This window comes from Eretmochelys imbricata, chromosome 2 (genome assembly GCF_965152235.1).
Source record: "Eretmochelys imbricata isolate rEreImb1 chromosome 2, rEreImb1.hap1, whole genome shotgun sequence".
In the NCBI taxonomy this organism is placed as follows: Eukaryota; Metazoa; Chordata; order Testudines; family Cheloniidae; genus Eretmochelys; species Eretmochelys imbricata.
Genome location: NC_135573.1, coordinates 190,923,292 through 191,417,556, shown reverse-complemented (window position 1 = coordinate 191,417,556; position 494,265 = coordinate 190,923,292). Strand labels below are relative to the sequence as shown.

The following is a 494,265-nucleotide window of genomic DNA, read 5'->3' as shown; positions in this document are numbered from 1 at the left end:
TGCATTAACAGTCCTGCTAATGCACTTTGGTCTAGGCCTGTTTCAAAGAGAGCTAGATCAAAACACTGTACTATGTATCAGCAGGGTGCCCCTGGCAGGCTAGTGAGGGTAGATTCACTCCCAGCTTGCTGCGGTCTAATTGTTTGTGTAGACAAGACCTGAGACACCAATTGAAACCCAGGCTGCTACTGACATCATAAGGATTTCCTCTTCCCAGATACAGGGGGAGCTATAGCAACCCCACAGCATTTCTGACTCTGTGGGACAAAATTGCTTGATTGTCATGCTCCATTATAGAGAGAGCACAGGTCTAAGCTTGAAAGGCATAAAAAAGACCACGGGTCAAAGTGTGGCTGGCCATTCATGGGTGAGGGAGAAGTAAAGGGGTCTGCTAGTGTACCTAGGCAAGAGAGAGCCATTATTTGGAGGGGGTTGAACAGCCTGAAGCTCTAGCAGCCCCAAGAGGTGTTTTTGGGTTAAGCAAAGGTGGCTCCATGGTCTCTCCTCTTCTGCACATTGGACACTGTCAGGGGGGTGCTGGCTATATTTTATTTAAGATGCATCAGAAGCTGCAGCCCTGCACCTTCCTCCATGCCCCAGAAGGTATTATGCCTTGCTTTGTCATAACAACCTCTTCACAGCAGTCAGGCAGCCTTCCTCTTACCCATCACCCTGAGCAGCGCTGTTTCTTGACCATTTCTAAAAGGGCTGGAACTAGTCTTATTCTGACCCCGGCTCTTTCAGCTACACTCCTAAAATCACTGGGGAGCTCACAACGCCCCTGTGCAGTAGGTAAATGGTGAATACTGCGGAAATCCCTTCACCTACAACAGCAGAAGTCTGATGTTGTAAGCACAACACTGAAACCTCAGTACACGATCAAGCCAAAGGAGGAACTTGGTTGTCAGAAGGATCTTGTTCCTATAAATAAATACAAGGAAAGTGAACGAAACAGAAAACGAGTCTAAGTAGATTTCTTTTTGTTGAATAGTTTCTCTGTCCCAGTTTTTTCCCATGTGAAAGACCTTTTTGTGTAATACAATGGTTGGATGACAATTATTGTAAACTGTAAATCTGCTTATCCCTCTGAACTGAGTTGTCTCAATGTGCATATAATAATATAATTTATCTTTAATACAGCAATACCGTGTGACAAAGGGGAATTATCTTCCATTTTCTGATTGCCCTTGAATATTGTCCTGAATCTGCAGCACTACTGATGAGATAAAGGTGAATAAGGTTGAGTGTCTGTGCATTGATTTGTAGGTTCTGGGACTGTCACCAGCGTGGCTCCAGTCATGCCCCAGGGATCGAGAGCAATCAACAACACCATGGCTGAAACCAAGCTGAAACGCATGAGGGAGTAAGTAGCTCATATCTTCTATGAAAGCAATACTTGGACCAAGTTGAAATGCATGAGGGAGTAAGTAGCATATATATCTATGAAAGCAATACTTAGACCAAGTTGACAGTTTTGAACGACGACAGGATATGGGGGGGGGGGAGAAGAGATTAGAAAAGAGAGATTGTGAAATGGATCCCAGAATGTTCATTACAACGGAACGCTCGTCTGCACCAGTTGAGGGAAGGCTTAACCGTTGCTTCTGAACGGTTCCCCTGTAATCGGCACAATCCCCGTCAGCCTTTCCAGGAGCATACTGTGTCTTCATAGCTTTCTGTGTTGTTCTGAACTTCCCCTTTTTTATCATCTCAACACAAACCCCATAAATCAGCGGCAGACGTTCACGTTGTTGTGTTCTTTCCCTTACCTGCCCTTTGGCCTTTATTCCGTCATTCCTGCAAAGGATTTTTTCCGATGGTCTTGTACCGGTTAAATAAGGATAGTAGTGCTGTAAACTGGGATTTTCAAAGAAGACTAAGGAAGATAGGCATCAAACTCCCATTGAAACTCCATTAGGCTCCTTTGAAAATGGCTCCTTTGAAAATCTCAGCTGTAATAAATAATTATTTCACTTCCTTAATAGAACAGAGATCTGTAGCTTCCCTTCTAATTATATATATTAATACAGCTCATGCCTATTACAGTAATTAGAGTATTATTATAGTAACTATGTCAGGTTTACTGTACTTCTAGCTAGATAGTGACCTATTAGTTATGATGCTCTATCAGAACTGAAGTACAGTGTTACAACATTTCCGCTGATCTTAAATTGTGAGTCCTTCCAGACAAGGACACTGTTTTCCTGTGTGTGCGGACAGTGCCTAGCACATTCTGGGTGTTACCAAAATACAAACAATAAACACAAATTATTAGCAATAGTAATTTAATTGAAACCTCTACAGAAGAAAACCCAACATTATAGCACTGATGCACTACTCAAAACACTCTGCTACACTAAAATGCCCAGTAGAGATGGGCCCAAGAGAAGTAGCTACCAAATATCTGTCTTACTGATGGTCACCCTGAACCAGCTGAGGCTATTCCGTTTTACAGAAGTCCTAAATGTACCATCTCCCTAGGATTTTACTTCCTGGATTGGCCATAGCACTGAGGTCACGCAGCGTTGGCCAATCTGATTCTTGTCAGTACCACTTTCATGGAGAGCACTTTTGAAAGAGACACTGTGTGTCATGTGCCCAGTGGTTCAGAGGTGAGTTTGGTTACACAAAATACCCAATAACCTTGCAGCTTTCACCCTGCAGGCAAATGGAGTTACAGGATAAATCTGCACCATTCAAGACATCTTTATATGTCTTTAGACGTCTTTCATTTCCAGCTGAAAAAAATAGAGCTCTGCCAAATTACTCTCTGTGCAGGACACCAGACAAAACTTACAGCTTGTAGACCAGGTTTTCATCATCTGTGCTGCTTTCTGGGGTCAGCTTTTGGACCATGGTCTTGCTAAGCTATTTAAAAATAAAGTTGCATTTTCCAACAAACAATGTTTGTCAGTTTCCATGGGCTGCTGAGCCAGACCATGTGTAATGTAAATTATTTCTTGGCACCCAGAAACTTGTAGGATGGGCTCCTTATGTAAGTTAAAAATCGTGACAAATGTTAAGAGAGTGCTAGGCTATACTAGCTTGAAAACATGTCCCAGAAATATTTTAATAAACGCACACATTTTGGTGAAAACCCTGGTTTAACATGTTGAGAATGATGGTTTGGTTTTTTTTACACTGTGGTCCCTTTATGCTTTTTTAATTTTTTGTAAACTAAAATCAGAACCTATTTTTGTAAGTCAAAGTAACCACTTAATTATGTAAGCATGCACAGAATTTATCTGTGGTTAGAGCGCTCTAGGGCCCTTTGTCCATCGTATGCTGTGCACCATGCCACGGTCCGAACATGCAAAGGTGAGACAGTATGTTAATTGCAAGAAAATGGGGCTGGAAGTTGAGGTGGAAGAAAAAGGCTGATAAGCAGCACATATGCAAACACACACCCCCGGGGATCACAGCAACCTCCCGTGTGTGAACAATGCATGCTTAGAGTACTGTCGTGGGGGCATACAAAGCAGGGTGGGTGAATAGGGGTGTGTGTCTGGCCAGAAGGGGACCATCAAGTATCAGCTGTTCTGTGCTCCCCTAAAAAAACCCAGCATATAATGCATTGCAAATCTGTGCAAGTCAATGCTGCTTAGAGCAAGATTAATATAATTCAGAGTTGTGTTGTTCAGTTTCAGTCAGAAAATTGCAACTCTACAAACCTTACTGTAGGGCCTTCCAGTTGACAGGCTCCAATAAAAGAGAGAGATCGTATATTTTGCTATCATAAAATCTCAGTCGCTCAAGAGTCCTCTTTGGGACATAGAAGGTAAGATCAATAAGGATGGAATGGAAGTGCGGTGGAATCCTTGTAACTGGTACATTTTTATGGAACCAGAAGCATGCCAATTAATGATTGTTCCCATTATCTACTTTGTGCCGAGATACTCTTTTATTTTATGACGTGCTTTAAAGGTAAGCATTGTACACGACAAACACTACAAATTACATTAATGAAAGAAACGCATTTAGTCAACAGAGGGTGAAACAGCAAAAAGCGTGTGGTAGCAAATGTTAATTGACATCTGTAAATAATGTGAATGGGGTTGCAGACAACAGCAGGCAGGACAGTCAGTCAAATAGATTTCATGTATTCATTGTTTGGAGTCATTACTAAGTATTTCTGTGACTCCGTTCCCTGGCAGTGCATAGATATGCAGTTTATCAGGGTACTAATATAAGCAGATTCAGCTCTATCGGTGCACAGGGATTTTTGTAGTGTATTCATAATTAGAGGATGTCAGGAGATGGTGCTAAAAGAACATCTTACAGGAATGTAGAATGAGGTCATTGAGCTTTTTGAATATAATAACTCAGATACCCAGCTGCAGTTTGCCATATTTAGGGAAACTAATTTCCTTCTCTGAGTGATTGGCTACATGGATTCAACTCATGGTGCGCATGCATCCCAGACACTTAAGATTAGGATCTTTTGGTCAGCAGTGTCTGAGGCCACACCTGCACCCTCAATGGTCTTGCATCACCCCTCGAAAGGACTCGAAGGACAGAGTGGAGCTAACTGTTCCTTAGTACATTCTTACCGCCATGGTAATGAGACAGAACAGAGAGAGCCGTGTCACTGTATCTTGCACTTGTGCTCATTAAAATGAATTTGTTGGTATATAGTCACCCTAGCAGTGTTGTTCGTAGTTAGTTAGGATAATAGTTTTATTAGGTTTTACTTTAAGTGAACTTTTTTCCTGATGTTTGTTTACCTGGAAGCGGGTGGGCAGCTTCATGGTTCAATGAAAATCTCCTGGGTCTCAGTGTTGTTCATCTTGTAAGGCAGCTGTACCCCTCACTGATGGACACTCAAAATGTTTGTTTGGTATCAGTGAGGGGCATATTGCTGAGAAAGGTTCTGTTCGTCATTCATTCTTCAAACAAACTTTATTAGTGAAGGATTCTTTTTTAAAAATTATTTATTTATTTTTGGACAAATCAATGAGACCTGCTTCAGATCCAGGCTAACAAACCCCTTCTGGCTCTGAGTAATCCGCCACTGAAAATGCCCCAGCAGGCACCTGCTCTGGGCTAACCTCCAGGGCTTCTGCTTCCTCACTAAAGCATTCCTCAGATGCTCCTCCTATCAAGTCTTTGGGCTTATCTTCACTACCGGGGTAAATCAACCTAAGTTACGCTACTCCAGCTACATGAATAACGTAGCTGAAGTCGACGTAGCTTATGGCGATTTACCCCGGTGTCTTCACTGCGCTGCAGTGACGGGAGATGCCCTCTGGTCGACTTACCTTACTCCTCTCAGAGAGATGGAGTACCGGGGTCGACCAGAAAGTGCTCTGCCATCAGTTTAGTGGGTCTTCACTAGACCTGCTAAATCGACATCTGCTGCATCGATTGTAACAGTCCCACGTAGTGAAGATAAGCCCTTCCTCTGCAGCCGAAAGTAATAGGAGGCAGCACTGTTCCTCTAAGGAGCACAGGTAGAGCTGTCCCTAGGGTACAGCAAATCAGGGTGACCTCCCCAGGCCCCACGCTTTTGGGGGCCCCGTGCTTCGTGAGGAGGCAGGCAGGGAGGTGAGGCGGGGGGCGGGCAGGCAGGGGGGCAATTGAAATGCCATCACCCCCCTCCCCCCAGTGCCTGCTGGTGGGCCCTGCCAATCAGCGCCTCCTCCTCCCTCCCAGCACGTTTTGCTGCAATTGGAGGTGCTGGGTGGGGGGAGAGGAGCGAGGGCACAGCATGCTCAGGGGAAGGGGCAGAACTGGGCGGGGAAGAGGCGGGGTGGGGGCAGGAAGAGGCGGGGTGGGGGCAGGAAGAGGCGGGGTGGGGGCAGAGCAGGGGTGGGGAGAGGTGGAGTGGGGGCGGGTCCTGGGCAGAGCTGGCGGGGAGCACTCCCTGGCAGATAGAAACTTGGCGCCTATGTCCTGGGCCCTGAGCACAGGTGCAGGTCTCCATCCCAGGGATCTAGCTAAAAAAGAGAGGAAAACATCTCCTCTTCCCACTTTAAATTAAGGTAACTCAAGGCCTGACTTAGGCCCCTCTGGCACCCATAGTGATGCCAATCCCATGCTTCAGTACCATCTAAACATCAGTCACAAGCTGCCTTTGGTACAGAGTCTGGACTGCCCCCGTGTTCTCAGTGCTGGCAGTGGGATGCCAATTCCTTTGGTATTGACCATGTCGGCACCTTTTCCAATTTGTTACTCTTGATACTCAGAAGTTTATAGCACTGGGCGGTTTAACTGTTTCAGCCCTGCTGGAGTCCCCTTTATTGTTTTTCACAGTGAAGATATCTTCAGTGGGGGTGGAGGTGAAGGGGGAGCAATCAACGAAGTCTTTTGTCGTGTGATGTTCCACAATAGTTCATCTGGTGTTGAGACGTGCAAGAGAATTCCTCCCAACAGCTGAATTTGCAACTCAAAGCAGAAGAGGGAAGAACAAAAAGTCCTAGAAAGGAGGAACTGTATCTTTTATGCTGGTTGGACTCTGAGGGGGCAAGGATTACTAAGCATAAGCAAAAGATCCCCAGTGCTTGCCAGGGTTAGCCCTAAAGGACACCTAGAACTTGCTTACTATAGAAGCTTCTATTAGTTTTGGAAAATTAAAACTCATTTGTGTGTATGTCTTTACTTGCTTTAACCTTGTAAATGGCTCTTATTTCCTTTTCCTAGCTAATACATCTTTAGATAGTTTACTATAGGATTGGCTACAAGTGTTGTCCTTCGCATGAGATCTAAGGTGCAATTGACCTGGGATAAGTGACTGGTCCTTTGGGACTGGGAATAACTTGAATATTATTGTGATTTTTGATGTAAGGGACCATCTGTCACATAGGCAAGCTTACCTGAGTGGCAACACAAACTGGAGTACCCAAGAGGACTGTCTGTGACTCCATGTTAAGGCTGTTATAGTGCTTGAGGAGTTTACACTTGATACTTAGTTGCTGAAATCTAAGTATAGAACACACAATCCATTTGGATTTTGTGCCCCGCTTCTTAACAGTCTGCCCTGAGGTTGGTACCCATGCTCTTGAACTACTACAGGACAGCTTGACAATCAGCCATGCCAAAGACCCTCCAAACTGCCTAGAGACAAACAGAAGTTCATTGGAGAAGGCCGCCTTCTTCTTCTACTGCGACTTCAATGAGACAGACACCAGCTTCAAAACAGTTTGGTGGTTGTGCTGAGAGTTGTTGGGAATGCCATTAGGAGATCAGTCAATTTATTTTGAGGGAGGTTGGAACAGCATTACCACTGACCAGAGGGTCCTTGAGAACACTGAAACAGGCTATTCAATTCAGTTTCAAGCAATTCCTACTCACCACCTACATTTCCCATCCGTTTTCAGGGACTATCTTCTTGAGAGACTGTTGCAACAAAAGGTGGAATCCCTCCACACTCTTCGAGCAATAGAAGAAGTTCCTCATCTGGTCAGTGGGAAGGGGTTTTATTTCCTTTACTTTCCAAAGAGAATAGGATGCTGGTGCCCTGTTCTGGACAGCAGAGAATTCAACACCATTGTTCACAGTTCAAGTTCGGAATGGTGAGCCTGGCATCAGTAATCCCTATTTTAGATCCTGAAGACTGGCTTGCAGCTCTCCACCTCCAGGATGCATATTTCAATGTATCAATCCATCCTACTCACAGAAGATACTTAAGATGTGCAGAGGGGACTTCACACACCCTGTCCAGAGTACTGTCAACAGCCCCAAGAGTTTTCACAAAAGGTCTGGTTGTCATAGCAGCACATTTTAGGAAACAAGGCATTCTAGTTTGTCTCTTGATGACTGGCTGATTTGGGGACGCTCTCCTCAGCAAGTCACAGGCAGCATACATTGACACTCCAGCTCTTCACCACTCCAGGGCTCCCAATCAACAAAGAGAAATCATCACTCCTGCTGATGCAAAAGATAGACTTTGTAGGAGCACTTCCGGACTCTACAATGGCGAGGAGCATATTTACCTTGAAGCAGGTTTGCCCCATTGTCAGACCTCATAAATCAGTTAGCCAAATCCATTGACAATGGTCAGGACTTGTCTAGGAATGTTAGGCTGCATGACCTTGTGCCTGTGTGGGGCTCAGTAGGTTAGACTTCACCATAATTGTTGTTTGTTTTTGTTTTTGGTTTTTTTTTGTTTTTTTTTTTTTTGAAAGGGTGGTTGAAGTCCACTCACCACTCAAGCAGACATGACATAGACATGGCAGTTCAAATACCTCAAGAAGTCCTATTATTATTAAATTGGTGAAATTTGCAAGGTTGTTCTATTTTCTCCACCTCTACCAACAAAGATTTTGCCCAAAGTCCTCTCAGAGTTTCATCTGAACCAAAGGATATATTTACCATTTCTCCTCCTAAGCAATATTCTACCCAAGTGTGTGTGGGAGGGGGGAGTCTAGGCGTCACACTTTAGATGTCCCTAGAATCCTGTCTTTTTATCTGAACAGAACTAAACCCTTTAGGGTCTCACTAAACTTATTTCTTGTTTTTGCTGAAAGAATGAAGGGACAAGCTACATCATCTCAAAGACTGTCCAAATGGATTTCAGATTGGTACCTGTGTAGCTAGACTAGAATCCTCTGCCCAGGCGAGAGCCCACTCTGTCAGAGCACAAGCAGCTTCTGCAGCATTGTTCCCATTGTTGAAATTTGTAAAGCAGCGACCTGAGGTTCAGTACATACGTTTACTAAATTATTTTCTTTGGTCCTGGCATCTAGATCTGAAGCCCGCTTTGGCAGACGCCGAGCGCCAGCCCCTTACATGAGGGCACCTCTTGTGAGTCGCCAAGAGTGGAATACATAAGGACAATCATTCACAGAAGGATCAGTAACTTTACAGTAACTATTGTTCTCTGAGATGTGTTCTCTCTCTGTGTTCCACAGCCCGCCCTCCTTCCCCACTACTGCTGAGTCTGATAGCACCTGCTTTCTCTGTTGGCAAAGGATCTGAGGGCCAGTTGGTCCTGCTCTGCTCTCTGCTGGGTGGCTGTAAGGGCACTCAGGGCATAGGCATGGCCCCACTGGACACCGCTGGCCAAAAGATTCTGATCTGGAGTGCATGAGCTGTATGTGCACCAAGAGTGGAACCCATTTGGGCAACACATCTCGAAGAACCGCAGTTAGCATAAAGTGCGTAACTGTTCTTTGTTTCGTTTTGAAAAAGATAGGTGATGTGTGCAACCATGTATCTGGAAGGTTTCTGGGGATATTCTTAAGTGCTTCCCAAGATGTGGTGCAATTATATAACCAACAGAAAGTTAAGAGGGTTATTCAAGACCAGGATAGGAGGTGACTGGATCACTTTCTATATATGCATCCACAGAGAAGATTTTTTTGATAGGAAAGGTCTCTCTTATGTATCAGACAAAGTGGCTAGAAGCTGAAGCTAGACAAATTCAGACATACTCTTAATAGTGGTGGTAACTAACCATTGGAATGACCTACCTAGGGATGTGGTGGAGTCTCTGTTATGGTGTCTTTGCATCAAGACTGGGTATCTATCTAAAAGATATGCTCTAGGTCAACCAGAAGTTATGGGCTTGATGCAGGAGTTACCAGGGTTCTAAAGCGGGGGCAGGCAAACTTTTTGGCCTGAGGGCCACATTGGGTTTCCAAAATTGTATGGAGGGCGGGTTAGGGGAGGCTGTGCCTCCCCAAACAGGCAGGCATGGCCTGACCCCCGACCCCTATCAGACCCTCCCCTGCTTCTCGCCCCCTGACAGCCCCTCCCCGGACTCCTACCCCATCCAACCCCCTTGTTCCTTGTCCCCTAACAGCCGCCTCGCATCCACCACGCCCTGCTCCCTGACCGCCCCCGGACCTCCCACCCCGGGCTGCTTCCTGATTGGCCCCGGGACCTCTGCCCCCATTCAACCTCTCTGTTTCCCGCCCTCTGACTGCCCTGACCCCTATCCACACCCCTTTCCCCTGACCACCACCCCGGACTTCCCTGCTCTCTATCCAACCCCGCCGCTCCCTGCCCCCTTACCGCGCTGCCTGGAGCACCGGTGGCTGGCAGCGCTATGGCCGCGCAGCACAGAGCACCGGGTCAGGCCGGGCTCTGCAGCTGGGCTGCCCCAGGAGCTCATAGCCCGGCCACCCAGAGCATTGTGCCGGCGGCGCAGTGAGCTGAGGCTGCGGGGGAGGAGGAACAGCAGGGGAGGGGCCGGGGACTAGCCTCCGGGGCCAGGAGCTCAGGGGCCAGGCAGGAGAGTCCCGCAGGCCAGATGTGGCCTGCGGGCCATAGTTTGCCCACCTCTGGTCTAAAGCCTGCATAATACAAGTCAGTCTGGATGATCAAAATTGTTTTTTTCTAGCCTTAAAAGCTATGAACATCCCATCTTTCTAAGCGGAGGGTAAAGTCTTTAAATCCTAATCTTGTACTTGACTAATCTGGAGCATTAAGGCCAAAAGCAATTTTAAAGCTATGGTGCTGGTGCCTAATGGGGGACAAAGCAGTGGAGATCCCATGCAGAAGAATTGTAACCCCCACTGCGCCACGAAGAAGATCTCCATACAAGGGTTCATGTCTCATTGTGGAAGGGAGTAATGTAGGTGGACAAGGAACAAGACAGCCATTGGCATCAAAGGCCTTTTGTGGAGAGGTGAGGTGAAATTGGTCACATTCACTATTCCAACTCTTAAAGTGTTGTAGCATTTGGAGCCCATCTCTGCCAAAGAGCAAGGATTTTGTTCCCCGCAAGCCTTCCCAGTATTATATGCAGGACTCTCTTCCTTGGACTTTGCTTGCAGGATTGGGATTTGGGCCTTATTGAATATGGCTGGTTTTAGAATAACAGAATATATACAAAATAGAATGCATATCTTTTTCTTTGATCCTGAAAATATCAAAAGGAATAAAAACATTAAAAGGGAGAAAGGGCTATCAATGCAAAGTGTTTCATGCTCCTTTACAAAGGTATCCATGAATGCATACAGTGAGTCCGTTGAATAGAAGTGCAGGTGAGAATTCAATAAAATGTATATGGCTAAAAAGAGAGGGCTCTTATCCCCCAAATTTTAAGTAAATTAAGATCCTAGAGCACAGCAGTAAATGCCTCTTATTCAGTTCCCAAAGTCTTGCACACAGCAGCATACCAGGATCAGGCAAAAGACTTCATTATCACCTGCTGAGTGTAAGTAAAATTGCCTTTCAGGCACTGCAGAGAAAGGCACTTGGTGATATTTTTGTTCTGGGCTTGTGATTGCTCCTAGCACTGTTGGTTTAGATTCATGAATAGTAAGTGTATGTGCTGTTTGTGCTTGTGATGTTGGCATTGAATGTGTTTGTTTCTCTTGAAAATTCAGAAAGAAAGGTCAAGTGACGTCATCGAATGAGCTCCACGTGGTCTTTAAGATTAGCATCTCAGATTATGCCTATGCTAAGGCACAGGTTTTCTAAATTATTTGGGCATGTTTCCAAAGGATTGGGGTAAGGAGTCTAGTAGGTTTGTTGGATGGATTTTCAAAAGTGCTTGTCGCTGTCCTAATGGTGCTGCCATTGGTATTGACGCTAAGGGGTCACTCCCAAGAGACTGGTTACAAGCTGAGTCATACACCAGACCTGGTGACAAGCCCCTATACAAGAAATACATCAAAATGCTTGATTAACTCCAGTTTTCTCTAGAAGGAAATGCATTACCAGTGACTGCCCCATTTCCGTTGAATACATGCAGAGCCACACACAGAGCGACGGAAACAGAATTAACACACCTCAGGATTCACATTTCCAGTATAATTTTTATCCTCCTGCTGAACAGGAAAAGCAGTCTGTATTTTGAGTTTGAAATTGTCATCTTTGAAAATGTGAAGACTATACCTTCTGTGCACCCAAATAATGCAGAGGGATGCCTTTCATTTAGCTTGTTTTTCAGCTTTATGGCATCTGCCATTGTTATAAATAAGAACCTATAAATAATACCAGACATTTAGTCTGTGATTTTTTTATTTATTTAGCAGGAAGCATCGGCAAATACTGGAAAAACTGAATGAGTTTAATAAGGGTTGGAACTGATCTGCAGTTTTAATTATTATACTGTGTTCAAAGTAACAGTAGTTCGAGGTGTTCTCATGTAAATGCACTTAATGAGCTACCCTTTCTGTCCACAAGCAGGCCAAGTTTCTGTCTTTTTTGTTTATGTGAATATGTTGTTCCCAGATGGTTCCATACTGATAATTTTGGAATATGAAATCACACCTCCGTACGAAATACAAATCTGCTCCAGAGCCCAGTGCAATCAGTGGAAATACTCCCATCGAGTGGAGTTTTGGTCAGGCACATATGTGCTGTAGTACTTAAAGCATTCCTGAACTATTCTCCCAATATATATCACTCAGCTCTATAGCCTAAGTGACTTGGTCATCCTTTTGCTAGTCCTCCGTACAAAGGATACCAGCACAATGGGTACTAATTAGCCCCCTTGATTGCTCTCTCAGGAGAGGTGCCAAAGAATAAACCCAAGTTCAGCAAAGCATTTAAGAATGTGCATAGCTTGATGCACAGGAGTAGTCCCCTTGTCTTGAGTCAGACTAGTCATGCTTAAAGTTACAGATATGCTTAAGTCCTTTGCTGAACCAGCCACTAAATGTGCACAGCGATCGAACTTGCACTCTCACTTGTAGGGACCGTTCTCGCAGGTCAGCCTTCTATCTGTAGACTGTCCTCAGGGCAATGCAGGGAAGCTTACATTGCTCCTCCTTTCTGAGCTATACCTGTGGATAAAGCGAGAACGTCACTTTATAGGGCTGTCACCAGAAGTGAAAGTGAGCCGGTAAGAGCTGGTGTGCCGTACTGGGACCGGCTTTCCCAGACAGCAGTTTAAATCCCTGGGGTAGCGGCAGTAGGGCTGCGGCGGGGATTTAAAGGGCCCTGGAGCTCCAGCAGCTGCTACCGCCCCCGTCCTTTAAATCCCTGCCTGAGCCCTGCTGCCTGAGCCCTGGGGTAGAGGCGGCGGTGCTCTGAAGGGGATTTAAATGGCCCCGGAGCTCCAGCCGCCACTACTGCCCCGGGCCTTTAAATCCCCTCCGGAGCTCTGCTGCCAAAGCCCTGGGATAGCGGCGGCGGGGCTCCGGAGGGAATTTAAAGGGCCAGGGCGGTAGCAGCAGCTGGAGCCCCGGGGCCCTTTAAATGCCTGACGGAGCCCGGCCACCGCTACCCCAGGGCTCAGGCAGCAGGGCTCAGGCGGGGATTTAAAGGGCTCGGGGCTCCGGCAGCCACTACCACAGCAAAGCCCCAGGCCCTTTAAAACTCTGCCAGAGCCCCAGGGTAGCGGTGGCAGTCAGGAGCCCCCAGGGCTCCTCAGTGATTTAAATGGCCCAGGGCTCTGCTGTGGTAGTAGCAACTGGAGCCCTGGGCCCTTTAAATCGCCCCCGAGCCCCGGGGCTTCCAGCCACCTCTGCAGCTGATAGCTCGGGGGTGATTTAAAGGGCCCCGGGCTCCCAGCCGCCATGACCGCAGCTGGAGCCCTGGGCCCTTTAAATCAAGATTTAAAGGGCCGGGGGATTTAAGACCCTGCCTCTTCTGGTTAAGGCCACGCCTCTTCCGGTTGAGGCCATGCTCCCTGCTCAGGACTCCAGCGTACCGGTAAGTCCTCTAACTTACTTTCACCCCGGCTATCACTTCCACACTTTTTGCCAGCACTAAATTCATGATGAGTAAATTTAAAATAAGTGAAGATGGCAGTCAGAGTAGGCAGAGGAGCACAAGATCTAGAGATCCTAGTGCAAAAAACCACTATTAAGCCTTGGTACGTTTTCTTGGGAAAATAAAATGAGCTAAATGAGTCCTGGGACTCTTAACAAGAAACACATTCTAACCTCTAAAAGAAGGCAATACGCTTTAGTGTGTGTGTGTGTGTGTGTGTATATATATATATATATATATATATATATATATATATATATATATAAAGAAACCTTGTTCAGATCTTTTAAATTTCTTAATTGAGCTAAGAGTTGTAGCCCCATGGTATATTTCACTATCTCTTGCTGCCGTGAATTGTTTGTTGTGACATTTATTGTTTATAGAGGAAGGTGAGCTTGAACCTGCTTTAAATACCCAAGATCATCTGTATTCAGTCTGATAATGAATTACATTCCACTACCGTACATAGCACAAATTAATACAAATATGCATTTTAAAGGCTCATTTTAAAGAAATGTCAAGTAGCCCATAACGTTTACAACATTAAGGAAATTGTATGCCTGTTACATCTTATTTTGTATGAAAAGCACGGATTTTTTCCTCGTTTTTCTAATGCTGTGCATGCACAATAAAACACAGATTGAGCTATTCAGATTTCAAGCTTGAAAAGGCTTAATAAGACAGTTGATTGTTGATTTTTGTCAATATTTTGCAAATGTGAGAATGTTTTCGCACATCATTAACGATAGTCTATTTCAATATTTAACATATCATTACAATGTTTAGTAAACCCAACATTCTGACCCTGCAGGATTTACAGATATGCAAGAAAATAATTTAGCTAGCTAAAATGTAAATATTGTTCATTTGTTCACCAGGGCCTAGGTGGGACTACAAATGCATTCCTATTTGCTCCATCATTTTTGTCTTGCACAGATATGTTCACTAAGTTATCTAATACTACAGTGTTTTCTGAAAAGAAAATCAGTGTTTCTTTTTCTCGTACATTTCTCGCACAATATATTTTAATTGTCATACTGTGCTATATTTGTTGCACATCGTGCAGCATATGTAAGCCATTAAGGTGTAAATCTGGCCCTCTCCTGACACACACAAGATATGGAAGGCCCTGAATACAGCAGGACTGGTATACAGTAGTTCCATCATGCCTGGTGGGGGCTGGAGGGTGGGGTCCTGTGCAGGATGTCTGAATACCTTCATGAAGAATATTTGGGGAAGGAACTAGCGTATGCGGAACGATGGATGGGCATCTCCAGAACCCTCTGTAGTATTGCACAGCAGCCAAAAGGACTACTGCAGTCCTGAGCGTGCAGTAACGTCTGAGGAGTGACCACTGCTGCTTTGCAGCTTGTGGGAAACTGTACTGCCTTTCCACTCCCTTCATAGACCTCTCCCGAGCTCAGCCCATTTTGTCAGGTTGTCACTTGGATGCAAGCTTTGGGAGCAAGTCCTCAACACGTAAATTGTGCTCTATTGACAAACGATAACATTGGACATGGACAAGGTGTATGTTAAAAACAGCGGGCATTCGTTAGAAGTGAGGTAATTCATTAAACAAACACGTCTGCTGATTGTTACCAGAAGGAGACACTTGATACTAAAAAGAGAAGCTTTACCAATAGGAATATTGCAAACATTGTCTCGGGCTTTTTTATTACTATATTGATTTCTGTGTGTACAGTGTTGAAGATGCAAATATTGAATAGTGAGGCATTCCTCAGCTATAAATGCAAGTACACGTCAACTCAAGGGCAATTATTTTGAAGTCAGACGTGGTTCAGGGAGGATTTTAAATTTGCAACATACTACCTGATACTAATTAAAGTAAATATTGGATTTTGCTATTTATATTCAATAAATGTAAAAAAATCTTTGTTAAGTTGTTAATGAAAATATTTTTAGGCAGTGAAGCTATGTTCAATTTTTAGGAAAAATTTCAGCTGGTAACATTATAGATTTGGTTAATATAATTCATTCATTTGTATGCCATTTCTCCATTTTTCATATGGCTGTATTGTTTTACAGGATCTAGTGAGAAGTTTCCTTAGCACATTGCTCTCCTGCAATATGCTTGCTATTACTCATGACAAGCCAAGTCCAACTTTTTGTTAGCTGACTCCATTAATCACTCTTTTGACATGACTTCAAGTATTTACAGCTTTGACAGAGTTGGCTCGTTTGTGACTAAAAAATAGGTCGTTGTACATCCAGTATTAACTTCTGGTGCACGATACCAAAAGATGATTTTTCCATTGTTCAAATAATTGTCTAGATTGATGGCACTGTCTTGTTAGTTAATTAAATGGATAAGTGTGTTCATCCCTTTTTCTGATATTCAAATTCTAGTTTTTTATGCTTATATGTGAATTTAATTTAAAAAGAAATGTTACTTTTTGTTTCTGGTAAAGGATATATACAGAAATTTCACCTGCTTCTGAGAATATAATATGTCAGCTTTCAAACTAGCTTTTTATGGGTAGGTCCCTGGGCCACAGAGAGACCCACAGAAATCAAGTCACCGTTTAAAATAAATAATAATAAGCTTTTACCCTCAATGACCAAAAAGTGGTATATACAATACTGCAGTTATTACCCTATTTTAAGTAAATCTTGTGTGATGACTGTGGGTAATTGTTGACTTTTAATGGCAGTAATTGTGTGGTGTATGGAAGGAAGCTACTATTCAGACATACCTGCATCTGGTCTAGTATAATAAATACAACAGACATTAATAGGCAAAGTAAATTGGGTCAAAAATCTATCTGTCTAATGTGTTGAGAATTTTTGCTTCATCTGGCTCAGAGATGGATGCTGTTGGACTGACAACTTATAGGAAGTCTTTGTACCTGTGACTGTGCTAAATGCCAGAATATTTACTAAATTAATTTTACCCAGGCCTCAGAATGTCAGCAGGTTTAGAAACAGTTTGCAATCTGGGGACTGTTGTCTGATCTTTTTTTTTAAGGCTCTGGACTGTGTCAGTTGTTACTAAGGACCTGGATACTAACAATTGTTTCAACTAAATCTAGAAAATAGATAAATACTGCCTGATTGAAATGGCCCCATGAGTGAAATTCCTGGGTCCATTAAATTATATATAATATTCTTTCTTGCTCAGCAAATGGGCAGTCCCTTAAAATGACCCATATGAAGAAACAAGGTGGGTGAGGTCATATCTTTTCAAATCTTTATTGACAAAGTAACATTCTAACGAGTTACCCAGGGTCTTCTGTGCTACAGCTATGCTGCCTATTGTATATGGTACAGTTTAGTAGTCTTACTGCAGCTTTCTTCAGCACTAGAACAGAGACAGATAATTGCTTTCAGCACTTTCATATCTAAGCATTGCAATATAATGGATTATGTTAATCAGTTATTGACCATTTTCTTTACTGATTTTTTAAAATTACTTTGTTAATATTGATCATTGCTATTCAGACCGAGATTTTGTGGTAGGTGTGTAAAACTCATTCAGGGAGTAGAAACAGTGTCTCATTGAACTATGAGCCCATCAGCAGAAATGTCCTATTATCCATCATTAAGGTTACGTTTTAGTCATGGGTATTTTTAGTAAAAGTCATGGACAGGTCATAGGCAGTAAACAAAAATTCACAGCCCGTGACCTGTCCATGACTTTTACTATATACCCCTGACTAAAACTTGGGCCAGGGGGCTACGGGTGCTCTGAGGGGGTGGGCCAGGGGCGCTGTGGGTGCTGGGGAGTGGCTCAGGACCCCTGATGGTGCTGGGGGAGAGACGGGCAGTAGCATGCGGCCCAGGACCCATGGTATGGGAGGGGGCGAGTGGCAGTGGCCCACAACCTGGGCACCCCACTGGTGCTGGGGATGTGGTGGGGAATGGGTGGCAGCGCACAGCCCGGGAACCTCGGGCAGCCCCTGAGCCAGCACTGGCCTCTGCAGAAGTCATAGAGGTCATGGAAAGTCACAGAATCCGTGACCTCTGTGACGGACATGCAGCCTGATCCATCATTATTAAATCTCACTCTGGAGCTTTTCCACCACACTTGTACATGAGGACATGTGCGCGCTCTCTCTCTCTCTCTCTGCTATGTATTTGCTTATGTCTGTACTTTGCTGAGTCTTATAAGATTTACCAAAACAGACCTTGAAAGTACATGGCAGCACAAAGCAGCTAAAATGTATTGGAGTATCTGGCTTTTAGCTACTACTAGTACTTTTCTGAAGGGGAAGAGCTAAGGGGAGAACAGATCCCTAAATGACAAGCCTGTGACAGGAGGTGATGAGACGAAATCAGCGGTATGTGATCTGGATTCCAGCGCATGGCCTAAATCAAATGGCAGGACATGTTAAATGATTTTTTTGTCCTCAGCACTGGATGTGGAGCATGCAGGACAAAATAAAGATCTATTGTGTCTTTTCAATGAGTGTTTTATAATCTCAGAATTCAGGACTCTGCCAATAGAAGGTGCAGTACCACAGTTAGCTTTCAATTCACACTCCTTTCAAGAGCAGGTGTCAGCTTCAATTACTGTTCTACAAATTCATTTTAGTCAGTTAATGAAATCCTCTGGAGAATCATATTGATATTATTCTCCAGCTGTCTGTTGAAAGCCTTATATAACATGTTCCTTCTCATCCCATGGGAAAATTTGTTCCAAATATGCTTTAGACTTCACAGGTTGTTCAAGCAGGGCATCAGAGAGTTGTGTGTTATCAAGTTATGGTGCCATAATGCAGGAATTATGAAGTTATTAAGGATGTATTATTAAAATTATCATTGCATCTTCATGCGAAGAAATTTTCACTCGACAAAACAATGAAAGTCAAAATCCACTGGGCGCTGAAGGTGAAGGTAGATGCTAATCTTCCACAATTAAGGTTTTGTTCTTTTTGCTATTAAATAGTATCTTCTTGTCATTCCCACACAACCTTTTGTTCCCGAATGCTTGTCCTTGTGTATATTCCACGCTAGGTGGGTAAGCACCCCACTCACCTGATATTGGAGATTTTATTGTTAGTAGTGTCCATTTGGTCTGCATGCATACCCTGACTAGCCTCATGCCTCATTCCAAGGGTATAAACTTTGGGGTGCGGCAGGACCAACCACCATTTGAGTTTCTTCTTACTGCCCTTGGCCTTGGTGTCCGCACTCCTTCAGCTTAGCTCATAGCCTTTTGTAACTAGTATTTTAGATTGCTTTCAGTACAGTTTTTTATATATATAGTACAAGGTGGTGGAATATTGCCCTTTGGAACTGACACTTTAACAGTCCTATATAGTTTGAGGGAGTTTTCACTTCCATCATGACTCCCCTCTCTTTTTGTTGTTAGCTCTAGGCCAGTTTTCCTTGTAATACCCAAATCCCCCAGCTTTCAGTTTTGTGCATCTTATGAGGGAACCTTTCCCTGTAATGATGGTCATACATCCAGCCTTTTTTGTTTGGGGTTAGAGCCTGTTTTATAGTCAGTACTGGAGAGGCAATCGTTACCGGTGAAAGTCTCATATGCCGCACCACTAGATGGGACTCAAGTTCATTAGAGACTTGTCGGTCCTCTGGTACCATACACCTAATTTATACTAGTGCAGGTGAAGGATGTTAGGGATGTTCTATGGGATGAAGTGCTTGGTATTGGCTTCCATGGCACCGATAGTTTGCTTGGTGGCTTAAAAAACCTATGACTCTCTGAGCCTTAACTGATTTAGCGCGGGCCCCTATTTTAAAATGTTTGATACATTTTAATATTTGATCCCAAGCTGCATTCTAACATTGCAGCTACAGAACTAAACATCAGCTGAGTGCTTTTGTTTTCTATGCCAAGAAGGCAGTTTAATGCTTACATGGAATTTGACATGAACAGTTTGCATTTTACAATAACTGAATTTCCTACAACTTATTCAGAAGCAGTGCTGAATGCTCACTAGTATGGTATAGATGACATATTATTTTTGATGTCTATCAAATATATAACCACTTTCATCCCCATTTCATTATTCTGGTATCTCATATTGTTACTTCAGTCCAATATATAGACTAGTAACCCAAAGTACAGTTCCTTAAAGGGATTGGTGAAAACGACTTTGTTTTTAGAAGCAAACAATGCTGCTCATTCTTCTGGTGGAGGAAGAAAGGAGAATGCGGTTCAGTGGTTGCTATGATGCTAAATGAAATTTGGAAGCAAGAAGCTGAAAAACCCCTTAGCTGCAGATGTCTGCCATAGTTGCCTCACACAGGGTCAAGCTGTTGAGCAATACTAGCCCAGCTGTCAACACCCACAGAGGAGTGCTGACGCTAAGCATTAATCTTACTTTGCGGCTTTTGTCAGTGATACATAGTGATAGATATATTGTAATTGATCTCCAGACCAGCAGGAAAATGTTAATGGACAGGTAGTAATGCAGTCTTTTTCTATAGCCAAGACACAGATTCACAGGCTGACTAGTGGCAACTTCCACATTAGCCACTAGGAGAAGGTTTGTAAACATCACAGATTGCTGAGATTACACCATTCATATATTGTAGAATACTGGTGAATCACATTAATGCCAGAGAGAGATCCACTGCAAACCATCACATGGCACATTAGAAAAAAGTAAAGGCCTGGCATCATAAATTTTATTTTATACATTTGTTTTCACAGATGTGGCCTTGTTTTAATTTGATAAGTATACTGGTAAACATACCATTGGGCCAGATCCTCAGCTGCTGTAAATTGGCTTAATTCCATTGACTTCCATGGAGCAAAACCAATTTATGCCAGGTGGAGAGCTGGCCCAGTATATTTTGTTAAAGTAACAAAAGCCTATTAATATAAGACCTCATTAATAGCACTGGGTTATTAATGCTTTGTCATCTCTTGGGGCAGGAAATGTTTTTGGTTCTGCATTTGTACAGCATAGCACATGACTAGTGTTCCTGAGTGCTATGCTAATACAAATAACAATAATGATACTTGGCTGAAAAATAAAGTGATGACACCATTACGGGGGAGAACTATTGGGTTTGCAAATGAGTGAAATAATAAATAATGCAACAACAGTGGATGCCAGATTATCAGAAAACAAGATCCACAGTTGTGTGCAAAACATATGTATGTGCACATACCCCTTTGCCTTTGTGACAATTAACAGAAGTTTCCAGATCACAGGCCCTGGTTCTCATGGGGGACTTCAATCACCCTGACATCTGCTGGGAGACCAATACAGCCGTGCACAGTGGGGGACATGATATATCTTGACTTTAGCAAAGCTTTTGATACGATCTCCCACAGTATTCTTGCCAGCAAGTTAAAAAAAGTATGGATTGGATGAATGAACTATAAGGTGGATAGAAAGCTGGCTAGATAGTCAGGCTCAATGGGTAGTGATCAATGGCTCGATGTCTAGTTGGCAGCCGGTATCAAGCAGAGTGCCCCAGGGGTCTGTCCTGGGGCCGGTTTTGGTCAGCATCTTCATTAATGATCTGAATGATGGGATGGATTGCACCCTCAGCAATTTTGCGGATGACACTAAGCTGGGGGGAGAGGTAGATACACTGGAGAGTAGGGAATGGGTCGAGAGTGACCTAGACAAATTGGAGGATTGGGCCAAAAGAAATCTGATGAGGTTCAACAAGGACAAGGGCAGAGTCCTGTACTTAGGACAGAAGAATCCCACGCACTGCTATAGAAGAGTGAGGGGGGATTTGATAGCAGCATTCAAATGCCTGAAGGGGGGTACCAAAGAGGCTGGAGCTAGGCTGTTCTCAGTGGTGGCAGATGACAGAATGAGGAACAATGGTCTTAAGTTGCAGTGTGGGAGGTCGAAGTTTGATATTGGGAAAAACTATTTCACTAGGAGGGTGGTGAAGCACTGGAATGGGATACCTAGGGAGGTGGTGGAATCTACATCCTTCGACGTTTTTAAGGCGCAGCTTGACAAAGCCCTGGCTGGGTTGATTTAGTTGGGGATTGGTCCTGCTTTGAGCTGGGGGTTGGACTAGATGACCTCCTGAGGTCTCTTCCAACCCTAATCGTCTATGAGCGTGACTGCCACAGTGCACGCACAAATTGCGCATTTAACTTTAGACACTCAAGTGCCTTATCTGAATGCAGAATTACAATAACTGCCTGCACAAATGTAGTGCAGACTCCCATGCATGTGCCTCCATGGGACTTGACATGCGTGCCAAAACTAACATTAGCACGCTTTGATACAGGATCAGAGCTATACTGAGGACATTATTGACAGCAGCTCCCAGTGATCTTGATTCGGGTGTCAGACTGGTTTTTACACCAGTGTAAATCTTTTGATTTCAGAGGCATTACCCTGATTTTTGAAGTTGGCTAGTAAACTACATTTGAAATTTTCTGTCCTAGATTCCTCTCCCACCCCCCCCTCCAACACCCCTAGGAAATATACTTTATGGCAACTGCCTTTTCCTAGGATCTCAAGGCCAAATGACACCTAATGATTTCTCTCGAAGAAGCAGATGTTAACATTTTTGACACATGCTCCTTTGTTGTCAGCCTTTCAACATTTGTTGCCTAATCCCATTGGTATGAATTTTATACAGATTAGCTTTCCTAGATGCTAATTTGTGTGCTCTCTCAACCTAAACAGAAAGGATATAGTCCACAGGTCACATTTATTAGCAGCAGCATGGCTCCTGAGGTGCCCATTTACTTCATTTCACATCTCTAAATCGATGGGAGGGGCAAAGAATTAACCATGTTCCTTTTGAGAGGAAGAGAGCAGTCAATGAAAGGATTGATGCAGAAGGAATTACTTCAAAATATTTTCTCATTAATTTATATTAACCCCTAGAAGTAAGTGCTGTAATACTGCTGCAGAAGATGGGTTAAAGTTATTTTCAAAAGGAAACCCTATTTAACTCTTTGAAATCAGCGATACCCCAGATAGCCATCATCTGAGCACTAGCTAATTTCCAAGGTTTTAATTTCTCCATTAATGAGTGACAGTGGCGGGGAGGAGTGAGGCTTTCTCCTGGAGACAGGGATGAGGCAAATCTCATACTGTGGGGCCACCAGACTGGCCCCATACCTATCTATACTGTTTCCCATCTCCACCTGCTGGCAGTTCCTAACCCATCCCTTGTGTCAGGAATCAGCCAGGGAAGACAACAGAGCTGAAGAGCAGGTCAGAAGTGGGGATGAACAACATGGAAGGAACAAGGTGATAGCAGGAGTGAAGTAGGGAGGAGGTGTTCGGTTCCTGTTGTGTGCGAGATCAAAACAGTAATACGTTCTTCAGTTAAGGAACCTTTGGCATGAGCTGGGGGCTGATGCCATCTGTAAGGCCTACAGTGCATAATTCTATAATTTTTGGGGACTCCTTTATATTCTACTGAGGCTACTTAGTGTTTCCAGTTACATTCAGGAAAAAATAAATTGCAAACAAAACCTTTTTTCATAATTTTAACAGCCATTACTGCTTTCCAAGGACAACCAGAATTCACATTAAGAGTCGTTTAGAATCATGTCCCTTCTGGGCTCTTAGTACTCAATGCTAATATAACAGGGTGTTGGGTGATGTTGATTGTCCTCTGGACACGCACTGAACAGTCCTATGATATTGTGCACAAAGTTGTTTTCTCTGTTTATGTGCTGTGCCCTTCCCCGACTCTCTCCTTTCATTATAGTGCTGACAGTATGAGGTTGTTCTTGCCCCTTCAGCTAGTTGTGCTGTCAAGTTAGGCTTAACAGCAACACCAGGGGGGCTACCAGCATGGCTTAGCACTGAAGCTGTTCATGTATAGAAGAGGGGAGTTTGATGCCCATTTCTGAACATTTAAACAAATATTCGTAAGGAAAACAGCTGCACCTTCAGTGGAGCTTGAACGCCCCACATGTATGCGAAGTGGTGCAGCTTGAAACCCTCATGCCAGCACCATGGTGCTACTTAGAGTTGCCAGGTGTCCAGCTTTTGACCAGAATGCCCGGTTCAAAAGAGACCCTGGTGGCTCCAGTCAGCACCACTGACCGGGCTGTTAAAAGTCCAGTCAGTGGTGCAGCAGAGCTAAGGCAGGCTCCCTGCAACTCCTGGAAGCAGCGGCATGCCCCCCCCCCCGTCACCAGCTCCTACACGCAGGGGCAGCCAGGGGGCTTCATGCGCTGCCCTCGCCCCAAGCACCGATTCCACAGCCCCCATGGGAGCTACGAGGGCAGCGCCTGTGGACGAGGCAGCGCACAGAGACGTATGGCTGCGCCTCCGCGTTGGAGCCGGAGGCGGGACATGCCACTGCTTCCAGGAGCTGCTTGATGTAAGTGCCACCTGGAGCCTGCACCCCGACCCCTTCTCGTGCCTCAGCCCTGATCCCCCTCCCACCTTCTGAACCCCTCGGTCCCAGCCCGGAGCTCCCTCCCACACCCTGAAGCCCTCATTTCTGGCCCCACCCCGGAACCCACAGCTCCAGCCCAGAGCCCACACTCCCCTCCCCTGCCTCAGCCCAGAGCCCCTCCCACACTCTGAAGCCCTTGGCTCCACCCCCCCAGCCTGGAGCACCCTCCTATACCCCAAACCCCTCATCCCCATCCCAGAGTCTGCACCCCCAGCTGGAGCCCTCACCCCCCCACACACACCCCCTAACCCCCTGCCCCAGCCCGGAACCCCCTCCTGCCCCACAAATCCCTCATCCCTGGCCCTACCCCAAAGCCTGCACCCCCAGACCGAGCCCTCACCCCCTCCCACACCCCAACCCCCCTGAGCCAGCCCGGTGAAAATGAGCAAGTGAGTGAGGGTGTGGAGAGTGAGTGACAGAGGGAGTGGGGGGATGGACTGAGTGGTGGGTGGGGGCCTCAGCAAAGGGGCGGGACATGGGCAGGGCTTCAGAGGAGGGGCGGGGCAAGGGTGTTCGGTTTTGTCTGAGTAGATACTTGGCAACCCTATGGCTACTGTGATTCCTCCCTCTGTGAGACAGCAAACATAGAAGGGCATGCTCAGCCCTGTAATGGCAGAGGGCAGCTCCTGCCTACCACTGAAGGGATAGATTAGATATTCCCAATGCCATGAGGGTGCTGATTCCCAAGGTGCAAGTGTCAGATGCAATATGTGACAAAGGCCCAATAGGAGGGACACCAAAAGATTTCTTCTTGCTAGAACCTTTAAATGGTTTCTGAGTCATTTCTTTAGTATATGGGACTTTTTATTAGCTTGATGATAGTTTCTCTCCATTGTAAAGAATTTTTAACACTAAAAGGTACAGGCCATCAAATGTGCGGAATGTGGGTATCTTGGGGAGTAAAATGAATGACAGCCCTCCAGAGGAGGGACACTTGAGACTGAGAGGTATGTTGAGAGCACTAGTACAGTGGCCCCAGGAGAATAGATACTACCAATTTATGTAAATATATTACAAATAAATTACCATGTCAGATAAAGTCCTCAAGATATATAAAGAAACCTTATTCAAGAACGCCTGGTTGCCAGAATAAATTTCTCGGGCAAATCCTCTAGAACAGTAGCATCTGTTCATTACTGAAATACTGACAAAGATACACAAATGCCCTTGGGAGGACAGGCTGCACTATAAAACTGCTGCTAACCGTAATCAGTTAGGGTTATATTAGCAAATTTCTGGAATTTCTGCAAGGGAATCCCATTTGGCCTGCTGCTATTTTGGCCAACTGCAGAAAATCATTGCTTCTAATGGGGGAAACCATGCAACTCTGATAGTAAAACAAACAAAATAAACTCAGAGAAGATTAAGTTTGCATGCTTCAATGTTCAAAAGAAAAGAAATGACAAATATAGGGTTGCACATGCAGCCACAACTCGTATAACTCTGTCCCGCTGTGCGGAAGTATTATGATGCAGTCTCATACAATCACATACTCTTGCTCAAATGATACACTATCAGTTATTTACTTTAAAAAAGAACTTGATTGCACCTGGAGCAGTGGTTTCCAGGGCCCCTTATGAGCCCCCTCTCTTAAAATTATTCAGGCTGGATGCTATGCTGTATGTTTCAGCATACTTTTCAGGAACAAAGTATAAATATTTCTATCACAATGACTTTTAATGCTGTATTAGGCCCCCAATCCTGCAATGAGCTCTGCATGACTTCTAAAGTTCGACAGTTTTAAATCAGCAGGTCAGCATAACTTATATCAAAAAGTTTTAAGGGAGCTCGGTGGACCAATAATATTGATTTTCAGTAAGTCTTGGAACAACAGGGACGTTCCCGAAGACTGGAAGAACGCAAATGTTGTGCAAATATTTAAAAATGGCAAATGGAATGAGCCAGGCTTATGTCTTATGCCAGGCTTATAGGCTTGTGTCTCAGGGTGCTCACTCCCCTTGGACAGTGCCTCCTCCTGGCTGCTCTGGAAAGAGTTCTCTTCTAGGTCCGACACCTCCCCTTGCAGTCTCTCCACCTGTCCTCTCTTTCACTCCGTGGCCCCTTTCTCACATCGAGAGCTGCAGGTTTCCTTTTTGTGAGGGCCCTCTGCCCAGGTCACCGTTTGGTTCCCCCCTCTGGACCTGCTGCCCTGGTACTACCACTTCATCAGTAGGGGAACCTGGACCTGCCCACTACTCCAGGTTCTAGCCCAGGGACCCTGTGACATGCAGTCAAGGGCTGCTCAGGCCCCAGCCTCAGTGTTCGTTTCCTGGGCTGCTTCCTGTCTACCTCCCAAAGGCTTTCTTCTCACCCCTTCTCTCTGAGTATGCCCTTCCCTCAGAGTCAGTGTGCGTCTCTTTCCCTGGGTTCCCTCCTTCCCTCTCTTATGCGCAGAGGGTGGCTGCAGACTTCCTCACTGCCACCATTTCTCTTTCCAGCTTCCTGGCTTTATATTAACCCAGCTACTCCTGCTCAGCTGAGCTCCACCTTCCACTCAGGGGTTGCTTGTCCAGCCTAAGCCCCTCACATGTGGCCTGTCTCTCTAATTGGCCCTTTCTCAGCTATGGTGTGAGGTGAACATCCCATCACAGTCTGCCAGTCTGACATCAATCCCAGACAAGATAATGGAGCAGTTGATATGGGACTCGGTTAATAAAGAATTAAAGGAGGGTACTATAATTAATGCCATTCAACATGGATCTATGAAAATAGATTCTGTCAAACTAACTTGATAGCTTTTTGATGCGATAATAAGTTTGATAACAGTAATAGTGTTGATGTAATATACTTAGCCTTCTTCAAGGCATTTAACTTGGTACTGCCTGACATTTTGATTAAAAAAACTAGAAAGATATAAAATTAACATGGCACACATTAAATGGATGGCTAACTGAGGTCTCAAAATGTAACTAAACAGTCATTGAACAGGTGTGTTTTTAGTGGGGATCCTTCGGGGATTGGTTCTTGGCTGTATGCTATTCAACATTTTATTAATGACCTGGAAGAAAACATAAAATCATCACTGATAAAGTTTGCAGATGAACAAAAATTGGGGGTGTGGTTAATAATGAAGAGGATGGGTCACTGGTTCAAAATGATCTGGATTGCTTACTAAGCAATATGCATTTCAATATGGCTAAATGTAAATGTATACATCTTGAAACAAGGAATGTAGGATACTTACAGTAGGAGGGACTCTATCCTGGGAAGCAGTGATTCTAAAAAGATCTGGGGGTCATGGATAATCAGCTGAACATGAGCTCCCAGCATGATGCTGTGCCCAAAAGGGCTAACGCAATGCTTGGCTGCATAAATGGGAATCTCAAGTGAGACTAGAGAGGTTATTTTACAGCCGTATTTAGCACTGGTGTGACTGCTGCTAGAATACTGTGTCCAGTTCTGGTGTCCACAATTCAAGAAGGATTTTGATAAATTGGGAAGAGTTCAGAGAAGAGCTATGAGAACGATTAACATGCTGTGTAGTGATAGACTCAAGGAGCTCAATCTATGTAGCATCATAAAGAGAAAGTTAAGAGGAGGCTGATTACAGTCTGTAAGTACCTACATGGAGAACACGTATTTAACAATAGGCTCTTCAATCTAACAGACAAAAGTATAACACAATCCAGTGGCAGGAAGTTGAAGCTAGATGAAGTCAGACTGGAAATAAGGTGTTAACTTTTAACAGTGAGGGTAAGTAACCACTGGGATATCTTACCAAGGGTCGTGGTGGAGTCTCCAATTTTTAAAATAAGATTGGATGTTTTTCTAAAAGATCTGCTCTAGGAATTATTTTGGGGAAGTTCCAAATCTGTGTTACATTAGATGATGACAATGGTCCCTTCTGCCTGGGAACCTATGAAATCTATAAATGAATCCACATGGAGCTTATTGAAGGCTCTAGGACTAAGTTTGTTTTCCAAGTGGTGCTACCTCCCTTCTTGGTCATCTTTATGAGAAAGCTGTTTTGTTCAAAAGGTAAAATGAATAGAGTCCCCTCTGCAAACACATGCACCCCGGCACATGGGTTTATGACAGCCTAAAGAGGAAAGTTACTACAAGATCCTCTTGTTATAATATTGGTAGCATGACACCGACCATAGCCCTGTCTGTTACTTGTGGATTTTTACATGTATCATTATTTTTTTTTTAATCAATGAGTAATCTTACAATGGTCAACTGGAATCTTTGTGTAAGTCAGTATTAGGTAACCATGAGTGTATTTTTCATCGCTGAAGTACAGAGAGCCCATCTGATTAAAAAGGGAGGGTTTTGTTATAGTAGAAGAAGAATGTGTGTTCAGTTCTCATTGCATCTTGTACAACAGTTTTTTGATAAAAGTTTAAGGGATGATTTATGAATAGTGAATGTTCACAATATAGCCACTGGCAAATTGTTTAATGTATTTTTTTATAAAATCCAGAGGCTGTAAATGTGTCTGTATGAACTGGAATCACTGTAGAATGTGTTATAAAGTAGTTTATCAAATTAGACATTAAGAGTGAAATCCTGGCTTCATTGACAATGATGACAAAAGTCTCACTGACTTCAGTAGTGCCAGGATTTCATCTCAGGACTTTTGTTCATATTAAAAATGTCGATAGGGAAATTCCATAATAAGCTTTGTTCTATGCAAATTATGTACATAGTTACACTTTGATCTTAAGCTGAAAGCCGTTTTGTTTTAGCGCTACAGTAATTTACCAAATGAATGTCTCTTGCTATATGTTTCAATATGTAAAATGGATTAACTTGTGAGTAACTTCTATGTAACATTTTTCTGTAGATCAGCAATTCAGAAGTTGGGAGCAGAAGTATTTGAAAAGGTTTACAGCTATCTCAAGAAAGCAAGACAGCAGAATGCAAGTGAAGACGAGATCCGGGAATGTCTGGAGAAAGTGGTTTCTAGAGCAAGTGACTGTTTTGAAGTGGATCAGCTTCTCTACTTTGAGGATCAGCTGCTTGCCTTAGCTCCAGTGTAAAATGTACATCAGAAATGGACAACACTGGAGATATGTGAAAATGCTGAGCTACACCCTTACGGGCCAGCAAACAAGTACTGTATTATTGGGGGTCAGAAAGGTGTCCATCATGGTGACAATCTTTTTTCCCCATTTGTTTTATTGCATCAAGAAGTGTATTTCCTTAGGTCCAGATTTTTCACCCACGGGTTGTTCCCATTGACTTTAATGGTGCACGATCAGGGTCCCAGTGAGGTCAATGGAAGTTTTGCCATTGATTTCTATAGTAGCAAGAGTGGTCTTTGATCCAGCAAGACATTAAGCACATACTTAAATGCTTTGCTGGATTTTGCCTTGGACAGCAGTATGTATATATGAGTGTGTTTGTGTGTTTATATACACATACGTGTGTATATATGGTTACTCAATTATCAGAAATCACACATTAGTTATTGCTCTGTTGAAGGCCTGTATTTCACCTGAGTGCCCTTTGAAAGAGCAAAGAGAGAGAGAGAGAGAGAGAGAGACATGAAGCCCGACCTGAAGGCTGCTGAAATCCATGAAAATATTTCCATGAACTTCTGTGGGTTTTGGATCAGGCCCATAGTGTACAACTAGAAAAATAAATCCATTTTAGCTTGTTCACAGATCTTGTTAACTTTTTATCTCCATATTTATGTTGCCTGTTCTAAAAGCACAACACTTGTAGTTATATCAAATACCCCTCACCACGCTCATCATAACACCTTACCTTCTCTTCCTAACATTTTTCCTTTTCGTTCTGCATGCTGATCACCTTTACTGCTACTTGTTAAACTCTAAACATGGAATAAATGCCACACTGTATAACAGGTTCTCATATGAGCCTTGGGCCAAATTCACTTTAGACTCCCAGCCCCCATCGGACTCCTCACATTGCCTGTTCATGTGCAGCACACTGCAATCCTTTAAATGTACTCAGGCAGGGAGTGGGCAACAGTGGCCTTCAAAATCATTGCAATTTGATCTTAGGCAGGCCATTATGGCTGGGAGCTGCAGCTACTTAGCACTTCTGGAAAGAAGGTCACCCACTAACTTCTCTATGCCTCAATTTGCCAATCTGTAAAATGGGAATAATGATACTTCTTCTGGTGTGTGGCTTCTGATGGCATAAACAATGAATTAGGTGTTGGTATCTATCTCAGTGATTGTAATAACTGGTGTGGTAACACACTTTTTCCGTGCCAAGCAAAGTATTGTGTATGATCATAGTCCAGCATATATCAGAGGCAGTTGATAGCACTCTCAGAAAAGAGCAAACTGGTTTTCGGAAAGGGCGTGGATGCAGAGAGCAGATCTTCACTCTACGAAATGTAATAGAACGGTGCTTAGAATGGCAATGGCAACTCTACATAAATTTCATAGACTTTGAGAAGGCTTTTGATAGCATTCACAGGAGCAGCCTATGGCGCATTCTGTGGGCATGTGGAATTCCTTTTGGTATAATCAACGTCATCAAACGCTTCTATTTCAACTTTACATGTAGTGTTGATTACAGTGAGCTCAGTTTTGAAGTCAAAACAGGAGTACGTCAGGGGTGTGTCATGTTTGCAATCCTCTTCAACATTGCCATCGACTGGGTAATGCAGCTTACAACAGAAGACATGTCAAGAGGCATTAAATGGACACTCTTCTCATCACTTGGAGACCTGGGCTTCACAGATGATCTCGCTCTCCTATCACATACCCAACAACATATACAAGAAAAAACAACACAACTCAACGCATTCAGCCAGCAAATTCAACTGAAAATCAACTGAAATAAGACAGATATCATGACCTTTAATATTGCCTCACCATCACCAGTACAGATAGAGGATTATGTTCTCACCAATGTAGAAACATTCACATACTTGGGCAGCACCATTAGTTAAGTCGGTGGAACAAGCCAGGACATCCAGAAAAAAAACAATAAAGCCAGGAACACCTTCAGGAGCTTAAATACAGTCTGGAAATCATCAAAATACACCACCAAAACCAAATTCAAGATTTATCAGAGCTGTGTACTTTCAATACTACTTTATAGTGCAGAATGCTAGGAAATGAGAAAGTATGGCATGTCCAAACTGTCTTCATTCCATACAACCTGCCTTAGAAAAATCTCCATATCTTTTGGCCCAGAACAATCTCAAGCCAAGATCTATTGACACAGCGCAGCCAAGAGGATCTGAGCACCATCATTGCCAGGAGGCATTGGAGATGGATCAGTGCTTTGGATGAAAACTGATTCCATCACCAGAATAGCAGTAAGATGGACACCTGAAGGCAAGGAAAAAGGAGGCCACTTGAAAACAACATGGTGAAGAGCTGTGGAAGCCGAGCTGAAAAACCTGGGGCACAGCTGGGGAACCACTAAAAGACTTGCCAGAAACAGACGGGAGTGGAGGAGCTTCGTCACTACCCTAAACACCAGAGGTGTAATAGGAACATGATGATGATCTATCTCTATCATGGCAGCATCATCCAGAGACATCAAAAGCATCCGTCCACCATCAAGAGGATCAAGTGGGCAGTCCATAAGCAGATGGCACGCTGTTTTCTCTTGAGATCCCCAGGGGCAGGATGGGGAGCTCAAGAAGCTCCAGTGGTAAGATGCAAGTTAAATGGCCTGTGAGCACAACATATCTTGTAACGAGGAAGGCTCTTTTGGCTCATATGGTTGTTCTGAGGGGCATGTGAGTGCTCATCCAGAGAGACTATGGGACACAGATCTGAGTTGTCTATCTGCTAAGAAATGCGCCAGCAATCCAAAATATATTCCCTCACCACCTGTTGCTGTTCCTTAGAAAGGTTGCGTCTGATGTATTGTCTGAGAGGCTCAACTATTTTAGAGAAGGGGGATCTTGACTTTGGCTAGCATGTATGATGTGACTTTGAGATGAAATTGTGAAGTAAGCTGTCTAGATAGTTGGCTGTGTGCAGTAATATGACCAGGGTCCTGCCCTCACACCTAATCACGGCAGGAGCAATGTCAGACGAGACAGGAATGTTGGACACTGGAGTCGTCCGGGTTGCACCAGTGATGATGCAAAGGGCAGAGTGGATCATTGAGTCCAACTTTCCACGATGACTTCTGGACCTCATGCTGCCACACACTATTAAACAGCTGCAATAACTAGAGCTTTGGTAGATGTCCACAAGGTTGCAATGTCAGCACCTCGCAAATTGCCACCAAGCCTGCAGAGAAGTGCAACGCTTGATTTTAGCACATCTTCTTGATGTGCTGTCAGAAGGACAGAGAGTAGTCATGCTTTATAATGATAGTGGCCCGCCTTTGTAAAGTGCTTTGAGATCCTTGGAAGGAAGGTGCTGTAGAAGTGAAGTATTATTAGTCCACTTTAGTATTAAAACAAACTGCAGAAACAAAGAATTTGCCCACATAGCGAAACAAGGTAAGGCTTTATGATCCCTCCAGAGCAAGCCAATTAGAGTTTTTATTAAGAACACAGATCAGGGTGGAGGCTGACCTCCAGTGTGAACTTTCAAAGTAGGGGTCCAAAGTCCTGTTTCTCACTTGTGGTGATTAGTGACCATACACTGAAGTTGTGGCTCTAGGTCAGGATGGCTTGAAGGTCCTTTTACATTATCTAGCATGGTACATATGGCCCCCCTCGCCACAGTGGCTGGGCACCTGTTTCTGTTCCTGCACATCATTTCTATTAAACCTGTTAAAAGCTGAAGTAGCCAAAGCACAGGCAGCAACTTTCCCCAGGATATGGGAGAAATGCCTGGGGCCTGAAAGAGCCAACTAGCTAGAAAAGCAACCAGTAAATAATTTATATATCGCAATATTGCTGGGGGGCATTCTGCACCAAAAAATTAAAAATTCTGCACCAAAAAATTAAAAATTCTGCTCCCAATATTTTAAAATTCTGCCGATTTTATTTGTCAAAATCACACAACATAACCACACCAGTTTCAATTATTTTGGTAATTTGTTTCAAAATATCTGTCATCAAGCATGTCTGTAACAATACAAAAATTCCCCCAGGAGTAGAGAGTTAAAGAAACCCCTATGACAACCCAGTTCCTGTTTCTCTGCTCCTTTCCCCTCCCCAGAGCCCAGCTGGGGGGCCCCTGCAGCCAATATACCCAAATGCTCTCCTCCCCAGAGCCCAGCCATGGGGCCCCACTAGCCCAGATATCTGCACTCCCTCCCCTGCAGAGCCCAGCCATGGGTCCCCCAGCCCAGACACCCACCCCCTCTCCCCCAGGAGCCCAGGGATCCAGAGGGAGAAACAGCCTGATGCTTGGTCCCAGGCTTATGTGGAGTTTCCTGCATGCTGCTGTCTCTTTCCCTCAGAGCATGCTGGGAACTGCAGGTGCCAGGAACCCTCTAGCTCCCTTCGCCCAGCAGTGTCTTCTATGTGCAAGCTGGACTCTGCCAGGTCCAGCAGCCCCTAGCGGTAGCTAGCAGCACTGCAGTCCATGGCTGTCGGGGAAAGGAAATTCTGCGTGCACAACATTAATTTCCGCAAAATTCTGCATTGCGCAGGGGCGCAGAATTCTTCCAGGAGTAATAGCAAGAAGGAAGCCCAAGGAAGACAACCTTGCCTGCTGTACATATCTCCAACTGGCTGTGGTCCAAAGTAAGTTACTCCAGCACCTTGAAAACAGACTCTGTAAGTAATAGATGGCTTTTATGAATGCTGAATATTGGAGTCATCAACCCTTTTAGAAAACAGGTTTTTCCAAGAGCAAGTGAAAAAGAACTGCATGTGGGTGTACCATGCCCTCTGGAGCAGTCAAGCACTTAGAAAATCATTAAGGGTCTAATCTTTGAAGTTTGGAAATCATGTTTTGTCCAGACCGCCAGTCCTCAGGCAAACAATCCCGCTCTGATGTGACGAATTCTTGCTTGACGTACATTTAAAAGAGATCCAAATGGCTTTTAAAGCTGTTTTGGTCATTTTCTTATCCCTGTGGGGGAAGTGTGTTCCAAGTCGCAGTTTGAGCTCTGAGGATCTCTTCACCTTCTCCTCCATCACAACCAACTCCCACCCTCACAGGCCCACGTCCATTATCATTCTTCCAATGGTGAATGGTAGGATACCCTATCTGAAAATCATGTTTTCTGCTAGTTTAGGACTAATAGGGATACAAGCAGTCCCATCCCTATGGGCTTCATGAGTTTCCTTCTCTTCTTGCCAAACACGCACCAGACAGTTACTAAGATAACATTAACTGCATAGGTAACACAAATAGAAGGAAAACTCATGAGCAAAGTCCTCTGAAATTAGTGGTGGAAAAAGGTGACTTGAATGTGAGTTCTGCTTCTGCACTCCTGTTTCCACTAAATTTATGGTATCTACAGCCAAGTCTAACAGTCTTAAATAAAGGAACAAAGAGAAATTTTTACCTACAAAACCTACTGTACTGTCATAGTTCTGTATGCACAGAGGAATCCGCTCCAGTTCCTTTATGGCTAAGGGCAGAGAGGAGAGCTGAATAAAACTGAGGTTCTCCAAAATGTAGTTTATTGAAGAGCCGAACCCACCCACCCTTTCCTTAGAACCTCTTTTTTGCTTAAGCAAACGTGCCTTGGCAGTAGACTGAGTAAGAGTGAGAGTGCTCATAAAAGAGATGGCTAGAGGCTGTTGGCTTCTTAGCCTTCACCCACCACATAAGGATTTTAAATAGAGATGGAGGGTGGGAAATATCTTTAGGGACCCACATCCGCACTTTGGAATTTTATCAGATTTTTCTTTAATTTCCTCCTTGACTTATTGAATGTGTAGTTCTTGTGTTATTATCCAGACAAGGAGTCCTCTTTTTCCTCACAACTAGACATCGGCTTTGCTCTTTGATCTGTCCCAGCCCCACAGAAGTATCACTTGGAAGAATACCTCCTGGCAGGCAGTTCATGGGCAGCTCCCTTTCTCCAGGACTCAGTGGGATTAACAGCTCCAAGCTAGCTCCGCCCAATCAGGGAAACCGACCCCAAAAGTAAGAATCAGCAGATATGCTGGTTGGAGTGAAAGTCACAAATCAGAGGTATCTTTGGAATGTTTCACCTATCTGTTGTAACTTGTCACTAACAAGAAATGTAAGCTCCTTAGGGCAGGGACTGTCTCATCAATACATGGTTCTACACTAGGCCTAGCACCATAGGTCCCTAGGTGCTGCTATAATATAAATAATATCATATGCATACAAAATATTGCACATATAAAATTGCACGAAGAAATCTGAAGGCTAAGTTGAGGCCCCCTTTGAAAATTAGGCTCATAATATTTGTTCTACTTCTCTTGAATATCCAAAGTGCCTAGCCTGAAGATTTAGACACTTTCACAACACTAACAAAACTATTCTTATTAAATACAAGCTAAACCCTACATCCAGCAGTAAATCCCACCCCACATAAATAAACCAATCAGCCAACAACAAAAATATACCCTCCCCCTCCACAACCCTCCCTACCCTCTGCAGATCTTATTGATACCCAGAATCTGAGCAACTAAAGGGCTTTGCAGTGCATCCTGAAGTTGAACAAATTCAGGCTGTTTCAGACCAAAGAGGTGAATGGTGATTTTAGGAGCTGCATTATATATAAACATATACCAGGAGGATTGACACTTAACATCCTAGAGTAGACGGACAGATGTCATATAATGTCAGGTAGAACTACCTTTGTCAAGTTTGGCTGATGAAGTGGTCTCCTGGTGCATTTGTTTCAAAGACACTGGTCTCAAATACAATGGTGTTAATTAAAACACAATGCTGGTGTCATAAATATAAAGGGAAGGGTAAACCCCTTTAAAATCCCTCCTGGCCAGGGAAAAGCTCTCACCTGTAAAGGGTTAAGAAGCTAAAGGTAACCTCACTGGCACCTGACCAAAATGACCAATGAGGAGACAAGATACTTTCAAAAGCTGGGAGGAGGGAGAGAAACAAAGGGTCTGTGTGTCTGTCTATATGTTGTTTCTGCCGGGGATAGATGAGGAATGGAGTCTTAGAACTTTTAGTAAGTAATCTAGCTAGGTATGTGTTAGATTGTGATTTCTTTAAATGGCTGAGAAAAGAATTGTGCTGAATAGAATAACTATTTCTGTCTGTGTATCTTTTTTGTAACTTAAGGTTTTGCCTAGAGGGGTTCTCTATGTTTTGAATCTAATTACCCTGTAAGGTATCTACCATCCTGATTTTACAGGGGGGATTTCTTTATTTCTATTTACTTCTATTTCTATTAAAAGTCTTCTTGTAAGAAAACTGAATGCTTTTTCATTGTTCTCAGATCCAAGGGTTTGGGTCTGTGGTCACCTATGCAAATTGGTGAGGCTTTTTATCCAACATTTCTCTGGAAAGGGGGGGTGCAAGTGTTGGGAGGATTGTTCATTGTTCTTAAGATCCAAGGGTCTGGGTCTGTAGTCACCTAGGCAAATTGGTGAGGCTTTTTACCAAACCTTGTCCAGAAAGTGGGGTGCAAGGTTTTGGGAAGTATTTTGTGGGGAAAGACGTTTCCAAACAGCTCTTCCCCAGTAACCAGTATTAGTTTGGTGGTGGTAGCGGCCAATCCAAGGACAACGGGTGGAATATTTTGTACCTTGGGGAAGTTTTGACCTAAGCTGGTAAAGATAAGCTTAGGAGGTTTTTCATGTAGGTCCCCACATCTGTACCCTAGAGTTCAGAGTGGGGGAGGAAACTTGACAGCTGGTAAACTCTGTAGGCAGGTTATCAGTTCTGTCATTCTTCCATAATTGAATCTAGTACAAAAGAGAAGTGGTCAGTTTTGAATGAACAAAAGATTTACTGAAAAATGGTCTTAGAGAAGTTTAGGGCCTCAGAAGTGCAAGAGAGAGAGAGAGAGAGAGAGAGAGAGAGAATGCACTATGCACAGTACTACAAACTGCATTGGGAAATGTACCAGCCTAGGTAGGCATTTAACTGGCTTCCACTCTCTACCATAAACAGGTCAATACATAATGGGGCATAATGCAGAGTTCTCTGCTATCCTAATAACATATTTATGGAACTAAAGAAATAGATCAAACCCATCACATCATCATCCTGAAAGCTATAAGACAACACTCAACAGGTCACTTTTTAAAAGTCTCTTCTCACAGTATCATGCCCTGTAAAAGACACGTGCTTAAATTTGCAACTTAGGTTTTAAACTAAGAAAGGATTATGTCCTTATCTCTTTTTAGCTGAAATCGATTGTTCTATTAAACACGTACACAGTCTCATTTCCAGCAAGATCCTCTTATGGATATTCATTAGTAGAAATCTGACAAGGATGGGGAAAAACTAGTAATACTGGTGCTACTTGGTAAAGAACAGACTAGCGGCTTTAAATGAATTGTGGAGACATTACAGGCTAGATCCATAAAGGGATTTAGGTGCCTAAGTGCCACTTTAGGCACCTAACGCCAAAAATTTAGAGGCCCCAAGCACCTGCTCAGCTGCTGCTTAAATCTCTTGGTGCCTAAAGTCCCTTGGTGCATAAGTTTCCACCAGTAAAGTCCTCAAAATTTCTGCTGGTGGGCATACACAAAACCCCCTAAATCGTGATGCAGCCTAACTGCTCAGTACCTCCCTCACACATAAGCTCTGGCAGGATCCTCAAACTAGGCATTTCCCCCACCTATCTTGCCTGCAGGGCCTGAACTGGTAGGCTACTCAGAGACCACCTATCAGATCAGGCACCACATAAAACAATGACTGTGGTGCCCCCTCCCATTATACCCTACATCCAAGTGGTTAGAGCACTCACCTAGGATCCCGCCTCCCAGGTGAGTGCTTTAATCACTAGGAGGTATAGGGATTCTGGGATGAGTCTCTCAATCTCTTTGAAAACAACAAGGAGTCCGGTGGCACCTTAAAGACTAACCGATTAATTTGGGCATAAGCTTTCGTGGGTAAAACACCACTTCTTCAGATGCATGGAGTGAAAATTACAGATGCAGGCATTATATAATGACACATGAAGGAAAGGGAGTTACCTCACAAGTGGAGAAGCAATGTGGACAGGGCCAATTCAATCAGGGTGGATGTAGTCCACTCCCAATAATAGATGAGGAGGTGTCAATTCCAGGAGAGGCAAAGCTGCTTTTGTAATGAGCTAGCCACCCCCAGTCCCTATTCAAGCCCAAATTAATGGTGTGAAATTTGCAAATGAATTTTAGTTCTGCTGTTTCTCTTTGAAGTCTGTTTCTGAAGTTTTTTTTTTCAAGTACAGCTACTTTTACATCTGTTATAGAATGTCCAGGAAGATTGAAGTGTTCTCCTACTGGCTTTTGTATGTTACCATTCCTGATGTCTGATTTGTGTCCATTTATTTTTTTACGTAATCTCTTCGGTTGCTGTTCCACTCTTTATAAAATATTTAAATATTCATGGGGCCAGCAAGAGATTGAGTCTATAGCTTAGTGCTTAGGGCACTCACCTGGGATATGGAAAACCCAAGTTCAAGCCATCTGCTCAATGAATATTTATACAACATGGAACAGCTTCAATGGGAAAGACCACACCAGGTTATGCTGTAGGCCAGTGGTTAGGGCACATACCTGGGAGGTGGAAGAGTCTTCTCTACATCAGGCAGAGTGGAGACTTGAAACCAGGTTTCCTACCTCCTGGGTAAGTATTCTAACCACTGGGTTAGAAGGTGGGCCTCCTTCTCAGCTTTTTGTGCTGACCTGGCTTAGGAGCCTTACTCCAGGTGAGGGTTCACAACTGAGAAAGCAAGTGGAACCCAGAGTTATTTAAGTATGTCTACACTGCAATTAAAAAAACACAGCTGGCCCCATGCCGGCTGACTCAGACTAAAGGACTGTTTAATTGCAGTATAGATATTTGGGATTGGGCTGGAGCCTTGGCCCTAGGATCCTGCAAGGTGGGAGAGTCCCAGAGCTCAGGATGCAGCCTGAGGCCGAACATCTACACTGCAATTAAACTTCCCCTTATGCCAAGCCCCTTAGCCCATGTCAGCTGGCATGGGTCAACTGTGGGTTTTTAATTGCAGTGTAGACATACCTAAGAGGCATTACTTCTTTGAGTGCTTGCTCATGTCCATTCCAAGGTAGGAGTGTGCTTTCCCCGAGCACCACTGGCGGAAGGTTCAGTGGTATCCGTCGGCTTGGCTCTGGTGCCCCCTGAAGTCACGTGCCCATAGTGTTGGTATAATGGGTCCTACCAGCCTGCAGTCCCCTCAGTTCCGTCTGACTGCCTGTAACGGTTGCTGGAATGACCTCATCCTTGTGTTTGCTAGTACTCCTTCAGTCAACTTTTCTCTGCTTGTTGTATATAGTTACCTTTATTCATAATTGTTAAGTTTTGGTTGTTAGATAGGTTAGCAAACCCCGCTCAATGGAGTTCATTCCTGCCCACTACTGGGGCATGCCTTGGTCTCTGGGGTTTAAACCTTGTGCTTCTTGCCACAAGGCTATGCCCATGTGTCACAAGCTGCCTTCAGTGTCTGGGGGAAGCTCACGCGCGGGATCTGCAAAGACTTCAGGCCCCGCAGCAAAAAGATAGAAACACTATGCGCAGAATTATCCCCATGGAGGCAGCACTTCAACCTCCCTCAGTGCGAAGTCACTTGGACTTGGCACCGAATACTTCAGCCTCTGTTAGGAGCAGCCCAGCTACTCTTATGGAGACTCAGCGCCATTCCTCATCTCCAGCACAGAGAAAGGATGCTCTGTCTGCCTCTCATGAACCTCAGCACCGCGAAGAAGATCACTCCATCGAGGGGCTCTCGGCACTGCTCTCCATCAGTGCTGAGAAAGCAGCAGAAAAATATGGACAGACTTCAATCCTCAACCTCGAGTCAACAGGGCAGAGAGATGCTAGTAGAGTGTGACCCGCACCGGGCCACTCTGAGGCTCTAACAACCCGTGTGGTGCCGTTGACTCCGGCCATGGAACGGGTACCACTGAGTCCAGCACCGATGGACTCTCCACCGCAAGAGAGCCAGCGAACCTCCACTGCCCTGGTGGTAGCATCAACACCAGAGGCATTTATGGCAGCAAGAGATCTACCCTCTCTTCTGGTACCGCCATTCCCGGCCTTATGGGAGATGTCAGTGGTGGCATCCCTGGGAAGAATTTCCATGGCACCGTGGCCTCAGTTGCCTTCAAAAGGGAAACTGGCCATGATGGTTCAGTCCCAGTCTCCTCCCTTCCAGCACAGCTTGCTGGCACAAGTCAGCACCACTCCAACTTGGTCTCTGGGAAGGGAATCTTCAGACGGACTCCAAGACAGAGTCTTACATCTCCCACTGCAGTTAAACAGCCCGTTAGCACGAGTCCCGTGAGCCTGAGTTAGCTGGCATGGGCCAGCTGCAGGTTTTTAATTGCACTGTAGACATACCCTGATAGACATTTCCTACTGGCTAGCTTATGCAGCTTCTCACTCAGCATACTGGCTTTTGTGATCTGATTCTTTGGCACCTAGCTCTCCCTGTCCATTATATAGGGCAGTGGTTTTCAACCTGTGGTCCACGGACCTCTGGGGGTCCACAGACTGTGTCTAAGATTTCCAAAGGGGTCCGCATCTCCATTCCAAATTTGGTAGGGGTCCACAAATGAAAAAAGATTGAAAACCACTGATATAGGGAAACTGAGGGTCTAACATAGGGATGTGCATTCCACTAGGTGGCAGGGTGCCTAAATGTTAGGCAGTGTGATCCCGATTCTAAGTCCCCCTTCTGGATCTAGGCTTAAAGTGTCCCCTGGATCCCACATATTTGTACAAAATACATATTTCGCAAACGCCAGTTGACCTTGTTCCTTTCTATTCACATTCCTAAAAATGACACAAGCAGTATTATTCGATGAAGAGATATGGCACGCAAAGGAATTGATGGGAGTTAATTATTGAACATCTTTGGGCCCTTGGACTATTAAGGGAAAAAGAACATATGACCATTTTGATAAGAAGTATAGCTGTCAACATCTTGTCTGCAGCTGGATTAGAAGGCAGACCAATTATAGCTGTAACAGCACACAAGAAGTAAGTCCTTTCTCAGAGGTGACTGGACTGCCAATAAATCCTACAGAAGGAAACAGAGCCACCTGTCTATCAGACAAATTTACAGAGAGTCATGGGGCCTGAAAATTGCACTTGCAGGCAGGGAGTGTCATTTTTTGCAGGAACTCAGTGTGACTTGATGGAATTCACTGTGCAGGGCAGGCAATCTCCAGCAGGACAGGTGAATTGCATGGCATCTGGAGTGTATAGGTATGCAAATATATTTATGGTTTTATAGGGTTTGTTTTTAATCTGTAGTCACTGTACAAGTTTAAGAACACACATTGACTTGCTGAAAGGTGACTCTAGGGAGCATGACAAAAAATAATTAAGGAGGGCAAGTTACAACATAGCTCAGGTCCCATCTCTCTTCCCCCCAGTTGATTTTTGGTTGATGTGCAGACAAAGCTACTTAAGAAGGTAAATCCTAAAGCTGAGGTATGCTACGGTAAATTAGAGTAGTCTGGGAGCTGCTCTAAATTATGTCAGACACCAGGGTAAATAAGTATTTTTGTCACCTTTCTACAGATGTGGAAACTGAGACAGAAAAAGATTTACCAAAAGCCATTGAGACATTCAGTATCAGGGCTGGGACCAATACTCAGGCATTCCTGGCCCTGTGCTCATAGCACAAGATAACAATCAATGGCTCTCTGTGTTTCTACCACTATGAGTCCAATTCTCCTTTTGGTGTATTGTAAATTACTCCTGATTTGTAGAAATAGGTTTGTTATTTGTAAGCTATTCATCACATAATTTACGCAACCAGGTTTCAAACAATGTTCACTTCAAATCTTTGCTGTGCATGGAGTGTGCAGTTGCTCACATGACATTGTTTCTGCACCCTGATTGAAACAAACTTTGTAGAAGGAAGAATTATAAATAGAATAGAGAACACGCCACATAGAACTTGCTTTCAAAACACGCTATCAAATGAATAATTATTCACAATATTTTTAGGATTCATGATTATATTTACAAAGAAACTGGTGGCTGTCCAAATATTCATACACAATGATTATATAAGACCCTCATGAATAATAAAAAGGGTTTGTTTTTTTGTTATTATCTGGCCAGCTCTAATCCAAAGGCAACAATAGCTCAAAGAAAAAAACACGTAATGGTAGTGTAGAAGATTAATCACCTGCCTGCTAGCTAAATGCTCTGTGCAGTTAACCCAGGGTAGGGCAAACTATGGCTCGCGCCCCCCTGCCCTGGCCCCACACAGCTCCTGGAAGCTGCCGGCACCATGTCCCTGTGGCTCCTGTGAGGCAGGGGAGCAGAGGGCTCCGTGTGCTGCCCTCGCCTGCAGGCACCGCCCACCGCAGCTCCCATTGGCCAGGAACGGGGAATCACAGCCAATGGGAGCTTCTGGTGTGGTACCCACAGGCGAAGACAGTGCATCGTGCAGCCGCTTGCCGCACCCCACCCCCAGGAGCCACTGCCACATATGCTGGACACTTCTGGGAGCAGTGCGGGGCCAGGGCAGGCAGGGAGCCTGCCAGAGCCCCACTGCGCACTGCTGCCACCCTGAACCCTTCCTGCACCCCGCACCCCAAACCCCTGCCCTGAGCCCCCTCCCACACCGCGCACTCCCTCCCCGCCCCAGCCGTACATTCATGGCCCTGCATACAATTTCCCCACCCAGATGTGGGCCTCAGAGAACACGCCACATAGAACTTGCTTTCAAAACACGCTATCAAATGAATAATTATTCACAATATTTTTAGGATTCATGATTATATTTACAAAGAAACTGGTGGCTGTCCAAATACTCATACACAATGATTATATAAGACCCTCATGAATAATAAAAAGGGTTTGTTTTTTTGTTATTATCTGGCCAGCTCTAATGAAGGTTCTGATGTTGGTAACCACTCAACTATGGGAAAAAGAACGAGGAGTACTTGTGGCACCTTAGAGACCAACACATTTATTTGGGCATAAGCTTTCATGGGCTAAATGCTTATGCCCAAATAAATATGTTAGTCTCTAAGGTGCCACGAGTACTCCTCATTCTTTTTGCTGATACAGACTAACACAGCTACCACTCTGAAACCTGTCAACTATGATAGTAATCAGCTACTCTTATCTTGATAATTGGCTCCTCAGTGGCTGCTCTGGCAATGAAGTTCATTCCACAGTAAGAAAGCTATGACACTGTTTGACAACCTAGGTCTCCAGCTCAACAGAGAAAAATCCACTTTGACACCAATTCAGTCAATATGGTTTGTAGGTGCCACAGCAGATGTCACAACTTCCAGAGCTTACCTACTGACAGGCAGATTTATAACAATAATGAATCTGATTTTGCAGGTTCAAATGAGTCCACAGACAATAGCCAGGACTTGTCTGCAGCTCCTAGGTCACATGGCAGCCTATTCCTTTGCCACACTTCATGCCAGGTTGCACTTTTAATGCTTCTGAGGATGGTTAAGAACTGTTTACACCCCTAACAAATCGTCTGAACAAATTAGTGTCAACCCCTTATCAGATTCTGGAGTCATGTAGTGGAAAGACCTGGAAATGGTCTGTGCCCCCTCACTCCACCTCACACCACCATAGCATCAGATGGATCTCTTATAAGGTGGGATGCTCATCCTTGAATGCAAACCAGTCAAGCCAAAGGACCACCCAAAAGTCCATTCTCCATATCAATTTCCAGAGCAGTCAGAACTCAGAGCAGTCAGATTTTCCTGCAAACACTGCCTTCCCATGATCAAGGGCCAATCCATCAAGATCATGACAGATGACAGAGCCAGCATGTACTGTATAAATGAACAAGGAGGAGCAAAATCCCTCTTCTTTTGTGCAGAAGCAATAAAACTATCGAACTATTGCACATCCCATTGGATTTTCATCTTGGGCTCAGATTTGCTAGCTCTTCAGAAAACCATAACTGATGGTTTGAGCAGACACTTCTGCCAGAACCACACATGGGAAATCAACAACCTGATTCTTAAGCATATATTCCTTACCAGGGGTTCTCTCTTGGCCATCACCATCAACACAAAGACCCAAAAGTACTGCTCGAGTACTGCTAGCCTTTTGTCTGAGAAACTGGTTTGTTGCTGCTTCCCCAGATTTAGAATATCTCTTGGTGATATCATACAGTAGAATCTTATAACTTTGCATATAATGTTGCCACGCATATTTTACCAGGACAGTAATGATCCACAAATCATGAGTTTTCAAATGATACCTGTCAAGGTTCCCTCCCCACTCTGAACTCTAGGGTACAGATGTGGGGACCTGCATGAAAACCCCCCTACGCTTATTTTTACCAGCTTAGGTTAAAACTTCCCCAAGGTACAAACTATTTTATCTTTTGCCCCTGGACTTTATTGCTGCCACCACCAAGCGTCAAACAACTATATAACAGGGAAAGAGCCCACTTGGAAACGTCTTTCCCCCCAAAATCCCCCCAAGCCCTACACCCCCTTTCCTGGGGAAGGCGTGATAAAAATCCTCACCAATTTGCATAGGTGAACACAGACCCAAACCCTTGGATCTTAAGAACAATGAAAAAGCAATCAGGTTCTTAAAAGAAGAATTTTAATTAAAGAAAAAGTAAAAGAATCACCTCTGTAAGATCAGGATGGTAAATACCTTACAGGGTAATCAGATTCAAAACACAGAGAATCCCTCTAGGCAAAACCTTAAGTTACAAAAAGACACAAAAACAGGAATATCCATTCCACTCAGCACAACTTATTTTATCAGCCACTTAAACAAAACAGAATCTAACGCATATCTAACTAGATTGCTTATTAACCCTTCACAGGAGTTCTGACCTGCATTCCTGCTCTGGTCCCTGCAAAAACAACACACAGACAGAGAGAACGCTTTGTTTCCCCCCCTCCAGCTTTGAAAGTATCTTGTCTCCTCATTGGCCCTTTTGGTCAGGTGCCAGCAAGGTTGTCTTAGCTTCTTAACCCTTTACAGGCGAAAGGGTTTTTTCCTCTGGCCAGGAGGAATTTAAAGGTGTTTACCCTTCCCTTTATATTTATGACAATACCTTACAAGGCATAGTTTATGATAAATATTGTACAGTTTTGAAGAAGGGGTGGAAAGAGAGATACAGATTGTCACACCTTGTTGGCCAGTGTGGGGTTGGTACACCCCATCACAAAAAGTTTCCAGTGTTTGCTTACCCCAACACTTACAGATTCACCAGAAGATTAGTAAAATTTTTTCCACATTCAGGGAACCCACTCCTATGTGGATCTTGAATTTGGACCTCATCTTTCCAATGCAGCTTCTTTTGAGCCACTAGCTAAGTGTTCTCTTCTACACTTGTCTGTGAAGACTGCATTTTTAGTAGCGAGGAGAATTGGTGAGCTGAGGGCCTTAATGTCTAATTCCCCACTACATGTTTTCTATAAAGAGAAGCTCTCTCTCTCTGGCCACATCCCTGATTTGTACCCAGGGTACCCTCAGACTTTCATATCAAACAGGTCATTCAGTAACCAATTTTTCACCCTCAATCTTATCTGACTAGGAAGAAAGCTCCCTTCAGATATAATGTGTCAGGAGGGTGTTGGCTTTTTATTTGGACAGGGCTAAACCCCGCAGGGTCTCTCCCAGGCTTATTATCTCTGTGGCAGACAGTATTAAAGGGGCCCCAGTTTTGACCCAAAGGCTCCTAAGTGAGTTTCAGGTTGTGTCCTCTTCTGCTACAAGGCAGCTAATGTCCAGCCTCCTCCCAGGGTTATAGCCCATTCCACCAGATCTCAGTTTACTGCCATTGCCCTGCTGAAGAATGTACCCACTGTGGAAATACGCAAAACTGCCACATGGGCTTCAGTCCACACCTTCTCTAAACACTGTGCCTTAGTACACACCTCTAGAGCATAAGCTGCCTTAGGGTCTGCAATTCTGCAAACGGTCTTAACCCAAAGAACCCACTTCCTTTTGGAGATACTGCTCAGGAGTCACCTGAAGTGAAGTACTCATAGGGACATTACTGGAAGAAAAAGGAGTTGTTACTTACCCTGCACAGTAACTGAAGTTCTTTGAGATATTTGTCTGGATGGGTCTTCCACTATCTGCCCTCCTGACTCTCTGCTTCAGAGGCCTGTCTTGGTGGAACTTTGCAAGTGAAGGCATTCATCTGACACCGCCCTATAGACCCTCAGTATGGGGCATGAGGCTAACTAGGGCACCTGTGCGGACCAAACAGGCACGCTATCACATCACTGATTATAGGCACGTATGCATCTGAAGTGGGGCACATCTCGAAGAACACCAGTTACTGTACAGGATAAGAAACATCTCCTTATTGTCTTCTGCATCTAGAGGCAATCTTTATTATTTGAAAGTTATTGCTTTGTCTCTCACTTTGTAACTTTCATTTTCTAGGATGAGAGTTTTATTTTATTTTATTGATGGGTTTATACTTTAAGATCAATTTCATGCTGCTTCCATAACTTTCCTGTTGGTGTTTTTTTCCCTTCGGAAATTGAGTTTACTTGTTTCTATCTTACTTCTGATAGAAGCTCTAGGCCTATAAGGGGTGTCTGTCCCTATCTGCCTTATGGCCAGATTCTGCCACTCTTACTCATGTTGAGTAGTACCTCACTCTGCAAGTAGTCCCATTGAAATCAGTGGGAATATTTGTGGAGTAAGTTACCACTCAGTGAGCTTGCTTGTAACCCTGAGCCTGAGCAAGGGGAAGTGCATAGTTATGCTGTCCCAGGAGAAGGGTAGGAATCAGATTGTGACTCAGAGTCAGAATCTGGTTCCTGCTCCCCCCTTGCATCAACACGCAGGCTGACATGCCATGGCCCACTCCCCAGCTCTGCCTGCCCACTCGTTTGGAAGGGGGAGTGGCAGCCCAAGGATGGCGGTTCTCCTCTCCTCTTAGGCAGGCTCCAGCGATGTGGGTAGTTCATGTAGTAGCACAATCGCTCCACCCATTATTCCTCTGTGCAGGAGCACTTCAGGACCCACGACTGAGCCCAGTGGTGTCAGGAGTAGGCCGCAAGAAGTTAATGGAAGCTGAGGCCGCTCGATATCTGGTAGGAGACGCTCAGCACCTTGTGGCTTTGGGCTGTGATAGTCATCAGGTCTGGTTGGTAAAAGTGGAGATCAAAATTCACATCACATTTTTCATTTTGTATTAAAACTGCTCTGAGGATATCCACCAGGAGAGCAAGAGCCCTAACCCTCACAGAGGTGATATGTCTCTTCGCTGTCTAATGACTCCTTAATGAGTGTATAAGCACTACACCATTATTGAATTTTAATTGACTTCTTTGTGGCTTTGTGCTATAATAAAAAAGACAGAAAACACCAAATGTAGTGAGCTAGGCATAATTAAAATAATAATACCTAAGAGACACAGAGGCCTTTGCAGAAAAGACAGCAAATGTAATGCAATGTGAGAGAGAAAGCAAATCATCTGTAAGTACAATAGCTCTTTGTAGAATAGCAGGACATTTTTACAACCATTAAACATTCAAAGTATTTGGTGACTTATCTTAAAAGGGGACATGCACTGACAGGAAGGAAATGTCTCACTTTCTGGAATGCCATAGTGGAATTTGCCTGTAGTTGTGGGAAATATTCATTTTCACCACCTTCCCTAACCTACTTCCACACACGAAATGTCTGCCCCAATTATCTGGTTATTTGAGGGGAGAGATTTTCAAAGGCACCAGCGGCAGTTTGGTTTCCCTTTGGGAATCAGCTGCCACTGGTGCCTTTGAAAATCGTCCCTATGACCTGTACCTCCCTCCTCTTCCTCTCCTCATACTCCAGCATTTGTTATGATCAATCACACTATGTCTAACGTTGGCTCTGCAAGCTGCACAAATGCACCCTCATAGAGCCCCATTAGCTTTAGCAGGGCTCCGTACAACCACAGGGGTCAGCCTGTGTGGATCAGATTACAGGACTGGAGCCAAAGATTGTGAGCTCTTCGGGGCTTTTTCATCTGTCTGTAAAGAGCCATAGACACTATTGGGACCATAAAAATATTCAGTAGTGTAACAGTAATAATAACGGGTGATTATATGCACTTCCTTCAATTACTATGTATATTTACCAGACCCAACGATTTTAACATTTTCCCTGGTGATACATACTACAGGTGCGGCCAGGCAGGAAAGATGATCTTGTGATCAATGCACTGGCCTAGGATTCAAAAGACCTGAGTTCAAGTCCTAGCTTTGCTACAGGTTCCTTGTGTGACTGTGGGCAAGTCCCTTAGTCTCTCTGTCCCTCAATTCCCCATCAGCAAAATGGGGATAACAGTGCTTCCCTGCTTGGCTGCAGCATTGTGAGGATAAATATATTAAAAATTGTGGGGTACTCAGATACTGTGGTGGTGGGAGCCATAAAACATCTAGCTAGACAACCAGCTCTGAGCTAACAGGACCTTTTATGTTAATGAGCATTCAGATAGGCCCATCTCTCTCATTCTGGGATGTTACCTAATTGGAGTTTGTCTGGGCAGCTTAGCTATAGGTTTAGATGCTTTAACAGCTCCAGTTTGAAAATGCAAAATTAAAATCGTAACCACTTTAGAGGTTAGTCAGGAAAGTTTTGCCCCCCAGAGCACACACAAAAAGGCAAATCAGCTGGCCTGCTCTGCACAGAGCGGAATAATTGTCATTAGTGCATCTCTGCGTCAGCTCATTCCAGAACCCGGTAATAAGTGGCCAGGACGGTGCTGGGAAGAATCTGGAAAGTAAATCTGCTGTGTTTCCCCACGGCCATTACATTCATCAGCTGCAAAGATTTTTCTTTCTTGCTTTTCTTTTTTAAAAACATCAGAAACATGTGCACCCTTAGAAACACTTGAATCAATCCATTAAAGCCTAGCAAAGGAACACGGAGGAGATGTCTCAGGGCAAAGTAGGTCAAACATAAAATCACTGCAAAGGAGATTGTCAAGATCTGGGAAAGGAGCCAACACAGAGCATCTGGATGTTTGGGGGGTGAAATAACAAAGAAAGAAAATCCAGGTTACTTTGCACTTCCGTTTTCAATAACCTCTTTGCTCACCGGTCTGCGGTGCACCTAGAGTACGTTTACCAATTTCCAGCAACAATGTGAAGAGCCAAAAGGCAGGTGGTATATGAAGGAGGGTTTTTAATGTTTGAGGTCACCTAGACAGTGCAAGGTAAGCACTTTAAAAGTCTTCAGCATGACAATTAGAGGCTTCTGCAGGAGCCCCAGACACCAGTGGAGAATTCAAGCAACACATGAAAGTTGAGAAAATTTCTCTCCAGTATCAGCACTGCCACACGCTGCCTGATTCGCCACTCACTTACCCTGGTGTAAATCAGGAGCAACTCTACTGAAGTAAATGAACCAGATTCTGGTCCCTATTTCACCCTGCTCCAGTGCTGTACAGGGACTCTAAATGGCCTCTGGAGGAATTTACCCACTGAAATGGCCCAGGATAGCATGGGGAAGTAATGATGGCAAAAAGCAATTTTTATTTCCCATGGTGGTGCCTGCACTGAGAACAGCTCAGCTATACCCAAAGATTGAACCCAAAGTTCTCAAGAACCTTTAAACTGGTTTTGTGTCTTGGTGCCACCAAACCTCAAGTTCAGTACAAGCGAAAACAATGCCAGTGTTCACAAAGAAAATCAAACTGACTTGCTTATTTTCCCTCATCCATGCCATGTGGTCTATCAGTTTAAGTGATCTTTCCATGTCTGTTATCTCATTTGAGTCACCAATTGTGGGAGAACAACTGATCAATTTAAATGCAATTTAAATGTTGGACAAGGTTTTAATGATTGGTAGGCTAATTTACTATACCTGGAAACTCAAATCGCCCATGTTCTTTAAGAAAAGATTACTTTTGATTTCAAGAATAATTAATTATGAATTAACTTTTACACTCATTCCTTGTAACATATATATATATATATATATATACACACACACACACACCCCCTAATCCTGGACATCAGCACAGAGTCCTCAAGCTCCATTGTCAGCACTGAACTACCAACTGGATGGCCATTATATGGCTGCCTCACATGGCTGATTTACATTTCATTCCTAGCTGAAGGATTTTTTCCCTCACCTTACTGACCACAGGGAAAAGAGGGGAGCACAGCTACCACGGATCCCACAAGTCTAGCTTGGCAGCTTTGGATGAGTGAAGGAAGTTGACATGTCCGTAATGAATTCCCTCTTGAAGCAGAAAATGTCCTAGATCAGCATTTACTATGAACCCAAAGAAATCTACATAGGGGAAGCAGTTAAAACTGAGTACCAAGCAATCCCAGTCCTTTCAGCAAGTACCCACCACAAAACTGTCTGCCTCTGCAGGCCTTGCTTTCTCTGTCTGGAGGGAATCCATGTCGTCAGTGTGGCCAGGCAGAGACAGGTCATGCCTGGAAAAATGATGTCCACTCACGGTAGGTGGGATTTTTTTACTATTCTCTGTCCTACAGAATGAATACAAAGTGAGCTGGAGCCTGCTCCTTACTGCACATCAATGACAGGACTCACCTAAATTCCAATCCGTTGTACCAGTGCAAACCCACTAGAGGTGTGAGGCCTGCATGGATGTTATCGAGGACATAACCTGAGGACAATGGGATTGCTCACATGTCACTGATGTCCCAGTTTGAGCTACAGAATTTCTGTTTCTGGTGATGATGCATGAAGAGCAAAGAACACAGCTTGACTTTACAGAGCTGGCAGTCTCTTGTCAATTGAGCACATCTGGCATGAGCAGCCTTGAGAGGCAATAAACACAGTTCTACTCTTAGAGAGTCACTTTCAGAGCACAACTACATTGGAAGAACCAGTTAGCTCCTTCGCATACCTTAGGCTTGAGCTCAAACTCTGCATTTGTTACTGGTTCCAGCAGACTGTCGGACAATGGAGGGCCAGATGGATAGCAGGGGTGGCCTAGTCTTGATTTTTGTGGTTAGGTCAGAGTTGTTTTTCAGTCAAGCTTCTTTGCGATATCACAAGTCTGGTCATCAAAGGTACTACCAGGCTGGCTGGGGTCTCAGGCCCAGTTTGCCTCGCAGGTATTTGCTTCTTTGCTTGGTGTCTCAGCCTGCCTTATCAAGTGTTCCTGGCTCTCTGAGTCTTCATGAACTCTCATGAAAAAGCCCTTCTCCCTCTCTCTTGCTCTGTGGGTATCTTATACATTTGCTTGTCTCTGGAGAGCTTCTTCTTGGGAAAGTTTAGGATACTCTTTTTTTTCTTTGAATTGTTATAGCTATTTCCAGGCTCCCTTTGGCACCACAGAAAAGTGTCTCAGGCCAGATTTTCAGAAAGCTGTGCGTGCAGCTGCATGTACAGCCATGGTGATTTCACATGCACATGATTAGTCAGACATGTGGCCAGGCAGACATGCAGTCTCTGTTGGTCCACGTGCAGATCAATGGCACAGTGACCCATCCAGTTTGCCTCATTCTGTATAAAGTACAGTGATTGTCATCTCAGTTTATGGCCAAGTTTAAGTTAAGGCTTAAATTGGGAAGGGAACAGTTATGTGCAGTTTATGCATTCTAGTGCTACTCACTTTGCCTTTTGAATGATGCCAAGGCCATAGCATTGGTGATATTCATCCTCTCCTCATGCTTTCCTGACATATTTCTCTGCTTTACATTTGAACCTTTCCACACAGCTCAGATTCTTCAACTGTTGCTTTTTTGTTGTTGTTGTTGTTCTTTTTTTTAAAAAAAAAATCTTTGAAATAATTATAAATAAGAATTCTTTCAAAGGATGATAGGCAGACAAGCAGTACTTCACGTACAAGATTCTCTCTATAAAAAATATCAATTCTCACTAAAGAAAGTCCACAAAGGAAAACATCACAAAGAGAAGTTAAAGAAGGACAAGATTTTTTTTAAGCTAACATTTGTCAACAGAAGCATGATTCAAGATTTCTTGGCATGTAACAAAATACCCAATAAGAAAAAGACAAAGCATAATAAGAAACTTTTGATATTTAGGAAGCAATGATGTTTAGTAAGATCAGCATCTGAATCTAGTTCGTCTTTAAAAAAAAGGGTTATTTTTATTATTAATTACTATTATCGTTGTTAAGATGAGACAACAGAAGGACACAGCAGTATTATATTCAAAGAAGCTATACAACTTTTCATTTTTTATTTCTCTAAAGTTGGGCAGGAGAAAACACTGAGCCCTGAAAAACCCAGAGAGGTGAACTTGGAAGATGAGGTTAACACTTTGCTACAAGAATGATGGGCTCTTTGAGAAATACCAGAGAAATTTGAAATTTTCAGTTTTACAAAACTACAAGTTGCCTCACTCATTCATTCTGGAATACCTGATGTTACAAAATTGACGTACAGATGGGGGCCTTTTTTTAATCCAAATGTGATTCATTGCATACTTCCACTCTATTCAGTTGCAATCAAGGAGGACAGACAAATCTTCCACAGCAGTAGATCCAGGGATGCCCAAAATCTGAGTGTTTGTTGATTTAATAAAGTTTTCCAGAAGTTGTAATTTATGGGGCACTAACACTTGGGGGGATTCTTCTCTTTACTCCTGCAGTAGAGAGGCTGTAAAAGCCCCACGGTGGCTGGGAGAAAATTATCCTAGTGTAGTCACTGTGAAAGACAGCCAGTGGCTGCCCTACACAGGCCCCCTCACAGAAGAGAAACTCAGCTATGATCATAGGCTACAGCCATTTTGCACATAAACATCCTCCATCTTACCACCTGCCTCACTATTCCTTTTATGAATGTATAGGTCATTGTTTAATTTGACCCAGATGAGTCCAATTTAGTTTAAGGTTCTTCTTTTAGGAAAAAAGGTATATCCAATGAGACATTATAAACCTACTGTTCCCAGGTTGCTAGCCAACCTACTTCTAAAACAGCTGAGGAGAGTGGGGGAGAACAAAACAAGCCTATTGCTTGCCACCTTGTTTAACGTCTCAATGAGGTCTTGTGGTAGGACAGATATCTAAGACTACTCCCTCTTTTCCTTTCTGCCTTCTCTTGGGTGATAGGCTGAAGGAAAGAGGGCAATGAAACAAGTCCCCCTTAAAGGCAAGAAATCTTTCGGCGATAATAAAAAACAGTATAGTCCTTATTATTCTCCAGGGTGGTACCTCACCGCAAAAGGTAAGTGGAGGCCAAACAAAAGACAAAAAAATAATATCAAAAGTATCTATGTTTCAGTAGATATGACAGGTCTTCACATCAGGTGGGCAGAGTTTTGGGTTAGCAGCCCCTAGCTGGCCCTGACAGCAGCAGGGAAGTATATGGGGCTTTTAAACCTCCCCCCACCTCACATGAACAGGTCTGCTGGTAGTAGCCCCCACAGCTGGCTCCTTAGCGGTATCATTTCCCAGTGCCCGGGGCCCTGAGGGAAAATAGCAGCAATAGTGGCCAAGTGCTGAAAACACAGCCCAAACCAGGGGAGCTCTTGGACAGCTCACCCCACCGACACCACTTCTTGGAGACTGGATGGATCTGCTGCTGTTGCCATAGTCCAAGAGCAAAGCAGCTGCCTGTGACTGTAGAGACCTAATGAGGGTGGGGCAGGGCGGGGGCAGGGAAGAGAGGTTATCCCACATCTGCCTGCTGTGGGGTTCTCAAATCTTTCTCAAGCATTTGGTACTGGACACTGTCTGAGACAGGTTTCAGAGTAGCAGCCGTGTTAGTCTGTATCCGCAAAAAGAAAAGGAGTGACTTGTGGCACCTTAGAGACTACCAATTTATTTGAGCATAAGTTTTCGTGAGCTACAGCTCACTTCATCGGATGAATTCAGTGGAAAATACAGTGGGGAGATTTATATACACAGAGAACATGAAACAATGGTGTTACCATACAAACTGTAACGAGAGTGCTCAGGTGAGGAGAGCTATTACCAGCAGGAGAGTGGGGGGGAAAAGACCTTTTGTAGTGATAATCAAGGTGGGCCATTTCCAGCAGTTGACAAGAACGGCCATCATGTACCAGCAATGCCCCTCTGCCATGTACATTGGCCAAACTGGACAGTCTCTACGTAAAAGAATAAATAGACACAAGTCAGACATCAAGAATTATAACATTCAAAAACCAGTCAGAGAACACTTCAATCTCTTTGGTCACTCGATTACAGAACTAAAAGTGGCAATTCTTCAACAAAAAAACTTCATAAACAGACTCCAACGAGAGACTGCTGCATTGGAATTAATTTGCAAACTGGATACAATTAACTTAGGCTTGAATAAAGACTGGGAGTGGATGGGTCATTACACAAAGTAAAACTATTTCCCCATGTTTATCCGCCCTCCCCACCCCCCACCCCCCCGCTGTTCCTCAGATGTTCTTGTCAACTGCTGGAAATGGCCCACCTTGATTATCACTACAAAAGGTTTCTCCCCCCGCTCTCCTGCTGGTAATAGCTCACCTTGCCTGATCACTCTCATTACAGTGTGTATGGTAACACCCACTGCTTCATGTTCTCTCTGTATATAAATCTCCCCCCTGTATTTTCCACTGAATGCATCCAATGAAGTGAGCTGTAGTTCACGAAAGCTTATGCTCAAATAAATTTGTTAGTCTCTCAGGTGCCACAAGTCCTCCTTTTCTTTTTGTCTGAGACAGGTAACAGGGCTAAATGAACCACAGGTCTGATACAGTCAAGCTGCTTAAAATCTAAGCATCCTTCCTACGCCTATAACAGACTCTTAGGTTGCTGGTAAGTGGTGCCTAAGTTAATTAACCTGGTTGGTAATTCAACTAGAGCAAAGTGGACTCTCATAAAAAGTCACTATTGAAGTGTCAAATATTATTATTATTATTGTTTCATCCTAATGGCTTTCTACATATTATTTATGTTTATCTCTATTCCGTGTGCGTCTCTTTGTAATACTCTTCTAAATGTATTAGGAGTAGTGGGATGTTGATGCTGAAGAGAGGAAGCAATTACCCAGTCCTACTACCCACGCATAAGTTACTAATTATAGTCTAGGTCGGAGCAGAAGGAAGGAGCCAGTTACATTATGAATTTATTTTTATTAATGAGGAAGTGGATAGACATCGGGGTTCCAATTATACCAAGCTGCATTTTGAATGGGTTTGCTTATAGCCTAGCCTTGTTGCAGCTAATCACTGCAGCAGCCCTGTGGAGTAGAACTGTATCCCCTACATGGCCCTGTTCTGAACTGGCTGAGAACTGGTTGGCTTGAAGTGCAATGGATTTACGTAGTCCTAAAGGGGATGTGTGTATTTCTTAAAGACATATACAGTGATTCCAGGATTTGTCCTTAAGAGATACATATCCAGTGCAGGAACAGGACACAAAGCCATTTGGCGGTGTGGTGGCAGGAGCTAAGACCTCATGTAAATGAGGCCTTCACTCTCCCAGGAGCCCTCCATGAGTTTCAGGGGTCGCTACAGTCCTAGGACATCAATAACCCTGACACATAGGAGAGATGGGATCAAGGATGTGAAAGCCTTTTTTTTTCAATTACTCTTTGAAAAAAGAGGAAAGATGTGCGCGTGTGTGTGGAGGGGGGAGAGGGATCATCCTTGTGGGGGGGTGGCAGGAGCTGTACATTTACCCTCTGTCACCCTCATAGTGGTGTGGTGTGGTGCAGTTCTTCAGCCCTGACTGTTCCCTTCCTAGCTGAGAGGCCACTAGCACCTTCAGAGCTGTCAGCAAGGAAAACTCACTTTTTGCTGTGCAATAGTCTATTTAAGGTACCCCATGACTACATGACAGTCAGTCAGGGGAACCCATCCCCATTGCCAAAGCCTTTGAGAGGATCTGTATGTGCAGGTCCCTCCATGACATCAGGGCCAAGTGTCTGGGAGGAGTAGAGCAATGTCATGGACTCAGCCCTTGGGAAGTGTTGAGCAGCCATATACAGACTATGAGAAGTGCCTACAATATTTGGGATCTGTGGAAAGCTGTGTGGCTGAAGAGTCCCTCTTCAGAGGCTGGTAGGGTCAGGATTTGTCCATAATTTTTAAACAGAAAGACAAGCGTCAGCTTGGATTGTGGAAGGCAGTGCTCCTCATCTGATTCAATAAAAAATAAATGAATAGGCAATTCCACCGTGTGTCCTTTAATATCTAAGTATTTCTAAATAAGTGGAGCCTTTGACTATGATTGAGTCGCCCACTAGCGCTCCTCAAAGCTGAAATTGAGAAACAGTGGCCTGCGAACTTTGTGGCTATTAAGGTACATGCTTTTAAAAGGTTTCCTAGCCTATGCACATTTAGACAGCAGGATCAAAGGACTGATTTATTTAAAGTAGAAGCCCCTTTATTGGAATGACTGTATTAATGCCCCCAGTTCCCCAGCTCAATGCAATCTAGATTGTATTGAGAAGTCCCATTTTGTAGAGGGGAGATTAGTGTTTCCAAGTTTAAAAAAAATGTTCGTGGGGGATGTGATAGAAAGAAGGTTGAGAACCTCTGCTGTAGCCAAACACAGGTGTAACTGCATAAAATTTAATGTCCTGAGGTGAGACTAGATGATCTAGTGGTCCCTTCTGGCCATAAATTCTATGAATTTACGAAGCACTGCAGCTATATGTTGTATGTAGCACTGTACACATTAAGCAGCAGCTACTTTGTGACCAGGGCCCTTAATAAAATACCAGATTTAAAGGGTTTGGAAGAAAGAGCAGAGCTCATTTTAAAAAACCAGCCAGGAGCGTCTAGCATTCATATTATTCTTTTCTGAGCGGAAAGAGAAAAAATGCACAGAATTTCTGGCTTTCAGTAGATAGTCTTTCTTAGCTGATCAGATAACAAAGGTTCTGAGGCATACTTACTTCCAATTGCAAAGGTAAAATGCAGACTTCTGTTTTTACATGCGGCACATACTATTCTGTGAAGACTAGATCCAGCCATTCAATCTTATTAAAAGTGCTCCAGTCTATGAATAGCTGCTATTATTGAGTTAGAAATGAGCTGCTGCTACTGCTGCTAACTAATCTATTAATTCTTCTTGGGTTAGACTGATGTAACTTGGATGAGGGCTATCTTTGAAAGAGGATATATCCGAGTAGGCTTGCCACATTCTGGTTTAATTGGCTTAAACCCCAGGCGCCAAGCATTCGGAGCACTGAAGTGACACTCCTGCACAAAAGGGTTCTCTCTGTCTGTTTTATGTTGGCTTCTTTGGTATCTGCCATGAATTCACTCTCACTGTAGATCACACAAGTGTACCTGCTATAAGACACTGAGCTTTGATGGGGGCTGTGTCTGCATTCTAAAGGCAGGTTTTACATGGCATGTCAACGAGGTAGACTGCATCGCAGATCCAGGGTTAGGTAACAACGTGAATATGGTTCTAGGTAGATACAAACTAGATACAAACTCTGAGGAGGAGAGACTCCTCCCTGCCTGGTGATCTGTAAGAAACCACCTGTAAACTCACAGAATCAGAGGGAGGCAAACAGGAAAGTCACAGAGGGGTCAGGCTCTTAAAGAGATAGACGCTCCAAAAAGTACATGCAGATCGACTATCACTATGTTATAGATTGAATAGATATCTGCAGGTGTTTTAAGGTAGCACTCCTTATCAGGCACAATATTTAATTTAAATATTAAACATTTAATATTAATATGGAATCTGCGCCCAACAGAAGTAAAAACACTGCAGACAGCATAGAAATAGATTGCTTCTTTTTAAAGATTGGAAACAGCATATCATTCACTGCTTGCCTATTTCACTCTCACTGGCCAGAGAGAAAAGGGTGTACCAAGTGAATTTTCCAAATGTAGTGTCTATACAGAACTCTGAAGATGTAAGTGCTAAAAGTGATAAGTTGTTATTACTACCATTCTTATCATTTATTTGTTTTCATATAGGCAGACACTACAGTAGTTATTAGCAACTTTCTGAATGGTAAGGTCTAATGGTTATTGGTCTAATCGGCTGACACTACAAATTAAATATTCATTGAAAGCTGTCTGCTACCAGAAAGCATTCAAACATTGGAACTCTGTCAGGAGTACCTGTAATGTTTGACACTAGGCAAAGTTTTTATCTTGCTTACATGGGTATGCTGTAGGCAACAGCTCTTTTCCTAAGAATTGATTCAATTAGAGAGACTCAGGCATAGAGAAAACCTTACTGGTGACATGCTCAGCTTCTAAAAAAACTAGACCACAAGTCAGAATACAGCATTTCTTCCAGAATGTAACTACCTATACATTCAGTTACACAGAACTTGTAAAACTCTCCTTAACACCATCTGGTGACTCTCAATAATGTTATAATATCCATTTCATAAGAACAAAGAGGTACTTCTAATTCCCACAATTGCTATTCCTCCGATGTTCCTGTAGAAGACACTGAGATAAGGATCCTGTTCTGTTTAAATTGCTAGCTATTACTTTCTATGGTTCAGTAAGAACTACTCAACATTAGCTGAGATTATTGACTCCAGCCCAGTGTTTGGCTCCGTGCTACGTTACTCAAGAGAAAATAGAGCCTTGTTTCACGCCTAGATTCCATAAATTTTCTGGATACAGATGGTTTTCTGGGAATATAAATTGCTACCCCTGAGCCTTTAAATACACGGTGCAAGTAAAGCTGTTGCAGAATTGGAAACATGAAAATGTTGCTCTATTATTTCTAGTCCTTCTGTTTTGGGGAAGAGAGAAAGTCCCTGCTGCTGACCTACTCAGACCTTCCAAATCCCCGTAGAAGGTGGATCTTCAAACCAAGCAAAATCTATACTAGGACTCTAGTCCTACAAAACATGCTTCACTTTAAGCCTGTGAGTAATCTCATTACTTCAACGATATTACTCATGTGCTTAATTAAGGTACATACATAACTGTTGGCAGGATCAGGTCCTAAGATTGCTGAAAAGGATGGAGCAACTTACCCATTATCACTGCTGCCTTTGCCTGATGGACTAAGAGCACATGATGTACAAGAGCTGATGAACACACCAGCATTAGGATAAAGACAACTGAGGTCAGAGAGGCTACTTTCCTGTGGACGGCCTGAAGAGATGAGGATAGAAAACTGGATGACAATTCATAGCCAAGGAATTGGTCTCATTTTAAAACTTTGCTTCTCAAACATTTTCTTTGTGCTATCTATGAGGCTACAATAGCTATAGTGATGGGGGAACCTGGAAAGGGGTTGGAGTTCAGATTCAGTCTGGGTAATCAGGCAGAATGAAGACTTCGCTTTCAACTCATATTCAGATTGCGAACTCTTTGGAGCAGGGACCATCTCTTTTTATGTGATTGTACAAGGCCTCGCACAATCTGATCCCTTATTGGGCCCTTAGGTGCTATGACAAGAAATAAAAACCACAATAATATGGATGCTTGTTCAAATTACCGTGCTTACAAAACAGGGCTGAAAGCATCACAAGAACAGGTTTGCACATGGAACTTCTGGCTGGTAGTATCATGACTAAGGCTAAGATTCTGTCATGGTTATTTTTAGTAAAAGTCATGGACAGGTCACGGGCAATAAACAAAAATTAATGGAACCTGTGACCTGTCTGTGACTTTTGGTGCTGCGGCACCATGGTTTCCCCTACCACTGTGGTGGCTGGTTTCCCCTCTGCTGCCGGAGGGGCCCTCTTGACCCACAGCAGATGGGAGCTGCAGGATGACCATATTTCCCAAAGAAAAAACGGGACGCCTCCCTGCCGCTCACCCGAGGCGTCCCCCTCCCCCCATGCGAGGCTGTCGCCCGTCACTGGCCCCCTCAGGAGTCTGTCATCGGTCCCTGGAACCTTGCAGAGGGCCCCCTGTCGCCTGTCACTGGAAGCCTGCCAGGGCCCCGCTGGCTGCCAGCTCCAGGATCCCACAGCCCCAGGGGCTGAAGTGGAGAATGTCACTGAGGTATCTGGAAGTCAGGGAATCTGTGTCTGCCATGACCTCACGTAGCCTTAATCATGAGAAAGTCTGGTCTCACAGTATCATGAGTGGAAGGATGGTCCAGTGGTTTGGGCAATTGGAAGGCCTGGTTTCAATGCCCCGCTCCAAGAATATCAGAGATGGAACCACATAAATAAAATGGAGGGAACCAAGAGTGAAAATACACAAGATGTGCAACTGCCCTGAGGGAGATATTAACAAGAAATGTTGGGGAATATGTTCACGCATGCACCCAGCTGTTGACTATTTCTACTCCCCTGTGGTTTAAAAGAGAGAGAAAACTATCTGAGGCACAAAAACAGACAGCTTGTCATAAACATAGCTAAGGGTAAGCCTAGAATTACCCATAGCTAAGCTAAGGGTAGCCTAGAATTCCTCCTTACCTGTAAGGGGTTAAGAAGCTCAGATAACCAGGTTACCACCTGACCACCAGGACTAATGGGGAAAGAAGATACTTTCAAATCTTGGGGGAAAAGGTTTTTTTGTGTGCTCTTTGTGTGTGTGGGTGTTCTCTCTTGGGGCTGAGAGGGGCCAGACAGAAATCCATCTTCTCCAACCCATCCTAATCCAAGTCTCCAATATTGCAACCAGTATAGGTAAGCCAGGCAAGGCAGATTAGTTTATCTTTTGTTTTGCTTCTGAATTTTCCCTGTGCTAAGAGGGAGGTTTATTCCTGTTTTCTGTAACTTAAATTTTCCCTTTGCTAGAGGAAAGCTTATCCTTGTTTTGTTGTAACTTTGAAACTAAGGCTAGAGTGGGTTCCTCTGTGCTCTTTGAATTTTCTGCTACTCTGTAAGGTTAACTACCAACTTAAGTTTACAGAGGTGATTCTTTTACTTTTTTCTCTTTAAATAAAATCCTTCTTTTAAAGAACCTGACTGATTTTTCCATTGTTCTAAGACCCAGGGGTTTGGGTCTGTAGTCCCTTTGTAACCAATTGGTGAGGATATATGCTCAGACCTTCCCCAGGAAAGGGGGTGTAGGCTTGGGGGAATAGGACTCCAAGTGGTCCTTTCCCTGATTGTTTGTTAAATCACTTGGTGATGGCAGTGATCCCAAGGCAAGAAAGGAATCTGTGCCTTAGGGAAGTTTTAACTTAAACTGGTAAGAATAAGCTTAGGGGTCTTTCACGCGGATCCCCACATCTGTACCCCAGAGTTCAGAGTGGGGAAGGAACCCTGACACAGTTCTACCACCAATTTCCACTCTTGATCACTTTAGATAAGCTATTACCAACAGGAGAGTGGGGTGGGGAGCGGGGGAGAAAACCTGGATTTGTGCTGGAAATGGCCCACCTTGATTATCATACACATTGTAAGGAGAGTGATCACTTTAGATAAGCTATTACCAGCAGGAGAGTGAGGTGGGGGGAGAGAAAACCTTTTGTAGTGATAAACACCCATTTTTTCATGGTCTGTGTGTATAAAAACATCTTCTGTATTTTCCACAGTATGCATCTGATGAAGTGAGCTGTAGCTCACGAAAGCTTATGCTCAAATAAATTGGTTAGTCTCTAAGGTGCCACAAGTACTCCTTTTCCTTTTGCAAATACAGACTAACACAGCTGTTACTCTGAAACCTGAAAGTACATAGTTCTCCAACACTTCCACACCAAGAGTGGGTTTATTGAATAAAAAAAAAAAAAAAAAGCTAGGGAAACAGAAAAGTCAGAATGATTAATGAGTGCCATTCCAAAATACTGCACAGTATACAGAGATGGATGTTAAAACGACCTGTGATATGTATGGTATTAGCTAGTTATCAGCCACTTCCATAGATGGAGCTTTCTGAAAATTCTGACTTTTTTCATTCTTAGAAAGCTTGCTGATCTTCAGAGGCTGGAGCCTTACCCGGTGTAAATCAGCATAGCTCCACTGGTTTCAATAAAGCTAAACTGCTTTATATCAGCTGAGGATCTGGCTCCATGAGCTTTCTGAGTTTGTTCAAGAATTTGACCAGCTTATTTCATGAATCTGCTGCTACAGGCCTGTTGATTCTTAGAGATGATCCTGAAACAAAACATCAGATCGCAAATGAGCCCAAATGATTGTGAAAATTTGGATCCACCTCCAAACTTTGTGGCTTAATTGTAGTTTACGGCTACCCCTACAGCTCAGCAGCACTGGAGCTGACAAAGAGCCTTGATACAGTGATATCAGAGGTCAGAAAGAGACACATGAAAGAGGTGCCCACACAACAGAGCAGATAGGAAAATATATAGAAAGAGCCTAAGAGAGTAAAAGTAAAAAACCGATGCATGTTGAAAAAAAGCATTTCCAATACATTTGGTGCTCACGGTCATTGAAGAGGTCAGGAGAGCCTCAGAAGGATAAGATTTTAGTGACAGGAATGATAGGCATTTTGAGAAATGTAAATTAATTCTTCTCTCACTGTTCCTGGGGGATAATGAGGGCAGAGGCCAGAGACAGAAACACACTTTTGAGGGGGAGTTAAAGAAATAATGAAGGAACACAGGGTCATGCCAGAACAGGTGAAAAAGGAATTCCACTTAGTGTAGAGCGTTAAAGCATGAGAACAAGATAACAATTCCATCCCAGAATACCAGTCATGTGATATGAAACGAGGGGAGAACTTGTAGCAGAGAAGGACAATGAAATGCTCCATGGAAACTAGGGACAAAGCACAGTTCTGCAATAAATGCGTGTTATCCCCATATTTGACAATGATCCTGGAAATTCTACAGACCATGGGATTGATTCACCATGGTGTTCCTTCTGTTTTATGCTAGGGTCATTCAATGGACCAGGCAGTGATGAAATAAGGCCCCTTGACCACTGTTCCCTCTAAGCTGTGTGCGTAGGTGGCTCACACGGCGAAACACCGCGTGCACAGAAATTTGCACAGAAGATATTTTTTGCGCAAACGGCCTGTCAAAAATTAGAGGGAACATTGCCCTTGACCTCAGAAGTTTGGAGGCTACAATCTAATAAGACTGGATGGAAGCCAACCAGAGAAATGCAGTTAGATTCAAAATAAGCTGCATGGATTTACAAAAGAAAATCATGCCTAACACATGAAGAGGGCAATTTGAAGAGCTGACCGGTGGTTGCTGTGGGTGTAATTTACCTGACCTTCAATATGGCATGAATGAATACATTATATTTGCATTTATATAGTTACTTTTCATCCACACGCTTAGCAAAGCACTTCGCAAACACTGCACGAACCACACAAAAGCTGCATCCATGACAGGTGAACAAATAGATTGTTAGGGATAAGCTGTTTGAATAGAATACTAGTTTGGAGACAAGAGACTGGTGTTTCTAAAGGCAGCAGCATGGTCTAGTGAATAGGGCAAAGAACTGTATATTAACATAGCATTCAAAAGCCTCAATTAGAGCTGGTCAAAAAATGTTAGTTGGAGACCTTTTTCATTGACAAATAGACTGTTTTCAGCTAGATTTTTTTTAAGGAAGAAAAATTGTTGGACAACTTTCAGGCTCAGGCTGGAGCACAAGCACTTGGATCCACCCCCAAGCCGGAAAGTCTACACTGCTATTTTAGAACGCTGTACCCCCAAGCCCTGTGAGTCCGAATCACCTGCCACAGGTGAAAGGGGTGTTTAATTGCCATGTAGACGTACCCTAAGAGGCTATTTTCAGTTCTCTGGCTACTGTGATTTTCCGAATATGTTGTTTACTACAAAAAGGTACACTGCAAAAATCTTTCCTTTCAAGTTAATTTAAAGGATGCTTACTAATTATGTGAGGGGAGACATCATAAAAATTGCATTAGGGCTAGGGTGACCATATTTCCTTGTGCTGAATATGGGGCACCTGGTAAAATTATTCATATTCAAACAAGTTCAACAGCAATCAATCAGAATTATGCAGTACAAACATTCAAATTAACATCAAGTTTATTGAGCCCCCAGTAAAAAGAAATACCGTGTAGTTGGATTCTTTTTATTTACCTTATCTTTAAGGCTTTAGGGTTTACACAGGGAGGGGGGTGTGTCACCCCTCCCCACATGGGGAGAGGTCACACACACTCTTGTACACCTCTCTAACATGGGTGTGGGGGGGAGCAGACCGACCAACCTGCCCCTCCCTGCCCCGCGCTCTCCACCCTGCATGCCTGGCTGGGCCCCCAGGGATGGACCCAACTCTCCTGGTACCTGGCACTGTGTCTTCCTGAGGCAACACGTGGGGTGGGGACACGCAGGGTCACATGTCCCGTTCCCCACCCCCAGATTCTTTCCAGGATTCACACCAGAACGTGGCCAGCAGCAGCCTTTTGACACTGTGCAGGAGGGAAGGGACAGGAGCTGCTTCCAGCCGCAGGGGAGGAGGTGGGGGGAAGGGATGACCTGGCCTATGTCTTTGCAGAGCTCATCTCTTCTCCTCTCCTTTCCCCTCTCCTCCCCCCGCCCCCCTGTAGCTGGAAGCAGCTTGCCTCTTCTTCCCCATGAAAGGCAACTAACACCTCCAGGCTGCTGCTGGCCACCGACATAACCCAGCCGCCGCCTGTCCCCCAGCTACAGCACGGGTAGGAAGGAGTTAAGCCCTAAGGCTGTATTGTGCACCAGGGCCCAGGGAACCTGACTGCAGGGGCTTCAGCGAACTGGGACAGAGACATGGCTTAGCAGGGGAGGGGCAGGCCCTTGATCCCTAGGGGCAGGACCCGGGGGCGGGGGTGAAGAGGGTGCTAAGCCCCTGCCCAAGGGGCTGCTGTGGAGCCTGCAGGTTTGGGGCATGAACAGGATGGAAATAGCTTCCCCCCCCCAAATTTTAGAGCTTAGATGAGGGGCAGAGAGGCTTCCCCATGCCAGCACTGTGTGGGACTTTGGCACATGCAGGGTTTGGCGCCTCCTGGCCAGTGCCCCAGGCCAGAGGCTCTTGGGCTTTCCTGGGGCACCGGTCCAGCCAGAGGTAGTGGGGGAAGGAAGGAGCCTGCTGGCCGTTGGTGAGCTGAACGCGCCGAGCAGGATCTGGTTCTCCGCACCGCACTGAGAGTGGGGCACGTGCCACCGGGGGAGATATGGAAGAGCAGTGGGGGTGAAGGGGCAAAACAGGGGGAGGTCAGAGAGGGAGCGTGTAAAGGGCCAATGGGTGGGCAGCAGAGGCGATTCATAAGCAGCCATTGCCTGGCACCTGCCTGCACTTACCAACCACTGCGGCTCAGTGCGCAGGCAATGCCCCCTGGAAACGGGACGGGGGGCAGGGCCCTGCTGGCCGAGAGCCAGCATACAGCGGGGGCTGCGCTGACAGACCAGCACGGGGAGTGGCCAGCCTCACACGCTGCATCTTGGCCCTGCCACTTGCCTTGCACACCCACCCCACCATTGGCCACTGGACCCCCCTCCCCCAACTCCTGGTGGGCAGGAGGCTGGCGAGCAGGGATCCGGCCAGCAGGAGGACCCACCAGTACTGGTGCGTGGGGGAGGGGAGAGACAAAAAATACGGGACAATTTGCCCGTTTTTAAGAAAAAGTTAGGATACTTGCCAGAGGGCTTAAATACGGGACTGTCCCTTTAAAAATGGGACGTCTGGTCACCCTAATGCACCACATTTGCTGAAAGAATAGACAACTATGTAACTGAAAGAGACTGTTAAACTTTTCAGAAGGGCCCTCAAAACAAATGTAGGCTGAAATGTGCGGCTTCTATTGAAGAAGTTGGTGATATTGAGCTGCCCATTAAATGAATATTTATCAGTCACTTACATGATTTTCCAAAGACATTGGTGAGAGTTTTGTGTTTGTTCGATTTCATCTTTCCCCTGGGTTCTTCATAACTTGTGTCCATTAGTTTAGATTTAAGTCAGTGCTGGATATAAAGACTCTCAGAAGCTTTGCTACTGGGAATAATAATTTTTAAAAAATCAACTTCAGACTGGCGTCTTCTTCAAACAGCGTCTGTATTATTTCCAAACAGATTTACTACATGAAATGGCTGTGAGACATGCTACTACGGGCCCGATTCTGATCTCATAGTGGTGTAAATCCATTGCAGACAGTGGCGTTACATCATAGGAAGTGAGACCAGACCCAGACCCTAATGTGCTCCAGTGCACCTTCTCTAGCAGTTCTCTTCTTCAGGCAATTTGACCACGAGAAATAATACCATCACTTGAAGACATGTAGGTCTAGCTTCTGCTCTCAATTAGCTGGTTTTCATTAGAGGACACCAAGGCATCCTAGCTGATGGCAAGCTAGAGAATTGGTCTACAGTTAGTCCACATCAATCTTAAATATATATCTCCTGCAAGACTTATCTCATCTTATCCAATTTTAGAAACAACTTAATAAAGCACATTTATCACCTCTTCTCAATATAGGAGGTAGGCCAGCTCTGTCTTTATTTGGCTCTTAAATACAGCTTAACCTTGATACTCTCCCCCTAAATAGCCATGTCTCCATCAATCTTCTTATAAAGGGCATGCCACTTTCTCCTTTTTCATTTCTTGAGGATAGCTCTCTGGCCTGGTATTCATGTCTGTATCTCAAAATGGTAGTCTTTAGGAGTTTAGATTGTAACTAACCTGATACTATTCATACTTAATAATGGCTGCAAAAGGGATCCTCTTCCTTCCATGTGTCTGCATTATGCATAGTGATTCAATGAATGGGTTACCAGATTTATGTAATGGCATTTACTCACCAGCAGGCCAAAGAATATTGTTGCTCCTTTGGCTCGAGCAGTTAGCTAGCTATTCAAGGCCTTGCAGGTTGTTTCCATTAGGAGGAGAATACGATGATATGATTCAGGCATATTCTTTGGTACAATCTTGTTTAATTATGAAAATTGCATAATAAAGCCTGTTTTCCCTGATTGCAGTAGAAATAAACAACAGCAGACAATATCCTTGGTCAGAAATCCCAGAACTGCCACTCTAGCAAGGTCCGTGCCCAAAGCAGCCCTGCCTCTCTGTTGCACACTCAACTTTTTCTCTGGCTGTCTCTGCCTCCAACGCACACAGCCTGTGAACCACTACACTAGCTCCTGCATTTGCCATGAGGGAAATCCCTCGCTCTGCACAGAAGAGCTCTGACCTGTCACGCAACCTAGTGCTGGTCCCTACATTGTTTCCCACTGACTTTACTACATGAAGGGACTCAGTTGGTCTTTCTTTGAGTCTGAAGTATGGTGCTTGGCACACAGACTTTTTCATAGAATCATAGAAGATTAGGGTTGGAAGAGACCGCGAGAGGTCATCTAGCTCAAAGCAGGACCAACCCCAACTAAATCATCCCAGCCAGTGCTTTGCCAAGCCGGGCCTTGAAAACCTCTAAGGATGGAGATTCCACCACCTCCCTAGGTAACCCATTCCAGTGCTTCACCATCCTCCTAGTGAAATAGTTTTTCATAATATCCAACCTAGACCTCCCCTGCTGCAACTTGAGACCATTGCTCCTTGTTCTGTCATCTGCCACCACTGAGAACAGCCTAGCTCCATCCTCTTTGGGAACCCCCCCTTCATGTAGTTGAAGGCCGCTATCAAATCCCCCCCTCACTCTTCTCTTCTGCAGACTAAATAACTCCAGTTCCCTCAGCCTCTCCTCATAAGTCATGTGCCCCGCTCCCCTAATCATTTTCGTTACCCTCCGCTGGATTCTCTCCAATTTGTCCACATCCTTTCTGTAGTGGGGGACCCAAAACTGGATAGAATACGCCAGATGTGGCCTCACCCATGCTGAATAAAGGGGAATAAACACTTCCCTCGATCTGCTGGCAATGCTCCTACTAATGCAGCCCAATATGCCGTTAGCCTTCTTGGCAACAAGGGCACACTGTTGACTCACATCCAGCTTCTTGTCCACTGTAATCCCCAGGTCCTTTTCTGCAGAACTGCTGCTTAGCCAGTCAGTCCCCAGCCTGTAACCGTGCATGGGATTCTTCTGTCTTAAGTGCAGGACTCTGCACTTGTCCTTGTTGAACCTCATCAGATCTCTTTTGGCCCAATCCTCCAATTTGTCTAGGTCACTCTGGACCCCATCCCTACCCTCCAGCATATCTACCTCTCCCCCCACCTTAGTGTCATCTGTGAACTTGCTGAGGGTACAATCCATCCCATCATCCAGATCATTAATGAAGATGTTGAACAAAACCAGCCCCAGGACAGACACCTGGGGCACTCTGCTTGATACCGCTTCCAACTAGACATCGAGCCGAACTCCTGGGAATGCACTGAGTCCCTCAGGAGCAGCGGGGAAGTGGGGCTCTGGCACGTAGAGAGAAAATGCTGCATTCCCTAGGGAGAGCTGGGGAGAATTCTGCTTCCCAGAGATCTTCTGGGATGGTGCAGGTTCACATTGTCCATCTGCCCCTTTCATGCAGATGAAACAAACAAGATCTTCACATCAGCAAAGTGTTCTATGTAACTAGGATGCTTGGTCTGGGGGGGGGGGGGAATCGATTTAACTGGAAGACTCAGACCAATCAATTGTTCTGGTGTGAGGATCAAAATGACTATTAAAAATTCATCATGCTATATGCTTATATTCCATATAGACAAGGAACAATTTTCCTTATAATCACTGTTCTTATTTTTAACTGCAACAGGCTGACACTTCAAAGTAACAGCCTTTTAAAATATGTCATTTTGTTTTAGCTTCCCCTCACCTTCTTCATCAGAATTTTTAAAACCTACACTTGGGTTAAATCTTTCAGTCAGGAATTCAGATGATGAAGGCAGTTCAAAGACAGCTCTTGGAGATTTATATGGGCATGAACTCTTCCCCTGCCACACTTTTTTGTGTGGAATATTGGTATAAATTTTGGGGTGCAAAGCATGTTTGCATTAAGCACAGCAGTAGGCCCACTGAGTCAATAGATGGTACAGTATCGCCAGCCGTGAGTGTTCAAAAGCCATAATTCAGGCCACCCCATATCACGAGATTTTTTAAAAATAATCAATGTCTGAGGTCTTCTTATTTTTGAGCCTTAAGGGTTCTGATTGCTAGTTTTTCTGCACAACCAGGACTATTTTAAATGCAAACTGACTCTCATGAACTAACAGGGTTGCAGGAGCAAAAGCTTTAATAGAAAACACCTAACATTGCAAGACTTGCAATAAAACTGTGAGAGGCGGCAACAATCCTGGCCTCATGGTCACTCTGGCTGGTGCAATAATCCTCAGTAGACTATGTACTTTTGATGATGATTGATGTACCCATGGAATGCCTGGGTACATCAGCAATAACACCGTTCCATATGGACAGCACTACTAAGCCAGGCAGTAGTGTTCGTATGTATTCAGATCTGAGTCAGGCTACCTTTTTATTGCCCATATCTCTGGTTTACCTCCACTGTTATCAGTTGCTCTCTCTTGGGACTCTGGACTAGATTCCCATTCTCCATACATTTGCCACACTAGTATTGCCTGTCTACTTACTACATTGGTGCGATCAGCTGCTACCACCTCAGTCATGGCTAACAGAGCACATTCATGTCTACGTTGGTTGCTATGTTTCGAGGCAGTCTCCCATGTCTGCGTCTCCAAAGGCCACAAAGTAAGGTGCTTGTGTAGCTTTAGGGTAAATATTACCTCTTTCTTTCTCTGTCCCATTCACCCTCAAAATTCCCAGGTCTCTGCTCACATTACAGTTTTGTGTGGATTTGATGGCATAACCATGCACCCTATGCTTTTTCCCGTTAAAAGACATTTTGGAGTGTCTTGTTCACTTGCAGGTTTGTTTACTCCAAAGGGCTTGTCTTCTTTTAACCAAGCAACGAGGAACTTTCACTGGGCTGCCCACTTGTGATATTGGAAAGATGGAACAAGCACCAGGCCTCTTATCACAGGTGGGAAGTGGAGGTGAGAGTAGGGGAGGGAAAGGAATGCCCATTAGAAGACTGTGTGGCTCATACACAGGAGCAGGGAGCAAAGACAGACCTAATTTAACCAATTGAATGAAAGGATAGTAGACAAATCAAAGACTTGTCCCCTCCCTTTAAAGATGACTTGGCAGTGTCCCTTCCAGCAGAGATGAGAATGATATTGTCTTCTGCATTCCAGTGGGAGCTATAATTCATTCATGCATTGTTCTCATGACAAAGACGGAATGAGGGTGAGAAATGGCACAACATGAATCTAATCCTATGACGAACACAGTAGTAATAATGGATTGGGTTATAGAGGCAACTCGACGTCGTTACAATTCCCATGCAGCACTGTTCAGTGCTATACTCTCAGGATCTCCCTTGGAAGCTAGTTTTCAGTGAGAGAATGGAAGCTATCAAAGTGTTTTGCAGAGAATGTACAAGCTTCTGCTTCCTGATTATATGCCACACACACACACACACAAAACAAAACAAACTAAAAACAAAAGCCACCTATTTTAGTCAGTCAGATGCTACATAGCTACAGGGATCCTTAACCATCCTCATTCTTCCTCTCAAGTGGGTCAACGGCGTGTATTTGCAAAACGCTGTCATATTTTGTTTCTTTGGAAGAAAAAGAAAGACACCATTTATTACTAATTAAAGATCTAAAACACTGGCACTTCTGCTTGGTTAAGCAGCATGCTGGATAAACAGAAAAAGTAGAGCTTGGAGAAAATGCACAGAATTCACCACATATAATAGCATAAGTGGCACTCTGGGTCACAGAAATGATAAATGCACATTAGCATGATGCTGCTTGACAGAGAGGGCCAGATCCTCAACTGGTGAAAATGGGTATAGCTCCTCTGAAGTCAATAGAGCCACACTGATTTACACCAATGGGGCTATATTGGTTTACACCAGGTAAGGATCTGGCCCAAAAAGAATAACCCAGATTCTTCGGGTTCTGGCTTTTGAGTGCAACTACGCATGAATTCCTAACATCACTGTCTTCCCAATGTACCACTGTCCTGAAACATCTGTGCATCAACAAATCATAGGCACCCAAGTATTTTTCCACATAATTTACCATATCTCCCTGCAGAAAGATGGAAATAGGTAAGTCTTTAGTGAATCATGCTTCCTGATAACCAGAGCTACATAAACCACAAAGCTTATTTTCTACTAACTGCAAGAAATTATGTTACTGCGACACTGAAGTTTCTCAGCTGGGGTTCAACTGTGGCCTACTCCGTGTAGATGGGCAAAGCTGGAGGAGGGCACAAGTCTCCTCCCTCCACTGCCTTTTACCTGTGTGCATGGGCAGAAGACAGTCACAGTCCAAACTCTCACCTAAGGGTGAGCATCATGTGAGGAGCCACTGTTGACCACTCTAGGGGTGCCAGGAAGAGTCTGAGCTATAATCCTGCCCCCACTCCTAAAGCTGGAGATTGCTGCATAGCATTGTGCATACTGAGCTGTAGCATCTCCTCGTGTTCCCATGTGGCACAGGGCATATAAGACACAATCCAGCTCTTAAAAGCAAAGGACCCAGAAGACCCTCCCTAATTTAGATTGCCCGGGCCAGGCCTGGGACAAAGATTTGTGTATAACCTTGAATTCTAGCTAGAGGGGAAATGCCTTGCAGAAACACTGAAAGCCCTACTATTGATCTACAATGAAGCCTGACTCATTCACACTGGTTTGCACTCCAGCCCCGCAGCACCCACGGAGTCACTGCCTATGAATAAGTGTGTCCTAAATGCACCCAAAGGTGGCCAGACATGGGCTCAGACAAACTGTCTGAAGACATGAGACTTGAGAGCCTTCCTCTGAAAACACCCCATGACCAACCCACCTCGTCTTCACACCTTTGCTCCTGGGCCCTTTGCAGCAGGTAAAATCTATGTGATCCATTAGCATATAGGGTCTGTAAAGTGTAAGTGGCCCCTGGAAGAAGAAGGGCAGTAGATAGGGTTGCTACCTTTCTAATGGCTGGTAACTGGGCCCCCCCCCACCTGAGGCCCTGCCCCCGCCCTGCCTCTTCCCCCAAGCGCCCACCCCGGCTCCACCTCTTCAAGGCCCATCCCCTTCTTTGCCTCTTTCCCCAGGCCCCAATCCTTTCTCTGCCTCTTTCCCCCACAAAGCCCTGCCCCAGCACTCCACGAGTTGCCATGAGCCGCACGAACAGCCAGGCCCTGGAGGTGGCGGTGGCTGCTGCTGTGCTGCCTCCTTCCTTCCACTTCGGGTTGCCACAGGTAAAAAGACAGAGGCATCAGGGCTTGTCAAACGGCACCCAGACACGCAAGCTGAAACTGGGACTGTCCGGGTGAAAGCCAGATGGGTGGCCACTCCAGCAGTAAAGCTTGGTGTACACAGACCAACTCTGCCTCACCTCACTGCCTCAGTGGGGCTGGCTAGAGGAGGAATGGAGTTGGCAGGGGCTTCTCTAACTTATGCTGGGAGCCACACCCGGACCTAGGAGGTGCAAACGTTGGTTTAAACTACCCCTGGGCCTACATGCAGTCACACACCCCCCCAGGCTGCATCTTCTGTGCTGTACTTCTCCGAATGTGCCACAATGCAGCAGCACTCCTTTGTTCCTCAAGCCCAGCGGTTCCCAAACTTGTTCTGCCGCTTGTGTAGGGAAAGCCCCTGGGCCGGGCCGGGCCGGGCCGGTTTGTTTACCTGCTGCGTCTGCAGGTTCGGCCGATCGCAGATTCCAGCGGCCGCGGTTCGCTGCTCCAGGCCAATGGGGGCTGCAGGAAGCGGCGCAGGCCAACGGAACCACCGCTCTAGTTAATAACGTGCAAGAACAGCTTCCTGGCAGAGCACACATTAATCACTAGAATACCCAGAGCATGGGATAGGATAGCCCAATTATTCCCAAATACTTGGCAGGAAGGAGCAACAGAATATCAAAGAGTCATTCCAAGGTCACACAGTAGCAGTGGTATTTCTGTAAGTCCGCACTGTACGCTCAGCGAACATAATAGTTTATATTGCACCAAAGTATTTTCAAAATTAATAGTCACCAAAGAAGAAACACCCCAACATATTTGTTGTATGTGCAACAAATACATAGCCCTCTTACCTCACACTGGGATATTATTTGCCGCTGCAGACACTGGGAATGGAGATTCCTAGTTCTTTCCCCTTCCCGCCCCACCCCCTCCCCACCCGTATTTGCCTAGTCCCTGCTACATTTTACCTCACAGAAGTTGCATAGCTTTCTTATGGAAGTTGGCTATAAAGCATCAAATTTCCAGCCTCCCTCTAAATTACGTTGTATTTTTTCCATAGTCACTTCTTTCTTAGCTGCTCCAATCACTCATTGAGAGACAAGGTGGGTGAGGTAATCTCTTTTATTGGACCAACGTCTGTTGGTGAGGGAGAGAGAAGATTTTGAGCTTACACAGGGACCTGAAGAAGAGCTCTGTGTAAGCTTGAAAGCTTCTCTCTCTCACCAACAGACGTTGGTCCAATAAAAGAGATTACCTCACCCACCCTGTTTCTCTAATATCCTGGGCCCAACACAGCTACAACAACACTGCATATATCAATCACTCACTGACAACTGTTGTAAATGAGTAGTAGCAAATTCAAGAAGCAAGCATTTCTCCTTCATTTGCAATATGCTTCTTTGTTACTGAATCACTGATTAAAAATAATATAAAGCAAGGCAAGTATTTCTTAGGTTTTGTACATGTCTGAAAGTGAAAACTGAGAACAATTTTTTTTTTAAGATACAAATTCTTTTATATTGTTTGGAATATGAACCAAGTGTGGGGATTTTCAAAGACACAAATGGTAGTAAAATGTCTAGGGTAAAATTTTCAAAAGCACCTAATTTTCATTTTCAAAACAGACCTTACTAAGAATAATGGGTATTCAGTATTTATCAGAATCAGACTGTGTACACGTGTGCATACGTAATCCACATAGAAAGATGAGTGAGATTCCTGCACCACTTCAACACTGGAGTAGAATTTTCAAAAACATCTAAGCAACTTAGAAGCCTACGTCTTATTTTCAAAAGTGGTTTAGGCATGTAGAACCTGATTTTAAAGGTATTTAGGCACCTAAAGATGCAGATAGTTGCCTAGTGGGATTTTTCAAAAGCTCCTAGGTGCCTATTTCCCATTTGGGCATTAGGCACTTTTGAAAATCCCACTAGACACCTATCTGCATCTTTTGGTGCCTAAATTCCTTTAAAAAAATCTAGCCCTTAATATTCTAAGTCTTACTGAAAGTCAATAGGATTTAGATTTCTAAGTACCGAAAAAAGAAAAGGAGTACTTGTGGCACCTTAGAGACTAACCAATTTATCTGAGCATAAGCTTTCGTGAGCTACAGCTCACTTCATCAGATGCATTCAGTGGAAAATACAGTGAGGAAATTTATATACACAGAGAACATGAAACAATGGGGATTACCATAAACACTGTAACCATAGTGATCAGGTAAGGTGAGCTATCACCAGCAGGAGAGCAGGGTGGGGGGAGAGAAAACCCCCTGAAGTGATAAACACCCACCCCCTCATGGTCTGCGTGTACAAAAACCTCCTCACTGCATCTTCCACTCTATGCATCCGATGAAGTGAGCTGCAGCCCACGAAAGCCCACGCTCAAACAAATTTGCTAGTCTCCAAGTTGCCACAAGAAGTCACTTTTGAAAATGGGACTTGGGCAGTGGTAGTGTGATTTAAAAAAAAAAGACAAAAAGTAGTGGGTAAAACTAACCTAAACTAAACTCCATATTTCCTCAAACTAGAAGTGGGTTAACTCCATTTACCAGCGTTTATCCTTTACTACATTCCTGGACTTAGGCTCTTAAGTAACTTATGTGCTTTTGAAAATGTTAACCCTAACTCTCCCTGGGACTTTCAATGGGAGTCAGACAGCTAAGCTACTTGCCATTTGTGCCTTTGTCAAATCTTCCCTCGGGTCATCTGTGGTAGACTTTCCAGTGACTATGCTAACTTTAGATTGGCCTGTAATAAATTATGCGGCTACTGTATATATCACTGAAGTTCAACAAGTATTATTCAACCATTCTCTATATTTGCATGCTGAGGTTGTAACTCTGATAAGGTTAGTTTTCCTGCCGAAAGCTGGCATTTCATTCAACTAATATGCAACTATTATCATTGAAAGCATATCTTTGACAAGAATCTCAACACGAAAATACCCCTCTACATTGCTTTAGGTAAGGTTGGTGATGCCCATTTCTAGTGAATGCAACCCCCCAAAATAAAAATTGAAAAATAAAAAAAATGGAGAGAGAAGGTTCTTTCCCAAATTTGAAAAATGACTCTCCTTTTCATAAACATTTCAGTCAATAAATTCATATATTAATAAGAAATCAAAAGTCACATAGCAACCTTAGCTTTGATTACAACAAATATGAATTTAACTTCTAGGTATGTTTAATTAAATATATTTTTATATTTGCAACATGTTTAGACCATTAATGAAGACCCCTGCATTCTTAATTATATTCTTATATCTCATTTGTTTACAAACATGCATGTGCTTCTTAAAATAGAATTGCACCAAAGTAACAGATATATCAGAAAACATTATCATGATATGTGTATATTACCACACAAAATAATTACTGAAAATGCAAAAATATATAAATAATTTCAGAATGTCTTTGATAAACATAACATCCTGCCCCCCAATACTATAGAAAGATCTGAAAAAAATTTATACATATGTTTCATGAACTTTAAAATATAAATTACATTAATATTCTGATATTATGCCTATCACTGTGATTTAGGCCAGTTTCTACAGAAATATATCCTCAGAGTCATCTTTATTTGCAGCCACAACATTTTTTGTCCAGAAATTTAACCATAGATTTCAATTAATATGAAGTAGACTGCGCTGTTGTGAAATTGAGTTCTAGCTTAGAGGCAACATTCCATACTCTTTTTAGTGTAATAACTGAACATAGTGAGAACATATGTACTCTTGGTTAGGAAGTTAAAGTTTGCAAAGCAAGCCTGTTCCGTAGTGATACTGCCCCATCCTGGGAAGAGTATACCTATCTCTTTTGGAGACCTGAAAATGCTGCCTATCTAGCACCTTGGCAATGCCTGCATAGCATGTCATGCCAATAAAGCATAATTAAACTGAATTTAAATAAATTGAATTGATTGTAGAAGCCTGTTTCTCTGCAGGCCATTATTGGATAGGTGTGGGGTCTGCCAGATACAGGCAACTTTAACTTGTGGCCAGAGCTACGTGTGTGTGTGTGTGTAGGTAACAGGTTTGGGGGAGGCAATATACTAATATCAAATATAGTATTTGGTTCCCCTTCCTGCACTTATCTTGCCTTCCAGCTGTGTGCAGCACAGACAGAGTTTAGTCTTTTTAAAATGTTGATCTTTATATCTATATATTATACAAGTTAAATCTCTGCTAGCTGGAGAGTGACACAAAATCTCTACAGGCAAATTAATACTAAATCTATCTATCTATCTAAATACAGTACATGACAGCTTAGTAATAGCCCTTGAAGCAATTGTGAATATAGTCAGTAACAACTCATTTAAAGATGCTTTCTAATGTAAAATATAACTATGCACAACACATACATACAGTCTGCTAGGGCTTTCCCCTGGGAGGCTTTACCTTTCTCTGTCTCTGTGAAAGGGTGTTCAAACTCTCTGTATGGCACACTAGCTCTTTAAAGTCTGGGAAACAAATGATAGTCCCACAGTCTCCTGCAAACACCCCTTGAGGCTCTGCAATGACAGCCTGCATTCTGCTGAGCCTGCACCAATTCTAGTCGTCCTCTTCTCAGGGGGGTGAAGGAACCTCCAGGCTAAATCCAACAAACTGCCAAAGTCCCTGGACAACAGATCTTGCAGCAGACCTTTCTGGTTCTTGCACCACTGAATCTTTTAGTATGAAAGTCTCCCATGCCTTCTTTTTATAAACCCATCCATTTCCCCTTGATTTCTGTTTGGTGACACTGGGTGTGTCCTGCCCAGGCTGCTTGCCAACAATGGAAATCACACAAATAACTTCAAACAGGTAATGAACATTCCTAGTGCCTGCCATACTCAATTTCTAGATGATTCTGGCCCATCAAGAAGAGTCACCTGACCCAGCAAGTCTGCACAAAAAGTACCCCAAAACAAAGACAAGAACTGTGTATCCTGTCTGTGGTTTCCTCCCGTATTTTCACAAATAAATACTGCAATGCAAGCATCTGGGTTACATACACCCTCTTCCTCCCCCAACCCCCCCATCCCAAGATGATCAGTTTGGAAATATTAGATTATGGAGCACAAAATGTAATGCCCACCACACAGTTAGACAGGCCTCAGCCCACAGACACCATGATTCCATTTCTAGCCCCGCAGGTTTTATTAGTGTATTTAAGAATTGATAAATTAAAAAAATTCAAATATTCACTTTTTTTTTAGTTAGAGAAAAGGGTAGTGATTTTTAATCGGCTTGCAATAAAGAATCCACTTTGCATCCAATTCCAAAAAGCCAATAGCAGAAGGCAAGTGGTTAAAAAGCAGGATAAAGTAGAGATTAATGAGACATATCACATATTTCCAATTCAAACTTGATTTTCATATTCATCGAGAAAAGGAGGAAAGGAAACTATCACTATACTCCTCCAGCATGAGGCTCCAGCAGTCCTTTCTAGGCCTTAGGTTGTGTGAATGAAGCTGAAGGCGCTCAGTTAAACAGGCAACTATGATTCATGCTCCTTTAAAGCAGCACTCCTACACTACTGGGACTTAGTGCAATAAATTGCAGATGTGGGTTTTGACTCACTTCCTATCCTACAAATAAAACTAATTAGTTATTATGTAGGAGCTTAGTAGGTTATAGCTGGGTTTCAGCCTCAGCATCTGTACATTCAACTTCACCGTCTACTTATTGTCCAGTTTGTCTCCAAATTGCAAAAGGTTAGGCTAGTCTCTTGGATTATGAGGTTGAATCAAAGCACATTTCACTTGTGACCATTAAATAATAATCTCTATATGTCCTTGAAGAAACACCCCAAAAGTCTGACTATAAGGACAGAGGGATAAATTTAGAGATATGTCTGGTAAGAAATGTAAGTAGCCACAAACTCCAACAGCTTGCCTGTTACAAAGCATGAAGGATACTTGTCCCAGAATTCCCATGTCAGTTTGCCTATAGAGTTCATATTGAACAGTAAAACCTATGTGCATGTTATTATGCAGTTGCTTCATGTAAAATCTAGTATCAGAGGGGTAGCCGTGTTAGTCTGTGTCCACAAAAACAATGAGGAGTCCAGTGGCACTTAAAGACTAACAGATTTATTTGGACATAAGCTTTCGTGGGTAAAAAACCCACTTCTTCAGATGCATGGAGTGAAAATTACAGATTCAGACATTATTATACATGAAAAGAAGGGAGTTACCTTATCAGAGGAGAACAAGTGTTGACAGGGGCAATTCAATCAGGGTGAATGTGGTCCACTCCCAATAGTTGATGAGGAGGTGTCAATACCAAGAGAGGAAAAGTTGCTTTTATAGTGAGCCAGCCGCTCCCAGTCTCTATTCAAGCCCAAATTAATGGTGTTAAATGTACAAATGAATTTTAGTTCTGCAGTTTCTCTTTGAAGTCTGTTTTTGAAGTTTTTTGGTTGAAGAATGGCTACTTTAAATCTGTTATAGAAAATTGGAGATTGAAGTGTTCTCCTATTGGCTTTGGTATGTTACTATTCCTGATGTCTGATTTGTGTCCATTTGTCCTTTTGCGTAGAGACTGTCCGGTTTGGCCCCCGTACATGGCAGAGGGGAAGTGCTGGCACATGATGGCATATATCACATTATGGCTGGGAGTGGCTGGCTCACTCCAAAAGCAACTTTCCCTCTCTTGGTATTGACACCTCCTCATCAATTACTGGGAGTGGACTACAGCCACCCTGATTGAATTGGCCCTGTCAACACTGGTTCTCCACTTATAAGGTAACTCCCTTCTCTTCATGTATAATAATGCCTGCATCTGTAATTTTCACTCCATGCATCTGAAGAAGTGGATTTTTTACCCACGAAAGTTTATGCCCAAATAAATTGGTTAGTCTTGAAGGTGCCACCGGATCTGTTTCCCACTCAGATTTTCTACACATGGTTCGACAAGAGTGTTACCTGTGAAGTATTTGGAACTTAGAACTCTGCCAGTGTAGCTAACTGTGGTTACTTATGCCCGGACACAGCAGCTCATATCAAAAACATGGGTCTTTAATCACTGGATCTAAACCTGTAGGAGGTGAGGCAGCCCTCAAGAGGGTGTCATGATCACATAGATGAGGCCACTGTAGTACATACTTCCAACAGTAGATAAACTCATCGTATCTGCGGTCTCACAGAGCTTTCTGTCCCGCAGTGCATGCAGATTTATAATAAATTATGACCAGATACAAGGGATTAGACCAAGACCCCAAAACACTAAGGAAACCTCCTTTACGGATAAGCTACTGGTAAGCTGTATAGTCACTAGGAAAGGCCACTAGGGGGAGCCAAGATCACATGAACCAAGCCAGTATACTACATGAGCATTTTAGGAGTGTTTTAGTTGCTACCATATTCTTCCTTAGATTTTAAATTATGGCTCAGGGAATCCCATCCTTTTGACTTAGAGTTAGCTGTTACATACCGGCATTTTCAGATATGGTTCCCCAAACAGAACCCCCCCCCCCCAGGTGTCCATTGTGTATCCTCCATCATAACATCACTGAATCAAATCCAATAGCTATTCTAGCCCTACCCCCACAGGATTTACAGCAATATTACAACTCCAAAAAAAAAGATTAAGAGACTGAATTAGCTCCTGGTCTTCCAATCCATGGGACGGAACACATAGTAAGGATTACTCATGGAGTAAGGGTTGCAAAATGGAACCCTTAGTGCTTTCTTTTGGAGCATCCAAGATTGCTTGCAACTTCTTTTGATTCTTATATTTGTTATTATTATTTTATCTAACATGTAAATTATGGTGGAGCTTATAAGCCAAGCAGCGTGGAGATCCACTGTGCTAGGATTTGTAGGCACACATATAGTAAATGACAATCACTTTCCCAGGTTTCAGAGTAACAGCCGTGTTAGTCTGTATTCGCAAAAAGAAAAGGAGTACTTGTGGCACCTTAGAGACTAACCAATTTATTTGAGCATGAGCTTTCGTGAGCTACAGCTCACTTCATCGGATGCATACCATGGAAACTGCAGCAGACTTTATATACACACAGAGATCATGAAACAATACCTCCTCCCACCCCACTGTCCTGCTGGTAATAGCTTATCTAAAGTGATCATCAAGTTGGGCCATTTCCAGCACAAATCCAGGTTTTCTCACCCTCGCCCCCCCCACACACACAAACTCACTCTCCTGCTGGTAATAGCCCATCCAAAGTGACAACTCTCTACACAATGTGCATGATAATCAAGGTGGGCCATTTCCTGCACAAATCCAGGTTCTCTCACCCCCTCACCCCCCTCCAAAAAACACACACACAAACTCACTATCCTGCTGGTAATAGCTCATCCAAAGTGACCACTCTCCCTACAATGTGCATGGTAATCAAGGTGGGCCATGTCCAGCACAAATCCAGGCTTTCTCACCCCCCCCCCTTTTCCCGGGGACACACACACACACACACACAAAAACTCACTCTCCTGCTGGCAATAGCTCATCCAAACTGACCACTCTCCAAGTTTAAATCCAAGTTTAACCAGAACGTCGGGGGGGGGGGGGTAGGAAAAAACAAGGGGAAATAGGCTACCTTGCATAATGACTTAGCCACTCCCAGTCTCTATTTAAGCCTAAATTAATAGTATCCAATTTGCAAATGAATTCCAATTCAGCAGTTTCTTGCTGGAGTCTGGATTTGAAGTTTTTTTGTTTTAAGATAGCGACCTTCATGTCTGTGATTGCGTGACCAGAGAGATTGAAGTGTTCTCCGACTGGTTTATGAATGTTATAATTCTTGACATCTGATTTGTGTCCATTTATTCTTTTACGTAGAGACTGTCCAGTTTGACCAATGTAAATGGCAGAGGGGCATTGCTGGCACATGATGGCATATATCACATTGGTGGATGTGCAGGTGAACGAGCCTCTGATAGTGTGGCTGATGTTATTAGGCCCTGTGATGGTGTCCCCTGAATAGATATGTGGGCACAGTTGGCAACGGGCTTTGTTGCAAGGATAAGTTCCTGGGTTAGTGGTTCTGTTGTGTGGTATGTGGTTGTTGGTGAGTATTTGCTTCAGGTTGCGGGGCTGTCTGTAGGCAAGGACTGGCCTGTCTCCCAAGATTTGTGAGAGTGTTGGGTCATCCTTTAGGATAGGTTGTAGATCCTTAATAATGCGTTGGAGGTGTTTTAGTTGGGGGCTGAAGGTGACGGCTAGTGGTGTTTTGTTATATATCTCTGTGTGTATATAAAGTCTGCTGCAGTTTCCACGGTATGCATCCGATGAAGTGAGCTGTAGCTCACGAAAGCTCATGCTCAAATAAATTGGTTAGTCTCTAAGGTGCTACAAGTACTCCTTTTCTTTTTGAGAATCACTTTCCCAGATATCTTTTAGATTGTAAGTTAAGACATAAAAATGGATGAGACAAACAAGTAGGTTGAGAAAGGAGGCAGAGAAGCTGGAATAACCAAAATAACAGGTTGCATGCAATTTTTAGTCACTTAGGAGCAGTGATCACAACTTGCCACCTGCCTAACCATTATCAGATTGCAGTTATTGGTGGATATCTCAGAAGAGCTAAGTTTTGCAGAAGGCCTTGGAGGAAAATAGTACAAACATTCCTTTAAAAACTCTGTAGAAGTTTGAGATATGATAGTTATAAAGCCTGTAGAAAGTGGCATCATCACATCCTTGGTTTTACTTACAATTATTTTCTGTACTCACTAGATAATGTATTGGCCTTTTGGCAGTGGTATTGAATTATGAGATCTCATTTGTTTTCCTGTTTTGGCTCACACAGATTTATCTCTTGTCGACATCAAAATGCTGTTCCATCAGTCAGTTCCATGGTATGCAAATGAGGCTTTATCAAAATTCATGTTAAACACTGGGCCTTGAAAACCCAGAGTCAGCAGAGGCTTTCAGAGAGCAAATAGAAACAGGTGTCTGAATGAAAGTTTTCAAATGAGTAGGTACTGCACCGAGTAGATATTAACAAAAAATAATATTGACAGAGTGGACATAATTGCTACTTCAAGGAAAAGGAACATGACAGAGGAAAAAGAAGGTCACAATAACATAGGAAGTAAAAGAATAACCCTGAAAATCTTGCCAAATGGCTTTAGGGCTAAGATATGACAGAATATAAATATTAAGTAACATAGATGCTCTTGCTCAGAATAAATGAAGAGTCTCGATTCACAAGCACTAGATTCACAGTAAACCCTAAAAAAAACCAAAAAAAACCAAAAAAACAAAAAAACTGATTTTGTTCTGCATAAAAAATTTTCCAGCAGGAAAGCATGAAAAGTGGAATGATATCTTGCAAAATACAGCATAAGAGGTCTATAAATAAGACTTTATGTTCTAAAGTCTTGTCTTGTCTCATTCATTATAACTTATGTTTAAGTCCTAATTATATGTCACAGAACCTTACAAATAAGGAGTAGAACCAAGCAGCAATGCCATTCCCCTTGTGTTCCCTTGTACCTCCCCTCAGGAAAAATAGACCTGTGTGCTTGAGAAAGTAGAATTTATGCTGAAGCAATTTTCAGGCTCCTTTTACTTTATTTGTGGTATCTCTTTTCATGCAAGGGGATGGGGCCACAATAAGGAAATCAGCATTCCTGACATGTTGTTGGTGAGAGGAAGAGGCGATTATCAAAAAGCATAAGGACTAAGAGCTTTGAATTCTGTCGTAATGCTGCAGTTCCATAAGAGCCTGTAATTCCTTTGGCTCTTATTCACAGCACTGAGTATATAAAACAATAATCATGACTGCATTATTTATTCACTTATTAAGGCTTTCATAAAAGGAAATGAATAACTTTCAAAAATACTCTTTATAAGGCCAACGCCATCATTACCTTAAACGGCATTATATATTAAAGAACAAGTTTCCCCTGTAAGCCCAAGGAAATGCAGTGTCAAAGCTGAAGAAAAGTAATAAACTTACTCCAAGACCATGACGTGAGTCATGAGCTATCCCTTTCGTTATTTGGATATATCTGAAAAAATGCTGGAGGTTGTAAGTGTCATGGCTAACTTGGGATGGAACCTTAGTGAAAGGGATTTGAAGAAAGAAACAAAGAATACTTCACCCGTTGGACCCATAACAGGCTATGTCACAATACTGTGAGCTTGTCGTAGCACGGCGCACAAGCTAGGTTTCTGAAGGGCATACGTCTCCCCTCAGGGTCAGCCATTCCTCAGAACGTTGCCATTAGGTCTGTGCAAACCCGACAGGGTTTAGCTCACATAAGTTATACAAACTGAACTGCAAAGGATTTGATTCACAGGGACTATCAATTAACCAACTGTTGTAGCTTCACATAGATGTTCAGGTTTATGTACAACCCAAACCTCCACAATATCCCCCAGACGCTGAGCTTCCCCCTTCCCAGACAGCCTCCTTTTTACCATTAGATATGTCTGAGGGACCTGTGGTATGCTCACTTGCTTGCTGGAGCTCGGTGCTCTGGGATCTTCAAAGGCTACGGTGTGCATTACCCTCAGCAAGTCTTTAGGAATTCCATTCAGGGTCTCATATTGTGCCCATCACCGTGGTATCAGAACACTGAATGACCATTGGCTCCCTCACATCCTGCGAAGCTCTTCTAGAGGGACAGAAAAACCCTGATCACAAGGCAGTAACAGCTAGGAAAGAGACCCTGCCCTGCTGCAGTCACTTAGGAACTCAGCACAATCACACTGCCCCCATAACCCTTAGCTTTGGGTTACTAGGGAACCCCTGGGTGTCAGATCTAATAGCCACACCACGCTGTATGTTAGCAATGGGCCTGAGCCACAATGTTCAAGTCCTGATTTAAACTTCTGCAAAGTACGGTAGTGTCTGGAGCTGGGTTTTTGGTGTGGGCCCATCTCCTCTAATCACAAACAAGTCAAAAATGTACACAAAACAATGAGTCTCTATCAGGATTGATTGTGAACTCTGCATTTTTAAGCTGAATTTGTACCCCAGGTTTTACTTGTTCTGTCTTGAAGTGAGTTAACATTTTGGTTTGGAAAAGGATGAAGAAAGGGGTTTGTGTTCAGGATGTAGTATTACCTAATGGGAGGTTTCCTCAGTAGTGGATCGTCACCCACAGGAAAATGTGGGTGGGTAAACCTCTCCTGTACAGGCTTTTGAGTGAATACAAGAACTCTACTTGCCCATACAGCAGAGACATAGACAGTGCCAGCTAGCTGCTCAGTAGGGAGGGAGGAAGGGTTGGAACTTGGCTCCCCAACATGGCTAGACCAAACCAGTGTCAACTCTTAACACATGCCAAGCCTCTCCCAATTCATGCAGCAAAGGTTAGATATAGAGCCCCCTATTAGGAAGAGGGGCTGTGGGATGGGACACAAGAATTCTTAGGGGTAGGTAGACAAACTCTTTTGGAGGGGGAGAGTGAGCTAAGGAGACAGGGGCTCCTGGGAAAAAGATAGAAGTGGAGTACATGCCACAGTCTAGCCCCCTCATCAAACAGGTTCCCACTCCACAGCAGCATCAGCCCACTTTCCAACTCACAAAATGCATAATGCCCAAAATACTGCCCCATGACCAAATCCCAAAATCCTTTGCAAAGGATGGTAGGATATATGGGTCATGGGAAGATTGGGGGGAGGCATTTTTTTGGGTCACAGCCCAAAGTAAAGTTTGAGAATATACTTTGCTTAGTAGCAAGCTGGAGAGCAGTGGGGGTATTCTCGTTCTTGGCTCTCTGCTGCATTTGGCTTTGTTTTTTTATTTATTAGGCTGTGCTGTCTTTTATTTTATGATTTGTGCTAGTTCCATTTTGTCAGGTGCCCAAAACTGTGGTGTAGGACACACTAGAAATAAAATGAATGACCCTTGTTTTAAAAATAAATCTGACAAAAAGAACAATTTTAGTTTGATTCCAACAGGTTATTTTTAATCAGTATGCAGTTAAAAAAAGTAGAAAAATAACCTTGTTTTTTTCATACTAAATGCAAAATTATGTTATTTTTTTTGGTTGGAAAAGGGCACATCATCTGAAGTAGTAATTATATGCAGCTGTTATGTAATTGTTCCTAATATTTCGATAAAGGACAGCAGCAATTGGAGGTGTTTCTTGTACATTATTATGTGGCATGTACCTTTTTGGCAAGAACAGCAGTAGCTATTCATCTGGAGGCAAAAGTATCCCATGGGGATTTTTGAGCACCAATCACTGAACTGGGGAAGATGCAGTTTCAAGTTTTCAATCTATTTGCTGTGGAAGAAGGCACTGCAATGCGTGTAGACATAAACTTGTGTCAGCTCCATTTGTCTTGTAAGATCTGCACTGAGAGATTCAGATTTAAAAACCCACAATCATATACACCCCCACCCCTCCAAAAGTTCAGGAGCTAAACCCTGAGAGAAGTTGAGCTACAAGTCCCACAGAAGTCAGCAACTCAGGTGATTTTTGATGGACGAGAGCAGAGCAGGCCTTTAGCTGAGGGTGGAGGACATTTGGGCAGTTTACATACAGGCTTACAGGGCTTGCAATGTTGTGCTTACTGAACAAAGGGGCAAATTCAGCCCTCTCCCCCATGGCTTTGAAAAACCCCTGTGCAGTGGAAATGATGAGGTTCTAGTGCTCAGGGAAGTTAGAGGATGAGAGCTGTGCAGGTGGAGAGCATCCTCTGTGCACCACGGAACACCCTGCTCATGGTAGGTGGGGCACGAGTGGGCCCAGGCCAAGGGACTACCACTGATTCAGCCTCCATGGAATGGCTGTACAGCTGATCCACTACTTGGTTGGATCTCCACCCATCTCCACAACTCAAGCCAGCCCTGCAATCCAGATTTGTACCAAAGTATGGGAAGGAGGAGAGCTGTGATCCTGGGACCGTGTCCCTAGCCTCTGTTTGCCAGAAGCTGTGAATGGGTGACAGGGGATGGGTCACTTGATGATTACCTGTTCTGTCCATTCCCTCTGGGGCACTTGGCATTGGCCATTGTCGTAAGACAGGGTACTGGGCTAGATGGACCATTGGTCTGACCCAGTATGGCCGTTCTTATGTTCTTGCTCCCAAAGCTCAGGAGCCTGCCCTTGAGCTTAAAAAGAATCTCCATTAGCTAGTAGCAATATAAACATACATTGGGACTGGAGCAATGTGGATTGACCTCAAGAGCACCACAGGCTGATTGCTACTAGGAGGTGATGGGAAGCGCAACCTCCTCAAAGGGGAGAGCGTGAGCCTGCGTGTGTGATATGACTGGAGAGAGAGAGAGAGAGACAGACAGAGAGAGGGGCCCATATCCTTAAAGATACTTAGGCATCTGTCTGCCTCTTCAGGCACCTAAATCCACCATTTAGGCACCACTGGCCTTTTCAAAGCTGCTGCTCAGCTGTTGCCTCTCCCCCTAGGTGCTCAAGTTTCCATCAATCAGCATTTGAAAGCCACCTAAGTAAAAAAAACACTGTCCCACGGCTAACGAGCTGCTCACAATCTTAGCTCAAGCTGAAGCAGGATTCTCAAACTAGGCAGGGGACCGTCTAGCTTGCTAGTGGGGTCCAATCCCATAGGCATGCTCACAGCAGACCTAACACCTGGTACTTGCCAGTCCCCGCATCAGGAGGGCTGGAGGCAGGTGCAGGGGGCAGCAGAACACCCTCACAAAACACTGGGGTCACAGGGAAATGTAGGGCGATTGCAAGAGAGTTAGCGAGTGTGAGCAGGAGAAACAGAGAGAGAGAGAGAGAGTACCAGCTGCTAGAACATGGGCTACTTAAGCAGCTGACCTTGCTTATATGCGCAACTCTTGGAGAGAGTTTGCAGCTGAGGATCCTGAGCTGAGGGTGGTGCCTGTCTCTTGCCTGTCAGCCAGGTGCACCAGGTCAGCCACTTAGGCGCTTAAGCTCCTCACCTCTCCCTGTGCCTCTCCATGGCATTTCACTAGGCAGATCCCTGCTTAACTGGCTGGCTTCTGAAAATCCCTTCATTAGGTGCCTAATTCTCCCCAAGCATTGTATGGGCAGCCCAGGTACCTAGGTTGGAGCTGAAAACTCCACTGGGCAGCAGGCCCCCTAGGGGTTAGGCATTGCAATTCTAAATAACGTAAAGGTCTCCAGATTGACGAGTATTGTAAAACAACATAGAAGTACAAAGTAAACAGTAAGATACTATCAAGAAAGCCCAAACGGGTTGGGATATGTCTCCAAAAGTCTGAAGGCTTCTCCAAACCACTGACATCTGGAGGCATACAACAGCCCCTCATCTCCCCACATTTTTTATTTATTATTATTTGCATCATGGTGGCATCTAGAGATGCACTCAAGGTCAAGGCCCCCCCATTATGCTAGGCATGTACAAACACATCGTAAGAATCAGTCCCTGTCCTGAAGATCTTACAACCTACATAGACAAGATAGAGAAACTGTGGAAGAAAGGAAGTGTTGTCATCCCATTTTACAGATGAGAAACTGAGGCACAGAAAGATTAAGTGACTTGCCCAAGGTCACACAGGAAGTTAATGCCAAGAACTGAACCCTAATCTTCTGCACCTCACATTTTCCTTTCCACACTCCCTTTAGTGTCCTTCTTGTAGCTCACATTCCCACCCCCTTACTTTCCTGTCAAGTTTCCAACCATACAGCATAGAGGCAGAGCTCCTGTCTCTTTCCCCTGTGCCAGCTCTTAGCATCCTCTGCACGGTGCTTCTTTTTTTTTTTTTTTTTTTTTGTTCACTGTGTATCCTGGGGCCCTTTATTGGCTAGTAATGATCTGTGACCTTTCCCCTCTAAGTATATTTGTGGCCCAGTCCTTCCCCTCCAGATTCTGCTGCAGGGGAGAGTAGAGGTTCCCCAGTGATGGACCAACTTCATGTCAGTATTTTACTATATAATTTAGGTTTAAATATTGGCTTAAAGTAGAGCCATATTTTAAAACATAATGTTTAACTATTTCAATTTTCCAGGAAAGTTTGCAATGAAGTTACGTGGTTTTCCTTAGCTGACTGAAATGGGCTTCATTAATATCCATTGCGCAAAGGCTAGAGAGAACAGTACAACTGGTAGATACAGGAGCCCACAGAAAAAATAAATGCCAATACAAAGGGGTTCCAGACACTGGGATTTCATATAGTGCTAGCCATGACTATGGAGTTAAATGCAGCAGCCAGCTTTTACAATTCATGTGCAAAGCCTGCTCATTTTAATTAACCTTTTGGGAAATAACATTTCACGTGTACAGTACCTTTGATTTTTCTGCAGCACTAGCAAAAAAAATTCCCTAAGAGATTCCTAGCAAATTTCCCTATTTTTACTAGTATTCTGCATAATTACTCTTATTGAAATTCTCAACTTTATCAGACAATGTTATCATGGGATAAAGTCTGTCCCCACTACACAGAGTTTGAGCAGCAGACATCCTTGCAATCTCCATCACAGAACTATTGCATTGGTTCACTCAGTGCAGGTGTCATAGGAGGGCTACTTCTTTAGATACCCCTGGCAGGGAAGCAGTTGCTTTACAGTCTCCATCAGTACATGGCTCACAGTCCCACAAAGCTGGAATTGCCCAGGATGCTCCATTGAAAATAATGACCTCTTTCTCAGGCCTGGGAGCCACAACAAGAAACCTGGTGTCTCACTTGTTTCACTCCCTCCTCGGCACTGTTTCCCCTCACATGTTCATAACTGTGTCTGTCATTTTCAAGCATCTTCTTCTAATCAGCAGCCATACTCTTTGCTTCTCCCAGGTAATATTTCTGTTCTGTCTCTATGGAATCACAGTGCTACCCGCATTGGAATGGGAGAGATGGCTGAACCCTTCACAGGAGACATGGGGCTGGGGGAGATCAGAAACACTATTTACCATTAGGGCAATTTGGTGCATTCCAAAGGCAACACAACAGTTTCTTCAGAAACACTTGTGTGAGCCAAATGTTCAAGTCTTGGACAGGCTGTAAGTAGCACCAGACTCTCAATGGCCTGGCCACCACAGAACACAAGTAGCCTTTAAGAGGTAATAGAATAGTTTACCTTTTGACATCTAATTTAAGTGGCCTAACCTTCCCCAGTTGATTTCTAACTGTAGGGTGCACAAAAACCAAAGATCCCTGGTAGTCTCGTTGCTGAGATTACTCTAGAAGAAACTGATGGAATTCCTCTGAGAAGCCTATGTCAGCTCAAAGGAATTTTATGAGCCACATTGCTAGGTAAAGGGAATCTGGGTCTAAATGTAGTATATTCCCTTGTATCTGAGACAATAGGTCTGGACACTGCTAAAGAGAAAGAGGTGCAACCAAGCTGCATTCTACTCTAGATGTAGTTTCTGAGCGCTCTTCAAGCCACCCATGTAGAAACATTGTACTAAGCCATCTGGATGAGACCATGACACAATAACCAAAGGGAGCTCCCCATCCAAATGGAAAAGCCACAGTCTCTTGGCTCAATGGAGCTCAAATGTGTTTCTAGAGGGGACCACATCCTAATACAGAGATTGTCTCACTGATACCTCCTCTCCTATTCGCGATTGCACATGTAAGCAGTGTCAGGATGAGCTCCACCCTGACATCTGGTGGTGAGGTGTGGCAAGTTCAATATCTAGGGGATCCATTCCAATAACACACTGCAAACCGGCTCGAGCCCCCACCCAGTGACCTGGGACAAATATATACCACCCCCGCTGGGCGCCTCCAAGAGGCAATACTTCCCCTCTCACAAGCACATAGTCTGAGTGTAGCAAAAGCCTTTTAATAACAGAGAGAAACAATGTGGCATTATGTTGGGGAAACACCACCAACAGGATTCATAACACAACCCACGAGCAAAAAAAACCCACCCCAGGCAAATTGGGGCATGCCCTTTTCCCTTTGGTTCTTGAGTCCAGCAACCCCAAATCACCCAAAGTCCCAAAAGTCCAATGCCCCAAAAGTCTCTGTCCCTGGTCAGGGCAGCCCCAGAGTTCGAAAGTTTATCTGCGGAGCTTTACCTCCCAACCTGGGTGGAAATGGGACGGGGGTAAGAGGCACCTTACATGATCTGAAGCTGACCGCCCCATAGCTCCATAGCGGCGCTCCGCTCCGCCAGCCGCCCCACGAACTCCTTCGCTCCGCTGCGCTCCGCTCCGCCAGCCGCCCCACGAACTCCTGCGCTCCGCTCCGCCAGCCGCCCCACGAACTCCTTCGCTCAGCTGCGCTCCGCTCCGCCAGCCGCCCCACGAACTCCTTCGCTCAGCTGCGCTCCGCTCCGCCAGCCGCCCCACGAACTCCTTCGCTCAGCTGCGCTCCGCTCCGCCAGCCGCCCCACGAACTCCTTCGCTCAGCTGCGCTCCGCTCCGCCAGCCGCCCCACGAACTCCTTCGCTCAGCTGCGCTCCGCTCCGCCAGCCGCCCCACGAACTCCTTCGCTCAGCAGCGCTCCGCTCCGCCAGCCGCCCCACGAACTCCTTCGCTCAGCAGCGCTCCGCTCCGCCAGCTGCCCCACGAACTCCTTCGCTCCGCTGCGCTCCGCTCCGCCAGCCGCCCCACGAACTCCTGCGCTCTGCTCCGCCAGCCGCCCCACGAACTCCTTCGCTCAGCTGCGCTCCGCTCCGCCAGCCGCCCCACGAACTCCTTCGCTCAGCTGCGCTCCGCTCCGCCAGCCGCCCCACGAACTCCTTCGCTCAGCTGCGCTCCGCTCCGCCAGCCGCCCCACGAACTCCTTCGCTCAGCTGCGCTCCGCTCCGCCAGCCGCCCCACGAACTCCTTCGCTCAGCAGCGCTCCGCTCCGCCAGCTGCCCCACGAACTCCTTCGCTCAGCTGCGCTCCGCTCCGCCAGCTGCCCCACGAACTCCTTCGCTCAGCTGCGCTCCGCTCCGCCAGCTGCCCCACGAACTCCTTCGCTCAGCTCCACGACCCACAAGCAGCTCCTGCCATCCACACACTGCTCCGCGTCGAACTGCTTCACCAGCCGTCCCGCAAACTGCTCCACAATATATCTTCAGGCTCCCCCACTACTTAACACAACACTCAGTGATTTCAGCTCTTAGGTGAATTCAGCTTGTAGTAGGGGAGCCCCAGTGCTGGTGCACTGTCAGCCCAAAGTGAGCTCAGCAGCCTATAACTAGACTTCTAACGAAATCAAAATTAGCTCTGATATTCCACAGTGGAGAGAGGAGGAAGTGCAATTAGCATGTAAGGCCCTCACCAAGGGGCCCATGCCACCAAGTATTAATACTTGTCCCCAGCCTCTCTCCATTCACACAGTTTTGGAACCCATGACCCTTGCCTAGCGAGTGCTACTTAGTTGATGGTGAATCCCTCCATCATAACAAAAGGCCACGTACAGTTTCAAGCACAGTTCCCATAATCAGGGTAATAATTTATTCTTCCTGCCCCAATAACAGAGACACTGGGGATCCCACAGCAGCCAAAGTGACCATTTGGGCAGCTATGGTCTCATTCTAGGCGGGGTGGGTGTGCCTATGCAAATGAGATCGGCCCCTGAAGTTCTTTTCCACAACTTGCCACACCTCACCACCAGATGTCAGGGTGGAGCTCATCCTGACACTGCTTACATCCTCCCCCCAGCCGAGACTTTGTCGTCCCGACAAATCACACTCCCTTTATACCAACTCATTGGTTTCCTCCAAAGGGCCTCAGGAAGCCCACTTTAGCTTCCACAAGCCTGTGTGCTAAATGTATTGGCTCCTCACTAGTCACCCCAGGTGCATCATAAGTTAACCGTTTCACTGGTCTTATCACCCTGTCTCGTCTATTGAGAATCTCTGTTGCCGAGGTAGGGGGAACATCCTCTTGAGTGACGGATGGAGAGGCTTCCCTGGAGGGTCCCTCGGCTACTTGCGTAGGCCCCTGCACTCCTAGTTCTAACGCTGGAGGGTCCAAGGTGCCCAGGACATCCTCTACCTGTCTGTCCCCATTGTCCAATAACCTGTGTGTGTCATCACAGGGGGGTCTCATCAGCAGCACCGGGGTATCAGAAAGGGGCCTAAATAGTTCCGCCATTGGGTTTAGGGCGGAAGAGGGAAAACTCTCGTTTGGTTCAGCTGATCGAGACTGAAATCTTGTCTCCATCCCAGGATACACCAGGGTTGTGTCTTCCTCCTCAGACTCACTCTCAGATGTGCAGAATAGGGGTAAGTTAGCTGCAGGGGGCCCACTGTCTGTGTTGGATGGCGGCTTTGGTCTAGCACCTCTGTTCTGCCCGGCGGCCCTGCCGTGGCCCATCTCATAAGGGGTGCTTACCAATTCCCCCACAGGGAGCAAAAGGTTTCTATGCACCGTCTTTATTTGCCCTGGACCGTCTTCAGGTTTGATCTTGTAGACCGGCAGATCTCCCAGCTTTTCCATCACCAGGTAAGGTATTGCCTTCCATCTGTCAGCTATCTTGTGTTTGCCAGCAATACCCAAATTTCGCAGCAGGACTCTGTCCCCCGGCTGGAGCTCCTGCGAACGCACTCTAGCATCATATCGATGTTTGTTGCGGTCTGCGTTCTTCCGAGCCGCAGCGGTAGCTAAGCGATAAGCATCCCGCAGCTTTTCTCTTAGTCGGGATACATATTGCTGATGAGTTTCATAGCTATCTCCATCCTCTGATACACCAAAGCACAAATCTATGGGTAATCTTGGTTCTCGCCCAAACATCAAGAGATATGGGGTGACTCCCGTAGCATCGTTCTTTGTGGCATTGTAGGCATGCACCAGAAATGCGACATGCTGGCTCCAGGTTGCCTTCTGCTCTGGTCGCAAAGTTCCCAACATATCTAATAGGGTTCGATTGAACCTCTCTGGCTGAGGATCACCTTGGGGGTGATAAGGCGTTGTCCTAGACTTTTTAATTCCTGCTATCTTCAGCACCTCCTTCAGAAGGTGACTCTCAAAATCCCGCCCCTCATCAGAGTGTATCCGAGCCGGGAATCCATAGACTGAGAAATATTTGTCCCACAATACTCGAGCAACGGTGGTGGCCCTCTGATCACGTGTGGGATATGCTTGTGCATACCGTGTAAAATGGTCAGTCACTACTAGAATGTTTCCAACATTCCTCTTGTCTACCTCTACAGACAAGAAATCAATGCATACCAACTCCAAAGGTTTGTTGCTGGTGATGTTCTTGAGATATGCAGCCCTCGTGGGCAGAGTTTTCCTTTGAACACATCGAGCGCAAGTCTCACATTTCCTGCGAACATCTTCAGCCATTCGGGGCCAATAGAACCTACTACGAATAAGTTCCAGGGTCCTCTCCATCCCTAAATGCCCAAAGTCATCATGCAGGGCCCTCATGGCCAGGGCTCTGTACTTTTTTGGCAGTACTAGTTGTGCTCGTTGTTTTTGTAAAGGGTCAGTGGTCATTCGGTGTAGCACTCCCTGAATCAGTTTTAGTTTGGTCCATTCTCTCAATAGTAGTTTACCCTCCGGGTTAGGTGGGACAACCGCGGCTGGGCTTCGCCCCTCCCTTTTGGCAAGTAGTGGATCACGAATGTCAATATCTTGCCGCTGGGCTTCTTGCCAGTCAGCCGCATTGAGCATGGGCAAAGGAGATTGTTCTAATGCAATATAGTTCACTGAAGCAGAAGGCATGCATTCAGGGGGCAAGCCCAAAGCTTCTGCAACACATCCCTGAAAGCCCTCACGGGCCTCTGGCTCTCGGCGACTCACACTGCAAATGGCTCTCACTCCATCTGTGGGTATCACAGCAACTTCTGGAACCTGCGGACGCCTGGACAATGCATCTGCATCTACATTGCTTCTCCCTGATCGGTACTGAATGCTGAACTCATAGCTAGCCAAGGCGGCCACCCATCTCTGCCCTGTAGCATCCAGCTTAGCACTTGTTAACACATAAGTCAGTGGATTGTTGTCTGTCCACACCTGGAACTGAGCACCATACAAGTAGTCTCGAAATTTCTCAGTGATGGCCCATTTCAAGGCCAAAAATTCCAGCTTGTGGGTGGGATAGCGAGTTTCACTATCAGACAATCCTCGGCTGGCAAAGGCTACAGGTTTACATTTGCCTTCCACTTCCTGGTACAGGACTGCTCCCAGACCCTCCAAACTGGCATCAGTATGCAGGATAAATGGTTTGCTTGGGTCAGCAAAAACTAGGACTGGAGCATGAGTTAGGCAAGTAATGATTTCTCGAAAAGCCCTTTCACATCTCTCATCCCACCGTGGCCCAAATGGTGCAAAGGGGCCATTGTGTCTCTGCACAGGAGGCTTTGGGGACCTCCCCTTATTCTTGGACTTAGATTTGTTCTTGCTGGACTGATGTCCCCTGGTAAGATCATTCAGAGGCTTTACAATCGTAGCATAGTTTTTCACAAATCTGCGGTAGTAGCCACTAAATCCAAGAAAGGTCTTGAGTTCTCTGTAGTTACTTGGACGTGGCCATGTAGTGAGTGCTTCTATTTTATCAGGATCAGTACTCACACCTTCTTGGGACACAATGTGACCCACATACTTCACTGAGGTTCTGCAGAACTGGCATTTGTCAATTGAAAGCTTCAGACCATAATCCTCCAACCTATCAAGCACTTTAAGAAGTCTTTCTTCATGCTCCTCTAAGGTTCTTCCAAACACAATCAGGTCATCCAAATAAACTAACACTTGCAGTAAATTCATGTCTCCCACAACTTTCTCCATGAGACGTTGAAAGGTGGCAGGTGCTCCAGAAATCCCTTGGGGCATGCGTTCGAACTGATAAAACCCTAATGGGCAGATGAAGGCTGTCTTCTCCTTATCTTCTTCTCCCAGAGGGATCTGGTAGTATCCACTTCGAAGATCCAACACAGAGAACCACTGGCTTCCCAGCAAACAGTCTAAGGCATCTTTCACTCGAGGCATAGTGTACTGGTCGACCACAGTACGGCTGTTTAGGGTGCGGTAGTCAATACACATCCGGATTTTCCCATTCTTTTTGCGGACTACCACAATGGGTGAGGCGTATGGGCTGCGGGACTCTGTAATGATGCCATTCGCAGCCAGCTCCTGAAGATGATGTCGCACATCTTCCATCTCAGAGAGAGCAATCTTCCTAGATCTCTCCCTGAAAGGTCGAGAGTCATGTAGTCTGATATTGTGCTCTACTCCTTTTGCACATCCCACATCCCACTCATGCAGTGAGAACACCTTGGATCTTTCACAAAGTTTCTTCCTCAGGCGATCTTTCCAGTCCTCGGACACTGGTGAATCTCCAAAGTCAAACTTTGCTGGGTCTATTGTCGGAACTTGAGTTTCACACTGGGGTTTTACAATCGACTCAGGCTCAAAGAGGTCTGCTATCTTTTGTCCTTGCTTCACAAAAATATCACGACTCGTTTCATTAGCAATCAGTATAGTCACCCTTTCCTGGGCTTCAGCAGGTAGGGTTATGACTCCACTGGGGACCAGCACTCCTTCAGGGAGCTCTCCTCCCATCGGCTGCTCTATCATTGCTAACGTCCCTTTACTGCCTTTCAGACAGGTACTCATGACAAGCACTTCTTGCTCCGTCCTTGCAGGCACTACTAAGGGGGTTGTGCCCGCGTACTTCAGTGCCCCAAGCGGTACCTCAGATGTGTCCCTTTTAGCGCTCTCAATTTTCCTATAGGCTTCAGCACAAAGCGTATGGATCATCAGGGTATTCAGGTATTGGTCCCCAGCCCGCCTTCTGCAGTAATCCGCGAGTACCTTGAAGAGACTGGAGTTGGTCCCTATCAGCACAGACACATCAGAAGTCCCTTTAGGGTCAGGGCATATTAAGGCAGCTGTGTCTACCTCTTCTCTTACCCCAGCAACCTCCTCTGGGAATTCCAGGTGCACTATGACATACCCTTGGTAGGGGTATTCATCCATGCTGAGGCCACACAGGCCAAGGCCAGTCAGTGGCTGTATAGGCAGGTGCCTAAGCATCTGTTGGTAGAATGACTGAAATATAATAGTCACTTGAGATCCAGTGTCAAGCACTGCTTTACACTCCACCCCTTCAATCCTCACCGTGACCTCTGCTCGAGGCCCTATCAGTCCTGCAGGGATCCCAGCTGGACAGTCTTTTCTGGGGGAATCTTCAAATCCTGCAGACCTGGGGGGTCCCCGTCCCCAGACCCTCTGGCAGCTACCGGATCTCTCCCAACTGATCCTCAGCTTTCCATACACTAAGGAGGGGTTTTCTTCATTACGGCACTTGGCAGCACTGTGTCCATCCTGACCACATCGGTAGCAGAAGAATTGACCTTTTCCCCTTCGCCTGGGGGGGATGGTGGCTCTAAGTGCGGGCTTCTCAATCGCCACAGTTTGAGGCTTCTTATTCCTGGAAGTCTTAACTCGGTCAACGGTACTTTGCAGCTCAGCTATCCGTTCCGTCAGGACCTGCATTTGTTGGGCAAGTTCCTCTCTGGTGCTCACCATCAGTACTCTGGCCGTTTGCAGTGGTGTTGTGCTGCCTGGCTCCGATGTTTGGGCTTCCCAAAACTCACTGGCAGCCTGCCTTTCTTCCTCCTCTCGGACCTCTTTTATCAGCTGGGAGTAACTTGGGGGATGTTCCCGTCGTTCTCTTAGCTGGAGATGAAGTAGAATCGGGTTCTGATACTGAGTTCCTCTTACAATTTGAGCCAGTCTGGTCTGATCCATCTGCTCAGCAGTCACTGCTCCCCTCATGACAGCTCTCTGAAGCAGTCTCTCCAGTCTCCGTATGTAGGCTGAAGCCTTCTCGCCCTTTTGTTGTCGGGAATTAAGGAACTTACAGTAGCTGTCTTCAGGGCCCTCTACGCTCCCAAAGTTGTGTTCAAGGGCCTCTAGGCAGTCCTTCACACTGACCCCAGGGTCAATGAGCTTCAGGGGGCGAATCACATCTAATGCTGGGCCGCCAAGGCTCTCTATAAGGCATCTTCGCTTTTCTGCATCTGGTACGGCCCACTCTTGCAGCATTTCAGTGGTATGCTCTAGCCAGGGTTCAAACTCTTCCTCCCCAGCAAATAATCTTAACTTACGACAAGAGTCTGACTCAGCATGGGGCAGCACAACCTTTTCCAATATTTGCCCCAGAGCTTTTGTCCAATCATCAGCCGAGGCTGCAGCCTCTGAGCTAGAAGCTGCTGAGCCAGGGCCCAACAAACCTGACATATTAGCCATTATACAAACAGTAATTTCCTCAAAATATAAGCACAAACAAAAAAATATATATAAATTGTTTCCCAATGTAGTGGATCACTCAACAGGTGCTTGCGAGGGGTACTGACCCAGGCGTATCCCGGACGAGCCCCCAAAAATGTAACCCTTCTGCCCGTCAGAGTTGGCAGCAACAAGGGCCGGGTTCAATATCTAGGGGATCCATTCCAATAACACACTGCAAACCGGCTCGAGCCCCCACCCAGTGACCTGGGACAAATATATACCACCCCCGCTGGGCGCCTCCAAGAGGCAATACTTCCCCTCTCACAAGCACATAGTCTGAGTGTAGCAAAAGCCTTTTAATAACAGAGAGAAACAATGTGGCATTATGTTGGGGAAACACCACCAACAGGATTCATAACACAACCCACGAGCAAAAAAAACCTACCCCAGGCAAATTGGGGCATGCCCTTTTCCCTTTGGTTCTTGAGTCCAGCAACCCCAAATCACCCAAAGTCCCAAAAGTCCAATGCCCCAAAAGTCTCTGTCCCTGGTCAGGGCAGCCCCAGAGTTCGAAAGTTTATCTGCGGAGCTTTACCTCCCAACCTGGGTGGAAATGGGACGGGGGTAAGAGGCACCTTACATGATCTGAAGCTGACCGCCCCATAGCTCCATAGTGGCGCTCCGCTCCGCCAGCCGCCCCACGAACTCCTTCGCTCCGCTGCACTCCGCTCCGCCAGCTGCCCCAAGAACTCCTTCGCTCCGCTGCACTCCGCTCCGCCAGCCGCCCCACGACCTCCTTCGCTCAGCTGCGCTCCGCTCCGCCAGCCGCCCCACGACCTCCTTCGCTCAGCTGCGCTCCACTCCGCTCCGCCAGCTGCCCCACGAACTCCTTCGCTCAGCTCCATGACCCACAACACTGCTCCGCATCGAACTGCTTCACCAGCCGTCCCGCAAACTGCTCCACAATATATCTTCAGGCTCCCCCACTACTTAACACAACACTCAGTGATTTCAGCTCTTAGGTGAATTCAGCTTGTAGTAGGGGAGCCCCAGTGCTGGTGCACTGTCAGCCCAAAGTGAGCTCAGCAGCCTATAACTAGACTTCTAATGAAATCAAAATTAGCTCTGATATTCCACAGTGGAGAGAGGAGGAAGTGCAATTAGCATGTAAGGCCCTCACCAAAGGGCCCATGCCACCAAGTATTAATATTTGTCCCCAGCCTCTCTCCATTCACACAGTTTTGGAACCCATGACCCTTGCCTAGCGAGTGCTACTTAGTTGATGGTGAATCCCTCCACCATAACAAAAGGCCACGTACAGTTCCAAGCACAGTTCCCATAATCAGGGTAATAATTTATTCTTCCTGCCCCAATAACAGAGACACTGGGGATCCCACAGCAGCCAAAGTGACCATTTGGGCAGCTATGGTCTCATTCTAGGCGGGGTGGGTGTGCCTATGCAAATGAGATCGGCCCCTGAAGTTCTTTTCCACAACTTGCCACACCTCACCACCAGATGTCAGGGTGGAGCTCATCCTGACACTGCTTACACACATACCAACTCCCCCCAATCTGTGACCATACCAACCACCTCCCCTTCCATTCAGAACCACATAAAATCCTGGAGGCAACTGCTTCTATGGAAAAGTAATATTAAGAAACTATTTAATGCCGTTATAGCCAATTGAGATTTGGCAGCTGGAAACAAGGTATAGAGGCAGCATTACCAGGCTAAAAGCCAGCTCTCAATGGTTGGTCAGCAAGTGCTGCACAAACTAAAGTATTGGAACTACTATCCTGGCAATACAGAGCCGGAAAAGCACTCTTAGCTACTTGTGCTATTTGACCCTCTTAAATCATCTGGGGACCCATTCAACAGTGATTTGAGGGAGCAGATATCAACTCCAGCATCTTCTCCAGATGTTATCCCCAGCCAGCAAGATAACATCACCTCTGTCTTCTTGGAATGAACCTCAGCCACCTAGCCACCAAAGCCTCAGTCAGACATCAGGAGAGCTGAGAAGCTGCATCATCAGGAATGGATGAGAGAGAGATGTAGGGCTAGATCACCAGGCTGGCTGAGCAATATGCTCTCAGTCACCTTTCCAACCCCCATCCCCAGTCTTGGGGTTGGTCAAAGGCCAGTTTGCGCCAATATAACGTAGAGCAGGTGCTCTAAGTTACACTAGCAGAAGTGGTCCCCTAGGGCCGACTATGCCAGCTTCAGACCATCTAGTGATTCTGCTACGTCAGGGGAATCTCCAACCACTCCTTTTGGGCAGCTCTCTGGCTGTTCTCCAATTTAGAGCCAAGTGTCTGGTATTCTACTCCACTATACAACACTGATCAGTGGTTACTCTCCTTTCTGCTAATGTGCCATGAACTAAACAAAACAGTTAAGGTGACCATCTTAGTTTGTCAGCAGTTAATCCATTCTCAAGAGCTGTTACTCCTGCCATCTGCAGCAGATTGACCTTAACTTCCTGCCATTATTTTTGCTGTCTTTTGATAACTCTGAAAATCAAAGTGGCTTTATCAAACAATGGTGAGTTGGGTTCTGAGTGGAACAGCAAAGGAGCACATCAAAGCCATATTTGATCCAGAGGACTGAGACAACATTTGATCTTCATTTGTTGTCTTTCAATGGCCTGTGCCTGCATTGGAAGCAAAGTACTTTTATCTTTATCTGGTTTTGATGATTTCACTGGAATCTTCAGTAAAAATTAATGAAACCTGTTCTCACCAATAGTTTTCCCTCTAGGATGTATTATGTCATGTAGCAAGACAAACAGGAAAAGCTGGCAAATAGATGTTTTCCATGGTCATAAAAAGTAATACAAAAAACCCAAAGATTAAAAATTTTTCTGTCAAGCAACAATCTGCCTGCCATTTAGGACATAAATAAGTAACACAAAGGAAGAATGTAAAAGATGGATCTAGGTCATTTGGAAAGGAAAAGCAAATACCTTCAGCCATTTTCCTAGCAATTTAGCAGTCACTTCAGAAGACAACATAAAATTTACACCATTAGCAGAAGAAAAAAGTAAGGTAATCTTCTGCCAAAGGAGTCATCTTCTGCATGTTGCCTGATTGTGGGTTTTTTCTTTCTTTTATTCCATCTCCAGGTGTACCAATCTTGCTGTGAAATGAAATAATTAACTGCTGGATTGCAAAGGAAGGTGATAATTTGCAGCACATTCTCTGCTCATTTTCTTTAGAAAATTTAGTGGAAAAAACTCAGTTCTTCTCAAATGCAATTTCTAATTTTGCTTAATGGCTTCTACTTTCATCTCAGGAATAACTGATTTCTTTCCATTTTGTTTAAAAATAAATTGATCTGTCCTTTGTACATTTCAATCCCTTGGAGAGTACTTTTCCAGTAAATGGTTTAACAGATTTCAAACCAGTTTGTAGTATTTACTGAAAAATTACTAGTAAATGCTCAGCTTGTCTACTGTTATCCTGGACTCACAGATGATTACAGGGGTTACAGTGGACAAGAAGCTGGATATGAGTCAACAGTGTGCCCTTGTTGCGAATAAGGCGAACAGCATTTTGGGCTGTATAAGTAGGAGCATTGCCATCAGATCAAGGGACATGATCATTCCCCTCTATTCGGCATTGGTGAGGCCTCATCTGGAGTACTGTGTCCAGTTTTGGGCCCCACACTACAAGAAGGATGTGGGAAAATTGGAAGAGTCCAGCAGAGGGCAACAAAAATGATTAGGGGGCTGGAGCACGTGACTTATGAGGAGAGGCTGAGGGAACTGGGATTATTTAGTCTTCTGAAGAGAAGAATGAGGGGGGATTTGATAGCTGCTTTCAACTACTTGAAAGGGGGTTCCAAAGAGGATAGATCTAGACTGTTTTCAGTGGTAGCAGATGACAGAACAAGGAGTAATGGTCTCAAGTTGTAGTGGGGGAGGTTTAGGTTGGATATTAGGAAAAACTTTTTCACTAGGAAGGTGGTGAAGCACTGGAATGGATTACCTAGGGAGGTGGTGGGATCTCCTTCCATAGAGGTTTTTAAGGTCAGGCTTGACAAAGCCCTGGCTGAGATGATTTAGTTGGGGATTGGTCCTGCTTTGAGCAGGGGGTTGGACTAGATGACCTCCTGAGGTCCCTTCCAACCCTGATATTCTATGATGGGTTTGGAAAGGACCTCTTGGGTCATCTACTCCAGCCCCTTTACATAAATATATCTAATCTCAACTCAAAAATGGTTAGTGAATTTGCTATAATTACTTTGTTAGGCAAAACTGTTTTATCATCAGATTGTCCTTACCAGTAAATATGATGGCCTGATTCTACACTTCAATACACTATTTTTACATTGGCTCCTTTGAGGTCAGAAGAGTTACACTGGAACACAACTAGTTTAATGGAGTGGAGAATCAAACTATTTTATTTCTTTATTCCTGGTACCAAATGAGTGCCTTTGTTAAGAGTCCATTAACTCTAAGTCCATACTCATGTTGTTTCCTCTTCATTCCCTTCATTGGGATAGGGATGTGTAGGAAAAAAGACAGGTTTGCACCTCAGCAAAAGGCAGGTCACTCATATTCCAAATCCTCTGGATCTCCTGGGATCCACATGGATCTCAGCATGCCCCATAGGCATGGAACTATCCAGATAGAGGCCTCAGGCCAGATGTACAGAAGTATTTAGGCTCCTAAAGCTGTGGAGAAGCACCGAGTGGGATTTACAACAGCAGCTAAGTGAGTTAGATGCATAATTCCCATTGACTTTGAATGGGAGTTAGGTGCCTAACTGGCTTCCGACCTTTTGTGTATCTCACTAGGTGCCTATTTGCATCTTTAGGCACCAAATACCTTTTTAAGTCTGGGCTCTTGTGACTCCACAATCACTCTCACTTCACTGAATGTCTCCAGCCTCTTGGCAGGAGCCAAGCTTGCAGGGGATCCTCTGAATTTCAGCCCAGTAAGAGACTTACCTCATAACTTTCCATTCTGTGTTCACGCAGATCATCTCTGATATTTTGAAGCACTGTTTATTTATGGATGTTTTAAATGTATTTTATGTTATCCTCTAGTTATAAAACACCAGACAGCATCTGAAAGTGATGGCAATTCTGAACATGATGGATGAGGCTCCTCCCACCCCCAGCTCCCATCAGTTTGCTAATGAGGAGTCATTTGTTAATTTCCTCAGATAAAACTGACAGACAATTACCATTCATTTCATCCCAGGCAAATGGATTCCTTTCAGAGCTTTCTGGCTCTCTTTTGATAGCAGGGATTATTTAAAAAAACCCTGCCTGCTACAACACTATCTCTCTTCCAGAGCTTTAATAATTTATCTTCTGTTGCTTTGAATTGTTTTTTGTCTTTTTTTTTCCCCTCCCAAGGGTCTGCTCATTTATATATATTTGCACCTTTGCTGCTCAGAATACTAGGTCTATATTTGCTTCTTGGTGACGCATTTAAAAAGAGGGAAATTTTTGTACATAATTTTTCTAGAAATACTTGCTAAATTGGTGAACATTTATTTTTAAAGAAGTCTGTGTTACAGAACTTAGTGAACCTCTATTTACTTCTCATTTTTTAAACTAGAGACGAGGAGGATTATTTCAAGTGCATTTGGTGTATGTGATACAGTACTTCAACTAACACAAGCCCACCCTGGGCCAGATGCTTAGCTGTGCTAGGATAGGTTTGCACTGCTCCCCTGGCACAGAACAAGCCAGTTTGCTAAAGTTCTGGAGGATTTCCCTTGGATAAAGAGGTGCTAGGGAGATGCAGAACGCTTATGGCTGATTCTATGCAACTCACCGCCTACAGCTGGTGCAAGGGGCATGACTGTGATCCTTATGCCCCGTGACAGTCAGCTGTCATAACAACCCCTTAGGGTCACAGGCAGATGGTACAACTTAGAACAGCCTGAAGGCTGCACTGTGTTGTTCCAAGGAATTGGCCCAGTGCAGATCAATTTAGGATTGAAGGAATGCAAATGTAGCTTTAAGACCATTTTGCATATCTCTACACCCACACGCTTCCTAGAGCTTTGCCAAGTGCTCCTTGGCCACAGTTCAGAATCTGGTCCATTTGTCCTTCTGGGACTGAACACTGCCAGCCGCTGTAATAATAAACATTATTAAGGACTCCCTCCCCACTCTATTGACAAAAAGAAGTTAATTGTAGAGCTCATGAAAGGTGCCAGATAGACTGGTCTGGAAAGTGAATGATTCACTTTATCCACAGAACAGCTACAATATGCAACAACTTGTGGCCGCAAACAACAGATGTCATAGTCAAAAGCTCAGCTGCACACAGGACTTGATCCTATGCATTGAAATCAATTGCAAAGCTTCCACTGACTTCAATGGTGCAGGAATGGGGTCAAAGGTGGTACTGGGTATACAATCTCTACCTCCAAAAATGCAAGCCCTTGAGCCAAAGGACAATGTCTATTAGCAATGGAACTAATAGGGATTAAAGCCACTCTGGCCAGCCACTAGTGACAGTTTTGGGGCAAGTCTGATATTCCTTTCAGTAAGATGCAGTGACACACACAACTGGGCCTTTGTACATCAGTGAATGCCGCTTAGTGGACCCTTGAGCTGATGCAAATCTCCTTGAAGGATCAAGACCTTAGCTCCTACATTAGGAGCAGCGGTATTAAAAGTTTTCTCTCACGCATTGCCTTTCTTTCACATATTGTATTGCCATGCAAATCTCCATGCGTCTTTACTGTTTGGCATCTGTCTTATGGATTCCTGTATGTTTTGGGCTGGCCTGGGCTCACTTCACATAGACCATCAAGTAACTGTTAGATAGTAACGTGCTTCAGATATTCCCAACTGGGCCATATTTGAACAAGGGTCCTAGACATAAACTGAGACCTAGATGTAAACAGAGACAATCCCTATGTGTGTACAACACCTGGCACAATGGGACCTGACTGGTGTTTCTGAGGGCTACCATAGTACAAATAAACAAAACCAAATAAATAAATCATGCCAATAAATAAAAAGAACAATAAGTCACGTGGAAGATTACATATTTGATTAGAAACCACTTCCAGGACCCAGCCTTTATATTTCTGAGACTATATAATGCTGCTAAATCTGTATTTGGAGTTTTTGTTAAAACGAAGCGATCCCCTATCCAATGTGTAATTTCCATTGTTTTCTTCTGCTATTTGAACAAATCAAATTGCACTTTGTTTTTTTAAACACACCTTTTTGTTCTTCTTCACCTTGCAAACCTTGCAGCGGGTGACCCAGTTTCAGAAAGGTGGGGCAGTCTGAAGCATTAAGGGAAAATGTATCCCTTTGTAAGAGAAATGGTGGCTACCTATGAAGTAAATCAAAACCAGAAAGACCCCAAATGTCAGAGGATTTTGCTCATTGTTAGCACACTGGGAATTCATTTTTTCTTTTAGCTGAGTGATTCCCCCCCCCTTTCCTGCCCAAAGCCATCCACCTCTCATACATATCCAAGTTGTAGGCAAATGCAAAACACCAAACATTGATGGAGTCAGCAGAAACAAGGGTGCTCATATATACTTGCTCCACAGTAAAACATGCATAAGCTGCACACATACGATGTAAAGGGGTGCAAAAATTATCCAGGGTCAGATTTAATTTAGGAATAAAAATGTGAACTCAATTAATCTGTGTTAGAATACACCATCCCCTCCTCCCCGCCCCAGCTGGATCTTGACAAATCATGAGGAGATTAAACATTAAACAGTTTCCTTAATCTTTGTTCTTTAAAGAATAATTAGCCATCACTTCCAAAGAAACCTGTTCCTTTTTGCAATGCACATATATTTGTGTGCTGTTTCATAGTGAAACTGTTTTAAATGAAGCTTAGTACTATGCAGACCAGAGGAGCCAGGAGAGAGGTTCATATCTGACATGTCTTGTGCCTGGAGACTATTTCTTGCACAGGCTATGAGGTGGTGAATCATTGAGTAAGTGTTCCCGATTTCTAACTTCTGTGAATTTAAAACTGGAGTGGTCACTTAAACCAAATGTCAGATGATTAATTCCTTTCTCTCTCTCTGTAATTCCTAAGTGGCATTTGGTAATCACACATGGCTCCATCTCATAAAGTATTGATGTCACAAGCATTTATTGCTACAGTAATCAGAGGAGGGAAAGGTTACTGTCTATGTATGTGCACATTCATATGTATGACTTCTGCCTATTCTTTGTGTCTCTCCCTTTGATTCTTCAACACATTAAAAAGAATATGTAGAATCTAGCTGAGCACCAGCCTACAGGGAGGGGAAGGCAGTCCAGGTTAGCTTTCAGCCTTACCACAATGGCCTAGCGAGGGCAGGGGGTACTTCCAGCTGAGCTCTCTGAAAAAAGGCTGCCTAAAAATGATTGTTTAAATTTCAGCTGTCCCTAGGAGAATGTCGAGCACTTCTTTTATGTGACTATTTTTGTTAATGTGCTGCCTCAGACTGGTGAGAGCTACATATGCTCTATTATTTTGTTCAGGTTCAATTCTTCCCCCAGTCCCACTGAGCACAGGGGAGGGGGAACAATCAGGGACCTGGTAATGTCTCCCTGATTCTGTGTCAGCCTAGCCATGGCATGATTTAAAGCAGCCTGAGTGCTGCTCTAACTTACAGCACTTGCATAAGATCCCTAAGGACCTAGATCAGTGAAGGATTGGCAAAAGTGCAGTGGATTTATGTCCACCCAGATATGTCTTCTCCCTCTCCTTGCATTCCCACTATACTTTGGGGAGAGAGTTGGGCTTTGGAACTAGCTCCACTGATTTTACACCAGATGGGAGATAAATCTTCTGTGTACCACTGATGATCAGCCTCTGTCCCCTTTGTGCCTCTTGAGGAGCACAAAGAATCCTGACCATGATGGATCTGCCCGTGTACTTTTATTGTAATACATACTGTAGATTGGATACACACTCATCTATTTATACCTACAGCCAAGGTCTCTTTGCACATCACAAGGCTGTCTGAGCAGTCTGGTCAGTTCCACAAAGCTTGGTGATGATCCTGCCAGACTTGACGTGGGAGTGTGACCACACTGTCGAGAGAGTGGAAATAAACTTTGTTAGAAGCATGAGATAAATATGGAATCAGAAAGAAGCAACTGTGAATTTGTGGACTGCCGCTAATGTACAAGTAAGCTGATAATTCTGGGGCTAGCATCCTAGCGGTGAAAGATTAAACTCCAGCTAGTTCATTACTGCGAGTTACCCAAAGGGGAAAATACTTTTAAAACAAAACCACGTATGTGAAGGCCTGATCCAAAACCCATTTAAGTCAATGTTCAGTTTCCCATTAGTCAATACATTTTAAAAAAAAGTTATCTACGCTCAGTCTACCCAAAACTCAACATTTATTGCCAAGCAATGCATTATGAGTAAGGACCCACAGCATGTATAGGAGCCAACCTTTCAGAAAATGATGAGAAAGCAGAGCCGTGTGAACAACTGATTTTTCAGTTGGTTGACAACACCAAAAAAGTCGGAAAACAATTGTTTCAAGTCAACCCGGAAACAAAGTTTTTCAAAAGCATTGGTGAATCAAAAAGTAAAAAGTTGTGAGTCAAACAAAATATTTTGCTCAGCTTAATTAGTTTCATTTTGATTCTAAGCTTTTTCAACATTGGTTTAAAAAAGTAAATAAAAATGGAAGGACATTTCTAAAGGAAAAAGTCATTTCAAATAGAAAAAAAACCCCAAACATTTCATTTTAAAAATGTCATTACAAATTCCCAAAATGTTTTGCTCTGCCTGAATCTGCAGTTATTGCTGAAAAAAATATTTCAGCTGAAAAAAATTCACCCAGCTGAACTGACCAGACTGCTCAAACAACCTTGTGATATGCAAAGAGACCTTGGCTGCAGGTATAAATTTTACCCACGAAGAGGGTAAAACACCAGCAGTGATTACAACACTGATGATGATGTAGGGCTAGACAGTTCGAAAAGAGCATGTATCACCTGTGTTGAGAGGTATGTTGGTACCTCACTGGTAGCTCCATGGGGGGAAGAAAGGATATTTCTGCACAATGCAAAATTAGACTCTGAAACTTCCACTTCCCACTTGTAAAAGGATGGCAGTGGTAGGGATGTAACCAATCAAAGAAAATGGGAGGCAAAGATGAGTGAACCCAGTGTTGCCATCCCTCCTACACTTCTTCTGGAGTGGGCGGGCATATGCAGTACATGCATCTTCACACCAGGTCCCACTACTGAACCTCAGTCCTCAATTGGATCCTCATGGGCACACCCTGGCAGCTGTATGGAGTTCCACGGTTTTCAGAGCTGAGCCTGCACAGATCTGATTGTAAGACTGGAACCCTGGTGACCAGTGTCTGCTTATTTCCTAATGCAAAATTTGGGTTTGGACAAAAGTATTTGCTCTAAGTCAGAGTTAGCTCATCCGTTTCTTTAAAACAGACTTGGGTAAACTACAGCCCGTGGGCCACATCTGGCCCATGGGACCGTCCTGCCCAGCCCCTTCCCCACAGGGACTCCACCCCGCTGCGCCGCCAGTGCTCTGGCCCGCAGCTCCTGCCAGGCAGCGCAGGCGGCGGGGCTGGCTCTGGTCAGGCGGTGGGGCTGGCTCTGGTCAGGCGGTGGGGCTGGCTCTGGTCAGGTGGTGGGGCTGCAAGCTCCTGCCGCTCTGAGTGGCATGGGGAGGGGGCGGGCAGCGGGGGGGGGAGGCTCCAGGTACTATTTCACATCAACAATCACACTCACATAGGTATGGTAATACTAAGATTTATCAGCACTGTTACAGTAATTTCACCAAATTCTACCTTGCAGCATACTCCACAAGCTCAAATATCCGCACAGCGTTGGATCTTCTTGCCTAATTATACGCTTTATTTTTATTTATCTTTATTTTTTCACCTGCAGAGCAGTTTGACCTCATAATAGCTACATACATGGCCTTCCTTCGTTGTTTCTCTGCTTTTTTCCCCCTTGTTATTTTGATTAATCACCTGCTTCTTTTGCATCATTTAATTCCATCACTTCTAGTGATGTGTTTATGTTTCTCTCTAACGGCTGAGTTCTGGCCCCCTAATTCACAGTGGTCCGCTACTTCACACTATTGAAATCAGGAGGATTCTGTGAGGGGAAAGGTGCTACTGGGCCTGAGTCAGGATGACAGATTCAGGCTCCTCGTTCCTATTTTGACACAAAGAGTCTCTCACGTCCTAACTGTACCATTCTCATGTGATACTCCAGCAGCGGAGTTCTTATCAGGGTGAGTGTAAATGAAAAACAAGAAAATTTGCTTGACAGAGTCTTCACTGGGAATCTTCCTTGCAGCTTAACAGGCTGCTTGGAGAGCAGATGCTTGAGTATGTGTCATTTATTGACCTTGCCACTTTGACCATACAGCAACAGCAGCGGTATACATCAGATGGCCCAGGCACACCTGTCACATCCGCTCTCCCGGGGAATTGACAGATTAACTTTAACATTCAGCTTGGCTTAACGATGATGTATCCAACACCACCTGAAGTGAAACAGAAAAGAGGCCACGGTTACCCAGACTCTCGACTGAACAACAATAACAATAGATTTTTTTATTTCACTGCATTATTGAAGGCTAACAAATGCCATTTTATCCACAGCTGCTGCCCCTCAAGATTTCTTCTACATATGTGCTTTGTGTTTGCCTTACTGGTTTTGTAAAAAGCTGTGCACACAGTGCTAAATAAGCAATTCATACTAATACTTACAAACAACAACATGGAAATCTAGGCTTCCCTGGAGCCCAGAATATTTCTATATTACTCCGATGCCTGAATTTAACTACATGGGCCATATCCAAGTCCGCATGTGGAAGATAGTCATTAAGGGCCAGATTCTGTTTTCAGTTACTACATACACTGGTGTAAGGCCTTGAATCCAAGTTAAACACTGAGTCGGATAAAGCCTGTGAAGTTACTCCAGATTTATCCCAGTGTAAATGACAGCTGAACCGGGCCCTTAGGGCATAAATACAAGTTGGGATTCAGTTGTGTGGAATGAGCCAAATAAGACAGGTGTGGGTCCCAAGCGCAGTAGGTGGGCAGGCTGGAACAACGTGATTGGCAGGCTGCGAGAGTTGTACTACCTGGTGTGCAGAGGCCAAGCAAAAAGCTGTTCACGGACACAGTAGAAAGCACATTTGACAGGCAGGAATAAACCCAGAAGAATGATGCCAAAGACAGAAAAAACAAACACTACAGCTGCCCAGGCTACCCACGGAGAAGATAGTTCAGGACCAACCAGGGCCCTAAAGACCCCTTTCCGTTAAATAATACATTGAAAATATGGCCAATATTCAAAATCTATTTCAAATATCATAACACTGGAGCCTTTTTAGACTATGTAAAATATATAGACTATATTGCATATACATCATATATTTATAGCCAGTTTGTTTTCACACTGTGTCAGTAAGAAGCAAAAATGGAGCAGTGAAACAGGTATAGTCAATATATTAAAGATATTTAACAAAAATCAATCAGGAAAATATAAACGTAATGGGACAGCTCCTGACCTGCGTAATGGCCCCTTTGCAACACTTGGAGCAGGTGTGGTCACCCCAGTTCAGAACGTGAACTTTTCACAAATCCATATAGAAGCAGTGCGTCATTTGTGCCAGGGCTGAGCCCCGGCACTTCTAGGCCTGGCAGTTCATAGCCCCGGCACCTCTGGGCTTGTCGCATCAGTTGTGAAAGTAAAAAATTGTTTGAGCCCTGGCATCTCTTTCATTACAAATAAGCACTATAAATAAGCATGTGTGGATCTCACCCAGCTCCAGACCAAATGCACTACATCCCCCCGCCCCCTCTCATATTGTAGTCCCAGCTTACCTTCTTCCTGGAGTTTACCTTGTCTGGTACTAAAATAATAAAACAAACCTCGGGTCAAACTTTCTTCCCAAACTTGGCTACAGCATCCTACAGCATCCGCTGCAAGATCTCTCTCTCCTGCAGACCCTTGTTCTCTCTGCCCACCAGGATACTACAACCCTTCTTCTATCTTGGCTGAAGCTAACAAGGATCCACCTGCTAGGAGTATAATTTGGTAGTAATTGCACATCCTACCTTTATGCAGGATTCAAGCACTTAGTGTCAGAGTGACTCGGAAGAGGCCAGCATTCAAGGTCCAGGAATCTGCCATCCCGTTACGCCAAATGACAGAAATTTAATTCTTGGATACATATAGACCGTTTCTGACGAGTTGCCCTGCATGCTGCTACACTGGTCTCAGGAACAATAACCGAATTCCTTAAACCTACCTTTCACAGTTTGATCCCTCTGCTGCTCCTCCCCATGGAATCTATGCTCCTCCCGCATTACTGCAGTGGTCATGGCACAGTGCTTAGGCCTTGCTATACTACTAGGAAGAAGCAGATCAGGACAGAGTAGGCTGTGCTCTGCATGACCCCAGAAAACATAAAAACGCCTGCGCATCCAGACTGCCTTCTCCGCTCCACAATCTGCTGTAAGGAACAGCACCGTTAAATGTTAATCATCAGGTCCATCTCAACTTCATTTTTCTGAACCTACTCACATACTATCAGTCTATTGGCCAAGCTCTAGTGCTGGGCATGGCACATCTGAAATGCCCATCAAAAATGCAACACAGGGCCATATTCTACCGGGCCCAATCCTGCCTCTCTCAAGCCACGATGAAACTGAAATTTAGACTTGGTCCACACACTTCGGAAGGAGCTTAAGCCTTCTCCACTAAGCGGTAGTTAGAGAGCTAAACCTTGCCTGACATCTTTTCACCACATCCCACCCTCTTGCAGCCTCAGCTAGTTTTTAGGCAAGCTTCCATTTACCCAGGTCTGCTATTCAGGAAGTTAAGATCCCTTCTGTATTCCGAAGCAAGACTTTGGGGAAATTTCAGCATTATTCATTATTCTTATAAATCTACCAACCAAATTGCACCAGGTGCTTTAGTAGGACCCAAGAACAAAAAGTGCCTGCCTAAAGAGCTGATCTTCTAAATAAGCAGCGAAAGTTCTTAAAAGTGTAGCCCAGGTTTTACATGGGAACCAACACACAGTAGAACAGGATATTTTGTGGGTTTAACTTAGCTTCAGGGCAACGAATAGCCAGGCCAGCCATATTTAATAAACCTACATGTAGTTTATCTTAACATAAAATGTACGAATTAAATATTTTCCAGTAGCCTCATCTGCCATGCTCAGTATTTTAAATGCTCCTGACCTTTGGCCATTATAGACAAGCAGGGAAGAAGGTCTCATCATTGCCAGGTGTTAAGTACTGGCCCCCCTCCAGAAGGGGCTTTTATGGACAGCACAGAAATCACTTTCTCTAGCAGCATGGCACAGCACCTATTCTCATTTGTCTTTTTGCATCTCAGATTCTAAAGCCTAAATTGTATCCGGTTTCCTCTCCTCCAGCTCTTCCGTCCTCCTGAAGAGGAAACCTAGCAATCATTTGAACAATGGCTCGTTCTATTTTTGATGAGCCCATGGAGAAAGTTAAACTGCAGAGCTAATAAAAACCCAACAGCCAGACAGAACAGCTTCTTTGCCTTTTTTTTTAAATATTCACCATATTCTGATTAACGCAACTCTCTCCATCCCCTGAGCCACACAGGGGTGCTGAACGACACTGTTCAACTCAACAGACAGCAGTTGTCTTCCTGTTATTTACACCTCTTTAAAGCCTCCCGCTGCCTTGACCTCAATACTCGTTAGAATGCGACTTAATTCACAACATTTTTAAAAATGGACTTAGAGTGATGCTATAAATGGATGGTTCCCAATTTATTTGGGCTAAGGACCTATTTGTAAACCTTGATGGCAACCCAGAACACTCCCCAAGACCCACCAGACCCAATGACCCCACACAGGAGTGGGGATCATATATAAGGTTCCAGACACTTTGGCCAGATGTGAAAGGCTGTGGAATCCCTGCACTGGTAACTGGGGGATGGGTGGCAAGTTGAGACACCCCCCCCACCAAAAAAACCACACAGCCCTCCCATAGGAAGCAGAGACTAAGGGGTGGGGGGATTTGGGGTCGGGGGGTGAAATGGGGAAATTAGGGGGGCTGGGGGGTGTAATGAGGAAGAAGTTGGGAGGGGCCGGGGAAGGAACTGGGGGGGGCTATGAGTGTGGGGGTGCAGTAGGGACCTGGGGGTAGGACATAGAGAAAGAGGGGTCCAGGTGAGGGGGAGGGGGCTGATAGCTCTCCCAAAAACACATGACCAACCCCCCCCCCCCCCAGCACATGAGAATAGACGGTAAAGAGGTGGGGGATAGGGGCTCCTGGGGATGAAGTGGGGAGGAGCAGGGGAGCAAAAGGGGCTGGGGATGCAGTGAGGGAAGATCTGGGGATATTGGGGGTCAGGGTGGGTGCTATGGAGGGGGGTTTCCCAGCTGTAGGGAGATGTACATTGTGCAGCCTATTTGGGAAGGGCTGGGAGGGAAGGACGGACCGTATAGAAGACAAAGTGTCACCCGACTGTGGGGAGGGGATACGTCAGGGGTGTGTGTGCAATACTTACGTATAAGCATAATCTGGAGAACCAAAGAAGGGGCCACTTTTCCCCACCCCTGTGGAAAGAAGGGGCAGGTTAGGAGGAGCGGTCAGGACCCCCAGAATCCTTGCCCCCCTTCCCGCTATCCCTTTTGCCATCTACCAGGACTGCGTGCCACATACAATGCAAACAGTCACCGACTGCCTCCTCCTGGCTCCTGTCCCATGGGACTGGGTGGGCTCAACTCCCCGCTCTGGGTATTGTGACGTCCAGGGTCACAGCATGGCTCTGATGGATGGCCAGCAGGACCAAATTTGTATGGGTGGCACTGAGTTCTGGCACATGGAGTTGCAACACCGCCCACTCAAATTGGGCCCAACCAGGCCCCCAGCATCACGATGGAAGGGCAACTCGACCAAACCTGAGTGGTGCTATGTGAGCTTGTACACCAGGTCACAATGCCTGGAGCAGGGAGCTGAGCCCAGCCAGCCCTGTGACCCTTTGTTATGTTCTGGTGACCCAATTTTGGATTGTGATCCACAGGTTGAGAAACCCTGCTATAAATAATTCACAGCTATTTGTATCCATCATAGGTGGAATCAGAGTGTCCTGGAAGGGCATGGGGGGAAAATAAAACCCATTCATTCTTCACCAAACTAGCAGAAGCAAGATATCCAAGCACTGGAAAAGATATAGAGGCAGAGTCTCAGCTGGTGTACATTGTTCTAGCTCCATTGACATCAATTTAACACTGAGTTGCACCTTCCTCAACAAGTGGTTCCACTGATTTCAGTGGGACCCCTTATGGAGGACAGTGCTATTCCGCAGGAGTAAGGGTATCAGACCCTTAAGAGGCTAATCCAGCTACTCCTCAGTGGAGGTTGTTCAAGCAGAGGACCTGACCCAGTTTCTCTGCTCAGGGTGGTGGAGGGCCTGGAGTTTCAAGTTCCCTGCCTGGTGTGGAGCTTAGCAACTTGTAGGCTACTGAATTAGGAATGGGACCACAGAACTCCTCCTTTTACATGGAGTCCTACAGAATTTCATAGAAAATTCTAACCTTTCTCTAAATTTTTGGATCTCATAGAATTTCAAGGAGACCCCTATCCCTGAGATAGGATTTTTGAATAATCCTATATTCAGAAAAGAACTGAATACCTATGACACTTTATAGGAACAGTCTACAAAGAAATTAGAGCCATTTCCACAGAGCTCTGTTAAATCTCTTTAGAACTCTATTGGTTTAATCCCTATTAAAATCTACAGGAATTGTCCATATACTTCACCCCAACCTCGGCAAATCTACTGATTGCCCAGCCCAGATACTCCTGAGGGGTGCAGAGTATTTGCCCCATGGTCTTGTTCACAGTCGGGCCTGTAAGAGGTCTGATGAGGCAAAGCCTTCTCAGGATGGCAATCCATGCTCTCACACACAGTCTCATTGAATCAGATAATGAATTCAACGGGAGCTTGTCTGAGCAAGGCCAAAGCAAAAACTGAGTAAGGACCTGAGGATATGGCCCGCTGACATGAATAGGGCTACTGATGTGGTTAAAGATTATTGGCATGAATGACAGGATTGGCCTTGAGTTTGAAAACACAATTACAGTCAATGATTACATTAAACAGGGTTACATTCCAACTCTGTTCAGAAAATGTGGTAGAACCCCGCTAGGGATATGAAGTGGATAGCAAGGATTTTGACAGCACATTTTCTTTCTTAAAAAGCCCCTGTCCACTCTGAACACACAAACAGTGCTAAAAACTATGCTAGCTTCAACCATGCTCACCCACAGCTATCAACACGGTCCATGGACAGAGGCTGCTTTACCTCCACTGGAAGAAAAACTGCGGACATAATATAGAGGACTGAGGAGTAGCATGCAAAAATTATATCCCAGAATAGCAGGCCAGGATTTTTAAAAATAAGGCCCAGAGGCTCATAGGTATTCAGGGGCCTGAATATCTTTGAGGAGCTGGGCCTAAGAACCTAAAGTTAACCTCCTAAATCCAAATATGAAGCACTTAAATATGTGGCTTGATTTTCAAAAGTGACAAGTACCCAGCAGATGCCATCAAATCAGTGGAAAGTGTCAAGTGCTCCCACTTTAAAAAAAAAAATTCAGCTACTTATTTAGGATCTTAAATTTAGGCTCCTGTTTCAGAAAACCTTGGCTGCAGTGAGCACAACATAAAGTGCAATCAGGTCCTCAGATGAACCCTTCTCTTTTCTTCTTTCCTTTTCTCCTCTTTTTCCCCTTGCTTTCAGTTTTGATTTCTGTGAACTTTCTGTTACATGTTGCTCAATCTTTGCATCATGTTTATTTGTTCAAATGATACTGAAACTTAGAATCATAGAAGGGACCTTGCTTGGTCATCCAGTCCGGTCCCCTGATTTAACTCAGACTTTCTAGAGCTCTGCTCCTGCTGCAGGAAAATACACTCACCTCAATTCCTGTGAGCAGCTTCTAAGCCAAAAATAAAATAAATAAATAAAAAATAGTGACTGGGCTTCTCAAATCTGGCTCCACGCCCAGTATTTAATTATGAAAACAGGAGCTTGAGTGGAAATGCTGATATCCCAGGCAGATCTTCTATCTTATCTCCAGCACACTGTCCAAAGGGAATTCATTAACTGCTTCCCTGTCTTACCGTAATTGGTAATAATAATTTTTTTAAATCCCCACCTTTTGGAACTTGCTGTTGTTAAGATTCCCCCCTTCCTCCTTCTCTCCCATCCCCAGTACTGCATGTTTTTACAATACTCATGCTTTTTGAGAGCTATCAATAGGACCACTTGCAGAGTGATGTGCCCTGACAACAGGAATGAGGGTGGCAGAATATGAGTTAGAAGGTGACCTGGTGGATGCGGGCACTAAACTAATAGATGACCTAATTAACTTTGCGCACTTCACCTCTCTGTGCGTGTGTTTCCCCTTCCACTTTGTCAGTCTTGTTTATATAGATAGTTCTTTAAGGCAGAAACTGTCTCAAATGTATAGTGCCTAGAAAAATGAGGCCCTGATTTCATCTGGGCTCTCCAAGAGCTATTGTTGTTATTAATTATTATTATCAATAATAAATAATAATAATCAGATCCTGAATAATAATTTCAAGATATGATCCTTTGACAAAGGGCAGATCACTGTTATCACCTATTCTGCAATACAGTCCATTGAGCCATTACAGGGAATGATATCCATGGAAAAATACGACCTACAACCAAAACAATGAAAGACTTGAAAGCATGGAGGAACCTTTTCAGACCTTGTGATGCAGACTAAGCACAATACAACACCAACACTTGTGGGACTATAAGAAGAAATGTAGTTGGCCCAAAAAGGGTTGGGCTGAGTTAATTAGATTGCCGTGCTAGCAAAACAAATAGAGCCCCTCTCTTGCTAACTTGTTTTCTTGCCCTGGCCAGTTATGGGAAGGAGGTGCCAGGCAAGCAGTATGCTTTGAGTCTCTTGATCTGGACGGCAGATGGATGACTGTCTCCTGTAGGAAGGAGTCCCCGACCACCACCACCCGTCTCCTCCCCTTGGGAGTTATAGTTGTGGAACCCCCATCCGTAGGACAGTGCATCCCATGCCTTCCAGTCAATGGGGGTCTCCTTCTGATCCCTTCCCTCAGATAGCTCTTCCAAACCATTCTCCACTGTAGTACCTGTGCAGAGAGCCTGAAAACGGTTTCTTACCTCTATCTGCATTGGAGATACATGGGTTTTCCTCTTTCTTCTTCTGGAGGTCACATGCTGCCAATTTTCTTCCCCGTCCTGCACTGCCCTTTCTGATTCTTCAGCTTGCTGTGCCTGCAGTACCAAACGCTGACTTCTATCCAGAAAGTCGTCTTTTTCTCTGATGCAATACAGGGTTGATACTTGGGTCTCTAGTCCTTTAACCTTCTCTTCCAATATGGAGACCAGCTTGCACTTCGTGTCTATCGTCTGAGAGAAAAACAAACATGGTACATCCTGTGCAGGTCACAACAGCGGATCACTCACAATCCATAATGTCGTCCTTCTAAGAGCGTCCTCAGATGTTGTATTTACTGCTCACAGAAGCCTGAAAGGCAAAAAACTCTGTGGGAACTCCCCCATACAGAGCCAAACTTCATAACTTACATATGACGATAGCACATACAATCCAATGAGATATTAATGTCTAGCAGATCAAGACTTTTAGAGTGGCACCTCACAAGGCATACTTGGCACAAAACATATCCTAATTATATGACAGTGGTGAATATTGAGGTGCCAGGGTGTCACAGCGGGGTCCCTCAAGGACCTCTATTGGGACCAATGCCATTCAATATATTCATAATGATCTGAAAAAAGGGGTAAACAATGAGGTGACAAAGTTTTCAAATGATACAAAACTAGTCAAGATAGTTATGTTCACAGCAGACTGTGAAAAGTTACAAAGGGATCTCACAAAACTGAGTGACTGGGCAACAAAGACGCAGATGAAATTCAATGTTAATATATGCAGAGCAATGCATATTGAAAACATAATCCCAACGATATGTAAAAAAATTAAGGTGTCTAAATTAGCAGTTACCACTCAAGAAAGAGATCTTGGTGTCATTGTGAATAGTTCTTGGAAGACATCTGGTCAATGTGCAGCGGCAGGCAAAAAAGCTAACAGAACGTTAGGAACCATTAGCAAAGGGATAGATAAGAAGACAGAAAATATCATAATGCCTCTATACACATTGATGGTATGCCCACGCCTTGAATACTGCATGCAGTTCTAGATGCCCCAACTCAAAATAGATAGAATTGGAAAAAGTACAGAGAAGGGCAACAAAAATTATTTGGGGTATGGAACAGCTTCCGTATGAAGAGAGATTAAAATGACTGGAACTGTTCATCTTAGAAAAGAGACAACTAAGGGGGGATATGACACAAGTCTATAAAATAATGAATGGTGTGTAGAAAGTGAACACCACAAGAACCAGGGGTCACCCAATGAAATAGGCAGCAGGCTTAAAACAAACAAAAGGAAGTACTTCTTCACACAATGCACAGTCAACCTGTGGCACTCATTGCCAGGGAGCATTGTGAAGGTTAAAAGCATAACTGGGTTCAGAAAAGAATTAGATAGGTTCATGGAGGGTAAGTCCATCAATTGCTATTAGCCAAGATGGTCAGGGACAGAATCCCATGCTCTGGGTGTCCCTAAACCTCTGACTGCTAGAAGGTGGGACTGGATGATAGGGGATGAATCACTTTGATAAATGGCCCTGTTCTGTTCATTCACTCTGAAGCATCTGGCTCTGAACATTGTCAGAAGACAGGATACTGGGCTAGATGGCCCATTGGTCTGACCCAGTATGGCTGTTCTTATAGTCTTTATATCAGCTAGAAAATGTGTCTCTTTCTGTTTTATAACATGAGGGCAGTTTGTTGCTGTATGACCTTATTGAAATGTCAAGTACCTGCACCCGCAGTTGAATTTAATATTGCACTGTCAGTGTGTCACTGTTCATATAGAAACTTAATGAAAAGATTTATTAAAGAAAGCTAGAAAAGTATAGATTTTCTTTTTAGCATTGTAGTTTGCGTATTTTTTCTGAACACAAAAAAACTTCACAGACCTGTCTTTAACTGGGCTTCTCTTGTGCACTTTGCAATTTTGCAGGCCCAGTTCATGTCACTTAGGGATAGGATTCCAGAAGTGCTCAGCATTGGCCAAGTTTTACTATTAACTTCAAAGTGAGCAAAAATAGGACAATCCTGAGTACTTTTAAAAATTTCACCCTAAATGTCCACCTATCTGATTGCACCTGCAAAACAGGTACTTAAGCACCTAAGTGACCCAAGTAAGCCTACAAATTGAGAGTTACAAAAAAGGAGCCAGATTTAAAAGTCTGGCCACACAGGGTTACAGTTCTTTCCCATGGCATGTGCCTTAATCTTGCAAGACCCTGGGTGATGCACAGCAGAGAATGCAAGTGCTTTACCATTTAACTTTAATTAAGCCTCACAACACCCCAGTGAACAAATTGTGGACTTTTAGTTTTCCTCAGGTGTGCTCCACCTCTGGTCCACCCTGAGACCCCACTCCCACTCCACACCTTCCCCCAAGGCCTCGCCCTCACTACACCTCTTCCTGCCCCTGCCCCTGCTCCTGCTCTGCCCCCCTCCCTGAGGCCATGCCAACCCACCAGTCGCTGCTCTCTGCCCTCTCCCAAGCTCCTCCCTGAGCCACCAGACAGGTGTTTGGTGGCGGCGCTGAACAACCATGGCTAGTGGGTGCTAGGCACTATTTTTTAACACGGAGTCGGTGCCTATGGGAACAGCAGCCATATTTTACAGCTGTGGAAAATAAGGCATGGAGATCCTATGACTCAGATCCAGGATGGCATTTTGGCACCGAACACCCATTATTTCAGTGGAAGTTTGGAGCCCAAATACCTTCAAGGATGTGGGCCTGTGTGGCTTGTCCAAGGTATCACAGAGAGTCAGTGGCAGTTCTTGGAGTAAACCCCAAAAGTCTTGATCATCAAGTGCCTGCTGTAGCTACTAACCCCCATTGCGACTCCCTGTGAAACTGGGCCTGTTGCTTTAAGCACTGGAGTTTATCTTGGAGGAGATAATCAGAGACCAGTGGAGGGTTCATGACACCTCTCCATCTGGAAGTAGCTTTTCAAGCCCGTTCATGCCAACTGTGAATGAGTTCCTCTTTGCATTCCATTCCCTCGCAACATAATGCGCGTTAGGAATCTGTTTTTGCTCATGGAGTTACGGGCACACCAGTTGGAAGCCAACAGCCTTTCACACTTCACTGGGAGTGAGACCAAATAGAGATTAAGTTATTGGAAATATTAGAAGCAATAGTATCTGTGGCTGCTGGAAAACAAAATGAAAATGTGTTAGCTGTTACCCGATAGAATACACAACATGCTAGTTACTGTCAGTTATGACAAGACTGTAAAGCAAGTTCTGCCAGGCTAGGATAGCATAAAAATGCATTTACAAGTGTTGTTTTGTGAGTTGATCCATTTACCTCAATGAAATAATTGCAGGCTGTGTAGTTCTATGGTTATCTATATACCACTTCACTAACCCTGTTTTGGTGCGTGGATAAGATGCATGCAGTGTGCAGAGTGGAGAAATACCATTATCTAGCAAGTGACAACAGGTCTATTCCATTGGTACCATTGCTGAAGTGCTGCCTTTTAATGTCACTCTAATGCAAAGCTTTTCAGGCTGATGGAAAAGTCCCTTTGCTGGCTCTGCTTACTATTTATTACCAAAGCCACAGAAATTCATTTGGGATGCCATTTATCAGGCTGAACTGACCTGACAAGCTCGCATAGAATGAAGACTGAAATGTTAAGCACACCCTCGGAGTCCTGATTCTGATTTCAGTCTGCACTGTACATTGGGAGACATTCTAATGACATCAAAGGAATTATCTCAGATTTACCCCAGGGCGAATGAGATAAGAACCCAACCTATAGTGTGTACCTTTAACTCCTTGAAGATAGGGTGAAGGAAGGGATGGGTCTGCCAATGAACCAGCTGAGCAGCGGGGAACAGCAGAGCAGCACACAGCAGGAGTTTGCCTGGGATTGGTGAGTATCCGAGTGCGTGTTTGCTGAGTGAGTATCCGAGTGTGTGTTTGCTGGGAGGGCAGTTTGATAGCCTGAGCAGGTGCCTGATTGGGTGGTAGCCTGAAGGGGGCCAGGATTGGGGGTGTCTGTTTGTTTCAGGGAAGCCTGGCTGTTTAAAAATAGCCAGAGCTCCGCGAACCAGCTGAGCAGCGGGGAACCAGCTGAGCAGCACACAGCAGGAGTTTGACCGGGAGTTCGCCTGGGGTGAGCCCAGTGAGGCTTACATCTTGCCAGCTTCTCTGAGGAAGCTCATAGTAGGAAGGTGATATGGGGGGGGAGGTTCAGCTATTGTGACCTGCACTGGATGTGCCACATTTGTCTTTCTTCCACAGGACAGAAGCGACTTTGTCTGTACAAAGTGCAAGCTAGTATCCATATTGGAAGAGAAGATCGAAGGTCCGGAGCAGCAGATACCGACCCTGCGTTGCAAACGAGAATCTGAGGATTTTCTGGACAAAAGTCAGGATATGCTTCTACGGGCACAAAGCTCTAAAGATTTAGAGCAGGTTGCACAGCGGAGCCAAGAGGCCAGTGTAGAAGCTTGGCAACATGTGACCTCCAGAAGAAGAAGGGGGAATGTCCAGGTACCAGCAACACGGACACAGGTAACTAACCGTTTTCACGTTCTCTCCACAGGTACCATTGCGGAGAGTGGACCAGATGATACATCTGGGGGGAGAAAGCAGAAGGAGACTCCGCTGGTTGGAAGGCATGAGATGCACTGTCCTGAGGTTGGGGGTTCCACGACCACCACTCCCAAGAGAAGGAGGTGGGTGGTGGTGGTTGGGGACTCTCTCCTCAGGGGGACTGAGTCATCTATCTGCCGCCCTGACCGGGAAAACAGAGAAGTCTACTGCTTGCCAGGGGCTAAGTTTCGCGATGTGACGGAGAGACTGCCGAGACTCATCAAGCCCTCAGATCGCTACCCCTTCCTGCTTCTCCACGTGGGCACCAATGATACTGCCAAGAATGACCTTGAGCGGATCACTGCGGACTATGTGGCTCTCGGAAGAAGGATAAAGGAGTTTGAGGTGCAAGTGGTGTTCTTGTCCATCCTCCCCATGGAAGGAAAAGGCCTGGGTAGGGACCGTCGAATCGTGGAAGCCAACGAATAACTACGCAGGTGGTGTCGGAGAGAAGGCTTTGGATTCTTTGACCATGGGATGGTGTTCCATGAAGAAGGAGTGCTGGGCAGAGACGGGCTCCACCTAACAAAGAGAGGGAAGAGCATCTTTGCTAGCAGGCTGGCTAATCTAGTGGGGAGGGCTTTAAACTAGGTTCACCGGGGGAAGGAGACCAAAGCCCTGAAGTAAGTGGGCAAGCTGGATACCGGGAGGAAGCACAGGCAGGAACGTCTGTTAGGGGAGGGCTCCTACCTCATACTGAGAATGAGGGGCGATCAGCAGGTTATCTCAAGTGCCTATATACAAATGCACAAAGCCTTGGAAAGAAGCAGGGTGAACTGGAGGTCCTGGTGATGTCAAGGAATTATGACGTGATTGGAATAACAGAGACTTGGTGGGATAATTCACATGACTGGAGTACTGTCATGGATGGTTATAAACTGTTCAGGAAGGACAGGCAGGGCAGAAAAGGTGGGGGAGTAGCACTGTATGTAAGGGAGCAGCATGACTGCTCAGAGCTCTGGTATGAAACTGCAGAAAAACCTGAGTGTCTCTGGATTAAGTTTAGAAGTGTGAGCAACAAGAGTGATGTAGTGGTGGGAGTCTGCTATAGACCACCGGACCAGGGGGATGAGGTGGATGAGGCTTTCTTCCGGCAACTCACAGAAGCTACTAGATCGCATGCCCTGGTTCTCATGGGCGACTTTAATACAGCGGTGCATAGACAATCCAGGAAGTTTTTGGAAAGCGTAGGGGACAATTTCCTGGTGCAAGTGCTGGAGGAACCAACTGGGGGGGTGAGCTTTTCTTAACCTGCTGCTCACAAACCGGGAAGAATTAGTAGGGGAAGCAAAAGTGGATGGGAATCTGGGAGGCAGTGACCATGAGTTGGTCGAGTTCAGGATCCTGACACAGGGAAGAAAGGTAAGTAGCAGAATACGGACCCTGGACTTCAGGAAAGCAGACTTCGACTCCCTCAGGGAACTGATGAGTAGGATCCCCTGGGGGAATAACATGAGGGGGAAAGGAGTCCAGGAGAGCTGGCTGTATGTCAAGGATTCCCTATTGAGGTTACAGGGACAAACCATCCCGATGTGTCAAAAGAATAGTAAATATGGCAGGAGACCAGCTTGGCTTAACAATGAAATCCTTGAGGATCTTAAACATAAAAAAGAAGCTTACAAGAAGTGGAAGATTGGACAGCTGACCAGGGAAGAGTATAAAAATATTGCTCGGGCATGTAGGAATGATATGTGCCCGAGTGGTTATGCACTGGAATAAATTGCTTGGGGAGGTTGTGGAATCTTCATCATTGGAGATTTTTAAGAGCAGGTTGGACAAACACCTGTCAGGGATGGTCTAGATAATACTTAGTCCTGCCTTGAGTGCAGGGGACTGGACTAGAAGATCCTTTGAGGTTCCTTCCAGTCCAACAATTCTAGGATTGTCTCTCCAGCATCTAGTCCAAAGTATTACAAACTATTCCCCTAATCTCATACAGACATAATTTGGTATATTGTTAAATGATTAGGAGTCACTGCCAAAGACAGACCAATAGAAACAAATGAGAATGGACAGAGGGTCTGAGGAAGGTTGACGTACTAACTGTAGGTTGTTCTCTGAAGAGTAGCTTTCAGAAGGCCCCTCAGTGTGTGCACTCAAGTTTGTATCCCAGTCTGTAAAGGGGTTAGCCACTTTTCTAACCTTTTTTTAAAAAGTTCTAACATTAGCAAAACTATTTAGTTTTGCTATAACCATGTTCTCAGAAATGGCTGAAAGTTGAAACTTTAAATATAATAATACAAAAAAATTAAAACTCATTACCACAGTACCTGAGCGCCTCACAGGCTTAATGCATTTATTCTCACAACACCTCTGTGACGTAGGTATTCTATAGCATTTTACAGATGGGCACCGGTGCACAGACAGGCTAAGTGACTTGCCCAAGTTCACACAGGAAGTCTGCAGTACAGCAGCAAATTGGCTCTAGGTCTCCTGTGTCTCAGTACAGCACTGTAACCACTGGACCATCCTTCATCTCATTTTAGTACCTTCAGAATTAAATATCAATAAATGTGCACACAATTAACTGGTCCATTTAACTCTGGTAATTGAAAATAAAATAAGTAAACATCATGTTGTGGTTCATCTTATGATTATTATTGAATAGCTTTGTTTTCTATTCTCATCTCTACCCCAAATGTCCTTTAGATATTTCATGTGTTTCCTTGTCTAAGGTACCATGTGTGCTATTGATCTAAACCTCTTTCTCAGGTGATCTTTCTAGGACAGGACTATGGTTACTGACAAAAGAGCATGGTAAAGTTCACTCATCCTCCAACTAAAATGCATAACTTCCATGGACAGAGTGCCGGGTCCAGATTGCCATAAACAAGTACTATTTATCCACCCCACAATTCAAATGAACTCATCTGTCTATGTTTAAAAATACTGATATTGCATCAGAAACTAATTATTTGAAACACCTACCTGTTGTAATTACCAAGCTGTAGCAGGTGACTGGGATAATAATGATGAGCACTTGTACAGCACTATATATTATCAATGCTGTATAGGTACTAATGAATTCATCATCATAATGCCGCTGTGGAGGTAAATATAGTCCATCAGTTCATACTGTATTTATCTCCATCAATATTATTCCCAGTTTACAGATAGGTAAAACAGACACATAGATTAAGTGAAAAAAACCACAGTCAGCACTTGGGACTTCCTGGCTCCCAGCCCCATGCTCAATCCACTATCCCATGCTGCCTCTCACATGTATGGATCAAGCAGTGACTATAAACTCATTCATTATAGTGCTGCATAGTTAATACTCAGCAAACGTGTTGTTAGTACGATGGTATTTAACATGTCTCATGTTTCCTCGATCTCCTTTCCTATTTGCATGGCAAACTCGATTAGACTTTCTGGCTATAATTTCTGACCCTTCTCAATTCTTTTTCCCTCATATCTAAATTTTCCACTAAATTCTATCAGTTTGCTTGCTTTAATATAACACACATCTGCTTTTTCATCATTGTCCTTACTGCTACAATCCTTGATTCCTCTCTAAAGCTGGTCTCTGGCCTCACCGGCTCTTGCATTGTTCCCTGTGTCCCAAAGCCATCTTCCTCTCCTGCCAGGCACATCAAACCCCCTCCTTAAATCCTTCCACTGGTTACTTCTTACCACACCAGATTCAGTCTCCTCATCCTAACCTGAGAGAGAGTGTTCTTGCGTGTGGGCAAGACAAGCAAGGCAAAGTTTAAAAACCCCTCATTTACAGGGTCTTGAGGCAATCAATTCCTCTGAATCAGCAGTGTTCATCTTGAGACCACCTCCAGGGAGCCCAACATGAAAAGAGCAACCATCCAGCATCCTCCACAGCATCAAAAGAGGCATGATGGGCTGTCCTGGATGCCCCAGGCATGGTTGGTCTTGATGCAATGAACCATGCCACACCTGAAGCTGTTCAGCTGGCTCTAGAGGCAGTGTGGGAGCCCAACACCAGGTAGCCAGTCATCCGGCCTAATGCTGATGTGGGAGTTCTTGGTAGTGGCAGAGGCTGTCTTCCATTCTGTTGGCGATAGTGAGCTGATGATGTTATCAGCTGGATGGAAAGTGTGCAGCATAGGATTTCTGCTATGCAGTTCATGGCAGGGTACATCCCATATATCCCTGAAAAGCAGCAAGCACCTTGCTGTACCTTGGTGATCAGTTTGTTGGCTGCATTCCAACACTGGACATTAGGTGGAGAAATATTGTCTGGCACTGTAAACCACACATATTTGGTTGGCTTCAGTGTGCCTGTGATAATTCTCATGGTATGATTAAACTGTACATCTACTAGTCTAGTGTGGGCAGAGTTTAACTCAACCGGAGCACAGTATTTGCCAACTGAGTAGCAGAGAGCAAGCCCCAAACTACTCAGTGTTTGCACATTGGTTCCCCAGGTAACCCCTACTGCTTAGTTCAGGAGACAGTTTCTGCTCTTGCTCTTTTGAGCTCTTTTAGTGAGATGGTATTTGTATGTGAGTGTGCCATCTCCGGTGACCCCTAGGTACACTGGCTTTGAATAATTTGCTGATCATTCAAAAAGATGTAAAGCTAAAGTTGACTCTCAGGCCTGGTCTACAGTATGCGGTTATTTTGGAATTAGCTGAGTTACCTCAGAATAAAACTGGTTCCATCCACACAATTAAATCAGTTTTTTCAATTTAAAGGGCTCTTTACGCCGATTTCTGTACTCCACCTCGGCAAGTGGAGTAGCGCTAACATCGAGATCGCAGTTCCAGGTTACGGGTACTGTGGATGCAATTCGATGATATTGGCCTCTGGGAGCTATCCCAGAATGCTCCCTTGTGACTGCTCTGGACAACATTGAACTCTGATGCATTAGCCAGGCAGGCAGTAAAAGCCCCGGGAACTTTTGAATTTCCTGTTTGGTCTCCATCAGCACGGGTGACCATCAGCACAGTACACCATCACAGGCGACCATGCAGAGTCTACCATCTCAAGAGGCAGTCCTGGATTCACAGACGAGCTCCATCATGGTCCAAATGGGAGTTACTGGATCTCATTGCATGTTGGGGAGATGAATCTGTTATGGCAGAGCTACGTTCCAAAAAAAAAAAAAGGAATGCAAATACGTATGCTAAAGTCTCCAGGGCCATGACGGAAAGAGGCTACTCCATGGACACAGAACAGTGTCGTACAAAAATCAAGGAGCTCAGGCAAACATACCAAAAATCCAGGGAGGTGAACGGGCGCTCTGGGTCACAGCCCCATACATGCCGCTTCTACCATGAGCTGCATGCAATTATGGGGAGTGACGACACCACTACCCCACCACTGTCCATGGACACCTGCAAGGGAGGAGTAGTACGGAGCGAGGAGGATGATTTTTTGGAGGATGAAGAGGAGGAGGAGGACAGTGCACAGGCGGCAAGTGGGGAATCTGTTTTCCCCCCTAGCCAGGAACTATTCTTAACTCTGGAGCCAATAGCCTCCCCCTACTCCCAAAGCATGCTCCCAGACCATGCCCTTGGAGAAGGCATTTCTGGTGAGTGAGAGCTTGATCGGAGCCACGCGGTGGTGGGTGGGGGGAAACCCAGCCGTGCTGGGGTGTTCGTGTTTAGTTTAAAGGGCTCATCCCTGCTCAGAGCCTCATCGGAGTCCTGCGGTGTGGGGGTGTGTGTGTGTGTGTGTGTGGGTGGGCGGGGAGGGTGTTGTGTGAAGCGATCATCCCAGAGAGCCCACAAGCTGCCTGCAAGCTGAATTTTGTTGCCTGGCTGCTGCCTGCAAGGTGAATTCTGTTGCCTGGCTGCATGTGATGGCTTACTCACACCAAAGTGGCAGGCACTTCAGTATAGGAGGCAAAATGAGACCTTGTACAGAAAGAACATGTGCTGTGTACTATGAATTGCCTGTTTCACTGAGAAACAGTGTCCCCTTTGTTCTCTAAAATGTATCTTTTAAAATACTACCCTCCCTTTTTCTCCTCTTGCAGGAGGTGCAAATGTTTCAATGTGGCCCCTATCTACTCCATCCCAGAGGCTGGTCCAGATTAGAAAGTGGAAAAAACGAATTCAGGATGACATGTTTGCTGAGCTCATGCAGTCCTCCTGCACTGATAGGGCCCAGTTGAACGTGTGGAGGCAAACAATTGCAGAGTCGCGTAAAGCGTTACATGAATACGAAGAGAGAAGGGACGTACGCGATGAGAGTAGGCAGGATGCTATGGCCAAGCTCATGGGGGAGCAAATTGACATGCTCTGCTGTATGGTGGATCTAATGCAGGAAAGGCAGAAAGACCACAGACTGCCGCTGCAGCCCCTGAATAACAACCCTCCCTCCTCCCCAAGTTCCATAGCCTCCTCACCCAGATGCCCAAGAATGGGGACCCACACAGTCAACCCCAGAGGACTGCACAGGCAGCAGAAAGCTGGCATATCCTAAATTTTGATTTGGTTTCTGGACTTGTCCTTCCCTCCTCCTCCACCCCCTTAACCCAATACCCCCTTCCCCCATCTAGCTTCTGATTTCTCTCAATGTTTTGTGCAACAAATAATAAAAAACATTTTTTAAATAATTGTGACTTTATTTCCTTTAATATATATATATAGGGGTGGGTAACTAAGAGAAACAAACAACTTTCACACCGTACCCTGGCCAGTCATGAAACTGGCTTTCAAAGCTTCTCTAATGTGCAGCGCATCCTGCTGCGTTCTTCTAATCTCCCTGTTGTCTGGCTATGCAAAACTGGCCACCAGGCAAGTTGCCTCAACCTCCCACCCAGCCATAAACATCTTCCCCTTACTCTCACAGATATTGTGGAGCACACAACAAGCAGCAATTACAACTGGAATATTGGTTGTGCTGAGATCTAACCAGCGTGCCAGCGTGCTTTCAAATATCCAAACGCACATTCTACCACCATTCTGCACTTGCTCAGCCTATAGTTGAACTGCTCCTTACTACTGTCCAGGGTGCCTGTGTATGGCTTCATGAGCCATGGCATTAAGGGGTAGGCTGGGTCCCCGACGATAACTATGGGCATTTCAACATCCCCGACAGTAATTTTCTGGTCTGGGAAGTAAGTTCCTTCCTGAAGCTGTTCAAACAGACCGGAGTTCCTGAAGATGCAAGCGTCATGTACCTTTCCCGGCCACCCCACGTTGATATAGGTGAAACGTCCCTTCTGATCCACCAGTGCTTGCAGCACCATGGAAAAGTACCCCTTGCGGTTTATGTACTGGCCGCCCCAATGTTCCGGGGCCAAGATAGGGATATGCGTTCCGTCTATCGCCCCGCCGCAGTTAGGGAACCCCAGCGCATTAAAGCCATCCACAATGGTCTGCACATTTCCCAGGGTCACTACCCTTGATATCAGCAGATCTTTGATGGCGTTGGCTACTTGCATCACAGCGGCCCCCACAGTAGAGTTGCCCACTCCAAATTGATTCCTGAGTGACCGGTAGCTGTCAGGCGTTGCAAGCTTCCACAGGGCTATGACCACTCGCTTCTCAACTGTGAGGGCTGCTCTCATTTTGGTGTCTTTGCGCTTCAGGGCAGGGGACAGCAAGTCACAAAGTTCCATGAAAGTGGCCCTACGCATATGAAAGTTTCTCAGCCACTGGGAATCATCCCATACCTGCAACACTATGCGGTCCCACCAGTCTGTGCTTGTTTCCTGGGCCCAGAATCAGCGTTCCACAGCATGAACCTGGCCCAACAGCACCATGATCTCCCAATCGCCACAAGCCGTGCTTCTAGGAATGTCTGTGTCCATGTCCTCATCAGTAAAGTAATTACGCTGTCGTCGTTTCCTCCCCCAGTTTTGCAGGTACTGCACATACTGCTGGATAATGCGCGAGGTATTTACAATAGTCAAAACTGCAGCAGAGATCTGATCGGGCTCTGTCAAGATTCCTTCCCCACTCTGAACTCTAGGTTATAGATGTGGGGACCTGCATGAAAACCTCCTAAACTTACTTTTACTAGCTTAGGTTAAAACTTCCCCAAGGTACAAACTATTTTACCTTTTGCCCTTGGACTTCCGCTGCCACCACCAAACATCTAACTGGGTTTATTATTGGGAAAGAGCCCTTTGGAAACGTCTTTCCCCCAAAAATCCTCACCAAAACCTTGCACCCCACTTCCTGGGGAAGGTTTGGTAAAAATCCTCACCAATTTGCATAGGTGACCACAGACCCAAACCCTTGGATCTTAAGAACAATGAAAAAGCATTCAGTTTCTGAAAAGAAGAATTTTAATAGAAGTAAAAAGAATCACCTCTGTAAAATCAGGATGGTAAATACCTTACAGGGTAATTAGATTCAAAACAGAGAATCCCTCTAGGCAAAACCTTAAGTTACAAAAAGACATAAAGACAGGAATATCTATTCCTTTCAGCACAGCTTATTTCCTCAGCCATTTAAAGAAATCATAATCTAACACATATCTAGCTAGATTACTTAGTAAATTCTAAGACTCCACTCCTGTTCTGTCCCCGGCAAAAGCCTCACCCAGACAGACCCAGACCCCTTGTTCCCCCCCCGCCCCAGCTTTGAAGGTATCTTGTCTCCTCATTGGTCATTGTGGTCAGGTGCCAGCGAGGTTATTCTAGCTTCTTATCTAGAATAAGGAGAGATTTTAAAGGTGTTTACCCTTCCCTTTATATTTATGACAGGCTCCATGGCTATGGCTATGGCGCCTGCATGGGTAATCCTGGAAAAAGGGCGCGAAATGTAGGAGAGCAGAGTGGCAGTGGAAGCTGTGCTGTTCGGCTCACGGTAGCTATCATAAATATAAAGGGAAGGGGAAATCCCTCCTGGACAGGGGAAAGCTCCTCTCACCTGTAAAGGGTTAAGAAGCTAAGATAACCTCGCTGGCATCTGACCAAAATGACCAATGAGGAGACAAGATACTTTCAAAAGCTGGGAGGAGGGAGAGAAACAAAGGGTCTGTGTGTCTGTCTTATACTGGTCTCTGCCGGGGATAGACCAGGAATGGAGTCTTAGAACTTTTAGTAAGTAATCTAGCTAGGTATGCGTTAGATTATGATTTCCTTAAATGGCTGAGAAAAGAACTGTGCTGAATAGAATAACTATTTCTGTCTGTGTATCTTTTTTGTAACTTAAGGTTTTGCCTAGAGGGGTTCTCTATGTTTTGAATCTAATTACCCTGTAAGGTATCTATCATCCTGATTTTACAGGGGGGATTTCTTTATTTCTATTTACTTCTATTTCTATTAAAAGTCTTCTTGTAAGAAAACTGAATGCTTTTTTCATTGTTCTCAGATCCAAGGGTTTGGGTCTGTGGTCACCTATGCAAATTGGTGAGGCTTTTTATCCAACATTTCCCTGGAAAGGGGGGTGCAAGTGTTGGGAGGATTGTTCATTGTTCTTAAGATCCAAGGGTCTGGGTCTGTAGTCACCTAGGCAAATTGGTGAGGCTTTTTACCAAACCTTGTCCAGGAAGTGGGGTGCAAGGTTTTGGGAAGTATTTTGGGGGGAAAGATGCATCCAAACAGCTCTTCCCCAGTAACCAGTATCTGTTTGGTGGTGGTAGCGGCCAATCCAAGGACAAAGGGTGGAATATTTTGTACCTTGGGGAAGTTTTGACCCAAGCTGGTAGAGATAAGCTTAGGAGGTTTTTCATGCAGGTCCCCACATCTGTACCCTAGAGTTCAGAGTGGGGGAGGAACCTTGACAGTAGCCGAACAACGGCTGAAAATGGTTGTCTTCTGTGGCTTTCACGGAGGTGGGAGCCCAGGACAGACAACATGGCGAAGCTCGGAAGCGTGGCAATAGCGGGAGAGCAGAGTTGGCAGTGGAAGCTGTGCTGCTTGGTTCACGATGGCTGAGCACAGTTGGAGAGATGGATTCATAGTAGCAGGAGAGCAGCGGTGCGCCATCTGCTGAAAGCAGTATGGTGTCTGCATGACAAAAAGGCATGAAACAATTGTCTGCCGTAGCTTTCCGACGACACACACCCAGAAACACCTGTGAGAATGTTTTTGCCACATCATGCACTGGGAGCTTAACCCAGAATTCCAATGGGCGGCAGGGACTGCAGGAACTGTGGGATAGCTACCCATAGTGCACCGCTCCGACATTCAGTGCTAGCCTTGGTACTGTGGACGCAATCTGCCGAATTCATGCACTTTAGTGGGGACACAGAAGACCGAATGTATTAAATAGCTTCTGAAAATTCGAATAGAATAATTTCAAAATAATTTCGCACTGTAGATGTACCCTGAGTGTAGCGGAAGTAGAAGCATGTTGACACGATCTTTGATGTACTTGGTTTCTGACTCTATTTTTTGCAATAGTCACCAAAGGCAGCCAGATCACTGTTCAAGTTTTCTTCAATCTTTTGGAAGTCATGGTCCCTTGAAGTCAAGTGGATATCATTGGTGTACATGAACCCCCTTGGAGATGACATTCAATGGAATACATTAAATAAAGTTGGTGCAGCACCAAACCCTGTGAGAGTCCATTCTTCTGCAATTTCCAGGTGCTGGTTTTGTGGCCCAGAGCCAATGGAAAATGTTTTCTCAGAGCATCAGCTCAGTTGTCATGACAACCCATCTCAGAAAAACACTTGAATCTTATACAGCAGACCAACTTGTGACAAATAGGCACAGCTGTAAAATCAAAAAAGAGCTCCAGTTTTCTTCTTCTCTTGAAATCCATCCTGGAATGTATGTAGTAAGTGCTAACAATTGGCCACAGGTGCTTCAATCTGGTTGGAAGCCTGCCTGATTATCACTCAAAAATTGTTCTGTCATGGGCATAATTTTCAGTAGGATCATCTGCTCCAGGAATTTGTAGATACAACTCAGGAGTGATACTGGATGATTGCTGGGCTGCTAAAGAGTGGTCTTTACTTAAGTTTGGTAAAGCTGTCACCTTAATTTTCCATCATATCTTGGGTATCATGATCTCCTTTATGATGTGGGACATGAAGTTAGGCAACTGGTGTTGGCTTTTCTTCCCAAGATGTTTTGGTAGTTTTGATGAGGCAATGTCAAAGCCTCAGGCTTTCCTGGTTTTCAGTGACTTTTCTTTTTCTTCCCTAGAGAATGAGTGGGAATTTTCATCTTGGTCAAGCTGTGGAGATTGTTTGTATTGACCCTGCTCTTTTGTGATTGACACGAGGGAAATTTTAGCTTTCTCTGCTTTAGCAGTGTTGATCAGGTATGTGGTACCATTGTTTGGAGAGACCTATTGCCATGTATCTGGTGGGCTTTGTGTTGCACCAGACTTCCTGATGACTGTCCATGCTCTCCTGCTAGATCTTGACATGTCCATTTCTGATATTGCTTTTTTCCAGCATGTTCTTTGGACTAGATTCAGACTCTAGGAGATAATTAGCTATTTCTGACTCACTGGGTTTTTATGCTATTTAAGGAGCTCTGCACATTCTTTGTCCAGACATGGTATATAGGGGTTTGGTTTTTTGCCAGCCATGTGGGATGGACTTGGAGGCGACCTTAAAGATTGCTTTCGTAAATCTTGAATATGCTTGATCTATTGAGATGTTACTTGGGACACACACAGTATATTGGTCAATGGGCTTAGTGTAATTGTCCCAGTCTGCTTTTCTGTAGATCCAATCTAGCCTTGGCCTAGAGGTCACGATAGGCATGGTAACCCCTATTTGGAGGAGGATGAGGTGTTGCTGACTTTGGGGGAAATTTCCAAGGACTCTACAGATGGCTGGCAGAGGGTGGCCTCCAGCAGAAGTGACGCAACTGAGGTAGGGAAGGTAGCCCTGTTTCTAATGGGCAGTGTGAAGAGTTGCTGGTTGCTTCAGGTCAATGTAGTTCCTTGAGAGAGGCCCAGTTTGCAATGTCTATCCCACTTTGATCTGATTCTTTATAACCCCAGGTGGTATGGTGGCTATTGAATTTTCCATCATAGATGGGAGGATGCGGGAATGATTGTAGTTGATTCAAGGGCTTGCAGAAATTTACCACTTTAAATTGACTGATCCTTATGATGTCACAGTAGTCACATGTAGATGGTAGACTCTCCACATCGGTTAAGTTACATGAGTGTCTCAGCCATATTTTTCATGCAAAACCAGAGATTATGAACCACCTGGCAATAAGGGAATTAACATGGATTACCTGAAGGCAGATGACATCAGAATTGTGATGTCAGGTGATGTTTTCAGGACCAGAGAGCTTTGTGCCCAACAGGGCCTTGACATTCAGTTGTAGAACCTTGAGGGAAATGTCGTGTCTGTGTTCCCAGTAACCGGGATCCAGTAGCTTTGGTTCGCTGCTTTGGTTCCCCTGAAGGTAATTAAAAAGTACATTACAAGAATATAGCTGCATTGTGCCCACCTTCACCTACGAAAGTCTCTATATTTCCCATACCTACATTTTTGCTCCAACATCCATCTACCTACCCTTCTGTTGTGTGAGCTCAGCTCTACCCCATCACCTTAGCCCATCCTTTGTTTCTGTCTCACAGTCTTGCCATCATGCTTTTGACCATGCCATGGTCCATGCCTGGAGCACTCTGCCCCATCCTCAGCTCCCGAGCTTTCACTTCAAACCCTCTTCTTCAAGCACTCCCGTCATCCCTCGCATTGTTAACAATCCTCACACCTTCCTATTGTACTGTGTCTGGTCTCATTTCGATTTTTTAGCATCTTTGGTGTGGGGAATGTGTATATATGTATATTTGGCTCAGCTTCTGCAAAACACTTACATCACATCACAGCCAGTGGACTAGTCATGTGCTTTAAGCCAAACATGTGTAAGTAAGTGTTTGGCATATCCGCGCCTGTGATTGTGAAGTGCATTGTAAATTAACAGCAATATATACACAGATAATCTTATTTTATTAGGTTTCCTCCTGTATTAGGATTAATAAATTAGCTATTATACAATTTTTGAAATATCAGTTATTTTAACACTGATGTTTAATAACTGCATGGTGGTTTTATTAAAACCTCACTATGCTTCTAAATAAGCAATTATTTTTTACTAGTGTACAAGTTTCACTACACGGGAACTACTAGTTAAAGCATTAGCTTCCAGGGACTTGATGACAGCACCTGATTACATGTCTGATACATGACTACATTTCAGACAGGAGCATGTTTCTTGTTCGACCAATGCAAACATTTTGGACATCAATAAAGTATGATAGATTTGACTGTGGGGGGATGAGTAATAAGGAAGAAGGCCAGTGCTTTTCACTTACATGCCTAAGTTAAAGTTTCAGGATTTGATTTGTTTGTTTTTTTAGAAGAGTGAAGAGAACAGACAGCTTTGCCTACTGGAACAATTTCACTGAACTGTAAACAGGAGATGCTTGAAATCTCGTCACGCAATCTCCCAGTCAGTAATGAACAAACTGCAAACCCCCAGCTCCGGAGGGCAGACAGGCACACACTGAGTAGGTAAAGTTAAAATGTTGTTCCTGTCACTCATTTACTAATTGATGGGCTGGTAAAATGATCCTTCAACAGCCACATTATAATTGTACGTGAGCATATAACTTCTTCACAATTAAAAGCATGGGGGGGATTGCCAGACATTTTCCTGAGTAGGTGCTAGCCAATGTACTAAACACATTCACAATGCATAACAAAAGACTGCTTTGTATTTCTATATCATGAAGACAGATTCCCTGAAATCCCTTTCATTTTGTGTGCATGACTAGGGCAACAGCTTTTACCTCTTCATCTAATAGTCAGGTTTCGGCAACAGCTTTTACCTCTTCATCTAATAGTCAGATTTCAGATGCAATGCAGTACAATAGTAGCATATCCTGACATAAAAGGCTAAAAATTGTGTGTCTGGTGTCTGACACCTCTCCATGCTGATAGCCTTTTGGCTCAGAACCATGATCTTATGTATTCAAGACCTGTTGAGAAACCACACGGGAGCATTTCAGTGCATCTTTTCTTGAGGGGTAAAATATCAGAAAGATGAATATTTTAGAAATCAAACAGCAATGTCATAGAAGATTATTTACTCTTTCTTAAGCGGCATACAGGGAAAGAATTATGTTGTCTTGGTGTGATACAATGGGGTACAGGGGGGGAGAAATCAAATCTGTTATGTGTCATTGTTATGTTTCTCCATAAACAAGAAGCAACCCTAAACTTTCAATCTCAGTGACTTATTTTAGCCTAAGGACAATCAAGAAAGATCAAAAGCAAAGTCTCCATAGAGACCATAGTGTTTGTGTGTCTCTTCTGTAGCAAGCTCTAGTAACTCTGAGAACAAAATGTCTGTATGATATTTCCTGTAGACAAAGGTCGAGCTCCTGGAGATTTAAAGTTGCAGTACACAGAAAAAGGAACAACATTTTCAATCCACAGCCACCGCGTGTGAACCAACTGTAATGCTCATTCTTCCAATGTCTCCCATACACATTCTGCATGATTCTTAGTGGGATGGAATGCATCTGCCAACAGACTAAGTAACCAAAACCATAATTCATGCTGTGATTTTTTTTTCTGCACTGATCAGCAGCACATGTTGCATGACACAGGAGATGCCACGTATTTTGCAGAATATATCAGACGGTTATCACGGTGGTAAAATCCATGGAATACTGCTTTAGCGGATGCCACATACAAAAAGCCTTAGTTCTATTCAGTGTCTGTACCTTGCCTAGGAGAGATGAATCACATTGTTCTTCAATAAAACAGCATGTCGCAGTGGGACCTTCTTCAAGGGTATTGCTGTGAGCACCTGCAATAAAAAAAAAATCTGAAAAAAATTAAAAAAAAAAAAAATCACACTGCCCCCCCTTCTCAATCTCCCACTAAAAAGGATGAGGTGGGGGGACAGGAGGGTCAGAGAGATGAACTTTACGCAGCTGCTTATAAGAGTGTGTTAGAAATATGAAGCACATCAGATAGTGCAACCTGAATGATAGGAAATTAGGTTAACAGAAATTCTGTTACACACAAGTCCAAAGTTCTACTTCAACGTATAATTTTTTGCCAGAGGACTTTACACACTGAAATCTTTTTATACTGAAATAAATGCCACAGAAGAGTAGCTATCTACTCTCACCAGGCGATCTGGATTAGAGTGGGGCAAATACTTCAAACCACTTCCGTGTTCACATTGGAAATTGCATTCACTTTGATTGTCTGTCTTATGCCTCTTCCAGGTTCCATTAATTAACACGCTAGCTCTGAAGATTACTGGCAGGGACATGCACACTAATTTTAATCTGACTATTCCATTAGTCACACACTGTGATTTTTGAAATCATACTGGGGAATATACACCCAGATATCCTAATTCGAAGAGTTACTGCATGCTAATCCAAATCAGGGAACAGAAACATATTATGGCCCTTGTGCATTCAGCTAGAAACTGCTTGGATTTAGAATATCAAACACACGCAAGCAGGTGGCATTCCATCCTGTAGCAGGAAGTGGAAGAAACACACACACACAGAATGGTTAGTTCTTATGTTACCAAACTCAGATTTTGTGGTGTTATTGGAAATCAGATCTTCCCATACCCTGCACTTGTCAGTATTTGAATTACAGAGCTGCAAACCCCACTGTCCTTTCTAAAAAACAATGTATAAATTCATCTATAGTTCTGTCTCAACAGTTTTTGACTTCTGGTTTCTAGACTTACACTAAAAGCCTGCATTAATACATCGTCAATCATAGCTATTTTGTCTCACTGCTGAGATGTAGACTCAATCAGCCTAATGAGTGTTAAACTTCTATGCAATAATAGGAACAGTTAGTTTCTTCTTTAACAGGTAGTACTTCAGGACCTAATCTAAAGTGCATTGAAGCCAATGGGAATCTTTTTACTAATTTGGGTTTTGGATTATCTGTCTATGGCTACTTATGTAGCTACCTATGGCTCCAACACCATAGAATCTGAATGTCTCATAATCTTTAATGTATTTATCCTCATAGCACTTTAATGAGGTAGGGAAGTACTATTAGCCCATTTTATAGATGGGAAACTGAGTCACAAAGCAACTAAGTGTCGTGCCCACAGGAAGTCTGCAGTAGATCAGGAAAATGTCCTGAGACCCACCACCTTGACAATTGGACCATACTTTCTCATATGTTTGTTTACTGCGAAAAGGGATTCTAGTCTATTTGAGAGGGGTTTGCTCAAACTGAGAATTTGAAACATACCACAGGTTATAAGTAACTCTGCTGCTGTTAACACAGCCTTGGGGTTTGATTTCTGGAATGCATGGGTAAATGGAAAAGACTGTCTCCTGGGATTATAGGATTGTCCTCATCCATTATACTTCGCACGAAACGCATCCCTTTCAGATGTCTTTTCATTATGGGGCTTAGCCGGCTGCATAAGTAAGTTGGGGACTTACTTAATGGGTCATTGGGGTTTAACATGCTGTCACGGAGTGTGGGGGAGTCTGGGCCCTGCACCCCTCTTCCTGGGATTCACCATGACTCTCCGGCAGCCAGTAAAACAGAAGGTTTATTGGACAATAGGAACACAGTCTAAAACAGAGCTTGTGGGTACAACCAGAACCCCTCAGTCAAGTCCTTCTGGGGGGCAGGGAGCTTAGACCCCAGCCTTGGGGTTCCCTGTGTTCCACCACCCAGCACAAAACTGAAACCAAAACCCCTCCTGCAGGTTCTCTCCTGCAGCCTTTGTCCAGTTTCCCGGGCAGAGGTGCTACCTTCCCCCTCCCCCTCCTGGCTCAGGTTACAGGCTCTCAGGTATCCCATCCCCAGTGAAACTCCCCTGCCACATTCCCAGGTCAACACTCCCCCCTCCCTACTGCGTCACACATGCCCACTTCACTTTCTGACATTGCATCTTTCTACGGTAAATTCTATAGTGAACAATGAACAAATTGCCTGGTTTGGGGTTTTTCTTTTGTACTCCCCATCTCCACTAGAGACATAGCAGGGCTCTACAAATTAAAATTGCAATGGTCTTATTGATGTATTTTATTTATAGCACAAAGTATACATGTAATTGATTTAAATTGTTACATCAGGTACTGCATACTTGCTACAAAACAATGCAAGTCCTTCAGAGAGGGACAGCATTTCCTGTGTAATTTTACAGCTGTAAAGTGCCATGTGAAGTGGTATACAAATAAACACCACTACAGGAGTTTACACAGCACTGCAGCTGTACAGGACAATTTACTACAAGGCAGAGATACTAAGCAAATGCAATCGACAAACTGTATCCCTGTACATAGACTCAAGTCATTAACTGATACACAGTACAGATAACACCCAGAGTTGCAACTGGATGTGATTGCTTCATGAAACAGGTGTATTCCCAAGTTAGATTTCAAGGAAGTCTGGGAGGGTACATAGGATGCCATAGATCAGGGGAATATTCCAGTATAGGGAGAGACATGGCAGAAAGCTGTACATGTATCAACCAGTCTATTTAAAAATGAATAGCCCACAGCAATAGTCATAGTCCCCATTTTCGCTTAGCTGCCTGTTCACAATTAAATCTGCTGCTCTTCTTAAAAGTGACTGTCCCAGTAGCTTATTTTAAAAACAGCAAAGTTTGTTTCATACAGGAATTGTGCAAGACACAGCGGTAGAGATACGAGTATGGGGAAGATATTCATTGATATGCTCAGCTACCTTGCCCGATGCTGGCGACAAAAGGCAGCATAAACCTAGTCTAACTGGTTAGTTATATCAAGTTTACTGCTGCTTTGCTTTGGCAGTGATGTAAAGCAGCAGGCTCATATGGGTCAATCTGGCCGGTGGCTTGCACTGTAATGTAGGTCTACAGAAGCTTCTTTCCGCCAAGGCTTGAGTCAGAGGATTACATTTCAGAACCCAGCACAATGAGGCCGCAGCCTGATTAAATGTAAATAGTACAGATAACAATAACCTGGACCTATTTTGTCTGTTTTCCCCCCTTTCTTATCTGAAGAGCTTTGGCAATTGATTTAAAAAATATGGTCTTAAAACAGAAGAAGCCATCATAATAGTGGTAAAACAGTAATGAGTAGAAGGTGGCAGGTGTACATTATGGGGTCTCAGCTGAGCAACTCTTTTAAAATCAACAGATTTTACAAAGGCAAAATCCTATCCAATTTTGTCACTTGATGCTCTTGTTTCATAAGGATCATTTAGTATAGGTACTTTCATATACATTTTCTACTTTATTTTGTTGCATTTTACTTGTGCTATTTAATCATATGTAGAATTATGTTAGAATAAGAACTAAGTTTTTAAATACAGTAGGAAGAAAATGAGCACTGTTGAAAGAAAAGCCAGTGGCCACTCCTCTCCAGAGTATAATAGTATCAAGGTAGGCAAAATTATGGATATAAACTATACAACAACCTTTCACTTTACTATATAATTATTTACATGCCAGCAAAACACACTGCATTGTATGAGGCCGAATGGAAATATCAAAAGGAATTGATAAAATGTCTGTTACTCCTAAATAGGGTTAGAGAAATGCTGCAGCACCAATTTAAGTATTGTTTCAAAGGAAATAAATCCTTGTTTATTGCCAATAACCAAAATTTGTGGTAACAAGTGTTGGAAGGATATTTGACTTCCTCCTGATACCATTTTACCACATAATGTACACCTGACACCACCTACGCATTCATTTACCACTTCTATGCTGGCTCATTCTGTTTTAAGACCATATTTTTTAAATACATTGCCAGCGTCCTAATGATCTTCAATAAAGAAAGGAAAAAATCAAACAAATTCAGCCCAGATAATTGCTAGCTGCACTATTTACAGTTAATCAGGATGGGGTCTTATTGTGCTAGGCTCTATACAAGCTTAGAGGGAAAATAGCCCTTTTCCCCAGAGAGTTTATAATCTCAGATAGTGTTGTCAATTAATCACAGTTAACTCACATGATTAACTCAAAATAATTAATTGTGATTAAAAAATTAATCATGATTAAATCACACGGTTAAACATTAGAATACCAATTGAAATTTATTAAATATTTTGGATGTTTTTCTACATTTTCAAATATGATTGATTTCAATTACAACACAGAATACAAAGTGTACAGTGCTCACTTTGTATTTTTTTTTATCATTTTCACAGTGCAAATATTTGTAAACAAAAGAAATAGTATTTTTCAATTCATCTCATACAAGGACTGTAGTGCAATCTCTTTATCGTGAAAGTGCAACTTACAAATGTAGGGTTTTTTGGTCACATAACTGCACTCAAAAACAAAACAATGTAAAACTTTACAGTCAACAAGTCCACTCAGTCCTACTTCTTGTTCAGCCAATTGCTAAGATAAATAAGTTTGTTTACATTTATGGGAAATAATGTTGCCCAATTCTTAATTAAAATGCACTGAAAGTGAGAACAGGCATTTGCCTGGCACTGTTGTAGCTGGTGTCACAAGATATTTATGTGCTAGATGCACTAAAGATTCATATGCCTCTTCATGCTTCAGCCATCATTCCAGAGAACATGCTTCCACGCTGACGACGATTGTTAAAAAAATAACGCGTTAATTAAATTTTGTGACCTAACTCCTTGGGGGAGAATTGTATGTCTCCTGCTGTGTTTTACCCACATCCTGCCATGTATTTCATGTTATAGCAATCTCAGATGATGACCCAGCATGTTGTTCATTTTAAGAACACTTTCACTGCAAAATTTGACAAAATGCAAAGATACCAATGTGAAATTTCTAAAGATCACTACAGCACTCGACCCAAGATTTAAGAATCTGAAGTGCCTTCCAAAATCTGAGAGGGATGAGGTGTGGAGCATGCTTTCAGAAGTCTTAAAAGAGCAACACTCTGATGCAGAAACTACAGAACACAAACCACCAAAAAAGAAAATCAACCTTCTGCTGGTGGAATCTGACTCAGACGATAAAAATGAACATGTGTTGGTTTGCACTGCTTTGCATTATCATCGAGCAGAACCCATCATCAGCCTGGACGCATGTCCTCTGGAATGGTGGTTGAAGTAATAAGGGACATATGAATCTTTAGTGCATCTGGCATGTAAATATCTTGTGACGCCGGCTACAACAGTGCAATGCAAATGCCCGTTCTCACTTTCAGATGACATTATAAACAAGAAGCAGGCAGCATTATCTTCTGGAAATGTAAACAAACATGTTAGTCTGAGCGATTGGCTGAACAAGAAATAGGACTGATTGGACTTGTGGGCTCTAAAGTTTTACATTGTTTTATTTTTGGATGAAGTATGTTACATTTTCATGATAAAGAGATTGCACTATACTACTTGTATTAGGTGAATCGAAAAATACTATTTCTTTTGTTTTTTACAGTGCAAATAGTTGCAATCAAAAATAAATATAAAGTGGGAACTGTACACTTTGTATTCTGTGTTGTAACTGAAATCAATGTATTTGAAAATGTAGAAAACACTGAAAAATGTTTAAATAAATGGTATTCTATTGTCGTTTAATAGCGCGATTAATCACGATTAATTTTTTTAATCGTTTGACAGCCCTAATCTCAGGCTCTGATTCTGCAAGCACTTGCTCAGTGGCTTCCCTGGGATGGTTCACACGAGTAACGTTATGCTCACATATCTTTGCAGGAGCAGGACCTAACTTCTATTTATATTACAGCCCTGCCTCAAATCAGGGGCACCAAGTCTCAATTTTTTGTGAGCTTCTGCAATTTCACATAATTAGTATTAGCTGCTGTCACACCCAGAAATTCCTGGGAAAAGCACAGGACAATATTAGTTGGAGCGCAGCACAGGGAGGGGGCAGCCTAGAGAGGGGAGCAGAGAATGGAGCTGGGGAGAAATGCCCAATGCAACACTTGTGGGACTGCTAAATGAAGGGAACTGGGGAGCGTCTCTATCATCAGTGAAGAGAATAAAGGGCTGGATTCTGCAGTTTTACATGTATGCGTTTTTTGGTAGGATTTTGACCCACACACTCAAAGAGAGGCAGGCTGGGGGGTAATAAGTTTTCCTGCCAAGTTTTTCAAAGTCAAGAAAGATATATTTTAAATCAGGATTTTAAACCGTTCATAATTTTTCAGGGGGTCTGTCATGACTTTTGAGCTTGACAATGCTGCAAAATGTGCTAGATACTTGTCAAATACAGAGGAAAACACAATCCCTGGGGTTGACTAATGACAAGGGGAGCCACCACCTTCAACCTCAAAGCACAAAGAACAAATATCCAGCACCTCTCCTTTGCAGTTTTGCACTGCACCTCTGGTGATGTCTAAAAATACCGCAGTAAACATCTTTGGCCTTTTCCAAGTACAGGCTAGCAGCTGGGTTTAAATAATTTTGTATCATTACACTTGCGAAGGATTTCACTCCTCAAGATTAATTCACCCTGTCCTTCTCTTGTGCAAGGCTCTTCATTAATCAGAAGAGGAGGAAGGTGGGGGAAAATTAATGACATGAAATAGTGCAAGTTTTCTGAAGCCAGATGGGGGAACAGGCTAAATAAATAAATGTTGAAGCTCTCAACTAGGTCAGAGCAACTATATGCATCCTCTAGTCTCCAATATGTCTTTGAGATAAACAAGGCAGCATCAGCTCTAAATTGTCTTGGGAGAGGGAGAACATTTAAATTGTTAATCTCTTTCGGGCAGGGACTGGCTTTTTCATTATAAGTGTATATATAACAAACCATTCAGCATGTGTTACCCATCCCCCTCAGCGTCCAATCCACTGTGAAAGCGCATCTATAACAGCTCCCAGCCACAGGATTTATTCTTTTAGCATGTTCTCAGATCTTGAGGTCCCTACTTCAATCCCAGGTCATGACCAAGATGGAACTCCTGACATTACAGGGCCTAGGAAACCAGGGCCTGGATGCTTAATTGGGATGTCTAGGCACTACCTACATTCGAATAAATCATATTGTTTACTTGTATCATGCATTTGAAAAGCACATGAGTCACCTGAACAAGAGCTATCCTTTCCCAGCCAATGGTCCAGGTAATGAATTACTGGAATCTGCTGGCTCCTGAATAGGCCACGATATGTAACTGTGCCTTGGGGGCCATAACTGAGAATGCCAAATTCAGGACAAACTGCTGAGAAATAGGGCAAACACAACCCAAAACTGGTGGTTATTCTTTTATAAGATATACTAAACCAGCCACAAAAGTAAACTCCTGTTTCACCACACTGGCTAACAAGAAAACATAAAGGCAGTTTCCTCAGGCATTCCAGTCCTTATATCACCCCCAGAAACACTGGATTCAGAGATGAGTGGTTCTTTACAACCGGTCTCATCAAATAATAGGTTCTTCAGATCCCAAAGGACCAGCTACACACCCAGGTCAATATATAACTTAAATCTTACCCAAAAATCACACTGGTGCCAACCCTTCAGTATTTAAGATCTAAAGGTTCATTCATAAAAAAAAAAAAAAAAAGAAAGAAAGATGAAAGTTAAAATAGGTTAAAGGAATGGTTAAAGGAATCAATTACATACAGCAATGGCAAAGTTTTTGGTTCACACTTGTAGCAGTGATGGAATAACCTGCTGGCTTAAGTCAAGTCTCTGGAGTACATCCACAGCTTGGATGGGTCATTCAGTCCATTGTTCAGAGCTTCAGTTTGCAGCAAAGTTCCTCCAGAGGTAAGAAGCAAGATTGAAGACCAAATGGAGAAGATGCAGCTGCCTTTAATAGTCCTTTTTCCATGTGGAGGGTATCCCATTGTTCTTATTGTGGAAAATTACAGCAACAAGATAGAGTTTGGAGTCACAGGGGCAAGCATGCATTTTCCCTAGTCACAGCAGGACATTCCATTCAGAGTAGATGGGCGTCTCCCATGGTCCATTATCAGTTAAACTGCTCTTTCAATGGGCCACTCAATTAGAACAGGCCCTCCAAGATGTGCTGGCTAATTACTTTGTGGGCATTCCACCAGGGGCTAACATTTGAAATCCAAGTATAGAGCCAATACTTATAACTTCACATACAAAAATGATACATGCATACAGACAGCATAATCATAACCAGCAAATCAATCTTTTTGTAGACCCCTCATTTGACAACCTTTGTACAATATTTGCTGCAAATATATAAAACAGTGGTTGCAACAATGATCTACATGGTCATATTTTAATCAGATAGCCATCATTTCATGGAGCATGTTTGGGACCCAATTTCATACTGAAAAGGAGAAACTAACATCAAAAAGGAGACTTTCTAAATAAATCTTATGAACCATTAGTTTTCTATAGCAATTAGCATATGCAGCTACATAAGCTTTAAAGTAAAAGCAGAAAGAGCATGTCTTCTTCACCACTGGCTCCACCTCCCCGAGGACTGATGTGATAAGCACTCTTCTCCCTCCTTAGCTGCAGCAGACATACATTCTCTAACTCAGTCAGCAGGATGAAGCCTTGTGATGAGATGTGCAGGACAGCCAAATGAGCTAACTCCACCCGGAACTGCTTGGGAATAATATGGGTTCATAGATTCCAAGGCCAGAGGGGACCATTTATGATCATCTAGTCTGACCCCCTGTAGAACATTGGCCATAAGATTTCCCTGAATTGATTCCTGTTTGAATTAGAGAAGATCTTTTAGAAAAGTATCCAGTCTTGATTTACAAATTGCCAGTAGTGAAGAATGTGACGGGTTGCCCCCTATTCTGGTGCCACCTGATATACTGGGGTACCACTGAGCCTGCCTGTTCCACCAGCATGGGCTCCCTCTCTCTGTCCTGCTGATCCAGGCCCTCTAGCCTCTTTAGCATACACACATACAATCACTTCTGCTGTGCCTCCTTCTCCAGATGGATCTGCCAGTACCCTCTAGTTAAATCCAAAGTACTGAGGTATTTGGCTTGGCTCAGCACATCCAGCATATCACTAATTCTTGGCATGGGATATGCATCTGAGTCTTTAATGAGTAACAGCATTAAGTTTTCTATAGTCCACACAAAAGCTTACAGCGCCATCCCTTTTGGGGACCAAGACCACAGGGAATATTCACAAGCTGTCAGATTCCTTAATTACTCCCTGGTTCCAACATGTTCTGTATCTCCGTACAAATTTGTTCTTTCACCTTGCCAGTGGCCCTGTCAGGCCTGGAAGGGGGAGGGGGATTGTATCCCTTTTGTGAAGATTTTATGGGACAGCAAATGCGTTCTCCCTGGCTTGTTGGAAAACACCTCCCTGTGTCTTGCAGCGCTGACAACAGCTCCCCCCTTTTGACTGATGTTAACTCTTTACAGATTTCAATGCTTTCCAGTGTTGATCCATCTTGCCATTCAGCCATCAAATCAGTGGGGGGTGGAGGAGCCTCAGTTTCCCCTTCCACACAACAGATCATGTTTGCTCCAGCCTCCCTACTGTGATAGGCTTTGAGCCAGTTCATTTGTACCAGCTGGGGAACAGTATCATGATGGGGCTTTTTGACTTGACACGTGTCCTCATTTGCCAGTTTTACTTCCTTGAAGGGCCCCTCCCAGGAGTTTTGCATTTTGAACTTTTTTGCAGGGCTGAGTACCATCACCAAATCTCCTATGTCAAAAGTGTGTTTACAAGTATCATACCATGCCTTTTGTTTGGCCTGAATGTCTTGGAGGTTGTTTTGGACAACTTTCATTATGTCCTTTAGCTCCCTTCTGAACATACTTAGTTACTGTTCTTCCCTTACCTCATTGCACCCTTTCCATGAGTCTTTAATGAGATCCAGGGGTCCCCTTACTTTTCTCTCATATAAAAGGTCAAATGGATAAAACCCCATAGACTCTTGGGGTAACTTCCTGTAAGCATACAACAGAAATGGCAATAACTCATCCCAACTTTGGCCCCTTTTCTTGGCATACATTTCCAGCATAGATTTTAGGGTCCCATTAAACCTTTCTACCAACCCATTGGCCTGGGGGTGATAAGGGGTAGCCTTAAGTTGTTTCACGCCACACACCTTTCATAGCTCGTTGAATATCTGCAATAAAGTTTGCGCCCCGATCAGACAAAATCTCCTTAGGGAAGCCCACTCTGCTGAATATAGTGAGAAGGGCTCTTGCTGCTGTCTCAGCTTCTATATTAGACAGAACAGCCACCTCAGGGTATCTAGTGGAAAAATCCACCATCACTAAAATATACTTGTTCCCCCTCCCAGTGGGGTGTGACATAGGACCCACAATGTCCATTGCCATTCTCAGGAATGCCTCCTGTATGACAGGTAAGGGATGCTGGAGAGCTTTCTGGGGTTCTACAGGTTCCCCCCCCCCCCTTGACACACCACACAAGACCTGCAATAATCTCTCACATTATTCTGTATTCCTGGCCAGTAGAAATCCCTCCTTAGCCTGTCATAAGTCCCCTGTACCCCCAACTGACCAGCAAAGGGACCATCATGCGCTACCAGCATTAATTCCCCTTGGTGCTGGCTTGGTACAACCAGCTGCTTATAGGGTTGCCTGGAGGCTCTGTTCTTTCCCACAGGATCCTCTCTATATAGTTTTCCAGCCTTTTCAAAAAACTTCTTCCCACGCCCCACCCCATCCCTTCCTGGAGTTCCCTCTAGGACACACTTCCTTATACTCTCTAGAGAGGCATCTGCCTTTTGCTTTGCTGCAAATTCCTGACAGCTAATACTTGGCATAACTCCCTCAGACATTGATACTCTGCACCTGGCCCTGGGGACTTGTTGCTTTCAGTTGGGCAGAGGCCTGACTCCACCTCTCCCACACTTGGAAGCATGCTGCCACCCTGCACTGCAGTGCCAAGGGAACGGTCACCCACCTCCTCTGTGGATTCTAAGGTTCCAACACCCTTCTCTGGACTCCTCCCTGAGATACACACCTCCATGCTCTCTAGATCAGGATCTATCCCTTGTTTAGCTATGTCAGACTTGCAGCCACCCGCTGGAACAGGCAATACAATGACAGGCAATACACTCTCCTCCCCCTTTGAGGATCCTGCACAATACTCCTCCTTCCTGTGAATTACCACACCAACAGTCTTGGCTTTGTGGAAAAAATCGTTCCTTATCAACATGTCCACCAGGATGTCCTCTAGCATCCCCACCAGTAAACCGCCTTCCAAACCTTCCCATTCCACACAAATTTTCGCTAGTGGCATGGGAAACCTGTCCGGCCCCATCCTCTTAATGCTGGCCATTGGGCCTGGTAAAATACTAGCCTCTGGGACCAACTTGGTTGAACCAGAGAGGGCTGGGCCCCAGTATCCCTCCATCCCAGGCACACTGTGCCATCAATCTTGATAACCTTAATGTGTTCCCTGTCTGGTTCACCAGGCCCTGTATCCACCAAGCTGGTATGGTAAGTCGTGGGCATACCCTCCGGGGCCTCGGACAACCGAGCCAATATGGGTCAAGGGAGGTTTATTTTTCGTCAATTTGGGGCAGTTATGTATCAGGTGCTCTGTAGAATTACAGTGGAAGGACCTTCTAGGGTCTCCTGATTTTAAGGGTGGTTCGGGATGGGTATAGGAGGTAGGAGTGCCCCACCTCCTAGTCACCCTCCCTTTTCCCAGAAGCGGTGACCTTGCTTCCCACCAAACTTAAACCCCTCTGCCTGTGATTTATTTCTAATAGCTGCTTGGGACTGTTCAAATTCATCCACAAAAGTAGCAAGTTTGACAGTTTTTACCCTCTTATCCCATAAACACTGTTTTACATCATCACGACACATATTCAGGAAATGCTCCTGAGCAACAAGATCACACATTTCTTCAAAGCTTGAAATATATCTTTCCCCCTTACTCACTTATCCATCAAATCTCTCATTTAGTTTACATATGACACATTACTCATTCCAGCCTCTCTCTTAAGGCTTCTAAATTTCACTCTACAAGTTTCAAGGTTAATCTGAAACTGCTTTAAAACCGTTTCCTTGAATTTACCATAATTTGAAGAATCACCCATTGGCGTCTTATTGAATATATCCAGAGTTCTCCCAGACAATTTTGCAACCAAAGTGGTCATCTTTTGATCATCAGGAATCTCATGGAGCACACACAGCCTCTCAAAGGTGATGGAATAGTCAGCAATGTCCCCTGTCTCACTGTATGCAGGACACAACCATTCCCATTTGTGGATTTTTGGATAGGTAGGGCCCCTGGGGTGTGGGGTTCTGTTTCTGACACTCCATCAAGGCAAGTTCATACTTTCTCCCTTTTTCCCTCTTCTCCATTTCCTTATCTCTCAGTTCCAGGGCAGCTTTTTGCCTGGCTGCTTTTGCCTCCATTTCTTTGGCTTGTAGTCCCATGGTCTGCTTCTGGGCTTCCATGCCTTCTGGTGTGCTGCTTCTTGTCTGACATTTTCTGCTTATCTGGCATTCTCTGCTTCCAGCAATTCCATACATCTCTTGTATTCTTTTTTGTTTTCTGCTGTCTGCAATCTGCAGAGCTCCAATTTTGCAACCGTTTCACTCATCTTGCTGTTTTCTGTTCCTACTTCCTTGAACCAAAATAAGCAAACAGAAAATAACAAACCGATAAACACTTTGTCTGTTCTCTAGCCAACACACTTAAAATCACCACCAGTGTCTCAGAGCAACAAGCTGTGCATATGACCCTGCTCGCTGTGCCACTGTGATAGGTTGCCTTCCATTCTGGGGTACCACTGAGCCTGCCTGTTCCACCAGCCTAGGCTCCCTCACCCTGTCCTGCTCAACCTCCTCTAGCACACATACAGGGATACACCCAGCTGCAGAAAGACCTGGACACTGAAATCAGCTCTGCATGGGAAGACTCAACTAGGGGATTGCTCAGCACTCAAGTGCACTCCCCCTCTGGGGTGCAAACTCAAAATTGTATGGTTTTGCACTGCACAGAAAAACTGCACAGCATAAGTTCATGAAATTTGGTCCCTCCCTCAATGTGGAGGAAGATATGCACAGCTCCCCCACACCCAACCCCCCGTAATGAATTTCACAAACTGGTTTTGTGGAAAAAAAAACAAAACAAGAGGAACAAAAACAAGTTTATTAACTACAAATGATAGATTTTAAGTGATTATAACAGATAGCAAACAGATCAAAGTAGATTACCTTAGTAAATAAACAAAACCCGCAAACTGATCTTAACACACTAGATAGGTAGGATATAAATTAGCAAATTCTCACCCTAAGCGATAAACAGGCTGGCAGATTCTTAAAGCACAAGCTGCCTTAGCTTTCCCAGGTTTTCATACACAGGCTAAAAGATTCTTCTAACCTGGGACCATCACTTCCCACAGTTCAGTCTTTGCCCCTAAGGTGTTTCCAGGTGTTGTTGATGCAGGGAGAGTGAGGTACCCCAATGATGTCATTGTTCCCCTTTTATATCTTCTTCCCACTTGCTGGAAAGCTCTTTCACTGTGACCTGGGTCAAACAGTTCCCATTGTGTAGTGCTAGCTCTGAGAGGTTTCTATTGTACACAATTCCTGGGGTAATCCTCGTGCTTGTGTGAATTCCCTCAATAAGCCCTTAACATTGTTTGGCCTTTTTACTGTTGTACCTGAAAGGCAGCTTGTGGGTTCTCTCAACCACTCAACATGTTTCAGTAGTACAGACATAGTCCAACTTCACATATGACGATAGCACATGCAATCCAACGAGATATTAAGGTCTAGCAGTTCAAGACTTTTAGAATGATACCTCACAAGACATACTTTGTACAAAACTTATTCTAATTACATGACAGTGGTGAATACTGGGCTGTCAGGGTGACACAGCTCCCCCCTTAGATTACTGACGGAGGGTTAGTCACAGACTAATGCGAAGGCAGTGGGCCCAATTTCCTCTTTCCTAGACAGGGCATCTGCTACCATGTTCTCCCTTCCCTTTTGTGTGCACAATCTCCATGTCAAATTCTTGCAGGATTAGGCTCCAGCATCCACCTTTGGACGCAACATTTCTGGTTTTGTAGGAGTGGAAAATGCCTCTTCCTCATTTATAATAGGAAGCATCTTAAGTGGAGATAGCCTTTTAGGACTTTAAAAGTCCTAGAATTTAGGACCTCCCAATGTGAGAGTTGGTATCATTGCTCATTATAGCAATTTAGCTTACTGAAGTTATACACTGATTTAAGTGTACCCACACAAGGGTACACTTTCGTATGTACATGAAGCTTTTGTATGTACATCAGGTAAATCACAGTACATGAGTCACACCACAGCGCGCATACAGAATGCCTGTTCCATTTTCAATTCACATCCTGTGAACACATGGCAGTAGTTTGCTGCAAGCTGAGCACATAGCATGTTCTGGGGGTAGCCCCTGGCCCTTTGCTTCAACTCTGAGCAGCTTGCATCCTGGGATTGGTTTTGCCGAGAATTGTGGCAAGCCAGGTGAGTTTAAATTAAATTTAAAAATCCCATGATTCCCCCACGTCTTCTTTCTGGGCTGGCTCGTGCTATTTTTGGATTGCTGTTGACCAGGATGAGTGGGAGGCTGAAGTGCGGAGACTTGTTCAGAGGCTTGAGCAGCCAGCAAGGCATCCCATAGAGAACACAAACGTGGGGGAAAGCTGTAAGGGATGTCAATTATTTGTATGTTGAGTCCCATTGCTGAACCTGTTAGCCAGTAGGGGTTGTGTGGGGGTGGTTGAAGTTCAGCATTCCCTATGTGCTTTTGCAAAACCCATGCATTATTTTCTTTGTTTCAAGGATTTTATATATTCACTGCAATGTAAACAGTTTCTTTTATGAAACAAAAAAAAAGTTGTAATGAAACCAACGGAAAAAATCATCTCTCTGAATTTGGATATACATTAAATTAACCAAGCTACAATATGAACAATGCACAAATCTTTAATGAATGCAACAGTGCAAACAGAATTGAAAATGCAACAGTAAAAATATTTCAAATACAACAATTTTGGGAGGGGGCTAAAGTTACGGGTGAATATAAACCTTGTCCTCACAGGTTTTGGGGCTGAGTGCCGCAGATCAAAAATCTCAGGGGCATTGCAGGCCTTAAAACAGCTGGATTCCCAGAGGCAAGTATTCTTAGTGCCAAGCTTGGATCTGGGAGATGAACGGGAGCTGCTGGGAGTACTGCTGCGGGGATGTGATGGTTAGGAGTTCCTGCTGGTCCCAGTAGCCAGCACTGTCCAGGGGATGAAGGACATGGCTGGATCCCAAATTATGGGACTGCAGGGCCTATTGGCCTAGCAAGGATTTCTTTTGCAGGAGGGCATTCTGGCTCAGCATAATGTCCATGAGTTGCCTCTACATCTCTCAGTCTTTTTCCATGCTCTCCTGTGTCATGGCGATGCTGTCCTTAGCCACAGTCAGTTTTCCTGGCTACTATGACACAGTCCTTGGCCATTGCCATGATCTCCTGGGACAGTTACATTTCTTTCTCTCTCTTGGTCATCAGGTACAGCTGCCACCTGTCAGCCAGCCTGGCTTTCCTCCATGACTCAGGCATGAGTTCTGTAAACTTGTCCTCCTAAGTCTTCCTTTTCCGCCACCCTCACCCTCAGGTTGACCGGCCTGTCAGCAATAAATAGAGGCCCTGTCTTTGATGGTATGGCTGTTGCAAGTGCTGGGGCTATGGGACTAGGGGGGAAAAAAGGATCAGTCACTTATTGCTCATATTCCACATAAATCATAGGCATTTTTTTAAGTATGTATGCATATGTACTTTACCTCCCTGAGACTCTTCCCATTCTTTGGGGGAAGCTCAGAGATGGTAAGTGGTCTGCATATATGAAGGATGCTGGGTGCATTTGGATTCCAGTGTATTGTATCTGCTTTCACGTTGCTAAGGGTGGTTGGGGTGGTCAGACCTATGTTCCAGATTTGCTTTATCAGTTTGATCTGCAAAGCACTGTGGTATAGCCATTGGAGGCATGCAGAAATTGGTGAGCAGCTACTCTGTGCATATGAACAAAATATCAAACTAATACAATTCAAAAGAAACCTTCTTCACTTTGTAAGAGGACCCCAGAGTTCCTGATAAATGAGGAGTTAATGCACAGGTATGGGATGTGTCACATGTACACAAATGTTTTCAAATGGGATTAACTCAATTTGATCCAGTTTAAAATTCCCATGTACACAAGCCCATAGTGTTTATGGAAAGGAGGAAGGAACGCTGTGCCCAAGTAACACAAGCTGTAACTCTTTTGCTGATCCATTGCAGTGGGAACATTGAGGTCTTTCAAACTTATTTTGGATTGTGTTCCTGTGCTAGTCAGACCCTTCTATTATGGTTATAAAACGAATCCTTAATACCTACTCCCCCCGGAGAAGAATCCGTTATTTAAATATAAATTGATAAGCCACTTACACGTCAACTGAATATACAGGAAGGTGGATAAAACATTCTGCCCCCCAGATTATCACAGTTGCACATGGAGCGATGCAGCACGAGGCAAATCCTCTCTTCATTCTGCAACAGCTAAGCAAGCCAGAGATACCTCTTTTGAAAGTAAGTGCAGAGAAGTTGCAGAGGGTTGGAGGGCAATGTTGATGCAAAGAGAGACTCAGGCAGCCAGGACTCCTTGCCTTGCTCTATGGGAGGGAGAGGGGTCAAGCACTTGCAACGAGGACTCCTGCGTTGTTTCAAGCACTGTGAGGAAGGGTTGTAGACAGCATTCCTGAGTTATCAGCCCAGTTAGCGTACAGAGGGGGAGCAGGAAGGAAAGTGCCTTTACAGCATAGAGACCGTTAGGATTCCTTGATTCTATCCTTCCTCAACACACAGACTAACCGTCTGCTGCTTTCTCCTTACCCCTGCAAGATGTGGTGCACCCTTAGGCTGCTGTATTTTGATATTCCCTATTGTATGTATCATAAGCATGAGACAGGGAAGTGTTTGACTCACTCCCCCTGCCCCCCGCCCATTCCAGAAAGAAAGCGAAACCAGCTTGTTTGTCACAAAACAGAGCAATTTAAACGTATTTCTGCACTTCTGGAGAAAAACAGAGCAGGCGCTTTTGTTTGTTCAACTCATCAATTTGGTGAACTGGTAATTTTTTGGTGATAGCAATATTTTTAGATCTAGGATTGGATTTTATAGGAAACTGCCTTCCACACCTCGTCACCTATTTATTTATGAGCTGTTAATTTTTTTAAGCATCTGTATTAATTCATGGAGACAGTAGTCACAGATAAAGATGCGGTCATTCCTTTTACAATCCTATATTTTTTGTTAAATTATATTAAAACTCACATCCAGCAGATATGTTCTCCCAGGTAACATGGGGGAAGAGATTATAGGAACCCCTTTCCCCTCTTCATCCATAATAGGATATCTCGGGTAAAAAACACATTGGTTAATTCATTTTAATTAGCAAGCTACCTATATTTCACTTGCTATTGTTGGAGTCAGGTTGCTTAGCTAGAGTATGGTACATTTTGGTTGGGTTAGTCTTGAAAACACTTATTTCACCTTGACATTTCCATTTATAAACCTAGGTGCTTTTGAAAATCCTACCCTATGCGTTAGACACCTAACTTGCTTGGACCCTTTTGATAACTCCACCCTAAATATTTATCCTGGTATTTACTGGCACTGGCATCTTTGACATCATTGGTCACTAATCATATTTATTATTTAAAAACAAAAATCATCATCATCATGACAAACTTTTGTGGTTTCAACCTATCAACAAAACCTCTTCAAACTGACTTTTCACCGTCAAGGGGTGTCTTAAATGCTTTAAATACTCTTAATTCTCCATATAGTTTCTCAGACTTAATCCTTTCCTTTCTACAAACCCAGTTTCTAATCAGGAAAATTTGAGATATTATGGAATTAATTAGTAGGTATTGTACCAACGATGACAACATTAAACCATCATTCTATAGATCACTACACATAAGATCTGGAAAAAAAAGGAAGTTCCTCCCTTACAAACACAACAGGAGTTTAGTGGGTTCTCAAACTAAAATCTCATTTCCTAGAGTGTATGGATGAGTGGCCTATCATCCATTTATATAATAATGAATTCTGCAGAGGATGTAGATTTTGAACTTCTATTTGTTCTCATAATGCAAAAAGTAGGGGACATTCAATAAAATGAAAGAAGTGGCAAATAAATAGATTTTTTCAAACAATGAACAATTAATCTGTGGGACTCAGTTGCATAAGACTTCACTGAGGCCAGGGGCCTTTCAGGATTCAAACACAGGACAAGATAAATTAATAAGAATATCCACTGTTAGAAAAGTAAATATTAAAAAAAAAATCCAAACAAACCAAGAGCTTTGGAAGGGACATAAACCTTTATGTTTTGGGATATAAGCCAATCTCTAAATATTTGGGGTTTGGAGAAAATTTTCCCTGGGTGAAGCATATCCCATAATTATCTACTGAAAGGTTTTTTTAAAACCTTGAAGCAGCTGGTGTTGGCCACTGTCAGACAGGATACTGGACTAGATGAAACATGGCAGGTCAGATCAGGTATGACAATTACTATGTTCCTGGTCTAATTAATTGCACAGATGTCACCATCACACTTTCTACTGATCTACTTTTTTTAAAAAAACCTTTTTACTTGTACCTGCTTTGACTTGATTCTCAAAGTCTTCAGCACCTCTCGCAGCATCCATCAGAAAATATTTCCATACTTGACTCAGCTTATGGGACAGGACCTCATGGTCCATGTCCTTTTAGGTGAGAACCCCAGGTGGAGTTTCTCTGAATATTTCCCAGAATAGTCCAAGACAAGATTTATTGAGAACAGAAAGAAAATCATTCAAACAAAAGTAGTGGTTTTGTATGACATAGCTTGTCTTACACTCTGAAAAGTTAAGCCAGCTAGGCACACAAAAATGGTTCAGTGATAAATGGCACCACCTTCTATTTTATCACAGAGCTTTTTCCTCTCAACCTGTCATTTTCTCAGACAACAGCTCACACACACTTTCTTGTTGCTTTGTTCCATGGTCCTCATGGCCCTTCTTCAATTTCTTGGTCATTTGCACCTTTCACATTCCTTTGATATCCCAGAGCTGCTATAATACTGAGACACAGTTCACAGAACTGTTTCCCCAGATGTCCTGGATGTGGACCTCAGCACCACCTCATATGCAAAATTCATTGTATATTTTGAAGTTTTCTTATGCTTATTGGCCCAGTTAAACCATTTTTGGGGAGTGGATTTCCCCATTTTCTTACTTTTCAAATGATTCACAGAAGGCGTACGCACACCATAGGTCGACTTTCAGTCCACAATTGCCTCTGTCCTCCCCTGTCCCTCACCCTGATTGCCTTAACTAAACTTGCTAACTTTGAAACCAAGTCACTCTCTTGAAGAGGTAGGTTGTATTTTCCCCCCTACTACGAATGCCTCTTCTAAAAACTTGTACTTCTAGAACTTTTAATTCAGGAAAGTCCCTACAGTCTGCTTTATACAGGAGGGCAGACTAGTTGATCACACTTGTCCCTTCTGACCTTGCAATCTATGAATCTAGACTTTATGAAATGTAGATAGACATATCAAATCTCCCATTCCACTTACATATCATTTTACACTTGAAAGATTAGATGACAAATTCCCCTTCTTTATTATGAAAAGTTTATTAATGTTAAGCTACATTTGATTGGTTTCTTTACTTTCATTCTATATGTGCAGCTGCACAGTATTAACCACTGCAAATATAGTTGCACAAAAAGACATGAATGGCTGTCTTTCAGATACGCCTTTAATTTACATTATATTCACAGAGCAATAAAAATAAAAATAAAATTAAGATGTTATAAAAACTTGGAGGTTCATCAGGTCAAACACTGAAGGGTTTATCCTCAGGAAACAATATCATTGTTGCCAGCAGGAGGCTAAACTGCAAGTATTAGTAGGACCATTCAGTGCATCAGATTACGACATTCCACTTTCTCATGGACACTTAAAAAAACCAATTGGAATACGTGACTTATGGAAAGGGCTAGTGCTAACTTCTTAGCAATGTACTTCTAAGGTTTATGATATATGAGCATTGGTGACTGACCTGATCTTTATTTTTGAAGGGGTAAAGGGAGAGAGTTATGCAGTATCCCTATTTACTTATACTTAGAGATACTTGCTGAGATTAAACCAAGCTATGTGGTAACAACATAGATATTACCAGTTCACAGTTCTGTATTGTGTGCACTAAGTATATCAACATTATCCTTCCCAAACTACTATGTCCCCTGTGAATATCTAATGTGTGTAAAAGGTATACTGTATCCAAGAGATTAGAACAACAATTTCAAACTACCTTCAGTAAATTTCAGGGATAAACTAAGATAACTAACTCCATGAATATTGCTTTTAAATAGGATGGGACCTCACCTCTGGAATGGGCATACATATTTGTTCTCAAGGTTTCGGTAAATCGTTTAGTAAAATATAAAATACATTTTAAAGTACATCAACTTTTGTCATGAAGCTGCACAAAATTAATGGATGGATTTCCTGACAAGCATTACATGAACTGTAGACATAAAACGGGACTTTACCTAGGGATGCACTCCTCCCCAACATTACATGTGAATGAAAATCTTATACCATGCAAAGTACGTGGTAGGCAATTAGGTGCTAATTCAGCAAACAGATAGGCACATACTTAATTTTACGCTTGTGATTAGTCCTATGGACTTCAAAGGAAACGTTCATGCAAGTAAAGTAATGGTTAAAAGAATCAGGCCTTTAAACAGTAAATAACTTACGGAAGGTAGAGAAAGCCAAAGGGAGAGTACTTGCACTTTGACCATTATAAAAGAATACTTGGGTAGAAGATAGGAGTGATAGGGAGAAATTAATTGTACAACAGACCCCTCACACTCGGCTCATTTTTGTTAAATGACAAAGATGACTAGGGTAGGTCTTCCATAACCATATAAAATCTCAGATATGAAGACAATTGAAGGGGACATATCTCTCCAGAGACAGTATGCGAGGGACATTTTCGTGAAGTTATCAGAACAAGCTACCACTGAAGGGGACAAATAGGCAGCAACTGTAGTCCTTGTGTCCACATTACTGAAAATGTCTAGCCTTTCTAGCCAGCCAGCACTGCCACAACTCTTACCAGACAGACACTGCTAGTCTCATTCTTTCCTCTAGGAAACTTTTATTGTATAACTGTTGCTCTGAACGCATAGCATTAAAATAAAGAGGAAAGGCACTTTGATGAAGAAAGGGAAATGAAAGGTGGAAAAGATTACAGCTCCAGAGGCACTTCGGGGCAATTGCCTCTGGTGTTAGGCCTGAAGAGAGAGTTAGAATTCTTCCCCCCTCTCCTGACCCGTTCTACTCAACATTTTCAAGTCCATTCTTTGTAAAGTCCTAAACAGTCCATTTATGTCCCCAGATGGCTAAATGGGATATTTAATAAATTTTATTTTCTGTTTAGTCAAAGTTAATCAGTACATATCCCTCAGGGGAAAAAATAACTATACATTTTGTTCTGTTAATAGTCTCAACTTCATCAATCATGTAACTGATGCACATAATTCCAAGACAATGGATTTAAAGTAATATAAATCTTGGCAGTCTGTGAAAGGGAAAAAGTTACAAGAGGCAATTTTGTAATGTAAAAAGGTAAGTCAGCAATATATCCATTACTTTGCAACCCTTCCCTCAGACACACCAACTTACCACCACCCACTGTTTTAATATGGTTTTGGAACAAGTAAATCTTGCTACCTGAAAAAAAAAAACAAACCCAACAATGTTTGATGCGTTCAGGTCATTCAGCTAGAGTGCAGTTTCTGGGTTTGTAATTGTTCAGCATTGCAAAGTTCACAGAAATAATGTGCACATTCTTAAAGATGTCAATACCACTAAACATATGTGACAGAGGGATCCGTGAACTGGAAAACTTCCTGATCGTACAAGTCTTCTGGTAGCTCTTCTTCTCCATCAGCAAAAAATGTGGGGAATGGAGGATTTTTATTGCAGTCTCGGTAAGTCGGTAAATTTGTATCTCTGACCTAGAATGAAAAAAGGTTTAATAAATCAAACAGATGATTCACAGATAGGAATATATTTAAACCCCAGGAAATCACTCTTTTTCTATGCATGAGGAAAACAGCATTCAATTACACTTATTTTTCTAAAGAATTCCATGTCTGGACATTAGTTAAATTAATGACCATATCAGCTCATGAATCTAATATTTTGTGCTTGAGTCATTAGACTTTAAAAACTTAATAATTCAACCTTTGTACCGTGCTATGGGATGAATCAAAGTCAACCACTAAGAAATCAGAGTAAAAAATGACACCTATCATACAACACTTTTAAGTCGATAGTCTGCATATTTTTAACTACTATTAATGTAAGTAAAATCTAAGATTAATCTAACAAAGATTAGAGAACTAGGTCTGTTCACTTCTGAACCTGGTAGCATTTTATGTACAAGAGTTTCATGTTTTGTTTCAGTTAGAAAATTTCCCTACTGCACCTGTGAATTTTTTGACTGAGCAACAAAGAATTTTTTTTTTTTTAAAATGGGAAGATGTAATTATAAAAGTACAAAAGGATGAGAGAGAGATGAAACTACTCCATTCATTTTTTTTTTAAAACTGACCAGATTTTAAGTTGACTGTGTCCCTAGAAGTGAAGTACGACTGTACTTACAATTTCAGAAACTCAAGCGCTAGACATGGAGTTTAACATTTTCCTACTTATCTAAACATATTTCTTTATAAAAATAATAGAAAGTCACATGAATTTTAGGAATTGGGTTTAATATGGGTCACCAGTTTGCATTCCTCATTAACCTTTGTACAACCAAAATACTAGTCTGAAACTGTATTTACCAAAAGCTGATTAAATTGTAATATCATTTAGATTTTTATATTGGATACACAAAATGCTTGCTATAAGAAGATATTAAAACTTAATTAAAAGCTATCACCATCAATTCTTCCTGACTTAGAAAAAACTTAATGTCTGTTGTATTTAAAATACAGTAGTTTAGTAACAAAGAAAGTACAAACAGATTGCTATTTCATATAAGAATTTATGGTAAATACCTATATAATCAAAAGAACACAAGAAGCTATGTCTTTTCGACTGTTGCTCTTCAGTATCTAAGAAGTATTTGGTTACTTTATATCTCCTCACACTCTCTCTCACACACACACAATTTTGGCAACTCATATGAATTGTATGCTCATATGCAAATGACCAGCTACACACAACTCCCTATTTGCATGTGCAAATCTGGTCATTATGCATGAATTCACAATACTTCTCTGCGCAAACTAGGAAGACACTTGCACACAGAATCATAGAAATGTAGGACTGGAAGGGACCTGAGAGGTCATCTAGTTCAATCCCCTGCATTCATGGTAGGACTAAGTATTATCTCTAGACCAGGGGTCCTCAACCTTTTTCTTGCTGAGGCCCCTCTCAACATGCTCTAAAACTCCAGGGCCTAGCGGGTGTGTGGGGGAACTCTGGGCTCCAGGCTGGGGGGGACGACCCTTGGGGATAAGTGTAGTTAGACTTCCTTTTTTGGGGGGGGGGGGGAGGGGAAGAGGGGGCTCAGCCAGCTCCACACAGCGGGGTCCAGGGAGGGAATGCTACCTCCACCCCCTGACTCACCTCAGCAGGCCACCCACTTGCCTGAGTTGTGGAGGGATGCAACCAAAAAATATAACAAAGCAGGGACTCAGCTCAAAAAGTTTGAAAACCACTCAGGGTATAGGCAGAGGGTAACTAGGGGCTATGTGCGGGCAGGGGGTAGCTAGGGAATGCATGGGGGAGGGGTGGTAGGTCAGGATGCCAGCAGGGGGTACCTAGGGACTGTGTGCGGGGAGGGGAGAACAATTTTTCCTTCCTCCTAACAATCTTTTATATACTCTTGAAAACTGTTACGTCAACTCACCTCCTGAGTAAACACACACAATTTTTTCAATCTTCTCTCAGCAAATGGGGGGCGGGGGGGAGGAGGGACAGCTCAGCGGTTTGAGCATTGGCCTGCTAAACCCAAAGTAGTGAGTTCAATCCTTGAGGGGGCCATTTGGGATCTGGGGCAAAAATTGGGGATTGGTCCTGCTTTGAGCAGGGGGTTGGACTAGATGACCTCCTGAGGTCCCTTCCAACCCTGATATTCTATAAGCATGCTTTCTAGACCTTTAATCATTTTTGTTGCTCTCCTCTGGATTTTCTCCAGTTTGTCCACCTCTTTCCTGAAACGTGGTGCCCAGAACTGGACACAATACTCCAGCTGTGGCCTAATCAGCACGGAGTAGATTTTTTGAATATGTGCAGTTGAAAAAATAAATAAATAAATAAAATGCTCTTTATGTTTCAGAGCAACAAGAATTCATTTATAAAATGGATCTAATCATACAGCATTCTGGAAGTTCCTGACAAGAGACTATCCTCTAACTCAAGTGTCACTTATATTCAGGACTCTTAAAAAATTATGCACTTTTGCAAATTGTGCTTTTCATTCCTTCATGTGTTTGATTTAATTACTTTTATGCCCCACCCATCTTTCTTAGATGAGACACAAGTCAGATTATTTATGACATCTTGTGACAATATCTGCAATCCGACGTGAATCTGGTGAAAACTAAACGTGGGCCATGATACTGCTAAGGCTTACAAATGAGTTTAATTTTATGCAGTGAAAGCAATCCCATTGTCTTCAATGGAGCTACCTGACGTGTGTGAAGTAAAGCACAAACATAAGTCCTTGCAGAAGCAGGACCCAGGTTTGTAGAACATAAAACTTTAAGAAACAGTAAATTTTCAAGAAATCTATTGCTACAGTGAAAGTAGCATACTGACCTTTTTCTACTGACCTTTTTACATGTGAAAAAATTTTAAATTTAGCCTTGCAAATCCAATCTTTGAGGAAAATAAGTAGGTAGAATTATCAGTAGAAAAATATTTTCCTCATGCCCATAGGTTGTATGAGGTAGATGATAAAGGCCTGGTATCTCTGCAGAAAAAGGAACGACCCACTGAAGGGCAATGAAATCTCATTTAAAACTAACCTCACCATTTCTATATTACTATATATAGAGTTCTTTCTGAAAGCTATAATAATCCCCTTCATCTACTGAATTTAACTATATTCAGAAGTAACATATTACAACAGAGATAAATATGCTCTGCAGAGACAGGAAACTTGTTTTTTTATTACCCACTTTTATAACAGATCATGCAGTAAGTTTAGTAACTGAAAGACTGGTCTCACTTGACTGGAAAACACATACAATGGAACCAGTTGTTTATGGCAGCAATGGAACAGAACAAAAGACAGGCCTGAACAATCCGATACCAGCTGACAATTCAGTTCTGATAGGAAGACAGTACTTTACTCAGAATACTTGATAGTACTTTAGCCTCCCCACAGAGTCCTGCAGAGATATCAGGGTGGATAAAAACAGATTTAAAAAGTATAGTAAATAAAAAAATATTAAGCAGTTCATATTTGCTGCCAATATTTTAAGAAAGTCATTCCACTAAATTTATGGAATTCATTGGTTAAGCATGTGGAACCAGAGTTTCTGAAGTGCTAAAGAACAGCAGTAGCTTCTTCTGAAAGTACAGAGAGAATATTTTCATTTTAGTTTATTCAACTAGTTCAGTTCAACTACTAGTTCACTCAAGTTGAGAAACACATTGAGAGGTGAAAAAGCAGAAAAACCAGTTTTCCACTTCTAATCTAATCTAATCTAATCAGGAAAACTACGTGTGAAAGAATGAGATCTACTAGTTCTAAAATCTTGAAGGACAAGGTAACCAGAAAGTTAAATTCACCAACTACAGATATTTCCTTTGTTTAGTAAGTTGGTTTTAAATGAAAAACATGTTTTGATAAACTTTTCTTTAATGTAACCAGCACACTTAAGGTCGTTTTAGTTAACAATTTTAAAATGATGTTTTTGTGCATTTAATTGAATTCCAATTTCCAAAGGCACCCTGACACAAATCACAAGTAAAAAAAAATATATAGTAAATAAGAAATGCATCTTTTGCCATTTTCTAAAATGAAAAAAATGTAAAAATTAAGAATCTGAATAAATGCATATTAAGCTATATAATTGCTTAAATGTGTAAGAATATAACAGTTTATCCTCCTGATCAGCAAAATGTAATGCCAAATGGCACCAACCAATTTAGGAAAATAACTAAAAAGTACAAATGCCAAGTTAAGATTACAATAGATAATTTAAATCAAGGCTTCCTATTTGCTAATTTAAATTACGATTTAAATCAATCCACCCTTACAGATATACATTTTGGGACCACACCATTGCTAAAGGCTTGTCTACATAGCAAATGATTTGCTGGTATAGCTACACCAGCAGGGTCCCCTAGTGTAGGTGCACCATTAGCAGACAGGAGGAGTTTGATAGCACAGTAACACCATCTCCATGAACTACATTACCTATGTTGACAGAAGTGCTGCTCTCTCAGCACAGTTGGATTTAAACTGGGTTTTTTTCTAGCACAGCTAAGTCCGCTGGGAGGGGAGAAAGTAGGTGTGATTTCTCCCCACCCACCCTTCCACCCACTCCTAGCTTACCTAAGTATGATGGCAAAACTTGATAGTGTGAACTAAACCTTAGATTTAACATCCTAGCTTCCTATGACAGAAACTGCAGGTTGGCATTTCAGCTGCGAAGTCTCAATAGCTTCCTAAATTAAACGAGTTTCCAAGCTTAAAACACAATTTTGCTTGCTAGAGTTAGAGGAGGAATTGGTTTCACATGTCAAAGTGGCTCTCAAATCCTTGAGACTATTTTAGGTGGTCTTGGAATTATGTGCTGGTTATGATACATGATGTTTTTGCACAATCTATTGCTCCAGGATGCCATATTTCTCTTCTGCCATATACTTATTAACGCTGTTCTCCAGTCATGCACAATCTCCACCATGTATCTACGATGACAGCTGCAGTGTGAGTGGACAATCATTTGCATTTTACGTCTTATGTCAAACAAATCTTTTATGTGGATTGAGGTTAAAATTGGAACGTCATGACTGCCAAGGTTCTAGCTCACAAGAACGAGGTAACCTAAACAGTAAAGTTTAGTGCCATCTTCATTGTAAAAAAGAAAATGAGTTACTGAGTAACTGTTTCAGAGTTAGTCTCTTCATGTTAGTCTGTATCAGCAAAATCAACAAGGAGTCCTTGTGGCACCGTAGAGACTAACACATTTATAAGCTTTCGTGGGCTAAAACCCACTTCATCAGATGAATGGAGTGAAAAATACAGTAAAAAGAATATATATTACAGTACATGAAAAGATGGGAGTTGCATTACCAAGTGGGTGCTAACGAGCCAATTCAATTAAGGTGCAAGTGGCCTATTCTCAAAAGTTGACAAGAAGGGGTGAATACCAAGGGAGGGAAAATGACTTTTGTAGTGCAAACGGGGCCAATGCAATCAAGGTGGCCCATTTCCAGCAGTTGACAAGAAGGTGTGAGTATCAGCAGAGGGAAAATTACTTTTTGTAGAGACCATCCACTCCCAGTCTTTATTCAGGCCTAATCTGATGGTGTACAGTGTGCAAATGAATTCCAGTTCTGCAGTGTCTCGTTGGAGTCTGTTTTTGAAGTTTTTTCGTTGAAGAATTGCCAATTTTAAGTCTGTTTTTGAGTGTCCAGGGAGATTGAAGTGCTCTCCTACTGGTTTTTGAATGTTACAATTCCTGGTGTCAGATTTGTGTCCATTTATTCTTTTGCATAGAGACTGTCTGGTTTGGCCAATGTACATGGCAAGGAGGCATTGCTGGCACATGAAAGCATATATCACATTGATAGATGTGCAGGTGAACGAGCCCCTGATGGTGTGACTGATGTGGTTAGGTCCTATGATGGTGTCCCTTGAATAGATATGCAGAAAGAGTTGGCACCGGGATTTGTTGCAGGGATTGGTTCCTGGGTTGTGTGGTGTGTAGTTGCTGGTGTGTATTTGCTTCAGGTTGGGGGGCTGTCTGTAAGCAAGGACTGGCCTGTCTCCCAAGGTCTGTGAGAGTGAGGGATCGTCCTTCAGGATAGGTTGTAGTTCCTTCATATTATCAGGATATTAGGGCTGGAAGGGACCCCAGGAGATCATCTAGTCCAACCCCCTGCTCAAAGCAGGGCCAATCCCCAACTAATGCGCTGCTGCTGATGATGCGCTGGAGAGGTTTTAGTTGGGGGCTGAAGGTGACGGCTAGTGGCGTTCTGTTATTTTCTTTGTTGGGCCTGTCCTGTGGTAGGTGACTTCTGGGTACCCTTCTGGCTCTGTCAATCTGTTTCTCCACTTCAGCAGGTGTGTATTGTAGTTGTGAGAATGCTTGATAGAGCTCCTGTAGGTGTTTGTTTGAGGGACTGTAGCAAATGCGGTTGTATCTTAGAGCTTGGCTGTAGATAACAGATCGTGTGATGTGGTCTGGGTGAAAGCTGGAGGCATGTAGGTAAGTATAGCGGTCAGTAGGTTTCTGGTATAGGGTGGTGTTTATGTGACCATTGCTTATTTGCACTGCAGTGTCCAAGAAGTGGATGTCTTGTGTGGACTGGTCAAGGCTGAGGTTGATGGTGGGATGGAAATTGTTGACATCCTGGTGGAGTTCCTCAAGAGCCTCCTTCCCGTGGGTCCAGTCACTGTGCAATCCTATTAGCGCTGCCCTTGTCCTTCTCTTCCACTGGCCTACCTTCTTGTCCATTTTTGAGCTTTATTTGCCTCATCGCTTAGGAGTATGCACTTTGGGGCAGAAGCCAGGTTTTTACGTGATGGCCTTTTAGTTCATTCCATTGATAGCTTACTCAGTTGGTTAGGTTTTTGTTTGTACATTTTTGGCGATTTTGAATCGTTCTCATTATGAAATGACATACTGTGCTTACCCATTATGGACTGTTTTGAATTCCCTGTCAGTAAAAGGAATTAAGAAGTTGATCAACCACTTGTTTCTGCACATGAATATTCAGTTTTATTTTCCATTGAGAAGTTTTAAAACACCCTTTTATTCTAGGATTTAGGAATAAAGTATCTGTTCTTAACTGTTGATATTTATAACCTTCTCAAACTTCTGTCCAATGCCAGTTCACTTGTGTTCGTCCAATAGCCCCGTTTGGTCTTAACATTACATTCTGCACATTAATTCTAAAGTAGCATTTTGCAAAGCGTTTTTTTTTTTGTGCGTTCAGGTGGGTTCTTATGTATTGCAGTATACTTCAAAGAGACCCTCTGTCCTTTTCAGCAGAATACAGCAATACCATTTTAGTTTACAACACTCTTTGGAGGTTTCACACGTTCCAGGAACACAAGGCACATTTGATGTAACAACTGTTTTCTTTTGATTTGCTAGTGTAACCGAAACTAGCACTTTTTGTGTTCTCTTCCAGCGTTTTACATCCAACTCTTTCACCAGTTGTGGGTTGACTGCGTAAGCTTTGCTGTTGATGTCACAGCAAACACAGGTGCATTTATGCCAAACTGAAAAAAGGTCTCGTTTCCTTTTGTCTTTAGAAGGTTGCTTAGAGGGCTGCTGTTGCAGGTGTATGCAACCAAGGAAGGAATTTAAAATTTTCACTTTAAAAATGTGCTTCATTGTTAAAAGGCAATGTAATGGTTCTCTCTTTTTAAGACGGCTACTAAACGGTTTCTTTTATGTTTATAAGGACAGTACACTGAAGACTTTAAATACTGTGTTACTACAGTAAGCCGTGGACCAAAAACAAAACAGAAGAATTAGTTGCATACTACAGCAGTTACACGCTACTGTGATTCAAGTATAAGTGCTAGTAAAGTGCTCATAACCCAGATACTAAGGGACAAGAACAGCCTGAGGATATCCTGACCTAGTAAAAGTGTCAAAAAAGAAGAGCCCCCTATGAGCATTTTTGTTCTTCAGTGTCCTCTGAAGTAGCAATGCAAGAATTCAGCAATAGTATATTTCAGAGCAGAGACTGATGTATCTTGGAAGATATAAATATCCAGGGAGAAAGTCAGTGGTTGAAATGACCACAGCCCAAATCTCCCTCCCTGCAGCATCCTGGAGCCATGTGCTTCTCTGCAGAAGGCACCCTGCTGGCTGGGAAGCCTATGGATTGCACATCACTTCCATAGGGGGCGCAGCACACTCCCTCAGGATTCTATGAACTCAGTAGCATGCAAAGCTCAGTTGGTTGCAGGATCAAGCCTTTAATTATTGTATTCTTTCTATGTATTAATAGCAACAGAAGCATCAATCTGATTATAGGGAGAGATCTTGAGGGGGAAGGGGGGAGGAATAGTATACAATCATGTAACGAAGACTACATCATAATAAATACACACAAAGGGACTGCTGAGGTTGCTTGATCCCACACAATGCGTTGTGTGGGTGCAAGGTCTGCCTGCATGGAGCAGCTTGCAGGATTTGGGCCTGTTTTCCATGATGCTCTCCTAATGAACCTTTAAGAGCCATTATCTTTATGGATTATAAAGCCAAAAAAAGCCATTATGACGACCTAGTCTGACCTTCTGTACCACAGAATTTCACCCAGTCATACCTGCATCAAGCCCATATCTTGGGGGTCAGCTACAGCATATTTTCTTAAAGACACCCACATTGATTTAAAGATGCCAAGTTATGGAGAAGCCACCACGTCCCTTACTGACCCAGTTACAATGGTCAATTGCCCCTTTTTTAAAAAAAGTAAAAAAACAGCACCATCTCTCTAGTAGCAGTCTAGCTTCATATTCAAACTCAGGACTGCAGAGGAGCATGGAAAGGAACATACATGCAAAACACACACTCTACCATTAGCGCTACAGTCAACATCTTGAGCACACCGGTATCTAGTTTATATATTGTTAGAGTTGGTACTGTAATACTTTTACACATATTAAAAGCACTCTTTGTAGGTAAGGTACTGTTCTCCAAGAACTGAATTTTATTGGCCATCCTAGGGACAGAAAAAGGTCTGAAGCTTTAATCCACTATGTTCTCCACCTGAGATTTAAGAACTGATCCACAGAAGGTAACATTACCAAACACTAGTATCCTGTTAGCTTTGAGTATCCAGTAATATTTAGGGGGTATAACTAAATTTAGTAGTGGTATTATGTATTTTGTTTTGCTTATCTACAATATTATATTCCCTTTTATATCTGTTTGTAATTTTTTATTGAAGAGTGAATAAAATAGTTTAAACAAACGAAAGGTTTTTTACATGCAGAAAGTTAAAACTGGTTTGGTCACGTTTTTGTCATTAACTCTATAAAACAAAGGCAATGGACTTTGCAGATACTTAATAAGCTGTGGATATACATTATTCATGTACTGTCAAGCATAATTGGCAGTATAAACAGAAATACAATTCAATTTCAGAAATCCATCAGCATAAAATACTTAAGCATCAAGTTTGATGCCCATTTAGGAACCGATTAAGTCATATTCACATTTGCAGTTTAATAGGGCTGCAGGCTATGTCAGTGTTAGCAACTACAGCAGCAAAATGCAGACTGCTTGTGAAGCAGAAAACTTGTTGAAGTGTACAAACTAAGTCTAATATTTTTGCTTCTGTCCTAATTTTTCTGATGTGAAAAGGCTAGAAAGTTGTGGCTACAGAACGCATACTGAACTACCATACCTCTTCTAGCCCTATAGCATCCTTAAAAGACTAGACAGAACATTTAAGTTGAAGAATTGTATCTTTACTTCATACTTTTCCTCAAAGGAAAATTGCAGATATGCCATAGTTTTCCTTCAACTGAAATAGAAGTCTCATGTACCAGGACAGGGCAAATGCAAAGGACACACTGAGAAAGCGGGAGGATCGGCGAATTATCTCAAGTGCCTATACACAAATGCAAGAAGCCTGGGAAACAAGCAGGGAGAACTGGAAGTCCTGGCACAGTCAAGGAATTATGATGTGACTGGAATATCAGAGACTTGGTGGGATAACTCACATGACTGGAGTACTGTCATGGATGGATATAAACTGTTCAGGAAGGACAGGCAGGGCAGAAAAGGTGGGGGAGTTGCACTGTATGTAAGAGAGCAGTATGACTGTTCAGAGCTCCGGAATGAAACTGCAGAAGAACCTGAGAGTCTCTGGATTAAGTTTAGAAGCGTGAGCAACATGGGTGATGTCGTGATGGGAGTCTCCTATAGACCACCGGCTCAGGGGGATGAGGTGGACGACGCTTTCTTCCGGCAACTAATGGAAGTTACTAGATCGCAGGCCTGGTTCTCATGGGAGACTTCAATCACCCTGATACCGGCTGGGAGAGCAATACAGCGGTGCACAGACAATCCAGGAAGTGTAGGGGACAATTTCCTGGTGCAGGTGCTGGAGGAACCAATTAGGGGAAGAGCTCGTGACCTGCTGCTCACAAACTGGGAAGAATTAGTAGGGGAAGCTAAAGTGGATGGGAACCTGGGAGGCAGTGACCATGAGATGGTTGAGTTCAGGATCCTGACACAGGGAAGAAAGGAGAGCAGCAGAATACAGACCCTGGACTTCAGAAAAGCAGACTTTGCCTCCCTCAGGGAACTGATGGGCAGGATCCCCTGGCAGAATAACATGAGGGGGAAAGGAGTCCAGGAGAGCTGGCTGTATTTTAAAGAATCCTTATTGAGGTTACAGGGACAAACCATCCCGACGTATAGATAGAATAGTAAATATGGCAGGCGACCAGCTTGGCTTAATAGTGAAATCCTTGCTGATCTTAAAACACAAAAAAGAAGCTTACAAGAAGTGGAAGATTGGACAAATGACCACGGAAGAGTATAAAAATATTGCTCAGGCATGCAGGAGTGAAATCAGGAAGGCCAAAAACACACCTGGAGTTGCAGCTAGCAAGAGATGATAAGAGTAACAAGAAGGGTTTCTTCAGGTATGTTAGCAACAAGAAGAAAGTCAAGGAAAGTGTGGGCCCCTCACTGAAAGAGGGAGGCAACCTAGTGACAGAGGATGTGGAAAAAGCTAATGTACTCAATGCTTTTTTTGCCTCTGTCTTCACGAACAAGGTCAGCTCCCAGACTGCTGCACTGGGCAGCACAGCATGGGGAGGAGGCGACCAGCCCTCTGTGGAGAAAGAAGTGGTTCGGGATGATTTAGATCAGCTGGACGAACACAAGTCCATGGGGCCGGATGCGCTGCATCCGAGAGTGCTAAAGGAGTTGGTGGATGTGATTGCAGAGCCATTGGCCATTATCTTTGAAAACTCATGGTGATCGGGGGAGGTCCCAGACGACTGGAAAAAGGCTAATGTAGTGCCCATCTTTAAAAAAGGGAAGAAGGAGGATCCTGGGAACTACAGGCCAGTCAGCCTCACCTCAGACCCTGGAAAAATCATGGAGCAGGTCCTCAAGGAATCAATTCTGAAGCACTTAGAGGAGAGGAAAGTGATCAGGAACAGTCAGCATGGATTCACCAAGAGCAAGTGATGCCTGACTAATCTAATTGCCTTCTATGACGAGATAACTGGCTCTGTGGATGAGGCGAAAGCAGTGGACGTGTTGTTCCTTGACGTTCGGAAAGCTTTTGACACGGTCTCCCACAATATTCTTGACAGCAAGTTAAAGACGTATGGGCTGGATGAATGGACTATAAGGTGGATAGAAAGCTGGCTAGATTGTCGGGCTCAACGGGTAGTGATCAATGGCTCCATGTCTAGTTGGCAGCCGGTATCAAGTGGAGTGCCCCAAGGGTCGGTCCTCGTGCCGGTTTTGTACGATAACTTCATTACTGATCTGGAGGATGGTGTGGATTGCACCCTCAGCAAGTTTGCAGATGACACTAAACTGGGAGGAGAGGTAGATACGCTGGAGGGTAGGGATAGGATACAGAGGGACCTAGACAAATTAGAGGATTGGGCCAAAAGAAATCTGATGAGGTTCAACAAGGACAAATGCAGAGTCCTGCACTTAAGACGGAAGAATCGCATGCACTGCTATAGACTAGGGACCAAATGGCTAGGCACCAGTTCTGCAGAAAAGGACCTAGGGGTTACAGTGGACGAGAAGCTGAGCACATGACTTATGAGGAGAGGCTGGGGGAACTGGGATTATTTAGTCTGCTGAAAAGAAGAATGAGGGGGGATTTGATAGCTGCTTTCAACTACCTGAAAGGGGGTTCCAAAGAGGATGGATCTAGACTGTTCTCAGTGGTAGCAGATGACAGAACGAGGAGTAATGGTCTCAAGTTGCAGTGGGGGAGGTTTAGGTTGGATATTAGGAAAAACTTTTTCACTAGGAGGGTGGTGAAACACTGGAATGCGTTACCTAGGGAGGTGGTGGAATCTCCTTCCTTAGAAGTTTTTAAAGTAGATATCCCCTACAAAAAACTACACTGATTGGGTTAAAGTTGAGAGTACTCATCAGTAATTTAAGTGTAAAAAAATATTACAGAGATGTTGTAATTATCCCCAAACCCAAGCATTGTAAACCCAGGAAATTCAGAATTAAGGTTACCCATAAAAGATATCTACTAAAGTTTCTATTAACTTTGTCTAATCCTCTAACAATGGTTAGAGTTTACTAGTTTTTAAACAGCAAAAAGGTAGATGGATTCCTCCTTCTTAAACTTATAATGTGTGAGTAGGGTTGCTTAGTGTTTGTAAGAATCCATGCTTTCACTATATGTGATATATATCAGTACAGTAAGTCCAAACGCAACTGTGTGCCTCAACAAAAGATGAAAAAAAAATCCTAAATTGTGATACCCCCTCAGGTATTACAAAACCCATTTAATAAGGAAATAGTCTTGTGCTTTCCCTTTAAGAATATAACAGATTAACTTGTGTATAGGGCAAGGGAGATAACTCCAGAATCGTGAGCTCCTAACAGAGGAGATTCTGCCTCTTTTCTTCTCGATTACATCTGTGGAACAGCCAGTAGTTCCAGTCCCTCTATCTCAGTAAAAGGAATAGAAAGAAGGACATAAGTATTACCTGAAGTAGGTTGCTTCAGTAATCAAAAATCCCAGTTTGTAAGTGTTCAAACTCATATTGGTATCAGAAAAGTTCTTCCATTCTTGCTCAAAGTAGTTTTTTTTTTTAATTATATTCTTAGATCTAAGTGACAAAGCAAGCTTTTCTAGCTGATTAGAAATATTACTTTGTCAAAGTTATTTACCTGCGTGGTTCAGTGCAAAGTATAAAAGGCAAGCCCCTTCTAATTAAACCAGGGATTCACCAGCATTCAGTTCTGAAACGTCACTCTTTCACTGCTGAAAACAAGGCCTGAAAATTCATGTGATTAGTCACATTCTGGACCTATTGTGGATACACGTATTCCTAAATATACATACACACAGACACACACACACACAGTATATCCGCAGGGTGCACTAAAAGGTGGTTTAGTGGTTGCCAAGCAACAGATAGGGGCTCTAGTGCACTGTCCCTTTCCTCTTTTCTTACGAAAAAATATTGCTACTATGTTCCTGCCTATTCTGGGCTCAGAGGAAGAGGGGTTTCCAGCCACCAAGTGCTTTAGTCTCATTCAATAGGACTGTTACAGGCAGCTTGTACCGGAATCCAAAGCAACCTATGAAAGGTGGTGTCCCAGGGCAGCTACCCCTGCCATAAGACCAAACTACTCTCAATCTGGAGTAGAGAGAAAAAGTATGTGTAAATGTAGACAAAGAATCCTGGAAGGAAGTTAGGAGGTGTGGGCTCCAAACAAGGGAAAAAAAAGTGTAGAGAGGTTAGTTGAAAAGGGAGAGAAAAGGAGAGAAAATCCATGCAAGAGGTATTCCACCAAATGAGTTTAACAGAGAGATTTCCAAAAAAATGGGCTTATCCTAGCCCGTCCTTAGGATGCTTATTCAGATGGCGGTAAAGGAGGTGTCTGAAGCAATGAGTTGGATTTATGACTACAATAAACCTCAGAATGAGCGTGGGGACTCAAGCACTAGGTAATATCTAAGGAATTAGTTTTGATTAGGTATCTGATATCTGTAGTATGCCACACTATGCTGTTTTTGGAAAATTCTTCCTAAGGTAGAACCCGCAGACCTAGGAGCTCTCATCTACTGAGTGGCTACAGACATGCTTCAGGGCTATGTGGCAGACAATGTATTTGGCAGCCTCTCTTCATTTGGCATGAAGGGCTTAATTCTCAGGCACAGCACTCTACTGGACTTGTTTATTGCTAATTTAACTGAAGTTAGTTCCCTATTTTATCAGACGGTCTGCCCCATTCCTTCACTCATTGATTTGATATTCCCCCTTCCCAATTACTGAATGTGTTTGTGCAGGTGATTTTTATATTTTTTGTAATAACTGTATACTGTACTAACTAAAGAATGCTCTAATGTCAAAGTAATCAGCTATTTATTGCCAAAAAACAAGGGTTTAAAAATATTAAGTTTGTAGCATTTATGGTTGTAATGGTGTTAGTCTGAAACCGTTCTGAAATGTGAATTGACCCTATTCTTCTCAATCAAGTGTTGACCCTGAAGTCTAATGATTTCAAATGATTGCAAGTGCAACGTGTACTTATTTGCCTGTTCCGAAATGTCTACTTGTAGACATCTGAAATTTGTCGGAAGCTAAGGTTACTCCTCTGTGACTTAGCATATTTTCAAACACAAGTGTGCCGTTGCATGTAATTTGCACATGATTAACACAGTCTGTACACAAAACGTGGATACTTCCACATGTAAATTGCCAAAAAAAAAAAGAAAAAAAAAGGAGAAATATCAAAGCAGTCCTAAAAGTACCTTGCATCGTATTTTCCCAAAATAAAGCCCAGTAACATTACTAACTATAAAGAAGACATTTTGCCTTTGATCTTTGTGCAAGCTTCCAACGCATGTCAGTAGGTGTCATCCATGGCGGACTGACAGTGTAAAGTATAAAAGGAAAACCCCTTTCTAATTAAATCAGGGACTATATTAAAAATTTTAATTCAGTGTTCCACTGACTGAATTTGTCGTCACTGAAACAGGTAATGTAACAAATACCTATCCACTTAAGTGGCACAGCAAGAGACTGCCATCACAATTGAAATTTGTTATCCTGTTCACTTATAGATTTCCATGCATTTGTTTTACTAGGTTGGCTAGTGTGGTTTGGCTCAGCAGTTTTCAGCTTCCTGTTAACAGTTTTGCTGACTAGAGAAGCAGTGCTGTCTCAAGGACTTTTTAACATCTTTTTGGTCTGCTTTCAAGAGCAGGGCTGCTTTTAAAGCAAAAAGAAAGCAACAAGTCTAAATGCAAGTGGGAATACGGTATAATCGAACTGAATGTGACAGCTCAGTAAAGAAGGAAATAGACAACGGAAAAGATCCAACCCTGAGACACAGCATGTTGCACTTACAGTACACTTTTTTCAAAGAGAATAGTAAATTGTTCCCTGCTGTAGCCCTTTGTTTGCAAGTCTAACAGTGCTGGGTTTTAATAAGACTTATCAGATGTAAATAAAATGCGATTCAAAAGTTTATACTGCAAAAGGAGAAAAAAGATTTTTTTCTTTAAATGCACCTTCATATGGCAGGTGATTTTTCTTTAAGCAACTTAAAGCCACTGCTCAGAAAATGAATCTGTAGGATCCACTTAGAGTGAAATCTGACCTTAAAGTCTAGGAAAGCTGTAGGCTGGCAGAAAATAGAATACAATATTCTGAGTCTCAATGACCTCATAAAACAAGGATTAAAGAAGAACCAGTCTTACTCTATTTTTACTGCCACCAGTCGTTTATTGAAGATACCCTGTTGTTATTAAAACAAGACAAGGCAATGGCACCCCAGGCGAAAGCAGCTTCATCTATGAAACCAGAGCTGAAACCTGGTTAGTTCATATGGGCTATGTGAAATGGCCTCAATATTTACTATTTTGATCTAATAAAAGTTCTCTGGAATTGTGTGCACAGCAATAAGGGTTATACTATCAAAATAACTATCCAAGGAATGCTGATTATCTAATAAATGTCCTCCCCCCCGCAATATAACTATTTACTTTTTGTGTGTGCTTTTTTTGTTTACAAAAAGCTGAATGTTCTTGATTGAATCTATCACAGGCCCAGATTAATCCATTCAGCACACCAGATCTGACCTGCACGTTGGAGTCCAACACTCCATGGCTTGAAGAGTATTAATTATCATAAGCATTCTTTTGGTTGACAGTATTGTGTAAATTGCCTTTAGGATTATTTATATACAATCATTTTCAGCCACCTATCATTTTTTGAAGACCTCTTTTCAGAAGAGCTTGCAAAATATAATCCCCCCCTTTAGCTGCCAGGCTCATACAGAACCTTTCAAGGCAAGTGACCATCTAGACTATTTTCTTCTAGCAGAATCTTTCTTGGCAAGTACTGGACTAAGGAGAAGAAGAAAACAGAGCCTTTTGCGGTGACAGGACTGTGTTTCTTAAAATTAATTTTAAAATAGTTTTCAATATCAAAAAACTATACTATTGAACCCATTCTAGCACAGCAATAATCCACTGCTATGTTGTGCATTTGTAGGCAATTGGTGCATACCTCTGGTATCTTGAGAGCCTATCTATGAGCCTTCAACTGCCTAAGGAATATCCTGCTAATGCACACTGTGATACAGTTAATCGCTATGTGAAAACAGAGTCTTGTAAGTTTTTTTAAAAATTGAAAACCAACTAATATACTACAACAGAGTTTTTAGTAAAACGCTAAGAGAAAATAGAAAACATTGTAACATTTTCACTCAACTACTTTGATGAGTGTATTATTCACTTTCCTGACCCTCACCCTATGTTTTCTCCCAACCGCATGCCCAAGAAACTAGCTGGCCTTTTACAAACTGTCTGTAGCCCAAATACCAGTAACTCTCCTGTAAGGAAAAACATTAAAGCTACTTAATCCCTCCCAATTTAAGAACTATAGAGAGTAGGAGAGCTGCACCAAGCTCAAAAGTGGAATATCAGGTGAAATTTTCAGAAGTGCCTGGAGTGACTTACGAACACATACCCATAGAAAGTCAAGAGGACATGTGCTCCTAAATCAAATGGGTACTTCTGAAAATTCCACCCACAGACCTCATTTAGTAACTAAGCTCTAGAGGGTTACTACTGTAGAGGGGGTCAAAAAAGCAGCAACAGGGACAAACACTACAACTTACAGGAAATCTGTCTTTAGTTTACAGACAAATAGTTGTATTCTCCTAGTGAGAATAACCTTGCTCTGCAGTATCTGAGATTTTAATGGTCAGAAAGGCTTGTTACAATTTGCTGAACTGTAATTCTCATTCTTTGCTATGATAACTAAGCAAAAGTCTTATAATTCAGAAAGATAGAAGTACCTACTTGACTCAAATAAGGGCTGAATCCTTCTTGGGAGATACTGAGCACCTCTTGTGAGGTAGAGTAGATATGGGCAAAATTGTTTGAAAAAAACAATTTATATTCACCTAAACATGCAGTTCAGTTAATCTGAAACTCTTTGCAAATTTGACACTAATTCACCCAATAGTTTCGGCCAGCTTTTTTTTTTTTTCAGGCTAAATTCACAAAATGGCAGGAAGAGGTGGTAATGGTACTATCTACCCATTTTATAATTTTTAGCCCAACCATTAAAGCACTCACCTGGGCTGTGGGAGATCTGGGTTTCAATCCCCGCTCAAGAGCATGGATTTGAACCCTAACCTCAAGGCTGAACAGTCATTTCTTCTGTGTCTCTCTGGCCTAATGACTACCCAGCTATTTCATACAAAGTTGAACTGCTTCACCAGGAGAGAGAGAGAGACAGACGTCTCGGAATACCCCATAGTATGGTAGTTAGGAGACCTGAGTTCAAACCCCTGCTTTGAAATGGGGATTTAAACCCAGGTCTCCCACATACGAGGTCAGTGCCCTAACTTGGCTAACTGTTATAATACCAGCATTACAACCTGCCCCTCCCTTCCCCCCCGCCCCACATTTTGTGAATCCAACCCTTTAAAAATCACCAAGACAGGCTTTTTTAATTTGGTTTCAGCCAAACAGAATCCCCCCCCACACCCCCAATTCTCAAAACTGACAGCAAACCAAATAAATAATAAATAAATTTGCCCAGCCCCACTACTGAGTAATTTAGTGTATGTCCCCTTCTTGCATATTTCATTATTATTCATAATATTTTAATGAAAGAAAATTTTAAAAGTTTAAAGATTCCTGGGGGAAAAGGTCAAAGTATTTTTATAGCTTCTTTCAGTTTATCCAATGAATATCTTTAAAAAACAAAAGCCTTCGTACAGTATATGTTTATACTTAATTCTATAAGAAATGCATTCTCTCCCTGCTTCTCTCCCCCCCCTCCCCCCCATGGGGAGTAGGGAGATAGAGAATGCGGGGCAAGAGAACGTACAAAAAAACTCCAGTTTTTCATGTAGAATTCACTAGAACATTAACCCAGATAGTATGATTCCATTTTAAAAATCTGTTCCATTGTTTCATACCAATATATCTGTAAACTATTTTGCAACCCAATATCATGCTAAACTAGACCTCTGTCACATTAATACCATTTATGACTCTTTCACTTACAGTTCTTTATGGTTCAAGGCCCTTGTTAATAGCAATGTAGAAGAAAATGCAGTGCTAAGTACATTATAAGTATAGAATCGTAGAATATCAGGGTTGGAAGGGACCTCAGGAGGTCATCTAGTCCAACCCCCGCTCAAAGCAGGACCAATCCCCAATTAAATCATCCCAGCCAGGGCTTTGTCAAGCCTGACCTTAAAAACTTCTAAGGAAGGAGATTCTACCACCTCCCTAGGTAACGCATTCCAGTGTTTCACCACCCTCCTAGTGAAAAAGTTTTTCCTAATATTCAACCTAAACCTCCCCCACTGCAACTTGAGACCATTACTCCTTGTCCTGTCCTCTTTTACCACTGAGAATAGTCTAGAATCATCCTCTCTGGAACCACCTCTCAGGTAGTTGAAAGCAGCTATTAAATCCCCCCTCATTCTTCTCTTCTGCAGACTAAACAATCCCAGTTCCCTCAGCCTCTCCTCATAAGTCATGTGTTCCAGACCCCTAATCATTTTTGTTGCCCTTCGCTGGACTCTCTCCAATTTATCCACATCCTTCTTGTAGTGTGGGGCCCAAAACTGGGCACAGTACTCCAGATGAGGCCTCACCAATGTCAAATAGAGGGGGACGATCACGTCCCTCGATCTGCTCGCTATGCCCCTACTTATACATCCCAAAATGCCATTGGCCTTCTTGGCAACAAGGGCACACTGTTGACTCATATCCAGCTTCTCGTCCACTGTCACCCCTAGGTCCTTTTCCACAGAACTGCTGCCTAGCCATTCGGTCCCTAGTCTGTAGCGGTGCATTGGGTTCTTTTGTCCTAAGTGCAGAACTCTGCACTTATCCTTATTGAACCTCATCAGATTTCTTTTGGCCCAATCCTCCAATTTGTCTAGGTCCCTCTGTATCCTATCCCTGCCCTCCAGCGTATCTATCACTCCTCCTAGTTTAGTATCATCCGCAAATTTGCTGAGAGTGCAATCCACACCATCCTCCAGATCATTTATGAAGATATTGAACAAAACCGGCCCCAGGACCGACCCCTGGGGCACTCCACTTGACACCGGCTGCCAACTAGACATGGAGCCATTGATCACTACCCATTGAGCCCGACAATCTAGCCAACTTTCTACCCACCTTATAGTGCATTCATCCAGCCCATACTTCTTTTACTTGATGACAAGAGTACTGTGGGAGACCGTGTCAAAAGCTTTGCTAAAGTCAAGAAACGATACATCCACTGCTTTCCCTTCATCCACAGAACCAGTAATCTCATCATAGAAGGCGATTAGATTAGTCAGGCATGACCTTCCCTTGGTGAATCCATGCTGACTGTTCCTGATCACTTTCCTCTCATGTAAGTGCTTCAGGATTGATTCTTTGAGAACCTGCTCTATGATTTTTCCAGGGACTGAGGTGAGGCTGACTGGCCTGTAGTTCCCAGGATCCTCCTCCATCCCTTTTTTAAAGATTGGCACTACATTAGCCTTTTTCCAGTCATCTGGGACTTCCCCCGTTCGCCACAAGTTTTCAAAGATAATGGCCAATGGCTCTGCAATCACAGCTGCCAATTCCTTTAGCACTCTGATGCAACGCGTCCGGCCCCATGGACTTGTGCGCGTCCAGCTTTTCTAAATAGTCCCAACCACCTCTTTCTCCACAGAGGGCTGGCCATCTACTCCCCATGCTGTGATGCCCAGCGCAGCAGTCTGGGAGCTGACCTTGTTAGTGAAGACAGAGGCAAAAAAAGCATTGAGTACATTAGCTTTTTCCACATCCTCTGTCACTAGGTTGCCTCCCTCATTCAGTAAGGGGCCCACGCTTTCCTTGGCTTTCTTCTTGTTGCCAACATACCTGAAGAAACCCTTCTTGTTACTCTTGACATCTCTTGCTAGCTGCAGCTCCAGGTGCGATTTGGCCCTCCCGATTTCATTCCTACATGCCCGAGCAATATTTTTATACTCTTCCCTGGTCATATGTCCAACCTTCCACTTCTTGTAAGCTTCTTTTTTATGTTTAAGATCCGCTAGGATTTCACCGTTAAGCCAAGCTGGTCGCCTGCCATATTTACTATTCTTTTGACACATCGGGATGGTTTGTCCCTGTAACCTCAATAGGGATTCCTTGAAATACAGCCAGCTCTCCTGGACTCCTTTCCCCTTCATGTTAGTCCCCCAGGGGATCCTACCCATCCGTTCCCTGAGGGAGTCGAAGTCTGCTTTCCTGAAGTCCAGGGTCCATATCTTGCTGCTTACCTTTCTTCCCTGTGTCAGGATCCTGAACTCAACCAACTCATGGTCACTGGCTCCCAAATTCCCATCCACTTTTGCTTCCCCCACTAATTCTTCCCGGTTTGTGAGCAGCAGGTCAAGAAAAGCTCCCCCCATAGTTGGCTCCTCTAGCACTTGCACCAGGAAATTGTCCCCTACATTTTCCAAAAACTTCCTCGATTGTCTATGCACCGCTGTATTGCTCTCCCAGAAGATATCAGGAGAATTAAAGTCACCCATTGGAACCAGGTCATGCGATCTAGTAGCTTCTGCGAGTTGCCGGAAGAAAGCCTCATTCACCTCATCCCCCTGGTCCGGTGGTCTATAGCAGACTCCCACCACTACATCACTCTTGTTGCTCACACTTCTAAACTTAATCCAGAGACACTCAGGTTTTTCTGCAGTTTCGTACCGGAGCTCTGAGCAGTCATACTGCTCCCTAAAGTCTAATCTTTAATGTCATTTAGTTTAAATAAAAAAATGTGAGCAAGATCTCACAAGGTATTCAGATTCTGCGGCCATCTATGTATTTACCAATTTTAAATATTTGTCTCCGACACAAAGATGTGACCTAAATGCAAGATCTTTTGCAAAAATATATTTTAGTACAAAAGAGACAATTTATAGTTCTCATGTAGTGATATCATTAAATAGGAGCATAAAGACATGGTATGCTATTCATCCATCAGTTACAGACAAGGTCTCACAAATTAAGACTTAAAAATAATGGCCTACAACAAAATTATACTTAGACTCATAGACTTTAAGCCCAGAATGGACCATTGTGATCATCTAGTCTGACCTCCTGCACACCACAGGCCAAAGAACCTCACCCATCCACTCCTGTAATAGACCCAGATTCTCTGGCTGAATTACTGAAGTCCTCAACTCATGATTTAAAGACTTCAAGTTCAAGAGAATCCACCATTTACTCTAGTTTAAATCAGCAAGTGACCTTTGCCTTGTGCTGCAGAGAGAAAAAAGGGTTATATATAGTTTTAAAATGAAGAATTATTTGTACCACAGGCCAAAATCACCTCTTCTCCCACTCTTATTTCATTGAACCTCAAACCCATTAACCATAACTACATCAACCTCAGTTGTGTGTCTCAGGATTGACAAGAACCTCTGAATGCAGCTAGAGAAAAGACTGGTTTTTCATCTGTTTAAATTAATGAATAATCACCCACGGTTACAGTCCCAAGTACTGCTGTCATGTCCACTACTTTTGGAGAGAAGTCTGATTTATCTGCCAAAAACATCTTTCTGGACATCTGTATAATCCTCCTTTCCTCCCTCACTAAAAAAAAAAAAAAAGACTGATTTGCGTAATCCACCTCCTAAACTAGGAAATGAGGTCATATCCAAAGCAGGGTTCAAAGTTGCCTCTCAACTCTGAAATGATTTTGAGACCAAAGTCAGAAAAAAAGAAAAATTGATGCATTCGCAAAGTAGGAAAAAGTGTGATGTGCTGTTATTCCCCCCCCACAGAAAATGAAACATTTCCCTTCTAAAGTGAGGGGCTTTGTTTGTTTTATTAAAGCAAGCAAAAAAGTCTGTAATGCTGGTCCACAAATGGTGCAGTACATATCACAAACTCAGTGTCTATAATAGAACATATACCAGAAACATGAACTTCTTAATCACAATATTCAAACCTTCTGAACTATTAACTTAGAGATTTTCAAGAGGTGGATAATTTAATTTCCCCTGTCCTGATGCATTGTAAGTATATATTGTGCAACTAACACCTGGCAATCTGTCCAATTGTTATTGCTGTCTCTCTGGTCACTGATCTTAAAGGATATGTCTACACAGAAATAAAACACCTGCAGCTGGCCCAGGTCAGATGACTTGGGTTTGCACGGCTCAGGCTCTGGGGCTGAAAAAAAAAAGTCATTGTATAGACATTTGGTCTTGGGCCGAATCTTAAGCTCTGGGACCCTTTTGGGGTGGAGGGCTTCAGAGCTCAGGCTCCAGCGAAAGCCTGAATGTCTACACACTGATTTTTTAGCCCTGCAGCTAGAGCACTGTGATCCTGAGTCAGCCGACCCAGGACAGCTGTGTGTGTTTTACCCCTATATAGGCATAACAAGGTATTGAGAGTCTTTGGGTATCTACTCCAACTCAGAGGAACTGGCTTAACTTCCTGCAGGTAGTAGATACCTGCAAGTACCTATTTACAATATGCTTAGGCAACGTTGGAAAGAAAGGCAGTAAGACAAGTCTATTTTGAAAGAGTCCTTAGAGCCAGTTGGTTTCTGACTTGCCCATGCCTTGTCTTTTATTTCACTATTATGGTTTCTAGAATTATGTATGCATACTTGGAATACACATGTTCCAACTATTACGGGAGGTCAGACTAGATGATCACAATGGTCCCGTCTGGCCTTGGAACCTATGAATCCCAAGAAGATTTCATGGGATTTTGAGATCATTTCCTTAAATGCTGCAGAAAATGGCAGTATTCTGTGGATGTTAACAGAAGAAAAACATCCCATGACGACTAGCTGCCCCATTTTCACCTTTAGTGTTTTTCAGAAAGCAGTGTTGGAGAAAGACAAAAAGGTATCATTCCAACTCTTGCCATGTATGGTCAAGACACCAGATTGCTCTTAACCAGATGTCAACCGCACTTCTGTTCATTCATGATCAGTACAGCTCTCAGAGCAGGTACTTTGAAAAGATCACCAACAAATCCAGTGGCTCAGTTTAACAGTGATAAACAGAAATGCACGAGACTGAAGCTACCTATTACAGAATCATATTCAAGGTGTGTTAATGTACCGAAGGCTAAACATCGATAGGCATTTCCATTACAAAGCAAAAACAAATCTGAATAAGGGACTCATCATTATCTCTACTGATTATTCCCCATCCCAGTCCTAATCTTGCTCCCATTGGATTCAAAGGTGCAAGATCAGATCCTAAACAAATAAAGAGCAAAAACAACTATTTTCCACTACAAATCAACTTTCAAACAGGAGAAAATGTAGACCACAAAAAATACTGTCAAGATTATGAATAGTTATTTGATAAATGAAAGAACTTGAAAAACAAACGTACCTTTACCAAACAATTTTTGTGACCTGGGACAGAACCATTTACATAAATAATGTTGTTCTTTGTGTTGATCCTCCACACCTGCAGGATTAAAAAAAATGGAAACCTATGCATTTTATTATGGTTTCAGGATTTATTCAATTTACTATTTATAGCCAGTTAAAAGTTGGTAAATGTGAGCAATTGTGGAGTAAAATATAGCTCCGCAATTGGGATGCTTATGCAATGTAGGAATATATTTTATAATATATTGTGTATGCATACAAAAGGCATAAGTATGCCCATGTTGAATGGCAAAATGAAGCACAAATGTGTTAGCAGAAGTTGGGACTCTGGGGAGAAGAGGTGTGACTGAGCCTTTTATGTTATTTGTCCTAAATTTGCCCCAACATTTGAATCAAACTCAACTTTGAGCTGGCACCTCTCAAATACATTTGAGGCTTGAACCATAAGTCAATAGGAGCCTGTCTGCCGACTTCAATAAGCCCTTGAAGCTCAGATCTTAATCTAGCAATCACAATTTTACTTCAGTCTCTCTTCCCATTATAGTGAGAGCTATAGCAAAACCTTGTGGGACAAATTAGCAGGATAAGCAAGTGTCACAGAAATGTTGTAGAGGAGCAGCCATGTTAGACTGCATTCGCAAAAAGAAAAGGAGTACTTGTGGCACCCTAGAGACTAACCAATTTATTTGAGCATAAGCTTTCGTGAGCTACGATGAAGTGAGCTGTAGCTCACGAAAGCTTATGCTCAAATAAATTGGTTAGTCTCTAAGGTGCCACAAGTACTCCTTTTCTTTTTGTCATGGAAATGTTACTGCAAACAGCTGCTAATTTTTTAAGTACTTGTGAAAGTGCTGAATTGAACACCCTGAAAACATAAGTTCTCTACTTATCCACCAACCAGATAGCAGCAGCACAAACTTCCTCCCACCACAGCACTAAAACGTTTCTTGTACTGTCTAAAGAGGTCACCTGTATGGGTAAGCGTGTCTTCATTCCCATTTAGCGCTGTGAACATGTGTGCATCAGGAACTGGACTGGGATGATAACCTCATCTGATACAGGGCAGTGAACGGGGCAGCCACCAGACTGTAAGAACTTATTGCACTGCTGACCTGGCCTGGATCCGAACTAGAGCTCGCACAGGCTCTAAGAAGTCAGCTGGTAACCTTCCAAAAAGTACTTTTCCTGCCCGCCTCGCAGAAAGACAGTGAGGCATATACCATGTGTGCTAAAGCCTCATCTATAACTCCCATCCCACCTCCAAAACCCAAGCCCTTAGGATGCGTGCACATGGGGGAGCAGAGCAGATGCCTTCTTTTTAAGTTACAAGATGAGGATGGACACATGCTGTTTGGGCCTTTTTGGCTCTCTCTTTCATGGTCCAGTTATGCTGGCCTAGTTTGGGTTCTGAGTGAAATGTGATATTGCACTGTGGAGCGTTCCCCCTTTTCAACCCAAGCAGCTAGTCAAAGACTGGGACCCCAGGGATGTTCCAGGTGGGAGTAGAAATTGGTGATAGTGAGGTATTTCTTTGATGAAGTTTTATTTATAAAGAATGCACAAAATCCTGTGTCACTGAATGCAGAAAGAATCAAATAGCAGGAAACAGCTTCTTTTGTTCACAGCACCAACACCCAAAAACCTCTCCTCACATTTCTTCCAGGGTTAGACGCTGTGTTTTCAGCTACTCTGCCTCTCCATTTAGGGTGTTCTCAGTTACTAGGTGTTCTGCCTCCCTTTTCCCCTCACCTCTCTGCAAAAAAACGATACTCAGCAAAAACATCTGGATGGGTTCACATTCTTTTTTGGCTTAGGCCATGCCTACAGTAGAGAGCTTACAGCGGCACATCTGTACCAATGCAGCTGTGCCACTTTAAGATCTCTCATGTAGCTGCTCTATGCCGACGGCAGAGAGCTCTCTGGTTGACATAATTAAACCATCCCCAACGAGCAGCGGTAGCTATGTTGGTGAGAGAAGCTCTCCCGCCAACACAGCACTGTCCACACCGGCGCTTCTGTTGGTGAAACTTATGTCGCTCAGGGTGTGTTTTTTACACCCTTTAGCGACATAAGTCATACAGACAAGAGTGGTAGTATAGATATAGACTTTGATGGGGGCTTCTGATTAACTCATCCTGACAGTTATGGCAATTAAAGGAGGCGTTCACACCCAATCTGAAAGAGGTTTGTGCTCCAAGCAGTCACTAGTACCTGTCAGCATAACATGGTGTTCTAGCAGCTGCCAAGCCTCATTATCTGACTGAAATAGAGTGAACTCTCTCCACACGTGACTACTATATTCAGAACTCACCTTTAATCCAAAAGCGGTCCTGTAGACATTACCCATTTTCCCAGGCATTTTCGTTCCACGGAAAACTTTGCCAGCATTCTGTATCAAAATAGGGCCAAAAGTTACATAGTTACAAAAGGTACTATTGCAAACTGAAAGGGGTTGCAATTATAAAGCTTCCTGGCAAAGTTCATGGAGATAAGCAAGGTAGATTACAAATTCAAACAGAGAAAGCTACATTTGTTAACGTAGACTGTTTCACATATTGGACAAATTGACACCAAGAGGAATCTCAAAGATGGTATTTGCAGTGCTGAAGATCCCCATTACTGATTCGCATTTCTAAATGCTTCCTACTGGTGCGCAAAGTTTGTGTGTCATCGGAAACAGTGTAGACTCACTGTATCATGGCAAGCTGAGACTTCCTGTGCAACGTACAAATACACTGTCAAGTTACACTGAAACAATTCAGGGTGTTCCAGCCTTGACAAAGCTGTTTACAGATCTGAGGTAACATCCTCACTCCTGCACCTTTACATCAGGTAAAGTGGTCAAAAAGGGGTAAGAGCTCTAAAAGCCCTCTGAAAAAAAGAGGATTCCCCTGCCACAAGCCTTTATCCAAGGCCCCTTTGATAAATCCTGGAGCAGGGGGTGTGCCAGAGGAGGGCTGCGGCATGCAGCACTGCCTCCCATAGCACAGCTCAGGGAGGTTGCTGTAGACTGCTTTTCAAGGCTCTCTAAATTACCTTGTGGCCCATTCCAAGACCCTTCAGCAGCCTAGGATCAGGAGGGTGCAAAAATGGCTTAAAGTCACTTTAGCCCACTTCACCCTGGTCCGAATTCTGGTCTTCGTCTTCTAGATGTGCAGCAGAGAATCTCACCCTTAGTTTCTTTTCCTTTTAATAGGAAGGTATGTTTTCAAAATGAAGGTTGTCTCTACTTCCATACCATCATCTAGGATTCTCTGCTGCTTCCTTCCCATGTGCATTTGTAGTGTTTCTTTTTCTTTAACTTGTGTCAAAGCCATGAGCCCAGAGAATCAACTGCAGTAAGGCTAATGGGGGATGTTCCCGTACTCAACACTGAAATGAAACCCACAGTAAAAACGGTCCATATGGATATGATCCAACATCACGGACATTATTTTGCCCTGGTCATCTTATCTTCCCTCTTTACTTCTTAGTTTCCTAGTCTAGTTCTATTTGTTTCATGAAATTACAAATGGCACAAACCCAGATGAAATTCAGAATACCTACACAAGAATTACTTCAGGTTTCTTAATGATTAGTACCAGCTGCTAAACAAAGTGTTATATGGCCAAAAAAATCAAATTTTCCAGCATTATACGAAAAAAAATGCCAGAAGTAGAGCTTAGCAGCCCAATTTGCAGCTGGAATAGAGATCAGTACTAGTTGTTCCTATAGTCTTATGCGGCCTGTCTTGTGCAGCACAGTACCATTTTGTTCCTGAAGTTTTCTCAAGTGTCATTAATCATTTCATCCATTCTTTTGGACGTTTTTTTAAAAATCACTCCAGGAAATTTTTAAAAAAGACGACATAATCAGGTCTCAGTACAATGGCTTTGTTGGTCCCAGCTCTGGTTCCCTGGCATTCAGATAATACAACTGTTTATATAACACCTAGTTTAGTCCCAATAATGTGCAAACTTCACAGGTCCAAAGTTTCTATACTAGATAAATATAAGTTTTACAGTAATTTTAATTAGAAGTGTCTAACTGTAAAGTCCAGACCACCTATCTAGGGAATGGACTTCTTAATAATAAGGAAGCATGTAAATAAATCAAAGCACACTTTATTTTAGCATTGAATGCTATAGTTTGAAAGAGTTGTTAAATAAGGACTATACAAGCTAGTTAAGTTCAAGAAGCTAGATAAAATTCCACTGTAAACCCTTCAAGTCAACAAAATACCAGCTGGATCTTTGGCAGATAAAGCAAAATGCCCAAACCCTTCCAATCTAACATCAGAATGTTTGGCTTGTGACAATGGTTACATAAATGAAATTATAAAGAGATTTCAGATCCCTCTTAGCATTGATTTAAGAGTGGATTTTATTTCTCCCTACTTTATTATGAAACATAATGTTTAGTAATATCTATTAGCCAAATTAAAAAAATTATAAAATATAATCTTCATGTACCAAAATATAAACAAAACATTACTACCTCAGGTTAGGAAGAAACTTCTATGGACATGTTATTCCATATATTGTCTATGTATCTGTTTGTACCTTTCTCTGAAGCATCTGGTACTGTCAGACAGGACACTAGACTAGAAGGATAACTGGTCTGTTTTCGCATGTCTAAATACTGTAAAATGGTTTGTTTTAAAACACACAGCTCTCTCCCCTGCACTAAGTTTTGCTCCAAAGAATGGTGGTGAAGAGTATCTAAAATGAGAGAAATGAAGTTCAACTACTTACAGTATTGGATATTGCCCCAGGTCTTCTGTGTGTTTTAGTCTGGCCATGGCTGGCCGGTTGGCCTTTAAATCCCCATCTTTTCATGACTCCTTGAAATCCTTTACCAATTCTGAAAATAAACAAAGCCAAATTAAATTTGCTTTCAAATAGATTACCAAACAAATAAAGATTCTGGCACAGTAACTAGAGGTCCAGTTAGGCTCCCAATCTTTCACCTTAAGTAAAGCTCATCAACCAAAACATATTCTAAAGTCTTCATTGATTATATTATATTACTTGTGCTGCTTTTGGGAGAAAGAGGCAGTGGAGGAGAGTCAGCTAGGCAAAAGATTAATTTCATCAACATACACTAAGGTTTCTTGCTGTACTGGTCCTCATCTCAAAATACTGTAAATTAAGTGTCACCAACCAATTGAGTTTAGAAGCAGAAAGGAAGAAAAATCTAAACTCAATTCAAAAACTACACTTTGCAACTCAAGCAAGAGACTGGAGAGGCTCAAGTGTTGCTATGATGAGCCTTGCAGTGAACAAAACAACATTTTGCTTCCCAAACTACAAAACACTTATCACATAAAAATCAAGTTTTGAAAATGTAGGTCTAAGCAACAATGAAAATACTTCAAAAATGTCTAAATGATCAGATCTGGACTGATTCAAGAAATATGGTCTAGAAATTAAATATTCCTTGTGGTTCTTTCCTTAATCTTCTCTAACCTGAATGATAATTTTACACACCTTGAAGTCCGCATTTACACAGAGCTCAAAGATCATGTGGTCAGATTTCAAATGAAGTATCAATGGTTTTTACCAATGAGGAAACTAGAAGAATAGTAAAATAATTGTTTAACCTGTAATATTTTACCATCCAGAAGCTTTTGGACCAAAAGGGTGCACCATTTTAGCCTGAAAATATACACACTACCTTTTCTTCAATCAATAAAGAGAGATCTCAATACAACCTTTAAGTGAGGAGGAGAACTGTGAATGCTGCCTTCCCCCTTTACAAACACTGACAACTTTTTACATTTTCCTCTCATGCTGGGGAATCCAGAGTTAAGACTGAATTCTGTGTTAATGATAAAATTTGTGAATGTTGTGCAGATTTACCATCTACTGTATGGCCAGATGCAGCAATTTAGCTACAGTCGGAATATAATGCACTTTAGTCTTAAGTATAAAAATGTTCTAACATCTGACTTCTGCATTAAACAGGCAGTTCTCTGAAAAGAAAATCATATGCACTAAGTGTATTTACTCCTCAATGTATTCCAATGATCATTTATATGACCTGCGGATGTCTGCAAGACATAAAGAGGATAAAATTTCAATTATATTAACTTGAAAAAAAACATTAAGAGATGTGCTCATTTAAATGTAGTCATTACAAGTACAGGCATGCACTATTCAGAGCCTTCAGGGGGAAAAATATCCAGCAGCTCACAATATTGCTTGGCAACAATCTACATAGTAACAGATTTTTTATTATTGGTATAAGGAGTTGCAAAAGTTCACTGTCGAAACATAACTTAAGCAGACAACATAAAGTCATACTTGGCCCTGGTGGATGAAGGTGTTTAAGCACACGCCTATCTTTCAGCATAAGAGTTGTTCCACTGAAGTCAATGGACTACTTATGTGCCTAAATTTAGGCACATGCTCCACCAAAGTGGGCCTTAAAAAGAGTGATTTTAACCATCTCACCAACCCTCTCTTTCCCAACACATACAAAGCAGCTTCTCTCACAGAGTTAAAATAATTTGGCTCAATTTAACAATACATGATAACATGAAGCAGTACCCCTATTGGTAGTAATTATCAGTAGAGTAGCTATAAATTTCTTCTCAGACTAATACTAGTATATGTCATGCTGTTATAGTTTGTACAGTAGAAACATTTTCAATAAGCATTGAAAGATGGAAGTGAAATCACATGGGAAATTTCCAGTTTAATTCAGGCAACTAAAAGAAGAATACTTGCTGACTTAGGGGTTTTACAGGTACAGGTTGAACCTCTCTAATCCAGCACTCTCTGGTCCAGAAACATCCGTGGTCCAGCATAGGTGCTGGCTCCGTGGCTGCTCCGGGACTGGCGCACTCATAGGGAAATGTTAGTGGGTGCGGAGCATCCAAGGGCGCCAAGCTACCCCCTCTGTCCTCCTCCCCCCACGCCTCTCGCGAGCCAGCAGCCCCACACTTACCAACTCCTCCTCCTCCCTCCTAGCGCTTCTGGAGTGCCGCAAACAGCTGGTTCCTGGCATTCAAGCTCCAGAAGGAAGGGGGAGAACCTGGGGCTGGGACCCCGGGTGGCAGCAGAGCCCCTGGGCGGGGGGCCATGCTGGGCGCAAAGCCTGAGAGTGCTGCAGCACCTCCCACACCCCTACTTCCTGCACGTATGGAGACCCACGGGCACTCTACATTGACCTCCCGTGGTTCGGCAAATTCTCTGGTTCGGCACCAGTCAGGTCCCGAAGGTGCTGAACTAGAGAGGTTCAACCTGTATTTAAAAAAAAACAGAGCCCACTTTACAAACAAAAACAAAAGCCTTTAATACAGTTTTAGTTAAAATAAGAAATGAATCTGGTCAGTGACATGAGGTGGAGTCAACTGTTAAGCGATTTGATGTACAAGCCACTTGTATGATATACAATCATTTAGCACACACAACTATCTATTGGTAAAAATTGGTGTTATTTTAAGACATTTCATATATAGCACTAAGAGTGACATGTATTAAGACAAAGGGCTCATATGCCAGACCTACACTTGTTAACATTTGTCTTAAAGTTCACATTAAGTTGCTGCACACATAGGAACAGCCATCCAATCTGAATTTGCTGATATATGGGGAGCAATGTTTGCAAATCAGAAATAGATTTTTAATATACATTTTATAGATTCTACAAACACCGTGCAATAAAATGATAATGAAATTCAAAGATGGCTAAGTTTAATTTAAATAAGTGTTCTAAACCAAGCAGCTTTCAGTTAAAAGGTAGCTTGCACAAACCAATGTTTCCCTTTGCCTTTTCTGCTGTATAGAGAAGCCCTGAAAGTGTTGTGTACATGTGTACACGGAGGTGCTGGTGGTATTGGATTAATATTTTTCCTGATATTTTTTTATTTTACAAATATCAGGACAATCAAGTTTTATTCTCCCTGTTTTTGCTGGAAGACTAAGACTACAAGAGAACCGGAGGGCCCTCTTATCATTTAGTTGAACAGGTAGAGTGTTGAAGCTTCCACAAAGAGGTCCTTTCTCCCAACATTTTGCCAGGAGTGGGTTATTTGTTTAGAGCCAATTGTATGCTCAGCACTGTAAAGTACACTCAAAAGAGCAGTTCTTGCCTGTAATGGTTTCTAATATAAAAGATTTACATCTATTCGAAAACAAGTTGTTAATAAAATACAGACAAGAAAATTTAACAGTCTGATTAAAAATCCCTTTCCCAACTCGTTTGTTCAATTTTCTCTCATTAGTTACCTGTGATGTCATAATCCTACTAGTTCAATTGTTCAGAGGCTTCTAAGAGAAAATGCGTAGATAAAAAACTTTAAGGTCTTGTATTTGTATGAGTATTTTTACACACATGGTTTGGATGAGGGGAACTTCTGTTTACATTCTTGCTTATAAAAAATCATAGCATTAAAACTAGTCAGAAAACTACTTACTCTGCAAACATTCATAGTTCACATTATTATACAAATTAATTTGACATCAATTTCAAAATCGTAAAACTACAACAAAACTAGTCAAACATGGAACATGTCTTCAAAATCACAAAGCTTACATCAGATACCATATATCTGAGAAATTTTTAAAGCTTATCACAGCAAGTTTCCACCTTAATTTATTATTGCAAGCAGAACTAACTTCAGTATATAATTCTTAAATTTTTATTAGTTTTAATATCTCAGAGTTTATTTTTGCTCTGCAGCAATGTCAGAAAAATATCTGTGAATTTGTAACTTACAAGAATCAGAAGTGGGAATACTTGAAGTCTCACATGTATGTTCTGTAGAAATTCTATTCTTCTCTTTAAAATACGTTATCTATTATTGCAGTGTAAGTAGGCCACTTCTGGCATCTCTAGCAGGAAGATGGACCTAGTAAATAACCAAACTCCAAAGCAACTAGGTCTCATGATAAGTGAACAGTGACCACACAGAAATTGGGACATAGTTCTTCAGCAGCAGAAAGGCATTAATAAAAACCAAAATTCAACATCTGAAGAAACCAGTATCAAATAAAATGGTCCTGTCAACTTTAATCAAGCAGCATAATCCCATGTGTCATGAAACTGAACATCCACCTCAAATAGTTCATCCAGAAAGCCAATTGTTTAGACACAAACTATCTACTCTGCTGTAAACTGTCAAAAAGTAAAAATCAAAAAGCAATTTCACCAAGTGTATATATTTAAGGGGCAGCACTCCAGGAATAATTGTTTACTCCAGTATGTACTAGAAGACTTGTTTTCAGCAAGTGCTGCTTGTACTATGGGATAACGTTTCCCATTTTTAATAATTTATGCAATGCAGTAGCATACCGCACTCACCTACTTTCTGCTCTCAGTTGTAATCCAATTGTTTCCTTATGCATATATATCACTTTGAACAAACGCTAAAATTTTGCAGGATTGGGGCCCTAAATGAATTTACAGGAAACATGGACAGACTAAAGAATAGTGTTCTGATTAATCTTAAATTTCCAGTGTGTTGAACTGGAATATGAAAGTATTCTTTATTCATGGAGGTCTGAAAAATCCTTCTCTTACACTGGCTAATGTAAAGGAAATTCTTCTAGTTTCACAATGGAGGCAATATATGTGTTTAGTGCTTTGAGGTCTACCATGGCTCTTCCATCAGATCTTTTTGCACTGTGAAGAATGGAATGGAGACCTTTGAATTGCTTTACCAGAGCAACTTGCCCTATAGCCTTTCTGGACATAATATTTTGATTTGCACATTGCCTGTAATACTTTTTATACAGAAGAAAAAGTTGCCTTTCATCTTGAAGTAAGTTTAAGCACTTATAATGTACAATCATTTATTCTGCCAATTTACATTGCAGGAAAAGAACATTACACGGAGCAATGTATATTTTTTCCCCAGTCACATTCACTTTCTTATGCTACGTTTGTTTTAGAGGTTTAACTGTCCATTTCCCTTTTTAAAATACAGAACAATTCAGATTTAGTATTATTTAAAGTAAGGGACTATTACAAATGGTTTAAGTCAAACTTAGTGCAAAGGATCTGTATAGGTACATCCATGCTCGTGGGGCCAATCCACTGTGATCCTTGCTAGCAACATGAGACTGTTCTAATCTGAACCCTTCTTGAACAGAGATGGCAATCTATACAAACCTGTGTGCTTCTCTGCTATGCACAAAATGGATTTTTCATGAAACCTCTACATTTATTTTTGCCACTTAAGAAGGATTTTAACCTATGGGCTGACCTTACAAGGTGCAGAGTGATTTGAAACTAATGTGAGCTGAGGGTACTCAGCACCTCACAAAATCAGGTCCCATACTAGTAACTCAAGGAAAAGAAAAAAAATACTACAGCAATTAGAGAATTAGTAGGCTTTTAAGACACCTTTTTACTGGTACTTTTAAGTAGGTTAGTTACCCGGTTTTACCTGTACTATATTCTAGTGAATGGAAGGGTCCTACAACCTAGAGTTTTATTTTAAACAAAAACCACGTGTGTGTGCATTGCCAATCTGAACGAGTATGTGATCCTAAACAATACAGCATAACTAATGAGTCACGTCAAATAATAAGGCAAAGAACTTAATAAAATTTACTAGGTCATTCTCCTACACAAAATACTACTGAACACCAGAGTTGAATTCTATATAATTTAAGCCTCCCTGTCTCTAAATTGTTTTGAAATCTGTCAGTGCCTCAATCAGTATTTACATTAATCTTGCTGACTTTTTAAAGCATATTTAATGGACAAGGTCTTAATTTCAAATACATTTGTTTTGAAATGGCCTATCATCATAAGTGAATTTGTACAGCTAGTAACAACATATATGAACACAACAATATATATTATTGAGGTTAAACCTAAATAAACATTTTATAACAGTTAATGAAACAGGAATAAATCCCCAAAGCAATGTGAATCTATTAGCTGGGTCACCACTTCCTCAAAAGGTGCTCCATTTCATGTGCCACTCTTCAACACACATTTTGAAATTGAACTTTGAGTGAGCAAGATGAATCAGATGATTGAAATATTTCAGAGTTAGAGCTGTACCACACTTCAGTATAAATCTTTCTTCTAGAATGTGATCAGTTGACATTCTCATCCTGTTCTTAAGGCATACATGACAAAATAATGGCCAAACCTCCCCTTTTTTAGGCGTTTTGCTTCATTATTAATTGGAGTTACCACTTGATTTATGGTTGACTCAAAGAACTCCTGCAAGGTCTCATATCCTGACTTCCCGTTTCTGTATCTACTGAACAAGACCTAACCTCTCCAAACACTGTGCACAATTTTAAACTGAATACAATTATAGTTTAATACAAACTCAAATCAGGCATAAGAAAAGTATGATCCTGTAAGCTTGTACTCATGGATATAATCCCATTAATTTTAAGGAAGGGTTTGCCAGATTGGGCCTTTAATTTGCACTTTCATACACAAATTAGAAAAGGAGTACTTATGGCACCTTAGAGACTAACAAATTTATTTGAGCATAAGCTTTCGTGAGCTATAGCTCACTCCATCGGATGCATTCAGTAGCTCACGAAAGCTTATGCTCAAATGTATTTGTTAGTCTCTAAGGTGCCACAAGTCCTCCTTTTCTTTTTGCGAATACAGACTAACGCGGCTGCTACTCTGAAATCATACACAACTAAGTTATGCAAAATTAGTATATCCACCCCACTTTGACCGAATCAAGTTAAATTTATCATATCTGACATGATATATTTAGAAAATACATATTAGAAAGTAAACTCACTAGTGTGAAAAATAGCCAAATAGTATTTTACGAAGATTCTGATATGTTAAAGACAAAATATCTAGGATATAAAGCATCTCCTAAGGTATTTCCCATCGCTAGCACAAACTATAACCAGTAAGTGCTTCCCATTCTGAAGAATATGGTATTGGCTATCATTTCATACAGTACTAGTATAAATGAAGTTGCTAGAGAACACTCCTTTTATAAAATCCAATATACATCACTTCACTCCTTTTCTATGGAATGAATTGACAACAACATAACCTTTCCACACCAAAAGCTACTATTTGAAAACATGCTTACCCAAATCCCATAAAATAGTCCTGGACAGCAAGAAGCATTTATTGGAGTTCAAAGCAAGAACTAACGTGCAGGTTAAATGAAATGAAAATAATGATAAGCAGAATTTAAAATAGAGTGTATATAGACAGTCTTCCTGGTGTTACCTGAGGGAAAACAGCTGTTCAAGTCAACCATATAATACTGTGTAATACCTCATTTTTCAGTTTTAATGTAAGCAAAATGTCAACATATAATGAGATGACTTATTTAAAATAAAGAATCCTATTTAAAACTACCACTTAGCTTGTGGCAAATATGTCATACCTAACAGATCTGAAATAATGCTTACTGTGGCATTTTGGGGATAAAAATTATTTTAATGTTGTAAAGGAACAAAATCTCAGTTGCTTAGTCAAATATTTTAGAAACGCACAATGTATTTTTCGGCTTGAGTAACACAACTTAAGAAAACTGAAACATGGCGTTAAAGTATACCAGTGAGTCTAGACTCTTATTTTGCTACCAAGTATTTAAAAAAAACAACCAAGAAGGCTGGTTTTTGTTTTGTTTTTTGGTAAGTGCCAAAATCCCTGATATGTCAATGGTCATACCTTTCCAAATACTCATTAAATGGAAGTAGCAGAAAAGTATAATAGAGCACAGCATGTGTCCAAATGGCAATAAGAGAGCACCTTTCCTGGACCGTCTGCTTCAAAGCATGTTGGGATTAAACAATACCATGCGTCAGGTCAGAAATATTCTGCAGGTTACAGCTGACATAAAAAAGTTATCATTAATAAAATCTTTACACTTTTCTTGCATGTAAAAAGAGGTTCAAAACTGAAATGTGATGCTCAAAACTGAAGTTATATTTTGCCCTCAACTAAGTGTGTGTTCTCTCTTTCCAAGGCACGTTCATAAGTGCTACTAAATTCTGGTTCCCAGTTCCACTGAAGTCTATTATAAAAAAGAATTTTTAAACTATACCATAAACTTTATGCTGGATTAAACACACATATGATCACTTTCCAAAATGCAAGCGACTACCAGTTGACAATAATCACTGATTTTGTAAACCAGAGCATTTTACCACATTAAACAACAAACAAGACAAACAACGAAAAGGGAAAACACACACATATAAAAACACCTGAGCATTTGACTTTACATCATGAGCAAGACACGTAACAAAAAGTGTCACTACAGAAAGATCACCTATCAACTTCAACTCCTATTTTAATCTCCAAAATGCCCTTCTATGATAATGTGCCTTTACTAGGCCTACCTCTGCTTTCATTTAGCAATATAAATGTCCAGTGTTAAATCATATTTAAAAATCAAAAAAGCATTCTTTGAAAAACATTAGAAAGCAAAAAAACCAAAACAAAAACACCACAATCACGAATTATTCTGTTTTTCTTGCCTTCTGAAGCAATGTATGCCTAAATTTTACATGTCTTGGTCATTTAAACCTATCTAATTGAAATGCAAGAAGCTAATGAAATGTAAGATTCACTTTTTTAGCCATTTCCTCAAAAAAGCAACAACTCTTTCTGCTGTCAAAGTTAAGAGAAAAAAAATGAATGATGGCAAATTTGTTTTTCTTTAAAAACGAACCTCTGTAAAACTAACATTTTTAAAACATGTAACCACCTCATCTCATACCTGATGAATTTGGAATTAGGTTTTTGAAGGAAAACAATTGTCTATTCACTGAAGTAACTAGCAAACTTTTAAGAGCATTTCCAGCAGTTTTGAAAGTTACAAATGAGTTCAGACTATATATTACTTCATGGATCAGATCTCTGTGAAATAGTGCAGAGCCAACTGCAAAGCTTTTTGATTGTTTTTTTATTATTTTTCTTCTTGACTAAGATGGAAAGTAAGATTGCACCCTTGCAATAAGTGCTTTTCAGGTTAACTCCAAAACAAAGCTTTTTAGGAAAGGAAAAATAAGGCTTTTTGAGAACTGTTAGACCTCAGAGTGCACTGAACTAGGAATTTTAACATACTGAATTTTTAGTATTTTCCCACAAGGGCTTATTTTTGAGTTTAACTTTGTCAGGGATGAGTGTGTGTAAGATTCAGTGTAATATTGCATATAACTCATTCTGTTTGTGACATTACATTTAAAGAATTATATTCCACAATGTTCTTTAAACATCTAGGTGAAAGGAACCCATTTCTCTAAAAGAAATCCATAACATTACACATAGTAGCAGCACTATGGTTACACACCTGATTCAGAGACCCTGAATTTTGGTACATCAATTATGGTGTATTTTGCTGTAATCTAGAAGAATGCATTACTATAAGAATGCTAATAGCTCTCCACCAGCTACCAAATACACTTGTATCTGCCAGAACTGCACTTTACTTAGGGAATTTTTCTTTAATATTGGATTTAAGACTCTAGAGCTCTAAAAAGTTTTGTGCATGAAGCTCTCAGTGATCATAAAATTAATTTTTAAAACAAGTTTACACGAACCATTTATTGGCAAAGCTAGTGAATTAATGGCATTAGCTGGATGAGAGTCAAATGCTGCAAAAATATCCAAGGACAACTGCCACTGTCATTTTTCCTCACTTTCAACTCACAAACTATCAAAATACTCAAAATTTATTTAACTACCTTGTGTGCCTCTGAACTTTGGTAATGTAGGAACAACCTCTGAGAAGGACTAAGGATCTAAAACCTATGGGTTTTCTTAAGTTATGCAAGAAGAGTGAAAAATACAGTGTAGAAAAGAAGTCATGATAAGGAACAAGGTGGATGGAATATATACAGAGTGTGTGTGGCAGGTGGGAGCTGAGCATGAGAACAGACTGGAACAGAAGTCCCAGTCACAGGAATAATAGCAAACTACAGAGTTCAACAGCCAAGGTTGGTTCCTCAAAAAGCAGAGTTGACACAGCAACCCCATTCATTGTTTGTTACTGAGAAGGGAAGTATGCCATTCCATCCCCTTACACCGATACTTGAGTTCTTGAAAAATCTGTCACATCAGTGAACCGCAGCAGTGACACACTATGGCCTACATGCTGAAAGAGTAATATTTTTTATAGTGGTGTATAGCAGCATTATGTGGGAGACAGAGAATGGGAGAGAGAGTTTAATCAATAGGTCTTCCACAGTCAGGAGAGAATCACTGCCGTTCCAAACCCTGTGATTGTTGCAGGCATATTTTTAATGACAACTATATAAAACAGTTGTAAATTACTATAAAGTAGAACTTTCTGTATTCCCAGACAGCATTTCCAATCACAACCCCAACATGGACTATCTCATACTGAAAGCATGGGCCAGGAAGCATTACAACTCATTAGTAACCAGCATCTCCAAAACTCTTTCAATGATCACTATCATTATTTGTATTAGTGTGGTGCTAGGAGCCCAGGATCTCATTATGCTAGGTGTTGTACAAACACAGAGCAAAAAGACAGTCTCTGCCCCAAAGGGTTTACAGTAAGTATAAGACAAGAGATAACAGACGGATACAGACCAATGAGGAAGTACAAATAAACAATGAGAAAATGTTGGTCAACATGACAGAGAGTGATCGCTGCTCACTAACAGATGGTGTTGTATTGTTAAAGCTAATCCACACAAAATTGGAAGTTGGCGTAGCCATTTCACAGTTATAAATCCTACAGAACCAGGTTTGATGTAACTGGGTTCTGACAGACATCTGACCTAGTTAAAGCAAACTAAAGTTTTCAATTAGTTAAAGTTAATAGTTCTTCCCATGACAAACCCTTTGCCTACCCACCACTATATCGCTCAAGTGTATTTGTATCAATGCATTCTGTCTAAACAGCTAGCGGCAGCCTAAAACATTGTGGGCATTTTTCAAAGAATTTCCTTGCCCTCAACAGCTCAAAGGTTTCTGCGATATTTTTATGCTATTGCTCACTGAGCATTGCACTTATGAATAGCTGTTCAGGCAGCTGCATCCATTAAAAAAAGCTTAGAATGAAACCAAAAAGATGGGAACATAAGTGTTTTGGAGGCAATGTTGGATGAAACTGAATGGAAGCAAGTAGAAGTAAAGGGCACAAAGGGGAAACCATATATTCAAAGACAATTTAATGTTTGCCAAGGGGTCATGAGGCAATCTAAATATAGAGTTACAGAAAAGAAGCCAATGTAGATGAGCACAAAACACACACAAAAAAGGAGAGGCAAAAAGAGGTACAGAAAGAAATTTATAACACATCAGATACAGAGGAGCACTGGAAAAATTACAGAATCATACTGAGAGCAGGAGTACTTGTGGCACCTCAGAGACCTACCATACTTTTCCACAGTATGCATCCGAAGAAGTGAGCTGTAGCTCACGAAAGCTTATGCTCAAATAAATTGGTTAGTCTCTAAGGTGCCACAGGTACTCCTTTTCTTTTTGCGAATACAGACTAACACGGCTGTTACTCTGAAACCTCTCATACTGAGAGCAAAACATCATAAGAAAACCTAAAGTTAATAATAAGAGTTAAGAATTTAAGAGTAATTTCTATATTAAGAGCTGCATATATAGGTTATATGGAACAGACTACCAAAAGCAGCATTAGGAATAACTAATTTAGATACCTTTTAAAAATTATCAGGCAAATAACTAGAGGGAAAAGATATTCTAGATTACAACTCGTAACTCAAAAGATGGGGTGGATCTGTCATACAGACTGAAAGAGGCCAGGAAACCAGTTCTATATTTAGTTTCCCAGTAATTCTAAATAGCATCTAGCAAGATATATTGGTAAATTATATATGAGCTTTAACCCGCTCTCACCTCCACAAGGAAACTTTTCCTACATCTTGATTTAAAAAAAAAAATACTGCTGACATCTATTTCAAAAAACTCATTAATTATTAGATAGCACCTTTGTTATTCCTGGAAATGTACAGACATAGTTCCTGCCCTGGAAGCCTTGCTATCTAGAATTTAGGATGGCCCTTTAGCTTCTGAGAAATTATTTTTAATTTATTAAAAAAGCAAAGCACTCTGGGGCTTTTTTTGAAGTGTTCTAAAAACAATCACCTAATGTACTAATGATACAGTGCTTTGCTTTGCAAACAAGCTGCTTTGTTAATAGGACTAGTCTTCCAAGACAGATAGAAAGGTGATTTTAGTATGCTGCCACGTCCCACAAACATAATAGAAGCAAGGATTTACTTCCCTATTTCTACCAAACAATTCATTCTGATTGATACGTCACCTACTCCGGTCTGAAAGATTGGACATTCTAAGAGATTTTCCTTCATATATTGTATTGATATAGTTTCTAGATGTTATAGGTATTGAACTTAAAAAAACAACAACAAAAAAACCACATATCAAAGACCTTAGTTTACAAAACTGGTATCTACCCCCACATACAACCAGTCCATTCCAGAACATTACACTTTTCTGAGGGGGGTTTCTAACAAACAAAAATAAAGGCTTGTTTATACAGGGAAATTGACTGGCATAGCTATAATGGAATAAGATATTCTGGTATAGCTATGCAAGAAAAATTCCCCATGAGGGCATTAGTCCCAAATGAAGTTACTTATTTCAGAGTAACTGCACAAGGAGTTATTGTAATATAGCTATTGTTTATTCCACTACAGCTATCCCAGTCCATTTCCCCATGTAGACATCCCATAATGCTTTGTATTTTCAAAGCACTGAATATTAGCCAATTAAATCTCTCAACACTCCTATGGAAGCAGTTAGGGATTTTCAGTTCACAAAAGGGGAAACAGGAGTAGAGACTGGGCCTGCTTCACAGTACATCATGACACAAATATACTTTATTGAAATAAGAAGATTTGTGATTCCTATTGTCTAGATCAGTGGATATTACGCATGTCTCGGAAAGGATAAAACTGATTTTTGGTGGCAGGATGCACCCTCTATCATTTGAGCCATAAACTGGTATTCACAGTGGTGTGAGCAGAAAGCATTCCTCCCACCCTACAAGGAAAGGTATAGCGATGCTTGTTAGCAGAGAAGAAAGGCTGGAATGTGGAAAAACATATAACAGACCACATACTGTAGGTGTCTGGCAACCCTGTTGCTCCCACGCACCGCACGTCTATTCAAAATGCTGCTGCTGAGGTCATCTTCCTGACCTGCCATTCTGACCACATTAACCCCCTCTCTTTGCATCCCTCCACTGGCTCTCCCTCCTCCACCAAATCAATCACAAGTTTTTGTATTTGCATTAAAGGACCTTGACTCTTTATCCACATCCTCTATATCAGATATATTAAGTTACTGAACACTATCTTCACTCTGCTAATGATGGCAGCCTTGATTGCCCGCTTATGGGCTTCTTTCTCCAGTACCTCTGAATTTTCTCCCATCCGTTTCACATGCATGCGGAAAACTTCCCATCAATTACTGTAAACCTCCACCTTATCCTCTACAAAAACTACCTCTCTGCCCTGATGCTGACAAATTATTCTGGTCTGACATTGGCTAGGAAAGTGCCAAGCGATGATTGCAGTTTTTCCACTAAACATCCTTCTAGCCCACCCTTCAGCCAGTGTGTGCGTTATAACCCATCTGTCACATCAATTGTGAGCACTCTCAGGCAGAAACTGTTGTCTTTGTTACATATCTGTTTTGTGTCTACCACAAAAGGCTCCCACTCCATAACTGAGGTTCCTAGGAAATAATGTAGTACAAATAATATATCTTCCTAAATAAGGCTCCACCTTCCCCTCATATAATATGGTAATATCAGAGCACCTATGATGAACAGTATGCTTTGGCACACACTTTAGCAGCATGGTGATATGGAAGAAAAGTGCTAAATCAACAAAAATAAGTTTTAAAAAATAGTCATTTGTTCCAACTAAAATAGCCCTCCTTCATGTTTAGGTATGAAGAAACGACATCTACATTTATTTAATAAAAATAGAATGGTGAAATCAGTAAATATCAATTGTGATTAACAATGCAATTCACCTGTTTATATTTCATTAACTAGAAAATGGCCATTAAAAGCCCAATTTTCACCACTTTTTTTTTTTTTTTTTTTTTTAACTTCACCAACTCCTTGAAGTTTCTCGCGAATGCTTCGCTGCCAAAAATTTGACACTGGACTTTTTGGGTTTTTTTTAAATATAGGGAAGTCTGGCAAGAAGTTTGTGAGAAACTTGGGGTGTGGGGTGAGGAGGGGAAAATCAGACAGATTGTAATTATTTGAAACATATCTCAAAAAAATAGGTGAAATAAACCCACCAAATTTAGCTTAGTTTACTTGTTTTTTCTGAACAAGGAGTGGTTCCTTTGCATATTTTTTGGAAATCCTGGATTTGGGACTCTGGTTCTACGGACCAATTCATGCCAAATTTTACTAACCTATAATTGCTATGGAGGAGAGTATTAAGAACGTCTGCAACTGAACCATGACACAAGAAATGGTACCACCTTGTACAGCTTGTCTACACTACCTGCCAAATCAGCGGGCAGCAATCGATCCAGCGGGCGTCAATTTATTGCGTCTAGTATAGACGTGATAAATCGACCGCTGAGCTCTCTCCCATCGACTCCGGTACTCCACCAGAAGAAGAAGAGCAAGTGGAGTCAATGGGAGAACGTCAGCTGTCAACTTACTGCAGTGAAGACACCGTGGTAAATAGATCTAAGTACGTCAACTTCAGCTACGCTATTCACATAGCTGAAGTTGCGTATCTTAGATTGACCCCAAGCGGTAGTGTAGACAAGCCCATATATAAGATTTACATTGGTATTTATATCATGCATATCCATTCTTTTTTGTCCCTCCTCTCTCTTGCAATGTTTTTGTAAGACTCCTCTTCTGCCTTTTCCAACTTGAAACAATTTCCTACCTAAAGTGTTTTTCCCACGGAAACTTTCATTCACATCTTTTTCCTTATCAAGTTACTCCTCAGAAGATAACAGCAGCCTTTAGTCATACAATAAGATCCTCTGCCCTCACTTTATACTGCTGTTGACCTTAAGAATTAGAAAACCTACATGGGAATTTGGCAAGCATTGTGAAACACTGCAAATTCAGCCTAACTCATACCCACAACTATCCTTGACCCAAACTCAGGAAAGAACCTTACACAGGACTGCCAACCATCTTTAACACTAACAGTGAGACACACTCATTACACTGTACCATATTAATGAATGCATCCCCCACACAACCCCTGATTACTCTACAATTTGTGTGTTTTTTTCAAATCTACCTTTGCCAACAATTCATGTTAGGTGAAAAGAGAAAAGAAAAATAAATGACAAAATATCTGAAAGGTAAATACAATATATTAAAAAAAGTTAGGAACCTACGTTTTGGCAGTGACATCCACAAACTGCCCTGGACGAAAGTGAGCTGCATACAGAGGCGTACCTTAAAAAGGAGGGAAAATATATCATTCAATTAAGTGCTGAAACTGTCAGCATCCACAGTTGTTAAAAATAATTTTTAAGAGAAAATATTCATTTAAATCCTGATTCTTTAAAAAATTGATTTTTTTAAACAGAATGTATGTATAATTACTTCTTTATTTTCATCCCATTTTATAGTCTTAAATTCCTAAATTGGTTGTTTTGTACTTGTTTGTTCAGTCTCCCAATTATTAATATAATTTCAGATTTTACCTAGAGATTTGTACAACTAAAAAATTTCACGTTTAAGATGCTCATCTATGATGAAAAAGGCAAATCAAGGGTCCTTAACATCTTTATTGAGAGAATAAAATAAGCTCAAACATAAAATGGACTTGCAAATACCCTGTGCCATGTTTGTAGCGGTTACATTTTCAGATCGCTTTTGAGCCTGATTTTTTGCTCCTATTTTTGAAAATTTTGCGCTGTGTGTATAAAAAAAGTTCTAAATAACTCTGTTAATGCATTATACAACTAAATAATTTTTCAGTGTTAACAATGAAGCAATTTATTTTGATGTGACCAAGACTATGAGACACTAAGAAAAAAGTTTTTAACGAAAGTACAATTTTAGCCCCTGGTTCTGCAAACACAATGCATGTGCTCAAAATTAAATTCATGAGTAGTCCTATTAAAGCAAATGGGACTATTCATACAAGTAAAACTACTTATCTGCTTAAGTGCTTGCAGTATCAGGGCATTAGTTTTCAATATATATATATATATATATTTTTTGCTTATAGCAGTCCTGTAAAATTCAAAAACATACCCTAATACTGGCATTTAAAAAAATGCTTTGACAATTTAGTTCATTATAAATTTTAATCTAAATTTGCAATTCTCAGATTAGTTTTACAAAGCCTCAACTTGATTTAAATCAATTTAAAAACAAAATCAAGTAATTTAAATCACTCCACTCTATCAATGTCAGATTTGTCAGTGAATGCAGACAGTGATGAGGTGACCCTCTACTAAATCACCAAGCAGAAAAATATCGACATCTAGTATAAATAAATAATGAAGTGTATATAACTGTACGAGCCCAAAGAAAGAGAGACAGACAGACAGCCAAGGGCAAACAATTGAGATGAGAGAGGAAAGATGGAAGATGCTGCAGTAATGTTTGTAGTACATATTTAGAACTTTAAATGCACCGAACTTTCAGCCTTTGCTTCAATTATCAGACCACACTTTCTCCATATGCCTTACTGGATAGTATTAATGAGTAGCTGCAATAAAGTCTAAGATCTGTTTGTAGACTCTCTCCACTGGCTACAAAAGAAGTCATAATATTTTAAATAGACCATTAGGACCCTGTTTTAATAAAACTAATTATTAATAAATTAATAAAATGCCCGGAGCAAAATTATATTGGCAAAAGCATGTAATATAAACAACCCAAATTCACATACTAAATATATCCTAAAAAATTTTAAAAACAATTTTTATGAAGGTTAAATGTCCAAATCTTCTGGTTAAAAGACAAAATTCTCAATGGAAATCAATGCTCCATTTTGCTTAATCCTTTCTGCCTCAAATAGTCTGAAACAATGGGATTTCAAGAGGTACCTAATTCGTCTCAACCAGGGAAGCACAGAGAAGATTGAAACCTCTTAAACAACAACTTTTCCAACCTCCTGCAAAACATCACTTATGGTGTCCTTATAAGAGTGCCAAAGTCCTTTGGGAAGTGTATTCACATTCATTTCTAATACTGATTTGCATTTTAGCCAGTTTGCATTAAACAACTTTTCCAAGAGATGGAACTGATTTGCTACAAAAAGGAGAAATGGCGGAAGACGACGACAATTCCTTTCTCCACCCACAGAAAGTAAAGGCCATTTTCTATTTTCCTCTTTTTCAAAAATTTGATTTGGTCCCAGTGATAGGGGAAAAAATGTTTTAAATTCACTTTCATACCTAAAAAAAAAAAAAAAAAAAAAAATCAATCACACCTTAATGTCCTCTGTTTACGTAAATCTAAACCAAGAGTAAATAATACATGTAATGTATTCCAGCTCAAAAAGATTACCTGGCTTAATTATAGCATTATCTGACACCTTAAATATTGTAGTTTTCTGCTTTGGTGGTACTCCTGCTTCTCTGAAAACCTCCAGTGCAGACTCTGGTTTCTGGAAGAAAGAGCACGCATAAAACAAATGAACTTAAATTATAAATTCATTACAAATTCAGTGACCATCAGAAAACTGTTTACAACTGTCAACACTATTTAAAAAACAAATGCCACATTGTATTTTTACTTTCAAGAAAGACTTAACTTTATATTAAATTACTGTAGCATAATTTCTTCCTGAACTTCCTGAACTTCAATCAAGGCCATTGTTGGATCTCATCTGATCCATCGATCTCATCAGATGATCACTGCACACTTAGACTGTGTCACTAACACCAAGGGATCTGTAAAAACTTCCAAAGCTAGGAGGGAGAAGCCAACCGCCACTTTTTTTCATGTACACAAATATTTTTATTTAGAATACATTTTCACTAACCGTAGAGTAATTTAAAGTGTAATCTTTATTTCAGATGTCATTATAAATGCACATTTGTACTAATGATACTGCTTTACAGTGCCACAATGTGTATGTAGTTTTATAGACTGTAAACCCTTCAGGGCAGGAACATAATCTAAGGCCCTGATCTTGCAGAGACTTCTTGAAATACTTAACTTTAGAGAAGTCAATAGTTCCACTGAAGGAAATGGGGCTTCACACAGAACAAGGATCCACTGCATAGTCAGAGTCTGAACAGCAGAAGACCCCAAGAACAAAGTTTTTATGTATTTATTTTTATTTAAAATATACCTAATTCATTTCAATGACAAATCATCTTTGGTTACAAATGAGAGCTTTTTATTTTATCAGACACATCAGCAGCTGCCTTTTAGAAACATTACAGTACTGACAGAGTACCAGCCAAATGGAAACCAAGTATATGAAAACTGAAGTTGTATACAGTGGCTCAGCTGAGATTTTTCTTCAAATGAAACCTCCTAGAAAGCAATTTAAACAACTGACAGCAGTGTCACACTTGGATAATCCCGTCAGTGAGGGGGTCACTTTTAAAAAGTTCTCTGAAATTATCCTTTTCCCAATAAAAACACTTCTCTGAACTTTCAGACAAATTTATCCGGACACCTCTTAAGGCTGTTTAGCTTCATTTGAAAAATCAGCATATTGTCCATGATTTTATTAATAACTATATGTAAATACATTTTATAAGAACAGCAAAAACCATATTATGCTTGGTTAGAAACCAATTGATAAAATTCCTCTGATTTCTAATTGATTAGAGGCCAAAACACCTTTATGAAAATGTCGCTCCTCCACTCAAGTAAGAATGCTGATATAGGGTTCAGCAGTTCACTATTTTTTTAAAATGATTTGCTGACTTGCATTCATATAGTAAAACATTTTAAACAAAAGATTTTTAAAATAATCATGATTATTCTATTTATATGTTTTCCAAAGCTGGTTGTATTATTGGTCTGATGACTGATCACATGTATACAGTACTATAGTGCATGCAGAAGTGAAAAATAAAATAGGTATCTCCTTTATCAGATGTATTTAAGTAAGTCTTGATTTAGATTGCAAAGTAAAATTACATTTGTTTAATTGACCAGAAACTGAATGCTTAACAGTATATTCAAAATGGGCTTGTGAGGAGGGCTAGAATGACTGTACACACACATACTGAAGTCATCAAGGGATAAGAAAGCTTTTTTCCATTTTTCACCAAAACATCTGACTATAGCTTTCTATTGCCTGACTTCAGCAAATGAAACAAAATTTCATCAAGTACTCTAATGGACAAAGACAAAGGTAGGTATTTTTATGTACACAAAACATCACTTAGCCTCCTTGCAAAGATGGGAAAAAACAGATTTTTAAATGGCAACATTACAGAGGATATTGAATATGTTCTCAAGTGAATATAATTTTAAAAGGTCTATTGAAAACATACTGAGCAGTATAGTATGGACTGTTGCAAATCAGACTACATCTGCAAAATGATTAATAGACCTCAAAACCAGAGTTTGCTTATTTTTTAAAAGACATTGATAAAAACAGTCACAGTACCATGCATTTTGGGAAGGAGACCAATTAACTGTGCATTAAAAAAAATAATTTAGAAAGTTTATCCACTTGAAACACAGTGGCATCTGTCAAGCTAAAAAAACCAACACATTCCTAAAAAATGTATTTAAAAAAAAATTAAAATAATTTGACATTTACAAGAAATACATAAAACCTTCATTGTTAGTGAAATTACTAAGGGATTCATCAGACGATTTACTAAAGTGAGTCACTGTCAAAATCTGGGGAGGACAGATGTTACTATGGGGAACTAATGAAACAAATTAATTATGCTGTCACACAGAACTAGTTTTCCACAGTTTAGCTTTTCAAACTCACATTTGGAAGAAAATAATGAAGTGATAAATATAAAAAGAGGATGAAGCTTCAAGTTTCAATGTAAACCAGAAAAAGGTACCATTATTATATTTGCAGAGTTCATAACAAGTGTAAACTGTACAGAAATAAAATAACCTGTGTCAAATTCTTTTAAGCTATCTAACATTATGGGACAAATTTACTCCAGATTCAGCCTCAGAAGTTACCAGTCAAGGTACAGATCTAGATAATTTTTTTTTAATGGATATAGTTGAACAAGTTTAACATAATTAATAGAATTATCTAGAAAAAAGCAACAATTTCCTATTAAGGAACAGATAATTTAATAAACAATAGTCAATCTGATATTTTAGATCATTGTGCATCAAAGAAAGCTATACAGATCACAATAAGAGCAGTTTAAATTGGACATGCGATTGCATGAATCCTACGTTTTCCTATATTATCCTATATTTTCCACGGACTGAATGCACTTTGTTACTCAGCCAAGCAAGAGGACAATGTTGAGCGTCAGGACTATCACGCATGCATTTCTTCACAGTTGTGCTTCCCTGGTGCACCACCAGCAGTTTCAAAATGACTAGATACATATGATTTTTGTCAGTGTTGAGCTAACACAGCCAGGAGCACCGGTGTAATTTCACCAAGTGAAAAAAATGTTCCTTTAGTAGAGGATATGCACCAGAGAGACAAGGCATGTGGAAACCAAAGTAAACATTGGTGAGATGTGCACCAGCAAGCAAATAAAACTAAGATCACACAGAATATACACCCTTTTCCCATGAAAACTTCACTGACTTTCAGTTGGGGTTTGGGGTAGATTCCCTACTAGAAAAACTGAGGTACAAGCCCTCAAGAAAAAACAAACAAACAGATCTCCAAATAAGCCACGTAAAGCCTTTTTGTATCTGTTTAGGTCAAACAGAGATGACCGCAAGAACAATGCAAAGAGAAGTGTGACAGTTTTATAAACATAATGAATCTCAAAAAATGTGCTCTTTTGAGGGAAGGCTAGGTTACCATTATGATTCAATCTTTCCCCCTGGGATTGACAAAACGGCTAAATTGCTTCAGCCATTGAAGACTGGCTTGGACTTCTGCATCAGATATCTAGAGCTGTTAAACAAATCAGTGGTTTGTGACACCATCATCAATAAGCTATGTTCACAACTGTGCATATTTTAAGTTTAAAGTTTAATTCTTCTTTCAGGAATATTATACGCAAATGAGCAAATAAAACAATGGTAAAATTAAAGCAGAAATGAATAAATCAGAATACATCAGCCAACTACATTATGAGAATATCCAAAGGATTATCAGAATCGAAAGAGGCCCACAGTAACTCCTCTACTCCAGTGGTTATTAACTTTGTGGGCCAAGATTCCAAATTAGGTCCAATGCAAGTTTGTAGACCTAAGTACCTGCTCCCCCTTCCACTGCTACTACATGTTCCCATTTCCTGCAGTTCCCTCCATTACCAATACCATGCTTCAAAGAAGCTTTCAAAAATACAGCCTTCTACCATTTCCAAGAAGGAAAAAATGCTAATGTAGTTGTCCTCACTTCCCAGATTTTTCTAACAGATTTTGGAAAAGGTTGGGGTGAAGAGAAGGAAGGGAGAATGGTGCACTCCTCCTCCCGATGTCACCCCCACCCAAACCACCCCATGGCACACGAGTGCGTGAAGGTGAGAGACAAAGATGAGCCTCTGAAACATGTATGGCTGCAGACTCATCTTTTACTAAACACCTTTTAATATATCACTGTTTTGTCTGAAAGCATTTATAATTAGTGATCCTTATTGAAATAACAATTCTAACCAAAAAAAGGAAGTAGTACACTTACATAAAAAGGAGATGAATGTTTCCCTCCAACGATTAGAGTGGCTGTTTTTCCATTATACTCTTCCTTCGGTGTGTACTTTAAAACATGGCAGTCTTTCACCTTAACAAATAAATCACAGTAAACAGGGTCTCAAAACAGACATCTGCTCATATTCTAATTTAAATTAACAATAGATATTAAACAATGTGAGCAAAGTCACAGTGTCGACTCGATTTCATTTGTCTAATAGATGACACAAAGTTCAAAGAGAAAATTTTAACCATTTATAATGAAGCATCTTTCTTTCAAGTAACTGTTCACCAGAAAGCCTACTAGAACAGACATGTGTAACAGAGAGTATTCTTATATAAATCCTAAAAGTAAAATCAGGTTTTTAGAACGATGAAGTTAGGTTATATTATCACAACTTTAGCTTTAATGAACGATTTTATATCCTAAAAGTAATGTTAAAATGATCTAATACACAGGTTAAAGAAAGAGTTTCTATACATCTGGGTATAATAATGTTTAAATTATCCAAAAGTACAAAGCTTGGTTTAAAAGTAATAAAATACATATATTCGTGATCTGCTGCTGGAGCATGCAAAGGGACTGAAAAGCTGGCTTCAACAACCGGTTGGGGGATTCCAGGAGTGGCATAAAGCTGACAAAACTGGCTCTACACCAGTGGTTCTGAACCAGGGGCCCGGGATCAGGTTTCAGGGGATCTGTCAAGCAGGGCTGGCATTAGACTTAATGGTGCCCAGCGCAGAAAGCCAAAGCCCCACCCCATGGGGCTGAAACTGGGGGACCTGAGCCCTGCCACCTGAGGCAGGAGACGAAGCCTGAGCAACTCAGCTTTGTGGGGCCCTGTAGCGTGGGGCCATGGACAACTGCCCTGCTTATTATCCCCTAATGCCGGTCTTGACGTTTACATGCAGAAAAACAGTTGTTGTGGCATGGGTGGGCCATGGAGTTTTTATAGCATATGAGGGGGGTCCTCAGAAATAAGAAGGTTGAGAGCCCCTGCTCTACACCACTTGTCCCTACTTTAGCCTTGTTGGGGTTGTTACTGCTCGTGTAAGTTAGAGCAGCCCTGAGATTACTTCAACTTGACTAAGGACTAACCCAATTCCCAGTTGCCTCTAGGACTGGGAAAACAGAAAGGGGATAAAATGCCACCTATGCTGTCCCCCTCCTCAAGTGCACCACACACGATCCAGGGCACCTGACAGCCCCTGCCCTGAAGAGTTTACAATCTAAAACACAGAAGAAAGGATGCACTGTGCAACCCTTAAGAAGTGGGTAACTTTGGTGGGTTTTCCCCCTTAAAAGCCCTTCCCCCCACTATAGAGTTTAATTTCTTGCTTAGTCTAGAATTTTTTATTAAAAATCTAAACACAATATTTAAGCCTAAATTCAAAGTATCTCTCTTACCTGAAGTAATGTGACAGCATGTCTTTCACCATTCTTGGTCCACAATGGAATCATTCCCAACTTTATTGCAACAAGGCCAACTCTGCGGGAACCTTTAGATCAAAACAAACCATGCCCATAACTTTAGACTAAATATCTGACAGAATCGGAGTCTGTTGATCGTTGGGGTATGCTACCAGATCATTTTTCCTCTATGGGAGAGATTGAGGGAGGAGAGAATAAGTTCTTAACTTTGTGGGCAGGTTGGGAATAGCAGGGTTTCTTTAATATACTACTTATGTTTGTGCAGAGCAATACATGGGCTCAATATTAATTACAATATATAAATTTCTTGTTGAGAAGTCACTTCTGAAAAATACTAACATGACTTCCATTTTTGGCAAACCAGATGAATATCTAAAACAAAAATTAAGTGTTACGTGAGAAACATTATTTCACTAGGTTCCCCCCCCAATATTTAAGTTTTTATTTTATTCTCAGCCACTGTATAACAAATCTATCCCATTAAAGGTTTAGATGCTTAGGTCTTTAGCTTGGAACACAGAATCCACAAGAGGAATATTTAAGAAATAAATATTTCAAATGTGTGGGGGAAAAAAAGCATTTCCAAATGTGTTATACAATATTTACATATTGCATCAGTCACTTAGTGGCCATTCTAAGTATATGAAGTCATCATCTGCAATGCCAGAGGCTATATTTTTCCAGAGGCATCTCTAAAGTCTTGGTCAGCGTCACTGCTGCAACAATAAGCTAATTAACTAAACCATCAAAAAAAAAATCTAGAAAATAAAATGCGTTCGTTTAAGACTGGACGTCAGAGGGTTCCTGTGGACACTGTGGGACTTTAAACACACAAGCTATGCTACCTAGTATGCTCTCTTCTGTGCAGTGACTGGGAGTCAATCTGTAGTCCCTTACGGATCAGGAATGCTACTGAGCCAAAGTCCCTGATTTTGGAATGAAGTCGTTCACATCAGTCAATGACAGCTAATTACGTGGTACCCTTTGATGTGTTCATGACAGTCATATTCCAAGAGTATGGAAGCAAGACAGGTTTTGAGGGGGCGATGGCTGGAAAGGGACGATAAATGTGTTGAAATTGAAGTAGAAGATCCTCAGAAATAAGAGAGGAACTTGAAGACTGCTTTGGTCCTTGTAGAGGTAAAGAAACTGACTAAGGTAACAAAGAAGAAACTTTATATGACACCAGTCCGATATCATTTGTATACTGTAACAACCCAATGACAACTACAGCCAGAGCTGCATCTATTCATATACTAACCTGGTTCCCATGAGTGCAGTGGCCAGGGTTCATCTTTCAGTGGACACAGTTTGCTGGCTGTTTGAGCTCTGTATTCTTCTGCTGTTACCTGCTTAAGGAACTGGGTGTTCTCTTCAGAAAGATGTTCATCCCACCAGGTGGTGCTATTAATATGCCTGACTATAGAGCACCAGGGTCCCCTACCAAGTTAAAAAAAAAAAGGGGGCGGGGGGGGGAAGTTGTTGTTGCTTATTAATATAGATAATGCCTTTTACTACTGCATCTCATCACAAAGATTACAAAAGAATTAAATATCATTAATAAATCATGCTCAAGTGATGGCACTCAAACTGTCCCACCCTGATCATCATCCTTCAGATTAACTTACATTTAATTTACTAAACACAAATAAAAGTCAAAAATAGAATCAATAGGAGCAATCAACCACATGCTAAAACAAATAAATGGGTCTTTTATCCTACACACTAGAGCTCACCAATCTCAGGAACTAGTGGATAACCAAAGAAGCAAATTTCAAAATGGAAAATTTCGAGCTGAGAAAGCCACTGCTAGATTTCATTATCAGCCTCAAGAGAGGTTTTTAAACCCAGGAACTCTCAACCAGCACATCAGCCCCTCTCAACTGCCTTGACAGAGAATAAAGCAAGGGACTGCTTCTCAGGTAACCAGGGACCACACCATTTGGGGCTCTGAAGGACATCAACTCTACCTTACTTGCATCCAGAACCAAACAGGAGCTCAGAACAAAGACTGAGTCACAATTACTATGTGCTCACAGAAGATACCACAGACTCAGGAAGCAGGCAACTGTGCTTTGTACCAGATTAAAGACTTCAAGGTGGCCTTCATAGAGAGGATATTACACTGCTTCAGCCCACTTCTTTATATTCTTCCCCATGTCAAGCATTGCTTCCATTTTAACAAGATTAAGTCACAGCCTGTTTGCTTTAGGGATATTCAGGTTCCTATAAAGGCCAAGCACTGGGAAAAATAATGAAATTGTAGAATCTGATTTTCATGGAAGAGTGATGTCAGGATGACATACAATGGTGGAGGAGACCATGTAGATAGATAATCATGGGCATACAGATAGCAATGAAAGCAACAACCTCTCATACTCGTCAAGTTGCATTTACCCTGATTCACTGCCAAAAGAAACCAATCACTGATACGCCAGTCTTGGTTCCATATCCTACTTTAAAGCCAAACTGATGAATTCCTTAGGCCTCCTGTGAAATTCGAGGGTTGCTCCATCAGTACTTCTTCATATTACAAACAAAATAGGGATATTCTTAAAAACCAGTGATGTCCTTGAGTGGATGGTAACTGAGAAGATTGTTACCTGTGTGTTACTATAGTATGAAAATCAGGGTAATTACCTCATACTGCCTCAGCATGGAAGGATGCACACAAAGGGTACATCTACACTGCAATAAAACACCCACAGCAGGCCAGAGTCAGCTGACTCAGGCTATAAAATTACAGTGTAGAGATTTGGGGTTGGGAAAAGAGACAGGGAGGGCTCTGGGACTCTGCAAGGGGACAGGGTCCCAGAGCACAGGTTCCAGCCTGAACCCAAACCAGGTTGGATAAAAATCAATGATTTTTTTTTTTTTTAAAGATTTTTTTGATAAAATGCTTTCTGAGGAAAAAAACTATTTAAAGATAATTGTAATTAAGACACATTATAGCTCAAAGATATCTCATCATGGAATAGGGATTATACATTCTAATTCTATAGTTTGAGAATATATTCATGTAATGTTTAAGAATGTAAATGAGTTCCAACAGTTCATGGATTAGGGACCCAATCTTATGGGGTTCCGGGGGCTTCTGTATAAACTTAAGTTAATCTTTCTATCTACCCAACAGTACTCAGCGCTTAGTCTAGAAGATACCTTCAGAGATGCTTAGTTTTGCAGTTCTCAAACTGTGGCTCCAGAGATAACATGCTTGTTAACAGCAAAAATGTTTTAAAATAAATAAATAAAAATATATAGAGGTGAGAAATAACAGACCTCAACCCTATTGTCCCTCTCTCTAATACTTACCCCTCTCTAAAAGTGCAAAGTTTCAACAAGTTCAATGAATAGAAGATTGTTGGGAGCAGAATAGATCTGGACAAGGAGAAGAAGTCTGGAGATAAATGTGAGAAGGGAGGGACGGGCAGTAGAAACAAAAGTAAAACTGTTTGGGCAGCATATTCCAGACATCTTGAGGTCTTTCTAGGTGTAGCGTTCATTGATTGGAGATCTACCATACCGTTCTCTCAGTAGAAGGGAAAACCTATAATGGCAGCAGGCCGTAAAAGAGACCCAATTTGGGAATATTTGAATGAAGTTCCTCTACCTGTGGGTAAGACAGGCAAACGTGGAAAATGCCAACAGTGCAACAAAGAAATGCAATGCCTGGCTGCCCGAATGAAACATCATGAGAAGTGATCCTTCTCAGGAGGAAGCTGCAAATGATGAAAGAAACATGTCTGAACATGCAAGATCGTCAGATTGGTAAACTTTTTTATTTCATACTTCTTTCTTAAGGGCTGTCTGTCTTCCTTCTGGACTATTTTTGAATTCTCATGTTTGACCAAAAAAATAGTTGTTACTCTATGGTACTATCATTTTAGATGAAGTTGTGATAAAAAATAAATAGCTGAAATAGGCAGATCATCCTTTTACAATTTCACCTTTAAAGTAGTACTGAGTGTCAGTGAATGCAATGAGTAATACTAAATGAGCAGTATGGTAATAATAATTAAATAACTGCACTGACTTATTTTGTTTAGGAGAATCCATCCTCAACATACAGGATTCTGAAGACTCTCCGCCTTCAAGATCACCATTATTTTCTATAGTTTCAGAGTTATCTGCCAATGACAGTGTTTCAGTCACATCATGTATGTCACATAGCCACAGTATATCACCTGTAGCAAAAAGAAAAAAAAAAGTCTCCATCATGCAGAAACAACCATAGATAAATTTGTGATAAGAACCAGATTACAAAAAGAGGTAACTGATGAAAAAAATGACCTGTCTGTTTATGCAACAAACTCTTCTTTCCGTATGATTGAGAACCCACACTTCATTAACATGGTTCAGTCAGGATACAGTCCACTCAACAGAGCAGATGTCGCAGGCAAATTGCTGGATAAAGTGTATGAAAGAGAAATTGAGCAGTGTGCAAAAGGTCTAGAGGATGAAATTGTTAACCTGAGTCTTGATGGGTGGAGCAATGTCCACAATGATCCTGCTGTATGGGCTTGTGTGACAACAGAAGAAGGGAATGTCTTCCTTACAGAAACAATTGATACATCCGGAAATGCACACACAGCAGAATACTTACAAGAAGTAGCAGTAAAAGCTATAACAAACTGTGGGGGAAAAAATTCAAATGTCTAGTATGCAGCTTGGTCACAGACAATTCTGCAAATGTATCCAAGATAAGAAAAAATTATTCAGAAGAGAGTCCCAAGCTAACATACGTTTGCAGTGCTCATTTGATGCACCTCCTAGCCAAAGACTTCAGTGTTCCAGAAATAAAGGCTAATGTTGTTGAAATTGCAAAATACTTCTGTAGCAACCACTTTGCAGCAGCAGCTCTGAAAAAAAGTGGGAGGAACCACACTAATTCTCCCACAAGACATGTGATGGAACTCAGTAGTGGACTGTTTTGAGTACTACATCAAGAATTGGCCTAATCTGATGAGTTTGTGAACAAAATCGTGAAAAAATAGATGCCACAGTCACAGCCAAAGTTCTCAACATTGGGCTTAAGAGAAATGGTGAACACATGCTGAGTACCCTGAAGCCTATTTCTGTAGCCTTGAACAAAATGCAGGGAAATAGCTGTTTTATTGCTGATGTTGTTGAAAATATGGAAGGAACTAAGTGAGATCTTAAAGAGAAATATGCATGACAGAGTTAAATTACAAGCATTAAAAAAACAAATGGGGGAAGCACTATCTCCAGCTCATTTTCTTAGAAATATTCTCAATACTCGGTAGCAGGGTCAAACCTTAACTGCTGAAGAAGAGGAGTTGGCTATGACATGGACATCCAGCAATCATCCCTCCATAATGCCAACTATAATAAACTTCAGAGCTAAGGGTGAACCATTCAAGAAATCTATGTTTGCTGCTGATGTTTTAAAGAAAGTCACACCAGTGAACTGGTGGAAGTCACTTAAGCACTTGGATTCAGAGACTGTTGAAGTGATCATCTCACTTTTAACAGCCATAGCTTCTTCTGCCAGTGTAGAAAGAATATTTTCTTCCTTTGGACTAATTCATTCCAAGTTGAGAAACCATTTGGGTCCTGAAAAAGCAGGAAAGCCTTGTTTTTCATTTCCAGATTATGAACAAACTGGAAAACGAAGGTGAAGACGACTGAGTTAGCTGCAGAAGCCAATATTTTAAGTTTCTCATGTTGACTTGGCTGACATAGTTGATTTAATTTTGGGGTTTTTTTTTAAATGTTTCATTTAACTATTTTAATTAAAAACAATTTTAACAAAAACAAACCAGATTTTAAAAAAATTGAATGTTTAACTAAATTCAAAAATTCATATGCTTGTTTGGTTAAAATATTATGTTTGCTGTTGAAGAAAAAAATCCAGAATATATAATGTTGTTGTTTTAATTAAATAAAACAATTTAAATGTCTGTCTGGTGATGTTCTCCTAATACAGCATGGCAAGAAAATCTTCCAAATATTAATGATTAACATGTTGAATTGAAGATAGTTCACCTCCCAGTGACTTCATAAATATCTGCTTCAATTAGCTTTGGTAAATGAAATAACCAAACAATCATTCATTTTCTGATATAGCTGTAAAACTAACCTGAAAAGTTTTCAAAATAAATCACTTTAAAAATGTAAAGTGTGTACCTTCTAAAAACGAAACCTACATCTATCTCAGAGTTGTGAAAAATCTGTATTAAGGTTATACCAACCAACAAGAACACACTTTTATGTAGAAATCCATGATTAAATTGAGTCTTCCCGACTAGTGATTTAAATCAAATCCACCCTGATCCAAACACCTACTGTGCAATTTTATACCTCTGCAGCTTGAGTCCAAGTCAGCTGACAAGGGCCAAGCACAAGGATTTTACTGCAGTGTAGACATACCCAGAGTGGCCACAGTAGCAGGGAGGGAACACATTCTGGAGAGCCTAAGAAAGGACTGTGCAAACCCATTCCCACAGACGTGGTAAGAGGATACCGTCCATGCTACGAAACAGCATCATGTCCAACCAGTTACAGCCAAGCAAGGAAAGCATGTGCCAGAACAGTGACTTGTTCTGACCGAGTATTAACCATGGGGTGTGTGGACACACATCATTCCTCGCTATTGGTACTGCGCTAGCTTGTAGGAACCCCAGCCACCCCACTGTTACTGGGGCAGGCAAGGGAGAGGTACAAACATGTAACAAGCCAGTCCTTAGCAGACATGCCAAAGCTGCGAGAAAAAAAAACCCACAGAAATTGGGCTTGTTTTTGGGTTAACTAGCTTGTGAGTTCCTTGTTAGCTAGTTTTTGGCTTGTAGCTTGTACCTTGTTGTTTTTGATCAGCTCCAGGCAAGCAGGGGCAAGGAGGCGGCAAGCGGGTGAAGAGCGTTGGGGTGAACAGCAGTCCCACCACAGTCCCAGACTGCACGCGGGTGGTTGGGAGATCTAGTCACACACAGTGTTGGGGGTCCTAAAGATTGGCTGGTTTTGAAATGGGATTAGGTTGATTTTTGGCTTATTGTGAAAGTCGGGGTGCTTATTTACTGCGTGAAAGTTGGCAACTGTGGTGGCTAGTCACAACCACGGGGGAAGGCTGCAGCAGAGGAAGGGCCTTAAAGAAGGCGCGACCGGCACCCACAGACGATGAGGCCAAGCCCCGGGGCGCTGCCAACACCCCCTGCCCCGGCGCACCCCCGCAGCCTCTGGGGAACGCGGCGGGCCGGCTGCGCGGGCCCCGAGGGACGGACACGCGCACTCCTCGGGCACAGGCCGCAGCGCGGGCACCAGAGCCCAGGTCACCCGAGCCCCCGCCCCGCTCAGGCTGGGGGCGGCGGGGGCGGGGCTCTGCGCGCGCCAGTCCACGTGCGCACGGAACCAGGCAACAAATCCCCCGCCCCGGAGTGAGCGCGGGCCGCACCCCCCCCCCCCCGGGCCGTGGGGCTCTGCTGCGTCCCCTCCCCATAGCTCCGCACCCACCTGTTCCCGGTAGCGGCCACGGCCGCCGCCGCTCCCGCTCCCTGCACTGGGCCGCCCGGAACTCCCGCCAGCAGGCGCCCCCCCGCCCGGCACAGTAGCTGCCCCCAGCCCGGCATAACTCCCGCTCCCGGCACAGACTGGTCTGGCCCGTGCGCCAAAACCTTCCGCCCGCCCCGCCGCCCGCGAACAAAGTTCCGGACACTGGCTGCGAACGCCCCGCAGGGGAAGAATTCCGAGGGCACCGCGCCAGGGCGGGGCCTTGTCAAGCACCAATCTCCGCCCCCAAGGCAGGGGAGACCGAAGCTCTCCTTGTTCCATTCACGCGCAGGCCGCTGCTTAGATGGCTGTGGGGGGCATTCTGAGAGAGCCATAGAGTAAAAGGGAGTGGAGGGAGCGGCCACAGGTCCCTGCAGCTGGAAAGAGGGGGAGAACTTCCCCCTGGTGGTGGGAGTTGGTTACTGCAGGTCAACAAAGTGCTGAGGGAAAGGAGTACTTGTGGCACCTTAGAGACTAACCAATTTATTTGAGCATGAGCTTTCGTGAGCTACAGCTCACTTAATCGGATGCATACTGTGGAAACTGCAGAAGACATTATATACACAGAGACCATGAAACAATACCTCCTCCCACCCTACTCTCCTGGTGGTAATAGCTTATCTAAAGTGATCACTTTCCTTACAATGTGTATGATAATCAAGTTGGGCCATTTCCAGCACAAATCCAGGTTTTCTCACCCCACCCCCACCCCCCCCAAACTCACTCTCCTGCTGGTAATAGCCCATCCAAAGTGACCACTCTCTTTACAATGTGTATGATAATCAAGGTGGGCCATTTCCAGCACAAATCCAGGTTTTCTCCACACCCCTCCCCGCTTTTTTCCAAAAACCACACACACAAAAAGAAAAGGAGTACTCCTTTTCTTTTTGCGAATACAGATTAACACGGCTGTTACTCTGAAACCACACACACAAACTCACTCTCCTGCTGGTAATAGCTTATCCAAAGTGACCACTCTCCTTACAATGTATATGAAAATCAAGGTGGGCCATTTCCAGCACCCCATACACACACAAGTTTGTGAGTTTGAGAGTGAGTTTGTGTGTGTATGGGGGTGGGGGGTGAGAAAACCTGGATTTGTGCTGGAAATGGTCCACCTTGATTTTCATACACATTGTGAGGAGAGTGGTCACTTTGGATAAGGTATTACCAGCAGGAGAGTGAGTTTGTGTGTGTGGTTTTTGGAAAGGGGGGGGGGTGAGAAAAACTGGATTTGTGCTGGAAATGGCCCACCTTGATTATCATACACATTGTAAAGAGAGTGCTCACTTTGGATGGGCTATTACCAGCAGGAGAGTGAGTTTGTGTGTGGGGAGGCGGAGGGTGAGAAAACGTGGAAATGGCCCAACTTAATTATCATACACATTGTAAGGAAAGTGATCACTTTAGATAAGCTATTACCAGCAGGACAGTGGGGTGGGAGGAGGTATTGTTTCATGGTCTCTGTGTATATAATGTCTTCTGCAGTTTGCACAGTATGCATCCGATGAAGTGAGCTGTAGCTCACGAAAGCTTATGCTCAAATAAATTGGTTAGTCTCTAAGGTGCCACAAGTACTCCTTTTTTTTTTGCGAATACAGACTAACACGGCTGTTACTCTGAAAAGTGCTGAGGAGCACCACAGTGCAGCCGGTTGGCTAGGCCACATGGGTTCCCTGGACATTGCTGGGCGGGGCTCCAAGCTCTTTGCTTAGCATCTTGGTGTCACTTCTCCTCAGACCATGCAGACAGCGTGTCCATGCCTGCCCAAAGTGTAGCTCGCCTTGCCGGGGTTGGGCTTTGTCTTTGCATGAGTCTAGACGCCTCCCCAGGGCAGTAAATGCCATGGTGTGAGGTTCACCCCAGCACCAGCTGCCCCATCCCCGCTTTTCACCTAGGATGGGCTGCAGGTGCAGAACTCCACGCAGTTACGATAGGTCTTTCTTCACTACTGCTGTCCTTGTGATAAAGGCGGGTTCCAAGAGCTGTTTCACATCTCAGTCAACTTCCATCAGGACGGTCCCAATAGTGCAATGGGAAGTCATCCTCATGAGTCCAGGACTGGTTTGAAAGGAGGGCAAACCAATTTGGATTCCAACTGGAACAGTTTAACACACAGGGCGTGGATCAGGCTGGTTTACTGTTAAGAGCTCTTGCCACATGGCAGAGGAGAGAGTTTTACATAGATCTCAGATGCTTGAACACACACTCAAATTGAAGCCTCATGCTACAGTGTTTCCAAAATACTAGATCCTATGTAGAATAATAATTTAGAAAAACAGATCATAATTATACCAAGCTCACAATAGCGCTGGTCATCTGTAGATCTAAAAGCACTTTACAAAGGTGAAGTGGGATGTGGCTGAAGTGGAAAACACACACTCATCAGTTATGTGGAGTGTTTGGGAACCTCATTGTTCGAATGGTCACTAGGCTACACACAGGAGAGGAATTCAACCTGCAAAACAACTAAAACTAGTCACTTGTCATGGGGTCCACTCACCAAAGTGGCTCCTCCTGCTGGCCATCCTGGGGATTAGCTCTGCCAGTTGGTGTGCCCTCTTCAGGTGGTGCCTCTTCCATTGTCTTCTCAGCCTGCAGACCCACCTCACTCTAGGAACCGTAGCATCCTCTTCATGACTTGGCCCTCTTGGCCGGGTCACCAGCCATGTTTCCCCCTTCCAGGGGTACCCCAAAGTTTTTCTTGGCAAACAGTCCCAGGCAGTCTTCTCCCTTCTTCACCATCATGCTGCCCTGATGATGCCACTTCCCCAGTGGCCAGTAGAGGAACCTGGGCCCACCCTCTATTCTGGGTTCCAGTCCAGGGACCCTCAGCTCAGCAGTTATGGGCTCTTTCCTCCACTGCTCCTTCCCTGGACTTTTCCTGCTCCCCTGCTCCTTCTGTGGAGTGCCAACTCCTTCTTCCCATGGAGTGACTGCTGCTTGCCTTCCTGTAGCCTTTCCCAGCAGCCTTATCTGTTCTCAGCTCCTGGGCTTTTTGGCCCCACCTATTCCTGCCCCACTGAGCCTCCTTCATCAACTCCCTGCTCCCTGGCTACTCCTCCAGGTGCAGCCTGGGCAGTTAATTGGCCTACCTGGCAACCTTAACCCCTTCTAATCCTGCGTGGGGTGAACACCCAATCACATGCCTCCTCACATGAGTTACTTGGGAAGCACTCTGCTCCAGTGGATTTGGCGTGCATTTTTCAGTCTTGGTTTTAATCGTGGTTCTGATTCTGATTTATTGTGTAATTACCTTTGCCAGTCACATAGCCAGCACTTTCAAAAGTCTGTGTGGCCAAAAGTGGCAAGTGGGGTAGCTAAATAGGGTTTTTCTTGGCCCTTGAAAGGCCTTGGTGAAGTAGGCTGCCGGAAAGGACGTGTGGGAATCAGCTCTACCAGCCCTATATTTTTCAGGGATCCATTGTGCCATGCTGGGTGATCTTCAGCTGGGGGGTGGGAGGGGGGTACAGTCTGTGTTACTGCGCAAGAATCTGAAAGTAAAACTGACTAGAAATACGTGACCTGACTAGTCTAGTTTTTCACTCCAAGCTGAACAAAATTTAGATAACAAATAAACAGCAGCACAGAAGGTGATCAACACAATGGGTTTGTTCATAATCAAAAGGATTATTAGTAAGGTAGTGGTGAGAACTTGTTGTGTTTTTTTAATATATGAATTTTCCCTGAAGAGTATGAACTATACTGTTGTAGGCTAAGGCCAAATTCTGCCCTGGGTTGAGGTGTGTACGAAGCCACCTCCCTCCACAATACACCCAAAAAGGGCAAGATTCCCACCTAAGATACAGGTTGTCCCCTCCCACAGGTTACGGTAGGAAAACGTTGTGAAGTTCTCCTTGATCAGTTTACTCCAAATTCTTGGTTGGGGGAGGAGGGATATTCCATCCCCCCAGTCCCATCCTCTTCTCCATGGATCCAGAACCATAGAGAGACCCCTCCTGCACAGAGGAGATTCCAGTTCTGAGGCTAGAAGATAGACGGTGCCATGAAGATGGCTGTATCCACACTTTCTGTGCAGATGGGGACAGTTCACTCACAAAGGGCCTCTGCCACACATGGTACAGGTCAAACAACTGGGCTCTAATATTAAAGGAGTACAACAAGGGAGCCCTGCTACCATGCCCTGTGGCACATCATTGCCCCGAGGATGCGTTAATGACTGAAGGCAAGCCCCACAGTGGGCAAGTGTTCATGGTGTGTTCAGCAGTACAAAACAATCAAAGATGTATGCTGCTTCTTTTCAGAGAATGGTGCACCTAATAGCATATCCTCCTTAACCCCCACCCCACCCCTGGTCTAACCTGAACCATCCTAGTGTGAAATAAGAGATGTCGCTTGAACCAGGTACATGGGTAGTGCTGCTCCACTCTGCCCTTCCACCCCTTTTTGCATCTTTGGCCTGTAAAGGGATAAGATTTCATCTTAATTCTGTGTTATCATATTTAGTAAAACGATGTATCTCAGCCTTCTTAAGGGCCAGTCAAGGTCCTCTTTCTTTATATCTTTGAGTTCTTCTGTTCTAAACATTGGCTTCATCCTTCAGGAAAAGTACTTTAATATATGACAGTCAGATGGGAAATATTGAAATTATGTCTCACATTTTTTTTCAGATGACATATTACTGTGCTAGTCAGAATCTCCGTGTGTCCCACCAAAAGCTCTGGAAGCAGTTAATTAATCTGGAGATGTTTCAGGCCTGAAGATAAACTTAGGTTACTAAGTGAGGTTCTGAAGCTAGATGAATTAAAAACAAAGATTAAAAAAAAAGGATGATATGGAATGAGATCCAGTGAGGTTATTAAATATGTGGGCATATATATTGTACATGTTAAATGTAAGGGAAGATATATGTGAATTAAAACTTAAGTCACTCTTCCGGGGATTTTGCTTGATCAAAAACACTGGCCTCAGATACCCTTATATGATTAGCTCAGTATTCCAAACATGGGTGCAATAGAAGTATTAGTATGGCAGGAGAAATATGATTAGCATTATCCCTCTTGCCAGAATAACAATAACAACACAACACGATCAATCATTAATGGCTAATGAATAATTACCAGTTTTAAGGGGCATACTGAGTGCTTGATTTCTGCGTGTAACTCACACTGCCATCAGTGGGTGTTACATAGGACTAAGGGCCCAAATTCCTCCAAATGTTTCTGTAGAGCTAATCTCAGGCCTGCCTGTATAGTATGCCTTCATGGAACATTCCTCTTGTGAAATGAGTTGTTGGTCCAGATCGCCATAGACAAGTGTCTGTAACACTGAAAGCATCACTGCAATTGATGTTAACGGGCACCCTCACTGAGAGCTTCACTAGAGAGAGACCAATGACTAAATGGGCATGTAATCTGAACTAGTTTCTTGCTCCTAGAGGTATGGGGCTGGGTAATCCTAAGGGAGAAACCCCAGGAGCAGCCAAACAGAGGGGAAAATTTTAGCTAAGGCTATGTCTACACTAGCACATTTGTCAGTAAAATTTTGTCAGTCAGGGATGTGAAAAAAACCCAACCCCGACTGACATACGTTTCACCGGCAAAAGCGCCGGTGTGAACAGTGCTATGTCCACAGGAGAGGCTCTCCTGCCGATATAGCTAATGCTGCTCGTTGGGGGTGGCTTAATTATGCTGATGGGAGAGCTCTAACCCGCTGGCATAGAGCAGCTACATGGGAGATAGTGTGGACATAGTCCATAGTGTAGACATAGCCTGTGTTGTTATTTTATTGTTGATTTCTTGATTAACAAAGCTAAACCCCAGGGAAGGGGTGGACTTTGATGTTACATAGTTGTGCACTGAGTTTTTAAAGTAGATTGGGAAAGAGGCCTGCTTACATCTCGATTGAACATCTGTGACCTGTTTGGTAGTTTGGAGCTGAACCTCAAAGTTGAATGTATAAGGGGCCAAACCAAAACCCTAAACCCCTCTGAATTTTGGATGAATTCAGCTCCAGAGCTGAACACTGTGTCTTGGACCAATCTCTTTGTCTCATATACTGGACAGGAGCAGTAGGAGTTTATACGTAACAGGAAATGTATGTAGAATGGTTAATATTTCTCTCATGTTGGAAATATTATTAGTTGCAGTAATAGTATCTCTTGTTTTGAACTATTGATTTTTTCCTTCCGTGTATGATTATAACTGTGTTAAAATCAATTAATAAATACATTTAGCTAGAAAAACTGAGGGAAATTCATCCTGGCTGCAGAGCTTTGACTGAGTACATAACAGAGGTGCAGTATGTCACTGAGCTCATACATTTGGGAGGAAGTAAATTGGAAAGGCTCAATTTACCCCCAGTATTAGTAGGTGCTGCTGTTCCCAGAGATATCCAACCTCCCCCTCGCCCCTGGGTGGGCAGGCAGGCAGGCAGTGCCTGAAGTGTCACCTTCGGCCTCCCTCCCTCCTCCTTCCAGCAGGGGAAAGCAGCTGAACTTGCAGCTGTGGTTCCATAGAATTGTCACTGCCGGCGGCTGCTTAGGGGTATACTGATGCTCAAAGACTTGATTGCTTAAATGTTCACCGACAGCAAACTCCAAAGGGGCGAGAGTTTGTCAGAAGCGAATTCATTATTAAAGGCAAGCTAAAATCTTTGCAGTGATTGTTTCACAGTATTTTTCTCAGCTTTTATGAGGCTAATAAAGAAGAATAAAAGTGTTTTTTTTTATTGTTTTCAAATGCAAAATGGGAGAAAAGACCAGTAGAATATAAATCACGGTGTAGTTACAACAGGCAATTATACAGAAAGACACATATGTAGCATACTGAGATAAAGATAATACCACAGGCATAACAAATAAACACAGCAAATTCTGCTGATTTAGCAGTAGAAAAGTATTGAAAACAAGTAATTGACATGTAAATACAGCATATGGGCCAAATCCTGGTCTCATTTGCATGGCAGAGGCTTTCATTGATGTCAGTAATATTCTCCCTACTCTTCACAGTGACAGCTAACACTTCAATACAGCAGGAGGATTTAGAGTCCAAGCCTGCAGCTGTACTATGACTGTGCCTGTTGGGGTTAGTCCCAACTACAATGGCACTGTTCAAATCAGGGAACCCAGGCTTGGTATTAAGCATGAGATCATTAGAACACCAGGGTTGGAAGGGACCTCAGGAGGTCATCTAGTCCAACCCCCTGCTCAAAGCAGGACCAATCCCCAATTTTTGCCCCAGATCCTAAATGGCCCCCTCTAGGATTGAACTTACAACCCTGGGTTTAAGCAGGCCAATGCTCAAACCACTGAGCTATCCCTCCCCCCAGATTTCCAACTGTGTTCAGTATGAACCTCTCTTTGCTTCATTTGAAGTCCGTGGTAACGTTTACATTGAGTTCAATAGGCGAGAGTTAGGGCAGTGTGGTGTATTTTTGAACATCCCACTCCTGACAAGGGTGAAATTCTGGCCCAGTGAAGTCAGTGGGGAGCTTTGCCATTGACATCAGGGTTTTGTGTCTTATCAGAATTGAATGCTTGATTATAAGTGGTTTGCAGTGTTGTTGTAGCCATGTCTTCACCAACAGAAGCTGGTCCAATAAAAGCGATTACCTCACCTATCTTGTCTCCTTAATCATAAGTGGTGGTGTTAGCATGGTTACTTGTCCATAAGATTTCAGTGGAAGCTAAGCATGAGACGAGAGGACAGAATTTGAACCTAAGCATCCTCTTTCGTTTTCTAATATAAATGGCATATTGAAATAAAAATGAAATAACCTATCAAAACAATTGGTTGGCGGTCTTTATGTTGCTGTTTCTCTTCCACTTGAGCTGTACATTCATTATCTTTTTCCATTTTGATGGACAGGGACCTTCTGCATTCAGGGATAACAGGTTTAAGAGTAACAGCCGTGTTAGTCTGTATTCTCAAAAAGAAAAGGAGGACTTGTGGCACCTTAGAGACTAACCAATTTATTTGAGCATAAGCTTTCGTGAGCTACAGCTCACTTCATCGGATGCATACTGTGGAAAATACAGAAGATGTTTGTTTTTATAGACACAAACCATGAAAAAATGGGTGTTTATCACTACAAAAGGTTTTCTCTCCCCCAACCCCACTCTCCTGCTGGTAATAGCTTATGTAAAGTGATCACTCTCCTTACAATATCATATACATTGTATGCACATTGAACATGCAAATGCATAAGTGAAGGATGTACCTAAGACCTGGTCTCTACACACAAAGTTGCACCAGTTTAAAGGTGTGATTTTCAACCAATTTAATTAAATTGCTGCAATTTTGTGTGTGGCTACTCTTAAATTGACATAAACCTAGATAATGTCAGTTTTGCTTGGCCCTGTAAATTTAGTTTCCAGTGCCATTCACAGGGACAAGCTAAACTAATTTAATTAGTTTTAAACTGATCTGTTTACACAGGCATTTACACAGGTTGCGCTAAACTGGTGCAAATGTGTGTGTGACACGTCCTTAGGCTTTGCAGGGTCAGTGCCTAAAACACACATGTAAGACATCATGAGATGGAGCGGGTGAACAGAGAAGATGAGGCTTGAGACAACAAAGGAGCAGGAGAAATGAATCGGGGAGAGCATATTTTCTTCCTTTTCCATAAGCAATGAGTTTCTTTCATTGAGTTGTCTTGCTTCATAATTTTAAAACATCCTGTGTATCTGGATAATGGCTGTTGGTCAAGCACAGGAGGACAGCCATGCCAAAGGGGCGGTGAGTTGAACACAATGGTTGAGTTTTAAATGTGAGCTGCACTAAAATACCCTAACATATCTTTCAACAACATGAAGATTATCTTGTGAGAGCAATGTTTTGCACTTACCTTGTTTTGTTCTGTTTCTGCAATGTATAGCATTTAATCATCTCTTTTTTCCTTTTTCCTGTTGATTTATAAATACTGGAGCACAATGGCTAATGGGTCCAAACCTTCTGTCATTTTAGCAGTCTTTTCTAATGTTCACAGTCCCACTGATATCAGTGCGCCAAATTCAATTATTGTCCATCGTAGGTATTTCTAAGGTTGTTGTGGCTTTGCTCTCTATGCAACATTAAGAATATGAGGAAACCACACAGGCACAGATGGGTTCCAACTAACAACATGGCTTAGTTACATACACTACAGAAGCTCTTCCAGGATTCTGGTGCAACAGAAGGTTTTCTGCACAGAAGACAGGGAAGCCCACTAGAGGGCTCCCAAACTATTTAAAGGGATATTACCAAATTCCGATATATTACAATAGCCTTCACAATCTTTAATGTATTTATCTTCCCAATGCCTTTGTGAGGTAGGAAAGTGTTATTACCCCCATTTTACAGATGAGGAACTGAGGTCTGATTAAATGACTTGCCCAAAGTCAGGCTGGAAGTCTGTGGTGGAGCAGGCATCCTAACCCCAGCTAGTACGCTAACTATGGGACCATCCTTCATCTCATTTATGTTACTGTGAATCTGAAGTGATTCCCTGGACATCAGGGGTGTAATCACATGGGTTTGTAAAATGTGATGCACGCTTATGTAAGTGGAAATAACAACCCTGATGTTAGTACAAGTCATATAAATACATGCTTGCAGGAGTTGTTCCTTTGGTTTTTTTAACCGCAGAACTAAAGTTTCTCCCTCCCTTTTTTTTTTTTTTTTGATTTGCAGTCAACATGCTGATGCAACATCAGATCTTTCTTGCAGATTTTTATAAAGCTAAAGACGCAATCTCTTTTTGGCTGGATGACTGCAGCTCCTCAGCGTGTAATCAGATTATGAATTGGCTGCTATGTAATCAGTCAGAAGTGTATCCCATGCTCAGTGAGAACAGAATTGAAGGCTTCCTGCAAAGCAGCGAAATGACTAAACTTTTTTCTGGGGGGGAGGCACGCAAACAATGTTACTTAATTAAATTATTTTCCATTCAAATACATTGACATGTATATTTTTCAGAACCTAAGGACTGAGAAAATGAAGATTCATTCTGCACCTTTACAGGAGAGAAGTCATGTTGTGTTGATTGATTTGGTTCTGAGACCTTCAAGACTATTCTACAAAATCAGGACAACAAGAGGGGGCAGGGAAGAAGGGTTTTGAGTGCTGTAGCAGAAGAGCAATTCATATTAAAGTTAAGTGACGAGGTGGTTAGACTGCAATAATTTAGACTGCTACTAATTCTTCTTGGGTGAAACTCCACCCCAGTGGTGATGGTCCACATAAAGTCCTCTGGATTATTTAAACCCGGAGTTAAGGATTTAGAAGGGCTTTGGTGGTGTAGAGGGCCTCATGCAGGCCATCTGTGCTGTGACAAATTTCACCCCCTCAGAAAAGGGAGAGAATAAACACTGTGAATGGAGGCAACTGTTTTCTTATCCTAGGAGCCATTCAACTGACTTTAGAACTCCTTCCAGGCCCAAATGTGTGAATGAATTTAATTACCTGTGTGTAATATGGGGCTGAATCTTCTCTTAAAGCCACTTTAAAGCATAGGGACTTGCTCCCTATGAACACAGAACACAGTAAGGTCATTCCCTTCTGAAACCTCACTTTAGTCAGTGCAAAGAATGCATTTGGCACCTCGCCCACCACACAAAACTCAATAGAAAGAGGGGACACCTTTGCGAAGTAAAAGCCTGTAGGCAGAAGCAAGCAGATGGCGGCTGAGTCCAGTGGGTTGGTGGGAGGACGAGTGTGATTAGGAGGTTCCAAATCCAATCTTCCTGCACAGGCAGCAATGCGCTGGTAGAGCTGCTTAATGAGGCAAGGTGGGTGAGGTAATATCTGATGCAATCTTTACATTAGAGTCAGGTGCAGAAGGCAATTGGCATGGGCGCAACTTCTGCCAGCTTTATACCAGCTGAGAGTTCCCACACACCAGGGGAATTTTTAGCTGGCCAGAGCTCAGCCATTTGAGTTGTGCAAACTGACTGAAATAGGAGAGAATTCGGCCTTCTGTGCATGGAGGCCAACTTCTGTTGGTCCAGTAAAAGGTATTACCTCACGCACCTTGTCTGGCTAGCATCCGGAGACCGACATGGCTACAATTACGCCTCATGCTTAGTGACTGTTTATCATGTTCAGTGACTTCAGGAGCGGTGAGGTAGATGCGTTACAGTTTGCCTATCCCTGGTCGTTTTAAACTGGAATAGAGATGCCAGGGTAATGACATTATTTTTGCTTCGTTTTGTGAAAGTACTACCTAAAAATAAGACATCAAATATACATAAAGTATATAATACTACAGTCATTCCTGTTCAACATGCCAGGGGCAAATGTCAACACTTGCCTCCACTGTTTGCCCCAACTATGGGTAAATTGCTGTCGAGCGCCTGACACTTCAAAGAACATCACTGCATTTGACTGCTGTTCCATGGCTGCAGTGTAGGAGGGCAGCAAAGCAGTTGAGGCTAAATGAGGGCTAAAATGGCAGGTAGTAAGGTAAGGTAGTAAAATTACCACATAGACTAGAATTTAGAATTTGGTGCCTTTCACACCCATTCCAGCATGTTAGTATGTGATAAAGTGATCTGAACTCCCTCTCTGTTGTGGGCTGAACCAAAATCCCCGATCCAAAATCCCAGAACTTGAAGAGGTTGATACTCATTTACCCCCAGGCCGCTGGACATCCAGGCCCAGAAAGGTGCTATCATCATCTGCAGTTGCAGGGTAGGCCTCTCGCTCTAGCAGCGTTCAGAAAAGGAGTCAGAAATGCCAGTGCATTAATCCTCACACGCAGCAGGACTTTGACTTCCTTCATTTTGCATTTCCACCCTTCCCCCACTGGAGGCGCTAAACTTCGGGAATATGTAGCTAATGATTATCTTAATTATCTTCCATCCCTCACCTTATGGCATAATAAGGAGTACTAAACAGATAATCAATTAATACAGCCCCTTTACACTGTTTGCAAATTATCTGCAAACAGACTCTAATTTTTGCAAATGTGGTTTTCTAGTCAAAATTATTCAGCAGATGTTTTATGCAAACAGAATTCAGCTTATCTGTCATGAACTATTCACTGTGACTTTGGATACACTCTAACCACAATTTACTATTTACACTGTGTAACGGTCACCTTGGTCATGGGATATTGATTCTGCTCTTTGACTGGATCACTGAAACTTTCATAAACAAGGGGAGAGGTTGAATAAGTTACTTGTGACACGAACATTGATGTGAACACGTTAGCAAAAGTAATCATGACACTTTCTGTTTTCATGAATGTTCTTGCAAAGGGAAAAAAAAATCATGTATATGAATGTGTTTTTGAAAAGCAAAGAGGTTGCAAATATTCAATTGTATTTCAACTAATGCTCCTGAAAACTATTTTTCTCTAGTACTTGCTCAGCTCTGGAAAGGACCATGATGTAACTTATTTAAGATAGAATGTGCTACAGATTCTAAATGGAAAATAATAAAGCCCATCTTTGATAACAAGCTAGTTTCTTTCCCTCTAGAATAAAAGTTTTCAGTGTTAGTGCAATTGAAGAGACAAGCTCAAAGAGGCAGCTTTATTAACTAGCAACCCTTGAGCTGTAATATGATGGGGGGGAACTCAGTGAGCCAAATTCTGTTCCGTTTAAGACCCAGTCCTGTAACTAGGTCTGTATGGGCAGACCCACTGAAGTCAATGGGGGTCTGCACATTTTCAGTAGTCCATCACACAAATCTGCATGCAGACCTTTACATCTGTGCAGTCATCCCCCAGGGAGCCACATGTATAACTGAAAGCAAAATTTGGTGCAGTAAGTTTTTCCCCCATTATGTTTTGGCTGAAAGTCTGCTAACGAATAAAGTCATCACTTTCAATTTTCCTCTCCAGTTGCATTACCAAGAGAACCTTTGATCTTTGGAGAGAAAAATAAAAAAAAGAACATGTTTTCCCAGGGTCTTAAAAATTATTTCTTCATTGTTTCCATTTGAAACCTGTAACACCTTTTTCTAAGAGGACATTACATTATGTTGCTTATCATGGTGCAACATTGTGATGATAGATAATTATTTCAATTGTAAGGTAATAATAATTGACAGGATTACTATGGCTTTCCCCCTAGTATATGAGGTTTCGCTCAGGTAACTGGGAGGAGAATTTGGCCCATGATCTGATTTATGAATTATGGATTTTAATGTGTGCATTAAACCAATTGTGATTATAAATATCTTTGAATATTCTGAACAGACCAATGGACAGAATTTTGAGACAGAAAACAGGGACTCAGGAAAAAGAAAAAGAAGAGATTTTAGATCACTGATTGCCCCACAAGGACAGGATGCAGTCCCTGATAGAGGACCCATCAGACATTAAAATGATACATTTATGAATTAAGGACTGTGGAGGAGACTTGTCAGAGTTTGCTCAAAGGATCTACAGAGAACTCTGACCTGTCCAACCTTAAGACAGAACGGTCACCCTGAAATCCTAACTGAATTAAAGGAAATGTGAGAAATACTAATTTGTGAGCTGTATTTGTACATTTAATGATATTACTCATCACAAAGCCTTTAGTATCTGTTGAACTGGGCCTTTCTGAGTAATAAATTATTTCTCAAAGCCATATTAAAACTCTTTTGCCATATGGCTAATTATGCTTTCAGCACACCATCTCACATCAACTCATGTATTACTTAGATTTGGTTATGTGACCTGATGGGGATTTCTAGCTGACTTTTCAGTAGTGTGCATGTGCCTTTTCAAGTACTTATGTGTAACATGGGAAGCCTTTACTATGCACTGAAGCAGAAGAGTTTGCTGTTTGAAACCTGCAGTGCAAACTCTTTTTCATTCAATCACTGGCGATGGCTATTTATTTTTCAGAACTCAAAATTTTATTCTGTTCAACCAATAGAAAGCTCTGCAGGTTCTGTAACTTTCTCATGAAACTTTCATATACAGTCTCCGATATATGTGAAAATGATAGACAATTTATACACTACAGTATATGGTATCTGTTTCAACAGCCAATATCTCAAAGCTGGTATTTAGGTAATCATATATTGTGGAACCTAAACATAACACTGTGACACTGCACCACATATTCTTCATAGTGATATTATTATGCTATGCTTAGGGTATAATAATGATGCATGTTGTACAAGACGGGTCATGTGAGGTGTCATTGGAAAAGTTACAATTTGCTGAATATGGTTATCCTATTTTTATGCACATATCATTTTTGTATCTGAAGTTATGAATATTGACTATGTATCTCTTATTTCAAATGTACTTACACCTGGGTGACGCCCACTAGGCAAGATGCTTTCAGTCTAGATAACTGGTTGGGAAGGGACTATTCAGGGTAATGAGCCATTAGAGAAAACAATAGGCCTTAAGAAAAGCTTATCTACCACCTGGTGAGCCTTCCTGAGAATACTCCGGACAGCCTGTAAGGAATGGATGCTATGACTCTGCAAGAACATGTGACCAGGCCACATGATTCTGGACTCCATCTTAGGATGTCAGTGTTTTTCCACAAACTAAGTTTGGGACAAAGGGTTCCCACCATATGCTAAAGCTATATAAGGCAGGGAGTGACATCATCTGTTGTTCTTCGCTCCTCACACAAGAAGACTCCTGGAAATACCTGAAAAACAAAGACTGAACTGGGGGAAGTGTTGGACTCAGGCTAAAGGGATTTCTACTCTGTGTATGAAAGACCTGAGTATTCCAAGCTGTAAAGCAAGTGCAGCGTATCCCTTAAGAATCTGCAAACTGCTTGTATCATCAGCCAGGGTGAGAATTCACTAATTCATATCCTATCTTTCTAGTGTCTTGGACTTAGTTTGCATTTTTGTTTGTTTGCTAGGTAATCTGCTTTGATCTGTATGCTATCACTTACTATCACTTAAAATCTATCTTTTGTAGTTAATAAACTTGTTTTTGCTTTATGTAAACCAGTGAGTTGGAGTGAAGTGCATGGGAAATCATAGCTCAAGGGGAAAAGGCTGTTGCATATTCCTCTCCACAGTGAGTGCGGGAGGGGTGGTGAACTCTATGAGTTTATGCTGTACAGTTCCCTGTGAAGCACAAGACAGTATAATTTTGGGTTTATGCTCCAGAGGGAGCGTGTGCCTGGGGAGCTGAGAGTTACCTTGGCTTTAGCCTTTCTACTGTTGGTTCATCCAATGGCTAGTCAGAGAGCCTGCCTGTAACTGCAGCTGGGTGTGACCCTACCTGTGCGAATGTTGATGGAAGCGTAGGGCCGGGAGCAGGTCTGCAGCTTGTCACAGTAGCACAGTGAGAGAGGAAGCCCAGGCAGTTGGGTCATAGGGCTCAGTGGTACCCCAGTTCCAGGTGGCATCCCGGGGGGAACCCGTCACAAACACCTCCAGTAAGTGACCTCCTGACCAAATGTAAGTAACCACTTTTGGGTAACCACAAAATCTCCACTACAATTTGGTTCAGTCAAAGACTACCTTTACGAGGAAATCAATTTTTTTGCTGATCTGTCAAGACAAGGTTCACTGTGTTTGTCTGTGAAAAGAAAGAATGACTAATTGAAATCTGGAGCCTTGCGCACCAAGACAGACAGTATCTTATAAAGAAAGGAGATGCTATTTGATTTCTGTCTCCACCGTACAAACCAACGTGCAGAGCACAGAAGAGGACTTCTAGAATGGCTCTAGCTGTCTGACATTCACTACGCTTCATCTTTCTCACTCACTTCTAACAACTGAAAAATAGGTCTCTTCAGGAAAAATCAAAAAGTAAAAATGTAAATGTGTAGATAAGTGGTTCCCAACCCTTTCCATCCTTGGACCTTGAGTGACCACAAAAGAAAGGGTCACGATTCCCCTTCCCATCTCTACATGAAGAAAGGGAGGAGAGTTGTGACCCCTACCTCCCATTCCCCAACCCAGGCTCACCACCCCATAAGCTGAGAAACCATGGTGTAGACCAACTCCCCTCCCCACCAAAAAACAAACAAACTGTGAGCAATGCCCCACCGACCAAGCATTACTAACTGAACCTGGACTTCCCCAAAACCTAAGGAGGCTGAGATATGCAAAGCAGCGCTCTATTATGTCATTTTTGACATGGAATACCAAGGTGGCTATGGTAAATGTGCAGTAGGTGAGTTAGGTGATCTTAATGACAAGTTTCAGAGTAGCAGCCGTGTTAGTCTGTATCCGCAAAAAGAAAAGGAGGACTTGTGGCACCTTAAGTCCTCCTTTTCTTTTTGTGATCTTAATGGTTTCTTCTAGCTTTAGAATCTATGAATCTAAACATTGACTCTGTTGAAGAGAAAATAGGTGGTGAGCCTGGGTTGGGGAATAGGAGGCAGGGGTCACAACTCTCCTCCCTTTCTTCATGTACAGATGGGAAAGGGAATCGTGACCCTTTCTTTTGTGGTCACTCAAGGTCCAAGGATGGAAAGCGATGGGAACCACTTATCTACACATTTACATTTTTACTTTTTGATTTTTCCTGAAGAGACCTATTTTTCAGTTGTTAGAAGTGAGTGAGAAAGATGAAGCGTAGTGAATGTCAGACATCTAGAGCTATTCTAGCAGTCCTCTTCTGTGCTCTGCACATTGGTTTGTGCGGAGGAGACAGAAATCAAATAGCATCTCCTTTCTTTATAAGATACAACCTGCAATACCAATAGATAGGAACATAGGAACTGCTAGACTGGATCAGACCAGCAGTCCATCTAGGCCAGTATCCTGTTTCCAACTATGGCCAGAACCAGCTGCTTTAGGATATGTCTACACAACAGCTAGGCAGTGCAATTTCCAATGTGAGTAGACATACACATGCTAGCTCTGCTTGACCTATTACCTACAAATAGCAGTCTGGGTGCAGCCACCCGGGTGGCAACTTGGGCTAACTGCAATCCCGCCCAATCCCTGGGATACAGACACGGATGGCTAGCCTGAGCCACAGCCTACACTGCTGCAGCCACCCTGCTATTTTTAGGCAGTAGCTCGAGCAGAGCTAGCACATACAATTTTACCCTTGCTGAGAATCACCCTGCTCAATTGCTGTGTAGAAATACTGAGAGGAAGGTGTAAGATCCCCGCAGTAGATCAATGTGCCCTTCACATAGGTCCCATCCTGATCGCTAATAGAGATTGCTTTAAGCCCTGATGCACTTGGTTTACATCTCTTCCAAATTTTGTGTATTTGTGTCTTTCTGATAGAGTTAGTTAGGAAACAAAGTACTACATCAATGATCATTATTTAGAGAAGCTTTAGCACTTGATACTACTAACTCCCCTCCTTTAAAAAAAGTGAATTTATTCTCTTGGTCCTCACTCATTGTCCCTCTACCACCTCACCCTTTTAGTTAAGCAGAAGTCATTGCTATATTCAGTCAATGTGCACTGATATAGTTTCTTCTCTATTAATTATAAGTTGATGAAAGACCCTGACAAGAAAAAGAAATTGGCTATTAAATTTGTAGGTCATGAAAAAAAATTTTTTTTAACTGAGTATAGCACCTTGCCATTCAGGATCTCAAAGCATCTTCCAAAAATTAATGAATTAAGTCACACAACACTCTTTTGCAGTTCAACTTGTTAAAAGTTATCATTCCACTTTGCAGATAAGGAGGACTTGTGGCACCTTAGAGACTAACCAATTTATTTGAGCATAAGCTTTCGTGAGCTACAGCTCACTTCATCGGATGCACATATGCTCAAATAAATTGGTTAGTCTCTAAGGTGCCACAAGTACTCCTTTTCTTTTTGCGAATACAGACTAACAGGGCTGCTAGTCTGAAACTTTGCAGATAAAGACACTGAAGCACAAAGAAATTAAACCACTTGCCCTAAATCAAAGAATAAGTCAGTGACAAAGCTAGAAACACAGAATGACTGAATTCCAGTTCTGTGCTTGAACCACTCAGCTGACAAGGCTTCCTTTGGGAGTAGAAAAAAAGACCAAAAATAAGAGGAAAATCAGGACTGGGAAAGCAAGGGTGTTATAGGTCAGTAATGAGGTGCGTTTGCAGATCTGGGTATTCTATGATAGGAGAAATCATTGTATTTTCTTGGAAAAATACATCCCTAGAGGGAGAGATCTGCTGCACACTGGTGTTAGCTGATATCAGCTGACACAGACCCTAAGTGCACAGTCAACCATTAAATGAAAAAGTGGATTTGAGATCTATCGCCTGGGACATCTATAGACAATTTACACCTATGACCAAGTAAAATTGGCCAACACATATCTCTGCTGTTCAACATCAAATCACCTGAAGGAATACTTATTAGGCAGTTAGAGAAATTACTCTGCAAGGACACAGATGGAATAGAAGTGAAATGTGCTGGACAGGTAGCCACACACTTTACGGATATACATTATCTTCATTGAACGGTACCAAACCATCTATCAAAACTGATTCTTTGGAAAGTACTTTTAAATGAAAACAAGAAAACTAAAACTATATATTACGCAGAAATCCATGCTTTTAAACAAACTACAGGATAAGGGTGGAATTTTCCAACGCACTCACCATTAGCCTGATTCTGTTGGAGTCAATGGGTAAAACTCTCATTGACTCCGATGGAAGCAGAGTTAGGCCAATACTGAGGGCTTTGGAAAAACATCTCACCCTAAATAGCTATTTTTGGCCAAAATTTCACCATCAGCTTTTAACAGGTTGTGTGTTCAGCTGCTGTGTATTTTGCAAAACCGAGTGTTAGACCTCAGACACTAGAAATCATACCCTGATTTTTTTTAAATGGAGAGATTCTAAATCTAAACACGACTTGTTATTTTCCTCCCTCACCCCATTAAAAAAGTAGGTCTAATAGTCTTCTCGTATAAAACAGCTTTTTCACTGTGTACAGGCAAACTCTGTACCAATGAAGCCTTTGAGCTATTTTCCTTGTCAAAATTAGGCCATGCAATATCTGTCTTGGATAGTGCGCCACGCAAAAATTTGGTATTGTGAGTGAAATGAAAAATACAAACAAAACAACTCGAAAATAGGTGGGATTATAAATCAAAGGTGGCCAAAATGTTGCCCATATACCAGCCAGTCAAGCGGGGATGCGTGGATCAGATGGAACATGGCACTTAAGCACATGTAGTCCTTGAGGACCATACCTCCATATTAAAGATAAATGCAGCTATAGTCTGCGCATGTTACACTAATCAGATATGCCCTTGGGCACTACACAAGTTGCCAGTGAAGCTATAGGCTGGCTCGGCTTGTTTGGGCATCCCTGTTATAAGCTGCTGTCATTAGAACTGTCCATGCTTTGGGCTGTAGTCTTTCAGAAGTGTCTAAGAATGCTTTGGTCATTCTTTCCTTGAAGGACAGTGTGCTGAGTAGAAGGTTTAGAGCAGGCAACTTTGTGGCAAGAGAGAAATAAAGACAACAACTGCAAAACTGTGTTGTTTTTATTTTAAACATGCAAAATACAGTTCATGCATCTGCCATTTTGAAAAATCTTTCGTTTTGCAGCAGATAAAACCAAAGATATTTTGGCTATCCACTCTCAAATGTTTCAAAATGCTTTACAGTGGAAAGATAATAAGAAATTTAGCAAAATTTCAACAAACCTGTATAAAAATCAGATACAGATAACTTTTTATTTCAAGGCGACATGCTGTAAAGAGTTCGTTTCCTTCTTCTCATAAAAAGTTTTCAACAATAACAACTGCTTAACAGATTCAAGCCTTTAGGCTACACATGCAAAAAAAAAATGATTTTAGTTAAAAATCACCAAAACGTGCTATTTTGTTGTTTGTTTTAAAGTACTGTAGTTGTAGTAGTAGCAGTTTTGAGCTCTGTAAAAGTGTGCGGGGCAGTTCATGGCGCTAGTGTCCTGGAAGACTCGTACTCTGACATACATTTTGGTTTAATCCCTTTGCCATTGTAATAGTCCACCACTTGATTTGGAACTTCAGCCAAAACGCTTTTTGCTAGTGCAGCTGGGGATGCCTGCAGGAAATGGTAGAAAACACAGTGTTAACCTGTCGCTATGCAAAAGGTGCCGACTGGTCTTATAACCAGAGGCGCTGGGAGTTCATGGTCATAAGCATGGAATAAAAGCAGACCAATAGCAATCGAAGTACATGACACTACCTCAGGGCCTAATACTGCAAGTGATTCTGTGTCAGCAGACTCCGGCACCTCACTAAAGTCATCAGGGCTTTGCTCAGCCTGCCCCCTGCTCAGTTCTGAGTGTGGGATGAGGACGTTACACTGCAATTGCTGTACCACTGTATATTTTTGCTTGACTGCTGTCCATGAGAGTGCCAAGTCATAACTAAAGGGATTGCCTGGTGAAAATTCTCTTGTCTGTGTTAACTATAACACTGTCAAATTGAAGAGGATTTAAAAGAATGTGAAAAGACTACTTTACTTTTCACCATCCCTGACGTTTGCTTACCCTTCGCTCCTAAGCGGTCTAGATAATAAAACTCAACGAGTTCAGGTCACTTTAGTTTTTAGGCTCCAATCCTGCAAAGACTTATGCATGAGCTTAACCTTAAACATGTGAGCAACTCCACTGAGTTCAAAGTCAACCATGTGAAAGGGAAGCCTTTGTTTAAGTTCTGGGGGAAGTTTTAAATTCAAATAAAAATGTTTTTATTGAAATCGAAACAAATATGAAAAACGTTTCACTGATAGGCTTCTTGAAGCCTTAAAACAACCCAAATTTGAATTACGGGTCGAACCTAGTGGCCGTGTCTCTGCAGGTGCTACATATTTTCACTCAACGATCCTTAAATGCAGAGAGATTCCATAGCTGTGACCCTCTGCACGTGCACAGGCCACACATTGTCATTAGAGATTGCTACCCTGAGAAAAGGCTGGCATACATGATCGCAATTCTTTATTGTAAATACAGTAGGATTTTGCCAAGGACATCTTGAAACATCCTGGCTGACAGCAGAGGAAATATCCGTGCATATTGTGGGGTTGTTATTAAGTTGACAAACCAAGGCCCGATCCTGACATTAGAGCCGGAGGGCAGACCCTTGTGCCCAAACAGAGTCCCGCTGGTCTACCCACGCATTAAGGGGCCAACCCTACCCTGCTTTTCAATATGCCTATTTCCAGTCCTCCTCTAGTTTTGACAAGGAATGCTAATTAAGGGGCCTGATCCAACTCTCATTAATGTCATCATAAAGGCTCCCATGGACTTGAACAGAACTGGAGTGGGCTCTAAATCAGGTACAAGCATTACTGAACTGACAGCAATAGCAAAGCACAGGTGCCTGACTCTCTCTTCTTAAGCAAGGCAACTCTTGCAAGGGAATATTCAAAGGCTGTAGTCCTTGGATATTTAACTTATTTTCTCTGGCTAATAGATTTTCCCCTCGTCACTCTTTCTAGGTAATATTTTAGGTTCACGGTATAAGCTGCACTGTCGGAAATGAACAAATTACCGCCCCTGATTTATTCTCCTCCTCTCTGTCATTGGTTCAAATGCTTATCCCACCAGATATTTAGAATTTGATTCATATAGGAAGTATACTGTGCATTTACTTATATTTATAAACATGCCAATCCAAAGGTACAGAAAAAATGCAGTTAATTTAGATTAATTTAATAGTAACAAAGTATATAAATAATGAGGAAATACAGGCATAAATTTTTAGAGGAAGCAAAATTAATATCTGCATTTTGAGTTCTTGTACTTTACTGGTAATGTACCAAAAATTAAAACAGTAAACACATAAAAGGGAAATAGCTTCACATTATGACATTTGAACTGAAATCTGCAGAGACAGTCAAGTGTTCAAATGCACGAGACACTTCTGCGTAAACAAACAGAGAAGGCAAAACAAACCCTTCTGGTGACAGCACACGTACATATATTTTTTCCAGGTATAAAAAGTTACAAAGCCCTTCAGTATTAATCCCTTTTGAAGGACAAATGTGGAATTTTCACACTGTTCAGCAATGGCCTAACTCTGCTCCCACTGAAATCAATAGAAAACACCTATTGACTTTAGTGGAAGAGCAGCAAATTTAGGCCAGGGCTGAGAATTTTGGAAAATGCCACCCCAAATACGCAAGAGCTGTTACTACACTGACCGCCACGTCCAGGCTAAATTAACACAAATAGACTCATACAAAGAACAGAAAGGTAAAAGAATGAACAAAACATATACAATGCAAAACCAAGAATCCACAGGACTTTGCATGGCTCAGTTTTCAAAGCAGCCCTTATTGACTTCAGCGTGGGGTGGGGACTGGCATTCGATACTTCTGAAAATCATTAAATACCAATACTCCTGCCCCACCACATCATCACCTCTTCTCTCTGCTAGTGTCAGATCCAGTTTTATTTAACGAAAGAATCAGTTCTGTAAATGGACCCTATGTCATAAATATAAAAGGAAGGGTAACCACCTTTCTGTATACAGAACTATAAAATCCCTCCTGGCCAGAGGCAAAACCCTTTCACCTGTAAAGGGTTAAGAAGCTAGGATAACCTCGCTGGCACCTGACCAAAATGACCAATGAGGAGACAAGTTACTTTCAAAGCTGGAGGTGGGGGGGGGGGGTGGTGGAAAACAAAGGGTCTGTCTGTCTGTGTGATGCTTTTGCTGGGACCAGGTCAGGAATGCCCTTCAGAACTTCTGTTAAGTTAGTAAGTAATCGAGCTAAAAATGCGTTAGATTTTCTTTTGTTTAATGGCTGAGAAAATAAGCTGTGCTGAATGGAATGTATATTCCTGTTTTTGTGTCTTTTTGTAATTTAAGGTTTTGCCTTGAGGGATTCTCTATGTTTTGAATCTGATTACCCTGTAAGGTATTTACCATCCTGATTTTACAGAGGTGATTCTTTTACTTTTTCTTTCATTAAAATTCTTCTTTTAAGAACCTGATTGCTTTTTCATTGTGCTTAAGATCCAAGGGTTTGGGTCTGTGTTCACCTGTACAAATTGGTGAGGATTTTTATCAAGCCTTCCCCAGGAAAGGGGGTGTAGGGCTTGGGGGGATATTTTGGGGGGGAAGACATCTCCAAGTGGGCTCTTTCCCTGTTCTTTATTTAACACGCTTGGTGGTGGCAGCATAGGGTTCAAGGACAAGGCAAAGTTTGTACCTTGAGGAAGTTTTTAACCTAAGCTGGTAAGAATAAGCTTAGGGGGTCTTTCATGCAGGTCCCCACATCTGTACCCTAGAGTTCAGAGTGGGGAAGGAACCTTGACACCCTATATTGTGGGTTCACATTACAGAGCCCCATTCACTTCAGTGGGGCAAGCCTGGAAGCAGGAGTCCATTCTAGTGGATCTCATTCCAGAATTGGGGCGTTAGCTGGTAAGTTTCTCAGTGTATGGATCATGATTCTCCTTGCTCTGGCAACGTGCACCCACTTTAAGGCCAAAGTGGTGTAAAGAGGCATTTGTGTAAATGAGAATAACACCTTATTTATGTCTTTGGTCTGTAAAGCACATGCACTCCAATGGCACTGCATCAACAATAACAAATAAGAGTTATTCTTCATAGGAGTTTAACACAGATGAGAAATTAATTTTCCCTATAACATTTTTCCTGCATTTAATGATATGCTTGAACAGCATTGTAGCAACAAACAACTCAAGATGAATACTTCTCAACTGATGGTTAATACACAACAATCAATTCAGCCAGCAGTGGGAAAATACTTCCCCCTGATGATAATTGGTATATATTACAAATTACTTTGATTCAGTTCTAGAGGCTCACCATGCCTAATCTTTAATTACAAAGCATAGTACAAAACATTGCTCCTTGCAGAGGTAGGGGCTTGGCTTTGCACACTCTTCCGTGATATGTGTTATTAAGTCACAGTTGTTAGGCTTTATGATTAAACACAATGGAAAATGGAAAATGATCCACAGGCTGCATCAGATTTGTGCATGGTGCATCTATCATGAGTCCAAAAGGCTGAAAAATTCAATGCTTAAAATCTCCGTAGCAGAATGCCATTCATTACGAGATTTTCATATTCTTATACATTTTGGCAATTGTTCATGGGCATCACTGTTCTGCTTTTGTTAGATAATGACACACAAATATTTGGATGATGATAATTTTGGAGGACAGAAATTCAGTTCAGTCCAGAAAACATTTTTTCTCTCTATTTTCATGTTACCCCGTAGCAGTCAGGCTAAATGTGGAATCTAGTAAAGATGCACAATACTTGTGGACAATTGTTTTTAACTGTAGTGAGTACCTGGCTGTTATCAAAGCCCCATGATTCTAGGATTTGCTAAGAACCACCCCTATTATAATTCTTTCTACAGCATCAAAGGTATGCATTACCCTTGAGAGACTAGTCTAGAAGGCAAGGTCCCTGCGCTGAAGAATTTATAAATATAAAAATCTTATCCTTGAAGGTGCTAAGTGACAACATGCAGGAATAGCTTAGCACCTCATAACACTCGGCCTTCATAATGAAATTATATTGTTGGTATTAAAATGACTGTGAACACTAGCAAAGGACAATACTCACTTCCTTGAGAAATCCTGATCCAGCAAAGCACTTAAGCACATGCTTAACTTTAAGCTTGTGAGTAATCCCAATCACTTAAATGAGACTATTTATGTGCTGAAAGTTATGAATATGCTTAAGTGCATTTCTGAATCAAGACCTCCCCGAGGGATTGATTTTATACGCTCATTTTTACTGACTCTCCCTTCCAGACTTCACCTCTTTCTCCTGTAATTATAGTGATCCAACAAGTTATTCTAATATTAGACTCATGAGGTAGATTTTCAGTTAGGCTAGTATTGTCCAAATGTAGGCAGGTAAGGAACCTCACCTTGCTAATAGAAACATTATCTTGGGTACTTCCTGTAATAAAGAGATTCATCAAGAGGTGGTTATCATCACAAGCATTTATTTTGCACCTATTACATTGGCATCTGTGCACCTTAAAGTGTTAAGTTGAGACACTCAAGATCTCAATAAAAAGAGACTGAATACCATGCTTTATAAGTTACATGGGTACTTCTGATATGGAGAGAATATTGTGTATATCTAGAGAGAAAGAGAGAGAGACCAAGTTTCTCTTCTTTTAATGAGTGAAATAACTTTCCAAGATTGCTACCCTTTCAAATTTCTGAAAGTTAACCTAAAACTACTAAAGACAATAGATACTTGTAATTTCCCACAATTAGCAATTAAGATCACAGACTCGCTCACAAGTTAGCAGCAGCACGATCTATTCAGTGTCCAGAAAGAACTGCAATGGTCAGCATCAATCAAGGATGATTTCAGCTCTGTCCTAAAGTTACAATATGGCACTAAAAACAGAAAAAGAAGCTGGCTTTGCGAGTTCCTCATGGAAACATATTTTCAGCTAACTAAAAGCAGGTCTAGTACCAACTCCAATAACTCACCTTTCAATGCTTTCACAATACACTGCACCTCATGTGAAAAGCTGCACACTGTGATTAGCGTAGAGGGGAATTTTTAATTGGGAGCAGGTCACGATCGCACCTTGTTAAAGCTTCTGTTTCACTGCTGGGGTAGTAGCACTGCTGACAAGTAATGGATACAACTACACCTTCAGGGGAAGATCATCAGCTGACGACTTCAGTGGAACTATGACAGTTTACACTGGCTGAGGATCCGCCTCCCAGAGTCTAAATTTACCCCAAACTAAAGCTGGAGAGGCGAGAGAAACCAGGTTATTCGGTGAGATTGGGGTGAACGTCACAATGGGACCTTATGGATGTAGGAGGGAGGTGTGTTTCTCATTAAAATGTGGCAGAATGAGATTTGGGAGAGGAGAAGATGAATTGAGAATCTCCTTGTGGTAATAAAAAAAGCAGAGGGCAACAAAATGTAAGCAAGAGACACGTATTTGAAGACACAGAACAACCCACAGATGTAATAGGCCCTCAACAATCCTAAAATCAACATAACCTTTGGTGGAGATAAATCTAGAACTGTGGTTCACTAGTACATAGGAGCTGCATGGAAAGGTCTATTCCACAAAGAAAAAGAAATTCAGTTAATAGGATACAGTAGAGTGGAAAGAACTAGTCAGAATTAAATAGTGAAAATATGGTTCCAAGGCTCCTTGCTGCTAAAAGACAGGAAACAGTTTTCTAAAGTAGGAAGGAAAAAGGGGAGAGACAGAGAAAGAAGAGGAGGACTTGTGGCACCTTAGAGACTAACCAACTTATTTGAGCATAAGCTTTCATGAGCTACAGCTCACTTCTCAGACGTTCTTGTTAAACCTTGGATTTGTGCTGGAAATGGCCCACCTTGATTATCATACTCATTGTAAGGAGAGTGGTCACTTTAGATAAGCTATTACCAGCAGGAGAGTGGGTTTGTGTGTGTGTGGGGCGGGGGTAGGGGGGTGAGAAAACCTGGATTTGTGCTGGAAATGGCCCAACTTGATTATCATACACATTGTAAGGAAAGTGATCACTTTAGATAAGCTATTACCAGCAGGAGAGTGGGGTGGGAGGAGGTATTTTTTCATGCTTTGTGTGTATATAAAAAGATCTTCTACACTTTCCACAGTATGCATCCGATGAAGTGAGCTGTAGCTCACGAAAGCTTCTGCTCAAATAAATTGGTTAGTCTCTAAGGTGCCACAAGTCCTCCTTTTCTTTTTGCAAATACAGACTAACACGGCTGTTACTCTGAAACCTGTCAGAAAGAAGAGGGAAAGGGAGAGAAATGAGGCAGGAGAAAGAACAGAAGAGGGAAAGGGGAGAGATAGTTGAAGACAGATAAGAGAAAGTTGGCTCACGCGCACACACACACACAAAATATACCCTCCGTTCTCACAAGGAAGAAAATGGGATCCTGTGAAGCCTCATTGTATGTGGGAGAGTTGCTTCTGTGACATGGTGCCTGAGTTTCCCTGACCCAGAAGAAAGTCAGGGCTGATGCCGAGAGTTTCAGGTGCTACCATGTAGGAGATGGTGACTGGAGATGGGAGTGTGCGGGGCCAGGGCATGGCTGACTCCATTGCCATGTTCCCCCTTCAGTTTTAGCAGGTAAGTTAAAGCTGGTCCACTTTACCCTTTTCATAATGTATCTCCTCCCACCCACTGCATCCCCTAAGGGTGCATTCTGGGGAATAGTGGCTGGCAGTGGATTCAAGGTGCCATGCTTACACAGAGTTTGGGGAGACGGAGTGCGGGTTGGGGGGGGAGGCAACAAGGAATCACTGGCCCTCCCCACGGATGGTCCTGCGTCTGCTGGTTTAGGAGGCTGAATTCTGACAAGGAAACAATCTGGTGTAAACCGGGTGAGCTCAAATTCACAGTGATTCCAGTCTCTATGTGGAAATGACCCATCTGGGGGATACTATAGGGCTCAGGGACAAGAGCCAAACAGAGAAGGAAGAAAAACGGAAGTTTAAAATAAATCAGGACATATACAAATGAGAGGAGAAAAACTGAGAAATACAGAACTGAGGGCTCAAATTGTAACCAAACAGGAGACACCTCAATGTCCCATTGAAATATAGTTATTCTCCTCTCTCTTTTTTTCCTTCTCTCTCCCGCATCTTAGCTTTATTCTATTTCATTTTCAAAATAAAACGCTGCCATTTTGCTGGGACTGGCGCACTTGAGTTCTTGTTTCAACCTAAGGTAAGAGCAGCCTCTGAAACACAGCCTCATAACTGAACAGACTGAAAATCCGTCTTACGTGTTTGAAGTTCCTAAATGGCACAAACTGGACGATGTCTCGAAGAACAGGCTCGCCTTTGGGGGACCTCAAAATCCCATCGTCGCCATCTAGCATCTGCATGTCGCTGAAATCAGCGTTACCAACCCCAACGATGATGACTGACATAGGCAGGTGGGAAGCATGAACGATGGCCTCCCGGGTGTCAGCCATGTCTGTGATCACGCCGTCTGTCAGAATCAGCAAGATGAAATATTGCTGCAGGTTGCGAATGGAGAGAAGAGCAGGGGAAAATGTCATTGGTTATATAAACCTTTATCTTAAGCTTCCTCCCTTTTTCTAATGCACATTTATGGCAACCATAAACCATGGCTTTGGACAAAGTCTGTTTTTAAAAAAGAAATGTTCTCAGAGGTAGACTGCATCCCATAGGAATCAACTTCCATTGGGGTGATCCCTAGATTATCTTGGTGTTTTTTAACTGGGGGTTGGCTAATTTCCAGGGGAAAGCCAAGAGGAATACTATGTTGAGGAGAATGGTGGATTCCTGGCTGCTAGGAGCATGGCAGGTGTCAGGACTTTAGCTTGGAGTCTTGACTGGTCTGGCTCCCCCCTTGGGTTGTGATCCCTACATGACTCACTTTCCTCTGCTGATAGTTTCTGACTACACTCTTTTGCTGAGAACCAATGGAAAGAGAAGAGAGACGGAGATAGGTGCTGCATTCCAGCATCGGAAGCTGGGGAAGAACTGTAATGGAGATCACAATAGCTCTGTTTAGGGAGCCAACATTGCTGTCAGGCAGAAAGGGAGAGTGCAGCTTTCTGCCCAGTGGAGGCTGGCTTACCATCTCTTGGCACTCAGGGAAGGAATAATGCATGGGGAGGGTTCCTAGTTTGTCCAGGAGCATGACAGGGGCTCCTCCAGGAGAGGAAATATGACTTGGGAGTGGAGAGAGAATGAGGAACTTTTCCAAATCCACTGTCAAACCTGGAGGAGAGGTTTAGTCATTCTCAGGTTTCTAAAAGAGACTAAGCATTTTGGTGCATTTCAGTTCCTTTCCCTACTCTGAGTTACACTGAACTGGATGAAATGGGATACGAGACATTCATTTGATAAATGAGGAAGAATGACTCTCACTTGGGCCTTTCTGGACAGCGAGGCAGCTGGAGTGCACTTTATACATTTACTTTACAAGGAAACTGATTCCTGTACAGGGAGTAGTAGAACTGAGTCACGGTGTGCGGGGGAACAAAGCAGAGAAACACTATACAGTTAAAATTGAGCTGTAATATTATCCATATATAAAATATATACACACACACACACACATTCACTGCCTCTCGTGTGTGAAAACCAAAATACACAGAGATTTTTTTTTTCCTGAAGAGTCATGCTGCAAAGTAAAATAAACGTGTTTTTTCTTTCCTTGCCCAATGTGCGAAATACAGCCCACAGTGTTCTATATTTTGGTCAGCAGCCATCCTCCCAACCTGGACATCTCAACTATGGAGCAGTGATTATAGTTACATTTTAAATGAAAATAGAATAAAATATAATTATAATACTATTTATTACACATCTATTTATTATGCTATTTATTTTTTCATCCAGAGCCCCTTAACAAAAGGTGGTTAAGGGTTAATATCCTCATTTTGTAGATGAGGACACCGAAGTACAGAGAGGTGAAGTAACTTGCTTAATGTAACACTCTAATTCAGTGAGAGAACTGAGAAGAAAACCCAGGTCTTCAGACTCCCAGCGTAATGTCCTGGGACTAGATGGACTCTGTCCGGCGGATTTAGGGTGACCAGATGTCCCAATAATATCGAGATTGTCCTGATATTAGAGACTGTGTCTTATGTATGCAACTATATCGCCCCCTCCCCTTCGAGAAAAAAAAAAGTGTCCCAATTTTTCACACTTGCTATCTGGTCACCCTAAGTGGATTCTTTTAAGAAGTCTAGCCCCTAAGGACTATACTATGCCATAATTCATTCATCTTCCTCTGCATTAAACCACTCTATTTAAAACAGTGTTGCGCGGAGAACACCACTGCAGCGATATACCAGACAGAAGAAGAAAACTCTGGGAAAGCCCTAGCTGTGGTGATGACAATGATGCCATTGTACAGATCTGTTCTGGTATGATATACAGTGCAGTCCTCTTCCCCTCAGAGACAGGCAAGAATTTCTTTGATCTCTGACTCCAATATCAATGCTATTCCTGCACATTTTTCAGAGCCAATTGTAGATGAGGCTTCACAGTGCTAACACATTTTCCCTCCCTCATTTTCAGTCCTGCTGGGCAGAGGGAGAATAAGTACAATGCATTTCAATCACATTTAAAATAAATTCTGTACTTAGGTCTTTCAGCTGAAAGAAACTGTCATGGGTCTTCTCATAAATGGAGAGGTGCAGACCTTTCTTACTACTGTTAAAAGCAACAGAACACTTCATGATGGGAAAAGCAAACAAAATTCTACAGCCATAGTTGAATATGATTCCAGGGAAACAAAGGAGCTTCCAGTATGGGCTCTGTGATGTGGCCATCTTTTTAACGCTTTGTCTCCTAAGATCAATGTATTTAGGGCCAACCCCTAATGCTTCATTCCAAAATGGCTCTTTTGTTCTTACAAATCAGTACGTTCTAAATAAAGTCTGTGCCTCCTAATCATTTGTAGAGCCCATCACTCTAGTATCTAAGCATCTCATGCAATCGCATCAATGATCTACTGGCTATCAAGTGGTTTGGCAGAAATCATGCTGTAATATGGTGAAGACGGAATGTGAAAACAGAAAAAAATGGCAGGTAATATGAAGAAAATGCCCCACACTGTATAAAAATGACAGACAATTAGTAGGAACGGTGGGCAAGCAGGGATTTACATTTGAGTGCTCCATCAATGAATGGAGCTCTGTGTCTTTTCTGTGGGATGTTTGTCATGAAAGTCTGGACAAAGCTCACAAGGATCATTGTGTCAGGGTCTGGCACAGTTATCACTACCAACTCGCTGTGGGCCTTGAGCATATCATTTGGCCTCTCCTGTGTGATTATTTATCCATGTTTAAAACAGCGATAACAACATTGTGCATGTCTATAGCACCTCCCATCTAAGCATCTCACACAGTTATGTGAGCTAGTCACAGAAAGGGTTTGAGACTCCTGGGTCCGATCCCTGCTGATGTAAATGGACATAGCTCCAATGGTAGCCATTTGACCTCCGGGGATCTACACCAGCTTACCCCTGCTGAGGATCAGGTCCAATCTTTCCTGATATGACATCAAGCCACAATTTATATTATATTGGATTGGGAAAAAAACAGGTTTTAGAACGAGCTTGGGAATATTTATCAGAGAAAATGTCAAGTACAGGGCCCTGTATTTGTCTTATGTGAAGACATTTATGGAGGCTGCTAAGATATAGCAGCATTGAGAAATTATTCATATATATCAAAATGACCCAGATCATGACTGCCTAGCAAAGATCCAATATATAGTAAGACAAATAGGTCCTAGCATAGCTTGCAGTTTGCTGCTATTCTTACCGATGCCTCCTTGGTGTTAGTCTCCTCCGAGGCTGACTTAGCCACCTTCTGGATGATGGGAGCAATGTTTGTCGGCCCATAAAGCTGTAGCTTAGGAAGGCAGCTCTGATACGCTTCAACGACTCCTTGTATCCCTTATATAAAAATGAGCAAGCAGAGGAAGTTAAGAAGGAAAGTAACAAGGAGCACATATCTGGTACCATGTTTAAGTTGCAAGTTAAAGACTCTAGATCAATTTTTAAATGATTTGTGAAATTCTAGCACATGAGGAATAAACTGCCTCAGTCAATTTATTCTGTACAGTTGTGAATTTGCACAATTGTTTCAAAGAAGCTGTGTCCAGTTGCCCTGACCTCCTGTAGCTGTTTTGTAATATATAATTCATTACCCTGCTCTTCTCCTTACTAACAGCACTTAGTATACATTTTGCAGGGATTAGCTGTAGTTTGTTAAAGTTAACATGCACAATTTGCAAATGCATTAGACTCATCATCTTCAGCATAGATGCTAAGTGAACACTTGGGCACCAGTGAATGTTCATACTTAAGGAATATAGACTTTAGTGATGAAAAGATGATACCCCTTTGACAGTTCTCTCTCTTATTAGAGAAAGCTTTACTTCTGCTTCATCAAAGCAGCTATCAGCAGGCTCCCTCTTTGTTAATACATTTGCCAAGAAACCTGAACATTTCCCTGGTGTTATGAAAAATATTTTTTTCAGGGTTAATTTGACTAATGGTTCTCACAATTTAAATCTCAATCTGAGCAAAAAGTGTACAAGCTAAAAAGAAACAGAAAAGCACTTTGCTGTCTACAGCAAAATGTACTTCAGTCACCAGGTCTTGATGAAGGAGGAGCCATTTTTGGACATTGTGTCACTCTTCTTTCATCTCTGGGAAGTGGGAACTTAGGCAGGTCAAGGTAAATTGTATTTGCAGACACTGTGTAAAGATTGGAGCTCAGCTATTGGTATTTTCAGCTCCTTTTCCTTGAGAACAGGAATTTCCTGGTGTGTTAGTGCAAAGTGAAGTAATTTCAAAATTTAGAACTCCCACTGCACAAGGCTAGAGGGTTAGTAAGAAAGTGAAGGATCGAAGAACTTTGAAGAAGGAGGCTGAACAGTGTCATTATTTCACTAAGATCCTAAACTGATCTTGTTCTGAAGAGGAACTCTCAATGGAACTTGTGGAAAGTGACCCAATAAACAACCCTAACAAATCAAAGGAGGCTGGAATTACATTATACAAATACTATGGAGATTAGAACATCTTGATCTTTAGACAGTTATGTACCTACCGAGCTTATTTTCCCTGCCACTTACAACACTACAAGTTAAAAGAATGCTCTTTAACTCTAGCTGTGATTACTGGTTAGATTGTAAGCCTACTATTATATGTTACAAACTTTTCACCAGTAACTCCAGAGAGATTAAATTAGATAGGACATCACATAGCAGGGCAGAAGTCCTTTGTCTGGGGGGTCCCTTTCCTTAACACTCAGTTTTAAACTCGATGAGAATCTGGTCCTGATATACCTATTGTCTCTTCCACTAAGGCCTGCAAACTTTATTAAGATAAAAACACAAAACAAAGTTTACGCATATATTATATTTATTAATAAAAAGATATTAAAATACACAAAAATAAATCCTATCCCATGTAGTCTGGTATATTTCAAAGGGTTTCTCTGAACCAGGAAAGGGGAACATATTATATACCAAACATACCTTTTTTTTGCATATATCCTCAAGCAATACCCATCAGAAAATATTTACTCTCCTGTCATATTATAATAAAATGCCTCTTTTAGCTTAAAGTTTATTACCTCTTGGATTGTTTGTCATCCTTGGACATCCCTTTGTTTTCCAGACTGCCCTATTAGCTTACATACAACTTACTTCACAGTGTAATTCATAAAGGTTTGTTATACACTTTGAGTTCCTTGGACAAAGTATGCTATTAAAATGCAAAGAGCGTGTGTGTGTATCTACACACAAAGAAAGCAAAGATTATTGCTCAGATTGCAGGCTCTGCAATCTATCAGTTATCTTTCTTTCTCAAACAATAAATAGTATGTGAGCATGCACAAAAATCATTGAATTTAAATACCTAGAGTATTGAAAGCTTGTTTCTCCTCTAAAAAGTGACTCCGTAAAAAATGGCATCACGGGGTTCAATATTTATTGTTCACCCCCAACTATTTCCATATCAAATGCGCTCAGTTTACAGATAACTTTTTTTTTTAACTGCTTGCCTGCAAACTCACTGTGCACTCAAAGAATCAAGCTGGGTTTCCTTCCATCTCATGCAAGACAAACCAATAATAAAGGTTCTGCGGGCCAAATGGTGCTCTCTGATACAGCTGTGCATCCTTAAGAGTTTTCAGTGGTTTTAATGGGTTTGCAAGGGTGTAAATGATTGGAACTTAGTAAGAAATTCTGCTCATGTACAACTAAGAAAATAATCCAGTTCCTACTTTCTTAGCTGTGTTAGCACTTTTAAGCTAATAGGCGTAAAAAACAATAAAAATTATTTTAGCTGCTGATTTTCTGAGTAAGGATATGCGATCTTTACTCAGTCACTATTCAGAATAGAATGGCACTCACTTTTATCCTGATGTCAGTGTTCCCTAGTGACCAGTGACAGTTTGCTATTCACGTACAAAACGGGATTTCATTTTTTACTTCTAAACGAATCAAAAGAATGCTTTTTCACTACAGGAGTCATCAGTGTATTGGTCTGCACCAAGAAGCATTCGGCAAGAACTTGTTATCACACTAGCTGTGTTTTCTATGATTTTTGTAAGTATAAAATAAATTATATGGGGAAAAGTGGGGCCCTTACACTCTTTATTTCACCTTCCCCCCGCCCCCAGGAGCACCTGCTTGTTACAGAATATATTGGGGTTCTGACAATTAAAATCTAGGGTGTTTAAGGAAGCTGAAAGAGAGATCACAGAATAATTGGTTTAGGAATTAATCAAGAGTCAGTGGCAGGCAATGAGGAGTTGCGCCAAATGATTAAACTGGATGCTCTGTGATCTCTCTCTCACTTTCATCCAACTGGACATTATTTTTAATGGTACCAAGTAGAACTGAATAATAATAATAATAATACCTAGATCTTCTATAGCAATTTCCATTAGTAGATCTCAATGTGCTTTACAAAAAAGATAAGCATCATTATATCTTTGTATTATAGATAGGGAAAGTGGGACAGAGAGCAGTGAAGGGATTTGCCCAAGGTCACCCAGCAAGGTCACCCGGTAGGACTAGAACCCACATGTTCTAAACCTGAGATCAGAGTATAATCCACTAAGCTATATTTAATAAGCCCAACTGAGATTTTTTTTTGAGTGTGGTTTTAAAAGTCTCCCTCAGACATTCCCATGCTGCATCATGTCTTCCTATGCCTCTCAGTCTTAAATATCCCTGCATTCTAAATGTTAATTGATTAGATGACTGAGTCCTAAATACAGAACATGACAAAGTAAAATGAATAACAAAAAACTAACAAAATAAACAAGCCAATGGTAAGTTCAAACCACTACTATGGAATGTCTCTCCCGTCCCTTTGCTTTTCACCGGCCAGGATACTGAGCTACATGGACCACTGGTGTGACCCAGAATGGCCATTCTTATGTGTTCTCATGGGATCCCTCAATACTCCCACCTCTGCTGATAAAATGAAAATATTCTAAATCTCTAGTGTGCTCTCTCTCCAATACTTTGTACAAAGTAAGCAGTAAGTTATGTCACTACATATTAGTGTAAAAGCAGCAATCATTACTGCCCATCACTTATAACTACAACACATTTATCAAAATCTAATCAACAATTTTATCCTTTAACTACTGATGATTAGCAATAATAAATTTCAGCTATTAGCTAGAAATCAAAGGCCCAAATTCTGCATTGTGTTGAGACCAAGTTGTGCTGCATCACTAGAGTAACTAAGGGAAAGGGGATATGGTCAGGAATGTCTTATGCCACAGTGATCCACAGCTGCTGTTCTGAGCCCTTGACACCATATGCAGCCGGTGTGATTTACAACAGTCAAATTATGTCAGGGGACTGGCTGTGCACACACATGGCCTTGGATCAAGGGGGTGCAAAGACTGCCTTTGCATCTTCCATCATCCTGAGCTGTGCAGCATTTCCCTTAACCATAGCTGAGGATCTAGGCAAAAATAAGGAAACACTGGAAACTCAGTTTTCAAAAAGTGTCCTGTGATTTTGGGAGCCTCAGTTACTGGGTATCCAACTTGACACACTTTAAAAACAATCTGATTTTCAGAATGTAGATGCTAAGCACTTTCTAAAAACCAGGCATCTCATGTTGGACACTGCAAGCTGAAGTTCCCATAATTACTCGCCACTTTGCATATGGCAGAAGTACAGCAATCTGCTTTCCTTAATGCGAGTGTTACCTGCACATTCTGGGTTGTCTTCATTAAAGTTGATTGCAAAGTCATGCGAGACCTACACATTGACAAAAAGGAAAAAAGAATAAGACTTTAGTTCAGAAAAATGATTCCAAGTTGTCTTTCAGTTTCCAAACACCCATTACATGCTTTCTGTGTTAAACCACAGGAATCTTTTAAACTTGGAGCCAATCAATTTGAAATGCAGAGTGAGTCGGAGCTCCCTGCAGAGCTGAAGGGACAAGAAAATTTGCTGGAATCAAAGAAGTATCTGCTGACAAAAAAACAAAAAAGAGAATATAAAAAAAAAACACTTCAGCACATGAAAACTTCAGTAAATATGCTGCAGAAACGGCACTGCCAACATCTGTCACAAAAGAAAGGCCTAGATTTCAGCACACATTGAGAAACATGCTCTCTCCAGTTGAAAGATGAGAGTTAAATAAGGTTATGCTACACTGTAAAAATCCCTATTAAAATAACTTTGGGTCTGTAGTAAACCCCTCATTCAGACTGATGAGCAGTTACTCACATGAAACCAGTGGGATTACGGTGAGGAGAGGAGTAACTGCTCCCCAGTGTGAACCAGAAAATCACAATCTGGCCTATTACGACGAAGGAAAAAATACAAATAAATACATTGATGAAGTTGAGATAGGTTGATGCTTAAATTTGAACCAGGGCTAGGGAAATAAAAAAAAAAATAAAAAACTCAACCCTCAACCACCAAAATTCTTCTAAACGTCAACAGAGTTGCAAATGCCCCAAATGCAAATAGCATCCTCACAAAAATAGTTATGTAATAAAATACACACAGATCCCCTTCCCCTGGTTCCTTGTCTAAGAAAAAATACTGAAAATGCAAAAAGTGGATGGTTTTTAACTAAAAGGGAAGCGTATTAGACATTAAAAAAATCTGTTTCCAAGCCCTCTTCGGCTCTCTGGCACTCTCAGCGTTGGACCCCGCAGTGATGATCTGCTGGGACTGACGTTCTCCTCTGAACCACCTCTCCATTTCTGAGGCTAGTCCTCTCCCCCTGGTCTGCATCTTTCTCTGGTCCTCATCTCCATTTTTCTCCATCTGCCTCCACCATTGTAGTCCTCATCCTTTTTACTCTCTTTAACTCCACTGCCCTGTCACTTATCACCCATATTTCTCTCCTTAATATACACATTTCAAACATCCGGCCCAAATTCTGTGTCATGCTGCACTGTCCATAAACTGTATGTGGCAACTGTAATGGTGGGATAAGTGCATTTTAAGGGAGATTGACCCTTTGAAACTGCATCTATGAGACATCAGTGTTGTACTGCTAGCCTAAATATGGCTGCGCACCGATGGTGTGTGGAGTGGCTGGCATAGGCCATAAAGAGGGTTTGTTTTGTGTAAAAGGGAGACTGGTTGACACAGAAATATGGTAACATGCAGTCACCTGCAAGGGTATAGTTCTGAAAGATAGGATCAGGTAACTTTATCCCTGGTCCACAAGTCTTCCTACTTAGAGATCAAAGGTTATGTGCTAGCAGTACACTGTTTGCTGTCCACAAAAAGCAACATGATGGGCTCCACCCATTTAACGGTTACATAAATGGGCTGGGACAAGGCCAGTAACTGCCGTAATATTGAACAGCACCTGCTAACTCACTTTAGAATGGGCCCTGCATGATCTCCACCAGTGGAACTCATGTGTTTTGCTACTTTAGACAGGTTTTATATTTTCAGGAGAGAGACAGCAAAAAGGTTGAGTAGGTTGTTCTGTAAATGCACGACTCTTAATCATATCAGTGATGGCGGGGTTGGGTAGAAAATGTGTTACCCTCACTTGTAGTCTTGCTCACTATGATCATGCTTATCATTATTTAAAAGATACTATGAAGGAGTTGAACTTGGGTAGCTACCAACATCACAAAGGAATTAAGCCAGCGTCCATCAAGGAATCTGTGAACTCATCCCAAGCCCAACCCGAAGTTTGGTATGCTAAACCCACGTTTTGGTTGTCACGTTCATAGGGTGTCACATGACCACTCATTCATGCAGTCATGACAGTCTCCCGTTTGCTTTGTAGAAGAAAAAGCAGTAAGTCACCAAACATTTTCCAATATCAGCAGACATGAAATGGCAAGATTGTCAGATGCACTTTGGAGGTGTTCCAGAACATTTCTGTCTCGCCAAACTACATGCCTAAGGGCACTATCTGACCAGAAGACCAGCTGCTATCTGCCAGTCTCACAGCCGGCTGCAGGCCAAAGGTAATTGCAACTGTCAAGCACTGTTATGTGAGTTTTCATTCAGTAATAATTTTGCTGTTGTTCACTCGATTCACTCTTTCTCTGCTTGCTAAGTTTTCTACTAGCTAGGTCTCTGCAAAAAGATAAAAGAATCACATTATATACGTACCACTGTTTGGTTTGTTCAATGCTATGGCTATTCAGTGTTTCTGGGTCCTAACTTTCTGAATCCCTAATGTAGCTGAAAGTATAGCAAAATAACTGCACATCAAATAGTTCCATGACACCGTGTAGGTCTTTGTGGCTGTAACAGTTGACAGATCATCGTGATTAACATCATTCAACTGGTTCAATGCTGCAGCACCAAGGTCCATGTGCTTATTTCAGAAATGCTTATTGATCAGGTTAGACTAATGAGGAAACCACAAATCTAGCAAATGTGCATGATAATCAGAGTTAGAATATTGTCAGAGCAACAGATATTATATTCTTCCATCCTTACTCACACTGAGCTGTGTTTTATTCCAAGAGCAGCTCCATTTTGTTCAGTGGGACTACTTGCGGAGTAAGGGATTATTCAGTGTGAGTAAGGATGGCAAAATCTACCCTAAATAAGGGGCAGAAAATATCATGAAGACACAAGCATTTACCACCTCTTCAAATTCTCTTAGAAATTAACCATCAGGAATAATGCACAGGTGTGAGATTGTTTTAATGGTTACGTCCTGATTTCTAGCAAGAAAGGCACCACCTATGGAAGGCAAGTGATGGTTGTTTCTCAGGTATCTTTTCCCAAACTTTTGAAAACTGAGCCCCCTTCAGGAAAAGGAAACCAGTTGTTCCCACATCCAATGCATAAACCTTCCATGTCCCCCTGGTTAGGCCTTCCTGACCCTCCAAGGACACTTCTGGAAATGCTGCTCTAAGTATCCTTCTCTCTACAGCATCTCCAGTGATAACCCACACATCACTGATATGTGATCACTGATCACATTACTCCAATCATGGGAGTTGTCCCACCACGTCTCTGTGATGCCAATTAAGTCATAATTTTCTTCATATACCATGGTTTTCAGTTCATCCTGCTTGTTCTCCATACTCCTGGCATTTGTATATAGGCATCGAAGATATTTCTTTTACAGACTGTCCTGTTGCTTTTCTTAATGCAGTTGTGATTTCTAGACCCTTCTCCAGAAATTAGCCCCTTCCCCTTGTCTTTATTACTTGAGCCTAGATGTGCATTGGCCAGATTTTTGTCACCATTCTCCATAGAACCTAGTTTAAAGCTCTCCTGATCAGGTGGACCAGATGATGTCCAGAGATGCTCTTCCCAATAGTTGATAATGGAGCCCATCCCAGCACTGTAATCTGCTTTCCTGGAACATCAGCTCATTGTCAAAGAAGCCAAAGCTCTCTTGCCGACACCACTTGCATAACCATGCATTTACTTCCACAATTCGACTGTCTCTGCCTGGGCCTTTTCCTTCACCAGAGAGGATGGACAAGAACATCACTTGCTCCCCAAACTCTTTTATCCTTCTTCCCAGAGCCAAGTAGTCTGCAAAGTCATTTCTATCCTCCAGGAGAAAGACAAACATGGCACATCCCAAGCAGGTCACGACAATCCCTCTCTATCCATATTTCCCACCTTGTAATGTAACAAAAAATCTCCTTAGATGATGTATGTACTGCTTGCAGAAGCCTGAAAGGCAAAACCCTGTGTGGGCTCTCCCCCTAGGCAAACTTCCTCTGTTTATTTCTCCTTTGTTCACTGCATAATTTGACTGTTACCTCGTGTTCCCCTGTGTCTGTTTCTTGTACCACCTGTCATCTCTCTTCATATAAGCTTAGACTGTAAGCCTAGACTGTAAGCTTTTTGTCAGCGACCATCTTTGTTATTTGTGTGTAGTGTGCTGAGCACAGTGGGACCCAAATCCCTGACTGGAGTTTCTCAGCATTAAAATAATACAGATACTAATAGAATAGTAATAAGAGAAGCTCATGTGACATTTAAGCAAGCTTTTTACATGAAACAAGGAGTGTCTGTGAGAAAATGGGAGAAAATCAATATATATTAAGTAATTTAATATGAAGCCTAACTGGTATGGTCAACGTAGAGTTGTTTATGACAGCAAGCAACCAAAAAATGTGATAAATGAAGTATTAGGACATTTGTGCTCAAACAACATAGGGGCATACAGGGTTTACCAGTTTATGGTAGGTAAAAGTACTATAGTTTTGCACTGATATCACTAAGAACTGATTCATATTTTTCAAGTGATGCAAAGTTACGGACTATTTACATTCCATACTCTGTAATATAGAACCATATTGTATTGTATTTATAGGGAAGACAGAATAATCACTGTTCATCACTGATATCTGCTCTTAATTTTCCATAGGTCAAACTCTACTGAGTTGGGAGAGAAAGAGGTGTATATATAAGAACAGACACTGGCTTTAGAAGCATCTCCTAAGGGTGCCAAGATACAAAAGGGACCAGATTAGCAAGGACTTCCATACAGGTGACAGGTATTCCGAATCCTGATTTGGACTACTATTGGGCAGGATCGCTGTACATTGCAAACCCCTCTGATGTACACCAGAGGCTTGATCTAAAGCTCCTTCAAGTCAATCAATGTCTTTCCACTAACATCAGTAGGCTTTGGATCAGGCCTCAGATGCGTTCGATGCACTGCACATTGGGAAATGCTTTAGGCAATTATACATTGTGGAAAATAGCAATGCCAGGTGGCTGTTCAGAAGTAGGCATGATATTGTGATCTCCTCTAATGGGGTGCAATGGGTCAGAATTTGCCAGAGCAAGGTAATCTTAAATGCCACGAAATCCCACACGTAAAAGATGAGTACAGTATTAGTTTACTTACATTTGAAACATTGACTACATGGTACATTAAGCTCTGCAAAGAATTACAAAGAAGCAACACACTGATACATTCTATCTGCACTAAACATCCCCAAGGAGTGTCACGGAATAATTGCTGATAATGCATAAATGGTTCCAACCACTTGAGCACCTGTAAGGCTTTCTGCTCCAAAAAATAAATTCTATTCAAAGAGAGATAACTTCATCAGAACGTCAGTGATGGCTACATAACATTAGTCTGGTATTTCTTAGTGTGCTGCAAAAATAAATTCTCTGAGCCGCCTGGTAAAGGACAATTATTCACAGTCTGGTTATAACCATATCTCCTAGAGGCTTGCATTGTGGCCAGTTTAACATTCACTGCAGGACTATTACATGGATTTTGTCATACCAAAGAGCCTAGGACTGTCCCTAACCATAGGATACTTGAAATTCGTCTCTGTAGCCATGATGGTTACAAGATGATGTCATTATTAGAACTGGATGGGAAACTCTTTTCATCCCACAAGAATTCCAAATTTCAAAAAATTTTCCAGTCCTGAATCAGGGAGAAACCTCAAAATTGTGAAAATTTTTATGAACTGAAAATACCCCCAAAATTTCAGATCAGGTCAATCAAAACATTTTGTTTTGAGATTTTTGAAACATTTTATTTCAATTTTGACCTTTCATTTATTAAAAACGTTTTAAAAATCATAAATAACATAAATTTCAAAATTAAAAGTTGTTCTGATCGCCCAAAATTGAGCTTTTCCTTTGAAAATGTCGAAATGTAATATCTGACAATTTTTAAACTTTTTTCAAAAATTTTGTGAAACAGGAAATTAGTCAAACTGACCCTTTCTAGTGAACACTTTTAGTTCTGACAAAATGGCATTTTCAGATGAAAAAAATATTCATTAAAAAATTCCTATCCAGCTCTAGTCATTACGCCGTAATGAGCATTTCCTTAGCTCATACGCCAATGGGTTGTTTCAAAGATGTGTACCCTTGCAAAAGTACTGAAAAGACCTTGGACTGATCATAAAGTATTGATTTGCCAACTATTTTCTTTCTCAAACCATTGGGTAACTTGTTCAGCATTGCGAACTGTGCGAGACAGTAGCTAGGCATGGGTTTCACTAGCAAGATGTGACTGCAGTGCCAACGCACAGTCCAGAGCAATATCATATAAATGAGCTAATGACTAGTAATTGCTTATGTACAACTTGGCCTGACAGCTACAGACAGCACCTTGCACAGATTATGCACTAGGAACACAGTACTTTGAACATTTCACTGTTTTCCTGCAACATCAATGTGATAGTACTTGGATTGCCTGACAAAATGATCTGACAAATTCCGTGAAGGTTAGGGACATGCTTTATTACTTATTCAAATACAATTTGTCAAGGGTGCATGAACAATAATGTACTGGGTGCATACAAACAGAAATGCTGAGATGCACAATGTTTTACACTCACATATGAATGAACAATATTAAGCCACCGAAAACTGAAAATGAAATTTCAAATCCAGAATTGCATCATATTTTGCACACTCTTAAGACACTGTCAAATGCAAAGAATCATCAGTCAAAAGCTATTATTTCCAGTGTGCTTAATAATATAATAGTCTGGCAGTTGCACTGCATGCAACTCTGGCTAAGAGCATTTCTACTTGGCAAAGCTTGTTAATTTTTTAAAAATTATTTTATAGTTTACCAAAGAGCATCTTGCAAGTTTCCATAGCCAGCAACCAGATGATAAAGGAATTTAGACTCTTGATGGCAGGATCTTCCTTTCTTCCTTGGTCTGCAATGTCCACATTTAGTAGGCTTTATTTGTAGTTTTGGTCACATTTTGTCCTACTTTCTAAAAGGGTGGAAATGTCATAGGTGTACACATTTTTCAAGGTCAAGGCTGGCTACTAACAGGAGAAGTATGGTCAGGTTCATGCTTACCATAGCCTAAAGGTGCAGACTCCTGAATATGTTTTTGGTCCTGGGACAGCAGCAAAGTTTTCTCCTGCAGTCTTCACAACATACGCAGCTGGGATGTTTCTTTAGGGAAGTTAGCATCTCTTTCAGGAGTAATGGAGAGTTGAAGAAAAACTAAACACAGCATTCTATATGCTGCTCCTTACACATGGCTATTCAGGCATCTGTCTCCATTTATTTTTTAAATAAGTGCTCTAACTTTTGGCAATTCTCTTTTCCGGTAGTTGACACAATTTTAACTGCTCCTTTTCTACTTTAACAACGTCTTTTGTGGTGGTGTGTGGTTTGCGACCACTGCTCTGTGTCACATCTTCTAAAAGACAAGTTTGGTCAGTCTTCCCCGCTTCCTCGTCCTCCTCATCATGGTTTTCCTCATCATCCTCTGAATCCATACTTTTTGCCATGCCCTGTTCTTTTTTATGACTCCTCTATATAAGCTTCAGAGTAGCAGCTGTATTAGTCTGTATTCGCAAATAGAAAAGGAGTACTTGTGGCACCTTAGAGACTAACCAATTGTGCTATTCAAGACATGGGTGATCAGTGTAGGATATTGCCTTGGGATAACTTGTATGTGCTCCGACTTGTGTGTTCTGCTCTGGGCTGGTGAATGAAGCTTCTTCAGTCTCTGAGGGATCTGACTGCTTTTGCTCAGCTGTAGAAGCAATATCTAGCTCCGCTTGATAAAGATCACGGCTATCTCGGGGTTCATCCACCAGTAACACAGCAGAATTGTCTGACAGAACTATCACCTTCAGAGAGGTGGGTGTCTGACAGGTCTACTCTAGTCCAAGTCTGAGCAATCAGTATTCTCAGAGTTACAGTGCGTGCTCACTTGGGTTGGAGGGCAGACTGATGAAGAGAAGAATTACCAGAGAAAAATGATCATACTGCAAAACATCAGATAGCACTGCTGGAGCTTATGAGGAATGATGCGTGCGCCACTTGTCACTATTTCTGCTCCGAAGGATTTCTTGTCCCACCCCAGAAACAGCCGTTCAAACTCTTTAGCTGCTAGCAAGAAAAGAATCAAATCTGAGCATTTTCATTTGGAGCTGAAATATGGAAAAATATCACAGTCAGTCAATGTGGCACAGCAGAGGTGTTCACGCAAGGGAAATACTGTAGAAACTGTGTATAGCAGCATGTTTTAAAAAGAGCTCACACTCAAAAAGGTTCTGAAATGCCTGTGGAGATGCACATTGCCATTGCTCCACACTGTCAATCTAAAGTGGAAGAGAGACAAGGTGGGGGAGGGAATATCTTTATTGGACCAACTTCTGTGGGTGGGAGAGACAGGCTTTCCAGCTTACACAGAGCTCTTCTTTAGGTCTGGAAGTGGAAGATGCATTTTACCTGTAAAGAACAACAGTTGGACATTGCACTTAATGCAGCAAATAAGAGGAGGTTAGGAGGTGATGAATAGGATGGAATATACTGAAGCCAACAATAGACTCTTACCTTCCTACGTCAATCCCTAACTACTAACAGAAGCCCAACATGTACTGAAAAAGTCGGAACTGTCCAGCACTTAGGACTATATAAATTCTTCTGAAAACATGATACAATGTACTCATGAGACACTGACCCAGAGTTTTTCCAGGTTATGGTCAAGTTGTATGTAAGTGGCATACAACTGATTATGAATATTAAGGAAATGTTCAGTAACTGCTTTATAAACCCTAATGCACACTTAATAGTAAGTTATGGGCCTTTTTTCTATTTTACATAAAAAAGACCTGTACTTTGTACACTTACCTTCTTCACTGCTTTTAACAGCTACATTGCTCTGGTTCTTTCTCATCTTGTAACTGCACAATGATTAGTTGGCTCCTATTTGGACCTCATGTTGTCTCACAGTCACCACTGATGTGGATGCTCCCATCTGAGACAATTCGTGAGGAATATTTGGCATCTGGGGATATGTCTACACAGCAATTAGAATCTCATGGCTGGTCCATGCCAGCTGACTTGGGCTCGTGAAGCTCAGGCTAAGGAGCTGTTTAATTGCAGTGTAGACTTTCAGGCTAGGGCTGGAGGCTCCAGGACCCTGTGAGGTGGAAGGGTCCCAGAGTGAACATGTGCAGTGCAAGTAAACAGCCACTTTGCCCAAGCCCCCTAACCCAAGTGAGCTGACACAGGCTGGCCACAGGTGTCTAATTACAGGGTAGACATATGTCCCTTGTCCCACAATAACCCTTATTAATGTATCAATTTTGAAACCTATTTCCTTCTTCCCAGGGGACACAGGTTTTAACTAATTTAGAAAAGAAGTTAAAACAAAGCTGGGAGCAACGGCAGGTGACCGTCTATGTGAGAACATAGCTATTGCATACAGACATGATTTCAGAAGGATGTACTGGAAAGCCGTGTTGACAATTATTAACATCATTTCCAGCTGTGCATGCATGTGCTAGTTAAGATTTACAGATGTATACTCACATAGTAAAACTGATTTCCTCCTTCCTCGCCAGTTATTTGCTCAGCATAGTGTTGATAGGGCTCTGTCTTTCGTGGGAGCTCGGACCAAATTGGTTGCAGGTCCCCCATCTGTTGCTGTAGCCTGGTTATTCTTTTCCGTGGGTTTTCATTTGACTATTTGAGGTCAGACCATTGCCGCTCCATCATCTCTATGGCACTTTCCCCTTGAGCAGATTGCAGATGTTACTTTGGTCCATTGTTTTTTCTTTTGAAAGTCTGTGTGCTTTGTGGCTCCCTTTGCTCACGCACACACTCAATTTACAAGTAATCGAATTCACAGGTTTAAACGACTTCTCCTGAACCCATCTCCATCTCCTTTTTGTGACTGTCCTTGTCTGTCATGGTATCATGGGGTCCTCTCACCGCTAGAGGCGCCTCCTTCTGACCGTCCTGGGAATTAGCTCTTACAGGCTTACACTCTCCCTCCGGAGGTGTCTCCCCCATCCTGTCTCGGTCTGCGGCCCCCGCAGATAACTCCCAGATCTGCAGTCTCCTCTGGTCAGGTCACTAAGGTCCTCCCCTTCTGCAGAATACACAGTTCTCCCTGACCTGCTGTCTCCACTGCCCTTGCCACTCCTCAGTGGCTGGTAGGGGAACCCAGGCCTGCTTTCTACACTGGGTTCCAGCCCAGGGACCTTACAACAAGCAGCCAAGGTCTCTGCATGGTCTGACCCCTGTTGCTGTTTCCCTGGGCTTCTTTCCACTCATCTGCCTTTCCTCTGCACCCCACCCTCCTAGAGTTGCCAGCCTCCCAACTCTCTCCACTCAGGGACTAACTGCAGCCTACTTCCCTGTCTTCCTGTAGCCACCTTGCTGTTCACTCGACCTAGACTTTATACTGACCCCAGCTTGTTCCTGCCTAGCTGAGCCTCTTTCTAATTAGTGGCATGTTCCCTGGCTCCTCCTCCAGATGCACCCCATAAAGTTAATAGGCCTGCCTGGTCACCTTTACTCCTTTCAACCCTGTATAGAGTGGTTGAAGCATCACACATTGCTTAAGTCCTATGAGACCAATTCCTTACCGCCACAAGGGCAGCCCTTGCTACTGCATTTAAGACTTCCTACGTGCCCTGAGTTGCAATGTTCAGTGCAAGTCCCCAACTTTACTATGAGTGCTTGCTTGTATGGTTTTCAAAAGGAGTGTGCAAACAACAGTTTTGCCTAGCTAGGAAATCACTCCATGATGGTGTGTCTGTCTTTCCTACAGCACCTCTGACTCCTTTGAGAGTCAGGTAATCTGTTACTGAGGTGTAACAGAAGTACGATGTCGCCAATACGCTGGTCAGACTGGCACAACCTGCAGGCTGATTATTTCTGCTGGAAAAGGAGCAAAACTTCATGCTGCCCATTATAATGTACTATCACCATCAGATGTCTTGTCAAGGAATTGCAGCCAGCAGAGTAACACATTCCTCTAAGTAGCCTCTCAGATAAGCATGCCTTCTGTGACACATTTTGCTGTTTGCCAATGCACTGCACACTTTGGGCTTGATCCAGTGCTCATGGAAGCCAATGGAAGTACTCTCACTGACTTCAGTGGATAGTGAATCAGACCTTTGGTTTGTGCTCTATACAGCTGAGCCCTAATGGCATTGTCACAATTTTTCCTTCCTCCATCTGCATGGGGTACAATACAATAATACTATGCTGAGAAGAAATCTGCTGTGTAGACTTTGAGGCTGTCTTCACAAGGTGTGTTCTTCCCAGATTGCACCTGACTTAAACCAGTGCAGAATCATTAGATAGCTTCGTGTTTCTTATCAGCTCAGGAACATCATTTGGTTATTCTCCACACACCACTTTACACAAGCAACACAGAATTTGGACTCCCGTCTCTCTGTTCTCAGGCACCTTTCTGACTCTATTATCCCCTCTGCAGATTTTATTTTCTTATGTTCACCTCTTCTAGCCTCAGAATCAATTTTTTGCATGGGTACCACTTGTTTCTAGCATGGATATTTTCTTGCATTCCATTGCTTGCACTGATGACAGTCCCTTGGGCACACAAAATTGCCACAACTTAGCACATCACTAAAGCCATTATTTTTGGGAACAACGTCAACTTAATCACATCCTCTGAAAGCATCAGCGCCAGCCCCAACATTAAAGCGAATCTTCCAAATGTTGGTTCTGTGATATCAAACCTTAAGAAGTTTTTAATGGTTCCAAAATATTGCTCTCAAATATTCTTCAAAACCTAATCTGAACCTGAAAAGATAAGGCACAGTCATCCTCATGTCAACCTCATAAAAAGGATATGGGTGTGTGAATGCCATTACATTATTTTTGACGTAACATCATTAATTTTGGACTGACTCTTAGAATTGTGTATGTAATGAGATAATATCTTGAGCAGAAAGTCATCAGAATGAAACAAGCTGAGGGAACTATTTCCCCCAAAGATAAACCATCTCACCAACAGCAATACATTGTGCCATATAAACCATGGAAATTAGAAAGATTCACCCGTACACCTACTTTATATTCCGGTGGTATCCTGGCTCCAAAACCAAAGGCTGGGAACATTTTATCACTGAAAACAAAATAAAAAAGGGTTTTTTTTCCACCAAGAAATGTACATTGTTCCACTAAACATTTATTCCTTCATATTTGTTCATGAAAATGGTGACAAAGCAGAAGAGCACAGAAAAGGCTGCTAGATCATGCATGTCATTTGGTCACCGTTATTTATGTTTGCAAGAATCGTCACCCTTTACTCGCACATTTAGATTCCTGTTTGTGTTTCTCAGAGCATCCTGAAACACAGACATTACTAGATTCCCAACACTCTTCTCTGAGATGGACTTTAATACTCTATATTCTGACATGCAGTTTGGTTTTCTTTTCCTATTATGTCCTGTTATTTGATATGCCTACTGTAATAGGTTGCAGATCAAGGCCCTGATCCTTGAAAGATTTAAGCACACGGTTAACCTTTTGCACTACGAATAGCCCCATTGACTCTACTGGCACTAATCACCGTGTATACTGTTAGGCATACGAGTACATCTTTGCTGGACAGAGTCTACAATTTCTCAGATTCTCCCGACTCTAGCAATTCCTCCCTTATTTCTACAGCTGGTGGCTGTCTGCCTTTTGCTGGTCATTGTTGCTACCTGTAATTAACTGCTAGTTATTGCTCTCTCTTTCTCTTCTTCCTGCTCCCCCATCCAGATCCAGCAGGACACCTCCATGAAACATAGCACACTGAAATGAATTTAGCACAACATCAAAATGCACTTCCCCATCACACAGCCCGTCTCGAACAGAAAGAAAAATGGAGACTCCACCAAGTGAGACCAAGAAAAAAACCCCCAGAATAAATCAGTAATGACTATATTTAAGACTAGTATGAATATCGCTTTCACAGTGGAAACAGCACAAGCTCTGTGTTGGAGAGAAAGTATAAATGGAAGAAGTTTATGACAAGAGAAATAGGAGACAGGAAGCAGAGGAGGGCAAGAGAAGAGTGGAGTAAGACAGTGTGCGGTGAAGTGCAGAAAGAGACAGGGGAGGAGTGTCAGGTGAAAAATCTAATGTTTTTGGAGATTCAGACCAACTGGAGGAGTAAAATGGTCTTGAAGCATCCCACAAGTGGGGAAACGGATACAGAGCATGGTAAGTGTAGTCCTATTCTGTTTTCTGCCCCATGATTGAGAGTAGCGTGGGTTCCTTACAGTATTTTAGAAACAATCTTCATATAGGTAAGATCTGTGACAACATAGTTCTTCCAGGTAAGAAGAGACAGGATCATCCTACTCAAGATGACAGCGTCTAGTGAAAGGAGGATTGTGTAATTAAGTGTGTTTGTGATTTGGGTTCACAAATCCAGGTGGGAAGTGTCTTCTGGCAACATTACAGAAGGGGAAATTTCACCTACGACAAGTTGCAGATTGAATGAGGGTTTCCACCTGTAACCTGACTGGTGTCTACTAAAATCTGTTCAAAGATTTTATTTTACATTACACATAGGTTGGGTGATGAGCTGGTATATTTAATGTCATGGTAAAATTGCTTCCAAGCGTTACAACGAGATGCTTTGTTCTTCATTCCAGTTTGATCATCTGGATGGAGATGAGAGAGATCCTGATTCAGAAGACCAGGAGACTACACGGCCATTGATTTCCTTCTCACTTCACAAAGCTCATTTGTGCAGATGGTATAGACTCCTCTCTCTCCATAGGGTATATGAAAACTGACAAACTCTGATGACATCTTAGCCCCTTTTCAGCAAAACACTTGGGCATGTGCTCAGTCTTAAGAATGCTCTTAAATCCATCCTACTCAGCAAAGTATTTACATACATGCTTAACTTTAAACAAGGTCTTAAGTCCTAATGGAGTCATTAACACATATGCATCAGTGCTTTGCTGACTTGGATTCAGCTCCTCTGCTTGAAGACTGCACTGAGTAGTCAGGAGGGTTCCCTGAGAGGCTGAGTTTCTGTTACTATCTTGGGAACCTCCAAAAATACACAGTTTGGGGCAGAACTTTTAATTGACTCTGTGGTCAGTCCTTGCCTAGTGAATAACTCACGACTGCAGACATACTCACAGAAATATATCAGCACCCACTACAAGTGTCACACCACTCAGTCGGGCATCCTGCCGGAAAGGTGCCATGGTATTTCTGGTCAATCTTTTGGGAGCAGAGCAAAATGGAAGTTGTTTTTTTTTTAAAAAAAACGCTCTCAGTCCTTGGGGACTGCCTGGCTCAGGGGACTGACAATAAGATGTGGAAATAATCACCACGCCCAGATCAATGGTGCCTAACAATGGCTTGGCTGTAGTGAGTAAAAGTTGTTCCCACCTGAGGGCTAAGCTCTTATGAATTGCTGCCTTGCTATGAAATGTACTTGCTGTTTAAATCTGGGGGAATGTAATATTGTGTCCCATATGCTATCCTATATGACAATGAATCATTTGCATGGTAATGAAACATTCATTCCAAGAGATGTCATAACCTAAGGGGGCAGTGAAATTTTATGCCAACCATCTGCTGATTGCCTTCCCTTTGATTAAACACTTCTGGAAGTGGGCAAACCCTTTATAATAGATGCAAATTAGAAGTCAGCTACCCATTAAGAGGATAAGAAATAAGAATCAAAGAGACAGGAAAATGGGACAAAAATTTTGTGTTACATCAATGATTAAACATGGTTGGTTTATCAAATTAAACCCTATATTGCTGTGATTGACTAGATTTTAAGACTAGAAGGGAGTATTATGATCATCTAGTCTGGCCTCCTGCATTACACAGGTCATAAAATTTCATGCTGCAATTACTGCATCAAGCTCCAAAATTTGTGATGGATCTAGAGAACACCTTTTAGAAAGAAATCTAACTTTGATTTCAGTGGTGTCCCTCTACAATAGGTATTTCAATTGTGTAAATGCTGCATATCTAGATGGAAGGGGAAATGGAATTTATCAAGATGATAAATGATTATTGCTAAAAACTTCTCTTGTCTTTTATATCTCATCACCATCTCATTTCCTTTAACCCCTTCCGCTGCAGCTTTGTGCACAATATGGAAACCCTGGGCTTGATTCTCAGCTCCATTTCTGCCTATTCTTCCCTGCTGAAACGTAGCAGGAGAAAGGCTGCCAAGGGGCTGCCGAGAGCTCCCTTGGCTGCAGAAAAATTCCTTTAGGTGCAGGGGATGGGTTAGGGCTAGGGAGGAGACATGACATAGGCTGGAGAGGCATGGCATTCCACCACTGCAGCTGCTGGCAACGTAATTTAGAGCAGTCCTACAGCTGCTCTATGTTATGTCAGGAGTTGTTTTGGCATCTGGACAGTGCAGGATGGGGGCTGCCCCAAGTGTTATTGAGCCCCAAGAATACACCTCTGGCTTTCTCTCACATGTCTTCTTTCAAATGTATTTATACAAAAAAGAAAAAGAAGAAAAATCATTACAGCAGAGTGTTTGGGTAAGAGTGGGCTCTGCTGTAATGATTTTTTTTTCCTTTTTCTTTTTCATATAAACACATCTGAAAGAAGACATACAGCCAGAGGTATATTATTGTTTGTCCTCCCTATTCTGTCACAAAGAGCTTTGGGCATACACATGTAAACTGCCATCCACATCATGACGGACAGCACTGCCAAATACATCGGAGGAGACAGCAAAGGCAGGGAAAGACAGTGGAGCTACACAAAACCTAAGGTTGACTCTGGAGTGTTAATAATAAATAAATACGACTACTACTACTAATAAAACCTTACCTCGGGCAAAACCATTTAAAAAAATTACAAAGAAAGAACACCTTGTCAAGTTCACTTGATATTTTTTTTGCAGCTTTCCCATCTACACCGAGCAGGAAAAGCTCCTCTGAAACTCAAAGCAAAACATAATTTGCAAAATCCTGAATTATTTAACTTCAGGGATGCTAAATATTATAAAACATACATGTCACCGGGAATAAAAGAAAATCAACGTGAAGGTCAGCTATGACAAGGATCATACATTTTGGAAATATGTCTTGAGAGTTTGCATTTTACATAGTGAGAACTTTGAGCTCTAATACATGTAAAGAGGAAACTAGTGAAGCCAGTGACAACTACAAAGCTGTCCTGGTAGGTTAAATAGTTGCCATAATTGTGCTGCTTCTTATTTGTCTGCAGAGATATAACTATTGGTATTTTATTCGGCTAAGCAGATGCATAACACTTAAGGGATACTATAGGCTGATTGAGTAGATCTAGATTAGGTTTAGACTCATAGATTCATAGACTTTAAGACCAGAAGGGACCATTGTGATCATCTAGTCTGACCTCCTGCACACCACAGGCCAAAGAACCTCACCCATCCACTCCTGTAATAGATTCAGATTCTCTGGCTGAATTACTGAAATCCTCAACTCATGATTTAAAGACTTCAAGTTCAAGAGAATCCACCATTTACTCTAGTTTAAATCAGCAAGTGACCTGTACCTCGTGCTGCGAGAGAAAAAAGGGTTATATATAGTTTTAAAATGAAGAATTATTTGTACCACAGACCTAAATCACCACTTCTCCCACTCTTATTTCATTGAACCTCAAACCCATTAACCATAACTACATCAACCTCAGTTGTGTGTCTCAGGACTGACAAGAACCTCTGAATGCAGCTAGGGAAAAGATTGGTTTTTCATCTGTTTAAATTAATGAATAATCACCCACGGTTACAGTCCCAAGTACTGATGTCATGCCCACTACTTTTGGAGAGAAGTCTGATTTATTTGCCAAAAACATCTTTCTGGACATCTGTATAATCCCCCTTTCCTCCCTCACTAAAAAAAAAAAAAAAGACTGATTTGCGTAATCCACCTCCTAAACTAGGAAATGAGGTCATATCCAAAGCAGGGTTCAAAGTTGCCTCTCAACTCTGAAATGATTTTGAGACCAAACTCAGAAAAAAAGAAAAATTGATGCATTCGCAAAGTAGAAAAAAGTGTGATGTGAAGTTATTTTCCCCCCCGGCTCACAGAAAATGAAACATTTCCCATCTAAAGTGAGGGTTTTTTTTGTTTGCTTTATTAAAGCAAGCAAAAAAGTCTGTAATGCTGTTCCACAAACAGTGCCGTACATATCACAAACTCAGTGTCTATAATAGAACATATACCAGAAACATGAACTTCTTAATCACAATATTCAAACCTTCTGAACTATTAACTTAGAGATTTTCAAGAGGTGGATAATTTAATTTCCCCTGTCCTGATGCATTGTAAGTATATATTGCGCAACTAACACCGGGCAATCTGTTCAATTGTTATTGCTGTCTCTCTGGTCACTGATCTTAAAGGATATGTCTACACAGGACTTGGACTTGAGTCAGAGGAAAAGTCAGGGCTAGGGTTCAGGTTCAACAGAAACGTTGTTGATAAATATAAGATAACATAAACGGAAAGGAATCATGTGAAATACTCAAACATTGCTGGGTTCTAAACTAACCATTCAGGAAAAAGACTTGAGAATCATTGTAGACAGCTCAATGAAAACATCTGCTTAATGCACGGCAGAGGTTAAAAAAACAAAAAAACAAAAGATAAGGATGTAGAGAGGACAAGATAAAAAACAATCCTGAAAATAAACCTTCATCTTGAACACAGAGTTCAATTCTTGTCACTTTATTTAAAAAAAAAAAAACAACAGCAGAAACAGAGGGAGTTCAGAGACAGGTGACCAAAATGAGAAGAGATATTTAAATGATTTGGACTGTTTAGTTTCGACAGGAGACTAATGAAAGGAAATGAAAGCATTTTGTAAATTTGTGAATGGTACAGAGAAAGTGAACTGGGACATCCAATGAAATTAAATGGCAATACAATTAATACTTATAAAAGGAGTTATATTTTTCAACAACACATCATTAACCTGTTGGACTCCCTTACACAAGCTATCACGGAAGCCAAGGGATTAATTATTTATATGGAGAATATCCACAGTTTTATTCAACTGAATAAAACTTACTAAAGACAGAAACCCTTATGCTTCAGGGCAGGAGTCAAACGCTACCTGAAGGGAGATAGGACAAAACTTCTCTGGGTAAGTCACATGAACCCTCCTCTGAGACCAGTGGTACTGGCCATTGCTCAAGACACTGGATTAGCTGGATCATTTGTTTGGTGATGCCTTCGTTCCTAAATTCATGGAAGTCACTGAGAGCTATCTTTGCTCGGCATCTCTGAAAATCAGGCTACTTTTATTAAGTATCTAAATACAGATTTAAGTACCTAATTTTAAGGCATCCACATTGGGAAATTTTGCCTTTAACCTGTCTGTGTGTCATGTTACCGATCTGTAAAATGAGGCTAATAATTATTCACCTCCTTTGGTTTTTGTTGGCCTGCTTTTATCAGTGAAAGTACGTTGGCCGCAATTCAGCAACTTGTGCACCTGCTAACTTGAAATACATGGGTAGTTCCGTTGACTTCAACTGCTTCTAGTTAAGCATGTGCTTAGGAGACCCTCCCAGGAAAATGTGCTTTGCACTGAGAGTATAGTTGCAAACTAATAGCACTGTGCTGGTGGTAGGGGAGTGGGAGGCGAAAAAAGTCTAAAGATTAATTTTAGGTTTCAGGTGGCCTCTTGGCAAATGACTACCTGCAGAATATATATTCTTGCTTTTCCTGATGTTGATCACTTGATATTATAAATGGACTAAAACTAGAATCTCAAATTCTCTGAATTTCTTGCAGCGAGTGTATCTGATCAGAATTCTTAAATCTAAACCTGCCTCTGTAATTTTGGTTCAGGGTCAGAGCAAAGCTAGGAGGAGAATATTTTCCAATTTCTAGTTCGAAGGTGACCAAAATCAACTAATGAGTCTTTCATTTTCCAATCTAGCTATAAAAAAGCCACTGAACTCACTCTGTTACAGTAAATTTTCCCATGATAATATCAAATGTTATTCTCACTTAAATAGACATCTCAAATTGCCAGATTAAAAGCTGGATGCCTATTACACATTTCATTTTTTTAAAAACCAGGAAAAAGAGCAAAAAGGCAAAAGACAGAATCATCATTAAACTCTATTAAAACTGTAATCTTTTATGTTTAGGGAATGACTTGGAAGAAAATGAGCTGAATTAAGTATTTTATCCCTAAACCATATGAGTGAATCATGTTCCTGAGTATATTAAGTACTTATCTCAGAAGGTCTTGGTGCCAATAAATATGGAATCACAACAGCTTATAAGGGATTTGCTGTAGCTCCAAAGAAAATATAGCAACCATTTGAAATACTTTAACATTTCCAGTTCCTTCATCACAACTGGAGTTAGGTAAATTTAGGATACCCAGGGCTGATCTGCATGATCTGACAGGGCCAAACAATGATGACCTGGGTTTGGGTCAGGTTGGGTCCAACTGCTCCATGCTCCATACAAGTAGCCTCTCATGGTCCTGCACAGCAGCTGGGCACAATTGCATCCCTATGCTCCCACAGGGGTGGGCCATGGCTCAACAATTCCTCTCTGCAAGCCATCAATGCTGCTAGATTCAGGGCTTGTGGGTTGGAAGAGGACAAGTGGAGGAGTGTGGCAGTAAGCACAATCCCTCCGCATTCAGAGGGATTGTATTCTTCTCCGTGTGAGGCCAAATCACTCCCAGAGCAGGACAGTACTTGTTAAATACAACTGAGCCCCCAGTTTTTAGTAAGTCCTTGGTTAAGCAAACTTCCATTGAGGTTAATGGACCTCAGGATTTGGCCCATAATGCACAGTAGGTTTCCATGGAGCAGCAGGAATGGGTTGACATTACTTCTTGTAATACAAAAACTGCTGCGAGGACCTAAAAGTATGATAAACTAAGGCTATTGTTGCCCTGTTTGGCTGGACACAGACAAAAATTCTACATGGTCCTGTCATAAATATTAAAAATCTAGACATTAGCATTCATGCATCAGCTTTAGTTATAGCTGTATTTGAAATACAACAAATTACAAAATGCTTCTTAGTCGCCTTCAGGGAGCTGGAATCTGCTCAATAATATAAATTTATAAAATGGGGCTTCAAGAGTATGAAGGTAATGGCAGTATCCCCTACAAGGGGCATAATTAATGAATAAAGAGAATACAAATTCCCTGAAGCTAGCCACTGAACGGCATCTACTAATGAAGTATCTAACAAATCCAAATCCAAATACAATAGCCTTAAACTTCCCCTGATAAACATGAAAAGAAGACTGAAAAAGCTCTGCAGTGCAAAAATACCAAATGAATTCTGAAATTCATAGGCTAAGCAAAAAAAAAAGTGTAAATATCTATTGAAAGAAGCCTTTGTAAATGAGGTGGGAAATGGGCGAAGGGAAATGAAAGGTTTTGGTGATAAAACGTAAAAAGACAAGATTGTCTTGCTAGATTATAGCCTAGTAAAATGGCATAATTGGAGAGGTGAGACCAAAATGGCAAGCTTCCTTGTTAGTTTATAAATAAATTGGCCGTGACCTGACTTATACTTGCAGGTGTAAAATGACGTAATTCAGGAAACGTCCTTTGTTGAACAAATGGGACTGCATTGTTAGAAAGAGTCTGGGGGTGCTCCATGAGACCATAGAAGGGCTCTTACTAATCTTCCAGATTGCTAGTCAAGTGAGTTCTTAGGAGGATGTGTATGTGTCTCTGTAGTTTCCAAAGGGTTAACTCTAAATTGCCCTGGAAGATCAATGGAATCGCACAGTAAACTGATACCAAACCCACACAAAGGACAGTTTCACAACCCTTCTGTCTTGGAGGCTTAGAACTCCACCTGTCTTGCAGAGGATATCCTACCCTTCGCGGTAAATTTTACTGAACAACTGTGAGAGCCTGTAAATAGGACAAGTGCAGTTTTAAAGTTCCAGACTATACATAATGCTGCATCACATAGCAAAATCATTGCTACATATATATTGAGTTTTATCCTTTTTCATTGCATCACGATAAGCAGGGGTGGAATTACATTATTTTTAGAGTTTCAGTGATGTGAGTGACATGATATGACTTTTCCTTACAATGTTTTTCAGTCATTTTCATTTTGTTTTCTACCAGATCTAAACAGATGGAAAATTCATTGTGTCTGGGAGCTAGGGAAAGTAGGAGCATATTTAGGCATATATATATGTGCAAGAGAGATTTTTAATTTGATCCTGGAAGGAAATGAATTTTCTAGGATGACCAGAAAAGAAGTATTTGTAGTAACCCTTCTGTGACCCAAGAGAACCAAATTCTCTGCTGGTATAATTCAACTGAAATCAAAGTGACATTCAAATTGAAGAAAATAATAAAAACAGATACAGCAAAATCAGAAATAAAACATGTTGATAATTAGGTATTCAACTAGATGCCCTATACAATATCTAGGAAAAAATTGCCAACCTCCCCCCACTCCCTGAGCTATTGATTTGGAATCCAAAATCAAGGTAATTTTACAAGGTATTTGCATGTTGCTGAAGTCAGATTCTCACCACAGAACTCCTGAATCAGCCACATTTATGATACTGAGGGCATATATTTATTTCAGGACACTTTAAAGACATTTTCCCTGGCTTCATCATTTCAGTCAAACAAAAGCCAGCAATCAATAACAGCTGTGTCCATGTGAACAAAACACAGACTACTACTCAGAGGTCTGTGGGATGGAATACTGCATCTTCCTTTGGCAAATCTAAGCTTTAAAGGGACAACCACCACTTTCAGTTATACCTGTGTAATCCCACTGACTCCAAAGAGGTGATAAAGATGTGACTAAGCAGGCAATTTGGCCCCGCGTCTTTCTGTTATGCTATTCTTTGACAAAAGGTGTCAACTCTTGTTACAGTAAGTGATTAAACTTGCATGAGAAGTACTGGAAAATTGTTTTCCTCTGTGAACTGATGGGTTTCCAACCAGGACAAATATGCAGCTCAGCTAAATGTTAGTATAACTGAGGAGAGCTACAGGGCAGATTATAATATAAATAACTAGTTATATACTTGAAAGATGCAGGGAAGAAATTCACTAGTCTGAAAGCTCCATATAAGTTGTAAATAGGAACATGGGGATGATCTACTAGATCATTATGTTTGTCCCATGCTGGTGGAAGATGCAGCAGACACAAAGCTGGTGCCACACTTATTCTTAGCCAAAATGCCAAAAAGAACCACCACCCATAAAGATTTATGAAATTACCTAGTTTCCCCATAGATGTATCGGGCTATCTGTGGTACACTATTTTCTACTGCATCTGTGAGTTATAAAGATCTGCTCTTCAGGTCACTTTCTTTGGAGGGAATCACCACTAGACAAATTACATCTACTATTATTTACTCGTTAACGCTGACAGAGAGCTAAGAATCACACAAGACAAAGTTCTAGCCCTGAGGAGAATAGGCTGACTAGATAGATAACACAGACCAAATTGGAGACCCCAGAGGCAGTTTCTCTCTTAGAGCAACACTTCTATTGTTTTGTCCATGGAGAAAGCAGTACATTTTGTTGACATGAGCTAGCATTTGTGAATTTTAAAGAAGAAGTGAATCTGAGGAGGAATTTCAAGGAGACCAACATTGAACAGGGGTGAAGCTGAGAGCAGTAAGAAATGAGAGCAGAGACATGGGCAGGAGCGGAGTTGAATATGTATCAGAGAAACCATTACAAAGTCAATCTTTACCAATTTTGACCACACGATTATCATAGAGATTTCCTGTTCTAATTACAGAGATACACTGTAATGATGGTAGCCAATAAAGGCTTTGTAATGGTGACCACTCCCAATATGTGCATCAGTGTGCAGGCACAGTATGCGATGGCCAAGGTCCTGAGGATCTACTCCAAGGATGAATTAATATAGCACCTAGTATATAATCCAATGACTATTTAAAAATACCATCTGTCCCAATTCAGCTTCTGACCCTGACTCACCATAGCACTTCAGCAGATGCTTAAGTCCAGTTAAAGCCAAATGCTTAACTCTAAGCATGTGCTAAGGATTTTGTTTAACTGGGGAGTGTAAGAGTATTGTTTTTATACTTCTTTGTTCACTTTCCTGGGATGTAAGTGGTGCAATACATGCTTCAAGAAGTATGAAAATATTCTTTTCCCCAATGGTTTCTAACCTTATTTAGATAGTTTGATGATCTTTTCTGCTTACTAACTCCAGAAAGGCTGCCTCTGTAATTAAAGTGATAAACAGATATGTTCAATAATTAACAATATTTTTATTTATTGAGCTGCATGGGTAGATTAATTTTTAACATGGCTTTAAGTAGTGAATTTATGAAAAAGTAAGTGTTGCATACAGTGAAAACTTACTAATTAAAAGAAACACCCTTTGGCCACAGATTTAATTAATTAGTATTATATTAACATTACGACCAAAGCCAACTTCTGCTCTCCTCCTTGTCTCTGACATGATTCTTTTAATGTATATTCTTCAGATGACTACAGCAAAGGTATTCATTGTATTTCTTCATCCTCAGTGCAGGTACAAAATAGCTACAGAATGAGCTCTATCTGTTGATTTTAAGATATTGGGATGGGAATAGGTTCTGATTAAAAACTAGATCTTATGAACTAAGCCTAAATACTTTATTTCCCTCCTGAAGGCAGAGCACTTACGCACGTGCTTAGCTTCATGAATGGAACACCAATGGAACTTGCTTAACTTGTGTTAAGGTTGCATCTATGACAAAAGGCAAGGGTGCCCTTGGAGAAAAGGGGTGGGCTGGTTCTAGATCTGAGAAGTTTCATTTTTAGTGTATTCCATCGGAATAGTTGAGTTTGAGTCAGCCAGGCATAAAATATTGAGGCAATAATGATTATTATTTTTAATTAATAACAGTACATAATCAATAAGAATTATTATATACCGAGCACCAACAATGTTCTGCAAGTATGAGAAGCTAATATCAAAACTCACCACACCTGCAATGGGAGCACCATCAAACCCTAAAGGGTTTTTCAAATCTTTTATTAAAGTTGGCCAAGATATTGGATTTGTAAAGGGGTTTTGGATTTTCACTCTAAACATTTTGCACTGCTCTAAGCATACATTATTCCTGCACTTAGCTGGAATTATTTACTCTTTGCTCATTAGTAGCCATTAGGGAGGTGGCTGGACACCTGTATTTTACAATTTGGTACTTTAGTATTCAGGGACAATATGGGGATTTAGAATTAAGGAGGTTATTTGCATAAATGAAAACACGATGTTGGTATCTGGGGACAGATATAATCCTGCTTCCATATGTTTCAAGGGCGACTTGCAATGTAAAAATAGAAGATTATCTCTGAAGGTGAACAAGCAGAGAAATATAAACTAAAAATAATTTTGTATCAACTTTTGAAATTTCAAACTTTTAGAATGAGTAAAGTGGATACTGTGTACTATGAAATACTTTACAAAACTATGGGAGTGAGAACACTACAGAATGGTAGCAGCATAGTCAGAATGAGATGTCCCATGATTTTGTGATCTGACAAATATTTTTTAAAAATTGTAAATACATTTACGCTTCATCTTTTTAAAGTTATAAATGTTAATTTGATTATATGGAATCTGATTCTCCTTTACACTAAGGCCCCTTCATATTCCTCTGGTAGTGTAGCGGGGCCTGAAAGTGGGTATAAATGTAAAATTTTGTGTAAAAATTAGTCATAAAAAAGAATCTAGGACCATATTGACTAGTCTGATATTGTATGTTGTATCCACTACTAAGAATAAAGGTTCCAGTTCAGCAAAGCCGTTAAGCATATGCTTAACTCCATCCCTATTTAGCAAAGCACTTAGGTATGTGTTTCCGTCTGATTGATGTACCTGGGGTTTATGCATGAGCTCACATATTTTGTTGAATCAGGGAAGAGAATAAAAAATAAATATTTAATTTAAAATAGAGAATTTGATTAAGGGGGGCAAGAGATTAGAAATGCAATTTATAAGCAGCAAAATACAAATTTCAACATTTCAAACACAGGGCCAGATTTCAAATCCAATCCACTTCTTTTGTTCCACACTTGCTATAATTAAAAAAAACTATACTAATGTGGAATCATTTACAAAATATTTCATAATTCAGCTCTGTAGATAGAGCAGAATTTTAAACAATGTAGCTTTATTTAAGACTGTATGAACAGGCTCTTTTTAATTAGATTCCAATATACATCTTCCCCTTACAGAGACAATCATCTCTGTGTAATGATGAAGTGACACTCATGGTTGTTTGGTCATTTTCCAACGCTGTCTTTGGGAAAACAAATCATTGAGGCTCTCAGGCCAGACATTTTAATATACTATATGCTTCTGGAGATATACTGTATTGCTCTGACTTATGCTATGACCTTCAAAGAGAGAAGCTCTAAAACACCATGAGGGATACATCTGTTATATTATTGCACTGTTATGTGTTAACCAGACATGCTAGCTAGAGTTGTTAATATAACAAAAGCACAACAGAGCTGGGCCAATCCTGAGGAAGAGTATCTGTTTGAATTATTCACTACATGTGGCTGATGGGAAATGGTCACGAGACTTTTCAAGGTATAAAAAATGTTCGCTGTCCAAATTGGGACAAATTTCCAAATTGGGACAAAAAGTAAAAAATCTTGAAAATTTTCCTGACTGACAAATTGAAAAAAGTATCACAACATTGTATCAAAACACTTATTTGACGTTTATGAAATGTTTTGATTTTTTTCCTTTTAATCTTTTTTTTTATAAATTAACTGAAACCTTGAAACAAAAGGTTTTCTTGAACCAAAAAAAAAAAAGGAAACTTTGTTTCAAAAATGTCAAAACAGGACATTTTTGACAATTTCAAATTCAAATGTCAAACCCTTTTTTCAACATTTTTTCAAGTCAGGAAATTCATCAACACCAACTTTTTCCCACAGAGAATTTCAGTTTTGACAAATTGGAAATTTTTGATGAAAAAACATTTAGTTGAAAATTTTCCAGACCCGCTCTATCACAAACACTGATTCACTTTGTTCACAAATATATTTGCAGAAAAAGATGTTGGGAACTGTTTTGCAAATATGTATTCATATGAGTATATCTAATCCATCTATCTAGGTTCCTATTTGGTGCTCATCACAGCGGCATCTAAGCACTGGTTATATATGTTCGGTATCAAGGAGATGTTTCCCATTATGAATAGAGAGCAGCAGCATGGTCCAAGGACATGCAAAGTGATTGAGGGCCAGCTGCCACAGACAGGATATAGTGAGCTTTCTGTTTGTTTGGTTTTTTGAGCTAGGGTTTTACCTGTATATGGCCCCAGAACAAAGCTAAGACTGTCAAAGTGATGAGTGATTTTGCCTCTCAATATTTGGGTGCCCAACTTGAGGCACCTTAAAGGGGCCTGATTTCCAAAAATGTTCAGTATCCACCTTCTGAAACATAGATCCCCTTAAGATTTCTCAAGTTGGGGACTTCGAAGATTGAGGCAGCCAAAATCGTTTGTCACTGTTGACAATCTTGGTTCAAGTTTTTACTAGTGTTAGATAAAAAAAAACCTGTTATAGTGACACAAAGTGGAAGTTGGAATTTGATCTGCCTCGTGATATCAGTTATGTTATTCCCAGAATATCTATGTTTGGTGGTGATCTAGGAAGCAGAATAGAGCTTGACTTTCAGAATCTTAAAAGGGCTTGCAATACTGCTAGTTAGAAAGTGCTTGTTTTGACCTGTAAACCTAGGAAATTGGATTCTGAAATCATTGAGGAAGAACAAGCATGGAACGCCACAATGTGTTTGTTTCTTTTTTTGTTTTGAACAGTCACTTTTGTGACCATAACCACAGATGACTGATTTTTTTTTTAATGCATTAAGCATTTCCATAGCCAGAGAATGAAGTCTCTTTATTTCATTTGTCTCACTGGCCAGACACATTAGGAAAAAATAATTAATGGACTTGGCCAATTTTAACATGACTCGATTATAACAATAGTTCTCCCAGGGAAGAAAGGCCTTTGAAAATTTTCAAGTGAAAATATAGTTGTATTTTATTGCTTTTGTATACCGATCTTTAACTTTCTAATGGGTCATTTTCACTAACAGTTTATCTTAAAGCAACATTTCCTCCATGGAGCTGTAGACTTGTTTCACCTGATAGCTTGTTTGATAATATTTAATGTGACTCTCTTTAATTCCAGTAATTTTTTGAATACTTTTTAGAGTCTGATTTTTATTCTAATGAAGGCTGCTCTTTCATATCGTATCAACTACCCAGTACTATTTTTTCTTAGCCATTAATTATATCACCTATACACTTCATCTTTTCCTCCCCTTATGACACTTACAAATGATAACATGACTTGAAGCAAGTACTGCCAAAAAAATAAGAATTTTACACAAATGAATGGCTATTTGATCATATTAGGTTATTTCTGTAACACTGTTTCAGGGACATCTGAAGCATATAGGTAAATGGGCTTTTGGATGAACAGGGAATACTGCAGAGCATTAGGGGATGTAACCACAACACTTAATTGAAAGCTTTAGTTACTCAGGGGCCTGTTATACTGGGCTGACCTGTACAGAGGTCAAAGTTACAAGAAGATCTGATTGTGATATCAACCAAGCTGACCATAGCATATAAGACAGTCTTGCCACTTGTTAATTATTGGTGCAATGACATCCAATTGCCCCAGGCTTTCCACTAAACTACAAAATTATTATAGTTTTTCTAATAATGTTGTAAATAATATCTATACCTTGCCAAGGTCTTTACACACCCAAAAAAGGATTTTTTATTAAGTATTAGGCACAAGAAGCACTTCAGTGAATACTGAGTCACTTGTGCTATTTGAATACAAGAAGGGAAAGGTACAAATAACCAGAACTATGCAAAACTCAGTGGTTTCAGTGAACATTTTCTGTTTCATTTCACAACACCTGAGATCTGTTAGGCCGAAGGCCTGTACTCTAACTTGACCAAAGTAACAAAAATTCAACTCAGCTTGTTACATAAAATTGTTTATAAAAGTCAGCAAAGACAGACAGACTGGACTAGTTCAATTAAAAAGGTTTACTGAAACAGCCGAAGGACTGTGGTGAAATCATGTCTGTTACACCAGAGGAGCCCGAGACTGGAAATTAATGGACCAAAATTAGTATGTTGGAAAGTAGGCATAATGGTGGATAAAATAATAAGAGGATCCAATGCACTATTCCAACTATCTCCCGCTTTTGGGATCTTTAAAAAAAGACTTGGTTGGGGATCAAATGGAGAATGGATTCCTGGGAGATTCCAGGAGGAAAGGCAGACAGGCCTCTGACTCTCTGTAGAGACCCTGTACTTTGCTTGTGAGCCATGAGGATCATTATACTATCATGACACCCAGACCTCAGCACACCAACACACCATCTGACCCTTCTGTACCTGCAAGGACTCCAGCCTGATACACATGAGATACTGATCTGTCTTCCTTCCCATATCTGTTCCTTTCTGTCCTTCACTTTCTTCACCCTGTCCAATCTCTCTCGGCTTTTCACCTAAGTTTGAGGGTTTTGTGGTGTTTTTTGCATATTTTTGCACATGAAATTTAATAATGAAGATGCTCACAGTCCCCTGCTGAAGGAATAGTTCAAAGGCATTAAGGGAGAAATAATTCAAAGGCTGCAGTTCAACACAGTGCTACACCTGCCATAAAGAGCTTATGTTGAAATATGAAGACTATTCTGTGAGCGGGCTGGTGTTTTACTCTTTAAAATATAATATTTTCTTCTTTAGAAAATTATTATTGTAATTCATAAAGTGCTCATAGCATGCTGGATGAAATACAAGAAGGTACAAAGAAAAAATCCTTTCTAGAGCTTGTCAAAATTTTTCGAATGGAACAGTTGCTTTTGGAAAGATTCGTTGTGCAAAATCACTTTATGCAGCCCCCCACACACAGACACACACACACACACACACAAGAATACTTAAAGGGTTTTTTGGGGGGGTAATTTAGATTACTAATGGCCAATCTATTTGACAGAGGCAGGAGAGCTATTTGAAATCAACAGGGGTGCACAACTTTCTCAGAGGGTCAAGTAGTCAGATACACATTCACAAGCACATCAGGAAAGGTACCTACGTTGCATATATAAAACAGTCATGCAGGTGTAAAAAGGACTACCACGCTCCCAAATATGTAATTCAGCATGTAGAAGCAGACAGGGAAGACATTTCCTGTACACACCAATGATATATGTTAGAGACAGATGCTCTCTGTTAAATATACAGAAACACTGGTTTAAAATGAATGAAAATGTGTCAATGTATTTGTAGATTGAAACTTTTTTTACCCATAAGACTTCCTCTACGTGACTAACATTAAATTATTGCAGCCAGCAGCATTAAGTCTTCGGTTCCATACTGTTAAAACACCTTCTAGAGACAATTCTATTAGCAAACATGGTTATTTACCTGTCATAGTCTTGGCAAATCTCCCCAACAGCAACCAATGCCTTCAAATACTCATTAGGCTGATACGGATGGATGTAGTGCAGAGAGCAGCTGTTCCTGGGATCTCCATTTGATGCTGTGAAATCGATAGCTACCTGGAAAAGAAAAGAAACAGTTGCTCTGTGTAGATGTTACAGTGCATAGGTATCTCCAGATCTGCCACATTTCTGTATCATATGCAGGGGCTGGATACCACCGTTTTAAAACAAAAATGAAACCAATTAATCAATTCTGCAATAACATTCCTTTTGTAGCACTGTCACAAGCAGTGTAGAAGTCAGCATAAAGAGCATCATTAGACTGAACGTCCTATATCACAATTAATTTTTCTAGCTAAGAAACGATATGTGGGGTGCATGCCTGTAATGCATCTGTTGAGGTTGTATATATAAGTATAATACTGTTCTTTCCTGTCTTAGAATGCTTGTTTTCTGGCTAACCCTTCAAAGGAAGTTATAAAATAAATTCAACCAAATCAAAACTATTATTATATCTATAAGTATATCTAAAGTAAATGATAATGTTATGATATATGTCTGAAATTATGTAAGTGGAAAAACTATGAATTACATAATTATTCCATTTAGGGAATGATATTCTAATATAAACCTATCTAATTAATTAGCTCTAAATTCTCTGAGTTTAATTAAATTCTTTCTAGTCAGGTGATTCCCAGTCTATAAATCTGTCTCTAGTATAAAATCTGTATAGAGTCAAAATCCCTAAACAAACATATTCCAAACCGGGTCAAATTCCTTTCTTCATTTCTTTGTTACTGCTTATTGCTATTATTATAATAATAAAAAGTCTAACTAGCCCTTGTACAGTGATTTTCATCTTCAAAGCATTTCATAATCATGAACTTAATTAACCCTCTCCATTTTGCTGATGGCAGAAAGCTTAATGGTTGGTTCGAAGGCAAAAACAAAAATCAAGTTAAGCACAGATTTTTATGCTGAATGCGCTCACTGTGGGTTACGGGAGGCATCCAGCACTGAATTAAGTTTTACTTAACCTTTTAAAAATTCTGTTTTTCCTTTTTGAAATTCTGTTTGTACTTCCTGGATGCTAATGACATTCCAAATGAATCATTCTGTGACATCACAATCATAGACAGCATGAGCTGGAATGACATTTCTGACATTTGCAATGTTGCATTCTGGGATCTTTTCAGTGAACCAATAGGAACCAAAGGATTTCACAGAGGGAAATAACATTTTTTAACAACCGTATAGTTAGAGGTATTTTCTGATTCCCTTATCCCACAAAACATGGTAAGCGGTGGTATTCAGCAGAGAAGTCTGCACTTAACTCAGTTTTGCTTTGCAATTCACCTTTAAGCGACTTGCCCAACGTGACAAAGGGAGTTGTGTCATACTTGGAACTAGAACCCAGAAAGTCCTGGCTTCCAGACCTGTGCTCAGACCACTAGATGATATTTCCCTTTAGCAACATGTAGCTCCCCTGAAGAGCTCTATCATAGGCAAACATTCTGTGTCTAAGGGTGGATTTTCAAAGGGCCTAAGTGATTTCGTAGCACAAGTCAAGGTACTAACTTTAGGCTCCTAGTTTTGAAAATGTTGGCCTTTGTCTTGATTTTTAATATAGGAATTTTTAACTTGTAGAAATTTTGGCAGAGATTTTCAAAGATGACAAGAGCTTTTGATGCCCAGTTCTCATTAATTTTAATGGCTTTTGGGCATACAAATCTACAGCTTTGAAAATCTCAGTCTTTGTCATTAAAAGTTGTGAGAGCCAATCAGAACTTTTAATCCTCACACCACTGATGCTCAGTTTCCACTCTGTGATCTAGAATGTTGTTTGCAGATTCTGTTTCATGTTCGATATCTCCTCCTCTTTAAATCTTTAAGAACTGGCCCCTTGATATCTGACTGGAAGAACATATGTTTTGTCATGCTACCAATCAGTGCTTTGTTTGATCAGCCTGGGAACATCTCTGCTGCCTTGACCAACTGCAGTCACCTCTATGACTGACACATCTATTAGGAGAAATGAATATAATTTAAGTGGGAAATAGGATTATCTTTCAGCCCCACTTCCCTATATAAACCTATGCAGCTATCCTGCCAGAGATTTTGTTTGTCCTGATATTTTCCCCACAGGTTTCCCCTTGAGAACTAAGTTAACAAAGAGAAAATTCACCACTTTTTACCTTACATGTATAACATTTTGCATCTATATCATCAAGATTCAAGCTGCCAGCTAGTCACACCTTTGAATAATGATCCTATTAAAATCTTCAGCGCCACAGCTATTGGAGATTGGGCTGTTGACAACCAGTTGATAAGCACAACAAGAATAACAGCAGGAGACACGCTCAGAACATTTTGAGGAGCTGTTCGCATTGTACACACTGAGCCAGATTCTCAACTAGTGTAAACTGGCATACTTCCATTGAAGTCAATGGAGCTATTCTGGTTTATGCCAACTTAAGGTCAGGCCCATTGAAAGAAAAAGTGAAAACAGGTATGGCATGGGGAAGGAAGAAGAGCCCTTAAAAACCAGGACATGAATTTATGGTCTTGTTTTCACAGAACAGAAAGTTTAAAAAAATTATATTTAGAAATGTTGGAACTTTTTGACAGAAAATTCTCAGCCAGCTCTAGATTCTCCACCCAAAACCATTCTCCACTGAAAACCAGGGCTTGTTATACCTTGGAAGGAAGTAGGTATGAAAGGGAGTAGAGACTATGCCTTTTGCTTAATCTTACCAGTGTCCATACACAGACTCTGCTCACATTTGTATGAATCCCAACAACCTTGTGTTCCTTGCAAAATATGCTAGATCAAGGACTCTGGGCCAATATTTTCAAAAGCATGTGTCTAAAAACAGGAGTCTGATTCATACTTAGGCACCTAAATCAGTGGTCTGATTTTCAAAAATGCGAAGCACCTAGCAGCTCCCAGCAGCTGATTTTCAAAGATGACAAGGCATCTGCTTTTGAAAATCTTGGCCTATGTATGCATATGGTTATTTAGTAAAACACTTATATTTTTGCTGAAATAAAATTAACTTAAAGATTTTGCATAGATTACAAAAAAATTATTGCTGTTCTACTCCCTGAACAAACATTTTCTCCTGTACCAGAATAAGAAAGGACAGTTGCTCTAAAGATGCAATAGATGTTGGCCTTTTCCCTGATAACCCCAAAAGAGACTCTTAATGAGGTTGGAGTGACATGCACCAGAAGGAATTGGACAAATCCTTCTTCTTGCAATGACTGTTTGCCAGGGTCATGTGGTGCTTTTTAACCAGAAGTGATTGCAGGATGTCAGAATGAGCAGCAGGTTGAGTGTGCAAGGCAGGCCTGTTGTTGGCGGTGTTCTGGGGGGCGTGCGGGCAGGAACCAGATTGAAATGCGTTTCTTGACTGGAAATTGTCCTTGTAGTACAGATTCACTTAATGCCTGTGTATTTACAGACCCGTGAATACCCTCATTTCCTATTATGATGCTTTTATTAAACTTGTGATTTTGCTGCATGGTACAATCTTCTCAGCAGGTATCAGCAAAAGAGACACATGCTCCGTACACTGTGTTCTGGGTAGAAGAGGAATACGCTCTCGGTCTTCCATCATCAACTACAACTACAGCTCCATCCACAAATGTGCAAAGCATAACATCAGCTGTTTTCTCTGAATACAGTAAGGTCTTTAAAAGCTTTTAAGCTTTAAAAAATGCACCTCTTGGGACACAGGGGAAATGAATGATGAGTTCTCTTTTCTTGCGCTACTAATAACCTTCCACAAGAAACAACAATGCCACTCAAATGCTGATGCATTGTGTTGCCAAGGCTCAGTTTTGACCCTGCTTCTTGCTGAGAGGAGGATTTCTACGGAAAGCTGAAATGATATCTGCAATGGTTCCAAAACAGCAGCATGTAGCAGCTCTAGTTTCTTAATGTTCTTGTCTGACAATTTAAGGCACTCAGTCTTGCGTGTTAGGACCAAGACTGCATACATGTGGGGAAGCTTTCTGATTCTAAATGAAAGAATCACAGAAATTAGGGATGGAATTTGCTAGTCTAAACCCCCTGCCAAAGCAGGATTTTTTCCCTACAACATGTTTGGTCCAGTGTATCTTTAAATATCCCAGGTGTTGGCACGTCCATCACCTCCCACTGTTCAATGTGGGTATCCCACAGCAAAAAGATTATACACTCTTAGGAAGATTTCCATAATCTGCGTAAAGGTGTTTTTAATGCAAGGATAATTTCCTGCTTAGCCTTCTACCAGCTCAGTCAGCAAATTATCAGCTTGTCCTATTGTCTTGACCTGTTTGACCCAGAAACGGTCCTGTATGCTCTTTCAGTTGCAGCTCTTAAAATGAGTGTTTCACATCCTTTCTGACATACTTCCTAAAGGGAAGAGAATGTCTTCTGACTGTAAACCCATTAACTTTGCCAACTTCTTCTGACTGTTTTCTCACACCTAGCAGGGAACTCTGTCAGATCACTAATACAGACTTCTGCAATAAAAGCCTCACAGAAGTAACCATGTGGAATCTGCATGATTGAGCATAAAATTCCCTAGAAGAAAGTTTCTCAACAAATCATTATAAAAAACACAACAAAAAAAATTTACTCTTTGTTTTCTAAGATGTTTGTTCTAACCATGAACTATGTAACCACAATGGATGAACAAAGTATCCCAAGAGCACACAGCATGATGTTACAAAAGCTCTCATTAGTGCTTTAAATTAGCAGGAACACTATACGATAGCTTTTTGTTCCCAAACCTATGCTTAGCATCTTAGCTTCCCTCCCCCCATCAAATGCCCTTTCAGATCACAGCTGCATTGTACTATCTGTACACTGCATGAACACAACAGAAACATAATTAATCCTAAAACACAAAGAGGGTTGGATGACTTACTGCGAGTTTGTGAACTTTGCTTCTGTCTTAGCAAAGAGGAGGGCAATATATCACTGTGGTTTATCGGAACTCATTTCTATGTTAACATTAACATTCCATAATGGTGTACAAGAATTCAGGAAACACGGTCCTCTTTCTGATTGCAGGATTATGGATTTCATAGATCTATAGTGTTCCAACAAGCCATCTTTGACAAGTGTGAGCATATGAGCCTATGTAATTAATGCAGAGTCAAACATCTCTGCACATCTTAACTGCAAGCTGCTGGATCATTAAAAAAGGCATGTGTTTTTGCACTGACTACAAATAAATCACTCGCATGAATTCCAAAACAAAATGGCATGACATAGTCTTAGGATGTGCCCCTTTACCAGTGTATAGTTTCTGTGCACTTGAGAGCGAAAATGACAGAATATACACACGATGAATCCATTTGCACGTGCATGAATTGCACAGTGAAAAAAATGACATGTTTGGTGTGAGAAAATTAAACGATTTGTGCACAAAAGTGACAGTGGGTGAAAAAAATGTCACATGAACAAATTGGGGCAAGGCTGCGTCCCTTTTAAAAATGGTGCTGTAGCAAAAATTATGACAGTCATTGTACTGGATGCTTAGACAAATAGTACCTGGGGACTAGGTTAGTGGGTTGGAAGTGGAAGGACTGAAAGGTCCAAGAAATAGATGTGGTTGAGTGTAGGTCGGTATGTAATATTTGGCCAAGAGCAGGGGTAAAAGTAGGCTGGTACGGGCCAGGCAGCGTGGATGGGTTGGCTGGGGGAAGCTGATCCCCAGCCCCACCTCTTCTGCCCAAGGCCCCGCCCCATACAGGTAAGTCTTTTATGTTACTTTCACCCCTGGCTGAGGGATTGTTTTTCATTTTGACTGGTTTTTTTTCCAGTACCTCAGCAGAGCTAGCATTTATGGCCTCATATATTTATGCATTATAGGCGAAGCTGGTAGCGCCATTTACACTTAATACTACCCCAAACTTCCCATTATAAGACCCTATTTTCAGTTCCTTATAACTTCACCAAACTTTAGCCACCTGGGCTGACATTTTCCATGCCAGGCTGATTATTTATTTATTTTATTTGGTGTGTGGAAGCGGTTTCACCACAAATGACTGAGCCATTTCTAAGAATCAGATTAGGGAACATTATGATGTTTTGCTCATGTTTAAATATTCTTCCAACCATTTCACTGAAAGAAGGAGTCCCAAGAGCATTTCAAGCAGAAATTTGGCAGAGAGGTCATACTGAATCAGAACTGACTTAAGCCTGGGCAGGACAAGAATGATCATGTGACATTCTCAGTGATGACCCCCACACATAGCTATTGACACAAACTCTAGGCCAAATCTTCAGCTCTCATACAACAGCATAGAACAATTGATGTCACTGGAACTATACTGATTTACACCAACTGAGGATCTGGCCCTATATATACTATGGACTTTAGTTGCTGTGGTCTGAGTGGTATTGCTGCAACATGCCAAATGAAAATGTTACGTGTTTGATAATCATACTGTGATCCCAGTTTATTTTATAGTCACAAAATATTTTACAGGAAGAGTTTAGCCATTTATGAATACATTTACAAAATGGCAAATCAGATCACTTTTTCCTGTGAAAGTGATGAATCTGGTGTTTAAAAGGAGTTCCTTTTATTACGGTCAAGGAAATTACAGTTGGAAAACACTTACTGTAAACTGTATTTGGCATCCACCCATGATGTAATCTAAGAAAGAATGCATCTTGTGGATCTGGAAATAAGAAAGCAAAGACATTCAGATGAACTGTGTATTGCTAAAGGATCCAGACTTTGAGACAGCTTGTTTAAGGAAAAATAAAACATGGACTGGGATGGCGTGGGAGAAATCAGAGAGGGAGAGACTTAAAGCTAAGTTAAGAGAGGAAAAAAGAAAGATGAGAAAGCAACACAAACCGTTCTGAAACCACCGAAATTATTTATGCACATCAAGGAGAGAAGAGAACAGCATTCCTCTGCCTGAAGTCACTGGGGATTTTCCCACTGATTTAAGAGAGAGGAGCAGGCATTTTTTCTGAATTCAGAGACATGACTTTGGGAAGGGAAACATCTCACAGAGATGGTCATCCCGGTGAACTTCGATGTACGGATGCATAATGGCAATGTATGGCATATTTGATTGCTTACTGGTATTATAAAACAACAGGAAGGAGTAATTGGGGAATGTTGATTGTTTGCACACTAGTTCCTCTACAAGGCTGAGCTATTTTTCCTTTTTTGAGGGGCTCCATTTCTATTACTCCTTTATTACCCCAAATCCTTGGTTTTATGGATTATTTGACAAAGACGTTGTTAAATACACTGAAATATGTTCTAAAGTCCCCCCAATCAGCAAACTTACCTTAAAGTTCTCAGACAAAAACTATGTTAAGGTGGAGTTAACACGGAGAGCAATTTAGGGTACAACACATTACGGGAATGTTTTAATTATGCCCAGAAGAAACATCAGAAACCAGGGAATTCAGAGGTAAAGGTAAATTTAAAAGAAATCCCACTACGTTAAGGTATGGATATTTAGGGCATCCAAACAACCTTCACTCTGCTTGACAGTAACACCGTGTAAAAGTCACATGTTTATCGTTACAACATTTTAGTGTCTAATCCCAGAGGAGATTCAATTGTTTTTTTATTCCCTCCCCCGGCCCAATAGTGTCACTATGCAGGACACTGAAGGTTAAGAAAATGTTGAAAGAGGGTAGTTTTTCACAGAATTCTCTGAAACAGAACATTATCTGTCAGACTCTGCTAAAAGAGAAACTTTCAGTTATGAAGAATAATGGTAACAAACGACAATTAATCCTAAAATATTTTCTTCAAAGATAGCCTTAGCACAAGATCTCAGCGACTTGTTAGTGTATGGGAAGTTGTAAGTGTCTGAGTTACTTCATTCTTAAGATCATTTGGACGGGTGTGGGGGTGAGGCACGGGGGCTGGTCTGACAGACATTCATTGATTCCAAGACCAGAAGGGACCATTTGTGATCATCTGGTCTGACCCCCCTGTATAACACAGGACAGAGCACTTCCCCAAAATAATTTCTAGAGTAGATCCTTTAGAAAAATATTCAATTCTGATTTTAAAAATTGTCTGTGATGTAGAATGCAACTCTGCCCTTGGTAAATTTTTCCAGTGGTTAATTCATCTCACCGTTAAGAATTTATTCCTTCTTTCCTGTCTGAATTTGTCTAGCTTCAATTTACAACCACTAGATAGTGATATACCTTATGCACTAGACTGAAGAACCTATTATTAAATATTTGCTCCCTATGTAGGTACTTATAGACTGTAATTAAGTCACTTCTTAACCTTCTCTTTGTTAAGCTGAATAAATTGAGCTCCTCGAGTCTATCACTTATTCAGCAGGTTTTCTAATCCTTTAATGATTCTTGTTGCTCTTCTCTGAATTCTCTCCAATTTTTCAACATCCTTCTTGAATTGTGGATACCAGTGTCACCAGTGCCAAATACAGAGGTAAAATAACTACTCCTACTCAAGATTCCCGTTTATGTAACCAAGGATCGCATTAGCCCTTTTGGCCACAGCATCACACTGGGAGCCAGGGGTGCTTAAACTATTTGTATAGTGGGGGCGCTGATAACCACTGAACCAAACTGTAAACCTTGTATTTGATGGAAACCACTTTAAACCGGGGGCGGGGCTGGCAGCACCCTGAGTTCCAGCACCTATACTGGGAGCTCATGTTCAGCTGATTATCCACCATGACTCTCAAATCTTTTCAGGGTCACTGCTTTTCAGGATAGAGTCCCCAGTCCTCAATACAGCCTTCATTCTTTGTTCCCAGATGTATACATGTAGAATACATTATACATATACATGTACTGAAATTCATATTGTTTGTTTGCACTAAGTTTACCAAGCAACCCAGATCGCTCTGTGTTAAGAGACCTGTCCTCTTCATTATTTACCACTCCCCCAATTTATGTGTCATCTGCAAACTTTATCAGCAATGATTTTATGTTTTCTTCCAAGTTATCGATACAAATGTTAAATAGTGAAGGGCCAAGAACAGATTCCTATGGAACCCCACTAGAAACACATCCACTCAACAATGACTCCTGATTTAAAATTACATTTTGAGACCTATCAGCTAGACAGATTTTAATCTAGCTAATGTGTGCCATATTAATTTTATTTCATTCTAGTTTTTTAATCGAAATGTAATGCAGTACCAAGTTAAACATATTATGGAAGTACGTCAACACTATTAACTTTTATCAACCAAACATGTTATCTCATCAAAAAAACTATCAACTTAGTTTGACAGGATCAATTTTTCTTAATACTGTGTTGATTGTCATTAATTATATTGCCCTTCTTTAATTCTTTATTAATCGAGTCATGTATCAGCTACTCCACCATATTTGTATGGAATCAGTGTCAAACTAACAGGCCTATAATTACCTTGGTTATTCCATTTCCCCTTTTAAAATACTGGCACAACATGAGGTTTCCTGTAGTCTTTTGGAACTTCCCCAGCATTCCAAGACGTATTGAAAATCACATTTACAGTGCAGTGAGTTTCTCAGCTAGCTCTCTTAAAACTCTTCAAAACAAACTATCTGAACTTGCTGATTTGAAAATGTGTAACTTTAGTAGTATCTCTTTAATATCCTCCTTACAGTCTAGTGGATTGAAAAGAGTCATCTCATCACATGATAGGGCTACACTAAATACGTAACAGAAATATGTATTGAACACTTTTGCTTTTTCTGCGTTATTACCAGTAATTCTATCATTTCCATCTAGTAATGGAAATTACCACAGGGTGCCGCATTTCTTAAAGGAACCACTTTAAAATTAATTTTAACTCCGTGTAATGAACCCATTTACTGTGAGTTCTCAGAAAAGTCACTCTAAACTTGAAAAGAAAGAGATGTAATTTTGGGGAGGGTATGATGTATTCTTCCTGTGTAACAAAGTGGTTGAACCTCTCCTTTCAGTGCAACATTTTTTTATGGGGCCATTACCAGCTTCCCTATAGTAATGTTCAACTTTGAACAGTGAATCTATAAATATGGCATTAGAAAATTCCACGTTTACTGAGTCTTAATGATTTCCATATCAGTTTACAGGTAAAATATGTTTTTACAGCTTCCAGCCCCTCAAACACAATCTGGATTCTGACTCAAGTTGGGCTGTTTCCTTCTTCAGCTTATTATGACAGGTTTTGCTGTATTTTTTATATGATATGCCTAAGAAAGGATAGACTGCCAGAACCCAAATAGCTTCCCTTTGCCCTTCCCATGTCACAATTTTTAGTTCCACACTTGAGATTTTCTTTGCTGGCTCCATTTCCAAAAAATCTTTATAAATACATTATTAACAACTGGGAGGAGGAATAGACAAAGTATTCTTTCAAATGCAGGTACCTTGCACTGGTTAAGAATGACAATGCCTGAATTCTTGTAACTCTTCTTCTTTGCTTTGTACTTGGGGTTTATGCACTCCCACTGTACCTGTGAAAACACCAGTCACTGCATGAAAGAAAATTCATGTAAACAATTGAATTAATTAAGGTTGCATGGTATGTTCTCTATAGTTGATTAAGTCCCATCAAATGGCCCAAAGACAAAGATGGCTAAACATTAACTGTACAAGGAGTGATCTTAACCTAGTCCCACCTACATTCTGGTCTGCAAATATATGCATAGTTCTCAAACAGACATTTAACTACCCAAATCTGTGTACGCCCATGCAAGTTTTACATGTGAAACATTTAGGGTTTTTATAAAGAGATCATTTCAGAAAAAGTGGCTCCACATATAAATAAAAATGATGGGGGGAAATTGTCTGATACTTGATATTAAATACATTACTCCCTACATATTAATATAACATTGAGGGTTTGCATTGAACGACAAAGAACACAGCAATTTAGACCTGAGATTGAAGTACTTTCCTTAACCCCTTTTGTTGGAAATAGATCCTTGAGAGTGCAATATTATATGCTGTAGATACTATGAGAAAATAAGAAGTTAAAAATAAGAAATTAATCTCAGTACGTAAAAGGAAATTAAATAACGACCGCCACATAGCACTTGCTGGAACGTTTTCAACTAATTTTTGTTGTTGTTGAAATATGCTGATTTGTTGAAGCTGAAATGTTTTGCAGTAGAAAGATCAATTTCAACTTAAAAGTTACTTGGTTTTGGTAGTTTAAGACAGACCAAACGTTCAAACTTTGAACTCTAAGTAGTACCTTCAAAAATATGCATACCTGCCTCTGCACAAGCACAACCCATATTTGCATGTGCAAATACCTGTCTGCACATGTCCCATTTTGCATGAGCTATTGCATATGCACACTTAGGGCCTGAGATTTGAAAACTATTGTCTTTAATGTTATTTCAGGGGCATTTTTTGAAAATGGGGGGAAAACACTCAAGGAAATGTGTGTGTACTGACATGGTGCCAGGCAAGATGAAAAATCCATCTACAAAAGGGGCCAGTACTATGTTGTAGTGGGGCAGTTACTCCACTCCTGAGGGAAAAGGCTAGGCTGATTGGGGAAGCAGCCACAGCTGGAGCCATGCCCCAATCAGGCCACAGCTGGCCCTATAAAAAGGGCTGTGAGCCAGGAGCTAAGTCAGTCTCTCTCTAGTGGTGGAGAGAGAAGGACCCAGCTTCCTGGGAGCAGTGTACCAGAGGTAGAGCAGTGCTGGGAAAAGGCAAGAGGAGCTGGGGAGCTCCAGCCCAGGCTGCAGGCCTTGTGCAAGGCACTGGGCTGCAGGGAAAGACAGCAGGTCCAAACCTCCCTTGCCAGTGATGAGTGGTTTACAGACTGCAGTCTGCCCCAGTGAGCAGGGGCTAGATGATGACTGGCAGTAGCCAGTAAGGCAAGGTGGGGATAGAGGGTTGAGGGTTCCCCTGGGAGGGGAGACCCAGACTCTGGGTTACTGCTGAGGGCAGAACCCTGAAGAAAAGGGGCACCAGGGTCCAGGAGGGACATGGGGGGCCAGCGGCAGGCAAGACACTGGCCAGGATGAGGTGCTCCATACACTGGAGAGCTAATTCCCAAGAAGACCAGCAGGAGGTGCTGCAGTGGTGAGTCTTTGCCTTGCTACATATGTAAATAAGTATTTAGACCATTTTTTAAATTGAATGATGTTGGCTTGAAGTTACTGTATTTTGTGTATTTGTGGAAGAAATCCTTAATTAGGTCCTGACACATTTAAAGATGTGATGCATTTTAAGCATGTAAATAGCCCCGTTGACTTCAATGGTCTTTAGGCAAAGCCCTAAGAGCAATTGTGCCAGCCATCATCTTGGCCAACACACTGGGGATTGAACTCAGGACCTCCAGAACGAAAAGCAAAAGATCCAAGCTGTTGCAATGAGAGGCTGTAACAACTCATATCCTCTGTGGATCAGCACAGCTGGGGCCTTGTAACACACACCAGTGAATTACATAATTACTTTGAATATTCAACATTTCAAAATCAGGATCCCTTTCAAAATATCTAATAGGGAAGGATACTGCTTTAGAGCAGTGTGAGACCTTCTCTTCACCAAGGGCTAACTGTGCCTGTACTGCACTCCTAACCTTGTGGCTCCTGGAAACAGGTGACCTAGCTGATAACAGAGAGAAAATGTTTAACAAAAATATTTTCAAGCTGTATGAAGTAAGCTGCCTGTGCCCCAGTTTGCCCTACAGCTCAATTATTTGTCTTGTGAAATGAATTTTCTGACTGAGGTAATAGGAAGACACAGGACCCCATGTTGCTGGGAAATTCTCCAAAACTGCTTTTCTAATCTCAGGAGGATAGTTCAGGCTCCCCCAAAAAATTTAACAGAGTTCTCCATGACAGGAGATGGCAGCAGAGTAGAGGGAAGAAATGTGATTGCAATGCAAAATCATTGATCACTCGGCTCTGAGTATATTTTACATTAAACTATCTTCACTGGTAGCAGCTATTCTATAAACTTATTGGATGCATTTATAAAAAAATTGCTTAGTTTACCAGTTACAATGTAGGCAGCAGTATCTAGTGGACAGGGCAAAATATAGGAGCCAGGAGTTCTAATCCCAACTCTGATACCGAATTTCACCAAATAGATCATCACAAACCTCACCACCTTCCACTCCAAGTGCAAAGTGCACTTCTCTGATCTTGCTTTCTCCAGGATAAACTCATAGCAGTGTATACATTTAAAAAAAATAACACTTCAGTATAAATACAATTCTCCCTTAGGGAGAGGATGCACCACACATAATAGATGTTGGTCACAGCCACCACTCCCAGGAGGAAACGTAGGGTAGTGGTGGTTGCAGACTCTTCTGAGGGGGACAGAGGTGCCCATCTGTCACCCTGACATGGCATCCCAGGAGGTATGCTGCCTGCCAGGAGCCTGTATCTGACATGTTATGGAGGGATTGTCGAGGATCATCCGGCCCTCTGACTACTACCCTATGCTACTCATCCATGTGGGCACTAATGATACTGCGAGTCTGACCCTCAGCAGATCAGACGTGACTACAGGGCTCTGGGAGTAAGAGTGAGGGAGTTGAGAGCGCAGGTGGTGGTCTCTTCAGCCCTTCCAGTCAAGGGTACAGGCCTTGTTAGAGACAGATGCATCTTGGAGGTGAATGCCTGGCTGTGAGGATGGTGTTGCCAGGAGGGCTTTAGCTTCCTTGACCATGGGATGCTGTTCCAGGAAGAAGGACTGCTAAACAGAGATGAGGCCCACCTATTGAGGCAGGGGAAAAGTATATTTGGCTGCAGACTGACCTAGTGAGGAGGGCTTTAAACTAGGTTCAACGGGGGCAGGTGACCAAAGCCCACAGGTAAGTCAAAAACATGGAGACCTGGGAGAAGGATCAGAATCTGGGGGGCGCATGGACTGTTATAGCAGAAATAAAGGCGAGACAAGACAGAATTGGGGGAGAGGGGATATCAAATCCGTATCTCAGATGTCTGTATACTAATGCAAGAAGTACAAGGAATAAGCGGGAAGAACTCAAAATGCTAGTAAATAAACACAACTATGACACAGTTGGTATCACTGAGACTTGGTGGGATAATATGCATGACTGGAATATTGGTATAGAAGGGTACAGCTTGCTCAGGAAGGACAGGCAGGGGGGAAAAAAGGGAGGAGGTGTTGCCTTATATATTACAAATGTATACACTTGGACTGAGGTGGAGATAGAAATAAGAGACAGACCTGTTGAAAGTCTCTGGGTAAGGATAAAAGGGTAAAAAACAAGGTGATGTCATGGTAGGGGTCTAGTACAGACCACCTAACAAGGAAGAAGAGGTGGATGAGGCTTTTCTTAAACAACTAACAAAATCATCCAAAGTACAGGACTGGTGGTGATGGGGGACTTCAATTACTCCAACTTCTGTTGGGGAAAATAACATAGCAGGGCACAGATTATCCAACAAGTTCTTGGAATGTATTGGAGACAATTTTTTATTTCAGAAAGTGGAGAAAGCTACTGGGGGGAGGCTGTTCTTGATTTTTGACAAATAGGGAGGAACTGGTTGAGAATTTGAAAGTGGAAGGCAACCTGGGAGAAAGTGATCATGAAATGGTAGAGTTCATGATTCTAAGGAATGGCAAGAGGGAGAACAGCACAATAAAGACAATGGATTTCAAGAAGGCAGACTTTAGCCAACTCGGAGTTGCTAGGTAAAATCCCATGGGAAGCAAGTCTAAGAGGGAAAAACAATTGAAGACAGTTTTTCAAAGACATTATTAAGGGCACCAGAGCAAACTATCCCACTGTGCAGGAAAGATAGGCAGTATGGCAAGAGACCACCCTGGCTTAACCAGGAGATATTCAATGATCTAAAATTCAAGAGTCCTACAAAAAGCAGAATCTCAGTCAGATTAGAAAGGATTAATATAAACAAATAACACAAGTATGTAGGGACAAAATTAGAAAGGCCAAGGCACAAAATGAGATCAAACTAGCTAGAGACATAAAAATTAACAAGAAAACATTCTATGAATACATCAGAAGCAAGAGAAAGCCCAATGATTGAGTAGGCCTGTTACTCATTGGGGGCAGGAGACAAGAACAGAAAATGTGGAAATGGCAGAAGTGCTTAATGACTTCTTTGTTTTGGTTTTCACCAAGAAGGTTGGTGGTGATTGGACGTCTAACATAGTGAATGCCAGTGAAAATGAGGTAGGATCAGAGCCTAAAATAGGGAAAGAACAAGTCAAAAATTACTTAGACAAGTTAGATATCTTCAAATCACCAGGGCCTGATGAAATGTATCCTAGAATACTCAAGGAGCTGACTGAGGAGATATCTGAGCCATTAGCAATTATCTTTGAAAAGTCATGGGAGACATTCCGGAAGACTGGAAAAGGGCAAATATAGCGCCCATCTATAAAAAGGGAAATAAGGACAACCCAGGGAATTACAGACCAGTTAGCTTAACTTCTGTATCTGGAAAGATAATGGAGCAAATAATTAAGCAATCCATTTGAAGACATCTAGAAGATAAGGTGATAAATAAGTCAGTATGGATTTGTCAAGAACAAATCATATCAAACCAACCTGATAGCTTTCTTTGACAGGGTAACAAGCCTTGTGGATATGGGGGGAGCAGTAGATGTGGTATATCTTGACTTTAGTAAGGCTTTTGATACTGTCTTGCATGACCTTCTCATAAACAAAGGGAAATTCAAGCTAGATGGAGTTACTGTAAGGTAGGTGCATAACTGATGGGAAAATCATTCCCAGAGAGTAGTAATGAGTCCTTCACAATCATGCTGGAAGGGCATAATGAGTGGGGTCCCCCAGGGATCAGTTCTGGGTCTGGTTCTGATCAAGATCTTCATCAATTCTTTAGATAATGGCATAGAGAGTAGATTTATAAAGTTTGTGGATATTATCAAACTGGGAGGGGTTGCAAGTGCTTTGCAGGATCAGATTAAAATTCAAAATGAGTTGGACAAACTGGAGAAATGGTCTGAAGTAAATAGGATGAAATTCAATAAGGACAAATGCAAAGTACTCCTCTTAAGAAGGAACAATCAGTTGCACACATACAAATGGGAAATGACTCCCTAGGAGGGAGTCCTATGGAAAGGGATCTGGGGGTCATAGTGGACCACAAGCTAAATATGAGTCAACAGTGTAACACAGTTGCAAAAAAAGCAAACATTATTCTGTGATGTATTAGCAGGAGTGTAGTAAGCAAGACCTGAGAAGTAATTCTTCCATTCTACTCTGTGCTGATTAGGCCTCAACTGGAGTATTGTGTCCAGTACTGGGCGCCACATTTCAGGAAAGATGGGGACAAATTGGAGAAAGTCCAGAGAAGAGGAACAAAAATGATTAAAAGTCTAGAAAACATAACCTATGAGGGAAAATTGGAAAAAACTGGGGTCGTTTAATCTGGAGAAGAGAAGACTGAAAGGGGCCATAACGGTTTTCAAGTACATAAAATGTTACAAGGAGGAAAAAATGTTCTTAGCCTCTGAGGATAGGACAAGAAGCAATGGGCTTAAATTGCAGCAAGGGTGGTTTAGTTGGACATTAGTTAGGAAGTTTTTCCTGTCAATGTGGTTAAGCACTGGAATACATTTCCTAGGGAGGTTGTGGAATCTCCATCGTTGGGGATTTTTAAGAGCAGGCCGGAAAAACACCTGTCCGGGATGGCCTAGAAAGTATCTAGTCCTGCCTTGAGTGCAGGGGACTGGACTAGATGACCTCTCAAGGTCCCTTCCAGTTCTTTGATTCTAAGGCATTTCAGTGCTTAATGCTCTTCAGGAAGGTGTGCAGCTTCTATGACAATTTGGGTGGTAGAAGAACATACAAAATAGAATAATAGTGTGCCTTTGGGCAAGTCACTGCACTTTTCTGTGCAGCAGTAAAATGTGGATAATAATGCTTACCCAGCTTTGTAAAGCACTTTGAGATCTATGGATGATGTTCTAGATAATTCCTAAGTATTAAAATATGAAATGTACAAACAATGAAAACCTAACTGATCAATTAGCATCACAAGCCAAATAAATCATCTTAGGAAATTCCTGGCAAGTGAACAAACAGAAGGAAAGAATAAGTTTTCATCAGGTAAATACACTACCTGATTTAGTGAACTGAAAAGCTTTTTGTAAAATAAATGTTTAGGCTCCCTGACTGTGGGTTGACTTAAAAATGACAATTTTAAAATCAAACTCACCTCCTCCTTTACTTATCTGCCAAGAACTGACCCCAGAGCTCTGCATTTACACAGCAGGAGCTGATTATATGACAAGCATCATTTTCTAAAATTCCCTAGACAATCCTTTCTGTCATCAGCTCTACTTGAGGGAACAATCTGCAGCACAGGTCTTGACAGGTAAGTAATGATGCAAATTGTTTTGAATATTTTGCTTTCACTGCTAAGACAAGTTTGTTTTTTTATGTACTCCTACATTCTGCTATTGATATGGTATCTGTCACCTTTATTGATTTTTTTTTCCCATCACTTAAATTAACCTTTCAGCTGAGAGGTAACTAATACGAGTCTATACTCTGACATTATTGTTAACCACCATAAAACTGAGATTCATCATTCTAATAGTGTGCCAGTTAACATTTCTTCCATGTGCCTGACAGCTCTGGGCTATGAGCTCTTCTCTCCTCATGAAACAGGAGGCAATATGACTTCACCGCTTCCTGCTAATTTAATACAAGAGCTGCGCAAAAGGTTTTACAATGAAAGGCCAAATGTAGGCTGGTTTGTTTCTTTAGAACCCGCAACCCCAATCCAGATTGAGGGAAACAGCTGAGTGAACCTGAGCCATTTTCATGTGTTTTTTCCTTCCCTTGCCTTCCATGAAATTTGGCAAAATAATGCTGACACCTGCAAGGCAGTCATATTTCTAAACCTCCATTCTCTGAAGTGAGACACAGATCACCACAACAAGGGACACTACTCCCTGAAATAAAGGACATTGTTTGCTTCCTCAAATGTTCCTTCTCTTACCCTACCAATCCCCCAGAAGTGGAGTGAAAAATTGTGTCCCACTGAGACACTTCTTCCCATATACATGTAAAGGAGAGAGAAAAACTTCCTAAATGTAAACATTTAAAGAATAGAAATTTTTAGCAGCATACTTCCAGCAATGGCATTGGCCAGTATGTCAAATAAATAAAGGTACCAGACTGAAGGGGTTCCATGTACCCTGAGGCAAGAGTAACTGACACAGAGCTTTTGTTTTCACTTAGGACCTGTGATCACATCAGATATACCCCAGGAAAACACATGTGAGGAATATGAAGTATGACACCAGAGTAGGTGACACTCATCCAAAATGGCGCATGGACCATCATCTGTGTATTTTTCTCCAAATAATTGCTTTTAATGTCCTTTTTCTTTTAGGACATTGACATAATAATGGGTTATTTTTTGTTTCGGCAGCAAGTCACTATTTAATATGTTATTCTGTTGACTCTGGGTGAGCAATTTGCTTTCAGGGCATTCATTCCTGCTGGTTCCCAAGGTTCAAATGGCACCTTTCTGTGCCTGTAAGGGCCATTGCATTCCCTGCCTCCCCCCAGGAGGACAGGTGGTGTTTGCACACTAGCTGCTGGGGGGGCCCACCATGGGTAGGCTGGCTGCTTTTAATCTCTGCCAGGGCTCCACAGGAGAGTCACAGGTGCAGACTGCAGTGAATATCTCTGCATCCCCTGTTTTCTTGACCAAGACTCTAAAGCTTAGCCAGCACTTCTGGAACTGCGCTGGTTGCCTGCAGATTACCTGATGAAAGGGAGATTACTGATGCACTGTGCTGTTGCAGCCCCCCTTTTCTGCCACCAAGCTTCTGATAGTGCAGAGCATCGAGTGGATTTGACCTTCTGATATTAAAAAGAGAAGTGGTGCTGTCTACTAAAACTGGGCAAATTGAGACTTGCCTTGGTACATTACTAAAATCACTAACTGCTTTACTGTCTCACACATGCCCACTTATGCGAGTGCAATAGAACCCTGATCATCTGAAGAGTTTGGGACAACATTTGAGAGTTTTGGATAGAGGGGGGAGCTTTGAGCTGGCTTTGAGGCCCCCTCCTACTTTGCCTCAGAATCTCACTTATTGGAATCCCCAGAGAAGGCACAGTTTTGTCTGACAGAACATTCTAATGAATGAGGCACATACAATGGAAATGCTATGGGGAAGTTAAATAATCTTGTGGAAATGCCAGAAGAGATAGCAGATGTAGGAAGGTTTCTCCCTTCCCTATTTTTTTTCTTTGTAGAGACAGATTTTTCAATTACATAATTTCTCCCATTAGGGTCCAGGTGGTTTGTTTCTATGGCTTTTTCTCCAATCCATCTGGTTCTATTGCCTCTATTTTCAAAATTGTGTGGGTTTTTGGTTTTTTTTAATTAGACGAGGATTCCCCCCAGTTCAACTGTGAACAGTTTTACCAATTAGTCTTTATCATTCTTTTCCATTCTGCTTTTTAAGTGGCCAGGTTGTTTAATGCATTAATAAACATTATAAAACAACTGCACAATATAGGTGTCCCGATTCAGGAAAGCATCTTTACTCAGAACAGCACTTAAGCTAAACTTTAAGCCTGTACTTAACGTCTCACTGAAATCAATGCTTTCCTGGATAAGGGTATAGTTAAGCATGTGTTTAAGTGCTTGTCCTGAATTGGAGCCATTGAGACAAAAGCTATGGTTAAATTGTGAAGGACCAGTTTTGGAATAAGACTCAAGGAAAGGTACAATAGAAGGATAGGATATGTTTTGCAGATGTTTGTTAGAGGTTCAGTTTTTTAAAACAACCCTAATATGCATTCTCCTAAATAATGTTTAGCATCTGCTATAAAAATAGGTGTCTTCCACTTTAAAGTAGCAGTATTTTGAGATGTGCAATGTCTGCGTGTCATAGAAGGGGAATGAGAACTGGGAAATGACTGACTACAAAATCCTGTGACAGTACAACTCTCCCCATACCATGCTGGGGATAAAAATGAACTTTGTAAAATTGTTCCTTGTGTTTTCTCCCCTCACAGCACAGAATACTTCATTAATCAACCTGGGGCAGCCCGGATGTTATGGATCCCATGTCTTCAATGCTTTCCTATCAGCTTTATGGTTCAGAGTGTCTCTGATCATTGTGTGTGTCACTTTTGGTGACAGAACACCTGTCTTTTGAAGAAATTTCCATCAGGGATGCACACATTTGACCATTATGTGCTCCTTCTCCCACTCATAGGCATTTACTTAAAGCTGCTGTTTTCTCAACAGGCTGGCCTTGCTATTATTATTCAGCTTGGTTCCTGCCCCTTCTTTGTGAAAGCTCTCATTCCACTTCATGATTAATTTTTGACATGCACCAATGCATGCAATCTAGTAATTGCTCTAAAATGTCTGAGGCCAACTCAACCCTGGTGTAAGTGGGTCCAGCTCCACTGACTCAATTTGGCCCTGTAAGGACAAGTTTGGATCAGGCTTCATATTAAGGCTCCATTTAAATGATTTATAAAGGATTAGTAAGTGGCTGATGTTAGAAGCATATTGTAGACATGAGTCACGTGTTATAGCATAGATGGTTATAAACACATCAGCAGAAAATCTTATAGATGGTGATAAGCAACCTACTGACTCGTTGGACTCTGAACCAATTGGTTAGCCATTTATTAACCTTATTTATAAATAGAACCTTAATATAAAGTGTGAACCAAGTTTGTTTTGCACTTTTAGCTTGATTCTCACATCTCCATTAGAGCAGTCACTACAACACGGGCAACAGTCTAGGAGTCCAACATTATTAATTCCCACACAGAGAATTTATCAACACTAATGGCTCCAGGATGAAATAATAATAGGAAATGACAACTTCTCCAATTAGATATGCCAAATCATTTATCTTTTTCAATAACTGCCATCAACCCCTATTTGTGAGGCTCACACTGACATAAAGAAGTAGAATTATTAATGAGGTAATTCAATTTTCTCTTAGGAACTGTAATTCATAAGAAACTGGTTAGTTACATCATGATGATTTCCAGTAAGAGCTGGTGGCAGCAAAGGCATGGAAAGCAATGGGGGAAAGGAGCAGGGAAAGAGGGGGGGAAAAATGACACTCAGCCAATAAAGGGTCTTTAGCCATCACGTGAGTGTTGGCTTGCAGTTGCATTCCAGCAGCTGATAGAACTTCTATGCTTAGACTTGCATGAATATAAATAGGAGAATAGTTGTATTTCCAGACAAATTTCTATCAGATACATAATTACAGTAACAGTGGCACCTCCCCTTTTTGCTGACTTCATTTTCAGAACATCTTGTCCAGGTAATAATAGGATATCATACCAGTTAGTTCAAATATCCTTCCCAGAAGCAGACTGGCAACTTTCTGGATCTGAGTGTTGCTAATAAGTTAGTCTTGTGATGGGGCGCTCAGCTGCCCAGGGAGGGATAAGCATGCTCAGAAATTCCAATTAACTCTAACTCATCTCCAGTTTCTGCTGGAACCATTAGTGATTTTTTAATTTAGTGTAATGCCTGCTGAGGAACATGGCTAGGAAATAACTTAACGTTTTAATGTAGCCATTGTTAGGCATCTTAACAGTGTACACTAAACACAACAAAACATTTAAAATGTAAATTAAAGAACCAACTACCCCCAAATGGAAAATATCCAATTGATTTCATGAGGGTCAGGATTTTACCTCAAATTAAAATAGAAAAGAACAAAATGGAATTTCAAGGGCATTTTCTACATATTTATAAATACTCTATTAAAGGAAACTGCTTTATACACTGATGCACTGAGTTCCCCTGGTCCTAGACCATGCTTGATTCTACCTTGTCCCTGCTCTACACGCAGTTTTCACATTCCACTGTATCTGCTCTGAGTAAAATCTCTGACTCAATCCTACCCAAATCTTGGGGCTCTCCCTTTTCATCTTCCTTATTCTCCCAAATTGGTTTGTATACCACTGACCACTCTCTGATTCTTAAAATTCTGTCCTCCATCAGCTTTTGCAGCTCTGTCCTTTCATGAGTCGTCTCCTACTTCTCCAATGTCTACTTCAGTGTCTTGTTGGGTGGATCTACCTCCCCCTCCAAATATAACCAAGATATTCTGGAAATCTTGTGAGAAGTAAGATCAATATTTTCATAAACTTCCAGCTCAATTTCAGAACATAAAAACAGCTATACTGGGTCAGACCAAAGGTCCCTCTAGCCCAGTATCCTGTCTTTTGACAGTGCCAGGTGCCCCAGAGGGAATGAATGAAACAGTTAATCATCAAATGATCCATTCCCTGTTGCTAATTCCAAGCTTCTGGCAAACAGAGATGAGAGACACCATCCCTCCCCATCCTGGCTAATAGCCATTGATGGACCTATTCTCCATGAATGGATCTATCCTCCATGAAACCAAACAGGTTTGGGTAAACTACCAAAATGCACCTCCCAATCTTTCAGGGGACACCCAGCACTGTTCTCCAGGTCAAATTCTGGACTCAACAATGAACTTTAGTGAAACTCTCCTGATACATCTAATAAATAGGTAGGCTCAAATTCTATACTAACTTACATTCCATTTAAGTCAATGGAACTGCATAAGGAGCAAGTCAACTTGAAATCTGGCCAGTAAATTCAGATGTTATACAGGGTTTGCACCTACCTGTCTCCCTTCCATTGCTCCTCGCATTTCCTTGAATGTTGAACTAAATTCTCCAATGAAGTCATGTTTGCCATTGGAATCCCAGTCCCAAACTATGCACTGGTGAGGGAGAGGAAAGAACAGAGGAAAACATTGTTCTTTAGGCAACAATTTTGCAACTGTGGAGCAATTACAGTATTTATTTGATTAAATGTTATATATGGAAACAAAACTAAGCATACAGTAAACATATTCTTGTCAAGATCGGAATGAAATGACATGTGAAATCTCAACATAGCTCACCAGAAGGGTGAGCTGTTTATTGTATTAATGGCTGAAGAAAGTGAAATTGCATGTTTAGTGAAAATTGATTGAACAGATTTTATATCCAAGTATAAAGCATGTTAGGTATAATTGTATATTCATTTTCACCCAGTGTTCTGAGTTTATAATAATACTGAGCACTTCGCTCTGCAAAGTGCTTTACAAACATTAATTCATCTTTGTAACACCCTTGAGAGGTAGGTAAACATTATTATTCCCATCTTACATTTAACAGAAGAGAAACGGAAGTTACACTGAACAGTTTCTACAGTGGTCTTTGCGCTTGTGTGCCTCTCTGTTAGGTGCCCATCTTGAGATACCTGGTCATCTGCTGTTCCAGTTGCCTTCCACTAGAATTGTGGGGACTCAGCACTTCTGAAAATTAGACCCAAAGTGTCTCAAGTTGGCACACACAAATGGAGGCACCCAAAATCAGATGTCACTTTGTAAATGGTTGCCCAAGTGACTTGCCCAAGGCAAGAAACTAAATCAGAGGAAGAACTGGGGTTTGGACCCAAGAGTTCCTGGCTCTAAAGAGTAGATCACACTGCCTATTAATAGGTACATATTTTAGCACTAGCAGCAGAGCTGGCCATAATTGCAGGCCATTTCCATTTTAACTGCTTGTTTTCAGCCATTCATAACTTTCATTTGTAAACATAGTCGCTCTGGCTAATTTATAAGAGAATACATCATCACCTTGAGCTTTAGAAAAGTTATTTATTGTTTTTTTTTATTACAAACATATGCAGAAAAACCCACAGTGGTGAAACATTTCAGGGTCCAGCTGCCCACCTTGACTGGCAAGCAGCTTAGCACTCATAGAAAAATATAATTGTTAAACAACCAATTTTAAAATTGACACATTGTCAGCAAATATTTCAACACACCCCTTAAAAGACAGAACCTCACATTGCTCCCCATGTTCCTTCAGACCAAAGCTTATGTACTTGGACAAGTCTTGCAGTATGCCTGGAAGGTCAATAAAAATAGACTCTAGGGTCCAGGGGACCAGCTTGGCAAGCCAGGGACCTGGCTTCAAATGTAGGTGTGAAGTGTTTGTTTTTAATCTCTATATATCAGACAGGTTCTTAAATACATTAGTCTGTTTTGTGGAGACAGGGTAGGGAGGTAACTAAATTCATAGCTGAGACTTCACAGGTGAATATGCCACTGCTCACTTTATCACTTAACTTCCTTTCTTCCGAAGACTTTATTGTAGTTTGACCTTTCAGACTTTCCCATTTAGAGTGCCTAATAAGTGATGTCGTCTACTGCAGTCAAGTTTCTTTGATTCACAAACAAGCTATATCTAGCAGTCACACAAGGAAGATTACAGCATCTGTGCTCTTCCAGACTCTAGTCAGTGGGAATGGTTCACGGATTAGACAACCCTCCTGTGTTGAGTGTTCTGTCATCTTTACCATATCGGGTGCGATGACTTTTTTTTAACCTTTCTATGAAAGGGTCCCAAAGGGATGGAAAAACTTCAAATCAAACAAGTAAAAAGTTCTCTCTATAAAGCACAGAATTATTTGACAGTTTTGACAGATGAAAGAGAAATGTTCCTCTGTATGCATGTTTATTATATTTAGTTTTACTCAGCAACAATAGTATAGAATTGGGTTCCCTGTTCTGATAGCAGGAATATCTCTTGAAATATAACTGGAAACAGCATTTCCATCACTAACAGTGAAGATGAACCTTTCATAATGAAATCTTCAAACAAAAAAACTCTGGTACACATTAACTACAGCAGTTAGAGGCACTGGTCAAAAAACCCACAAACATGATTTTGCCAACATTTTTTAAAATTTTGAATTGTTTTCTGTTCCACATAACTTGAAATGGATCCACTTTCTGTTTTCTGTGGAATGATCTGTTACTAAAATTTTCAAAATGATTTAAATATTTTTCCAATTTTTTTATTTGCTGACAACACAGATTTCAGAAAGAAAACACTGTTTCTGGTGAAGTAAGTGTATAAATTGAATTATTTTTATAATTTAGAAATCAATGAGGATATTGGTAAAATAAATCTTGGAAAATTTAGTGAAAATGGAATTTCAAAAATGTTGACAATGTTTTTTGAAAAGTTTTTTACTTGCAAAAGGGCAATATTTCAATGGAAAAAAATTCCATATGAAAAACTTCAACAAGCTCCAGTGTTTAGTGTGTGATTAAGCTCCACTGGAGGATGAACATAGGATCAGACAAGGTTACCTCTAACCTCCACCATGAGCAAATAAGAAGTTTTGAAACAATAAAAATCAGTTTCTGCATAAGAAAACTAAGTTAGAGCTCTTCACCCACAGAGCATAATTAAATGCCCAGTGTGATAGTCCTGTAGCGTACAAAACGGTTATTGTTGCACAAATGGAATTCCAATTATTAAATAACTCAGGACTGTTGAATGTGTGACTCAGTCAGATTAATTGATATAGCACAAAACAAACTGAGTACTGTGCGGTTTGGAGGAATTTCCTGAATTGTATTAAAAGCTTCATGAATATTTATTTTGCCAGTATGTGGGCAATTGCATCACAATGATATAGCACAAAACAAACTGAGTACTGTGCGGTTTGGAGGAATTTCCTGAATTGTATTAAAAGCTTCATGAATATTTATTTTGCCAGTATGTGGGCAATTGCATCACAATGATATAGCACAAAACAAACTGAGTACTGTGCGGTTTGGAGGAATTTCCTGAATTGTATTAAAAGCTTCATGAATATTTATTTTGCCAGTATGTGGGCAATTGCATCACAATGATAGTGTAACAGTCTGAGATTCACGTGATACTATTCTACATTAGGAGTTTTTTATTGTATATATTATATATCAGTTCTGCTCAATTGATGTTGCTGTCTCTTATGGAGGATAAGACCACATTCACAAGTATGAGCCAGATGCTTTGCCTCATTGTGGTGAGGTAAAGCAACACTATCCATGAGGTTTTGGCTGGTTTGCATCAGAGAGGCACAAAGCAGCCAGAGCATACCCCTTATTGGTATGTAATATACAAAAACACCCTAGGATAAAATAATGGTATTTAGATTTCAAATTCAAGCACTTAGAAGTTAGAAAATTCTAGCTTTAAAGTTACCAGTGCAACCTTAATTCTGCCCCTCTGAGTGCCCATCCAATAAGGCACAGATACTATATTTTTTTTTACAGGATGTGATCATGTAATTAAAGACTGTAACATAATGCATACGCAGAAGAGGGCTGAATAAAGGTTGCACAGGCAAAGTGAATGTGAAATTTTATCAAATCAGTATGATAGTGTTTTACACCTACAGTACTTTGCAGAATGAGTATGACTAGATAATGGGACAGGGTGTGGAAATCACTCAGTATGTCCTATAATCTGATGGCATTACTGTATTGTATAAGTATGTTATGCACTTCAAAAATTAAAGTTTTTAAAAACAGAAGTGAAACATTTCAAGGTCCAGCTGTCCACTTTGACTGGCAAGCAGCTTACCTGCTTTCCCGCCTCACGTCTGACATAGACAAGATAGTCAGCACTAGTAGCTACAGAGGACAAATGCTAGTGGCCCCATGTCCTGAACAGAAGTACTGAACTGGTGGCAAATGCTGCTGAGCACTCATACAATACCCATCAATTTTCGTTAGCAGCAGGTAAAGGGGTTCAGTGCTAGAGCATAGGACTAATCTTCTTCTGCAGCTGCAAGTCTCTCTCTGACAAATGGAAAAGAAAAATCCAATGGAGGGAGACAGGTTCATAGAAATCTATGAACAACAAAAAATGTGTTTCTTTGCCCTCAGTATTATGTGGCCACTAAAGTTTGGAGGAGAAGGACCAATATTAGTTTTTCAGTAGCCCTTGACCTTAGTATTTTAACTCCAGTTATGTCCTTTGAGTTTTACCTCCTAAGGTGGCCCTATGTGATCTCGCTCTAGTCATTGTTGAATTACTGGATCCACTTTCCTTCTCTAAAACACAACCACAGGTTACTGGAATATAAAAAAAGGAAAGAATCATGTTGCTTTAGTGACTCATCTATTATCTGCTTTTCATTAGGATTCTAAGCAGAGGTTAAGAAGGAAGGACTATTAGGGAGGTTAGAATTTTAATTGGAGATTATCTAAGTCAAATTATGTTTAACACATTCAACAAAGCATGGCTCAAAGGGCTTGTTTGTTTCATTCCAAAGGTGGTCTAACTTTAGTGTTTGAGAAGCCTGTGCTATTTGGCACAACCTCAGCAGTTGAGGGATACACCAGGGATAGTTCACAAGGAAACACAGTATACTGACTGCAATTGTCTTATGGCAGTGAATACTTGGCAGCTAGATCAAGTACACATGTGACCAGCACGGGAGCTGCAACCTGAGCTGGGGATCCCATGTGGGGCAGCTGCTTCTCCCTTGGGCAGAGGTGACTTTGCAGCACCAGCTCCTGCTTCGCCTCCCTCCCCGTGCCACTCGGGTTAGGGCTTGGCTCGGCCTGGCCTGGAAGGGTGTGGAAGCAGTGCTCTTAAAGCTCAGGGCATGGGGCTCATTGCAGAGCCTGGCCTCCAGCTCTCACACACAGCGCAGGGAGAGAAGGTCACTTCTCCTACCCCGGCCCATCTGGCCCAGACAGGCAGACTGACAACACCCCCTGCCCCTCCTGTGATCGCTGCCTGCAAACGCCACCGCCAGCCTGGCCCAGGGCGTGGGGACTAGGGTGCCAGGTCATCAGTCCACCCCAGCCTGTTCTCAGCCAGGGTCCAAGCTCTGCAGGTGGCAGGTGACTCCTGGGGGGGAATGAGCAGGGGGCTGTAGGGTCCGGTTTTAGCCTCAGCCCCCCCTTCTTGAACTCTAATATATTCCACAAAACTATCACATGGATTTTACTAAGCAGCCTACAACTCCAGACAATGGTTTGCACTTGGTTTACTTATGGCCTAGAATTTTTTTTTTTAGTGAAAGTTTATATTCTGCAAGATCCTAATATGTCTCATAGCTCATCAAGAGAGCTAGATCTGCCCATGGTGAAATCCTGGCCCTACTGAAGACAATGGGACTTTTAGCATTGATTTCAATGGAGGCATGATTTCACCCTTCATAATACCTCTGTGCTACGTTTGCATGATATTTAAAAGGGCTGGGGCCATAACAGACTCTCAGATCTGCAGCTCAAACACAGAGGGACCTGTAACACAGGGGTTCTCAAGCTTTTTTTTCTGAGGCCCCTCCCAACACACTATAAAAACTTCATGGCCCACTTGTACCACAATAACTGGTTTTCTGCATATAAAAGCCAGAGCCTGCGTTAGGAGGTAGCAAGCAGGGCAATTGCCTGGGGCCCCATGTCACACAGGCCCTGACAAAGCTACATTGCTCAGGCTTCAGCCCTGGCTGACAGAGATCAGGGATCTGGGCTTCAGCCCCATGTGGTGGGGCTTTGGTGTACTGCCCTGGGCCCCAGCGAGGCTAATACTGGCCCTGCCTGGAGGCTCCCGGAAACCTGCTCAAGGCCCCCTAGAGGGCCCCAGACCCCTGGTTGAGAACTACGGCTGTAACACACACACGTTGGTAGGTTACACTTAGCTAATGGGCAAGCGATTCATCCGTCTTTATGGAACATCATAACTAGGGACCAGCATAGTTCCTGGGCACGGCCGTGATACAAATGAGAATTTTTAATCATCTGTTCTGCGGATCCAAAAACGCAGAATGTTGGGCTTTAAAATTATCAGCCTGAATGGAAAGAAGGGGAGGGAGGAGAATTCTTGCTCTGCCACAAAAGGCAGTTCCTCTCTTTCAAGAGCAGAGATTCAGTTAGTATTTTATTGATTACTGTTACAGGACACCAGGCTGAACTGCATTTACTTCCCTACTCCAGCCCTTGCAGAAAGTCCTTCAGTGTAAAAGGGACTTTCTACGGAATCTTCAGCACTGCACTAGAGTCTCAGAACCACGGTTTGAAATGGTGAACACATGAGCAGTGAGGCAGCTGGGGAAAGCTCACAGCAGGCAGGAACCATTAGGTACCTTCAAAACAGACTGCTTTAACCAATGACTTGTTTATTATTTTTATTGTTGTTATTTACTTTTGTTAGTTTATTATTTTTACTTTGTATTACCGCAGCACCTAGGAGCCTTAGTCCTGGACCAGGACCCCACCGTGCTAGGTGCTGTGCAAACAGAACAAAAAGTCATTTCCTTAAAATAAAATCACGTACAATAGCACTTTATGGTCTAGGACCCGATTTTCAGTCACTTGGTAGGTGTACTGTGGTGAACGTGAAAATGCATACCTATTTTGCACACACCCCACTGGCAGCTTGCATGCAAATCCCCAGTTTGAATGCACAAGTGACTATATAGGTGCCTATCAAGTTCCACACGCATCCAAAACAGATTTGTATGCACACTTCTAGTAGCACATACCCAAAGTAGGTACATATTTGTGTATTCACAATAATGCTCATGCCTACAAATTTATGGAATATGAGGCTCTCAATAAATTTACAGCAAAAGAGCTCCATGTCAACTACACATTCTCTGCACCCTCAGCAAAAGTGACCCAAGCAACATTGGATGGAGAAACAGAAGTGGAATAATTTTTAAATACCCTGTTTGTATTCATAAAGAAGTCAGAGTCTAATGCATGACAAACATATTAGGGGCCACATCCTCAATTGCTGTAAATTAGCATAGCTCCACTTACCTAGCTAAGGATCTGGCCCTATTAATCCATTTTCCCCCACCTTCTACTTCATTACATAAAATGCAACTGTTTCTAAATCATAACATGACGGACATATGCCTGATGGCTACTTTTGCAAACACTTCATTCAGATGCCTTCTTGTTTAAGTGGGAAGACTATCAGCGTGTCTCACTCAGTTTTTTCAATAAATATCCCCCCCCACTCATTCTGTTCCAGTCCTTTGTGCAAAAGAAGATCACCTACAATATTTCTGTGAGAACTGATAAGTCAGTCCTTGCTGAGACCCCTCCCCAATTATTTTTCACATTTACTATCAAGAGATAAGTGGGACCAAATGTGTGCAACTCTAGTCGGGTAATACCTTAAACACCACAGAAGGCATTATTTTATTTAGAGGTTCGTCAGATTCAACTGGGGGCACGTTGATAAAACTAATAATATAATTCGGGAACCTAGCAACTAAAACTCTCAACCCAGAACAAAACTTTACTCATTTCCCACTATCCACCCTCAACCCCAGAAAAAAGCTTGAGTAACTACAGGAACTCAAAGTCATCTGATAAAAATCAACCCTTTGAATGACACCTAGAAATGAACAGCCAGATACTGGACTCTTGGGAAAATGGTGCAATCCACTATCAGTAGTAGCAGCGCTACAGCATTGCAAATGTCTCCACATTCCACTTGCAGTAATGACAAGTTTTTGTATAAAGTGATTGATTACACTGTAACTTATTTTGTCAATCAAGGAGGGCGTTATGTGTTACTCTGGGGCACCACTATAAAATATGGTCTGGCACACAGTACTAGGTTTAACTGCCCATAACTGGCCCATTTATTAGATGGATGACACCACTGTGTCAGTATTGATGATGCTGGACCTTCTTGGTTATGGGTAATTTCTGTAAGTACGAGTAAGACCTTATGCTGGTCGGGTTTTGCCATAGGGCAATATGGACAATAAATCAATTCACAAATATTAAGCACCCGTAAAGTTAAAAAAATATTTTAAGACTCCAAACCATCTGTCATTACGGAATACAAGAAAGAAAGATTTTAAGATTTCTATATTAGAGGCAGTCAGTGTGTGTTAAACGAGGCATGCGATATAACTGGAACGTACAGACTTGGTTAAACTAAGATATCAACTAGCATATTCAGGACAAAAGTCCCATCTCCCATCTGCAGGGTGGATTTTTAAATTGTGACTCTGCATTCCACGCTTGTTTCATAGGTGGAACTCCCATTGATAACAAAAGCAGCTGCTTATTCTGAAAGGGCCCAATCGTGCAGTTTTTACAACTCTCATTGATATCAAACCTGTCCAAATGGTCTCATGATTCGGATGAAGTACAGAAAGGATGCTGATTTATACATGTGCATGTGTGAGAGTGTGAGTGTGAGAGAGGCACAGCAGAGAGAGAAGGAGACAGATGACACAAGGAGAGTGAGGGAAATGGAAGTCAGAGGAAGAGGCCAGGAGAGGGGTAAGCTGGAGGAGAAGACTGGATGAGCAGATACAAAGAGGGGAAGGAGACAAGAAATATGAAGGAAATGGAAGTAAAGGAAAAGATATGAGAATGAGATTTAACAGAAGGAAGAAACTGAAACAAAATTAACTGAGAAGAAAACCATTTCTCACGCATCTTTGAAAGATTCATCTGCACTCCGCCCACTACAGCCCCTCTCCAGGTGGCTTATTCTAACAATCCACATCTCTGATCAGCCTCAAAATGTTATTAAAGCTAATGTTAAAAAAAATTATGCAATACATAGGTTGAGAAAAGAGTGTCGGTACATCTGGCTATAGAGTTTAGATTATCCACAAATACAGAGTTTGTTTTTAAATCATATGACACAGATTTCTAACTGGAATTAATTTGCAAACTGGAAACCATTAAATTAGGCCTGAATAAAACTGGGAGTGGATGGGTCATTACAAAAACTAATTTCCCCCACTGTTACTCTCACCTTCTTGTCAACTGTTTGAAATAGGCCACCCTCATTACCACTACAAAAGTGATTTTTCCTCCCTTGGTATTCTGCTGTTAATTGAACTGTTTCGTTAAATTGATCCCCTCCCCACACCCCCACTTGGTAAGGCAACTCCTATCTTTTCATATTTATATATGTATTTGTACCTGCTACTGTGTTTTCCACTCCATGCCTCTGATGAAGTGGGTTCTAGGCCACAAAAGCTTATGCCCAAATAAATTTGTCAGTCTCTAAGGTGCCACAAGGACTCCTCATATGGACACAGAATACATAATCAGCAATAACTCATATTTAGGTGAATACATTTAACAATACAGTTTAGATATTAGAATCCAAATACTCAGGTACATCACTCATGAAGTGTTGGACAGAGAGTTCGTTGTGGAAAGCAAAATTTATCAATGAGTGGAGATTGTCCCTCAGTAATTGAGAATTAGGTTGGTTGTCCATTTAGAAAATACAATCTATCAGGGAAGTATTTCAGTTACTTTCCTTACTGTGCTTCTCATCAGCACTTCAGCTCATCCCTCCTGGTTTTGCCGATGTCTGGTGAGGTGTTCTATGTAGATGTCCCTCTACCACCTGATGGCGTCTGTCACCATGAGATGCCGCATCAGCCGAGCGTCGCGTTGACCAATTCTTCATTCTCTCAGCACTTGCTCATTATACTACCATTTAAAGAAGTACATAACAAAAACACTAATAGAAAAATGTTTCCTCCTCCTGAAAAAGTTTTCCTGGCCTCAGGCCCAGGATGGGTTCAGTGCTGCACCAATGAAAAGCAGACTGGTGCCTTTTTTTGGGTGGAGCTAGAGTATACTCTAAGCATCAAACTTTCAAAACTTGGGCTCTAACTGCACCTACAGAGCCAAAACCACATGCAGAAGTGCACCAAGGTAAAAGCACACAATGACATTTGTGTGTGAACTTGAGTAATTTCCTTTGCAAACATGCAGTACCAACGTACATGCAATTACCAATTTGCCAATCCACAAAGGTACATTTTCTTGAAAATGTAGCCACATAAAATATTGCTAGAATTAGGAGAGATTTCTGAGCATTGGAATGTGGTGCACTTCTTATGCTAAATAGTGGTAAACTAAGAAAATACAGATTAGTAACTAGTTAGTGAAAAAAACGTTGTGAAAAATACAGCATTAATCTGTTTTACGATAGAATATTCGTATTAGCGATTCTTTATGCTATTTTTTAAGATTTGTGGCATGCTTTTGATGTGATTGCTGGTACTATTATTTTTTTCTTCTTCTTTCTCTGATTATTATTGTTGTTATTGGTATAATAGCATCAGTGTGCTAGGCTCTTTACAGAAAGATATGAAAGTAACATCCCTGTCCCGAAGAAATGGCAGTCTAAATAGGGTCAACATGCAAACACAGGGGAGGGGTGGAGAAGCAAAAAAATAAAACAAATAGCATGACTGAATGGAGAAGATGTGCACAAATCTTGATGGCTTCACAATTTTATTTATTTTGTTCAATATGGTGAGCATTCATGATTTTGATCAATCTTAGTTAACACTTTCCTGAAGAGGTGTCCTTAAAGAGTACCGACAGGCCAGTTAGACTAATCGTTTTATTCTGCATGGATGTTTCACAGTATCTGTGCCAAAGCCTGTTTCTCACTGAAGTGTGATTATTTGAATTTAACTACCAGCCAAATTAATATACGCACGTTTTACATAAGTTTTCCTTACTTCCTGCAATCATTGAGAGATAACTCACCAGCATTAAAAGGAAACAGTTTGTGGTCATAATTACATTGGATTAAATGTTTGATTCCTCTTGTTCTTCCATTGACAATTATTCTAATGATAGTGTCTCAATTAATGTACCAGAATGATAAAAAAATGTCTACACCTACATCATTTTCCTAAATGCAGAGGAAATTGCATGTTAAGGGGACAAAATGTTGACATTAAGGGATGAATTGTCAGCTCATCTTTAACCAGTCCTCTCTTTCTGTATCTTCAATTATTTGTGGCATAATTAAGGCCATTTACACAATCTAAAAGTACCTTATTGCACATTTAAACCAGGTACTTAGATATCTAACATGGACTGACAGACACCTCTTTTGGTTACTTGCTACCATAAATTGTGGATAGAAAAGCAGATGTCAGTGGTTGAAAATCTGGCCTTAAAAGAATAGCTATACTTGCTGTAGTGAAGGACACACTTTTTCAAGACACTATCTTTCTTTTCAGTATTATTTTTTTAAATCCTCCAAGCAATGAGAGTATTTTTATGTATTAAAAACAGTGCTGCTATATCTTTCCACTTTCCCCCAAATCCCTTTGCTTCTCTGTTACACACCTTGCATTATAAAAACAATTCCCAACATGTTAACTAGAATATTCTTTTCTCATGGTAACCTGCATTATTCTGCAGCCAGCACAGTATGTGTAGCTGGATAGCATTATCCTGATAAGCAACCATACCAAATTATGTGACTGACTTATTTTTATAGAGACATCATAGGCAGTGAGCTGTTTCCTTTCTTTGAATCACAGTAGCTCTTCTCTATACTGCTAAATGTACTAAGTTCAAATACAGTAAAGGACAGCCATAAAAAGACTTTCTTTCATTTGAAAGTTGCTTTTATTAACTTCCTCTATTTTGCAAGTTTTGGCACGGAAACATAATGATTTTAATCTCTCTCAGGAGCCAAGTCATCAAGAGCAACAAAAAGAGCCTGGGCTTGATTTCAGTTCAGCTGAAAGGAGATTGTGATAAAACAATAAACAATAATATCTTCCATTTTATATTGGCTTTCAACCAAATAATCCCAAAGTAACCTAAGCAAACCCAACAAATGGACAAGCCAAATACACACTGGGATTGCTTCATCCATTACTGAAATGCACCCACCTCTGGGGTGAGACATGGCTACTGTTCAAAAGCTCACAAGAACATTACATGACAGTTCAAGGAAGAAAGCAAAGACTAATATGGTAACCAGTTAAAATGGCAGGGAGAAGTTGAGTAGGAAGAATTTAATTGCCTGTGTTGGCCTCCGACCAATACACGGGGTCATCGCCCTTGTCCATTTGAAAAGTGCTTTGATATCTTCAGTGTCACAACAGCACTTTACGTTGCAGTAGAAACTATTTGAAGCAAATTTGGATCCAGATCCGAATCTCATGGGGCTGGCCCCCATAATTCATTATGCCAAAACTGTGGCTCCAACCCTCTTCCCTTTTAACTAGGGGTAAATCCAAAACTGAACTTCAGTTTAGTTCCCTCTCTACCTTTTTTCAGAACACGGATAATTTTTGTTTTTCATCAAAGGCTCAGCATTTGTGTACATGGGGAAGAGGGTACATCTCACTGTCCTGATTCATCCACAACCTATTGGTAATTGTTCTTCTGTTTCCCTTTATGTAGTTCCTTTATTTACTTCAAAGGCAGAAGATAGTTGATAATGGACATATTTTCAAAGCTGCGACTTGGAAAGAAAAATGTAGAACCACAGGACAGCTTGAGGAATTTGCAGGATTAATTATTTGGTCATTCTTAGTTAACAGTTCTCTGCAGGAGATCTTCAAAGAGTATCTACTGGTTAGACTAATCATTTTAGTCTGTCTAGATGTTCCAAAGCATCTGTTTAGCTCCTATGTTTCACTGGTATGTACAGTTTCAGCTTACTCTTCTGTTTTGTGCTAGGTGTTCAAAATGGAACCAGAGAAATCCCAAGACTAGCTTTATCACAGTGCTTGGTGTTGTGCTTACCACTAGAAAAGCAGACAATATTGGCCTTGATAATCTCTGGAAATGAACCACTGGTCCTTTTCTGAAAATCCTAAATTTGAGCCTGTCAGTGCCGTTTCCTGCTGCTGAGGACTCTCTTGTTTGTGTATAGTGTTTAGACATAAGAGTTTTGCTCACACTGTTCAATGGTGAGTTTTGAATCTCACATATCGAGTACTTGCAATGGAGTGCTCATAAGTGAGGAACAGGCTAGTCACAGGAAATATTCATAATATATAAATATATAATTTCAAGGAACCCATCATCTGCTCATGGACAACCCAAGAAGAGAGATAAAATTCATCAAATAAATTACTGTTTACACATTACGTGCTTCGCTCTACTGCACTGTTTGGTACAGATTTGTCACAATAGTGACTCAGACCCATTAGGCCTGAACATATTTTCCACAGCATTCAGTCTGTGTGTAGCAGCAGCAGATAAACCTCTTAGAAATATTGTTTCTTACACTGAAAATTGACACTTTCCCTGTATAGTACCAGTCTATGTCGCTGAATTCCATATGAGTTTTCATTAATCTAGCATCATGTGTCTTGCTTGCAGGCTTAAAGAGTGTGTGTTGTTGTTCGACAAACTCGCCAAGTGTTCTGTTTATGGGGAAAGTCATGGGGTGAAATCCAGGCCTCACTGAATTCCCACTGACTTCACGGCAGCCAGGATCTCACATCTGGTCTCTAAATTGTCTCCTAGATGTAGGACCTTCATTGGGATCATTTTGCACTTCCCACTTTCTGTTTATATTGCTCCCACCCTCACTCTCCCTTCCACCCATATCCAGATCTTTACAAGATACTCTTTCAAAATGAATAAATTCGAAAGGCTGCTGTTCTCAGCCTCCTACCTTCAGGTCTGTGAGGTGCCCTAAATTGCATGTGACAGCGGCAGCCAGCACACTCCTTTTGAAGTGCAGCACACTTAGCAATCTGATTTTCAGTACATGTTACAGATAGGCCTGAATGGAAAAGTTAAGGGTTCAGATTTGTATGTGAACTTTCCCAGGGTGCTCAGGTCCAAGTTTATGACTGATCTGATGGTGTGTATCCATATGTGCATGTGTGCACACGCACACACACACACACACAATTTGCTGCTCTAAAACAAATCCCCAATATATCTTGATCACAATGCATTTCATACCTGTGAAGAGGCACATCTATGGTTCCCCTTTAACCCGGCTCTTAAGTTAGTTTTCAGTGCAACATCTTATTTTACCCTCTATTCCATGGCTTTTTAATTTAGCCATTCATCACCCTTAACAACTTTTGTGGACCTTAACAGCAGCTTTGTGGAACTCTAAATATACCTCACCCTCACCCACTATCTATCTTGGCATTAATATCTTTACCAATTTCCAGTAAGGGTTAAATTAAAATCATGGAATGATATTCAGACCTTTCAGAAATGATTACATATCAATTAAATAATGACTATTGTCTCATTTCTTGAAAACCTCTCAAGAAAGTTAATGTGGAACAACCAATGACCTTATTGACATTTGTGTATAATATTCTAATTTCTGTTTGTTTTGTTTTTAAAATATTTTTAAAGCTTTTAACAGACAGAAAAAGGATGTCAGTAAATGAGTTACACTTCCTGCCTAAATCTATGCTGGTTTTTCTGAAACAAAATATGATTTCCCATGTCTTTTCCTCCTATATCCCTGAAGAGGTTTTTCACATACTGTAGTCCTTTGGCACTGGGAATCAGATTAAGAAATAACCTAGAAGAGCATTGGACTAGCTAGGGCTAAGAGGACAGAGCAAAACTGTATTACTCATTCTAATTTCATTCATTCAATTGAAAACAACAATATTTTAAAGTAAGGCACAAGAATGTTCAGTTTCCATGGAGTTCCTATTACTCTGTCAGCTTCGACCACAAGACTATCTTTAGTCAGAGCACAGTTTTCTTGATTTGCGACATGTCCCCTCATGAATGGGAACTAAAATCTGTGGTTATGTGGTAGCAAAGAGAACAACAGTGCTTAATGTTATTGTGCCTTATCCGGCGCAACTAACCAGTCACCAATTCAAAGGAATAGATTTTTGGGTCTCGTCTTAATTTTTAAGAAAAGTCACAAGGAAAAGAAAGCTCTGATCATGCTAATAAAAAAAAAAATTCAAACCCCACCATGAAATTCAGTAATTACTTCAAATGATCAATTATTGTGCTTTCCTTCACTTTACTGGTTAAGGGCTTTACTCTTGTGAACTACTTTATAAAAAACCATTCGTGATGGAGCAGAGATCTGGACTGCAGGTGGCACCATTATGTCATATGAAATAAAACCACATTATTCCCAAGCTCAGTAAGTCTTCATTATACAGTACTTAGGAGACAGCATGAGTTTCTTGATGACTAACTTGCTCAGGGATCTATTCTATAGACTGCAATCCTTGTTTATGTACAGCACCCAATCTAATGTAAATCAAATGTGGGGAATACAGTTCTCTCAGATGGCTTTTGAAAACAAAGTATATTTCCATGACATGTACCACAGAAAGCATCTGGGCCTGATCCAAAGTCCTGTGATGTCAATGGAAAGATTAGGGCAGATACTCAGCAGATGTAAATTGTCATGAACTCCACTGACCCATTTAGACAAGCTGAGGATCTGAACCATTGACTTCAATGGGCTTTGGATCAGGCCCTTAGACTAAGCCTGGCATACAAGAGCTGCAAGTAGAGTGAACTGACATCTCTGTCTTTAAAACAATTGGTAAAAGGTAGAGCGACTTTGTCACTACAGCCGATTTTGCCAAAATGAAAAGGTGGTTTATTACCAGAAAAACTCATGCTGGGACAACAGAACATGTCAAATATTACAAAAAAGTGACCGTTTATAACATAATGATGAACACAGAGAAACAGAGAGACTGGACATTAAATTTGCAAAAAATACCATACAATATTTAATATTTATCACAAATATATTGCAAAGGAAACCCCCAAATTCTGACTCTGTACTAGGTTGAGCAATATAGGGGATGCTTGGAATGGATATGGGAGGCAGAGAATAACAGGCGTCTATTATCGTCTAAGAGAGATGATCATAAAAAGAGGGAATACTGCACATTTTGTTTTGTTCTTTGACATGCACGTTAGACTTGTGTCAAATCACACTCTGTTTCTAGGAACACTAAGCTTAGCAGCCTTGAGAGCAGCATAGACATTTGCCCATTCTCTACTCACACAGAAAAAAGTATTCAATTTATGATGCCTCCCATTGTGTGAAGAAACAGAACACACTGGTTTGCAGATGACTTTTGGCTTCTATTGAGCATTCAGGAGAAGTGGCTTTTGCAAGCAAGAATACTAGCACATAAGGCATACTGTACAACATAGTATTCTCTCTCATTGGGAGTTTGCCACTATGTCAGCAGTTTGCTTCACTATCCTTCAGTGTTCTGCAGTATCATCTGGAGCTTCTTTAGACGTCAGTAACTACTAACTGTCAATTGCCTTCAAGGCTGGTTCCCAGCACTGTTTCAATCTAGTTTGATCAATTATTCCAGAGCAATGCAGGCTATCCCAGAGAGACCTCTCTGTGGTACTGTGGAAAATGTGGCTAGACAAACAAAGGGTTGGTAAACTATTTGCGGGGGGTGGGGGTAGGAGAGGGGGAGATGAGGAGGTGACAGAGTCAGAGGAACTCCAAAAAGGAAGATGGAATCCAGAGAAAAGTTTCCCAGAAAATATGAGAGAATAGGCAAGTAACGCTTCATATGAATGGACACTAGTGTACATTGCTCAAGGAAACTAGTGAGTATTTTATACAGTATCACACTTTTCTCATCTACAATGTTTGTGGCACACTTTGCTTTCCTACTGCCTGTCAAACAGTGTTCAAAATGTCAGGAGTCAGTCCCAACGGTTTATGAGCTACAGCCTACCACATAAAGGGAGACTGGGCTAACTGAAAACAGATCCCAATTGAAAGTAGACCCCTCATTCTGGTAGCTGAATTTGAGTGAGCAGCTTGGCATTTTAAAGACCTACTGTAAACAACAGTTACTTCAGACAAGTAGTAAATAAAAATCCTATTTATAATTATTGACCTATTTACAAGCTAGTGTTACCCCTAATGAGTGGTTAGTGCATAAGCCAGAATGCCTTGGGTCTAGTCACAGCTCCTCCATGGACCCATTGTGTGACTGTCACTTTCCCTTTGCATTAACACAGGGAAGCAAGGGGGTATAAAGGTGTACATTTCCTTTCCTGGACTGCTGCTTAGGTGGCATAGCTACATTCTGCTCCTAACTATAGGCTACAAACAATGTTGCCAACTCTCATGATTTTAGCATAAGTATCTTGATATTTGATTTTTTCTTATAGCCCCAGCTCCTGTGATTATGTGAGCATCTCAATTCTTCTTTGAAAAATAAAAGAAAGTGTCTAGCCTTTGTGGTTATGGAGAAAAGCTGGAAAACATATCCTAGAGGCTCAAAAGACAAATAAAAAGAACCCTCAATTTATTATTTTTTAAATATCACAGTTCTTAAGTCAGTCTCATGATTTGTTGAGAACTGACTTGCGATTGTTGAGCGTTTGGGTTTAGCAATACTATATGAATAATGTGTCAGTCTAGCTCTTAATTTTTCCATGCTTGACCCTAACCATCTATAAATTGGCTACTTCACAGGAGTGATGTATAACTTAATTCATCATAAAGTGCTTCAAAATCCTTGGCTGAAATGCTCTGAATAAGTGCAGAATATTATAATTCACCAAGTACCTGCATTAAACTTTAACACTAGTTCCTCTGTCAGACTCTGGCCAGTTAATTGTACTGTTAGTCAACATATTTTAGGCATAGCATACACCAGATTACTGGTTATTATGTGCATGGTATTTATATATATATAGGTGTTGGGAAGTTACGTTAACTGAATTTATTATATTCTTCCCACAATTCTGTATACCCATATGAAGAATCCAGCAACATTTTGCAATCTGGAAGTCAGCCTGGGCATTAGAAAATAGGAAATTAGTCAGAGCAAAGATCCATGAATACTTTGTACGAAGTACAATTAGGGAGTACTTTCATGGCTCATCAACACTTGGAATGTAGTATTCAAAACAAGATATAGGCAAGTAGAGGGAGGTAGCAAAGACAAAGCTGGTACAAACTAATGGATTAAATTAAACTAAGTAATGTGTAAAGAGTTTTCTAACTTGTAAAATCATACTATAAATACTACTCACTGAAATGTATATCTTTGAAGCACACTTTCTATATAAGGTGAATATGCTGCAAGATTAGAATGGCTTCTTGTAAGGAAGGCATATGTCTCCTTTTCATATTGTGCTGCTTTGTCTTTAGACAATATATTTGGCTAGGTTATTTGGTCTCTTGAACACTTTTAAGAACAAACCACGAGTGTAGTCAAACAATTGACTGCACATTTTGGTCAACAGTACAGATGACCCAAAGGGTCAATACTTAGATTGTGATTAGCTTTAAACTAGCATTCAGATTTGATGCAAAATCAGGGGTAGGGTTAGAAACAAATTCAGAGCCGGGGATTCAAACACAAATTCCCTCCTGACAGCTTCTGTGTTTTGACCCATCTCTAACTATCTGTTCACTGATTACTATGCAAAAAACCTCAATGACTCTGGTAACATAGTCAGAAGCTAGAAGTAAAATATAAAAAGAGAAGAATGGGATAAAGAGTTCCCAGTTTTATTTCAGAACAGATTTTCATCAGGAACAAAGAACCACTAGTGTTTAAGTCAACGTGTTCTTTGCAGCCACTATTCTTACCTCTCTGTATTTAAAGGTTAAATCATTGATATCTGAATCAGGAAACGGCACTAAGGAAGGACTGCTAGGATAGCAATGCCAAATGAAAAATTGAGTCGCAGGAAGGAGCTTTAGGGAGCTTGTTCAGCTTTTAAGAAATGGAAGTGGAGTAAAGAGACTTATCAACTTGCTTCTGTAAACTTTAAGCCACATTATTTCAAAATGCCAAGCTGCTTGAGGTCTTTGATTCAAAGCATTTCAAAGAGCTGGTCAGAAATTTTTCAATGAACTGTCTCATTGGATATTGCTGATTTGTTGAAACAGAAACTTTTTGCAGGAATGGGTCTGTTTTGACAAAATTTTGGCTGGGACGGTTTCTCAGGATAGACTCTCTGGTTTTGCAGAGAGAGAGAGAGGCACCCCAGAATGGCCAGGGCACTCACCTGGCACGTGGCAGACCCAGGTTCAAGACTTTGCTCTGAATCAGGCAGAAGAGAGGCTTCACCTAGTTCTCCCACATCCCAGGTAAGTATCCTACGCACTTGGGTAGAGAGTCAATCTCCTGTATTCAAGCCAAATGAATAATTTAATTATTTACAGAGAGTGAAACAGCTCCAACAGGACACATTGAGATGGACTTTATAGCCCTGGAGCGGAATGTGAGAGACCCTTCTCCAAATCAGGTTGAGCACCCCTCTATTGGTTTTGAGGAAAGTTTCAGTGGAAACTGCTGGTGAAAAGCTGAGACAATGAGCCCAAGTTCAAGTTCATGGTCTGAATCAGCTAGAGCAGGGACTTGAACCTTGGTCGCCCACATCTCAGGTGAGTGCCAAAACCACTGGGCTATAAATGTCAGTTTGTTCTGCTCTTTCAATCTCTCCTATTGGAGCTATTCCACTTTGCATAAGTAAACATTCATTGGGCCACAGAGAGTGACTCTAAAGCCATGTATTTACAGCACCCACCTAGAATGGGGGAGACTTATGTTTAAATCGCTGCTCTGGCTGATTCAGGGAAATGACTTGAACTTGGATATCTCCCATCCCAGCTGAGTGCTCTAACAACCAGGCTATTGGCTATTCTGGTATGACTGATGCACTCCCTCCCTCTCTCTCTCTCTCCCCTTCCCCCCACCCCCCCCCCCCCAAAAAAAAAAAAGAATTTTGAAAGGTCTTGATTGTTTGATGTGGAATGAAAACAAAAGTTGAAACTTCAAAATTTTTCATGACATGGAAAACTTGTTTTCCAGCCAGCCTTATTTATGACCAATTGTAGATTTACACTATATATGTTTTTCCATTGTAAGAAATTACAGAACATATAATTATTCTCCATAGCACAATAACATTTGTTTATGCCATGAAGTACCTTCATGGTGAAGACAGAATTTAGCACAATGCTAATGGCATTAACAGGGTAGATAAAAATCAATTTTTTTTAAAATTTAAATTAAATGCAGGTTTATTTTTAAAAGTACATCTATTTGAAATTATGCCAACCTATGTTAAGATGTAAAATTATAATTGATTAAAATAATTTAAGTTAATTAAAAATATTAAGTAGTAGGTTTGCGGCCAAATTTTAAGGAAAGTCAAATCACAGAACTGATGGAAGTCAATGGTCAAGAACCTGGAACCAGAGTTTGTTGAAGTGCTGAACCAGCTTTTGACAGCAGTAACTTCTTCTGCAGCTGCTGAGAGAATATTTTCTTCATTTCAGTTTACTCAACTAGCTCAGTTCAATGACTAGTTCATTCATAGTTAAGAAAGTGATTGGGAGTTGAGAAAGCTGGAAAAGTTGTTCTTTAAGAAACAGGAATGAGAGGATGAGATCTACTAGTTCTAAAATCTTGAATGACAAGGTGTTCTGAAAGAGTTAAATTGCCCAACTACAGAAAATGCTTCCTTTGTTTAATAAACTAGTTTTAAACGCAAACCATGTTTTGATAAACTTTTTGATGTAGCACATCTACAGCAGTTTCATGTAGCTAATAAAAAACTTTCAAATGCTGTTTTTGTGCATTATTAACTGAACTCAAATTTCCATCCAAACAGAACTTGACACAAGTCACAAGTAAAAAATTAATTCTCATCTAGTAAGCAAAAAATGCATCATTTACCATTTTCTAATATAATAAAAATGTAAACTAAATCTGAATAAATGTAAATTAAGCTGTATAACTGCTTGAACAAACGTGTCAGTACAAGATATCCTCCAGGTTAGCAAACAGAAACACCAAATTTACTGTGAAGTCTATATTTAGTTGTAAATCAACATATTTTAATGGTTACCAACCAATGAGAATCAAGCTTTCTTTAGGAAAACAACAAACTGGTACAAATAAAAACAAGATTAAAACTGATGATTTAAATCAAGGTTTCTTGCCTGCTGATTTAAATTGTGCTTTAAATTGCTTTGATTTAAATCAATCCACTCTGGGCAAGATAAGCATATCCAGTACACTTGCAAATTAACAAGATGCTTTAAGGGTCCTCAAATACAGAGAATGAAGTACATAATCTATGAAACAGAAATCAACAGAAAAAACAAAGAGTGTTTGGTGCTCACCTTAGACCCACAGGTGAGCACCAAACTGGGATGTGCAGACACTGAGACTAGGTCTGCCTCCTCACGTATATACATTTCTGCAGGGCACATGGGATCAAGTGCTCTACAGACCGTGTCTATAGAATCATATAATATCAGAGTTGGAAGGGACCTCAGAAGGTCATCTAGTCCAACCCCCTGCTCAAAGCAGGGCCAATCCCCAATTTTTGCCCCAGATCCCTAAATGGCCCCCTCAAGGATTGAACTCACTACTCTGGGTTTAGCAGGCCAATGCTCAATAGGCTCTTCTAAAAGAGAGACCCCGCTACCAAAGAATAGAAGCCAAACTACATTATCCTGAACTGTCTGCTACCAAGTCACTTATTGGAAGATGTTTTGGGTCTGGCCTCCAAAAAAAAACAACAACAACAAAAAACCAAACCACATTATCTTCACTACCACAGACAGAGGCATCAGAAACTCTGTGGGTCATTTGCTCCCTGCCAGCAGCTGTGCACATTTGACTAATCCTTCCAGTGCGTTTGAGGCCACATGGAACAAATTCATGGTTGTTGTTCTACTAGCATTAGCCAAACATTGGTGTTCCCTGTGTGGTTGGCGATTGGTTTTGGGCAGAGTAGACTAGCAATGTGACTGGGATCCTGGACTCACTTCCATTTGTGATATGCTCTAGTCATATATTGAGGAAAGTGTGGTATACTTACTGCTCTGGAGGGCTGCTGCCGCTGCATCGTTCTGTAGGATTTACAGCAGATTTCTACAGCTGTCTTCCCTCTGCACAGAGTATCAGATGGAAGCATACAGCTCGTGGCCTTTAATCACAGGATCACACCACATGGGATACTGTGACTTAATGCATTTACATTAAAGAAATAGGCCAAGATTTTCCAAAGCGATTTAATGATTTTGGGTGCCCCAAATTCTGGGTGATTCAACAGTTAAAGATTGTGAAGTGCACCGATAAGGGGGACCATATAAGCCCAACAGACAAAGAGAGAGAATGAATAGGAAAGGGAAATAATCTTTACGTCACAGGGTAGCAGGCTCAAGAGGGAACCAGAGGCTGTGCGCGAATAGGAACAGCAGGCTGAGGGCAGCAACCATAGGCACCAGAGACAGGGCCCCACCCCCCACCTTTAAATGGCCCCATGCAACCAGGTCCTCACCTATCAGCTGCTGAAATTGTGCCAGTGGCTCCTCTTTACACTAGGGACTGGCCAGGTCTGGGAAGGAGGACAGCTCCATCACCCCAGGGCCTTGTATTTATCAACAGGGAGACTCAGGTAAGGAGTGGAGGGGAGTGAGAGAGGAAGCAGGGGTTGCAGGAGGGGGAGCTTGCCCACCCCTCCCCCCTTTTGCAGTCCTTCCAGTGCCCCTAATAGCAACCTAGGAGTTGGCTGTGGAGGAAAGGTCAGGCAGCAGGCAATCTGAGGGCAGGAACTGGAAGCTGAGAGCTGGACACGGGACCAGACTTTCACTGGCAAGGGACAAGAAGTGGCACAGCATAAAACTACAGCACGGTGACCCTGTAAGCAGGAGTCATGGAGGCAGCTGCAAGTGCACAGCAGGACAGCGTGGCGGGGACCCCAACAAGACTCTGTTACTTTTAAGCCCCTGTAGTGGAGTGCCCCCATGGGCTGGGTGAGGAACTCTTGGCTTGATCTTTCACTGAAACATTAAAGGAATTATGCCAAGGGCATCTGTATATTTTAATTTCTGGCAACCCTCGTTAATCCTTTTTTACTGAAAATGGGTGAGTATTTATTGTTTGCAGTGTTGTTGTAGCCGTGTTGGTCCCAGGATACTAGAGAGACAAGGTGAGTGAAGTAATATCTTTTATTGGGCCAACTTCTATTGGTGAAAGAGACCAGCTTTGGAGCGGTACAGAGCTCTTTAGAGCTTGGAGCACCTGCAACACTGAGTTTGTGGTATTCAGAGCATGCTACCAGACATCTAAAAGGGACTCATGTACCAGGGTACTCAGAGCAACTCCCTGTAGGGGGGCTAGTTACAGTACACATTGACGTCTGTACCAAGAGCCTCCAATATGAATTTGAAATATTTTAAATCATGGAAAGAGTCGAGTAACTTTTAAAAATGATCTGTGCTTAAAGTGTATCCCACAAAGAAAAATCTTAAAAAAAAAAAAAAAAAAACCCACTAAGATTGCTTAGGAGGAACACCCAGCCACACAAATGCTTAAACACACAGAAATATGCAGCTAAGGTATCTTTCTTTAGCACATCTTAACCACCCCAAACATCACATTCACCACTTTATCCACCCCTCTGAAAACCTTTCCCAAACACCTCCAACACGTACAATATAATACATATTCCTTCCAGTTGCTCCATAATGAAAACGCTTATCTCTGACCACAGCAATATCAATAAACTTGGCAGAATTCAATTTTTAAAATAATTTTGATAGATAATATTGATGTTTATTTTAAAGCCTTTTCTTCTATTTTTATCCATTTCAATGTTCACAGTTGCAGGAAATTATGGGGAGAACAGGCAATGGGGAAAGCGGTCTTGCAATAATTATTTAATGGCAATATAGACACTGATATTCAAAAATGTAACACCTTATAACCAAACACAAATTGTCAACATCACATGTCAAAATATACTAAATATATACTCTTAGATCAAACGCTAATAAATTCTCAAGAAGCATTTTTCTTACTTTGCCAAAATGTAAATTTCAATTATTAGCGATGGAAATGTTTTTTCATCAGTTTGTGTATGTTTGGAAAAAATCAACATTTACCTATTAAAAAATATCTAGTCTTTCCAAATCTAAACATCAACAGCTATGCACCAGTCAACTGTATGATGTTGTTATTTCCCCCGGTGGAAGCATAAGAAGAATAAATGAGGGAATCTGGGTCCTTGGAGCAGACCAGAAGGCGTGGGTTGTTTCTGAGAAGGGGTGGGTTCAGGCCTTATTCCACAAACTTTTAAAGAGTATCTGACAAAGCAAAGAATCAAATTCCAGTAACTTTACTGAATACTAGTATGTACTAAATGCCCCAAATACCCAGGCAAAGAGAGGCAATTAAGCTCATTACTGTTACTAGGGGGGCATTCAGCACATGTTACATTACTGGGATTTTGTACTTTACCTTTGCAGGTCAGCTTAACACTATGCAGTATAAAAGATTTAATAATCTTAAAGAGCTTAAGGTTTCAAATGCTGTGAACAAAATGTAAGCTCCTAATATGACAATTCTAAAATTTAAAATGTGCAAAAGCAATTAAAACATGAATTTCTGATTATTTTGTGCATGTTTTACATATTCATAAGCCTGCTCAAAGGGGCGCATGGCGCATTCTGATGAGCAGTGTTATTTCCCCACCTTGCAAGCCAACTTTTGTACAGCAACATACTAGAATCTGTGTAACCTTGCATTAACTGTCCTATTAATGAAGTTTGCCATCAATATGATTTATTCAGCCAGGACTTGGGGCTTTAAGCTGAATTCCCCGTTATGCATGAATATTTGTTTGTAGTATTACAACAACAGTGGTAAAACCTGACACCAGTAAGTCTCTTCTGATCAAATTATAGCCTTGTGCTGAAATGGGGTCCCATATGGGCCTTGTAGGGAGGCGAAGAGTCACCGACACGACGCCTCCTGCTGGTCATCTGGGAATTACCTCTTTCCAGCCTTCAGAGTGCCCTCTGCAGGCCGGTGTCTCGCCTGCCACTGGCCCCGTGTTCCTCCTGGACCCCGGTGCCCTTTACCCTGGGGTTATGCCCCAACAGTACCCCCACACTCTGGGTCTCCCCTCCCTGGGGAACCCCCAACCCTCTAAACCCACCTTTCCTCAGTGGCTACTGCCAGTCAACATCTAACCCCCGCTCCCTGGGGCAGACAGCAATGTAATGGCCACTCATCATTGGCTAGGGGTTAGGACCAGCTGCCCCAGCCTATTCCCAGGCTGCACCTTTGTAGGCCTTCACCAAGGCCTGCAGCCTGGGGGTTTACCAGGCTGGAGCTCCCCAGCTCCCTTTGCCCTTCCCCAGCACTGCTCCACTTCAGGTACCTTGCTCCTAGGCAGCTAGCCCTTCGCACTCCAGGGCTATAGTGCTTTGCTTCTGGCCCACAGCTCTCTTATAAGGGCCAGCTACACAATCAGCTTCCTCGAGCTGTTCACACTCCTCTTCCCCCAGCCGCAGCCCTCTTCAGGGCTGCTTTTACTATTGGCTCCCCAGGGCTGTTTTAACCCCTTCAGGGCCGGAGTAGGGTGACCACCATTCCCATTATTAATTCCAGTATTGAAATTTCGCTGCCTTTATCATTTCAAACTGCATCAGACTGACACAGAGTTGTGTGTTTAAGTTATCAATTCAGATAAAAATCATGTTTGCCCCCGAATAAATATATTTCAAGGAAATAATTGTGCTGTATAAGTGATCTTACACCTGTTTGATACTCTCTCCTCTTACCCATGTGTCATAAATATAAAGGGAGGGTAACCACCTTTCTGTATACAGTGCTATAAAATCCCTCTTGGCCAGAGGCAAAATCCTTTCACCTGTAAAGGGTTAAGAAGCTAAGGTAACCTTGCTGGCACCTGACACAAAATGACCAATGTGGGGACAAGATACTTTCAAATCTGGAGTGGGGAAAAAACGGTTTTTGTCTGTCTGTGTGATACCTTTGCCAGGAACAGATCAAGGATGCAAGCTTTCCAACTCCTGTAAAGTTAGTAAGTAATCTAGCTAGAAAACGCGTTAGATTTCTTTTGATTTTTGGTTTGTAAATTCGCTGTGCTGGAGGGAATGTATATTCCTGGTTTTGTGTCTTTTTGTAACTTAAGGTTTTGCCTAGAGGGATTCTCTATGTTTTGAATCTGATTACCCTGTAAAGTATTTACCATCCTGATTTTACAGAGGTGATTCTTTTACCTTTTCTTTAAATAAAATTCTTCTTTTAAGAACCTGATTGATTTTTCATTGTTCTTAAAATCCAAGGGTTTGGGTCTGTGTTCACCTGTACCAATTGGTGAGGATATTATTATCAAGCCTTCCCCAGGAAAGGGGGTGTAGGACTTGGGAGACTATTTTGGGGGAATAGGAACTCCAAATGGTCCTTTTCCCTGGTTCTTTGATAAAGCACTTGGTGGTGGCAGCGTTTTACCTAATCCAAGGGCAAAGACTTTGTGCCTTGGGGAAGTTTTAACCTAATCTGGTAGAAATAAATTTAGGGGGTCTTTCATGCAGGTCCCCACATCTGTACCCTAGAGTTCAGAGTGGGGAAGGAACCTTGACACCATGCATACAGTTATAAGGGGTTCAGATGCTTTTGCTTTAAACTAAAAAATGGATTAGTTTTAAAAAAATAAACAGTTTAAGTTTAATGAGGGAATTACTTTAAAAGCCAGATTTTCAGGAAATTATGTCAACCACAGTGCATTCAAACTGTATGCAATAAACAGCCATGCATGTTTGTAGTGTACAAGCACTGGGTAGTATCCTTATAAATAGTTTGGGAGCCTTCTAGTAGCCTTCCTGTGTTCCCCACAGAAGCCCCCAGAATCTAATCACAGCAGCAGTGTATGTATGTAGCTAGTTCTGTAGATTAATATACAAAACAGTAACACAATTATTTTAAACTGAGCTGTGTCTAATTTTTTTGGTAAGACTCAAAGACACAACATCATATTCCAACTGATAATATATCTGAGCAATTCTCATCAATATATGTGGTCTCTCAGATGATCAGGTCCTAATAATTCAGGGCTTTACCAGTTAAAATGAACACTTTGAATTCCACCCAGAAAACTACTGGCAATATTGATGTAATGTGATTTCTTTGATACCCCACTCAACTAGGCAACAGCTCCAATCTGTACAAGCTTCTGAATGGTACAGTGTGTAGTCCTATTCAGAGCACATTACAACAGTCTAGTTCTGAAGTGGTCAAGGCATGAACAGTTGTGTCCAGGTTGCCATTCAAAATTAAAAGGTCACATTCTTCTAGCCAAGTGCATATCTGGCTACTATGGTTACCTGAACAGCCAGAAGTGACCCAGTTTCCAATAGATATCACATTCTCAATTAGAATTTTAAATGGTAGATGCATTATTTCAAATTTCTTGAGATATCCCTCACCAACCCTTCCAGCTGCTTCTTTCAATCTAGCAACCAAGCAACACTGGGACAGCCTATGTAAATTGCCATAGCTCCACTGATGTTCTGTCCCATTATCTCTACCTTATTAAAACTGTAAAACAGTACACTAACCTCCATCCAGATTCTAATCTCAAACAGACACTGGCTTATTCATTCAATTACACCTGCCAGGTCAGAAGTGATTAAGAAATAGAGCTGGGTGCGTCTGGTATTTTAAAAACACCACAGTCCATGTCTCTTTACTAACGCTTCCAAAAGACTGCTAAATAGTGAGCAAAGGTGACAAATTAGACACTTGTGATATCCCAAAAGGACAGATATTTCAGGACACTGGAGCAATTGCCCATCACCACTCTGCAAATTCTCAGAAAGAAAATAATGAAAACACTCAAGAACAATTCCGTCTACACCAGCTGTGTCAATAAAATCTCATAGCCAACAGTATCAAAGATAGCTAGAAGGTCTAGAAAAATAATGGACATCTGAATGTCATCCATTGTTCCATAAAGATCAACCACTAATGCTGTTTCTGGCCCACTCCTATGTCTGTAACCTAAGGACAAGGAAATCTGAGGATTCCAGGAAACACCAGAGATGACCAACCACAACCTTCTCTATGACCATTCCTAAAAGTGAGGATTAGATATAGGTAAACAGTTATCAAGATAGTTAGCTCAAGAGATGATGACTTGAGAAAACAAACCCTCATTATAGTTTCTTTAAAAGAAACTGGCTTCCTGTCTTCTCCTCCACCCCAATGTGGAGACATGGCCAACTACTACCAACAATTGGCTCATACATCCTTTTTGGTCTTCACTAGCTAGGAAGAACATAGATACAATGTACAGACTGTGGTCTGAAGCACAATCACTTGCTCCAACTCAAGCAAAGCAAATTAAAGAGTTGCCTTTGAAGATGCTGACCTACCCCCATAATAACATGTGACCTCTCTCAGAAAGTAACAAGAAAATGTTTCACATGGAGAAAAAATTGACTCTGTAAATCAGTGGCACCAATTTCAAGCTATCAACCACCTTGAGCAATTCTGCTGAGCGAGACTTTGCAGATTGCATGATGGAAATGAAGAACCACTTCTTCATCATCCACAAAGACACATGTAAGACTTCAGAAGATCTATGTTGCAATTGGTATGAAAAATTTGTGGATGATACAGGATTTTAAATTGACAGATTTCCCTGAAGACTTAGACATGAACTCACAAAAGCAAAGAAACTGTTAGTTAGGATTGCTTCACCAAAGCATTTAATTGGTTTTGTGGGTTTATGCCTGCATCTAACTGTTACTTTATTTTGGTGGGAGAGGAGTTGTATTTAATATTCTTTATCTAAGATGGTAAAATTTGTTTCTAAACTTCAGTGCTAAACTGCTGTACAGTTATGGTATGTTATGGGTATAAGAAACATAGCAAATATAGATCAAGAAGCATGTTTAGGTCATATAGTCCATTCTCCAGCCAGTGTGGAACAAGTCCTCAGAATCTCATTTCTAGTGCTTTGTCCAGTTTCATTTTTAAATGTTCCTAGAGATGGGACTTACTAATTTATCTGCTACTGTGCTCACAAAGAACCAGACATCTCTGATTTGTATCACAGTCAGCAACATTTATGGGGAGTTTCTTTGTTCCATTTCAGGGACATGCTGGCTAGTGTTCACTTTGAAAGGGGTGGAGGAGGGAAATAGTAGCGAGAATTTCTCAAGAAACATTTCCTGTATCAGTGCTCTTCATTGCGAAGCTGAGGAAGAAGAAAGCCTGTATTTATTCACCAAGGGAAGCAACCATGCACTCCAATGCAAGAAGAAAGTAGGAGTTTATAATAAAAATGATGCACATATTATTGGAAGCTTCTTTCCATTTGTCCACAAAGGAACAAATGCAGAATCACTTTTTGGAGCCCCTAGTCTAAAAGCAGAAAAACTACAAGACATTATCATGCTGCATTCAATTTTCATTTACTTATTGCAGTCCCTATGCCCTTGTTCCACACACTGACCAGTATCTGCAATGTCAGGAAGAGGGGTTCTTCCTTCTTTTCTCAGTGCCTGAGAAACAGTGGGGCTCTGGCCGAGAACTGAAAGCTGCTCTCAGGCAAACACTGAGTTTAGGCCTGCCAGGATCATCCCAGGGGAGGGAGCAAGATCCTGGCTCTTATTGCTCTGTCAGCAACTCAGCTTTTGCTATGTGTAGCAATTATTCCCTCCATCCTCTACTGCCAGTTGATGAGCAATTTTGGGTCCTTGGAGATTTGAAAATCAGCTAGTTTCCTTCTAACTGTTACATCTCAGATAGACTCTCCTTTGTGTAATAACACATGCACCCCAAGTTGTTATTACAATAACTCTTGCCACTTATACAGTCCTTTCATCTTCAAAGCACTTTACAAACATCAATTAACCCAAATCTAGATTATTAATTAATCTGACAACTAATTTGCTATACGTGTGACAGCTGTAACAGTGATAGAGCCTGATGCGACTCCTACAGAGGTCAACAGAAAGACTCTGCTTGACTTCAGTGAGAGTTGGATCAGACCCGTTGTATGAGGAGGATTATCATGAACCAGCCTCTTCAATACATTCTAGAGTTTCTTCCCTATAGCCTAATTTCTTTTTTATAAATATAGGCCAGAAGGGAAGAGGTAGGGGAGAGACCTGGATCTCTGTGATCTGTGTCCTGTGGTGAAGGAGGCTAGAACACTGTGGGGAGTCAGGGAGCGGAGCAAACTACTGATTGCCACCATCTACTCCCTGCTCAGATGCATTTTCTTCTCCTCCGAGGTTCTAGTGCCCACCTCCGCTGCTAAGATAAAATCACAGACCTAAGAGAAGAGGAAAGAACTTCTGGACAACAAGGATATCAGTGAAATTATGTTGTCTGGGGACATGGCATGGGCAAACTTTTGGTGCACTCAGCTGGGCTCAGTCAATTTTTATCTAATCCTGAATACATTGTACTCTTCAACTATAGGATACAGTTGGCTATATATATGCTGTAGAGTAACTTGTTAATTTTGTGCAGTTTTCTAGACTACTGGCACTTAATTCCTGGATCCACCTTGCTTAGAGTTTATGGAGAATATTTGATCAGTCCTCAACTTCTTCATACAAATCAGTGATCAAAATGCATTGCTGAGATTAATGAATCAAGACTACACTCATTAAAAAAAATTGCTGAGGTATACATTAACCAGATTTGACAAAATGGGAAGAGTAGCTGCCACTGATTGCCCGCAACCACTGTAAACCTCGTGAGGAAGAACCAATAGGTTTTTAAAATGCATAGCCCATATAATGGTACTCCTGTAACCACTGGCATGTGGACAGGGAATGGGAAAATGTGAAAAGAAATATAAACATTTAGAAGACTAGAATGTTAGCATGGTCATATACAGGAGAATCAGGACCTATGACTTTTGTACAAGAAGGCCTAAAGATACCCTCAAAGGATATGGATTTTGTGGCATGTTTTTTCCCTTTCATTTTCCTTAAAATAAGTAGATCATTCTCTGAGGGACCAGTTCTGAAACTCTTGCTCTTGTTGATTGGTACTTATTTACATGAATAGTCCCATTGACTTTTTGTCAGGTTTCTATTGCATCAAATACATGTATGGATTCCACTCCACAATGATCCAAAGAAATCCACATTTTCATTTTGACAAGACTAAGGGAATCTTAGCTGAAATTATCAAGAAGCACATCCTATATCACAAAGAAACTTCCCTGAAAACTCACTATAAAATTACTTCATTGGGACTACCAGTCAAGTAATTACTACTTATACCAGTCAATAAAGAAACAAACCTCTGAGAATTACTTAGTTATTTCAAGAACTTTAATCTCATCTAATGAAAGAACAGATTTACTGTAAAAACTGCTTGAGACATTTTTAGGCCTCATGTACAAAAGTCATAAGGCTATCTATGTGTAAGTATTTCTCAACAGGACAAAGTTGCAGAAGTGGTACTGAATCAGGTTTGACTGACAGCATACTGATGGGTAAATGAAACTATAACCCTCTGCTAGGAAGTTACTTCTAGACTATCTTCTAGCTTTGGTTCTGGCTGTCAGTTTGGTTCTACATGGAATTAAAACAACAACAAAACAAAAAAAGAACAAATGCACATTCTTCCCAGGAAAGGCATGAAATCCCTAGACAAGTTTAAATTGCCTTTTCAGCTTGCTTGCATTTTCCTTTTTTCTATTTGGCATTTAAAATCCTGCACAAACATTATTGCTGTTGACCATACACCATGTCTTGTTGCATTAGCACTTAGAATCATGCATGACAGATAAAACACAAAAGAGTAAAAGCACTAATGGATTTGTCAGAATGTATTACTTATTGCTTGTCACTTAAGCTTTACTTTTAGTCTTCTTCAGAGGTTTCACAAGGTTAACTTCACCACTGGCTGCTTTCAGAGATTTTGAGTGCTTATTGAAGGATTATGGTGTACAAAATACCTACATTAGCAAGACTGTAGTAAGGTATTGATGGTCATTGTAAGCTTATTGCTCTAGAAAACATTCCAGGGATAATTTAGACAAATATCAAAATAATCATTGCTGTTCACTGTTGCTTCACATGGGCTAGTGCATCCAATACATTTATGGGCCTTTCAAAAAAGAATTGCTAATGATCCAAAGGAATCCATGAGATTCAGCACTTTTGAGCAGCCTAGAAGAAACTCAGGTACAACTACTACTAAACAAAGACACACAAAGGAAACGTCCTGAAAATCCACAACACAGCATAGGCTAAAAGTTGAATAGAAAGAGTATCTTGGAAAAAGGATTAAGGTTAAAGTAATGAAGTGATATTAGAAGGCTAATATTAATACATGAATCCTGTATGATAAAATCTACATTTCTAAGAAAAAACAAACCATAGAACATCATCTATAATATTATAAGGCATGAACCACATATAATAGTATCAGACAGGCCAAAGATGTTATTATGCATATTGTTTATTTGAACAAAATGTAAATCTGTCTTAAGAAGAAAATGTTAACAATCAACCATATCATTTTAGCATAAAGATTCAGTTTTAGCAGCTTTAATAGAGCCTGTTGGATTGAAAAATGTAGTGCATTATTATTATTTATATAAACCCCTATCCTACAAAAACCTATGCATGTACAATGCATCTCTAGTACCATAGATGTGCACAATGCTCTACAAAACAGAGACAGATGGAGTCCCTGCCTTGAAGAGTTTACTACCCAAAAGATCTGATTCTATAATCTTTATGCTGAAGAATAGTACTTAATTCCATTAATAGACCCAATGAGGTCAACGGGACTACACATGTGAGAACTCAACTACAGACTGACAAATCAGGGACTACTTGTGTGACAAATTGCTACTCAGCACAAGTAAGAATGGCAGAATCAGGCCCCAAGATTACTTGTGGGCTTAGGGTGATCAGGTGTTCGTTTTTTCGACTGGAACACCCGCTCAAAAAGGGATCCTGGCGGTTCTGGTCAGCACCGCTGACTGGGCTGCTGACTCTCCAGTTGGTGGCATGGCAGGGTTGGCAGGCTTCCTGCGGGCCTCCACTCCACATGGCTCCTGGGAAGCAGCCAGCATGTCCCCCCTTCTGGCTCCTATGTGTAGGGCAGGGGTGGGGAACCTAGGGCCACGGGCTGGATCCAGACCCATGGTTAATTTCATCTGGCCCATGGCACGCCCCCGCGGGGCTAGAGCCACAAGCGGGGGAAGGCCTGAGCCTCCGCACCCCCCTGGGCAGGTGAGTGGCTCATGATAGACTTTTTTCTGTGGGTCAAAGGTCCGTGACAGAAAAAAGGTTCCCCATCCCAGAGCCTGTCCCCCAGCTGGAACCCTCACTCTCCTCGCCCTCCTTGCCCCAACCCCCTGCCCCAGCCGTGATCCCCCTCCCACCCTCCAAACCCCTCCGTCCCTCTCTGGAGCACCCTCCTGCACACCAAACCCCCAGCCCCACCCCAGAGTCTGCACCTCCAGCCAGAACCCTCACCCCCTCTCGCATCCGAACCCACTGCCTCAGCCTGGAGTCCCCTCCCGTACTCTGAACTCCTCATTTCTGGCCCCACTCCAGAGCCCACACCCCCAGCCGGAGCTCTCACCCCTCCCCACACCCCAGCCCCCTGAGCCAACCCAGTGAAAATGAGCAAGTGAGTGAGGGTGGCGAGAGCGAGCGACAGAGGGGGAGGAATGGAATGAGCAGGGGCGGACCTCAGAGGAGGGGCAGGGCAAGGGTGTTCAGTTTTGTGTGAGTAGAAAGTTGGCAACCCAAGCCAATGTCAAAGAAAGGGCAACATTTTCAATTACAATTAAGGTAATCTATCTTTTTCTATTTAATAATGTGAGGCCTGTTGCATGTGAGAAGCCTGTCAGTGGAGCTACTCAAAATAATAATCCTGCCTATGCTTCACAATATGGGGGAAGATTTTCAAATGCACAAATGGCAGGAAGATGGCTAATTGCCATTAGTGCTTTTGAAAAATTCCCCCCATATATTTAAAGCAGGGAAACTATCCTTATTGTACTCTGCAGAGATTTCTCTGATTTCTCTCTCTCCGGCTTTTAGTACTTTACTTGTATCTACCTTTTTGTCCTGGTTTCCTCCCAGTTTTGCATGCGTGTCCTTTCAGACTGCTCTCAGTGCATGCTCCACAATATGCATTCCCTGCAGAGTACACGGTACTTTTTGTACTGTACAGCATGTGCTTGTCACTGTTTGCGCACCGTGTACTCTCTTCTGTGCCTTCCCGAATGTTTATTTACAACAGCAGCTAATGTAAAGGAGACAGTTTCTAGCTTATGTAACCAAAGAGTCTCTGGAATAAGAGAAACCTGGAACTATTAGGATGAATAGACAGAGGACAGACAGAAGCTCCTTAATATGCAATACTAGGTTCAAAATGCCACTTTATTTAAAGTGAAAGATAGACCACATTTTAGGTGCCAACATTCCACAGCTAATGACGTTCAATGTAACTGCTTGATAATGTGTAAGAGGTAAATGAAATTGCTCTCAAAGGGATCATGTTCTCCTTGAGCCTTGTAAATAAATATTGATATAAACTGATCCCTGGTCTTTAGAAATTAGGAAGAAAACATGTCAGCTTTAGCCCAAAGGACACTGTCCTCCCCCTCAACATGCTTACAAGTGTGCAATACCAAAAGGAGTTGCAGATCACCACTGAGGGGTGCCTAGACCCCCAAAATGGTGTCAATGTCTGTGAAGAAAAGCTGAGCAGCTCATAAATCTAATACTCCATTAACATAATACCTTCAGGAGTAGTAATTGCGACTCAGTAAAATGAACTAAAGCTTTACAAACCAGCCTGAGAGAAATAACAAAAATGTTCTCTGCACCACAGCTAAATAGGAAGATAATAAAAAAAAACCTCCACGAGGAATCCAAAATTAACAGATTCTGTAAAAGAAACTGATGAAAGAGTTTTGAGGGTGTCTATTCGCTGGCTGCTTTAATCTTATTGACCTTGCATGTCTTATTTTAAATACAACACATCTTTTGTGCAAGAATGTTTCACGTGCCTGAAGCATTCTAAAGCTGTTGTGAATCTGAGACCTATTAAAGGCACACTTTTGAAAATGAGCTGTATTGTTTTAATGTGTTTTTGTGATGTTAATCCCTGTTCCTCATAATGGGAGTCAAAGCACTGATCTCAATACACATGTGATTTCAATGGCAGAGATGAAAGGCTGGGGCATGCAAGGCTCTGCTCCAATTGACATGTGCAGAGCCTTGCATGGTGAGGTGCACAGACTATTGTTAACTCTTCTTTCATCAGGAATCCAAAGAAAAGAGGTTCCAATGAGTCGTTGCAATCTGTCCATTACTGGACAAATGTTACACAAGCCTATACCTCCCCCTAAGCTTTTCTGGTTCCCCAAAGGCTCCATTTAGAAATGCCTTTCAAAGTGACATCAGAATGAAATAGCTAGTACACATGCAAATTATCCAGCTTTAAATTATTTCTGTGCCCAGTGTTCAGACTATCCAGGCAAGCGGCTGGGGCTCAGTCAGAATATACTAAAAGCCTCCATATTTAATATTGTGAAGGATTTTTTTCCAGCACTTCGCAGAAATATATTACTTTCTCTCTCTCTCTCATTTCATTTTAGAAAATAGAAAGTCCGTTTTTTTTCATAAATGCTCTAGTCTATAAGTATTCCAGCACAGGAACTTTACGCTGAAAAGTAGAATGCTTAGGCAATTTATACTGTACCAAAAAAAGTACACAATACTACAGACTCCCAAAATTCCTTCCTCTGTTTTCCTCTCTGCTGTTACAGGTCCGAAGTTATGGTCCAAATGGAAAGCAAATGGAATGGTAATTTTCGAAGTAATACAGCCCTTGCGGCAAACAACTCATTTTTGGAAACCTCTGTATCACACTAATGTAGTCTTGCAGTGCCACCTATCCAAGAGGCTTAAGGGCCTGAATTTTAAAGAAGCTCCAACCTGGATTCTTACTGGGGAGGTATGATTTTGCACTCACAATTAATGGTAACAGTATTTGTGATAAATTGCTACCACTTAGGTGTCTATTATAGATACCTGATTGCGGGCATAGGCAAGTACTTGGACATCTGAATCTTTGGAGCTGTGCCTGCAATTATTTACATACACAAAATTACAGAAAAAACAAAAGCTATGTGTTAGGGGCTGTAACATGGGCTGTCTGCTCTAGAGGTTAGAGCCAGAAATAGGGTCATGCTCGGGGGTCACATCAGCAGTCCAAACCAGAGTCAGCAACCAGGGTCAGGGCAAGGAAGCAGGATGAGGAAGCAGGGGATCAAGAACAGGGATGAGGCATGGTAACAGATATAGGGACAAGGAGAGAAAGCAGGAATGAGGAGCAGAAACCAGGCAAGGAAGCAGGGACTTGGTCACAGGGGTCACTGACAGCCTAGTTGCTCAGACAAGAGAAGTGACAGGAACAGGAATCTTTGGACACCACCGTGTATAATCAGAAGTTTGCTGTTTGTAATCTGACCTCACTGAGTCAGCAGATGTAGCTTCTGGTGGAGGGGAATTAGCAGCAGTTCCCTTTGCAGCTCAGTGGGACAGAGAATAACACTCCCCCTCACCAGTCACATATGCCTGGGTTTGAGACCATCAGTGCCAATCCTCCCTCCCTGGGCACCACGAGGTCACTCTTTAACATTCATAAACCAGTCGGAGAACACTTCAATCTCTCTGGTCACGCGATTACAGACATGGAAGTCGTTATTTTACAACAAAAAAACTTCAAATCCAGACTCCAGCGAGAAACTGCTGAATTGGAATTCATTTGCAAATTGGATACAATTAACTTAGGCTTGAATAGAGACTGGGAGTGGCTTAGTCATTATGCAAGGTAGCCTATTTCCCCTTGTTTTTTCCTACCCCCACCCTCAGACGTTCTTGTTAAACCCTGGATTTGTGCTGGAAATGGCCCACCTTGATTATCATACACAATGCAAGGAGAGTGGTCACTTTGGATAAGCTATTACCAGCAGGAGAGTGAGTTTGTGGGGGGGGGGGGGTGGGGGGTGAGAAAACCTGGATTTGTATTGGAAATGGCCCACCTTGATTATCATACACATTGTAAGGAGAGTGATCACTTTAGATAAGCTATTACCAGCAGGAGAGTGGGGTGGGAGGAGGTATTTTTTCATGCTTTGTGTGTATATAATAAGATCTTCTAAACTTTCCACAGTATGCATCCGATGAAGTGAGCTGTAGCTCACGAAAGCTTATGCTCAAATAAATTGGTTAGTCTCTAAGGTGCCACAAGTCCTCCTTTTCTTTTTGCGAATACAGACTAACACAGCTGTTACTCTGAAAAAACTCTTCTCAGGGTGATTGCTGTGGAAGGCCTGTGCTTTTGCAGGGACATGTACACGATGAACTGGCTCCCAAGAGTGTTCTTTTGGCCCACAACCCTCCCAAATCAATCAGATAGTACAGGGCCACTCTGCACATTTGGGAGTCCAGGATGTCATGGACCAGGCACTTCTCATGGTCTTGGTCTTCAACTTGAACCAAGGCGTGGAGGTGGCATATCTGGATGGGGAATGAATTATCAAGGAAAGGCTTCAAGAGGGAGACCTGGAAGACTGGGGTGGATCTTCCAGGATCAAAATATATCAGGACAAAACAGATTGTGCTGGTGGGGGAGAGGTGAATATAATTGAACTGCTTGATAATAGTAATACTAAAATTTAATATCCCTGTGGGGGTGGGGGAGACACCAAAGCAGCATTAAATGGTAGCATTTAATTTCAGAAAGGGGAACTGTACAAAAGTGAGGAAGTTAGTTAGACAGAAAGTAAAAGGTACAGTGCCAAAAGTGAAAACCCTGCAAGCTACATGGAAATTTTTTAAAGACACCATAACAAAGGCTCAACTTAAATGTATACCCCAAATTAAAAAACGGAGTAAGAGAACCAACAACATGCCACCATGGCTAAACAACAAACTAAAAGAAGCTGCAAACGAAAAAGGCATCCTTTAAGAAGTGGAAGTTAAATCCTGTTGAGGAAAATAGGAGCATAAAATATGGCAAGTCAAGTCCAAAAAAGAATTTGAAGAACAGTTAGCCAAAGACTCAAAAAGTAACAGCAAACATTTTTTTAAGTACATCAGAAGCAGCAAGTCTGCTAAACAACCAGTGGGGCCACTGGACGATCAAGATGCTAAAAGAGCATTCAAGGAAGATAAGGCCATTGCAGAGAAACTAAATTAATTCTTTACATCGGTCTTCATGGCTGATGATGTGAGGGAGATTCCCAAACCTGAGTAATTCTTTTTAGGTAACAAATCTGAGGAACTGTCACAGATTGAAGTGTCATAAGAGGTGGTTTTGGAAAAAACTGATAAATTAAAGAGTAATAAGTCACCAGGACCAGACGATATTCACCCATGAGTTGTAATTGTGGTATGTAACCTATCATTTAAATCAGCTTCTGTACCAGACTGGAGGATAGCTAATATGACGCCAATTTTTTAAAAACATTCCAGAGGCGATCCTGGCAATTACAGGCTGGTAAGCCTAACTTCAGTACCAGGCAAATTGGTTGAAACTATTGTAAAGGACAAAATGATCAGACACAGATGAACACAATTTGTTGGGGAAGAGTCAACATGGTTTTTGTAAAGGGAAATCATGCCTCAACAATCTACTAGAATTCTTTGAGGAGATCAACAAGCATGTGGGCAAGGAGGATCCAGTGGATAGAGTGTCTTAGATTTTCGGAAAGCCTTTGACAAGGTCCCTCACCAAAGGCTCTTAAGCAAAGTAAGCTGTCATGGGATAAGCGGGGAGGTCTTCTCATGGATCAATAATTGGCTAGAAGATAGGAAACAAAGGGTAGGAATAAATGGTCAGTTTTCAGAATGGAGAGAGGAAAATAGTGATGTCCCCCAGGGATCTGTATTGGGACTAGTATTGTTTAACATATTCATAAATGATCTGGAAAAAGGGGTGGAGTCAGGAGGCAAAATTTGCAGATGATACAAAACTACTCAAGATAGTTAAGTCCAAAGCAGACTGCGAAGAGTTACAAAGGGATCTCATAAAACTGGGTGACTGGGTAACAAAATGGCAGATGAAATTCAATATTGATAAATGCAAAGTAATGCACACTGGAAAACATAATGCCAACTATACATATAAAATAATGGGTTCTAAGTTAGCTGTTACCACTCCAGAAAGAGATCTTGGAGTCATTGTGGATAGTTCTCTGAAAACATCCACTCAATGTGCAGCGGCAGTCAAAAATGCTAACAGAATGTTGGCAATCATTAGAAAAGGGATAGATAATAAGACAGAAAGTATCATATTGCCTCTGTAGAAATCCCTGGTACTCCCACATCTTGAATACTGTGTGCAGATGGGGTCGCCCCATCTCAAAAAAGATACATTGGAATTAGAAAAGGTTCAGAAAAGGGCAACAAAAATGGTTAGGGGTATGGAACAGCTTTCATATGAGGAGGGATTAATAAGACAGGGACTTTTCAGCTAAAAAAGAGACAACTAACAAGGGATACGATAGAGGTCTATAAATCATGTCTATAAAAAAACCTTCAAAAGCAGATTGTTATATCAGTAGCTGCTTAAATCTTTCACATACAAGTTCATCTTATTCCATTGATTGACATGAGAACTATGGAAAGGAAAGAGGGTAGAGGGGGATTAGAAGTATTATAATGGAATGTGCATCATTAGGTGGGAGTGGGGTAGGCAGAACACCACACAGGGCTTTAGCAGACCAAGAAGTCATAAAATGACCCTCAAGCGGGCCTCCCTGGAGAGAGGACGTCCTGAAGCTTCTCCCAAGATTTACAGATCAGAACCTCTCTAATGTTTCAACATCAGGGCACCAATTCAGCAAAGCACTTAAAGATGTCAAACTTTGAGCTTGTGTATAAAAGCATCTCTATTATAGTTATCTGGAGTTAAGCAGGTATTTATGTGCTTTCTGAATCAAGGCCTGGGATGCATGTTCCATTATATAAGGCAAAACATCTAGGCTATAATTTTCTTATCTGGGTGCAATATTTAAATCTAAGTCTAAATCTGGAACCTAAATAAGTACTCTCATTTTCACAGGTGCTGAGCCCTTGCAATGCCCCTTGACTTCAGTTGTCCTTCAAGTCACCTTTTGGGCCACCCCTGGATAGCTCCTGCTTTTTCCTTTTGAAGCTGTACATTGCTGTATAATACAGAATACTTGCTCCTCTAGCCTGAGTTTGAAAAATCATATCTTTTGGTGTTTAGGTAACTAACTCATGGATATTTAATTTTTTCAAGGAATTTATACAAAATGCAGCCTAGAAAGATAATAGAGTAATTGTTCTGACACCTCACAGACTGCCATCCCACACAAGCTACAGTAAATAACTCCTCCACATATTTCTTCATCTGCATTAGAAAGCCTCTTTACCCAATTCCCTTTTTCTTACATGTAGTTTAAAACAGAGGCAGTTCTTCTCCACTGCTTATTCTCTTTCACCCCTACAGCTATGTTACAGTGCCAAAGCATTCCCATAAGTATTTGCTCAAACACAACTGGTTTGACCTTGAAGGACTTGGGAGCAGAGGGAAAGATCCTGTATGACCCCAGCTTCCTGATGCCGCCTAGAGTAACTCTTTTGAATTCTTCTCCTTTTCACCATCTAACATCTGGCTATCACATATGATCTCATCCCCATTGGCCTACTCACCCTCCCCTACCTCCATCCACCTCATCCTCTCCTCTTCTTTCCTACTCTCTGTCATTCTCTTCCCCACCATCCCCACTCCTTTCACCCTCCCCTGCTGCTTCAGAACTCATCCCTCCACCTTTTCACTGTTGCCCAGCATGCCTACCCACAGTAACGAACAAAAACCCATGAAGCAACCACAAGCATTTACATGCCTACTAATATGGCCATTATCATCATCATCACACCTACATCACTACAATTCTTTAACACTATCGCTAGTATTAAGACAATAGGTCACAATCACCATAATAAATGCACAAACCTAAGCCACCCTATGATTTCTTGTCCCCTTTTTTCCTTAACCTTAACCTTTCCCCCTACCCATCTGTCTCCTGAATGCTTAGATTGTAAGCTCTTTAGGAGAGAGATTAGGCTTTCTATTTATTTACATGACACACACATTTTGGAGTGCACAGTAAATTACAATAAACAATAAAAGTCAACAATACAATAACAATACAATAACAATAAAAGTCAACTTTCTCTGGGGAATACCCAGCTTGTGATACTGATACCAAAATAGCAGAAGGCTATGGGATTGGGTGTCAAGGGCAGAGAAGGAGGTGAACTTCAGGAGATGAATAGAAACTCACTTTTACCATTATTGGACCTCAATTTGTAGTGGAGAAAATGCAGCTTAAACAACAACTAAACCCAATTAAAAATATGAACACACATTTTGGATAGAGGAAAGATTTTTATAGATTTTTAACATTTCACATATGCAGGGGTCGGGTGTGTATATTGTGACAAAGTTCCTCCTCTGCCTCAGTGGGTCCTGCACTTATTGGCGGATTTGCTTGCCTCAGAGATTCATGGCCGCCCTCAGTTTGGCCACTTTTGCTAGTGGCTCAAACCTGCCGTTCACTCATCTAACCTCACTGCTGGCCAGCATGGGGAAAGGGAGGAGAACATCCCTGCAGTCTCTGCTGACCCACCCAGTCGGTCAGGGGATAGGCCAGGGACCTTCCCCTCTGGTGGGACCCACAGTCCAGGTCACCTCCTCTTGTCTCAAATAGGGAGTTGAGAGGGCTGGGGGGAACCCAGGCCCACCCTCTAGTCCGGGTTCCAGCCCAGGGCCCTGTGGATTGCAACTGTCTACAGTGTCTTTTGTAACAGCTGTGTGACATCTACAACTCCCTGGGCTACTTCCCCATGACCTCATCCCAACACCTTCTTTACCCTCACTGCAGGATCTTCCTCCTGAAGCCTGATCACGCTTGTATTCCTCAGTCCTCCAGCAGCACACCTTCTCAGTCCCTGCTCCTTGCACACACACCCCCTAACTGATGGGAGGGCACCTTAGAGACTAACCCATTTATTTGAGCATAAGCTTTCATGAGCTACAGCTCACTTCATCGGATGCATACTGTGGAAAATACAGAAGATGTTTTTATACACACAGACCATGAAAAAATGGGTGTGTATCACTACAAAAGGTTTTCTCTCCCCTCACCCCACTCTCCTGCTGGTAATAGTTTATCTAAAGTGATTACTCTGTGTATCCACTTTAGATAAGCTATTACCAGCAGGAGAGTGGGGTGGGGGGAGAGAAAACCTTTTGTAGTGGTAAACACCCATTTTTTCATGGTCTGTGTGTATAAAAACATCTTCTGTATTTTCCACAGTATGCATCCGATGAAGTGAGCTGTCGCTCACGAAACCTTATGCTCAAATAAATTGGTTAGTCTCTAAGGTGCCACAAGTACTCCTTTTCTTTTTACATTTCCTTTGAAAACAAATTTGAATCCTTAATTGAAGCTAGCATCAACCAAACTGTTAGGCTAAGAAGAACACCACCAGGCAAAGAGAGAGAGAGAAGGGAACTTTCTGCTCAAGTGTAATGTTTCAAGCATAAGGATGGTCCTAACATCTTCACAAACCCTTTCCAAACTCTAATCACTCACCTGCTGTATGCATCATTTCTAATAGACCTACAGATTTCATTAGTGAAGTAAAAGGGGCTGGTTGTTTAGTGGTGCCCTTCATAATCTTGGAATTCCCCTCATGATTTGCAGGAGTCTAAGAGCAACCCAATTAGAAGACATGTAAACATGGCCCCTGCCTTGGTTTCACCAGAAGCATCAAGAGAAAATGAGCTTCCCCACCATCAGCATGCAAGGCTTTCACCACCAGTCTGTCTGATGGTCCATAAGTGTGGTGCTACAACATCACATATTCCTCTCTGATCATCTCGGTTTCCACATATTGACAGCTGTATTATTATATAAGTTCCTCTGGTAAGCGAAGGTTGTTCATATGTGGGTGTGGGGAAGCAGTGGTTAGATGGTAGCTTCCTTATCCGAATATACTTCCACTAGATTAATAATTCTAATTATAAATTGTCCAGCAACATGTATAAACTGCTTGGCGCTTACATCCACCTTATTTTCCAGGTTACTATAAGAACCACTGCAATTCAATTGACTTAAGTGGAGTTTCCCTTGGAGAACTCACATTGTCAGAAATGGTAATTAGCTAAACAACTTGGATTATCATTGCTGCACATCTCTAATTTGATTTGATTAATCATAATCCAGCTGTGTGATCAGCATTGGTGTCAAAGGAGAAGACATTGTGAAGTTGCAATCTTTCATCGAAAACTGGAAACAAAGTTTGGTTTTCTAAAAGGAAAACTGTTCCATGGTATAGACAGGCCTCTGACCTTTAGTCTGCGATCCTCATCTCCACTGCACAGAGAATTTACAGACACTTTAAATGATTTCCAGGCTGGATTTAAGTTATTCATCACAACCTGTGAAGGAAAAGAAAGAAAGGAAAATACTTGATATCTTCATGTTTCAAAATAGAATGCTAAACAATAACTATGACTTTCAACACAGTATGTTAATCAGAAAGGTGGAAAATGTGTAGAGAGTAAACCTTTGATCCATCAAAGTAAGTACACCATATTGTTGGCAATGTTTTTGTAGCAATCCACTGGACAAGCAAAGACTGTTCTGCTTAATGAAATCTTTTCTATGTGTACGGTTATGCTTGGATGGCAACAAGATAGAATTAATACAGATTAGGCCCTGATCTAAAGCCCAGTGAAGACCACAGGAGTCCTCCTACTGACTGCAGCGGGCTTTGGATGAGGCTCTTAAAAAGCAACAGCCTGAGCTAACTAAAAGCCCAGTGTGTTAAAGCTCTTGAAAATGTTTGAAGTTTAAAGAGTTCATACAAGTACTCTTTACTGATATAGTGACTGCTGACCAATTAGTTACCTGGGAGCAAATCCTGCCCCCGCCCCTCCAACAGATGGAACAAGCCCTGAATGTAGCAAAGTCTTTGTGGGTCTACTGTGAAAAGATGTAGAGAGCTAGCTCAAGGACCCAGACCCCTGCATGCCACAGGACTGCGTTCCAGTCAAAGCAGCAGTGTTGGAAGTGACTGTGATTGCACTAGCAGCAATGTACTGTAGCCCGGTGTACGTAGGTGTGGTTGGGGGGAGGATTCCATCTACTCTGGCCCCCTGGACCTTTCCCACACACAGCCCATTTTCTCAGGTTTTTTGTTAGGAAGAGGATATGGCCCATGGTATGTGCTGTACCAGGTTATTTACCATGATGGTAAGTACCAGTGCCATGCAATTAGAAAGTTAATGATATGGTCTGAATTCTGGATTCAGATTCTTACCTATGGCTCCCACAGACTGCAATAGGAGTCAGGCATATGTGCCTGAAGTCAAAATCTGATTCAGTGACTAATTTTTCACAGAATTTTGATTCTCCACTTTGGAATCCATGAAGGATCCGACCCTTTTGTTCTTACGTTGGTAAAATTCCCACCGAACACAGTCTTGGAGCTCGGACAGTGGGATCAAGCCCAAAGACACAAAAAAAGGGCAAGAGCCACATATGTGAAATCATGAAAAAATAGAAAGTTGGGTATACACAGGCAGAGTGGTCCATCTGGAGAACCAGTCAAAGTAAAGAAAAACAGCCCTGGAGCACCCACGGAGTAAGTGTCTATGGCAAGTGTTACCTGCAAGGCAAAGTAAAGGCTGGCAGAATCCTGAGAAGTCTGCCTAGAGTGGCTAACAGACTAGGGTGACAGGAGGTGTCACCCTATTTGGCACCCGCAAGTCTCTCTTTTGCTAAGGCACAGGGGTAACAAGGTCACCTAGAGTAGGGGTTCTCAACTTTTTTTTTTCTGAGCCTGCCCCCCCAACATGCTCTAAAAACTCCACAGCCCACCTGTGCCACAGCAACGTGTTTTCTGCATATAAAAGCCACGGCTGGTGTTACGGGGTAACAAGCAGGGCAATTGCCTGGGGCCCCACGCCACAGGGGCCCCAACAAAGCTTCATTGCTCAGGCTTCGGCTTCAGCCCAAGGTGGTGGGGCTCAGGGACCCAGGCGTCAGCCCCGTGCTGTGGGGCTTTGGCTTTCTGCCCTAGGCCCCAGCGAGTCTGACGCTGGCCTGTTTGACAGACCCCCTGAATCCTGCTTGCAGTACCCTGGACCACTGATTGAGAACGACTGACTTATAGTTCTGGGTGCCCCGAGAAAGTGTCACCCCATCAAACACAATTATATGCTGTAAATTAAATTAAGCATGCATATTAGGTTCCAAGAACATTCTCTTCTCATTCCCAGCAGGACTAGCTGTACTGAAGCCAATAGTTATCCTCGTGCGAAACTGGAGGGAAAGGAGTAAGTAGAACCTCAGCAAGTCAGTGTGGCTGCTTGGGAGTATCCTTTGAAATAAAACTATTGAGAAAAAACTATTCCTTGCTACAGAGCAGCAGTGCCCTTGGAGAATAAAACCAGCCCATTACTCACCTCAGTCCTGTGGACGAGCTGCTGGGTGGCGTCATCATTCATCCGGAAAATCTCCAGAAATGGATCAGATTTGCTGAAAAAATCCTAGAATAAAATTCAGAGCACTTTACTCTTGAGACCCATTAGAGTGTACCCACAGCACCCCTCTGCTTCCCTGCTAACGAAAAAGAAATGATAATTCTGTTTCAGTGAGACCATTAGGTATCCCAGAACTATCTTTTATCCTTACTCGTCCCACCAGGACTTACACAATGGTTCCGCTGGTCTCAGTTTGGCTATTCAATCATGGCGATAGGCATTGTTTACAGTAATATAGTGGCCTGCTTTTTCTTTTAATGATAACTGCCCCATCTGTACCCAACCTGATTCCTGCTAAGTGCAGCCTATCTAGCGGATTTATTTCTGTCCTAAATATGAGTTTGGTCATTTATCATCAGTTTTATTATATTTGTCAAGCTGGACCAGATTTCAAAGGAGTTACACCATGGATGAATTTAGTCCTATTTAGATAACCCAAACAGAATTTCAATGGCTGGGATATAATTATATTGTCAACAAACATTAGCAGAGGCAAGCTACACTGGAGGCTTGGTGATGTATTCTTAGGGAAAAGAGTCCTCCTAAGTATTAAAGACATGACCTAGTGTTTAAACAATAAACAGAACAGGGGAAAAGGGAAGCTGCTAGATGCCCTAACTATGGGCAAATCCAAAATATCTCATCATTACAAATAATCCTTTTTGGGCACTTCGCCTGAGTGTCTCAGCTCTGCTATTATGCACTGCATGCAGCTGATTGTAGGAGAGGGCTGCAAGTGTTTACTGGACCCCCATGCTGGATCCTGTTCCTGATGAAGCACTGAGCATCGTTTGAGCTGCTCTAAACTGTGCTGCTGTCTATAGCCCCGAGAGGCTGCTACTAAAGCTGCCAACAGTTGGAGCACAGCAACGTTCTGACCATGGCGCCTTTTCTCTCAACCACAACCTCCTACCGGCCCCCTGTAGCAAGGAATCCCTAGGTAGATGGTTAACCACCTTTCCAAATGCAGCAGAAAGCAGCTGGAGCATGGGCAAGGATGTGGCCTATTATTTGAAATGCACAAACTCAGTGTAGGCCCTGATCCTGCAAAAATGTAGGCATGTGAGTAACCTTATGCACCTGAGTAATCTCACTGTAGTTAATGGGAGTAATCATAAACATACAGTAAATGGTGGTAAGAGTCTGCAGGATTAAGCAGTCACAATGCAGGTTTTTAAAAAGTTTTAACAAACCTAATATGAACACAAAAGCATTTATGGATCTTTGATAACAGTAATTTCAAAGCAAACCATCCACCCCTACCCTCGAAAATTCCTCTACAGTACTGAAAATTCAAACAGAACAACAACATTTTGTGAGTACAAGAGAAAAAGAAAACTGGAAATAGACTCAAACAAATAAAGAGAATCAACACAGTGTCACTCTAGTTCAGTTTCATGAAAACACTAAAGAACTGGCTTTAGTGGAGTGCCCTAAATACATTATTTTTAAATCTATGCTGTTTTCATAATCTAGGAAAGGAAGGATTTTTAATTTATGAATTTTAGCTTATGGTGTCTCCTTAAATACATAAGAAAAATCCAATTCTTTCTGAACCTATGCAGTAAACATCACTTAACATTAAAGTTCCTTAGTAACAACTGAGAAAAAGTCTATGCTAAAGAAACACTTATCTGCTAAGAGTGTTATCAAATTTTGTTTCATAGTTATTAATGTTTTCAAACCATTTCAGCTGTTACAGCATGTTTCTCAGCATGTTAAGCTTTATTTTATTTCACAATAATATTAGAGCAGTACTCTTTCTGGAAGATGTATCGTGCAATAAAGGTTTAATGTCTAAGTGTTTTAATAATGTTAAATGATTCATTAAACGTGTGCCAGTGATATAACGCACAATGTTCTTTCAATACAAAAAGAAGTTACATAATTTTAACACAAGCACGCGACTTACAGTTTCAAAAGCAACGAGTGAATTTTGTTCATTCAAATTTTGGGTACCCAACTTGAAATGTCTTCAGGTAGCTTAATCTTTAGATTGTGGGTGCTGAATGCTTTCTGAAAAATCAGGCACCTTTGCGGGGTCTTAAATTGAGCACCAAAATAGCAAAAATCACTGGCCACTTTTGGAAAATTAGGTTTATAACTGCATTGCTAACAAACTGCAGTGCTAAAAATATCCTTGAACAGCATAAAACTAAAAGTGAAATGGTCTTTTATTTCATACACATCACAGTTTGAGACTCTTTTTTCTCAAGTTAATTTCCCCAGAATGGGAAAACGATAGTTTGTCTGCCTGAGTGCTCAATTATGGCAAGCTTTGATAGCTGTGGGTTTTTTATAGTTTTGCCTGAGATGCTACAGCCTTTCCCCTGAAGAGAAACTGACAGTTTGTTTCACTTATTCTATTATCCTCAATCGCCACTGAAGCTTTATGAAAAAATCTTCACCAGCGATTAAACTAGCAACAGACCCTTTTTGTCTGCCAAACCCATATTTCTATTATAAAGTAGGTAGATTTCTTTTTTGAAAAACAACACTTGGCATTTTAAAAAGGGCAGTAAATACTCATAACACGAATGAGCAATAGCCAAACTAGCGGTGGTGTTTTCCCATCTGGACCAGCACCACCATCTTGCGAATAGCTCTATGAATGGTCTGGTGGTTCCTTACTATTTAGGGCTCTTGCAGAATGCATGGGTTCCCATCACGCTTGCAAAATGAGGCCACTGTATTATTTGTTGAGTTTTATCTTCATCAGCTGCATCACACATATTTGTAGTTGTGGGCTTATTACCAGCAAGCAGAACCTGGATCTCTGAGCCAACACATCAGTCTGATTTTGAATGGGATATTGTAGGCCAGTAATACGTCTCTGAGTCCTGGATTGTCCCCTTGAAGAAGGAAGCCCTTCACCTGTGGAGCTTTGCCTCTCTCATGCCAAAGAGGGGCTCAGCCACCTCCATGGCACTATTTTTCCACCTACCCTCACACCCAGCTGAGGATGCGCCACGCGGGAGAAGGGAGTGGGGACTGGACAGGTCAGATGAGGAGTGAGTGGGCTGAAGCAGGGCTGTGGTTGGGACACATATATCATCCCCTTCCAAGCCCCATAAAGCTTAGCGTGAATAAGTAATGAAGCTTGGGACAGTGTTATTATTTCCACAGGAGACTTCTTTTGTTGAGAGATGGGGAAGCTGCCTGTGGCCATAGCTGTGTGGAGGGACAGGGCTTCTGTGTGGATAGCACTGGTCTCTTGTGGATTCTAGGGGCTCCACAAGGTTTCTCAGGTAGGTTCCAAACATTTTTCATGAGGGGAAAACTCCATCCCCATGACTGGAGGAGAAGAGATGATCTTGCTCTAAAACACGGCTTGACAATGTACATACAAGTACTGTATTCTATAGGTGACATCAGTCCATCTGGTCAGTGATCTGTTAGTTTAGAGGCCTCTAACTGAACCTTAATGGGATGAACCTTCATGAATTATCAGATCAAGCATATCTATAGTTGCATATTACATAACAGTTTGCTATGGCTAGGAAGGTGCCATTACAGAATATTGACTAAGTCATCTCGGTCATATAAAGCCTGCACCTCCTAAAGATGGTTCAAATTAAATGACGTCCCGCCAAACAAACCAGCAAGTAACATTTTCTAAAACTATTTGACTTTTAAATAACAAAATCCCTGCCCTATGAATACAGTAATATATGCTAAAATAACTTAATGATAGCCTTGATTAGACCATTCAGTCCACAAGGAAATTTTATTAATTAAAAAGTTATTACTTCACTGATCCATCAGATCAAACACAAGATAACAAAAAGAGCAGGTGCCACATAAGGACCCTTTGGGCTTGTCTTCACTACCGGGGGATCAAAACTGCTGCAAGCGGTGAGTCCAGTGAAGACCCGCTAAATCGATGGCAGAGTGCTCTCCGCTCGACCCCAGTACTCCACCTCTCCGAGAAGAGTAAGGTAAGTGGACTGGAGAGTGTCTCCCATCGATAAAGTGCAATGAAGACACCGGGGTAAATCGACCTAAGCTATTTCGACTCCAGCTACGTTATTCACATAGGTAGAGTAATGTTACTTAGGTCGACTTACCCTGGTAGTGAAGACAAGCCTTTTGCTAATTTAGATATGCTCCATAAACAGATAGCCTGTGCTTAAAAGACTCTCTAAAACTACCGTGAAGTGACTATAGCTCAAGTGCTGAAGCATAGCTTGCATTAATCCTTTTAACTGGACTCATAACAGCCACAATCACAACCCTCTCAATGCTATTTTCAGCAGATTATGTGGTACGCTCATGGGAAGGAAATGGACAGTTGAAACACCTGCTATGCTGTACCTTTCCTTTTTCTTTTGTGGACATAACAGCATGAATGACAGCTGAAGTGAATGTTGTAACAATGATTTTAAAAAGCAGTGACTAACATTAGTTTCTTAAATCCACATTTTGGCACGTAAATAAATGATCTGATTTTCATTGAGGATCCAGCAACTCCCAGTGAGAGGATAATTCATCTTCCAGATAAGAATCATCATTTATGGTCATTAAAGATGCTAAATACAGGGATGCTATTAACCCTTGAGTCCTAATCAAATTCCAGCACTGTTGATGATATTCTGTCTACCTACATTTTCAGTTAATATGCTATTATTCCTCACTTATGGTCTGAGCCTCCAAACACTGTGCACATACATAACTCTACCCCTGTTGATATAATTGAGCCACTCACATGCACAAACTTACATGTGCACATAAGCATTTTCAGGATCAGGCTCTTTGAGTCCCAAACTACTGTGTGGTATTAACATACATTACTAATTAGGAACAGCGTAATAGCCAAGAAGGATCTGCATTCTAATGGTGGTTATAGGGATTCAGTACAAGAGTGATTATCTGATCTTCAATTATCTGAAATTCCCTGTTATCCAAAACAGGGTCATGGCCCCATGACATCCATTAATTACAATGACGTTTCCTCTTCTACCTTAAATAATTAAATGCCTCCTATTACATTTGGATATTCAAGGTTGTGACTTATAGGCAAAGTTATTGGGGTGCCATAAAGGTGCCATAGCGAGGTAAAGTATAATTAATAACAATGGGCAACAAAGAGAGATAAAGATGAGTGAAGAGGTAGGTTTTAGTCTATGCACAGATCCCTGATTGAACTGGAGACGGCTTTGACAAACACATAAGAAGGAATCTTTCTCTCACATTTCAGATACATTTTGCTGAATAAAATATATATATATATATTGTCCAAGATGATGTAGAGCATTCAAACATTATGTTAAAATGCCTACTTTGAGTATTAGATCTTGATTCCTTGTAAAAAGCTCACTTATCTTAGCACTTCTGATCTGTTGCATTTTAAATAAATGAGGTCTCAGCATAATTAAATTGTCTTGGTTTTAATTACATTCCCTTGAGGTTTTTTTAATTACTTTGCAACTTGAGGAAAGCCTCATTGGGAGCATTGATCTGAAATCTCTGATGTGTTTAATAACGTGAAGCAACAAAAATAGCTGTGGGGGAAAATCTTATTAAATCATATTTGCAGGCATTCTTATATCTTTCAATAAGGTTAATATCAAACAGCTTACCTTGTCGTCTAATTTCCGTGCACTGAATGAAAGTTCAACATAGTCATCGTTGCCAGATAATTCTTCAGCAATCACCTAAATGAGAAGCTACATTTGAGTTTTGCATGTATAATGAAAGAAAATAAAATTAGGAAAGATGCCATTTACCAGCATAAAGAAAAGGAGTACTTGTGGGACCTTAGAGACTAACAAATTTATTTGAGCATAAGCTTTCGTGAGCTACAGCTCACTTCATCGGATGCATTCAGCATGCATATACCAGCATGTGGACTATAGATCCTATCAGCTGGAAACTGACAGTCATCTTCCAGGAAACCAGACGCCTAGCTAGCAGAGATATCAAAATAGGTCGAAACAGTACACTTTCCTCTGGCAAAGTATTTTGCCTCTAACTGAGTGGCAGATGTTTATAAAACAGGTTGTTAATTTTCAAGATAGTTCTATGCAACCTGCCATGATAAATAGAAAGACAAGGAATGAAATTACCTGTAATTAATTACCATGAAATTCAGGCCTTGTCTGCAGTAGGAGGGTTTTCTAGTATAGTATAGTATAGTATAGCCCGATAGTGGAGATGCAGCTATATCAGCATAAAGACACTTACACTGGGGGATAATCTATACTATGAAGGCTTTGCTGGTATAGCTATACCAGCAAAACCCGTATTGGAGATGCAGCTTAAACCAGTTTAGTTAAATCATCTCTCCAAACAGCATAAGCTCTATTGGCAAAATGACTCTTTTGGCTAGTATAAGCTGCTTCTGCAAATGGGTGGGGTGGGAGAGGGGTGAGGAGGAGAGGTTTGACCCATATCTACATCAGCTAGAAGTGTGTGATATTTTCACATTCCTAACCAATGTCGCTATGGGCAGCAAAACTTTGTAATGTAAGCCTAGTCTGGTATAGCTTATGCCAGTTCTCCTGGCTGACATAAGGTATGGCAGTATAAGCAGAGTTACTCCGATGCAACTGCATCTATACTGGTATACTCTAGTAGCTTATATGGGCAAAACTGCGCTTTCACTGGTATAATTCATTCCAGCCCCCCTGAAATAAGCTACACTGGTAAATCACACCCCTGGCTGACACAGCCATGCCAGCAGAAGTCTGTAGTGTAAATATGGCCTTGGGCTTTTATTGGCATTGTTATGTCAGAAAAAACTTACACGCCTGACATAGGTATGCTGGTAAAACTTTTAAATGTAGAGCAGGCCTTAAATAGAGCTAGGGCATTGTACCTGAAAATGCCACCAAAAGCAAAATGACATTTCAGTTTTTTTTCCAATTGAAAAATAATTTTCTGCCCACAAAAATGCTCCCACAAGACATTCCCCAAAAGAGAACACAAAACAGAGATTCATGCCCGTAGCCCACACATTCAGCAGCCGTATCTGTATCCCACCCAGTATCAAACCATAAGACTCCAAAACCTTGGAGGACTAGTAGGGTGACCGATGACATCCTTCAAACCGGCTAGGTACTGCCTGGGTCAGAGTGATAATCAATGTACTACAACATGATGCTTCTACTATTCTACTGTACAATTCTCAGGAGTCAACAGTGCTGCTTGAAGCCTCAAACTGTTTCAGCAGCATCTGCTGGGACTTTTGGGGACAAATAATAATAAAAAAAAAAACAGAACAAAACTGGAGGCTGACTTTAGCCTACAAAATGTATGTCATATAAAACTGGTATTTGGTCACACAAAAAATTCACAAGCAGGGATGTGTGTGCACAAACCCCTAATTACACATGAAAATACAATCACACATGCACACACACACATTCATTTTATATGTGTAAGTGAGAGCTGAGTTGCTGAAAATTTGCCCCATAATGCATTAGATGATATTTCTGTTCCAGGTAGACTACTGGCTGGAAGGATCATGTAGGTAGGACACATCACCATTAGGACATAAGGATTTGTACACCAAATGTTAAGCTTCAGCAATATTTTATAATTGAGTTACAAATCCCTATTTATGAGCACTGACAGACCTCTCTTTGAGTGGTTGAAAAAGCACTGCTGTATTATTTTATTATTATGTAATAATAATATATTGATTAGACAATTCTAAAGGTAGCACCATACTAAAGATAATAGCACACCTATCTGGGACATGAGCCTTTCCAATTCACTGAAGAATAAGTAACTCAGTAGGAGTTGTGCATTAAAACCAAGTTGCAACATTAACATTAGTAAATTCCCTATTTCACAGATGCTCCATATGTATCCTGGGACCAAAATGAATTAAAAATATTTCACTTTGATTTACCATGTTGAGACATCCAGGTTTTCAAACAATTATTTCTGTTTGAGTTCAACTGTTCTAATTTGAGTAAAGTCCATCTGCTTTACAGTACCATTGAGTAGGAGCCAGGACATGTAAGCCTTAGCCCATGTTATTGACAGTAAAATTGTGTTAATATTTTCAATACCCAGTTAGAGAAGTAGTTAGCAAAACTATCTGCAGAAAGGCTAAGAATATGAACCTTCTTATTTATTTTGTTGTCATTCTAGGTTTCTGAAGGGAACTCTTAAATATTACTATTGCTTTGCACTTATGCAGCACCTTTCTGAGGATCTCCAACGGCAGCAGAAATGTCAATCAGCTAAGCCTCACATGAGGCATGTGAAGAGGGAAGTATTCTACCAGTACACTGAGGAATTGAGAGGTTAACTGACTTGTCCAAGGTCAGTCAGCTAGACAATGGCAGAGAGAGGAATTCATCTTGAAAATCCTGATTCCAATTACTTGCTATAGCAACCAGGCAACATTGATTCTCAAACCAGGAGTTGCACTGTTGTAGTCCAAATCGTCACCTCGCTAGTCTCAGGTCTCATTATTTTAAATATTATTAAATATCCATAGTACAGCAGCACATGGAGTTCCCAACAAGTATCAGAACTCCCATGTCCTAGGAGCTGCGTTAACACATAAGAGGATTATGGACCTGATTCTCGTTCACACTAAGTCCCATTACATCAGTGGTCTCACCCTTTTTGGGCTCAGGACCCATTTGTAAATGTTGATGGCCTATCATGACCAAGTAAATAGGTTGGGGGCGAAGAAAAGTTGTGTCCTGCCCCTGGAGGGGGTGGGAGGCCCTAGCAGAAGTTGGGTCCTGCCCCTGGGGGTGTTGCTTCTCTACACTCACCCCACAGCACAATGAAGTCAATGGGGCTACTCAGATGTATAAAACTAAGCACATGTATAAGTGTTAGAAAAAGCAGGCCTAAGTACATTTTTTAAGACTGTAAAGCATGGATTAGAAACAATCAAATAGTAAAGCTTTCTTGCTCTGTACCTTTATCTGAATAATGCACTTGATGACACTTGAAAAAAACAAAAATTACTTTCTTGCCATTTGTAGATTACAGCTATTTCCTCAGAAACATTCAAATAAATCGAACGATTAAAACATTTTTTCAGTTTGGGATCATGCTAACAACTCAGTAGGAAACTTTTATGGAGAAGTAGTCACATTAGATATCTTTAAGCATGGGGAAAATATATTTAAGTCTGGCTTACCGTTATGGATGATTTCCCTGCTGTGTTCCCATGTTTCAGTAAGGATTTGGAGAGCTTCCTCTGTGAAACTATCTGTGCCAACACCAAAACAAAGGGAAAAAATTAGAAACTGTAGTAAATACATGGATTGTGATTTGATTTTTGTTATTGCAATTATTTATATTTGCACCTGGGAACCCTAATCAAGGATCAGAGTCCCATTGGGCAAGGCACTGTACAGATAGGTAACAAAAGCGACAGTCCCTGCCCCAGGGAGCTTACAGTCATGACATGACAGGCAGGATGCAACCGGAGGACAAAGGGGATGGGGAAGGGTGGGTGGATAGGGTAGAATTAACATAGTTGAGCAGAAAAGCAGAAGCTGCAGCTCATCGTTTGCTTAACTAATGACAGATGGGAGGCATCAGGGCAGAAGTAGGCTTTTTAAAAGGGTTTAAGTAACAAGATGGAAGCTTAAGACTGCCAGGGAGTATTTTCAATCCTTGAGGGGGCCACACAGGAAAAATAATTCAACGCAACTAAGCTACCAAAAATTACAACAACATTGAGTCTTTTTCTACGAGGCATCACAGTCTGTTTTACACATTCTTTAAAAACCAACAACTTTAAATTCAGACATAAACAGGCTGCATCACAGCCTGAGTTCCAGCTTCGTCTCCACAGGGGACCACACTTTGTCTGGAGCTCTATACAGCACACCGACACTTCTAGTGGGTGACTAATGTACATCACGTAAACATTATTCCAGGCATAATGATGAATTGTATGTTTTCCGTTACAACAGCCAGTCGATTTCCATAACCTTGAGACATTTAAACTAGGCTATTAAAAGTATGAGAAAAAATATATTGTAGGGAAAATTCCTACACTAGCCCACAATAAGCAAGTGATGTGGTGATAGACTGTAGTAAATGACCTCATTTATTAGGTCATTTCCATTATATGATTCTATACAAATGGTTTTCATTAGAAACATGTAAAAAAATTATGAAATACTAGATATACACTAAAAAAACCGAGGAGTACTTGTGGCACCTTAGAGACTAACACATTTATTTGGGCACAAGCTTTTGTGGGCTAAAACCCACTTCATCAGATGCATGGAGTGGAAAATACAGTAGTCAGGTATAGATAACACTAATTAAAAGAAAGTGTTATCATCAATTATTTGCATTGCAGTGGTTCCTAGGAGCCCCATTATTTGTTCAGAACGCCATTGTGTTAGGTGCCGTACAAACACAAGACAGAGAGAAGGTTCCCATCCCAAAGAATTTACAACCTACTATCAAATATGCACAAAACATGCAAAACAGAGCATGGTTTTGGTGTTAAAAACAATCGTTTCCCATTTTGTACAACACATTTTTAAGACATTATGGCCCAGATGCACACTCCATGACCTTTAAAGTGCAGTAACCTAGAAATGGAGACAAAAGTCACTCTTATGCAAAGCAAGTGAAAAACAACAATTACCCACTGAAGAGACCATAAAGGAAAGGGAGTGGTTTATGCCTGCTCAGCTGATGTTCTGGGAATTTGTATGGATTTGAACAATATGCTAAATTAGTTACAGTAATTATCATAACAGCTTTAATTAGCACACAGCATACTAACTTAAAGAATAACATACTGAAAAGTACAATGGCAACCTGCACAAGTTTGATCCTGTTTTTCATTATCTCAGTGGGAAGCGGACTTTGAGCAGTCTCTGCAGTGGATAAGGAGGACTGAAGAATGGCACCCATGTTTTGCTTTGCAGAATCACATATCTCAATCTCACACAGGCAACTAGCACAAAGACAATGCTGTTCTTTCTGATGCAATTCGCTGGACAGTGACCCGGTGATGTGGGGCATAGCCGAGGTAACACAACTGCTTTAACAGTGATAACAGCAGCCTTTGGTACGGGCGCAGCCAGAGCATGCTTAGTTTCACTTTAAGAAGTGGGGTCCAAGGAAGAAGCTGATGCCATTAACTCTTTTAAAAAATATATATATAGTTTAACTAATTCATTGCATGTAAGAGTTTTGTTCAATGGCCACAAATACTGCAGATGAGACTGCTGTGTGGAGGCAGGAATTAAGTAGTGCACTAGGACTCTTGTGTTCTACTCTCGACTCTTCCAAAGATTATCCAATCAACACACACCTGCGTCTCAGCCTAGCCATCAGTCAAATGGGTTCAAGTAAAAATCACCGATCTCCTATGAGTTTAATTAACTTTTTTCAAAGACCTGTCAGAGATCCTCAGATGTTAAGCACTACAGACGTCCAAAGTATTATAAAGTTATGGGCTCTGTGCATAATGGAAGAAAGGGAAAGTATCTTCTGAAGCAGGAGAGCAAAATACTATTAGTCAGAATAATTCCTCCTTCCAATATGCTTTTTAGTCTTTTAGATGTACTACATTAATCTCTAACGTATGATAGAACTTGGATGGAAAACAATCACCCTCCACCTACTCACCTGGAGTTGCTCAGTTATCCTTACTCAGCCTCCATTAGTAATTCCAGCATTTTTGCCCAGAACTATTCACCCCATTTCAACTTCTAGCCTTCCTTTCGCTCCTTTGTGAGTTGTTCAAAGTACCAAGATGCACTGCACACAAAGTAGCTTGAAACTCTGGGGTCTTCACTTGTGTGGCAGCTACATGCATCAAAATACAGTGAATGGAATTTATTTTGACGTTCCTATTATTAGCTCATTTTAATGAGACCAGCTCTCTAAGCTATTAGTGTCATTTTGCTGCAGCAAAAACTCTGCATATGTAAATATGTGTATTCGTGTGTGAACACCCACACGTTGTTAATCAAGTGGCCGGTAAAATGGATCCATCTGGCAGCTCTACGCCTGCATCATCGCCTCAAATAGTAATTAACAATTAAGATTTGCAGGCTGTCATTTAAATAATTGACAAAAAAATCAATTTTTACAAGCAGTAAATTGCCCTTTTTGTTTGCATGCTAAAAAAGTAGCTGTTAGGGGCTGGAATGGCTTTTTTTTTTTTTTGAAGCTGCCATCAATTATGAATCACATTTATTGCTTATCTATAGATGTAACATTACTTCCCCAACAGAACCATAAAAAACGTTAGCTATTCTGGCTGCAAGCAAGCAAGTTTCAGCCAACTGGAACACATGAACATAGGAAGCAGCTGTTTAAGTTCAGAGTTACAAAGAGATGGTTGAACTTGCAATATGGCCAAAGGCAAGGCATTTATCAAAAATCTTTTGTTTGTTAGACGTCTTTGGTTTGACTCCTACTTCAGCAATTCACAATTGAAAACTTTAGGGGAAAAGGTGTTTCGGCAACAGCGATGTGAAGAAGTGGCACAGAAAGTGAAAAATTTTCTCTTTCTACAAAACAGATATTGGGGGGCTGACTGGACCCTGTTTTTCCCAGCAGATTTTAAATACATTTTCATGAGGTCCCTGATATTGTACTGAGAACTGGAAATAGAGTAGAAAAAAAACAATGTTCCATTTAAAGAAAAAAACACCAGACACATAATGATGTTATGCATATTCAAATATATGCAAATTAGAAAGTAGCTTCATCCAGATTTCAAGATCTTCAACATTAAGGCCAAATTCTAAGATCGGTTACACTGAAAAAACTCCTTTGAAGACACTCTGGGCTTGCATTGCTGTACCTGAGCTCAAAATCTGGCCCAATGTGTTAAGGAGAGAGATGCGCCCAAACTAAAACTCTGGATCTTGAGGTGATTAAATCTGGATCCATATTTTGCACTTTGATCCCAGCTCCAGTTTAAAATGGTATGAAAGCTTGCTCTGCCTGTTTTGTTTTGTTTTTGTTTTTTCAAAAAAAACCTGTGGGGAATATAGAAGTTATGACAGTGAAGATCTATGGCATTGGCAATGATTGTGTATAGTGCCAACTTCCCATAAAAAGCTCTGGCACTGTACATCAGAATTAACCTACAATATCTGCTACGTGAGCTTTGGTCCTTTTTTGACAAGCAATTACCAAGCATGCCAAGCTGCCAAGCCGTGTAGTGGTAGAAGTGGTTTTAAGATGTGCACAAAATTGACTGGGATAAATGTCCAAGATCATTTTCATTTGTGACATATGCCAGGATATGAACTCTGGTATCTGGAGGTTCAAAGGCTAGACTGGTAATCTAGTGTGTCAGCTAAAGCTCATGAGAGAACCACAGTAAAAACAGAAAATAATTTAGTAGCTGTGGAATGTCCAGACCCCTGACTTATCTCTTTCTTAGACGAACAATAGCAATACCTGTAGAAAGCACCTTTATGCTATGTCTACACTGGTGTGTGTGTGTGTGTGTGTGTGTGTGTATACACACGTCCTGCTTAGCAGTTAAAGTAATAGCATACACCTCTACCCCGATATAACGCGACCCAATATAACACGAATTCTGATACAACGCGGTAAAGCAGTGCTCGGGGGGGTGGGGTAAGGGGGGCTCTCCAGTGGATCAAAGCAAGTTCAATGTAATGCGGTTTCACCTCTAACGCGGTAAGATTTTTTGGCTCCTGAGCACAGCATTATATCGGGGTAGAGGTGTCCTTTCACTATTTCACCCCTTACCGCATTTAATTTTATTGTAGACACACACTGTTAGGATATAGATATCCAGGCCTGTCTGTAAAGGCCTACACTCTAAGAATTTAGGTGTATTCTTATCACTTAGCTCGTTATAGAGGTATAAAAGAAAGAATCAAAATCACAGTCTGCCGGTGTAAGGTCCTTCTCTTACTGTGACAGTCTGAGGCCCTGTGCTTAGGCTAAGATCTTTGGCTTAGCAACAGAAGCGGCCATAAGCTGGGAAGCGACCGGTCACATCCTCACATTCCAAACTAGTCACATTGAAATAAGGTGCTATTGGGCTGTTAGGAATACAATCCTCCAGAGAAAGGGAAGTGCCTAGAAGATGTACAAGGAAACTTAGTTTGATAGCATCCTGTCTGGCAAGAACTCACTTATCAATAGCTGGGAATGTGAAATCCTCATTTCTGTTTCAGAGTAACAGCCGTGTTAGTCTGTATTCGCAAAAAGAAAAGGAGTACTTGTGGCACCTTAGAGACTAACCAATTTATTTGAGCATGAGCTTTCGTGAGCTACAGCTCACTTCATCGGATGCATACCGTGGAAACTGCAGAAGACATTATATACACAGAGACCATGAAACCATATCTCCTCCCACCCCACTCTCCTGCTGGTAATAGCTTATCTAAAGTGATCATCAAGTTGGGCCATTTCCAGCACAAATCCAGGTTTTCTCACCCTCCGCCCCCCCCACACAAACTCACTCTCCTGCTGGTAATAGCCCATCCAAAGTGACCACTCTCTTTAAAATGTGTATGATAATCAAGGTGGGCCATTTCCAGCACAAATCCAGGTTTTCTCACCCCCCCACCCCCCTCCAAAAACCACACACACAAACTCACTCTCCTGCTGGTAACAGCTTATCCAAAGTGACCACTCTCCTCACAATGTGTATGAAAATCAAGTAGTCCCCATTTCCCCATTGTTTGTCTGTATAATCTCTGTCTGGTTCTGTGATTGTTCCTGTCTGCTGTAAAATTAATTTTGCTGGGTGTAAACTAATTAAGGTGGTGGGATATAATTGGATACATAATCATGTTACAATATGTTAGGATTGGTTAGTTAAATTTCAGTAAAATGATTGGTTAAGGTATAGCTAAGCAGAACTCAAGTTTTACTATACAGTCTGCAGTCAGTCAGGAAGTGAGTGGGTGGGTGGGTGTGTGTGGGGGAAATGGGAACAGGGAACGGGGGTGGGGAAATTGGAATCATGTTTTGCTAAGGGGGGAAATGGGAACAGGGAATGGGGGTGGGGAAATGGAATCATGTTTGGCTAAGGGCAGGAATGGGAACAGGGACACAGGTGTAAGGCTCTGTGGTGTCAGAGTTGGGAAGGGGGACACTAAGGAAGGAAACTGGAATCATGCTTGCTGGAAGTTCACCCCAATAAACATCGAATTGTTTGCACCTTTGGACTTTGGGTATTGTTGCTCTCTGTTCATGCGAGAAGGACCAGGGAAGTAAGTGGGTGAAGGAATAAGCCCCCTAACACACACAATGCCCTTCCCCCCCCCAATTAAAATGCTGAGGGTTGTTGATGTTTCACCCATATTTGGAACAATGGTTCATTACGACAAGATTAAAAGAACTGACCTACTCATGTTCACACTCTGTAGACCTCTCCCCATTACATTATTGTCAACCCTCTCCCTCCACTTCTGCTGTATCCAGCCCCACTTTATGGATTACGTTCTCCATAACACATGCAACTTCCAGACTTCAAGATTGGATTTGAACCCTATAGTACTGATCAGTCCACAGCATGTTTAGAGATGAATTAAGGCTTTTTCCTATTTGCTATTGATTTTAAACAATGACAGCAGCCAGCCAGTCAGAACAGCATATTGAGGGGGAAAAAATCAGTGCCAACAACCATAACATAACAGGACCCAATGATATTGTTTGAAAGGGTTTATCAATATTATAAAATGGTTTGAAATTCATTTAGTGTGTGGCGCCTCTAGGTCTTTGGGAAAAGCAGTTTTAATTCATTAATTTTTCAAGGATCAATGCAGTCATTCATATAAAAGATGCAATATGTAAAACAAAGCGTCAAGAACCGTGAAAAGTATTCCGATAACATAAGCCTCTGAGTTTCATGCCATACTGGAAACAATATAACTTGAAAGATCATATGGAACACTCCAATACAAAAGAATGACTAAACTAGGCCCCCTAAGGATTGCAGAAGGATTTTAAACAGTTAGTAGAAGAAAGCTAACAAGATTGCTGCATGGGATAATTTTACAGCACTCTGAGCCAGCAGGAATAAAATGGCATTCACGTCCCACAAAGTACATTATTCAGCCCATTAATGAATTCAATTACTTCATTCTGAAGAGAGCACAGGCCAGATTTTTAGTGGTATTTAGGTGCCTAAATATATAGGCAGGCGCCTATCTTCATTTTTAGATGCCTAAATACCCTTAAAAATCTGGTCCTATGTCTTTTGCAGCATAAGAGTAGTCTTCAGTCTATTTCTCCACTATTCTTACACAGACTATTTCTATTAAATAGAATTTAAATTAATTCAGGTATAATCATGGATCTTTTAGCCTTTTTCCAACTTGAGAGCAGTGGCTGAAAGTGGATTAATTATCTTCAAGTGCATAATCCTGTTAATGACAAATAGTATTAAAAGTATATGTGAATTAGTGACAATTATTATCAAGCAGCAAGATCCTTAATAAAATGTGTGTGTGTGTGGTGGGGGAAGTACGGGGGTCGGGGGGGGTACTACATCCCAAAATAATATTTGCTCAGATTCATGCCATACAGGGACGCAAACATCTGCTTGACGGCAGCTGTAGCTGTTCTCCGGGGATGCTGCTCGCTACGACAAAAGGCAAAGTGATAAAGTGCAATAGTTTATTTTCTTTATTTATTTATTTAACATTTCTGTACTTAAACTACCCAGTTTTCTGGGGACAAGCTTAGGGCCTAATCCTGAAAACAGTTATGCATGTGGAGGGCTGGTTGTGATGGGTCATGAAACCAGAGAGCTATCTGGGAGTTTTTCTATACCAACTTCATTAGTTCATAAACATTAAGAATAGAGCTGGGCAAATGTTTTGACTGAAATGTTTTGGCAAAAAATGCAGATTCGGTGACTCCAAAACATTTCATGAATTCATATCAACCCTGCCAAATTGTTTCAGCAAAAGGTTTGTTTTTTTTTTCAAAATGAAATTTTTCAATTCAAAATGACTTTTCGTTTAAAAATTCCCTTCATTTTTATCTTTTAAAAATTTGAAAATGTTTAAAAATGCTCAAAATCAAACCAAAACTTTTTGGTTTGGGGAGAATAAAAAGTTTGGTTTGGCCCGAAACAATTTTTTTTTTTAAACTTTTCGATTTGCCATAAATTTTGAAAAAATTCAATTTCTGTTAATCTCTGAATGATTTCTCCCCCTGCCACACACACCAAATTTTTCAGAATTGCCAGAGAACTGAAAACTCCATTATTCATTGAGCTCTAATTAAGAACATTACATGCACATATGAGCATAGTTACTTTGAGCAACCAAGTGGCAGCAGAGATGTGAAAAATACAGCCACTGCTGAGAGTAGAGCAGGGCTTCAACTGGGACAAATCATGGTGGGTGAGTTTGAAGTGGCACTTCTTTTTAAAGCCTGAAATCTTTCTCTGGTATCTCAGCTTGCATTTGAAAAAAAATATGTATTGTCCTTATGGTTATGGAGAACACTTTCACAATCTGAACCAAGTGTAACTGATGCAAAGATATCTGCCTGAGTTAACAGAAAGCCTGAAACAATTGCCTGAAATTGAGAGATGTGCTCTGCCTAACTGGAGAGTTAACACAGATGCCCGAAGATGATAATTTAATTGTTAACATTACTAATCATTTCACTGCTTAACGAAGCAGTGAGACAGGAGAAGGACAATCATATGAAGATCCACTGAGAGTGATGTTTCATTCTGGTCGCATTGGTGAGTGGTGATTGGGAAAGTAGTACTAATTTCTTTCACCTCAGTCAGACAGAAATACCAGAGGGTAGAAGCAGAACCCAGAGGAGCCCCTAAGCTCTGCCCCTTGTCCTGACCAGCAGGAACCTGTTCTGCTCTGGAGACAACTATGGAGCCAGATGACATCCTCTCTCGCTCTAGCAGCACTGTTCCTCCCTCACTAGGGCTGACTGCAGACCCAGGCAGAACCTGCTGCATTGGTCTCCTGCCAACCCTGAATTATTCTGGAAAGCTTTAGTCCAGAAAGTTCAGCTATATGTTTAAATTCTGATTAGAAATACATTCCGATTGGAAATTTTGCACTCAGGTAACTAAAACTTGGACTGGAGCTAGAAACATCAAATTTGGCTTGTTTGGTGTTATGGGTTCTATTCTTAAACAAGCTCAAAATGGGCTCTAAATCAAGGAACTTTCATGCTTTCATGCGTCAGGGTTTGTGCATTGCTGCAAAAAGCAACCTATAAAAATTATGAATATGTTTCTTCTTCAAGATACATTTATTGAAAATATCTTGGGATTCTCACTACAGCACAGTGTAAAATCTTGACAGGAACTGGCATCTGTTTGTCTGTAGTGACTTTTGCAACTGACAGAGTTCTATTACTAAATGTTAGTTTTGCACATTAAACTTAGGGCTTGTCTACATGGCAAGCCAGGGTGTGAAACTACAGTGCACCAGTTTTCCGCGCAGTAAGGTCCTGTGAGGGCCCTGCTACAGCACAGTGAATGTTCCAGAATGCGGCTCAGCGTTCAACTGCTACTTCAAAGCAGCAGTGCTCAGCCACACTCTGGGACTTTTGCTGTGCTGTATCAGCACCCACAAGGGATGTAACTACACAGCAAGCTAGTGCGCTGTAGATTCACACCCCAGCTTGCTGTGCAGTAACTCGCCTTGTAGGCAAGCCCTTAGAAATGAAGTAATACTTGCTGGAAAACTTAACTGGTGTAGTACAGCACAGTACATCCCACATATGTAAGCTGTATAAGAAATTTCAGTTTGTATGATCTTTAATATATTAGGGGATCTAAAGAGAGGGCATATTTTAAGGCAATGTTAACAAGTAGGCAGAATTCAACTTGACCTTTTAACATTAACCTTTAGAATTTTCTAACTTTTAAAGCTTTATCTCTCAATGTAGCATTGTATTAATGTGCCACTAATTTTTGCATGGAATATATGTATTAACATGGTGCAATTAATATTGGATTGCAAGGACACTTCAGAGGAAGTGAAGAAAAAACATGACATTGAAAGGCCATTTCAGAGTGGAGAGCCTGGCTCAACAGCTCAGATCAGATATGCTGCTGCCTCTGAAGGCAGAAAAGATTTTAAATATTATTTTTTAAAATCTGTAACCATCAGGAAGACTGCTGCTGTTTTATTTGAAAGGGCTACTGTTAAGAGTGGGGAGAAAAAAAAAACTTTGAAGTAAATGTCTCTATTTAGCATACTGACTTTTCCCTAATTGCACACAGCAACCTGTTGCTCTTTCTTATATTTGCCTACAAATAGCCTAGTAATCTGAAAGGTACGCTGAATGTATCAACACTTAGCCTTCCAGCTACAAATAATCATTCCATGCCAATATGTTACTACTTGAGAGATTCACCTGTAGGCAGGCAGAATGATCTTGTCAGCACATTGGAACTAACACTCCTACTTTTGTTAAAAGTTCAGTGGGATCATTCATGATTCTAAGTGATCAGAGCCTAACAGGCTGCACCTCATTGCTCTCATCACTGTGTGGGGATATTAGTTCAGTGCTGAATCACGAAGAAGAATGCTACCAGCCTCACTTCCTGAAGTACTTGGATTGTCCAAGTCTTCCATCCAAGGCCCAACATTGCTTTTGGTATATGACACATGAGAAGATCACATCTGATGGTAATATGGTTGCAGGCAGTGCTTAATTAGTGCCATGGCTTGCCAGGGCTGAGCCCCAGCACCTCTAGGCTTGGGAGTTCATAGCCCTGGCACGTTTAGGCTTGCTGCATCAGTTATGAATGTAAAAACATTGCTTGGGCCCCAACACCTAATTGCTTGAGCCCTGGCACCTTTCATTACAAATTAAGCATTGGTTGCAGGCTTAGAAGTTTCTGAGTATCTCTGAAGAAAGAGATACCCACTTTTGTCTGGTTAGAGCAAGTAGTGTGTTGCCTTCCCAAATGAGCTAAATCATCATCTATCATCTTTGACTAACATGATTCCTATAGATCTTGCTTTTTGAAGGGAGTATTACAGGTTTAGTGCACATATAAAAAAAGTGCAGGTTTAGTGCACATATAAAAGATAACCTAACACAGATTCAGGTAATGGTTAATTTCTTTTTGGTCAAACTCTACCTGGAACAAAAGAATGAAACATGGCACATTTATGAAAAAAACTTAAGTCTTTTAGACTACGTATAAGAACCCAAAGCCTATCCTATGTTTCATATAACATCTCCTATTTGTGATGGGAAAGAAACTGAACTGATAGACAGGCACAAAAAATCATAATGTTTTATGCACCCCTTAAATTGCAGTGTAGCAACAAATTCATGTCTAAGTTAGCTGAAGAACAGCAGCCACCCCATTATCATCCTACAAAATACAGTAATTACAGAAAACTGCTAAGTGCTGGAGTAAATGGGGTATGTAGAATCCCTGTTGCAAGATTTTCAATCCTGGTCTCATATTTAGCTCCATTTGGGTGTCAATTCCACTGCTAATATCATATTTGTAAAAGAGTTGATGAATTATGCAAAATTTAAAAACACAAACAGCCCAGCTATGTTATCAGAAACTTCAAGGCTACATTTCTGTGGTCAGATTCCAAGTTATTATTATTTTTTCTTGATTACCATTAACAGTAAAATTACACCACAACCAAGCCAGCTGTGTGTTATTTATAGAGGCAGAATCATTATAAGGGCATGTTTTTGCGAATGGCGGCAGCAATGAGGTTTTTGCATTTTGAAACCAGTTAAGAAAGAAAAAAAAATGTAATACATTATTTTCTATATTTCTTTTTCCTCTCTATAAACAGCTCCTTTTCTTTGACTGAAGCCACAAAATGCCCTCAAAAGCACTGCCAAAAAGAACATGGTTTATCGTGCATTTAAAGATCCTAATTACCCATCCATCCCTGTTAATCTCACCAAACTACAAATCTATACATATTTGTTTTATAAAACCAATGAGAAACCTTTCCTTCCTCTGGAACCTTTCTTTTATATCTTGGCACACATTTATAGGGCCAAATACTCCGCTGTGCTGTGCAGCTGAGGAGAAGGGGGGAAGAAGGGAGGTGGCTCCTCTTTTCTGATCCTGGGACCAAAACAACCCCAGTATAATTTAGAGCAGCCACAAGGCTACTGTAAATTCTAACAGATTTAGCTGTCCCATTGGGCCCATTTTGAAAGTTCCTGCCACTTGGTGTAGTCTTGACCGTTCGAAAAGAAACACATTTGCTCTTTCAGAAGTATTTTTTATGACTCCCACAAAAGAAGTCATGTTTGGCAGGGATGATATAGCAGTATCCAAAGCAGGGAAATCAACCCAATCCTCCCTCGAGTTTGGTGGTGGATTTTTATCAAGGGGCTCCTGAGAGTCACCTCCAGCACATTGCAGATGGTTAAGGCTAAGATTTTGTCATGGATATTTTTAGTCAAAGTCATGGACAGGTCACGGGCAATAAAGAAAAATTCACAGAAGCCTGTGATCTGTCCCTGACTTTGACTAAAAATATCTGTGATATAATGGGAAGGGGCTAGGCAGCTGCCAGGTGATTGGGAGGTCCAGGGCCCCCACCACCTGAGCGGACTCAGAATTCCAGTGTCCCCCTTCCCACCCCTCAGCGGTGGGAGCTGTGGGGGTCCACCTGCCCCACTATCATGGGCAGGGAGCTGCGGGGATCCCCCTGGCCCACGGCAGCTGGAAGTTGCAAGGTACCCCCGCTGTCCATGGTGGCTCGGAGCTTGGGGGCCCGCTGCCTCATGCGACAGGAGTACCTCACAGCTCCGTGCCACTGCAGGAGGCAGCGGGACCCTGCAGTTCCCAGCTGCCGGGGCTGAAGTCACAGAGGTCTTTGGAAGTCACGGATTCCGCGACAAAATCGTAGTCTTACTGATGGTGCTTGTAGATAAAACTGCCTGTAATCAGAGACAAGGTGGGTGAGGTCATATCTTTTATTTGACCAACTTCTGTTGGGGAAAGAGAGAAGCTTTGGTGCTTACACAGAGCTCTCCTTCAGGTAATCATTTGGATTTTCCTGACAAACCATTCCTTCTAGCATCCTTGAGATTCAAAGGATGCCTCTGTGATTCAAGCTTCCTGACAGTAATCTTCAATTGCTTCTGCTTTTCCTGAACAACAACAAGGAGGACAGGGAGGAATTCCTGGGGTGGGGAGGGTAGTGAAAGCAGCTGCTTCTTCTGTGGAAAGCAATAAAGTTCCTGTTACAAGTTTAAGTGGAAGTGTAATCCAAACCAGAGCTTCACAAAGCTCCTTGCCAGCTCTCAGTGTAGGATATGTTACTCCTAACCACAAAATGTTCATTTACATTCAGCTCAGCTGGTGCATGATGACTTAACAAGTCTAAGACCGTCCTTAGTACTCTTATCAGGAATAAAGCCGGGATCCAATATACCTCAACCCTTCAGAGCAAAAAGCCCGCCATTTAGAAAGAAACCTTGCCAGAAGCTGCTTGTGCCTCTTTTTACATAAGCATGCACTGACACACATATGCATTGCTCAGTTGGGACCTGATTCTGCCACGCTGACTCATGTTGGCCCCAATTCTGACAACATTTTCCCACCTACTTTACTATAAGAAAGCTAGCAGTCCCATTTACTCACCCATGTGAGCAAAGTTAAGTAGGTTCCTAAGTCTTTGCTGTATGTGCCATGTACTCATATGATTAATAGCTTACTCCCAAAGCAATTTCGCTAATTTTAATGAGGCTACTTGAGCAATGCAGTACTGCTCAGTGTAAGCGTGGCAGAAGTGGGCCCTTAACTTAACTGGATCAAGCGTCGTAGCCTTGTATGTCCCAGGTGCACCTGAAGAAGGTTCAAATCAACAATGCCTCTCTGTATTAGTCCAGTATAAAGCACCAAAGTGGTGAAGGAGAATGAGTGAAATTCATCAGATGTGATAAAATCAATGGGTCTTTCAGCAAAGCAGTATATTTAGTACTGATACTAACAGAAGAGGGTAGGGGGGGGAAAGGAGGGAGACACCTACTTGTCCAAGAGTGCATTCCATGCCACCAAGAAAATCTGCGTCTTTCAGTCCATTGTGGTTGCTGCTAATGTCATGGACTTCAAACCGTAGCCGCTGAACCTCTTCAAAGTAGAAGTCCACTGTGAATAACTTGGAGAAGATTGGATTTATACAGGTTCGAATCACTTCTGTCCTGTCAACCTGCCAAAAAAAACCCCCCAAAAAGTAAGAGAATTTGTCTCACTGACTTCTTACTCTGTTAGTAATGGGCTCCAACATGAACCAAATTGAAAGCGAAATTAAAAAACAAAATTACACTCCACTTACGTGAATGAAGAATCTTTAAAAAGAGACAGTAGTTTAGATACAAAATGTGCTTGGCTTTTATTTTAAAAAAAGGTTTAATAAGCTAATTGGCTGAGCTTGTGAGGCTTTACATGCAACTCAATGGCATTTCTCTGTCTGTCTGTCGGACTATCTGTCTTTTGTAACATAACTTTTGAATGTCACATCCAATCATATCCTGGTATGAGGGGAATGGGATCACGTAGAACTCCGATGGGTGGGGGACATTTGGGGACCCTGGTATGGGGGAAGGTGGGAATGGGGATACACAGAGCCCCTACCACTGGGGCAGAAGAGTGTACTGTAGGGCATAAGGGGACATAGGAATGAGGGTGCACAAAGAGCCACCGGCACAGGGAAGAGATGGGGGGGCTCATGAATGGGAGACAGAGGGAACGGAGGGCACACAGGATTCCCTGACATGGGGAGACTGGAGTTGCATGGAGTCCCTTAACTCGAGGGGGATGGGTGTGTGACACACAGGGAGCTTCTGGGGGAGAACGGAGGGATGAAAGGAGCCTTTGGCGAGTGCAATAAGCTAGGCCTATACAAGCTACAAAGTGTGCGACCCCCTAATGTTAATAGCAGCGTTCTCATGTGAAAACAGGAGTGAGGTAGATTTAAGAAATTTCCTATATTCTTGGAAACCCAAAGACGACACATTACTATATATTGTTTCTGGTTTTATAAGACAGTTTCCAAAAAACACTTAGGCCACCATTGAACTAGGTGTAGTTTTAAGAAATAATGCAAACCCAGTACCAGAGAGCTCACAGTATAAGTTCTAGGCAATATTCAATGAGTGAATAAACAGATACAGGAAAGGGGACAGGGGGACAACGTAACGATAGAGAGAGATGCATTGCACCTGTGAGGAGTCACAGTGCTCTCAGTAGTCAAACTCAGAAATGCAGAACATGAAATTGACTAGACACAGTGAGTGAAAGAGAGCAGTGCATGCTGAATGAAATGCAACAAATTAACAAACAGCACAGTGAAAAGTAAATTAAGGTCTATACTCTATATACATCTTCACTGCAACTCCATTGTCGTTAATGGAACTACACCCAGGATGAAGTTGCTTTTCTATCCACTGGTCAGGACTTTCAAAAAGATATCATTTTTATCTTTGCAGTGTTCCTTTAACCTTGAACTTTGTTACTTCACTGGGTGGCTTTATATTCATAGGCTTTTTTAAAGAATAAAAGGAAGGGGGACTGAGTCTAATGGATATGTTATCACCTTTACCCCTTTCTTCCTAACCTTGTGCTCTCATGTAACAAAGATAACAAGAACAATACTGACTGCTGCTCTTCACCAACCACTGTGTAACTTTTAACTCTCTCTCTCTCTCTCACACACACACTCACTCACACACACACACCAATTGGCAAAATTAAACACCTGATCTCAGCAGAGAGGCCATGGGCTGTAAAGATGCATAATAAAATTCATACTTGGAGAGCGTGATGAAACCTAGAGATCGGGCATCCCAGAAGTAGTCCCTTCAGACCACACTGAGAATATTGGTGAAGTATGAAGTAACCTACACTACTGCTACCTAGACCAACTGTTCTGTAGATAGTTAAAGGATTAAAGTATCCAGTGCTATCAGCTTAGCATTTGCAAAGCAGCAAAGTCACAAAGAAAAATTAAATGGGTGGGGGAAAGAGGAAAGCTTTTAAAGGTATTCATTTGGAATTACTTGTATGAGTAGGGGCTGGGAGAATCAGGCTCTTGGAGAGTAATATATAAAATGTATTCATGTTTTTCTCACTAGTAAATCACATACTGAGAGTATCTGAGGGATGCTCATGCCTCTGCCCCATTCCCTAAAATTGTGCAAGAAACTCTATCAGATCAAAATGTATTGCTGTGTCTTCATAAGAGTGCTCAGAAAGTACTTTACACACACCTACAATACAGTACCTGGTTTCTAATCTTAGAAGTAGTTTTTGCTGCTTTTCATTCTGCTGCATTATTGGTTACACTGCAAGCAACGGAACAATTTCTATTTTCCACACACTTTGTCCTAGTCCCGAAAAAAACGAATAATTCTGTAAGATTAAAGGAACCAGTTCGAAAATGAGGTAGACACGGGCATGTCAGTCACTCATTCGTCAACAGAAGTGACAGATTCTATCTCTTAGGGAAGAGAGATGGGTTCCTTTGTCTAATCCTTGGTGAACAACATCAGTAATGGGCAAAAAGGCAAATGCTTGCTTAAGCTCCCAGAGAGAAAATGCCATAATAGCTCAAGAAGTGGCAATCAATAAAGACATGAAAAGAGTACAGTAAATCAAAAGCATGAAGAATAAAAAAAGTGAGGAGTGTGACAGACGTGGCAATTTCTTGCAATATCCTGGACAAACCTTACTGATTTAAGTTTAAGTATTTTAGGAGTTCATTGTATTAAAAATGCAAATGTTTACATATGATTGAGGGACTGTATGTAACGTGTAGGGAGGAAACCTGACTAACATAAACCCTGGGAAATGGTATGAGTTTTTAAGGAGTCTTTTAAATGATATGCCAGACAAAGTGAACTTGTAGTTGAGTGTGTTTCCTAGGAAATACTTGGGAGGAGGGAAATGCAAATTCTCATCTCTGGACCCAACCTTTTGAAGTTCTGCCCCGAGGAGAAGCCCATTTTTTGCTGATCACCTGTTCCCAAGATCAAAGGCCCAAACTGTATAAAGCAGCAATTGAGGGTTCTGGTTCTGAGCAAACGATGTTATGAATTTGTAGCCATAGAAAAAACCCTTTTGGGGTTTGGGTTATCTTTGGTATGCTTATTAGCATGTGTGTAGGTTCTTTTATTGCTTTAATGTGTTTTCTCTGTAATGCTTTCACCTTACGCATACATGTGCTTGCTTAGGAAAAAGCTGTGTGGTACCTTACAGCTGTGGGCAATTACACTGTTCATAGCTTCTGAGGAGAATGCAAAGCAGGCCTGTTTAGGTAGTATGCCTTTCTGGAGAATTCACAGCTTAGGCAGGGAGCTGTGCAGCCTGGAAATATCCCAATCAGGAGTGAGAGAAGTGCGTGTCTCTGTCCAAGAGAGGTGATGGCTGGGAGCCAGAAGCCTAAGAGTGGGTGCCCTTTCTGGACCACAGAGGAGGAACACAAGTGCAGCTGCCCTGAACCATGACAAGGAGTCTGTGGTAACACAGATTTATTTTAATGCTCTGAATGATTTGTGCTCATGAAAGGTGCCAGATTAACAGCTCTGGAGATAAAAATCATTGAATTAATTCATTTATTTATCAAACAGTTGCACCACTACTAACACCACTGCAATATCCTCACATGGCCCTGCCAATATACCTTGCAGTACTACAGAGAGTCCAGTCGGGTCCTATCACCACTAGAGGAGAGAGGCTCAGTCTCCTCATCCATTTCATTCTTGGGATCTCTTTGCTTAGACCAGTGGCTCTCGACCTTTCCAGACTACTGTACCCCTTTCAGGAATCAGATGTGTCTTGCATACCCCCAAGTTTCACCTCACTTAAAAACTATTTGCTTACAATATCAGACATAAAAATACAAAAGTATCACAGCACACTGTTACTGAAAAATTGCTGACTTTCTCATTTTCATCATATAATTAGAAAATAAATCAATCGGACTATAAATATTGTATTTACATTTCAGCGTATAGCATACAGAGCAATGTAAACAAGTCGTTGTCTGTATGAAATTTTAGTTTGTACTAACTTCGCTAAAGCATTTTATGTAGCCTGTTGTAAAACTAGGCAAATATCTAGAAGAGTTGATGTACCCCCTGGAAGGCCTGTGTGTACCCCCAGGGTATATGTGTACCTGGTTGAGAACCACTGGCTTAGATTGCCAAAGAATGATGGTGCAACCCATTTTATGCACACTGTCCCCTAATCACTGCACAGAGAGAGACCACCAAATCTCTTCACACAGGCTATCAAGCAGTCTTTAGATTGCAGTAACTTTCAGTCTCAACTCGCTGCCAAAGGGATCTGAATTCAAATGACTCACATAGTGGCAAAAGGCTCCATCTCTGAGGCTGTCAGTCAGTTCAATGACATGAATTTGACCTAATGTTCGAAGTAGAGAAACTCACAACTAGAGCTGGGCGAATAACTGCTTTTTTTTTTTTTTTTTTTTGATTCACTGGCAGTTGTGAAAAAACACAAACGGTTTGACCCAAACCAAATCCAAAAATTTAAAATAAAATTAAAATTAAAAAATCAGCAATTTGAAAAAAGTTGTCAAAATTGTTTAGTTTCTAGACTGTTTTTAACATGAAAGCAAAGTAAATGAAAGGCCTTGATCCACAAAATGGTAGCAGTGAAAGGAGGAAGAGCTGGAGAAGCCTTCCTTATAAACTTTTGCCCAGTGAATGCCTGGGTCAGGCATTCACCCAGGATGTGGGAGACCCAGGTTAGACTCCCTCACCCTTTGCCTGACGTGGACAAGGAATTTGAAGATGGGAGTCCCATACTGCAGGAGAGGGCCCTAACCACTGGATTATGGGATATCCTGGTGTAGGGCTCTCTCAGTCTCTCCTGCTAAAGCTCTTCCACTGTGTATAAATAATTAAATAGTCCTTGGAGCAGTGACATGAAAAGATTTGTGTCTCTCACCTCTAAGGGGAGTGTCCTAACCACTGGGATACAGAGTCATTCTAATGCTCTTTCTCTGGCCCAATGAATATTCAAGTAAGTGAAACACCTTCTACAGGAGAGAGTGAGAAAAAGCCACCCCAGGCTATCCTGTAACTGAGGGGTTGGGATACTCTTCTACCATGTAGAAGAGACCCAAGTTCAAATCCCTACCGACGGGATTGAAAAAGACGAGTGCACTAACCACTGAGCTAAAGCCTATAAAGGGAGAAACAACCTTCTGCATTTGGTAAATGGTGCCTAAATCCGGGGGGAGGAGGGAGGGAACGGCCAAAACTAGGTGAATTTGTGTTACATTCACATATAGTTTTCGGTGGACCAAAGCTCTACTCACAACCAATCATCTGGGTTTCTTCTGAACTGAAAGTGATCCGATCCACTCGCAGATGAATGGTCCTTTAGCACAACCACGCGCCAACTTCAGTGAAAACATCCAAAACATCTTTAAACCCTTTCCTTCACCCAAAGTTTTCTTTAATTTAACCTACTAAACCAATTCCTTGTAAATTTCATAAATTATCCATCAAGTTAATGGCAAGCACACTGCTTAACAAATTGACCATTTCAAAGGGCCTCTTTCAGGAGTATGTAAGACCTCTGCAGCTAGAATCTAAGAAATCTTCCTTGGCACTCTCTCATTAGCACTATTATGCAGCCACAGGGATAGTTCCCTTTCCTCTTTCCTTGTGTCAGTGCAGAAAGCAGCAGGATTTAGGCCTAAGTGTTCAAGGGCAGAGCTAAAAAGAGACTGTTCAAGGGAGTGCACTGCATGCAAATGGAGGGATGTGGCTGGAGAGAGACAATAAGAATCCAAGTGTCATTTGTGAAAGGAAAACATCTGTTTTTTCAGGCCTGTGGTTGACTGAAATCCTTCCCTTGACATATATTGTATTATAATAAAGCCCATTTTTCTGAATTTCCCAAGCTTTCCATGTTATTGAGATAATACATCATGCCAGCATGTCAGAATATTGCATTATGCAAAAAATCTATATGGAGAGAAGCAATGTCAATAACACCACAAGCTATATAATTCTTCATGAGCTGCCAGCTCCTCTCGGCAGTCAGCACTTTACAATAGCATCAACCCCATTAGTCTAACTTGTCTCTGGTTTAACTTTGTCAGCATATTTCACAATTATGCTGCACCTTGCTTGGAAAGGCCCGCAGTGTCCCTCAGCTCAGAAACAGCATTCTTCGTCACTTCCTGACTGACTGTTGTGTAACTGTACATGATTAGACAGCAGCTGCGTTCCACGCTAGAGAAACAGTGATGGGTGAAGTGATTCAAGTATATATATATTCCAATCACTTTGGGATCCTTTGGCATGAAAGGTGCTATATAAATGCAAGATTGTCATTAACTATAGCCGTTGGGGAATCTATTCTTTTCCAAGTGAAGTATCCTAGCAGGCAGGTTTAATTTCAAAATATGGAAGTTCTTTTAATGATTGCGCAACCCATAGGAAAATGTGAGGGAAACTGGTTTACAGGCTCTCATAGGTGTCCCAGCTTTTAGCTGGTATCCCTAAAGAGGCCATTTTCCTAGAACATGGCAGTGTCCATCAGGAGACTCAGGGTCAGGCTTACTTGTTTTAGTCTGCCATAGCTCACCTCAATACCTGTCGGCCCTGCTGAATTCAGGTGCTGGGACATTTGGCAACACACTCTGGGAGGGAGTTTGGGTGCAGGAAGGAACTCCGGGCTGGGGCAGGGGATTGGGGTATGAGAGGGGATTCGGGGTGTGGGCTCTGGGTGGTGCTGACCTCAGGTGGCTCCTGGGAAGTGGTGACATTTCCCTCCGGCTCCTAGGCAGAGGGATGGCCAGGGGGGCTTAGCGTGCTGCCCCTGCCCACAAGTGCCACCCAATCTCAGCTCCCATTAGCTGCGGTTCCTGACCAGTGGGAGCTGTGGAGCCGGCGCTCTGGGCGGCGCCTGAGGGAGGGGGCAGCGCTCAGAGCTCCCCTGGCCGCCCTTTCGCCTAGGAGCCGGACATGCCAGCCACTTGCTGACAGCTATGCGGAGACAGGCAGGAAGCCTGCCAGCCCTGCTGCACTGCCAACCAGACTTAAAGCAATGCTGACTGGAGCCGCCAGGGTCCCTTTTAGAGCGGGAGTTCCAGTCACAAACTGGACACCCAACAACCCTACTTCTTAAAGATACCACCAATAATAGGGTCATGCCTGTGGCCTTAAGATTTGTTGGACCCCAACACTTGTGCCACCTGCTATTTTGGGCTACTATCAAGCGAGACATTGCATGTATAACAATGTATAAGAGTGGGATGAATTTTCAAAAGAAATTAATGGCAGCTATATGCGTGCTTGATCCATGTCAGCCGTTCTGCCTGTTGCTAAAATTTATCTCGAAGAAAACAATGCTACAGCTAGTAGCACAATCACTAACCCCCCGTCTGTCACATGGTTGGGATTAACTGCTCGTTGTACTCCTCTCAGTCTCTGAGTGCAATCGCACTAGCTGACCCTCTCTGACTGGGTCTTGGGATACAGCACTGTGTGTACCAACCCTGATTGCTCAGCAAGCCCAACTAAATTAGGGTGCCCTGCAAGACATCCCTATGCACTTCTATTTTATCTAAAGCTTCGATAGGCCTACTTTATCCCATGTACCCCAACCTGCAGTCTCTGGCTCCCTCTCTCCCCTGCTCTTAAACTGCTGACAAGTTTCTAACCCCCTCAAAGTTCCTTTGGACTTCCTGAGGAAACTTCAATCCATCGGTGATCTTCCTGATAACACCATCCTGGCCACTATGGATGTAGAAGCCCTCTACACCAACATTCCACACAAAGATGGACTACAAGCCGTCAGGAACACTATCCCCGATAATGTCACGGCTAACCTGGTGGCTGAACTTTGTGACTTTGTCCTTACCCATAACTATTTCACATTTGGGGACAATGTATACCTTCAGATCAGCGGCACTGCTATGGGTACCCGCATGGCCCCACAGTATGCCAACATTTTTATGGCTGATTTAGAACAACGCTTCCTCAGCTCTCGTCCCCTAAAGCCCCTACTCTACTTGCGCTATATTGATGACATCTTCATCATCTGGACCCATGGAAAAGAAGCCCTTGAGGAATTCCACCATGATTTCAACAATTTCCATCCCACCACCAACCTCAGCCTGGTCCAGTCCACACAAGAGATACACTTCCTGGACACTACAGTGCTAATAAACAATGGTCACATAAACACCACCCTATACCGGAAACCTACTGACCGCTATTCCTACCTGCATGCCTCCAGCTTTCACCCTGACCACACCACACGATCCATCGTCTACAGCCAAGCTCTGCGATACAACCGCATTTGCTCCAACCCCTCAGACAGAGACAAACACCTACAAGATCTCTGTCAAGCTTTCTTACAACTACAATACCCACCTGCGGAAGTAAAGAAACAAATTGATAGAGCCAGAAGAGTTCCCAGAAGTTACCTACTACAGGACAGGCCTAACAAAGAAAATAACAGAACGCCACTAGCCGTCACCTTCAGCCCCCAACTAAAACCCCTCCAACGCATTATTAAGGATCTACAACCTATCCTAAAGGATGACCCAACACTCTCACAAATCTTGGGAGACAGGCCAGTCCTTGCCTACAGACAGCCCCGCAACCTGAAGCAAATACTCACCAACAACCACATACCACACAACAGAACCACTAACCCAGGAACTTATCCTTGCAACAAAGCCCGTTGCCAATTGTGCCCACATATCTATTCAGGGGACACCATCACAGGGCCTAATAACATCAGCCACACTATCAGAGGCTCGTTCACCTGCACATCCACCAATGTGATTTATGCCATCATGTGCCAGCAATGCCCCTCTGCCATGTACATTGGTCAAACTGGACAGTCTCTACGTAAAAGAATAAATGGACACAAATCAGATGTCAAGAATTATAACATTCATAAACCAGTCGGAGAACACTTCAATCTCTCTGGTCACGCAATCACAGACATGAAGGTCGCTATCTTAAAACAAAAAAACTTCAAATCCAGACTCCAGCGAGAAACTGCTGAATTGGAATTCATTTGCAAATTGGATACTATTAATTTAGGCTTAAATAGAGACTGGGAGTGGCTAAGTCATTATGCAAGGTAGCCTATTTCCTCTTGTTTTTTCCTACCCCCCCCCCCCCCGATGTTCTGGTTTAACTTGGATTTAAACTTGGAGAGTGGCCAGTTTGGATGAGCTATTACCAGCAGGAGAGTGAGTTTGTGTGTGTATGGGGGTGGGTTTTTGGAGGGGGGTGAGGGAGTGAGAGAACCTGGATTTGTGCAGGAAATGGCCTAACTTCATTATCATGCACATTGTGTAAAGAGTTGTCACTTTGGATGGGCTATCACCAGCAGGAGAGTGAATTTGTGTGGGGGGGTGGAGGGTGAGAAAACCTGGATTTGTGCTGGAAATGGCTTTTAGATAAGCTATTACCAGCAGGACAGTGGGGTGGGAGGAGGTATTGTTTCATATTCTCTGTGTATATATAGAGTCTGCTGCAGTTTCCACGGTATGCATCTGATGAAGTGAGCTGTAGCTCACGAAAGCTCATGCTCAAATAAATTCGTTAGTCTCTAAGGTGCCACAAGTACTCCTTTTCTTTCTGCAAAGTTCCTTTGAGCACCACTACCAGGTCTGCTCTGAGATGGACTTCCAAAGAGTTCTCTCTGCATTGTTCTTTAATTATCAGTGAATGTGCAGCAATTAGAAGCATTTGTCCACTTTCCTGTCTACCTGCAAACCAGTCCTGGAGGAATTAACCTCTGTGTAATCATATAGCAACCAACATAAACACAATAAAACAGACAGATGAACATATCATATGAGTAAAACAATACAGGCATCTCCCACATGCTCCATATGAAATCCTGAGAAGTAGCAAGCATATGAGAGAGAATTGTTGTGATAAGAATTAGATCAGTTCAATGGGGAAAGAATGCTATGCTGCTGGTTCCTGCTAGAGACAGATTTCCCTTTAAATTTGTACTTTGCTTTAAAATTTAAAATGATTTTTTTTAATATAAATGTTTCTCTCCATAATTTTGCTTATATAGCTTTGCACTCACTGCTCTCAGCCAGAAACAGAAAAGGAAGGGCAAAGGAGCTGGTTAGAGGGGGATCTTTCATCTCCTCCACAATTAACAGCTGGAAATGAAAGCCAATTCAAGCAAGAGAAACCAACAAGACCTGGTTCAGACAGCTGGCACTGATGACTAACATCCCAGACCCTAATATGATTATAGATACAGCTTTTTCTAAGTGCCCCTGGGCTTGGAGAGCTGGATAGCTGAGGGGATTACTTAAGAAGTGAAGCTTTTCACCTGTAGGTCATGCATTAAAATTTCACACAAGTTAGTTGCAGGTAAACATCACTAGGGACAGCTGTTTGATGGCTGTGTGTCTTCCATTTAGTCCCTACTAAGCATGTATCCATGTCACTAACAAACTCACCATTATCTCAGTGGGCACTAACTGGCACCTTTGTTGGTAGTCTCAGCGGAGAGGCCAAGAGATGAATGTCTGTAGTATCTGAACTGCCTTCTTACCCCTACGGAAGAGTCTTCCAGGTTTAAAGCATTTACTTATACCTTTAAAAAATAATGCCAGTGGCAGGGGGGAGTTGTAAACATGCAAATCCCATTCAGAAAAGACAGAATGTGAGCAGTGGCCCTATAACGTGCTCTTTCAAAACTTTACCAGTCTGTATCTTTTCAGCAAGACGCAGTCCGTTAGTTAAACACATTTTTCTCAATATATTTTACAGACGAGAATAAAATAAAGGGCTAAGTTTTCACTGAAAGCCATTCTAGAAATATTGATTCAATCAGGCAAATCACATTTGTCAGGGGGGATGATAAAATGTATGGGGATGAAGAGGTGGTATTATTTTTAGGTCATTTGAATTTTAACAAGATTGAAACTTTTCCTGATACAGTAGCTTATGCAAAATTCTGATACAAGTGTAAAGCAATTTACACTTCGCTTGGTGGCTCATGAGTATGTTTTTTTTATTAACAGTGCTTTCACACCGCTTCATCTCTATTCCACAAATGAAGAGTCATTGAAAAGGTTACCCTACTGTATAGCTCTTGTTTTCATGTTAATAGATGTTTGGAAATAGTGAAGAGGAGCAAATATGCCTTTAACTCTTTCGTAGCCTAAAGATTGCAAGGCAGCACATAGCAAGCCTGTTATTACTACCACAAAAGCTGTGGACTGTAGACAGGCTGGAAATGAACTGTTCACTGTAAGGTTTACTTGGATTTAAACTTGGAGAGTGGTCAGTTTGGATGAGCTATTACCAGCAGGAGAGTGAGTCTGTGTGTGTATGGGGGTGGGTTTTTGGAGGGGGGTGAGGGAGTGAGAGAACCTGGATTTGTGCAGGAAATGGCCTAACTTCATTATCATGCACATTGTGTAAAGAGTTGTCACTTTGGATGGGCTATCACCAGCAGGAGAGTGAATTTGTGTGGGGGGGTGGAGGGTGAGAAAACCTGGATTTGTGCTGGAAATGGCCTAACCTGACGATTACTTTAGATAAGCTATTACCAGCAGGACAGTGGGGTGGGAGGAGGTATTGTTTCATATTCTCTGTGTATATATAAAGTCTGCTGCAGTTTCCACGGTATGCATCTGATGAAGTGAGCTGTAGCTCACGAAAGCTCATGCTCAAATAAATTGGTTAGTCTCTAAGGTGCCACAAGTACTCCTTTTCTTTTTGTTCACTGTAAATGACCTCAAAATATCTACAGGTAATTTATTTTACTTATTTAATATTTATACTAAATACCACCCAAACGTACAAGTCAGAATAAGGACACCCCACCGTACTAAGCATTGTACAAGCATATGGGAAAACACTGTCCATGCCCCAAATACACAAGACATACAGTGGAGTGAGAGTAAAGATGTATAATTCTTTCACTTTCTGAGTGTCCGAAATAGGGTCTTGATTTACAGAAAGTGCTGAGCAGCTACCATCTGAAAATCTTTATGGTGTCTCAAGTTAGGCACCCAAAAATTGAGGCACCAAACTGGCTAGTTGCTTGAAAATGTATGCCTAAGTTTTCAACCTGGATATGAGGACAGTTAGGCTGCATGTACCTTACACCTTTGTAACCAAGTCTGGGGACAACCAGGTCCCCAGACTCCATTGTAGCTGCTAGGATACATGGGACCTTAGTCTCACTTGACAAACTGCTCGATCACTCAGTTAAAAAAAAATAACCACCACATTCATCTGAGCATAAACCTCTCTTCCGTCCAGTCCATGTTTTCACCATCTCTTCTCCAGCAGAGCTCAGAATGTTAAATGTAACTATGAAATATTACATACATTCCCATATTCCACGTACACATTTCTAGAAGAGGCTATTACTAGTATCTTGCAAAGAAAAAAAAACGTACTTTTCACTCTGCAGTCCATTTAATCAGCCTCTGCTGGGAAGACCTGAACTTACGCTGAGCTGATGCTTTAGCATAATCATTAGTTGCCTGATAATCTAAAGAGAAGTAGTGCCTTTCAACAGTATTCAGCTGTTCTGTAACTATCTCATCATAGTTGGCTGGAATATCCAAGGTAGCTGCTGTAAGAAGCATTACACTTCATTACAACATAAGAGCAATAGATGGGGGGGAAATCTGGCTTTATGCAGTTCTAATATAAAGCAAAGGATCTGAAATGAAGACGTGAGAAACCATTTTTTGTGCCTTTTGCCTTGCTCAGAAACAACATTTTGGATTTTTTTTTATTGTTTTATGCAGATGATATTTCCATTTTTCACAGGTAGCACAAAAGTTTCTATTGACTTGCCACTATTGTTGTGAGTCCGACTCAGCTTAGATGTTTCTACAGCCTTGTCAATATTTTTGTGAGATTTCTGCTCAGTGAAAATGCCACAGATTCCCTTTTTAAAATCTTTACTAGCAGAAAAGGTCTACTTCGTGGACCCCATTCTTACAGTCAAGCCTTGTCTCATCTTTATTGTCATTTTTTCTGTCAATCTATTACGACTCTAAGGCTGACATTCTGGCCCTATTGGAGTCATTAGGAGTTTTGCAATGGACTTGAATAGGGCCAGGGTTTCATCCTAAGAATTTAAATAACCCTAACATTTCCTTTTCCATTAGCATCAGATTCATAACATTACCTCACACATTCAGTCACCTACAACTAGTTCTCTGCAAGCTACATGGCTGATTCTCTTTTGCCACTTCGCACTGTGGGAATAAGTTCATTGGGCTATGTAATACTCCTAGCAAGTTACAAGTACCTTATCAAATCCACTTCATCAGAAAACCAAATACAGAACAAGAGCAGGCTTTCAACTACCTTCCAGAAATTGTTTTAATTATTAAATATTTAATAGTTATTATATAGCTAGCACTTAGAAGCCACAACTGAGATCAGTCCCCATTGTGTTAAACATATGGGAAAAAGCTACTAATACTATGGTGATGGAGGATTATGTATGTAGCTATATAGATCAATGGATGCGATCATGCTTCCATCAGACCTTGTGCATCCTTTCTGCATTGACTATCACATGGCCAGTCCAGATGACAAAGAGAAAATGTTGCTAGGCTGGAGAAATCAGCGGAGTTTATAATAGCTCCCTAGAATGATGGAGCTAATATAAACCTTTTGTCCACCTTTTCTCACTCTGATTCACAACCTGGGGTGTAGCTGGATCTTTAGTTGCTTCTTCATGTCCAGATTGCATCAATGGCTAAGAGGAGAGCTGGGTCCACGGCAAACCCAGTAAACACACATAACTCATCTTATAACCGGATTCTAAAATTGTACAGGTCAAGATTTTTTTAAAGGATCTAGTGATATTTTGACTAGTGCTGACCGTGACACTTTAAAGAGGCCTGACCTTCAGAGGGAAGAGATTCAGCACTTTCTGAAATCAGACCCTTTAAAGGAATCTCAATCTGGGCCAAATAACTAGTCACTTTTGAAATCTTGGCCATAGTACACTGGGTATCAGAGATATCTTTCTTTTTAACCTTGACTATCTTTTCGTGCCGTAGCAGCACTTGATGGCAGGATGGAATATTGATTCTCGCATCATGCTCACTTGGCACCTGAAGATGTATTTTGTTGAGGTAGTTTCCAATAAAATGTCTGTACTAGGCACTGTGCACTGTGATCCTGGGGCCATTCTCTTTCAATACTTACAGCTAACAAAATACCTTCCAGGCATCTATAAACAAACAAACAAAAAAAGGGGGGAGGGGGAGGAGAAGACAGAAAATAGTGCCCCTAGTTACACTTGTGTAACCCCACTGAACCAGTCCAGGTGTGACTGAGGGCAGAATATGTCCCAGTGTGTTATGCCTCCAGCACAGACAGATGCAGATACAATCTCATCAGTAACACGATCAAGGAAATGATCAGAGAACCAAGGAGATTGTGGAACAGTCCTTCAAACACAGCAAAGATTTTAATCTGCTTGCTTTTATTCCAGTCCATACAGTGGCTAAAAATTATCATTCCCTCCAAAGCAGGGGTTTGTGGTGGTAGACAGCGGCTACCTCTAAATCCCAGGACTATTTGAATAAAATGAAGGCATTCCTTGCAAGAGAAGAGCAAAACTAAAGAAAATAGTGGTGCATGCAGATTAGATGTGCGTATACCTAAGTGTGTTAATTTAATGCTCATTTTGTCGTCTTCTTCTAAGTTTCTACAGTAGTGGTATTATTTGGTGGGGTTCCCACCCTGCTTTGAAGAGTCCAAACAAATCCCAACAAATCCAAACTTAACCACTTCCCAGGGTTTTCTTAATAATACCAACAACAAAAATATAAACCTATGTCTAAATTCTCCCACAAAATTTGGATGTTCCTGTGGCTTTCCCAGAGGCCCTTCCTCATGCCAGCCCTTAGTTTCCTCTGCTCCAGAGAGAGGATCCAAATCCACTTTGGTCCTCATTGAAGCTCACAAGATCTGCCTGTCAGTGTGAGTCAGCAGTATTTATTTTGCATCTTTATGCAGTTATTCTAGCACTGGAGGACCTCAGAGTGACTCAGTGTAACACCAACAGACCCTGGTTGTCGGCAGGCAGGATCGAACTTGGGAACTAAATGCATGAGCCTCTATTGCATGAGCTAAAAGCCCTATGGCTCTTAGCTAAGGTTGTAGAGCAGACTCATTAATCTCTTTGAGTGGTCTCGGTGCCACTAGATGGGACAGAACATCACACTCAGGAGGTGTGTGGGTTACATCAGCAGAGAAACTTCTAAATTCTTATGCAGTCTTGGGAGCTATCTAGCAGTAACATTTAAAGTGCCTTTCAGCACAGTTGTTGTTGTAATTATGCATTACTTTGTTTTTGAGTCAGCTGAAATATATTGTATCAAATCTTTCCGAACCCTTCCCCCCACCAGAAAAAAAGATCTTTTTAAAACTAAGGGCATAGAGGGCAAATCTGTCTGGTAACCTGCACATCCCAGAGAATTTGTTCATGGAATATACTGTAAATTATCCCAGGTTCCTATCTTGAACAGTTAAGATGAACTGAGAAAACTATAGCAAATTACAACAACGCAACTGGCATGTGATGTGTGAATGATGCCTGCTTGAATGGATTATAGTTCAAGTGGAGTGTCATATGTAACTTATTCTAGTTCTTTGTTAGCGAAGCCATTGTTAGCTGATGGAGAGTGTAAGAATAGGGATCAGTAGGCATTTCTATGATAGTTACATGCTCTGATTTCAGTCTTCGGGGAAATTTTTCAAAGGTGCGTAAGGGCCCCTAACTGCCCTTTGTACCTTTGAAAAATCTCTTCCTTCTCCATTCACAGCTGTTCTAAACTGTCCCAGCTCCACTGATTTCTCTGACAACTACAACTTACCCCAGCTATGGGTCTGTCCCTCTGTGTTAGTACCTGTGTTAAACTGATGAGCAGGCCATGGGTGAACTAGATGTTTCAAAAAGACTGAGCTGAGTGTTGGTGCCGGTAATAAAAGTACTGTACCTTCTTTTCCACCAACCTACCTCCTGGGTGCTCATTAAACACTGCAGGAGAGGAGCAATGATTATGATACCATGCCATAGAGTGTTCAGACAGGACTTGTAATTGGGTCAAAGTGCCTTAATGAACTTTAGTAATATACTTAAGTAAATGTCTAAAATTATAAAATTGATATCAGTGGCCATTGTGGGTGCACATTGCAGGATTGGGCCCATAGTGTTCTCATAAAAAGTCTACATTGAATCTGGTTGATGCTATGAGCAACACATTTTTTCAGCATGGTTTAGCGAATGCCTTTCCAAAGCCTCTTAATGAATTTTGATCCCACTATTAAGTCTTGTATAAATACATCACCATAATCACTCTGTGGCAGGAGTGTCAAAAATGCCACTCCCTGTATAAGTAATGAGCACTCAAAAGGCAGAATGATGGACAGAAAGCACAGTAGTTTTATTAACTGCATAAGCACTCTCCTCAGATGGAGTCTGATTAGGCTTCTGGAAATGACTAGCTCACATTGGGTATGCTTAGAAACCTCACACAGGCTTTACCGAAGGCACTTCCATGCTAAAATTACATCATTCATTTGCACAATCATTGGGACACCAGTGAAAGCCAAGGATGCTCATCAACTTGCAGGATAAGGGTTTCTGACCCCACCCTGCCTTGCCTGTAATTTCTTCAGTTGTCTATCTGTCTTTCATCTAACACTCTTGGATGCCCCCTCAGGTTGCATGAATTATACAACCCCCAAACCAAGTGCTTAGGATTGATGCTAGTCTTTATATACATAACAATATTTTAAATGAAGATCATATGTTCAAACACAACACTTAGTATTGCTTTTTTTTTTTGACAATTTGATGCGTCAGGCTTCAATCCAATATCCCCTCAGTTTATATTCTCTCTCCACCCTGCTTGTTTTTATGACGCATTGATTCTTTGCGGGGGACAAGTGTGGCATCCTTCCAGATGGTGATCTGGAGGTATAATGTATTGCACTGCATAGCTTCATGTTCTGTTAGCCACAATAACAAATTAGCAGCACAGTCATGGACAGGATTTGCAATCCAGGGCACAGCTCTATCCTAGGCAGAAATTTGTGGGTTCTTTTTAAATAGGGTATTTTAATCTATAGTCTTTCCCAAGACTTAAGAAAGCTCCCTGGGGCTGCAGTTCTTGATTGACAGAGCTTTCAATTTCACATTATAATACTTGCAGTCAATGGTAGTAGGAGAGAGGTCATTTTGCTGTTTATTTCTGTGTCAAAAGGGGCAGATTTTTATCAATGAATAACTACACAGACTAATTTTTTTTTCACCAACATATTATCAATTTACTATTTTCCGACAAGCTGAATATTTTAAGATATGGGTCTAACACAGAGGCACACTAATGTCAAAATGAAAAAGTCACAGGATGCTTTGTGTACACAGCATTAAGCTCTTAAAGGGGAAGAAAATTCCAGCTCAGATGCAGACTTGCTCCAGTTGGACTCTCCAGGGTTTGGCTTGATTTTTTACTTTTTTAAAAACTCTACTTTCACCTTGCTATTTGTTGAGTCACTACATAATCCATATTCCTACTGGAAACAAGAAAACAAGGTCACCCAGCTGGTCTTAGAAACAGAATTAGAAGTGTGCCAGATGCTTGGAAGCGTCTCTTTTCCAGAGTCCATCATCAAGGAATCGCAGTTGTACAGCCAGAGTAATGCACTTGCAGTTAAGGGTATGTCTTCATTGCAGAGTTATCTCAGGTGACTGGCACCCAGGTTAGCCTACATCAGGTGTGAGCCACTGTACTACAAACCCCCACCTGAATTGCTATGTCCTCACTGGTGCTGCACTCCCCTGTGTGTGTTGCTAGGACTTCTGGGGGAATACCCCATGGTTCTTAGCACTGCAGTAAGTTGAGCCACTCTGTGATTCTTTCCCAGTGAGCTATGGGAGAATTTGTCCATCCTTCTGAGCACAAGGAGGCAGAGAAGGCAGTTATGAGAAGGCAGTAGAGTAATACTAGCATTCGAGGAATTTAGCATGCATCTAAACTATAAAGCAGGCAGGTTATCAGCCTAAGTGAGAGCAACACCTGGGCTCTGATCTGTACCCCTATTGGGCTAACTAGCCTGGATGTAAAGCACCAAGCTGGTGAGAAGGTTTGTGTGTGGACAGGAAGCAGGTTAGCGGCAAAACCCAAGGAAGAGCTCAAGTTAAGTCTGCAGTGAAGACACCCCATATTGCATTGGAACAATGGAATACAAAGAGGCCAAACTATTCCAAAGTGAATATCAGCGAACCCCAGGGTATATCTTCACGCATTTCCTGCTTCTGCTATTTAACAGGTATATTTCAGAATCAATTCTTAGTATCACTATCAGCTGTAGCTCAGTTCCAGTTAATCCATTCACACTAGAACTGGGAATGTCATGGCAATGCAGCGAAGATGTGTCACGTCTCTGATTGCTTTACATCTGCTTTAAAGAAAGCAGCCTGCTAGTCTGACAGAAGTTTGGGGGCTGTCTGAGGATTCCTAGTCTACATCAGTGCTTACATCTGTATTGTATTTTCTAAAATAGTTCTCTGCAATCATTTGGCTCACTAGTACGCAACTGTTCTAGATGCAGGAGCTGCTTGTAACTGAGTGTAGATTGTACCATTCTGAGCACCTATTGCTGGGTAAAAATATGTACCTGACAAAGTCACAGAGTTTTGGAAAAAAGCTTAATAAAAAAGAGTGAAGTTGTTAGATGGTCCTTGACTGGCTGGGCATTAGTGTGATTATATTACAGTAAGTGAGGAAACCACGTTAGGTCAGTGACCGATTAATTAATTGACTATAAATAGTGATTTAGTAATTTATTTATACTGATAAAGATTTTCTAATTTATATACTTGGGGACCTGGAGCATAACTAATATGGCTTCTCATATAGGTTTATGAATCATGTCAGTTGATACAGGCCCAGGCAGGCTGTCAGCTTAAGAAATTCATCTGCTAATGATACACTCATAATTAAAGATTTATTAATTTGCTTCTAATGTCATAATTCAAATGTTAAATCAATTATGTCACTGATGCATTAAAAACAGGGAAACAAAGTACACAATTATGTAGCACATACTGTACGATACCATGGCTCCTCATACTCTCAATCCACTGACAAGTCAATGGGACTCTTTCCAGTGCCTTCAATGAACTTTGGGTCAGGCCTTGAACTGACTGTCCAGAAAAAACACTTTTCCTACCCACCCCACCCCCATCAACATCCTTAGCTGCTGTTTTTCTGTTTCACATTGAAACTAAAGTCCTCACAAGACCACCAATTAGGCCCCATTTGCTTACACAACAGCAGCATAAAGACCTGATGCAGTTCTCACTGAAAGCAGTGTAAACCTTTCCACTGACTACAGTGGCAGTTAGGCCCTATGGGCTGTATTTGTATTTCAGCCCAATGACCCATGCCATCAGATCACGTATGGTGCCATCAATATGTGTAGCTCACTGTGTAGTAATAGAAAATACCAGGAGTACTTGTGACACCTTAGAGACTAACAAATTTATCTTGCCCAGAAAATCATCCTGCATGTTAACCCTGTGGTTGTTCATTGTGTGTTGGTCTTGGATTGAAAATCATGAAATTATCAACACCGTATGTAACTAGCCTTTTTTCTTCTTTTGAAAACCAAGTTTGTGCATGCCAAGCCCTGAAATCAGGTCTCACAAACGATGGCTTTTTGACATTAAGAAGTCAATATTTACTAAGCATTTCCACATGGTAGTTATCTGAGTTACCACAGTGTTGCCTGATACTCAGAACAGGTGACAACTGTGGTCAGTCACATGCCACATACTTGGAACTTTTGCTACATGTTTACTTTCTAAATAAAGACCACAATAGTTAATCCTAAGGGCAGCTTTTGGAGCTTTATTAATTGAAGCAGCCCAAACACCACCACAAATGTCCTACTACAGTATGCCATCATTCTATTGTTCAGTGGCGTAGGGATAATCTTATAAATGGCACATTTTATACAGTACGTAAATACCTTATGTACCATACATTAAAGTAGCCTACAGAAAATGGGTGCATAACTCCCTAGGGCCCCTTTGGAAAGCTTAGCCCAGAGATTTATGGGATCACAATCCAAAGGGCAAGAACTGAGAGCCAAAAGTGCGTCAGAGCAAGGCTCTGAGCTCAACAAGGAAGTTGCTTAATCTTTCAGATCTGACACGCACCTGACTTGAGAGGCGTCAGTGACCTTATCAATGGCAACATGTTATAACAGCCTATATGCCAAACTCTTACAGTAGACAATGTACAACATCTTAAAAATCTATTTGTTGCTTATTAAAAATGATATGATCTTATGCTTGCAGCAACTAGGATCTAATGATTACATCAATTAATTAAATAAATCTTTCATTGTAACTGCTTTATACAGGATGTTTTATTAGTTTTGATCCAAGGGAAAAGGTCCAGACATCATTTGGTAATAATTTCAAAGTGCTTCCTCACAATAAATATTTCTAGCCGTCCTTGTGCTCACATGTGATTATAATTAACTTGTCATCAATGTAGATTTTGCATTCATTTCCAAAGCAGTTTCATCGTACTTTAGGGACTTGCGGAACTGGGGACATGTAAATATCTAGGAAGATATTGATATAAACTTGTAGAGAGTTAGAAATATTGTCATTTCCAAATGCATTAGAGTTTTTTGCATCATGTTTAATATGTTTTCTTCCCTGTAATTTTTACTTTGCACTAATAAGATTAATATATTTTAGACATGGTAGGTTTCTAATATCACGTTCAGCAAGTTTATCAAAGGCTTTTGCTCAAGCGAGTCATTTTAATATTTGCCCTTTACATATCTCCTCTAAAATTCCTCTTGCAGGGCTTCTTTTCCAAGGGCTCTTCTGAGTGTCATGGTGCTTTATATTAGCAAACAGACACAGGCGAAAATGAGAACTGTAAATAGTGCCTGAAGAAAATTAATCTTTAGACCCAGATTACTATGAAGAAATATTCCTGTTGTGATTCTGTTCAAAAACTTGGGCAAAATAGAAAACAAGTTTCTAAATGCTGTTCCAACTTGAAAGAGATTTACAGCTACAGGATTTGCCACTCATGCTTTATTTATCTTACAAACCAAGATCCAAATAAAGAATTACAGGGGCGATGAGAGGCAGAATAGTCTAAGTAGGGAAGGCACTGAACTGGGACACCGCATATCCAAGTTCAGTTCCAGGCTTTGCCACAGATTTCCTGTGTGACCCTCTACTGGTCACTTACTCTCCCTGTGACTCAGTTCTTCATCTGTAAAAATGGAAAAAATAGTTCCCTTTTCTTAGTCTTTGTCTTGTTCATGTAGATTGTAAGCTCTTTGGGGGCAGAGACTGTCTCTCTAGTATATGTATATACAGCTCTTAGTACAAAGGGGCCTCGAAATTGGTTAGGGCTTCTAGAGAGCCATTGTAAAACAAGTATTAGTAATAATGATCATAATTATTGGTGGTGATGAAAATTACCCTAACGTACTCCTGCAGCACATACCAGACAGACAGAACAAGAATGCCCTTTTGGACCACTACCAGGCACTCTTATGCAGTAACCGCAGTTTAAAAAGGGAACCCCATGTTGCAGGAGGAGTAGATAGTCATAAAGCAATACCTTCTTGCATAATACAGAACATCTTTAGCAAACCCCAATCATCGTTCAAAACAACAAACAGTGAACAAATGTGCACTCTTCGGCAAACAAAAAGAAGCTGTGACCTCAGAGAATCTAGTCCACTGCACTGGGAGCCAGCACCACTCTCTTAGCAGCAATTATTGCTGGCACTTCTTCAACTGACCGTATTGTGGCCAAAGAATTGCTTGTACTTAGCTATCATAACTTGATATATTATGCAACTTGAGCTGGATCCTGTAAATGATAATGCCTGGGCATATTACTTCAACTGTGAGGAGCTCCACTGACTAGAGTCCATCTGGGGCCTATCAGCTGCAGGGTCAGAGCACTGGTCATTAGGACTGAGACATACTTAAATCTACCCACAAACTATTCAGACCAAAGCAGCATTTTTGATTGGGATATTCAACTCTCTCTCCAGGCAGACTGACATTTCTGACACATTTGAAACAATCTACGTGCTCATTGCCAGGTTCAGGTGATGGTATTCATTATCTTGTGGCGTGACATTACAAGCAGTGAGGAGAAGAGAGTACAGGCTGCCATGGCTGCAGAAGAACAAAGACTGGGGAAAACCGATGACAGTGGGAGGAGTATCTGTGTGACAGAATCTGTGGAAGAACATTGTTCAGCTCAGTATCTTATTGCCATTCATGGGGGATAAAAAGACAGCAGTGTGACAGAATAATTACCACAGACAAAAACTACTCTATTCCATTTCAAATGGATAGAAACCAAGTGAAGCAGATACCACCACAGATTAAACATGTGTCAATACAAAGAAAAACACAATACAGAAGCATCTGGGCTTCAAACAATCAGTATCTTCAGAAAGCCAACCCATTTTACACAGGAGTTAGTAACAAAATAGCTGCCTCTTCTAACAGCTACTTTTATTACTTCTTGAGAGGACAACCTTTTTGTTCATCCGTAGAAGGTAGTGCACATGGTCAAGCAACTCAGAGAAAATGGATTTATCCATACATGCTGAAAATTAGGAGAGAAAAAATAAATGCAATTAAATCACCCACTGAAATCATGAGACATATACAGTCTTTTACCATTATATTTATCTTCAGTCTTCTACCTTTTCTTTTATTTATTGCCACTAGAAGGTTTATGTTGCAGGTCTCATACTTCACAGCCCAGTGCTGGGATTCAGAACTGGGTTCTATTCTTGGCTTTACCATCAGCTCCCTGTGTTAACCCTAAGCAACACACTTACAATCAGATTTTCAGAAATGGCCTCTTATTTTGGACGACAGGTTTGGAACACACAACTTCTGATATCCAAGGTCTGATTTTCGGAGCTGCGGAGCATTCAGAGCTCCCATTGATTCCAGCTGGAACTGTAAGAGCTCAGCACTTCGGTAGGTCAAGCCTGAGGCATCTAAAAGAAGGAGCTGAAGAGTAGCAATCTACACTGCTAGCTTTTCCCTACAAGAGAATTCATTCCTCCCATGTCTGAGGGTCCACAGACTGAAGTTACAGGTTCCATGTAGCGTTACCTGTAACTTTTGCCTTGGGTTTGTAAAAGTTTGTTATGGAGGTTTTTTAAAGACGCAACAAATGGATGCTACATATTTTTCTGTCCTTTTCAATATTGCTGAAGCTCACAATTTTATTACAAGTCTCATGACTTTTTGACTTTTTCCTGAAAGCCCCAATCTCTCATGGAATGAAGAGGTTACCCGAGACTCTCACTTTCATGACCAAAACAAAATATCCTTCATACCCCCAACCTGCAAGTTTCTAGCCCTAATGTTTACAGATAAAAAGCTTGACAATATGAAGCAAGTGCACCGTGAAGACTCAAAAACCATAAGGCAATGAAAGATAACCCATTTATTTAAAAAAACAACCTCATGATTTTTAAGCCAATCCCATGAATTTGGGGGCTTCTCTCATAATATCTCAATGTTTGAAGTTAGCAATACTTCCCTTTACATTAGCATGTGTAACATTATTGGATGGTCCATCTGTGAGGACTGAACTCAGGACTCCATGCTTTTAGATCCAAAGGTCTTGGCTTCCACCCCTCCAGATGATCCATCTCAAAGTGTCATTACATTTGACTATATCAATGAAATATCCAGGATTAAGATGACACACTTAGTCAAAATTAAGACATAAAGTTGATGGACTTATAACATTTGCAGACATCAACTGAAAAGAGATGTTTATACATTAATGCCTCTCCATTACCATTCAAATTGACTTAATACTCATTAACAGCCAATTCCCTGTAAATATTGTACAATCATCTGGATTGTAATTTTTAGTTACTTAATCCACAGACGTTCAAAGTTTAATGCACTTTTTGGCACACAGCTCATTTATCTGAATTTCAGAATCAGTTTTGTGAAGGCAAAAAATCTTCTGCTAATCCATCCGATGAAGTGAGCTGTAGCTCACGAAAGCTTATGCTCAGATAAATTGGTTAGTCTCTAAGGTGCCACTAGTACTCCTTTTCATTTTGGCCTTAGAAAGAGACAGTTGGCTCCATTAGCTCTATTGTACAAATTCTTATTTATAAATCCAGTGTGTGAAACTGGCTGCACTAAATACTTATATGATATGTTGGAAGGGATACTTCATGAATATTGGTGGTGACAGCTGAGAAATGAGTATTTAGGACTGATCCTGTAAAGTGTGGGCACTCTGGCTCTGTTCCAGCAGAGCACTTGAAGAGGTGCTTAACTTTAAGCATGTGAGTATTCGTGTTGGCTTCTTTGCTGGATTGGGGCCATAGTGCTTAGCACCTTGCACAGAATCAAGCCCGTAAGGTAGAGAGGGATTGTTTTTAAATTAACTCTAAATGTGTAAAGCTGTAAGAGAGTTGTGACTTTTTGGTTCAAAAGTTGTGGCCAGAGATTGTTAAAGATGCAGTTTTGGTGCAGTCATACATCAGGATGTCAGCATGGCACTAGGCAAACATGCTCCTGGAGGGTCTAGCCTCAACCTGTTTCCTAATTTGGTATGAAGACCCCTTCGGTACCCCCACAATGAGCATCAGCCCTGGATGTTCACCCACACAAAAGCTCCAGCATCTTCTTCCAAGGCACACAGCCTACTTTCCAAACACAGAAGAGATGCCACGTGATGGAGGGGTGACTGGACCAAATTTGAGTGAGTGGCATTGCGACTTGCCACATGGAACCGCCACTCAAATTTGCAGTGTGTGTTAAAAGTCACAGTTTCCACAACACAACTGCAGCCTGAGATTTTCTTACAGCTTTACCAATTGGCATATCAATCATGACCCTGACCAATCCCTTCGTATGTTGTATCCCCATCCTCCACCTTTTGTCTCTTTTGTTTGGAACAGCCCTCCAAAAAAGAAACTGCATCACAACACTAACAACACCACAACATTTCTTCAAAGACTGGACAACGCTCACACACTAAGAAAAAGAACTTGTAAAATTAGGTGTAACAGGGTGACCCCACCATAACAATACAGATCAAAATCAACTTTATCTGAAGATCTTGATTTAAACTGCAGAGGTCATTGTTATGTAAACAGATAACTTTCTCTACAATAAACCGGGAAGCACGTGTTTTATTAAAACCACTCCTACATAGTAAATACATAACAATGATCTCCTCAGGTTAAATGAGGATCTTCAAATCAGGTCTATTTTGATCTGTCTTGTCATGGTGGGGTCACCAGGCGGCCCTGTTATACATAATTTGACAAGTTCTTTTTTCTTAGGGCTTGGCTACCCTTGCAAGTTAGAGCGCATTACAGCAGCCCCGGGCACACTAATTCCTGAGGTGTCCACACTGGCAAGGCATGTAGAGCGCCTGGACTCTGCAGCTGAAGCGCTCCTGGTAATCCACCTCCACGAGAAGCATAAAGCTTGTTGCGCCGTGGCTGAAACACCCGGGCGTCAGTGTGGACGAGATGTTGCATTACTGCACTGTGATTTGCCTCCGGAAACATAATCCCCTGAAATCAAGTGGCCACTCTTCTCATTGTTTTGAAATCGGCTGCAGGCATGCGGATATCCCCTTTCAAAGCTCCGTTTCTGACAGCCTTAGATTGATTTAGCCTTGCACCTGTCCGCACGATGAAGCCATTTTTGTTGACTTAAAGGGCTCTTAAAATCGATTTCTGTACTCCTCCCCAGTGAGGGGATTAGTGCTGAAATCAACATCACTGGGTTGAATTTGGGGTATTGTGGATGGAATTTGACGGTATTGGCCTCTGGGAGCTAACCCAGAGTGCTCCATTGTGACCACTCTGGACAGCGCTTTCAACTCAGATGCGCTAGCCAGGTACACAGGAAAAGCACTGGGAACTTTTGAATTTCATTTCCTGGTTGGCCAGCATGGCATGACGATGCAGAGCTCATCAGCAGAGGTGACCATGCAGTCCCAGAATCACAAAAGAGTTCCAGCATGATCCGAATGGGTGGTATTGGGTCTGATCGCTGTATGGGGAGACAAATCCGTGCCATCAGAACTCCGTTCCAAAAGATGAAATGCCAAAATATTTGAAAAAATCTCCAAGGGCATGAAGGACAGAGGCTATAACAGGAACCCGCAGCAGTGCCGCGTGAAAATTAAGGAGCTGAGGGAAGGCTACCAAAAAACCAAACAGGCAAACAGCCGCTCTGGGTCAGAACCCCAGACATGCTGCTTCTATGATGAGCTGCATGCAATTCTCGGTGGTGCCCCTACCACTACCCCACCCCTGTACGTGGACTTCTGCAAGGGGGGCATCTCTCACAACAGGGATGAGGATTTTGGGGACGAGAAAGATGATGATGAGGAGGAGGATGAAACCATTCTTCCTGACAGCTAGGACCTGTTTATCACCCTGGAGCCAATACGGGCTCCTGGACCTTGAAGGCAGAGAAGGCACCTCTGGTGAGTGTACCTTTGTAAATATAATACATGATTTAAAAGCAAGCGTGTTTAATGATTAATTTGCCCTGAAGACTTGGGATGCATTCGCGGCCAGTACAGCTACTGGAAAAGTCTGTTAACGTGTCTAGGGATGGAGCGGAAATCCTCCAGGGACATCTGAATGAAGCTCTCCTGGAGGTACTACCAAAGCCTTTGCAAAAGGTTTCTGGGGAGGGCAGCCTTATTGCGTCCTCCATGGTAGAACACTTTAACACACCAGGCCAGTAGCACGTAGTCTGGAATCATTGCATAAGAAAGCATGGTAGCCTATGGTCTTGGTGTTTGCTGGCATTCAAGCAACATCCATTCTTTATCTCTCTGTGTTATCCTCAGGAGAGTGATATCATTCATGGTCACCCGGTTGAAACAGGGGATATTATTAAGGGGATATTCAGAGGTGGCCATTCCTGCTGGGCTGTTTGCCTGTGGCTGAAAAGAAATCATCCCTGCTTTTAGCCACGCGGTGTGGGGGGGGGGCCCGTTCACTCCAAGCTGTTTGCGTTTGACTGGCAGGGATCTTCCCTGATACTAGTCACGCGATGGGAGAAGGGGTGAAGCGATCATCCCAGAGAATTGGAGGGGGGGTTAGTTGGGTTTGTGCTGCACGTTAACCTGAAAACCGCAGCCCCTCCTTTTAAATGGCCAACCCAATGGGTGCTTGATATGGGAAAGGGGGGCATTGCTGTTTGAAACCATTCACCGTGAAGTGGCTTCAAACCATTCACCGTGAAATGGCCAACCCAATGGGTGCTTGAAATGGGAAAGGAGGGTGCTGCTGTTTGAAACCATTCACCATGAAAGAGTCTACCCATTGTTCTCTAAAATGTGTCTTTTTAAATACTACTCTCCCTTTTTTTCTTCTCACAGCTGCAAATGTGTCAATACTCCCCCTATCATCTCCGTCTCAGAGTCTAGCACAGATTAGAAGGCAAAAAAAATGCACTCACAATGAAATGTTCCCTGAGCTCATGCAGTCCTCCCACACTGAAAGAGCTCAGCAGAATGTGTGGAGGCAAACAGTGGCAGAGTCCAGGAAAGCAGAAAATGAACATGAGGACAGGAGGGATGAACAAGATGAGAGGTTGCGGGAGCAAGAGGAGAGGTGGTGGCAGCGTGATGAGAAGAGGCAGGATGCAATGCTGAGGCTACTGGAGGATCAAACTGATATGCTCCGGCGTATGGTGGAGCTGCAGAAAAGGCAGCAGGAGCACAGACCACCGCTGCAGCCCCTGTGCAACCACCCGCCCTGCTCCCCAAGTTCCATAGCCTCCTCACCCAGACGCCGAAACACGCAGGGGGGACGGACGCTCCGGACACTCAACCACTCCACCCCAGAGAAATGACCAAGCAACAGAAGGCTGGCATTCAATAAGTTTTGAAGTGCAGTGTAGCCTTGTCCTTCCCTCCTCTCCCACCCCACCCGGTGCTTCCCTTCTCCCTCCTCCCTGCCGCCGCCCCCCCCCCCCCCGGGCTACTTTGGTAGTTATCCCCCTATTTTTGTGACAAATTAAAAAAGAATGCATGAATTTGAAACAACAATGACTTTATTGCTTCTGCAAGCAGTGATCGAAGGAGGGAGGGCAATTGGCTTACAGGGAATTAGAGTGAACCAAGGAGGCGGGTTTTCATCAAGGAAAAACAAACAGAACTGTCACACCATAACCTGGCCAGTCATGAAACTGGTTTTCAAAGCTTCTGTAATGTGCAGCGCGCCCCACTGTGCTCTCCTAACCGCCTTGGTGTCTGGCTGCGCGTAATCAACAGTCAGGCGATTTGCCTCAACCTCCCACCCTGCCATAAACGTCTCCCCCTTACTCTCACAGATATTGCGGTGCACAGAGCAAGCAGTAATAACAATGGGAATATTGGTTTCGCTGAGGTCTAACCAAGTCAGTAAACTGCGCCAGCGTGCTTTTAAACATCCAAATGCACATTCTACCACTGTTCTGCACTTGCTCAGCCTATAGTTGAACAGCTCCTGACTACTGTCCAGGCTGCCTGTGTATGGCTTCATGAGCCATGGCATTAAGGGGTAGGCTGGGTCCCCAAGAATAACTACAGGCATTTCAACATCCCCAACAGTTATTTTCTGGTCTGGAAAGTAAGTCCCTTCCTGCAGCTGTTCAAACAGACCAGAGTTCCTGAAGATGCAAGCGTCATGTACCTTTCCCAGCCATCCCACGTTGGTGTTGGTGAAATGTCCCTTGTGATCCACCAGTGCTTGCAGCACCATTGAAAAGTACCCCTTGCGGTTTATGTACTGGCTGCCAAGGTAGTCCAGTCCAAAGATAGGGATATGCGTTCAGTCTATCGCACCACCACAGTTAGGGAATCCCATTGCAGCAAAGCCATCCACTATGACCTGCACATTTCCCAGAGTCACTACCCTTGATAGCAGCAGATCTTTGATTGCGTTGGCTACTTGGATCACAGCAGCCCCTACAGTAGATTTGCCCACTCCAAATTGATTCCCGACTGACCGGTAGCTGTCTGCCGTTGCAAGCTTCCAGAGGGCTATCACCACTTGCTTGTGAACTGTGAGGGCTGCTCTCATCTTGGTATTCTTGCGCTTCAGGGCAGGGGAAAGCAAGTCACAAAGCTCCATGAAACTGCCCTTACGCATGCAAAAGTTTCGCAGCCACTGGGAATCATCCCAAACCTGCAACACTATGCGGTCCCACCAGTCTGTGCTTGTTTCCCGGGCCCAGAATTGGCGTTCCATGGCATGAGCCTGCCCCATTGCCACCAGATGTCCAAATTGCCGGGGCCCGTACTTTGAGAGAAGTCTGCATCCATGTCCTCATCACTCTCATCACTATGCTGCCATCGCCTTCTCGCCTGGTTTTGCACATACTGCACGATAAGGTGTGAGGTGTTTACAATGCTCATAACTGCCGCGGTGATCTGAGCGGGCTCCATGCTTGCCATGGTATGGCGTCTGTAGAAGAGCAGGAAAGCAGAGTTGAAGCAGAAGCAGTGGCTGACAAGGTGGCCAGTGAGGTGGATTCAGGAGAGCAGAGTTGCAGCGCAAGTAGGAGCCCATGACAGCCAACATGGAGAAATTTGCTATTGAGACAAGAGCAGGAGAGCAGAGTTGCAGCGGAAGTGGTGGTTCGATGACGATGGTTAGCAGTCCTACTGCACCATCTGCTGAAAGCAGTATGGCGCCCGCACAGAAAAAAGGCATGAAACGATTGTCTGCCATTGCTTCCATGGAGGGAGAGGCAACTGACGACATGTACCCAAAACCATCCGCGACAATGTTTTTGCCCCATCAGGCACTGAGAGTTTAACCCAGAATTCCAATGGGCGGCGGAGACTTCAGGAACTGTGGGATAGCTACCCAGAGTGCAACGCTCCGAAAGTCAATGCTAGCCACAGTACTGTGGATGCACTCTGCCAACTTAATGCACTTAGTGGGGACACACACAATCGACTGCATAAAATCGCTTCCTAAAAAAATCGACATCTGTAAATTTGACCTAATTTCGTAGTGTAGACATACCCTTAGTGTGTGAGCATTGCCCAGTCTTTGAAGAAACACTGTGTTGTTGTTAGTTTTGTGATGCAGGGGTTTGGTTTTTGGGGGGAGGGTAGGGGGAGAGGGTGCTGTTGCAAACAGTGGTAGAGCTTGTCTCTGCCTTAATCTCTTTAACTAGACTAAATTCTTAGGGCAAAGTAGCTTCCTGAGAACGGACCACTAGTATTTTAGTGGAAATTCCTGAAAGGGGGGATTTCTTCTCTTCAAAGATTAGTGTATACAGTGTAATTAATGCAAGTTACAGTAAGAAAATACCCAAACTGCACATCACTCCCCATCACAGTTGGAAACTAACATGTAAGACACTTGACAGCCGATGATGCTTGGCAGAGGGGGTCAGTATATTAATCCTTACTTCATTTTATCTCTCATCTGTATTTTTAAAAATATTACTAATACTCCACAAGTAAATGGTATTGTGCAGAGTAACCATCATCTGTCTTTATCAAAGAAGCTCAATGGAATGGGTCACTAAGTTCAGTCCCTCTACTGCTGCAAGGAACACTCATTTTTACATGTGATTTCTGCATTGTAACATGACACTTAATACAAAGCAGATGTAAAAAAGGTCGAATTCCAAATTGCAAAGTTCATTGCTTGAATTTTTTTCTTGTCATATGAAACAGAAGCATGCACACCTTAACTCTTAAGGTATCACTAATCTTTGCATCATATGCTATAATTGTTAGGAAATGTGTAAGCAGCCAGTCTCAAAAGAGAATTTGGAAGACCTATGTTGAGTTACTCTTTAGAAGACTATTCATGCAAAAAGCTCCAGATGAAAGTGAAGTTTACATGGTGACCCTCATCTACTATTTTATTACAGAGGGAATGAACAATTCCATGAGAACCTATGTTGGTGGGGTAGAGTGTGAGTTGTCCTTGTATTAAAAATGAATTTCAAAATTGTAGTGGTAAATCTTGGAAGATGCTCTATATACAGCAGGGAAATCCACAGGGTCTTCAGGCTCGTGGTTTCAACTTTTACCTTAATACTGTATTCTCAATCCTAAATTTCTAGAAAAGAGATCATACAGATAATTGATTCCAAAACTCATACAGATGTTTGAAACAACTCACAAGATGAAGCAGGACATATTTTGATTATTTTTACACTGATTCAAACCCCATGAAAGGCAATAGTGCTGCAGCAATGTAAATGAGAAATTAGTATGGTCTCCAAAGGATACTGACTTGTTCTTTCGAGGATATTTTTTGCTTCTTTATCGTAACACCTCCTTTGGTTACAAATCAGGACAGTGACGCTGCAAATAAAGTCAAGTGCTGGGGAAAAAATGTGGGGAGATATTGTGGGGCAAAGATCAGAACATGTCACTATTTTGTAAGGGAGAAAAATTACTTACCCTCTACTCTGGTAACAATTTGCAAATCAAGTCTTCTGCAATAATACTGCTCCAGCAACCATTCCATCTCACAAGATGGTGTAAAAGCTGGTGAAATACTGTCTTCTAAATTATTCCCTAATAAAGGATCTCCTTATGAGAAATACGAGATATTTTATCGTTATACAAAAGGCCACATAAAGATTGAGATTCCATTTAGGAAATTTCATATGAAGAATTTCACCTGTATACTGGGAGAGTCAACCTGCTAGCTGTCCCTAAAAAGGAACCTGGTGAGTGTGTGACTGATGACACAAGAAGATACCTCTGTATTACCGAAGTTATGCTATGTTGTTTAGTAACAGAAAAAATTTGTTGGGACTGGAATTAGCTGTATCTTTTGGGCCTTGACAAGCAGAGAAATAGGCTATCAAGACCTGACATACAGCACTCACACATTCAAACCAGATGTAAATTAAATCAAACCAGATGTAAGATAGAATTAGCACATTGAACAGATATCCAATCTAACATGTATTTTCAATTAAATAAAATTGTGTTGACTCAAGAAAGAAGGTTCTTTTCAAATGCACATTGGGGCTGACAGTGTTTCATAAAACTTCTGAAAAGCTGGGAGCCTGAACACCCTCCTCCTGACTATCAAACAGTTACCCACACCGTCTGTTAAGTACATCTGTCATTGCCAACCTTAAACTTCACCACCTCTATTTACAACTTCACACATTTTTAATTCATATCACATTCCAAACTGTGTACACATACTACTATGTCCCTCTGTGCCCCCTAAATCTCTACTGCATATAAGTAACCAAGGAGATTCATATTAGACAGAGAATCAGATCTTCGGCCATAATATGACAACTTTATGTTTGCCGTATAGCCAGCTTACATGGCCACTTGAAAACTCTCCTAGCGTGGAGGGATCTGTACGTGGCACTCGTGCAGCTAGAGATTGCTGGAACAGACTCCGGCTTGCCCTCTTTATCGCAGACATCCAAAATGTTCAAAATGTTTTCCCCTGCTGTTTGTTTTTCTTTGTAACTGGAGTCCAGGTAACACGGACGGGGTAAACAGAATCACAGAATCATGGGGTTAGAAGGGACCGTAAGGGTCATCTGTCTAACCCCCTGCCAAGATGCTGGATGTGGTGTGATAGAAAGGTTTTGTGAAAACACAGGCACATTACTGGCCAGGACAAGAGTCACACGTGAGTTATGAAGTTCATCCTAAAGGAATGGTGGTAAATTTTATAATCCATTATGTTGGCTCATTTGTGCTGCATGTGTAGTCAACTCATATGTAAAAATAATGTCATCCTTTCACAAAAGAATTGCTATATTTTCCTTATTATTGTAAATTATGTCCCACAGCCTCAATCCCAGAGCTTCTATTTTAGATTCAAAAGTAGAAGTGTCAGCCCATTTAATCAGGTTTTCATTCCCTTTACAAGTTTCCCTGCTTTAAGAGTGTCTGTCTCACCAAGGGAAAAAAGAGAGAGAAGTCCATTGTGAATACATGAAACATCAGCTCAGTCTGTATAATAAAAAGGTAACTCAAATGACTTTTAAAGATGATCTACATCTCCAGAAGGTTAACAAGATAGAATGTATTGGAAATCAACATATTTTGTGTTTTCTTTTGCCATATTCATTTTCTTGCTGTTTTTTTGTTTGGTTGGTTGGTTGGGTTTTCTTTTGTTTGATTTTTTGGTGGTTAAATCCTACATATTATTGTGGTACAGTTATTTTACTATGACAGTAGGATTTCACCTTTTTCTGGAACATTTAAATACTATTGGCCAAATTCTGATCTCAGTGACACTGGTAAATTTAGAATAATTTCAGAAACTTCACTGGAGTCATTTCAGTTTCACAGAGATTAGAATCCAGCCATAAGTGTTTAATTTGTTTAATCCATTAAATTTAAACCATAGCAAGAATTGCAATTATTAAAAAGGATATTAAGGTTACCAGAAATCAATATTAAAGAAATTAGAAATGAATTATGCAATCATAAGACCATCTACAACGTTCAAAAACAAAGCCAACCTTTCCCCCCCAGAGACTCAGTGCAGATCGTGACAAAAATATTTGCACTAACCTTATCAAGGTAAACCCTTAGGGTTGGTATCGTCAGATAAAAACAGAAATGGATCTGAACACCTAGAACACTGTGGAAATTCATATCTGGATCCAGAGCTAAACTTTGTTGCTCATGTCAATCCGTAACAACATGGGGGCTTTGGTTACAGATGAGGTGACTGTGTTTACAAAAATCAAAAACAGGGACACATCTGTGGTGATAGTTTTTAAGTCACAAAATACTCATACTTAAAAAAAAGAAAGTGTGTTGGCCCTCCTACTGTGAACTTCAAACTCAACAGCAACATGGGCATATTTCTCTCAGTGTGGAGGATATTTTTTCAGTAACTTAGTGTACTGAATAAATCTATCGTGCAACACTGAAGAAAGTCATTAAAATTTACTGGTAGCTAAAGAACAGCTCCAACAGTATCTACCCTTGTTTGAATTTTCTCTTCACTCCAAACACTGTTTAGCACAATGAATACTCATTCCACTGGACTGTTTGGTCATAGTAAACACAGAGCAAATTCTGTTCAATATATCAATATGTATTAAACAAGAATTCTGCAATTATTTTTTAAAAACCATGTTTTGATTGATGGAATGAGAAACCAGGATCTCTCAAAGAATTCTAGGGATATTGGACCATTACGTGAAAAGACAGGACTGCTTGAGTAGCCCTGGAACACAGGATCACTTCAGCTATGGAGCTAGTGAGCCTGACAATTCTATTTTCTGGTCCATCTCTATCCAACCAGAGTTGAACAGTTTTACCTTATAATCTCTTAAAAGGGGAAAATATACATGATGGGCCAGATTTTCAAAGATACTAAAGACGTTCAGCACCTATTCAATACAATTACAGTAGTAGTTTTTCTTCTGAAAAAAATCAGACCCTAAATACATAATTCTTTTCTTCTATAGAATTTTCTATACTATCCAAATTCATATTCTTCTTCCCACCTGTAAAGGGAGCTAATCCCGGACCCTTTACAGAATGTGACTTACACACGCACACACATATATATATCCTGGGATACAATCCAGGTTCTCACAATAGAGGCAAGATTTCATCCCCAGTCTAAATTCTTATGCAGACACACCCCAATCCTGTTGGGTGCCAAAGTGCTCTTAATTCCTATTATCTTCAAGGAATCAGACCCAGAGTGACAAGGACATAGAGAGGAGGCATCCTCTCAGTTATTTAATCTAGCAATAGTGTTACCTGACTCCCCCAGTGTTTCCACCCACTTGTCAGAGATACCACAAATCCCTGACAGCTGTAATAAATGCTAAATGTCAGTGTTTTACTGATCTTCAGAGTTATTTACTGTTTGCCCGATATAAAAAAAACCACACATAACTGGGGTTTAAAGGGTTAGAAATTCAGCTGAAAGTTCAGTTTCCAGTGGAATAAAGCTTGCCATACTGTATTGTGTGTGGGTCAGAGGTCAGTTAAATTCTGTCCAGTTGTAATTTTTGCTACAACTCTATATTTCAGTTGGATTTTGCACCCGGTACCAGGGTTTCCCCTCTGCTGTTCTTGGAGATATGAAAAAAACTGCAGTAAATGAAAAATTAAAATATAAAGAAAAGCTATGTAAATACAACAATTTTTCTCTAGGAAACTAGAATAACTCTTTTCCCCCCACAGAAGAAAATTGATTTAACCTCATTTAGTGCTCTCTAGGAAGAAATCGTTCAGCCATGAGCTTCCTAGGGAGCTTCCGTTTGCTATACAAAAGCTCAAAATGTCACCATATTTACAGACGAACAGAAACCTCCCACTCAAAGAGCTTCAGTGTAGCTACCAGTAACAGCAGTGGACTGCCAGTTTCTTCCTTTCACAGCTAATGCGTTATTGTTAAAATCATATGCATTTTTCTATTAATGATATTAGGTGCAGTTGGCTTTGGGAAATGTAGCAGCTCCTTGCCTAACCTTGGACATGCATCCTGTTTCATTCAGGGAACGACACTTGAATTCTGTTTCTGTGGGTTGTTTTTCTATTCCGTGTGACAGTCAGCGGTAGCTGAAGGTTCAATTTACCTGTGAGCCTGTCCGATACCAGAATGCACTTTGTCTCGGCTAGAGCTGTGCAAATAATCTTTTTTTTTTTTTTGCTCACTGCCTACACCAAAATAAAAACAGAAAACAAAAATCATTTCAGACAGACCTGAAATGAGAGGTTTTTTCAGCTGTTGGTGAAACAAACAACCCCTCTCTCACCAAATTTTGGTTCAGGTCAAATGAACCATTTTGTTTGACCTGAAACAAAATATTTTGCTTTGGCTTGGGGAATTTTTAACTGTGTTTTTATCAAAAGAAAAGGCTATTTGGAAATGCCATTCACAAAACTGGAGATAGAGGAAGGTGTGCTGTCACTGCTCTTGTAGTCCCATGGTCAGAGCACTCACCTAGGGTATAGGAAACCTAGGTTCAAGTCCCCACTTGGCATGAGTTGGAGTGAGGAGATGAACTACAATAGTCATTGGGCCAGAGAGAGTGAGTGAATGATTCTATATACAGCAAAGTGGTTAGTGGACTCCGTACCTGGGGGGAGGACACCTTTTCTCCATTCCCTGTTCCAGTGAATATATAAGTATTTATACAAAGTAGAACAGCTTCAACAGAAGGGAAGCTGCTCCAGAATACCCTATTGCCCAGTGGTTAGTACACTCACCGGCTACATGAGAGCGCCCAAATTCAAATCCCTGCTCTGAATCAGTCAGAATGGGGTCTTGAACTCAGGTCTTCCACACCCCAGGGGAGTGCTCTGACCACAGGGATATCAGGCATAAGGGTACTAATGGCACCACCACCCAGGCTTTTGCAAATGGTACCTAAGTCGCTTTGTGACTCTAGCCCTATTTTTTGGACCAAAACTATTTGGTGAATTCCACATATATTTGCAAATAGTTTGGGTCAACCTGAAACTGCATTTTTCAGTGAATACACTATTCATCCAAAAAGAAAAGGAGTACTTGTGGCACCTTAGAGACTAACCAATTTATTTGAGCATGAGCTTTCGTGAGCTACAGCTCACTTCATCGGATGCATACCGTGGAAACTGCAGAAGACATTATATATACACAGAGAATATGAAACAATACCTCCTCCCACCCCACTGTCCTGCTGGTAATAGCTTATCTAAAGTGATCATCAAGTTGGGCCATTTCCAGCACAAATCCAGGTTTTCTCACTCTCCACCCCCACACACACAAACTCACTCTCCTGCTGGTAATAGCTTATCCAAAGTGACTACTCTCCCTACAATGTGCATGATAATCAAGGTGGGCCATTTCCAGCACAAATCCAGGTTTTCTCACCCCCCCACCCCCATACACACACAAACTCACTCTCCTGCTGGTAATAGCTCATCCAAAGTGACCTCTCTCCCTACAATGTGCATGGTAATCAAGGTGGGCCATTCTCATCCCCCACCCCCAACACACACACACACAAACTCACTCTCCTGCTGGCAATAGCTCATCCAAACTGACCACACTCCAAGTTTAAATAATTGCTAATTGCTAATAAAAAATTGCTAATAAACAATGGTCACAGAAACACCACCCTATACCGGAAACCTACGGACCGCTATTCCTACCTACATGCCTCCAGCTTTCAACCTGACCACACCACACGATCCATCGTCTACAGCCAAGCTCTGCGATACAACCGCATTTGCTCCAACCCCTCAGACAGAGAAAAACACCTACAAGATCTCTGTCAAGCTTTCTTACAACTACAATACCCACCTGCGGAAGTGAAGAAACAGATTGATAGAGCCAGAAGAGTTCCCAGAAGTCACCTACTACAGGACAGGCCTAACAAAGAAAATAACAGAACACCACTAGCCGTCACCTTCAGCCCCCAACTAAAACCCCTCCAACGCATTATTAAGGATCTACAACCTATCCTGAAGGATGACCCAACACTCTCTCAAATCTTGGGAGACAGGCCAGTCCTTGCCTACAGACAGCCCCGCAACCTGAAGCAAATACTCACCAACAACCACATACCACACAACTGAACCACTAACCCAGGAACCTATCCTTGCCACAAAGCCCGTTGCCAACTGTGCCCACATATCTATTCAGGGGACACCATCACAGGGCCTAATAACATCAGCCACACGATCAGAGGCTCGTTCACCTGCACATCCACCAATGTGATATATGCCATCATGTGCCAGCAATGCCCCTCTGCCATTTACATTGGTCAAACTGGACAGTCTCTACATAAAAGAATAAATGGACACAAATCAGATGTCAAGAATTATAACATTCATAAACCAGTCGGAGAACACTTCAATCTCTCTGGTCACGCAATCACAGACATGAAGGTCGCGATCTTACAACAAAAAAACTTCAAATCCAGACTCCAGCGAGAAACTGCTGAATTGGAATTCATTTGCAAATTGGATACTATTAATTTAGGCTTAAATAGAGACTGGGAGTGGCTAAGTCATTATGCAAGGTAGCCTATTTCCCCTTGTTTTTTCCTACCCCCCCCGACGTTCTGGTTAAACTTGGATTTAAACTTGGAGAGTGGTCAGTTTGGATGAGCTATTGCCAGCAGGAGAGTGAGTTTGTGTGTGTGTGTGTGTGTGTGTTTCCGGGGGGGGGTGAGAAAGCCTGGATTTGTGCTGGAAATGGCCCACCTTGATTATCATGCACATTGTAGGGAGAGTGGTCACTTTGGATGAGCTATTACCAGCAGGAGAGTGAGTTTGTGTGTGTATGGGGGTGGGGGGGTGAGAAAACCTGGATTTGTGCTGGAAATAGCCCACCTTGATTATCATACACATTGTTACTCTGAAAATTGTGAAGAGAGTGGTCACTTTGGATGGGGTATTACCAGCAGGAGAGTGAGTTTGTGGGGGGGGACGGGGACGGAGGGTGAGAAAACCTGGATTTGTGCTGGAAATGGCCCAACTTGATGATCACTTTAGATAAGCTATTACCAGCAGGACAGTGGGGTGGGAGGAGGTATTGTTTCATGGTCTCTGTGTGTATATAATGTCTTCTGCAGTTTCCACGGTATGCATCCGATGAAGTGAGCTGTAGCTCACAAAAGCTCATGCTCAAATAAATTGGTTAGTCTCTAAGGTGCCACAAGTCCTCCTTTTCTTTTTGCGAATACAGACTAACACGGCTGTTACTCTGAAAACTATTCATCCAAACACTTTAACCCAGGTCTAGTCTCAGCATAGTTGGGAGCGTGCAGTATATCTGAGCTCTTTTCTGAAATCACATAAGGTTTCTTTCAGTCAAATATCAGAGTTTGTGTGAGCATGGAACTTGTAATTCAGGGACAGCAAGTGTCCCCATACCAGACCCCTGACTCAGCAACGTTCCCTCCCTTTCCCTCAGACTAAAAAGCACAAAGCCACAGTCATCGGCGCGTGTACGCGCGCACACACTCCACGCAATCCCTATACAAGGACATTTGTCTCACACTTGTAGACTGTGAATTTCAAGGCCACCTAAGAGATATGGATGCACCATTTCTATTCATATTAATGGTAATTAGGTGTCCAGATCCCTGGGTGGCTTTGACAATCTCAGACACAACGTTTTGAACACAGCATATCTCACAAGGACAGTGCTGATAAATATGTTCAACCTATGCAGTCAACACCTCCACAACTGAATAACTTGTCTCTTACTCATACATATCTGCATTATGCTAAATGGCATTCCAATTTTGGCTTCATATAGTCACATCGAGATGCATAAACCTGCTCATTTCTAAAGGGGCTGACTGAGCAGCTGCCAGCTGCACTACCACCAGCGATTCCCCCCATCACCTATGAAAACCCTGCTTGCATACATTCATGCCTTTGGGGGATCACATACAGTGGCAAAGCAGTTTTTGATTGCAGCCAGTAGGCACCATAGACCTTTATTTTGCTGTAAACTTTCCTGGGCCAGTGAACAACTTGGCAAAGGTTTTCAAAAGTGACTAATCTAGGTGCCTTGTTTTGGGGTACCTAACATGAAACACATTGGAGGTGCCTGATTGTCAGAGGGCAGGTTGCTCAGCCCTTTCTGAAAATCAGGCCAATTTAAGACATCAGGTCTAGTCACTTCTAAAAATCTTGGCCCTTGTCTCCTGAATTCAATGAGTTGACTCATTTGGGACTGAGTTTGTTCCCTGGTGATGCTGCTTTGCCTTGAAATGGCTTTTCTTAGGAGTGGAGAACAGGCATATGCTGTCGTAATGGCACTTGCAGCACTAGGCAGGTGGCATGTCTAAATCCATCATCAGATGGCATCCACAGCAGTCACGCTAGCTGTGAAAAGGCACAATGCCAGCCGAATGAGTAGGCATGAATATACAGAGTGAAAAGACCTTCATATAACCCAAGACAAGGAAACCTGCAACTCATGAGTTGCATATGGCGGCTTCTCTACTACTATGTGGATTCAAAATTGTTGCTATGATCGGAAGGGACATTGCATTAAAAGGCACTACATTCCCCTTCCCAACCCCCACTTTCTGTAACAATCCACCAATGCGTAGCAAAGAGATAAGCTTCTTGGTGTTTCTCTCTTTTTGTGTTTGTATGTCTGTTTATAAAATCACATAGTTAGGTCATCCCTGAGTTTTAATTCTAAAAGGTCACTTTCAGATGCTTACAGTGGTCTTTTTAGGTTGGTATTTGCCATGTTTGTTATCAGGCTGAGAGTAAATTTTGTTTCCAGGAATGGTGCATGTGGGAGGAGGGATGGATTCCAAAGGAGCACAGTCTCCTTGCAGATTATAAGCACGGGCATGCAAGTAAGGAGGGAGAGGGCTTACATTGATGGGTGCACATGCTGGGCAAGAAGAAGTGTTCTACTTCTAACTAGCAAATGGCTGCATGTGAGGGAATCACTTTTTCTTTTAAAGCAAAGTAATAAAACAGCCTACAAAATGTCATACAAATATGTATCAAAATGATATAATTGCCCCATAGACAGCAAAATGAGACTTTATAATGTACTTCCTCCATGTCATTTATTAATGGGGAGAGGATATACATTTCTAAATACAAAGTCATCTTTGCAACCACTTAAGTATGGAAGATCCTTGAATAACTGCCTGATAAAATTTTTTTGAAAAGCAGATTCCAACTTTTTGCTGAATAAAACATTAGAACAGACATACTAGGTCAGCCCAATAGTCCATCTAGCCCAGTATCCTGTTTTCTGACAGTGGCCAGTGCCAGGTGCTTCAGAGGGAATGAACAGAACAGGGCAATTATCAAGTGATCCATCTTTTGTCATCCAGTCCCAGCTTCTGACAATCACAGGCTTAGGGATACCCAAAGCACAGGGTTATGTCTCTGACCATCTTGACTAATAGCCATTGATGGACCTGTCCAGGGGTGAAAGTAAGTTAGAAGACTTACCGGTACGCCGAAGTCCTGAGAAGGGGGTGTGGCCTCAACCAGAAGAGGCAGGGCCTTAAATCCCCGGGCCCTTTAAATCTTGATTTAAAGGGCCAGGGCTCCAGCTGTGGTAGTGGCAGCTGGGAGCCCGGGGCCCTTTAAATCACCCCCAAGCTACCAGCTGCGGAGGCGGCTGGGAGCCCCGGGGCTTGGGGGCAATTTAAAGGGCCCAGGGCTCCAGCTGCTGCTACCGCAGCGGAGCCCCGGGCCCTTTAAATCACTGAGGAGCCCTGGGGGCTCCCGGCTGCCACCGCTACCCCGGGGCTGTGGGCTCTGGCAGGGTTTTAAAGGGCTTGGGGCCCCTCTGTGGTAGCAGCTGCCAGAGCCCGGAGCCCTTTAAATCCCCGCCTGAGCCCTGCTGACCGAGCCCTGGGGTAGCAGTGGCCGGGCTCCATCGGGGATTTAAAGGGCCCTGGGGCTCCAGCCGCTGCTACCGCCCCGGCCTTTTAAATGCCCGCCGGAGCCCCACCACCGCTACCCCAGGGCTCCGGCAACAGGGCTCCGGCGGGGATTTAAAGGGCTCCGGGAGGGTAGCGGCGGCTGGAGCTCCGAGGCCCTTTAAATACCCACCAGAGCCCCGCCACTGCTGCTACCCCAGGGCTCAGGTAGCAGGGCTCAGGTGGGGATTTAAAGGGCCCCGGGGCAGTAGCGGCGGCTGGAGCACCGAGGCCCTTTAAATCCCCGCCAGAGCCCTGCCACTGCCGCTACCCCGGGGCTCGGGCAGCAGGGCTCAGGCCGGGATTTAAAGGGCCCCAGGGGGGTAGCAGCGGCTGGACCTCTGCGGCCCTTTAAATCCCCACCGCAGCCCCGCCACCGCTACCCCAGGGCTTTAAATTGCCCTCTCAGAAAGCTGGTCCTGGTACAGCGCACCAGCTCTTACCGGTACACCGTACCGGGGTGTACCAGCTTACTTTCACCTCTGGACCTGTCCCCCCTGAACTTACCTAATTCTTTTTGGCCTTCACAACATCCCATGAAAACAAGTTCCACAGGTTGACTAAGCTTCGTGTGAAGACGTACTTCCTTTGGTTTGTTTTAAACTTGCTGACTACTAATTTCATATTGTGAGCCCTGGTTCTGGAATTATGTGAAGAGGTGACTAACACTTCCTTGTTCAGGCCACCTTTCCTGATTTTATAGACCTCTAGCATATCCCCCCTCAGTCATCGGGTTGCCACGCTGAACAGTCCCAGTCTTTTTACTCTCTCCTCATACGGAAGCTGTTCCATCCCCCCTCATCATTTTTCTCACCCTGCTCTGTACTTTTCCCAATTCTAATATACCTTTTTTTTTAGATAGAGTGATCAGAACAGCACACAGTATTCAAGATATGGGTGTACCATGGATTTACATAGTGGCATAATGTTTTCTGTCTTATTAGCTATCCCTTTGCTAATGGTTCCTAACATTCTGTTAGGTTTTTTTGACTGCCACTGCGCATTGAGTAGATGTCCGAAAACTCTCCACAATGTCTCCAAGATCTCTTTCTTGAGTGGTAACAGTTAATTTAGATCCCATTATTCTGTATGGATAGTTGGGATTATGTTTTCCAGTGTGCATTACTTTGCATTTATCAACATTGAATTTCATCGACCATTTTGTTGCTCAGTCACCCAGTTTTATGAGATCCCTTTGTAGTCAGCTTTGGACTTAACTATCTTGAATAGTTTTGTATCATCTGCAAATCTTGCCACCTCACAGTTTACTCCTTTTCCCAGATCATTTATGAATATGTTAAATAGCACTGGTCCCAGTACAGATCATTGAGGAACCCCCACAATTTACCTCTCTCTGCTGTGGAAACCCTTTGTTTTCCATCTTTTAAATGAGGTACTGATCCATGAGAGGACCCTCCTTCTTATCCCATAAATGCTTACTTTGCTTAAGAGTCTTTGATGAGAGACCTTCAGAAAGTCAAAGGCTTCTGAAAGTCCAAGTACACTATATCCAGTGGATCACCCTTGTCCACATGCTTGTTGATCCCCTCAAAGAATTCTAAGATTGGCCAGGCATAATTTCCCTTTACTATAGGCATGAATGGTTCTTCCCCCACATATTGTGTTCATCTATGTGTCTGATAATTCTGTTACTTATTATTACAACCAATTTCCCTAGTACTGACGTCAGGGTTATGGGCCTGTAATTGCCAGGATTGTCTATCGAGCCTTTTTTAGAAAAATCTGTCACTGCACCAGTAGAAACATACACATTAGGGATGTGGAAGCCTTTATCAAAAGCCTAATATATAGTAAATGCCAATGGGTTGAGCAGGCCATGTAAATGCAATTAAAAATTCTTTTTGTGAAATCTGGTTTAGAGCTAGCAAGAGCCCAGTGCTGAATTTCCCATTTTTCTGCTTTTTAATCATGACAGTAATTCTGTACACATTTGAAGCACATTCAGATCTATTTTCCAGCTGAGAATCCAAAGGATATCACCCTGCAGGAGTGTACAAAGAGTTCAGTGTTTCGGATTTTTTAAAAAAATGAGCCTTTTGTTGATGGTACAAAAAGGAAAAAAATGCTTTTTGATTGTCTATGTTAGAATCTACATTTACACCTTTTCTTTAAAACGTGGACACCATTCTTGCACCTCCCTCTAACCCGATAAAAAACTCCAGAGCACATTCATTTGTATTTATATATATATTTGTATTTCCATCCTTGACATGTCATCTTTTTATGCCTCGTGGGCCCCAATTCTGCAAGTGTTTCTGTATGGACAGGCCCCACTGAAGCCAATATGCTCATTGTGGGCACAGGGATCCACCCCCACTGATTCAACAGCAAGATTGGAGCCTTACATTTGTAAGGGTCGCCAACACAGTGATTTATCTGTGTCTGTCCAGCACTTAGCATAATAGGCCCACATGCCTAACGGGACGTTTGTGTGCTACCAGAACATAAATGGTTAATAATAAAATATGTAAAATGGGAGCATGTGAGGCCCTGATTCAAGCAAAGCATTTAAGCTAAGCTTAGCTTTACTCATGTGCTCAGGTTTAAACACATGCTTAAATCCATCCCTATTCAACAAAGCACATGTTTAAACCCCAATGAAATCAATGAGATTTAAATGTGCGTTCACAGTGCTTTACTGAATAGGGATGGAGCTAAGCACATGCTTAAAGCTAAGCATGTGCATAAATGGTTGGCTGAATTGGAGCCTATGGAATAAGCATTATTTAAATCTAAAATGAATCATCCTTAGTATATCATGCAATTGAGTTTTACTATCTTTCAAGTCAACCTTTCAAAACTCCCATTTAGCACAAAGAGGAGAGGAGAAATATCTGCTGATCACGGAAATACTATAGACAAATCTTTAAAAAAAAAAAAAAACTATCAAAAGGAGAAGAGATAAAATCAGCTCTTCGGTTTCAAAGTGAATGTCCTGTTCATTTTGATGTGGCCCTATTCTAAATCACATAATGCAAGTATGAATTAATGCTTTAGGGAGGGAGATAGAGTTTGGTCTTTTTCGCTCTCAAAAAGCCATTGGAGAATAAATTAGATAAAACTATATTAAGTTCACCTAGGTTATATTTTGAATTGATCTTGTTTGTTCAGTGTTTTATAGTAATTGCTTCCAAGCTATCCTCATAAGATACGTCCAAAAGATTTCCTATGCATTTATTTGCTCTAGCATTTTGATATTTGCATTTTTAAAGGAAGCTCAGTCATAGCTTTTATTCTGTCTAATCTGTCTACTAGGCTTTTATCCCATACTCTTCCCTTATGTACCTTATTCAAAAAATTTGTAAACACAATAAAAAAATCTCTAGCTTCCCCATGAATGCACCCTTCCATCCCCAAAATTGCTGCCCAGCCAGCACAGGTATTTCTGTTTGCTTCTTTCGGTTGCTGTTTTTGGCTGTTGTGTTTTGTTGTGGGAAGAATAGGTTTCACATTTTAATCTGAAGGCAGCAAGAGTAGAAACGGTGCTAATCATAGAATCATAGAATATCAGGGTTGGAAGGGACCTCAGGAGGTCATCTAGTCCAACCCCCTGCTCAAAGCAGGACCAATCCCCAATTTTTGCCCCAGATCCCTAAATGGCCCCCTCAAGGATTGAACTCACAACCCTGGGTTTAGCAGGCCAATGCTCAAACCACTGAGCTATCCCCTCCTCCCCAAAATATCAAATTCATCTTTGAGGAATGAGCCAACTCCTGAGAAAAAGTGGTCATATGTCTGACAGGGTTAAGAATTCCACTGTTCCTGTGAAACATACTGTAAGTAATCAGTGGAGGTCCTGGATGCACAGAATGGGGTGGCTTGGTAGCTGGGCCGATTCCATGGAGGGCCTTGAAGATAATGACTGAAACCTTGACCGAGTGATTATCTATCATTGTTTTCATTATAAGTAAAACACTAAAATATATAGGAATTTCCTAAAACGCGCCCTATAAATAGAGCAATCTAATCAGCCATATTCACTATATTGTAATTTTATCTGTCCCATCCCAACTGATTGGAACCATTCATTGTCAATGGGTTTCAGGACAGCATATACATGTCAACAGTATGTTTTTTAATCTTAAAATAATAAACAAGGTTACAACTGTATACCTTAACCTATACCTATCTTTCACAAAATTCTCAGTGAGTAACCTCGAGCCTACTCAATATTTACTGATCAATTTTAAATTTGGACTATTTCTCTAAACTTCAGAGAACAAAATGACACCAACTGATAACGGAACAGATTGTGTCTGTCCCTGTATGAGTCTGCAAGGGAAAAGAGCCTTTCCTTTGCATTTCCATTCAGGTGTTAGATGAATCCCAGACCTCTCACATGGGAAATGTTAGGACTACTCCAGCTTAGTGCCAACACCGGCACTAGTTTCTCCAAAGTAAATTGGGAATTGGGGTCAAATAGCTTAGGTCATAACTCAGTCATGACTCACAAGAAGTGGAAAGTGTAATAAAAGAAGCAAGTATTGTTTTACCTCACCATTCTTCCTCACCCTTTCACTGGTTTTGTCCCTCTGTTGTCTCAGAACAAAATTAATTGATTCTAAGACCCGAAGGGACAACTGTGATCATCTAGTCTGACCTCCTGAATAGCATGGGCCATAGAATGTCCCCAAAATAATTCCTAGAGCAGATCTTTTAGAAAAACATCCAATCTTGATTTAGAAATTGTCAGTGATGAAGAGTCCACTATGACCCGTGGTAAATTGTTCCAATGGATAATTAATCTCACTGTTAAAAATGTACACCTTACTTCCAGTGTGAATTTGTCTAGCTTCAACTTCCAACCACTGGATCATCAAACTCCACATGGCAAGAACTGATATCTTTGCTTAGAACCAAAATTTTCAAAAATTACTATTGATTTTGGGTTACCTCAATTTTTGGATGCCCGACCAGAAGCACTTGAAGAGGGCCTGATTTTCAGAAGGTTGGTACCCAACTCTTTTTTAAAAATCAGGCCCCTTTAGAGATGTCTCAAATTGGGGCTAGATATCTATTAGAGCTGTTCAGAAAACAGAATTTCCATCCTAGAGGAAATTCCAATATTTTGACATTTATTTTGGGATGAAAAGACAAAATATCAAAAATTGCTATGGAACAAAATGTTCCAAAAACTTAGATTTGGAAATGTTGAAAGGAACATATTTTACATATAACATATTTTGGTCAGTTTGAAACATCTTGGGTCAAAATACTGATTCAAAACAAAACCTTTAATTTAGAATATTCGCATCAAAATATTTTGTTGAAATTGACCTTTTCCCATGAAAAATATCGATTTTGTTGATACCCCCATTTTTTTTTTTTTTTTTTTGGTAAAACCTTCTGGTCAAAAAAGCTTGACCAGTTCTAATATCCATACAGTGTCTAACCCAACTGCTGGAGCCTCAAAGTACTCCTGTAATCCAGATAAATGATGTGGTACTGTTTTTGTTTTCAATAGAGTATAGCAAATTTTTGAACAGAAGATGGGTCTCCACATTTCTAGTCCTGTTTTCACTACAAAAAATCCCTCCTCTCCACAAAGTCCAGTGTCTCAGAGCAGAAGTCAGCCTTCCCATGAAAACCTGAGTCTAAAATATTTTCTCAATAGACCTCTTTATGATTTACATTACATGTGTACATGTAAATCATCCTCTTCTAGGCCCTAATTCAGCAACGAATTTAAGCCTGTACTTAAGTTGATCCCTATTCAGCAAAGCATATGCACATGTTTAACTTTCAGAGCTGCTTACGTTCAAATGAAGTTAATAGGCTTTATGCCTGTGCCTACAGTTATGTACATACTAAAGTGCTCGGCTGAATATGGACTGTCTGCTGAATTGGACTTTAGTTGGAAATGATCGTATTTTCACCCCATGTCATTCAGAGGCAGCCCACACCATATACAGTAGCTACTATTATCATCAAGAGCAAGCGAACTAGTTAGTGTTCAGGCAACACCTGGATTATATTAAAATTAGAGGTACTTCAGATTAAAATTCAATTATTTTCTACCTTGCAGCAACTTTCCTTTGAAAAACCCAAAACTTTAGAGCATGTTAAAATATATTCTCATGTAAACAACATAAATCAATGGCAGTCCAAGATTAGAACAGGGTCATGTCAGAAAATGCATAAATCAGAAGATATCCATGATTTTCAATAAAAAAATCTAAAAAATATTTCCAGTGCTTGGATTGTGGCCAGATGTGCAGAACAGATGTTCAAGCTTTTGTCTGAAACACTCAAAAAAACCCCAAAACCTTTGTGTGATACACTCAGGCACAGGTGAGTGCTTCCAAGAACAGTGTTACAAACCACATTACTTTTTCATAAATGAAAGATGAAATATTTATTCTGCCTTTTCCTAGGGTTGTTATTGCAGAGGATACCTGCTGTATGACCTGAAAATCACTGAAATGGTTATAACATACTTTGCTACATTTCTTAGACCTAAGAGGGAAGAGATGTGGAGCTGCAGAAATTACAGGCCAGCGAAATAGCTGAAAAATAGCACTGCAAGAACAATGTTTCATACAAAAGGCAAATCTATTGCATGCATTACCCTGTGTGATATCTGCCACTGTCTTCAAGGGTCAAGCTGGGCGAGTTCACAGAAGCTCAGCGAGCTGGTACTTGCTTTTGTGCTCAATAATCTGAAGTATTCATATTTAAAAATTAAACCTCCTGTCTTTGGGTTGCAAATATTACCTTTAAATTATGAACCACCAGTGCTGTGCTGTCTTCCTGAGTCTAAAGACCTCCTGCAACAATAGCCTTGAGAGCTGTGAACTGCCCCATTAATCTCACTGGGGTTTTAAAACTGAAATCTAACAATGCTAATTTAAATATCAGTATTGTTAAATTCCTTCACTGCTTATCAAAGTACACCAAGAAGAAGAGATTCAGATATATTATGAAGATCTGCAAAATCTAGTGCAACATCTCACTTGGGTGTTACATGTAGCTGGAGCTTGAACTCTGAGCAGGGTATCAATTTTTTTTTTTTTTTTTACCGTTATGATCTGTAAAATCGACAAACCAGAGGGGAATAAAGAAGCCTGGGAGGCATTCATGGCCCACCAAGGGGAGTCAAGCAGCAGAGCCTATGGGGCAGCTGAGACCCAGCGAGAGGGAGCTGAGCCCAGGTTGCTCAGCAGAGCCCAACAGCATATCTGAATCCCATGAAGTTCAAGCCCATCCCAAGAAGTCCAGCGTTGAACCCACATTCTGGACCTCTGAGCAGTCAGAGAGTCTCTTTTTTGCATCTCAAGAGGGTGGAACTTGATTTATGGGTGGAGTTTCAAGTGTACCACTTGTGGCTGTTGGTTCCCCCCACCACCACCACACCTCCTGAATGTATTCTACATCTAAAATCAGAAACAATTGTCTATACAGAAGGGTGAGACTTTCATATGCTAACCAGACACAAGTAGTGGTATTTTTTCCTCACTGTCAAACTGAGTATACTGTATAGCTTCTTGAATGACACTCATGTCTCATGACGCATATTGGAGAACAGCAGTAACCCTGAGATACAGCAGCATCAGAATGTATCTCTAACTGCCAGTCAAATCAAACTCCAGTGCTTAGCTCTAACATAATATCTACTGTTGAGGCCAGACTTAGGCTTTTGAGGAGATGATCAGTTTTCATTTCTTTATTGTAAAAATACAATGTAAAAAGACATTATTGTAAAAAGACAATGCATTTTGATGTCCATGAGATGAAATTCCTACATTCCTATTGTTTGTATTAGAATAGCAGCCCTATCCGGATCGGTGCCCACGGTGCCCGGTGTGTATTGTACCAACACATAGTGAGAGACAGCTCCTGCTTAGAAGAGCTTACACTCAAAACAGAGAAAAACTGGAAGTGGAAACACATGCACAGACAGAAGAAGAGACTTGCTCAAGGCCACAGAGCAGGCTAGTGGCAGATCCAGAATTAGAATCCAGGTCTCCGGACTCCCCAGTCCTGTGCCCTATCTACTGGACTACACTTCCTACTGGATACCGTCATATTTGATGATGGATAACTAGTGCAAGGCAACCAGCTTTTCTGGGGCATCTCTTTGTGCTTGAGGACATGTAGATGTCTTGGGGAGTTGACAGATAAGTCGGAGCGGGGTTAGAGATCACCCAGAAGATAAGTGGAGCTAAGGAGCACAGACTGAAGCTTGAAGTGGCTAGAGACTTAAAGAAAAGCAAGGCCAACACCAGTGTCCTTGTGAGGCCAGAGAAAACACAACAGACCAAAAGGAAGGAAGCAACCCAGAGAAGAATGGAAGGTCCCCGTGTATGGATGAGCAGGTGGCAATGAGTGAGGGAATGTCTCTGGACCCCACCGTGGAACCCAAGACAGGATCTGGTTGTAAGTAGAGCTGGGCAGAATGTTTTTTTGGTCAAAATTTGCTGATTCATCTTCACGGAAACGTTCTGTAGAAGCTGTTTGATTACAACAAAGTTTCTTGCCAGGTTGACTGCTTGTCTGCTCAGCAGCTCTGGTGGGCTGATGGGGAGCCAAGAGCCTGAGAGCTCGAACTCCTCAGCAGCCTGGGCTCCAGGTCACTGGTCCTGGGGCGGACCACCAAGTAGACTATGCCAGAGCCAGGGCTCCATTCCCTTTCACACTGAATTTGCAATGGGGAGGGTGTGCCATTCAGAATTAAACCAAATTTCAAAATATGGAAATCCTCTGCAAAATGGATTTACCTTTCTCCCCCCGGCTCTGGCTGTAAGGTAGAGTTATGGGCCATTCTGGAACACAGACTTCTGTCTTGACTGGATTATACTGAACACTGTGCTATCATCTCATGAGCTAGACTATACTAGGAACCACCCAAAGATCTTCCTTTATTGGTCAGCTCAGACTCACATTGAAGACTCATTAAAGCCATGTCTCCCCCTTCGGAAAGAGTTCTCTCATTATCCGTAGTATAATTTTATATCAATTACTATGTTAATAAGCTAAGATCCCAATTTAAAAGCACGCTTATGGGGGGAGAGGGGGGAGGGATGAAGAAATCAACCCCATTATAATACCTAGCACTCCTACACCATCTTTCACCCAAGGATCTCAAAGCCCTTTAAAAATATTAATCAGCTAAAACAGGATTTATTTTTGCATTTACATGAACAAAACTGATAAGAAATGAGCAAATTCTGATGTGATTTTAATTGCATTGATATACAATAAAAAGCATGTTTTGGGCAGAAAGTGCTACACAGATACTTACTGGTTTAAATATTAACTACAACTATCCTCACTAAAGCAGCTAATGTGTTTACACATTTTAATTTCTTCCATACATTTGCTTCCTGAAAGCATGTCAGAAACTAATGACAACTTTCAAGTTGGCTAGATTTCATTTTCTTGAATACAGACAAGTGGGGTTTAATTTGAAATCCAACATCACTATAAAATATTAAAATCGGAACACAGTGGTTTTACAGTTTATCTTCAGCCAAGTGACTGAAGTGAACTTGTACAAAAGCGGGCCAGAGTTAGCTGAAAAAGAATGATGAGTCAAAATCATATCAACATGTTGATACATTCTAAATCATCACCATACTAACAGAAAACAGCATTAAGGCTAATCAAATCAAGGAGTTAAATTAAAAACTATAAAGCTACCTAAAAAATAAAATGAGATATGCTGAGCAGCACTGAAGGATCATCTATTCAAAGTAAAACACGTTTTGAAAATAGGTTTACTCTAGCTGGGTGAAGAAACTTCCTCCTCTTGTCTGAAGGAGGAAGGGAAACTTGAGAGCAGCGGACAATTACCAAGAGGTAGAACAAAAGAAGCAGGTGACCCCAGCAGAAGTTGACAACGGGACTCACAGGGGGAAAGTGGGAGAAGAGTGACATTTTGCACCAAATTAAGATGAGGGAAGCTGCTGCAGCAGCAGGCTAGCAAGGGGTTGGAGGACCTTGCCTGCCTGCCTGACGGGACATAGATGTTCCCTCAAGGATTCCCACGGGAAGGGTGAGCTAGTGAGGGACATTGTGTTTAGGATGTTTTATTGTCTTGGGTGATTGTACTATCCTGTGCTTCAAATGTTAAATATAAAGAGCATAAAGTTGAAAAAACTGTACATTCTTTGTAAATAAACAGGATTGCATCAAAGAAATACCTCACAACATCAACAATTTCTCCACCTAGTGGAAACAACCTGGTTTGGCTAATTGCTCAGGTCAAAAAGGGTAACAATATTATATTGATTTTTATATTATATATTTTGGATTATGAACCCAGAGCTGCACCAGCAGCATATGGTGCAGTGTACTCTCGGGTGTCCGGCTACCACTGAGAAAGCTGGGAAGAAGGGGACTGGCCAAATCAGTTACACAAGCACCTGTCCATACCTGTCCATACCACAAAAAACAATGTTTCAAACTGGCTACAGGGAGGCAAACCGGAAGCCTGAGTCTCTGGCAGGGGCAAAATACAGTTAGCTACTGAGTATTTTAACCTTGGGCTGTGTGGATAACAATCATGTCTGGAAGCAATCGTGACACGAACTAGTTATAAACTCCTAGAAGAGCTGTAGTATGGATGGAGCCTTAGTGGCTTCACCTCTTCAGACCGTTGAAGGCATCAGTGATCCTTCCTAGAGCTCTGGATAGAGCACAATAGCTGCCATTATTGTCCAAGCACTACCGCACAATTACTGCACTGCATCAACAGCTACCAACAAAACCTTACCATTGCCTCTTGTCACACTTGTATATAATGTACAATAACTTCCTGAAGTTTCCTCTCCTCAGCGCACTTGCACAGCCTCCAAGACTAGGAGAAAGCTATCGGACATTTTGACAGGTGTTATAATAAAAACAGATAAAACCCACAAGGGAGAAATGTAATGGTCATGCTGCTACTGTTCTAACAGAGCGTTACCATGAATCAGAGCACAAACAGAGGCTTTTGTGCATGTTACTGCCATGTCCACTGCCGCAGCAAAGCAACAGGGCCTGAAAGGCAACAGCGTGTTAGTGCGGCTTGTGACAGCCACAGAAAATTGGTGATAATGCTACAGCCCTGACAGCACAAGAGCAAAGCCTCACTCTCTGTACCACCTCCTCCATTGTCCAAACTGGTACAGGACCAGGAGGTAAAGATAATGAGAATTAATGAACTTCCAACAGACGTCACACTCACCAGGCGAGATTCTGATTTCAGTTACACTAGTGTAAATCTGGAGGAACTCCTTTAACTCCAGATTTACACTGATGTAATCCAAATCAGAATCTGGCCCTCCGACCTCAGCTGAATTCCAGCTAACATCCTCTTCCAATGTTGGGTAGGAAAGCAGAGAATCTGTTGGAAACAAGGAGAAAATTGGCGATAGTCTGTGGAGGAAGATTGGAGAATCTCTTTCTTTCGCTTCTCTCTTATGGGGAATTAGCAAAACCAGCTGGCTGATGCTAGCTGGCAAATGCTATTTCAAACACCTGTGGGCCAGGCACTATATTTTTGAAACACCGTCTTTATCAAATGCCAGTTGCTAGGCCAGGTGAGAGAACCATGAAAGTGCAAATCCACAGACACAGCCAGGTTTTCCACTCCCTTCCCCCACCACATTCCTCTTTATTGCTGTAATTTTCCCCGCCCTTCAGGCTCAATGCTTGTAAAAAACACAGAAGAGCTAGCTCCAGCCAGACATATTCAAGTCACTAACACCACATACTAATACACTTGTTAAAATGTCCACATTAAATAAGATGAACAGTATTTTGGGGCGGGGGGGAGAATAATACTAAATCAGGGGGCCCTTGAGATGCTCGGGGCCCTAAACAATTGTTTAGTTTCCTTATGCTTAGCACCACCACCGACCTTTAACGTGATTGGTAAGTGAGAAGTTTAGACTTCCAAATCCCACTGGCAACTTTAGTTCTCTTTCTGACCAAAAACTATCGGTCTATCTAAAATCTGTATAGTCTCCATCACCTTAGCTTCTGAGAACCTAATTAGCTGACCTATTAATTTTAAAAGTGGCAAAGTTAAAGGATGATCTCTTCCTATATTCTAAACACACTAATTTTATATTCAAATATAAAATCACAGAAAATTAGCATAATCCAGATGTGCTATTGTCTAAATTCCCAACCCAGGGGAAAACAGACCTTAAAGTACAATTGCTAAAGAAGGGTGACCTTACCAACTGCAGTAACTGGAAAGAAATCACATTACTCTCAATGCCTGGAAGCATCATGCGCAACATTATCCCAGAATGTATCAAGAAAAAAACAGATTTCCAATTTAGAGAGGAACAAGGAGGTTTTAGACCACTGAGATTACATGAAAACCATATTGTTGTTCTCAGACATATTATAGAACAAAGTGTGGAGTGGCAAGAGCCCATTGTGATACATTTTATTGATTTCCAGAAGGCTTTTGACAGTGTACGCAGAAACAGTCTTTTGAAAATTATGGCATACCAAGAAATACGAAGAAAAATAATTAGAATCATCAAGGATCTATATGCTAATGCCAGATGTGCCATCAGAGATGGTGACAACATCAGCCAATGGTTTGCAGAGACAACTAAAGGCAAGCAAACAACTTTCATAAACTTGAAAAGATTTGGAAAAATAGCATGACTGGCACGGATACTAAAACGTGAACATTTTACACCAGCATCATGTCTGTCTTTTATGGAGCAGCGTCATGGAAATCTATAACAGAAATTGTTAAGAAGATGAACTCATTCTGAAGTAAATGCTTGAAAAAGATTTTCTGAATTCATCTAAAATAATTTATTTCAACATCAGAAATTTTAAGGAGAGCAAACCAACCTAATGCATCAAACATGGTAAGATGATGATGATGGACATATTTGGGACATGCTTTAAGGATGTTACCAACATGACTTCCATAGCAAGTGATAATAGGGACACTACCTGGAAAAAGAAAAAGAGGGCAAACCTAGAGAAACATTATGCAGAACAATAGAGAAAGAAGTCAAATCCATTGACATGACACTCAGAAGCCTGAACAGACCAGCACAAGACTGAAATAAATGGTAGAAACTGGTGGCCGCCCTATGCACCTGGGGGTGCAGGAAGATAAAGAAAGAAGAAAAGATTGTCCAAATTCTGTCCTTGGATGTACAGGCATGGGTAATGTAGATCTCATTAACTTGAAGAGATACACATCAATGGACAGAATTTGAAAGACTGAGTGTGGACAGATAGAAAAAGTTCAGACATTCATGAAATCCCTGCCTTTGTTTATTCACTATTATGACTTTTAATATAAAAAAAGATAGCACAGCTTATCATTATTAGGAAGGGGAACACACTGCTGATGGCAGAAAATTCACCAGAGATTTCAAATCTCATCATTCCTAGTTAATTACAGCAATACTCAATCCCTTTGGTTTTCACAAAATCTCACCATGGGCAATGTTTATCAAACGGATTCAAATAATTTACTTCAGTTTTGTCTAGAACTGCTTCCAGCTTATCTCCACCAAATCCCTGGATGAATTTGATATTAACATTTCCAGTAGAATGTTATACAGACAGTACATGGCAATCAAAGAAAGAATAGTTTCTAAAATAACCATTTTCTTTTAAAAAAAAAAGACTAAAAATGTCTTATCAGCTGAGATAAAAAGGGTAAGGGACCACATTCTCCCCTTGACATACATGTGTAAGTCCCATTAATGCCAATGGGAGACAACCGTATTTATACTGAGGGGGAAACAGACTCATCATCGACTTGCTCTTGTACCACTGAGGTCAATAGGCACTTTGCTATAAACTTCAATGGCAGAAGATCAGATCCTGTTTGCATAAGATAGTTATGTGCAAAAGTACTGCAATCATCAGGACATTTGTTAAAAATCTTCACTTTAATTTAAGATCGTGTTTCAAAACAAAACTAAAATGAAAGCCATGACTAATCAGGACTATTTTGGCTGTATCTTCTGGGATAGTTTCACAGAGTAAGATGAAGAGCCAGATCATGCAACTCTTTAAGGTATGTCTATACTGCAATTTAAGCCCAGGGTTAGTGGGACTCAAGCAGGACCGGCTCCAGGCAACAGCAGAGCAAGCATGTGCGTGGGGCGGCACAATGCCAGAGGCGGCATTTCAGCCTAGAGCCTCACGTCAGCTGACTCATACTAGGGAACCCCAGGCTTGAGCATCTACATTATATTTTATGGGTTAATACTGACCTGAGCTGCTGCTGTTGGCCAGGTCGGGTGGGGTGGAGGGAGGCTTCCATTTTCAATAGAGAGGGTTGCAGATTGTTGGGATAGAGAGGATCAAGGAAGTTGTCCCATGGAATTGTGGGATACTTGTGGATGACTCCAAGGACTTGAGTCAAGTGGGGCTGTGGCCACACTGCAAAGAAATAGGGCTCGGACCCTGGGTCCTGGCTTCACTCAAACTCAGACCCTCCAGCCCTGCAGGGTTCTGGGCCTGTGGGTCCAAGCTCTGGGTCAGTGCAGTTGCAGTGTAGATATGCTTTCCTAAATTGGAGACTTACTTATTAGATGAATAGCTTTCAGTGCCAGGTCTGATTATAAACTACTCATTAAATTAAAGGTTTCAGGACTGTAAAGCTTTGCAGAACTAGCAAATATACAATAACTTACTTGCAGAACTGCGAGTCAAATACCCAACTGACATAAATCAAGCTGAAAATCTGGACCTGAGAGCTCTGATACCTAGGTCTAGGTATTAGAACTACTTTGGGACAGTGTCTCTATTGCAAGAGACCACCCAGTGTGCATCAGCAGCGAGGCTCCCCCACTAACAGCTGAAATCACTGAGAGCTATGTTCGGTGGTGAGCCCTGAAGACATCTTGGCAAGTGGCGGGCTGACAGAGAGGGCCAGAGCAGAGCCCCGCAGAGGCGTGGCAATCGGCTGGCGGGGCAACGAGAGAGTGCCCAAGCAGCAGAGCGTGTAAGGTGCCTCCTTACCCCACCTTCCACCCAGGGTGGGAGGTGAACTCTGCGGATGAACCTTTTAGCTGCACTGGCCAAGGACAGCAACTGTGAGTGGGGTGCAGAGAAGGGACAGGAGGTTAAAGGGACTTTTGGGTTGCTGGACTTAAGACCCTGAGGGGAAAAGGACACTGCCCAACATTCTTGGGGGTGGGTCTTTTGCTCATGGTTTATGTTTATGAACCCTAGTTGTGGTGTTTTCCCAATTTAATGCTGAGTTACTTCCCTCCTTTTATTAAGTTTTTGCTACACTCAGACTCTGTGCTTGCAAGAGGGGAAGTATTGCCTCTTAGAGGTGCCCAGAGGGTGGTATGTAATTGTTCCAGGTCACTGGGTGGGGGCTCAAGATGGTTTTGTGTTGTATTGTTGAAAAGGAACCCCTAGACACTGAACCCAGCCCTTGTTGCTGCTGGCTCCACCTGGCAGACGGTTTACACATATATACATATATAGGAATATTTTTAAAGGATGGACAATTTCAGTTCTGTTAAATGTAAGTGACCATAACACAAACCAGTTCAGCTAAGATAGATTAATTTTAAAACTACACACTTTGTTAAACACACTATGGAAACAATTTAATACCTAAAAAAGTGTTATAGAAAGATATGCATGCATCAGACCCATTCCAGTCCCAAATGTATGTATAGACTTTATTAAAAAAAGGGATATTTTCTCCCTGAGGAACGCCAAACACAGTTCTTCATGAATATGTATAATTAGATGTTCTCTGTGAGTGAGAAGTAGTAATTAATTCAGTGTTAAACATCACAACCTATTACTTGAACTCCATGGCAACCAACATTGCCAAAAGAGAAAATGAATTTTCAAAGCCTATTTTTAAATTATTACATTTATACATTTTCCAAAATTTCAAAGCAGGCTTGCACTATTTTTAGACAAAGACAATAGAAATTAACTTTTTCAAGTGATAAGGAATAAGCTCATTAATGAGGGAGGTTATAATTTTTTTGACACAAAAGAATGACTTGATGGCAGGTGAACTAAGACTTCTATGAGATTGGGGTTATTTTTTTTGAAGGTACAGAACTGAAAATGTAAGACAAAAGGTGACTGATATGTACAGTTGTCTCAATGTGATAAGCAAAGCACTCTGAGAAGCATATTTTCAAAGTATGCCTCATGGTTTCAACCACATGCCTATCACTGGCTTTTAGATGCGATTGGACCACCAGAGAACATTCTGAAATTCTGCACTTTAATAGTTTGTTTAATGATTTTTTTTCCCCTGTATCATCTGGTACTTATCCACACTCAAAACAGTATGTGGAAATGTTACTTTCACTGCATTCCATTAAGGACAGGTGCAAGCTGTAGAACGTTGATACAGATTTCAAATCGACTTTGGTTCAGGGATGTTCAGAGCGGACAACCTTATTTTTCATGGAATATGAAAGTTCATTATTTGCATCGGATTCTTAGCTAAACAAACTCAAAGGGAAACATTTCCCCGAAGCATCATTTACTTCAGAGGAATGAACCTAGATGAGTGGGTGGCACTGATACCAGGTCTGCCGTGTTTCACTGGCTTGTAAGTGATGGACAACTCACCCAGATAGTGGCCAATCATCTCGGGCTTGATTTCCACCTGGTTGAAGGTTTTGTCGTCGTATACGCCAACAATGCTGCTCACCATCTCGGGGAGGATGATCATGTCGTGCAGGTGAGTTTTGACTACCTCTGGCTTCTCCATGGGAGGGGCCTCCTTCTTGGCCTTGCGAAGGCGCTTCAGTAGGGAATGCTGCGTACGACGCAGGCCGCAGTTCAGACGCCTGCGCTGGCGAGCACTGTACAGCTGCATCAGCTGCTCGTAGGACATATCAAGGAGCTGATCCAGATCAACACCTCTGTGGGTGAATTTCCTAAAGGTCTGTTTCTTCTTCTGTTCGACTTCCGCCATCTTGGCCGCATCTCCTTCCGAATAGACGCGGCCAAGATGGTGGAAGCTAAACAGAAGAACAAACTCAAAGCGAGCCTCTTATCTTGATAACGCAGTAGGATTTATATGGGCTGCTCCCACTATTGTTAATCCATGCAATGATCAAAGAATAAAACCCATTGTGTCTCTCTCTTCACAAGAAAGCTGTGGCCTACTCTTTGACAATACCGAGGTTGCAAGACTATTTTGGTTCTCTTAATATGTAGTAAGTGGGGGCTCAGTGCTTCCTGCTCTTTATATGGGCAGAGTCAAGCAAAAACCGGCAAAAAAAGGGCAAGGTACCGAATCCCCTGCTACATTCTCCCTCTCTCCCTAGAGTCAACGGAAGAAGCCCTCTCACACGATTACAATGGAGTTAAGGCATACTGGGGAAAGTGAAGCCGCTCTTCATGGCAGGATCTTCTAAAGACCTAGCAGAATCCACTTGAAACTTAATGTTGCTCCAAGCTCCACACCTACTAGCCCCCTCAAAGAGGTAGGTGGCAAACCCTGTGGCAGCATGGGAGGCTAAGGGTGCATCATAGAGAGGCCCACAGGGGCCTCACACCCCATGCAGATGTTTCTAGAGCAACAGGAGGATAAAACATAAGCTCCACAAAGATTCCAGGCTGCTCTAACCCCCACCCCAACCCCCGCACTCCACCCTCAAGAAGGCATATTTTCTCCTGTACTTCTCATTACAAAATTCTGAGGGTTTATCTGAGTAGGTTTTTATACCATGAAGAATATAGCTGGTCTATGTTACATTAAACCTACTGAAGAAAATAATTACATTAAGGAAACCTTCAGCATAAGGATGAAACAAATAACTACTTATGCTAAACAATCTGTTCCACCTTATATTTAGCTGTGACACTGAGTACCTTTCCCAGACCTGAAGAAGAGCTCTGTGTAAGCTAGAAAGCTTGTCTCTCTCACCAACAGAAGCTGGTTCAATAAAAGACATTACCTCACCCACCTTGTCCCTCTAATATCCTGGGACCAACACGGCTACAACACTGCAAAAAACAAATACAGGACATTTAGGGGAATTAACACAGCCAAAATGTCATACGCTTTCAGGATATAACTTCCTCAAGTAATTGTTGTGTACAAATATTTTTGCATATTGTTTGTAGTGCTGATCTTGGGAACTAAGAAACATTGGTTAACTCTGCAAAGAATTCCAAAATAACCCTTTTAGTTGAAAACTACTATTCAGTTCAGAACTCTGAAATGGTAGAATCGTCCCTGTAAGTTTTCATTAAGACTAAGCTGCAGGCAATTAATTTTTTTAGAAATAGTAAAGGTCAGATGTAAATCCGGAGTTAGGGCACTGAAGTCAATGGATTTACTCCACATTTAATATCAGTGTAAATGGGATCAGAATTTAGCCCTCTATATTGCACTGAAAACAGTCACAAATCAGGCTGAGCAATGGAATCACCATGGCGCTATAAACAAATGCAAAAATAACTTCACTTCTCAAGACAATTATTATAATGTTACTATCTTAAAAAGACTTATAATTGGAAGCCAAGAAGCTGTCATAATAGAAGAAACAAGTAAAGTAGAAATGATTTGTCAGCAGAACTCTGGATTAGGTCAAGCCTTAAAGATGCAATCAAACCTTTTCAGATACGAGATCCAGTTACTGCAGTGCATTATATGGCTGGATGCAAGAAAGCTGGGGTTATTTGAGTAACATCGCTCACCCTCTCCAGTAGCCAGTGGGCTGAGTTATGTGAAAATAGAAGGAGGAGACAGAGCATCAGTAAGGAGTAAGCAATAGGAACCCTACTAGTAGGTTGTAATTTTGAGAGGCAGTATCAGGCAGTAAGGTGCAAATTAATGAAGAGTGGTGATTGCAGCTGTGGAGAGAAAGTCCAGACAAAAGACAGGGGCCTGGAGGAGAAGAGACTGCTTGAAATAGGAAGAAAAGGCGTGAGCACAGGAGTAATGGCCTTAAAGTGAGTAGAGGACCAAGGAACTAATTAGAGTGTCTGGCAGATGAGAAAGACGCAACAGAGCTGGGGATAGATACAGAGAAATGGTCCTTGGCAAGGAAAGAAAAACAGAAAGACACATGCTCAGCTGCAGGGCGAGAAAGCATTTCTGAGGCAATCGACTCTGGGTGATCTGTTCAGACAAGAGGCCCTTATTAAACAACAAAAAAACCTCACAATATTCCACTGTCATTGTCCAAAACACTGTAGTAGCTTTTACACCACCTTATAAATCAGAGACATTTTATGCCTCAAAATGTGAACTGTATTCACTGCCTGCTGAGCAATTTCCCTTGAAGGAAAAGTGCCTTCTACGAAGAATCTAAATTCTAGTACATTTAATACCACACCAAAATTCTCTCTCTTTAGACTGGAGAACTCAACTGGATCCTAATTCAGGAAAGCACTTAGTGCAATTTAAGTACATGCCTGAGTGCTTTCCTGAATGGAGGGGAAGGGGGGAGATCTTTATCACAGCCTGACACAAGCACGGGGTGAGAGACAGTGCTTATCTTTTACTCAGAGCTGAGGCCTGATCCAGCAATCCATGTGCCTTTGTAACTCCTTGTGAAGTCAGCAGTTGTGGGCGCACCCAGGGATTGCCACATTACGGTCTAATTAAAAGCAGGTAGAAAAGCTTCCTCTGACATGGACAACAGGTGAGTGTCCGAATGAACCAAATGCTCAGCCACCAGGGAGCACTGAACTAGAGATTCTGCTTTCTACAAGAGTGTCGTGTAATGAAAATAGCACCATGACTCCAATACAAGCTGAATATATTAGTGATCAAAAAAAGTCCATCACGCCCCCAAAAAGTAATTTTTTTTCATTTTGAGGCAAGTTAATATTGTATTTCTGTTCTTTTTTATAACTTCTTGTCTGAGAAGGTTTAAATGTTAAAATTTCCCCCTGCCTGCATCAGCCATTTTCTCTGAGAAAGGAAAGAGATCAGACATTAATTGGCCCATTCCTATGAAGACAAGTGACTGAGGTTCCCCAGCAGGATACTGGATGTGATGAGGAAGCGTGGGGCTAGCTGAGGTTTCTGTCAACTTGCCTGTCAAGCAGATCTAAGAATAACAGGAGTTGCTGCAATTAGCCACTTATTTGCATTCAATTTAAAAGTGAGACTTCATAAACAAAGTCCTGTCAGCAAATATTTAAAATGTTTATCAGAATTCCTTTTTCTGATGAGAAGCAGTTCAAGAAAATTGGGTTAGAAGTTAGCTACTTTATGGCCTAATGAAATAACTGCTCATACTGTTCTGTAACTTTGCTGATACTATGGGACACCGATATTATTGACCTCCATAGCGCTATGACAATTTATACCAGCTGAGGATTGGCCCCTGCATAGGCTCGATGGCAAAGAATTCTCCAGTGTCTTTCAGAGAGTAAACAGACAGAGATAAACTTCTCAGCCCAGATTTTTAACGGTATTAGCTACACTCAGCGTTGCAGGGTCTAACTGCTTTAGGCACTTGGCAGCCTAAATCCCATTGGCTGTCAATGAGATTTTTGACTCCTCAGTGCCTAAATCACTTTTGAAAATGAGACTTTGGTGTTGCAAATCTTACAAAGGGGGGGAAAAGACAAAAATACTAAACCATGGAAAGGACGATAAGTAACTTCCTTCCAAAGAGAAAAAAATTATCATAAACAGGGAAGGATTATTTTGTTCCAAATCTGAGCTTGAGAGGAGGTGGCTCTGCTAGCACCAAGAACTGGGGAAGACGCGATGGAGGAGAAGTAGCACCTCTGCAAGTGCCTGGCATGAGGGAAGGGGCAAGAGGCTCTGTCAGCGTGGAGCAGAAGATGGTGAAAGGGGGCAAGAGGTGGCTCTTCTCATCACCTGGAAGAGGAGAGAAGCCTGCTCGCTGACACCTGCTGGAGTAAAAGCAGGAGGCAACAGCTCCCCGGTTGCAGTAGGCTTACCCTAGATGGCCCTGCTGGACATAGGGTGACCAGATAGCAACTGTGAAAAAATGGGACAGGAGGTGAGGGGTAATAGACGCCTTTTTCTTCTAAAGTCCCCAAAAACGGGACTGTCCCTTTAAAAACAGGACACCTGGTCACCATAGCTGGACAGCACCCAGGAATTACCAAACTAGGACAGGAGCAGAGTTGGGGGGTGCAGGCTCATCCACCTTCCTGGAGATTGTGGAGTCAAACGTGGGCGGGCAGGTATATGTGATGCAGTGTGTGGCATGATGGTGTCAGTGCAGGATTTGCTACTCTGGTGCATGTTCTCACAGCAGCAGCAGACAGGTGAAATGCCCCAGGGCATCTTCCTCACCTGCAACCTCTTCCGCTGCATCCTGGAGCCTTTAAACGAAAAATGTATGGCCAGCCAAAGAGTTTTAGTGGATTTTGTAGCCTTCTACTTAAAGTTGCCTATCCTGCCATATAAGTACTTAGACAATGTGTGAGATGCTTGTTCATTTATGCTATTTGTGCCACAATCAGCATTTCTTTGCTTTTATAATAAATATTTTATGATAGTTTATATAGAATAGAATACACTTATAGAGGTTACCATTAAAAAGTCAGCATTTGTCAACCCTGCTAAAATACCACATTTATCAGCTATCCTTAGAGCAGAAAGTTATTGTTTCTGTTAGACAACGTTGTTGATTTTTCAATGTCAGTCACCTTGGCTATTCAAATACTGAGACCCTAAAATACAAAACACTAAACAAGTGAACATAGTGAACAAGTGAACACTAAACAAGTGTTCATGACATAAAGAGATTTCATGACAATTTATTATCCAAGATCTCTCTCACTTATCATTAGTGATTCTGCCATCTGGGTAAAAGATCAATGAAAGCAAAATTGCCTACAAACGAAAAGAAAAACCCTTAAACCAAGAAGAGGAAACAAGTCCAGATTCTAGCACCACTCTGTGGCCAGTACATGAGTGGTAGGCATAGTAATATGAGCCTACATCAAGTTACTGTACATGGGTTCAATCATGGTGATGCTAATGCTCAACTACTTTAATGTCTCCCTTGTTAATAATTCCACACTTGTGATCAGTTAGATATCAATGCTCACCTATGTCTCCTCCTAATTCCTAGTAAAAAATTCCCAACTACATAACAGATGCACAAGTGCACGATGGGATGAACATAAGTTCATAATGTCACTCTGTTACATGTGTTTTCTCATGGCCCGTGGGTTGGAACAGCTGTGATTTATGAGCAGTGTCTTTGACTAATAGTATGAGACACTACCAGGTCTATGACAATCACTTCCTCTTTAATAAATAGATTCTCCCTCTCTTTCAGATAGAGATTTGTATGTGTATTATGGTATAATATGCCCAAACCTGTTTCATTAGTAATGAGTGGGTATGGCAGTAATAATCTTTAAGAAAATATAACAAAACAATGCCATAGCAACAGGCCCGGCCCACAACATTTTGGCACCTGAGGCGAGGAGCTCGAATGACGCCCCAATGTCCCCTCACTTGGGCCAAAACTTTGAAAGGTCTCAATTCTGCCTTCTTCCTGTTCTACTCTTCTCATGGTACTGCTCTGCTACTTACCCCAATAAAGGAGAACTAACAACTTAAAATGCCTTGTTCAAAAATGTTAAGTAACACTTAACTTACATTTGCTGTTCAGGCATTTGAAAGTTTTCTTGTCTGCATAGTAAACACTGACATTTTTATCTGTTTGAATAATCAAAGTGGTGCTTTCCGGGCCTTCTTGGTTGCAAAAATTTGAACTGCTTCCTGCTGAAGGTCCACAGTCTAGGCCAGCTCATGCTCTATTGAGATGGTTACAAGGCCGACCAGCCTCTCCTGTGTCATTGTGGAGCGTAGATGCATTTTTATTAACTTCAGCTTGGAGAAGCTGCATTCTCCACTGGCAACTGTTACAGGAAGTAAAAAGAAAAGGAGCACTAGTGGCACCTTAGAGACTAACCAATTTATTTGAGCATAAGCTTTCGTGAGCTACAGCTCACCTCACCGGATGCATTCAGTGGAAAATACAGTGAGGAGATTTATATACACACAGAACATGAAAAAATGGGTGTTATCATACACACTGTAAGGAGAGTGATCACTTAAGATGAGCTATTACCAGCAGGAGAGCGGGTGTGGGGGGAGGGGAAGAAAACCTTTTGTAGTGATAATCAAGGTGGGCCATTTCCAGCAGTTAACAGGAACATCCGAGGAGCAGTGGCGGGGGGGGGGGGAATAAACATGGGGAAATAGTTTTACTTTTTGTAATGACACATCCATTCCCAGTCTCTATTCAAGCCTAAGTTAATTGTATCCAGTTTGCAAATTAATTCCAATTCAGCAGTCTCTCGTTGGAGTCTGTTTTTGAAGTCTTTTTGTTTTAATATTGCGACCTTTAGGTCTGTAATCGAGTGACCAGAGAGACTGAAGTGTTCTCAGACTGGTTTATGAATGTTATAATTCTTGACATCTGATTTGTGTCCATTTATTCTTTTACGTAGAGACTGTCCAGTTTGATCAATGTACATGGCAGAGGGGCATTGCTGGCACAGAGGGGCATTGATGGCATATATCACATTGGTAGATGTGCAGGTGAACGAGCCTCTGATAGTGTGGCTATGTGATTAGGACCTATGATGGTGTCCCCTGAATAGATATGTGGACACAGTTGGCAATGGGCTTTGTTGGAAGGATAGGTTCCTGGGTTAGTGGTTCTGTTGTGTGGTGTGTGGTTGCTGCTGAGAATTTGCTTCAGGTTTGGGGGCTGTCTGTAGGCAAGGACTGGCCTGTCTCCGAAGATTTGTGAGAGCGATGTGTCGTCCTTCAGGATAGGTTGTAGATCCTTGATGATGCATTGGAGAGGTTTTAGCTGGGGGCTGAAGGTGATGGCTAGTGGCGTTCTGTTATTATCTTTGTTGGGCCTGTCCTGTAGTAGATTACTTCTGGGTACTCTTCTGGCTCTGTCAATTTGTTTCTTCACTTCAGCAGGTGGGTATTGTAGTTGTAAGAATGCTTGATAGAGATCTTATAGGTGTTTGTCTCTGTCTGAGTGGTTGGAGCAAATGCGGTTGTATCGTAGAGCTTGGCTGTAGACGATGGATCGTGTGGTGTGGTCTGGGTGAAAGCTGGAGGCATGTAGATAGGAATAGCGGTCAGTAGGTTTCTAGTATAGGGTGGTGTTTATGTGACCATCGCTTATTAGCGCCATAGTGTCCAGGAAGTGGATCTCTTGTGTGGACTGGACCAGGCTGAGGTTGATGGTGGGATGGAAATTGTGGAAATCATGGTGGAATTCCTCAAGGGCTTCTTTTCCATGGGTCCAGATGATGAAGATGTCGTCAATGTAGCGCAAGTAGAGTAGGGGCATTAGGGGACGAGAGCTGAGGAAGTATTGTTCTAAGTCACCATAAAAAAGTTGGCATACTGTGGGGCCATGCGGGTACCCATAGCAGTGCCGCTGATTTGAAGGTATACATTGTCCCCAAATGTGAAATAGTTATGGGTGAGGACAAAGTCACAAAGTTCAGCCAGCAGGTTTGCCGTGACATTATCGGGGATACTGTTCCTGCCGGCTTGTAGTCCATCTTTGTGTGGAATGTTGGTGTAGAGGGCTTCTACATCCATAGTGGCCAGAATGGTGTTTTCAGGAAGATCACCGATGGATTGTAGTTTCCTCAGGAAGCCAGTGGTGTCTCGAAGATAGCTGGGAGTGCTGGTAGAGTAGGGCCTAAGGAGGGAGTCTACATAGCCAGACAATCCTGCTGTCAGGGTGCCAATGCCTGAGATGATGGGGCGTCCAGGATTTCCAGGTTTATGGATCTTGGGTAGCAGATAAAATACCCCAGGTCGGGGTTCCAGGAGTGTGTCTGTGCGGATTTGTTCTTGTGCTTTTTCAGGGAGTTTCTTGAGCAAATGCTATAGTTTCTTTTGGTAACCCTCAGTGGGATCAGAGGGTAATGGCTTGTAGAAAGTGGTGCTGGAGAGCTGCCGAGCAGCCTCTTGTTCATATTCCGACCTATTCATCATGACGACAGCGCCTCCTTTGTCAGCACAGGAAGCGGTAGACATATGCACAGAGCAACAAAAGCATTTGGAAAGAGGGTGGTCATCGTATTTGTGCACATATATTCCAGAACAGTCTTTGGAGTTGATCCTGCTGAAATGTATCTTGAAAGGACTTTCAGTTCATCACTAATCACTTGCATCAATATTGCGCATGTCATCATGTGTCAACAGTGTCTCTACTGCCCTGCATTGCTGGTGTAGGTCTTCTTCAGGTATAGTGAGGGGGTTTGAATATCATACAACATCCCAAATATACTGCTGTGATCCTTGAGCTGCATGAAATGTTCTTCAACTGACTGTATTGCACAATCTAGCACCTGGTTAAAGAATTCAACTTTGAATTGTTGTTTGGGGTATCTTATGGGATTATCCCATGCCTTGCAATCAAAATGTCGTCTTCTTCAGTGACTCTTGTATTCTTGAATGGGTGGGAAAATAGCTTCAGTGTGAAGTTCCTCTGCCAACTTCTGTGCACTCTTCAGAACATTTTGAAATCCTTCATCTGACCGGTAAGACTGTAGGTATGACTTTGCTTTGTCCAGTTGTTCCAATGCTCCAGATATATCAAGGTCAACACCTTGGAGTCTCTTGCTTACAACGGTTATTTCAAACAGTATGTCATGCCACAACACTAAGCCACATAGAAATTTAAAGTTATGTATGTTTCTGGTGATTCCATTTCCCTCTGCCACTGTTCTCCCACGAACAGTTCCTGTCATAGCATTATCTTCCATAATGGCAACTATGGCATCATCTATCTTCCCAATTTGGTGTTTGATAGGCTTTATCCCCTCCACTCGACTTTCTCATCGTGTGGCACTCCGTGGTTTCAGTGTCAGAGAAGATGTTCCCATATGTTGCTTCAAAAATTGCCCATCAATGAGTTGATGCAGAAAAAAATACATAGCTGCTTTGAATTACATTAAAAAATTCAGCAGCCTCACTAGAAGCTGATGCTGCATCACTGACCACCAAGTTCAATGAATGAGAACTGCATGGGACAAAAAGAGCTCGAGAGTTTAACTCTCAGATCCGTGTCTGTACTACTCTGTTCTTTTCTCTCATGTTGGCACCATTATCGTAGCCCGGACCTCTCATGTCAGCTATCACAATTCCCGTATCTTCCAGCTTTTTAAGAAGCACATTTCTCATACCAGCTCCTGTAGTATCATCAATGTCAATAAATTCCAGAAAATGCTCTTTGACAGTCACCATTGCAGGGGCATTTTCACTAGGTTCTGTTGTTGTTACAAAATGCACCATTAAAGTCATTTGTTCCAAATGGCTGATGTCAGGTGTGCAGTCCAGAATAACAGAGTAATATCTTGCTGACTTCAGATCTGCCACAATCTTCTGTTTGACTTTTGTTGCTAGTAACTGTATGATCTCATTTTGAATTGTTTTTCCAAGGTAGTGGGGTGTGTACATTTCTTGGGTGGTGACTCTTCTTAGATAATCCTGGAGAACAGCATCAAACTCAGCCATCAGCTCCACAATCTTAAGGAAGAAAAGGAGTACTTGTGGCACCTTAGAGACTAACCAATTTATTTGAGCATAAGCTTTCGTGAGCTACAGCTCACTTCATCAGATGCATACAATGGAAAGTGTAGAAGATCTTTTTATACACACAAAGCATGAAAAAATACCTCCCCCCACCCCACTCTCCTGCTGGTAATAGCTTATCTAAAGTGATCACTCTCCTTACAATGTGTATGATAACCAAGTTGGGCCATTTCCAGCACAAATCCAGGTTTTAAGTTTCCATCGTTTGGCACATACAGCTGATCTGAAGTGCCATGCAGTGCTAGGTTTTGGGCAGCAAGGATTCTCTCAATGGCAATGAGCCTTTTGAGAACATTTTGCCAGTAAAGAGACTCTGATGCAATCTTCTCTTGATGCTGATCATCTATGGTGACCTTTAACCTTAGTCTCGTCTCAAGCTCTTTCCACCTGTGGAATGCTCTCTGGTGATTTGCTGCCTTCTCATGGCATGTCAGATTTCTAGCCAGATTTTTCCAGTCCTTTGTTCCTGTAGAACCCAATGTGGCTGGATCATTAGACTGGAAGAGTTTGCAATAAAAATAGCATGCAGCATTCTGGGTTTTTGAGTACATAAGTCATGGCCTTTCCACTTTATCACCATTGGGGATTTCACGCCAGGTAATGTGTTGGATAGAAACTTCTATTTTCATTGTCTTTGGGAAACATGAAGTTTTTCACTTGCTGTGGCCCACGCAGTACAAGGAAGTCCCTCAGGCTACTGCTCAACTGGGTCCACAGTCCTGGATCATCTAGATTTAAGGAACTAAACTCAGCAGCAGCTGTTCCTTGCACCTCCACCACACTCTTCTCTGATCTACAATTTTCTTCAGGAATGTGCATGGTTACATCCATTTGAGATGGAGATATAGATGCTGCAGTAGCTGCCAGGTCACCTGCACTCTGACTAACTGGAAGATCAGGCATCTCCTCACCACTCACATCCTCATTGGGGCCAGAAGGCTCACCGTGAACATTTGTGTCTACGTATCTCAGGAGAGCTCCTTCCTGCTTAGATAGAAAAGCTTCCTTTGCTTTCTTTCTTTTTCTGAATGCTGCCCCAGAAAATGCTGTCCCAGAAAAAATGCATGTTTTCTTCTTTCACACATGACTGCTGTTCTGTTCCAGCTATAGTGGCTCTCAACACTCAATTGAAGGGGACAAATAAGCAGACTGGTAGCAGGGCCTGAGTGAGGGAAGAGATCAGCGTTTTAGGGACCTCACCTGCTCCTAATTCAGTTGACTGCCTGTTCTCCTTAAGTGAGTTCAGGGAAGCAGCAGGAAACAGGAAGCTCCCTAAGAAGCCGGTGTTAATCAGTCCAGGCTCCTGGGGGTGCTAGAGAGGTACATAAGAGGCTCCTCCTCCTCTCTCTCCCTGCAGCTCCTGCTGCTTTCTGTTATTCCCTCTCACCTTTTCTCCTGCCTGCCTGTTATGTCTCTTGTGCCCTCCTTCCTCCAGCACAGCACTCCACCGTCTCTGTGTATCTAGAGCAGAGAGAATACATATGCACCAGCAGCAGACACAATTTTCTACACTCTGGGTCCTAGTGGCACCCCCCACCCCCACCCCCACCCACAGCCTGGCACCTGAGGCGGCCGCCTCAGTTCGCCTCATTGTAAGGTCAGCCCTGCATAGCAAACCAAAAGGAGGATATAGTTAGTTCAAATACACAATCAATAGCCATCAAGTGACTCAGATCCCTGGCTCTTAGAAAGCTGGGAATTCAACTCCCTTTCCCCCAAAAGCCACCTTGTCTCTGTCTGCTTGGCCATCACCAATCTCTGCAATTTGTGTTTACCCTTTCATAGGACTTTGCAAAGCATGACCTCCTGATAGTTGAGCTTTGAAGAGAGACCATCAATTGGAGTCTTAAGGTGGTCACATTTTATGACTCCTGCAGCCTGCAATCCCTCTCTTTCTGTTCTATTTATGTTGTTTTGTCCCATCTCCGTCCTGAGGAAGTGTCCCCAGATAATCTGGGTGAAAACAGTTTATGGAGCTATGACACAGGTAGTGTAGGGTAAGGACAGGACAAGATTTGAAGAGTAAAAATCCTTAAATATCCTTTTGTAAATTAACAGAAACAGATGTTTTGCTCTAAATATGATTACATTCCATTAATCACAAGGGTTCTACATTTTAATGCCTCTGCCCCTAGGGGTCCCAGATTTCCTAAATCAGTTTGAAGGCTTTTGTTTTAAAGGTTAATTTGAAATCTCCACTGCTGTTTAGAGTAATTTAGCAAGAGTGCCCAAAAGCAATAAGCCATTTTTGAAGTCAGCAAAAACGAAATTATTTGAACTTTCTCAGGGGATGAGAAATAAAAAACTAGCTTAAGTTTTAGCGTTCTCCATTAAATAGAAGCTATTCACTCATGGGATGAGATACGTAATAGAGTACCATCAATATTTTTACATAAAGTCTTCTTCAGGTTCTTTCCCTTCATTCTGACATACAGTGCTATACAGATTTGATATCAGGGTTGAAGAAATGTAGGTCATCTTAAAAAGAACAGCATGTATTTCAAAGTTTGGATAATTTGGTATTGATACATAAAATCAGTGAATCTAAAATGTGACTTCGATGTGAATCTTACAAAGGGGGGAAAAGACAAAAATACTAAACCATGGAAAGGACGATAAGTAACTTCCTTCCAAAGAGGAAAAACCAATCATAAACAGGGAAGGATTATTTTCCTGGCCCATTGCTCTGACTGTCCCTCCATGAATCCCTCCACTAGCTTTCCATTTTCTATTACATCTTGTCCCCAGCCTTCAAGGTGTGTGTCCTCACTCACACAACTCCACCCCTCCCTACTTATCTGTGTGCAATTTTTGATTGCATTTCCCAGCCCCTCTTTCATTCTGAGAGCAATGCTAGCTTTGAAAAGCCGTTTCTACACTACTCCCACTCTTCTGCTTATCCACAGAACACCCACAATAAGTTAAAATGCGAAGCCACTACGGTCTCTCCTCTACAGGGCCCAGCTCCACTGTCATGCCAACAAAACAAAACAAAACCAGCTAACCAAATAATGGCTAGGTCAGCCAGCAGTCTGGAATAATTGATTTAATTTATTTATTTTCCAAAAAACACGATTATTTTGAACCACAAGATTGTCAAACAGACAAACTGCTATCTTGTCATCCTTAGCTTTGTTCTTCCATTCCCCTTCCGTTTGTCACACACGTGTGTGTTTTGTTTCAAAGGTGGTCAAAAAAATTCAGATGAAAAGGATTTTCTTCAACAACTGATTTAAAAAATATGTCATGAGAATTCGTCAACGTGGTTGAAATTTTTTATTTTATTTTTCTACACAACATTCATGTATTTAAAAAAAAAATTACACTTTACAAAAAAAAGGTTTTCATATTTTTCCTTTGTTTGAAACAAGGTTTTCAGTAAAAGAAAAAATTTAATAACATTTTCAACATTTTATAATTCACAAAAAAATTGAAAAATACCAAACATTTTAACACTTCCTAGCAAAAATAACTGTAATTTTTTTCACAAAATAGGTTTATTTTTTAAAGCCAGCTCTGTAAATTACATGTAAGATATTGGGAGTAGGGATCATGTTTGCATAGCACCTCTCATTATAGGACCCTAATCCTGCTTGGGGGCCTCTACGTGCACACCAATGCAAATAAATAACAGTTGAATATTTAGAGTTGGATATTTAGAGCAAATAAATAACAGTTGGATTTTTAGAGTTCAACTCAAGCTCTCTCTCCAGATTTGTGTTTCCTCCTCACACTGCTCAGCCCACAGTCTAGACCACCCTCACACCCCAGAATGTTTGGCCAGGGCAGCAGCCTCAGAAGCCTGTTTCCTCCTCTTTCATTCCCCCCATGCTCCACATTACTGGGCAAGGCTGGCTTTGGTTCCGATCTCCAGGGCAGAACATTAATCACTTCCTCACCTGGATTACTGTGGGGTTTTATGACCTAGTGAGATCCACAAGTTGGTAGCAGCCTGCAGCATAACTGCATAAAATCAGTACAGTAGAACCTCAGAATTACAAACACTAGAGTTACAAACTGACCAGTCAACCACACACCTCATTTGGAACTGGAATTACGGAATCAAGCAACAGCAGAGACACACCCCCCTCCCCTCTGAAAAGGCAAATACAACACAGTACTGTGTTAAACCTAAACTACTAAAAAAAATTAATGGAAAGTTTAAAAAAAAAAAGATTTGACAAAGAAAGGAAACTGTTTCTGTGTTTGTCCCATTTAAATTAAGATGGTAAAAAGCAGCATTTTTCTTCTGCGTAGTAACATTTCAAAGCTGTATTAAGTCAAAATGTTCACTTGTAAACTTTTGAAAGAACAATGATCATATTTTGTTCAGAGTTACGAACAGCCTTCATTCCCAAGGTGTTTGGAACTCTGAGCTTCTACCGTAGGTCCTGGAATTACGGGTGCAGGGGATGCTGCCACACCCCCTAGCTTCCATTATATACAGGGTTTACAATTTGGTTGTATGGCTCTCAGCACCCCCACTATACAATTTTTTCCAGAACCCCTGGGGTGCTACTGTATTTAGAAAGAGAAGACAACATATGAGGAAGCTTTTATCCTATTCAAAGTTAAATTTAAAACATGGCTCTGGACAGAGAAAAGTAACTTCAAGAAAACCTCAATAACTACTTGCAGTATCCAATGCACAATTATGAGGGCTTATATCCTCTGTAGACTTCAGTCACTGCAGAGTGACAATTACACACACTTGTTCAGATATGGCATTCCATCCAGTAGAGACCCATAACATACAACATAGGGGAGGGTCACAGGAGACATACCTATATACTGATGTGCTAAGTGTGCATGTAACAATAAAAGTAAGAGCAATCTTTATGTAGACTCTAGAGCTTTGCTATTTTCCTCAAGCCAGGTCAACTTTAAGCATAGTCAGAAACCTTGAGTTGAATGAGCCAGCTGTTACAACTTTAGGATGGTCCTAAAATTGGTAAGTGATGAGGTTATTCTTTATTTGTATTGTAGTAGTGCCTAGAGGCCCTGATCCAGAATGGGTGCAAGGCTATCAACAGGGATATATCAATGAGAAGCTACCTGATCTAAAGAGGTATAGATTATAAGATGAGACACAATATGTAGATGCAACAAGCTGATGGGGCAAACTACAAGGTAACAGTGAGATGACAAACGCTAAATTCTGCTGGGCTGCTGTGCACTCTACCATAGCCTTCAAAAATGAATTAAATACCAGAACTGAGTTATGATGTTTAATCAAGCAGCCATCCAACAACGGATGATGACATGAAGAGATGGGGGAACCACAGTTCAGCAAAGAGCTCACTTTTCCAGCTGCTAAATCATATTTAAAACCACTGAAAATACACAAATGCTTTCCTCATATTACTTTTCCTTTTAATCAATTGCTGTACTTGTCACAGGTGTGTTATGTAGCACAAATGTGAGAGGAAAAGATCAGCAGATTCATGGATAAGAGGGCAGACAAGTCAATTGTCTATTAAGATGTAACCCACACTATGAAAAATTTTTAAAACACCTGCCATAATGTATTCGAATTCATCTGAAATTAACTTGCTACAAATTTCAAAAATCCCTTTTACTCAGAACAAAAACATTTTAAATAGGGGGTGAATATTTTTACTTCAAAAATTTTGCCTGGGTTCAGGAGGAGGAAAAATCAAAATGACATTCTGCTCCCTGATAAGAAAAGGCAGCTCCCAATACGAATTGGAAGTTGTGGAATTAGGAGGCTCTCTACTGCCTGCCCTGCTTCCCCTTACTTTTGCTTTTGGAAATTAGAGACATCTAATAATAGCGGGCAAGGTAGATAATGTAATCCTCATATTGCCTCCACAGATACATAAGCTTCCAGGCTTTCCAATGTCAGCACTTTTTGTACAGAAAGCACAGTGTTTTGTCAGGAGAGCTGTGATGTTCACTTTGCTCTGCTTTGTAGTGAATGGCATTATCATCTCCCTTGTCCTCTTTCTCAAGGGCCAATATAGCTAAGGCTGCAAATTTCCGGTTATTTTCATACCAGGTTTTCTATTTTATATGATGTCAATTTAACATTTTCCCCATCCAAAAGGAAATAAGATAGGAGCATACTAAATAAAACAGTCAAAACCAAAAGTTTGATTGTGTTATTGGAAACTGTAATTACATATCACTGCCATACATATTTTATATTACAGAGAGAGCGCGAGAGAGCACTATATTAAAAGAACATTATTAAGGGTGCTAAGTCAAGAATTACAGTCGCCTGTGCAACCTTAATTTTGCTTCCAGGTGTGAATGTATTATGAAACAGTTTTTAATTACATAGAAGACTTTGGCCTCATTCAGTGCACAGAATGGACGGTACTCCCTGACTGAGCTGCTATTTGATATTTTATTTTATCCTCATTGTTCTATGTGTGGTCCCAGGCCTTATTTACCGCACACTATTCAAACCCTGCTCTGAAGACAGAATTATTAATTTCCTCTTGGGCTTTTCTATGGTGCTCATCGCTAGAGTATCTGAGCACTTCACAGATATTCATGAATTATTTTCACAACATGCCTGTGAGATGAAAATCTATTATGCCCATTTTACAGATAAAGAAATTAAGGTCAGAAGTATCTACTAATTTTGGGATACCTGGGACCTGATTTTTTAGAGTACTTGGCATTACATATACTGTCAAAGCACAATTCCCATTGACTTCAATTGCAGCTGTGAGCACTCAGCACTTCTGCAGATCAGAAGTCAATATCTCAAGGTGGGCACCCAGAAAATGTGGAACACACAATTAACAACACCTGTGAAAAGTTTGGTTGAGTGACTTCCCGTCCCCACACCCAAATCAAGAGATTAGCTTTAAAAACATGAGCTATTTTTAAAATACTAAATTAAGAGTTCTTTTTATTTGCTTTCTGAGTCTTTAGGGTTTAGTTTTCCTCCACAACCATGAGGACTACACACTTACATTTTTAATGAACATCAGAGATTCACATGACTGCAGGATCTGGGGCTTTAAGAAAGGCAACATATTTTGTGAGATCCATGATGGGCCAGTGAGCAGGACTGCTACATGTCCAGTTACCTCCTGGAGCTTCTATTCCAGCAGCTGCAATCCCTCTGGTTCACTTACACGGGCTTTGGGGGGCCAAGAGATCTGTGGACACATGAACCCAGTGGACCCTCCCTTGCCCTGTGCCTGGCCTATTCTAATCATAGCCTGTGTACTAGCACTATAGAGGGATGAGGCAGAAACCCTTTGTACTGCATACAGGGGATGCAAATGTACCCCTCCTCAGCCACGTCACCTCTGGTGCACCAAGCCAGAAACATGGGTAGATTTCATCCCTAAGAGTTCAGAATTAAGCCCACTGCATGGGCCTTCTGTAAGACCAGTATAAGGTAAGAGAACTTTAGTTAGTATCCATTTCGATTTTAACAGCTGTAGCATCTCAGGCTGACCTGGCTGGTTTCCAGAGAACACATCCTGGGAGACCATCCAAACAGGAATGATAAATAGAGCAGTGAACTGACATTTCCATGTCAGTGGGAGGAAGACAAGCGAGATTTCAAGTTGGCAGAGTTGCTAGGGTGATAAAAGAACATTTAATAATAACCAACTATAAAACCCAAATTAGGGATTTGAAAGCCAATCTGGAATCAAATTGACAATACCTAGATAGCAGTTTCAGAGTAGCAGCCGTGTTAGTCTGTATCTGCAAAAAGAAAAGGAGTACTTGTGGCACCTTAGAGACTAACCAATTTATTTGAGCATAAGCTTTTGTGAGCTACAGCATCCGATAAAGTGAGCTGTAACTCATGAAAGCTTATGCTCAAATAAATTGGTTAGTCTCTAAGGTGCCACAAGTCCTCCTTTTCTTTTTGCCAGATAGCGGTGCAAGTGTAAATTTTGCTCCCTAATTGGAAGATGAGCTCTTTCGAAAACCTGAACTTGACTGTTCTTGATGGACTCTTAAAAATACGACTCCATGTGTTTTGGAACCTGGTTATGTGAGAGATTGCCTCCCCACCCATTCCATATGCCCGTGGTATGATCAGTAGGGCACGCTCACTCGGAGCTCGCTCAGTATGAAGCAGCAGCAGCAGCAGCTGCAGGCATCCTCAACACTGGAACTCGCTCCATCCTTGGCTTGCCAAAACACAGGTTTGTTAGCATAATTGGGGAAGATTCTCTGGTTTCTCAGACTGTTGAGCTGTGGGCTGAAACCTGTCCTCGGGATAGAGGGTTTATCATTTTGCATGTGTTTAATTTACAGGACAGGCACCCAGTGCAGAGGGTGTTTTATGTTTATCTAGGTGCTTTATTTTGTATTCATTTGAATTTTTAAAAAGCCAAAGAATCCTCAAACTCTCTGTAATCGGCTGTTTCACCTTAACCGGTGCCCTGCTCATTGACCTTCAAGCCCCAGAATTTTCCCTTCTGCTTCAATCCCTATGATATCCTGTTTCTTCCTTTTACTTTCAGTTACTTACTAGCTTCCTTTGCTGTTAGGAATTTCTCATGAAGTCTATTCAGGAAATAAAGTGCTAACCACCACTGTGAAACTCTGTGCTCTCTCTCCTTTGCTGAGAACTGCTTCATGCTGGCTGAAAGACAGTGGGGGAATTGAGAGAGCAGAGGCATCCTGACAAAGTGGCCCTGCGGTGACCGTAAGAGACATTGCAGGGGAAGCCCTGCTGTATAAATATCAAGTAGGGAGGTAGAATTACTTCTGTATACAGTAGTACTGAGACCATTCCTTGAATACTGTGTCCATTTCAAAAAGGCTATTAACAAACTGGAGAGGGTTCAAAAAACAGCTACAAGAATGGAGCAAGGTCTGGAAAAGCTTCCTTAACATGAGACATTAAAGAACCTCCGAACACTTAATTTATCGAAAAGAAGGTTAAGAGGTGAGTTCATCATGGTCTACAAATACCTACACATGGGATAAGGATTTCTGACTCTTTAATCTAGCAGACAAAGGCATAAACAAGCTTACAAGTAGGAGCTAGACAAATTCAGACTGCAAATAAGGGGCACATTTTTAACAGTGATGTAATTTACCACTGGAACAACTCATCTGAAGACATGGCAGATTCTCCATCATGTGAAGTCTTTAAATCATGACTGGATGTCTTTCTAAATGATATGGTATAGCTCAGACAGATGTTATGGGCTTACCGCAGGAATCATTTGGTGAAAATTCTATGGCCTGTGTTATCCAGACTAGATGATCATAAACGTCCCTGCTGGCCTGAAAAACCTATGAATCCATGACTCTTTATAGCCCTAGCGGGATATGTGAGAATCCAATGGGAATGAGCAGATGGGGCAGAACTGCAGATTTGAGGGTCACATGAGGTGAGAGACACTTGGCAATTCTATGTTTTCTTCCTACTGGGGTGAGTAAAAGAAAACCCGTCCTAATGGCTGAAGTGGAGATAAAGAACAGCACCCTGACTCATTTATGCCAAAAGCCATCCCGGGTCACAAATTGCTAAAAGTTAACTATAGCAAGCTTTCAATACCACTTTATACCTTCTCCTTCCCTCATTATAACCGAGCTTCCACTGAGAGAACAATACATTGTCGTAATAGGAATTTGGCATTTGATTACTTTTCTTCTTCTGTTGGGGGAACTAGTGGGCTAAAGAACTAATGCTTTTGTGTCTGTCCAAAATACATTTTTATCTATTCAAAATGGATGATTAGGATATTTGAATAGTACAAAGCATTAAAATGGGGAAAACAAGAAAAGTCGACAAACTGATAATGACCCAATTACTTTATTACTTTGCATTCACAAAAAACACCACCAATTCTAATTCCACATTTAAAAAAAGATAAAATTCCAATAAATATTCATGTGTTTCATATTTTTAGACAAAGACTGATGAAAATTCGTCAGAGAGACAAGTATCAGCTCTTTGCTTAGAACTCCTTTCTACAGTTCAGAAAACTAAATTTACCTTTTCCTGCATTTATTTGTTTATTAATAGCCTTCAGGAAATAATACTGTTAGCTTCATTTTTATAGGACAGCTTCTTGCTTGCTTGCTTATTTTATTTAATGTCTGTGGGAAGGATAATTTGGGGCAAGGAGAAAATTGGGTTCTCTTATTATTTTAGTATACTTATTATTTCTATTACAGTTGTGCGTAGAGGACCCAATAGAAGATCAGGCCTCCATTGTGCTAGGCACTGTACACAAATATAATAAAGAGTCCATGCTCCAAAGAGCTGCTCCTCATATAATAAAACTGGTGAACTAAATAAATTTATGAGTATGGAGGGAGACAGTAAAGAGTGGATCCTAATCAGTTTAACAAGAAATGTCATCACATCAACTACCGTGACACTGCTAGCGATTTTGTTATTTATAGAATCACAAAAGAGATTCTTGTTTGGGAAGGGAATTCTGAGACCCTTATTGGTGGCGTATGTATGTGTTTCTGTTTTGTCAACAAGGTTTATGAGTAGTAAGGGAGGGAAATCTCCATTATTGTTTCCTCTATTTGCTTTCCTCCTCCTCCTCATTTCTTTTCTTGCTTTGTATCTTCATTTACATTATTTCTAGTCTTGGAAGGATTCGGTTTTTTGTCAGCAAATGTTGGTAAATACTGTACACACAGACAAATATTTCTATTGATAATAAACTAAATTAACAAGCAAATGAGAAAAGTGCTGCTTGAAGATGTCCCGGTATGATTTAAGGATATTTACTCTGTATATTTTGACACATGACGTTGACAATTTGTGTTTTAACAGTTATAAAGTTTTAAGTTTCTGAATTTCAACGTCTGTTGTCATTAAATAAGTGTCTGAGTGGCCCAACAGTTTCCCACTACTCTGAAAATTTAGATTAAAATGACTGCTTAAAACCCATAATTTCCCACAACTGTGAAAATTTAAAAATTGATAAAAAAATTAAAATGCTTAAATAAACCTTGATATTACACACCAAAATTATAAAAAAAATCAAAATCAAATTCTGCCAAGCCTAATTATTTCCTAAGCATTTTTCATGGATGGTGTCTTGGATTTTTCTGTTTTTCATGCCTCTACACCAGGAGCCTGATTTTCAAAAGCATATGTAGGTGCAAATCCTGCAAGCAGGAGACGCGTGCACAGTCAGTTTTCAAAGGATCACATGCAGAGCAGGTTTGAATGGAAAGACGGATGTATGCAAACAAGCAGGGCAGAGAGCGTGGTCTCAAGAATCGGCAAAGACCACTTCTTTCACAACTAAAAGAGCTACACTGAGCCAAGATGGCAGGCATGGCTTGTGAAGACCCATGTGGAGAAGGGCTCCGAGCAGGGCCGGCTCCAAGCACCAGCGTTCCAAGCAGGTAATTGGGGCGGCATTCAGAAAGGGGCTCCCAAGTTTCCACGGAGGTGGCAATTCGGCGGCAGCTTCTCTCTCTCCTGCCGTCCGCGGCGGTAATTCGGCGGGGACAGTTTTTTTCACTGCTTGGGGCGGCAAAAACGGTAGAGCCAGCCCTGGCTCCGAGCAACCTTCCAATGGGTGCTGGGTGAAATTGCTGAGGTCCAAATTAGGCAGAAACTGAGAGGGGAGAGGCCCCTCAATTTTAACTTTTAACAGATTTAATAATTTTACTCTTGTAGTTGTTGGGTGCTCATGCCTGCATTACATGCCTGGGCCCAAGATAGAGCTGGAGTGGGAACTGCAGCCTCAGGCCAGGCACATAATAGGATTTAATGTTTTTCTTCCCTCTTTTGTGCCCTTTGTCTGGGATCCAGAGATTGATTGATGCTTGGCCAGGCATCTCTCTCCAGTTCAGCTATTTCCCTCCATCTCTCCCAGGCTACACATGGCAGTGGTTCCCCCGGGGCCTTTTTAGGCCTGTGGTGGGAACAAGACTGTAAGGAATGAGCCCCCACTACCCCAGAAGAGCATCTTGGGGTGAAATCCTGGCCCCAATAAAGTCAATCAGAGTTCTGTCAATGACTTTAATGAAGCCAGAATTTCACCCTCAGTGGTAAAGGAGTGGCTCTGGTCTCTTTGGGTTTTTACTTCAAATGCAGCTATTCTTCTGCTCTACCACGAATATCTCTGTTTTTTCTACCATCAGTAACATAGTGAGAAATGCAGGTAAGCAATCCAGGTAATTTAAAATGAATGTAAGCTGTGACTTCTGTGTAATCACTGTATGTCTGGATGGTATTTTTTGATTTAGTGTTTCCCTGAAATAATATTAATGTATGTGGAGGAAGGGAGGGAGATTCCACAGACAATTAGAGATGAAGAAAATAAAAACTCTGGATATGAACTATGGGGAAGTCTGGATTCAGAATCAGTTTCAAACTCTGCAGCTGTGTCCCACCTTTATAGATAGATACCTCAACTTCTAATTAAACTATGATTTCAGGTCCAAATCCTGAAGTAATTAAGTAAAATTCCCATTGAAATCAATTAAAGTTTTGTCAGATCTTGGCAAAAATATTTATCTCTTTTTGCGATTAGCACAGTAGCATTGCTCAACTGTTGCTAATTCAAAATTGCATTGACTATCACAGCATTAATATAAAACTATTTAGGTCACATGATCCCATGTGAGTCAGCTAGATTCCATTTGGAAATATAGGTGGTTTGTGAAGGAGGGGCAGCAGCAGAGCTGAGGGGGCTCTGGTGAGGCCCTTCCTACCACTTACCTTAAGAATGCTGAATCACTAAACTGGATTAAGTAGTGCCACCTCCCAGCAGAACCAAGTAAGCATCTCCCTTGGGACAGGAGGCAGACCCTGCTACTCACCAATCCAAACAGTCAGTGGGATTTGGTGTAACCAAGGGACTGCCACCTGTAGGTCACTGTCATTGGCATGTAAGGAGGGAGTTAGATGGACTGTTGCCAAAGTTACTGGGGTGCGGGTAGACTTTTGTTCTTCATGTGGATGGAGATATAGATATAGTGCTGCTGTGTTTTCCCAAGGTCATGACTGTGTTCCCTTACCCCTAATAAAGACTTTCTTGTTTGTACACATTCTCAGAGTGCTTGCAAGTGGGAAGTTCTACCTAGTAGGGCACCCAGGAAGGATACATTTAATTTCCCAGGTTTCTGGGAGGGCCTGCAAGATGGTTTAGTTATTTGGCACAAGGGACCCGATATAGACTGAGCTAGGCTTTTACATCAACTTGCTCTATTTACTTCTTGAATCTAGCACAAATAATGAAATCCCATAAAGAGGGGTAACACACAAAAGGGCTCCTATTCAATTCACACATCATAATAATGACAGTCAGGACCTAGTGTGTAATGTGATAATGGCTAGGTAGACACCCAGTAGAGATTACAGATAGCTATCATATTTGTTTGTTTAGATCTTACTATTTAAACACAAATGACTTAAAACTATGTGTCCGTACAGCCATAGGGTATGTAACCCCATGTTCATATCACTGTTACCCTATCCTTGTTCCTTCTTTACCTGTTTGTTAAAGCTATTCACTGTGTCTCTCTTATACTGTAATGTTATTAGGGCAGAGACAGTCTCTTGATATGATTTTTACAGCACCCAGTACAACGGCGCATTTGTATGCTACTATTAACAAAAAGCAACACGCAGCTACTCAAACAGTCACAAGCATTTACCATTTTGCACATTGCTGCACAAATCTCTGTGTGTACCTTATAAATCCCACAAAATGGCCTCTTCCAGCCCACCCCCTTATTACTTATTATCATTATTTATTATTTGCATCATCATAGTGCTTAAGAGCCCATTCATGGGCCAAGACCCCATTTTGCTAGGCGCTGTACAAACATAGAACAAAGATGGTCTCTGCCCCAAAGAGCTTACAATCTAAGTATAAGGACAACAGACAGACAGGAGAGAGCAAGGAAACAATGAGACAGTATTGGTCAGCATGATAGGCAGTGGACTGTCAACCATTTTGGCTTCCTTTTCTGTGCTCCCCCACTGTGTTTCCCCTCTGAAGCTGTCAATTACCGAGTTTCCTTAAAAACAGAGCCAACACCCCTCAGACAGTCCTTCAGCAGCTTTACGCACTTTCTACCCTACACATCCAACAAGCAAATGATCCAAAAATGTTCCTGTCTGTATATCTAATCATGCGTTCAGGAGAGAAGCTTTTGGATGGACTTATGGAGTGCCAAGCAGTAACTTCCTCTAGCAGATTTATTTCCCTCTCATCTTCCCTGAAGACACGGTCTCTTCTGTCACTGCTTGCTTCCTTTGCCCCTAGTTAAGAGCTATGCATTGATGGCAGACCACTGTCATGGGGAAATGGACTCACACTGTGATGGGATCTTTACAATTATTTCAAAACAGACACTCTTAAATGATTTCATAATCAGCTAACATTGCTGCATCATCCCCTCCTTGTCAGATAATCTAGCACAGCTCTGCTACATAAATGGGCGATGGGGAGGAGGGAGAAGAAAGGGGACTTGTTGCATAATTTGAGTCTAAAATACTACACAACACGAGTACTGAGCTCTTCTCAGAGTGAGTGGGTATGACTCATGGCCCTTTTTTGTACCTTGTTAATTTTTTTTGTGGTCTTCAGTTCATAAACACATAGCTGCATGCACAGCTCTAACTGTAGGCCTGGCTTGACATGTAATTGGATAAGGAGGAGGCCTCATTTTTTGGGATGCAGGATTAGGGAGGTAAATGAATCAGCAGGCTGGAAACAGAATGTCTGTACCAGCTGAGATAAGGGGGAACATCCAGGGAACCAGTTACAATGGACAAGATAACAATGGATAAAAGCCCAAAACGTAAGATGAGGCAAAGAGTAAGCCGTGCACAGACAGTGCAAGGGCAGAGCATTGTGTACAGGGATTGGTTCCTACAAAGTGACCAGGCCAACCCCAAAACATGTGATGCAGTGTATAGTAAAATGCAATAAATGTATATAAAGGAAGAGGTTTGCTGTGTAATTTTGGATGTGTGGTATGCCCTACACCCACCCCTTCTGCCTGAATCTGGTCAACTCAGCATGGCTTTGCAGTGTGACAGTGTGATGTTATTGACATAAACTGTGACTGTCTAGATCATTGTTGCAACCACTGTTAAATATTTGCAGCAAATTTTGACAAAGGTTGTCGCATGAGGTGTCTATGAAAAGGTTATGATTTGCTGGTTATAATTATGCTATCTGTATGTGTGTATCATTTTTGTAGTTGAAGTTATGAATATTGGCTATGTACTTGTATCTCAACGTGTTTGAGTCTAAGTAGCATTAGTGAAGCATTTGGTCAGCTTCGTGAGAAAGGAATTTGCAGATTAAGTGCCCAATCAAGAAACACTTAACTGACAATGGACCTTGGGAAACTCCAATCCACATGAAAAAAGTCTTCCTGGGACATTCAAGGTAGCATGTGAGCAATGGCTACTGCCTGCAAACTGAATCATGCATGGACATGTGACTTGCCCAGGTGGCTACAAATTCTATCCTGTTGCTGTGATTTTGCACAGGAGAACAAAGGGGTTTCCACTCACAAGAGAAAAAATATAAAAGGCCCTGGAAACTTCCATTTTGTCTTAAATCCTGCTTCATACTTCTGTAGGAACCTTGCTACAAACTGAAGCTTGGAACAAAGGACTGAATGACCCATCCAAACTGTGGATGTACTCCAGAGACTTGATTTGACCCTGCAGTTTATTCCATCACTGCTACAAGCCTGAACCAAGAACTTTGCCATTACTGCATGTAATTGATTCCATTTAACCAACTTTATTTATAAAAAGAAAAATATATAAATGAGAATTAAACCTTTAGATTTTAGATTCTAAAGGATTGGCAACAGCATGATTTGTGGGTAAAATCTGACTTGTATATTGACCTGGGTCTGGGGCTTGGTCCTTTGGGACTGGCAGAACCTTTTTTCTTTTACTGGGGTATTGGTTTTCATAACCATTTGTCCCCATAACGAGCAGCACTGGTGATGATACTGGAAACTGGAGTGTCTAAGGGAATTGCGTGTATAACTTGTGGTTAGCCAGTGGGGTGAGACCACAGTCCTCTGTTTGGCTGGATTGGTGTGACTTATGGAAACCCAGCCTTGGGTTGTAACTGCCCTGCTCTAAGCAATTTGTCCTGAATCTATACTCTCAGTTGTGTCCCTCCATAGGCAGCATTGTTACAGACAGATAAAGGAACGCGAGTGCCAAGACTGGAGTTGAATTGAGTTCTTGGGGAACAGAGTGGAAGAGGTCTCGGGCACCCCAACATAGCGATGCAGTGACTCAGTTGCCACTTGTCTGGAGCAGGTAAAGTAAACTCAGTGAGGAGCCCAGAATAAACCCAGGAAACACTCATCTGGAGTAGGTAAAGTGTACACCCTTTGAGTGTGAGGGCAGCTACCTAACAGTAGGGGAATGGGCATTGGAAAGATTTAAGGGTTTAACTATGAGAAAGTTAGCACCATGCTGGAGAAATGGGTTAAATCTCAGGGTGAACCCTATGGACTCTCCAGAGAAGTATTAGCGGGGAGACTGGGAGTACGTAAAGAAGAAACTCCAGAGAGGGATATTAGATTTTAAAAAAAGATTGCTTTGCAAAGCGAGGCAAAAGTCTGTTAAATGCCATAAATAAATAAATTACTGGCAGAGCACAGCAAATATCTGTTAAATGCCACTGACGTTTAAAAAAAAAAAAAACACACAGGACCCATTGGCAGCCATGAAAAAAAAAATTAACATCTATTTTTATTCAAGGACAAAGAAAAACCAAATCATGGCAGCAGTTTCAGAAGAATTATTTCTGATGGCAGAAACATTATAAACAGATTGTGCCATCTTATGGAATGAATGCAAAAAGCATAAAGAGAAAATCAAAGTTGTAAGGAAAAAAAAAACAATGAAAAAATTCCTGTAATGTCGGAAAGAAAACAATGACTGTTAACTGTTTGCATAAATCCAAAAAGTAAAAAGCAGCCATCCTTTAAGGACTGTATTTAGGGAGTACAGCTTTGCCTGCAAAGTATATACATTTAAAAATAAGTGCAAAACCCATAAAAAAATAAGTGTAAAGCCACCAAAAGCTAAGTGGGCTAAAAAAAAAAAGTTATTTTGAAAAATAAAAAAGTTACAGTTCCCAAATTTACTAGCTAGTAAGGTCTTTAAAAGTGTCTTATTAAACAATGAAACATTAACGTAGGTAATTTTTAAAAGGTACATCCAATTAAAAAAAACTTGCACAAATTAACACTACAAAGCTGAGAAGGGACGAAATAGTCAGGGGTATTAAAAGTAATAAAGCATTAAAAAAAGTGTTTAAACCAAGAACACTTGGTTTAATAATAAAACCCAGTTATGGCAGTATTACTCGGTACAGTTATGCCTGGGGTAACTGGAGTTGAACTGAGTTCTTGGGGCACCAAGTGGAAGAGGTCTTAGGGGAACCCCAACAAATACCACCAGTAATTAATTCTCTAAGGATAGATTACTGTGCAGGGCCTGCCCTGTACTCTGTGTTTGAAGAGTGGCGAGCACAATGGAGCCCCATTTCTTGGTTGGTCCCTCGACCTGTAATAAACAGGATTAAAATATGTGCCATGGGATTATCAGAAGCTAACCCTTGTTTTTGTGTCACCAAATCGCAAGTGTAAATAATGGCTGATGTAATTTTGTACACCCAATTTAGGTAACTTGGACATTTAAGTACTAATTTGGGTCCACAAATCAGGCACTTAGATGTCCAGGTGATCTGAACTGTCCCTATAATCATTTGCACCTGCCATCTGTGGGTGTGAAGATAAAAGTCTTTGAATACGTCCTGGCTGAAAAATTGGCTCTATATGCTAAGCTATTCACATTTACTCATGCTGTGTATCTATGTTTTTCCTGGGTCTATTAGGTCTGTTTTGACCTTGGAAGTGGAAAGAAACCGTGACATTTAAGAAAATTCTATGCAACAGGGACCTGCTGTACAGTGTATCCAGCAAGCATCTTCTGAGAAATCCTACCTTTTATGCTACTAAAAAGGCTATTGCTTAAAAAAAAAAAAAAAAATGGTACAAATCCAGAAGATTTACAAATAATTTATGCAGAAACAGTGGCAGAGTTCTCTGTGTAAATTATGCATATTTTTTATTCATTAAATCCCCTTTTTTCCTCCTATACATATTATCCAAGTTGTCATCTCTTATTCACATACCACAGGATGCGCAATTCAAATAAAGAAGGCAAACTTATACAGTGCAAGTAAGAGAGGGTGGTATTTACATTTGTGGTCTGAATATTTATTAAGAGAACACATTTCAGATGCATTTTTACAGAGTAGTTTGTTTTGACAAGCTTATTGCTAGAATGCTTATTTGCTCTCCTCTTGCTGAACATCATGAAGGTAGCATGCTAACTGAATGTACAGTAGGTATCTCAGAAAGAACCAACAGAGACCCCACTTCACTGGGTGCACTATCCTGGTTTTGATAACTGGGACATGAGGGGAAACTGTCGCACTTACAGATGAAAGAAGGGGGACACGGACACAGAGAGGACCCCCTCATCATCATCTTTCTTCTTTTTCTTCTCTCCCCTTCTTATCTGCTTGTAACCTTATCTTCTAAGTTTGGAGAGTTCCCCTCCAATCTCAAGTCTGAGGGGAAAGGTGCCCTTTTTGAAGGGAAAAGGATGGCAAGAAGAAAGGAATAAAATGGTGAAAGAAGAGAATCTCTATCTCATTCCTTCATATTCTCCATCATCTCATTCCTTCTCAGCAGGATTAAAAAAAAAAAAGAGTAGCCCAGTGTTTAGGGCACTAACCTTAGACTTGCGAGACCTGTGTTCAAGTCCTTTCTCTGCCAGGGATTTCCTATGTGACCTTGGGCAAGTCATTTAGTCTCTGGAATTATTTTGGGGAAGTTCCATAGTTGGTGCTATACAGGAGATCAGACTAGATGATCACAGTGGTCCCTTCTGGCCTTGGAATCTATGAATCTGTTCCTCAGTTCCTCACCTGTATAATGGAGATAATCACACTTCCCTGCCTCACAGGGCATGAGTGTGAGGTGCTTGGATGCTAGAGTAATGGGGACCATATAAATACCTTAGCTAGCTGTAAAAAGGGTACAACACCACTCACCTCCCTCTGAGAGATGTCTGAAGATAAACTCATTAGTGTTGACAAGTTCAGCTGATCAAAAAGTGGCTTTTTGTCACAATGGAAAAATTTCTGTAGAAAATATCCATTTTGAACTAAATTTTTCAGGCTTTCATAGAAAAAATTAAAATAGAATTATTTTCAGTTTTCAGCCAAAACGTATGTGGTTTTCAGCGCAGGAATTTAAAAATTTACAGTTTGGGGATTTTCATCATAAATTTCCAGGGTGCCTTACAGACATGCAAGGTTGGTTCTTGCCCCCACGACATTTATCATCTAAGTTAGGGTATACGAAAGGACTAGTGAAAAATCATGTTGCAGGAGAGTTGGAGCAAGAGAAGGACAAAGTTTTCACTGGTGCCTGGAGCCGGCCCTGCCTATAAGTGCAATAAAACCCTAGTGCACAGCCTTCTGTTACAGACATACTTTGAGAATTTTTGAAAACAACTTGGATGAGTAGTTTGGAGTGCTGTATACAGAAAGATAGGCCCACAGTACTCAGCTGCATGGAACAAAGGCAAAACATCGACTTGAATTATTTAACCTTTCTAGCAGCTAACAGAGATATGCTGTATCATTAAATATACAGGATCCTCTTCTGCCCTTGATTTCATGCTCATCCTACTCCTTCTTAAAAAGAATTGCACTTCTGGTTCTTGCAACCATCACTGAAGCTACTGAGAAGAATTCCTATGGTTTTAATTCAACACAGAGTCACTGATGTTTGCTTGTTAAACTCATTATCCAGCAGGAAAAGCCAAACAAAGATGGTGCTATGCTACTGAGTCAATGGGAATTTCACTTTTCTTCAGACACAGGAGCCAAGATTACAAATGTAACCTTAAAATAAGATTGAGAATGCAGCTCAGAATTACCAGCTCCTTATTTCATTCTCTCCACAGTTTTTAAAGTACATTTGTTTGAGTTTGCCATCCACAGGCCAAAGCTTGAAAAGCAGTGACACAGATATTTGCTAAAGATGATTGAGACCTTCAACTGGCCATTCCTCCCACGCCCCCCCTCCAAAAAAACATCTGAAGTGCTTTATATTTAGAAAAATTATATAAACAAAGAACCAACATTAAACATATAGGTATGTACATTTATTATCATTCTCACAGGACCCCAAAAAGTTCTCTCCTTGCATGAATAGTCCAGATAAAATTATGACTAGCACCTGTAGTTGAAGTCAATGGGTCTAGTCACACAAGTAAGAACTACAGCACAGACATAATTTAAGCTCCCGGGGGCAAGGGCAACCTTTTTGTTTGCCCTGGTCTGTGACTCGGGCTCCTAGGCCCTACCGCAATACAAATAATATCTATACATACTTTGTATGGAATGCTGGCCCTGCGGAAGTAAATGGGATTTTTGTCACTGAATTCAATAAAGCCAGGATTTCACCTATCTATATATAGTCATGCTTCTGCTGACCAGTAGCAGATATCAGGGCCTTGCACGTCACTTTCTCATTGGAAAAGGAAGTAATGTGGTATCAGGGTACTTTCTTACTGTAATCTGTTTATTTACGCTATAATATCAGTCCTTGGAGAGGTGGTCACAAGCGGGGTACACACAATCCCATTATCAGTTCCCAAGAAGCAACTCTATTCCAAGAATTGGCTCCAGTTCAAGACATTAAGCCAGACAGCAAACTCTCTTGCTAATTCCTTTCACCTAGAGCTTTCATCACAAACCTAACAATAACGGAGCACATTTCCAAGACTATACACTGCTCTCATGCTAAGAAAAAAAGAATGTGTAAGACTATATGCAGTAGCACCACTTGCTTATGCCCTACACAACATATCACATACAGGCTTGGTTTGCCTAAGCATACATTTGGTTGGCAGTCATGGAAAACACTCAGGAAGTAGACTAACAGGCTTGCTACCTGATCAGACTATCTGGACTACAGCTGATGAATGGTAATATTTGTTTAGACTTGAATAGGCTTGCAGAGCCAGCCCATAGCAAGCAAGGCAAGCAAAGGCCAGCACAGAGGAAAACAAAGAGGACAACAGAGTCTAGCCGGTGTGTTTTGGGAAAGTCGAGGAGACCACAGAAAGCTGGTTTGGACTGGCACAAAGAGCACCAGGAACAGAGGTCACGGAATGGAACACCCCCAAAGGAGCCCAGGACTTAAAACCCTACTGAGAGCTGGAGCAATTCGGAGATTGGCAGCGAACCCTGGACGACCTGTGCGCACAGGACAGAACTCCCGTCCACCCCTCCCCCTCTTCTTACGTTACACCCAGGCCTGGCCAGCCTCGGGTAGTGCGGTGTGAGTATGAAAGTGGGTTAGGGCACTAACGCTTTCTTCCTTCCTCTGAGTGACGTAGGGAGCACCCATCACCCTCCGCTGTTATTTTATTATTTTATCAATAAAAGCTTTAAAACTTAGACACTGATGTGTTCTGTCATCTCCTCCCTTAATGATCCTGTGGCCACAGCCGGATCACCTGATGCCTCAGGCAGATTGGTAACAGAAATCTGTCACAGTGGATATCAACTACTGAGAGAGCAGGTTCAGGGTTCTGGGACTGGTAGGTCATGGGTTGGATTGCTGAGAGGATTATGGGTTTGAGCGTAAGGCTAGGGTGAAGGGAAGTGGGATGAGCTACTGATGCTAGTGGCGGTCAGGGATAGCAGTCTTAAATGTTTGGAGAATTCTAGCTCTCTTTGGTAAGAAACAGGAAGTTAAATGGTTTAACCTACCTTGTAGTTTATACTAAATTTTCAGGGAAATGCTACAATTGAAGCTATAATGCACCCATATAACAGTTCCCAGTTGACAGACTAATGAATACAGTAATATTAAAATAAGATGCAAATGCACAGTGCTGGACAAACAATATTCAGAAGTATTTTTTTCAGTTATTTTAAGGAATGTTCAGAGTTTAGAAAAATAATTTTTGAGAAGAAAAAGGCACATGGAATTCAGAACCTGAAATGTCTGGTTCCCTGCAGAAAAAAATAAGATTTTTTTAATCATGCTTAGTTTTTGGGGATCGATTATTAGAGTTATTGAGTGGCATCCTTCATTTCCCCTTTTTAAATCTTAAGGCATATAATTTCTCTTCTTTAAATTCCCTTTGTGTGGAACATTTTTGGGATTATAGAAGCAAAAATCTGAAAGGTTTCTTAGAACCCACACAGAACGGTTTCTTCAGAGCGTGGTTTGAGACCCATCACAACATAAAATTACCCATTCTGGATTAATTTTGGACTGATATTATCTCTCTAATACAATTGCAAATCCATCTAACAAAGGCCCTGTAAAAGAACACAGTCAAACATGAGAAACAGAATATCTGAATAGGGGAATTCTTGCTTTTCTGTTTAATCTTATATATGTATAGAGCAGTAGCTAAGCTATGTTAAGCCATATAAACAGTTAAACCTGAAGGAATTGTATCTACCCTACAAAAATCCTACCCTGCATAAAAAAAAACATACATTTTTCTATTTGTTTAATGGCAATTTGCCATAAATCAAAGTGATCCATTTTACAATGCACCACTCTACTGTATACCGTGATAACAGGAATCCTTGAGCAGTCTTCGCTGAACCATGTGTTTTAAAGTTAAGAACTGAATGGTATGCCAGAATAAAGAAATTGAATTACTTGAAGTACTGTAAACAACTGAAAATACACATGCTTTCATTTGTTCCTTGTGATCAGAGTTAATGAAAACTGTAGGTTTTCTTACACAGTAGGTGTACGATATCTGCATTTATAGTCAATTATACGGTCATCAACCAGACAAGGCAAAGCGCTCCAGAATATAGCACAGGAAAAAAATCCTACATACACAGAAGGATGGCCTAGATGACAATGTTTTGTCTGTTTGTGATAAATATACATTAATAGCAATAAATACTAATTTATTGGATCCACAGGTAAGGAGAGCACACTTCTGAAAATTAGTTCCTTTTGGAGTCAGAAGAATCTACAAAAGTTTTGGTCACAGCATTATATAATGGAGAAAGGATGAGTTGAGAGTACATGTGCTTCTGGGCCAAAAGGTCTTTTGCATTTAAGTGATTTGTGTGGAATCATCTAATTTGATACCAAGAGGCATGAGACCTCGTGAGAGAGCTCTGGCTAGCAGAATTTAGAAAGCCCCCTATAGCTATGGAACATAGGAGCAAGACTTGCTATATAGAACCCTGCCTTTGAGTTGATAGTAATCTAATATAGGTCCCAATCCTGCAAACACTTATGCACATGCTTAACTTCACTCATGGTGGTAGTAACCATTGACGCCAATGGGACTGCTCGCTGTAATAAAGTAAATTTAGTGCACAAGTGTTTGCAAGAGTAAGGTCATAATGAATATGAACATGGTTTATTGATATAATCAGAAAGAAAAATGAGCATAAAAAGAAACGTATCAACCACACATTCTTTCCAGAGAGTCACAATATGTCATGTGATCACAGTGGAATCACGTGATCATACAGAATTCAATAGAGCTAGTCAAAAAAAATTAAGAGTGGGTATTTGGTCAAATATTATATATCCATCCAAACAAAACATTTTGCAAAACTTTTTTTTTTAATTTTAAACAATTTTTTGCCAAAATCCCCTCGAAACATTTAAGTATTTTCCAAAAAAAATTAATTTTGAAATTGTGCGAAAATGCCCAGTTTGTCTAATATCCTCCTTGCTCCCACAGAAAAGCATAGGTTGGTGGGGGAAAGGTAAAAAGTCAGAAAAGTAACATTTTCATTTATTTTTAAAAAGTATGTTACTTTTCACGTTTAAAAGTGTTAACAAAAAAAACGGAAAATGTTGCTTTCACTGAGAAAATAAGTCTCTCACTTTATTGTTTTCCAATTGACAAAAATTGGAAAAGTTTCCCCCTGCCCCTCCACATTCTTAATTTTTCATGCCCTCCCATGAGGAAAAATTATTTCCCATAAGGAAAAATACAAAATGGGGATTTTTCCATGAAAATTCCTATTTTCTAGCCAGTTCTAGAATAAAGTAAGAACTGTACAAAAAGGGCTAATATACAATTAGTGCTCATTCCTGGAAGGTACTGGAAAGAGAGCTGGTCAGAAATTTTTTGATGAAACATTTTTATGGTCAGAAGATGCCAGTTGACCAAAACTGAAACAGTTTTGCAGGAAAAAGCACTGTCACTCAGGGCTAGGACTTGAGCCTAGCTCTCCTATGTCCCAGGTGAATACCCTAGCCACTGAGCGCTTAGCTGTTTTTTGTTTTTTAAATCTTTAAAAAATAATTTAAAAAAATCAAATGATCTGCATTTTGTCCTGATGCAAAAAAGAGGAAAAAATATTAAATGTGAAAAATTTTTCCAAGACAGGAAAACCATTTTCCACCCAATTCTAGTTGGGAACACATAGGAAATTAAGTCAGTGAAAACATGCACACACTAACAAAGATATTTAACTTTAAGCACATGAATACTTCCATTGAAGTCACCTTTGTAACAACGGAACAGTTATATCCCAAGGTCACAAAAGTACAGGCCATCAACTATTCTCAATGTGACACAGTAGCTTGTCTAAATAGAAGGGTTGTTTTTTCCACTGAAGTCAATGGGATGTCTCACATGCTTACAGTTAAGCACATGGATAAGTGTTTGCAGAATCAGAACCTAACAATCACTCACCTACACAAAACATCTCCCAGAGGATTCAGATATATATTTTATGATGAATCATTCTAATTAAACTGTTCGATTGTAACGTATAAGTGACTATCTCAAAAACCAAAACCTCAAATTCTTAGCCTTCCATTGAAATCTTCTTGTTCCTTGCCACTCAGAAGTTTTATTTATATCACCTCGAACACAAAATATGCTGAGACATTCTGTTTCAAAAACAAAATATTATGAACTTCTCTCAAGCTCCTGCGATATGCCCACTCAATGTTGTGGGATGTTGATGCATTTCGACACAGCAATAGCTGTCGGACAACTCTTATTTACATAACATTTCCATGTTGTCATACGTTTCCCAGTGAAATCTGTGATTGCTATTGAAAGAATGTGTATCCATCACCAGCTATGTACAACTCCTCATTACATATCAGTTATTATATGAGAGAAGTGTTTGCTGGTAGCTCAGTATGTGACAAATTTCTAATAAGTCAGGATGTGTCTACACTGCAATTAAAAACCCACAGCTGGCCCATACCAGCTGACTCGGGTTTATGAGGCTTGGGTTAAAGGACTGTTTAATTGCTGTGTAGATGTTCAGATTCAGCCTGGCGCCTGCAAGGTAGAAAAGTCCCAGATCCCGGGCTGCACCCAAGCCCAAACATCTACATGGCAGTTAAAAAGCTCTTTAGCCAGAGCCCCGTGAGCCCAAATCAGCTAGCACAGGTCAGCTGCAGGTGTCTAACTGCAGCATAGACATACCCCAGGAACTCAATGCTAAAGTTCCAGCCCCAATCTGTATACAGTTATAAGGAACACACTGGGGTGTGAAAAACAATCCATATATTTAAGAAAGCTACTCTCTGTTGCTGAGAATAGATGGTCTACATTTTTTTGGGTCATTAGAAGGGACTCCTTCATTGTTCCAAAGCTGATAAGGGAAATGGCTGCCTTCATAGACCTCATATCCCTTTCTAAAAGTGATTATTTTGCTGTATTTACATATTATATAAGAACACATTAAACAAATGTTAAGGTTCAGAGTCCAGCAGTCAAAAGTTAGGAAATGCCAGAATTAAGGTTGCCTGTGCAATCTTAATTATGCCCCCCCATGTGTGTATGCAATATGATAAAGTCTTTAGTTTCATTACATGGCTGCTCATACAGTGCATGGGATGGACCATGCTCTTTGAACAGTTAGGTATTTCTTTTTATCCTCAGCGTGTGCCCATTCCACCTCCACCCCCATTATTTACTACACACCATCCTTACCTTGCACAAAATACAAAATTATTAATTCCCTCCTGGGTGTTTATATGGTGTTCTCATTGTAGTATCTTAGTTCTTGACAATCCTTAATGCACTTATTCTCACAGCACCCTTGTAAGGGGAGGTGCTATTATTCCCATTTCACACATGGGGAACTGGGCACCAAGATTAGAGCCCAGATTGACTCCCTTATCATTCCCCTATTTTCTGCATCATTCTGGCTTTATGAAAGGAAAAAATTCAAAATAAGTAAACCCTTTCAAGATTAAAACCTGCCTCGTCTTTCTCTATATGCTGCTGGGAATATCTTTACAACACAGGAAAGGGCTACAGAGAATTAACATAACTGAAAAAGAGGCTCCCTTTTAACAGCGACAAGACTGGTTTTGAGAAAAGGTCCTCATATCTCTCTGCTTCCCAGAATCCTGAGGAGAGATATTAGGGTAATTCTTGATTACTTTGGCAGGGGAGAGGAGATCACTGGCTGTTTCCCATGCTAGATACTCTCTTGATTTTATCTTATCAATGGCTTAGTATTCTCTTGATGGCGCGCCCCTGACCCTGGCACCACGGGCGGTTGCTCACGTTGACCACCCCTTAGGTCGGCCCTGATGTACAAAGTCCTGTTTCAGACAACAAGAGGCAATGTCTTATCACAGCTTCACGTGGCTTTCAGCCAGCACTCAGCCCCAAAAGCTCTCTCTCTCTAGGCTTTTCTTAGGGCCATGCACTCAGTGCACGTTCAGGCTGCAACAATACCCAGTGAAACCTCTCCACCCACATACTTCAAATTCTTGAGTGGCCTCACATGTGCCTTTGTTCTGGGCAATATCGGCCTGTATTTTGGTTTGAGACCCCTGTTGTTTCAGCTACCTGGTTCCATAAAGGAACTTAATGGCTTCTTATGTCTTTCTTAAATAAATAGTGGTGGTTACATGCCCCCATTTCAATAAGGTTTAATCTGAGCCAAAACTATATGACAAGTCCAAGAGTCCTAGGAACCATTCACATGCACTAAGTTCACTTATTTAAAAAAAAAAAATCTTTATTCTTTACTATTGGTCTAAATTATCTATTTTCTTTTATAGAGACCCTGAGATTAAATAAACAGAAAAATAAATATTTTGAACAAAGCATGGGGGTTTTTTTTGCATTGCAGATCTTGTTAAATGCTTTGCCCTATAAATGGAAGAGAGGATCATGATCTGTGCTGCATGGTTGTTTTCTACAGCTGTACATGATTAGTAATTTAGTGCTTCAAAACCTGAAGTGCTTCACAAAGCCTTGTTTGAATCAGTCCCTCACTGAAGCATTCATAAAACGCAAAGCACCTTAATCATTTGAAATGGCCAGACCCAGTGCAGACCCAGAATCCAATAGCTGCTAAAAAAAGACTCAGGTGCTCTTAAAAATCTGAAGCAGCCTGTTAATTTTAAATTGTTCTTCACTACATGAGCCCATGAATCCTGATCTTTGAACCCATCTCTAAATCAAAGCAGGTTTTATTGCAGAATTATTGGAGGAACCTCTATAAACATGATAGTCTAGGACAAGTCAAACCACTGCCATCAAGTCACATTTAATGGTTTTCTTGAGTTAAAAAAAAAAATAAGCGTGCGTGCACACATATCTATATCAAAAGCAGCTTTGTTCCCGTCTTTTTATAGCAACTACATGCCAAAAAAGTAAAACAAGTACAGTACTACCCTGTATATGAATTACAGGGCTGTTGGGGTAAACACTTCCTTTGACAAAAGGTACTGTATTTTTGTCTCAATTATATTAGCATTATTATTATTTATTGGCTTATAATTATTTATATTGCAATGGCACCTGGAAGCCCCCTTCAGGGATCAGGGTCCCATTGTGCTAGGCACTGAACACACACACACACACACACACAAAATATGTTTCCTGTCCCAAAGAGCTTACTGTCTAAGAATGTTATAAAACACACACCGAGGTGCAGAACAGTCTGAACACAACATACACTATCTTGAACAAAAATCACCAGAGAAAGGAATGTTTTAAGTGTGAACTTATAAGTATAAGCCTCCAACTCTGCAATTCATAGTTGAGTGCCTGAATACGGATTTAGGAGCCTCACTTTATGCACTGAGGTTTGAAAGTTTTGCGTACAAGTGATTACAGAGAACACAGTACTGCCTTTCCCACACCTAGCACCTACTCTTCCTTCCTTTCTTGTTGGTGGTGACATACCTTCTGATGCCCTTCCTTTAAGCTACATGCCTTTAGCTTCCTGCAGTGCATTTTTTGCCCTCTCAGAGCAAGTATGAGCAGGTTTGATTATATTAACTTGTCTTAAGTGACCACACTTTCCATTCTGTAATTTGTCAACATGTCTGTCTCTTCATGTGCCCTTCTGCACCATACACTTCACACCTACTTCTCTCACAGCGTATTTCTCTCCATGTATGTCTATCTGAACTTTTTATTCTTCAGTATGTTCCACAGTGTGGCAAATTCATTTACTATATTAGCAATCACATTCTTAAAGTGCTCACCCACCTGTCTTCAGCAATAGTTCTGGCTATTTGTCAACCAGCAGCAACATTTGCCATTCAGTGGTATCTGAGATGCCACAGTCCCTTATACGGAGAGGAGGAAATAGCGATAGCAACTATTGACACAAAAAAACTGTTGACTTCTTAATGGTGGTCACCGTATGTAACTATGCCCGCTGGGAATTTTTCTGTGTCAGCAGAGCACCAAATCTTCTTCTACTTGAAAGTCATCATATTGCTCTTCATATAGGCACCTGCAGTGTCTCAGCTCCTTAACCCTGTACAAAAACTTGAAATGAAAGGCAGGGACAACATAAAAAAATATGAAGGCACACAGTAAATTCTTTGCTCCCTTCACATATAATCAACAGCTGTAGCCCAATTAATCTGCAGTTCACAGAAGACTTCAACACAAAAGCACACTGCTTTTTAGACACAGCTGCACATCCAACTCGACCAGGAATCTTCAGAAAACCAACAATGATACAATGAAACAAAATAAAATCAACCCACATCAGCTGTAACCCAGTTATGTGAAGAACTGCACATGGTTGTTCATAAAGGAATAAAGATATCTACAGAAAAGTTCTATGCAGACTTTTGGGATTTTAGTACAGCAATAATATTTAATATACAAAACTTTTCTACATGTAAAATCATCAGTTATTCAACATGACAGTTTCTCTGGTTCTCAGCTTTGTCTTCCAGACAATAAACTCATGACTACCCACGAATGAACTGTTGACTCCCAACCAACAGAAAATACCTACAGCTCTCTGAAATCATGAAGCGGGATGTGCCTTTTGGTTGTCAACATTAAAAAGTCTTATAGAACAATATTTCTATGACTCCAGAGTAGGCGAAAATAGTAGTTCTCCATTTTAATAAACTCACATAATTGAAACAACTCTACTTTGTGACCTTGAAGCCACACAGACTAGCCACCGTCTGTCATATTATTGAAATCAATGGGAACAGGCCATAGTTGCTTCATATCACCACCATCATTGAAGATTTCTAAAATGTCAAATCTTCAGCATATTTATATTTACGTGGCCTGTGGATGAATGTGCTGAAGTATTTAAAATGAAGTTATACAGCTTATTGTGTTCATATTTGTAATTTATTTACACTTGGCAAGCCTCCATTTGGATGGCAAGGTAATAACCAGAGCCAAATGTGAATGGCTTTTTATGACTGAATACATCCATAAAGCTCTTTTATATACATACTGTGGTATTCAGGGGGAGAAACTGCCTTAAAAAGTCAGAAAATCACTGTGTTAAGACTACACACAACCCTAACTCAATCCACTGTTTTGGGTGCATTACAATATAGCCTCTGATGATTACACGTTATTTTAAAATACTGCAATATAGTATCATGCAGCAGCCCTTTCTTAGGCACTGCACAACTTATACATTTCACAGGAACTCTCTTCTCAAACCCTTTGATCTTCAGATGTCCCCTTTAGTCTCTTTGTTCTATACAAGCTCCACAGAAGCCCTCAATATATTTGACCAAACTTTTCATGAAGAAGCAAATGTGACAAAGCTCTGTCCTTGCCTCCGTGGGTCCCACGTTTCCTGGTGGATTTTGATAGGCTCAGAGGCTCATTGTGACCCTCCATGTAAACCTTCTCTCTCTCTAGAGACACGGGTCACAGTCTACTGAGCCATTTTCATCATAAGCCAGCAAGGGAGGTGAGGAGAAACTATCCTTCCTTGCACAGTCTCTGTTGTCTCCCAGTCTCAGTGATTAATCAGGGGACAAACCGGGGGGGGCGGGGGGGGTGAGCCCGGGCCCACCCTCTACTCTGGGCTCCAGCCCAGGGACCCTAATAGTATCAGCTATGGTAGCTGACCTTTTAGAAACATGACATGTACAATTCCCTGGGCTACTTCCACCACAGCAGCCCTCACTTCCTCAAGCTCCACTTCACCCTTACCTCAGGGCCTCCTTCCTTGTGCCTGATAATGGTGTGTACTACTCAGCCTCTCCAACAGCGCAACTTCCTCCCACAGCTCCTGTCAAGGTTCCTTCCCCACTCTGAACTCTAGGGTACAGATGTGGGGACCTACACGAAAAACCCCCTACGCTTATTTTTACCAGCTTAAGTTAAAACTTCTCCAAGGTACAAACTATTTTACCTTTTGTCCCTGGACCTTATTGCTGCCACCACCAAACATCTAACAAAAACAACAGGGAAAGAGCCCACTTGGAAGCATCTTTCCCCCCCCCCCCAAATTCCCCCAAGCCCTACACACCCTTTCCTGGGGAAGGCTTGATAAAAATCCGCACCAATTTCCATAGATGAACACAGACCCAAACCCTTGGATCTTAAGAACAATGAAAAAGCAATCAGGTTCTTAAAAGAAGAATTTTAATTGAAGTAAAAGAATCACCTCTGTAAAATCAGGATGGTAAATACCTTGCAGGGTAATCAGATTCAAAACATAGATAATCCCTCTAGGCAAAACCTTAAGTTACAAAAAGATACAAAAACAGGAATATACATTCCATTCAGCACAACTTATTTTATCAGCCATTTAAACAAAACAGAATCTAACACATATCTAACTAGATTGCTTATTAACTCTTTACAGGAGTTCTGACCTGTATTCCTGCTCTGGTCCCGGCAAAAGCAACACACTGACAGAGAGAACCCTTTGTTCCCCTCCCCAGCTTTGAAAGTATCTTGTCTCCTCATTGGCCATTTTGGTCAGGTGCCAGCGAGGTTATCCTAGCTTCTTAACCCTTTACAGGTGAAAGGGTTTTTCCTCTGGCCAGGAGGGGTTTAAAGGTGTTTACCCTTCCCTTTATATTTATGACAGCTCCTGACATGCATGCCCACCTGACTAACTGGGAGGTTTTTAACTAGTTTCAGCCAGCCCCTGATTGGCTTCAGGTGTCCCAATCAATCTAGCATTCTCCCTGCCTTCTGGAAAGTTCTTAATTGGTCCCAGGTGTCTTAATTGACCTGGAGCAGCTGCTATTTTCACTTATCCTGGTACCAGGGATTTGTTTAGCCTAGAGCTAATATATCTATCTCCCACTACTTTTCTATAGCCATCTGACCTTGCCCCGTCACACTAAGTTATCCATATATGAATATATGAGTCCCCTTTACTGTGCACTTTACAAGCTTCCCATGTGTAGGACAAACTCCCTAACAAAATTTGTAAAGCTGCTGCCTTAATCACTTTTAAATCCCCTACTAAACACATACCTTTATCAAGGCTATGACCTACTTCTGTTCCGTTTGACACAGGCTAGGCAAGTGGCGAGCTGCGACTTCTGCTTTTCTGCTAAAGTCTCTTTATCTTATTGATACTCATGCTTTCACAATCCAGCACTCCTCCATTGTCTGTTTCATCCACATGTTGTTACATCATGTCTCCTATGTAAACTGTGCTCTCTGGGGCAGAGAATGTCATCTTTGTTATTTGCCTGTGTAGTGCCTAGCACAATGGACTTATTTTACAAATAATAAACAACAATACCAGGTAAAAAATGTGGGATTTTTTTTTGCTGGTTATGTGTTCAAAGAATTATTGTTCAGTCAAGACCAATTTCCTTTAGAACACTTCTACTTGATGAGTGCTATTTCCATGCAAAAAAATCTCACCATTCATATTTCTGCTATTCAGCTGAAGAATTGTTAAAGATGATAAAACATTTTATCAAAGTGTATTTTTTCCATTGATCTCACTGTCACAAAACAGCTAGATGTTTTTTTCCCTCAAATGTTCCCCAAAATAATTCACTGTATAGCAGAAACCAAGCATGGCACATTTAATCCCAAAAGGTAAAATTCTAAAAGTTACAAATGGCTGAAAACAGGAGGTTGGAATGAAAACAATTAACAATTAAAGTTAAATAACCTTAATTAACTACTGTATATTTGTTACTACTCCCAAAATTGCTTTTGAGGGTGGAGAACCAGGTAAACAAAACTGATGAGAGGAATCATAGTTGGGAAAACATCCAATATCAACCACTATTGACTCTATATCTTAACTGATGCTGTGAATGACAGCATCCATGTTTCACAGTGATTAACTTGTATGGATGTATGGATGTATATGGAGCTTCTATAAGAAAGATGTTCTGTGCATGTTCATATAGAACAGACAGAGGTGAAGAAAACAAATACACAAAAGCGAATACAACAAAAATAAATGTGTGGAAAAAGAGGCAGAAGAATAAAAGTATGCACTCAGAGTGAAAATAAATTCAGGACCAACTAAACCTAGAACAAATATGCAAGAAAATAAGTTAACAGACATAATCATTTAATTCAGTTGTATGAATGCAACCAAATAAGCAAAGAAACTATTTAGTGATGCAAGAATGTGTACTCAAAGAAAAGTAAAGTAGTTTGACATAACCAATACAAAACTGGACAGTAAATGCGGAGACTGATAATGCAGGACAGAGAGATTGCTTAGGAGCAAACCCGGAGAAACATTGTCATCTGAAATTTCTCTCTGAAAAAAGTGGATAAATTTGGTGTGAAAAAGGTTCCAGTTTTTCAACCAGCTCTACTTAGGAGAGAGACACAAACATTAAAAAAGCATGGGCTGTCAGCATGATTGAGAGTAATGAATGCAGGGTCCAGAGTCAGAAACACCCCTGAGCTCTGATTCCAGCCATTGCAAAGACTTCACTTGTTGGCATGGAGCAAATCCTGAATCGAGACAGGATTTTGCACAGGTGGGGGGGGGGGGACTGTTTGCTGCTCACCAGCAGTACATATAATTTGAATTGAAAATGTCTTTTTTGTGAGGATTTAGGGGTGGGTGGCAAAACTGGGCTTTCAACAGCTAGCAAGTCTCAACCTTTACTATGGAAATGGAGAGCAGTAACATTGCAGAGACTATTACAGCCTTCCCGATGTAAAAATATAAGGAAGGCTAATGCAGTTAATAAAGATAAAGAGTAAGAACTTACTATAGTATCTTACATATGTGTATTACATAAAGTGAACATGGAACACACACCCAGTCAACAAGCCCGTTTAAAAAGGCATGAAAGAGAAAAAATGAAGTTCAGATTACCGAGCACCTGTACTGAATTTGCTGCCTCACTATTCACAGAGGAAGCAAAAAGTCCCATCTCCTCAGAGACTGGGGGGTGTGTGTGTGTGTGTGTGTGTGTGTGTGTGAGATGAAAAGCAGCAGCACAAAAGCTGAGCAACAAAAGCTAAAGTGACAAAGGGGTTAACAAGACTGCATGGAGATAATTTCACTTGTTCTGGTCAGACTACTCGCAGGAGTGATGTGCACTTGATACTCCACCTCGAGAGTCCCCCTCTCCTGTGGATTTCCACAGAGATCCATCTTTTCTCCCACCATTAGGAAGTCTCTAAGGGGAGAGATTGTGAAATGGCATAGACTAACAATACCTGTCTTTTCATAGAGTGCCTTTCATCTGTCCACCTCAAGGAGCCTCACAAATTAAATATTATTCCCATTTTACACATAGGGAAACATAGTGTAAACAGGGGGTGACATGACTAACACAAGGTCACCCAGCAAACCAGTGGCAGAGCCAGGATCAGAACCCAGGTCTTCTAAGTCCTACTCCTAGTCCTGTACCCGATTCATTAGGCCACATTGACCCTGCTATCAGCAGTAGGCAAACTGGCACCCAGCTCTATGTCACCTTCAGATCAGATACAAATATTGCCTTCTCCCCCTATCGAAGGGCCTCGCTGAGATCAGCATCTAGATGGAAAGCAGCGGGCAGAATCCTGAAGACTAAAGAAACAAAACAAAACACTTGCCACATCTGCACCACCTTCTGTTGAGGGTATCTGCCCTCAAATCATTAAACCTTAGTGCTCACCTGTATTCTTCACTGCTTCTAGATACACAAATAGCCACAGTCATAAAAAAAGATGCTTTCCTGTGGTTGACAAGAAGACTGCTCCCTCCTGTCAGATTCTGATTAGTTCATGAGCGGTGATTCATACACTCATGAACTACAGGTTGCAAGATTAATGATCTTTGCCTACAGATGAAACTGATGATCTAAAAAAAAAGAACACACACCCAGCTCCACTTGGTTCAGAGCATAACAGCCCATCTGCTCAGCAATACAGGCCACCAAGAGCACATTACCCTGGTGCTCTGCTCTCTTCAGTTACTCCCTGTAGAATACAAAGATTTTGGACTGAATTTTCAAAGCCTTCCCTTGGCCCAAGTTACCTGGAGCCAGGGCTACTTCACTCTGCCTTATTTTGACCTCCCACTAGAATAATGGAATGGTCTACCCCAAGAGTCAGATTCGTATGAGAAGACAGAACTTTCACACGAATCTAGAAATCACTTCTCAGAGCAAAATGCAAAACCCACTTCTCTGACCTAACCTTCTCAAGAAAACACAAAAAATAATTATCAAAAAAAATGAAGTCTGGCCCCTGCTGACTGCGGGGAAGAAAGAGGTAAATAAATGTTTGTGTGTTTGTTTTTCAGTTTGGCAATGTGCTCAGATACCACGTGTTCCATGTAGAAATCAACATGGATTAGTCTGGAGTAGGTTAGGCTATACACAGGGAGAAGATCAAGTAAATCCCAACAGGAAAATAGGAAAGCTCTTGACAAACGCATTGACAGTTGTATAAAGAGAAAGTATTAAGACCAATACAAAGGATGGTAGAGTAACAGATTTAATAAAAGTATCAAGGAAGGAACCAGGCAGCTACAGAGCCATGAACAAGACTAAATGTAGGAAAGGCATTGAGCAGTATAATACAGCACTGGGATTTACTGTAAGGTCAATAACCTTGGATAAACAAATGAAAGATGATATAACATAGTACAAGTCTGCTTACCTATTCCTTGAATAGTGACTATCTAGGTTGACAAAAAGTTCCAAGTATATATAGTCCCTGCAGACTATGAAATACGTATCTACAAAGCAAATAAGCATGGAATAGAGGGGAAAGCTACCAAAACATGATTTTAAAAATAGCAAATAGCAGCATCAGTAAATGAGAACTGTTCAGATGATGAATGGGATACAAACTGAAGAGGGCATGGGGGAATTAGGACTACTGAAACTACTCCAGTTAGTAGGCTGGTGAAACCATACAAACACCTAAAGTTACGTCTACACTTACGGCAGCGTGTAGAGTACAGACACTACATGCCCAGCTAGCACAGGCATAAAGAGCAGTGTAGCTTGTAAGGCACATGAGTGAGTAGAGTGCCCTATGAGCCTGAACCCTTCGGTGTATACACTACATAGCTTTCTTCATGCCCAAGCAGTGCTTCCTACATCTACACTGCCACCTTCCCACGACCAGAGCCTTTCATTGCCGTGTGTGGGTTACAGCTACACACTGCAATGACAAGTGTGGACATAGCATGCCTTTCACTGTGGCATGTAGCTACAAGTGTACTGCCCGTACTCCACACACCGCCATAAGTGCAGACAAGGCCTAAGATAGAGTGTAGGGGAGAGAGGGGCTTGCCCTCTCCAATGCATTTAGGATAAATATGGTAGGTGCAGCAATCATAATGTCTCCCGAAAGAAGATGTGTCTACCCATAGATAAACAGTACAACAGACTTTGCACTGAATTGATAACACTGCAAGAAGTTTTGCTTCAGTCAATTCTACACTAGCTAAGCATAAAATCTTGTGAGGAATGTTATATTAAAATAATTCATTTCCGCAAACATTCAGAAAAAGTTTCTCATCTTTTTTCCTCTATTTTTTTTAAAAAGAAGGCTACATACCATGATAAAATGGGGAACATTTATCCTCACAACAGAATGTTACCTGCCTTAAAAAAACACATACCTCCTTTTACGAGTTTATGATAATAACCCTGAAGCTTACAATCCATTGTTGCATATTTCACATTGTTGCACCATTTAGTTTAAGATGTACTCCTAACTAAAGCTTTATAAACAGTGGACTGTATTTCTTTGAATTCATAAACAATCAATAGATTATTGGAGCTGTCACTGTATTTTCTGGTTCCTTGACAGCCATTGATCACATTTTACCTTCTTTTAAACTTCACAGTTCTGCTAAGGTCAAACTCAGTGACCGATAGAGACCAATCGGGCCAGATTATCTCAATAGATTATATGCAGCAAAGTCTCTGCATAGTGCCCTGAGCAGGTAGCATTTTTGTGGACTGTACAATGTTAAAAAAGCAGCAGGAATCCCAATTCCAGGATGTTACTGAGACCAGTTCTTAGATTCACAGTTCCAAACACACAACATATGAAAGGATGCCCGTGGGGAGGCTGCATGAAGGGACTGATCCAGAGACAACACTTCAGTTACTGTGGCGGACTCTGCAAGCTGTGAGCTAATGGGCAGAAAACCTCTTTTTGTGACAAGTACAACTTCAAAAAGGAGGAAAACCAACTTTTCAATATAGCAATTATTGCTTTTTAAAATGGAAATAATGTTTTCTAATCTTTTCATGAGAACAAGCCAGCTCTGCACGCTGATGTATGCATCTGCTCAAAACTCACTCTTAAGTGCAGCAGTTTACTATCTCCTATAAGATGGAGGTCACAAAACTATTATATACAGAAAAACTTCACTTAGTGCTACGAGGCAAATGGTAGCAACTAGAACTGGTTGAAAACTGGGGCTTTTTCCCCCTGTGGAAAGTGTCCAGGTTTTGGTAAAAACATCAAAAAATGAAAACGGTTGGCAGAAAACCAAAACGTTTGATTAGGAAATACTGCCACAATGCCTTATGGGAATTGTAGTTCAATTGCCTCATTCCCAGATTCTCCTCTAGGGGCTGGGCTCCCTGGCCAGACTATATCTCCCTGCTGCACCATGGTGAGCCACCATCAATCATCCTGGGAGATGAAGTCCAGATAGTGAACTCAGCCTACAGCGGAGAATGGGGGCATGAGGTACAACTGAAATACAATTCCTAGGATGAACCATGGTAACATTTTCCAACAACAAAATTCCAGATTTTAGCTGTGTGGGTTTTTTGATGAAGCCTCAAAATTTTCCACATAAAGACACTTTATATGAAAAATTTTGTTTAGTCAAAAACCAAAATTTTCCATCAAAAATGGTTCAGATGGAAGATTTCAACCAGCCCTAGTATAAACCAAACTTGAGACATTGGAAGTGCAGGCTGAAACACTATTCACGACAACAAGATGTCCTGTTCTGCCTGGATTTTAGAGTCAACGCAAGATTTATGAACTCAGGGTCAGCTCTGGTCAATCAATACTTATATGGGAAATATTCAAGGAACACCCACAATGATGCAGGAAGTTAAGTTGACTCTTTAGTTAAGTCAGTGGTTCTGAACCCTTCTATACCAGTACCTACTTTTCCATACCCCAAGGAATCCCCCTCCTATCCAGCTGGGGCCAACTTCCTAATAACAATATCTGAAGAGAAGGATGGTAACAATCCCTCCCACCCAAACACCTGTTTCTGATACCCCAGGTTGAAAACCTTTGAGCAAAGTGTATCCTGTCTCATTCTAACCCTGCAAGTTCCTGTTTACTACAATCTGCCAGACTACCAAAGTCAATTCAGGTTTGTTCTCAAAGTCTATGCTAGAGACATGTGAAGTTTGTATGTCTGTAACAAATAGCTATTGTGAGAGACAGGCATTGCTGTTGTAATGTAGGTTACGTTTAAACTCTGTGGTAAAAGTGTCACATTCATCTTCACCAAAGTTTTAAATATTAAATGGGTGGATCATTGAAATTCAGGAAAGAATAGACGAGGGATCAAAAGTAGACTTAAATGTATTTTTATGAGTTCGGGGTCAGGATGACTACAGCAAGATAGCTCCTTTCCTGCAGAAAGGTACCATTTGTCTTTCTAATTGATGCCAGTCAAAGGGAATTCCCAAAGGAACCAAATGTAGTTTAGCCTCTAAGCACAGTGATAACACATTCTCCCTATTCAAAGACAGACTGAATTTTCAGATGAAATCCTCCTTTAAGGTGAAAGGTAAAGCCAAAACACTTGTTTTTGTTCTTTACTCCTTCCGTGTGACACACAAAGACTCTCCCCATTTTTAAGAACAACATATTTCCTACTTGTTTTTCAAATTAGAAAAATCAGCTCCTCACTCCCTGACTTCACTCGATGCCCTTGGGAAAAAAAAAAAAAAAAACCTCTAATGACCTGAATAGTGAGGTCACATACTGTCACCTGAGTAGATGTGTATCGCTCCTGCGTGGAGGATAGACGTGTTGGTAATATACACCAATTGCTGGGGAGATGCACTATACCTAGTGACTAACTCTACCTTGTGAATGAAAATATACCTTAAATTGTGAAAATAAAATGTTTACAACCCCAAAAATATAACTGGTGCCTTGTATAATAAATATTCTTTGCACTTTCATCTGAAGATCACAAAGCAATACAAACGATTAATTAGAGGAGTGATGGACGAAATAGCTAAGGCACTAGACTAGGACTTCAGTGCCTGGTTCTGCCCCAGATTTCCTGGGGGAGATCCTCACTTGGTGTAGTTATGTCATTGCCCCCAGACTGTGTGACCTTGGGCAGGCCACTTAATCCGCCTGTGCCTCAAGTTCCATGTTTGTAAAACAAAGATACTATTTCCTTTCTCCCTCCCTTTACCTGTTTTGTCTGTTCAGACCCTGATCCTGCAAAGACTATACATGCTTAACTTTACTCACCATACATAAAGTTAAGCATGTGTGTACGTCTTTGCCTGATCAGGGCTTTTTTGTGTATTTAGTTGTCATGCTAATAGAACCTTGTTGTTGCTATGGCAACTGAGTTAGATTATTAGCGGATAGCCCAGCCAGTTTTGGCTGGTTTTTTGGTTAGTTCAGTGTGTGGCAATAAATGGCTGCTTTTAAGGTTAACAGCTCTGTGTCTCCAGTGATTTCTTCCTAAAACTGTTGCCCCCAAGGATATAATAGGCTTTGTGCTGTAAACTCTTCAGTGCAGTGTACTGTCTCTTACTATGTGTTTATAGAGCGCCTAGCACAATGGAAGCCAGCTCCCAGTTTGTGAACCACTGAGACCCTAACTTGTCCATATTGTGACTTCATGTGACAGGAGAAAAAAAGTTTCGGGATGCCCCTTGCATCCAGCCTAAAGAAAAGAAGAGTGTTGGCAACCCCTTGAATCCATTGGTGACCCCCAGACTTAGACCCCCTGTTCTAGGGGATACCTTAATACAAATAATACTAACATCTGAGCCCCATGCTGCTCTTAAGTAGTATAGATACAGTAGATATTATCAAGCCCATTTTGTAGATGAGTAAATAACGACAGGTTAATTACATTGCTGAAGATCAGACAGATAGTTTGTGGCAGAGTCAGGAACAGAATGGAGGTGTCTTCCTGACCATTCCAGATATTACCAGCCAATAATCTTGCCTTGGGAATTTTGACTTGTAAAACTGTGGAAGAAATGTTTTGGGTGGTGTATTTTTACCTGAAAAACAATATGCAGCTAGTACACTTGATACTTGTTTGGCCTGGTTTGAAAAATTAATATTAGAAAATTCTTAGCCAGTTTTATGATTACTGTTAAACTGTTTAAATTCATGGCTTTCACAATAAGCTAATCTGAGTGGCTCTGAGAAAAACTTGCAGAACCTAATGAAGCATGAAGTCAGAGCCACTGATTAGACAGCACTGCTGCAGGCAATATTTGTAAGTATCTTAGGATGCTTAAACAGACTGATGGAAATGCAGTAGCGGTGAAACAGTATTTGTAATAAAAATGTAATTCAAGTGCCATTTTCTTGAGACAACAAAGTTCATTAGTCATATATTTTGTCTCCCACCACATTTTAACTCAATATAGTACACACAAAACAGTGATTTTTCTTTATTGCTTCTCAACGTTTCATGCACTGCACCACACAAATATTTGTCAGAAAATGTAGCCCTAAATCTTAAATATTGACTGTCTAAAACCAGTCCAGAATTTTGCACCAGCAAGAACACATAAGCACTTGCAATGGTGCCCACAAATCAAGTAGCTGAGTACCCACCCAGTCCAGCTACCTGATTTACATGTGCAAATTTGTGGGTGCACCTTCAACATTACTGGCATAAACATCAGAATGTACAAGCGAGATTGAAGATGGCAGCTGAAAATATGGCCTCTGTTACGTAAATATTGTCCGCACAAAATTGAGCATTCCATGATAATTTGCACAAACTCTGGTCACCAAAATGAATAAAGTAAACAAACAGCAGTAATACAGATTTTGGCTCATAGCAGAGTATCAATTTGGTATCTAATTAGGGGACTGCCCTTGCAAGGGAATGGATTAAAATGACCTGTTAGCTCTTTGTTTTCTCTAACTTCTATTGCCCTATAGAAGTGTGCTTGCTTTCATTTATTTAAACTAAGAGAAAAAAAAGTATGACACTATGCCAGGAAACCTGGAAAAAGGGAAGGTGGACATCTGCTGATGGACACACAGTTTGCCAAACTTAAAAGCCTGAATCCAGCCTCCTCCCTCCCACACTCAAGAGAGGTAACCTCTGAGCGCGAGGGGAAGTGGACAGCTCAGTCTTGCCCGCCCACCCACAGTCTGAAAATGGGCTCCTGAAATGGATGCCTAGCGCTCTCTGTGCCTCAACGTACACCCCCTCTCCTGCAATCTGTACTGTGGGAATGGGCTGTGCCTGGGCTAGTGGTGCAGCGTGATGAAATTTAGGTCAGAAGGCAATAGGTATGTCGAGTCAAGCTGCCAGCGTTTGAATTCAGTTCAGAATAATCTGTCGGGTTCAGAGGACCTCAGATTTCCCAAATCAGCCTTTTTAAAGGCAAAAGGAAAGAAACACTATGCAGTTGGGCTGTGGGGACAGAGCTGTTTAAATGTAGTCCCATAGAATCATAGACATGTCCGGCTATAAGGGACCACAAGAAATGGTTTAGTCCAGCCCCCTGTGTTGAAGCAGGGCCAAGTAAACCTAGACGATCCCTGACAGAGGTTTATCAAATCTGTTCATAAAAACCTCCAGTGATGGAGGTTCCACAAGCTGCCTTGAAAGTCTATTGCAGAACATAACTTCCCTTATGGTTAGAAAGTTTTTTCCTATAATCTAACCTAAGTCTCCCTTGCAGCAGATTAGCTTCTAACTAGGGAGGGGATGTTGTTATTAATAACCTGATGCAACAGGTTCATAAATGTTACAAAAAAGCCTTTGCATGTTTCCAAAGAAAATTTTAACAGAGAGGGACCCCAAAATAAAACTTCAAGATCCAGATACCATCTCCTTGAGATTTGGATGGCTCCTTTGACTATATTAAATCACAACATCAAACATGAGTACCTTTGAACTTTGGGAAAATTTGGATCCAGACTCACTGTGTTTTAGGCCCAATGTCTACTTGCAACAGGCCTTGTACTTATGGAGCGTAAGCCCATGCGATGACTAAGCAGAGGCAAAACAGTAACAAAAGGCAGCAAGATCTATCCAACAGCAGCCAATATTGACCATCATCACACAAAGCAAGGTAACATAAGCAAAAGGAGTAACAAGCAAAAAATCTTCCCTGACCTGGGCATCAACCCAGCCATCAGACCCTGTGTGCAGAACCCTTCTTTTCCACATGCACACTCCCCTTCCGCTTCCCAGCAACCCTTCTTATAAACATTCCCTTCAGCACCTAGGCGGGGGAGAGGAAAGTGAAATTGGAGTTAACGCTTTTTGTACCAGGGACACCCTGTCTCTTGGAGTTTGTATTCTTCAATCATGATGGCATGGATGGGGGATAAGGTGAGTTATCAGCCATGGCATGTGGGCCTGACTGCCAAATTGTTGCAGAATATTCCCTGTAAGCCCATGACAGTGTTCATCATGGTAATGATAGTGAATCAGAGCATCATCTTGTGACCTGGAGACAAAGTCAGTCGACTTGGCATCTCTACAATGGACTCCCACAATGATCCGTTCTAGAGCCTCTTCTTTTCAATATATACACACACACACACACACACCCCTATGACCTATCAACAACTAAGACCGAGAAGTAGGTACATTTTTAGATGACATCTGTTTTGCTGATGTGGGTAATGATCAACCCTATATCAAAAGGTCACTCAGCCAGGACATGAATGCTCTGGCCCCTTATCTTCATCAGTGATACTTACACTATGTTAGTCTAAGACTATGGCCACAACCCTCCATATGGCCAACTAAGGCAAATCAATCCCTTACTGTCTGTGCTGAGGATCGTCCACTCCCTTTCCAGCCAGTTCTCAGTTATTTAGGAGTCAAACTGGACTGTAGTCTAACATTCCAGTCCCATGTAGAACATTTAAAGAAAAAGATCACCGTCCGTACTACCTTGATCCAGAAGCTAGCAGGAATTGCCTGGGGAGCAGAGGTAAATGTTTTACCAACCTGGTGCTGGTATTCGCTCCAGTGGAATATCGTGAAGCAATTTAGGGCAGAAGTCGGCCTACGTGTCTCGTTGCTTCAGAGCTCAACATAGCCACCTGTATCGTTAGTGGCTGCCTTAGCCACACATTAACATGTGATTTGTAGGTGTTGGCTCATATTGCTGCACCAAAACTTTGACAAGATGCCATTACCCTTAAAACTACATGGAGGACTAGGATGGATGAAAACAACCCGCTGCACACAAGGCTGACAATGGTTCCAGTAGGTACAAATAAGCAACACACACTTCCCACCAGAAGATCTGCCCAGCTCTAGAGGAAAACCTACTACACCTGCAGTTCCTGCTGACTTGCCATGACTGACTGAGATCCTTTTGCAGCCTCATGCAGTTGTGTCCAGTACTGCCAGCTCAGTGTCAATCTCGGATGAACAAAGGCATGTCAGGGCCAATAGCTATGTCCTCACAGATTGGCAGTGACTCTGGGATGGAGACAGAAGCATGCTGATGAATTTCAGAAGCCCTAGTTTACCGCCACCTGTTTGCAAACTGGGATGTAAATCCTGGACCAGACTTAACAGGCTGCTGACTGGAATGGCCAGAGTGGCTGCCTCAGTGGAGAATTTTGACTGAGCTCAATCTACACGTGTGACTGCGGGGCAGCAATGCACATGATCAAACATGGTGAAGGAGTGGACTGCAACACCTTGCTACTCTCAACAATGCAGCAAGTCTTGGCTGAACAATCTAGATATCGACTTGTGATCCATATGAAAAAAAGACTAGTGCTGGAGTGGGTGGGGGCAAGGAGAATTATCAAAATATTATTGCAGAGAAGCTCTTAATATTTTTGCTGTAGGAGAAATCTGACCAGGAGCTAGTGAATATGTGAGCAACTTGTCTCTGAATTGGGATTAGTGTGAAAAATTACAGTGTGGTGTATTGAAAACTGTAATCACCTCAAATTCTTAGGGTTTTTTTTCCTGGTCCTGCTTGCAGGTTAGGGGACCTTATAAGGAAGTGTCACCCATCTCCTCCTTATGGCCAGGGGTCACTTCAAAGGCATCCTGTCCTTTTCAGCTCCTGTTTGTGGGCCCCTTAAGAACCTACTACCCTTTCCTGTGGATAACAGCATCCCCTGCCAGGGCTGGTCTACTAACATAAATAGTTCAAGTGCTGAAATAAATCCATTACCATAACAAAAGAATTCATACTCAGCCATGCCACACATGGAGCTTTTCCTCTGTCCCCAGTCTGCTCTACCTGAAGCCACTCCTCCCAGTCTTTTCTGGCTGGACCTCAGCCCTGTGGCCCTGCAGCTTCCTGCTGCTCTTTAGAAGAACTCCCCTGATCCAACCCAGGCATGTCTCTTTCGCAAGCATGCCTCCAATCTTTAAGGATGCAACCCAGCCTGTTTACTGACTGACTGCTTGGGACACCCAGTCTAGAGCAAGATGCGGTGAGTTGTGCCTCTCTGTTTTACGGAGCAGCCTGCTTTTTCTCTCTGTGTGTTTTGGGGTTCTTGTTGTATGTTATCATTCTAAATTCTAAGAAATAAAGTAGTGTTACATTGCAACCTTCCAGCAAAAGTATGTATGCTTTTATCTAACTTCTCTGTGTGTATGCCATACACATAACAATCAGCAGCTCCTGGTCAGATATGTTCTAGCATGAAAAGATTTAAGGCCTTAATTTTTCAGCTTTCTTCTTTCACTGGTGCATGCACAAATTTGCAGGTACACACAGCGTGTGCACACACACTGTTTCAGCGATAACATCTGTACGTGCAGGTAATGGGTTTTCCCAAAGAGATTCCACCACCTCAATGGGAGAGTCAATAGTCCTGGAAAAGTGAGCGCAAAGGCATAGCTGTGTGTATGTGCACACAAGTTGAGGCTCACCTAAAATCAGACAGTATATTCTTCTCCACGCTCATTTCCTGATAACTCTCCCCAATCTCCAATGTGAGTGGATAACACAAATTCCATAAGAAAGATGGTCACAATATTTTTCCTTCAGGGGACATGAGAATGCTTTTACTTTGCTGTTTTTAATATTGTGCAATGAGACTGGTTATTAAACCAAGGTGCTTCTATCTATTTTAAAAAGGGGGGCAGTATTAAAAGAAGAGTGCGGTCTGAAGATCAATGACCAAACTTTAATATAAATAGCCCTATGTGACACAGAACATTTGGGTGAGGTTGGTTTTGCTTTTTGTTTTAATTGGGAGTCAGTAGAAAATGCAATGCTAAAACAGGTAACTCATGTGGAACTAGTCTATAGAAAAAGCTACAAGATATTATAAGAAAAGAGTTCAACAGAATGTTATCAGACATGTTCTTGTTGGGGGGGAGGAGGGGTTTGAAAGAAAAAAATCCCAGGCTAAATAAACTCCTGATGTGACTGTAGTAAAATGTATTACTTATTGTGGATGTGTGCTACTAGAAGATTGACGAATGTAATAGAGAAAGTTTAAAAAACCTTCACCAAAAATAGTCTTTTTTTTTTTAAGGCAGAAAATCCCCCATGATCATTCCCATTTAGTGTCTTGGCTCCTCCTCTGATATGAACTCATGTAAAATAGCACAATCCCAGTCAGAAATTGTCTTAATAATCAAGGAGAAAGAACTCCTTAATGGAACAAACTTTTGGAATAGAGAACACCCCCAAAATCAAGTCTTCATATAGTTGGTTGCTATTATTTCAAATACAGGCTTTTTGGAGAATGGACTGAGTTAAAATATTCAGTAGGCCTTTAGTCTGTAAACTTCCTAGTCTGTAGATTCTGTAGACTTCCAGTGGTTCTTGAAAAAGAGGAGAGGTGCCTTTGTCAGTCCCCTCACTGTACAGCAAGACTTTAGGGACATCTATCAGCAGAAGAAAATAGAAACAAAAAGTGAAATCTTGGCAACAAGACTGATTATCAGATACTCTTGAGAAGGGGAGTTGCTAACATTCATCAATCTCAATGTCTGATTAACTGCAAGCAAAATAATTAATACAAAAGATCCTTCAGTCCATCCCACCTTCCGTTAGGAGGAAAACGGATTATGAAGCCACATAAGCAACTGCACAGCTTTCAATTTTAAGCCCCATTTTGACTCCACGTGACCGTACCTTTTTAGCTGATGAGCCAAGTGCCTAGCACCGCCCTCTAGGAACACTGAGCAATGAGGAAACATAAGCATCCAAGAACAACCCCAACCCCACTCCAGAGGTGGAGTCAGCCAAACCTCAACTAGGAGATCGTTCTCCACGAACAGCAGCAGAGCAGTCACTGCGCTGTACCTAGGTCTGTATCCAGAACAACAACAGTCTAGAAGACCCACAGCATTCAGGCACCGGACGGTAGTAGATTAGACTGGTAGCGTCAAGTAATAATTTCTAGAACAAAGGCCACTCAATGGCTTAAGGAACCTGGCCATCTGGCTGGAGGTGTTTGACAATCACAATAAATAATCGATCCAATGCTAGAGCTAAAATCCCAGGCTAAATAAACTGACATAACTGATTATAAAAAATATAACTAATTTTTCGGTTGGCTAGCCAAAACTGGGGGGAGGAAAAATTAAATTGTTTCGGGTTGACCCAAAACAATTTTTAAATATTGTTGTACCTAACAAGTGGAAAAGAATTTCATTTGTCTCCCATGTAGTGTCTGCGAAGTCTTGATTCGTGCACTTGTTTTGTATAGTAGATAAAAGAAAAAATTGTTTCAAATAAAAAAAATGTAAAGGTTTAATATTGAAAATGTTAAAATGAAAGGTTTTGGTTTATTGGGTTTTTGTTTGTGTTTTTTGACTTTAACAATTCAGCAAATTCCACACGAATTTGCTAAATGATTAGGTCAACATGAATCTGCATCTTTCAGTGAAAAAAATAGTTTCATCCAAAACAATTTCGCCCAGATCTATTCAGTGCTTCTCTACTGACCTCCATCAACCCGGAAGAAAACAGGTCCAAAGGTGGCTCCAATGTCCACTACTTCATGGAGCTCCACTGTCCTGAGCTCAGGCATAGAAGATGTAGGTAGCTTTTTTCCCGGTCCTGCATCTGGAGGAGGAGAAAGCTTGGCCTAAACCCATTTGGTTTTATCTGCACATGAGCCAGAAATTTCTACACAATGGGAGGAACTTATCTCAAGTCAGCCATTGAGTAAAAGCAGCTCAGGTTAACCAAGCCATCTACTGTATGAAACAAATCTACTAATCTGGACTTTCCAGACACTATGTGGGAGTCAAAGAATCTCCTTCACCTCCCACACAACCATGTCATTGAAAAAAACAAACAAACCTGTATTTTGCAATCAGCTTCATCGCATGACTTCTGCCTCTTGTCCTCTAGCTGCTTTGCCTTGCCTCCTAGTTCACCTTTTGCAAGTTATCCATAAACCAAGATGATCTCTGAGGGTAAAGCCTTAAAGGAAGAACGCCTAGGTATAGGCGTTGACTCCAGGGGTGCTCCAGGGCTCAAGCACCCACTAAAAAAAGACAGGGGGTGCTTAGCACCTGCAGGGCTGGATTAATCTTTTATCGGCCCCCAGCACCCAGACCGTGGCCATGCCCCCACTCAGCCTCTTCTCCCCAAAGCCCCATGCTCCACCCTGAGGCCCTGCCTGCCCGCTGCCCCAAGACCCCACCCCTGCTCAGCCTCTTCCCCATGAGGTCCTGCCCACCGCTCAGATGGAGGGGGAAAGAGAGGAGCACCCACTGGCAAAAACAAAAGTCAGCGCCTGTGCATCCAGGGTCCCCCAATCAATGGCTGAGGATAAAAGATTAGACGATACTGCCAAACCCTTAACAGAATGGCCTGTTAGAGAGCTGTGCTACCTTCTGAGGCCTTTTGGAAGAACTCTGGTTCAAATAACTGTTCAGGGAAGACCATCCAAACCAAGCCCTTCAGTTTGACATGAGAGATGTGCCTAACTTTCAAAACAAAGGAGATAGTAGTTGGTCCATGACACAGGCTTAATTTTTAACTGTATAACCTCCCAGTTCTATCACAGACACTTGATCAAGAAGACTAGGTTCACCTATGTGAGTTGAGAGGGATAGTCACATATTCATCATGACCAGGAAATCCTGAGATGATTCCAAGCATACATCATCCAAGTGGATGTTGAAGTCACTGAACACTATTAGCACTGAGCCCTTCAATACCATTGCAGCAAGGAACTCTATTAGCTCACACCGGAACTTTACAGTGCCATGGGCCAACCAGTAAACCAAAACCATATCCAACAAACCCCATTCCAGGACTCACATACAAGCAGTACTTGATCAAGTTTTAGAGTAGGAGACCTCCAGAATGTCAAGTTGCTTGCAAAAAGCACAGCTATACCACCTCCTCGCTGATTCTGCTTAACTACCTTAGTACTGAATATTTAGCCAGAACCTGCTGCAACAAAACTAGTACAGCAGTATCATCCAACCAAACAGATTTCAGTACTACATGCAAGATTAGGGACCTCACCATTAAATAATGGACAGATGAAACTTTATTCCATATCAATCTTGCAATTAGCAGCATGAACTGAAGACTGGCTTTTGTCCATGGGCATTCCAGCTTCTTGAGAATTGACAGTAAATAGCTCCCTTGGAACACAGATTAACATCTCAATCCTTGTTTGTACCGTATCAGGGTGGATGAATGTGTGTGTGTGGTGTGGGGGAGCGGTCTTATTGCCCTCTACCACAGAAGGCAAGGAATCCAAACCTTCATAGCTAATGCCCCCACCCTCAAACCTCCATGTCCCCAGCACACAGCAGCGTTTTTCCAACCTTCTCAAGTGGCCTTCAAACAGATATAGGTAGGTACCAGAATAAAGTCCTAAGGCAAACTAAAGACCACCTAAAGCAGCCCATTCACCCTCCCAAGTCAACACCTCTCCTCCTAAAACCACAAACCCTGCTGGTAATGGCGGGGGGAGAAAATCTAAAACTTAGCACAAGGAAGGAGAGAGACAGTTGTAGGGAAGACAATGAGATCTAATTCTGAGGTGGAGGAAAAGGAAGGCATCGGAGCAAGGAGGAGTATAGGTTGGGGACGAACGGCTCCATTTTTTGCCACCTTTCTAGTGCACTGTCTTAGGCGGACACGTGGTCTGTCTGTGCAGTAAGGCTGGCTCTGAGCTTGCTAGTATTTCATTGACTGAGTAGTTTCATTTCTATAGAGAATGTATTCTTCTGTGTTCTCTTTATATGTTTATTTGATATAATTTATTGGTCATGTGTTATCTTTTGATGGCACTTTACTTACCTGTATTGTATTTATTCCAAAATGCCAAAAGGGTTTGAAACACTCACAAAAGAAAGGAGTGACCTGAACAAATCTCCCAGGTAGCAGATATCCTCCTATTTGCTGCTGGCTGTAAGAATAGTGCTACAGAGAGGACTGTATTTGTAAAACTCACAAAAGCGGTCACTGTCTTCCAAAACTGCTGTGTCTTTTCAAATTCATAATATAAAAGGGCAGACATCACATTCCATCTGGCTGCTTCACATAATATTACACCTCCTGATCTCATTTAACCTAATATGACCAGACAGAGCATTGCAACCTATCAAGCTTTCAAAGTAATATTCCTACTTTCCATGTGTAGATAATAACCAGCAAACAGGACAAAACTATCTTCCCTGTTACCAGCTACAACAATTTCAATAATCAGCACACCTCAGAGCAAGACTGTAGTGTTATATATGTGCACACATACACTATATGCAAGCATACCCCATCTGTGGTGGTAATAAATTATGTGATAAACTTATCATATACCTTTGACTTCTTTTCCTCCTTTGGTTCATCAATCCATCTCCCTTCATCTTATTCCAATAATTTAATCCCTCAAACATGTTCAAACAACTGCCATTAAAAAAAAAGCCTACAACTTGCCATTGAAATGTTCTTCCTTCTCTCCCATTTTAAATGGAGAATATTTCCCCTCAAATTATACTTGCCTAAAACCCAGGAGAGGCAAAAGTCAGTCTTGGACTAGAACACAGCTCTTCTGTGCATAAAAGTGCCATGAATTTAAATTCCGTTCTGTCACATCCTCCTACCTCAGGCTAGAAATGGGCAATTCATAACACAAGAAACAGGAGATTCCCAGCTATTCCATGCAATGCTCAAGTCCAGTCTTAGACCATCTTGAGATGTCAGATTTTTAATATTGTGACATGATGCGAAAAAGATATTTAGGTCATGTACATGAGTCCCTGTCCAGTTGGACTTATAGTAAGTAAGGCACCTAGTCTAACAGGAAGAGGGATGCAAAAATAATAGTCCTACTAAAAACCCATTTAAAAAAAAACTCTTAAAATTGTTTTTCTATAGCGTATTTTGCATAAACAGACTTATCATAGTGTAATGTGGCCTGAAGGGTTTGGGCACGCATCATCATCATTTGTATTAGAGTAGTGTCTATAGGCCCCCCAACTACAATTGGAATCCCATTGTGCTAGGCACTGTACAATCACACAGGGTGTGTCTTCACTGCAGAAAAAGGTATGCTCTTAACCTGGAATAGGTAATGGGAATTAAAACAGCAGCAAAGATGCAGGCTCCCCAGCTCCCTATAGGCTTTAATTTGAGCTGCTAACCCAAATTACCAGCCAAGCCTTCAGTATTAGTTTAACCCAAGCTAGGCAAAACGAGATAAGAAAACACTTCTTCCCCCCCCCCCCCCCGTGAAGACGTACACATCATACGAGAGAAGTTTCGCAGTGTAGGGACTACAACCGAAACAGACAAGGCAGACAACAGGTAGGAGGGGAAACAGAGGTGCAGAGAGGTGAAGTGACGTGACCAAGAGTCTAGAGCAGTCAGCAACAGAGCTGGGAATAAACACCAAGTCTCTTGACTCCCAGTCCATCATCTGAATACCTTATTCATGGCCATTGCACCATGTGCCAAGTATCACTCTAAAGGAATTTTATATGGGATGATATAAGTATTTACATATAGATTTACAGTGGCAGTCCTGACTGATAGATTTTGGAGTACCTCAAAGTGACTGTAAAAATGGCATGCTAGAGTTTATGTTTCTTGCCTCTCAAGGGTTTCTGGATCAAATATGATCCTTTTACCCATAAAAAGATAATTAGAAAAATGATCAGCCATCTGCAATCTAAAAATCACATCCTTGCTCTTCTTGGCCTGTTCATCACCATGAGTGGAAGATTCTCCCAGCCAAATTCTGTCTTCAGTTATATCTATGCAACTTCATTCAGCTGAGCCCAGCAACTGGAACTTAAGTTTTGTTAATTATGTATGAGCCAGAATAGAAAACATCTTGTCCTATCAAATCTATGTTGTCTCTGCAGCACTGACAGGAACACAGAATCGTAGATCTGGAAGGGACCTTGAGAAGTCATCTAGTCCAGTTCCCTGCACTCATGGTAGGACTGAATATTATCTAGACCAGTGGTTCCCAGACTTGTTCCGCTGCTTGTATGGGGAAAGCCCCTGCTGGGCCAGACTGGTTTGTTTACCTGCCGCGTCCGCAGGTTTGGCCAATCGCGGCTCCCAGTGGCTGCGGTTCGCTGCTCCAGGCCAATGGGAGCCGCTGGAAGCAGCTTGTTTTTTGTTTGGATGATTTATGTCCTAATCAACATAGCATGGATTGCGATTACAACTAAATATACACAATGCTTTGTGGGTTAGTTAAATTCATTGATTTAAATTACTACATAAACTGTAGTAAAAGTTTACAACTCAAACAAACAATCTCTACACCAAGAATTCTTCCTTTTAGAAATTCACAAATAGACAAATACATTCAAGAATTTCACATTCTGTTCACAGCAGTACAAATCAGGAAGAAAAGGTGAAGTTTGCCAAATTTGTTGCAATCTATTCACTTAGCTCCATTAAACACCACATACTAATCTTTAGCAGTGGATCAGGAGGTTTTTCTAAATAATTAAACTTCTAGTATATGTTTCCATTTCTTATTTGCAAAGCATGTATCTTATTCTGAATTATCAATCACATTACACCTATTATGCAATTAAGATTATAGATTTGAGCGGGGGCGGGGGAAAGAGACAGGTTTAATTTAAAAAGTCAGTTTGCAACTTTTGGGATTGCCTACTGATTGAATATGATGGAGCATTCATCCACATCTAACATGGGTGTCATTCTTATGCTGCATAGAGAAAAAACTTCATGCATTTTGTCAGTCTTTTTCATTTCTATAAAATGGCGCAGAGCTGGATTTTAATGCAGTAAAAGACGAGGAAAAATAATTGTATATATGTCATGTGTGCACACATTGAAGTGACTTGGAAACTTCATTAACAAAGAGCTGTTGGGTTTTTTAAGCCATCTATCAGGCCTCATGGTAGCTACAACACTGCAAGTCAGCAATATGTGAAGAGAAGATCTTGTGAAAAAAGAACTCTTTTGTAATATCCAGCTTTAACGTTTTAATTGTGTTGACTAATTTGTTGTATAACCTCCACCCCTTATTGAAAATGACAAATAGACTAAGGCTTCAAAACCTCATGCATAATCTTATTATAAGAATTTCCTCATTCTTAAATCATTCTAAATCTATGTTACTGTAAAGGATCAGGAGAATCAAAGAGGAATCCTCAAGCAGACAAAAGAGGGAGTACTTTTTAAAAATAAAATCTGATATTTCATTATAAATATCACTTATGTGGGAGATTTTCTGAGGCAGAAATGGCAGGGAAGTATCCCACAGATTTATTATGAAAGAGTGGAAACAGTGAGTAATGAAGAAATTATTTGGGAATTGGCTGGATTCCTAAGCTATTAATTTACAGACTATTTAATGTTTGTTGGGGCTTTTCTGCAGTGGGTTGTTGGGTTTTTTTTCCTCCATAAAGCAGTAGAATTTTGAAAGAAAGTATAATTTCAGGGTATTATCTGGTCTCCACTGAAACACTTTTTATTTTAAAAAACAAGTTTGTTTTTGGGTTTTTGGCCAGGGAAGGGCAGGCAGGCAGGCAGGGAAATGGTTATATGACTGTGACTTCTTATCTAGACTACAGACAGGGAAAATCCAAAGAATTCTTTAAGGGCCTGATAAAGTCAGTGGAAAAGCTCCAATTGACTTCAGTGGGCTTTGCATCAGGCTTAAATGATTACATCTATCTACTATTGTTGTAGCTGTGTTGATCCCAGGATATTAGAGAGACCAGGTGGGTGAGGTAATCTCTTTTATTGGACCAACTTCTGTTGGTGAGAGAGAGCTCTGTGTAAGCTTGACTCTCTGACCAACAGAAGTTGGTCCAATAAAAGAGATTACCTCACCCATCTTGTCACTCTTACATCTATCTAGTGCATTCATCACCATAGTACTTAACCTGAGTTCTACTGTAGTACCTCGGAGCATCAAGTTCATATGCATTTTATTGGCCACTTACCTCAAACCACTGCCCATGTGACTGCATTTTCAGGATGACACAGGGATCTGGCTTGGAAAGGGCATCCCGGTCTGATATGCCTTTGCATGCAACTCGCAGCTCCACTTTAGTCAGGCATGGGCTGCTAAAGATTCCCAGGGTATTTGCTGCTGATTCATAGATGTTGCTCATTTTCTGCATTCTCTGTTCTGTGAAGAGAGAAAAAGGGTTGATCAAAAACAATTTATCCACAGTGCAAACCTTCTGTTCACCAGGAACCTGATCCAATTCAGTGCTGTGCCAGAAAAAGGACTCCCAATATCATGGGTGAGATTCATAGCAAAGTCAAATGAAAATTTCTAGAGTTTTTCTAAACCCTGGAAGATGTCTAAATATAGAATAATAATTTATAAATGTGAAAGTTTGATAGTTGCATGGATTATTTATTTGGCTCTATTAGTTTGATAGTGCCTAAAGGACAACCAAGAAT

General features: G+C 41.7%; 2 protein-coding genes and 1 pseudogene across 3 annotated transcripts; all 3 read right to left on the bottom strand.

The window, feature by feature from the left end:
- Positions 1–154,898: 154,898 nt before the first annotated feature.
- Positions 154,899–216,821, bottom strand: MRPL3 (mitochondrial ribosomal protein L3). 2 transcript variants are annotated; one of them, XM_077811184.1, is made up of 10 exons: positions 216,698–216,821; positions 210,492–210,670; positions 209,207–209,298; positions 207,791–207,889; positions 203,542–203,641; positions 201,411–201,471; positions 185,840–185,948; positions 183,418–183,495; positions 181,105–181,182; positions 154,899–157,314 (listed from the first exon to the last, which is right to left on the bottom strand). In XM_077811184.1, exons 1-10 carry the CDS (start codon positions 216,811–216,813, stop codon positions 157,165–157,167), a joined length of 1,062 nt encoding a protein of 353 aa, XP_077667310.1. In that variant the 5' UTR covers positions 216,814–216,821; the 3' UTR covers positions 154,899–157,164. The 2 variants fall into 2 exon arrangements, with proteins under 2 accessions (XP_077667310.1, XP_077667309.1); XM_077811183.1 differs by lacking the exon at positions 216,698–216,821 and adding an exon at positions 213,264–213,453.
- A 19,641-nt stretch (positions 216,822–236,462) lies between these two features.
- CPNE4 (copine 4) lies at positions 236,463–493,976 on the bottom strand. Its single transcript, XM_077809293.1, has 15 exons — positions 493,797–493,976; positions 372,541–372,720; positions 358,737–358,808; positions 355,204–355,278; positions 349,547–349,630; positions 347,426–347,515; positions 304,248–304,346; positions 292,022–292,108; positions 288,286–288,345; positions 281,648–281,781; positions 264,272–264,326; positions 252,228–252,279; positions 247,800–247,933; positions 244,275–244,511; positions 236,463–236,594 (listed from the first exon to the last, which is right to left on the bottom strand). The coding sequence occupies exons 1-15, from the start codon at positions 493,974–493,976 to the stop codon at positions 236,463–236,465; spliced, it is 1,671 nt and encodes a 556-aa protein (XP_077665419.1).
- On the bottom strand, positions 430,471–430,920 carry LOC144260612 (small ribosomal subunit protein uS19 pseudogene; annotated as a pseudogene).
- Positions 493,977–494,265: the final 289 nt, after the last annotated feature.

Bases quoted from the DNA above. Each gene is read 5' to 3' on its own strand.
- MRPL3 (XM_077811183.1), bottom strand. From the start codon at position 213,448: ATGATGGAGACTTTTTTTTTTCTTTTTGCTACAGGTGATATACTGTGG. The intron at 207,890-209,206 runs GTAAGAGAGATA...TTATTTGTTAAG, and splicing joins ATGCTGTCACATTACTTCAG to GTGAAAGACTGCCATGTTTT. The intron at 185,949-201,410 runs GTAGGTTCCTAA...GTTTATTTTCAG, and splicing joins GTGGATGTCACTGCCAAAAC to AATTGGTAAAGGATTTCAAG.
- CPNE4 (XM_077809293.1), bottom strand. From the start codon at position 493,976: ATGCAGAAAATGAGCAACATCTATGAATCAGCAGCAAATACCCTGGGA. The intron at 264,327-281,647 runs GTAAATAACCAT...TTTTGTTTTCAG, and splicing joins ATTTGCCAAGACTATGACAG to TGATAAAATGTTCCCAGCCT. The intron at 247,934-252,227 runs GTAACACTCGCA...TTTTTATATAAG, and splicing joins AGACAACCCAGAATGTGCAG to GGATACAAGGAGTCGTTGAA.